The 510,187-nt window shown below is 37.9% G+C and overlaps 2 protein-coding genes across 10 annotated transcripts; one reads left to right on the top strand and one right to left on the bottom strand.

The window, feature by feature from the left end:
• Positions 1-29,130: 29,130 nt before the first annotated feature.
• p120ctn (adherens junction protein p120) lies at positions 29,131-302,786 on the top strand. Of its 8 annotated transcripts, XM_083117641.1 has the most exons (21): positions 29,131-29,752; positions 113,767-113,896; positions 141,719-141,843; positions 147,352-147,393; positions 170,178-170,337; positions 172,222-172,423; positions 183,986-184,210; positions 243,594-243,719; positions 247,982-248,191; positions 251,950-252,169; positions 257,902-258,055; positions 259,526-259,665; positions 265,183-265,421; positions 273,521-273,532; positions 276,558-276,700; positions 279,398-279,650; positions 282,017-282,155; positions 282,771-283,116; positions 292,452-292,544; positions 293,118-293,158; positions 301,639-301,774. In XM_083117641.1, the coding sequence occupies exons 3-20, from the start codon at positions 141,812-141,814 to the stop codon at positions 293,133-293,135; spliced, it is 2,754 nt and encodes a 917-aa protein (XP_082973767.1). In that variant the 5' UTR covers positions 29,131-29,752; positions 113,767-113,896; positions 141,719-141,811; the 3' UTR covers positions 293,136-293,158; positions 301,639-301,774. The 8 variants fall into 8 exon arrangements, with proteins under 8 accessions (XP_082973767.1, XP_082973765.1, XP_082973763.1 ...); XM_083117639.1 differs by lacking the exon at positions 293,118-293,158 and having other exon boundaries at positions 243,609-243,719; positions 301,639-302,786; XM_083117637.1 differs by lacking the exon at positions 293,118-293,158 and having other exon boundaries at positions 301,639-302,786.
• An 83,733-nt stretch (positions 302,787-386,519) lies between these two features.
• On the bottom strand, positions 386,520-493,910 carry LOC145984156 (membrane-associated tyrosine- and threonine-specific cdc2-inhibitory kinase-like). Of its 2 annotated transcripts, XM_083117635.1 has the most exons (11): positions 493,587-493,910; positions 464,900-465,023; positions 453,801-453,981; positions 449,569-449,770; positions 441,169-441,291; positions 439,967-440,156; positions 428,146-428,306; positions 423,835-423,909; positions 411,193-411,238; positions 404,287-404,620; positions 386,520-392,153 (listed from the first exon to the last, which is right to left on the bottom strand). In XM_083117635.1, exons 1-11 carry the CDS (start codon positions 493,647-493,649, stop codon positions 392,003-392,005), a joined length of 1,650 nt encoding a protein of 549 aa, XP_082973761.1. In that variant the 5' UTR covers positions 493,650-493,910; the 3' UTR covers positions 386,520-392,002. The 2 variants fall into 2 exon arrangements, with proteins under 2 accessions (XP_082973761.1, XP_082973762.1); XM_083117636.1 differs by lacking the exon at positions 423,835-423,909.
• Positions 493,911-510,187: the final 16,277 nt, after the last annotated feature.

Here is a 510,187-nt window from a genome sequence, read left to right as displayed (position 1 = left end):
CATGTAGTATTTTCTCCTTTCTGCCTTCTTTCTTCGTCGTGCTGTCTATTTCCTCTATAGATTTTGCATTCACTCCATCCCTCTTCGCAATAATTTTAACCTCGCCTGGAAGGAGCTTTCCTCCCATCTCATTTCCTGGTTTGAAGTTCTTACCCCAAATCCCTTCATCTCCTTTACTTCCTCGCCATTTTAGCATGAAACCACGTGTAAGGGGAGTGATTCCTCTTCAGGGGGTTTCCTGTAATGCAAAGCAAGTAGAGGTTAAGCTCCCGATATTATAACGACATTGCGGCAACCTTAAGACGCATCCGCTAATCTTCTCTTTCCTTTCACTTAAAAGAAAATGCTGATCGTTTATCGACACGAATCCGGTTCATTCATTCAAAGCTTCGAAATTTTCTTCTTTCTGTTTCGAAAAATCGTTTTCTTTAAAGTAACGCTACTCAGCGGAATGCTTTATTAATTAGAAACTAACCTAAGGTTTCTCCAAACAAGGAAATAATTTGAGCAAACTTTGTTGTCAAGCAACAAAGCATGTAAACATTTGTTTCTCGCATCCCTTTTTGCAAATAATTTGCAGCATACAGATTACATTTTACTTCGAAATGTACAGTCATAGGCAATAAAAATGGTACGCCTAAATCCTGGAATACTCGCTTCCCTGCAAGGCGTTGCGTGTGTTCCTTGAAAAGTTGTTATTAAAATTAACTTATTTTCGTATAGTTAGGCAACACACTTCCTTGCAAGGAAGCGAGTATTTCAGAATCTAGGTGTCAATTTTTTATTTCCGATGACTCATATTGATAATATCTAGACAACAGTGAAATCAAACCACACGAAGATTTAAGTGAATGTTCTAGAAGAAATTCTAAGCATGTGTAATTTTTTTTTAATTTTGGAATATCATAGTGGCTTTTCGAAACGAAAAGTCGAAAACAGCTGCCCTGGTGTCGGCCAAGGCCAGCCGCACGAAATCCGAACTCACGGAGGAAGTTGACTTAATAGGCAGTTCTCAGCAGTTTTCAAATATAATCTGCTTGGCATCTCCAATCTCTGATGCTCCTAGGAATTATCGGAAGGATCGACTTAAATTAAATACGCTGTATGAAGAAGAAACGTGCGAATTTGAACAAACCTTACTTGTTTGAACCAAGTCACCGAATTACCCTTTAAAATCTCTAAGTATCAAGTTGAAGATGCTGCTTGGAATGTTAAGTACGTTAGGGACAAGCTAACATGGGATTACATTAACACTAATGTGCCATCCGAAAGTACGTAAGTGGGAATCAATTATGTATCGCGTGTGTGCTAATAGTTTCACTTGGGTTTGTCGTTTGAGCTGTGGATCCAAATACTTTCCTCGGGATGAGTCGTTTTTAGAGGTACTCTGACTGGTTTCGTACTGCCTGGAAGTTAGTGAATTGAAAATATCTTTGTCTCGTCTCAATGTTGAAGATGGCAGCTCCTTCTCGTTATAGTCTCAGAGGGTTGAAAAGGTTGTAAAAGTGCCCCTGAACCTCAATTTTTAAAATTGAAAGCAATGCTTTATCATATCTTGTGAATGAAAAATCTAAAATTGTCTGTTGGATAAAAATTCAAGGATTATACATAATTAAGTTAGAAGGTAGTTCGTTTATTTTAACTTTTTGATTTACTTGTGTTTTGTAATGTGTCTCGTTCGTGACACAAACGAAAAACAATTAATTTCTCCCTTAACTGTTACATTTCCCCCTCAACTCTACCAGAATATTAAAAGGCAATTACCTTCTCTCTTTGTCTTAAAAAAAATATTTTTCATCATTTGACAATTCACAGAAATTGAAATAAACTTATTAAGTGAAGAAGCAGTGTTTCGTCTGTCCCACCCGTGACACAAAATTGATCACTTATAGCTACAAATCTGGAAGAGTATTTAAAGGGTAATTATGTTTAATCAATAGTGTTAAGTTTCATATTTCATTGCACAGAAACTGTAAGAAAAATGTTTCTTAACTATCAGTAGTATAGTTACTTTAATATAAAAATGTAGTCCGTGTATTCCACCCATAACAATGGAATGCTCCATAAATATATAAACGCTGTAAAATTGACATTTTCACATTGCATTTGCAACTTATTATAATACTTCCGATACTTCAGGCCTTGGTGGCAAGACTTACGGAGAATACTTTTTATTTCCAACCTTTCATTCTTTATTGCCATCAAATCCACAATAATAGTTTTTAACTTTACTTACCGTGTCTTTTCTTTATTGAGTTTTAATTTCAATGAATAAGTACTGCATGTATATTATACTTAAATATATCTTTTAAATACAAAAAGCATCTCCACATTTTGATCCACTGGACAATAAATTAAATGGAAAAGAAATGTTTAAATGTGGCAAGCTTTTAAAATAATAATTGCATATCGGCTAACCAACGTTAAGAGTAATAAAAATGACCAAGTATGGTGAAGTGAGTTTCAAAAAACGTAAAAATGAAAAGCATTAGAACATGGAAAAGAGTTGTAGTTTCCCGTTCTTCTAATTGGTTTTGATTGATTGATTTGGTTTATTTTACTTCGTTTTTCTGCCACGTTTGGCTAATTGCGAAGATGAGGATGAGTGATGATATGATGAAATTAATGAAGGGGCACTCACAAAGAACACACGTGCCTAGGCTAGGATTCGAATCAGGGACCCCTGACGTCATAGAGCACTGCTATAACCACTACGACAAGAAGGCCGGCTCTTCTAATTGGTGTTCATTATCCTAGATTTGAAACTAATTGCGGTAGAGGTTTCCTGAGTCACTGCATTAATGCTTGTTTGCAAGCGTAACTTGTGTGGCATCCTAGACAATCGTTTATGCGTGGAAAATATAGCACAAGTCCTCTCTCGTCCAACTATTTTCCCTAGATGCACAACCTCATGTTTCGTGCGAAGGACAAGGCAGGAAGTAATCACCAACATCCCTCCATCTATTCTTCTAGTCACTCCATAAATTATGAACCCTTTTTCTCCAAAGCTAATAATTTATTGATGAATCCATGACTAATATATATACCACCTGGGAGACATTAACACTGGACCACAGCGGCTCCACTAGCTTCTTCAGAATATAAGTGCGTGGATGTTGTGGGCAATTCAAGAGTAAATGCTCGGGAATGAGAGGCTGTGGAGTGAATATTTCGTTCAGTGTTCCAGGAGTGATGGTGCTGCTGAAGTTCACAGTGAGCTTCCACAACAATTCTTGGAAACGCACTTGCGTACGCAGGATATTTCTAAGAATTATTATTATTTTTAATGCAGTGTCTCAGGAAACCCACGATAAAAGTGTCCTTGAGATTTGCACCTGCAATCTCCCAAATACGAACCACGAAGAAGATTCATCCCTTCAACTGATACTGTTCATTTAGAAATTCTCTTTAAAAGAAGCACGGATTCCTTTCGTTGTTTTGTATGCGACAAAACTGCAGCAATCAAAATTTGAATTTATGAATAAACAGATTCTGTTGATTTAAATTTCGAGTTCATGAAATATACTGTGCAGTTTCGGGACAAGGTTCTGTAGTTGAGTTACAATACTGCTTTGCCGATCATTGTTTGTTTTAAAGCAATTTATGTCAGATGATATGTAAGCCGGTATATATAATTGAAATTTGAGTTGTATATCTACAAGGTGATGGAAAGTGTCTTTGTTTCTTTCTCTTGATGCGCTAGAAGAACTTTATTGCACCCATCAACTGTGCATTAGATATAAGCGAGAAATAGGTAATGTAACAAATATAACGAATTTGTATTCGCGAGTTCATAAGTGTAATTCTCGGGAATTATTTTGACTGAAGGATTTATGTATCATTCGTTATAGCCTTATATCCGATAAGTCATAAACAACTTGTTTCGTTCAGGTATCATCCTTCGATCTTCTCATCGCGAATAACTTGGCGACCAAACTAAGTAACATTATGTAATTCCAACAATCTAATATAAAAATCCGAAAATATAATGTTTTCATTCTTTTTACATACTATTTTAGAATGATGGTTACCATGCAATAAAACAATCCCTAAAGTAACCTATCACTTACTGTTTATTTTTTTGTTGTTGTTGAAGTTGCATTACATGTGAAACATGCTTTCATTTAACTCAAATGGAAGCCTTACAAATCCGACACAAACTCTAAGGTAGAACGAAAAGAACTCAAATTTGCGTCAAGTGTCAGCTGATATTCAAAGAAATGTCTAAAGCAGCAGGACATATCAAATCAGTTGCAATACCTTAAATATATCAGATCCACTACACACTTGCACCAATGAAGAACGGTGATTTCTATCCATCTAAAGCTGAACACCCATAGAAATTATTATTCGATGAACGAAAATTCAGTATAACTTGACATGTCTACCACATCAACTGATTTACGAATGCAGGAGTTGATTTGAAAATGACGTCACTTTGCGGACAGATGAGACACGAAGGAACCAATGAAACTGAGAGGTGATATCCAGAGAGATTTAACAAACCTGAACGCATCGTGAGCTAAGGCAGTCTGGTTATGATCGATGAAGTAGCTGGTGCGGAAATGAGAATCAGCCATGTTGCCACCAACATCATCATCCACGGTATGCTCCATTTCCATCACGACAACGCACGACCTCATACTGTACATGTAACTGTTGCTGTCGTAAAGGATTTCAAGTCTCGTCGAACCCACTGTAACCACTGATCTCTGTTGAAGACACTGATATTCATGTGTCTTAAGTATTGGAGGACTAGCAATGAGCGGGAGAACTTTTGAAGTGAAAGAATGACACACAGTGACGGCACCAGGGAAAAGTGACTGGGGAGGCGAAATGGGGGCGAGAAAATATTGTAGGGGGCAGTCACATTAAAACGCACAAAAATACCACATACATATAATATATATAAACATATAATAATAATAATAATAATACTTATTATTATTATTATATTCATGTATGGTGTTTTATGTTTGTCCTTTATTCAGAGCGGACGTTTACTGCCTAGTTTAGACCCTATATGATTCGTTTTAATAAAGGCATTAATTCTTTTTTTATTCGTAAGTTGCGTTGTTTCTAGTGAACTATTTCAGTGTTGGAAGAGGTAGAAAATGGTCTAAAATAGTTTCCCCATTTATAATTTTATAATTCATCGTCTTTCTTGACATGAAACTACTGATATAAATATTTAAGTTATAAGATTCTAATATAAATGACGAAAACAATGTTTCGAAGAGTTTAATTGTCTTGCAAAATAAACATGACGTTGGAAGAAATTAATTTCTTAAGTATTAGAAACAACGAAAGTCACTTAAAGAAGTGCAATTCTCCTGTAGGAGAATTCTGCTACATGTGATTTGTAGAACACTTTGCCCACCTCCGGTACGTCCAAGACTTGACATCTTCTCAATAGCAAGGACAGCCAAATGAGGCAGCTGGCATCCAGCATCCTGTTTCGAGCAAGGTTTTTCAAAGGTTTCAAACAAGAAGAGGTTCTTTCACATGCTGCATTGGAAACTGGGGTTGTTACAGAGAATACAACTAGAGTGTTAACCTAGTGAAATGCCAATTTATATTTCCCTAGGATATGGAAGAAATCCATTAGGACTACATTCGTTTCATCTTCGTAACGCTTAAGGGTTTTTGGCAAAATCTGCGTTTCACCTTTCAGGGAAATAATATCACAGGAATAAAAATCTGAAAGAGGTTACAGTTCTCATAATTCAAGAAACATTCTGACCCTGGTGCACCTCTCACTCTACCACTCCAAAGTATGTTTGCACTACACAATTACAGGCATATCTATGGAGATCATGGAAATAAGTGCTTTGATTTTGATATCTGCAAAGAACGAACCTGCATCTAACGACTGAGGAACGGCAAATCCTTCTTTTACCTGCTCGCGATACAAATATTTGTCCTGTTCCTATCTGGAACTGTCTTTTGTTTCATCTGACATCAGTGCCAGTGGCGTAGCGGCCGCCCCCGCAACCCCCGCAATGCGGGAGGGCCCCCGAGGTATAGGGGCCTCTCAATGTTCTCCCTCTCTCTGCTCCTGAAATTTTATAAAATCCCAAAAATATATTTACAAGACAGAATCTGGTTTCCGGTAACATCATGCAACAATATTTGCTCAGCAAGAGGGTGCCGGGCAACTTGATGGGCTCCCATCCCCCTCCCCTGAAATTCAGAATTAACTTAAATGCTCGCAGATGGCCATCAATAGGAAAAAAATCCCTCATCTCGTAGCTACACCGTTTGTGGCAAACGTATACTCTGTCCACTGCCTACAGTTACAGTATCATTCCAGTAGAAAGTTTCAGTTTTTCAACACATATATTGCTACACAATAAACAATCAATCTTGTTAACAATAGTATTAGTTTTACGTGTGATATTTAAAATTTAACTTTCCACCAAATAATTTCAAGAGGGCACCAAGCCTTTCCATATTCAAATAAGAGTTGAGATAAATTTCCAATATTGCTCAAACCTGTTACGTGTTACTTCAAAGGGGCCCAAAAGCTCAGTACAAGGTGGGACCCAGGGGGCAATTATCCCTTTATCCAAAGAGCCATTACACTCTCTTCTGTCTCGCAAGGTATACAACGTACGAGTTACCGTATTTGCCGACACTTTTTTGTACACATTTTTGAGGAAAAAGCTCTATCACTAAATATTATAATTAATTTACAGTATTGCAAATGTAAAGTAATATGTAGGCCTACTTTCAACAAATAATTTGCCAATCTAACTAGAAAACAATACATTTTAATATTCTTCGTCACACACCGCAAGGAAGAAAGAAAGAAATCGCCTAACTCAGAACAGAGAAAATTTCCAGAATTTCCAGAGGTAATAAAAAACTGAGTATCGGCGGATAAGACACACCATGTTTTTCAGACTTATTTTTAAAGGAAAAAGGTGCGTCTTGTACGCCGGCAAATACGGTAAATGTCACCATCATATTTGTGGATTTTGTGGATTTGAAGTTCATTTTTCTACCATATAGAAATTTTGTGGACATTTCTGTCAAACCAGTTATTTTCCACTCTCTTAGCTGTGAGAATGCTTGCTCGAGTTTTGGGATAGAAGGAAGAATCCTTGTGTGGATCAGCAAGGATGGAATGAAATGAGCTGGGGATGCCTAATATCTTTGAAGACACTAATTTTCTGTCTTATATCACCAAGTTTAACATGTTCGAGAATATAACATAAGTCTACATTATGCTCATGGTAGACTGATCGGAATTGGAACTGCAGTTTAAATTTTGAACCGAACCACTGTGCAATATGGCTGAAAAGGGGATCGAACCCGAGACCCCTTGAGAGAATACGTTTTTGTCTCTGTTTATGCAGTTTACTCGTCGTCTTACCTGTATAGTTCTGTTTACCGTGGCAATGACAATGAAGGATGTTATGACAACGGCATTCAAACAATCTATTTCAGCCCTTGTCCCCTATCTTTGCAAAACAATACGCTAATCTCTAGAAGATGGAAGTCAGCTTGGTTCCTGTTTACAGTACTATAACTTGTTTACATAATTCAGTGCAAGTGTAGGTTACAATTGATTCTCGGTGAGGTGAGGTAACTTGGATCCGCCACTGGAAGCGACCCCTAGATATTTCCTTTGGGGGGTTACCACGTGAATATAGTTGCCACCATTCAACTCTGTACATGAAGTTCCCTGTTCGACCACGTCACGAAAAGATCTCTATCATAAATACGGTTCGATTTATTAGTTTGATGCGAAATTACAGATTTACCCTGCATATAGATATATATTTTACATTATGCTTACTTTTTCACATTCTCTACTTGCCCCGAAATGTTTTTCTCTGCGATCCATTTCCGTAAAATAAAATATCAGCGCTTGGTAGAGGAGGGGCGCCAAACCACAATCCTGCCTAGGGCACCAAAATATCTAGTTACGGGGCTCGTATATACCTGATAATATTCTCGATAATTTATTTTCACCAAGGGGGCCCCAACAGTTTACTTGCGGGAGGGCCACAGGAAACTGCGCTACGCCACTGATCAGTGCGAATACTTTTGCCTCTTCCACTTTCAGGCTCATTTTGCTGAGAATAAGTGTGGACATTACGCAGATTAATTTGTTTTTAATCGAATTTTGAGTATGCATTTTAAGGTTCAAGTTCAATACATTTCCGAATAATGTCGCCTCATTTTGAAATTAAATTCAAGAAATTCCCTCTGTTAAGGTTTGCGTCAGACATCATCTCGAAAAGCAAGTCCCTGAATAGTAAGAAACCTGAGCCTCCCCGATGGCTTAGTGGTAGCGTAGCGTCGTCGCCTTGTAATCAAGGGGTCCCAGGTTGGATACACTTTGGAATCACATAGTGGTTCGGATCCCACTCAAACTGTAGGTCCAGTCTGTAGACTTACTGTGCATAAAGTGGACTTAAAACACCAATTGCCGGACCCTGTGGCCGAGTGGCCAGTCTCGCGCCTAGCGCGGAACAGGTAGGTTGTGCTGTACGAGCTCTGGGCTTTGAGGAAATGTGAAAGTTCAGCGCGAATCGGTACGTACGTGTGGGAGAGGGTGTGCTGTTGAACTGTGCTAGTGAAGAATTGGACAAAAGTAAAGTATAGAATGGATCGCGAAAATACGATACAAATCAGTTTTGAAACCTAGTCCTTTGGAAGTACATGAATTTACTCATGATAAATTCAAACTGAGTGTGGATGAAATTGCAGCCATAGAAATTCCCACGACGATTAAATGTGTATTTTTGAAATTAGTGCGTCCGGGAAAAATGAGAAAAATATTAGAAGAAAATACTGGTGAAGTGAATTTTTATTATAGTAGTGGAGCTGTGACACAAGTGAAACTGAGTGATGCGAATCGAATTGTGAAGTCGGTTCGAGTGTTTAATCTTCCTTTGAAAGTGCCAGAACGACAAATTCGTGAAAAACTGAGTGAATATGGGACAATCGATGAATTGAAAGCAGAAACTTGGAGTGACAAATTTAGGTACAAAGTGTATAATGGGGTGCGTCAGGTTTTGATGGCAATTAAGAAGCCAATTCCCTCCTTTGTGAAAATAGGCCAATATACGGCACATGTAGTATATAATGGTCAAATCCCGACTTGTGAATGGTGTGGTAGTAGTGATCACATGCGGTTTAATTGTAACTTACGGAAACCAACAGTGTTCAAAGTCATGGGTCGTGCAGTTCGGTCCTATAGCGAAGCAATTGCACCGTCTACATCTACACACGAAGATATAAATGTGAGTCAAGAATCAGCACAACTGACGGTGATAGAAGGGCTTCAACAGGGAATACATATACAGGAAGAGAAAAATATTCACAAGAATGATCAACAAACTTTGACCAGGGAAGGAACTGAAGAAAATATGCAAGAGCAACCAAAAGAACCTGTGTTAAATGTTCAACTTACGCGACAAAGTGAAGAAATGTCCCTGGATACTATGGAGCAGAAGAAGGGTGGACCACTAAGACGACAAGAAGACATAGCTAAAGTGCAAGAGGAATCGAGTGATGAAGTGCTACAGAGCAAGAAGGAGAGGAAGCAGAATCAGACCAAGCAAAAGGACTTCAGACAAGAAGCTGAACAGGAAAAAGATTCGGAAAGGGATAGTGAAAGTGGAAGTGTCCAAAGTAGTACGGGTCGTTCGGTTTCCGGCTCACAAAAACGACCAAAGAGTATAAGGAAAGCGTCAGGCAGCAATCGGACGAAAAGACGATCATTGCGACATGTAAAAACAAATGTACAAGACATGGTTATTGATCCAAGTCCGATAGGCCATGACAGTTTGTGAATACTGGATACAGGTAATCACTTTAAGATTAGAAAATAGTATTATTTGGAATGAATATTTTTATATGGACTGTCAGTAAGTTAATAATATTGAATTGCGTGGTGGTAGTTATTTATGGATTAAGCTATACAAAGGGAAGGGGTATTTCCTCCCCCCTACTAAAATAATATTGTTAGTGTGTTTGTTAAATTTTGGTGTATAACATTAGGGGTATATAAAAATAGTGTAAGAACTATTACTCTTAGATGGAGCAAAGGTGGGAGTATAAGTATTGGGAATACCCAATCCCAAAAATTTTGTTCATAGTATTTATGATGACGACCCTTCGTTTTGCTACGATAAATATAAACAAAATGAAATCCCTTACAAAACAGGCGGCGTTAGAGGACTTTATTATACAAGCATCATTAGATATTGTATTTCTCCAAGAATGTGGACAAATGAATTTCAATTTTTCCCCAACGATAAGAGTTCATAATAATGCAAATTTCCAATCGACAGGAACAGCTTTGTTAACACGTAATACGGTTCCCCTCACAAATGTGGTATGTCATCCTAATAATAGAATCATATCAGCAAAAGTTGCAAATGTATGGATATATAACATATATGCTCCATCCGGGTCACAGTGTAGAAAACAAAGGGATGAGTTTCTTGCGCAGAAAGTTGCGGTTGAAATGCAGGGTAGGAGAGAACACATAATATGTGGGGGAGATTTCAATTGTGTATTGTATCCGCAGGATCAAAGACCTGGATTTAACACGTCGAATTCATTGCAAAAATTAGTAACTGGCTTTAACTTCACAGATGTCTGGAGTGACAAATGTTTTGGGCAGAGGGGTTTCACGTATATACGTGACAATTGTGCATCCCGATTGGATAGATTTTATGTCACACCCACATTACGTCAGAACGTAAAGTCCATCAGTATAACACCTACATGTTTTTCAGATCACAGTGCTGTCATTATGATGATAAATGTAAACATTCCAATAGTCCCCAGAGGGTACGGTTGTTGGAAATTAAATGCTTCAATTCTTAATGAGAAAAATTTCCAACAAGCATTTAATGACCAATGGTCGAGATGGATAATACACCGTCTGAGGAGGATAGATATAATCCGCTGGTGGGAGGAGATTCTCAAACCGGGTATAAAAAGATTTTGTATCAGTTACTGTAAGGAACGGTCGAGAGATTGGACAAATAAATATAATTTTTACTACAGGGAGTTGCGTGAACAAATTCAGCAAGCAACAGACGGGAAAAAAGTCCAAACTGAAGTCAAACGTATACAAGCTGTATTGTTAAAAATGACTGCAGAAAGGCGTCAAGGGGTCAAAATTCGTAGTAGACTTCCTCATTTTGACAACGATGAGGTCGCCTCTATCAGCCATGTAATTCATGAAAGAAAAAATGCTAAAATACAATGTATTAGTGAAATATTTGATAATAGGGGAACAAAGATCAATTCAGCCCCTGAAATACGTAATTGCATTTATAATTATTTTGAGCAACAATATTCCCAACCAGCGTCACATAATGGAGCTTTAATGGATGCATTGGCATCCGAATCAGAGGTTTTTACAGATGAAGAAAGTGAAAACTTAAACAAAGAATATACAAGTGAGGAAGTGTTTCGAGCGGTTAAGGTAGGGCAATCATTTTCAGCTCCTGGTTGGGATGGGATACCCAATAAGTTTTATCAAACCTTTTGGAAATTGTTGGGTCAAACAATGACGGATTGGATAAATGCAGTGTTTAGCAAGTATCAAATGGGTAAATCTTCTAATACGGGTATTATAATTCTAATCCCAAAATGTCCAAAACCAAGCGAAGCTGGTCATTATAGACCCATCACCCTCCTTTGTACGGATTACAAAATATTGGCGCGATGTATGCTTGGCAGACTTATGCCTTATGTCGACAAATTAGTAGGAGAGGATCAATATGTTTTTGGTTTAAATAAGAAAATCACAAATGTTTTACAAACGATGCGTGAAATAATTACATGTTATAGACTACAGAACAAAAACTCTGAAAATGCTATATTAGCATTAGACTTTGAACGTGCTTTTGACTCGATAAATCATGAATATCTATTTAACGTTTTGCAAGGCTACGGTATACGTGGACATTTTCTTTCAGTATTTAAAAGTCTTTATAGTCATGCAACAGCAAAAATTCAAATAAATGGTTTTCTGACAAAAGAACTCTATATTTATAAAGGTGTAAGACAAGGAGATCCCTTGTCGATGTTAGCGTTTTGTATTGCACTGAGACCCATTCTTTCTGAAATAGGCCGAAAAGTTCAAGGAATTAACATACACTCTACTACCATTAAGGTGTTAGCGTATGCTGACGATGTTACTGTATTAATAAATGAACAGTCTGATATTGATGGAACATGTCAAGTATTACAGAAATTTGGAAAATGTTCGTGATTAAAAATAAACCAAGAAAAATCGTCAATTTTGAATTTAAATTTGGTTCATTCTCACTCGCAGCGAGGTAATTTTAAGGTTGTACAAATGATACGTATACTAGGTATAATATATACGCACTCTATTCAAAGTATGATCCAATTAAATTATGATAGAGTATTAACTGGGGTTAAAGCGATATTACAAACAAATAAATTTCGCAGCCTTAGTTTACAGTCAAGGGTGACCTTTGTACAGGTCTATGCACTGTCAAAGGTATGGTACATGGCAAAAATCCTCCCACTACGGAAGTTAGATATAAATAAACTTAAGAGTGCAGAAAATTGGTTCATTTGGAATGGTCAGATATTGAGGGTGAAACATGTATTACTTTGTTTGCCTTTTGCCGAGGGAGGAATGAATCTTGTGAATATAGAACTCAAATGCCAGGCCTTACGTATTCAAGCTGACACGCAGACATTGATTCAGCATCCACTCAGCCTCACAAGTAAAGTTTTGAGAAGCGCTTTGGACTATATTTCACTAGAGGCTCCTATTGATATTACTAGACTGGTATTATGGTAATACCATATTACTTTATGGTATTTTAAGTCAACAATAGTGGATATTAGTTATGCCCTATTACAATCTCCGATATTAACAATACCAGTGACATCGGAAATATATCGCAGATTATGTAAATTAGAACAACCAACATGTAAAATTATTGAGCAAAATCCCAGAATGAAGTGGAGAGAAATATGGAATAATATTCAGGCTCACCATCTTACATCACGAATCCGATCAGCATGGTATATAATTGTCCACCAAAAATTAATCACTGGAGAGAGACTCTATGATCTTAAATTAATAAATACGCCAATGTGTGCCAAATGTAATGTATCTGATAGTTTAGTCCATAGACTGAGTGAATGCCAAATAATAGACACATCATGGCTTTATATAAGGAAACTTGTGAGTACTATTTGTCGAACATCAGTGTATAACATCTCTGTAGATATTCTTTTATATCCAGCTTTTGAATATTACCCAAAAACAAAACGTAAAAGTGTACAATGGCTCTTAGGACACTATGCCTATTTCCTATCGACATATCGGCAACCAGATTTTAATATACAATTTGTAAATTACCTCCATCAAGAATACCACAGGATACCTGACTGTAAAAGAAATAGATTATATGCTAATTTTCTTACTGTAATGTTTACTTGCCCAATGAGTTGAAATGTAAATTGCAAATGTAATATAATAAATTGCAAAATGTAATTTAAAAAAAAGTGGTTAGCACATCGCGCTGCGACGCCAAGGGTCTCGGGTTCGAATCCCGCTCGGGGTTGGTTGTTTGTGAATGTCCATTCATCAATTTTATCACTCATCCCCATCTTCGCAAATTAGCCAAGAGGCACAAAACGCGAAGTAAAATAAACTAAATAAATGAATGAATCAATCAATTAAAACACCAATTCAATCAATCAATAGTAAGAAACCGCGATCCGTCCACAACAGCGACATGTAGTATCAGTTTTCTTGAATCACCTTTGAATGTCTTTCACTAATTAGTGTTGTCACTAACGATCCACTATTAGAATAATTTTTCCGTACTACAGATGATTTTTTGTGGTCCTCAGAATGTCCGTGATGTTTTAAAACCGTCTACATTTAACGCTTTTTACCAGTTCTTAAAACTGGTTAAAACTTAGGTTAATCGCGACGATTACAGAACATAAATGAATGAGAAATCACCTATGCCCAGGTCGGCGTTGGAATCTTGAACGAAAGTCACACATACATACGAGATATCCTAAAACAAAATTCATTTTTTGTTATAGTCATGTTGTTATTATAAACAGGAAAAGTGAAAAAAAAAATAAAACTGGTAAAAAAATGTATTTTGCTAATACTTGGTTTGGTGAAGTACGACAAATTCTTAATTTTGGCCAAGCTTTGGCATTCTGTGATCTTGTGAGTTATCGAATCTGGGACATGACAATTATAACAACTTGTTACACAATTTGTCTGCTGTTAACCACTCCGCAACGGAGGTCGGCGAGAGGGTGTCAAGAATGAAATATGGCAGGTTTTGATAAAATATGTAACAATAAATTACAAATGGTGCATAAAAATGGCCTTAAAACAAAGTTTGTTTTCGCATTTAACGCGAACACTGAGTCATGTTTCACTGCAAAAGCAAGAATATAATCATTCATATTCGATGTAAGGTTGCGGCAGAGTGTACAGGAATAGAAAATTCCTTAATTAACTTATCCAAACCTGATGAATGCATATTGTAAAGGCGTTCATTGGAAACTGAGAGTGTGCTAATACATCCTCTGCGTATTCAGCCGCGCTCTCACCACACACCAGTTATTCTTCAGTGGCACATACCTTGAGGAGCATTCGATCGATCTTCAGAGCTGGGCGGATTTCTTGTGAAGGCTCTTGCTTGCACTCTGCCAGGCATTCAGCCGTATCCGATGCTGCACTGGATGCAGGCAGGCAGATTCGTGTTGGCGTTGCTAGGGAGGGCCAAGGGGGATCATACTCTACTTTAGAACCGAGCCAAACCCTCATTTCAAAATCTCTTCATTTTTTTTAATCAAGGATGAATAATGACTCCGCTTTTTCTAAATATCTTTATTTGAATTTCTATTTTTATTTTACGTAGCTTGTCTGCCACTTTTAGCTAATCGCGACGACGAGGATAAAAGGATGGTCGTCAAGTAATACCCACGGTTGGGCCAAGACTCGAACCCTCGGACGCTTGGCAACAAAGGTTGTTTTTTTTCCTTTAAAATAGCCGAACCTATTTTCAAATCATTTCAATAATTCATGTAAGAGATATATTTTCCAGAACCGTTGACTTTTATTCGTGTTCATTGTAATGAGTTATTGATTGATTTAGTTTCTTTTACTTCGCTTTACTACCGATTTTTCCTAATCGCGAAGATGAGGATGAGTGATGATATGGCGAAATTGATGAAGGAAAACTCACAAAGAACACTTAAGTCCAGGCCACAATTCAAACCCGAGACCCCGATGGCGCAGTGGTAGCGTCGTCGCATTGTATTCAAGAGGTCCCGGGTTCGAAACGGGTGGAGGCACATGTTTATTCTGATTCCACTTTAAACTGTAGGTCCAGTCCTGATTAGCCTGTGCATTAAGTGGACTTAAAACACCAAATCAATCAACCAATCGAATCGAATCCGAGACCTCTGGCGTCATAGCGCACTGTGCTAACCACTCTGCCACGGAGGTGGCAGTAATGTATTGAGCAAAATTGAGGTTTCTGAATGATGAGTGGAGAATAAAATCATTGCAGTGAAAAATTGCTACTCATATAAGTAATGTGTATACTTAATTTATAAATTAAATAAACTTCTTCTGGAGAACAGTTCTTGCTACAGGCCTAACTCGACGCACTAGGCAGAAATATACACTTGATCAAGGCATCAGGTATATAACGGTTGTATTGCTCTGAATTTCGTAGGCGGTGAAGGTTTTTTTTTGGGGGGGGGGAAATGATGGTGTCTTAAAAGTTCGCTTTATGCACATATGCTAATCGCAACTTTGACTTGAAAGTAGGATCCGCCAGAAAATGAGTTCCAAATCCTTCAGTAAAAAACTATAACTCTAGGAGAGGGCCTCCCTGATGGCGGAATGGTAACGCTGTCGACTTGTAAACAAGTGATCGCTGGTTTTATTCCCGCTGAAGGCGCATTGCACAGTGGTTCGGATCACGCATTAAGCTGTAGGTCCACTCCTGATTAAAGTATTTGAGCATAAAGTGGACTTAAACCTTGACACGTCGCAAGAGTTTAAAAAACAATTTCTAGTCAAGATGTCATTTCAGCTTTTAGAATCCTCTTTTAAAGGACGTCCTGTGCCAGTATGCTATAAAGTTCCTCTGGGTCTGTGGTTTATCCCAGTAAGGTTTTATCTTAATATCTAGTTTCCGAAATCTGTTTAGAAATTCTCCTACAGTTTTGAGGGGAATCTACATTTTGCATTCACTGTTGTCAAAATATTTGTAATAGTCTCGTGCAAGTTTTACCCAAACCAACTGTCGTTGTGACTGCATTTGATTTCTAATTGTTTAGTTAACCTCGCTTTCCTAATGTTTTAGATTATTCTCAATGATCAGGATAAATTATTATTATATGTGGTAGACCCTGAACTGGACTCGAATCCAGAACTTTCTGTGGCGAAATTCCGAGTCGAGTACACAATGTACCTTGGAATTTGAATTTGATTTTAAAATTGTGGGAGCGTCAGCACTTAGGCTATTTTGCTCCCGTCACATTATACGGGGGCCAGCCCCTTATCATTACAAAGAACAACTCTAACGTTGCATAATTAAAAATCTTAAAATGTTCTGACTTCTGTTAAAAGCTGAGGCTGTAAATGGGCACTCAGCACACATAAGGACAATAGGACAATACAAACAAAATTATACTGGCCATAGGGCCAGTCACCAGAGCCTCGTTAGTCTTCAGTCCAGGGTGCACTAACGTGGAAGTGAGGTTGACATTTGGGTGTACTACGTGGAAGGAGCACCCCTTACACCCCTACACAATGTACCTGGTCAATGAGGCAGTGGTACTGTATTTGGTTACCGCCCCATTCTGCACTATATTAATTTAAATAATAATATAACGATGTGATAATTATACGCATACGCTCTGGTTTGAAGAAAATGTTCATAATCCACTATGTGCATCCAAATGCGAACATAGAACTTGGTCCGCAACTCTCTCCTTCTGTTCAAATATATGCTTTGGGTATCTTCGGAAAGCCTCTTTCGATACACTAACTAATTTCTCAAGGGGCCCTAAATCGTGGGCACACAAAGGAACAACAAATGAATTATCATTTATGTTTTGCCAGTGTTCTCTCTCTCTCTCTAAATAACAAACCAAATTCCTTTTGTGAATTTGATATCGTACGTTGTCCGCACTGTAAACTTCAAGCTGTACTTACTACGGTTGTGAGAAAATTGCCGTTATGGAATCATTAAAACATGTTCTTATTTATCTAAAATACATATTTCTTTTGGTCACACAAGCAAGGCAATGTGTCATGCAAGATTACTTAAGAATAGGGTATAAATTGTAGGAATGTTAGCATTATTCTCAGTAAGTCTCTAACAACGATAATTTTCTCCCGACTCTATATCCAACGTACTTGATTTTTCTTCAAGTAGACATCATGTGACGATGGAGATGTTCCTTCCTTCATTGCAATGTCTCCTTGAAGGTTAAGTTATGACTGCTGTTTCTTCCTTAACTTCCGTGTATGGTTAGATCAAGATTTGCTTGTCAGCCATGGTTGATTTGCATAGGAGGCATATTGTGAGTTCTCCACCTCCTGCGATTGTTTCCTTTGTCTTTTAGGTGAGAGGAAGCATAATCAAGTATTGATCAAGTTAGAATTATCATTTAAGTTGGCCTTTGTAAAATAACATATATCAATTCATTCGATGCTATTGTTATATGACTCTCTTGACAGAATTCCTCAGACTACACAATTTGATTCGTAGATCATAACATTAACTACACATTCACTTTTGTTACTTTTACGTATAGCCTAGTGGCTAACGTTGTCACCTCGTAATCAAGAGGCCACGGTTTCGATTATCGGTGGAGACATTACACAATAGTTCGCATACTATTTTAAACTGTAGGTCCAGTCCTGATTATCTATCTGATCATAACTAGACTTAAAACAAAGCTTTGTCTACATACGTAGTTGAATCAAATATTGCATAGATTGTTTATAATCCCAACATGTTATACTCATACGTAATGTCTCCATATTAATGTAATCAGTTCCATAACATTATGTTACGAATGCTTGTTAACATTTGTTTAATTTAATTTAATTTTTCCAATTCACCTATTCTATTTTCTGTTTCATAATCATCCGTTTTTTCCTCATAATTCCTATCATAGTTTTTAAATTGTGCAATAACATAACAGTTCTTAATGTAACTGTTGTATGTATCCTCTGCGTTAACGGTTCCATGTTCAGTGTTCATTTCTTTCCATCATAAACAACTTATAAAAGAACCATATTATTTATTTTCGAATATTCTCGTATGACTTCATGGGAACAGTTTATACTCACAAAAGTGGACTATGATACAGTGCCTGGCTCCTATAATGACGGAAGTTCGATGAATATATTCCTCATTTTTAAACAGTTTTTTAGTATTTGCTTGCACCTTGTAAATGTTTCATTCCGAAACATAGAATGACTGGAGCAACATTTATAATAATTTGTCTTGCATTACCTAAACAGCGATTTCTTTAAACCACTATTTGCATTTTGAGGAAAAAAGGAAATGATGGGATAAAAGGGGAAGTAGCGTAGTAATTTTCTTGAATACGTAATTTTCTTGAATAAGTATTTCACCGCTGCACAATTAGCATCGTATTTTCACACTAAGATAATTACAGATCAAATTTTATTCACATTCCGAATCTTAATCATGAAAAATTGATATAATTAAAATCGTAATTAGTTCAAGTATATGCTTTGAATTAGTGTTTTCATTATTTAGATTCGCTTTTCTGCCACTTTTGACTAATCGCGACGATGAGGACGAGTGATGGTTAGATGAAATTGATGAAGGGACACTCACAAAAGACACTCATGCCTAGGCCCGGACTCAAACTCGGCAACCTCGAAAGTCAATCACTTAACATGCCCGGTCACCGAGTCGGCTATATTAAGTAAAAGTAAAACTTCCCCTGAGCATTGAACCATGCCCTGAAGACACATGAAGGAAAGTGGACCAAAGGTTTCACATATAGCCAGATAGTGTAGGTGGTGCGATCACCACCACTTTCCAGCCGCCTTAACACTTCTGAGTCGCCCCCGAGGTATGCATTTATTTAGAAATACCCCCAAGTACTCACTGACGAGCCACTTTTTCACGAAAACGAAACGAACGAAATAATTCCTACCTGACATCACCCACTCCAGCAATCGATTTTTTGATTTGATTTGATTTTAAAATTTTTGGGTGCGTCAGCACTAAGGCTATTTTGCACCCGTCACACTATACGGGGTCCAGCCCCTTACCGTTACACGTAACAACTCTAACGTTGCTTAATTAAAATCATAAAATATTAAAATGTTCCGACTGTTGTTAAAAGCCGAGGCTGCGAAGAACACTCAGAACAAATAAGGACAAAACACAGGACAACACAAACAAAATTATACTGGCCATGGGGCCAGTCGCCAGAGCCTAGTTAGTCTTTAGTCCAGGGTGCACTACGTGGAAGTGAGGTTGACTTTTGGGCGCCTACGTGGAAGGTACCCCTTACACCCCTCCAGCAATCGAACCCAGACTTAATTTAATTACATGTATAAATTATTCATCAACTTTGTAAGAAGTATTCATCTTCTTCTTGTTGCTTTTGTTTGTTCCCCTGTGCACAGTTAAAACCCATTGTAGTATTTTGTCATTCTAAGGATGACGACAACCACGTAAACGGAGAACTTCTGAGTATTGGAAAATGAAAGTGCATTGCTTGTTATCTTGTCCAGAGTTAAACGGTAGAAGACATGACATATGTTACTGAAGAACAGAATGCAGCAGAGTAGTTTCCACAGGAATAAGCCTCGTTGCCATGGCAATGGTGAGCACGTGTGTGGGATAGAAGCTCAGCGCGGGTCAAGTTTCGTGCAGCCACGATTGTAGCAGGTCTATGTGGTTAGTGAAACTAGAGAAAGGCATGAATGTTTGATATCGTCTTCTCCACTGGCTATCTTTGGCCGAGGGCGTTGAGTGGTCGACTCACGATTCCGACAATGAAGATTCTCTGTTCGAATCCTGACCTAAGCATGTGTGTTCTTTTGTGAGTGTACTTCCAACAATTCATGTAGTTATCTTCATCGCCGTGATCAGCCAAAAAAGCAACGTAAAATGAGAAAAAAAAATACAAATACTAGTCAGTCTTCACATCATCGCCGTTACAGAGGTTTGTCAAGAATATTTCATCTGAAAGGTGCAAGTTTTGTATTTAGAGGGGTGTAAGGGCAAATTTAGATTCAGAATAACCGTAAATCGGGTCTTCCTGAAAACTTTTAGTTCTGGTGGAGGAAATTTGAGGAGGTGTTGGGTGTATTTTGTTAACCTATCGGTGCGGAGTGGTTATCACAGCGCGCTACGACGCCAGGGGTCCCGGTTTCGAATCCCGATCTGAGCAGGGGCGTTCTCTGCGAGTTCCACCAATCTGATCATATCATCACTCATCCTCATCTTCGTAATTAGCCAAAAGTTGCAGAAAAGCGAAGAAAAATAAACCATATCAATCAATTAACCTATCGGTAGAAATGTAGGAGATTCATCAGCCCCTTCCCCCTCTCAAGAAAAACATTGGCAAAACTAGCCTCCAACATTTGTTTTGATTTATTTTACTTCGTGTTTCTGCCACTTTTGGCTAATCGCGATGATATGATGAAATTGAGGAAGGGACACGCACCAAGAACATCCATGTCCAGTACGGGATTCGAACCCGGGACACCTGGAGTCGTAGCACGCTGTGCTAACCACTCCGCCACGGCAGTCGACCCTCCTACATTTAGGCATTCATCTATTTAATAAAGATAGGGAAGGTTTCCCTTTTTCTTGCCTAATGTTAAATTGGATATTTCAAATCTCTGCTCGAACGTGCCTGCTGTATATCTAAAGTATTGTTTCTTTGAAATTAAATTGTCATTAACTCATTATTATTGATAAGGGATGTAAAAAGGAAGTAAACGTCATTTTTTGCCCATCTTACTAATCACATGATGCAAAAACACCACACTCAAGATTATAATCATCTTGCTCGAGCGTGAAGTGTAACTAAACCTACAATGTTGTGCCTCCACGTGTGACGTCAAATAATACGTTTTCCAGAAGCACATAAGAAAATATAAATGTGCATAATTAATGAAAGCATTTACATTTGTAATTATTTATAATCATGAATATATCTTTAATTTTATTTCTAATAGATTATTCTTTTATCAGCACACATGCGCATACATGTTTCCTGCTATTATGCTTCCTCAGCTTTCTGCTCGAGACGATGGAATGTGCTGTAGTACAACGGATTTTAAGTGAAGAAGTATTATGAAGAGAAAATAGCATCAGATTCCTGTAACATAAAACGGTTTATGACCTTATAAATACTTAATATTTCCACGGTTACTTTCGTTTGTGTTATGCAATTGTTCAAGTGAAAGTTGTTGTTTTTATGGATGTTCTCAATGTCAAATGATTCACATTTCCGTCACTTTCAAATCATTAGGAGACTTAACGGAAGCAGGCACGTAGCTACCTTTCTTTTCTTCTGTTCGCACTTCCTTGATGAAGAATTACAACCACTGTGCAAAATTCGGTGATGGTAGCCAAGTTGTTATTGTATTACGTTCGCTGTATGGGTAGTGGAACGGGGCGGGGTATAATTTCCCTTAATGTTTATAACTAACAATACCCAAGACGTCTGACACTATCAATAAATGCTCAAATAATAAAATTAAATGAAAATTAATCCGCTTATGGACAGGGAGAAAGTTTACTGCTCATAGACACTGCTTAAAAGGTAACCACAGTAATTTGGTGCTTTCTTGTTCCTTTCTCCATGAAAGTTAACAGTCACTAACCTTTTCAAACCTCCCCGATGGCGCAGTGGTAACGTCGTCGCCTTGTAATCAATGGCTCCCAGGTTCATTACCTGGTGGAGGCACGTGACACAGTGGTTCGGATCCCACTTTAAATTGTAGGTCCCGTCCCGATTAGCCTATATGTGCATAAATTGGACTTGAAACAACAATTCAAACAATAAATCAAACTAACCTTTTCAACATTTCCATTGAAGTGCAAGTGTTTCCAGCATTAATCAACACACTAATATTATGTGTAAGAAACTAGTGGAATATCCAGGAACTTTGTATGGAAAAATGGGGATGACGTGACTTTTTTCTTTGGCTTTCAGTGTTATATTACGCAATCTGGGCTAGTGGTGTATAATTCCCATTCCTTTGGACACACGTTGGCTTCCACCAAATATCTCTCAAAAAACAACTCATTTTTTTCAAGAACGGGAAGTATGTACTTATTCTTCAGATTTGACTAAATGTTTACTTTAAAAAATGATTAAATTCTCTTCAAGTCTGAGAAGTTAGTTCTGACTATTGACTAACTGTTGCTCGAAAGACAACTACATCTTTTTTCAAGTTTGAGAAGTATTGTTACTATTCCATTTTGACTAAATGTTACTCAAATAATGGCTACATTTTTTTCAGGTTTCTTCTTTACTTTTGACTAAATGCTATTTGAAAAACGACTGAATTTATTTCAGGGTTGAGGGTTCTTTATTTGAATATACTCGGAAAATGGCCAAATCTACATCAAGCTTTAGTAATAGTTATCATTCACTTTTGATTTAATGTTATGACTAAGTGCTAATAGCCACTTTTAAAGGAAATTGGGTCGGAGCTATTTTGAGTACTGGATTATTTAAAAGTGACTTTTATTTTTACCACCCCCTTTTCTGCCTCCATTCCTCGGTCTCCCTCGCTCCTGCTCCACCCTGCTTGCGTTATTTCATTATTTGGCATTTGTTTAATCATACAATATATTTCGAAATTATAGTGTATGGTTTTTAATAATGAGGGCGTTATATTTTCCAGAATGTTGTTTTTATTAAGTCCACATTATGCACAGAAGGCTAATCGGGACTGAAGTGGAATCCGAACCACTATATGCCTCCACCTTTCCAGAATGTGTTAGCTTCTTACGTGTGAAAAATGTAGTAATGCAGTAGAGGGGCGATTAATATCCACTACTCTGTTATCTTTCTACGAATACTGTAAATGGGTATAAAGCTGTATTTTTTTCAATAAATAAAATCATAAAGGCTGACCCAGCCTTAAATCAATGGATACCTGGGACAACCCTGAGGGGATTAGGTAAAGGCAGCCGGAGCGTGGTGCTGATCACATCACTTCCAAAATGGCCGATATCGACAATGTGCCCCCTTAATGTGCCTTCATGGGACCATGCTATATTCACGGGGAACTTTACCTTTATAAAGGCATGCTTCAGAGTGATTGATTGGTTGATTTAGTTTATTTTACGTCGCTTTCATGCCACGTTTGGTTAATCGCTTCAATGGAGATGACTAGCGATAGGGTAAGATGTCGCATGAGGACGCCACGACACGAGCCCCACAGGGAATTATACTGGTTGTGAGTACAGGCGCCATAGCATCGTTAGCAAGTAAAGAGAGAGAGAGAGAGAGTGGGGAGCAAGATTTGATTTGATTCCTATTATTTAGCGTCACTTTTGTCTAATCGCGACAAAGAGAATGAGTGATGATATGATGAAATTGATGAAAGGAGACTCACAAAGAACACGAGTGCTAGTAAGATAGTAAAAGGGGGAAAGAGAGAGAGGTTATAAGAAGGAATAAAAAGAGAAAATAAGGGAATAGGGAAGAGAATAAGAAAAGAAAAATGGAGTAAGGGATACTACGCCTAAGCAAAATTGAAAAAAAGAGAGAAAACGAGAGAGATATAAGAAACATAAAGAGGAGGAGAGAAGGATAAATTTTGTTTAAACACTATGAGTGGCATAATATGCACACCAAATGTTGTTTTCGTCTTAAGCACAATACTCTCAACCAGGCACATTTCAAAACCGCTCCAACTCACGTTTCAAGAATTTCCTTACGTGACCAATTGTTCTTAATGATGTCAACGTCGAGAGCGTCGAGAAGTACGTAGAAAAATACCCTGCTTAGTCATGTATTCAACACCATGCCACGTAAGCGTTTTCTCTGTTAGTTTAAAAAATATTTTTTTAGAGCCCACCACAGAAAAAAAATCCTATGTGTGAGTAATCGACACTCATGTATGCTCCCCGCTGCCCACAAAATATCTTCCAACAGTGCCTTTTTAAGTGTTTCTTATCCGACATACATATTTATGCATTGTTTTTAGAGTGTTTCAGAAATATTGGTTTTGCTGACACTAGACATGAAACTTGATTGATTGATTTTGATTTATTTGGCTTATTTTACTTCACTTTTCTGCCATTCTTTAAGATTAGGATGAGTGATGATGTGATGAAAATGATGAATGGATGCTCGCAAAGAACACCCATACCTAGGTTGGGATTCGAACCCGGGACTCCTGGTGTCGTGTCGCGCTGTGCTAACCACTCCGCCACGGTGGTCGGCAACTCAAGTTAAATCTGGAGGCACATAGTGGTTCGGATCCCACTTTAAACTGTAGGTCCAGTCCCGATTAACCTATCTGTGCATAAAGTGGACTTGAAACAACAAATCAATCAATCAATCAAGTTAAATCAAATGGGCATTTCAGTGTGGTGGTTCGGATTCCGCTTTAAACTGTGGGCCAAGTTCCGAATAGCATATATCTGAACATTAAATGGACCAAAATTGAATTTTGCCAAATTTTGCCAAATTCGATCGATTGAAAAATGCTTTGGAGAAGAGAGAAAGGCAAAGGCAATTACAAGATGCAACATATATGGCGAAAAAAAAATACTAAAAAGGTAGCACGTGAAAACTATTTTGCAATCCTTTATTTCTATTTCTGATATTGTACGTACGTCTCGCTTCCACGTCTGGGGTATAATCGCCAGGCCGAGGATCAAAAATAAAAAAAGTGATTCTAGGATGATCCGAACGTGGGCTGTGTGGCTGTGTAGCGCGTAACACGGGCCACTGCGTCACGAAAGCTGGCTTTATTCCGCAATTGCAATTAGGTTTATGTGTTGGGAGTGGGTTTGAATATATATATATATATATATATATATATATATATATATATATATATATATAGTTAGTTAGTGTTTTTTCTGGCGGTACGCAACCTTTTTATTGGTGAGAATAAAAGTAACAACATTTTATTTTAACGATAGAAATGTGTGTGCGTGCGAGCATCATATGTAAACCAATGGTTATTCTGGTCTCCGAATAATCTTTCTGGTATGAAATTAAATCATACCATCATGTAAAAAAATGGAAATTACAAATAAAGGACAAAGAACAAAGATAAACGGGAGAATCCGGTAAATATTTCGCGTAACTGACGTTCCGGTATAATTTAAGGCACCGGGACAATAGTGCATACCTCCGAATGTATGTGGGTGGAGGAGGGTATTTTTTCGGGGGTTCCCTTCCTTTATTTTTTTGGCCCTACATCCATTTCCTCACATCATCACTCATCCCCATCTTCACGATTAGCCAAAAGTGGATAAAGGCGAAGTAAAATAAATTAAATCAATTAATGAAAACATAAATTTTCTAGATATTAATAATATTTACACATACACACCAGCGGCGTATACTCTGGGTCACCTAGGTAATCGGAGATGACCCGGCTATAATTTTTTAAAAAGTTGTTTTTTTTATTTCTTCACAATATTCTTCCGAACCAATCTTTGTCACATATTTCTTTGCTTCCAGCGCGCAAATGTTTTCAACCGTTTGCCGCGGAATGTCCGTGAGGCTTTTTCTCCAGCTGGTGGAATCTGGTGACGTCAGGGTGAGATTCCACCGGCTCCCTTTAAATCCCTTGACGGGAGGGGAAGGAAACACTGCTTCTCAGGCGCGGTTATTCCGTGGCAAGGGTAAGCTCCTTCTGGAGAGAGTCCATCGGTCGCACTCTCCACCCCAGAGCCTTTGCCATTCCCTCGGCTGGCAGTGGCACCCTCTTCTGCCATTCTTCCCCGATGGCCTTTGTATCGTAGGAGCTGTGTTGTTTACGACAGGGAAATTTCTCGGGAAAAAACAGAATTCTGGGTTCACAAAGTGCGTACTGAAAAAGAAAGTAGAGAAAATACATCTGAAAATGCGCGAGAAACAGGGAAATCTGAACAACATTTGCGAACCAATTCTATGTTAATTCTCATTTTACATTTGCTTCTGTCTTACTGATCTCTGCTATTTCAACAGATATTGTAAAAGGAAAAAAAACTTTAATATTGAAAATGAAGGTAATTAAATAAATTAAAATTTGAACTAAAAATTCAAGAAATTACACCGACCTCCGTTGCGGAGTGTTAGCACAGCTCCCTACGACGCCAGAGCTATAGGGTTCGAATACCGGTCTGGGTGTTCTTGGTAAATGTCCCTTCATCAATGTCATATCATCACTCGTAGTGATTAGCCAAAAGTGGCAGAAAAGCGACGTCAAATAACAATTTAATCAATCGATTAATGAAATAATTAAACTATATGCTTACTTTTTTTCATTTTTGTATTTTAAGATGCGTGATTACTTTCTTTGTAGCCTTCAAAACCAGTACTTCTTTCACAGAAATGAATAATTTTTAAAAGGGAAAGCTATCAGAAATAAATTATTACGTACACATAAATTAGTTAATTTAAGTTGTTTTTCCCCCGCTTTAGATTAATAATGATCATAAAGATAAAAGATGTATGAATAAAATATATAAACAAAAAAAGCAATGATTCCAACTTATAGAACCTTGCGCATCGCAGGGAATTTAAAGCTGGGAAAGGGAATTTTTCAGCATCCATAGGGAATTTAATTCTGAGTCAAGGAGTAAGGAACCACAATAGAAGATTGGCGCAGGGAATTGAATGCGTGTTGTAGGTGGCTTTGTGCTGTTGTTCCTATTAGCGATTCGAAAATGTAATATTTGTTTAGCTGTTAGTGGTTTAGTATTCGTGCTAGTGCTGTGTTTACTGAAGTTAAAGGCAATGGATATAATACAATATTTGCGTGTGAAAATATTTGGAACGGGATCTTTTCCGGAGAAATTGGAAATAGTTAATGTAGGTAGGCCAGTAACATCTCTTGTACACAGGTCTTGAACTTAAACTTCCATGTATAGAAACAAAAATCGGGAATGCACGAGTAACTGGACACTGGGGTAACTTGAATTTTAGACTTCAATTAATATTGACGGTTTTTTTTCACTACCGCATTCCTTTCATATTCTTTGTTACAGGTTTTTTCTTATAGATTTATTATATTTTCCTGTTTTATTATTTGAAATTCTAAACGTAGATTAACTGCAAGTGCAATCACAACAATTATTCGACAGTGGTCGCAACAATAAGGTAACATTTTTATCACATATATTCATAAATCCTGTATGGATGTTGAGGTAAATTTGCAGGGAGACTTCAGAAGTGGGTGGATGAATCAAGTGTCGGAGATTACCCACTAGTTAAAACCAGGATACGCCACTGATACACACACACACCATCACCCCCCCACACATATGTGTGTGTATATATATATATATATATATATATATATATACACACACACACACACACATAAACATGCATACAATCAACAGTCGAGTAGACTGGATGACGAGTACAGACGCCAGATGGAGGCACCTCTGAATCTGTAGTATAAAGTTTTGGATCTATAAAATACATGAGTGTAACCGGAAAAGACACTAGAGAAACAAATAAATAAAACAGGATACGCCAGAGATAAAATAAAATAAAGCGTTTTGATAAGAAAAAATACAGTTCATGTATCTATATTTTAATTAGGGAGCTTACGGACATTGTAGAACATAACAGTAACAGAATTTGCTGCATTTCATTTAGAAAAGAACACGTAGGGAAGAAACAAGAGTAAGAGAAACAACGCTAAAAGAAAAACGGTAAAAGAGAGATAAGTTCTTTCTTTTTCCGTGATAGCGACGTCAATGGTCACAATAGGATTCATTCTACTACCGCGTTCTTCCAGAAACGAGTAAAATGTGTGTGAACAGTCACCAGCCCAAGAAAAGAGAGTGGAGCAACTGCCCCAGTTACTGCCCAAATGGCAGTTGCACCGACTTCAAATTGGAGGGGGTAGGGGCAGGTAATGCCTTGCCCAGTCTAAGTCGGCGCTTGTAAATGAGACGATATCTAATAATGAATTCATGAAATAGATAGGACACTATCTTCCGTGCCTTACCTACTGCCGAGCTTTCGACTGGTCGACTTTCGTCTCGCCACTGAAGTTTGCGAGTTCGAGTATCAGCCTAGTTATGGGTGATCTTTGCGAGTGCCAATTTCATCAAATCGTCACTCATCCTCATCGCCGCGATTGGTGGCAGAAGGGCGACGCACAATAACAAAAATACAAATACGAAGGTCATCTAACGAAAGAATCAAACAAACAAGTTATATTTTATTTGGTTGAAATTGTAAGAAAATAAAATAAGTACAATCTAGTCGTAAACTCAAATGTTGCTTGCATTTTGTGCAAGGAATATGTTTTTTTTTTTTCGGCCTACTGAATTATTGTACTAAGGAATTAGTGTCTCGTACTGCTAGTTTCTGTTTCCTGTTACTGTACTTTTTCTTTTTACCCTAAGGTAAGTTGTTTGAAATGTTATTTTTACTGACAAAGAAGGAAATAAGTGGGCTCTATTGTAAAAATAGTTCTATTTCACACTTCGAAAGAAATATGATGAGAATCTGAGAATCTTGCCTCTTCAATTATATCCAACAGGCAAAGTCTTAACTACTTTTTACTTTTCAATCTGTCTTCTTTTAATTCCAGTTCGCACACTTGAAGAGCAGGAAGAAGGTCACACGCACCAGCTGGCCACATTATTTTCCTTGCTACATTGCTTTTCGAAAAATGACCATTGAGGAAAATTCTACTGTAGCTAGGAACAAAGTTTTGGCACTTACACAAAGTTCACAATGACTAAATAGGTTCCCTCGTACTACCAACAAGCACAATTTATTACTCATCCCTGTCAGCAATACCTTTTCCACGGCCCTCTCTCGGCTCGCTACGACCAGCAATTGTGAGGTACCCGTTGCGAGGCTAGCTTACTGCTCATGCTCTGTAGCGAAGTGATTACAGATGGAAGCTTCCCACTATGCACTGCGGCTGAGAGTAGTATAACGCCCGTGTTGACAGGGATTCGGCGAGCTAGTGTGTAGGGTATGTGTATTTTTTTTAGTGGCTCTATCATGAGAATAACTTACGTCTATGGAAGGGAAGTGTAAAGAGTATACATCGTATGTGTGTAAGATAAGGCAACGTTAAATATGTGCGTAGAAATGTCATCGAAGTTATGTTAAATCCTACACGTAAGGTGGCAGAAGATCGTAACAGTTCGGTGATTTCAAATAGTTATTGTAGCTTATTTGAAGGTCGTGAATTACAAAAACCCTGTAATGTACAGGACGGAAGTGTGTGAAAAATGCATTATATGATCGAACAAAAGTGAAAAGGAAGATCCAGTGAGGTTATAGATAAGGATATGGAATGAAAGTGTGTGGTGTAGAATAGCTATAACCAGTTACGGACTTTCGAAAACAACCTATAATCAAAACGTCTGGTCTAGCTTGTGAGTGCTTGTAGTGTAGTGCCTCAGAAAAAGGAAAACAACTAGTGCAAAAACAAGAAAAAAAAATACCTTTCCATTTGTTGCGTTACCGGATAATTTGGAAATATAGGATTTTTTACGAACCATGATGCAAGGTAGGTAATGAAACGTCAGTTTTTTTCCTTTTTTCACACGTAACATTAACGGCTTGTTTCATTTTGAAATATTAGTCGTTCGCAGGGTCTTCCGTTATATTAGGAAAGCGCTTATTTTAAATTAATAGTAAGATCCAATATAATTGGGACGTGTGTTGAGACGTTGCCTCTAATAGTTTACTGGTATTGGACACCTGCCGGGTCACGTGCACTTACTTTGATTTCGTAGTGTGTGGATTTGATTTTGACGTAAGTGCTGTTGTGATTCCAGAAAGCAACACGTCCCATATATGGTATCAGATTCAGATATATGGTATTACCTTATGAATGCTATCTTAATGAATCAGCACTCTCGGAGATTAATTTTAATTTATTCGTGTAGTTAATTGTGATTAATTCACAAGTTTTTTTGAAAAACATAAACGAGATAGACTGCATACTCTCACATAATGTGTATAAGAATAAACAAAAAGTACCTTTAAATTCCTTTATAGGATTTTTTACTTAAACGCTGGTGTTACCTGTTTTATATAGATTTTTAAAGCATTAGTTTCTATCCGTTGTTAGTTAATAGACTGCTGGTTGTATATTAATAAAACATGCCAACTAAATCCCTTACTTTATACGTTTTCTGATAATTGGCAAAATGATTGCTAAATCAAACACAAGGTCGTTTATTCCCTCTAGGTTACTCACAGTCCTACCATGCAATGCTGAGATGCTTCTTTCAGTTATAGGAGACAATAATATCTAATATTAATCGAACAATCCAAAGCCCTATTGACGTTACCTTTTCCCTGCGTTGTTTCTGATCCCCGCAAATATGTTTGGACACGTGGTCATCAGGCACGATAATAGAGAGAGATAAGAACTTCCGCCAGCTTTGACGGTGAAACAAGTCAGCTGTTTCACATACATAATTAGTTTGTATATTGTATGTTGATGTTTTGGTTTCCCGAACTTAACGTGACTGTAATACTTCGTATGTAGCGGGATAGAAGTAGGGGGAGGGGCTACATTGGCTTGGCAACAGTAGCGCAAGACCCCAATTAGAATGGAAAAATTTCAAATTAGTCCCCATCCTTCCCATCCATTTCTTCTTATGATTTAACTTGCCTGTGATGTTTGACATTAGAGAGCATTACATGCACTCCATATCATGTATTGTTCGAATGAATTAACAAATGAGATTATGAACCACGGAAATTGTAACCCATTTATGCCCTTTTGTTTGTTATATCCATGTTGATGTTTCTGGGAATTTTTACGGGAATCCTCTGCGTACAATGAAAGTATTGTCATTGTATGCTATAGGCAAATCGAAAATGTTCTGTTGAAGTTTGTTTAATGAAGGGTTGGTGCTTTTTCTTAATTTTCACTCTCTGTACACACAAAAATCTTAAATCGGTTAGTTTTGGAAAGCACATCTTGCTGTAGTTACTTTTTTTTTTACAAGGTATCTAGAAATGTTATCAACGCAACAGATTTTGCCGTGTTTTACGAGCTGCATTCACCACCCTTCTTAGCTGTATTTCATAGGGGATGTTCGTTACAGGAAGTTCCGTTTTGTTAGGGGTAGATAGCTAAAAGAGAGACACCCACTGCAGCTTCCTCAAGCCGCGTTATTTTTTCGGGTTGGTCCAACTGAACCATTGACGATATCACGACTAAGAACTGACTAGAATGTTTCATTGTACGGTTACTCTACTAGCAATGGCGTAACGTGGTATTGATCGTGAATCATTCTGCTTCATTGGGAAGCCGATTGGAAATATATTCCGCTTGTAAATGTGAGCCTTCTGAGCCGCTATGTAGACATTGTGAACGGTAAGCTCTCCCTTGTGCATTGCACTATGACACAAAGGCACACAGGAGGTGTGGAAGTATGGCTCCACACGTTCTCGATCTCCGCTAGAGTAGGGGTAGTGTCACCAACTCCACGTTCCGGCGGAATTGTGATTTATATATTGAAATATTTAAAGAGAACGTAAGTACAAGGTCAATTACAACAAGGGAGTATTCTGTTTGTGAATTATATAATAATAATAAAGATATTTGGAAGAGTGGTGTCATCCTTGATTTGTACTTGGACAGACAGACCTACGTGTAAAACTTCGTTAACGTCCTAAGGTGAGGGTCACCTAATCGACAGCGATATTCGTTGAAAATATTTTCCTTTGTCTTTGTAAAAAATTAATGTACTTAATTGTCTATTTTTCGTGCGAATTGATATTATTATATTGTGTGTAATTATTTCGCTCCAAGGGATAGTGCACATACAGTACATATAGCAAAGGCTCCACTTCTATTTATATGCATCTAAAGGGGTCTCTGAGAGACCACTTTATGTGCCCCCCCCCCCCTTTACCACACACTGATGTTTTATGCCGAGCTCCGAGGCGGAGTAGGTAGCACAGCGCGCTACGACGCCAGGGGCCCCGGGTTCGAATTCCGGGCTGAGCATGGGTGTTCTTTGTGAGTGTCCCTTAATCAATTTCATCATATCACTTATCCTCATCGTCGGGATTAGCCGAATGTATGCAGAAAAGCGACTCTAAATAACAAAAATACTTTTGCGCGCCTTAAAAATTCAATTAAATTAGGTTAATTAAAGGAATACCAGTAGCGATAAGACAAAGTTTGCCGTTCAATAATTTATTTGTGCACGGCATCACCTTAAATCTCGAAACACACAAGGAGAGAGAACTTTTTAAAAGAGCAGTTATTTAATGTGCTTGGGGAGGTGTCTACTTAAAATAATACCAAGGAAATAATGGTTGAATAACCCGAAAGTTCCGAGATTTCCGCATGTTTTGCACAAAAAATCCACACAAATTCTGGGACGTTGCTCCGACGTGTTTCTACCCCCCCCCCCCCTCCGTTTCTTCATCTTGTCATCTTCCCTGTTATTCGTTTTGAGTTGGGTTTTTATGCACAGATAGGCTAATCGGGACTGGACCTACAATTAAAGTGGGATTCTCACCACTGTGTAATGCCTGGATCCCTTGATTAAAAGGCGACGACATTGATCTATCCTGTCGTGGTTAACTTAAATTCAGAAGTGAACGACGTTTAGAAAATCTAAGGAGATGATGTGAATAGTAAACAGCATTGCCAGCTCATTGAAAATGTTCTACAATAACATCCGGGAGAGTTAAGAAATATCAGGCCATGTACTGCAAACCAGAAGTGCGAAGGTTAATTTAGTGCCAAAATTACAAGGGCACCATGAAAAATTTATGGATTATCGTGGCGTGTGTACACATATATTACTGGAAAGATATTGTCTCTTTCCGTGATACAATGGAAAAGGGCACAGGGCCGCAAGCACAGTTGCGTGAATTATAAACGGGAGGTGTTGAACACACCCATGGTCTATTTTTAGGCGTGTCTTGAACGGGATGGAGGAGAAGGGGCTGAAATTTTAGGCGGATTCAACTCGTTTGTTTCACCCACACAGTGATACTTTTATTCCTATTTTATGTCAAGCCATAACATTTTATTCATGAATTGCTTTGCGGTTAGTCCTAGAAAACACTGTTTTACATTTCTATTCGGGAGTGTGGTTTCCTTCTTATTTTGCGCCCCCCCCAAATGTTCAGCTCAATTCGAACAGAGAAGAAAATCTAGAGCAAACGTATAGCTGCAAATTAAATTAAATATAGGCTTAACACATCGTTCATTTTACATTACACTAGAATCAACCATTATTTTTATAGGATAATGGCCATGCACGTGTCATAGGGCAATTGAAGCCTACGTAGTTTCTTATATATGTAAAACTTAACATAAATTGGGTAAATTATTCTTATTTTCCCATTTATTGGAAGTTAACGGATAAGAATAGACGACGTATTAGAATCGCTGTCGCCTTGTAATCAGTGGGTTCCGGGTTTGATCCCTGTTGGAGTCCCATTACACAATGGTTTGGATCTCACCTTCAACTGCATGTCCTACCCTTATTAACCTGTCGGAGCATAAAATGAATGAAAACAAAACAAACTTCGAAAAAATAGGCAACGAGAAATGAATCATACCCTACCCCGGATTTGAACCAAAAACCTGTGGACGAAGTCGGCTTGGAATCAATTTTTAATGCAGTAGTTCGCAATTTGTTGGAAAACAAAAACTGTTGAAGATTTTAAACTGACAACCACAGGGCGTATACTGTTAAATTCTAGTCCAACATTGATTCAATAAAATCTATCGTCTCGAAGTTGAGAGCAAATAAGAATCTTACGAACTGAGCTTAGTAGAGAGAAAAGGAACAAAAATGAATGAATGCAAATTGCCGATTGTCAGAGCACTTTTGTCGCGCGTACTTGTTGAAGGAGAAATCTCAGTACTGAAGTCGTAATTCGTGCTCTAGTCTGATTAAAAACAATAGGCACTTGGCACTTCCACATGCGCTTTACGAGAGTAATTATGATTGTGATAACTTGAACGCAAATGCTGTTCCGTTTCTGCACACCGTTTGAGTAGTTGGTAGATTATACTCGTAAAACGAAGAACGTCTAGTTGGCAGCATCAGACAACACATATTAAGATAATGAGGGTTTCTGCACTTTTCTCAATATTAGGAGTATGTAGGCGGACCTGGTTTTTCATAATATATGGAAGTATTATATTAATACATTGACAAACTAATCACATGTAGATGTTTTAATTGCTATACTCTTCTGATTAGCTTTTTCACAAGTACACAAACAGTGAGCGTTTTAGAACATATGATCTCTACCTTTATTCCCCCCTGAATAGCTTTTTTCAAGCCCAGAATATGCAAAGGTCTGAGGTCCCGGTTTCGAATCCCGGCCTGTGTATGGGTGTTCTCTGCGAGTATCCTTTCATCTTATCAGATCCTCATCGTCGCAAAAATAGTGGCAGAAATAATAACGTTAAATAACAAAAATCAAATCAAATATTGTGTGGAATTTGTATAATCAACATGTTCCCTAATAATGTGGATATAATCCTAATGGCATTGACGTCCATAAAAATCCTTCAAATAATCTTCATATCAAATGCGTTCATAATATTTCTTGCCCGTTCTTGTGGCTTAAGTGTATGTGAACATAATTTTAGAAGTTAGGAACTGGAGGAGGGCTTTAGACATATGAATGGGAGTGCTACATTATGGAGGCCAGGGTTCCATATGTTTGAGATTGTAGTTAGATTTAAGTAATTATTTATGCTTCAGGACTAGGCTTATTTGCAGATATTTAGTATTCTCGCTTTTTCACTTCAAATGAATAAGATGGGAAAAAATTTTCATGTGGAAATCCGTGCTTCTACAATGTTGCAGTGTGTGTAATAATGTTGATACGCCTTTGTATGACAAATAGTATTGAAATCTGTGTATGGTAGTTTGCAAAGAAAATGTCACTGTCCCCCAAACATACTACAGCGCTTTTGACATCTCTAGGTTAATCACTAAACTAAGTATTGGCGATGGACTGAATGATGAGGGTAAGCACACACAGAAACTCTATGCTACTTAATTCGAAATTAGAACACGGAACCTCTGTTCTTAGTACATTACGCCTGGATCTTGTGGTTCTGTTATTGAAAATTGCAGTAATTATAATGTTTGTTACAATTGATAAATCTTGCCACATTCACTGAGGATTATTACAACTACGCCGATGTATTATAAGTTGTGTCTACTAACTGAGACAACAATCACATACTGATAGTATACATTTGTTGTTGAATTGTGGACGTGCTAGGAAGGAAGTATCTCAAAAATAGCCCGCGCTATACTCTGAAGTACAGAGGTTTTTGTAGTTTGTTCGTCGTTTATAGAGACTATCAGGACTGGGCCTACTGATCCATCGAAACCGATGATATTCAGCCCCACCGGGAATCGAACCCGAGAACCCTTGATTACTAGGAGACATGGGTAACCTACACGTTATGGAGGAGGCCAATAGTTCATTCATAAACCATGTTAACTGTAGAAGATTATTAGATGAAAGTGGTTGTATTTCTACAATTGATGAAAGATTTAAGCATTTTCTACATCATATAGTCAAATCGCGAAGGGCTGTTCGGAGACTGTCTTGGTAATAAGTTCCAGTCGATAAGGAAGAAATTCCACATTTTCGTGGCTTTCTAGTGCCATTAAACTAATGCTTAGTAAATACTTAAAACGTCAAAGTTCGCCTCAAAAACTGCGAAATGCAATGATAAAGATTTGCATGGATACGGGGCATTTATGAACCAGGCTTACACGATGTGACTTCTTTCAGGAAATCTGAAACAGAAATCCTGGAACACGAATGACGCCAGAGATCGATTATCATGCCTACTGGTTGGCGGTGAGCGTACGGTCACACCGAGCCACGTCAGTCATTGCGCCTTCAGAGAAAGGTAAGGGCCAGCGAGAGGTTACAACCGAGTTCACTGACCTCATTTTGCTTGGAGTATTTTGGAACGCTTACTAGAGTGGGTTAATGAGTAGCAAAAGGCTATGCTAAAGTCTTAATAGCGCATTTGGTGCTAGCTGCTACAAGAATTCGCCGATGTGAATAGAAAGGTGTCAATGTAATACTGAAAATAAACTAGGAAGGGATATTTGAACGTTTTTACCTCGAGTTTTCGATGCACATTTCTGCTTTATCACTTAGAAATAAATATAGCGCGTTTTGTTGAAACGATACTCGGACCACATTTTTTTTTGGTAACTTGAATAAACAATCTAGAGTCCACTTCGGAATTGCGAGTGGCATGCGCTACAGTAGAATGAGTGGTAATGATTATGTGAATTGATTTCTTACCCGAGATTCGAACGTCTTGTTTTGCAGTCTGGTAGTCAGGTGATGTCTCACATAAAACTTCAGTTTTCATAATTTGCAAAAGAAACTTATAAAACCACTTATTCTTCAGATTAAGTAGTAGGACCTTCCCCCGTGGCGTAGTGGTAACGTCGTCGCCTTGGGTCGCGGGTTCGATACCAGGTGGAGGCACATAGTGGTTCGGATCCCACTTTAAACTGTAGGTCCACTCCCAATTAACCTATCTGTACATAAAGTGGACTTAAAAACAAACTCAAATTAAGTAGTAATTTTCAAAACTAGTCCCGTTACGTTATTCTGCAAGTATTCTAATTACCTCAAATTTATTTATCTTATCAACACTCGCAAATAAGCTTTTTGCTATTTTTCTAAAATCAAATTAAAAATGTAATGTTTTTAGGACTGGGCATGGGTGTTCTTTGTGAGTGAGTGTCCCTTCGTCAGTTTCATCATATCATCACTCATCTTCGCCATAAGCCAAAAGTGGCAGAAAAGCAAGGTAAAGTAAATCAAATCAACAAACCAATCAAAATCAAGCTAAAAGATACCTCGTCATCAAGGATTTCCAGCCTCGAGTCCTGGTGGAGTTCGAATTCCACTTCTAAACTGTGGACGCAGTCCCGATTAGTCTATCTCGACATGAACATAAAGCCAACAAACAACTCATTGACAACATGTGTCAATTCAGCATTGCAGTGATAGTGCCTATTTTCGTAACACGTAATTTATAAGTTAAATTATATTATAAATTGTATTCACACATGATTTGTTATCTTCTACCAAATATTTATTTTCTCTCTGCCAGAAAAATGCAGTGACTTATTTTAATTATCTTCATCCCTCTGGTCTTATTACCTGAATCCATACATTATTGGAATGGAAGGAATTGTAAGAAATGATAATAATGTTTGTTGTCTTTTACTCTGTCCACAACGCAAGTCTGTTCATTTGTGATATTGTATTTTCGTCTATTTAATTTCGCTTCTCGACCTCTGTAATCAAGCGCAACGAAGATAGATGATGATGATAATTAGATGAAGGACCATACAGTGGGTCAGAAGCTTGAAATGAACTCTTGATTAACAAACCAACATTAATTTAACATTGGCTAATTGCCTGAAGAGAATAAATGCTCAAATACTCCTTATTTCTGCACCACTAGTTCATAATCACATTTTCCCCCGAAACTGTTAAATAAGGTACCAAAAGTGTGAGTTTACCGGAAGTGGTTAAAATACTAAACAGGGGCGTTGCCACCAAATAAGTGAAGGCAACTAGGCTCTTTCCCCGTGAAATTGTGGAAGTCTATCCATGTAGTCAATACGTGTTATAAACATTACAACGGTTTGAAACCAGAGCCACACTGAACAGACCGCGCCTTATATTTCATCCCGCTACGACGCCAGAGGTCTCGGTTCGAATCCAGGGTGTTCTTTGCGAGCGCCCCTTCATCGCTTTCATCATATCACTCATTATCATCGTCACGATTACTCAAAAAGTGGAAGAAAAGCGACGCTCAATAACAAAAATCAACTTATTTAATCTATACTTGTGCCTACCCCAAATATTGTTTCCATGCCACTTCGCTGAGGTCTAGGTACTAGACAAAGCCTACCGGTATTTAGAGACTTGTGCTTAAGGAAATTTCAATTTTTAACTTAATCCGTTTATGCTTTGCGCAAGATCAAGGAAGCAGCGTTTGGCTTGAGCTGCGCCTATGAAGTGGCACTTTGAATTGCATCTCAGGTGATTTCCTTTTATACACCAAAGTGGTTTGAAGAGAGAGGCAATAGCTGCGCAGCACCCCTCGCCTCCATCCGTCAAGTAGTCATAGAAACGAGTAGATTCTTAGTCGAGCTTTCAGTCCAGGACTTCAACGTTTGTGGTGAGCGCCGTCGTGGCGCGCCGAGTTACAAATCGATATTGTCAGCCATCCCTTTAATGTTCGGCCTCTCGTAGCATTAAGAGGAGAAAAGGCATTTCCGCTTAGGTTGTGCGTTCACAGCACGAGAGTCGTAGCTTATTGCGGCGGCTTTCGTGACCGACTCCCGTATTGGAAATTATTGAGGCCGTTCCGTACTCCTAACCTTTACGCCTGAGGATTTCTGGTAACGAATCAATGTGTGTAAATAACAGTGTGCAATTCGCAGAGAGAGCAATTCAATGTGCGATGGGAGAAGTTAAATATCAATTTCGTCGGTTAATGATCTATCGAGGCATGCTGCTTCCCACGTCTCTTGCTCTGTAATCAATGAGGACCCGGGTTCGATTACTGGCGTGGCGTTACGCTGTCCTGACCAGGTAAGGAGGACCAGTTCCAAGGTTCTCTCTCCGGCGTATCGGAACTTTCCTTGAAATGATGAAAATGTTTGGCGCGATCTCACCGCAGTGTAACAGGTTACTGAGGTTGTTTATTGGGTTCTTTCAAGTAGGAACATAGTAAATGCAGTTATGGTTCCGAGCTTGCATTTATGTCCGGATATTATTATAATAATTATATCAGGAAGACTTTGTTGGGCAGGCCATGTGGCACGAATGGGAGAGGAGAGAAGAGTGTACAGGATTCTTGTCGGGAAACCTGATGGTAAGATACCAGTAGGAAGGCCAAGACGAAGATTGAGGGATAACGTTGAGATGGACCTAAAGGAAGTCAGCAAGGATGAAAAAGAATGGATTGATCTTGCCCAGGATAGGGACAGATTGAAGGCTTTTTGCAGCCATAAACCATCGGGTTTGAGAAGGTTAGAGAGTTAGTTAGTTTGTTTGGTGCCGCATTAGGACCTATATTCTGGGCTAAGTTCGAGTTTTGGCAAATCTTGCTGTAAGTGTGTGTATTTTTGTGTATACTTAAGAGTAATTCCACTGTCACTGCCATTCTAGATTGACAGGTAATTAATATGTTAAGGAGCAGCACATTTGTTGTAACAATCTGACACACGGATCCTCTTAATGGCCTACAGCAAAAATCGTAGGTCAGCCCCACCTAATTTTATAATAGACCCAAGGGATTGCTACGACTTGTTTCTTTCCGATGGAAGAATCAAGACATTAATTTATGGAATGAGATAATGCTGTTACAATCTTCAATCCTTTTGAGTGCGTTGGGAACGTTTCGTTTATGCAGTCATTGTATTCATAATATTCATTATTTGCATTTAACACAGCTTCTGCCATTATTTTCCCTCTTTTATTCATTCAGTCGTCAAATTTGAAGTGTGGGGTTGAAGGGGCATCAGCAACATCAGAATGGTTCTTTTACCACATAAATGAAAGACTAAAGTCACAGACATTACGTAACACACTGCAGTACTTCTCTTTATTACTCTTCATATACCTGGAAAGCACTTTATACGAAAGTAAGAGTTTGTCGCGGTGCTAGTAGCACAATTTGCATGAAGGAGGATTATCAATTTACCGTATCGTTTATTATACCGTAAATAATTACAAGCAGGGCTTCCTTCTTTGTTACCATAATATTTACTAATGTTACTGATTTGGCAGCATATGTGTTGCTTGTTAATTTTCACGAGAATCTTATTTTCTGTAATTGTACACAGAACTTCCCAGGTTGTTTACATGTTATTAGTATTTACTTGACGCAGAGGAACCAAGTGGGTCGTACTAGATGGAAGCTTCACAGTTTGATCAGATTCAAGTTGTTTATTTAAAATAGCAAATCCTTTAAAACCAAAGCATGCTTTCTGGTCCCTTACGCTGACAGAGGAACGTAAAACAAGTGGTTCGTGAAAATACAAAAACAAGCAGATCAAATTGCCCACCTCAGTGGCAGAGTGGTCAGTGTAACGCGCTTCGCTTTCCTCAGATATTCACTCAGTGGTCTAATTTGAAGTGTGTGATTGAAGGATCATCAGCAGAGTCAGAATGATTCTTTTGCCACGCCCACAACACACGATAGTACTTTTCTTTATTACTCTTTATACTCTTGCTCTTTCAAACTCTGGTCAGGCATGGATGTATCATTGTGCTTGTCCCATCATCCATTTCATCAGTTCATTATTCATGTTCATCGTCGCAATAACCGAAATAGCAGCAAAGCGATGCCAAAAAACCAATGTATATTCACGTCTTCATACCTGTTGAAACCTACATTATAAATTGAATAGTTTTCCTTATTAAAATCTTTTAGAGTGTAATGTAAACGTTAAAAAATATGTACATAGACGTCGCGAATGATTGCTTGTGGAACTGAAGTCTCATTTCTGTCAAATTCAGTTTAAGCTAAAGTTTTTCTTGCAATAAATATCAATGTGAATTGAACAATTGTCGCTTCATACCCAACGAAACAACTTTAGATTCGATTATGATATTTTTTATTTCTGGTTGGGATTAACTGTGTTTTGCAGTCCGGATTAGTATAAGTATACCTATATATAAACGTAAACAAACTTTGTCGCACTTTTTTTTGTAACTACTGTTCGTAGCATGTTTTCGTTTTGTATTTTTTCTCAATTAGCATTTTTCACTACTTATACGAGCAGCAACTACATTAACTATATCTTGCCAAACAGTATTTTTTGTCGAATGTCACAGTATACTGGCTTCACGTTCTTTGTTACAATGCCCTAATGAAAAATTGAATTAATGTATATTTTTGTTTACTATACGTATTAATTTCATAATCTCCAAAAATGTTTTTTTGGAATAAAATACATACGTGATTTCTCTTATTCGCCTGTTTTTTCCTCTTATTTCTGCGTGATTTTGTATAGATTCAGATGCGTGGGGATTCTCGCAAACTTGATTGAGAAGTAGGACAAAAAATCGATCTGGTCAACCGTGTATGTGATTCACGTGTGGTATGTGTAATACAATCGGAAGTGAAAGTAAATTTCAATTTAAACAGGGCAGCATATACCGTGCTATCTTGCCATTTGCGATCATGTATATTCCAATTAAGCAAGCATAGATATGCTAGGGCATTTGCATTTGGTAGTCAACTTCGAAATCGAGAGAGCTAACTCTATAACGGTGGGCATCTCTGTGAGTAACATTCATCCTGGTTGGTCTTGTCGTGATTTATGTTTGTGACTATGTGCGTTACTGACAGTGTATGCAATAAAATGTAGGAAAGTTCTTCAACCCTGCAAAACTCATCCACGTTCGATTGATTTGGTATATTTTGCTTCGCTTTTCTGCCACTTTTTGCTAATCGCGAAGATGAGGATGACTGATGATATGATTAAATTGATGAAGGGACACCCGCAAGATCATGCCCAGGCGCTATGCAACCACTACACCACGGAGGTCGGCTCATCCGCGTTCGAATGCCATGAGGTATATTAATTCCGTCCTTACCACCATGGAACTTTCTCAATTGCAAAAGATGAACACCAAAACTGTGTTTCCTTCTCAAACGATGTTGGTAATGCTTGTTTACATTCTCAATATATTTTCTGCTTTGAAAAAAAGAAACATCCGTGGTCCTCGTTAAAGATATCATCCTAGCATTCGCTCAGAAAGACAGGAAAGAGCAAGATTTTGAATTTCCAACCTTCCTTCACCAGAAAACCATTGATTTCATTTGGTTTATTCATTTCTGGAACAAATTTCTTCGAGCAGGTCCTTATTAGCACCCCCTCCACCAAGTGCTTAAAAACTACTGTCAGACATTATACATTTCAGATAAAGTGTATGAGTTCTTGAAATGTTCATCTGATCACTGAATTTATTTGCTGCACTTTATTACTGCAGTGGCTAACATTCACTCCACAATTAGAAATATACAACTGGCTAGACGCCCAGAAGTTACAAACCTGCTTCCGAATGAACGTGTCATTTTTTTTAGCTAATTCTAAAGTAACCTTTTTTGATGACAGTGACGTGCCCCATGACAATTCTTACTTTCAGTTCGAACGTTTAGTTTACAACGGACGTCATGTATTTATTGTTCTGAAGTTTTAAGTTGTCCACTGCCTATTTGAATCATTACAAATTAATAACACAGGAATATTCAATGAGATCATTTGAAGGGAAGCTTAGACCATAATGTAATGGAGCTTCTTGCTTTCACATTCACTGCATGAGAGAGAGATGGGCGAGGATAAACCAAACTAGTTCCAAGAGTAATTCAGCAATGCATGTGTCAAAGTAGTGCAGTGTGCTGTAACAGATCTACATAAGGGTAGATAACATGTTGTTTTATGCAATTTTGGTTTGCTCAGGTTCACGTGATTCGTTGATCATCTGTAGTAATTAGCAATAATTGATTATATAAGAGCAATATTTGGTTACATAAAAAAAGTATTATTTCCACTTGTGTATTATTAATGCTCTGTTGTTGGCGAGTTAGCTACAACAAGCAGCATTCGGATCATTTGCTTCTAGTTAACATTCTTAAAAAGTTACATGGTGTAATTCAGATGTGTGTTTCCTGAATCCAATATTAGCTTTAATATCGCCGACATAACCAGAGTTTATTTTTGTGCACTTATTATTTTAGTTTTGGAAGGTTTGGTACGTTTTTGCAGCTTACTTTTTAATATTAATTAAAATACCCAGCAGTCTATTATCTATTTGTATTAGCTATCTGTCATTCTTTCCGGATTAAAGAAAGAACGCAACAACTTCTAGTTTATGCAAGTTGTTACCTAAGTAAAAGTACTTGATTAAGACATGCATTCGGATACAAGTTGAGATACTCATCTCATCATAATGTAATTAGTTTTATTTGTGTTGCTAACATGACAATAGGCAACTTCAGATCGTCTGATCAAGTGTGCATCAGGTAAGTCCAATTCAATTGAATACACATATTTATTTGCCTGTTTTTTTTCCTTATATTCTAAGAATGCGCATGCTCAGTTATGTACTGAAATATTTTTATGTTGTATACAATGTGGTGGTGGAAATGCATGATGTATTCATGTATGTCCTTTTCAGTCGTGTATTGATGATTAGTTGTGAATGATAAATTGAATTACTTGTATCAAGTCCACCAAGATGATGATCAAGAAGATTTCCGAGTTGATACTTTCCAAGGTGTAGATCATATAATAGCGAGAATAATGTGGAATGGTTTAAAATGAAACTTATCCATATTTTTAAATCGGCAAGGAAAGCTTTTATTTTTCATATTACACGATCGCATTCTTCAAATAGCAAAGTTGCTCAAGGCATTCTTCAGTGTGAATGAAGGAGGTAATTTTTACCAATAAAATTTTAATTAAGATCGTCAGTAGGGCAGAAAGAATCCATAGAAACAATGTCACATATCTTCAACTCATTCTTGGAAGCAATACTCTTTTGAATAGATCATATGTAGGTAAACTGTTGGGATTATTATTTTTTCTTTTGTTTTCTGCCTGTTTACACCACCTTATAATTGTTTCCAAAAATGCAGTGCCGTAATGACTTGTATGTGGTACGACACTGACACAAATTATTCATGGCAAGGTGGGACAGGAATAGGTCATGGAATTTTACTGCATAGTCTTTCAAATATCACAGTTTGCACGCGTTTTATGGAAAGAGGGTCTCGAACATAATCTTATCTATGCTTTGTCTAACAAAACATAACCATAATGATTTCGTTTTCCTACAGTGTACAAATTAATATTTCTTTATAAGTCATCTTTTTCCTTTTCATTAATAAGTGGCATTGTTTCTGTAGATTCAAGTAGGATAATACAAATCAAGACTCCTCAGTGCTTCATGTGTATGAACAACAGAATCAATAGTAAGAGAAATCTAGCAATTTGTTTTTATAACTCACTTTAGTAACAAAACAATAGAAAGAATCCTGTTCTTCCGCAGTAGCAAAATACATTTTTTACAATTTCAGGATCATAGGCATGCATATATTGGTACATAGCGAATTTAATTCCTTACAACCTTGTACTACACTTCCTGTTTTCTGTGTAAATGTGTATGTGTGTACACACATTACATACACAATCACATTTCTCATTTTGTCAACATACAGTGGTTTGTTTTTCCTCTGTGAAGAAACACTCTCTTCAGAAGAGTCACTATATATCCGTTCAAATTATAAAGGTAATTTTTCAGGGGAGTAGGCAAGGCATTTCATCCTCAAAACATTGCTTCAGTTTGAAGGTATGCTTCAGTTTGAAGGTATATTGTTCGTACAACGATCTCTACCAGTCTTACCTGTTTTTTAGTTCTTTACAATAATTAATGAATATTACTTTGACTGAAATGAAGTTGTATGTGTGAAATATTGTTTTCAGGCCGACATTCATTTTCCAGGGAGTGGGGAGCAACGTCCCCTTTGCCCCCTCCCCCTCTCCAGACACCCATGATTTTTTTTAACACAGTACAAATGGTGAAATCAATAAGTTATTCTTGGTGTGGAAGAATGTATGAATTGGACAAATTTTAGAACCGATCTAGTTCAAACGTCGAAATGGAAATAAAATACTCTTATTATTATTATTACATATATATGCACGTATAGAATTAGACTAATAGAAATATTGGCAGGTTGGTTCTTTCTAAAACAAAAAAACTAACTGATTTTTTAGTAAGATAATCCAATATTTAACATTCCCAATTAATCATTGGCTGTATGTATACCGTTAATGACCAGGCCATTGACTTTTATCATGCCCTTCATTGATTTATAATAAGTTTACAGAAACTACATTCCAAGCGGATTAGAAGTGAGTGAATGCAGAGTTTTCGATTTGAAAGTTGCGTATTAGGCATTGCATCCCCCAGTTCGACCCCGGGGTTAGGTGTGATTGAAGTTGAGCGAGTGAAGTACTAGACACACAAGGGTCGTTAAACCTTGATGATCGAACGTTTCTGTGGGAAGTCCTGTCGTCTGCGCGTTGGCTTTGTACACAATCATCCGAGGGGAGATCAATCAGTAAGAGGATATGAACGGATTGCGCTTAGTAAGTAGTGAGCACTAAAAATTGAAAGCAAGGAAGCCAAAATCTCATCCCCACCTACACAATCATTGCATTCCATCATACTCAACCTAAGACAGGTTTTCCCGAACTTTTTTTGTTTCACGTCGCCCTTAGTGTTTCAAGATTTCTCCGCGGCGCCCAAGTCAGAATCTAGGCTTATCTAATACTTGCAACGCTCAGTTAGTATGGTTAGGTTGCTTGCCTTAAGGCGAGCACCGTGTGTGCATTTATTTGAATATCGTCGGAATGGGCAATGCTACTGAAGAAAAACGTGGGGTACAAGAGAGAATAAATTTCTCCACATGTTGCAGGTCGAAGCGTTTTTCAAAGTTTATTATTAAGCTACATACGACCTGTAAAAATATGACGAATAAGAATTTTCGGAATCCCATGTATTCCTTATGGGGAATCAACTTCAACATCAAGTTGCGGCTAATCAAATGGGAGTTTCGACTTTTCTGCTGGGCAATCACTTCTTCAAACTGCCCTCTTCCCGTTGATATAATTTTCTGTTCCATCGGAAGTTTGATATTCCCAAGATAACAAATCAAAAAGTACTCCCATATGCCCAATGCATTTCTCCTTGTCTCCTGGCAGTGTTGCCAAATCTTGTGCGCATAAAAGAGCTAAATTTCACCTTAAATGGAGCTAAAACTGACTTTCAAGGAGCTAGATCTACGAAGTGCTTCCTAGAGTAATGTTAGTTGTCAAAGGGGTGGGGCTGGGGCACTGCTATTACCGTTAACTCTAAATTGATGACAATTTATTCTTAGTTTTCACCATCTAGATCCGGCGGCATCACCCATCTCATGGTCGTACGAAATCGAAAATAAAGCATTCCCTGATAACAATATTATGCCAATGTCACGTCAACACGGCGCTATAAAAAAAAGTAGCTGGGATATAAGAGGGGATGGGGCGACGCAGTTAATATAACAATATCACGTCACGTCATAGTAAAAGTTGGTTATGTGGGCCGGAACCAGTGATTGTGTTGGTTATGTGGGCCGGAACCAGTGATGGTGTCATAGTGAGGCACGGGGGCGGGCGCCCTAGTTCACAGGCAAACGAGTGCACGAAAGAGCCAGATCTGGCTCCAAGAGAGCTAAGTAGGCAACACTGACTCGGAGGGAAAAGCCGGCCGGAGACTGTCTCGCATGCCCTTAAGTTTAAAAATAAACATATTTCAAATTCGGAAACATTTTATATATAAAAAGTACTAAATAAGCACATACTTGGATTGATGCAATGGTTCGATTCTACAATCATGTGTAGACTAACAAGTAGTGTCAATTCAGTGAAAATATTGTAACATTTCGCGGAGTCCCTGTAAGCCAGCCATATGCCCCAGGGCGGCGCACACTTTGGGAACCACCGACCTAAAGGATGCAGTAAAAGAAAATACAAAATAGGTGTGTTTCACCTACGTCACAACCTGTTGCATTGTGGGATCGAGCAGCCATGATTGAGGCCGGTTCTTGTAAACATACGGAATTCAAGCGGGCGGGCAGGAGATTTCAACCTTGTTTACGATGGTATTGTGCAGTTTTCGCTTGTTTAACTGAAACTCACGTTTATCCTCGAATTTTCCGAAAAATAACAGAAGGTGCGCTTCAGGGCACGGGACTCGATAATTGTTGATCAGAAGATACCACCGCGTCGTCTGGTTGGCGAAAGTAAATCGTGCCAACATTAATGAACAAAGCGAACATTACAGAGTATGCAGTGAACATTTCCTCTCAGGTAAGTTCATGTGCCACCTTTGTCTGTGACTTTTAGTACAAATGGATCGAACTGGTGTGCTTAATCATACTTGCTATAGTGTTTCCTTGTGTTTTGGTAGAATGGTGCTGATACTTCCGACAAGTTTGATGATAAAAATGATAATCTTCAAAGTTTAATTCATCTTGATAATTGCACGTTTGTATTATATTTCGTTCGTTAACACGAACTGTTATTGTTATTCTATCCATGAGAAAATACGCTAGTAGGCTTTGCGTATTGTGAGACAGAAAAAAAACCCACTGCTATCAAAGTATCCCAAATCGATTGATTGGTTTGGTTTATTTTGCTTCGCTTTTAAGCCAGTTTTGGCTAATCGTGAAGACGAGGCTGAGTCATGATATGTTGAAACTGATAAAGCGAAACTCACAAAGAACACCCATGCTCAGGCTGGGATTCGAACCCGGAACCCCTGGCATCGTAGCGCGCTGTGTTAACCAGTCTGCCACGGAGGCCGGTATATCCGAAATTGTTAAAGTAAGGAGTGAAATTACTGTTTTCGACCACCTCAACATTCTACATTACAGCGCTTCAACAAACCTTAAAAGAAAACAGACTATAATGGCGGAGCACTGGAATTTACAGTTAATCTTTACTGGATGTAAATGTTTCATGCAGAATCCTAACCAGTAATAAATACGAAAACAAATTGATTCCACGTAGCTGGGTGAAATAAATAAACACACGTGAACTACAGTTGGCGAAAGGTTTAGGCCCTTTTTGATTTCGTTATTGTCCAGTTCATAGGAATCTACACCGCAAAACTTGGCTTTTTCTCCATATCTTTTTTTGTCTACTGCCCAAAGAATTTGAACATATGAAAAATTACCGCTATTCCCAGATGACACGACATTGTCATTAATTGTATGCAATGTTACCGACATTTTACACAGTACTAACAAACGTGCAGTTGGCGCAGGTGTAACGAACGCTACGTGGTGGGCATTTCCTTGCAGACGACAAGCAACATGACGTCACATGAAACCCACCTATAGAATAAATCGCCTGAAAATTATTTGCGAACTATGGGAGTGATATATCCATGATAACAACAGTTCGTTAATATACGTGTATCAAAGCAGACGTGCACGTAAACATGAAGACACATAGATGAAGATACACATTCTCGATCTCGGCCATTCTTTTAGAGGTGATGTCATCAGCAGCACGCTCCGGCCGCCTTTGCTCTCCAGCGTTGCCCCCATGTACCCGTTCATTTCAGACTGGGTGAACCCCCAGAATCGCTAGGAAATATTCCGACCTTAGAAATAAAACACGGGACTCACGCGTGGTAGTTAGACCCCCTTCTGACTAGAGCACCGCGGATTCATCTTTTGTTGGTGCTACAGAGAAATGTTACGTCTGAGGTTTTATAGGTAGTTCAAATAAATATATACTGTGTCTCGGGTATCTCTGGAGCAAGGCCGCGCATAGTGGCAGAAAAGGGAAGCATCGAGTGCTCAGAGCGAAACAGTAGGGGCTGGGAAGGCTGGTAACTGCAGTCACTTCCCCCCACCTCCACACAATTCCGTTTCTCTCACGTGTTCATTGATATAGCCGTCTCGCGTCCCTCCTTGCGCAGAGACTTTTTATTGTTCGCCTGCTCCAGAGATACCTGGGATAGAGTGTAAATATCCCGAACAGGCATTATCAATCCTAATAGAAATGTTTCTTGATGTGCTTTTATTACTCCTGAGAGTGAGCATCTTGCTCGAAAGAGAAAAGTGTCGTTATTTGTTAATTTTAGAAACTACTAGTTGCAAATTGCATTACAGTTCACAATTTGTATTTAGCGCCACCGTATTGCGACGTATTTTGTGATCAATCACCTATGGTAAGCGCGAGAGTTCGATTCCAATATTCTTTATACACGTGTTGTGAACATTTCAGTAAACCCCTCAGATTATTAACAGGTTTTGATGCAAATACATCATGTACTAATACAGAGTGAACCAAAAGTAGGTGGACAGTGAATGATAACATTTATGGTAAATGGTTCCTCTTTGCGGCTTGAATACCAAATGTTTCAACCCATTTTCTTCTAACGGTTTCAGCATTTGCAGACACAAACACCATACTTATAATGAACACCATTGTTATAGTATAACCCTAACACAAACCTATTCCACTACTGTCCACCTACTTTTGGTATGAGCATAGCATTACCATTCATTGCGGGTTGAAATGAGTTTGTAGGGTAGGCGATCACCACAAATATCAAGACAATGCTCGCAACACAATTATGTTTGTACGAAATCCTGCCGCCTGTAGCATAACATGAGTAGCTTAATTCCAGACTCTTGACTCCCTCTTTTTGCCAGGAATGTTGATGTTGTTTTAGTTATCAACGTGTTTAGCAGATATGCAAATTTTAAATTTTTAACTGCTTGAGATAATAGACATTAGTTGAGGCACTAACATTCTTTCGGATTACGAGATGCTCATTTCATTTCCGCGAGAACAACTTTCTACGTCGAGAACAATAGCCGCGAGTGAAGCGGGATGCTGTATTTGGAGACTGACAAAATGCCGGCAGGACCACTGCACTGGATCGATATCATAGCGAGGGACAGGAAGAGGGGAGACTTGATCGCAGAGGGAGTTTTGCCGCGAATGCTGGTAGGAGATGAGGTGCAGTTAGATGCCCTTCTGTTATTTTTAATCTGCACGAAATGGATGAGGATTATTCACGAATTCATGACCTTCAGGTTTTCGATACAAGTTTTGTAGCCTTACATTACTGCAGATAATATTTGCACAGGTAAAGAGAGATTCTCGAAAGAGCGCACGTGTACCTCTTGGGCGTATTGGTGGTAGTGAGGCCACAATTCTCTCGCATCAACAATATTTGTGGATTTAGTCCTGTTATTAGTCAGCGATCTTGGACTATAACTTGCTTCCTAGAAGAATGCGCATTTTCCTGCTACGTAACCACCTGCGCATGCGTCTCAAGGTCGAGAAGTGGTAATGGGAGGAGTCTAGCATTGGGAACATGCTTTCTTAGTAACACCTAATAGCAACGCGGGAAATCACCTGGTTCGAATCTCGTGTGGGTGATCCCAAGCGGAAATTTTTCATTGATGTTTCTATACATATAAGTGACTGGGGCTGACCCATCCTCTCATCGTTGGGCACTGACCAGTGTGTGCCCGCTGATAACATCAGAGGTCGAGTATGTTTGGAGCTCTACACTTTCAGGACTCGTGCCTTCATATTTTGTAGTAAATAGTTACTTTAATAATTATTAATTTGTCTTGCATATATGTAGTAAGGCGATGTCACATATCTGAGGTTTATGTTATGAAGTTCAAGTGATCCCCTTCCATTATCATTAAGACGAGTATGATGTGTACACATATGTTTAAAATCGATAGTACAATTAAGGAAATTATTATGGGTGTATGAAGAGACTGGTAATTTTTCAAGGGGTACATCGTCAAGAGGTAACATTACAAAATTATGATTGGAAGTAAAACTGAGAAATATTGGTTTAGAAGTATAGAAAATCTAATGCGGGTGTGCTAAAGCTAATATTTTATTGTATTAATGGTTAAGATGGGATGGCAGTAAGGAACTTTACAGTTTAGATTTTGAAAGGAAAATTTGAGAATGAAGATATAGTTTACGACATACTTACGTAATTTACGCCTTGCGTTGAAGAAGTTGATTTATTATGATATTTCCTTGTTGTCTCATTCACATGGTAAACAGTAATTTTTAAGCATTATGTATGAAGCTTGGAGCGGCTCAGTTTCATGAATGTGATCTGCATAAAAAGGTATTATAAAGTTTTATACTCGTTAATTTGCGACTTTATAAATGTACCTCTGCACGTTTTTTGTTATCAGTTGCAGGCAAAGATTGTGGAATATTATAGAAAACTTGGAGAATTATCATTTTTAAGGGTTAGTTTTTGTATAGAATATTTATATCTTCCATATATCTCAAAATGTAACTCAAAATCATTGCCCAAAACTCGAAGCCAGAATCTTTCGATGCGAGATCATGAGTAGGGAGAATAACTAGATTAGGAGATGTGACCAATACTGTTCCCGTTGGTCAAGTAGACGTGGCGAGTGGGGTATGTCATGAAAGTTTTAAAGAGCACTCCATGCTCAGATAGGCAAATCGGGGCCGAACCTACAGTTTCAAGTCTGATTCGAACCACAGTGCAATGTGCCTCTACCGCGAATCGAACCCAACCCGAGACCTTTTCATTACTAGGCGACAGTGTTGTCATATTCTGAGCGCCTGGTTTGTTTGAACAAGGAGATTAAGCAGTATAGGGCGACACTCCGAAGCCAAATTTTGAAGCTATGTACATTTTAATCATCATATTAAGATTGTGGTGGATTTCTACGAGTAGCACTGTTTCACAAATAAATATAATAAAACTCAATTCCTTTGTTGTGAACGTACAGGGTCAACGAATTTAGTAATAAGGTGTGTTTTATACAGCGTATGTTGATACACATGTAGATTAAATTGTATCTTCTGCAAATATGCTGTATAAAGAAATAAACTACCGGAGTACTAATTGAGGTGAGTGTACGTACTTCTTTACTTTGGTCTGATGGAAACACATATTTGTAAATAATAACTGATTTAATCAGGTTATGTAGTGGTGCATGGTGTTAAAGAACTATAACGGAGGGTAATATATACACCGCAGATTTGAGCCAGGCTCACGAGAATTACAAATATCGTGTGTGTTTTAATTAATACCTTTAACTTATGTACACTCAGCTCTAAAGTTTCTAGTTATTTTTGTACGTTTTTTGAACGCTACTCATGTAATTTGGTTTTTCCATATATATCGTGGAATATTTTTGAAAGTATGTATTGTCATAAAAGCAAGTTTCTTTGTTTTTTATGCTAGATTTTTGCCTTTGAGAATTGCCAAAATGGAGAGATTTTCATTAAGTTCAGAAGTTTGAGGGAGGTAAAGTTCCACGTGCATATAGCACCGTACCATGAAGGCACATTTAGGGGATGTGAGGGGGGGGGGGTAAGGCCCCACACATCCTCGATCTAGGCCATTTTGGAGATGTAATCAGCATCACGCTCCGGCCGCCTTTACCCCCCTTCCCTTTCAGAGTTGCCCCCAGGACCAGGGTCAACGAACTTAGTAGTAAGTTGTGTTTTATACAGCGTATATTGATACACCTGTAAGTTGAATTGCATCTTCTGCCAATACGCTGTATAAACAAACAAACTGCCGGAGTACTAAGTGAGGTGAACCCAGTGAGCCCCAGAGCCACCTTATCCGGAGACAAGGCCGGAAAAATTCTGACCTTAGATCACCCACCCCAGGAATCGAACCCGCGTCTCTCGCGTGACAGTCAGAGAGGAGAGTGATAGAGAGGAGAGTTTAATTTACATGTCGATATGATAAATCCTCTAAGTAAGCCAGTTAGTTATTTTGTTGAATGTTCTCATATGAAAGGAGTTTTACTTGTAAGAAAATACTAATCGACAAAGAAGAGTTTCCGTGCAACAAAAAATCGTCAGATTTTCAAATGTTGGAAGGCTCACGAGGCAAAGTGACGAGTTGCAGAAGGACGTTCAGTGCCTGCCTGTGTTTTCTTACAATTTCAGATTGTAGTTTTGCTTGTGTTTTCTTCAAATGTCTGGAAAATTTCCTGTTTGACACCGTCGTAAATTTCAACCGTGCCAGAACTGCATTTAGAAAACGCACCGGAAGGCAAGACATTGGTGATGGACGGTTTCGAGTGAAATCTGGAGGAGAAAACTGCATCAAACATAATCATCAAACATAATCAGAGTATCCGATCTGGGTGTGATATTCCACATGCAGTTCCTTCTTTCCTGGTATATTTTATTTGCATTGTTTGTAGTATCTGCAGCCGTGGGGCTGTGAAGTTTCCTTCAGTTTTCCAGTCGGTAGATGTCAAATCTCAATGGCTTCTCTGAATGATTCCAATCATAAGTGGTGCTAATTTAGAATTTCAATTTTGACATGATCTCTCAGTTAATGCGCCATAACTATGGATACGGAAACGATAAAGAAGATTTTCCTTCAGTGGTGTCGTATAATCGAGCATGACACAACCTTGCCCAAACTGCCCATGTAAACTGACTTGGTGACCTTGATTTCACACAGATGGTTGTTGGTTGCTACAGGTTAATTGATATCCCTTGTACAGTTACACAAGTTAGTGTCAAATTTGAAAAGAAGAAAAAAAAACTTATATTTGGCTAAAGGAAGCAACAATCCAGACAAATTCTCAAAAATACGGATTTTCTATGCAAAATAAAATCTGCATGTATGGCCCAGATGCTAAAACGTACAACATAAATGTGGTTTAATTTACTTCTATTTTTGACAAAACGCTTCAGAAACCTTAAGTATGTTTTTTCAATAAGAAATCATGCATTTGCAAATATATCCTCAGTCATTTAAATTTCACTCGTAATATGAGCGGCCGGCCCTCGTGGCGTAGTGGTTAGCACATCGCGCTACGAAGCCAGGGGTCCCGGGTTCGAATCTTGGCCTGGGCATGGATGTTTGTAAGTGTCCATCAATTTCATCATATTATCATCACTCATCCCCATCTTCGAAAATTAGCCAAAAGTGGCACAAAAGAGCGAAGTAAAATAAAGCAAATCAGTCAGTCAGTAATATGAGCGGGCCCACCTCCGTGGCAGAGTGGTTATCACAGGTAGCTATGACGCCAGGGGTTCCGGGTTCGAATCCCGGCCTGGGCATGGGTGTTCTTTGCGAGTGTCCCTTAGCCAAAAATGGCAGAAAAGCGATGTAAAATAAACCAAATCAATCAATAATATGAGTGTATCTGTATTTTCGATGTTTTTCAAAGGAAATGATAGAAATGGGCGACCTCAAGATATAGGTCTATTTTGTACGAAATGAATACAGGTGTAATCATTTTTTGCCACTATTCATTGTGACTTGAGAACAGTCCTGTGCTCTTGTGCGTGTTTCGGCATAACCTCGTTGGAAGTAAGGTAAGGTAACGTAAAGCAATTTCCTGGCTATCAGACTTTAGTCAAGATTTTGTTGAAACATGTATATAGCATATGCATATAGCATCGTGCCTATTTGAGGGTAGGGCCCCACACATGCTCGAACTCGGCCATTTTGGAGGTGATGTGATCAGTCGCCTTTACCCCCCAGGGTTGCCTCAAGGTACCCATTGATTTGACTGGGTGAACCCCAGAGCCGCCTTATGCTGTACAAGGCCGGAAATATTCCGTTCGATCTACCCCTGGAATCGAACCCGGGTCTCTCGCGTGGCAGTCAGATGACCTCGTTGGAGGGTTGAGAGATACTTGGCAGCATGCAAATGGAAACTTGTCTGAAGCATCTCCATCGATGATTTTATAATCACGTCTCCTCCAAGTTGTGACCCAGTTACCGAAGTCGCACAACCGCATCACATGCAGTCACATGACAACCATAATTGTCTTTTCCAGGACATTGAAGGATTAGTAAAACATTATAAGCTATTTGTTGGGAGGGAGGGTCTATTAATGGATCACCTCTGGAGAAAGTATTTTCATTCCTAGAATTCGATCTGATCCTCTCAGTTCGTTCTGATAGTTCGCGAACGTTGAAATATTATTAGTAAAGCTACTCGTGCGTATTTTCAGCACAACCTGGGCTGGATAAGAGAGGTATTTTTCCTCTGAATGAGAGAGAACACAGTTTCTGCTGATGGAAGTGCAGTTACAGTGAAGCTAGAAAAATAAGAATTTAGATAAGTTATAAGCTGTTGTGTACGTAATCTAATACCCCAGTTTAATATAAGCTTGTCTAAGCGTTTCTCTCTCTCTCTCTTTTTTTTATTACGAAAATTGTGGTAAAAATAATGATTTTGTACACCTCCATAATTTTAGTTTTCTCCTCCCAATTTGCAAGGAGGCGACTTTCTCAGATGTTCACACCTGAGTGTAATTTAATCCATATTGTTATGAAGAATGTCATAATAGCGTCGGTTCAGTCTGACACACGTTTGAAACTGTAGGTTCGATATTGATTAACCCATTCTAGCGTAAAGTGGACTTTGAGACCGAACGTGTAACAATCGGACATACGGCCCGAATATGAGGGGGCTACAGCCCCGAGCAAAGGGACCTGAATTGGGAAACATTGATTTGAAAATGGGCACAAAATTTATTATTTTTATATTTGAAATGTGGCAAAAATATAAAAAAAATGTAAACTTGGACCTAAAAGTTGACCAAATTTCAAAATAAAGTGACCTCACGAGGATGTTGTTAGCACCGGACCTCTCGGATATCCGTTTGAGAGCAATGGAGATCCGAAGATCACTGCTTCAAAATTGCTCTAACAGCTTGACCACACTTTATGTGCACTTTGTGTTAAGTTCTTAAATCGGCAAACTGATTATGAGGGAGCAGTAGTGTTGCCCCCCCCCCTCCTCTATCATTTCCAGAATGTGAACATTATCCTATAAATGACAGATCTAAACTATTTTCCCTGGTCGGTGCTGGTACTGTCTTAATGGGACGTAAATGATTTCGATCCGTGCATCCGTTTGTCTATTAGAGGCAAGCAGCAGAATCAACAATCAATAAAAATCAGAGAAGAGTAAAGATACCAGTATTCAATTTAATGAGTTGAAATAACTACACAAATCGAATCTTGTTTGAGAAAGAATCCTGATTGGTTTGCCTATTTACCTGCTCGACTTTACAGTCTAACTATCCGATATCAATTTATCATTCAGAAAGCTCCACCACCTATAAAATAATAGTGAATTAAAAGAAGAACCCAAGATCTCGATCGATGCCTCAGTGGAACCTAATAATAGAAATATGTCAGTTTGTGTAAGTTACCAATCGATGAAACTACCGTGATTTGTCCATTTAGAAAATTGCGAGAGCTGCAAAGATAAAACTTGGTGTTTTACAGATATTTCTATCCGGGTTATTTTAAGTCGCTTTTCTATCTGTAGAATAGATAAACATCTATCCCCGCCATAGACACTAGCAAAATGTGGTGCCCCTGGTTAGATTCCCGATGGAGACACATTACACATTGGTTCGGATCCTACTTTAAACTGTATGTTCAATCCCCACTAGCCTACCTGAGCGTAAAGTGAACTTAACACAAACTTTAGACAAAATGTAGTGAAAGACCAATGAACGTTCTGGTTAGTATCCATGGCTCCCAATACATTTGTTTGTATAGCCCTATCGGTAAATAAAGCACGGTTTCTATTAAGTTCACCTTAGTACAGAGATTCATCGGGACAGTTTCTACTTTTTTACGTAGTTTTCAAACCGTTGAGCTGCGCTCTCTTATAACACCATTAAGCCTTGTTTCCATGATTATGAAAAACTAAATATGCTGACCAAGGCAGTAATTTAATTTTATTAAAAACATAAACTAAAACGTAACGTTTGAACCTTCTAGCAAGGTCTTCACCAGACTCTGTATCAAGTACAAAAGTTCTTTTGTACTTGATACAGAGTCTGATGAAGACCTTGCTAGAAGGTTGAAACGTTACGTTTTAGTTTGTTTTTAATAAAATTAAATTACTGCCTTGGTCAGCATATTTAGTTTTTCATGCGCTCTCTTCTGTATCTACAACCGTCCACATCAGGAAACATTGCATGGAAACTTTGTGTCCAAATTGCATGCACACAATTTGCAAACAGCATTTTCTGAACTGCGATATGGTTGTTGTTGAACGTTCTTTTAATTACTTTCCTGAAAAATAATCCAAAAAGTGTGACGTATAGCCCACACTATACGTATATAAAGATTCGAATAGTTTGCAAAAGGAATTGCGAACTTTATTCGGCATATCATTTAGCAGTTGTCCACCCCTCTCAGAGACATATTGCTACATAATATCCCTCTTCTAGTACACACTACAGCTTAACCGTCACTCGATCGCACAAGTTCCGAAAAGTTCATATGAACTAAAAAGTCATAAACAACCCCCCAGAAAGTTAATTATTTGCCAGTTGGTTTCAGGTGTTCCTTCTAATCTCCCACTTTAAAGTAGTTTCCATATTTATCATTGTAGTAAAAGTATATCGTTCGTTCGTTCCATTGGTATGGTGAGGATAAAATATTTCGCTGTACAACCCATTGACTCTGGATATTGCATCTTCCCTCCTGGTTGTATTTTTCTTCGATATTTGAGAAGGAAATACAATGTACTCTTCATGACCGGACGGGTGCGCACACTTGAACAATTCTATTCTAGTTCAATTTTCCTCAAAGCCTCTACTACGAATTTGTTGCTTGCTAATTTAAAATAGTTTAGTTTAGACTGTAAATTATTGTTACTATGGGCCTCCCCGATGGCGTAGTGATGGCGTCGTCGCTTTGTAATCAAGGGGTACCGGGTTTGATACTCGGTGGAGGCACACAGTGGTTCGGATCCCACTTTAAACTGTAAATACAGTCCCAATTAGCCTTACTGTGCATAAAGTGGACTTAAACACCAACTCCATTATTGTTATTACGAACTTTATCAGGGGGCGGGCCTCCCCGATGCGTAGTTGTCTTGTAATTAAGAGGTTCCGGGTTCGATACGCAGTGTCAAGGCACATAGTAGTTCGAATTCCTCTTTAAACTGTACGTCCAGTCCCGATTAGCCTATCTGTGCATAAAGGGTACTTGAAACGAGGACTCAAACTCAAATTAACTTTAGTTTTGTCAACTCCTTTAACAACTTAATTATAGTGTAAACGACATTCAAAATGCTGATGAACTTTCAAACTTTTCGTGATATTTGTTGCCGCCTCGGTGGCCGAGAACCCTCAGTGATCGACTTACTACCACGCAGTACCTCTACTCTGTAGTTTTCGAAAATTCCCTCCCCTTCGAAAACCCTCTATGGTGTTCCAAATTCTGAAGAAAAAAAAAGTGAATTTGTTTAGAATTCCTTCGAGATCACTCGTGTGGTTTGCTTTCTGTGATAGAAAATAGTCTTAAGGCGCAATGAAACTCTCACGTATCTAGACTCCGTGGCGGAGTGATTAGCTACAACGCTAGGGGTCCCGGGTTCGAATCCCGGCCTGGGCATGGTCATTCTTTGTGATTGTCTCTTCATCAAACACATTCTGTTCTTCGCGATTAGCAAAAGTGGCAGAAAACCGAAGTAGAATAAACCAAATCAATCAATTGATACAAGTATCTAGACAACAGCAAAAGCAAACCACGCGAATATTCACCTGGAAGCTCATAAGGGAATCCAGAATTTGGAATATTGTGATGGTTTTTCGAAGGAAGATGGATTTAAAAAAAAACGACGTTGCAGCCGTAAGGTAAAGGTAACACTGTTAAGCCTTGTTTCCATGTTAATAAAACATTAAAATGCTGACAAAGGCAAAATTTATTGTATATAAAATATACACTCAAAACGTAAAGTTTCCATCTTCTAACAGGGTCTTCTTCAGACTAAGAAGAATTTTATTGTGAATCTTCGTCTGAAGAAGACCCTGTTAGAAGATGGAAACTTTACGTTTTGAGTGTATATTTTTTATACAATAAATTTTGCCTTGGTCAGCATTTTAATGTTTTAGTAAGGTAAAGGTCCAGCGCGGCCTTGAGATCTCACTAGCGCCGGCCCTGGACTAGGGACTTGTTCTTCTATAAATTATAGAAGCACAAATCCATCTTCAATCAAGAGCGGATGTATCGCGGGTAAAGGGCATCGAATACTGGTAGTAAATAAACAGCTGGCATAAATTGTTAGTTGGAGACTGTAGTATTAACTAGTGCATGCCTACATCTCTTTGGCGCTCTTTAGGGAGAACCCACACCGTGTCGCTTGAGGATTTCACCAATGGAACGCAGACTTGTGCGGTTTGTCATGCCGCTACATGTGAAACGTTGCTGCGATTGGCTCATTCCCATGTATCGCTTCGGTCTGAATTCTCACTAAGAGAGGCACCGGGATTTCGGAAGTCCTTGATTGATTTTATTGATCTGGTAAAATCCCCCCACCCACCCCCTGACATTCTCTTGAATCGTTTCCGAATGATATTTGCAAATGCCATATGCAATAGAAAATGTGTAATGAATGTATTTTATTTGCACTTTATTATTTTATATATATATATATATATATATATATATATATATATATATATATATATATTTTTTACTAATATTAGCTACTGGCTGAACAGAATGGCAGAATGCAATACCGATGGTCTCGAGGTATCGACCGGGGAGTTCTGAACTTTCGAGAGCCAAAGTCAGCCGGCCATGGAGTGGTGAGAATAGCGAACTAAGAAATCTGAGGTTCGAATCCTGGCTAAGGCAGGATTGTTGGTTCATTGGTTTCTCATGCATTGCCATCGTCGCGATTAAACAACCAAAATCGAAATAGGAGCGTACGCCGCGCAATATTCAGAGATAAGATTTCCATACTTTCTGCACCAAAAAAAATCATTATTCACAAAACTAATTTGGAAAGTGGAAAGATTTTCTAATAGACGTGCTGAGAAAGTTTTAGGGTTAAAACTCATAAATGCGTATGCACGCACACACGTTGTATAAGGGTGACTATTACTGAACACACCCAAATGTGAAACTCGCCCACGTAATACACCCTATACTGCATTTTGATTTGAAGATTAACGAGGCTCGGGCGTCTTCTCATCTTCGCGATTAGCCGATAATAGCAGAAAAGCGAAGTAAAACCAACCAATCAACGAAAGTTGTGTGCGTGTATAACATTTAACAAAGAAACTTCGGCCCCTTCCCCCAAACTGGAAATTTTTCGAATTCCATTCTCCGAACTGGTGTGTGATTGCATCAGTGTAACACGTGAAGTCCACTCGGGCGAGAAACCAGGGGTTCTGATGAGATGAGAAAATACACACCTCAGCCACGTTCGAATACAAAAACTGGAGCATTCCGTCCGTTAGAAGAGCCCGAACCTACCTGCGATAACAAGAACCGAGAGACACGGAAAGGCGAAGCACCGCAGACACTGGTGCCATGTGGCAACGCTGGTCCTTGAACTTGGCTTGGCCTCCTCAGTCAGGTTTGTAAGAACTTCGCTGTGTCGATGGCATAGGCAGGCAGGTAGACGGCTGTTGGAGTGCTTGAATCTTCAAACTGAAACGCGTAGCGCCAAGGTTTCTGGCCAGTATAATTAATATTCCGTGTAGGTGCATTGAGAATATTTTTGTTAGGGAAGGTCTAGTTCTTAGCCCACTGCTGGTCAACGAATAATTGTGACCTGCAATTTCGCATTGTAATACGAGAAAATTTTGAACCTAGTAGTTCTCTCGTATGTTCCTAGGAGTTCAGAAGGAAGGCACAACTTCACGCGTTCTCAACCTTTCCAGCGTAGTAGAATTGTGCTCAGAGTTTCTGAGCTAAATGGATGTTACTTAGCATATAGCATGAATTAGGTTCTTTATTCTACACGTAATTTTCATGGTATAGTGGATACTTAACCCTAGCTTACCCGTGCCGTACGAGAAACTTACCTATGGAGGGCAAAATTCAGGAAACCATTTTGTTATTGAATCACTGCTTCCTTTGTTGATTATATATGTACAGCTATTTATTAATTATAATAATTACAAAAATTACCATCATTAATAGAAAAAAAACAGTAACCAATTATTGCATGAGTGTCGCACACATATTTTACCATTCACTAAAACTCGCAAAAGCATAATTTTTCATTAATGCGTTTTTTGTTTATAGAGGTGCAGTTGTTTATAAATTATAATAATTACAAAAATTACCATCGTTACCAACCAATTGTACACTATCACTGGCATGAGGGTCTCGAATAACAGGCATTCAGAGATGGCGCCTGATAGGCCCCACCAAGTGCATTTTGCTTCCTATTTACATTACATTTATATCTTTATAAACAAAAGTAATACAGCCAGCCTCCGTGGCGGAGTGGTTAGTACATCACGCTACGACGCCATGGGTCCCGGGTTTGAATCCCGGGCATGCATGTTTGTGAGTGTCCATTTATCAATTTCATCATATCATCACTCATCCCCATCTTCGCAAATTAGCCAAAGTGGCACAAAAAGCGAAGTAAAATAAAGCAAATCAATAACAACAAAATATTGTGAACACCCTAGGGAACAATGTAATTCATTTTCATTTTTTTAATAAAATATTTCAGTGGAAAAATCCTAAACATAGAGGTGGTGGGCCTGTCAACCTCCTTCCCCCTCAGGTAAGCTAGGGTTAATTTGTAACCTGCCACAGTTTTCCGTTTTTTTCGGTGGCATATATACACCTTTCTGGTAGTAACTAATAATTTCGATATTCTCACTGGCAAAATTTACATTTATTTTAAAAATAAATGATTTTTAGCAAAACAGGAAAATGAAGATGATGTGATTTGTTATTAACCGTCGCTTTTCTGCCACGTTTGGCTAATCGAGACGATGAAGGTGAATGATTAGATGAGAGTAATGAAGGGATGGATACTCAGAGCTTAGACCCGGACTTGAACCGGGAAATTTCGGTGGCGAGATCGTTGTGTTTGTCGATCTCCATGTGACGAACTCGAATTTCAGGTAAAATGCAAACGTTTCCTAGAATTTAGTATATTTTCCATCCTCTTTTATAGCCTTGTTTGTGTTCGAGACGAGACGTGTAGTAAAATATAAAATAACTAAAATACATCAATCCGTGATTTTTTTAAAATTTATTTTTATAATGGTTAACATCAGCAGTGTTATGTGGATTAACCAACAATCCCTGCTACGATATCGATGTCAAGAGTCGACACCCATTTTATCGACGCTTGTGCAAACGCTCTAAGTCTCAGTCTCGTTTCAATTTTACAGAGGTTTGTCTCATTCTCGGTCTGATCTATATTTTTACAAGGCCTTCTCGATTTTGTCTCTAATATCTACAGTGGCTCACGAAATTGAACGTACACTAACCTCGCTACGAAATATAATGGAATAATTAAGAAGCAAAAGCATACATTTTGCGTAATAACACAAACGTTAGTCAAGAATAGGGCTGTGCGAATTGAATTTAGGGACGAATTTAGCATAAACCCATGTCATAATTTTCATGCATAATTAATAATGAGAGAGCTTACGTAATACGTGACAAAATTTAACATACAGTTGGCAAGAAACCAAACCCATGAAACATACTAATAACTTTTTAACAATAACAAATAATGAAATAAATTGAGAAAAGTTTAGTCTTTGTACTGTAACTTCCAGTGCATGTGCGGTATATTGATGTATATTTAGCTGGTGTCGGAAGTTTCGTCAAATGGAAGCACAATGAATTTTCTGCACAAAAACTTAAATTAGTTATTTTTCTGAGTGGCACATGTTGATGGAACCACACTGCGATAGAAGCATGGTAAAGATTTACAAACCCGATTGTAGACCAATAAATGGGCTACTTTTTGCGAGAAGAAGAGTTACGAGATATGCGGACGTCATACCGTTTCCAGTGTCAAAGACACACATTACTAGTGGCTCACGGTAAAATAATTTCAATTTGACTTCTAATGTTCCTGGAAAAATGGACGGTTAAATTGAGTGTGTGAAAGTCTACCCAAACATCCAGAAAAAAATACCTCATAGCCAAGCGATGATTGGAAAATCTTGGCTCGGCAAATTAAGCAAGAGGAATATAATGTCAAAATATGCATAAACTATCATCATTCGATGTTAGTTTTATTTAATATCAGGAGCAAATATGATTCTTTGGCCCAAATGGACTTAACTTTGATACAAATCCAATTAAGAAGTTGCTCTTATTATCGATTGGATTATTTTACTTTCCGATTAGTCAAAAATGATTGAAAAGCATAGATGAGGATGAATAGTAATGAAGTGGATGAAAGGACAATCACAAACACACAAGGACAGCATACAAGAGGATTATACTGGCTGCGAGTCCAGATGCCAGAGTCTCGCTAGTCTGAAAATTGCAGTCAGTCTATGGTGTACTGCGTGGAGGTGAGGTTGACATTTGGGTACCTTCCACAAGTGCCACTATTCTATGTGCTTGACCCTGGAAACTACATTATTGCAGCACTGATAACTTGTTATGTTTTGTCATTATTTGTGCAGAAAGCTCCATTACAGGCTCATATCTAGTTGTGGGTATTTTAGTAATCCCATTCATATTTGGGTTCTATCTCTTGACAAGGAATTGCAAGAGCCCTGCCCAGTCCTTTTTGTTTTTATTAAAGGATTTGCTCTCATGTAGTGTAACGGGTTCAAATAGCTAATGTGTCTGACGTCCCCATGAATTTCAAATAAATTAGTCCATAGTCTGAAATTATATTTCTAATATAACCTATTGAGCATGGCTTTCAGTGAAGATTTGTTTTAAATAGTTTAACGGTAAAACTTTCCGTTCTGGAAGCGTGACTCACGCACGGATGTTTGGTTCATAGTAACCAAACGCTCATCATGTTTAATGCCGTTTAGATTAGCCTCCCAGAATATCCAGTTCTTAATACCTCTATCATCCAGCTCTAATAGTGATAGCCTTTTCTGATGGGTATTGTTTACGTGAAATGAGACAAGGACGATATTTCTCTTTCTCAAAAAACACAGTAGGGAACCTTTGTTGCCTTTATTTACTCTGGGTTACAAGTTTTAGAATTTATGATGAGAGATAATTAATAGAGTATTGTCCTGTAATAGTTTTCGGTATCTGCGAACCGTTGAAAGTTGTGTGTACACATCAACTGGAGTTATCTCCAAATACAGAATAATTTGTTGAATTATTAACAAACAGCTTACTAATGGAACCTAATTCACCCTTATAATAGTAAATTCGAAATAGAAATTATCGGTGATTTGAAATTTTGATACACGTACAAAAATAGTTGCTTGAGACGAGAACACGGTTCTCTAGTGGCCTGTTGCCGTCCAACGTACAACCTGAATTTATTTTAAATAATTTGAAATTACACCCAATGAATTGATTTATTTCGTCGGAGCGGAATCGTCAACAAGCCTTTTCAGTATCTTAGTAAATGAATCTTAACCAGTTTATCGAACTCGAATTGATGTTCACGTTATGAAGTAGCATAGTGTTTTATTACCTATTTTGGTGGCCGCGGTGGCTCAGTCGGTAACGCATCTGACTACCATGCTCAAGGTCCCGGGTTCGATCCCCGGCCGGTTCAAATCCGGGAACTTTTCTAACGGTGGAAGCGGCCCCGGCGTCAACCCAGCGTCGAATAACATGGGTACCTGGGGGAAACCCTGGGGGGTAAAGGCGGATGCTGATCACATCACCCCCCACTCACGACCGGATCAAGAAAGTGTGGGGCGTTACCCCGACACCCCCTATACGCCTTCATGGCGTGGTGCTATGCACAGGGGAACACTTTACCTTTTTTTTTTATTTGTAAGTAGTTATGGTCTAGACTTGGACGCCTTGAGATTGAAAAATTATGTCACATAATAAGTATAATATACGAGTATTTAAGTAGCCCCGGTGACCTGGTCAGTAGGGCGTCTGACTGCCACGCAGGAGACCTAGGTTCGATTCCATGGGTGGATGATCCGAGGTCGGGACTTTTTCAAGCCTTATCCCCTCATAAAGCGGCTCTGGGGTTCGCCAAGCCTCAAATCATTGGGTACCTGGAGGCAACCTAGGGGGTAAAGGCGGACGGAGCATGGCGCTGATCACATCACCTTCAAAGTGGCAGTTTTTTGTTTTTCAACTGGTCTCGCGTTTTGCCTTATACTTGTTAATTTACTTCATTTTACTTGGTATCGTGACTACGTCAAACCACCGTAATTTCTGGTGTCTGCAAATTTCATAGCACTACATTATTTGAAATCCACATTTTTAAGCAAAATGTTTTTTTAAAGTAATTTGTGCAACCATTTTGCATACAAGTATAGTTTTTGGTACATGTCTATCTACCTCCATTAGCATTAATTCCTGAAAGCTGCAAGACTTTCATATGAGGCTATTCCCAGTATTTCCAACTCCGTAATGGGCCTTATCGTTCGGAATGCTTTGAAGATTGTGAGCATGTATGGGTTGTTACCAAACACCCGGCAGTAAAACGTGCTGTAAACGATCAGCACGTTCGATGCAAAGAATGCACATCTGTGTTCGCTCTCCCTCGTGCGCGCGCACGCGTTTGTAATTGCCCTGCGCAATATCGTCAATGGTAGACCTTTTCCAGTCAACGTTGTTGACAATAAAGAACTTCCAGAAAATAAAACACTGTTTATGTTAGTATCAAGTCGCGTGTCCGCACTCGGAAGTTATCTTTAGGACTTTCCTCTCTTTTCTTCTTCTTTAGATATGCATTTCCATCCGCATGTGTAGCACTGTGAGATTTAATCCGTGGGAAGAGTTCGGATTTGGCGCGGCATTCAAAAGACCCACAACAGCGACTATAAAGCGTTCACAGAAACAAACCAGAAGTTTATTATGTTGCGGAATTTCTCAACCAGGAGACTTGTTTCACTCTCTCGCCTTTTTTTCTGATTGGACAGATGTTATTTGAAGTAAGTGTAAATAATTAATAACATGGCAATTTTGAAAATTTTATAATGTTTGTTTATGCCACTACCCAAGCATATATATTTGTGTTCTCTCAAATAAGATTGGTGGTTCTCTAAGTCTACGTGATCTGGAGGTAGATTTCCGGACACATTTAGTTTATTTTTATACTTCATAATTGCAACAGTGAAATCGTCTGATGAAACTTGAGAAAACGAGTGCAAAACTAACATATTGTAGACACGTTTCGATATAAAAGATAATTTTGGAAATATCGCGAATGGAATTGGTATAGTTTTCGTTAAAATTTGACACTGAAGAGAGAGAAAAGGGGGGGGGGTAAAGTTCATACCTGCAATGTTGTTCTTAAAATCTTTTTTCAATGTAAACTACAGCATTCCTGTATATTTTTTTTAGCTAGGCCTAACAACGAGAAACATGGTTAAAAAGAAGAGTTATCCAGATTTGTTGTAACCATTTACTCTGTTTGTAAACACGACCGTACTACTATTTTGATGATAGGTTAATCCTCAAACTTTTTAAATGTACGGTTTTCGAGTGATATATCGTATTCCCAAAGAAATTCAATTACATTTGTTTTATTATCTTGGGAGATGTGCTCTTTCAAATATTTCGTATCTGCCTTTTTCGTATGTAAACACTTAGTTTATATACATGGATTATGACGTATAATATTTATTTCGTAAAACTTTACTTTAATAAATAAATTGAAAACTAAGTCGAATCATCATTTTCCCTGAGTGTGTTTATTCGCGATGAAATAATAATAAATCCCTTCATAATATTTGTTTGGGCAGTTGGGTTAATAGCACTTGACATTGTAGATAATTTTTATTGCAGGGCACGCATTATCAGCCTATGGCGCAACATAAAATTGATTTGAGTTAATCGCGTACTCTTGGGTTATTAAATTGCAACTTGACACTATCATTGGACGAAGTTTAGCTGCTATTACTACTCGACCACTTAACCACTCAAAAGTTCAGAAATGAAACTAACAAAGTGAAAAATATTTATAAAATTTTCAATGCAAGAAGTCATTTAACGTAACCTGCGTCTTGATGCTTTCGTGGTGGCGAATAATGATTGGATTTTCTCGGGATATCGGTCAGAGATCTCATTTAAAGCAATTATTTCCAAGTGATGTCTCAAAGGTAAACAATCTCTACCATGGGATTTCCAGATTAATCATATGTTTATTTACCTTGCTTTTGGTCGTTAATGGGTTGCTCATTGAGCTTGTTTCAAAAGCACTTGGGGGCCTCCCTGATGGCGCAGTGGTAGCGTCGTCGCCTTGTAATCAAGGGGTCCCGGGTTCGAGGCACAAGTGGTTCGGATCCCACTTTAAACTCTAGGTCCAGTCCCGATTGGCCTTACTGTGCATAAAGTGGACTTAAAACACCAACTCAACTCAAAAGCACTTGAAGTTCTGTCGGTTTGTTTCGTCTGTGAGCGCATTTCTAAGTTCAAAGTTAAGTAATAACCAATCAGAGATTGAATACCTAAAGATCTGCAATGAGGCATGAGCGTTTCTGGTTGAATATGAGTGTGTTTCACTTTTGAAGCATACTTTACAACACCCATGTGTAGTTTCCTCTGTCTTGTTATGTTGAAAATTACTGTAATTTTTTATCAGATAGAGAAAGCATTTTCATATATTTTAAATCTATACGTGTACCTTATACGAGTATAAGAATTTCACTCTTTCCGTATTACAATTGCATTTCCTAATTCGTGACCCGTGAACTTTACAGTAATTGGACAGTGGGGAGATTTAGAGATGCAACCAGGTTTAATCGAATCAATCAATTTTATCTGTGGCGAGAAGTAGTCTCAGTATTGAATATGCCTAACCACATAGTCGCCTTGCAATCCGTTCGATGCCCGGTGGAGGTATATGGTGATTCAGATCCCACTTTAAACGGGAGGTGCACTCCCGGTTAGCCTATCTGTGCATAAAGTAGACTTCAAACTCAAGCCTAGCCGCATGGTTTATCAAATTCTCTCACCGACCAAACTGTTTACTCATTGCTAGACCAATTTTTACGATGTTCCAGAGAAGTTTATAATCATGGTTTCAGTAACTATTTTGCATTCACTAATATTTCTGTCAACGGCTACACTAACAGTGAAGATAGATAATATATTTAGCACAGCGCTTTAAGTGGAAATTATTAGATGGGAGGCTGTTTGTCCGAGTCTTGAGGATGGATGATTGAACATGGTGATAATTAAACATGTGGGGAACGGTTATTTTATGTAAATTTCTCCAGCTGGGAGACTTCCCCCACACCCCCTCCACTTCGAGCTCTGATCTAACACTAAGTGGCCTGATTTATACTAGTTGCATACAGTGGCGGCTGGCAGCTAGTATGATGGATAGTTCCAACGTGATCAAGAAATCGAAAAATTTTCGCTAGCATATGTCTTAGAAATCTAATGAAAGAGATAATTTTAATGGAACTTTGTTTACTAAAATTGCAGACAAAAATTCAGAGTTCCTAAGATTGGTTTATTTTACTACGCATTTGTACTACTTTTGGCAAATCGCGAAGAGAAGGATGAGTGAACACAAAAAACACCGATGCCCAGACAGAGAATCCAATCCGTGATCCCTGGCGTCGTAGCATGCTACGCATGGAGGTCGGCCAGAGTTTCTAGGAAATAAATGCGACTATTAAAATTTCGACGCCTGTCACCTTTACACCTTTTTTTTTTTTTTTAAAAAAAAAATAGAATTTATGTTTAAATCTGGCGTGGGACGGCCAAGTTCTTTAAGTTTTAATTTAATATCGTATAGTACGTACCTTGGAAAACTGTGTATGTAATAATGCTCTAATCTGACTCATCTTCACTGACTACCCTTCCTTTCACACACCATCGGACACTTTCACTACACTAAAAAGAAAAACACTGAACAATCAGAGACACCGAGTCGAACACTGTATTCTCGCCTTGCTTTGTTTATAATTTGCAACCCCAGCACGGCAGACGGTACATCAACAATCGGTGTTACTAACAACTGAAATATGATTATCTGCTAAATGAACTGTGGATCTACAATTTTTAAAATTCAATGCAAGAAACTTGAATTATATCTCCAAGTGAAATTCTTATACTGATAGATTTTCAGTGTGATTTTTTACAAATATTAAAGTAAATAATCCACTGGTGATGCAAATTCCCTTTGGTATTTAGACAATTCTTTTTTACAGAAAATCTCTTCAATATTTTGACAGCGTCAGTTGCAACACGTGAGTGTCTGTGTGCGTGAGAGCCAAGGGATATGTCTTTTCTAAGGAAGAAATCTAGAACAAAAAAGTCTGGATGGCTCATTAGACGCATCTATCTAAATGGTTATATAAATTTGGGGAAGATCTTCGTTCTTGCCAAGTAGGCAGGAAAGTATCTTTGTCGCGAATTACTTCTCCAACGAATATTATCAATCGGTCAGGATTAGTCTTCACTTCTCTATGAAGTTTGCAACTTGGGCACGGCTGGGTGTCTTATGGCTACCACCTCCTTTCTCGTTTCCTGCGGAGACTTTCTCATGTCTCCGCGCATGCCTCTGCGCAAAGGCCAAACTATGCTGGCCCAGAGGAAGTGAGAGAACAGCTGGGGAGGCGGCGCAGGAATTGAGGCGGCCGTAAGCTCGAACGCTTACGAGATTCGAATCTCCTTGTTAGTAAATGTATTAATTTAACTATGTTTTGGCGAAGCAAGTGCTTTTTCTTTTTCTGAGGGTAGAGCCATGGCACGGCTCTACCCTTAGAGCCGCCGCTGACATATGTAGCAGCAATGCTTTTGCCTGTCATCTTAATTACGAATTCCACATGAAATGTATTAGAAATTTAGCACACGGACACATGTACATGTGTGTGCGTGTGCATATTTGCTCTAGAGGACAAAAGTACTGAAATTTGAATTGACTTTTGCCATAGTTTTACCATGGACACCATTCCCAGTGACCTTGAATGCACTGCACAGTAGTGATGATAAATGTTCTCTTGTACGCTCAACGGCAAAAGAAAGAGTAGGCGAAAAGACCACCACCATTTTATTCCAGTCTGCTTTCAACAATGTGATGATCAAGAATTGAAATAAAAACGTCAAAGAAGACAGCATCTACTTAGCATAAACAGAATTCCATTCCTTAAGGAACACAGGATGTGGAATAAAAGAAAAAATGAAAATAGTGATGGACATTTTGCCTACTATTGTCTTTGCCGTTGACTTTACACAATATTAAAATTTCCTTTTTATGTAGCACTAATGATTTTACAAGTGTCAATGTTCCTATTGCAAAGAACTATTTCTTTATCGCAAAAATATACATAATGGCTACATGACTGGCACAAATGGTTTCGAACAGAAACTAGAAGTAGATAATGTTTATAGTCCGCTGTATAATGTGTTGCGCGAGTACTATATAGTAGACATTCAAAAACTTTATGGTTGGAAAGGGTTCCCCACATGAACATTCTATCGAATTAATCACATTTACTCTTGCCAGATGAGCAATAAGGCACATTGCCTGTGCCTAATCGCTTCACGTAATTGAGAGAGTCAAACGAAAATAATAAATTTATCAGCGGATTTATTAATATGTATTTCTGGCAATGACCAACTGCGTTTGACAAAAAAAATTAAAAAAATCCGAATATCTATGAAATTTACCTACATTTGCGCTTAATAAAAATGTCTTTGCAATTAGACCTTTGCACGAAATTGAATCTAAAATTTTGCCAGGATATCAAAAACCTGTTGCAATGAAGGGGCCTGAACTCTAATATGGGAAACATGTCGATCCAATAGTTGCGACGAGAGGTGAAATGGATGAAACAACGAAACAACGGTGTTATCCAGCCATAAAATAACCTCGTCCTCGTTAGTCTGCAATGGTTATTATTAGGGCTGAGCCGATACCGATACTCTTACTGATTCCCGCCGGACCCTGTGGCCGAGTGGTTAGCACATCGAGCTGCGACGCCAAGGGTCCCGGGTTCGAATCCCGCTCGGGCTTGGTTGTTTGTGAATGTCCATTCATCAATTTCATCACTCATCCCATCTTCGAAAATTAGCCAAGAGGCACAAAACGCGAAGTAAAATAAACTAAATCAATCAATCTTACTGATTCCCACCGATGCCGATACTTGAAAGTTGCAATAATTAAAAATGTGTTCAAAATATTGGTGTGTAAATATTCTTCTCCAATTATATCTATGCATCAATTTACCAAGAAATTTGCTTTAGCATATTCAAGAATTACCTGCGAGTAGTAAAAATAGAAGTTATATAATCATAAAGTACAGTTTTTTTTGTGCAAAATAAAAATTAAGTTTAAATTTTGCATAATTTCCAGGATAATTAAATTCCGCGAAAGTGTCGCGCAGCATTTTTGCGGACCCCGTGAAAGACAAATATGCCGGAAAAGTATCGGTAGATGAATTCCAACCGATACCAATACATCGGTATCGGCTCAGCCTTAGTTATTATTGCTTTATCCGGATGCTCACCGAGCAAGAACAGAACACGTGTCTCATCCCAACGTCACATCCACGTAAGATGCTTTACTTGAATGTATCCGATTTCGAGGTAAACTTCAGAATCCACTGTGAAAGTCTTGCGATTGTTCCCGTTAAAACAACGGTGCAAATTTAGTCCTCATGCCACAGAACACAGTTTTCGTGTCTCTCTTGTGTTTCACGAACTGTTACTTTTTTTTCTTTTCTTTTTCTTACTCTTCTTCCTTGAGATAGTCCTGGATGTGAAACGTTCAGTGGCTGTAGAAGATGGCCACGGAGCGTGAAGACAACACGGCAGAATTGCATTGTTAAAATTTCCGGTGAAAAGAACTATAAAACACTTCCTGCGAAGCCATATTGTGACGAGAAACCACAATGCGAACCTTCGAGCGACCGCTAACGGCCTACTTGTAGATGTTTGTCGTCAGGACCACTTGTCACCATTCTCATTGAAGTGCAGTTCATTCCGAAAATTATTGCATTGCTAGGTGTGCACGGTTGTAGCCAGGGTGAGGCGTCCCGTGTTCGAATCTCTGTCAGGGCATGGGTGTTCTTTGTAAGTGTCCCTTCATCAATTTCATCATTCCATCACTCATCCTCATCTTCGCGATTATCGGCACAAAAGCTAAGTAAAATAAACCAAATCAATCAATAAATCAAGAACGACTAAGTTCAAGGCTTTGCACGTAATGGGCGACCAGCACACGCATATATAGTACTTTTTATGTTTTAAAATGAACGTGATATAAATAAATAAGAAATGAAAGCTACATCCATATTTAAATCGCATATTAATTTGTTGTAATTTTCTCGTTACATGGGAAATTTTTATATTGTACAATCTCGTACTGGATTGGTTGATTATATTTCTCTTTGCTCTGCAAAACGTTTTTGCGGTCTCCTCTTACTTTACTTTACTGTTCTCAAATGCAGTAGTATTAGTGCATTTAAGGCTGAGTGCAAATTGTATAAATACCAGCAAATTTAAATACTTGTCTCAAAACGCTTGAGACCTTATCATACATTGCGATTTTCAATTTACGGGAAGTTAATATCAGTAGTTTTAGATAATCATTGTGATCAGTTCAGGGTGCACAATTAACGCAATTGGAATTTGAGTTATGTTGTGGTCGTACAGAAAACTTATTCGGTGTCAGCAGTTACTGTAGTTTTTGTTTTTATATCCTTTGTGTAAGTTACTCTTTCTGTACACTACTTTTGAGCTAATTACAAATTAAACGTGACATTTCTTTACCTGCACATGCACATGAAGATTTAATATATTTATTTTAACGTGGTAATTATACGTGGGCTCGATTGGACGAATGGTTAGCATTCTCGACAGAGATGGTATGATAGATTTCTCTGGAATTTCTGGACGAGAAATTACCTTTCGAGACTTGTTGAGACCAGACCGACAACGAGACACACGTTAGTAACTCGAGACTAGGGATGGTCAGAAATTTCCGGATTCCGGAAAATTTAAAATCCGAATTATGGAAACAGTATAGATTTCGGGGGGGAGGTTTATATTAATTTTCGCACATTTTTTCAGGTAGAATTCTTAACATAATTGTTAACGAAGCTCTTAATTGGCTTCATTTTAACTTTCATATTTTTCATTTCACTGTCATGTACTCTAAGGCGTGTTCAGCATGTTTTATTTTGGTGGTACCGCAGTATTTCAGACACTGTAATATGTCTGTAATGGTGATATTACACTTTACTATGCATGTGATTCAGCGATGTATTCGTGCTGCAATTAAGTTTGAAATTTTTTGTGGAGAGGGGTATAAAAACAACGGTAAATAACCAAATAATCAATCCCCCCATCGTCCCACAAGAGCGTGCGCATTCGTCAGACAAAGGGTGATATAGCTCCGAACTCTTCAAAATAATTCTCATATGCACAGGACCGTATTCATAAGTCTTTCGACTCAAATTGCTCCAACAAAATGGCGACTCACAAGTGTAATGATTAGTGCTTATGTAGCCAAAAGGAAATTTGAAATGGGGATTGTTTCCGAGACCCGGATTCTCAGATTTCACTCTTCCAATAGTATGTATGGCTATAACTACTCGAGATGAGACCCAGAATTTCATGAGACGAACCTGTGACAAGTCTCGTCTCAGCACCTCCCCATGGTTTCAGATTAGATTGCTGCGATATCCTCAATCTGTGTTGACCCCATCATCGTGAATTTGTGGAGCTAAGTTGAAGTCCTGATTCGAACGTTAGTTCGGTATCTTTGACACAGCTCGAGAGGAAGTCGACCGGGCACGTATCCGGTTTTGAGCCAGCACCTGTTTTTCTGAGAATTGTTCTGAATTGGCAACATCTCATTTATTCCACGTAGACTTGACAAGTACTGTGAGTTCCTAAAACGGACGCTATTGGTGGGAAAGGTTTGAGGGGAAGGTCTGGGCTCCACGTGGACTTGACATATGGTTGTCAGGGGGAAACTGATCTTTTGGAACTTTCTTTGAAGTAAAGTGGCGTTCGAATCAGGACTTCAACTATACTTGAATAGAAGTAGGTAATACTCCGGCTAGATAACAGCGGCGATCGGGACTTACTGTGCTGAAAGTTCAGTGAATGAGTGGTCGAATCCGAATTACTCGAGTCTTCATCACACAGAACATTAGTACTCGGAAGCCGCTTCGCAGACTTTGACCCTTAGAAGGACGTTGCGCTTCGGAGTTTTAAGCTTGATGCCCACTGAGACGCGGAAAAACTCGGCAACAGAAAGCAGCAGAACTTCTGTTGTCTGCTGCTATTGAAATCAAATGGTGTAACGCCCCCAGCGGGAATTTCCGTGCCCGACGTCTGCAGGTTATCTTAAAAGTTATCGTCCACTGAGACGCCGGAAACTGGTTTGTTACGTTTTGTTTCAGAGTCTCCGTGGACGTCCAGCTTTAGCTGGAACTGAAACCAATTTTTACATGTAATGTCACGACGAGTATATTTGGTTGGAAGTTCATTTATCGGTGCGTTGTTAGCCTCCCCGTAATTAAGTAGCTATCAGCGAGTCTGCATTAAGAGAGTTTGTCGTGTTAATCGTGTTTACAGCATTATTAATCGTAGAACTTCGTAGGGTGGGGGGGGGGGAGAGAGTACTCAAGCCCTCGGGTACTATTTCTTCCTAGAAAAATAACATTTATTAGTGGTAACATTTTTGAATGTTTTTAATGATGTGCTCTACATTTTGAAGACAACATTACCGAATGGCATGTTAGAAAAATTGTCTTTCTCTTATGGTATCTAGGAGCCCACCCCTCGGAGTATTAGTGGTATATTTTCTGATATTTTAATAGTATGTTTCTATCTAATTTAGTGATAAACATAATCGTAACATCATCGTTAAGGGGCTCTCAGAGAACTGTTTAGTAAAGTACATCTTGCATTACTTTCAATCCCTGTGTTCGTAATCTAAGTTCAACTCAAAATTTGCCAACCTCCGTGGCGGGAGTGATAAGCACAGCGCGCCAGGGTTCGAAACCCGGTCTCGGTGTGGGTGTTCTTTGTGAGTGTCCCTTCATCAATTTCGTCATATCATCACTCATCCTCATCTTCGCCATTAGACAAAAGTGTCAGAAAAGCGAAGTAAAATAAACCAAATGAATCAATTAATCATTCTCCTCCAGGTTTCCCTGATGGCGTAGCGTAACTTCGTCTCAGTGTAATCATGGGGTCCCGGGTTGGGTACCCGATGAAGGTACATACTGGTTATGATTCCAATTTAAACTGTGTGTCCAGTCCCTGTTAGCCTATGTGTGTATAAAGTTGCCATAAAGAGAATTCTTTCGAACACGAATTATGGCCATAGCAGGACAAATATAGTGGAGGTGCAACACTGACAAGGCTAGACTCTCCCAGGGCTCACTCGTAAACGATCCCACCTGCTTGACACTTGCAAGGTACGGGAAGTAGCCAACCAGAACTTCCAGTCCTACCGCGGTGGGAAGTGTTGCATACTCCGGTGGAAACTAAATGGTAGAAGCTTCTCGAGCATGTTGTCTTGGCGAGTATTTACTTTAGTCTTTTTCTTGCAAACTTGACTGTTTCCTTTTTTCGCTTTTCATGTATTTTGGAGAAGGCATCTCACCTAGTTTCGCGTTCTGCGACTGGGGCTGTTTTTTGGGCGTAGATTGTCTAGCTTTCTAAAACGAAATCTTACCATTGCTTATTCTAATAGCTCTCCAATTCCCACCTGGAATCGAACCCGCGATAGTCTCTTATCACTTACTGAAGGTGCTCGTTTCTAGTCCCGGTTTGGACATTGATGTTCTTTTGTGTCTGTCTCACCAGTATCATTCTTCTTCATGTCAATTAACGACATTACATAAAAACAAGGTTTTTATACTACCTAGGTATGTGCATTTAAAATGCAATATTCATTATTGGAAATTATCCGTTGCTGTTTTTAACCTTACGTTAATCGCGACAATGACTGTGAATAGCATTTGTATTATTTTCCATCACTTTTCTTCCACATTTGGCTAATGGCGACGATGAGTTATGGTTAGATGGAATTGATAAGGAAACGCTCACAAATAATGCCTAGCCTGGGATTCGAACCCGGAAACTTCGGTGTCGGCGAAAGTAAATAGTGAATGGTTGTATTTGACAGAACAAAACAATAAAACGTTCATGTTTTATCCAGGAATCGAACCTAGGACCCCTTGCTTCCGTGTTGCACTAACTTTAAACTTGGTTTGTTGGAGGGTTTTGTTGTAAGTCCGCTTTATGCATAAATTAGCTAATCAGGACTGGGGATGTACAGTATAAAGTGGGATCCGAACTACTGTGTGTCTCCACCGGGTATCGAACCTGGGACCCCTTGACGACATTACCGCTACGCCATCTGAACATAATAATATACTACTTTTAACTTGTATTTTTTTCTATTAATCTCTTTGATATTCGATTGTTAGATTCGTTCGAATGACACTTAAAACAGTAGATCCAGTCCCGATTGCTCTATAAATGTGGTGTGTGAAAGTTCCGACAAACTTAACTTTCTGCTCTCTAGATTTTCTGAAACTAATAACACTTTAGTTTTATTTTGGTTCCTCAAACTTTAGCTGCGCAGACATTAGGTCAGGCTGGCTTCTGCTATTGGTCGCCTTTTACCTTTAGTGGCTATGGGTCCTAGATAAATTCTTCATTTCAGTTTATGCATTTTTAGTGTATCACGGAACAGCAGCTGATAAAATTGCCTATGGTGCAGTTTCCTGTGTATTTCGATGCATCACTAGAGCATCATTAGTCGTTTATGTACTTTCATGCGTTACTCAAGTCAACATATATTATATTTATATTTAACATATTTATACCAATTCTATATATCTTCACACAAAAAGGGGGGGGGGTCGTTTCGTTTTATTGACTTGTTATTATTGATTTTTAGTTATGGTTATTTAAATTTTTTCTACCTACCTGTTGTTGATCGCGGCGATGGGATTGAAATGAAACTCCACTTCTTATGCTTTTAGAATCGCTTTGGAAGAGGGGGCGTGCTGTTCGCATTAATACAAGATTAATCAAGCAGACAACTGTTAAGAATATGGTTCAGTACACTAGAACAATGGCAGTGAACCTGAATAGTTTTCGTACGTTTTATGTTAGCAAACATGATAGCGAGCCTAAACATATTGCTCAAATATGTCTATTATGTTGTTCCGCAAATTTCGTCTTGACTAAAATAATTTGAGTAAATAAATCGGCATAAAGGGATGGGTGGGGGGAATGTTCTACCTGGGGGAGAGTGCGTCATAGGTCTTGGGGGGGGGGGGTATGGGCACTCCCGGTGTCAGTTGACACACTTTGGGCTTTGTGTGCATTTCTAGTTTACTTTAGCGCAGGAACTCCCTTCGTACTGAATATAATTACAATCTATAACCTATTCATATAATTATTCTTGATGGTATTCAACATAATCGTGAAATATGTTTAGCATATTTGGCTAATTGCATGTTGTGAAATATGATCATATTCTAAAATAGTTAATCGGTCCTGAAGCCAATTCGTACAACTTACAATCCAAGAGATCTTGAGTTCGATTCTTGAATGAATGGATAAAAGGTAAAAAGGGTAAAGTGCTCCCCTGTGCATAACACCACGCCATGAAGGCGTATAGGGGGTGTAATGAATGGATGATATGCTTTATTTTACTTCGCGTTTCTTCCCCTTTTGGCACATTGCGAAGATGAGGATGAATGGTGATAAGATGAAATGGATGAAGAGACAATCACAAACACATATGGACAGCACAAAACACAAGCCGCGGAGAGATTTATCATGGCTGCAGGTCTAGGCGCCAGAGCCTCGTTAGTCTGTTAAATCCAGTCCAGAGTGTACTACACGGAAGTGACGTTGACATTTGAGTGTCTGCAGACACAGTTACTTCCCTTGCTCGATCCTTGACTTTGAACGAGTGCTTTACATGTATCTGGAGAAATTATTGCCAGTGCTATATTGTATTTTTCGGTTGCCAAGCGGAACCGGTACAGCCCTCCAACTGTAATAGCTCCATGTTACAGGGCCATCAAAATGTAAGCTAGAATTCACCAATGTTGTTGATATCATTAGTATAAACTTACTTTCCAAAATTACACAATGCGAAAGTATATTTACTTTCGTGTAGTAAGACTATTTTAGTTCTACTTTCTAGCGGTTATTAGAGACAATTCCACGGCGAGCATCTTCCCATCTTTCTCCCCTCCATCGATAGACTAAACCAAACAAGGAAATCCAATGGAATGGAAGAATATAACCGAATTGCTCATGACTTATTTCAGACACCTTCCTAGGATTTGATTCAGGCGTTTGACAGGAAAAGCACGAACAAGAAAAGTAAAATATACGGTCAGAAACTATTTTCTTTTTAAAATTCATATTTAAATGTTTTTAGTATTTATATATTTCTCAAACTATTGTGTATTGTAATCAATATATAAAATGTACAGGTGGTTAAGTGGAGGAAAAGACTTGTACCTTAACTTCGCCATCCAAAACTAGAAATGAACACTACTTGCCCTCCCAAATAAGAGAGAACCGAAAAACATCACAGAGTTCAACGACGATGAAATGACTTTTTCCTCTCTGGGAAGAGAGAGTACGGGAGTGCGCGTGTGTTTTTTTATTTTTATTTTCTTATTTTACATTACTTTTTTTGCAACATTGGTCTAGTCGCGCCGATTGCAACATTGGTCTAGTCGCGCCGATGAGGGTGAATGATGATTATGAAATTGATGGAGACAACTCGCGTACTCGAACTCAACAGTTTGTGGATGGATCGTAATTTAACCACTTAACGCGTGAGCCTCCCCGATGGTTTGGGTGGTAACGCTGTTGTATTGTAATCAAGACGTTTCTGGTTCGATCCCCGGCGGAGGCACATTGCACAGTGGTCCGTATTCCACTTTGAGATCCAGTCTAACTAGCCTAGCTGAGCATAAAGTGAACTCAAGTCTAAACTTGTTCACCACTGAACGTGCTCCGTCACCGAAATTGCAAGCTAACGTCACTCACTATTTATCTTTAGGGATCGAAATAACTTGAATTCCTAACGGTGAGAATGGTGTTGATCGGAAGCTAGGAAATATTTCCAGAATTCACGTCATCCCGAGAATATCTCATGATTCTTCGCCATGAAAGCTTCAAACCGTATTTTCTTGTGTTCCAAGGTGGTGGTGGTATTATTATTATTATTATTGTACTTATGGTGCTGCTTTTTAATTGCCTTGTTACATTTTCGCCTCGAAATCAAGATGCCCACGTTTGAATTTCCAGACAATTGGATAATTTCCTCTTTAGCGTTTGAACCAATAGTAGTTTGAAATGGATGATGTTACTACTATTACAAATGTAACTTTTCTATTCACAAAGTATCGGTAAGGAATATATAATAGAAATTATTACATAAAATATTACGTAAATACAAAATAGAAACCATAATTTACAATAGAATAGTGGTTTCAAGTATTTTCCATATAAAATAATTCATTAAATTGTTGAGACTGAATTAAATTTATCTGAATGGCGCCTCTGGCTTGCGTATTTGTGCAACGTATTTGTGCAAATGTAATTTTTTCATTAAATAATGCAGATGTAGATTTCAAACAAAAACTCTGTGAATTAATATTGACACTCTTAATGCAGGATAGCCTTACTGTGCATAAAGTGGACTTAAAACACCAACTCAATCAATCAATCTAGCTTAATGCAGGAGCAATGTATTTTTAACATCATGTAAATAGGTGTTTTCTTCGTGAAACCACAATGTCAAGACAATATAAATTAATCAGCTTAGTAAGAACATTGGTCATACCATGGCAGCGAAACTAGGAATTGTATATTGTAATTTCATGGTTAAAAATGAATCGCGATTTGCGTGTGCTTTCATTTATCCATTCTCATTGTCATGGTTTATGTGGAAATAAGTTTATTATTATTTTTTTTAAAATGCCCATACAGCAGGAAATAAACCAGTTTGCCTGCAAATGCTGCAGGTGGCTGTGGTCGAGGGAGAGCTTCATGCACACCACACACCTGTGTGACCGCGAACGGATGTCATCGTGCCGTTGGATTTTTGCCCGAGATTCGCATTATGTGGTTTCCTTCTTCCACCAGGAAAATTCCGGCACATGGCCACTTCCTTCTAAATTGTTTGCCAATTATTGTCGGGCATCCCTGATGGTTAACGCTATCGCATTGTAATCAAGAGGTCGCCAGTTTGATTTCCCGTGGGGTGGAGGTAGGTTCATTTCAGTTCCCAAACCAATGTAAACTGTAGATGCTGTCCCGATTAGATTTTCTATGCAAGAGTAGACTTAACCATACGCGCCGACTTCTGTATTTACTCTTGAGTTTTTTTAGTTTTTTTTTTTAGATGCCCAGGGATAGTTTTGAGTTATATTTTCAAGTCCACTTTATGCACAGATAGGCTAATCGGGACTGGACCTACAGTTTAAAGTGGGATCCGAACCAGTATGTAACCCCACTGGGTATCGAACCCAGGATCCCTTAATTACAAGGCGGCGAAGTTATTATCTCATTGGGATGGCCAGACAGATTGACAGAACTACAATACATCAAAATTATTGAAGACCTTTCTTCCGTAAATTATCTGTTCGTTCGCCAATCTCCGTGGCGGAGTGGTGAGCACAGCGCGCTTTGACGCCAGGGTTGCTCGGTTCGAATCCAGCCCTACGCATGGATGTTCTTTGTGAGCGTCCCTTCATCAATTTATCCTCATCTTCGCGATTAGCCAAGAACTTAGTAAAATAATAATAATAACCCGTGGCTCTACAGCCCGTAAGGGCCTTGGCCTATCCCGACTGCCAGTCTCCCTCCCACAGTCAACCAGCAATGGGTTGACGTGGGGTCAGCACGTCGAAACCCAAGCCGTTATAGGAGATATCAGTGACCGGGAATTTAGTAAAATAAAAATCAATAAACAACTACAGTGTTTTGATATTTTTATTTGGTGTCGCTTTTCTGTCACTTTCGGCTAATCGCGACGATGATAATTGATGAAGGAACACACAATGAACAACCATGCCCAGGCCGGGATTCAACTCCGAAACTTCTGTAGCCGTAGCCTGCTGAATCACCACGCCACGTATGGAGGCTTGCCAACTTTAAAGAATAACATTCCGGGAGATTACTTCCTTAAAATTACACTTTAAATTAAAATGTTCTGAAAGACTAACTTCAAATTAAGTTTTCACTGTTCATAAATGTTTGTGGCAATACTTTCTCAAAATCGTCTCAACCTTGGTATTCCGCATTGATGGATCCTTCCGTGATGACTTCAGACGCGTGGAGAGGGAGAGATACCAGTAGGTCGAGGCTACTCATTCTTCTTGAGAGAGGAGAAAAACTGGTCAATAAAAAAACCTTTCACCACACATTTTCATCTTACATTTATAGAAGTATAAATGTGACTGTACCCGCGTTGTTAAAATTTCTAGTCCCCTTCCTTTCCGCTTTCCCCGAGTGTTGACTGTAGTTGAAGCTTGGTTCGAAACCAGACATCGATACATGTATAAAAATAAGGCGTCAAACCTCACAACATAGTCGCCAGATACGATTCAATACCAAAGTCAGGATGTTAAGAACAGTGTATACTAGAAATCTACATGTCCGCACTTTGTTTTACAACACAACAAGGAATAATATTCATGGAATCTGAATTTATTAAAGTCTTCCGTTATTTCCCGCATCGAAACGTTTCTTGTAAAGTGAAACCTTTTAGTATGCACAAACCTTCAAGAACATGTTGATACTTCACACTTGAACGTGTGACAGCGTTAGGAACACAAATGTATTGGTTCGGTGAAGGAAGAAGTCTTGTATGCATGTAGAGGTTAAGAAATTATTTGTGATTGCTATCTCACAGTCGCAATGTATTAGCGAAGTATAAAATTGATTCGCCAAAGAATATGAAATTGTATTATCCAAATCAAAAATATCTAATTGTTCATTAAAAAGATTCATTGTGACACGTATATTTGTCATCGTGTTTGTAAGTATTAAAATTGCACAGTCGTAAAAGAAAGTGGTGACGTAATTGATTCGATTAGGCACTAAAATGTAAACTATAGTAGCATTTTGGGACTTGCGATCGCTGGATTTATATTTCCTCCTCCATTCGAGATCGAACAAACTATGGGAACTCTTAAAAATCTGTTTAAGGTGATGAGGCACACCAAGCACAAGATCCAGCAGTCATTGGTGTTGGTTAAGACTTGAGGGGAAATATTTAGGATACCGTCTATCATTCTACCCAGACCCCCCTCATACTCCTAGGTAAACCGAGACAACTGTTGGGAGAGAGATTGCAAATCAACTTTAGGTACGTAGTGCAAAAGCCTTGCCTGACGAAATTATCTACCAATATGTCGCCCGACCGGCACTGAATTTTATTTTTGTCAGATTTGCATTTTTTTTTGTTTTTAATACATATTCCGGTAATTGATTTCAGTTCAACGCTGTCCTTTTCACATTTCGTTCGTGCTGTATTCCAAATCCTGAGGAACGTTAATCAGAGCAAAATATTAAGTATTCTGGACAGTAAGCATGTAATTATTGTAAATCGACTTTAGTTTGCATGGATCAATGTAAATAAATAAGCATCTATTTAAATTAAAACGCTGGCATTAATTCTTTGTTCATGAATACGTGAACGATACAATTTATGTAGGAGCCACCAAGAATTGAAATCTCAAGTTACCCGATCGATTGGGACTTCTTCGCAAGGGGATGAAATCCAAGATTTACGAACATAATGCGTCGACTTGGTGGCCGAACGCGAAATTTCATAAACGAAGTTCCCGGGTTCAAGTCTCGGCCTGGAATGGGTGTTCTTTATGAGCGTTCCTTCATCAATTTCATCATATCCCTCATCCTCGCGATCAGCCAGAAAAGCTAAGTAAATAAACGAAATCAATAAATAAGTACGAATGTCAAATCAGTGACCTAATGTAGGTTAGCAGATAGTTTCAGAGCAACAGCAAACGTCATCGGTATATGTTTCACGCAATCCGTGAAAGATGAAATTTGTTTCGACATAGGTGGAGATCACGTGGAGTTATACTGGATTGCAGTAGACGTCTTTGGATTTATTAATGAACTTTGAAGCATGGGCCTGTATAGATTTACTTTTTTTCAATTACGACACTTTTCCTCGTAGAAGTGATTGCGACTTGGGTAATCTGTATTACCCATTACCACACCCATGACCACTGCCCAACACTAGGACACGCGATATGAAAAAGTAATGTAAACCGCTGCAATGAGAGGAACGTTGTTCTGTACTATAGCAGACAAGGTCTGTTGAGGTGAAGGTACATATGAACATATAAAACCTATTGCTTGTTCATTATTCAACGTAAAGTGTGGAACACGTTCCTTTTATTGGTCCTAGAGAAATTGGACTTGCGATAGAGAAATTGGACTTGCGATTGGACATACATTCAGCAACAGAAACGATCCTCTCAGTTTGTATCTTGCTGAATTTGTCCAACTTCATGTATTATTCGTAAGCGATATTGCAATGTAAGCTTGAATATGAGGATCGAATGCAGAATTTTTAGCCAGATGTTACGGCTAACATCACATGCCACGTGACACAAAAAGTTAGTTGATACATAAGTTAAAAGAAATGCAATTTATAAATTGTCACTTTGTGAATTGAGGACTGAAAGTGGTAAACTTTGTAAGTGCCAAAAGTGAAAGTGTTGGGAAATCGCATCGTTAAATATACTGACCTCTTTACACGCCCTTTGAACTACTTAAGAGGGCTACCAGCCACATTTCACGTTAACACATTATAAAGCATGGCACATTTCACAGTTTAACATGGAAAACTGTGGTAGAATTATTGTGGCACGTGCAGCGTTTACCAATTTTAGTCTACAATTCATGATAAATGTTGTACCCGCCGACGTAGAATAATGTTGATCACTCCACCATAGAGGTGATATCGAGACGAGACTGACACCACCATTTTAAAACAGAGACGAGACAAGCGTCTGTAAAATGTATGCGAGTCTAAGACTTGCCGTCAGTGTGTCTCGAGACGGCAATACACTAGTATACAATGGAAAAGTTCACTTAAGTTGTAAGATTCATTCAGACATGCCTAGGAAGTTTCTATCACATTATTTATAATTAGTTTACACGTGTTGCTTACTTTGTAGAACTTGTATTTTAGTTTGTTGCACTATTATAACATTGTTTGGTATTATTTCGAGACTTGAGATGGAAACCTTCCCTTTGGAATGAGAAGGAGACATCGTCTCACAACTCGAGATGAGGCTGGAAACGAGACAGTGGAAGAAAACAAAATTACGAAACCGAACAGAATAGTGTTTTCATTATGTTAGAATTCATTATATTGAGTTTGTCAACTTTATGCACAGTTAGGCTAATCGGGACTGAACTTATAGTTTAAATTCAAATCCGAACCTCTGTGCAGTGTTCTGCACCAGGGATCGAACACGGGAACTCCAGCGTTACTACTACATCGTCTGTTCTAAATATATTTCATATTTTTCTCTTTTTCATGTATAATCGCTGCTTAGAAGACCCGAGCCATATTCAAAACTGGATTATTGTGGAGTCATATTTGTTCATAATCTTATATAATTTGATTACAATGTCAACCTTGTCAGTTTAATAAGGCTGTAGGCCTGTTTCAATAACAAGCAATGAAATGCGATGTAGTGTTTTAAAATTTGTTCTACGAATTTGCAAACCATACGTTGGTTTATTAAATACATATAGGACCACAAAGATGGCCTCGAGTTTGACCTGCATGTTCCAGCGTATTCTGAAATCACATCTTAGATTTGAATCATGGGTGTGAAGGACACGTGTCTGTGATTTTTTCACCCGGCCCATCATTATCTTCATCACGTTTAACATTACGGTATAGGTGTGACGTAGAACTCGAGCAATAAGGAGATCTCCAAGAGCGTACTTGAGTTTTGTGAACTTCGGAGCCATTCATACCGTATCTTGCAACCGACAGCTGTCCTCCGCATCTACGCAAATTTCACCTCGTGAAGATCTGGAATTTTTAGAGGAATCTGTATCTAGGTCTCCTGTGAGAAGGGAATTTTGAAGGATGAGCAAGCCTACCGTACAACTAATGAAGTGAATCTGCGAATAGAACAGATGCATTTTGAATTAGATACCTGACTTCTACTACACTCTTACGAAAATAATAAGAAAATGTGGTCGAGTAGTCTAATTATTTAGGGTCCACCCTGTATACTGTAATGCCGTTAAAACATTTTGAATAAAAATCGGAGATGGTTTGATCCTGCTGTTAAGATAAAATTATGTCTTCCCTTTAGAAATAGGGATAAAATTCTAACATTCACAAAAAAGCAATTAGTTGCTTGAATTAAGCAGATACCAATGTAAAAACTTACAAGGAGATAAGTTGAATGAATCAAAAGTAATTAACGAATGATTCATATTTTGAAGGAACAGGTTCTACTGTCATTTTCTTCCTTTATTTAGTTAGTTAGAGAATAAATTTATGGTGTCTTGTTAAACGTTAGAATATCACAAAACCTACTGCATTTTACAATTGAACAATGAGATATGACATTGAACCAGTTGACCCTCAGATGGGACATTATAGGGCTATGCCGACGTATCGGTATCGGAAAGTATCTGCTGGATTTTATTTACCGATAACGGCCGACTATGCGGTCGCCGAGTTACTTGACAGTTCAATAAGCTTAGATCATCACTAGTGTTGGGCGATATATCGGGACGATATTTTGGCGATATATATCGTTTTGGCAATATATCGTCACGATATTTGGCGATATATATCGTCTTGGCGATATATCGTCACAATATTTGGCGATTCAAATCGTGTCAGATATATCGTCACGATATTTGGCGATATATATCGTGGAGACGATATATCGCTGATATCATGATACGGAAAAAATATCGTATCGTCTGTGACTATATTTTCTTGACGATATATCGCGGTATCACATTTCCGATATCGTCCATCCTTAAATTCATCACTCTCCTACTCAGCGAGCAAGTTTTTTCTTCGCCCAGTGTCCACATTATGCACAGAAAAGCTGATCAAGACTGGACCTACAGTTTAAGATATCATAGATAACAAGGAAACGTGAGAACCTGTCAAAAGATAAATAACTATATTTATGAATGACACTAACACACAAAGTGAAGCATAGTACGAGTTAGATGAGCGGCGGTTAAGTGTTATGGCGATAGACTTGTTTCGGAGGTAGCGGAGTCAATTCCTGTGATATCGACCACTCTGACGGGTTTGGTTTATTCATAATTTCCCTCAGTTTCTACAGGCAAGTGCAGAGATGACAGACACACTTTAACATAGGTCGCGAATGTCATCTTCCACACTTCTTTTTATCTTTGTCCCTTTCATTTCTACCATAGTGGGTCGTCGTCGCCTTGTAATCAAGGGGTCCTGGGTTGGAGGCACATAGTGGTTCGGATCCCACTTTAAACTTTAGGTCCAGTCCCGATTAGCCTTGCTGTGCATAAATTGGACTTATCTACCATAGTGGTTGACCTAACAGGAAGGATACTTGACGTTTAAGAAGTCACTATAGACTGATTTATTCAATGTACCTTGTTTATGTCATATTGTATTCAGAATATGACTTAAAATTTGTCGTTGAAATATGAAATAAGTAGAGGCACATATTTTTGGTAAATAAAAAAGCAAAATTTCGGTACAAAAACAGTGTCGATTTCGGGTTCAAAAGCGGTAAATAAAAATAAAATTTCGGTGTTATAGCGGTGAATAAAAACATCAAAAGTGCTATATAAAATGACATTTTGGTTTTAAAATTGTGAATATAAAATAGGCACTAAAAGTGATGAACATCGAGAGATTTTTCAACATTTTTGCGGATTAGGCTCTCAAAAAGCAGTTATCTTCGAAATAGGCAAAATCAGCCAGTATAAAATTCACGTATTCCTCTCATAATTATGTCCTAACACTGTTTTTAAACGTAAAAGCCCTGGTCATGAAAGAATAAAAGGCATTTTTAGGGCAAATCCTCTGCCTACGCATAACATATTATTGCATACAATTATTTTTTAAAAATAATCGAGTTCAGACCGCCCAATGCTCCTCAAAGTTGGCGCCACTCACAGAGACTCTACCGTGACGAGATAAACCTCCGTCTCGTCTCGAAATTCCAGATGAGATCGAAACCACAATTTAAAAATGGAGACGAAAACGAGATCACTAGGTCCTACGCCATTTGTCGAGACACACGTCTGTAAAATCGAGACGAGACTGAGAATTGCTCTCCGAGAGTATGGACTCGTTCAAGGCACGAGTTTCGTGTGAATAAAAATAGCTGTATCAGATTTCTTACCCAGACATAGAAATGGATTACTCTCTGATTATAAGTTGCATATGTTGTTAAATGTGCAAAACCTTGTTTAGTTTTTGTTAATGCGTACTTTTAAATATTTTTTTGTTCTATTACTTAGAGAGTCTGATGTTAAAGATCCACTCGAAAACTGGACACATTTCCTCATTGAGGAGCTTGACAAACTTGGCAAATGTAATTCTAACTGGATACGTAAACTTTCAGGTTCGATTATTATGGCAAAGAAATATTTAGTTACGGATAATGCTATAGATTATACGTAATTTCTGCTTTCAGCAAATTTTAAACTCCAATACAGCATGGAAAGATTGTTCGTATTCGACTTGTACGTTGACATCACTGTTTTCCCGTCTCTGTTGGTTAACCGTGTCGAAAAGATTGTGACACGAAATGACACATCGATACCCCTACTTCACATGTCGTTACGCTGACCACTTTGCCTTTCTCCGTATTAAAATTATCGAATCAAGCATGTGGCAATCTTATTCGGGAGACCGCGATTCAAATCCAAGCCCATCCACATGTCCTGTTGCTTTTCCAGAAATAGCTTCTTGGGTGTTTAGTATCTCCCATCTTCCAGCCCAGGTCCTTGCCGATTATTTAGTGATATTCAGTGCTGTTATTTCATTTTAACGGATATAGTTCAAGTAGGAGTTAATTTACTCGACTTCAAGAACAAGGATTATTATTGTTGGATTTATTCACGCAGTTATTTTCGGTGATGCAGTGCCAATATGTTACACATTACACATTGTATCCAGAGAACAAGAGGCGTAACTCCACTTTTCATTGAAATGAAGTTACATGTATAACTTAGAACTGTAAAGTATCAACATTTCAGTTCTAGAAGTAAGTATCTCCTAAGGTTCAAATAAATAAATGAGTCTTCCAGTGTGTACTTCTATTTTGGAATTTATAACTTTGAAAATTGTTGTCTGAGTAATCTGGCATTAGAATTGAATTTTATCTCTTAAGTAATTGCTGAAAGAAACTGCTACCTTTGACACTGAATTCAGTTTCGGCTTTGTCTGGAATCTAGGCAAGGCACACAGTAACGAGAATAGACTCCGTGTATTAGCTGTGTCGACGCTTTCTCTTGCCAGTTGGGAATCTCTGTTAAATTCAGTCACGTAAACTGGGAAAACGCCCATGGGAGCGGAAGTTCCTACAAAGAGGCAACAATACCGGAGGCCTTCGAGCAAAATCGCGTCTACTGCACTTTCAATGCGAGTGTGCTTCAATCACTAATGCTACTCGACGTTGCATGGGTTTTCTCCTGTGCACGATTCAAGTTGTTCGAATCTTGACATGAAACCTACTTCTGTACTTTATAGAAAGCTTGACATTTCACAATTAGAAAGTTGACACTTAACAGCAATGCTGCATGCAGCATGTACGTACACTCCCACGCGGCTCTCATCAGAGAATATCGTGTATTAAGTAGATCACTCTACTCTAAAGCTATGGCATCTTTCAGTATCGGGAGAAGAATCTTAGTTTATGTGATAGTACAGCCAACGGCAAAGATTATAGTAGGCAAATAGTACATAGCTATTTTCATTCTTTTTTAATCTATATCCTGTGTTGTATGAATAGAATTCCTTTGTTTTCTTAAGGAGTAGAATTATGTTTATTGACCTCTGATTATTGACATTTTCATTTTTTGACATATTTCAATTTAATGAAAAATATTTCCCGACATTAAATTACAAATTTCGGGTTAAAATGATACAGTAAAAAAAATCGTCGTTATTTGATATACAAGTATCTATATCAATAGAATCCTATCGTAAGATGTGAGGCCTTCGTTAGTATTACAATGTTTCAACAATCGAAATAGATATGTCAAATCTCCACGACGACGACTACAATCGCGCACAAATAGTTTGGATATTTTAATATTAAGAGAGTTTCCATGGTAACTAGGCATGAATATTTCGGGATGAGTCAATAGAGAGCGTCGACCTGATTCCATTAAGTGTAAAATCACTTCTGTATCTTCAATACTAACGGAGATACTAACAGGAGCGTATATTGTAGGCTATATGCGAAGTCCAGACACGAAAATGTATAACAGTATGTGCATAAATTTCTTCGTTTCAGTCCGAAATAGGCCAACAACAATAATAATAATTACTATTGATTATGATTGAACTTTTTAATCCCAAAACGTGAACGAGGAAGATCCCCGTCCCTTTTTCCAACACATTTTCCTTTCAATTCAAACCCTACAGGATAGTGTGAGATAGCCCACATTTAACACCTCGATGGCCATACACGTTCAACTGGCACATTCAGATATCGAAACCGAAGATTCCAGGTTCAGGTGCTGGTCTGGGCGGTTCTCTGTAAATGTTCCTTCATAGATTCCTTCCATTTGATCAACATTCGCCTTTGTCGTCGCGATTATCCTAAGAGAAAGAAAAGCACCATAAAATAAGAAATCACACACAACCAACATGAAATATACTTACACGGAGAGACAAATGAAAGTTTCCCCCATTAATAACGAATATGTCTTCTGTGGTAATGCGTATTCGAAGACATGCATGATTGAGGGAGAGGGAATACGCCACAAGATCGGAAAATATGTCCGACTCAAGGAAGAAGGAACCGTATCCTCTCTTCAGAAAATTATATTTGAGTAACAGCGGAACATGAAATTGGCAACAAAATAATCGTAGGCAAATTTTCCAAAGATATTTTGGTATTTTACAGTTGTTTTTAAAGGAAATTATTTTTATCCTGGAGCACAGATTGTCCTTTGCTTTTTGGCGTTTTGATTTCACCTCACATTGTGAAAAACTGTGAATAATTTTGGTGCATGGTGATGGACAATTTGCGCACTATTATTTTTGCTGTATGTTATGTGTTCATTTTTAAGTCCACCGAAACAAGTTTAGCCCCTTCTCCCCAAATAATTAAAAATCCATGTTCGCCAAAAAAAAAAAGAAGCCCCTAAGTTATACAAAAATAATCGAATTGGGAATAAGTGCGAAGTGCTATTGTGCGGTAATTGTGGGAGCGTGCTGTCCATGTGGTCCGAATTTCGAACTTGGAGGTTTACTAATAGGTGCCCATGGAGTTGACAGTGGCGGAGACCAAGATTAAAACCGTATTTTATAATCGATGTAGTAATCAGAACGTGTTTATGGGCGGGCGAATGGTGAACTACCCGTATTCTCCTCATAATAATAATAATAAGTTAAGAAGCATAGTGCAATTCAAAACTGTAGACACTGAAGGTCACATATGTAAGGATTTGAAAAAACTAGCCGATTATTTTTCAATCGCAGATTATTGAAATTGTGCACAAAGCACTGTACTTGAGGAAGGACATCTCTAAAATCGCATTCCAAAAATATAGACTATTATTCTCCATATTTTAAATATTTCAGTATCATAAACTTTAAAATATTTCAGTGTCAATAAAAATAATGCATACATTAATTTATACAGTATCATTAAATGAAAATGTAAGTTTTTATGTAAATTAACTTCAGCGGCGTAATCTTAGTCATAATAATAATAAAGTTCGTAATTAAAAGCATGAAATTTGTAATATGATTATTTATACGCCGGAATGACGACAAATATGTAAAGAAATCCATATAGAATGAATGTCTTGTAGGCGTAGGACACTCGTTCTTCAGATTTTGAAACTACTATTGTTTCAGATTTGTTTTGCCATAAATTGTTCCACGTATAAATTTCAGCGAAAAAGGCAGGTTCGACCAGGACTAAACCCAGGTGTCTGGCATACCCTGCCATTTCTCCACCAACTAAGCTACCGAGGCAGCCCTGGTTTTGCAACTTTTCCTTGCCACTGTTGTGCCTGTGTGTGCCAAATCGTAAAGTAAAATTGTTTCTGATTATCGCGACAGTTTTGTTAACAGAGCTCGTGTATATTGTATGTTCCAAGCCCCGCACTCATCTAGGGTCGGTGTCACAGTACAATAACGTCCTCGTAGTTTAAAAGTTCTCCGGAAAAAGTGAAATATTTCCGGTACAAAATTAAATTATTTAGTCCATTGTGCCCCATCCCCCCCCCCCCCGTCGTTGTAGAATCTCCCTTTCAGAGGGCGAAACACGTACTTAAAAAAATAACTAACTCTCTAGCATTCTTAAACCCGAAAGTTTATGGCTGGAGCGGCACAAGCCTTCCATCTGTCCGTAACCTATCCAATTTTTTCCATCCTTAACGATTTCCTTTAGGTCCATAACGTTATCCATCCATCACAAGAAACAATGGACCTTAATTATTGGGTATTTTCCCACAGGTTATTCTACAGTAGATGATCGATGTTGTTTCGTCGTCGTCCCCTTATCTCTTTCGATTTCCAGATGTAGGATATCCGTCACCAAGAAAATCGGAGTATTTTGACCCTTTGGGCATTATGGTATTTCACATACACATACCACTAACCGTTATTCCACACGCCAACCTCCATGGCGGAGTGGTTAGCACTACCCGAGAGGCCCGGGCTTCAAATCCCTGCCTGGTTGATTGATTGATTGATTTAGTTTATTTTACTTCGCGTTTTGTGCCTCTTGGCTAATTTGCGAAGATGAGGATGAGTGATGAAAGGATGAAATTGATGAATGGACATTCACAAACAATCAAGCCCGACCGGGATTCGAACCCGGGACCCTTGGCGTCGCAGCGCGATGTGCTAACCGCTCGGCCACAGGGTCGGGCCCCTGCCTGGACATGGGTGTCCCTTCATTAGTGTCATGAAATCATCGTTGCGATTATTCAAAAGTGGCATAAAGGTGACGCTAAATAACAAATCACATAGTTTTCCCACAATATAGTTGCTTGTGTTAATCATCTGAAACCAGAGAAGAGATTTAGTTAGTTCAAAAGTGATGACCACCTGAAGGTAACAAGACATTCAGAACACCCTGTATAATAGGTGGCCTATTTTATCGCGCCCCTCCCGTAAATTTTCAGATAGGCGTATCATTCAACAGGGGAGTGTTTTATGTCATTGTATTTTGTCCCCTCCCATGAAATTAATTGAAATTAATTGATGTGTATATATGAGATTTACACCACTTTTTATTTTCCGTTAGTGGTTACAGAAAGTTTTTTTTTTTTTAATGTTAAGCGTAACATGTATTACTTACCCGTGGTAACAATGTCAAGTTGTAGATTTTTTTTTAAAAAAAAATATGCTACTCTTGTGGAACGAGAGAAAGTAGTACTAACACTAACCCACAATCTTAATTGTATTGGGAAGACAGCAGGTTTTAATTTCCGGTCATGTATTGACTTACATTCTCTTCTATTACTTCAGGCCATCTTGTTTATTTGTGATGACTTCACGAAGCGTTGAAATAAAGCATCCTTTTCTTGCTCGATTGGATTTGTATAACCCGAAACTACTAACGGTGACTGTTAATGAGAAATGTAAATGACACTTCCGTTGTCGAACTTTGTTTCTGAACGGATGTGGCGACGAGACTTTCACTAAAGGTCACTGCATGTTAATGGGTTTTAATTAAGTTTGCCAAATAGTTGCTAGTTTAGTCTTTTAATATTAATGCTCGTGTGGACCTTTGGACGACGCCACGGTAGCTGCTTTCATATTTCCTCTCCTCTCGAAAAACTGCTATGATGTTTCAACTTCTGGAAAATTACATATGCTTAGATTCCCTTCCAGAGCATTCATGTGAATCTTCGTGTGGTTCACTTTCGCTGTTACCTAAAGATATTCACAATAATTTTGTGGCTACGTAAGTATATCAAACTACAGAGCCAGCAGTGGTTTCGCCTGATTTTTTGCAGCGGAAGTTTGCTCGGTACCTCAGTTGGTAGAGGAATTGCACGGTATGCCAGAGACCTCAGTTCGAGTCCTAGTTGTGCTTGAATTTATTTGTTAGGTTTTGAAATATCTAAACAGCGTATCAAATATTACATAGGCATAAATACGTGGTTTTTGCACATTGGCGACATTCCGACGGTGACTGGTGTGTTGGAAATTTGATTTTTTCCACTTCTATGCATAGAGAGGCTAATCGGGACCGGATCTACAGTTATAGTGGGATCCGAACCACTATGTGCCTCCACCGGGTATTGAACCCGGGACCCATTGATTACAAGGCGACCACGTTACCTCCCCGGTGTCCGAAATATTCGAATGGAAGGAGAAACTTGCAACTACATAAGCATATATCCCCTGTTTCCAGATTTCCCGCAGCTCTACCAAAATTCTATACTGGCTGAGTTGCACTGATGGTGAGAAGTGTAGTCTTTGAAAGGGGAATGCACCTATTTATTTATCTGACGTGTTTCAAATATGAAGTAAATATAATTATTTTGCAAAATTCAAATGTACTCGACTAAACACGTTGTTTTCTAAGGTACAAATTACATAAGTTCTGCGTAATGGTAAATTTTATCGTTACAGAAAAGTTATGTTCAAGGTCATCAAAACTTGCTGATATATATGGCATATAATCTGACTGGATTCCAGTCCGTTCTGGGGCCTAGCAGGTCTCTACAGTGATTCTTGCCATTTGTTTTATTAGTTGTTTTACGTTACACATAACAGTATGTAAGTAATTTAGCACTTGTGCGTGCCAAGAGAGATTGACAGTAAATTCCCAATAATTATCCTGTCCCGCTTTTTAAATGAATATTTTGACTGGGAATATTTTAGAAGACACTATCAACGCTGAATTTTACTTTTGTCTGAAAGAGAAAGCTGTAAAACATGGATGTGAAGGAGAGAGAAACATGATGTTAAGGAGAGGCATTGGACCTTCCGATTTGACGATGTCACAAAAACATTTGAAGACTGGAGTAAAAATAGATCCACAACAGTTGTACTTCACTGCACTGCACGACGTGTAGTGCTGTATTGACGCTTTTTATCTGATTTCATCATATTAATCGCATATATATGTAAAGAAAAAATACTATTGAGATTTACCAATCAGTTGTCCAGTTCGATTCGTCTACGTATAGTCTTAGTCAAAATCAAGTGCTTGGGTTTATCACATTCTTAGTGTGTGACATAATTATTTACTAAGGCTGCCTTCGTTAACTATCCTTAACCCCTCAGAGTCTCTGTCATCAATTAAGAGAAATAATTTTTGCGCAAACTTAATTGCGTCCTGAATTTTTAAAACAAAAATCCGAAGCAACTGAAAATCAAAATTGAAGAGTACACTTGATGTTATTTCCATTTGATATTTTTTTTTTAAATATGGCGACATGACCGAGGGGCAAATTACAGAACAAGATACTTTGTATACCAGCCATTTCCACATTGCCATATTTATTTCCACCCATCATGTGTAAACCCTGTAATAATATTGTAAAAACATATCAAATTGAAATTAGCGATAATACATTCATGATAGTTACAAAGAAATAGATCATACCAATAGAGAAAATTGAAAATTAATGTATTAGATATGTTCACAGAATCAGAAATTACTAACACAATCTTCCTATGCTTAATGAGCACGGAATTTTATCCATGGGATGACAGGAGAAAAGTGTACTTGTTTTGTACGCTATACAACATCATTAATACGAAAACCCCAAGCTACATGTTCCAGAAATTAAACTTCGGAAGCAAAATTCACTCACAGAAACGCTGCCAGTTTCAGATTGCGTCGTGGCAGAACCTCAGTTCATCAGGCCTCATTTAGTTACGCAGCACCCAACGCCTGAATGCACTTCCGAAATTCACGAAACAACAAAACTTCAAACGTTTTCGCGACATGCTCCGAGAATCACAGAAGCAAAATAAAATCAACATATGAATAATCAAAAATTGCTGCTAGTTGCCAGAAATTATTATCATACCATTTTAAACTTTCTTCAAATTAATTACTTTTATTTTGCAATTTACTTCTCATATTGTTTATGTTGTCTTATTGATTCGATTCTAATTGTCTTGTTTAATTTCTTTGTAATATTTAATTTAATCATTACTTTTTGGGTTAGTAGACGAGCATATATTGGTTACTCAATTTTTCTTGTATATTTAATATTTACTTTTATTCTTCCCCGGTGCCTCCCCGATGGCGCAGTGGTAGCGTCGTCGCCTTGCAATCAAGGGGTCCCGGGTTCGATTCCCGGTGGAGGCACATAGTGGCTGTAGGTCCAGTCCCAATTAGCCGTACTGTGCATAAAGTGGACTTAAAACCAGAAATCAATACAATGTTCTTTAATACACACAATTCTATTACATACGCAGTCTTACTCTCATATGCGGAGACAACTGCAAAATGGAATATATCATTAGCTTTCCTCTGAATTAAAGGAAATAAATATTCCCTAAAAGAGATCATTATCATGCAGTTTTATTGTGAACGTGGTTGGAAAACGTACTGGAAAAGTTAAAACAAACATATCATTACCCAATACTACAAAGAAAAGATAAGTTTTCGTACAGTCACTGACACTTCTGGATTGTAACGACACCTTAAAGTCAATGGGGTTGTTACAATCCCCATTGACTTTATGGTGTCGTTACAATCCAGACATGTCCGTGCCCATACAATAGATCACAGGTTGAAATTCCATTTGAACTATTTAATTACCCTTCTCTACAACGAACTAAATATATAGATATTTTTCATGAACTGAACGTGTGTTTTTCCTTACTTCTGACATTGTCCAGAGGTTCCTTGCAGTCACCATGAGATGAACCGATTTTGGAAGAATCATCTAAGGAAACGATCAATATGGAAGTTGTAGACATACATTAGGTCTTGAGAACTGAAATAAGGGCCCCGATTTAAAGCAATTTCTAGATACACCAACGCATATAAGCAGGATAATATTTTCAATTGATAGTTATTATTTAGTCATGTTGCGCTTCGTATTGAAACTCGTAAGGAACTCTTATTCAACATCAATTTCGGAGAAGTATTTTAGCCATTTTCCGCCACTTTGCAATCTATCCATACTCGACTACTCAATTCTGTTGAATATTTGTACGTAATTATTAGTTAAAGCATCGCCATTACTACTCCACTCCATGGCACATAGTCCCATCGCCGCTGTTGTCTGGCTTTCGAGACCGGAGCTCGTTACTTCTCATTTTAAAGTAGTCCCCAGTTGTCTTCACAATGCTGGGTTGACACCGAAATTTAAGAAACAAACTGCTCGCACCAAAGCGAAAGCAATAACCATTTGACTACGTAGGAGCCCTATCATTATAACAATTGAAACTATTATCAACACATCCTGTTATAACTATCAGGGAACATGGTAATTCTTGTTTGGTGTTCCCGTATTATGAACAGGGCCTCACCGATGGTTTACTAGTAATTTCGTCGCCTTGTAATCAAGGGGTTCAGGGTTCGATACCCGGTAAAAGCATATTGCACAATGGTTTGGATCCCACTTTAAACTGTAGGTCCAGTCCCGATTAGCCTTTCTTTGCATAAAGTGGACTTACAACTTCAATTCAATTCAAAACCACATGATGAACATTCCACCAAAATTTCAAAAGTATTTACTCCAGCAAATTTACAGTATTTTTACGTCGTATACCAATTGTCTCATGGTTGAATACAAACCATTTGGACAGCTACTTCCTAAGCGGTGTAGCAATTAGTACAAGCGCTACAAAATGAAAAAAATGTGCGTAACAGTCGTCGTCGTTGTTTTTTTTTAAAGTCCACTTTATGCACATATAGGCTTATCGAGACAGGACCTACGGTTTAAAGTGGGTTCCGAACTACTATATGCCTCCACCGGGTATCGAACCCTTGAGCATAACAGCCGTACATAAATTAAAATTATATATTTGTCTTGGCTGCTGATGCAAACACGCATAGTGAAATGGCAAAACGTTTTTCAATTAATTCATCTTCAATCATATTTATTGATATTTCGTACGATATTCATATTTCAGTGCGTGAAATGATCGGGGTAGCCTGATTTTCCATAATTATTAGCGCTCAATGAACTAATCTATAACGACAATTAATAATAAGTTATTTGTGTTCGCATGGTTATCCCCAAATACAACCGCAAATGTTGGCTGGAAATGAAAATACAAAATTGCGGTGGAAGTACTGTATGTGCTGGTCATTATTTAGTTAGTGGTTGATGGTTTTGCTTATAACCCTTTCCCCACAACACTTGACCACATACGATAAGTCACTCCGTGCAATGCATGCTGGGAAATGCATCCAGTTAAATAAAGCAGATAGAATAAAACTGTTTACTTTAGCTATATTAATATAAAATTGCATTCGGCTTTTGTAAGTTTATTTCCCCCACTTTGTGAACATATCTTCTCAGCTTAATATTGTCTGTCCTACGAGAAGAGAACATATAACTCTGTAGTATGGATCGGTATACAAGAGTCCCATGTTCGAATCCCGCTCAAGTTTGCACTACAGAAGACCGTGTAATACAACGGACCCTTTTCATATTTATTTTCCTTCATCTTTGTTAATTAATAATATAGTTATTAACTTTTACCTACATTTCAAATTTCAGAACACATGGCACTGCTCTTAAATATTTAGGAATATCAACAATCTCACTTGTTTTCGCTGCTCGCCGTCCTTTCGTCCAATGCTGCTTTATAAAGGGTGTCCCAATAAAAGCGACGGATTTAACATGCTGAATAGAACACTTTTTTAAAGAAGAATGACAAATATTTTTGCATCATTACAACGGGTAAATGCTTTGATTTAAGGATGCCAAGTTTGATTTACGCAACATGTTCTAACAATATCTTTATCAGTGATTGTTGCAGTTTAGTTGACATGGAGCGTTACAGAAAGGAACCAGAGTTTTGATAGTGAGAACTCATTACAAGAATGGCGAGTGTTATGCAGAGACTGTAACGAAGCTTTGTGCAATCTTTGGACGTGAATGTGCACCTAGTGAGAGTAAGTTCGCAAGTTGATCAAGAAATTTGAGGAAACAGGTTCGACAGCAGACATTAAACACCACACTCTCAATCTAGCCGGTCTGTTAAGAACGTCGTTATTGTGCGTGACAAGTGTTATTGCGAGTCCAAAAAAAATCTTTCATTCTTAAATCTGAACATTTACCCGTTGTAATTATGTAAAAATATTTGCCATTTTGTAAAGATACAGTATTTTCTTAAGCATATTAAATCCGTCGCCTTTATTGGTACACCCAGGTTCATTTCCGTCCTAATAAACATGTGATTAGACTTTTCTGCCTCAGCCTTTAAGCTTTTTATAAGGTCTTCCACTCTTGGATGTGGCCTACCTAGCTTACTGTTGACTTTGTGGTTCCATCCCTCCACTGCATTATTTGTCGGGTGCCTCCTGTTGAAGCAGTTCCATACCTCTTTTCGCACTAAGGGGTTTTCGATACCTTAACAGTTTAACACACGAATGAAAGCATACGTCGACAGCCAGAAGGTGAAATGAACTTGGAGGGATTTACAAAGAAGTAGTCAAACCAGCTGTCTGTCTGCATCACTACTAGGACGATATCGGAAATTTGATATAGCGATATATCGTCACGGACGATACAATATTTTTTTTCCGTATCGTGATATCGGCTCCACGATATATATCGCCAGATATCGTGACGATATCGCCAAATATCGTGACGATATATCGCCAAGTTGATATTGTCTGGACGATATTTTTTTCAATATTGCGATATATCATCTGGACGATATATCGCCCAACAATAGTCACTACTCTTATCTGTTTTAGGAAACAGGTTTTTCATTTCCATGTGTTCGCAATTAGGACATGGATTTATTTCTCACTTTCATGTGTTCGTAATTAGGGCGATTTAGGCGTTGTTCGAAATTAGGACACAATCTTGATGTTGGCCATAGTGGCCTTAGGTATTCATTGATCTGCATGTCCCAGAGCCAGTGTTAAACAAGAAAGGAAAATTAGTAAGTTCAGAGGAGCATAAAATAGGACAAATTCCAGCTAGTGGCTAGGTTCGCCGTTGGTTTGATTCCCACTATCATTAAAACGAGAAAAATAATTGTGGTAAACCAGTAAACCGAGAGAACAACAGATCCTGTTTCGAAATGCAGTGTTGGAATGAGTGAATTACTTCTCTCTCCCTCTCTCTCTCTCTCTCTCTCCCTCTCTCCCTCTCTCTCTGTGTGTGTCTCTCTCTCTCCCCCCCTCCCTCCCTCCTTCACAGAATAATTGCAATGATAAGCAGCTCACCTCCGCCTCCACATCGGGTTAGAATAATTTATGTCGTGAAAGATTGATTGCAAATGCATTATTTATGCAAAGAGAACCAAACCTAACATGCCTGGCTTCCCCGGTGGCCATGTAGTAAAGTCGTCGCCTTGTAATCAAGGGGTCCCGGGTTCGAATCCCAGCCTGGGTATGGATGATTGTGAGTGTCCATTCATCAATTTCATCATATCATCACTCATCCCCATCTTCGCAAATTAGCCAAAAGTGGCACAAGAGAAATAAAATAAAGCAAATCAATCAATCAATCAATCAACAGAGTGGCTAGTCGCCGGAGTGCCTTGCATTCCTGGAATTATGCGTGACTTCTACGTGAATTTTTCTCCGTAGACGTGAAAAATGGCGACTTCTATTAATCCCAATTCCATTAAATTTATTCATATTTATTAAAGCCCTGAGGCAAGTTTTTCACATTTGAGCCTTAATTTTTATCGAGGAAGGAAAAGAAAAGAGAGCTGGCTGGAAAATAAAACAGAATTCTCCGTTTGCTTTGTTAGTGTCCTTTGCAGAACAATCTATGACAGACGGAAGATTATTGCTTGCAAGATATCTTGAAATTGATTATGTAAATTAGAGTGTGAAATTCTCATACAATTAACAATTTTTCGTAGATAAGTATATCCCGTAACATTTGTGACTTGTGTTTGTAGATGTATTTCGAGTCTGACTATGTGAAATGTCAAATGTAAACTCTGCACATTAAATTAAATATATATACCGTTTAATTGAATTAAATTAGAATTTTTTGATAAATTGGAATCACGCGGACCCTTTATATTGTTAATATATTTGTGTATGTCTATGTGTGGGCGGTGAGAGGCGGTAATACGTAAGGTTGAAACAGAGAAAGCATCTGTTTGTACCCTTGAATTTTTGGAAAGTTCGCCTTGAAATCAGGGAATTATACTTCAATTTTATCAAGGTCCTAGAGTGGCCACCCTGATCAAGGGGTCCCGGGTTCGATACCCGGTGGAGTCCCATAGTGGTTCGGTTCCCACTTCAAACTGTAGGTCCAGTGCCGATTAGCCTATCTGTGCATAAAGTGGACTTAACAACTCAACCAACCTAACAACTTAGGCATTTAGCATTACAATAAAAGCATGCCGCGGGGATGTCATAATGCAAGGTTTGTATCGCGTTGTGCGATAATGGTGACCCGAAAAAACAGGTGTGGCCACATAAGAGAAACCGGTTCCGTGGAAATCGTCCATTGCTGCAACATTGAAATTTCAGACTTATTTACGTCGCCAACAAAATACGTTAGAAAAGGAAGTTAAGTTGTAAAAGCCATCACAAACGCAATAAAGCAAGAGATAATAAACAAAACAACCGAACGCACACCAAAAGAAAACACTTTTTGCGATTAGGAAAAAAATGGTAGAAAAGCCAAGTAAAAAGTAACCAAATCAATAAACAAATTAATACTGCGCTGAGACCTACAGCGTTGTCTCGTGCATGTCTCTACCTACCTACCCCCTTTTGCGTTAGTCTCGTCTTCTGCGGTTGGAGAGTAATAAAGTTAAACATACATTGGAAGTCCTTGTATTCAATCACAGTTCGATATTTTGGAGAACCAGCACGTCTAATATAATCTGTCCCAGGAATGTGTGTGGCGGTGCAAAGCAGTGCGCGTTGCTGCAAACGGCTGGTAGATGCACTCCCTTTCTCTCTCACGCGTGTATTTGGTCGAGCCATCTCGAGTCGCTACTTACCCAGAGACTTGTTTTCGTTCGCTTGCTCTACAGATGTATGGGACAGAGTGTAGTTATGTAATTTTACCCATATAATTTTACCCGGTAATGTCTGTGCGAACTGTGGGCACAACCTCTTTTGGCATGCTCACCTACAACCCTTGCCTTCATGATGGACAATGTGAAGGGAAGTTGATGCGTGTAATAGCAGAAGGGTTCGATCATCTTCCCTATGGGGAAATCTATGTGGAGAAGCACTTGAGGAAGTTATGTGTAATACCCCCTCTCATGGCCGCCAGAATTTTTGTAAGGGAGTTAGACTATTGACGAGTGAAATAGTGGAAATAACAACAATAATAATAATGATCATGATTATAAAATAAAATCAATTTTAAAGTGAAAAAAAGCAATTCAAAATGTATTTTTATTGTATCCTTGGTGAGATTTTTCTATTCGATCCACCAGATAAGTGTCCAGCACAACTGTTTATCATCATTTTTTGCATTTCATACAGTTAGGGTACTGTTGTTGTTGTTGAGTTAGTGTTTTAAGTCAACTTTATGCACAGTAAGGCTAATCGGGACTGGACCTACAGTTTAAAGTAGGATCCGTGCCTGCTCTGGGTATCGAACCCTGGACCCCTTGATTACAAGGCGACGACGCAACCACTGCTACCTACTACACACCTCGTTAAAAAAAGCTTTGAAAGTCAGGGGAAAATTTTAGTCAGTTTTTTTTTTATATATACAAAACGTCAGTATAGGGGAGAGGAAGGGGGTGTTACAACCTGGAAGTGTCCTCGACTGTACTTCATTATATCTGCCGCTTTGACGTACAAATATTTCATCTTGCCGAGTCGTGCAAATAACATCCTACTACCAAATTTCAGCAATTTTGAGGTTACCGCGTAGGTGCATAATTTTTAAAAATACATATAAAAGAAGTTTTATGAAGGTACAACAAATATTTTTGTTAAAGTAATACCACTTCTTTTGCGTCAAATATGTGTAATTAGTACAGTCAATTTAACACTAGAATATTGTGTATGGTTTCAAAATGCAATTGAAGCCATTCAACTTCCCAATGGGAGGCAGTTCTTGATTTCTAGTACTTCTTGCATATTGAAAAGTTACGAATTACTGGGTATTAATGTATTATTCCAAACAATGAATTGGTCATGTTCATCGTGTGCGTGTCGTGATGTGATGGAAGTGCACATTCACGCACGTAAACCTCCCCAGCTCCCGTCTCTTTTGGTCGGCGGGCTTTCACGCAGTGTTGCCACCTCTGGCTGCGCAATACTCTCAAACCTCTTCATGAAAGTTACTAGAAAAGTGTTAAACCAAGCGCTCATGCAAGAATAATAAATCCGTGAAATATATACCGGCACCATAACATTCTAAGAAGGTTAAGAGTGTGTTTTTGATGTGGATATTTTTCTAGTAGCATGTGCAGCAGCTTCGTCTATTAAGACATCCATATCGGTTTTCGTGAGACAGGTCTTTTCTGAAAAATAGTGACCTACACAGTACAGTATACTTGGGAACACAGTCGCATTTTCTCAGAGTGCCACGTAACACATAGGTGAACAGTAAATATATTGGCTTGCTGCAGAGTGAGTTTTGGGGCAAATGAATTGATTGAACTATTTGTCTATTGCGAAACAGCATTACGTTCGTTATTAGAGTAATTTTCGCACCTGACATCATATTGTATGTCATAAGCGTGATAGTCCAATATGAAATGTGGTTGCATCTTACATGTTTGAAAACATGATGGAATTTAGTTTATAGAATACAACGAAATAATTTATTCTTGGTGCAATATTATGTGGGATGTTTTATTCCTAAATACCGTGACATTGAATTCAGTATCAGGAAAGATTATCAGGTTAATGATGTAATTTAATTTTAAAAAAATACCTTATATTGTAAATAAATAGCGATCTGATGTATACGTATGTATATTCTCATTTAATATACATTTCAAGTACTCGGTCAAATTACGCACATTGTAAACAAACTAAATCCGACGGATTTGTTAAACCACTAAGTTTATCTGTTTCTCAGAAAGGTACAAATATTTCCAGTCACTGGGTGATTATTTGACATCTGGCAAAGTCTTCCAGGAGGCATCGTGTAAATGCTTCCAATCCATCCACTTACTGACAGGACGTGTTTGTTCTCGACCAGTCACAGCTCCCGGCAGTGAGTGGGGAAAATGGGCTCCAATGGATTTTGATGTTATCTTCTTACCCTTTAAAAGTTTGTGCTGAGTCTGCTTTATGCGCAGATAGGCTAACCGGAGCTAGGCCTACAGTTTAAAGTGGGATCCCAACCACTATGTGCCTCCACGGGGCATCGAATCCGGCACCGCTTGGTTACAAGGCGAAAACCATCGAAGAGGCCTTTTTCCTTTTTCGAAGCACTTGTGAGACAGCAACCGGAAACTATAACAGGACTGGCCTTTTGTTCAGTCGTTATTTTTAGTACATATTAATTGTAATATAATTGAGCCTTGTTTCCATATTAAAAAACACTTAAGTTGCTGACCAAGGCAGGGTTGATACAGGGTTTAAACGTTACGTGTTTTTACATCTTAATAAACTTCCTTGGTCAGCAACTTAGTGTATTTTTACATATTAATGATTAATTGATTGATTTTACTTCGTTTTTATGCTACTTTTGGTCAGTGTTGAAGATAAGGATGAATAGTGACAAGCAAGGACGTATTTAAGGATGCCCAGGGGGTCCTGACCCCCCGAAAGACTTACTAAGTACTAAGTAATAAAAAATACTAATAATGAAAAGAATGAAATAATATGTTGATTTGAGGAGCAATGTTGATTTGCTTTATTTTACTTCGCTTTTGTGCCACTTTTGGCTAATTTGCGAAGATGGGGATGAGTGATATGATGAAATTGATGAATGGACACTCACAAACATCCATGTCCAGGCCGGGATTCGAACCCGGGACCCCTGGCGTCGTAGCGCGATGTGCTAACCACTTCGCCACGAGGGGCCGGCTGAATGAAATAATAATATAACTAAAATAATAAATATATACTTGTTGATAAATCGAGTGCTATTTATGTCCTCCGAAATTATTGGAAGGCAAGGATTACGTTTGGACTTCGAATGAATCTACCAAAGAAGATTTATGCCAGTTTCATTACTACTTATAATAATATGCATAAAATATTTACCCAGGATGTTTAGTTTTCGTCAACTGGATCTAATATCCTTTTCAACTGATTGGTTGATTTAGTTCATTTTACTTCACTTTTCTGCCCCTTTTGGCTAATTGCGAAGATGAGATTTAGTGGTGGTTAGCAGGGTGCGAAGTCATTGAAAACCGGTGGGGGAGAGAAAGGTCTTAATCTACACACACGCGCGCGCGCATGCATACTTACATACACACACACACACACACACACACACACACACACACACACACAAAATATATACATACATATATTATTTTACTAACTGGTTAGATATATCATTAAATTATCAAATGGTTGAAATAGTTTTATTATGTAATAGTTGAAATAGTTTTTGTTTAGTATTTGCTTTCTATTAATATAAAGCAATTAGATTGGATACTTATATTTGTCTTGCATTAGTATTTTACTTTTATTGTGCATGTATTGATTTCTATTGGTGTAGATCTCTTAATGATCTGTTGAAAGAGATAGTAGCTATATATTTTCAATATTATCCTTAGTAAAGTATATTTGAAGTCAAAACTGATTGTTGATCTTTTGTTGTTATAACAGAAACTCTCCACCCGGACATTTTTGATGGGGGAGATTTTCGAAGCAAAGATTGTTGGTGGGGGAGGAATCCCTCCCGTCCCCCCAGGAGTTCGCACTTTGGCGGTTAGATAAGATGGATGAAGGGACAATCACAAATATATAGGGACGACAACACGAGCCCCACATAAGATTATATTGGCTGCAAGTTCAGATACCAGAACCTTGCTAGTCTGCCAAATGTAGTCCAGAATGCATGTAGATAAAGCAAGTCTAATTCTCGTGTTAAATACAACTTCAGTTTTCGTCTTAACTGGCCTTTTGGTAGGTTTTTTTTTTTCATTAAATAAATATTTATTTTCTTAGTTGCTAATTTCCAACTTTACCTAAGCAGGGGTCGTATAAACAAATTTTAAGAAAAAGGTCAAGAAAAGGTCATTGAATGAAGTAGAGATTTTTTATTTTATTATTTGGTAGACACACCTTCGTCTGCTAAATGCAGTCCAGGGAGAGGGGTTGACATTCCCTTACATTCCTTTAGAATATTACAACGCATGCCGTCCTTTTTTTCCCCCGGCGAACGGAAAAAAACTTGGTGTATTTTTACAAATCCTCCAGATTTAGTTAATTGTCGGTAGAGTTGGCAACCCTGTTCCACGTTTGCAATGCAGGTGTAGAGGAGGAACGCAGGCGATACTGGAGAAACAAGTTTGTCTGTGTTGTCTGTGCGTGAAACCAGCGTGGTCAGTCGGGGCAGGAGAAGAGGCAGCGGAGCGATGCGTCAAGAGAGAGAGAGAGACACCCAGGGAGAGAGTAGGAAGGCTCCTCATCCTCCGGTCATTGTACGTCGAAGGCAGTGTTGCCATGATTCCAGCTACCTGTGTTCACCCTCTTCGTGTGCAGCGGATCACCGTTAGATTTTGAGAAAGTGGTGTGCAGTTTGCGAGCACGTCGGCGGCAACGAGCTATTTGGTCGGCGGCGGTTCTCGGTATGGCCTGATTATGGAATCTGCCCCAAGTCCTTTTTATGTGTAAGAAAGTGCCTAGCGGCTTTATTCCGTCGATATGCAGCATTGGTCGCCTTTCATCATCTTAGCAACAAGGTGGAAAACAGACAACCCAAATAACGGTAAAAAGCAAGGGGATGGTTTACCATACCGGGTTGTCTAAATGCAATAACTTTACGGCCTCCTTACTAGCCTTGCTTGCTACGAGGCCAGAGATCATGGACGTCCGGAAGGGGGCAAGGGAGGCCACGCCCCTCTGAAAAATCAGTCAACCAAAAATTTACATGCTTCACACATAATTTCAATTGTCACAGTAATATACGTTAATTATTGAAAATTCTTTGCAGGATCATGATAACTTCAAATTGAAAGAATGCTTTTTGAAAGGACACCACCATGATGTGGGAAAATGCGTCTCGTATGCCCCTCTCCCCCGGAGAAAAATACCTTGCTTCCGTCCCCCGGAAAAAAATCCTGCCGAAGTCCATATCGGAGATCCAAGGTTCGAACCCTAGTCAGGCAGGGGTGTATCATTGCTGTTGCTCCCATCACTATTTCATCATTCAAAAGGTAGAGATGGCAAGCAACCAAATTTGAATTTATTGTTTGTTACCCAACTCATTCGGCCACCGAAGAAGCAAGAAAGCTCCGTAAAACAACAAATTGGAACAATATGATAACTACGTATGCTTATTTTCGCGCCAAACCAAAACGAAGGTCGTCATACTACTCTGAATATCTCATTTACATGCAAATATTTTATGTAAGTTTTAGAAATTTCGAAGTGTTTTTCAATAATACCGTAACACAACATCAGTTTTTCGTAACAACTGAAAATATGCAAGTTACTTGATGAAACAATAATAGGACTAGTTCTAGAAAAGAGGAAGGCGAAATGATATGGAATCATATGAAAACTGTATCGATTATAATTAAACAACATAGGTGATATCCAGCGGACACGGTGGCCAAGCGCTTGAAGTGGTCTACTTTTGATCCCGCCACCCAAGTTCCGGGTTCGAGTTCCGGTCTGAGGATTTGTGTTCTTTGTGAGTGTCCTTTCATAAGTTTCATCTGATCATCACTCATCCTTATCTTCACGATTGGCAAGAAGTGAAAGAAAATCGACGCTGAAAACAGAAATTACGAATGTGATATCCAGTGTGCTAATGAAATACCTTGCTTTGATGCGAACGTGGGAGAAGGTAACGGGGCGGGGGGGGGAGTGGCCACAAAATTTACTATAATATATTTGTCAAAGGGGTTGGCAAATGAATGCACAATATTATTGATTGAGATGAAAATTATCTGTGCTGCAGTTCTTAACGCAATTGCGCGTGTCATTTAATTTGTGGACAAACACAATATCAACAACGAAATAGAATAGGACAGGTTTTGTGAAATAAGAGTGCCTTGATTTCAATAATTTTACGAAGCGGAACTCTTTCGCGTTCGTTAACTGGATCCCACTTTAAACGAAAACTCAAACTTGTACATGGGAACTTTGTCTTCTTAGTGCGTTACGTTGGTCACTTATCGTGGAGACCGGCTGGCTGTTTCTCGTCTTGATTTATAACACCCGTCTTGTTCTAATCTCGGTTTCGAAAGGCAAGCCTCAGCCTCTTCTCTTGTCTTGAAATATATAGGGCATACAACATGTATGTACCAGCGCACAAACTTTTACAGCATCTAGAAGTAATTGACTCCTCGTTTCAATGCTACGAACCCTCCAATAAGGGAATTTTATTCTGAACGTATTCAACCACGTTTCACAGGTTCGCAGTTGCCACTAATAAATTATTTTTGTTATTACAGTGAGCAAAATATATGTTATATCTATAAATAATCTGTTTGGTATGTATGAGGCACGTGATAAATCACTTTTGGCTTATGTGAACTAGTCAAACTTGTTTACCATTGTTTCAAACGAGACGAGAGTCTCGGGACAGTAAGTCAAACTTGGATTTTGTAATTAATATAAAATTCCCTCCCAGACGTGTAATAAAACTGTATCTTTAAATTCCTTTCTATCATTATTATTCAAAGAATGTATTTCACAACTTTATAAAATATATATGTAGTGCGTACAACCAGCCAGCTCGGACGTGAGAATAAATAAATAAATAACACTTCAAATTCAAATGTAAGTTAATTTTAAACGTTTTTTTTTAATACTAATATTTTAATGGAATGATAAAACGCGACCAGAATGAAAATTCAGTAAAATCCATTGTGGAACAGTGAATGACAATACATTTTTGTCGGGGTAAATATATTTTTTATGTAGCTTTTATATTTTTAATATTTTTCAAATTTATAAAAATAATATGCTCCCGCCAACAAAGGGAGCAGATTTCCTTGCAAATGTTCACATCTCAAATCAGCCGTGAATGGCATCCCCTACAGCAAAATGTTAATTCGCATATTGGTCACGTGGAATATTTATTGATTTCAGATAATTGGATAATTGACAATTTCATTTACATTACGCTTTATTGTATTGTGGTTATTTTGCGTCGCCTTTCTATTTTATTCGCAACGATGAGAGCGATAAACAAAGGGATGAAATGCACAATCTCGAAGAATAGTTTATTCCGAATTCCGACCCGAGAACCAATCAATATCATCACGTTCAAACATTGAAGCGTGTTGATGGGGTTGAACGCTTCGAGCTGTCGACTCACGATCCGAAAGTTCCGGGTTCGACTCCCAGCCATGGCGTTCGTTTGAGCTGTGGAAGATCAAATTCAAACACAATGAGATTAAGAATAAAGTAACGGCATCACTATATTTATTTGAGCTTCTTAGTAAAAATTGATTAATATTGAGGATTCCGCAGCTGCCATTGAACTGTATAGATAGCTGAAACGACCGCTTTAAGGCGCAAAAGTGAAGCGATTCTCTCGACTAGTCGAGCCATGCCATAAAGGAAGAATAAGCCGTAGATGATGGATTTTCCTAGTGGCATTACGTATTACTATAAATTAAATGAACGAATTTGTGTGAATTATTCATAAATTAGCTTCTTCAAAACTAGCAAATAAGTTTTGAAGGCATTACCTTATAAACTGAGTTGAGCTTTGTTCTCTCTCCCCTTTATGCACAGATAGGGTAATCGGAACTGGCTCTACAGTTTGAAGTGGAATCCGAACTATTATGTGCCTCCAACGGATATAGAACCGAGGACACCTTGTTTACAAGGTGGCAAAGCATTAGCTATATTGCCTAACTTTTTTAGAAGTGTGAACTTGATGTGGCTCTTGTAAAAATGTTCTCACTATGAACATATTAATAAAATATATTACCGAAAGAGAGCACAAATATTTTCTCCGAGCCCCACATGCTAACTACATATCTGGAATAAAACTATACCTTCAAACATGAAGAGAAAAATTCCAACAGTAAGATCAATCTTTCTTCTTTTTTTTCCGAGCATACCTTTCGTTTTCAAACCTCTGCAATGTCCCAAGGGTCCCAAGTCATTCATGCTGGGTTTTACTATTTCTTTTTTCACCTCTGTGCAGTCACGGGAAATTTCTGGGTCGTAACAGTTCCATTAACTTTCAGTGTAATCGTTACAACTCAGAAGTGAGAAGCATCCACAACTGCACCATGCATTTCTCCAGGTTTATCGAACCCCCAAAACTATACTTTATCATTAATTTTGCTTCGCAATTCTACTTACGAAGGCGTTGAGCGGTCGACTTCGATCTCACCACCACAGTTTCAGGGTTCAAGTCCTTACTGTATCTTTATCGATTTCATATAATCATTCATTCTCTTCGTATCGATTAGCTTAAGGAGGGAAAACACAACGTAAAGATTGAAAGGTACAAAAATGTCTTCTTCTTTCCTGTAATTTCCTCCATGAATTTATTTATTTATTTTGAGTGATCCATATCCGATACTGACCCACATTACACGAGTAGCTTCCAAGCAAGGAACTGATATTGATGAACATTTGAAACATCAGTATATTCAAAGAGACATGCTAAGCACTTCCAGTAGTGCATAAATTACTTGAAATAATCTATGGCATGATTGATTCGGATAGAAAACTCCTAAGCAGACATCTAATTTTAGTTTTGAATGCACAAGTATGACTATATCATATTTGATTTTGCTTTAGAGGAATGCAAAAAGGTGATGAAATGCATGGCAACTATAGGAGATTGATTGATTTGGTGTTTTAAGTCCACTTTATGCACAGAAAGGCTAATCGGGACTGGACCTACAGTTCAAATTGGGATCGGAACCACTATGTGCCTCCACCGAGTATCAAACCTGGGACCCACAACTATAGGACAATTGAGTTTTCTTCCCACTTGGACAGGAGGAACTAATCGCAAAAGTGGCTTCACTTTCCGTAGCTAATCAGCATTGCGGCAAGCATTCCAGTTTAATATACAGTTCAATGGTGCCCCTTCATCAATTTAATCTAATTCATCCTCGTCGCAGTTAGCTAAAATTGGTATAACAGCGACGTGAAATAAGGAAAAACAAAAAGAAAATTGCCCAAAATATTACACATTTCAAATATTGTAGCAAACCAAAAGGATAACATTAATTTTAACTACTTCAATTTAACTTAAATATATTCTCTATTGCTGTATGCCGGCCTCCGTGGCAGAGTGGTTAGCACAGCGCGCTACACCGCCAGGGGTCCCGGGGTCGAATCCCGGCCTGAGCGTGGGTGTTTGTGAGTGTCCCTTCATCAATTTCATCATATCATTACTCATCCTGATTTTCGCGATTAGCCAAAAGTGGCAGAAGCGAAGTAAAGTTAACTCAATCAATCAATCTGTTGCTGTATGGTGCATAAAAGAAAACAGAAATATAGCGTTTAATATTTGAAGTAATTTCGAATATTTTTTTTTGTCAGTAAGTCGAAGAGTTTTAAGTCCACTCTATTGCCAGGCTCCGTAGCGGAGTGTTCAGTATAGCTCGCTGGGAAGTAAATGGCCGTAACTACGAATTCTAGATAAGACGTAGACATCAGTAAATGCTTTGTGGGGTTGTGTGTTGTCCATCTTTGTGCGGAGTGCCCCGCCTTTACCGGTGGCGTTCTTGGATGGTTTTTTTTATCTCTTATCAGTAGGGTACTGATTTTAATTTTTAGCTGCCTTTTAATTTCTCATTATTAAGGAGTTCATCTCAAAGATATTCATTATTTTAGTTAGTTCATTTCCTTTAAAGTAATGTGGGTTTGCTGCTGAGGAGCTAATGTCACCTTAAATGGAGAGAGGGGAGCAAATAGCTTCAGTGCTGACGCATCTATTCTGCTCGTTAATGATCAGACAAACAAATCCTATTGGTCGCGTTTATTTTAGACTTGGGAAACTAAAATGTAAATTTACTTTGTCGACGTTAATTTGGACTGGACTTGAAATGTGTACCCAGATGGAATGTAACCCTGGACCATGTTATGCTCAGTTTCTAAGCTCTGGTTGCCGACTCTGTATGTGCGCTACGTTAACGGTTAAGGTTTAGTTGTTTTTTTTTTTGTTTGTTTGTTTCAAGTCTACTTTATGCACAGACTGGCTAATCGGGACTGGAACTACAGTTTAAAGTGGGATCCGAATCTCATGTGCCTCCACCGGGTATCGAACCCGGGACACCTTGATTACAAGGCTACGACGTTACCACTACGCCCTCGGGGAGGCCCACATTAACAGTTAAGTCAGAGGTGGCGGGTTTGAATCTCAGGCCATGTTGTTCAGTTAAACATGCCATTAACCACCTTCACCATCACTATTAACACAGAACCGCTCTTGATTCGATTTTTTAAAACATTTTAGTTATTTTAAAGCAGTTGATTATATTATAATATTATGTTCCTTCAAGTTGAGGTATATATATCCACGATTTCACGTTCACTACTCTTTCGCTAAGAAATTATGACAGTTTGGCCCTTTACACCTTATTTCTTGTTAATCTATGTAATGTAGAAGAGGTATTCTTTGTTAATGGAAATTTGCATACGTGGACACTCGCTGGCTGAAAATAGTGTCTTGTTTGTAGTTCCGCCATATTGATTGATTGGGTTAGTTTCGCTTCTCGGCCGCTTTTTGGCTAATCGCGAAGATGAGGATGAGTGATGATGCGATACAATTGATGGAGACACTCAGAAATAACACCCATGCCCAGGCCGGGATTCGAACCTAGGGCCCCTAGTGTCGTAACACACTGCCATTCAGGACTAGTTCTGCAATATGTACAGATGATATGGCGTAAGTGAAGCCGCTGGCAGACGGATTACACAATAAGAAATCACGCAACCCAACCAGTAAGTGCCAGTAATAAAGAGCGGAGATCCTTGACTAAGGACACGCAGAGGCAATGTGTGATCTGAACAAACTCGATTTAGAACTTTACAGGAAAAGTTCTGGGCATGATTTATCAATCTTTGTTACACATGGATCTATTTCGAAGTGGTTTTGATTTTCGGCTGAACAAATGAAAATTGCAATTTGTAATGCAGAGGGAAGAGAATTGACAGTCGGTTCGAGTTTGTGTCAATCAGAAAAGAGGAAAATGAATTCAGGATACCAAACCTCGTACAAAGTGATTTTACCACTTTTTAATATTTTTATATAAATTTCCACAGGTTCATCGCAATGATCAGATGAATTCACAAAATATGTGGGGAACAAGTACGGTGAAACCTTAATACCTTACCTATGATTCGAAGTTGTTTCTTAGCTTATGCGCTAACCAATATGCCACGGAGACTTACAAGACTTCGCCATAACGTCGAAAGGTACTTTCGATTCCTGTTTCTTATCGAGATTGTAAAAATGACAGAGCATATTGAAATTCCAGTGTTTTAAATTCACATCAAGTAGGTCCATTATGGTTCCACTAATTTATTTTTGAATTTTCGTTTGTGTTTTTATTAACTATTTTAATTTTCTACATTTATAATTGGTACAAATGAAGAAAGTGTGCCATATTTATTTTTGAACAAAATTTCCGTACCCTTGGAACAGAGACTTTCGGATCCTGATTCTGATCCGTGGAACTTACGGTATAATCCAAATTCAACGTTTGTTTTTATTGTCAATGTTACAGTTTTGAGTCTCTTGGATGTCATGGAAGGGGAGGGGGGAGTTACGGAGGTCAGAACTCTTCATTTTGAACTTCGTTTTACTGTATCTATTACTGTAATATAATTACTACACTCCAATTTTCTATTCCAAATTGTGCTCAAAATGATTTTTCAGTAGTTGACGCCCCCCCCCCCCTTAAAAATTTTGTTGGTGCGCCTATGTTTGACGTATCAAACTTTACCTTTATGGTACAACTGCCTTCACACGCCCTAATACGGAACTAATTTACGCAACTCATTTTCATACATAAGGTGATATTTTTTGAGCTAAGAAAATAAATCCTTTCGATCTTGGAATTCACACGTTTTTTTAAGTTTCGAATTATGTTTGATCGAAAGAAAAGTTTACTTTGTCAACTTTGTTTACAGGTAGGTTAACCGGCACTATGCCTAAAGCTCATAGTGGCATCCGAAACACTTTGAATCGAACCTGGGTCCCCTTGTTTACAAGACAACAGCGTTAGCCAGTACGCTATTGTGGAAGCTCTGATTTAGCGAAAATAATAGGAAATTATATGCAACACAACAAATGAACACCCGCCACATAATTGAAGCATAGTAATATGCAAAATATAAATCATACAGAAGAGTGCGTGTACAATTTACGATTTTTCTACTTTTATGAACTTGCGTGACAAATTTCAACATCGGCGATACTAATATGTTCTTAAAGTTAATAAAAATACATTATTACATAATACTCTTTATTTAGGTACTACAGTACATAGAGACTTGAGCTCTATTAAAGTAGGTTCTTTCTGCAATCCACTTCCGTGAAAGTGCATAATAATGCGTTCGAGAATTGCCATGTTCTTACATCCTTATTCTTCTTTTCCAGGGAGTGGAAGTGTGGTGGGATGTAACAAGAGCAGCTTACTGAAAACAACAATGACGAGGCCACCGTTTTGATTAGCCCAGCCACTAATGAGCTAAATGGTGGCTGGGGCACACGAGCTGTGAAAGAGAAGGTAAGTGTTGAAAACATGATGCAAATACTGGTTTAAAAATTGCAAGTCAATAACATTAGGTTGAACACAGAGCTTTTTGACTATTAGTTTCCTTTTTTTTTCTCTTACGAAGTTTCTCACATGTTGCGATGTATGTAGATAGAATGTATAGTCCCCGCAATTAAAGTGGTTGTCTGTAGCAGTTGTCAAACAATCCTTTCTTGGTGAATTCAAGTATATGGTGTTTTTTATTTACGCAGAAAGATGCAACGAAATATACAAGGGAACAAAATCAATAAACTAAACGGACTAGTGCTTTTGTTATGTTATAATTCATTATAATACGTTTACTTTATACACAGATAGGCTAATCGGAACTGGATATACAGTTTAGAGTGGAATCCGAACCATTATGCACCTCCACCGGGTATGAAACCCGGTATCTCCTGATTACAACGTGACTACGTTACCACTACACCATCGAGGAAGCCCTGAGGAATCATCATTCCACTCCATCCTTCATTTGTTACTATTGGTATTCCTAGCAGTATGTGCGTTGGTGAAAGAGCACGTTGAGCCGTCGATTCACAATATCGACGACACCGTAGGTTTCACGTTCGAGTCCTGATTTGGATTTGCGAGAATCCTTTCATCACTATGATCTAATCATAGTCATAGCCACGATTAGAGAAGAAAGCGGAAGAAAAGCGAGACAATATAAATGTCAAAAGAATATCACCACCAGGATGATCTTAGCCTATCTGTTCGTGTGGCATGCCTAAAGGAAATTGTGGGGGATATTAACTCAGTTTCCTTCAGTTTTCCAAAAAGGAACACGTTTGATACATGAAAAGCGGATAATACGTATATAAAGCATCGACTAGTATAGATACAAGCCTCACGAAATTTATGAGCACCCAACTACTGTCCATAAACCGGGTTAAACTTCGGCATACTTTTATTGCTCTAGGTAGCTTATCTTTTGGAGTGGTAAGTTTGTTACAGGAATATGGCGGCTGAACAAATCGCAAGCGAAATTTAGTACATACAATGATCTTTGACCTTTAATATTACACAACCTGTTCGTGTTGATATTATCGTCAACATTATCAAACCCTGCACGAAATGCCACTTTGTCAATTTAAGTTGCATGGCTGTATATCCAATTGAGAGCTAAATTCAGATTAAAGTTACCGGTTACTAATAATTTTAATGAGAAATTATGAATAAGAGACTAGAGAATAGCATTGTTAAGTGTCTGAAGACGTCTGTGTGTACGAGTACAATGTGGATATAACGTAACTATTTTCACACTTTTCTCAACTTTAATTACGTATATTGATTCACGCTCTCCCCAAACCATTGTATTTGGTAGTGTGTGAGCTATTAGTTACGCCGCATGTCAAATCACTAGTCTCCTGATGCATTGTTAGTGTTGGGAGTGCTTGTGATACAATAAGTAGATTTTGAAGTGGTAAAATTGCGTTTACAGTTTGTTTCTGATTATCTTTTACCCCCTCTCAACCCCTTAGAGAAATGTGAAGTAGAGAGTTATATTTTAAAAATTGGTAACTGAGAAGGTTTCTTCTTAGCTGATAAAAAATTGATTCAAGGCTCAGAATGTAAGGCTTATGTTTGCAGGTACTCATATTACGAACACCACCATGCACTCCTTAAAAAAAATTGAAACAAGTGTTTTATATTCCTTCAATATTTTAAACCTGCGTATTCAAACAGTGTGTAGAGCACAGATAATTTTATATTATTTTAGCACAAAATCGCTTATTTAATATACTGGGCTTCCCTTTACTGAAGTGAATCCACCTTCGTGGTCGAATTTGAAAAGAAAACAAGAATTCTTTTGCAGAAAACATTACTTGTCCTTGGCGACTATTTTATTGCCATGCGATATTTTCCTTGGAATCTAAAACTTCAGGGTGTTCACAAAGTTTGGAACCAATTGAAAAAAAAATACACTAACACTTGTTTTAATAAAATACATATATCTGTACAAAACACATTCGACATCATTTTCCACACACAGCTGGAGACGTTTGACCATGTCCCCCTGGTTTCAGCGCAACATTTCTGGGTCTAAAAACGCGCAGGCTGTAGTAATACATTCGCGAAGATGGTCCACGTTTCTGATTTTCACCGCATTTACCTGTGCCTTTAGAATACCCCAGAGGGCGAAGTGTAGTGGGTTTAGGTCGGGTGACCGTGGAGCCCATTCCACGGGTCCTCGCGCCTATCCATAAAGAAAATCCTACAGGTTACAGCCTTTATGAAACACCTTGCATAATTAAAATCCAGGATGGTTTTCATGATAAAGACGATATGATTTTAATTATAGCAATGCGATCAAAATAGCTCTCATTCAATACTGAACCAGGAAGAGGCTCGATTCTATCTATTTCTGTTATTTCTTTCTTTTTCTCTTTTTAACCTCTCTCTCCCCTTCTCTGTCTTTCTCGCTCTCTCATATTTCCTTCAGTTCCCTCTCCGTCATTCCCTTCTTTTCTTTTTATCTCTCTCGTGTGTGTCTCTGATTTTTTCTTTCCCTCCCTCCTATGCCTCATTATTTTCATTCATCTAGTGAATTGTAATTAACACGTAACATTAATATTTATATCAGATTTATAAATAAATAAAATAAAATAAAACTTGTGAATAAAGTCATTACAGAGCTTATGAGATCTCCGAATTTCGGCATCAAGTTTCACGGTTCGTTTTTTGGCTCGTCGACTGAAGGAAATGACTGCAATACCTTATATCTGCGCTGAAGTTCTTGGTACACACCCTTTCACACCAGAGCAATTATATCTGGAATTGAAAATAAAGGAAAGGAGTAACATGCAACCTATTGTATATTTCAGCACAGATTAATGTAATGCAGCTTACCAGAGCATTAATTAGGGAAGTGGATGTCTCGACCCTAATAACATTAATAATAGTAATAATGCAGATTGGAACTGTTATGTAGCGTTGGTTTCTTAACGTCATGCGTCTTTAATAGTCGAGATGACAGAGATTTAAATCAATAGGAATCGTCAATATTTGCATTTCTTAATTAAAAATAGGTTTAATTTGAGTCAAAACACGTGAAATCACCCAGAGCAGGTTGCTTTATAGTCATAGATTTGCTTCTATTTTTTTTACTGATAGATACATGGTCCAATATGACAAATATGTAATATTAGATTTCCGCAACAAATATGTTGAAAGTTACAATTTTTTTTTAAAAAAATGAAGATTTACAGAGATTGGGTGGAGGAACGAACGCACCATGTGAAACAGAATACGTCATATCTCAGAAACTATGTGAAATATTGTGATGATTTAGGTATTGTTAGAGAGGAGAAGGACAGTCCCAATATAAAATAACTGTGTTACCACTCTTACCTGCTCAGAAAATAGAAAAATCTTTAAAGAAATTAATACATTGTGATGAAAAAGACACTCCATTTCGGGTAATTGTTTGATAGGAAATCCCAACTTTACCACAATGAAAATTGTTACACAGCATAATATTAAAAATCAGAAAGGTAATATTGATCATAATAAAAATATCAAGGTTTCATTAGTCAATGTATGAACTATTGTTTCCACTGACACACAGTTATATTTTGACAAATGGCCCTAAAACACACACAAATTACCACTCATATGAGTACACATAATATTGTTAGAAAAGTTGAATACGTGGGAGAAGCGTTTCTATGATGTTTATCCACTTTTAGCTGACAGAATTGTACTAAGCCCAGAGTTTTTGTTCAGAATGTATATGGGTCAGTCCACACCGAATGGTCCAGCACTGTTTGCTTGACCATTTTTAAAATATTTCATTTTTCATAACCCCTATGCAAGAGTAGTTCAAAGCGGGCATTATTTTTCTAAAACTTGACTTCGTTAAAAAAGGGTGGTCATTCTTTTTGTTTCACAACTTCAGGCATTTTTGGCCTTTTCAGACAGTTATGATAATCAGCTAAGAAAAATGATAGAAAGTTGTGGTAAAAAACATTGCTTTCAATACATTTCAAGCTTTATTTTATGCTCTGTACCTTTTTTCACCACCTCTAATGCAAATGGCTGAAATTTAGGGCCAAAACTGATATTCAATTTTGAATAAAAATCAAAGGTTAGGATTTTTTTTTTATTAAGGGAAGTAATGTCATATCGGAGCTATAATTTTTTCAGAGGAATCCTATACATCCAAAGTTTGGCAGAAAACATTTTAGTTCTGTTACTCGTTTTCTCTTTGAGTTATAGTTATTTGAAAATGTCAGGTTTTTTCCTTTTTCTTTTCTTTTTCCAAAATTTGGCCTCCTATATCTCTGGTGAAGGACCTACAAGAACTTTGATTTACAGCAAAGAATACGCTATGAGAGGTACCTGTAAAAAAAATTGAGATTATTTTTTTTACATTAATTCAACCCTTTTGTTCTTCAACAATCGAAACAGTCAAGTTGTTGTTGTTGTACTTGCACCTTACATCTTTCGTCGAATGTTGAAAAAAAACAGCTCTTTTTAGGTGTTTCCAGAGAAAATCCAGAACTTGATTGTAATTTCTGTTTGGTTATGTTCTCCTCCCTCTCTCTCTCTCTCTCTCTCTCTCTCTCTCTCTCTCTCTCACACACACACTATTTCCCTCAGTTTCCTCTCCGTCATTTTTCTCTTGATATTTCTTCTCTCATTTCCAGTTACTTTATTAATAACTGAGGGTTACTTGTTGCTACATGAACTGCGTATCCACACTCGTAATCATAATATTAACTGTATTACCCATGCTAACCTCTAACTCATTGGGGGTTTGCATTAATTATAAATTTCGCTTCAACAGGACACATTTCAAGTTCACGTGATCGATTTTGAGGTGTGTCATGTCCAGGGATATAAAATTGTTAATTGATCCTGCAGGGGAAAGTGAAGAGTGTGGTTGCAGCGTACTACAAAGTCGAGGGCGCATGTTTTTCAATTTTCCAGCTACCAGCGTGTCCGTTCCGTACGCTTGCGCACTGCTTCAGTAGTTAATGTTTTCGGATTCAGTCGAAGATAATCGAAAAGTTCGACGAAAGATGTAAGGTGCAAGTCGACAACTTGACTGTTTCGGTTGTACATTGTAATTCCAAATGTGTTGGAAAACACACTGAATTAATAACTAATAATTATTACTAGAGTTGTTTTACGAGTAACTAATGAAGTAATGTCATTGGTTACTTTAATTAACGTCGCTTATTTGTACCGTCAGGTTAAACGCAGCGGGAGCTTTGGATGTACAGTCAACGGCAAAGATAATGGTAGGCAAATTGACCATCGCTATTTTCATTACTTTTTAATTCTACATTCTATGTTGTTTTAAGGAATGAAACTGTGTTGGTTCGAAGCAGGCATTGTCCTCTGCTTATTGACGTCGTTACTTCAATTAATTATCATGACATTGTGTAATACAGATCGAATGAAAATAATGGTGGACAATTCGCCTACTGTTTCTTTTGCAGTTGGGTGTACCTAGATAAGGTAGTAGTAGAAAGCGTTCTTAGTGTTTGTTTAAGGTGCCACCCCAGTATTCGCCTGAAGTGACTGGAAAGTCATGGTAAGCATCGGCGGCATTTAAACCCGAAAACAATCTGAATAAGAGTGTTAATTTAACCACGGAAACATCAGCCTTGTTGTCATCCCTACAGACGTGTCTTCACGATCGCTAAACTATGGCGGTTTGTGAAGATTTTCTTGTTTTATCTTGTACCGAGCCGACTCTTTCCCAGGCACAGTAAATTGTCTTTAGGTTCAGCAAAAGTATTTATACCTTTCTTATTTTACATCGCTTTTACGCGATTTTGTCTAATCGCAACGATGAGGGTGAATACTGAATAGTGATTAGATTAAATTGATGAAAAGACAACTCGCATGCCCAGGACCCAAAGCAGACTTCGATAACGAGACAAATTGCTTTTTAGTGAATTACGAAGTTGCGACTGTAAGTAAACTTTAGCTTGTCTATTAGGTCGTCCAATTCTTATGCATGTAAAAGTTATGTAAAATTTGCACTTTATCGTGGATTCTTTTGATGCAGGAACATAGAACATGTAATGTTTTCAGATATAATAGGGGATGGGAAATTCATTTATTCTATTTGTTATTTAGCGTTGCTTTTATACATACTTATATACGTATATTTACAAATAACCACAAAAATACTTATCCTGGTTTTCAACCTAGATTCAGGGCTTCGCAATACCAATCAATTTGTGTATAATGTATTCGTAGATTTTTTAAGCATTAGGTTGACGATGAAGCTTCACATTTTAGGAGAAGTAAAAACGAAGGAATGTTTTTAATAAATGCCGATTGCATTAATGTTATACGTTGTGTAGTACTAAAAAGTGCGGATGCTATTCGTATACGCTAGTTTTGACACATGACATTATGCAGTGAAATCTCATTTTGGCAAGCAGATTTTCAATTTTGGCACTAATGTTATGCATTACTTGCCAAGTGACGCGTAAACATCGACGTCCAGTTTCGAGCCCTGCTCTTGGCTTAAATTTATATTGTGAGACATAATCAACAACTTCCGTCTTAGTAGCGGCCACTTTCCCGTTTCTTCGCATTTCTTGCATTTTTATTAGCTGTTGTAAATTGCTAGTTTAATCACGACAGGAAAGAATGGTTCGAATGTTCTATTTTTGAATAAAACTCGTGTAATAGGCCAAATTATTTGCATGTTTGCATAAGAAAATGAAATTTCCAGGTAAATGCCCCGATTGAAGACATTTTCGTCGGTACAGTAATTTTGCACAGTGCACTATACCATATTCTGTAGTTTTTTTTTGCTACTATTATTTTTTTTCTCAGAAAAACTTGGTACACGTCCAGGGTGTAGCTGTTAGCATGTTACGCTACTGCGACAAGGATATCTCAATTCATTGATTGATCGATTTGATTTATTTTACGTACTTCTCCTTTCATACACTTTTGGCCAATCGCAAAGATGAGGATGCATGGTGATAAAATAAAATTGATGAAGAACAATCACAAACACGCACGGACAGCACGCAACACAAAGGATTGTTGATTACACTTCATCTATTTATAGTTCACACCCATCTTCACGTTCCCAATGAACAAGCAGAGAAAAACAAAATACATACACGTAAAGCATTACGTTTGCTGCTCATTTCAACACTGAACATTTGTTGATTTGCTTACGTAATTGGGTAGACTGCGTGTGGATCACGCATTTGTACATGAACGTAAACCAAGGAGTATGTTCCATTTAACTTCCTCCAAAGAATGAGGTTAATGGGAAATCTGTGTTCGGTACATCCTGAACACCCACAAGACAGTGGATTGGATGTTTTGCTGAGACCTTATTTGAACACACACACAAATCAGACGTCCGTGCCAGTCTACACATTTATTGTCGGCCTTTTTTTAAGAAGCTCCCATTGAACCCTCTTCCGGAAGTGGGAGTGGCTGCGAGCTTTGTGTTCTGGCATGGTGTATCATTATATTACGCTCTGTTGCCATGTGACTTCCGAAACATACGCTCAGAATACGCTGTCTGCATTTCTTGTCGAAAGCAGAAACGCATACAAACAGGGTTAGAAAAAATACAGGGCCTGAATGTTTCAATTCAGTTCTATTTGGAGTTCGCTTACGGAAATTACATTACCTTGTTTTTTTAAATATTTGTGTCTTCTCTATCACGTGTATCATTAAATCAGAATAATAAAACAATGCAATTATAAATTGTTGCACTTTTGCTACCTGTATTTTAAAATTTGCACCGATATGACAGAGTCGGCCATATATTAGAATGTATTGCATTTATGATGTTCCTGGTAGAGCCTTCTTTAGGAAGGCCACTCAGGCACAAGAATTCATTACTTTCAATCCAATCTTGTATTGATTAATAAATTAAATGTTTTAAGGTCACATTTCATAGCTTATCTTAGTTGTATTCATGGCTTTCTTAGCCCGTATTTGAAAAAAAGAATGGTGGCTGGCTTATGAGAAAAAGGAGCTGGCGCCTAAATTATTTTTTTTCTTTTGTCTACCCTTGCATACACAAAAGAACTTTTAGATTCGAATTTTCCTACTGTGTGCTAAGCTAGGTACTAAATTGTTGCTCGACTACTAGTTCTTGCACAAGCTTAGTACCACTGCACTAACGAATACGCACATAACTTGTTTCATTTTAAAGAAAATTTCCAAAAGATGGAATTCAATTAATTTTTTTTCCTTACGATTATGTAAGTTGCTTAAGGAATAGTCCTTTCATGAAATTGTCCTCACTGTTGTGAGGGAGGAAATTCCTCAAATACTGTGACAATTCAACAGGTAAAATAGCAGAAGCGGGAAAAAAAACTGCTGGCTCAGTAGCTCAGTTGGTAAAGAAAAGGCAAGAAACCCGGGTTCGAGTCCTGGTCGAACTTGCCTTTTTCGCTTAAATTTCTACAGTGTACAAAGTTTGAAAATGGCACGTACGCCGGTATGCTCCCATAAGGAAGACTGGCTGTTTAGCCGTACATGAAGTAATTTCAGAACGGCGTTATTTTCTATTGCAAATCTCTAGACGGCAGAAGAAAGCAAAACCCATGAATATTTACTTGGAAACCCTACAACCGGAAATTCTTTGAATCACAAGAATTATGCTGGAATTATTGACACCAGAAATTATACGCATTTTCTCCCATGTTTTTTTTTACAACCGTCGCAAATTAGCTGTTGCAGGATTTCGTTCTAAAAAAATGCAATGAAATTTGCTTAAATGCAATGTACGCGTATGCTCATAACAGCAATTTAGTTTGCATACAGAAACTGTTATTTTCTTTTTCAGAAATCCAGTAAACAAGTAAAAGACGTCACTTTGACTTTCCATATCGAACACATATCTTTGTAATTATCACTATCGTCTGAATGTCGTTACATCAGTATGCAGTTTTATTCTCAATACATAGAAAGAAGCGTGGCGGAATGGTTAGTTCTAAACATTGTGTACACTATGCATTTTGTATTCTAAAATCTTTGCTGGAAAACGTTGAATTCTGATGAAAACTTTCATTTGGCTCGGAGACAACCAACACGTAGAAGGAATTTTAAACAGATGTATTTTTTTTTTTTTCAGAATTTGGATATCATAATTTTTTTCTTTTTTTTTCTTCTCCCTTCGAAAGGAGTGAAAAAGTCTTTGAGAAGGTCAAAGGTCCAGCAAAACTTAGTCCGCGGAGAGTGGGTTTTATGTAATGGGTGCTTTTTAAACCGAAGTTATGTACAAAGAACAGCAGCATCACCTTTCCAGTTGCATATGATGTGGGTTTGTGGTGGACTAAATAAATGAAAAGTAACATTCGGAACAGTCCTGTCTTACAAATTTATTGGGAGTAATAGATTAATTTCGGATCATAATAGAGTATCACCCTATGACATATTTTCTGTTGGAATTCTTGTCATGTGCCCAGCAAGTAAAGCAAGAAACAAATTAGTACCGAACAGTACGCCAAGTTATAAAAATATTTAAAATTTGCTTTAATTTAAATTGGTTTACACGAATATTAATATGGAGTGAACTTTTGAGGACGAATTTTCACGATTCGTAACGCAATTAATACGTACTATAACAACCCAATAAAACCAGGGAAGGGAAGCATATGCAAACAAAGTATCTAGAGTATGCCAGATATTACATATTTACTAGAATATTTGTTTTAAACTACTTTTTCGTTTCAGATATTCTTTTAACGCGTGAAATTCTGAAAACAAAATGTCCCCTGTACATACTCTTTTTGAACATTTCAGTACATAAAAGGGCCTACTATTATTTTATAATTAAATGTTAGTTCTCCGACACAGATATTAGGTAACAGATCTGAATCTCGCTTGCATTAAGAGTCTCTTTGACAGTGGAACCATTAGAAAAATCCACATCAAATCCGACTCTACACTGCGGGAACTGCAAATAGAATGCAAGCATTTAGTAAATTTTAATAGTCCATCTGTGACACAACCTTTGCATCCATTCCGAATAGTGGGGTTCATTGTAACACAAAGGAATTTCCAGCCATTTACATCTTTCCGCCCATGATGCGCTTAATTAACAGTGCACGTACTGAACAACAACTCATTTCGAAAGCACATTCAAATCCCTGCCACCTTCATTAAGCAGTCCACGCAGCGAACGAAGCTGCAGATTGAATAAGAAATACGAGAAGCAGCTGTTCCTTTTAAAAAAAGAACTTATCACAAGAAAATTGCATGCGAAATAGAGCATCCACGAAAATTAGTATTTACGACCAGTATGTTGAATTTGAATCCCACGCTATTTGAGTAGTTGAGGTGTTAAAAGTTTGGATAAGAATGCCAGTGACTCCGTATTCGAATCCTATTGTAATCTTCTTTAATAATACAAGTAAAACAATCGTATATTCAGCGGATATGTAACAATTGGAGGTGGAGAAGGGTGGGTAAATGAAGAGCCCCAGGGAATTGTTTGGCATTTCTTTAAATTGGATGTTAAGTATACATAACTTGTGAAAGACATATTCTCATCTACAATGTAAGAATAATATTTTCACCATTCTCTATCCCAGATTTTTACCTATAGTGACGCAATATCCAACATTTTTCAAACATTTTCAGCACGAGACGTTGAATATTTACAGGCGCAAAATTAATGTGAATGAACTGCTAGCTGCCGAAGGAACCAGAGGTGGCATTTTGCACGGTTTTATTTTTTTTTTTCAGATAAAACCAGGAAAAAAACCGGGCAAAACTGTTTTTTTCAGGTTATGTTTATAAATATATATATTTTAAAAACTAAATACATTTTTCTCTGATAGTAATATATTGGAACATTCAATTTGTATTGTTTTAGTTCACTGAATCAAAAACTATTTAATATTTTCTGTTAATATACTTAAGAATTGACAATGAAAGTCTCACGCCTTGAAATGATTAAACTAAAAACATAGATATGAGACCACCGACTGCCGGCCGCACTCCTATCTGATCCTACTCTGAGGTGGGAGATCATCCAACCAGTTACAGGGTGACGTGTGGCCAGCACGACGAACCCCCAGTTGTCATTGTAGGTTTTCGTGACCGGGTTACGCTACTCATTCGTAGCTCCCCAATTTAATCATGCTGGAGAGTGTTCACCAGTCTCATACACAGGCCAAAATCTCAGGAGAAAAGCTGTTACGTTTCCCCAAGGAGGCTCAAACCTGCACGCGTCCCATAGCCGGAACCCAAACCATGACCGCACAGCCACAGTGTGGGACAAATTATTAAATTATCTAAAATACTATATTCTGAAAAAATTGAGCAACAGTTTGATTCTACTCTTCCTAGATGGAGTAACAGTTAATAGATCTGTGAATAGTTTACAGGGTTGCACATTGCAATACTATACTAATACTTGATAGCTGTGGTGGTTTAGTCAACCGCTGTGGCGGAGTGGTTAGCACAGCACGCTGCAATGCCAGGGGTCCTGGGTTCGAATCCTGGTTCGGACGTGGATATTTGTGTTTGTCCCAATGAGAATACAGAGAAGATTGGTGTGAAAATTGAGAGAATAGGGGGATGCTACTGCTTAGGGGTATTACTTTAATACAAATGTAAAAAAAAGTAGACAGGCTGTCTGACTACTATTCAGAAGACCCAGGTTCGAATCTTGGAGTTGGTGATCTAAGGTCGGAATTTTTCTGGTCTTGTCCCTGCATAAAGCAGCTCTGGGACTCGCCCAGCCTCAAATCAATGGGTCATGGGGGGGGGGGGGGTAAAGGCACCGGGAGTTCGGTTGGGATCACATCACCTCCAAAATGGCCGCGATCAAGAATATGTCGGGCCCTGCCCCCATGTCCCCTGTGATGTGCCTTTATGGTGCAGTGCTATATGCACGGGGAACTTTACCTTTACCTACTATCCAACATGTGGGTAGCTGCACACACCCTTTTAAATCTGCTTCAATGCAATTTGTTACAGTTGTGTTTTCCCATTATTTTTGTGGATGTTTCAAGTTTAAATATCTATGTAATGTATTAACCATGTCAAAATTATAAGGCTGACATGGCTGATTTCATCAAAATGGAATACCGTATCCATCCACCAAAATATCTGGTTGCTATGAAACTAACAGTTCCCATGAACAAAACATTAGTGACCCAAATTTAGATTCCAACATACATGTGTACTATATATTTTTAAAAAGTATATGTCAAGCCATAGAAATGGCCTAAAATATTTAAGTCTATTTTCTTAAATGTCCAAAAATGTAGTTTAGGCAGATATTTGAAAGTGGCATCAGAATTTGGAGCTACCTCAGAACATCAAAAATCAATTTTTCATCCACCATCTTGAAATGCTTTCAACAAATGCAAAATGAAGTAATTCCCTGGGTGTATCTATTTGCGACATGAATTTCACTCTAAAAACTCTAAATTTGCTACAGATATCGTGGTCTAAAAACTGGTGACTTTCCCCCACCTTTCCTAAACCACACACTATATTACAGAGGTTTTATTGAAAACTTCAAGCTCAAGTAATGTCCAAACGTTGCTGAGACTTTGTTTTCTTAATCTACGAAAATCTAACCTCAAATGGTTGCATAACCTAATGCTCTCGCAAGGCATGTAAAATCAGTCTGTCATCCACCATCTTTAAACAAAATTAGAAAATATAATGACCCGTGGCTGGACTGCCCTTGAAGGGCCTAGGCCGATCTCCCGCCTGCCAGTCTCCCTCCCACAATCCTACCTAGAAGTGTGGAGACCTTCAACCGGTAATGGGGTGACGTGGAGTCAGCACGTCGAACCCCCAGCCATTATAGGAGATTTCCGAGACCTGGATATCATCGTGACGATATATCGTCTAGTTGATATCGCCTGGACGATATTTTTTCCATATCGCGATATATCGTCTGGACGATACATCACCCAACGCTACAAGGAAGTTATTTTGCAGGGGGGGGGGAGGGGCAAAGAAGGCGTATTTTCCCCGCTAATAGCTTTATCTCCTCAAAAAAATTCTCCCTCACTTCGAAGTTATCACTTTACTTTGAATTAAATTAAATTATATCTGTGCAATATAAATGTTTCGATTGACATTTATTTTCCAGAGGTTGTACCCCCCCCCCCCTTCCCATCTTCCTGACGTCCATGTTTTGGTTGATTAGGTTTATTTCAATTCGCTTTTCTGCCTCTCTTGGCAAATTGCAAAGATGAGGATGAGCAATGATATGATTATTGATGAAGGGACATTCACAAAGAACACCCATTCGGGCGTAGCGCGCTGTCCTAACCACTCCGCCAAGGAGGTTGGCCATACGTCCATGTGCCAGACCTACGACAGTTTAAAGTGGGATCCGAACCACTATGTGCCTCCACCAGGAATCGAACCCCGCACAACAACATAAGAGGGTACAGCCAACGACGAAAATAATAGTAGGCAAATTGTCCATTCCTGTGATCATTATTTTAAAATTCTGTATCTGTTGATCCGAAGCAGGCGTTTGCCTCTACTTAAAAAACCGGACGCGTTCAGTGGCTAAATAGGGGTGACTGTGCTTTGGACAGGAAGCGGGTTCCTTGAAAATCGTCTGCTGTAGAAACAGCTGTGACAATTACTTTTGTCACCAGTCTTTTTTGTAGTTTATGTGAGTGTATTTTAGAATTTCGTAAATACTCTTAACAACTTTCTGTAGCCAGTTGTGCTTTTTGACTTTTCTTGGATTTTCGGTTCTAGACGGCGAGGGTAGGAAAACAATAGCGAGTTGTGGAATTTTTGACACTAAGGGTGACTTTTACTTGTCCAGCAATAGGAACAACGTCCAAGTTGCCGACCGAGGGGGAGTTCTTTCGCAACACGTGTGAGGGCTGCTCTGTTTTTTTTTCTTCACCCCCAAACCTCCCAAGTTGACAACGAGCCTGGAAGAAAGACCACCGTCCAGCATTTTTTCTAAGCTAACGAACTGCGAGGCGGTTGATTTTTTGAAGTTTCAAGTTTTCCTTAAATACCCCTGGACTCCAGAGGACCGACACAGTTTAGCGCCATATTCAGACCGAACACCATCTCCGCGTCACTTTGCGCGAGTTACGGAACTTTGCTTTGTTTTAACCTTTCGACCGCGTCGTGTTAATTGTCGTGAGTGTGTGATCACAGTGACAGTGCCAGGAATTGAGGCCGTGTTAATTACGTGTTTCACTTGCTCCAGTTGTGTTTTTCCCTTTTTTGTAAGGAGGGACATTGAATAACCATGGGCGGTTGAAAACTACGAGAGGGACGGGACCTTCGGGTTTCCGATTACTGCTGCCATGAAGCCAAGAGAAGGAGCCACGACGCCTGGCTTAAGTATACGACGCCTTAAGTCAAGAGAACAGCACCACGACGCTTGCATAACGATGTCTGAGATGAAAGCCACGCCGCAGCGACAACTCGCATTGCCAACCCAGGTGGGAGACGACAGTACAACCGTGAGACGGATGTTACGCCGAGAAAAGGAGAAGAGATAGAGAAAAGAGAGAGATGAAACGACGTCCGCCCTTAGACGACCCGACGCCCTGCGTATCCCCGAACGGCCATTGAAGCCACGATCGGATGCAACGCTCCGAGCAGACAGATGGAAGCGAGGTGCTTTTTCCGCCCATCTTCGTCGCCGCGATGGAAAATAGGAAGAAAAATGAATGTTACGTCTAAGTCGAAGAGACAGTTTTCGCCCGCCAGGAGGACAGACTGTCATAGCCACGAGTATCGTCGGGACGCCGCAACGAGGACCGTTGACATCAGCGAGGACCACGCCGCCATTGAGTCGGTATAGTATCCTCCAGTTATTTCTTTATGTGTGAGAGTGAACATTCGTCCACCTACGTTGCCTGCAATTACTAATTATTTTGGCCAATCAAATCAAAAGTACTATAAATCTTCAAAAATTAAGAACCTATTTCGCTCACCCTTCGAAATTCTAAAAATGTAAAAGACCTACTATTTGTTATTGTTTTCCTATTCTCGCGCCGAGTATTTATATGAGTAATTATATGTTTGTGTTTTTATCTTTTTGACCGTGCTCTTTGATAGATATAGGTATCAGAAAAGCTAGGTACTAATTAGTATAGCCGACTTAATCATTTTTAATATATCCTAGTTTATATTACAGTCGTTTGTATTATCAGCACTCGTGTACTTGTAATCAAGTTAATTTCCTCTTGTCACTCATTTAGTGTGTTCTTATTTTTTTGCATTGTAGTGCCTCAACAATGTGTAATGTCAATTATTATTTACTTTTGTAACTATGACGCCTAGTTAATCGCGTCTCATATGTGACAGAGTGCTGGCCGCGCGTATTTACATTGAAAGCAAGCCTAAGGGGCTAATAGAAATCTCAAATTCGAAGGTACACGGGAAATAAACCAAAGAGGCGGTTAGATATTTTATCATGTAATGGTATATTGTGTTCACCCCTGCAGCGTGTGTGTGTGTGTGTGTGAGTGCATGATGGAATGAGAGCGAGGGGATATGTACAAGTAATGTGTTATATTATCATTGTTGTGTTTATTTTTGCCGAATACACGTATATATTCGTTATCCTACAGGTGTTCTTGATTCATTTATATATATGTATAGATGTATATCCTCGTATGGTCGATATTTTTAGTTTTAGTCCTGAGTTTGAAGCTGTATAGCTTGTCTCCATTGACCAGAAGGGTTATAGTTTTCTATTATTACAACAGTTATTATTATTATTATTGCTATAAATGAATAACAGCACCACTTTATGCACGACGTGGCTTACCGCCGGAGGTGTAAATAACCGACCCGGTGACACGAACCTGGAATTAAACCGTTAGCTGGTGGTAGGATTCGTCTTTCCTTAACCGGAGACGCGAACCAAGGACCGACGACCGTCCAATCGGGCGGCCGCGGAACCCTGAACCAACTGACCAGCGGTAGAGTTGTTTGGCACCTCGAACTGGGGACCTCGGTCTCCCGGACGAATGGTCAAAACCTTTACACAGCAATGAAGTTTCAACGTAGTAACATCGCCGCCAAATTTCGTAGAGAGATGTTTATGAATTATGTAAGGATTAGGTAAGCCAGTCATATACTATATTAGCAAACAGAACATATCAGGAAAGTATTCATATCGTCACATTAGTAGATAAACTTTTTTGTAAAGCAGTAGCTTTATTTTAGATCATTCAATTAAATTGATCTTCTTAGTAAATATTATAATTAGCACAAATGTACACAACATTAATCAGGATAGTATTTAATAATAATAATATTGTTGTATATAGTATTATAAGTATAAATGTAGTAACTGAATGGCTTGTGACATTTTCTAGCAAAATGAGGGTGTTTTGTAGAATGTGCAACAGGGGCCAAAATGTCCCAATTTTCCTCATTCCACTTCGAAACGGTTTGTTGCCAATTGTAAGAGCCATCACAAACACAACACAGAAAGCGGTAATAAACACAACAAGCAAACCCCCACAAGCGAAATACCACAGGGTAGTTCGGCGAGTGCTTCTCCCTGCCTCCCCTCGCGCGTTTGGAATCGTCCTTTCCATGGAGTTTCGTCTTCCTTGGCCGGACTGTACTTATTGACGTTTTAATTTAAATTCATTATCATCCCAGCGTGGAAAATGATGGGAAATTCACCTACTGTTCATTTTGCCGTTGGGCGTATAGTGCTGGTCCCCAAAGAAACCTCACTTTACTTCAAAGAAAGTTCCGAAAGATCAGTTTTCCCCCTTACAACCATATATCAGGTCCACGTGGAGTCCAGTAAATCCTCCCCTGAAACCTTTCCCACCAATAGCGTTCGTCCAAGAAATGACAGCTCTCATCAAGTCCACGTGGACTAAATGAGATGTTGCTAATTCAGTTTCATAGAGATTTTTGAACACGAGGTTGCGGTTCTCTATCTTTGTTAGGTTGTGTTATTGTGTTTTGCTATTTTTCTATGCAATATGAAGACCTTGGGAGTAAAACGTCACAGTGAATGAATGGATGTCTAAACTCTGCAGGTAAAAGTGACAACAGCGCTTTGCCGAAAAACAGGTGGTGGCTCGAAACCAGATACGGTTCCGGTCAGCTTCCTCTGGGGTTATGTCAAAGATGCCGAACTGCTGCTACGTTCAGGACTTGGGGTATACAAAAGAAATAGTAGGCGAATTGCCCATCACTATTTTCATTCAGTTTGTTTCGATCTTGACGCTGCTGCCAGGCGCCGAACCACAGTGGAAGGGTGCAAATGCAACCTCTCGGTTATCACAAGGTCACTTGGCCGGGAGTCAGATTCCACGCCCCCCCCCCCCCTCGGAAGCACATCCGAAAATGCTTGTGGCGGATGTCCACGTGATTGATTTACAAAGATGAGTCTCCTGTGCGAAATTTCGCAAACCAGTGATAAATGCTGCGTCCATGAACCGTATCTGGTCGGCTTTTATATTTTCCGCTGCAACGCAAGCAGTACAACACCTGTCTACTGATTCCTTCGAACCTTCAGTGGTTTTGCTCCGTGTGTCGTAAAAATGGACATTTCAAATGCACCAACCCAGTACATTGAAGCAACTTTTGCCCTACAAAATTTTACATTTAAATTTACAGAGTCAATGTACAACAATAATATTCATATTTGTTTATATTCACTTACTTATGGTTCAAGATTTTGATTAATTAGGTTGATTTTTTATTCCCCTAAGTTAATCGGGATGATGATAATGGGTTGATGAAATAGATGAGGAATCAAACGCAGATGTGCACGTTGGGATTCGAGCCCAGGATCCCTGATTTCGCAGTTCGTTATGCTAACAACTTGACTGATAGGAAAGAGAAGAAGGTGGTGTTGGTTTGTATATTAACCCTTTCATTTAATTCTCTCCACCTTTTATTTATTCCTTACCACCAGGGAATAAAAAATGAACACATAAATAACTCATAATATTACAGACATTTAATAACTGTTTAAAAAGTTGCACACACGCACTATTCTTTCTCCTCGAATTTGCTGTTTTCAGTAATGTACGCCACTGTATAGTGTCCTAACCCCAGCCCTCTTCTTGTCGAAACCACAACGTTGACAGTCGAAAGCATTGCCACATATTTTCCCACTTCTTGCCAGCCCCCCTCTGGTATGGTCACTGCATCTCCCAGCAGCATGTATATGAGGGAGGGATGAAGACAAGATGGCATTGAACCGAATCTTGGGCAACTCTCGAAAAACGCTCAAGGGAGCAAGGAAAGAACGTCCACCTGCACCACCCTCTCCCTAACCTGTTTTTCTTTTTTTTTGGGGGGGGGGGTGGCAAGACGCCTTAACAACTCCAAACTAGCCTTCCTTTGTCGCTGTCCACTACACCCCTAGATTTATGGCTGTGGTTTGCACTCCGATTTGGGAAATGAAGGCGCTGTGCCGTGTCGTAGAATGATACAAAGGGTGCCAGTCGCAAATTTCATCACTAATCTACCATTCTCGACTCTCTTCCAGTCAGAGACTTGTCTACTGGGATGCCAGCACTTTTTTCACCGCATTTTATTAGTAGCAAAATATAATTTAACAGCACTCCACTAATGAGTAAAAAATAGATACTGTTCTATTGAACGAAATAGAGACAGCGGGAAAACATAAAATTGCTGTACGATGAAGATGAGGTTCAGTTACTAGTAGTACTGTAATGTGTTAGTCACCTGAGAAATTAGCAGAGACGATCCACTATATTGTGTTCCTCATGTATGTAATTCCATGTTCATAACAATTCAACATTCGTTTTTAGGACACTGGAAGCAATGAAGGTATGTATGCCCGCCCCACGAGCGGCACTGATATAACCATACGAAGAGACAAGCAGGCGTTTTTTTTTCCACACCGGATATTTACCATGCTTTCTACGTGTCACTTTGAATCTGTCTGCTACTGGTATACTAGTAAAGAATACTGGTATTAAGGCTCTATGGGGAAAGTATTTTTTCCCCATGACTGTACAACAATATACAGGGTCGGTCAGACCCACCGGGACAAAGGCAAACAACACCCATTGTGCTCTCTGCGCCGAAAATATGCATACACTGTACACCCTAGTCATAAAAGAAGCCAAGTTTCTACTTATCTTCAACTAACGCATCTAAATTTTAGACGTTATCAACCTTGTATTTTTCGTTCATTGATGGAAGCATTAATTTTTACAAAAAATCCTGTAATGCTAGAAAGTTGATGAGTGAGGCCCGGATAGTTATGCATTTTGCATATTGCATACGTATACATTGCATATTTTAAATGTTCTTATTTATAAGTACATATTGCATATGCAAATGTACATATGAATCATACATATACAATTCTTGGGTATTTTTTTAGCGTGGCGGAGTGGTTCTCATAGCGAGCTGCGACGCCAGATGTCCCGGGTTCGAATCCCGGTCTGGGCATGGGTGTTCCTTGTGAGTGTCCCTTCATCAATTTCATCTTCATCTCCGCGATTAGCCAAGAGAATGGCGGAAAAACGAAGTAAACCAAACGAATCAGTCAATTTTCCAAGGGGATTTCTAAGTACCTGGGCTTGCCCAGAGTTAATGGATAATAGTACAGCGGATCTCTACAATCGATCTTTATATTCCATGTCCATATTTCTGATTCGGCTTAGTTAATGCGGCGGGCTATATTGCCGTACTAAGCTTTGCCAATCCGACTAACTTTTATCTGGGAGACTTTTTTACTCACGATATTTTGCCCTGGGAATGAAATTTCGGGCCTGCTGATATGCAACAAAAACATTGTGTTGCATTGTAATGAAATCTCATCGTGTCGCTATCTTGATTGTTTCTCTTCGTTCCTTCGCGATCACCCACAACGCTCCAAATAGTCTGAACCAAAGTGCATGTTCTGCCACCCAGTGGTATCCATTAGAATTCACAATACTTGTTCAACACAATAAATCACGAACGTGTACGCAAACATTAATACAACACAATTAAGTACATGCATATACTACATATATCCCAACCATAATCCCCTCCTCTTGATCTCTTGGATCAACAAGTGTTCATCTAATGGCAGGGGCACTGGTTTGTTGGCTCGACCTTTATTAAGTTGTCTTCTTCTCCTGCAAATAATGCAGTTAGTATGTCCCTTGACCTGCGATCCCACAGATGTTAATCTCTGCCTAGTTGCCGACCTCCGTGCGGAGTGGTTACTACAGCGCTCTACGACACCATTGGTTCCGGGTTCGAATCCTGGGATGTGTTCTTTGTGAGTGTCCCTTTATCAATTTCATATCATCACCACTCATCCTTATCTTCGCGATTAGCCAAAGGTGGCAGAAATTGAAAGTAAAATAAACCAAATGAATAAACAAAAAATCTAAAATATTCTTTAGCAGTGGCGTGCCCAAGGCAGGTTGGTGGGGTCATACCACTTTGGCCCAGTATTCCTTAAAAAATAATAATAATAAAAGAAAAGTTTCTCGAACATTTTTTCCCCGATTGTTTTCCCTTCATTCGCTTGTAAAATCGGACCCTTCATTGCATTAATAATTACAGTGCAAGTCTTCCTGTAACCATTTCTTTTCACTCGGCAAGCTAAAAAATTACCTGCATCCGTTGAAAAACTTTAGTGGAAGGGGCAACACTGCTGAGTGCTGTTTTCCGAACCTTTACTTCGGCCGTACTGCCACACTCGATCGGCTCCGAAGCTGATAGAGTGTGACAGTTTATGTGAACAGAAATGTACAACTTCAATAGCTTGAAGTGCACCTGCAATGCTTTGCTGCTTAGCTTGCAGACTCCGGTTAAGGTTTTCCAAAGGACTGAAAATAGCAATAGTAGTTTGCAGCGAAGAACAGCGTTTTCTTTTGTGAAAAATTTAAATAGTCTGTTTCCATCTTTCTTCACAAGTTAAGAGCATAGAGAAGTCCATATTTCTATATTGTCTAAATTCACTGTGTGTTTGAAAGAAGAAATACTGAAATAGAGTAAACGCACAAGGATGCTGGACAGTATAAAGACTCAAATGGGCGATAGACTCCACATTATTGATGTGCCCATTTCAGAAGAGAATCCTGCGTCATTTGCCGTCTCTTTGCACGCAAGGTTCCTGTGTGCAAAAGTTTTGTAATCGCAACTAAAAGAAATAATTCGAATTAGAAATCTGAGGAAATAAGGACCTAAAATTTCTCGCATAGAATCCTGAATTGATTTATGATATTTTCATCTCTCAACAATATTTTATTGCAAAATGAAATAATGTTGAAATGGGGGCCCAGATGATATTTGGGGGTGCCCTTTCCCACACCCCTCACCCCCGTTTCGGCGCCTCTGCACATAACACAAAACACAGCAGTTAACCATTGCAGTGTCTACGCTTCGAACACCGCGATACGACCCGCACAATCCTTATTTCTCTAACCGTTCTTGTCGCTTGGCAACCACGCAAACAGCTGATGATAAGAGTACCACACACGCCAGCTCTTGACGTAAAAATGAATTGACCTTGAATGATGAAAAAGTAAATATGATTATGTGAAAATGGTAATGAAGAAAATAACACATATATTCACTTGCACTTGACATGTCATTTTGCTCTGATATTGTAATCGATTACACAGGGGAACAATTTTTTTTTAATGTTCTGTTGCATGAGATTTTTCAACTGTTTCTGAATACTTTTTCAATGCTGATTTCAAATCTGAAATTTGTTTTCTGCTACATGCTCTAGTTTTCATGCATTTTGGAATTTATGAATTTTCCCCAAAATGGGACTGGAGAAGTAGGCTTACATCTGCCCTAAGAGTACACTAATGAGGCCAATTTATAGTTATTGTTGAGTTTATAATACCTGTTTTACTTTGTATCAGATCTGATCATGGCTTCGTCAAGTAGGCATCCATGCGTAAATAAACCTGGTGCATTCTGTTATGTATGTGGCTGCTACACACTTCTTCGTCAAAGGCGCAATATAACTTCATTTGTTCGGCGTGCCTATAAAGCCTATTTTAAAGTTCCCCTGGGTGACCAAGACAAGAAATGGCCTCCAGATATGGTGTGTCATAATTGTGAGGAAATGCTTCGTGACTGGACAAAAGGAAAACGACGCGGTCTGTCTTTTGGAGTTCCCATGGTGTGGCGAGAACCCAAAGACCACATAACTGACTGTTATTTTTTCCTGGTAAACACAAAGGGTCTCGGTAAGAGAAACAGGTATAAGATCTCCTATCCCAATATCCCCTCAGCAATTCGACCTTCTCCGCACTCTTCAGAACTCCCAGTTCCAGTTTTTAATGGTTTTGACTCATCTGAAGATGAAGGCAGTCAATATGATCAGCAAGAGCATGAGGGTAGTGATAACGAGATACAAAATATGGTTGCAGACTCTGACGACTGATACCAAACAGCCATCATCTCCTCAGCTGTTTAACCAATCGGAATTGAATGATTTAGTGCGTGACTTAGGGCTTTTCAAGAAAGCGGCTGAGGTATTAGCCTCCAGACTGCAGGAAAAAAAACCTCCTTGGCCGCTCTGTAAAAGTTTCTTATTTTCGAAAGCGGGACCAAATTTTTGTGCAATTTTTTTCAGAACACAAGCAGTTTGTTTATTGCAACGATATTCCAGGTCTTCTCAAACAATTAGGTATAACTTCGTATTGTCCAACAGAATGGCGTTTATTTGTGGACAGCTCAAAGCGCAATCTCAAGTGTGTTCTCTTGCAAAATGGCAATGTATATGGAGCGGTGCCAATTGGTCACTCAGTACATTTGCGAGAACATAATGACGTCAAATTGATCATTAACTTACTCAGATATCATGAGGACAACTGGATCATTTGCGTGGACTTGAAAATGGTGAACTTTCTCCTGGGTCAACAGAGAGGCTTCACGAAGTTTCCATGCTATCTCTGTATGTGGGATAGTCGAGCTCGGAAGAAACACTGGGTACAGAAGGAGTGGCCCATCCATCAAACTCTTATCTAGAAGCAGGCATGCCCAATATTGTGAATGATCCAATTGTCAGTAGAGAGAAATTTGTTTTCCCCCCACTCCACATCAAGCTCGGCTTGATGAAACAGTTTGTGAAGGCGTTAAATCCCGATGGTGATTGTTTTCAACACATAGTTTCTGCTTTTCGTACTTTGTCCTTTGAAAAGATCAAAGCTAGTGTGTTCGATGGACCTAAAATTCGTGCCCTTGTACGTGATGAAGTATTTGTCAGGAAGATGAACAACAGGGAGAAGACAGCATGGCTGTCTTTTGTGGCAGTTATTGAAATCTTTCTTGGTAACAAAAACGGAGATAACTATGAGTTTCTTGTTAGCAGAATGCTGTTGGCATTTCGTGATCTTGGGTGCAACATGAGCGTGAAGATCCATTTCCTGAATAGTCACCTTGATCAATTCCCCGACAACCTAGGTGCTATTAGTGATGAACAGGGTGAGCGCTTCCATCGAGACATCATGACGATGGAACAGAGATATCAAGGGCGATGGGATAAACATATGTTGGCAGACTACTGCTGGAGCATCAAACGAGATTGCTCTGAGGATACCCACAAACTCCATAGCTACAAGCGAAAATTCCTGCCTGATTAGAACAAATTTGAACTTTGCCTCATAATAGATGTTACATGTTAATGTACAGTGAAAAGCATTAGTTCATAGTTATATTTGATTATAATAGAAAAATGTTCAAAATTCGACTATTAACAATACTGATTGTACACCACAAAAGTGATTTTGTAAAACTGTAATGCATATTTTCGTAGTTACATGTTTTTGTGAATACATCTTTGCAAATACAATTGTATATGCTTAATTTTACGACAGCGTGGCCATAAGTTCCACAGGCATACCATGTCATCATGCGTGAGGCGTCAAAATTTCGCAAAAAAATGAAAATGTTGAATTACAAAAAATCTGGAGCTTACAGAGAAAAACCAACTTCAGATTTGAATTCAGCACACTCAAATTAGATAAGAACAAGTGCTGGTATCAATGCAACAAAAATTTTGTTTCCCAGTGTTATTTATATCCTCACTTCCATTGCATTTGTAAAATTATCATTATTTTGCAATACCTGCATTAGAGTACGTTGCTACCTTTTAGTGTTTGCGCGCGTGTAAGCAAGCGTGAGTGTGTGGTTTATTTTCATTCTGGGTACACGAAGTATAATGACGTCGTCGTCTTGTAATAAAGGGGTCCCGGGTTCGATATTCCGTGGAGGTACATAGGGTTCGGATCCTATTTTAAACTATAGGTCCATTCCAGTCCCGATTAGCCTTCCTGTGCACAAAGTTGACTTAAAACTAAACTCAAAATACACGAAGTAAAAACTAAACTCAAAATACACGAAGTAAAATGAAGATTATGCTTTTCTCATCTAAAATAAATTAATGAGTGAACAAAATAAATTAATATTTCAAGTGGAAATTGCAATAGCAGCATGTTCCCTTCCCTTCTCAATATAATCATAATGCTAGCGAGTAGGTGGTTGTATATTTCATTATATTGATTTGAAGGAGAATTCGGAAAAGTAAAAACCCCACAAAATCCACCTTAGCCAAAGGAAAGCACTTAATTACGACAGCGTGTCTACTACGATACTATTACTGAAATTCACTTTTAAAAAGCGTTACTAAACACTTTATTGAACCAGCTGAAGTAAATGAATTATAAGGAAATACGGTATATTCTGATTCCCCTCTCCCCGCCTTATCGCACATATTGCAGCACAATATATATGTTGAATTTTATATTATATTAAAGAAGAAATCTCCCTAAAATTTTGATGGCAGCGCCCGCGTCATTATCCCCCACCTCCCCCGTAGGCACCCCTGTCCACGAGCCTTATATTGTAGTTTATAGTTGGTTATTTCTAATTTATGTGTGGAGTAGTCAGTCAGTAAGGGTAACTTGTAGTCATGAAATATTATATTACGCTACCACTGAACTGCCATGCAGACCTCTGGAGTGAACATTTGCAAATTCTGGAACATCATCCATTTCCAAGCTCTCTGTACTGCAACTTTCATGCCGCAGTAACATGATGCATGTTACTCATTTCAGTATCGGCGAGCACAAATGGAAGGATTGACACTGGAGACGCCTAGCATTGCTCACCCTAATGTGAAAACTGGTTATACCACAGGCAAATATAGAACAGGATTTCGGCGTTTACAGTGAAAGAGGAATTAATTATTACCGAAAATTTGCAACTAAGCGCGAATGCGTCTTTATAAATCGATTCCCGGTGAAAGTACGGTCACCGGCAATAAAAACGGGACACCTAGATCCTGAAATACTCAAGTATTTCAGGAACTAGGTGTCCAATTTTTATTGTCTGTGACTGTACATTGCACAGTGGTCCAGAATCCACTTTAAACTGTAGGTCCAGTCCTGATTAGATTGTCTCAGCATGAAGTGGACATAAACCAAAGTTTGATAAATATTTTAGTGCCAAATTTAAAGCCAAGTAGTTTTAATTATTTTAAGCCACCCTGGTGGCCGAACGCGTTGAACGGCCCACTCACGCTCTCGGAAGCGTTACGGGTTCGAGTGCTAGCCTGGGCATGGGCATTTATTGGTATCGCTTCGTTAATTTCATCTAACCATCATCCACCTTCATTGCCGCGACAGCCAAAAGTGACAGAAAAGCGACGCAAAATGAGAAAATTTCGAAATATATTATATAAATGTTATAACAAGAAAGTTTGAGGATAGTAAAACTTGTTATGATTAGCATAAACATCCTGCAAAGTTCTTCAGTCACGGTCACTTCTGGGTTGTATCACGGTCACTTCTGGGTTGTAACAATTGCATTGAAAGAAAAGTGGCCAGAAGTGTCTGTGACTGTACATGTCATTTTCAGGTTTTCCAAGTTCAAGGCCAATGTGTGTGTCAATACTGATAATCAGTTGTATTTTTCTCCTCAGTTCCACTTAAGAAAACAAATCTTCCTCTTAAGGTCATCTGTGTTTATTTTTGAAAAATAAGGAAACGTGACTCGTCACTATCCTACAGGTGGTGAAAGCCAGAGAAAGTTTCTCCACAACATTTGGTTCATTTATCTATGACATGCAAGAGGTGACATGATATTCCAAGTAGGAGGAGTAGCTGTCACTTTTGTTAAGGCTTTAAAATGGACTTTAATTTGCATTGCTTCAACCTTTGTGAACACTTTTAGAGATGAAAGGGCACACAACTCGTCCCCCATTTGTTTTATGATCTCTTTTTAAAAAGTTTCAGCAACCTAAAACCAATGGCTTTTAAAACCCTGAATATCTAGCGGAAATGGACTATAAACACAGTTTCAAAAATTCATAGCAAAATACAAAAATATGTATATGTAAGTAAATTCAGTTTTGATCCCCCCTCCTTCAAATGTTCCTAATTTCATCCCCTTAGCTTTACTAAGCGCCATTCTGTAGTTGTAATAATTTCGTAGCGCTGTAACCAAATTTTCTATTTTAACTATCTGAATAAAAGCCAGTGCAGTCCACAGGAAGATTCACCTGCATGCACTAGAGGAAGAATTCTCAACATGTGATTTTTCAGAACTTAGGCTTTGAGCATAGTTTTTCTAAACGAGGGACGTTTTCGAAAAAGTTCTTGCCGAGAAATATTCATAGACGCCCGTAGGATTTTCTCCAGAGAGAGGCAAGAAAGGTATTCCTCCCCCCCCCCCCAGGAGGGGCAAACAGTCATATTTCCCACCGTAATGGTGTTGCCCATCCAAAATACTCAGTTTGAAGTTAAAATGTTCATACAATGCCTTTAGAATAATTAACATTACCGTGACTGAAATGAAATGCTACGCGTGTGAAATATATACTTTTAAGTTTGCATCCCTCCACCATATCTTCCGGACATCCATGTTAAAGAGTATGTTTCCACTGACATGCAAGTCTCCCGGAACAAATTTTTAATCATGATTAGGGTTGACCCTACACCTCTTTGAACCGATTCCCACCGATACCGATACTTGAAAATTGTATGACAAAAGTTGTTCAAAATATTGATTAATATTAGTGGGTGAGAATTCTACTCCAGATATAAGTATGAATTTACCAGAGTTTTGCTTTTAAATACTAAAATTACATCAGAATATAAAAATCCCTGTTATGTAATCACAAAATATGCGAAGTCAATAGAAACTTCGAATTTTGCATAACTTTTCAGGAAAATTAGACTCCGAAAGTGTCGCACGGCAATTTTACGGACTCCGCGAACCATCAGTACACCGGAAAAGTTTCGCTCGGTCTCGGTAAATACAATCTAACCGATATTTTCCGATACATCGGCATCGGCTCAGCCCTAAATCAGGATCAATCTTACATCTGAGGTTATGAAAATGTTGACTGACCGTTACATACTTAGTATTACACTCACGGCTATATCTCACGCGAAATGAAAATGTCCAACGCAACTTTCTTTGCTATTCTGTACAGAAAAATAGACTGGAACAAATTATGAGTCATTGAACAAGAATTTTACAGTATGGAAAAATAGTCGTATTCTTTCAACCGGTACGTTTGTTTTGACTACAGTCACCTCTTCGTACCGCGTTGTGGAAGTAAACTGAGGAAGGAGGCATTCGTGACCTTGGTCAAAAGTACCATCCCCCACTCTGTTGGAGCGACTTGACAACCCCGATATCGTAGTAGTTAATGCTGTCACCGGTTTAGATTCCCGGTCGGGACGTAGTTCACTGGTTCGGACCACACTTTCATCCATGGCTCCAGTCCCGTTTGCCTATCTGTGCACAAAGTGGATTTAAAGAAATTACATTTTATTAGCAAAAGTAAAAAAAAAATCCCTTTATTGTACAAATTATTTTTTATGATTAATTTTTATTTCATTTCAGGTGAAGCTCGGCAGTGAGCCACCGGCCATTGATGGACCTATCTACACCAGCTCAACCGGCAGCAACGTAGGGGAGGCAGTACTAGTAGGCACTATGTCTAGTAGCCAGCTGGTAGACTCATGTTTGTAAGTATAGTCACAAAGTGTGTGTGTATAAAGCTTAGAAGAATACATTCGTTGGCATTAAATTGTAATATATCCCCTGATAAATGTTAAATCATTAGCGTCGAAAAACCTAAAACCAATTTATTACTCCGGAAGAAATATATTCTTCACCCCCCCCTCCACCGCTACTGGTAAGTATACATACCCCACAGTAATCCCAGGGACATTGGATTCCAGGCCCGTACTCAGGATTTTTAGTGGGGGTGGGATCCGAAAATGTGTGGCGAAGAAAGATGATCCAAAATGGTGTTGAAGTATTAGACGTGGCCACCAACGCTATGGTAGTATTGCAGCTAGACGTACAATTGTGGAGTTGCAATAATACAGTCCAAAGTTACAGAAAAATCCAACTTGCCGGTAGCCCTCGCCCCTCCCACGACCCGACAATCGTCAACACAGTAGCTTACAGAAAAAGGTTGTCACACGGTGGTGCTTCTTGTTTGCATTCAATTCTCAGAAGTATTCGAATAGTACAGTATTCCGCAAATTAACAATATTTTCAAATTTCTTTTAATTTTTTTATACAGTACCAGCACCATTGAACAGCCATGGTAATTCTATGTTTAGAAAATAATTTGTAAATGATATGATAGGCATTAGTAATGCTTATTATACGTAATAAAGAACATATCTGAATTTGAGTTAACGGGAAATGTTGGGACAATAATTAAAAAGAACATACTGTCTCGACCAAATCGGGATGTGTGGTAGTTTTGTTTCAATGGTTATAAAACAAAAGAATACCAAATAGTTACTGCAGACTTCTGGAGTCTGCCTCTCTCCACAAAAATCCATGAATTTATGCAAGGACAAAATCGAAATTCGTGCAAAATCTGATAAATCGTCAATGTTATTTTTCGTAGGTTTTTATAGGTTCCCATTAAAATATTTCATAATTCGAGGGGAGGGGACATGGTCCCTTCCTTCCCCCCCCCTTGTGTACGGGCCTGCTGGATACAGTTGTTGTAAAGCTTGTTCTCCCGTACGTTTCATCTGTCCGTCATCCATAGTGACGCAAGTAAATAAAAAGAAATAGCAGTAGTCTATTCATTAATTAATTCCCATCCATATTGACCGGTAAATGCTTGCCTCGGTGAGTACATACCTAAACTCCAACATGGAAATACATAGCATAAAGTAAAATGGAAAAAAAATGTGGTACTTTAATAAGTAAATGTGGACATTAGCTTGATCAAATGCTCTCGCAGTGTCGTCATAGGCATTTTGGTATCGAAACCGGTCATAAATTCTCGCCATAGTGATGCTTCTTTCTTGCCGGTCTCCCTGGTGGAGTGTGTGGTTAAAGCAAAAAAATTGTAGTTAAAACGCACAAGTGGTTCGGATAGCACTTTAAATTGTAGGTCCAGTTCCTGTTAGCCATCTTGTGCATTGATTGATTGGGTTAATTTTACTTCACATTTCTGTCAATTTTGGCTAATCGCGAAGATGAGGATGAGTGATAATACGACGAAATTGATGAACGGATACTCACAAAGAACACGCATCACTTCCAGGCCGGGATTCCAACCCGGGACCCGTGGTGTCGTAGCGCGCTGTGCTAACTAACCACTCCACCACGGAGGCCAGCTATAATCCATCCTGTGCATCAGGTGGACTTATAACTCAAATCAAATATAAGCTTGTAGTAAAAGCATCACAGGTCCATTGTACATTCCTTTCCATCATCAGCAAAAGTAGAAGAAAGTTCACCTGAAGACTGAGAGAAGGAATACTCTCTCGAAACGTATAGTGTTAAAATAAATAAACAAAAATAAAAGCAATGATTAATGTCCAAAAAAACTTTGCTTGCTAATTCTATTTTGTCACATACGAATTAAGTGCTAGGGTCTGTAGCTCCTGAATATTTAGTTAAAATTGATTAAAACTAAAAGGTATTCAAGGGCAGTGTGTTGCGACGTTTCTGTTTTTGTGTGAGGTTATAAAATAATAACACACTTTTTGCTAGTATATGTATTTTAATCACATGCAAGGAAATCTGGTTCTATTTTCGATGTGTGAGTAAAATTGATCAAAACACAAGTATATTCAACATCAGTGAGATTCAGCTAGAAATCATTTTAAATCAATATTTATTTCGTGTGCTGGGTTGTAGGTTTAGCCCTATATGTTTTAGAATTTCGCAAAAAAAAATAATAAAAAAAAAAATCCTATTCCATCCACCCTAGTGCGCGCTCGTGTATTTTTGCATTAATTTCAAAATGTTATAAAGTATGTCCTTTAGACTTACTTCATAATGTTGTTGTTCTTACTTGTTCTAGGTTGTGTCTCAAATTATGAAACTTAAAGGGCCATTCTTCCCCTACTCATCCTCATGAAATAATTGTAAAGTTAAGAATACTAGCATTCACTATCTACAACTGAGAATGAAATATCATTCTTGCTTGTTCAGCATTGTACTGCCGTACTACCGATTATTTTCAATAAAGGCTAGGAAAATTAAGCAATTCGTAACTCATTGATCTTTGACTTGCACCATCTCCTTGAATTAACTATTTGAAACTGCTCGGAACAAGGCAACAAATTGGGGCTTAGGGGATAACGTTACTTGTGGTTCAATAGGTCGCTTGGGCCCCCTAAAAGTCACTTGAATGTTCAATTTCCTCAGATAAATGTTTATATAAGCTGACGTGGCGTGACTTGTAGGCATTTATACATCCTTCTTGTTTAACTTTTTACACTCTATGGTCGTAGAAATTAGGAATGCAATAGCGAATGTAACTTTTTATCAGTTCTCTGTGGAATTGGAAGATTTTAGTGCAAATATCTTAAAAGCAGCTTGATTGATGATGTTAGTTGTAACAGTTTCTCGAAATGCTTCATTAACTTGGTAATCTGTATTAGCACTGTTCGTTGAAATCTCTTGAAATCTCTAATAATTAATTCAATGCAGCTCCATTGAAATTAAATGCATTATGAAATACGTAATATTTGCTGAAACATCACTTTCCATGGAAGTTAATCCTTTCTCACTCAATTGCACATACAGAGCCGTAGTGAATAATGGGATGAAATCTTCCTCAAGGTTGCAATTAGGCAAATGAGAGAAAAGTAACTTAATGAAGGTAGTAAATAAAAATACAAATTGTGACTTTATAGACTGTAGTGTATTTGTATTTGTTATTTAGCGTCGGTTTTCTGTTATTTTTGGCTAGTCACGACGATGAGGATGATTAGATGAAATGATGAGGCGATGCTGATAAAGACCCCCCCCCCCCATGCTGAGGCCGGGAATCGAATCCGGAACTTCAGTGGCGAAATTACATTACTCGTTCACACAAAATATATATACATGATGCGCATACGCATAATTTATTGACGTTATTTTTGTAGAATAGCTACCTCACATTCCGTGTAATGCCTCACTGTAAAAGTTAAGACGAAGGAGCAAAACTGGCTTTTCCTACTTTTCATATAACTTAAACATGGAAATATTATGTGTGTTTGTTTATACAATTTGCTTGAGTAACGTCGATTTCTACCTCTTAAGATTAATGGTGACTGGAGATGAAAAGACACACGTGGCAGATTGTAACGTGCTTCGAAGCCAGAGGTCTTAAGTTCGAAACATGATTAAGGCATGGATGTATCTCTGTTTGCCCCATCACATCCATGTTATCAATTCGTCATTCATCCTCATCGCCACGGATTAACCAAAAGGAAATGTAATACAGTATATCCTAAATGGAAGGAGTAAAGAACAAAGACAAGGGAATACACATATCGTGCCGAGTCGAGGTTGTGTGTTGCAAAACGGAAATGTGTAACTATTACAGCAAGAGAGATTAATGGGGGCAGAAGCACGTTCAATTGTTAGGGCAGAACTAGGGATGTGCCGAAGCCGATTACAGATGTATGAAAATCGGTAGAAATTGACACATCGGCATCGGTATCGGAATCGGCAAAAATCCGATATTTAAACCGGTACAGATTATACTAGAGTTTTTACCTTCTAATAAGTTTTATATTCTAGTTTTGTAAGATATATTGAAAATTTGGTTATGATTCGTCATTATTGTAGAGTTTTTGTAATAAAATTATTGCAAACTCTAATTCAGAGGATCAACCTAACTATAAATCGGAAATAAAACAGTACATTGCTGAACCAGCATCTGCGGTTGTATTGGAAATTAAAAAAATGAGTGTTCAAACCTGAAGCAAGTGCTGAGAAAATACTCGAACATACCTGCTGCATCAGTATTCAGTGATTGAGTGTTCAGTGTTGCTGAACAGATTTGCGATAAGAGAAGAAGTAGGTTACTTCCTGAAGTGCTTCCAAATATCGTATTTCTGAAGTTGAATCTGGCAGAACAGGAATTCATTTTGCATTTCAAAGAAGTGCTTGTGTACTAATGTTGAATCTCTAGGTTCACATAACCTTTTGTAGATGCAAATGTACATTCGCATCTCTTGAGAATATATATGTATATACATATGATATGCAATAAAATGTACATACCAAATTTATTTTTGTCATGCAGAAAATAACATCCCATTTCTTATGTATCGGAATGGGTTCCAAAAATTATCGGTGAGTACATCGGCATCGGTAAATTTTCAGCTTCATCACATCCCTAGGCAGAACCATACAGTATATCACACAATGGAGGTGAAGTTGTTATCGGTTGACTTGAATTGTTAAATTGCCTAAACTCTTAAAATACCCTAATATCAGGTTTTCTGTTGTAATTATTATTGTAATTATGAGGGTCTCCATGACCAAGTGCTTTGTATACGACCTTCTTTGCTAGGTTTTTTTTTTACATTTGCTTTAGAGCTAATGATAACCACAATTAGAGAAAAACCCTCAAAAACGAACAACCAGTTTTCATTTTTGAAGGAAATATATAAATCGCCAGCTTAGAAGCTGATTTCTTGAGAGCTCAAAATGGACAACAAATGGCCACAGAAGGAAACGCTATGCTAATCCCTTGATGAATCATGGTTAACATTACTCTCGTGTGTGTTGTTGACGACTGACAGCTGTACACCTCTTCTTTACTTTTGCATACAGTTTTGGAACTGACGCTGCAGTGTTTCCCAATTCAATATCGCGTTCTTTTATGAGAAGCGAAATCGTATTATTGAACTCGATCGTACAGCGGTTCAAATCACATTAGTCCATCTGAGCGTTAAGTAGACTTAAACTTTTAAAACATCATAAAATAATTTGAAGTACAGTATCAAAGTTTATTTTACTTAATATCGATAAAAATAAGTTTAATAAGAAAAATCCACGTTCGCTAAAATATTAAGGGAGAGAAATATTAATTTTTATTTATTTTTTTAGCATTTGGTTGGTTACTTGAAAGTAAGTTATTATTTACTTTTATTAATTGCTTGATGCACGCATACAATCATCCAATTGATTTTCGGTAGCAAATTTGGCATATCTTTTAAGACACTGCAAACACAGCCTAAAACGAACTAAGACTTTTTCTTTCTTTCCAGGAGAGTGCTGCAGGAGAAGGGCTCTGACATGCCACAATATACGTAAGTAATGAACAAGTTATTTTTTTCTAATTTGAATCATTAGGTTACAGACGAAACACTTAAAGTTCTTAATACGTCACCACTTAAGGTGGTTGATATGTAACCTGAACATTTCGGCTAAATTTCTTTCAATAAAATGTACCCCTCCCTTAGTGTATTGGTTCTTCCATTAACGTGTAGAGAATTCTTGTGTCGTAAGCCATGCTCTAAACCGGGGCGCTCAAACTACGGCACGCAATTGCTTTTCACGTGGGTAAATAGTGATCACTCACCCCTCCCCCTCTTGATGTCTAAAATAAAAGTATGACCTCAGAACCGTCTAACTATAAATCAGAAATTTTCAGAAGAGTAAAATAGTGATCACCCTTTTAGAATTCGAAAAAATGTCTTGAAGTATAAAATTTGCAACCACTATCCCATCGAGACATCTAAAACTAACTCTACATCGTCAATTAACATAAGAGTAAGCATTATATTCCCATAGCGTCTAAAAATAAGCATTCGCCCTTCGTTAGTTTAACGATAAACCTCTGATGAACCTAGCGGGCTGAAGTTAGAAAAATATCACCGCCCTCCTGCAGGAAAAGGTCTGCCAGAGAAGGTCGTTATTCCCCCACTAGTTCTCGAGAACTTGAATGCTGGTGTTGTCCAAGTTATTGCCTTCTATTTATACACTTCTAATCCCAAATACTCGACAGCAGATGAATATATTATGTATCTGGATGTTTATTGAGGATTGTTTGCCAGTTACTCAAATCTTAAGCAGACTTAATTCTCGTGTAGTGGATCTCCAGAGAGTTCTAAAAAAATAACCTGACACTAACCCTGTCAAGTTGACGGCATTTAGAGTCATGGACCTGATCTCCCTTAATTTTCTGTATTGTGGTACTCTAGTATTTGTATCGCGAAGAAACGTTTGTAATACAGGATACCGTCAAGCTGCTTTTTTCACAATTGGCGAAGCTAATTTCCTTCTACTATACGCTGGAAGCAGGCACGTATCTAGAAATATGTTTCGGGGGGGTCCGAACCAAGTGTCTCAGGAATAATAATAATTATTATTATTATAATGTTTAGTTTAAGATAAGTATATTAAATCAAATTAATACTAATTACAATACATAAATTAATATTATATTATTATTACATGATTAGGTAAAAAGACTGTAGCTATAATAATAGAGATATAACAGCGTACAGTCATTACGTAGCTTACCTGTAGTTAGATCGGAATAATTTACATAAAAACAAGTGCCCTGGCAATGAAATTAATGTCAAATAGATGAATAATTGAATATTTATCGAATAACAAAAATGATGTCACATGTAGTTGGAGAAAGTAAGCTTCTGTGATTAAAAAAAGTTCAGAGGAAATTAATAACCATCGATTATGCAACAAATGCTAATATTTTCAGTACCTAATTTTAGTACTTGGTAAGTCTTTCGGGGGGTCCGGACGCATGGACCCCTCCTAAGTACGTCCTTCCTGTCCCTCAAAGCCGTATAATCCCAATATAATCCTTGTCTTCCAATAAGTTCAGAGGAAATTATACAACAGCTAAACGAATATATTTTTCATTATTTAATGTTAATACTTGATAAATCTTTCGGGGGGGGGTTGGACCCCCTCCCCAAATACGTCCTTGGCTGGAAGCTTACAGTGTTGAACGCTGATCACATGAGCTTTCACTTTCCTTGTTGATACATTTAATCAGAAAATGAGACCTGTGTCCCTTTAGTTATATTGTCTAAGAAAGCATATCTCCACGTCTGACACACAGCCCTACAATTTGAAGGAAGTTCTAGTTAGTTAGGCCTTTAACATTTCTGGATGCGAAAAGAGTTCAAAAAAATCAGCACAAACTTTGGATGGCATAGTAGTACATCTTGAAACTTCTCTGATGACAAATGATGAAAAGATTGTCCCGCGGCTCTATTACAAAACAGGCAAAGTTGAAGATCCCAAGATTTTTCGAGATCTAAGGTCACTCATCTTCACGGACATTGAGAAATGAGTCTGAGCACGAAGTGCTGTCGATAGCTCCAGAACACACCTGGTTGATAACCCAGGAGAAGTTCATTCGGATGGCACTTTTATCACCCGGAAAACACCCTTAAAAGTCATTCCCTAAATGTCCTTCCTAACAAAGAGCCCACAACGTTCGTATGTGACAGTTCCCGGAACTGTAATAATTTGAACCACTGCTTCCTGCATTTCTCTGTTCATTTCGAGATGTTTTCGATAATTCTGGCACAAGTAACTTTACTTTAAAAATCGTAAGAAAATAGTTCTTATACGAGTAGACTACGTAGTAATGTGTTAATAGCTCACGACTTCTAATCTAACGTCTGATACCTAACTCTACTTTGCTCACAGATTACTTCCGTCCTGCAAGTTCACAGAACACGATTATTCCCCACTGCTAACAACAATATAACGAACCATTATTTGTCTTCATCTGCAAATATTCATACCCATTAGAGTTTATAATACGGGTGGTAACGGATGTTCAAGTTAACAAGCTATGTTCAGTCTCCTCTCTCCCCACACACACACTCGAGTGGCATTTTTGTTTTCAACAAGGAATGTGCTGCACAGGGTGTTTCAAAAGTCGCGCAGGCCAAACTTTGATCGTGTCGACCTCCGTGGCGGAGTGGTTAGCACAGCGTATGACGACGCCAGAGGTTTCGGGTTCGAATTCGGGCCTGGGCATGGGTGTTCTTTGTGGATGTTCCTTCATCAATTTCATCACATCATCACTCATCGTCGCGATTAGCCAAATCGCTTATAATATACGTAAAAACTTGGAGATTATATTGGATTTTTTAGCATTATGAAGCCTCGTCAATTGAGATGTTTTCAAATATCTTGGTGATTTTTGTAATGCTAATTTCAGGGGAGGGAAAATTTAGGGAATAATGTTAGAGGGCATTTATAATCTGTGAACTCGCAGGAACTGTGCAGTAGCACTTGCGATCAGGAGGATATTATGGCATTTGTGGTCGTTTAGTCATGGATTCCGTGGTGTTTGCTGTCTTCGAGAATATGGGTACAGCATACTTTTATGGTGCAACGATTTTTTAGTTTTTAAGTCCACTTTATTCACAGATAGGATAATCGGGACAGGACTTACAGTTTAAAGTGGAATCCGAACCACTGTGTGTCTCCACCGGGTATCGAACCCGGGACCCCTTGATTACAAGGCGAAACGTTAACACTAACATATTGAGATGAAGGGAAGTGAGGGATTGCAGGAAGCAGACAGTATACATGTTGCAGTCCTTCGAGTGATTATCGTTTTCAGAGCTGACACATACAAGCGTTGTAAGGACTTGATTTGCACCAAAAATCCTACAAATTCATTGATAGAATGCATGCGCACAACAAGTGCGTGTTCATGTTTTTCCTCACGTTGATTCTCTGTGTTGTATATTCAACCTCACTACATACATGACGTAATAATCGCAGTTCCGCAAAGACTTTTCTCATTTTTGAGTGGTACAAATGCAAACAAACAATCCTTCGATTGCATGAATAGGTTAGTCCCTCAACACGTTTTAATGACATCGCCTCCGAAACGGGAAGTTCAGGTTGGTAATTACATTTTGAAGTCTTGTGACAAACTTTTGAAGTGTGCACGCCAATATTGCCACAAGATCATAAAATTCTTAAATGACCCTTGTCATTATCACGATTAAGATAAAATTAAAGAAAATGGCTAATAATATACAAAGCAGATTACGAAACGAGGTGAATGTTACAGAACAGGATGTTCTCGTTCGTTTGGAATGCAGAACTTTGGAATCCCATTATTTGCCTCATCCGGTGGCAAGGTACCAGCTTGGACAGCCAGGTCTGAATTGACATGTACTGGAATGTGTAATCGCTAACCATACAATTTAGTAATGAATCACTTATATCCATCATTTTTTGACGCATCACAACACGGAAAGGGAGAAAACTTATAAAAATGATTATTTTTAAATGAGCGGACGTTTAAAATATCAGTCCGTAATTATATCTAATAAAAATATATATTACAATGTGTTGATAAGAATTTGTTTCTTCATATCCACAAATGCAAGTATTGTGAAATATGAGCTCGGTGGTAAGGAAGATGTTGGAAAGTTGAAACTTCCAAAAGTAAGCGGATTGTTAATACAATTGAAAAAATGGAATCCGCAGAATGCATACTTTTTTATATACATTTCAGACGTTTGATAATTAAATTATGATCAGATATTGATAAATCAATGTTAATTAATGATTTATGTACGGAATTATATGTATTTTAAAATGTTTAAACCTAAGTTTTGTTAGCATTCAGTGATACAATAATGAACATAGTGAAAGTGGAGAATTTATTTTGGTCCCATTTAATTGTTGTTTATTTGGTACCCAGAGCACAGACAGACTTTGTACAGGAGTTTTTAAGAACTGAATTTAAAATTAACGGTATTGGTAGTAGATAATGGTATCCATGGTACACTAGTTGAACTATTGAGTCAACTTCCAAGGGCTCACACCACAATCTGTATGGGGGGGGGGGGTGGGAGAAGAGAAGAAACTTGCAGAATCCTTGGTTCATGGCTCTTAGTAATCTGTTGGAATTGCCCTTGTGGTTTCCTGCTTTCGATCCGCCCGCACTAGCTGAGAAGGCGCATACTTAGATTTGTAAGTGTATAGGTCGGCATTGATGGAGTGATCTGGGATAAGCTGAAGATTGATTTACCCCTAAAATACCACCAAACACGCACATGTCTTATTATCGAACCATTCAGCTGGAAGAACCACTTCTTTTGAAGCAAGCCATTGCTTTGAAAGGATTTAAGGGCACTAATAAGAAAAACTGGGGCAAAGGGATCTTAACCGTATTGAATGTGTCATTTCGCTCATCAAGAATGTCGGTAACTCTGAAATTGCAAGGGCTAGAAGATAAAATTATTGTTACTCGATTAGAAGATTGTTCCTATTAGTACAGTGTATCCATCCTTAACCTGTGACTACACAACGTAATATCACTCGCCGGCTCGTGCACACAGAAAAATAAATGCATCAGCTGGCATAAAAAAAATGTATGATGTCTGTAGCTCAGACGAAATGTTTGTGCGCAGCATCGAGAAAGATGCAGGAAGATACATAAAAGAAACTCATCAATTGTTGTAAAAGTTAAAAAAGTAAAGTACTCCCCTGTGCTTTGCACCACGCCATGAAGGCGTATATCGGGTGTGGAGTTAGGGCCCCGCACTTTCGTGATCGCTGCCGAAGGTGAGGGTGATGTGATCAGCACCACGCCTCTGACCGCCTTTACACCCCAGAGTTTCCTCCAGGTAGACACTTTATACGACGTTGGGTGGGCGCCGGAGCCGCTTGATCGGGTGGAAAAAATTCCCGGTTCTTCCCCGCCGGGGATCGAACCCGGGTCTCTCGCATGGTAGTCAGACGCCGTAAAGACTTATTTTTTAACAAAAAGGAAGACCCCTACGCGGCAGCCTTCCCAACACATTCAATTCATATATATAAATTTCTCTCAATTCTCATTTTTCATCAGGACAGACGAACACAAACATCCAAGTCCACCCGGGATTCAAACCCGGGACCTCTGGCATTGCAGCGCGCTGTGCTAACCACTTTTTTATTATAATTATTATTAATAAAGGAAAGCCCCTAGATGGAAGCTTCCCCCATCACACTTCATTCATTCATATCATTTTCACTCAAATTTCTAGTTCAGGACTTTTCAGGACAGACAATCACAAACATCCACGTCCGAGCCGGGAGAGTCGAACCCGGAACCTCTGGCATTGCAGTGCAGTGTGCTAACCACTCCGCCACAGAGGTCGACATAACGACTGAGCTACCGCGGCTCAATCATCAATTGATGTATTAAAGTAAAGCTTGACAAAGAAAGAAATACTAACTTGGTGTTACCTTCACAAATGATGTGGAAAAATGCATCAAACTGTAAACCTGATTCTTGGCAAAGGGCAACAAACACACTTTAGTGCATCAATCTAAGCGTTTCTGGTGCATCAAGTAGATTTGATGCATTTAGTTTTCTGTATTTGGCAGAGATCGCTAAGTGGTCAACTTTCCATCTCGCCACCGAAGTTCCCGGGGTCGTGCCCTGGCTACCCCTTCATCAGTGTCGCCTAATCGTCACTTATCCTCATCGTGGCAGTAAAGCGAAGTGAATTAATAAAAATAGAAATACATAATATCACTCGATCTACTGGCATCTCGTGAAATTTTTGTTTATGCACATGAAAGTATTGCCGACTTGATGCCCGAGAACGTTAAGTGGTCGACTTGGGATTTTGCCACCAAAAATCTCTGCCTGTGCTGCATGGATGAGTAAATGAGTGTCCCTGCACCCATGACATATAATTGTTGTCGTCCTCCCTATTAACCAAAAGCAGAAAAGCTTCATCTGTATCAACGGAAGTATTATGCAGTCTTTGTTAAATATTGCATTAGGAACGACACATACTGTCTCTCGGTAAGTTTTTCCTCATCCTGAGCAGGTTTTCGGCATGCAACAATTTAACGTGTTTCTCTTGTTTAAAACTGCAAAAGAAATATACGAAATGGGAGGCAGAAGGGATACGATACTATTTTCTGGGGGGGGGGGGGTGAGGAGTCACATTTAATATATCCCAAAATACCATACAAAAAATGCATTTTTCTTTTAAAAGAGCATTTGTTTATAGTTTTCCCAGGTTTGGGTGGCAGTAAGAAAAGGGGGGGTTATGCCGTCTCTGGGTGGCAAGTGCATTGTTGATTCAGAATAATTCAAGAATCGCCCAGTCTTTGATTGTTGACGAGATAAACCTTTAAAAATGCATCGTGTTTGCTGCATATGAACCTCAATTGCCCCGAAAGTAGCTTTCAGAAAGAGATTTTTTGGGACTAACCAATTTTGCTTGCACCTCGTGGCGGGGTGGTTAGTGTACCTGCTACGAAGTCACGGGTCTTGGATTCATAGACTGACTGGCAACATTTTAAGACAACTGGAACCGGTCTTTCTTCAACCTGGATATGATATAAAGAAGGTTGAAGTAAATTGTTACTCTTGTTGCCCATATTTAATATTAACGTATTTAATTCTAGATTTAGCGTAATTTGCTACGAACAGATCATTGATCCTTTCTTTGCGTTCGCACTTTTGTCGAAGCGTTAAAACAGTAGCCCAGTGATATCATTTTGGTTTTGTAGCGTACCCCGGAAACTGCAGTCGGGAGAAATCTAAGGTGTGTTATGGAATTATTGAAACACGGTGAAATTTCTACATTTTTACTAATTACTGAAATACAACGTTGGATGGAATATTGCCCGTTTATTTTTACTGTTATTTGGGTTATCTTCCAGTGAGGAGTATAAATCGTAGGAATTGTAGCATGTGTCTATACTATAGCAACCCTAAATTCCTCTTGACAACATTTCAAACAAACGAAGGCCTGGCGAGCGGAATAAGAGCCAACATCTGTGATGTTTCCTGTTTTGCCTTCACACTTTTTTAACTATTTTTTTCTCTCTCCCTAGTACTGCCTCGACTTTATTCGTAACGGTGGGAAATTTTACCCTCATACATGATTGCTTGTTTATAGACGAGTGACATGAAACATTTTGTTTTCCTTGGTAAGAGTCACGCCCCATCTCCACTAAGTCTGTTGAAGAAGTCGCCACCAAACAATTTCCGATAATGCAGAAGTTCCTATTCGTATCATTAATTTGAATAGTGATAATGGAGTTACCAACGATGGCTGTACGGGAGATAAGCGACACTTGTCGCGTGACTCGGACTGAGCAGTTTTCTCATCGTGTCGCTTCGGTCTGTTGTTCGCAGATACAGACTTAAGGGGCGCTTGGGACTTCGGCGTGAAACCCAACGTGTCACTTGTCGCTTGAAGCTCGTCTCTTGTCACTTTGGTCTGAAAGCTCCTTTACACTTTTGTTTTCGGTAGAGACCTTATCCACTATCTGATGTGTAGTAGATGTGTAGCCTAAATGTTGTCACACCATTTTGACTACAGCCGGCCACCGTGGTGGAGTAGTTATCACATCGCGCTACGATGTCAGGGGTCCTGGGTTTGAATCCCGGCATTGGTGTTTGTGAGTGTCCATTCATCATATCATCATCCACATCTTCGCAAATTAGACAAAAGTGGCACAAAAGCGAAGTAAAATAAAGCAAGTCAATCAATCATTTTGACTGCAATCTGTCAACCTACGTAATCCGAACTCGTTAACGATAATCCTTGGTGTTTTTTTTTATTGATCGATTTGTGTTTTAAGTCCACTTTATCCACAGTAAGGCTAATCTGGACTGGACGTAAAGTTTAAAGTGGGATCCGAACCACTATGTGCCTCCGCCGGGTATCGAACCCGGGACCCCTTGATTACAAGGCGACTAAGCTACCACCGCGCCATGATTATCCTTGATGTGTAGAATGCAACGTAAAGTAATTGGAAGTTCAAATGGCCTCACTTCTCCAGATTTCATTATTTGAGATAACCACCATCACCCCCACTCACGACCGGATCAAGAAAGTGTGGGGCGTTACCCCCACACCCCCTATACGCCTTCATGGCGTGGTGCTATGCACAGGGGAACACTTTACCTTCTTTTTTTTTACCAAGGTGAAAATGCACCTCATAACTCAAGTCATTATCATTTAAACTTTTGCCTGCAATGGAGAATATTGTTATTGTTAACAACTCCACAGCACAATTACCCAATTGTTTTGGACAAAAACAAAAAATAACCTCAGCAACTAGTCACATTTTTCTTTGTAAACGGTATTTATTGTTTAAAAGTAGTATGCAATAATTTTTCAATATCCATGTTGAGAAATTGTATTAGCCAACCCCGCTAGAGCCAACCTCCGTACAGCGCGATAAGACTCCAGGGGTCCCGCGTTCGAACCCTATCCTGCATGGGTGTTCTTTGTGAGTGTCCTGTCACCACTTTCATCATGTCATCACTTATCCTCATCTTCGCGATTAGCCAAAAGTGGCAGAAATGCGAAGTAGGATCAGATTAGACCCGTAGCCAGAATTTTATTTCAGGGGGCTCATCTTTTATCAGCAGCCGCTATCTAAAGGCAAAAAATAAAGATGATTTCTCAGTATATTACAATTTATTACAAGAAGTTTAAATCTATTTAGATTAGATATTTATTGATACCCATGTTCACAAAATAATATGTACCATAAATCATTCCCCCGAGCCCCACTGGCTACATTCCTGAATCAAATCAATCAACCACGCTAGAAGTGGGTCTGTAGATGGAATAATATGGGCAACGTGCCCTGGATTAATTGGTGGAGTTATAAAGCACATACATATACGTAATGTACAATGTTTAAGGTTGGTTTTAAAATGTTTATTCCATATTTTAAGTGCATATTTTGGGTGCTTCAATGCATATTTGACCTTTTCTTTTTAGCTCATATAAATATGACCGTTGATGAGTAACTTTAAACGCCGATCTAGGCTGCGTTGCTGTATTTTGTAGTACAAGAGTTCGTAGCTGTTCGTACCGTGCTGAATCGAATAGTTATTATAAACTGATGATTCCCATTGTTAGTTTCTGACTGACGTAGTCAAAGCTTGCGCATGAAAAAATCAAGTGCCTGTGCACATGTTGTCCCTTGCGTTTCCACATACTTCTGATAGATGGCGCCACCTGCTGTAGGCCTTTTGATTACTCAGGCTGTGTGACTTAGGCTAGTCTTATCAGAACGTCCAAATTTATCAGTATCGGTTGGAACTCTGGGGAGTTGTTAAGTGCAGTGACTTTTCGTGTGTTCCACCATGGCGCTGTGGGCCCGTGATTCGGATTTTACGTATCTGTAAGTACATTCGGAAGTGTGATGTCAATATATTTGTTTACGAAGTGGAATGGCTAAAAATAATTTGTGGTTTTAGCAAAAACATCGCCAGCGAAAGTGCAAGTGAAGATTGAGATATATTTGTAAACACTCAGGTTGCTGTTTCTATCTTCGTTATTCTACGCCGGTTCCTTACGTATTTGGTTAATTGCAACGATGAACAGAAGGGATTGTTACTGGCACATACACAACGATACATCCTTTCATAGGTTTCGAGCCTAGGACGTCTGGCCTCGCAGCGTGTGACATTGACCTGTGGCGTCGATGATCCGGGGGGGGGGGGATAGGAGGGCCAAAGAGTTCCCCATCTGATCACCAAATCTGTTCCCAATCAGGAAAGAGAATCCTCCCCTCTGACAATATATGCAATAGTTTTCAACAATCGAACTTAACAGTGAGAAAGTGATAATTGTACAGTCGCGGACACTTCTGGGTTGTAACCATTCTATCGACAGTCAATGCTATCGTTAGTACAACCCAGAAGTGTCCAACACTGTACCACAAGCATGTCAAATATTTAGGAAATGAATTACTATCCTCTAATTCATAGAAAATTGTATTTTTAAGCAAAATAAATGCGCGGTTATAAATAATTTACCTTAAATAGTACAGTTTGTTGTGAGCTAATGTTAGTGCTACCATTTCAATGGGTTTTTATTAGGTATATCTTAACATAACACTTTTGAAATATATTTAATCATGGGAAAATATTGTTTCCTCCCCCCCCCCTCTATATATGTTCAATTCGAACACTAGGTCATGAGCAGGTGACTGTGGGCCAATTTGTGTGTGTGCTTTTTCTGTCAGTATGCAACGGTACACCGCACCGGTGCCTCTTTATAGGTGAGAATAAAACTAACATTGTTTTATTTTAACGAAAGACGTGTGTCTGCATAACTACGTGGATGCACGATCATTTATGAACATACCATAATATTTTAAATAGATCTTATGAAGACAATAACACACAGGCTTGAAGAGTACAGAGACGTGTTTCTTCACTGGAAAAAGCACTGTATAGAATATATGTTATGTTGTTTTTATATACCATACCTTTATAGGAAACAACTAGAACCCATCCACTCCACTGGCTTTAAAATCCTGGTGCCTAGTTTGCCTGTGCACAGCTAATTGGAGTAAAAGGTCGCATAATCGCCAGCTTTGTATTGTCTATTTAAGGGCTTTGTATTGTCTATTTAAGGACAACCCCCCGCCCTTCAGTCCTTACAGGGACTGGACCTACGGTGGGATCCGAATCACTTTAATGTGCTTTCGTTGGGATCCATTCTGGGACCCTTTATTTACAGTGTGATATCTTTATAGAGGGTTCTTTGGTTTACTTGCATGAATTGAGAGATTTCATACCGAAGCGACACGCGATACATGTCGCTTGGAAAAGAGACAATCAACAATAATGTTTCACACGGCATGATAGGCCTTACAAGCCTGCCCTCGATTGATGAAATATTCAAGCGACGCGTGTCATTTGTCGCTTCGTTGTGAAATCTCCCTTATACACACGGCAGAACAATCTGAACGTGATCAATACCAAACTTCGGCAAATATTCCAATGCAAACGATGACTTTGTTGTGGTTCTTGCTCCATTCGTGCAGGATATTCAAGGTCGGGTGTTAATTAAGTTTATTTCCCCCACCTCTATCTCTCTCACACACACTCACACACGCAGGTATTCACTGTGTTAGAATAGCACTTTGTTTAAAGAATTCCTTCGTATGGGATCACTCGTGTAAAGGCAGCCTTAGTGATGCTATTGTGAACTTATTCGCCGTGAAATCGACGGGTAACAGATTTCCGCCCATAGTGGTTCGGATCCCACTTTAAAAGTGTAGATCCAGTGCCGATTAGCCCATCAGTCCATAAAGTGGATTTAAAACAAATTTTGACAAAACGTTTTTGTTCTTAGCACATGTGTAAAGTTCAGCAATTGTAATATAAAACCAAAGCAAATAGGAAGAATGACAAAAACGAAATGTGAATATAAGGGCATAACGTAACACACACAGTTTCCTTTTTTGTCCACGTTTTAACATATGTTTACATTGTGACTAACACAATTATGACAACCAACAAGTTGTGATAACACAATTATATCAACCAACCCGGCAAAGCTAAGAAACCATCTTTGAATCGTTTAGACATGCATGAGCATAAGGGCCTCCCCGATGGCGTAGTGGTAATGTCGTCGTGTTGTAATCAAGGGGTCCCGGGTTCGATACCCGGTGGAGGCACCTACTATGTGCCTCCCACTTTAAACTGTAGGTCCAGTCCCAATTTATCCTTACTGTGCATAAAGTGGACTTAAAACACCAACTCAATCAATCAGTCAATGTAAAATTTGTAGAGAAAATGTTTAGAAAAAATGTACCATGGTTTGCCCTACCTGAAATTGCATCAATAGATGAGAAACAACATAATTTTGTTTGTCAATCTTACATAGGATTAGATTCTTAGCCTAACTACGAGCATGTTCTGTATTTGTGTTTTTATTGAGGTGAAGAAGGTGTCAGTGATGAGGAGCAAATAGGAGTTCGATGATTTGAACACTTACAAATTACGAATCATTGGTCCTGGAGGAGTATTTGAATTTTGTAATTAACTTATCTTACATTTTATGATTGCGAATAAAATGACGTAAATGTATACGCCTTAGGACTCATGATCTCATACCTCGTGCTTTCCTGCACAACTGCACAAGATACGGACCATTACAGAAAAGCAAAGGAAAGAGTTGCACTTTTTTTTCTAAACATTGCTAAGCAGGCATTCTAAAAGTAACGGATTCCGGAAATGATGCTGTTAAGTTAGCGGAAAACTCGTAGTGACGTAATTGTTTTTCCAAGAGATACAAATCTCGTGACGTTTTTCAAAACTCAAGATTGGAAAATGCATATCCTTTCTTATAAAATTATGTCGTGGCTGGCTTCAAATTAGCTTATGATTTTAACTGTGAATGGATACCATATCCTATTATCACTTTTGGTGTTGAAGAAAATAGGGATGGTATTGAGACAGAGTCTTAACATTTAAAAAGCAAATGTCTATGTCAGACTATGTCCTTCGAGACGAGAACGAGACTGTGCCTGTCGAGACCTCAACGAGACTATGCACTTCAAAATTTGTCGAGACCTCAACGAGACTATGCACTTCAAAATTTGTCGAGACCTCAACGAGACTATGCACTTCAAAATTTGTCGAGACCTCAACGAGACTATGCACTTCAAAATTTGTCGAGACCTCAACGAGACTATGCACTTCAAAATTTGTCGAGACCAAAACGAGACTATGCACTTCGAAATTTGTCGAGACCTCAACGAGACTATGCACTTCGAAATTTGTCGAGACCTCAACGAGTCTATGCCCTTCGAAATTTGTCGAGACCTCAACGAGTCTATGCCCTTCGAAATTTGTCGAGACCTCAACGAGTCTATGCCCTTCGAAATTTGTCGAGACCTCAACGAGTCTATGCCCTTCGAAATTTGTCGAGACCTCAACGAGTCTATGCCCTTCGAAATTTGTCGAGACCTCAACGAGTCTATGCCCTTCGAAATTTGTCGAGACCTCAACGAGTCTATGCCGTTCGAAATTTGTCGAGACCTCAACGAGTCTATGCCGTTCGAAATTTGTCGAGACCTCAACGAGTCTATGCCGTTCGAAATTTGTCGAGACCTCAACGAGTCTATGCCGTTCGAAATTTGTCGAGACCTCAACGAGTCTATGCCGTTCGAAATTTGTCGAGACCTCAACGAGTCTATGCCGTTCGAAATTTGTCGAGACCTCAACGAGTCTACGCCCTTCGAAATGTGTCGAGACCTCAACGAGACTACGCCCTTCGAAATGTGTCGAGACCTCGACGAGACTATGCCCTTCGAAATGTGTCGAAACCTCGACGAGACCATGTCCTTCGAAATTTGTCGAGACCTTGACGAGACCATGCCCTTCGAAATTTGTCGAGACCTTGACGAGACCATGCCCTTCGAAATTTGTCAAGACCTTGACGAGACCATGCCCTTCGAAACTTTCGACATCTGGACGAGACCACGCCCTTCGAAATTGGGCGAGATTATGGCCCTCGAGACTGTCGAGGCAAGAAACTAAGCCCTTCGAAACTATAAGGTTACAGATTGAGGATAACTATTTTTTGTCGTATTAATATTTTGTAAATATTGGGGTACGAAATAAAAGTTCCACCAAATCCCGTTCTCAACCTTGCTGTAGGTGGTGATATCAACATCCTAATGTACCTGATAACGAGGCTGAGTGGACCTCAGTTACATGATAATTATCCAATTCACATCCCTATTGAGCGAACTTGAATTACTCGCTCCGTATCAAGAACACCAAGGCTAGGGTATTAAAGAAAGTAACTTCCTTTATCCATTGCGTGTCGTCACAGCCCACCTGAAACACATTCGACAAGGTTTGATTATGATATCAGTTTGAAGCTGTCACTCCTGGTTACATCATTGGGGTTGCCTTTTGGAGTGAGACATGCAGACAAGCATTTTTTCCTCTCTGCACAACTTAAACTAAGGCCACATACTTCCGCTTCTTTGCGACTGCTTCCTTTCTACTTGTTGTGATGGACATCAACGGCGACCCACCTCAAAATTGGTCGTGCAACTCTGGCATGTACGCCACTAAAGCGCCAATGTACTCTATTTGGTTTATAATACTGTTAGCGTGTAACGTGTAAAAGAAATGCTTTCAACAAGAAACTCGAATAGATTAGAGCATCCACACTCTGTCCCAGGAATCTCTGGAGTGAGCGATTGGATACAAGTCTCTTTTCAAGTCGTGACTCGAGAGGGCTCGACCAATGAACTCGTGAGAGGGGAAGTTAGTGCAGCCACCAGCAGTTTGCAGCAGCGCGCGCTTCTTTGCTCCGCCAACTCGCTTTATCCCTTTCTCTTCCGTTATGCGCGGCCTTTCTTCACAGATTCCAGAGACAGAGTATAAAAAAATAGTTCCTAAACTTCTAACGTCTCTTTTATTTCACTGTACTTATATCCACGCAGTCTTCCTGTTTCCATATATTCATTCATAACGTTCCCCTATTTCTATATACTTACTCATACCTTTCTCCAATTTTCATATTTTCATTCACGCCGTCCTCCTGTTTCCACATACCCACACACGCCGCCCCCTATTTCCATATACCCAGACACCTTATATCCACAAACTCTCACGCACTGCCCCCTAATTTCATATCCCCATCGTCTCTTATTCCCAAATACTCACCCTGCGACCTCATTCCATATCCTCGTCCTTACAGACTTAAGTCTTAATCTAAAAAAGAAATGTCGTGACATCAAAATTCAAAATAGTGACATGTTCACACAGAATGTGGGAGGGAGGCCAGTAGTCGCTAAAGGAATTTCCTGGTATGAGTCAACTTCCTCGTTGCAAAGAAAAAGTCAGAGGAGGAATCTATATTTGTATACTAGGGAGACAAAGCACACCATTGTGTCTCAAAGCTTCCTGTTGAAGTAAAATCATCAAGAAGAAAAAACATTTCCCGAAAATAATTTTGATTTTTTTACCCTTATCGGAACAAATCAAGTTGAGACCTTGTTTTGGACTCGTTGGAAATATAATGGAACGCATAATCTGAATCATACGTCTGTAATCTAACGTTGCGAACAAACCTACAATTATTCATTTTAATATCTAAAAATATTCCTCCTCAATTTCAGCAAAATCTCCATACATTTTCCGAATACATTTTGATGTAGTTATTTAGGCAGAAAAGTCGGTGCGATACATCACAGGAGTAAACGGTTGCATATTAAATTTAGTATATATCTGTGCGAATGATTCACACCAGGTCCTTTCCCGATTAGCCTTTCTGTGCATAAAGTGAATTTAAAAACAAATTTAAACCCATTCCGCCGGTTCATTATCTTGCGTTTCTAGAAAATGGAATATTTTTTAAATATATTAAATTATTGACATACTCATAAGTCACTTTCGTTATACAGCGAAGTTGGCTGTACAAGACAGTTGAAATATATGCATATAAATATGAGAAGAAATGACATAACATTGAATTCTGTTTACCATAAAATAATGGGAACAGTCATAATTTATATAATTTTCACGGGTTTAGGCAGTAGTAAAAACCACACAAATACTCAATCACTTCTTTTTTGGCAATTGAGTCTACGAGTTTGAAATACTGAAGTTGAATGATCCGCAAAGTGTATCTACTAAGAGTTATTTCTTGTAGTTTTATGGAAGTGAGGTAAATACATGGTCTCTTCATCATCCTTGCCGTCCTTAATGCGCCCAATAATCTCGGAATCTGTAAAGATTTGATTTCACCCTTCAGGCGCCTGGAATCTGTGAAGAAATTTTACGGAATCTGAGAATCACATCAAAATTTGCAGGAAACAGTTTCTTATTTCCCCAATGTTTGTACAGCGGGAGAAGGGGTATATTTAGTTGTATTCAATTTTGACTATTGAACACTTAAGCTGTATGACAAAATTGTTTCCAGTACTTTCTCATTTCCTCTGATTACCCACTAGTGTGTTCAGAATGAGTCTTCAAGGTTTATTCGTTCCAAAGCAAAAGTAATTTGTGGAAACCTATCTACATGAATTCAATTTTGAAAATTTACCGTAAATTTGGGTTAAAGTGTTAATATTTTTTTTACGGTGAAGGTATTGACTCTATTGAAAATTTAATTTAAAAATTCTAGGGAGTAACGTCAATCCTATACTGTTCTGAAGGAAATTGCATCATATCTTCCAGTCGGTAAATTGTTGAAAAGTTACCCCAACCTGTATTAACTTGTAGCTTCCACTGTGCCATGGAGACCTCTGAATTCACGTACAAGAAAAGTGCATGAGAATAATAATGAACAAAGTATGTACATTTATCGTTAGCTGCCTCCTGGAGTTATAATACTTCTTCATTTGTAGATAAAATGTGTGTTCTCAAGTCCAGGACTGGACAATAGTTTCAGGTGGGTATCAAACCCGTGGCCCCTTGAGGATAAGGCTGTGATGTTACCTCCGTGATATCGTAGCTGTATCCACAGATATCGTTCAAACACGCGAACTGTTAGTACAGCCAAGTTTATATGTTATATTGTCGAGGATAAGGTAAAGAATAATGGCTGCTTTCAACTCTGGAGTAGGAAATGCCAATTACTAAACATTCATTGTGTTAACGTTGAATAACAAAGGAATACGCCCGTAAGTGTGACGTGTATATTTCCAAAATTCTTGGAAAGCTTTATCAACACCAAGCGTGCAACAATAGCTTTTTCTTTCTACATGCACCTGCTTACGTGCTAAGGCTATGTTGTCAAATACCACATGTGCCAATGTCACTGGAACAGTTTCCTTGGAACACGATAATGAAGTTTTTGCCTGACTACGTCATCGCACTGGTTTGACATCATTATAGCAGGCCTCCTCTATTGCGTAATGGTAATGTCGTCGCCTTGTAAACGAGGGATCTCGGGTTCGATACCCTGTGAAGGCACACACTTTAAACTGTAGGCCCAGTCCCGATTATCCTAGCTGTACATTAAGTGGATTTAAAACAAACTTTGAGCTTGTCTTCGTTATAGCATTCGAGCAACGTGAAATCTGATTACTTCCTGTATCATCAATTAATTGTAATTTTAATGAAGAATACAGATGTTGGGACTAGGTTTTTGTGGAACCAACCAGAACACACACAATACCATCAGTTCATAACAATTTGAACTTTTTACACGCCCAAGTGGTCTAGCGAAAAAATTTGGTGCACAAAATGACTCTTATCTTATATATATATATATATATATATATATATACAATGATCCGGTCACATCCTTTCGTTGATTTGATTTTCACTTAAAGCTACGTGGATAGTTGTAGTGGGCTTTATGTTATTCTCGTGGAAATGAAACTGTTTTGTTTACGGACAGTATTATCAGTGAGCATAGCTCTGACCTTATCCATTAGAATTTGAATCACAGCCTTACCCTTTGTTCCCATATTTTGTATTTGAAGACCGTAATAATATGTCGGAGAGGTTCATACGATTGTACGATATCAAAGTTCGATATCGCTTGAATGTCGATATAGAGTATCGAAAATATTGACGTCGATATCGGAAAAGTTAAATATATTTCAGTCCGAAGTGTGAATTGCAATTTTAATTAACAGAAACAGAGTTGTTTTGATCGTTGGATAAACAAAAATAGGAGCCCCAGAACTTAACGCAGTCGTTCGATCTGTAGTGAGTACTTCTCAACCACTCCCTGCAGTGGTTGCCGTCGTCGCCTTGTAATCAAGGGGTCCCGGGTTCGATACCCGGTGGAGGCACATAGTGCTTCGGATCCCACTTTAAACTGTATGTTCAGTCCCAATTAGCCGTACTGTGCATAAAGTGGACTTAATACCAAATCAATCAATCAATCAACCACTCCCTCTTATCTAGGAAATAAAAAATAAGTGAGATTCATTGGTGGTGGTGTACTCATCATGAACAATTCAAGCGCAATGTTGTGTATTACGGCCATTGTCGTTCTCAATAATATCGGTACCGTCGATAATACCGATTTTAAAAATATCGACTCGATATCGAAATATCGCACTGTTTCAGCGATTGAAAACAAGGTTGCCGCTGTTTTGTGTTGCCTAAAACTCACTCCATTCCGCTTGAGGTTTTTCTGTTCCCTTTAGTCCCTCCAGGCAATTGTTGTTGGCGAACTTTTAACGAAGTGTTGGGCGCTTCTTTCCACAAGGGAGTTTTTTTCCTAATCTGTTGATAAGCTTATCTAATTGCAGGTAATATAGATAACTTATTAAACGGCCAGACTGTCTCTGGTGTGCAAAGAGTTATTGCACCACTCGCATTTTTTCAGGGAATGCCTCAACATTGAAATTGAATTTTATTTTCACATAATTCCTCATCTTGCAGTACCTTATTAGTTGTGTGTATCCATGGTGTGGTACAAAAAATTGAAAAGTAAATGAGTGGACACAATGAATATAATTTCTAGATGAACTCCAAGAATTTCGAAGTTTCTAGTGAATAACAATTAGTTAAATGCAAATAAAAAGGGGGACATAAAATCTCAAAATATATTTTTTTGTCTTATTTGATGGGAAATTCGCATTCATTTCCTGTATCTTTTGACAAGGCAAATCTATTTCAAGAGATGAATTAAGTACATATATCATGGTGAAATAAAATGCATGCCACTCTTCAAGTTGTAAGAAACAATGTTTGAATTGAATCGTGTGGGCAGGGAATTATCCGCTCTCCTATTTTCAGTTCTTTCCCTCAAGTTCTACCTTCATAAATATTTTTCGAACTTAAAAAAAAAAATACCCCCGTCCTCTAAGAATGAATGTTCTGTTATTGTTATTCGTATTTGCATTAGTAGAACTAAATTTTATGGAGAGAAAATAATTACACTGCTCGCATGCAGAGCATTTTTCTGAAATCATAATTCTTGTATTTTTTCTCAGAACAATGAACTTTGGTTTTCTCTAAATATGATTCTAATATTACATGTTTGTTGCTGTTACTGCAAAATATATCTAATTTACTTATTAAGAAGACTGTAGCATTAATTAAATATATTTTTTTAAAAAATGAAGTTTCAATATTTTAATTTTTAAAATTCTGGTATGGAATCGTACCACTAAGATATATGTATTTTTGTATGTTTTATCTTATGTTCACATATTTTGTACTAATTAAATCTTTGTATGAGAACCAGAGGAATATAACTCCAAAAATACAATTTTCGGTTTTGTTTAACATATCTCCTATGAACTCTTATTTGAAGTCAGATCAACATAATCATAATAATCATAATCTTTATTCATCCGTTGGCCCATTTTTTCATGGGTATGGATTTCGTCTAGACACATGAAAATATAAGGTATGGTATGAAAGCAATTACAGTATAAGAACAAAAGATTTTTACATGCTGCACATATGTGATAAAAAATAAATTGTACATTACATTCTTAGATTCACAATATTAAAAACAAAGATATATATATATATACATAAGTACATGCATGACTTTTTTTTTAAAAAAATAGTTACATTGTTCCTTCTAGGGTATTATTACATTTCTTTGTCTACTTGATATTTGTACCCAATCTAATTTACATAGCTCTGTCTGCGAGGTATTTTTTGATTAGCTGCAATTCTTTCCTTAAGGAACTGATATTTTTTTAGCCAAGGGGGAAGGTTGTTGTGGAATTTTATACCTGCAAAATGTGGTGATCTATCTGCCAAGAGTTAATCTGTTAGTCTGGATATGGAAGTTTTGTCTTTGTCTTGTATTATGTCCATGAATTTCTTCATTTCTTAATTGTGTCTTGTCATTAAGTACATAGATAATAGATTTATAAACATAGAGCGAGTATACAGTCATAATTTTGTTTTCGCGAAAGGCAATTCTGCATGTGGATCTGGATGGTATTTTGCATGTAAGTCTAACAGTTCTTTTCTGTAGTGTGAACACTCTTTTTGTATGTACATGAGCTGCCCTCCCCAAGGTGTAATACAGTATTGTAAGTGAGGATAAATAAGACTATAATACAGGTTCATATTGATTTCCTTTATATTGTGAAAGAATTTTCAATAGATAAAGATGTTTTGGGAGTTTATTACAGATATAGTCAATATGCCATGCCCAATTTATCATCGATGATCAATCCTAGGAATTTTACATGGTTAGCAAACTCTATTTCATTTTAATCTAAGTAAACAGTCAAGTGAGCCTCCCCGATGGCACAGTGGTAGCGTTGTTGCCTTGTAATCAAGGGGTCCCGGGTTCGATACTCGGTGGAGGCACAAGTGGTTCGGATCCCACTTTAAACTGTAGGTCCAGTCCCGATTTGCCTTACTGTGCAAAAGTGGACTTAAAGCAACAAATCAATCGATCAAACAGTCAAGTTATCAAAGTTGTTCTTGTTGCCAGGGTTAAAATTCATGAAATTTGTTTTTTGATGGTTTACATTTAGGCTATTAGGGTTCAAGTACTGGGTTATTTGATTAATTGAGATGCAAGTCTGAATTTCTAATTGTTCTTCGTTTTTGCCCTACATATTATGTTAGTGTCATCTGCATAGGTGATAGTTTGAGTCATGTTGTTCATCGGTATGTCATTAATGTAAAGGATAAATAATGGACGAAGTATAGATCCTTGAGGGACACCTATCTTGGACGATTTGTAGCTGCAGTAGAAGGTTTTGATAGATGAATTATCTACATGCTCAATTTGAGTGCATTGTATTCGATCAAAGAGAAATGATTTAATTAAGTTAAATGTGCCACCTCAGACCTAAACTATACAGTTTATGCATAAGTGTGTTGTGGTTGAGAGAGTTAAATGCTTTGGACAGATCTAGAAATACTGTGCTTGGATTCATTGTCCTCCAAGGCTTCAGTGATTATTTTTATAAACTGTACAGTTGCAGAATTCATTGATTTGTCTTTTTGAAAACCATGCTGATATTTATTTATAATATTAAATTTGGAGCAAAAATCATGGATTTTTTTGGAGATTATTTTTTCGAGAATTCTGGAGAAGGTTGAAGTAATTGCTATTGGTCTGTAATTTAAGGAGTCTGTTTTAAGCCCCTTTTTGTATATCGGTTTTATGATGCTCTTTTTTAAGATCTTTGGGAATATACCATTACTTAAAAATGAATTTATAGTAAATTGTAGAGGCAGGAGAAGACAGTGTGTACATTTTTTTATTAGATGGATAGACAAACCATTAATATCACATGATTTCTTGTTATTTAGGGAATTAATAGTTTTCTCAAGGTCATTGATACTTATTTCCTCTAGCATCATAGAGTTTTGAATGGCATTAGTGCATTGGGCCGAATTTTCACTGTATTTTGTTTGCAATCTGGTGCTTGGGTTATCATTCACAACAGTGTTATTGAATATTGTTGCTATGGTTTCTGGGTCTGTTATCTCAGTTCCATTTATAGCTAGTGAGATATTTTCTTTGACTTTATTTTTCACTCGTTGCTTGTTTAGTATATCCCATATGATTTTAGACTTGTTGCTATTACTATTTATTTTTTGTGATAAATGGTGAGCTTTCTCAGATTTGATTCATTTTTCGTACTATTTTTTTCTTACTTTTATACATGTCATTATAAATTTTCTCTTTGGTAGCTATGAATTTGTCATGGATACTCTTTTTAGTTCAATTTTTTTCTGAAGAATTTTGTTTGTGACCCTATCTTCATTTATTTTATTTAAATATATATATTTATTTTTAATAAGGCATGCAACATGTAGATAATATAAGAGCGTGTTTATTAAATTTTCCCAAATTTATTCCGTAGTATCTGATTGGTACACTTCTGTCCATCCTTCTTTTTTTAGAAGATAGGATAAATATCTGATATTATCTTCATTAATATTTCTGCATTCTATTGCATATCTCTTTGTTATATTATGGTTTGTTCGCAGGTTTACTTGCATTAGTTGTGCTGTGTGGTCGGATATTAAATTGTTTATCACCTCTGCTTTTGTCATGTCAGAAGGCATGATAGTGCTAATGTGATCTATAAGAGTTTCAGTAATGCATGTTATTCTGGTGGGATTTTCTTCTAATCCTTAGCTATAAGGTGGAGTCACTCGTGTATCTCCAAGTTACTGACTTTTATTTAAGAGTCAGACATATTCTAAGTATTCATTATTTCCTCTCTCATGTAAATTTTATAAATTGTAATTATGTCCATCTGGTTCTCACACAACGAAATGTGGCAGTGTTTTGCATTCAAGGGAATCCTTTGGTTCTGAAATTTCTTCTTAATTGTATTATATATTATGCATGCGACTTAAAAATGTTTTTTTAATTTAAAAAATATTTTTCAGGGGGCAGCCAGAACAAGGTGTTAGCTATCCTGTAGACATGACGTATCATCCAACGAATGGCCATTCAGACAATCACTCCCCAAATTCGTCACATCTGTCGGTACATAGTGGTGAAGCAACACTCATTACCCGAACACAGAAGCAGCAGACAACACAACAAGTAAGTCATGAAAGTGAATTTTCATTTCTCGGAAGTACAAGTGAGAGATAAACACTATATTTATTTTTAAGTATATATGTAATTCATATTTTGGAACTGATATATGTGGTAGTAAATAGATGAGTACAGCAGCTCTTTATATCTAAATATGCAAATAAATCCTGATAGGATGGATACACATTCAGTTTCATTGACTAGGTTAAGTTGATGAAACAGTACTGGAAATGTACAAAAATCCATTCAGCAACTTCAAACTTTAAATATATATAAGTGCTGTATTTTCATGTATTATCAAATAGTTTTAGAGATTGATTTCACAATCCCCCCCCCCCCACACACAATACATAATAATCTTTCACTATAATTTCACATAATTTACATAAAGCAACCCAATAAGGACTGCATTTGAACTGTTTATGTTAAAGCTAATGTAAATATTTAAAGACCTATATTTTATTTTGTATCTGATTTTTCCGCACTCAAAATACTCATTGAAACATGTGGCTCCTGAAAATTAAACATCAATAAGAAAATAGTAACAATGCCAAAAAGAATGTCTTTAGTCTGTAGAATGTCTTTCCAATTTATGGATAATATTAATTTGGTCTCAGTCTCCAAGAATGTGTGTCTTGCTGTGAACTACAGTATAATATTCTTGTGATTTGGAAATAATGCATGGAACAGTGAAAATTAAACTATAATTAACTTGCTGACCAAAGTAAAGTAAGGGTAACAAACATTCAGCAAGTAAGTTCAGGTTCTTACTTTCAAGTAAATAAAACTATCCAAAGTAAAACCTGGTTTATTTGGTTCGTTGGACAAATTCATTGGGTAAGTTCACAAGCAGCACTAAATAAACAAAGATACTGGCGAATGGAGCATTGCTCCATATCAAGAACAGGAGACAATCTTCATCTCATATTTATCTTTGTCATCACTGTTTAAACTACTGAGAATGATATACAGGCTGCAAAATTGCAATGGTATTTGAGTTGTCTATAGACAAGGTGCTTGGCAGTCAAGCATGGAGGAGTTACTTCAGTTCTCTTGAATAGTCATTACAACCCATTTGTGCCCAAGACTTAACTATTTTTTTTAATTGCATCAGCAATACTTAATCATTAACAACTTGTAGATCAGCTTCTGCCATTCCTCGCACTTTGCTACTTTCCTGTTATTAACTAACCCCTTCTCTACTTCGAGTTGAGAGAACATTTCAGCATATACGTGAATCAGCAACGAAGGCCACAGTGATCTGCCCTCTCAGCTCCACCAGATCTCGAGGCAATGGTGGGACAAACACTATTCTAGCTTGACAGAGGCCTAGAAAAACAAAATGTGTGGTGGTGCCGTGTCTGGTGGCCTGGGGAACCACCTCGGGGAATTGTTATTAATACTTAACAGAGATATTTTGTTATTTTAAAAATGAGATGGTTCATATATTTTTAATATTCAACTCAAATCCTTCATGCAGTTTGTTGTCAGATACTAAAATATGAAGGCAAAAACTATAACATTTTTGCTGAAATTTATCACAATTAATGCAAACTGATCAGATATAGGTTATTGTTTTCAGCTTCATATAAACATAAATGATAAGACTAAAATATATTTAGATAATGTAAGATTTCATTATAAGGTCTAGTGTGCTAAGGTAATTTCTAACTTTTAATTAATTGTAAATCAACAATATATTAGAGCTGCTATAATCTATGAACATGATTATGTACTTTGCCTTACACATTTTGCCATCCAGTAACCAATGGATAAGGTTACATCCAGTGAAAGATTTTTTTATTAGCTTCTTGTAGCTAAGTGAAAAATTTATTTGTTACAAAATTGTAATATATATTTATTTATTTATTTTAATGTACTCTCCCACAGGTTACCACTGTAACAAAGGTTGTCCGGGAAGTGCACCATTTAGGACCTGATGGTCAACCTGTGGACTATGTGCCATATAGCACTGTACCACCTACATCAACCACAGCACCATACCCTCATCCTCAATATGGCGGTGCACCAAACTATGAACATCTAGCAGGACAAGAGCCATATCCTGCACACAGTCCTGCTGCAGACCCAGGTAAATTTAGTGGGTGTATGTGGATGAGTGTTTAGATATATAAGTATTTGTTACAGTTGGATCATGCACACACTCATCATGATACAGTTTCTTTTATGAAGCACATGGAGCCAAATTACAGGGAGATCTTACAGGGCTTGGTGTCTGGCAGAATTCTACATGGGTGCTAATGGAAGTATTGCTTTTTAAGTACTCTAAGGGCATGTTACTTAATATAGTCACACAAAGCACATGAACAGAAAAACTGTATCGAGATTAATAATCAACTTAAGAATCCACTTACAACTACAACATGAGATCTCCATAACCCAGAACGGACCTCCCCAATGGCATAGTGATTTGTAATCAAGGGGTACCAGCTTCATTACTTGGTGGAGACACTTTGCACAGTGGTTCAGATCCACTTTAAACTGTAGGTCCAGTCCTGATTAGCCTATCTGTGCATAAAATGGACTTAAAAAATCAATTAAAACCTATAACTCGCTTTCTCATTTCTATAATAATTAAGAGCATTTAGACAGAATTGAAAAAAAATATTCATCTTGTGCAAAACTGTACCCATTACTCTTAACCTGCCATAGATCATTTCAAAATTAAGATTTTTTTCCTGAAAATATATTATTTTAAATTGAGAGTAACTGTGCTATTATTGCATATCCAACTTAGTGTAAATTTACTTGAGTTTGTCATGTGAATGTTTGTTTTTAAAATCCAGTCATCAGTGTGTGAATTTAACAAATTGGATAAAAATGCATATTTTTAAGATAAGCCCGTTCAAAATGTTTATGTTGGACAATAGGTTAGAAATAATGATATAAGATGGAGTCAACTTTTAGATAAGTATAGGGACATCCCTGTCCATTCTGTTACCCCTCTGTACATAAGATATTCTTGCAGAAGAAGTAATTAACCCTTCGTGGTCATGTGAGAAAATTTACATCGTTGGTCATGCATGGTGCCAGAGACAGGGTTCTTTAAATATGTTCAATTAAAGGTCTAAATGCCAAACCCTCAATTATCACGATTTTTTTTTTTTTTTTTTTTTTTTTTGCAAACAGTTGAGATTGTATAAAACTATGAAATGTACATTTTAGTTAATGAAATAAATACGTAGGACAAAATAAGTAATATTCTACATGACTAAAATTTCAAGCTTACATGTGTGACCATAAAATTTGAATAATGAATTTTTGTTTTAAGTCCACTTTATGCACAGAAATACTAACAGAGACTAGACCTACAGTGTGATTTGAACCACTATGTGCCTCCACCAGGTATCAAACCTTGGACCCCTTGATTACAATTAAATTAGCACTGCACCCTTGTAGAGGCAATTGGCAAAATGAGTTTATTTTGCAAATAAAATAACTGGTGATTGAAAGTCTTTTTTTCATGGCACTCATACAAAATGTTACACTGATGGGTCTCAGTTGCCATCTGAATGAAACTGTCATCTATAGTCACTTTTCCTCGGAATCCAGGAATAAGACAGTTGTCTTATCCACTCTTTCCTTCTGTCAATCTCATTTCACCAATTATTGCACGAATATCACAGTTTAATAGAAATCACAAACACACACATAAGGAAAAAAGTCACTCTTTGTTAGTCATGCACGCAACAGCAGACCGGGTTTTCGTTAAAAACTAGGTACACCGTTAGTTGCACATGGACTCGGAGACCCTGGTGGCTCAAAGAACTGACTAACACTGATATCAAAATCGTGGGGAAGAGGAGGAAGGTCAGAAACTCTGCTAGACAGATTGAAGGTGTTGATAAAACCATCATTGATAATTGTTCATGCTTAAGTTCATACTTTGTGTGACAGTTATATTAACACACAGCACAGTTGTATTATGAACAAGCAATACCCAACAATAAAAAGTAACCATCTCTTTTTCTAGACAAAAGCCTTCAGCTCTGCAAATTGACCTATAGGTAGGGATCTTAATTTTTCACATTCGTGCAAACACCAAATACATTGATTGTAGGCAGAAAGTGATTACAAGTGGATGAAAGATATCCTAAATACATTTTTTATGCATACTAAGACATAAAATTACACAATTTCATAGTTTGAGATTTTTAGTATTTCTTATTAATTTCACCACTTCTTACACAAATATAGGAAATATACAGCAAAACACAGAATTTGCAACTATACTAGCATTGAGAATCTGCAATACTGTGGCAAGGAAACAAATGTGTTGTGCAGCTTCTTATAGTGTAGAATTGTTTTTTCTGGAAGTAGAATGCTTACGATTTTATATCCAGATATTCTTGGATTCTTCGCTGGTTTTTGGTGCAAGGTCATTGATTACAACATTTTTGTTTATTACCACTTTTTGCTGTTATTTTGAGTTTTTCATTAGAGTACACAGAGTTCAAAATGCTTGAAAATATCTTCATTGAGTAACAAAAAAATAATTATTGTATGCTAGCTACATCATTTTAAAAATATTTCAGTTGACAAAAGAAAGAAAGAAAAAAAAAAAAGAGATGAGTGTTCATATAAAAAACTAAACTGTGTATCATAACAACCCTTTGAGGAATCAAGGCCTTTCAATGGTATGATCCAGTCCCATCCCTGTTTTTACACTGGACAGTGCTCCTACTTTTTCAAGTAGTTTTGCAATTTTCCTCACCACAATGCTGTGCGGATACCAAAATTTTAATTTACCGGAGATCAAATCCAGAACAGTTTGCATCACAGTTGAGATCACTAACCATGTGATTGTGCAGGGACCCTGGTTTACATAAAAAATGACTGTAAATCTAATGTGAACATTTTCACAGAACTAACTGTTCTTTGCCATAGCCTTGTGAAAGGATGAACTGTCTGAGGTTTCTTGTTGAATGTTATATAAATAATGTAAGTTAGGTTTTAAGTAATCACATATGCCACAGACAACCTTGTTCTGTTAACTATGCTTTTTTTAAAAGTCCCTAACAATTATATGATGATTAATTTGGGAATTCTGTCACTCATGTTTTATAGTGAATAAAAGTATCTATGAATAAGCATGAATTAATTATTTTTTATCATGTTAATGTTGAGTACAGATTTTTTTATTTTATTTAAGAGGCAAATTTTGGGGAAAACACATGAAAAATGGAGAAAAATAACCCTATTTTTAATAATATAAACTGGAAAAATTCACAGCCCCACCTGTAAGTTTTCAACTGTAGACAAGGAATCTAGTTTTCTTTATTTTCTCAATGCCAGGGATCCTGGGTTCAAATCCAAGCATGGGTGTTCTTTGTGATTGTCTCTTCCATCAATTTCATCATATCATCACTCATCCTCATGATTAACCAAAAGTGGCAGAAAAGTGAAATAAAATAAACCAAATAAAAAAAAAAAATCTTTCCTTTATCTCTGGTAACCAGAGATTATTGTGAACTGAAAGTGCATATTTCAGTGTTTCTAGGGTTCAAAAACATATAGGGAAGTGCTCTTATAACTTTTTATACAAAATATTACTGATTTACTTTTCATTTTTACGAGCAAATTTTCTTCGCTATTGATTTTGCCACCTGTCTGGTGGCTTCGCTTCGTCAGGCATGTAAGCCACCAGATGGGTGGCAAAATCGACCGCAAAGAAAATTTGAGCGGAAAAATGAAAAGTAAACTTATCAGAGTAAATGACCTATATCCGTGTAACCGCCAAACATATATCTTTAGATACAATGAAAATACCACTGGTTAAAAATTATTTTTAGCCCAAGCCCACTTGACATTGAATATTCATTCCTTGTATAGAAAATGAAACTCTCTTTCTTTCAAAATTCCAAATTTCACAAACATATTAGTCAAAGAGTTTCACTATAATACACTGCACTAAAATAATATTGTCCTAAATTGAATTTTAACCAAACTGAATTGGACTTTGTTTCGAGCTTGAATACTGATTGGACTTAATTAGGTGTATCACAATTTTAGTCATTGACATCATGTAAATTGTGACATAATGTTTGTATTTTGAAGTGTTGCAACAGAATAGTGTGAAATATATAAATACAGTGTGTCCAGCTTAAAAGTACAATAATAGAAAATTTTATTAGTTTTTAAGTTTATTAAGATATTTCTGTAGAGTTTTCTTCTACCTATAGAGTAACTCAAAAAGTTTTTTTTACATACCTAGTACACCTCAATATGAGCACCATTAGTTGCTCTACAAATGTCCAACCTGTATTCAAGCTCCACCCATGTGTTGTTCAGCATTACTGTAGTCTCATTTCGGATTGCAGCACAAATGTGATGTCGTACATCAGGAAGGTCACGAACTCGTGTCTGGTACACTTGTAAGGTGCTCTTGGTTAAATATTACACACAATGATTTTTTTCTTTTATTGTACTTTTAAGCCAGACACGCTGTATTTAAGGGTACATCTCCCAGAACTCGAAATGGGGATGTGGCCATAAACACAAGTGTATGCTTTGTTGCATATAATAATAATAATATCTTTCAGAGGCTATACTATTTTGGCTCTAACATTGGGCAAAATATAAGAGTTGAAAATAAAGAAAAATTATAAAAGTAATTCCCAATTTAATCTTAAGTCTCAGTTCAGTCACATTCACCTGAAACATCTACAAATGACAATAATAATAATAATAATAATTATTATTATTATTATTATTTATTATTGCAAATACAGATATGGTACCCACATTGAATCCTACATTTATTTTGAAAGAGAGATGTCCGATATATATTCATTGTAAGCCTCTGTAGTTTGCTCTCTTTATCAGACTTGCAAGGTGAAATAAATATGTCATAGATAACTAACCATCTATTATAATAACTCTTACTCATTTCTACACTGCATGAACCAAAGAAAATATCATAAAAAGGAAAGTATCATGGCTTCAGTAGTCACCATTTGCCTGAGCTTCCCAACTAAATTGGTGCCTGACCTGACATTGCAACCCATAGAATGTCATTTATATGCCAAGTGATTCTGTATCTTAATTGTGTTTGAGTGTCACACTACACACTTATATTATTAACACATTCACTGCTGGTGATGTGCATGTGCATCACAGTGTTCGGAAAGTTCCTCTTTTAAAAGTAACAGTTAGTTGCCTTAAAAAGTAACTCAGTTACAGTTACTCATTTTAAAAAAATAACTCGGTTACAGTTACTCATTTTGAAAAGTAACTCAGTTACAGTTACTGGTGCTTGAAAAGTAACCATAAGTTACTTTTACAGTTACTTCATACTGAAAATTTTCTTGCAAGCAATTACATTGTATGTACAACTGATTACATTGTATGTACAACTGATGATCATTAACTGGAATAGAATAATATGTGAAGACTTGCATTTTATTTATGATCTGGTTGGTAGGTAAGTCTTAATAAGTCTTTGCATATTTATATTATTCAGTAGAGACAAAATGTATTCCTGTAGGGAGGGGACAAATTACCAATTATTTCTCATGGAGGGGGGATTGAGTTTCATATATACGAAAACCACTTTTCGAATTCCCCATAACAAAAAACATATCATATTTTAACTACCCACATGCACAGCTAATAACCCTTGGCTCGACAGCCCTACAATGACCTTGTCCTATCTCCTGACTGCCAGTCTCCCTCCCACAATCCTACCTAGAGGTGTGGAGATCTTCAACCAGTAATGAGGCGATGTGGGGTAAGGATGTTGAACCTTCAACTGTTATAGAGATTTCCGAGACCGGGTTATGCTACACACTTGTAGCTCCCCAATTGCCTCACAATGGTGGGTTGCCACTGGTCCTATACACAAGCCGAAAACCCAGATACTGAACCCCGGCAGACTCAAACCCATACCATCCTGCAGTCAAGAGTCTGTGACGCAAAAATGCACCATGTTTTAATTAGCAATGTGGCCAATATTAACTTTTGGGACCGGATTATTATTAAATAATACTCTGGATTATTATTAAATAATACTCCGAACGTTTGATTTCACAGCGATTGAGACAAACTGTAAGCAGCAGAATGTAATGGTATTTTTTATTATACACACACACAGAACTGTAATCATAATACCTGTACAAATAATTTATTGGTATAAGAGAGCAAAGTAATAAGCATCCTGGAACAAATATTTACTTCATCTTCATATTTAGAAAATATTTTCATCCTTTTGCCAAAATACTCTAGGCTCATTTCTTAAAAAAATCTTTCACTGCTTCGTCATTCATTTTGGTAGCCATGCTCAATGCACATTGTTGCATATGAAAAGATTCTCTTGGGCTATCGACCAGGTGAATTGTGGAAAGATTCCAAGCTTTTGAGAGCTAACGTCACTCTCATCTTCAGGGTAGAAAAACTGAGAGTGACATTAGCTCTCGAAAGCTTGGAATCTTTTCCACAACTCACCTGGCCGATAGACTGAGAGAATCTTTTCATTATTCGTCACCAGGAAAGCTTCAAGACTTACGTTGTTGCATATGTTACACATCGTGCTCCACGATTATCTTTATAGCTTTGTCTAGAATGCATTTTCAGAGTGAAAGGAACAAAATGTTGTTCTAGAAGTAAATACTATTAAATCAATGGTTCACTATGTCGTAATAATTTTCTTCAATATACTACAAGCTCATTGTAAATTCTTAATTGGAATTTAGGAATCTTATAAGTTGGTATTGATTGATTGATTGATTTGCTTTATTTTACTTCGCTTCTTATGCCACTTTTGGCTAATTTGCGAAGATGGGGATGAGTGCTGCTATGATGAAATTGATGAATGGACACACTCAAACATCCATGCCCAGGCCGGGATTCGAACCCAGGACTTCTGGCACCGTAGCACGATGTGCTAACCACTCTGTCACGGGGGCTGGCTAAATAATCTGGTATTGAGATGAGACATGAATTTGCATAGTCTTGGTCTCTCCTCTAGTTGTAAGCACCAGTCTCAATCTCAAGGGGCAAATTTCAGTCTCATTTCAAGTCTGGAAATGTGTAGTATAAGAAACATACACAGCATGTCAATTCACAAACTTTCACAGCATATAGAGGATGAGACAAACAAATTTTCTTAACAACATTTTTGTTTTGATTCCACATTTCAACACTACGAATCCTCGAAAAAGGAGAATTTTATCCTGAATTTATGAAACTGCTCTGCACAAGGTCATGGCTGCCACTGATGAATTAACTTTGCAATTGCGATTAATAAAATATATACATGACCTATAGTTAGGGATATTGAATTTTCGCAATGCGCGAAATCGCAAAATGTGAAAAAAAAATGCAATTTTGAACATTCTGCACGTAACTACACCCCCAATGATGAAATATGCATGAGTTTTATTCGTGAAGTAATGCGAAATGTGTGCTTTTCCATTAAATGAATGCTTTTTCGCGAAATAACCGTGAAATATCATCAAATTAAGTAGAAAACATGCAAAAACCGGCAATCGAGGTTGTGCGCGCAAACTGTCGATTTGTAACGAAACGTTTGCCTAAAGTTTCCTACCACTTGCAGCTGAAGAACGTTTTATCTTCGATCACATCAGGAAGACGCTGCAAATTGGGATTTCCCATGCACATAATCTCAGTTCGAAAACTTCGCTCCCTGTCAAGCTGCATTCCTTTCTTCCCCCGAATATGCAGTTTAGAAATGAAGTGATTTTGTGTTGGACAGCTAAGTACTTGTGTATGTGTACAGTATATATAAAAATGAAGAAATAGTTTATCAATTTATAGCTCTTTTGTATGTTGTTTCCTCTCATGATGAAAAAGTGTGTGCCAATTTTTTTTTTCCACCGCTGGTATATACCGCTGATCCAACATTTTATTTACCGCTCTCCTCAGTTTTTATTTACCATAAATTTGTGTCCCTACCTATAGTGTTGCTCATGAAATGAGACACGATAGGGAACAGGCCTTTTCAAATTCGAGACACAACTGAATGCCTGTATATAAAGGTAAATGAATATTTGAAAATAACTATCTACTGCAAACCGCTACACTTTATCTAAGTGTGTTTTCAAAACAGACATGCTGTCAGCTTCTTCTTAACAGCATGCAGAGCAAGAAAAGTCAGCACATCAATTGCTCTTTATGCTCCTACATAACTGCAGTGGTGCATACCTCTTATAAAAACTGTGCTATAGCCATATGTGAATGATTGAATGTTTTCTGGATGTGCACAGTGTTCTCCTATCTTTCAGAAGCGGTGACAAAAAAATAGTTGTCCACCACCATACTCACTAAAAGGCAGTTACATACTGTGCGTGAATTTTTTTATATCTTTCATTGCATTTTGTGTAGAAATATTCATCCTCAATATTCTGTGCAGATGTATGTTAGATTACAAGTGATCCAGGTTTCTTGGTTGTCAAATATTCTTGTGATTCCTCATTGATATCAGCGGCGAAGCTAAGGCGTAAATACTGGGTAGACTAAAAAAATCTGCTTATATTTTTTTATACAGCAGGTCCATGCGTCGGTTCTTGTTGGTCGCAAAATTATCAATTACTCTTTCCTTGAAGCCTTGATCAATAGAAAGTTCTTTAACCAGTTTTTTTCAATGGCTATTGTACTGAGATAACTTAATCTTTCATTTTTCATTGAATTACGGAGATAATTTTTTACTCTCTTGAGGATGCTCATACTTCTTTCGGAGGAAGCTGTTGTAACAGGGAATGTCAAGACCAACTTGATAAGTTGTGTTACTTCTTTGTAGATTGTTTGAAGATCATTGCTAACTATGAATTTTAGAAGGTCTGCAGGAGGTAAATGCTTTTCTTCATCAGCATAAATATTCTTTAAATCATTTTCTAATCGTTCTTTGTTGAAAAATGGATATGTGGACAGAAGGCTATTTAATTTCATCACAGGAAAATGTAGTTTATATCCCCCAAAGCTATTTTGGTCTAGCAATTCAACAAATTTTATCTTTTCAAGATCTCCAAAATGTATTTCCATTTGTACAGTCAGTGTGTCCAAGATTTCGTAGGTTAAGCATCTGAGAGCCACGAAGTCTTGTTCACTTACATTTATTTCACTGCAAATCCTCTTAGAGTTTTCAACACATAATTTCACAGTATTATATTTTTATAACATAAATACACTATGTGACACACACACAAACACACGCGCGCATGGACTTGAAGTAAATTAACATTCAACAATGCAGCACGTGAACGACGCACTTTGCACAAGAAGACTAGAAGCACATTAGGTTGGTTCTGAGGCTAGCCGCTTTCACCCAGCAAATCGGCAGTCCCCTCCCCTTACACTCCCCTTCCACCTATGCAGAGCTCACGCTGTAGCTGCCTTTTAATGCGAGGCTTTTCGTCAAAAGCCTCACAGTTCGGACCGAATGCACTCTTCCTCTTTCTGGCCTGACTGACGAGATATCTGAAAGGATTGGCGGAACTAAATGTTCGGATTACATAGTTTAATTCGTTTTAACGAACTTTGATTGTTACAGGGTACAAGAACATTTTAATTTCAACATTTTTTGGGTAGGCTAAGCCTCAAAGGCCTCGTAGGAGCTTCGCCACTGATCGATATTGATTTGGTATATTATATGCAAAGATTGCTGGGCTGAACAAAGTTTCTTTACAGCTAAGTGACAAGTCTTAAGAAATTGCTGCATATTTCACAAGGTTCTTTTCACATACTTCTAATTAGTATACATTTAGAAGAGATTGTATAAGGTCATGTAATATCATAATAATCCATGGCACAACAGTCCTTGAGGGCAAGGCCTACCTACCAACTCCCAGCCTCACTCCCACCAACCAGTAATGGGGTGACATGTGGTCAGCATGATGAACCCCCAGTCATTCTTGTAGGTTTCCGTGACTAGGTTATGCTATGCATTCATAGCTCCCCAATTTCCTTACAATGATGGGTGGCCACTGTTCCTATACACAGGCCAAAATCTCAGGAGAAATGTTACGCTTTTCCCAGGAGACTGGAACCTACGTGCGGCTCATAGCCAGAACCGAAAGCTTGCACCTTAAACCGCACGGCCACGGTGCAGGACATAAGGTCATGTAGTATGTCTATATATTTATACACTAAAGCAATTAAATTAAATGAAGGGGGCAGGCAGCACTTTATAGTTGATGTGGCAAGTTCTCAAGATGTATGTTTCTAAAGTATAGATGAACTTTTACTGCACACCATGTCTTAATTTTTCTGGAGCAGATTGGGCACACTAAAGAAAGTAACCAAACTAGCTAGAATTATATCTCTTGCAGAACAGCCCTTCGAGAGATCAGGCCTTCCACAGTCAGGGTATACAGCCCCATTGTGGCATTTGGCTATTTAGTTTGTAGGATGCTACTGTTTCTTTCCAAGCTCCCCAATTATCCACACAACGCGATATTGAAAGTAAAATTCTCTCTCCTCTGGGGATGAAATCCAAAAATGCTTTCACATGTGGCAGTAACTACTAGGCTACATAGGAACCCACTGGGCACATTTGAATTCAGCATAACACCATCTCATTTGGGAAATAATTTGTAGTGTCTGAAATTCAGCTAGTGTAGTTGCAAATTCCATAGTTTGCTGTATTTTTTCCCAATATTCATGTAAAAAGTGGTAAAAATCTCCTAATAGAACAGACTTATGTTACTTCATAACTTAGTGTGGATAAAAAAATATATTTAGCGTATCATCTCATCCACATATCACTTTCTGGTATCAATCAATGTACTCAGTGTTTGCTCAAATGTGAGAGTTAAGGTCCCTACCAGAGGGGTGGGGGGGGGAGAACGAGGAGGTGCTTGCGCACCCCCTACGTTCGCTTAAAACACTAACCCTTAGAGTGTCATAATTTGTCATGTCATCATACTGAGCGCCGAATGTTAGGTACTGAAGTAAAACCGTTATTATTGTATGCAGCAGGCAAGCACTGAAAGAGATGCCGATATACATACTTTTCTATCATCATCATTGTTTTTATGAGGGCACAGCCTCCCTGGAAAATGAATGTCAATCTAATTATATTTCACAAATATAATTTCATTTCAGTCGGTAATTGATGTTAATCAGTGGCGATGATTAGGGGTGCAGTTGTCCCCTGCTTTTTGTTATTTTTGCCCCCACATTATGCTAAACCTTATGTTCCAAGGGAAATTGAACTGTCCTTGCACCCCCCAGTTTTTAAAGGTTGCATCTGTGTTTCAAGTGTTTTTTATTTTCAGCTTCACATCCCCTAAATTGCTTTTCGCACCCCCTCAGCACCCCTAGATGATTAATCCTGGCGCCGCCGCTGGTCCCTACCTATAGGTCAATTAAATAGAGATAGTTGCAGTGCTCAAGGATTGCATCTAGAAAAGGTTATTTTTTGTTGTTGGGTATTGTTTGTTGATAATACTTCCATCCAATTAGACGTAAACAAGTTACAATTTTTTTCCATGGAAAAAGTGAGTAATTCGCTTACATCTAATTATTATCAACCACGTCTTTTATTCCCCAAACAAGAACTTCCATCCAACTTTAAAGTTTGATAAATCTTCTTCCAGAGACACTTTTGAATCATACATTCTTAAAATTAATTATAATGAAAGTGCATTAGTTACATGGATTCATTTTTTGTTTTCAGCACATCGGTATCCAGATCCATACAGACCTGGATACCAAGACTATGAACACTATCCTCCTCCAGGAGAATACCCTTACCAAGGTCCGCCATATCCTGGAGGTTATCCTCCATATGGGGATGCAGCAAACTATGTAGAACAACCGGGGTATGGGGAAAGACCTCCTACACCACCCAGCCCTAGTGAAAGAAGCGAATCTCCACCACCTCAACAAGCACTTCCGCACGGTGAGTACCAAATAATGAATTGTATTCAACTGTGTGTTTTGTTATGTAAGCAGTAGCTTTCTAGTGGCATATGGATAGTTAGAACCAGAATATTTAAGAGTGTAAGACTTGCATGCTTACCAGTTCTGTTACTTGGTGGCATCTTTTGACTAATAACAATTTTGAGGTGGCATCTTTTGACTAATAACAATTTTGAACTTTCCTCAAAGCAGTGTGTAGAGATTTTTGTAATAAATTTCTTTTTGATTGAGCTTAAGAAACCTGCTGCTGTAGAAATTTTTAATATCATCAAGCTAAAAAAAACTAATAAGTTCCAACTCAAAAATTTTGAAAGCATTGAAATAATAAATCTTGAAGCTTTCCTGGCAATTAATGATTGACCTAGTCAATACCCCTAGAGAATTTATTCTTTTTAAGAGCATGCTACCATTCAGTCACATGTTAATCCCAGGCTATGAAATGTATGTATTAGCATTCCATAATTCCGTAATTATTGGTGTAATAGAGTGTAATAATACACACTAATACACATACACACATGTGGTATAAGTTTCCAGCTTATTCGAGGGCTTCATCTTTTTGCTTCCCTGCTTCTTATATCCATAAGGACGTGTAGATTTAGTTAAATCTTGCAACACAACCCGATTTTGAATCATATGTCGAATCTGTCTTAATCTTTGCAAGTAACCTATGGTGATGCTGGTTTAATACAAACATGGGTTTGTAACAGGATTTGTAGAGGATTTCTAATTTCCTTGTTCTAGTCATTTTGTCACCAAACTTGTCTTTCCCACAGTGGATGATCAAATCCATCAGCAACCTAAGGAGCATCAAAGCTCAGCTCAAAGCTGTTTCACAATTGGTTTTTATAAAAACAAAACAATAGTAGGTACAGATTCACACAAAAATACAGGACACCACACAAATGTACACTTCTGACTTTGTTAGTTGATTGCACTGAAATATTCCAAAGTCTAAAATAGAATTTATGAATGTGGTAGCCTGGAAGTTAAGCACCAGCTGAGAGTAGCCATCTTTGAGAGGCCTCCTTACTGAATGAGAAACGTGGCTTTGAAAGAATTACATTCTTGCAGATAACATGAAGTTAGTAACTATAAACTATCATTAAAGTACATAAAGAATGTGAATTGGGTGATTATTTGTGATTATGCATGTTCAGATTCCAAGCAGAATTTTTTTTTTTTTTTTGAGGATTTGCCAGAGGGAGATTCGGCGATGACTTAGCAAAATAATAAAAGTACTGCATTTTAAATATTTTAGAGAAGTAAAAAATAAGTCCGAATATTCTCATATTTGTGTGAAATAAGCCAAGCGACACCATGAAAGAGCTAGAAATACGCAAGGGATTCGCTAAGTTTAGCGAATCGGAATGAGAGCCCAGTAGTATTCTCCATGGTCAACACTCGCGCTACATTTCCTATTGAAGGCAATGGTGTTCGCTGGCCCAGGTCATCTCAGAAAATGTGTGAATCTCTCTACCTGCTTGGAAGACACCCGACAGCCGCTTGAAGTTCTGGTCAAAAAAGGCCTTTTTTTTTCCATCTCCCATGTTTATGGCAGGGTTTCTCTGACATCATCAGGGTTAAAAATTTTCCAAGTGCTATTTCCATCATTGTAAAGCATGCAATGCAATGATCTAATACACGTAATTAGTGATGTCGTGAGTGACTTTTTTTTTAAAAAAATAACTGAAAAATCAGACTTTCTTTCAGTTATGTTAGATGAACCATCTAATGTTAACAGTAGGTCCCAATTGTCAACTGTCTTGAGATCTGTACATAAGGAGGGCGGTTTAGTGGTTTTACTGATGTGAGTGCCGATTGTATATCTGACGGGTTCATGTAAAAATTGTCAATAAGTAGAAACTGGAGGAAAAAATGTATTATTGCTCAAATTTATGATGGGTTGGCAGTTATGTCGGGGCATTTAGCGGATTTGCAAAAGAAGGTCCAGGACGAGTATCAGGATGAGGACGAGGCGTTATTTATGCATTGCTACGTTCAAGTGTAGATTTAGTGATGTTCCAGGGAATGAATGAAATATCATGTATTCTTATCCACTTTGAAACACAAGAACATTAAAAGAAAACTATCCCATCCTTTTCACAGTGCAGGTGGTGGTATAAATCACTCTTGGTTACTGCAGTTGAACAGTACAGGGAGCCAATAATTGAATTTTTTCTAATATTTGATGACAACTGAAATGTACCAGGCAGGTGTGCACAGCGTATGGATATGTGCACTTTTGCAATGCTTTCAAACAATATTTTTACTGAAGACATTTCCTCCTTTGATGAAAAGATTCTCTCGGGTTATCGACCAGGTGAGTTGTGGAGAAGATTCCAAGCTTTCGATAGCTAACGTCACTCTCATCTTCAGCGTAGAAGTGAGAGTGACGTTAGTTATCAAAAGCTTGGAATATTTCTGGCGTTTACTGAAGAAAATATTTTGCCCACCCTCTTCCAGGTTGGAAAGATCGACCCTGACGTTTGACAAGTCTTGCGATGACTACGTAAAAATGTCACGCTTCGCCACTGGGATTTGGATTGTTTTTTTGTTTTTCAGATGGGCACTCTGGGAGTTTCATTTTACAAAATACTATGAACGAAGTAGCAAAGACAAAGTCTACAACATCTATTCATGTTCCAATTTTGTTCTTGTTTTGGAGAATGTGCTCAGTTCTTTTTATTGTTTTTATTATTAGTGGAAGCATGCATTTTGTTTTATGAATTCTAAGTTTGTTTCCAACAGATAGGTTCAAGCCATATGTTATACCTCAGTGGTCCAGTATGGGAAAGCCAGTGCCTGTATCATTTTCAATTTGCTTTTTGCATTAGGTATGCATTAAAATTGTATAGATTTTCCCCGTTTGCTGGTGAACACAAAGGTCCCAGTTACATTAATCTATTTTGACACCTAGGTTCTAAAACTTTTTAAATACAATATTATTGATGCATATATTATTAGGATTTATCATATAGACAATGTCGCAAACCGATAACAATAAAGCTGCTTTTGTGGATTTATTTTCAGACTTAATTATTCATGGTTCTCAAATCTTGTTAATGCTATTGTCACAACAGTTAATTTTTATGGAAAGGGTATTTGCAGTTAGGTGTTGTCTGGTAAAAATGCATGATACTATGCTTGAGCATGGTCAGCAAGTCTGCTGTGGAGAGGCACACAAGAAGGGAAAATCATTTTCCAATGGCAGTGGAGTGGGGTGTAAAATGCCCTCTTGTCTGTTGGCCAGATACAGTCCAAACACACACGATTGTGAGAGGTGAAAAACTTTTAATGTTTTAATCTGCTTATGAGTTTGCTATCAAAAACACTGTCAAAGGCTTTAGTCAGATGCAATAGTATTCCCACTTTCATGTCTTATTGAGCAAAGTAAATTATTATAAAAATCATTGCCATTCTGTTAGCAGAACTGAAGCTACTAACACTTATTTTATTTATTTATTTTATTTATTTTACCTAAAGTTTCAGATACAGTTCTGAATGACCATTTTACACTGAAACAGTAACAGCAGGAAAATAACAATAACAACAACAACAAAATAGAGTACAAGATGGCACTGAAAACAAATCAAAATTATACATATATCGTTAACAATTTTCTAAAACTTTGTTCTGGCAAGAATATGTCCACATTTGGAGGCAGGTTATTATATGAGTGAGGAAGCCTGTAGAAAAAAGACCGCTGTAGAAGGAAGAGCCTTGTGGTGGGATTGTGGAAGAGCTTAACGTTGCAGGTTGGCCATGTGGGAACACGTAGATGAAATTTGTTGAGCAAAAATTCGGATTTAATTTTACCATTCAGATTTTGTGCAAGAATTTCATGTCTGCTAATTCGCGACGAGTGTGTGGTGGTTGGATATTGAAGGCAGACATAATATCTGTTTTGTGAAGGTGCCTCAGAGAAGGTATTCTGTGGCGAGCAATGGCGAGGAAAAAGTTGAGAACAGAATCAATCCGGGAAAGATTTGTTTTTGAAGCCATGGTCCAGATAGGAGAGCAGTATTCAAGAATGAGGGAGATAAGGGATTTGTAAAATATGCTGATTGATGATTGGTTTTAGATTTCAGTGAACCTGTACAGAAGACAGAGAAGACACATTGCTCTTTTAGTAGTGTTCGTAATGTGCTCATTAAAGTTTAGTTTTTCGTCGATGATAACTGCGAGACCTTTTTGAGAGGTAACTTTTTTGATGGGATTGTTTTCAAGATAGTAAGCAGAATCGAGTTTGTTCCTTCTTAGGGAAATGGTGAGGCAGGAGCATTTCTTAGGATTCAGTTGAAGTTTCCACTGGCAACACCACACAAGTAGTTCTGTAAGAGCTTGCTGTAAGATTAAAGCATCGTGTTCTGATGAGATTTCTGTGAAGAGTTTACAGTCATCGGCAAACAGAAGTATATTTATAGGGAGAGAGGACAGTCTGTCAGGGAGATCATCCATGTAAAGAAGAAACAGAAGTGGGCCTAAGACGATCCCTTGGGGAACTCCAGACAAAACAGGAAGAAAGCTGGAAGAGGTGCCAGGAAGGATGACACGCTGCTCTCGTGCTCTCAGATAGTCTTGTAGTAAGGATAGAAATTTCCCATGGATGCTTTTCAAATGTCCAAATATATAACGTCAAGCTGGGAATTATTTGAGATAGACTGAGTAGCATGTGAAAGTAATACCGATAGATTGGTCAAGCAAGAGCTGCCTGGAAGGAAACCATGCTGAGCAGTATTTATAAGGGGACATGTAAACTTTAGCAACCTGTCTTTAATTATTTTCTCACAGACAATAGAGAGAGGTGACAAAAGAGAGATCAGTCTGTACGAATTAGTGGAATTTTTGTCTCCAGATTTGTAGATAGGTACAATATTGGCACGTTTGAACAAGCCGGGAAACACACCTGTAGAAAAACTGTTATTAAGTAAGTGGCACAGAGGGTGAGCCAAGGAGTCAGCAGTTTTACAAAGAAAAATTGTTGGAATTCCATCTAGGGCTAAAGACCGGCGCAACGGCAAAGAGGAGAGGAGAGATTTTACTTCTTCAGGGAGGTTTTAATCGAATAGAGAGTGTGTGAACTGACAGACTTGACTGTATGAAGAGGTTCAGAAATTGTCTCCGAGGAGAAATTTTCATGAAAAAACACATTAAAAAGTTGTGCTCTCTCATCTCCTACAGCGGTGGTAGAAGTAGATTAATGTTTTGGCATGGTTACTAACTTCCTTGTACACAATTTTGTATCAAAGTTTTGTCATAAAGTTCTGCAAGTTATTTCAAATTTTCATATATCCATGGAGCACCCTTATGCTTTACTGGTTTATTGGAAGAAGTGCATACTCGTCAGAAAGTTGAATCAAGCTGTTAGGAACATTGTGTACTTTATCATTGATGCATTTTATTCTGTGTCAGTTACAGTTGCTGCAGCATACTTATTGAATTTCTCTTTATCGAAGTTTGAGAAGTTGCAGTATGCAATATCCTGAGTAACTAATTTTGTCTTTTCAATGCAAGAGTGGCATTTAGCAGACAGTGGCCTGATATTACATTTTATCAATATTTTGTCTGAAGTCTTATTATTTCTAAAGTTAAGGACTAGAGTATTAATTGAAAATATATTGTTTCCAACTTATGGGGTAAAAGAAAGTCAACACTTACACATCCTAAAATAAAGTTGGTTATTTAGTGGACACATCAGAAAATAATAATATAATTTTTGCTCTGAAACCTAACTTAATGTATTAAATCACCACTTTTGTGGACTACACATTTGTGATGGCTTATGTTATCTTGTAACTTTTTGGTATAGGAATGTGGAATAGTTATTGATTGTAGGTTTATTCCTGATTAGCCTATTTGTGCATAAAAGTGGACTAAAACTCAAAATTTGTGTACATTTCTGGTGTCGAGCAATTTATATTGACCTAAACAGAAGAAGAATGACTGACAATTAGGTGAAATGTAAAGAGAACAACCTGGAATCTTGGCTTCACAACAGTTGCAATCAACATCAACAGTGTCAGATGCTAAAATTTGATGTATCAGTAGGTTCTAAAAAGTTTTATTGGCAAAATGTTTCAACATGCACTTACCTACTCCTTGGTTGAAGGAGCGGTGCTAGAAATTTTCGACCGGATGGGCAGAAGCTCCATATTGATATATTAGGGTGGGCAGTACCTATAAATTTAAGACCATATATATGTGCATGTAAGACTTATATGTATCCCCCCTCTCTCTCACACTCCCGATTTTCTTCTTGCTTCTTTTCCCTTTCCTTTTCTTTCTTGTTTTCCTCTTTATTATTTTCTAATCTATTCTCGCAACTTGTTCCATTTCCTTTCACGTTGTCTCTGAATGGACACAATTATTTCAAAAGTGTTTATCCATACACAGCCATACATTCAGTCACATTCTTTCATGCATATTAATATAATGAAATAAATGTGAATTAGGTTTAAGCTTGTGTTGCATCACATTTTGCCCTTCCAAGAAAAAAAAAGGCACATACTTGATTTTACGTATTCGGCGACAGTGATAGAAAGTGCGATGGTAGACAATCGTGATGTTTCTCGTAATTTAAATGCATGTTCCTCAGCATAGTATTTTCATCGTATGAGTTTTTGACTGAAAGAGTTCTCTTACTCCTTGGGGGTCACTTTTCTTAGCTTACAAGGTTTGTACAACTGACAAATCTATCTGAATGTTTGCAGTAATACTTTATTTTGGTAGAAAAGGCTTAGCATAAAGTGGTCATAGTGGGGGGCAAAATGTGCCAGGGAAATTGCATCCCCCACCTACCGCTCCCCCTAATCATCGCCACTGAATTTTGAATTAAAATGAACGTCTTATTAGGAATGATTTAAAATGCACACAGAAAACCAATTCTTTGTTCATTGTCCATGAAATATTCCTAGGCTAATGAAAGGCTATTTTGACAAAATATCACTCGTAAGTAATAAACAAGTAAGATTGAAAAATCTGTTCAGAATTGAAGAGATTATTAGCTAAGTTGATATTCGTTTTCTGAACTAAGTCCTGTTACTCATGTGGGAGAAGCCATACACATATGGTTACATGAACATATTTTTTGAGGTAACAAAATGATTTAGAATTCATCGAAGTTGATCACCATACCAGGAATAATTCATCTATTTTTCATAGATGACTTGGGATGTATGGCATGACCATTTCGAACACACTAGAATGTCAACCTCTGGCCTGTACAGCATACCCTGCAAACTTTATTCTTGCAGGGCAACGAGTCCCTGGTGCCTGGAACTACAGTCGAAGTAATAATTTATGGGAGTTTGTATTTTGAGTGTCTACGTGTGTTTGTTTTTGCCCCTTCGTCACTTTCGTCTAATCACCATTGAACCTTATCATCGTCATTATCAAAATTAGCAGAAAAATGACTTAAATAAAACAAATCATCCACAACTTACTCTTCCAAAAATGGAGTTTCATTAATACATACCACTTCAAAAGTTGAGGTGGTAGTTTCTACTAATGATACACATTGCACAGTGTTCATTAGTAGATCAAGGCAGCTAATTCCGTGAACAATGACGTTTTCCAAAAGTCTCAAATATTTGTCTCTGGCAATACACCCTCTTAAAATGGGACGCATCTTCTGTGGTGGTAAAATGACACATTTGTTGCGAGTTCATTCTGTATATTTTTTTATCCAATGGCATAACGCTGTCGCATTATAATGAAGAGTTCCTGTGTTCGACTCCCCCCTCCTCTGGTGGAAGCACAATGCACACTGGTTCGGACTACACGAAACTGTAGGTTTAGTGCCGGTTAGCCTATTTGAGCATAAAAGTGGGCTTAAAAACACTCACAAAAACGTCTTCTGGATACTTCGTGACATAACTTTTTTTTTTACTTCAGCTGCATCTACAGATTCTGTCAACATTTTTGGCTGATTTCTGTGGCAAAAGTTGTGTGTCGAACAAGGATTTCTAAATATGATAAGCCACTCATTAGCAATTGAATAATCCTGTAGCTTTTTCCATACATAACTTGTTTATCAAAATTTATTCAGTTCGGTATTGTAGTGATCATTGTGATTCCTTCTTATTAGTAGAATGAATATAAAGTTGATATTTCACATACCATATTGGTATTTGAAGATGACAGGTATATATAAATTGTAATGAAATAAAGAAAAGGACACTTCTGGAATTTCAATGCAGAGCTAATTAAAACTATGCTACACACTCTAGCATACTTAAACCTGAAGGTTTATGGCTGCAGCAACACAAGCCTTCCATCTGTCCCTATCCCGGGCAAGATCAATCAAATCTTTCCCATCCTTACAGATTTCCTTCAGGTCCATCTCAACGTTATCCCTCTCTTACCATCAGGTTTCCCAACAAGAATCCTGTAAACTATTCTTTCCTCTGCCATTTGTGTCACATGACCTTCCCATCTAAGTCTTCTTGATTAAATTATTCTAATAATAATTAAAAAGTCATTCACATATCCCCAAGTATATGTACTTATTGAATTTGATTGGGTGCCCACCCCTGTCGCCGTCCCTGGCTGTTACAGCCCTTGAAGGACCTTCTCCTTTCTCACAATATTAGCCCACTCTTCTATCTTCTACTTAGCTTTCCCATCCTGTTACACACAGGTGTAACTATGCCCCCCCCCCCAAATCAGGTTTGTTAAAATTTACAAGTTATAGGTATGTTTCTAACCTGGGACCTCAGAAGCAAAGAAATATTTAGTATCTTTGGGATTTCATAAATGTAACAGTTATTTACTAGAATTGTCCTGGATGCTATTTTTATGGGATTGAAAACTTTTTGATTCTGCTCTTTCCAAAAAGTTAGGTCTCAAATTACACCCATCCTCCTGAGGTGGCCCTCAACATTCTCCAGCCATTTTTTTCCTGGACCTTCCTCTTAATCTTCTCCCTCCTGCCCTTTCTTTTTTGATTGCTCTGTCTTCAGGTATCCTTTCTACATGCCTCTGTCAACTCAGTCTCATGCTTCTTATAGTGGACTCTATATATGTGTTTTTGTAGAGTGCTCATATTTCATCATTGCTCGTTGTGCACCACTGCCATGCATTTTTCTTTTACTTTTTTCCGATCTCAGTCTACCTAAACAAGTTTCCATATCGTTATATGAGAAGCAGAGAAACATAACTCCAAAAAATGCCGTTTACAGTTTTGTTTAAATAAACTAATCTGGAGAGCTCTATTTGGAGTTAGATCTACATATCTCCACTTCTAATCCTTAGCAGTAAGGCAGAGTCATATATCTGTAATTTACTGACTCTTTATTAAGAGTCAGACATTCCTAAGAATACATTATTTCCTCTCTCATGTAAATTTGATAAATTGGAGTTACATACCTGATTCTCAGATGATGATATGTCACCACTACCAGGCACGTATTTAGAAATTTATTGGGGGAGGGTCCGAACCAAGTGTCTCAGATATAATAATAGCATAGCCATTAAACTAATTATAATTATATTAAATTAAAATAATATTAATTAATAAACATTAAATTAATATAGTGCATTAATAGGTAAGAAACTGTATAAGAATAGAGATAAGTACATGAATTCATTATCTAACATGTAGTTAAGATCGCTAAAATTTGTATGAAAGCAACTGCCCTGGCAAGGATATCAGTGCCAAATAGATAAAGAATTGAATATTTATTAAATAACAAGAAATAATGTTAGATCCAGTAGACAAAAAATAGTTTCAGATTAATATATTTGGTACTGTCATTCGAAGTTTGGCGGAAATAAATAACCCTCGATTATACAGCAAATGCTAAACACTTATATTTTCATTGTTTAGCTAATGTTAGTACTTGGTAAGTCTTTCAGGAGAAGGGGGTCTGGACCCTTTGGCCTCGTCCCTAAATACGTCCCTGACAGTGCAGTAGGATATTTTAGTCTCAAGCGTCTCCCAATAAAATAATTATGTTGTTGTTAAGCAACAAAGGAGTCGTTGTACTACAATAGCTTTTATTTAAACGCACATCAAATTAATGTTAAATAAAGCAATTATAAATAGTAAATATTTACTGCCTTGAAATAAGTTGAAATTAAAAAACCTCTATTATACAACAAATGTTAAACAAGTCATATTTTCATTATTTAATTTTTGTACTTGGCAATTCTTTTTTTAAGGGGGTCAGGGCCCCCTGGACCCCCCTCCTAAATATGTCCTTGACCACTACATGATACAAGCTTCTACTCAGACTGAGAGACTTGAACACACTTAGCAGTACAAAATAGCTTCGGTTAGCAGTGCTTTTCTTGATTTAATTTCCTCTTTGTTATTGTCCAATTTTCCCGAGATCTTTTTCATGGGTGCCTTCACTAAATTTCTTGTTTCAAGTTGAGTGCATGTGCTTAGTCTACTTGGTTTATCTTGAGTCTTATTTCACCAGATATATTCTCCACTCTCCAGTCTTTCCAACCCATTCATCAATTCCTGTAGTCTTTGTGTCATTACATCAATGTCGTATGCATGTCAGATTTTGACTTAGTTAAGCAAGGTCCCTCCTGGAATACTCTCTTTACTCTCTTCTCCCAATCTCCTCATGACATACTCCAACGTTATATTACATAATATAATAGATGACATATCTGCTTGTCTTGAGCCTTGGTTCACTGCAAATTCTCTTGTCAGCTCTCCTGAAATCCTCGCCTTTCATTTTGTTCCCTTTAAAGTCATTCTAACCAGTCTTATTAGTTTGTTTGGTATCCCAAACTCTTTCACTGTCTGATATGATTTTCCTCGAATGTAATGTGTCATGAATAGAATACAGAATATTTGTAACATTTCTCTGTTATCTGCCTGAAGGTGAAGATTTAATCTATTGTAGATGTATTTGGTCTAAAACCAGACTGATAATCACCTACTATTCCTTCAATGATAGGTAACAATATTATATCTGGGATTTTTGCAAGTAGTTTGTATACCACACTCAGTAGGGACTATACCTCTATAGTTCTCACAGTAGGTTTTTTATAAGAAAATTATTGATTGGGCATATGTTCCTGTTATCAAATGTCAGATATTGTATATATGCAGTGGTAGCGTCATCGCCTTGTAATCAAGGGATCCCGAGTTCGAGGCTCATAGTGGTTCGGATCACACTTTGATTAGCCTTACTGTCAGGCCCATAGCTAGGCAGGGGCCAGGGGTGGCTGAACTTCCCATGGAACTATTGTCAGCCCCCCCCCCCCCCTGGCACTGAGGTCAGCCCCCTTGACATTAGGTAAAACTATTTTGTGTAATTTGTTTGCAATGAAAAATGAAAATGTAGACAGCAGATATTATTTTGCTCACAACTTTGGTGAAGGATACATTAAGGGAGCATGAACAGCAGCTATTACATTCATTCATCTTATTTATAAGAAGAAGTGTAAGTAGCGGCAAGTATTTAGGAGATTCTCTTCTCTAGACTTCAGAAAGTTCCTTCACAAGGGAGCTTCTTTATCTGTACCTTCGTTGCCCCTGTTGCGACCTCCCATTTATACAGAAATCTGTGACTTTGATGTCATTATGCAAATTCCCTCTTCATCTGCGTCAAAGGTTAACAGCTCCCAAGTTCTGGGAACAAAGGGGAGTTTTATTGTTTCGGCCGGAGAGTGGAATGTACGCATACTGTAGACACTATGATTGAATATTGTCCATTTTCTCTTGTGTAATATAAATATCTGTACCATCAAATGTAGTATGGAGTGTGTAGTAAGAGATGATTTCAGTAGCAGCCAATTAACACTTTGAGTGATATTTTAAGAGATAGAAAAATGTAACATTTGTGTGATAGAAAAATGTAGCATTTGTGTGATATTTCTAAACTTTGTATGTAACTTAATGACCACCCTCCCCCCTTCACACACATAATTTACCTTCATTTAACATTGTTAACCTCTTGAAAAATGGACTTTATTTGCAAAGCCCCCCCCTGATAACCCGTGAGCCCTCCCCCAGGAGATCAATTATGGTTACGGGCCTGCTTACTGTGCATAAACACCAAATCAATCAATCAATCTCTTACTTCAGTTCTTGTGTACTAGCTTCTGTATTCAGTAGGTTGCCGAAATATTCTGCCAATCTGTCTAGGGTCTTATTTTTTCCTTCTATTACCTTCGGTTTGAAGCTTTCCTTATATCCTTCACTCTTATGTATACTTTTCTTCTTCATGCTTACTATTATTTTCTTCAAGTTCTTCAGGCCAGTTGTTTTCAAAGTTCACCTTGTTCCTCCATTCTTTTTTTTTTTTTTTTTGCCTGTACTCTTCTGCATTATTCTTGGTTCTAAGAATTTTATTTTGTGCCATATTTCATTCTTTAATTTTTACTCTGCAATCATCATTGAACCATCCAGCTCTTCGTATCTTTTGTAACAATGTGAAAGTGAAGTATATTGTTAATATCAGGTTGTTGCACATGAAATGTCGGATTTGGTAATGAAACTTCACACAGCAGTAACTTTATGGAATGGAACTTTTATTTATCAAAATAGGCACCATTCAATGCTATACACTTCTCCCAACAAGATACTACTGCATTAATGCCACTTTTGTAGAAGTTCAATGTTCTGGACTGAAGAAACTCCTTAAAGGCGTATTTGACAGCTGCTTCATTGGTGCCAAACAAGGGTTTAAATGCTTAAAAAAGTGCTAATTGGTTGGCAAGAAATCTGGTGAGTATGGTGGATGTGGAAGAGTCTTATAGTGCAAGCTGTGTAGTTTTTGCACCATTGTTCTTGCCACATGGGACCTCCTGTTGTTATGAAACACTACATTTTTTTTAACCATTGCTGTATGGTTTGTTCATTTACTGAGTCAGGTCCAAATGCTCTGTTGATGTTCCTGGCTGCCTCTGCTGTGTTGTGGTCAAGTTTAAACTCAAAGAAAAAGTAGATATATTTGACTTACGTCCATGTTATGTCTATACAATCACATTCAACTGATTCCTTGCTCATGTGCAGGGATACACTGCTACCATCTGGCAGCGTTTGGGAATATCCAACTGACATCATCCCAAAATCCAACATTATAAAGAAAGAGCAAAACAAATATCTAGTTTAATGTTTTTAATTCATACTAATTTTGACATTTGACTGCACTAAATCAAACTGAGTCTACTAATTTTCAGTTTTGAAACCTGATGTTAAATTTTGAACCTTTATTATTTTGTTGATAATTTCAACTTAGCGTCATTGTCGTAATATGTTTAAATCCTTCAACTTAGCATTAAATCATGAATAATCAGAATAAGACATTATAAAATGCAAGAACTATCTTATTTACTTCACAGCTATGGATATTAGTTTGCAAATTGTATAATTGCAAAACACAAATGTGACAATGTTAGCAAATATTTAATAAAGCTCCTCCCTACATACCCTTGAGGCAAATTACTGTTCCTTGTGATGTATTCTTTCTATCAGTCTCAATTTCAAGAGTTATTTAATCCATTTTCAGTGGGCAACACATGTCAATGAAAACTTCAAGCTAATGTGCCACTTGATGACACAGCATGTTGTTATGAGCCAGTGGCGTAGTGCAGTTTTCTTTGGCAAGTAAACTATTGGGGGCCCCTTAGTGAAAAAAAATATCAAGAATATTATAACGTATATACCATTGATGATGCCAGAGGGGAACGGATGTGCAATAGGTAGCTATTGTACGTCCATAGATGCTTTATGAAAATTTTCATAAAGCATCTCCTCCAGCTAAGATAATTTTCATAAGCATTGTCTCCATGTTGATCCATAGAAAGATCCTCCCGTCTATTCCCAAACTCTAGAAAGCAACTCACAGCTCTAGGAATATTCACTTCGTGCACTGTACATCACAAAATAGTAACACATTGGAAAGGAAGAACTGGTTCGATAGGTATGTACATAAAATTTCAATATGTAAGAAAAATTAACTTCACAAAATCCCCGAAAATAATGGTGACATTGAACTCGTACTCATTCATACCACAGAAGAAGGTGTACTGGCCCTTAGGGAAAAGGGATAATTGTCCACTGGGTCCCACTTCCTATGGAGTTTTTGGGACCCTTTGAAATAACACGTAACAGGTGTGAACAATGTGGAAAATTTATCTCCGCTCATATTTGAATATGAAAAGGCTTGGTGCCCCTTGAAAATATTTGGTGGGAAGTTACGTTTTATATACCACACGTAAAGCTAATATTAGTGTTAAAAGGTTATGATTATGAATTACCAAGTTTAATTGTTTAGTGCAACATTAAGGCATGGACTAGTTGAGCAACTGAATCTTTCTGTAGACTATTGATACACTATATGTTAATGACAAATGGGGTATCGATAAAGGTATGTGGTGGATTTTTCCTATCGATGGCCATCTGGAAGCAAGTAAGTTAATTCTGCATTTCGTAGGGTACCAATATGCAAAGTTACCCAGGCTCCTCCAACTGGGACAGTATGCTCCTGCTTATTCACAGACATAGTTGTATCAGAGATAAACTCTTTGTATATGTTACTGGGAACCAGATTTCTGTTTCGTAAATCGAATTTTTATAATAAGTGACAATATCTGTTGAATTTCTGGGATTATATAAAATTTCAAGGACAGAGAGAGAGCATTTCAGGGCCCCTACACATGTGCCACTGTTATGAGCAGTCCAGTCACCAATGTAGGCAGCACATATCTGTTCAAAATTTCTTGTAGTCTTTCACCTTATTTCCATTCAGTGAGAAACCACAACCTAGCCATGCTGGTCTGTCTTTACACCACTTCAGTGAGTGCTTGGCACTGAGAGACCTAGTGCTTGGCTTGTGATAAGCTGCTTTCAACTCTCAATGAACAGTCAGTGCAGGTCGTCAAACTTGCACTTTGAAACTTAGTGGTAATTGTGGAAATGAAACTCTGGTGCTTTTTTTTTCACATGCTTCCAACACTCAACAGGGGTGTTCCTTGCAACTCCCACTTCACAATTGCATCACTATAAGTCTACCTGGGCAACTTACAAAGTTGATATTTCTCCTACTGATGTATTACACTAGTGGCAACTAATGACTGGTCCACGTTCAAAGTCAAAGCTCAGCTGCCGGACCCTGTGGTATTATGATATTTCTATATTGTAGATTAAAATGTAACCGTAACAAAATTATCTATACACTGAGACGATTTGAACCTATTCACTTTCATTTCTGCACCATGCACCATGGTTTCATCTTTGAACACTCAGTTTGATGGTTCAAACTAACCAAAAAGCCAGTTCTAGAATTATCGGGTTCAAGCAGGGAAAGTGAATTTCTGTATTGGGATAAATAATATTGAAAGTGGTGCTTTCTGCGCCTCTTTTTTAACAATATCGTTTCTTGCCATGTGAATTTTCATTAGTACAAACTTTTAATACTAATTAAATCGTAATATTAGCCACGGTGGTGTAGCTGTTAGGGCGTTCGACTGCCACGCGGGAGACCCGGGTTCGATTCTCAGAGTGGGTGACAGGGTGATCTAAGGTCGGAATTTGTCCCTGCATAAAGCGGCTATGGGGCTCACCGAGCCTCAAATCAATTGGTACCTGGGGGGGGGGGGTAAAGGCGTCTGGAGCGTGGTGCTAATCACATCACCTCCAAAAAACTGGCGAGATCGAGAATGTGTGGGGCCCTGTCACTACATCCCATTAATGTGCCTTCATAGGCACGGTGCTATGTGCACGGAGAACTTTACTATCTACCTTTACCTAAATCGTAATATTGCCTTCTAAAATATTTCATCAGGCTATTTGACATTGTGGCTGGAATAAACGAATGAAAACTCTTCGAAATCGAAAATGCCAGTCTACAAATACTTTTTACGCTCACTGTATTGGGAATCAGGGGTGGCCATCCCTACCAAGGCCAATGGCGCAATCCCCCCCCCCCCAAATCATGTCATGTGTGCCTCCCCCCAAATTATATTATTCGCGCACTCAAACCCTATAGTAATCCCCACAAAGTAAAACTCGGGGCGATAATACGGTTCCTCTTTCAAAGAACTCATCTCCCCCCGTTTTCTTGGTATAAGAATTATATTAGTAACCCAGAACAATAATTATGTGGATTTTATCTTCAGTGCAAATTTAACTTGTTAAAGTGAAATTTTCCTACGACAAGAAGTTAGAAATGCGGATTCGATATATTTTTGTTCCAAATGATGCACCTGCTTTAAATTAAGCGGTATACCAACACTAGCTAAGCATTAAGTGATGCCCTTAATGAATATCGAGAATATCGCTTATGTCTTGTTATGCACCTATAGTATATAACTCACATTCACCTCAGTCAAGTGCGAAACAAACACGCATTCTTGGAACAAACTTTTGCGAGCGAAGCGAGCAAGAACATTTTTATATCCATCTCTTTGCACTCTTTCAAGAATATTAATTTAATAGGGTGTCAATACTTTCTTAGGATCCCGAGATAATTAGTCTTTACCAGCTTCTTTTTTGGCACGTTCGGGGTCTAAACGTCGCTAAATACAGTCTCCAAAATTTAATGTTCGAACTCTCTCTCCACTACAGAAATACCTTGACACCCTAAGATTTAACACTTTTTCAAAAGCTTCCTATCTCCCCCTTTAAATTTAACAGTCAATCGTACCACCATAATTTCTACGGCAATTTTAGACTTACTGTTGATATTAAAGAGTGGATATTGCTTCCTCCAAAAAATGAATTCTGTCTCCCCACAAGAATTTCGCAACAGTCTAAGACAATAGTAATACACAAGAATTGGATAACCCCCTCAATTTAATGCTCAATCCCCCTCTAACTAAAATACCCGTCATAATCTAAGACCTAATGTTAGATACTGCCCACCCCCCAACGTTTAATTGAGACTCCCCCTTAGAACTCAGGTGTAAAATAAGACCTAATATTTTGGAGGTGGACATTTCTCCCGCCCCCCTCCCTTCGATAATACACTTAAACACTTTCTTTTCTGCATCTAATGGATTAAATATGGTGCATTTAAGGTGTAACAGTTTTACATATATTTTGGAAAAATATATAAATGTTTAATTTTATATTATTTGAAGGGGAAAAATCCCCCACAAAAATCTCGATGGCGCCCCCTGTGGGCACCCCTGTTGGGAATAAGAACTTGAAGCATTGGGCAGAGTGAAATTTAGGCTCATTTTTATTTTATTTTATTTTATTTATTTTTTATTTTACTTCTTCTTTTGGATGGCGGAGTTAAGGCACAAGCCTTTTCTTACACTTAACCATCTACTTCACATTTTACAAATTTAAGTAATGGCCCGTATGATCATGGAAAAAAAATATACGACCAACAAACAAATATAACAACTTTCAAGAATCAATTGAAGGGCTCGGGTGTAAAACATGGTGACATTTTGGTCATTTTTGAGTTTCAAAGTAAAATGTGCCATCCTTCAATTTTCGACTGAAATTGCCATGTCATACAATTTGCATTGGATTCAGTGAAGCCTTCTGAAATTGGTAAACACAACACGAAAACCATTTTTCTACAGTATAGCTTCTAATAACCCTTTTTCTTAATGAGCTCGGAAAGGACCAAAATGTCACCCATGTTTTACACCCGAGCACTTCAATTGCATTTTGTGTCTCGTGTTTGAAAAAAAAATGTATGGGGAAACTAGAGAGAGAGAGAAATACAAATGCACTTGCACTTTTGCTTATGACTGTACAAACTCCTGGGATGAATAAGTTGAAATGTTAATCACGTCCAGTAACTGAAAGTATTGATTCCATTAAAATTTTGGGAGTATTCTCTGGCTTGGAACTGTAAGCGTTGTTCGTAGTTTCCTCCGCACGGCGCAGGCTGTGGTTGCCCCGCGCTGCACGGGTGGATTTGTGGCTGTAAAAGCTAGAGAAAGCAGATGGAGCCAGCGCGAATTTGACGACTGTCCTATATTTAACTCTTGTGTTTTAGAACCGTAACAGTTAGGGTTTGGCTTGAGTGAGGTGAGGATTTGTGCGCGTTGTAGCTCCTTGCTTGGAAATGCCTGGACGACAAATTCGTACAAGGACCTGGTCATATTCGAGACAGCTGGATGCCGAAGTCCAGTGTATATATTCACCTTAGCAACGGTGGGTTTGTAATTTCTCTTATTTCATGTTGAGTCTCTTTTATTTTTGTGGCTTTGCCGAAACGTATGGTTTCTTGACTGAAAGTAAGCGGTAATGTTAAATTCTGTTCTGCAAATCGTACTTCTAAAAATGCATGGAAAAGAATAAATTGAGTTTGCGGGGAATATGTTTTCATTAAACTGGCCATGTTTACATGCGCAAGCAATGGTCGTAGTCGACTTGTTCCAAATGTGGAAGTGGGATGTGCGTAGGCGTGGCGACGTGAAGCCAAAATGAAGAGTGGTTGGTTTTGGAGAATCGGGAGAGAACTGTTCTCTGAGCAGTACTTTTATGGTCGATAACCTTGCGATTTGGTTATTTTAGACTCAAGAAATAAGTAACGTTATTCAAAGGTTGAAATTTCTGTATTTAGAAGCAACTCCTCCCTGTCTTATTGGTGAGTGGTGTACCTAAATTACTCGTATGACCCATGATGTGTTGAGGATTGGGTCATAGGGGAAAATATGACCCCAGGGGGTGCCCACATGGGGGGGGGGGAGGGTAATGGCGCTGGAGGATGTTTCTTTAAAATATAAAATTCAACATGCGTATACTTTTTTTAAAAAAAAGAAAAGTTTGGGGTGCCGTGTATGACTCTCTCGTTGCTTTTGTTAAAGAACTTTGAATTTGAGAAACAAAGCGCTCATAAGGAAAATCTAGGAGTGCTGCTGCTATCCTTGATAGGGCCAGTTTGTTGCTATATCCGCAGAAAGTACTTGGATCTTCTTGTCGTCTAATTATTAAATTCTGAAACTCTACTTTAAAGATGATTCGCTGGCGGAGTGATTAGCACATTGCGCTACGACGCCAGTGGTCCCGGGTACGAATCCCGGCCTGGGTATGGGTGTTTGTGGGTGTCCATTCATCGATTTAATCATTTAATCATATCATCACTCATCCTCATCTTCGCAATTAGCCAAAAATCTACAGAAAAGCGAAGTTAAATAAACCAAACCAATCAATTTAAAGTTGAAAATGTTCAATCCTTTGATCCGACAGCATGAGGAAGAAAGCTTCGAAGAGATTCGGTGAATGTAATAACCTAACGAGAAAAATATACATCAACAGAATGAACATATTGGGTCCGTGGTAGAAACGCGATAAAAAAATAGATAAAGTAGATAGATAATGGTAGCTGGCAAATTTGAAATGTATTAACACTTCTAACATAAATTGCAATATCGTGGAACCTGACTCTTCGTTGCTTGAAAGGGATATTAAATGGTAATTGAACACGAGCTTTATAGCCTCCCCGATGGCGTAGTTGTAATGATCTCGTATTGTAATCCGGAGGTCCCGGATTCGATCTCCAACGGAGGCACATTGCACAGAGGTTCGGAATCTACTGCTTAAACTGTAGGCCCAGTCGCGATTAGCCTGCCTATCAGAGTATAAAGCGGGCTTAAACGTCGTTGATAAACTTTATTTAGACACGAGCTCCAATAGCACATGCTCAACACGAACCCAGAATCGTCAGAACAGAGACTTCGTGCTACTCGACGAGCTCGGCACTGTCAAACGCGTTGCTGCTTCATAAATATTTTCGAGTACTATCGGCTGGCTCGTGCGGCACGGTGCGTGATTCAAACAGTCCTGCTTAACGAGGAACTTCCTGTAGAAAGGAATGTCTTTGAACATTAGCAACGGATCGTCCGTGAAAATCGTTTGTTGTCCAGCCGCTACGAAACTCTACAGACTTTTTTATCTTCATTTCTGAACATGTCCTTCCCTTGATGTCGATATTTATATAGTGATTTGGAAAGCTGCATCGAAAGTAGTAGTAAGTTATGTGTAAAGAATGAATATTAGGTCAAATTAGTTTAGATCTGTTGCATAAGTGAGCCCCATACATGGGCAATTGCGAAACTAGATGCATTTTTCTTCTTTGTAATCCCGGTAAAGGAATGAATGTTTTTTTTTTCCCACTTCATCTAACCTAGCGGTAGGGAAACTACGTAAAATTGGCACAACAAATAAGTTCTATTATTATCAGATTTCTCCTTGAGGTCATCTCTTCCTCGTTTTTGGGGCATAAGAGATTTTTCCCGTTGCTACACCTCATTGCAATAACATCCGTCATGAATGTTGAGTAGCCTAGTGGTTGTAGCGGCGACCGCGTGTCTTGAATACCACACTTGCCACCGAATATTCTGGGTTTGAGTCCAAATGTAGGCATCGGCGTTTCATTATGCTGGTTATTTCAATTTCTGCTAATTACACCCATCCCCATTGATGCGATCAACCTAAAAAAATAACCTAATACAAACCCACAATCCACTTAACTCTTACGTTCTATTTCAATGTTTACCTCGGAGTGGTTATCTCAACGCGCTACGAATGTCTGTCTGGGCACGAGTGTTCTTTGTGAGTATCCCTTCATTAATTTCATCATCACTCATTCTCATCGTCGCGATTAGTCAAAAGTGGCACAAAAGCGACGTAAAATAACCAAATAAATCAATTAAATGTTCACTTGTAGATTTTTTACACACACGCTCGCATAATTATTCGGCCACTCATCAGTTTCTTCTATTCTAACTCGTATCTATTTTTAAAGCAAACATGAAATTTATAAAACTTGGGAAAACAATAAATTCATTATTGATTGATTGGTGTTTTAAGTCCACTTTATGCACAGTAAGGCTAATCGGGACTGGACCTACAGTTTAAAGTGGGATCCGAACCACTATGTGCTTCCACCGTGTATCGAACCCGGCACCCCTTGATTACAAAATAAATTCATTAAAAATTGCTGTTGATTGATTGGTAGGTAAAGAGTGCACAAAGAAAAATAGTGATGGGGTACACAAAAATAAATGTTTAGAAGTATGCCAAACAAACTACATAAAGTTTTAAAAATGAATAGCATGCTTATAAGGTATTAACTTTCGTAAGTTTAGTCTGTTTTGCCATGTGTCCAAATAATTTTATGGGACCCAAGAATGTTTTTTATTTTGTTAATTAATCGGAAGAGCATTTTTATTTTGTTTTTCTAAGCCTGAGACAGCTTTCATTTTATGTTTTGCAATATTTTTTTCCTTTGATAGAATGTGTAGTTACATAACATGAACGTTGTTGCCAGTGTTATCAGAAATACGTAGTTCACTGTCCGAATAAATGCGAGGGTGCATATAACCAACGTAATCAAACAACAAAATTTCAGATTGGATATGAAATATTTCTTCACCAAATCGGAAAGCTAAGCGAATTGTTTTCTTTTATACACAATTAATATTATAGGTAATGTATGGGAACTAATGTATGATAATTAGAAACACATAAATGGAATAAATCTAGACGTAGCTTCTCACAAACACGAAATATAATGACGCTAAGAAATAAAAATATTTTTTTCTGGCTGTGATAGTTTTTTCTTTTTAATAACACTAGCAAATATGTAGTGTGGAGAGACAGTTCTTTTTTAATAACACTAGCAAATATGTAGCGTGGAGAGACAGGGCTGGAAGTTCCGCCCGCATCAAGATGCTCTATGCACCATGAAAGGTGGTTGACGAGCCCGACTAGACCTAACCGCCGTTGTCACAATTTTAACGAAGCTCCTGAGATATTCAAGATTTATTGTGGATTCACCCGCACATGCAAGCAAACCAAAGAGAAGGTCTGTTGCATTACAGTCTCCAACTTCCATACCCATTATACCGATCAAATTGTATCTTTCTACCCCTAACAGTTCCTGAGAAATATATATTTAGCATGAGCTCATGGCACTGAAGGAAGTCTAGAATGTGTATGTAAGGATACAGAACGGATTTTTCTGTTTGTCATAGATAGGAAAAACCTTCATTCAGCATAAGGTCGATAGTGAAACACGTTATGTTAATCAAATTCCAGACCGTTATACAACAAACATGATTCTACTTTCGAAATGGGTACCAAAAAAGCAGCTATATCCATCCGTACAAGAATCCCTCTCAATTACACCGCATGTGCACATAGTTGTTGCAGCCTTCTCCCTTCTTACATAAAAAATATTGCCACGACTTCTTGAATGAAACCATACTCGTAAAATTGCCAAAAGTGTGTTTTCCACCACCTTCGTACTTATGTTTAGGGCTACTACTAATTGGAAATAAATTGAGGATGTTATCCGTGTGGCTGTTTTCCAAGACAAGCTTTCTGACAGAGTCCCAAGATCTATCTAGATCTAGGCCAGTTCTTAATTTAACCTCTTGATTTATTAATCAACAGTAATTTATACACACGCACCCCCAACACGCCTCCAAATGTTGAGAAACCCCCAATTTGTTTTAAAACAAATGCCCGTTTATGCAGTAGCGTACGCAGGATTTCATCAAGGGGGGTGTTATCTCGAAAACTTTCTACAAATTCACATTACCATTGTTTTATTATACTTTAATTAATTAATAATAATAATAAATTAATTAATAATTCTTATAATTAATTAATTAGTTTAATTACTACTAATGCAGCTGCTATTTATGAAAGAAATAGAACAAAATTACAATTCTTTTGTTTCAAAATAATTGTCTAGTCAACGGTTATTTGTATATGATAAGTGAGACATTTTAAGTGTGAAGAAAATCCATAAAAACAAGCAAATATATTAAATTTATTGAAATAATCGAAATATGAAACTCATTCAAGGAGCCGCGCTGGTCTAGTCTGACAACTTCGTGGGATATCCGGGTTCGATTCCCGGAATTGGTTGGAATTTATCCAGCCTTGTCTCCGCACCCAGCCTATGGGTATCTGAGAGCAACCTTGGGGTATGAAGGCTGCCGGAGCATGGTGCTGATCACATCACCTGCAAAATAGTTCGAGATCAAGAATCTTTGGGGCCCACCACACCACTATGTGTGACTTCATGGCACGGTGCTATATACACGGGGGAATTTACATTACCTTTACCTATGGAACTCACCCAGGGTGATGATGAAGCGCGAGAATACATGTTGCTAAATTCCACTGAGTCTATGTTTTCGTTGTAAAGTAAGTTTATAGACATTCCAACACATTTATCCCTTCTAGGTGATTCACAAAAGACTTCTTCGACATTATTTAATGATGTGGATGTAGACTCAGCATCACTTGAGAGTTCACAAGGGGATGTGAAATCAGTACCGGGAAGAACGTTTGCAATAAGGACGAAGCAAGGAATTTTCACAATTCTCGCAAGAGTCACTGCGCGACTTTTTGCAAAAGAAAATTGCAAAATTGAACTTTGCGGCCGCTTAGATTGTGTTTGGAATGTTGTGTTTTTCTTCATGCTGCATGGGAATAATAATCCAAATTATTATTATTATTATTATTACTGTCGCAGATCTTTGACTGTGATAAATTAGCCATTTTTAATTTTTTCTACAGCATTTTCCATAATATTTCAAGAGCTCAAGGGGGGGGTTTAAACCCGGTAACCCCCCCCCCTTGCGTACGCCACTGCGTTTATGGCATGTATGCTAAATTTACCTCTCAACTCCTGATCTCATAGGCGTGCGCAGACGACCCTCTTGATTAAGGTGGGCAAAAGCCCCGTGAAAGAAGAACCTAGTTCCATCTCACTATTTTATTGTATTGATGGGTACTAAACAGGGGCGCATATAGTGTGTCTGAACCCACCTAAAATCACTCCATTAGAAGAACTCCAGCTTCCGTTGCACAAAAGTTCTCTGTTCCTCTCTGTGATTCAGACTAATTTACGTATAAACATGATTTTGTACAGCAAATTTAAAACAACTACACACAATTTATTCATTTTAATGTGTGACCAATTAATTCAGCGACCACATAGGTGTAACTCAACTAGGCTAACGAATGTCGTGAATCTTAAAAACAAGTAATTTTCTGGAGAATGAAGCAAGATAGTCGAATTACATAGGGAATAAAACCGCCGTAGTTGTTTAGACCTTTCGTCGGCTTGAAAATACTTTATTTTTTTATAGATAATAATATTGTTTAATAACGGTAATTAGAGTTCTCAACACTAAATAATTTCTAAGTGAGAGTATTAGGAGGGGCAACTGCCCCCCCCCCCAACCTCAGTGCGCACTCCTATGCCTGATCTATTATTGTCTTGTCTTTTCTATGAGTATTGGCTTGTTCTGTTAAAGAAAAAGGATTTGATTGACCATTTTTTAGTTGTAATTTGCTAGTACGATAAACTCTCAAGATGACGTGGTTGGCAGCCCAGCTTCCGAAAAAGAAACCAAGTTCACAGTGCTGGGAGAATGTCGTGTTTGCAGCAAGGAATTTTTGTGAGGTCATCGCTTCGAACGGAAGTAAACAGTAGTTAGCCCCAAAGCTCTGGAACTGCCAACCTCGCATCTGTTTCCAACATACCGGTTGAGAAATACGCCTCTTGCTTTCTATGTTTGTCTGGCGAGGGTTTACGTGTCATACGCACAGCATAGTGAATTACATTATGTTAAGAATGTCAACATAAGGCCATGCGGGTCAGTGCTTCGAAAACTCAATGAACTATATTTGGATCTGGCAACAACCAAGGGAAATGCTAAATATAGACTTCTCTCGTGGGTTTAAGTTGGAACACGAGACTCAAAAGAAAATATAGTTCAGCAGGATTCCTTTGTGTGTTTACATATTTATTTCTGGATGTTCGAATTGCCGTTATGAAGCACTAGCGCAAGATGAATGTGGGAAATGGCAACTACGCAGCATGCTTGTTTGTTGAAGTAGTGGTTGAGAGCGCTCAGTTTACTCTGCTAGTGTACAAATAGCCACTCTTCTTCCAGACATCGTTTATTTTCTTTTTCACAAGGAAAAGAATACCCAGACGTAGGAAAGGGTTTTCGGATTTCACCCGTTCCTCGAAATGTTCGCGGCCCAATAAATTATACTTATCAGAGGGAAATCGCCAAAATATTTGCTTAAAGTCGAGGTATAGCTAGCTACCTATCCGTGTGCATTGCATGCCACGAAGACAGGGCGTGTGGAGGTAAACACAAACATTTTCTCGGTCCAGTCCCCTTTACCGTAAACAACCGCTGCGACGCCAGGGGTCCCGGGTTCGAATCCCGGCCTGGATACGGGTGTTTTTTGTGAGTGTTCCTTCATCATCACTCATCCTGATCTTGACGATTAGCCAAAAGTGGCAGAAAAGCGAAGTAAAATCAATGATTTCTGCTCGATAATAAAGGTGATATCTTTTTCAATAGCGATACAAATTATTTTCTCATTTAGAACACCTATATTTGACCAAACGAATCCTGGCAAACGATTTACGTATATTTATTTGTCAACATGCGTAAGAAAATTGTTATTTTTTAAAATAACACGTTTGCATAGAAAACCTTAGTCTATTTATCAGCATCAGTTAAAACAGGGAACGAACAAATAATCAGATCCAAACTGAAATTATTCAAACAGTGGCTCTACAAGTTAATGTTGCTGTTATTAGTAGAATTTAATACGTAATGTAACACCTTTTTAGCATTTTGTCTATCTTCTCTCTGTTTCTTCTTACATTTGATCTTATTGAGAGGATAAAATCTCAACATCACACTCTTGATCAGAGGTCTCCCTGATGGCGTAGTGGTAACGTCGTCGTTTTTTACTCAAGTGGTCGTGACCTGGGGTCGATACCCGGTGGAAACACGTTACACAGTGGTTCGGATCACACTTTAAACTAGAGTTGTAGTCCCGATTAGCCTATCTATTCATAAAGTGGACTTATAAATTCACTCACTCGCTCGCACACTTGTTTATTGCACAAAGTCGTGAAATGCAGTTAAAATGGCAGTAGTTGTTCCAGCGGGCCACTAGGAAGGGCCTCACTGACCAGTGTTTCAAGACAAGTAAAATGCTACTCTTAGTCTCCTTCAACTCCGCCTCCAACTACAACCACACGATTTCTGGTCTCTGGTTCTTCTCGTGGAATGGTGCAGATTCCACTTTGAAGATCCTGCCCATTAGCTTATCTGACCACAAATTGGACCTGACACGAACCTTTGTAATTGTCTTGATGAGAATATATATGTGCTGTTTTTAATGCGTCGTAAAATATGCACATTACATGTCCAGCGTTAAATCTCATGTGCAGGCACGTATCCAGGGGGTGGGGGCTTAGAGGGTTCGAGCCTCCCCGAAAGTTTTCGGTTTACACTAGATAAAATGAGATTTTTTGTTTCTTGTGATGTCAAAATAATGTGACGTTAATTTAAGGAGAGAAATAATTATCGAGGCAAGACGGAGAATATTCTATAACCCTGTTATTGGTGACAGTTCGTATCCCCCTTTCAGATAATGTTCAGTTTACGCTAGATAAAATTAGGTTTTTGGCTTCTTGAATAATATGATGATAATTTATCTAGGCAAGACGGAGAATGTTCTATAAGCCTGTTATTGTTAATAGAGCGTATCCAAGGTAGTGATCAGGTGGCTCGAGCCCCCCGCTCCCCAAGGAAATTTTTCAGTTTACACTGAAAAAGGTTTTTGACTTCTAGAATAATGTGACGATAATTTAAGGAGAGAAATAATTATTGAGACAAGACGGAGAATGTTCTATAACCCTATTATTGTTAATGGCACGTATCCAAGGTGGGGATCAGGGGTTCGAGCCCTCCCCCCCTTTTTAGGAAATTGTTTTGTTTACATTAGATAAAATTACGTTGGTTTTTGGCTTCTTGAATAATGTGATAATAATTTGAGATATATAATTATCTACGCGATACGGAGAATGTTCTATAACCCTGTTATTGTTAATAGTGCCTATCCAAGGTGGGCATCAGGCGTCTCGAGCCCCCTCCCCCAGGAAATTTTTCAGTTTACACGAGATAAAATTAGGTTTTTGTCTTCTTCAATAATGTGACGATCAGTGGCGTGGCGTGGATTTTTAAAAGTGTTACCGGTTATCAATAGGACATTTAAGGGAGACTTGGGCGCCTCCCCACCTCATGCCCCCCCCCCCAATGTCTTCCAAGTAGTTCATATAATATTAATCTGGTACGTATGCAATTCAATACTAGATTTTGGTAAAGTTATTAATCAGGAAAAAAAATGTTGACATAAGGACTAAAGTGAAATCGCAAATATTGGTTGTTGACACAATAATACGTAATTTGATACTTACAGAAACATCGAAGGCTACTTATAGAGCAGATCAATCCGACTTTGAAAATAGTTATATGATGCTGGGATCCCGGGTTCGAAACATAGCTTGGGCATGGGCGTTTGTGATGTCTATTCATCAATTTAATCATATCATCACTCATCCCCATCTTCGCAAATTAGCCAAAAGTGGCACAAGCGAAGCAAAATCAATCAAATCAAATCAAAAAACTTCTATGATGCTGTCATAAAGAGAAGTTTTTCATTTGAATTTGAATTTTTGGGTGCGTCATGGTCATGGTCCATGTTATCCACATCTGAATTCGACACGTTTTTTTTTTCACCCGAAAATAGAGTACATGGCCAACAAAAGAGTTTAGAAAACTGCACACATCCACATAACCACGGATAGTCGTTATACCACGAAACATTGAAATGTCGGTCATATCCAGCAGACGACTTGGTTTTTAAATCGTTCAAAATAGGCTTTGGCCTCCCTTTCGCCACAATTTAGATTTTTTTCTGCAAAATAACGAACCGAAAGATTGCTTCAAAATATCTTCTTTCGCACGATTACACACACTGTCCAGATAGGATGAACCCTCCACCTCGGAACTCAGGTGTGCTTCATAAATTAATTGACAATGCCCGAAAACAACATAAAGACGAAAGACACCAGTCACAAAACTCCCACTGCACAGTCCCTCCCACAAACCGTTGTTTACTTTTGTAACACGTGAAGCACCCTCCTTGCCCCCTCCCCTCTCAGCATCGGCCCTTCCCCAATATTTCCTTTGGAACCTGCAAGAAGTCCAGTTCTACTAATGTTGCCATCTTAGTTCTTTTGAAACCAGATTTGCCCAAATCGCGAAATCAAATAAGACGTATGTAGAGTTGATGTAGTCTTCATCTGTTTCCTAACTACTCCCACTCCCATAACTAACTCTCTAGCCTTCTTAAACCCGAAGGTTCATGGCTGCAGCAACATAGGCCTTCCATGTGTCCCTATCTTGAGCAAGATCTATATACTCTTTTCCATCCCTACCGATTTCCCTTAGGTCCATCTCGACGTTGTCCCTCCATCTTCGTCTTGGCCTTCCTACTGGTCTCATACCATCAGGTTTCCCAACAAGAATCCTGTAAACTCCTCTTTCCTCTCCCATTCGTGCCACATGGCCTGCCCACCTAAGTCTTCTTGATTTAATTATTCTAATAATATCTGGACATGAATACAAATTATGTAGTTCTAAATTATGTAACCTTCTCCACTCACCTGTCTCCTCATCCCTTTTAGGTCCAAAGATTTTCCTAAGGATCCTATTTTCAAATACTCTCAATTTATGTTCCTCTTTCAATGTAAGGGACCAAGTTTCACACCCATATAATACTACAGGCAAAATTACGGTTTTGTATATTTTAACTTTAAGTTTCTTAGATATTAAACGAGAAGACAAAAGTTTATGAAGAGAGAAGTAACATGCATTTCCTGAATTAAGCCTACTTTTTATTTCCTCTTTAATATAATTTTCATTTGTTAATATTACTCCTAAGTATTTGAATTTGGAAACTGGTTCAAACGAGTTGTTATCAATAATTAGATTTTGATTATTACCTAACACTTGGTTTCGGCCTGTAAGCATATATTTAGTTTTCTCTTTGTTAACTTCCAAACCTATCTCTTTAGCAGTTTTGAAAAATATTTTAGCATTATTCTTAATTGTATTCACATCATCCCCCAGTAAGTCTACATCATCTGCATATGCTAACAACTGAGTCACACCATTTAATTTTAGTCCTTCATTAGTTTCTTTTACCTTCCTAACAGCATATTCTAAGGCAAAATTAAAGAGCAATGGAGATAATGCATCTCCTTGTTTTAACCCATCATGAATTGTAAATTTGTCAGACATATTAATACCCACACGAATTTTACTTTCTGTTTCACTGGTGCATATTTTTATCATACTAACAAGCTTCTTAGGTATTCCAAACTCTACTAATATATTATATAATTTATCTCTTTTGACCGAATCATATGCTTTTTTGAAATCAATGAATAGCTGATGGACATTTTGATTATATTCCCACTTTTTTTCAAGTGTCTGTCTGATGTGAAAAATTTGATCTGTAGTTGATCTGTTGCGTTTAAATCCACATTGATAATCACCTATAATTTCATTAGCATATGGGGTTAGTCTTGTTAAAAGAATGTTAGATAATATTTTATATGTTGTTGAGAGTAGAGAAATTCCACGGTAATTATTGCAGTTCATTTTATCGCCTTTTTTAAACACAGGAACAATTATGGATTCTTTCCACTGTTGAGGGATTTCTTCTTTATTCCATATTAAACAAATTAATTGATGAATTTGACATATTAATGAATTTCCACCATATTTAATTAACTCAGCTGGTATTAAATCAATGCCAGGTGCTTTGTTATTCTTTAGCCTTTTAATAGCATCTTTAACTTCAGTCAAGTTAGGTTCTGGAACTAAAGGTTCTGCTGTGTGTACTTCATTCACTTCTGATTTATCTCCTACATGGACATTTAAAAGGTCATTAAAATAGTTCTTCCATCTATTTAGAATATCGTTTGGGTCAGCTAGAAAATCACCGTCTTTATCTTTTATCAAGTTTACTTTAGGTTGCCACCCCTTTCTAAACTCATTTACACCTTTATATAAATCTCTGATATTTTTATTTTTGCTGTTTGTTTCAATTTCGTTAATTTTGCTTTTCAAGTAATCTCTTTTTTTACTTCTAAACGTGCGGTTAACTTCTCGCTTTATTCTTTTATAATTGCTTAGATTTGTATCATCAGAGTTATTTAACCACCTAAGTCTAGCCTGATTTCTTATTTCTATTAGATTATGACATTCATTATCAAACCATGGCTTACTTTTTCTCGGTTTATGGTATCCTATACTTTCTTTAGCTGCTGATTCTATTGCATTACGTATGTGCTCCCAATTCTTATTTACGTCTGTTTCATTTATATTTTCATCATCATTTAAATCCTGCAAAACATCAAATCTATTTGACAGTTTAATTTGGTAATCTTTCTTAATTCTTTCATCAGTAAACTTTCCTGTATCAAATTTTAGAACTTTTAGATTTTGTTGCTTATGATTTATCCCTGAGAGTCTTTCTCTTAATTTAGCAATTACTAAATAATGGTCACTGGCACAGTCAGCACCTCTATGTGTACGAACGTCAATTATACTAGTATGCCTTCTCTTATCAATGATTGGTTTGATTTGGTGTTTTAAGTCCACTTTATGCGCAGTAAGGCTAATCGGGACTGGACCTACAGTTTGAAGTGGAATCCGAACCACTTGTGCCTCCACCGGGTATCGAACCCGGGACCCCTTGATTACAAGGCAATGACGCTACCACTGCGCCATGGGGGAGGCCCTCTTATCAATGAGAATATGATCTATCTGATTATGAGTTTTACCATCTGGAGAAGACCAGGTATATTTATGGATATCTTTATGTTTAAAAGTGGTACTTTTCACAATTAAATTCTTTGAGGTTGCAAAAGTAATCAATCTTATACCATTATCATTACTTAATTCATGAAGACTTTCTTTACCAATCGTGGGTTTAAATGTCTCTTCTTTGCCAATCTGTGCATTACAGTCACCTAACAGAATTTTCATATCATACTGAGAAAATTTATCAAAGACCTGTTCTAACTCTGTATAAAAATCATCTTTAGTATTATCATCTTTATCTTCCGTTGGTGCATGTATGTTTATTAAAATAATTTTACACCACCTACCCTGTAAAACTGCATATGATATCCTATCATTAATAAATTCTACTGTTTTAAGAGCCGAGATAATTCTATTATTTATGAAAAAGCCTGTTCCAAAATTATGATTTTCAGTACCACCATAGAAAAAAGTATAATTTTTAGTTTTACAATTCCCTTCTCCTGGCCACCTAACTTCCTGGACAGCTACTACATCTAATTTATATTTAACTATCTCATTAACTGTACACTGAAATGCCCCAGGCCGGTAAAGGCTCAGAACATTCCAGGTGCTTAATTTAATATCCTTATTCCTAATGTAGATTTTATCCTTAGTCCAGGGACCTCCCAAAGTAGTCCCCACCCGGAGATCCGAACGGGGGACTGTTTTACCTCCGGAATATTTTACCTTGGGAACATCCATGGCCTTATATTGCTGATTCTTGACATGGCTTTTTACAGTGCAGAGTTGTCAGCTCTACGCCTAACCCCCAATATGAATGGAGGAACTACTACAGAAGACAAACACAAACACATTAGACAGCACAACTACTACACAAGACACACACAAACACATCACAACTATAACACAATATAAACACAAACACACGACAACTACCATGTTTCGCTAAATCCACTGAAATCTCATTTCTGACACCACTACTATTTCGTATATTTTACGTCCTTTGCTATCTTTAAGGCTTTCGCTTTATAGGATAATCGTGACGATGACGATGCATGGTGAATTATTGAAATAAAATTATTATTTCTTTGTGTATGTAACTATTAATTTTTATAATTATGTAAGTAAAATAATAACAACGAACATTGAAATAACCATTTCTTGCTGAGGATTCGAACCTGCGACACCTGACACTTCAGAGCGTGCTGAGATAACAATCGGGAAATTATGCTTGTAAGTATTGTTTTCACCCAAAAACAGTTCTACCACCTCAAAAACATTGCTTCAATCCGAAATTATTGCATTCCTGCGACAACGTATGTCAATCTCAATCAGTATTATCAACAATTATCACAAATTCCTGTAACCGAAATAATATTATATGTGTGAAATATAGAATTTTAGGTTGACATTTTTAGAAGGACAGCGGACCCCTTGACCATACCCATCCCTCTCCTCTCCTTCTCGCCCATGATGTCGAAGAAGGGTAAAGAGGACTTTCATAATCGCTGATATTTAGTGTAAATACAAAATATCACTTGGTAGTTTGCTTTTGCCCCAGTGTGATTTGATTTTTTTAAATTTTGATTTAGCGATTTAAGTCCACTTCATGAACAGTAATGCTAATCGGGACAGTTTAAAGTTGGATCCGAACCACTTGTGCCTCCACCGAGTATCGAACCCGGAATCCCTTGATTATAAGGCGGCGACGCTACCACTGCGCCATCGTTCTCCAGTGTGACTGGACACCTTCAGAGTAAGATAACCCGATTAGGCGACTTAGCTCTTTTCTGTCAATTGAATATGGCAAAACTGGTATGTTTCCGGTAAGGATCACCGGCAACTTCGCCGGCTAAACAGGCATGCCAAAAACCCGCTTCCTCCTCCCGCGGTCAGTCTTTGCCGCAACGCGAAGTCTTCCTTGCGTGGGCTCAGGGCCCTTTCCTCATGTTGCCTGTGGAGGGTACCGGATCAGTCCTCCTCTTCGCTTTTGCCTGTGTCAGAATTAATGTCAGTCTGCAATGTTTACTTTACGACAATATTACCAGTTTATGTACGTAATAATATTTTAAGACGGGTTCTTCAATTCTTTATATTTTGGTGATACCTGCGGTAACAGCGGCTACATGCACGCCACGCCTCTGGTGACGATAATGTAAGGAGATAAATAATTATCGAGGCAAGACTGAGAATGTTCTATAACCCTGTTATTGTTTATAGCGCGTATCAAAAGTGGGGATCGTAACTCGTGCCCCCCCCCCACCAGGAAATTTTTCAGTTTACACTAGATGAAATTAGGTTTTTGTCTTCTTGAATAATGTGACGATAATTTTAGGAGAGAAATACTTATCAAGGCAAGACGGGGAATGTTATATAAGCCTGTTGTTGATAATATTGCACGTAAACTTTTCTTACGCTTTCGGTGTTGTCGTAGCGAATTTGAACACTATGTAGAGACTTGTCAGCATTTGGAAGCTGCACAACAAAGGTAGCGCCACAGGTAGGGCGATTCGGATTCATTGTAATTTTTTAATCTCTGGAAAGCGCGGGAGGGAACGTTCTTGAATAAGAGAAGGAGTCGAACTACTGGCAATATTAACGAATCGTTTCATCTGCGGAACGTTCTAGAATATAATGAGGATATTATTTATTCAATTTCCCGGTTGATCTGTACAACAGAATAGGTGGAGAGTTCAGAGGTAAGTGTGACAATTCATACAGTCGATTAGTGATCAGTCAGTGTCCATTGGTTGCTTTATAAGATCTACTGATTCGAAAATGAAATGGACTAAATACCGTAAAGTAACGAAGTCAACTACTAGTTCCAGTTCGGTCCCAAAGCTAAAGACATTGACGACAGCGGAACTTCGAGTAGTGCTACGAGTAGTTCGGGTCGAAAGACAAAGAGACCGAAGGTCTCTCTCTCTAAAGTGTATATTTCGGCAGTATCGAGCTGGGCATTGAAGCGATTTATTAAAAAAGAAATAAGCTGCACAGATCAACTGAAAATCAAAGTTTTGAGTGATGATTTGGTTGTGCCAGGACCAAATTTTGTGTATGCAGTCGGAGAATTTCATGGCATGAAAAATACTTTTGTTTAAGGCTACTGGGTTCGACACACATTCAACAGACAATTTTGAACACTTGCGAGTGCTTAGTCCTGAATATGAATAATTTGGTGGGTTTTGGCTTTTACAAGAGCTGCAAACATGGGAGGACAAGACACATTAGTGGTGTTCAGGCTCGAATGAGAGAGAAATATTTGTGAACTGTCTGCGTCCAGTTCCCAGCTCACAGTTTGAATCTCGCGTTGTCGAGTGGATTGTGCATTCCGTGCATGTGTAACACCTTCGTAAAAGCACTTGTGGTACATAGATGTTTTGATGCCTGATGAGAAGAAATGAACAAACACATACTGAGATGGTTCCGGCACACAATGTTAAAGCATGGAAAGAGAGGAGTTGAGTGGTAGAAAATGTCCCGATTTCACGTTCTGATTAAAATGTCAGCCTTAAACAGTGGGGACGATTTAGGAGATAGTTGCTCCCCAGTCTTTTGCTTCCACACTATGGCCTCTTAATGATTGTCCCCTCCTCCACATTTTGGAACCCAGTTTGCCACCACTGGCCTTAAACATACAATTGTGATACTCCTTTAAAAAATGGTGTTCACCCCCCCCCCCGAAAAGAATACGTGGATACGTGCCTGCTCATGTGCATATTCTGCATATTTTGTGCTCCTCCCAGAAAGTAATTCTAGATCCACCTATGGTGGGAACATATACAAGGTGGCGCAAAAGTCATCACCTGATATTCTTAGCCTATAGCTTGGGTTTTAAATGAAACAAAGTAGGTTTTTTGTGTTAAACTTTTATTGATACTGTAAGTTTTATGTCCTCAATTTTTAAAGATAACATCCAATAAATGACCACCATTCCAATTGATACAAATTTGGGCTCTTTTTATTGCGTTTTCCATGGTGTTGGAAATCTGCGGGGAAATGTTTTCAATTTCATGCTGAATATTGTCCTTTAGTTGCTGTAACGTCTCTGGCTTATTCACATAAACCAACGACTTCAAATATCCCCAAAGGAAAAGATCTGAAGCGGGAAAATCGGAGTACCTGGCCGGCCATGGCAAATCACCAAAACGGGATGTTACTCTGCCCGGAAAAGTGTCACGCAAAATTGTCACAATTTTTCCACGTTCTTGTGGCATATACTTATTCACTTTCACACACAGTAAATTTCGTGAGTATCTTCTATTTAACTGACAAAACACTACTGTCAAAATAAAGGTCAGTTCAAAATGATGATTACTTTTGCGCCACCCTTTAGAATGATGCGTACAGTCGTGGACACTTCTGGGTTGTAACGATTTCATTGAAAGTATGAAATTGTTATAACCCAGAAGTGTCCGTGACTACAACCACGACCTATATGGGCAGGATAACATCGGAACTAACAAATAAGAAAGGGTTTATTTCTGGGAAGTCGCATGATTTTGTTTACATTAACTTCGTTCTTACAGTGGATTGGCATTGAATGATTTGGTTTATTTTACTTCGCTTTTATGCCACTTTTGGCTAATCGCAAAGATGAGGATGAGTGATGATATGATGAAAGGACATACTCAAAGAACACCCAGGCCGGGATTCGAACTTGGGACCTCTGGCGTCCGCGCTATGCTAACCACTCCGCAACGGAAGTCGGACAGTGGATTGAGTATGAGACTGGATGGGGTCATCGGCATCTATTAGGTACACCCAATGGCAGAAGTAATAAATAGCAGGAGAATTGTCAATCTGTTTTCCGCAATATTTTGATCATGAATTCAAGCAAAAATGTTGCCTGCTTCGCATCAAGAGAATTCCACTACTTAAAACAACACAGGATGTATAATGGAAATAGCCCACAATTATCTTTGCCGTTGACTGTGTAGTGCTGCCTCCTAGAGGAAGAAGAAGCAAGCTACTGTTGCTAGACAAGAGTCTGTGCAAACAGAACCTGGAATGGTGAATGTAGTTTCGTTATAATGTAAAGTGTTCCGTTGTTTGTGAGTTTCTTAATAAATTCAGTTAATCTTGTTAATATGTGTGTTTTCCATTGCACAACATTATGGCGCAGGATTTGCAAGAACCTTACATTTCCGTCCGTAAGTTGATTAATTTCGGACTGACTCTTGTAGCAATCATAAACGTGTTGCTTTGACACAATTTGACATAATACGGTAAGGATTAACCGTCTACATTGTTTGTTTTATAAAAATAGTGTGATGTAAATATATATATCAAGATTCCTTCTAACGTGGAAACAAGTTATAATCATGAAACTTACAAGGGCTTTGTCACGTTCATAGATACATTGTGATCCGATGCAGATCAAGTATAATTATAAGTGAAAACTCACTTTTCATAGTTGTTACGTTAAACGTTTGGATTTACAGTCATAAATATGTACACAAACATGACATTTATCGCTTTCGACGAAGATTCAGAGGACATTGAAGAATATCTTTACGTTTCGAACAGTTGTGTATCATTCAAAAGTTCAGCGATGGTCAGAGAGTTCCTATACTCATCGCCTTTATAGGTGCAAAGGCATTTAAAGTCTTGAAAAATGTAGTCGCACCAGACCTTGTACAGAATCTGTCGTATTCTCGTCTAAAGGATAGTCTTTTGTCACACTACAAACCTGTAACTAATAAGTTTGTTGAACGATATAAGTTTCGAAGTTGTGTGCAAGAGGTAGGTGAAACCGTTTCTGCTTATTTCATAAGGCTGAAGCAACAAGCCATAAAATGTAACTACCGCAATTATCTGGACGAAGCTTTAGTTGAACAGATAGTATTGGGCATACGATCTGAAGTTACTAGAAGAAAGTTGCTTTCAGTACAGTCACTACACCTTTCAGCGATGTCAGGAACTGACATTACAAAATGAAATGTTAGAGAAAGAAACCAGATTGTTATTACGATCAGAAAATGTAAAGCAAGAGTCAGCAGTTTCACGCACCTCAACCCAATTTCTAAAAAGAACAGTGCAAGGGGACAAACATACAAAACAACATACTTATAGTTCGTCTAATCCAACGATTCACGGAATGAAATATACAGCTTACAGCTGTCCTAACTGTACATACAAACATGATTCTAAAGACAACTGTCCAGCCAAGGATTCTGTTTGTTCATTCTGTAGGAAACGTGGTCATTGGTAAAAGCAGTGTAGGAATAGAGAGAAGCTTAAACAGAAGCCCAATAGTAATAATAACGTAGGACACACTACTGAAATCGAAAATTTGAAGATGTCAACTTCTCATACTTCACCTGGCGAGCAAACAGCATGGTTACCTAGTGTCGTTTCATACAGTTGTGACACACATCACCGGGTCACCTACATCCAATTACCCTTTATCAAAGAATCCAATGCTAAAGGATTTACTTATTAACGGCAAGTTTATTCAATGTGAGCTCGATATAGGGTCTGCCATAACTCTGTTTAAAGCAAATTCATTCAGGAATTGGTTTCCAACGACTGATATTAACCATTCCTCCATAAAAATATATGGCGTAGGGAAACATGCTCTTTCAGTGCAAGGTCAGGCTGAACTGGAACTTGCACACTCTGGATCGACTTACTCACTTCCAGTTATTTTATGCAAGGACTTTCTCACCTATCCACTCATAGGTCGTTCATGGTTAGATGTCGTTACGCCGGATTGGAGAACATTACTGTTACATTCACAGCAGACTAGTTCTATGCTAGTTGTCCCTACGGGAAATGACCAACCACAACATTTACGAATGAAAATAAAACATGAATTTGCTTCGGTCTTCGATGGTGATTTATCGAAACCAATTGAACCGTACATAATTGACATACCTTTGAGAAGAGATGCTGTACCGATTTTCCGGAAAGCCTATATGATACACCTTACGGTTTGCGGTCACAAGTGGAAGTAGAAATTAAGAAACTAGTACAATAAGGCCTCTGAGAGGCTATCACCTACTCTGATTGGGCATCTCCTCTTGTGGCAGTCACCAAGAAAGATGGGTCTTTGAGGCTATGTGTCGATTTTTCTTCAACTGTCAAGAAGATGACAGAAAATATGAAGTTCAACATTAGTAAAACGGATGATATATTTGCTAAATTGAAGAATTGCCAATATTTCTCCGTAGTGGACCTTCAAATGTCTTATTGCCAACTTCTCTTGTCAGAAAAGTCACAAATTATAACTGTAGTGAACACACATTTGGGACTCTATAAGATAAAACTGTTGTGCTTCGGGATCTCAGTTAGTGACGATATTTTTCAAATGACGCTGGCTAAAATCTTGGGAGACGCACCAGGCATCGCATTTTACTTTGATGACGTTATCGTAGGTGGCGATACATTGACACAATGCTATGAAAGGACATTCTAGTCCACTCTAAACTTCAGCAACATAATGTGAAGGCTAACTTCAACAAATGTACCTTTCTATCCCCGGAAGTCAAATACTTGGGATACTGCATATCTTCAAAAGGCATTAGTCCTTCCCGTAAGAATTTAGAAGCAATATTGGACTGTCCAGAACCGTCGGACATGTTGAGGTCCTTTATCGGCGTGTTAAACTTCCATCGAAGATTTATACACAATCTCGCTTCAAAGATACCACATCTTACCTCTCTCTTGAAGAAAGAGGTTTTGTGGAAATGGACTACTCAGGGTGGCGACAGACCTGGAAAACCTGGAAAAGTCAGGGAATTTGAGGTGTCAAAAAAAGTCAGGGAAATGTCAGGGAATTTCGTCTTCATTGACTTTTAAATTTTTTTTTATTATTATTATTTTTTATAAAGATATCGTTATAGAACTCTGCACGGGAACAGGAAATCTCGTTCTTAAGTTTCGGCCTCAACGTTTAGGCCCCTTTTATGCGCAACACAACCTCTATGCCAGAAACCAGTGAGGGAGGAGGAGAGAGAGAGAGAGAGAGAGAGAGAGAGAGAGAGAGAGAAATTTCTCTCGCCTGGGCTTCTCGGCGGGAATTTTAAATTCGAACACACTTTGGAGGAAAATTGTTATAACTCGGGCACTATGGGAGCAATCTACTTGGGATAACTTTTGTTTTGCAGCTAAAACATCAGAGCATGCAAACGTGTAAAATTCAGAACGCCGAACCGAGGAATAGGGGTTTGGGGGGGCGCGACCCCCGAATTTCAATAAAAAAACATAAAAATCTGTAGTTTGCCCCCTCTTCTCCCGCTATTTGGGAAGAAGGCGCGAACTTTAGTATTCTTTTCAAAGGATGGACATTTCTCAAGAGAATTAAACATGTTTCATGTTCTTGGGTGCCATACAAGTTGAATAATAAGCCAAAATGTGATTATTTTTTATTTTACTAAAAATAGGTAATTTGCATTTTTGGAGGAAAATTGTTATAACTCGGGCACTATGGAAGCAATCTACTTCGGATAAGTTTTGTTTTTCAGCTAAAACATCAGGGCATGCAACCGTGTACAATTCAGAACGCCGAACCGAGGAAGGGGGTTGGGGGGGGGGGCACGACTCATGAATTTCAATGGAAAACATAAAAATCTTGAGTTTGCCCCCTCTTCTCCCACTATTTTGCGGAGAAGGCGCAAACTTTAGTATTCTTTTCAGAGAATGGACATTTCTCAAGAGAATTAAACATGTTTCATGTTCTTGGGTGCCATACAAGTTGAATAATAAGCCAAAATGTGATTATTTTTTATTTTACTAAAAATAGGTAATTTGCATTTTTGGAGGAAAATTGTTATAACTCGGGCACTATGGAAGCAATCTACTTCGGACAAGTTTTGTTTTGCAGCTAAAACATCAGGGCATGCAACCGTGTACAATTCAGAACGCCGAACCGAGGAAGGGGGTTGGGGGGGGGGCACGACTCATGAATTTCAATGGAAAACATAAAAATCTTGAGTTTGCCCCCTCTTCTCCCACTATTTTGCGGAGAAGGCGCAAACTTTAGTATTCTTTTCAGAGAATGGACATTTCTCAAGAGAATTAAACATGTTTCATGTTCTTGGGTGCCATACAAGTTGAAAAATAAGCCAAAATGTGATTTTTTTACGAAATATAGGTAATTTGCATTTTTGGAGGAAAATTGTTATATCTCGGGCACTATGAAAGCAATCTACTTCGGATAAGTTTTGTTTCGCAGCTAGAACATCAGAGCGTGTAACCGTGTACAATTCAGAACGCCGGGCTGAGGAAGGTGGCTTGGGGGCGCGACCCCCGAATTTCAATGAAAAAAAATAAAAAATCTGGAGTTTGCCCCCATCTTCTCCCGCAAACCTTAGTATTCTCTTAAAAGAATGGACGTTTCCAAAGAGAATGAAACATGTTTCAAGTTCTTGGGTGCCATACAAGTTGAATAATAAGCCAAAATGTGAAACTTTGTTTTTTACGAAATATAGGTAATTTGCATATTGCTCAGAAAATTGTTATAACTCGGCCAATATGGGAGCAATCTACCTCGGATAAGTTTGCAGCTAAAACATCAGAGCATGCAACCGTGTACAATTCAGAACGCCGAACCGAGGAATAGGGGTTTGGGGGGGGGGCGCGACCCCCAATTTCAATAAAAAAAACATAAAAATCTGTAGTTCGCCCCCTCTTTTCCCCCCTATTTGGGAAGAAGGCGCGAACTTTAGTATTCTTTTCAAAGAATGGACTTCTCAAGAGAATTAAACATATTTCATGTTCTTGGGTGCCATACAAGTTGAATAATAAGCCAAAATGGGATTATTTTTTATTTTACTAAAAATAGGTAATTTGCATTTTTGGAGGAAAATTGTTATAACTCGGGCACTATGGGAGCAATCTACTTCGGATAAGTTTTGTTTTGCAGCTAAAACATCATAACGTGCAACCGTGTACAATTCAGAAGGCAGAACCGAGGAAGGGGGGTTTGGGGGCGTGACCACCAAATTTCAATGGAAAAAAACATAGAAATCTGGAGTTTGTCCCCTCTTCTCCTGCTATTTTGGGGAGAAGGCACAAACCTTAGTATTCTCTTCAAAGAATGGACGTTTCCAAAGAGATTGAAACATGTTTCATGTTCCTGGGTGCCATACAAGTTGAATAATGATCCAAGATGTGAAGCTCTGTTCGGAAATGTGGCATGGATATGTTGCGGTGAAGGGGGAGGTTGGTCATCAATATGAATTTCCCAGGCTTGCTCCAGACCTGTGTCAGAGTTTCCACCCAAACATAAGAGTATGAAGGTCCAAAAAGCACATTCATTTCGTAATCAGCACCATTATACCATATGGAATCATCGGGCCAGTTCGCCCCTACTCTGATGATACCATATGGTATCATCGGGGGAGTAAAGGTTAAGCCTCTAAATATTATGTGGAAAATGCATTGAATTATAATTTTGAATTATATTTTTTTCTTGTCCGTATGGGAGTAGTAAGGGGACTTGTCAACAGATGGAGCGAGTAATAATGGAGCTCAGTCGTTAGGGTGTCTGACTACTATGCGAGAGACCCGGGGTCGATCCTCTGCGGGGGAGAACCGGGATGTTTTCCACCTATTCAAACTGCTCCGGCACCCAATCCAGCATCATATGAAGCTGGTACCTTGAGGAAACTTTGAGGGATGAAGGTAGCCAGTAGCGTGGTGCTGATCACATCACCCCCACCTTCAGCCATGATCAAGAAAGTGTGGGGCCCTAACTCCACACCCCTATACACCTTCATGGAAAAGTGCAGGGGAGCACTTTACTTTTACTTCCTCAAAAATCTGTTCCAACATATCAAACTGTCACGCAAATACGTAGACCAGGTGACCTACAATTTAAAATAATAGTTTTAAAATGTTCTAAAACAAAAACGCGAATTTTGGGAAATGTAACACTAACAAGTCAAAAAAAGATAATGCCAATATTTGGTGCCTGTCACGTGACATTGATTTTAATTTTTTGGGTGCGTCGCCACTTATGGTCATTATGCACCCTTCAGTATATACGGGGAAAATTCCATTATCTAAAATCCTTACCTTAAAATTAAAAGTGGGGGTATGGAAAATAACTTTCAAGATATCAAACTCTCATGAAGAAACTCCATGAAGATATAATTTCAGATATTTGCCAGAAAATGCGCTAAAATGAAAATGTGAATTTTTGGGGAAAAAAACACCGTATAGTAAAAAATAAAAAAATAAGAAAATACACAAGTTTGAAAAAAAAATAACAAAATATCAAGGTCCCTACCGATTAGGCATAAATTAAACAAGAATATCAGTTGTAATTTATTGCATTAGTAACAGTGAATCCTAACCTAATTTTCGGCATAATCACCACCGTTGTTCTAGCATTTGTCGTAGCATGGCACTAAATTTTGTATGCCCGTGGCATATGTGTCTGACAGCAAAGACTGGAACTATCTCTATCGCAGTGTAGCTGTCAAATCCTTGCCCTGCCAGAAACCTCTTCAGTTAAACAAGGAGATGAAAGTCTGTACATTCAAGGCCAGGGCTGTACAGGGAGTAGTCCAAGATATCTCATCTGAAGTGATGCAAAGGGCACTCGTGTACTCAGCTGTATGGGGTTGTGCACATTCGATTGGCCTTCCGTGAATTGTCTGCACCATCGTCTGACCATACTATCACTCACGACGTCCTCTCTGCACACCTCACACGGTTGCTGGTGGCTATGTGCCAAATTCTGAGCGTGCAATGTACGCTACATCGCAGTCGGTGGGAGACTGTATGAGAGCTGCAATCTTTAACCTAGAACTGTCCTAAAACGGCTGCATTGCAACTGTACCAGATTACAGCTACATGCCACTTCTTCCTGCCTGCATGTGTGTGTGTCGCTCTCCGACCACTAGTGCTGCATATAGGCATCATTGGAGCTTTTTTCAGGATGCCCCTTGTATATGAATTTTAAGAAGCTTTTATTATTAGTGTGTTCCTGTTTTAATGTGTGGTTAGCTAAATCAGGTAAATCAGATACAATGCAATTCTATAAATTCCTTGCGTTAAATTTCTAATACCTACATACTCTTTTCGTCAGCATTAATGGTATAACTGCATGTTGTCAGTTTCACAGTACTTCACTTGGATATACTGTACTGAAGCAGAAATCCCATTGATAATGTAAGGAAATATGACACTTTATTTTGTTCGATTCAATTGTTTCACTTATATGCAAGAGTTTAGTTGTTTGCTTTACAGAGAAGAGGGAAGTAGCTTATGCATTGAAAAATTAGTCCACACTCATGGTTTTTGCAAGCAAAGGGTTCCAAACCTCAGTGGAAATATCAACATATAATACCGAGAATGTATAAGGAGACTGATAAATTACACAAATTGTATTTCTTAATCAATCACTCTTCACTCTTATCTCATTTAGTTGTAACTTTAAAAATAATCAAGTATTTTATTTGAAACTTACTGCGTATGACAAAATTCCATAATCCTTCCCTAGCTTTTGAATTGTAATAATTTTCCAAATTCACTATTTTGCAGTCTGAATTCAAATCCTAGAGAATAAAGAAATTAAATCAATTTCATAGAAGATAATATTGGTACTTAACAAATCTATACCTGGATCTGTATGAGTTTATTATTTCCATTTGCAAAAACATCGATTTAGTTTAGTTTGTAATTATCAGGGAAAAATGTAAATTTTGTCCTGGAAAACCTGGAAAAGTCAGGGAATTTCATTTCTGCTTGTTTGTAGCCACCCTGCTACTGAAACATCCAAAGAATTTAGGAACATTCTAAAGGAACTACAAGAAGTGCAACCCACAATACCATTTGATCCAAATAAACCTATTGTGCTGATATGCGATGGTTCTCCATACGGTTGCAGCGCCCGTTTATGCCATCGTGTAGAAGGAAAGCTCGCTACGGTGGCATGTGCATCATCTACACTTGGTGATGTGGAGAAAAGATATTCCCATTCCCAGTTAGAAAGAGAAGCATTAAGTGTAGTATTTGGCGTGAGGAAATTTGAAAAATTTCTAAGAGGACTTCATTTCGAGATAATTTCTGATGCTACGGCCATTAAGTTCATATTTTCACCAGGGAAGTCAATCTCCAAGCACGCTTCGAACAGACTACTGTGTTGGTCTCTCTTTCTATCTGGATTCAACTACGATGTAGTGACATAATCACGTGTACCTGTGGCGAACATGCTCAGCAGATTACCTTGTGCCACAGAAGACCCAGTAGATGAGGAAACTACATTGTGTTACAGCATGACAGGTACCAAAGCTCCAATTTCTCTACAGATGATCACTGATCACACCAGTGCTGATCCAGTGATAACCGAAGTTACAATATATGTAGAAAGGGGTTGGCCGAAAAGGTTTAATCAATGGATAAGGTATTCCAATATTTACCCTTACTACGAAAGGCAAAACCTTCTCTCGCTAGAGGCAGGATGTCTGTGGTGGATGGGGAGGTTAGTCATCCCACAATCACTTCGCTCGAAGGTTGTGGAACTCTTCCATTCGAACCACCCTCGGGAAAGGACGATGATGGAGACCGTACGATCACAAGCATGGTGGCCCAGGATGACAAGGGATATACAACATTGTATCCAGACCTGTGAAACATGCCAATCCACACGTTCCAGGATCAAGAGAGGTCCAGATAATAGGTGGCCGGAAGCTAGATTTGTAGGATGAAGACTCCACGTAGACCATTTCTTCTTGGCTGGGAGAAAGTTCCTATTACTTGTGGATGCTTATAGTCGCTGGGTAGATGTCTGGCCAGTATCATCATTAGATACACCGGAGACCATACGCTGGATTCTTCAGTTATGCTCCACTCTCTGAATTCCATAAACAATAGTTTCGGATAACAGTCCAGCATTTATCAGCCTAAAGTTCCGTTCCTTTTGCCAACAGTTCGGTATAGAACACATCACAATACCGCCGTACCACAGTCCTAGCAACGGACTTGCTGAGAGGTATGTACACGCGGTGAAGACTGGCATGTTGAAGGTGTTGCATGAACATGCACATCTGACTTCTTTACAGTTCGATACAAAGTTAGCAGAGTACCTGCTGTTTTTGAGGAATTCCCGGTTTGGAGAGGAACGTAGTCTTCCTGCAGCCTCGGTCCTCACCTTCAGTCCAAGAACATGGTGGAACTGTATACATGCTGATCATAATAGAGATGCCGAGAGGACAGAAGCTCCTACTTTCTTGAAACCTAGGAGCAACCACAGCAAACCATACAGGACATTTTCACCTACCGAAATCATATGGGTTCAATCACTGAAGCACTTGTCATCTAACTTCAATGAGGCAGATATTGTAGAAAGGTTGGGTGGCACTCACCTTTACAAAGGGCACTTTACAGATGGATCTCAAAGAGTGGTACATTCACGTTGGATTCATCACAGAACACACAGACAACAAAACAATCCAGAAACCTGGGATGATGATAGTCCACCCGGACCAGAAGGCGCAGCGGAGAATCGAAATTCAGATTCCAAAATTACTCCACCTCAACCAGACGTTGATGACCATCAATCCCAAGACGCTGACACTGCTCCACGACCAAGATCCACTCCTCATGTGCCTAGAAGATCGACCAGGATTAAGGTACCCCCTGACAGATACGGGTACCCTTGTTAATTAATTTTTTTTGTAACTGGGAGGAATGTAGTGCTGCCTTGCCTCCTAGAGGAAGAAGAAGCAAGCTACTGTTGCTAGACAAGAGTCTGTGCAAACAGAATCTGGAATTGTGAATGTAGTTTCATTATAATGTAAAGTGTTACATTGTTTGCGAGTTTCTTAATAAATTCAGTTAATCTTGTTAATATATGTGTTTTCCATTGCACAACAGCCTGTACGAAGGTCTTTTCCGAATGGTTTCTAACTGCGTTCAGGTGATTTGCACGTATAATACATTATACGTGCAAATTGACTAAACTTAGTTAGAAGTGGCAGAAATTAATTATATGCAATGCTTTCGTTTAATTACAAACTTTTCGCATTAAAATTGATTTCTATCACAAAAATAAAAGTATACAAAAATTATACGGAAAATGTTCTATTACCAAAACTTCCTGAAATTGCACTCTTACTTTAAGTGGAAATATATAATTTCCTCTAAAGGCATTTTTAAAAACATTCATCATCATATGAAAATGACAGTCTTAAAATAGGTGACCTTTTTTTCTTGGGTGGAGAAATGGAATGAAATAAGTATACAAGAATTCAGAACGATTTCCATATTTTGGAAAATTAATAGTTGTTCCTTGAAGACTTCTTTCAGCATTTAAAGCAATTGAAAGAATGAAAACCCCTAATATTGAAAATTAATATTTCTACTTTAAAAATACACAGACAATATTAACAAAAATAATACATATAATATCTACAATATCTCTTACATGAAACAGCTTATTTAAAAACCAAATACTCATCATTTACTAAATAGCTGAACATGAATGAAGAAATGTTGATTTATTTCCCTCCGCGATGAACTTTGTGCCAGCTGATATGAGACTCAAACAGAGAAGTGCCATATTTATAACACTTCCCACGTCCAAGTCCCATACCGGACTTTGCATTTGTATTTCTTCTATCTTGATGTGTGCATAAAACACGCACACAGGTGGATAATTCCTAGAAATTAAATAAATGCTCTACAGTGCTGTACAGTGAGATTAATTTTCTTGCATTTTCATGTTCAAATCTGTTTAAAAAAATATGTACTGGGAACTGCCCAATGGGTAACATAGTTTTCCTGGTGACACTAACATTTCGGTAGCCAACATGCCAGTGTGCTCACCACATAAATGAAAGTACACTTTGCAAAAATAAAGTCGACTGAAGCTATGGCAAACAAAAGTAATGTACTTAATGTACTCACTTTAAGAAATGCATGACTTCATTATCAACTTTGGCTGCTTTATCCTAAAAACATACGAGCACCATTACAAAAATGAAAAATTCATATTGGACCTTGCTACTCTATACCTCCTTTCTGTAGTTATTATGCATAGTTTTATAACATGAGCAACTAGTATTTAATGAAGTACAGCATAAACAGTGTGCAGCAGAGACTACTTACTTTCATACATCTCGCTGGACTTGATTAATCTGTTATATCAGTAACTACTGTACAGTGTGTATCATGATACATGCATGTTACTGAACACAAAAATGTTCATCTTTAAATAGATAAATTGTGGAAATGCTCAGACTCTGAAGTGGTGTTTTTTTTTCCACAGAAAGGTTTCTCTGAACTGCAAAGTTATTCCCACATTTGTTTGCAGTACTGAAAGCACCTTTTCATTCTCTTGTATAGCTTCTAAAAAAAATCACACAATGGGAACCATGACTTTCAGTAATTATTCTCAAAATAAAAAAATGTGCAACTACATTCATGAGGTGTTAAAACTAGCAGAACAAGTTATTTTCACCAGGTTTTTAAATTTTTTTTTTATGGTAACAGTTTCATGCATCGGAGACACATTTCGAAACTGGTACCTTATTTTATAAAACATTCACATTCTATTGTAAGATTTTGTTTTGCATTGCTTGTTAGGTTCTATGTCTCAAAAAATAATCATCTATACCATGTGATATCACTGCTCTCTCTAAAAAGTGATAATAATAATCAATAATCAGCATTTTTAATTTGTATTAAGCTCTATGGTTACTTGAGTAATTTTAACTTGCAAAAATTGACAATGTGTGAAATATAATAGCATCTGTACTTAATAATAAAGGTACCAGTTTCATAGATCGGAGACACATTAAAATCGGATATTTTGTGTTTTGCATGGTTCGTACTTACCAATTCTGTATTGTGGAACATAGTTCAAGGTGCCATCAGTAGCGTACACAGGATTTCATCAAGGGGGGGGGGGGGGGTTATATCGAAAAATTTCTACAAATTCACATTACCATTGTTTTATTATACTTTAATTAATTAATAATAATCATAATTAAGTAATTAATAATACTTATAATTAATTAATTAATATAATTACTGCTAATAGTACTACTAATGCAGCTGCTGTTACTACTTATATCACTACTGTTATTAAGTAGTAGAGATCTACATAAATATATTTATGAAAGCAATAGAACAAAATTACATTTTTTTGTTTCTTTGTTACGAAATAATTGTCTAGTCAACGGTTATTTGTATATGATAGGTGAGACAAGTGTGAGAAAATCCATAAAAACAAGCAAATATATTAAATTTATTGAAATAATCAAAATATAAAACTCATACACGGATATTAATTTGTGTACACCCAATATTTACTTCACATTACAAAAGTGGCGTTGGTGATGATTTTGAACAAATTAATTAAACATCATCAGCAAATAATCTTAACATAAACAACTATCACAGAATATATATATATATATCACACTGGGTGTGTCACTTTTCACCATCATACATCAAATGTTCACCTATGAAATAGATTGTGATATTTTTTTGAATAATGCCGGAAACACCAATCACAATTGCAGCGTGTGTTTTTGTGAATAACAAACTTCCTTACAAGTTTCTTTAATTTTATCAGGCTCTGAGCTATCTCCAAATCCAAGATGCACTTCTTAGGTCTCAAATACTGGGATCCCACAAAGTGTATGCATTTATTTTGAATGGCATCCTTCTGCTCCAATAATTGAGTAATGAATTGCAACACTACCTTCTTTTCTCTGAGGGGCATCTTTGAGCGCAAGTCAATTCCAATTTTAGTGCAGCATGAAAATAGCCGAAAAAAATTTTGCGCTCCTTTTTTCCACACCAGATGCCAATTAGTTATTGCAACTTCTGTTTCATCTCGCCACGGCATCTCAATCCATTTCACTTTGTCTTTCAACACCTTCACTTGCTTTCCTTTACCATTCTTGATCTTAGTCTCCATCAAATCACACATCATGCCATTCCACCTTCTACATACTGAACTGCAGTTCTGAGCTATATCCCTAAACGAAACATTTTGAAAAATATTAAGCAGGATTTCGTTTGGTAGTTTCTCCATTTTTGGACTTGGGTGTACTACACCATAACAAACTACCAAGTACACAACCACGATACACGAGTAAAAGGTTAGAACCAGTGTCTGCTTAGCGGTTACACTTGATGACAGTGACAGTGAGATTATTTTTTAACTCTTTCTATCCAAACCCCATGTACAGGATGGACATAAGCCCTTCGTTTTAGTGAGACTTTATTGCCCAAAATAGTTTATTAGAAGCATAGTGCATTTTTTTAAAAAAAAACGTGGAAACAAAATGATGCAACCCGCTACTGAGGCCATGTCGGAAAGGTAACCCCCCGAAAGCAGACCTTTGGACTTATAGGCAATGAATCATGCAAGTATGACGTTATGGCTTTATGGGGCTCACGAGTCTACACAACGTTCCCGCGCGCGTCCCTTCTGTGCGTTTACATTGGATTGGCATAGGAGTGCATTTTAATATACGTATTGCTTTATGATACGAACCTTTCCTGAAAGCTTGCTGACTATGAATGGGCGCGGGTGTGCAACCGCCACCAAAAAAAATCCTGTGCACATCTGTTTACCACCGGAATAAATTTAATAAATATATATACTTAGGGAAATGTGAAAGGTTCAATAAGTAAAGGTAAAGTTCACGTGCATTTAGCACCGTGCCATGAAGTCACATTCAGGGTATGTGAGGGGTAGGGCCCCACACATTCTCAATGTCAGCCATTTTTGGAGGTAATGTGATCAGCACCATGCTCAAGCTGCATTTACCTCCCAGGGTTGCCCCCAGGTAATGATTTGAAGCTGGGTGAGCCCCGGAGCCACTTTATGCGGGGACAAGGCTGGAAATATTCTGACCTTAGATCACCCACCCCGGGAATCGAACCCGTATCAGTGACGCCCTACCGACTAGACCACCGCAAGATTCAATAAATAAGTATATTCTGGACTTCACTCCATGTATATTTATGAATATTGTCAATACCAGAAATGGTCACAAGTTTCATCCCATAACAAACTTGGCTGTCATTTGGAGGAAAAATATCCAGTGATTAAGTTTACAAGATTAAATTTACGAAAATTAGAGGATCGTATCCCGTTAAATTAAATTTATTTAATGTTTCCTTCCAGCTTGGTTAATTTTGTCATTGAAAACAAAATACACTACCAGAGCTGTTTTTAAAAAATGTGATCTAATTAACACTTCTATAATTAGAAGCAACCAGTAGTCTTAGGAGGCGCACAATTATGCAGGTTATGATCAAGGTTAGTCGTCCTCCGTGGCAGTGCTGTCTAAGGCGCTGTGCTTTGGGCTCCGACTGCGAGGCGGCATGGTTTTTAGTCCACCTGGGTTCAGTCTCTGGGTTTTCGGCCTGCGTATAGGACCGGTGGCAACCCACCATCGTGAGGAATTTGGGGAGCTACGAGTGAGTAGCGTAACCCGGTCTCGGAAATTTCCTCTAACGGCTGGGGATTCGACGTGCTGACCCCACGTCACTACCATTACCGGTTGAAGAACTCCACATCTCTAGGTAGGATTGTGGGAGGGAGACTGAAAGTCGGGAGATAGGCCATGGGTTATTATTATTACTATTACTATGATCAAGATGAGATCAGGATTTAAGGGCCTTTACTGGCGGAAAATTGCTTTAAAAGTGCTCCATAATGGGAAAAAAGGTACTTGGGACTTGGGAAAACTATGTAACGAGTATAATTAATCATTTGGTATAACTTGGCGTAAAAGTTATAACTGAAACCGTGTATAGATGATAGACTCTTGATATTATCAGTCCCAGGCCTTCACACAAATCTTGGCGTGTGTGTGATCAAAGTAATCTGCTAATAAACAAATAAAGACCCCTTCCTCCCGTTTCTTCCTTCAGATGCCGACCTTTTCAATTGGGTCCACGTTGGAATACCAGGAAAGACGTTTGTAATTTGATGTGTCCCTTATATTATTTCATATTTTTTATACATACCTGTATTTCTGTCATCTTCAAATTAAAATGTGTGTCTAAAATAGCAATTTTATTCGTTCTAATCAATAAGTAGTAGTTGCAATAATCACTATAATAACGAGATGACTAAAATTTAATATAAACTTCTGTAGGTTTTAACACTGGAGTGCTGCTTTCAACATTTTCTGTACCAGTTATGCGTTTACGTGATGTTTCTTCTGATTAACTTACATATAATTTAAAAAGAGGTAAGAGATGGAAAGAAAACTTGCGGCCGCCAGAGACGCAGGGACGGCGACAGGGGTGGGCACGGGTGGGCAAACGCCCACCCAAAAATTCCTGTGCCCACCCTATTGCCCACCCAATCAAATTCAATAAGTAGATATACCTACTTGGAGATAGCTATATGAATGATTCGATAAATAAGTGTATTCTGGTGTTCATAACATGTATATTTTACTTGTGAATATTATCTATGCTAGAAATGTTCACATATTATCAACCCATAAAATGCCAATTTTGTCATTAGAAAGTGAAAGTAATTACTAGAACTATTGAAACAAAAACTGTGATCAAATTAACACTTCCATGATTAAAAGCAGTTAGTAGGCTTAGGAGGCTCACAATTATGCAGGGTATGATCAAAATTAGATCAGAATTTAGGTTGAACTTGAGAACTACTGCTCCGGGCCTCCACATACGTATATAAATCCCGGCCTGGGTATGGTTAAAATAACCTCCAAATAAACAAATAAAAACATCATCTTAGCGTTACTTCCTCCGGCAACACAATACATTATTTCGACTTTTTAATTATTATTAGAATAATTTAATGAAGAAGACTTAGATGGGCAGGCCAGGTGACACGAATGGCAGAGGAAAAAATAATTTGCAGGATTCTTGTTGGGAAACCTGATAGTAAGAGACCAGTAGGAAGACCAAGATGAGGATGGAGGGATAACGTTGAGATGGACCTAAAAGAAATCGGCAAGGATGGGAAAGATTGGATTGATCTTGCCCCGAATAGGGACAGATGGAAGACTTGTGTTGCTGCAGCCATAAACCTTCGGGTTTAAGTATGCTAGAGAGTATAATATAGTTTTAATTAGCTTTGCATTGAAATTCCAGAAGTGTCCCTTTTCTTATTTCATAACAGTTTTTATATACCTGTTATCTTCAAATATCAATATGGTATACGAAATATCAACTTTATATTCATTCTACTAATAAGAAGGAATTACAATAACCACTACAATACTGAAGTGAATAAATTTTAATAAACCAGTTATGTATGAAAAAAGCTACAGAATTATTCAGTTACTAATGAATGGCTTATGTTATTTAGAAATCCTCGTCCCACACATAAATTTTGCCACATTAATCAACTGAAAATATAAACAGAATCTGTAGATGCAGTTGAAGTAAAGAAAAAAGTTATGTCACGAAGTATCCAGAAGACGATTTTGTTAGTTTGTTTATACGCCCACTTCTATGCTCAGATGGGCTAATCAGGACTAAACCTACAGTTTAACGTGTAGTCCGAACCCGTGTGCACTGTGCTTCCACCAGAGGAGGGGGAGTCGAACACAGGAACTCTTCATTATAATGCGACAGCGTTATGCCATTGGGGGAAAATCTACAGAAAGAACTCGCACTAAACGTGGCATTTTATCACCACAGAAGATGCGTCCATTTTAAGAAGATGATTGCCTAAGACAAATATTTACTTTCGGAAAACAACGTCATTGTTCACGGAATTAGCTGCCTTGATCCACTAATGAAACGCTATGCAATTGAAACTACCAGCTCAACTTTCTAAGAGCTATGGACTAAATAAAACTCCATTTTTGGAAGAGTAAGTTGGTGTTGATTTGTTTCATTTTAAGTCATTTTTCTGATAATTTTGATGACGACAACGATAAGGTTCAATCGTGATGAGATGAAAGTAACGAAAGGGCGAAAACAAAGTCATGCTGACACTAAAATACAAACCCTCATAAATTATTACTTCGACAGTGGTTCCAAGCGCCAGGGACTCGTTGCGCTGAAAGAATAAAGTTTCCAGGGTATGCTGCACAGGATAGTGGTTGACATTCTAGTGTGTTTTAAATGGTCACACCATACAACCCAAGTCATCTATGAAAAATAGATGAATTTTAACTGGCACGGTTATCAACTTCGATGAATTCCTTGTGTCCTAAATAATTTTGTTACCTCAAAAAATATGTTCATGTAACCATACGTGTATTGCTTCCCCCGCATTAGTAACATGACAGTTGAGAAAATGAATAGCAACTTAGCTAATAATCTCTTCAATTCTGAACAGATTTTTCAGTCTTACTTGTTTATTACTTATGAGTGATATTTTGTCAAAATAGCCTTTCATTAGCCTAGGAATATTGGACAATGAACAAAGAATTTGTTTTCTGTGTGTGTTGTAAATCATTCCTAATAATACGTTCATTTTAATCCAAACATTCAGTGGCGGCGATTAGGAGGAGCGGGAAGTGGGAGATGTAGTTCCCCCGCCACACTTTGCCACTTTTTGCCCCCCCCCCCCACCACTATGGCCTCTTTATGCTAAGCATTTTCTACCAAGAAAAATATTTTCCTTGCCCCTCAAATGTTGGCACCCAATCGCTGCTACTACAAACATTCAGAAAGATTTCTCAGTTGTACAAACCTTGTAAGCTCAGAAAAGTGACCCACAAGGAGTAAGAAAACTCTTTCAGTCAAAAACTCATACGATGAAAATACTATGCTCAGGAACATGCATTTAAATTACGAGAAACTAACTTCACGATTGTCTACCATCGCACTTTCTATCATTGTCGCCGAATACATAAAATCAAGTATGTGCCTTGTATTTACAACACAAGCTTAAACTTAATTCACATTTATTTCACTGTATTAACATGCATGAAAGAATGTGATTAGAATGTATGGCTGGGGTATGTCGGCGCATGTGTAAACACTTCCTTGAAATAACTGTGTCCATCAGAGACAAAGCGAATGGAAATGGAACAAGATGCGACAATAGATTAGAAAAGATAAAGAGGAATACAAGAAAGGGAAAGGGAAAAGAAGTAAGAGGAAAATCGGGAGTGTATACTATAAGATCATATATACTATATATGGTCTTACATTTATACTGCCCACCCTAATCTATCAATAAGGAGCTTCTGCCCACCCGGTCGAAAATTTCTTGCGCCGCCCCTGCAGAGACGTATAGTCAGATCATGCTTTATTAGAAGAGTTTACACTTTATAAACATAGAGATTCAGAGTAAGATGTCGACAGAATCTGTAGATACTGTTGAAGTAAAGAAAAAAGTTATGTCCTAAAATATCCATAAGATGATTTTGTTTGTTGTTTTTTTTTAAGCCTACTTTTATGCTCAGGCTAATTGGGTCGAGACCTACAGTTGGGAGTGGAGTTCGAACATATGTGCATTGTGCTTCCAACGGGGGATCGAACTCGGGACCCGTTCATTATAAGGCGACAGCGTTATATACTATCGGAGAGAATATAAGAAAACTCATTCCAACGGCGTCATTTTATCACAACGGAATATGGGTTAATTTAAGAGGAGGATGACATTATTATCATGATATATGATATTTCTTCCACTTAGGGACAGAAATATTTGAGACTTACAGAAAACAATGTCTTTGTTCACGAAGTTAACTGTTTTGATCCAGAAATGAAACACTGTGTATTTGAAATTACTACTTTAAAAATTCGAAGTGTTATGAACTAACGGAACTCCATTCGTAGAAAAATAAGTAAGGCTGATTGATCTACCTAATTTTATTTTAAGTCGTTTTACTGTTAGTTTTGACTAATGGCGAAGAAGGGGGGGGGGTTGAATGGTGACTAGATGAAAGCAATGAACGAACACAAAGACAAAACCCGCAAAGGATTATCTTGATTGCTGTTCCAGCCGTCAGAGACTCGTTAGAAGTCACTCTTACAGTCCAAGTAATCTGTGAAAAAGAGACTAATTACTTTGATGAATTTCTAGTGTCCAGTTCGCTCTCTACAAAAGGTAAGAGGAAAATCTGAGTGACTATCCGGTCCAAAATTTCTGGCACCGCCCCTGCTGATTAAGCAATGAAGTAACAATTCGGCTGTGTGTATCATAGATGAAAGTAAGGACTAGATTCTGTAGAATATGTACGTGAAGAATACACATTCCTTGTTAAAGTAAAGAATGAATGGAACTAGAAAATCGGTATTGAAACATTTTTCGTGAAAATTTCTGTACGGACATTTCCTAGGAGCTTAGTTTGTAGTCTGGTGGTGATATTTAACATAATTTGTTGTTTGTGTACATATTATTTAAACTTTAAGAACATTATAACATTAGTATGAAAGTCGAAATGTCATAAATGTTTGAGTAGGGTAGAAAATTGCAGTCAGTGTGCTTGTTTTAAGACTTACTAAATGTTTTCCTGCAACATTGTACTTTTATTTTATTAAACTTGCCTATTGTGCGTAAATTTGATACTGGAACTGTTAAGATATAGAAGAAAAGTGTAAAAGATGGCATTTTCGAAAATAGAAGGGAAAATAATTTGCACAACACAATTATATCATTCGTTTGGATAGTGCAGGCCTGTTTGGCACTTAAACTAGATATTATGCCCATAAATATCCAAAATATTTATCCCAGCCTGGGTATGGATGTTCCATTCCTATACCTGTTCTATCATTGTCGCCATGATTAAGCTTAAAGCGGCAGGAACGTTTCGGAAAGGGTCCTCGCAAACTAAATAGGGATATCACATAATAGTAATGACTCCTATCGCATGAATAGAGAAATGATGTAAAAATATAGCTTAGTTCTAGTTGGAACAGAGTCGCTGCTACAGCGGGCGGGGGAACTGAACGAGCAAAAATTAAAAGGTTTTTAGTCCGACTTTGTTGTTATGGTTTGTTTTTGTCACTTGTCAGTAATTTCAACAGTTTGACTAGTTTCCACTCCTGTGACTAGTTTCCACTCCTGTTATTGCTTAAAATTGCTATTGCATACAGTTCGTTCATGACGTTATATGCAAGGTACCGATTTATAATTGCAGAGAAGTTTTCAAGATTGAAAAAGGTCTATCTAAATCGAGGAGTTCGGAGTTTTGATGAAATTATTATGAATGTATAGATAAGTATAATACAGGTGAATCAAGAGACAACAAAAAGTACTGATTAATGCGAGTTATAGCATAGGACGCCAGAGGTCCCGCCCGGGTTTGAATCCCGGCCTGGGAATGACTGTTTTTGTGAGTGTCCCTTCATCAATTTCGTCATATACTCATCCTCATCTTCGCGATTAGCCAAAAGTGGCAGAAATGCGAAGGAAAATAAACCAAATCAATCGATCAATCAATGCCAGTTATAAATCGAAGGGCTCGGGTGTAAAACATGCTAACATTTTGGTCATTTTTTAGTTACAAAGTAAAATTTGTGATCGTTCAATTTTCGAGTGAAATTGCCATGTCATACAATTTGCATTGGACTCAGTGAAGCCTTCTGAGGTGAACACAACACGAAAAAAATACTGTGTAGCTTCTAATAACCTTTTACATCCTAGCCCTTCAATTGATACTCCGTCATGGTGTTCTATTACATTTGAAGCAGTTCTTCATCTTTATTGTTTTAGTGTTTTTCCTATTTTTTCTTATTTTTTAGAAACGCGATTATATTGACGATTCTTTGTAGTTTATAGAAAATGTACTCAATATACTGCATAGTATCGCATTGTAAATTAGATCCGAGAATTAACACTGCCAAATTCGCATTTCGAACATATTTTTAAAGGACACTTTTCTTATAGCTCTCGCCACGAAAACAGTCTAGTCAAGGTCGGAGCTTCCCCTTGCCTCCTCCACACCTCTGGCCCTCCAGGGTTGTCACACTCCTAAGCTGCTCAGTCGACACTTCGCGCGTTGTACCTATGAGGTTGATTTCGTCGGTTGAAATTGTTGATTATTGGCAACACTGTAGGTGGTTGGCATGGCCCTGATTTGACTGTTAGTGAGCTTTGCTATAGTTATAGCATTTGTTGAGAGGAATGTGCGGACTTGAGATAATATTCATATATTTTTTTGTTTTTGGTAGATTACGGGATCGAGAAGCTGTTGTTTGGCCCGAATATTAAAAAGAACATTTGGAATAAAAATAACATTATTCCCCAAGAAAAAAACGGGAGGCGTCGTATCCGGTTCAGGGGCGCCAAAATCTGTTCTCGTCTCATGTCATCAAGGGTTCCCGGGTTCGATAATAAGTTGGAGGCACACAATGGTTCGGACCCCACTTTAAATTGTAGGTCCATGGCCCAAATCAGAATCGCAATCACAAGCTCTGACTGTTCCCTGGACATTCCCACCTCCCTTTGATTCCAATGAAAATAACGTCTTAATAAATTTGTTGGTCCCGAAATCTTCATTTCCACGTTAGAAACGAGGGACGGGGATTTAATAATAAGTGACACTCTTATTAGACAAGCTGCAGTAGTAATGGTACATTCCGGAACACTTATTAATGTTTTTTTTAAAAATGTTATCCATTTTATTTGAGACTCATGTGAAATCGCCTTGAAAACTTTTTGTTCTGTAAAAAATACAGTTTTGAATGAAACGTCATTACAAAACTAAATCTTTTTTTTTCCTGGTAGATCCCTAAATTAGTTCCTAAATACCGACGCTGATTGGCTGAGAAAATTTTGAGAAATTCCTCCTAGACTAATCGACACACAAACCTGGCACTTGGACCACTTTTGACCACTTTGACTTCGCTCGATACCCTTTACAACGTTGTTTCTATAATTGTCACCAGGACATTCGGATCACGTTGATAGCACTGTATCTTGCTGTGCACCAGAAGCTTAAAACACATTTGCTGCTTCTCGTCAGGAAAGGTTAATGAAGATGACACAATCACACAAACTTTGATTTTATCATTCTTCATGCCTGGGCTACAGTGCCATGTGGGAGACCCGGGTTCGGTTCCCAGAGTGGGTGATCACAGGTCGGAATTTTTCCTGCCTTGTCCCTGCATAAAGTGGCTCTGGGGCTCACCCAGCCTCAAATCAATAGGTACCTTGTGACAACCTGGGGGGCGGGGGGTAAAGAAGGCTGGAGCGTGGTGCTCATCACACCACCTCCAAAATTATCGAGATCGAAAATATGTGGGACCCTACCGCCAGAACCCCTAAATGTGACCATGACATGGTGCTACATGCAGGGTTGGCAAGATTTGAGTTCTTTTTAAAAAAAGAAACAAAACAAACAGTTTTTTTGTTTTAAACATGTTTTAAACAAATAAAACGTTTAAAACATAATGCCAAGAAACTTATTTTCTAAGAATAATGGTTAATAAGAAATCTATTAATCATCCATGGATGGACTCTATTCCTATTATAAAGTAAACGCTTGACTAACTTTTTAAAATACACATTTATGTTAGTCTTAAATGTAAATCTTGCATGTAAGCTGTTCGAGAAGCTTCAACTAATCCACAGTTGCCAGGCCCTAGTGAGTCCACATGGTAGCTACTCTTCTTTTTTGTTACTTCTTTAATATGACATTTTACCGTGAATGCAACTAAATATTGATATTAACAACAATGTGCACATTTTGCAATATATTAAGTGAGAAACAAAACTGTTTCTTCCATGTAGTATTCAATTTTTAAAATATATTAAAGACCTCTAAAAAAACATGGCCGGGTGTTTTAAACAAGTCTGAAAAAAACATGTTTAAAACACTTTTTTAAACACTTTAAACATTTGTGAAAAAAGGCATGTGTTTTTAATGTTTAAAACAAGTTGTTTAAAACACTTTTGTTTTAAACGTGCCAACCCTGGCTACATGCAACTTTATTTACTTTTACCAAACCACAAGGGGGACACTGATTTTATTTTCTGTGGAGACACCATTACCAGTCTACAAAGAAACTTCCACAGTTAGCAACTATTTTTCTCACAGACAGTTTTCTATGTATTGCTATTTTATTTTTATTGCACTCTGAAGTTGTATACTTCATTTATGTACTCCCTGTATTTATTTTACTTTCAGATGAAAAAAGCACATTGAACCAAATTAAAATTTTCACGCTTCGTTTTTCGGGGGAAAGTGTAAATGCCATTCTCATTTTTTCATTGGATTCCTGTAAATGCCACCTTCATATTGGCTGCCTACCATGTGGGTGCACAGTATGAGTTTCATGGACCTGCTCTATAGGGCGATTCAAAAGTGTGAAACGACCCGCCTCCTTGATGCATGTTGCCTTGATGCCCCGTCTGCCATCTAGATTCAACTTTAAATTGTCTGCCAAATCATGTGGTGAAATTTGTTTTAAGATATATTCAACCATTTTCAAGTCAATCCATGTTAAGGATATAGAATGCCATTTTTAATTGTATGCTATTCATCCAGGTTTAAGCGTTTAACCTGGACCAAATGGGAGGCACTTATATTCCCCATTGACCACTTTTGGATGCAATTAACCAAAAATGGTAAACAAAATAACAATAAGTGACCAAAATAATCCCCTGGACATGTGAAATGTGTGATATACCTCTTTCATGTGCTGTTTTTCAAAAGTAAGTGTAGTGCATTAGAGGTAATCATTACTAAAGTTTCTGGAAATAATTTAGTCAACAAGTAAATATGAGAACATTTCAGGGTGTCTCCGACCCCCTGGCCTGTCCCAAAATTTGCCACTAGTTTTGTCAACCATGTGAAGTTCTTAACTATTTCATTGCCATATTTCATTTAATTCGATGTATTATTTCTTTCCTTTGTAACAGATCTCTTTACTTGCAGATTACCTTCGGAAAGGTGCACAATATCCTCAATCCGGATATGATGAATTAGATTCAACATTGATTCCACCTCGCCAGGATCATTATCGTATTACACCTAGTCCAGGAGGGCCTGGTGATCGATATGGTATGTATTTTGTAAAACTTAGTAGTGATTGTCAGTAAACATAACAGTGTTTCTTTATTTGTAATTTAATTTTGTTGTTGTAATATGATGCTAATTGAAAATAGGCTAGATTCAAAAGCACCCATTAGAAGGGTGTCCCAACAAGAATGCCGGATTTAATAATTTTAAAAAAAAATCGTTTATTTTCATGAAATGGCATAATTTATATCTCTACATCATTACAAAGGGTACATATTGCCAGTTAAAAATGAGAAACAAAAGATCTGTCATATGTGCCCAATGACTTGCTCCTCGATTTGGCCGATGACACATCAAATTTCCTCAAGTTCTGGTAGGGTTCAGGGATTGTTTTCATAAACCTGTGATTTCACATATCCCCAAAGGAAGAAGTCACAGGCCACAGACCTCTTTGGCCAGTTCTGGTTTTTGTTGCGCAAAAGGACTTGGCCTAGAAATTTGATGTGCAGGAAGGCAATCGTATTAACATCTAATGACTGTGTTATGAAACCTGTTCAAGAACGATAATGGGTTGTCCGAGCCATTGTATTGCACTCAGTTGCTGCCAACTCATATGGATCCCACCCAATAATTTGTTGTATTGGTATTATTATATTTTTACACCCACCCATGTCGTCTTTGATGCCCATGTATCTTTTGCGAAAATTTTATTACCATTTTTCTCAATTTTGAATGAAGTTGTTGTACAAAAACTTCCCCACTTTCACTCCAAGTGTGTCTTGCTGAATATGAAATATTGTGTGGCATTGCCACTTAAAACAACAAATACAACTTTTCATCCCAGAGTGTCAGAGATACTGTGTGTACCTATGTATGAATGTTTTCAAGTGATGTGTTATATGTGAAACATGTCACTTTGCAAGGTACGAGTTAATGGGCATCAATATGCAAATAAATATACTTGTAAGTAATTATGGATACTGCAGGAGAGGAAAATATTATTTTTGCAGTGGTGATATATATATTAATATCTGTGTGTATTGTTTTATAAATCACCACTATTTTCAGGTTTTAGGCTTTCTCTTAAAGAACTTGTTGACAATTATGTCCATAATTTTTTACTCCTAACTATATCCATCATAATACATGTCACTAAATTGGCACTTTTTCATGTAACTAACATAATTGCTATCTTACCCCCCCCCACCATTACACAGGAGTATGGGCTATTGAAAACCATACTACTATATCCTACCAGATACAGAACTTTGAATCCTATAAATGATAATTATGGTATCTCTCTCATTTATTGGTATTTGAAAAACGTTTGCACCATTAATTATCTTGTAAACATTAAGTATCGGTGTAAAGTATTATAAATATCTTCCATTACTATACTTTAAAATGAAAAAAGTGGGAATATTTTACTTTCCATCCTATCAATAATCAACATTTTTCATGAGAGTTTTGGATCACTGTACATAAGATGATATTTAATTAACATGGATTTGTCATCTTGCCCTCAAAGATTCAGATTCAAGTTCTAGCCTATGCATGGAGGAAAAGTTATGCAAAATAAGAAACAAATGGCAGTTATGACCTTCATACCAGTGTCCTTTTTTTTTTAATTTGGTGATTAGTAAGCCAAAACCAAAAAAGGCAACATGACTGGTGGTTAAGTACATTAGATACAACAAAAACTGTATAAGTTCAGATAAAACACGATAGAAACATAAAATTAATGGCTAAGTGAAGAGAAACTCAAAGTTTCTTAGCTTTTCAGTGTAGTTGATGTGGGCTATTTTGGTTGCCATGCAGACATTAAGGAGATATTGGTAGGTTAATGGTTAGTGCTGCCTTTGGTGCAAGTGGGCAAGGTTCAATCCCCTTTGGGAGCTCCAAAATTTCGGTATTGACCCAGTGTCATGAGAAAGGCCTCTGAATCATTCTTGCACATGTACTTGATTCAAACATGTTAAACCACAGAACCCTTCTTGGTACTGACACTATAGTGACTAACATTCCTGGGCATGCTTAATAACCTTGAAAATTGAACAGTCACCGACACTTCTGAGTTGTAACTGCATTGAAAGTCAGTAGGATTGTTACAACCCAGAAGTGTCAGTGACACTACATGAACCAGTTGTCTACTCCCTGTTTCCACTTTTACTAGAAACTGGAGAGTTTGTCATCAATTTTCCATTGATTTTACATTGCTGTTGTGATTTTTCTAAATTATTCATTTTACAACCTCATCATTATTTTATGGACATACTGTAGATTTAGAAGTATTATTGTTACTTCTTGAAATGGGAAATGGTCATCCACCAAAACATTGAACAGTACAGATGTAGTGCTGCCTTCGGTTCAAGTGGGCAAGGTTCATCAAGTGGGCATCAAGGGGTTGGCATCTGGTTTGATACCAGGTAGAGACATAATGGTTCGGATCCCACTTTAAACCTGATTAACCTTTTTGTGGACTTAGAAACACGTTTAGAAATATCTGCATTTTCAATGGATCACATTGATCAACAGAAAGCAACATTGTATGTATGTTAACAAAGCTGTAATTAGAATTGTAGTAATGATGATGATAAGACATGCAAAGCCAAATTGAAAATAAATCCACTCGTGCAGAGAAATAATATTGTAGCAGTAGCCCAAGAAATAAATTTTGTAGAAAATGTTTGGTTAATATTGTTACAACAATTGAAGCATAAGCTGTAACACTCAGTTAGAAACCTGAGTTATTCAAATAGTTTATTTTCTTTTCTCTCCACCAGTATCTCATAATATGTGTGGTTGCACCTGTGTATGTTGTGTGTGTACATGAATTGTCTTTGGTGCAGTTAAACTAAGATACGTAGTTTGGTGTTATATTTTCATAAATATAGCATGTAATGTCTTCACTTCAGTTTTCTTCGAACAGCAGAAGTGGGAATGAAATATTCTTCAAAGATTGTGTGTGGACAGAAAGAAGCCATACTCATATTAGAATGTAGACTAAACGAGCAATGCAGAAACTAAGGAAATCATTGCTTTCTCCCCTTCCTACTTTTTTGCTGAACCTTATTTTATTTCATACAAATACCTTATTGATAAACATAGGGTTACCAGACCTCTGAGGGAAAAGTAGGACATACTGTCCCAAAATGTAGGACACACTACATTCGGAATAAATAATATGTTAGAACACGTTGGGAAGTAATTTAGGATTGATACTTTTCAGTCTTTTTAAAAAAATATGTATGATTTCTTAATGAATTCTTAAATGCAAAATTTCCAAACTTGTAGTCACTACTAAACAATACATTTCGTACTACATGTTTTAACTGGTACTTCTCAGAGGAGCCATTGTTTTTCAAAATTTCAGGTTCAGTCAAAATATAGATTTATGAGAGACTGAACAGTCAAATTCTTTGAAATTATACTTAGCCAGTACTAAACCTTGAGAATACTCTCTCAACATTTGCATTATGACCTGGAATGGCAAACAAATTTTCAGCAATTACTTTTCAGTAGCTTGAAATGATTCCAGAAGTTTTATCTGGGGTAGTTTTTAGTTCAATAACTTTGTTCTCAAGACTCCCTGTTTTATAATCAAAATATTGAATAGAAATAGAAAACGCCTTGTTCCATCAGTATGAACTCGAGGCAAGAAATTCCGCTCAGTCAATAAACAGTGACATCATCAGAATGTGGTGCCAAAACTTTGTTCATTAATTGCTTCCATTTTTGTTCTAGCTGGACAAACTTTTCTTTTCTTTTTGGGCAATGACTGAATCAAAATAAATTTTACTATTGAGTTTGGGAGTCCAGTCCATAGACTTGTAACTTGCATGATTTCTCTTTGTTTAACTGAAACACATATTTTCCTAATTAATATTATGTGATGTTCAAAATGTAGAGCATGTATAATATTTTTCAAATTCCTCCCGAACACGGACATAAGGCTAAAATGTAGAACATGTACAGAAAAAAGAACTGGATGTCTGGTAACCTTAGATAAACATGGAACTGAGAAAAGACTAGGTTTGAAGTTTTCTTGAACCTTCCTTCACCAGCTTTTTCAAGTGCAGCATTTTAATTCTTTGTTGATTTTTTTTAAAACTTTTGATTTTAACCCTCACATTTTGCATGTAAAAATACTTTATTTCTTCATTATGTACCAATTTATACATTTTGTTTTTTATGTTGTTTTCAAATAATTAATTATCCAATAGATTTTGTTTTGCAAGAATATGTTATCCGCACATAACCTTTTCCTTTGTGCATGCCTCATGCTTTAAATTTTTCCTATGTAGGAGATGACCAAAAAATAGTATATGGATATGCTCCCCCTTCTCCATATGGCACTATCCCTGGTGGTTATGGTAGCAATGGTGCAGACCCTCGAACCTATGAAGAAAATGGTCCAGCTCCAAGAGCAATGTTTGACGATGAAGAAGAACCACCAGATCATCTCCCACTGCATCCTGCCATTCGATCTCCTTCAATTGATGGTGATAATAGGGGTTGGTTTGAGTTTGTTTGCTAAACCTAATAGTCCATTTACAAGTAGATACTCTTCTTGTATTGTACAATAAATAATAAAATCGTTAACATTTTTTTTTCCAGCTTTTGTTGCCAATTAATTTTCCCATGGTACAGGTCACCACCTAACATGCTAGAGAATGTGCATGATGAAATTAGTAGAAATTGACAACACTTGAATGAGATTTCAATCAGTATATTAAAAAAAATGCACGGAGTATATGAACTATTGAGTTCATTAATTGCAAATGTAAGGTTTATCATATGCATCGAAGGTAACTTGGTGGTAGACTTGGAAGATTATTGGGAATACAGACATACTTGTATTTTAAGTTGTGCCTGTTGAATGCTCGGAGGTGGTTAGCGTGATTTGTTTCTTTTTTTTCGTTATTCGTATATATTTGTTTCAGTATTGTGACATCTGGTGATCTGTATTCTTTTAGTATCTGAAGTTTGGGGTTTGTTTTGTAATCATCAACACTGCATCATAACTTTTTTTTTCTGTTTACTAACATGCATTAATATTAAAGCTAATGAAAGTTGGTTTGATGACAGAAGGTTTTTTTCAGTCAGAAGCATGAAAGTGGATGCAGAAGCAGCATTTTGCAATTTCATCACAATACATAACATAGCTGTAGCAAACAGTGTTATTAATAAATTTACATTTTTGTTGTACATTTCAGTTGTAGCAGAAACGTAAGTAATTTAGCTTAATCTAGATTTAGCCTTCTCTCTCTTTATCAACATAACCTACATTTCAAGTACACAAAAATTTTAATTAAAATAAATTTAAAATTTTCTGAAAATGTTCCAGAGCTTCTTGGATATTTTTCTTATCTCTTGATTTGTATCTTGGAGAAAATCTCTTCACATCATGTCTCACCAAGAAAGCTTCAAGATTTATTTGAATGACTGGTGAAATTAGTGAGATTCAGTGGCGCAACCACAGGGGGGCATTGCTCCCCAAAACCTTGGTCGGAAATGAGTTCTAGGGGAGCAAGCATTGACAGCCTACTGTACCTGCAGAGGGCAATTACAGCCCAGAACTTCAAATTTTATGCAAGTACTTTTCGCAAAATTTTCTTAAGTTTTGTCAAGTTCATAACTGTAGCTAGGGGATGGCGGGAGACAGCCCTGGGCACCGAAAGATCTAGATGAAAAAGTTTATGCACAGAAAGGCTGAGACTGGGCCTATATCTTAGAGTGGGTTCCGAACCACTATGTGCCTCCACTGGGTATCAAACCCGGGACACCTTAATCACAAGGTAACAATTGTACCACTACACCATCGGGGAGGCACAAAAGTTGTAAATGATATAATGCCATGGCGTTCCGTGAAATTATTTGCACCCTATTAAATTAATATTGATTTCAGCCTGCAGAACAATTGGATCCAAAAGTTTTATTGCTCGCTTCACTCGCAATCTCTGTTTGTTCGCTGTAATGCATTGTAAATCACCAGACAGAGAAATAAGACTGTCTTAATTGATTTTGTTTTAAATGCATGAACAATTGTTTGGAGGAAAGGGAGCATGCACATTTGAGAGACAATTTATATAATTTTTGCTATTGGTTTATTGAGAGATAGATGAATTGGTTGTGTAATGTATTTAAATACTATATCCTGTATATAATATTTATTAAGGAAACTTTGAATACGCTCAATTTAGTGTCCACGTCACTCCACATTGCATATATGTGAAACATATATCGTGCATGAAAGTTATGTTAATGTAAAAAAGAATTTCAAATGCATTTATCAAACATTTTCTGTCTTTCAAAAATAGTATATGTGCTTGTTTTTTGTTATTAATGTGAAATTAATGTTAAAAAATAATTCAAATAGTTTGTTCGAACACAAATGCACCAACTTCTACCCCCTTTTTGCGAAATTTACAAGGATAATAACGTCTTTAATACTACCACTACTAATTGTAATAATAATGTTTGTCCTGGGTTTGAATCCAGGCCTGAGCATGGATGTTTGCAAGTATCCATTTATCATTTTCGTCATGCCATCACTCATCCCCATTTTCGCAAATTAGCCGGAAGTGGCACAAGAAGCGAAGTAAAATAAAGCAAATCAATAATAATAATAGTTATAATATCATTATTAGGATTAACATTATTTTTATTAACATCATTATTGTTGTTGTTGTTGTTATTATTATTAGTATTAACATTATTTTTATTAACATCATTGTTGTTGTTGTTATTATTATTATTATTATGTTTATCCTGGTACTTGCCCCCCAGACAAAAATTCGTGGTTGCGCCTCTGGTGAGATTGTAAATATTTTCATTTATTAAAATATTTACAATGTCAACTTTCTTAAGTTAAAATTATTACCATGCTGCCAAAGTCCTTGGAACTAAGTTTTAATTTTGATCTGAGGACATAAATATGATTGATATTTGAATTAGGGAAAGTAATTTCAGCTGCAAATCAAAGTAATATGTTTGCTGCAGTTTCAACATCTGTAAAAAATTTAAACATTTTCTAGACAGTTGTAATTTGGTAGTACATTTTTGGAATTTTTTCATGGGATGTGTTAGGAAAAAGAGAGAGAACATATATATTTTTTTAACTAAAGGAAGAGGTATTATAAGAAGATCTAAGTGAGTTACTAAATTATTTCCGCTGTTGAAGCATCAAGTTCCCAAGTGGATGGTGGCAGAGGCCATCAAAATTAATAGAACATTTACAAGTAAGTTTCGCAGAAATAATTTATTAACTCACTTACGTCTACTTATTATCAACAGTGTTTTTTTTATTCCTCCTAACATGAAAAGAGGTCTTGTTTGATATGTACATAGTTATATGGACATATAAAACAGATTTTCATGACCCTTAAATCTGTTATTCACTCCTTTTCTGTGCATTATTATTAAATCAATAACATCTAACACTTAGCACCTCATCACTATTCTGGTAATTGCAGTTAGTTATAATTAATACATACACCGTAAGTGACTTAGTTTTTTTTGTTTTTAAAGCTCATTTTTTTAATGTAATAAAGGTTAGCATGTTGGTACCAGAAATAATGAGTGTCTTGTAGTAGTGTTAGGTTCTTTTGTGAGTTTCCCCTTTAGATATACACATCTACATAATTTGATATATTATTCCAACAGTCTAGTTTCTTTCTGAATAACAGGCAGGTATCAACATAAACATTCAATATTACATGTGGTGTCAGTTAATCTGATACATCTTATTTTTAGGGAAACATTTCATATTTGGTGCATCCAGTTTCCTTCTCATGAATGCACAAGTGCACTAAAATGCACAACTTCACATGTAATATTTTGATTAGCATTTTCCCCCTTCCCCCTGTGTCTTTAAGACCCATGTTTTAATATGTATTTACAGTTTGCAATGATTAACATATAATTGATAAGTATAACTGGTACTATGTTATTGTATTAAAAGGTGCAGCATACATTGTAGTAAACAACTTTTTTACTGCATTGGCATGACTGCAGTCATGACTGCCAAAAAGCAAAGGGACAAAGGAGATGATTCCTATCCCCCCACCACCACACGCACGCACACACACACACACACACACACACATATACAATAAAAAAGTGACTATATATTAATATGTAATGGGTATATTACACATTATGTCTCTCAATAATTCAAAGGCAATATTGCACACGGCTGCAGATTTCCTATTCCTGAGGTTTGAAGAATGTCCTAGTGAGTTTTGTTTACTAAAATATAATGTCTTTGCAGGGATGAGATGGCGAGATCCAAATTTAACTGAAGTCATCGGATTTCTTAGTAATCCCAACAATGTGATCAAAGCAAATGCTGCAGCATACTTGCAGCATTTGTGTTACATGGATGATCCTAATAAACAAAAAACTAGAACTCTTGGTGGAATTCCACCCCTAGTGAAGTTACTAAGTCACGAAACACCAGATGTGTATAGAAATGCATGTGGAGCTTTAAGGTAAGACTGTATTTGCAAATTTCTGTCATGCTGTATATCTGTATCACAATTGTGTTTATCGTGTAGTGTGAATATCAGAATATAATCTTTGGGGAACAGAAGGCTGAAGTCAAGTAGTTTGTATACAAAGTAGAGATGGGACAGATACATCAATACAATATTGGTATTTTCCACTTGTAGCAGTTTATCAGTAAAATTGCAGATAATTTTATTGATTTGAATACCTATAATAGTTTTTAATTAAGTGTATAATTGTGCCATTTTTATTATCTTATGTACATAGAGGTATAATTAATTTGCCATGGCTTTATAAAGTAAATTTTTAATTACACAGTTTCTTTTTCTAAGACAAAACTCATTGCAGCCAGCTGATTTGAATGTGAATCAAGCCTCATGATATCACTATTCACGTGATGCATCATTATATTTATTGTTATGTGCAACTTCCATGGCAGAGTGGTTATCACATCATGCCAGCAATCCTAAGTTACAGCATGCTATGACACAAGGGATCCCAGGTTTGAATCTGGGCCTGGGAATGGGTGTTCTTCGTGAGTGTCCCTTCATCAATTTGATCATATCATCACACCCTTATCTTTGCAATTAGCAAAAGTGGCAGAAAGCTAAGTAATATAAACCGTATCAATCATTGTTATACATGCACACACACACACAATATCATATCAGTATGCATTCAGCTCAAAATAATCTTGTCTTCAAAAGTAACTGACCTCTGACCAAGAAAGAATACAATAAATCAGCTGGAGGTCTGAAACCCTAATTGTATTTTACTTGAGATTGCACATACTTTTCCCAGTGGTCCTGCCATTGTTGGAAGCATTTCTGTAAGGCCTCTCTCAAAATTGAATATGATGGGGCCATCACATTCTGCACTAGCTCACTCTCAGGATTCTACTGTAATATAATTTCTGTAATATTTTCTAATCCCAATCTAACATTCTTTCCTAGTTGCAAAATTATTATAATGTGAATGAACAGTAGAGTGGCCCATACCAAAAAAAAATTTATTATGTAACTTGTTTGAAACTAGGAAACCCTCAAATGAACCATTATCAAATGTTCTACATATCCCCTAGAAACCCCCTATTGGCCTACCATTCAACTTCAAAATACCACATGGAAACTAACATTTAGTCAATGATGTAATTTTGTGAATTTTTCCATTTCAGTGATAATAGCCTGTTGCAAATTTAAACAAGTTTCATATAACAGGGTGGAACTGAACTCTACCGACAAACTTTCACAGGTTTTTCAGGGATGTTGGCCGAGTGTAGAACTGAGCCGATACCACCATATACAGATTCCGATACCGATACCATGACTGATACCCACTGATGCTGATACCAATACTTGTATAATTCCAGTATAAAATAAAAGGGCTATTTACCGAGTCATACTAACTTGTCACATCACTAGGCACATATCTAGAAATATATTTGTGGAGCCAAGTGTCTCAGACATATAATAATAAAAGCGTTTCTATTTAATACGTTAATATAATTATTGGTCGATTCGTAATAATATGTAAATTAATTAATTATTACTTAATTGCTTCAATGCGTATGGAGTATTGTTGTATGTAACCACAAACTAAGAAACAACGGAGGAAAGACTATGTTAATACCTATTTTGTTCTTTCTACAGAGCATTCCGTGACATTCGCTACGAGACTCTGTGGCAAGCGGGCCCGCTTGCCGCTGAGTCGCATAGCAAATGTCACGGAATGCTCTGTATATACACACAGGCATACTTACATAAGTTTAATTTTCTCCCCGATGGTGTAGCAGTACCGCTGTTGCCTTGTAATCAATAGATCCCGGGTTCGATATTCAGTGGAGGCACATAGTGGTTCCCACTTTAAAATGTAGATCCAGTCCCGATTAGCTTATCTTCCTTATTACTGCCAAAAGCCGTATGTTCCCAATCTAAAATAATTGATTTTGTGCTACTTTTGGATAATTCATGGGGATGAGTGATGATGTGATGAAATTGATGAATGGACACTCACAAACATCAATCCCCAGGCCGGGATTCGAACCCGGGACCCCTGGTCTCATAGCGTGATGTGCTAACCACTCCACCACGAGTGCCAGCTTTCGGTGGAAATAAATAACCCTCATTGGCCGATACCAGCAGTCGCACGAAAGACAGAAGTGAAGAGGATAAGTATAAATTGCTGATTCCCCTTCCTGCTTGAACGTAGATAAAACAAAGCTAATTTCACAGTGACCTTCCAAGAACTCTGCAACTACCTGACCCGGCATTAGTGTGGCAGGGGTTAAAAACATCCACCTATTTTATGACCACGATCTTCAAGCAAGAATTGGCAATGAATGTTTTATTTCCTACAGCGTTAACTAAGCAGTTACATGCCTTCATGGTCACATTTGGGTTCATGCCTTTGATCTTGCCATCTGCTTCCCAGGAGGGTGGGGGTTTATGACCCAGTGTTTCTAGGAAAATCTATAGAACTTAATGTCCTGGTTTTCCAATCTGTCACAAGGAAGGGCGAATGAACTTTAGAAAGGACAAATTTTGAGACAAGCTGTTGCCTTTGCCCTCTTTTCTAGCCACTGAAAATGTAATAGAAAATCAACTGATACTTGCAGATACCGATACTGCCGGTATCAGCTGATACCGATACATCAGTATTGGTGTTGGCTCAACCCTAGCTGAGTATTTTGATATGAGGGACCCATGGTCTACTGTACCTTATTACAAAATATTTGCATTTCTTTCGTTTGTTCACTCTACTACCTTCATGTATGTTTGCATGGAATTTATTTTGTTTCTCTACCTTTGCGTATGTTGACTCGGTGCAGTACCATTTGACTGATTGCCACGGTATTCGCTTAGTGTGCGAGACTTCAGTTGACACTCCCATGGACCTGGTTACTAGGATTATTGCAGCTGCTGAAGCTCCTTGATGTTGAAGCATGTGCAACAGTCCATGCTGCATCACTGTACAGTTTTTTTCTGATCATGGCGGTCAACCTGCTTTAAAGAAACATTACGTATTGAAGAGTACACAGTATACAGTACAATTATTTAACAAACAAGTATGAGTTTTGTCCTATTCTGTTTCCAGCTTTAGAACGAAGTAGGTGTGGCCAATAAGTTACCGAAATTTATATTAATGCGCGCGGTGCCCAGTTTCTATTCGCCAGCACTTGCCCCTCCCTCCCAGCGCACGTGTTAGCTTCAGTGTCAGTATTTTCCACAACGTTTCGAGACTAGAGTGACTTTTAAAAATGTGCAAATATTAGTTTTAAAATGAACACTGTTGTAAATACGAGAGATGAAGAAAATATAATAAAATAGAGGTAAAAACTTACCAACGATGTCAGTTCTCGTCAGTGGTAATATACCATGTAAGAAGAATTCACACAGCTGTCCGTTGTAGCGGAGTGGTTATCACTGTGCGCTACGACGCCAGAAGTCCCAAGTTTGAATCTTGGCCTGGGCATGGATGTTCTTTGTGAGTGTTATTTCATCAGTTCCACCATATCATCACTCATCCTCGCGATTAACCAAGTGTGGCAGAAATGCGAAGTAAAATAAACCAAATGAATCATGCAATAATTTAACCAGCGTAGACAAACTCATATCCATGAGAAAAAAAAACATCCACTTTCCTGCTAACGGCAGCAAGTCCAAAATCGACTAAAATGTGCCTTCCGCGTTTTTGTTCGGCTGAATTTCCTTGCGGACCGCATAAATGCTTGTTTTTAAGACACCTGTTCAGAAGTTAACGATTCAACACAATACTCTGGATCCACCGCAATTTTGGTATCGGCACTTGTTCAAAGTTTCAAATGTAGATGTTTTGTAACACTTGCTGTTGAAGCCACATCAACATTCAATGATATTTACAACCTATAAACACTACGCAAAATCTCGAGAACCACCACACGGCAAGGAAGAGAAGGGCAGGTTTTGCAGGGTCGAGGGGAGGAAAGCTATAAATAGCCGTGTGCTTGAGGGTAACAGTGTTTCGGAAGATTCTTGACCACGAGAAGTAGTGTCTCCAACTATGTTATTTTTTCCCTTACGAATTAGATACAAGAAATGTGAAGATCTTATTACGTACACCCGTGTTCGAAGATTAATAAAACTTTGTAGTTGCGAAATTGGCTATATAGCAATTAGATACGATAACATCTTTGGAATATTACCGAATTGTAACGATGTTTCTATAAAGGTCGGGTAGCAACACTGAATGGCACAGTTTGCCCATCTGTAACGCCAAAAGCTTGTGTCCCCGCCCTCTACAAATTCCTTCTTGGAAGCAGTTGCCAGTGTATGCATCTGGCATTTTTCTTTGACAAGCTGGGGGAATTCAGGTTCCTGAAATTTGAGCATGTTTTATGTGGGAAGTAAAGGAAAGGAAGCATAGGTGGATCATTTAATAAATGCTAAAGTAACATTCCGTACGATTTTAAGCATCACTGGTTATATTTGCACCAAGCACTTTGGCTTTTCTCAAAGGTTTCCCTACAATATTTTGCAGTGTGTTGATTTTACCATTGTAGATAAAACGCATGAAGTTGAAAGTAGTGTGTGCGTGTTTGTGGTATATACATCAACACGTGTGTAATCTAGAGATTCCCATGTCAGTCACTGTCAGTCTAAATCATGTTCTGATTCTGTCTAGTCCGGTGTTTCAAGATTATAGACTTTACTTAATATTGCGAATTTGCAACACTGCACAACACAGAGTGACGGACAAGTAGCGGGAATTTCGTTAATTTGAATGAGTGAATGTCACCGTAGGTGCTTTACTAAAGAATGATTATGAATTCATAAGCAAGGATAAGGCTAGTAAATGCTTTGAACAGCATATAATGCTGTATTACTCTAGTTTCAAGACGGCATTGAATGGACTATCTATCAGGGTGCAAAAGGTCTGCGGAGGGACTACTGCCAGAATCCACCAATAGGGCTGCACTGGCTTTCTCTGGAACACGTGCTTTTGTTTACATCCACTTCGTAGTGGAAAAAAATGGACTTTAGGTTTGTTTTTTTAATCATGTAATTTCTTGTATTGTTTGTATTGCTATTCATGATATAACAGAAGGTGATCAGTAGTTGATTTATTTTTTCTTTGAAATTATCAGAACCTATCTATCACAGTCCAAAAGACATAATACAAGTATAACACATTAACATCACATTACCCTATAATAAGGTTCCAGGGACTATGGGTTCCTGTTGTGAAAACACTCAGCCAACATCCCTGAACAACCTGTTAAAGTTTATCTGTAGAGTTCAGTTCCACCCTGTATATACGAGGGTCATTCAGGAAGTAACTTCCGTTTTGGTATGATAAGTGTCTCAACAGAAACTGTGCTTATGTAGAAAAATAGCTTAGAGTTGTCTCTTTCAGTTGTATCTTGTATATAATAAAAACTCTCACAATGTCCTGGTCTTTCTTTTATACCCAAACAGAAGTTACTTTCCTAATAACCCTCATATGAGACTGGATAATTGATACTCTATTAGTATTCAACATGGACACATTGATTTGTCAACAAAATTCTATATTGCTGTAAATAGCTTGCAGCAGAAGTGCACAATTTGAAACAAATATTGGTCACTTCTTATAGTGTAGTGTATGTACAAAGTTTAACATGCTGAGTTCTTATTTGCAACTGTAAATATTAATAAAATTAAAATTAAAAATGTCAATGTGATTTTTCTTTTTCAAACAGAAATTTATCATATGGAAGGCAAAATGATGAAAATAAGAGAGCTATAAAAAATGCTGGTGGAATTCCTGCATTAATTATGTTGTTGCGAAAGACTCCAGATGTTGAAGTGAAGGAGCTTGTAACAGGAGTGCTTTGGAATTTGTCTTCTTGTGAAGTGAGTAGTTCATTGCCTAAATATCAATTTTGGTTGTATGTATAAAGGTAACCAAGAAAGTTCTGTTGGGTTATAAGGATGTTGAATGTCACATATTCCACACACTGAGAGTTCCAAAGTTATACAGATAAAACTATAGTGAGTTTTTGGTGGGCATATACATGCTCAAGCTACAGGTATGGTCAGGGCAGTTCAACATGAATGTCTGCGAGGACAGGTTAAGCATGAGTACTGTAAACATAGTGAGTGATACATCTTTGTATGCTGTATGAATTAAAACTTGGAACAAACACAACAGCAATGGGAAAGAAAATATTCCAGGCTTTCTGCAATGATGTGGTGAATGAGTGAACAGTGCAATGATGGTTTAAAAGATTCAAGGATGGTGTTAAGAACAATGAAGGCACAAACATACTTCCATGCCTGAGTTCTTAACAATTGTTGTTGGAGTGGTGGAAGGATTTTATTTTCTCTCAGGCCATTTAAATACTAGTGCTATGGTAAGACCTACAATCATTTGTTTATCTTAAGGTTGGCTATTTTATCTACAAATGAGCTGAATCTCTCATAATTATTAATTCCTCGAAGATGCAGTTCAGTTTAGTTATCTGGATATTACATTTATTCTATACTAATGAAATGAATTACACAGATATCTATAATCTGCGATATCGAGATATTTATAATCTAGATTATATGTATTTGCATGTAAAAAATGGGCTCTTTTACGCAGAAATAAACTTAATACCCTGGTAACTAATGTGCTATTAGAAGTGAAATGTTAATTTTGTGTAATAAAAATGTAGTTTTAAATCAAATTTATGAAGATATTCACAATTTTAAAACCAAAATGTCTTATTATATACCACTTTTCATCCAATTCTTCACTGCTGTAACAGCGAAATTTTATTTTATTTACTGCTTTTGAACCCGAAGGTGACCCTGTTTTTGTACCAAAATTTTGCTTTTTTTATTTACCAAAATTATGTGCCTCTACCTATGAGGATTGTGATTGATTAATGAAAGTAAAGTATATCAGGGAAGGTAAATTGTCATAACCACATAATATGGGAATTGTAAAACCTTCAGGCCATTCTAGAAATCCAAAGAGACAGTACGAAGATGCATGTCTGGTGTGTTTTGTGATGTGTTGAAGCTTTGGGGGCCTGTTTCTTTGAAAACACGTTGGCATTGCTGCCCTATCTGGACAACCCATATCTATACATTATCAGATTTGAAAGATCACCAGCTGAATGTGGTGTTTCTGCAAGATAATGAACTGCCAATTTATGCTCATAATGTCTTGAGAATTTGAGAAAATTTTTGTGGTGTTAGTCATGGTGAATACGTTGAGATTTTGCAACCTCTGCACTCACTTCATAGATATTATGCCACTTGATTAGTCTTGAGGGTTTGAAAATTATGCACCAAATTAGATCAGACCCTGAGCTTGGACTGTGTTTTTTGCAGGATTTGAAGAGGTCTATAATTGATGATGGATTAGCAGTAATAGTAAATCATATTATCATTCCTCGTTCGGGTTGGGATCCTACTTCACCTGGAGAAACATGTTGGTCTACTGTTTTTAGGAATGCTTCAGGTGTTTTAAGGTAAGTCCACTTAATGATTTGTATTTTTTTCTTCAGTATTCAAGGTTTAGGGAACAGAATTCAGGTGCTAAAATTGGAGAAAGTATTTACCCTTTAGATGCTAAAAATAATGGAAATGAAACAATTGTAAAATATTTTTATTGCCATATACACAATACTTTTCAGTTTTATTTGTTTCCCTATATTTTTCTCATTTTCACATATTTGCCCAGACTTACAGAAAATACATGTTCTTAAGCCTGGAATGTTTACTTTTTGTATCGAGATACACATATCCTAAGTACCTATCTGTCATTCATAAACCTGAAGGTTGAATACATAGATCCTAAACTGGCTGCGGTAAATACATGATTGATATTCATTATTGATATTCATTACCAATTTCTTCAAGTAAAACTTGAAGCTTTCCTGGCGACGAATTTTGTTAGCTCTCGAAAGCTTGGAATCATTTCCACAACTCACAGCCCGAGAGAATCTTTTCGTCAATTTCTTCAAGTCCATCTTAATGGTGACATTCCATCTTTGTCTTAGCCTTCTTTCAGGACTCGCACCATCAGGTTTCTCAACAAAACAAAGAGCATGCAAACTTTTCTATTCTCCCTATTGCCCATCCACCATAGTTGCTTAATTTAATTATCCTATTGACACCAAGGCATGAATATAGATTCTGCAGTTCCAATATTTTGTAACCTTCCCCACTGCCCTGTTGTGTCATCTCTATTGAGTCCAAATATCTTTAGGATTTTATTTTTAAGACTTGTTAATTTATGTTATTCTTGTAGTTCACACCCATTCAAAACTACACACAAGATTACTGTTGCATGTGTTCTTTGAATTTCATTGCTTTTCTCTAATTACTAAAGTATAAGTCCTGTACTGCTGTGCTAATTTGAATGAAATGCCATCTTGCATTACAGACTTTCTAATTCATTGGATCAGTGGCTTGTATGTCAACAAAAACTCTTAAGAAGTTACAAATGCTGACAGTTAATGTAGGAGAGAGAAATATATAATTACCATAAACAAGATATATTTTGACAACTGCCTGCCTTTGTGGTGGAGTGGCCAGCATAATGCTCTATGAAGCTAAAGGTTCCAGGTTCCGAACCCTTATCAAGCATATATCCTGTTTGTCCCACCACCATTTCACTATACTAAAGTGCAAGCTATCTTGACAGTGACGTCAGCTGGGACCGCACTACAGGTTGATGCGAAACCATTGTATCACTCCGCGCAGAGCATGAAAGATTCTCTCTGTCACAGTTGTGTCTCAGAGTCCGCAGAGAAAGCACACAGGAGGAACGGAACGTTTTTGTGTACAGCTGATCGAGGGTTGGGTCGGGTTGGAGGTGGGGGGTAGCAAGGACTGCTCGACTTCTGACACCCTGTCAATGTTGCCAAACTTACCTGGACGAAAGGTCAATTGAGTTCGAGTGCGTCTGTTGTTTGTACCGAAATGAAGGGCAAAACCGTACATAGTGAGAGCCGAGAGGTGATTTCGAATGTTGTTAAATTTCTTGACAACGAAGCGAGAGAAGGATGTTACACGTTTCCGGTCAATCAAACTACAAAGCGTGCGGCGGCTGCAGTTCAAATGTCGGACACTTTCATTAAGAAAATTAGAAAGGAAGGAAATTCCGGGGGCAAATTTACGAAATTTACGTCTGCCGAAAAGCATAGATTTGTTGTAGACGACTTTGACAAGTGTTTGATTAGAAGAACTATTGGTAATTTTTATACGGTTGAACATGAAGTGCCAACAGTAAAAAAAAAGTGCTTTCGAAATTAAAGAAAGAAATTAATTTTCGGGGTAGTCGTGAAACTCTTCGCAACATTATTTGCAATGACTTAGGATTATATAGTATTATATATTATATAGTATATAATATATATAGTATTATATATTAGTTATATCAGCTAATCAAAACCAACAAAAATCCCCCGCAATATCGGGTCGACACTCTTGCAGCAGAAAACGGCCACACCGTACTTCGTCTTCCACCTTATCATTGCGATCTAAACCCTATTGAGTATGTTTGGGGTATCATAAAGGGTCGTATTGCATCACAAAATGTGGATCGTAATTTGGGCAGAGTACTGGAAGTTGCAAGAGAAGAATTTCAGAACTTTCCCAAAGAAGAATGGAAAAGGTCTTGCGAAAAGTAAAGGCGAAACAAGTTAGCGCCTCTGACCTGGTACCTGCAATCGCCGCCACTGTCTCTAAGGATATAATTATAATTAATAATTAAATTGAAGATAAAATCTGTTTCTTAGATGGTAATATTTACTATCGCATAGTAAGAATCACAACCATGACAATAGATTTTATTGTCATTAATTATTTAAATCGGGAATCATCACGAACGCTATCCATACTTCTTCAACCACTGACCGCGCCATCCTGAACGTCGTGTTTTGCGGCAGGTCCGCCAGAATTTCATCTGTCAGAGAACAGCTGTGAGGCATCGTGGCAACAGCGTGCCATTTGAGAGCAGAGAAAGAGAAGATTTTTCCCCCATATTCTCGTCTGCTGCCGTTCACCGCAACAGAAACAAGTGGGGGTGGATTTTAGTTCGCATATTTTCCGAGGTTTTTTCTTCTTTGCTGAGCAGTATATATAATTTTAACTTCGACTTGTAACAAAATAATCGTGCCGAACACTCTACATTTCAACAAGTTTTTAAGTACCTAATATTTTTAACACATTTATATGCTCTGTATACGCTGTAACGTGTTTTCATTAAGGAACTATATTTTTGTGCTCAAGCCTTGCGAACTTTCCGTTCAAAGGCGCGTTGCCATCTCGTATTCATTATCCGATTCCGTTCATTTTCTTGTATTTATACATCGTGCTCATTTTAATTGCTCTTTATTTTACATGATTCCATTCTAAAAGAAACCTCGCATCGCGACATGTTGGACTTCCTTCCCTTGCATTTCAAACTATTGAAATTCTTTCCCTTGTTTGTCTTTTTTCTTAGTGCAGACAGTGAAAGTATCAACGATGGAAGTTTGCAATGCTGTTACTACGTCACTGTCAAGATAGGTTGCACCAGAGTTTAGTTCATCATTTGTCATCATCATCATCACAATTAACCCAGGAAATAGAAAAGCAATGTAAAATAAAAATAAATAAAAAATAGTTAAAGTAGAATTGAGGTGACAGAAAATTTAGTAAACAATCTGCAAAAGTGTTACATTTCTGTTCAGTGATAACTCGCAATTGCTTGGGAAATTGAGATTGGAATGGGACTCCGTGTAATGATAGGGTACCCTATAGTTATTGATATGCCAAGGTACTAGCATGCACTAGCCAGCCATTTCCTAGAAAAAGCACTACAAATTTTGAAATTTTCCATGCATTAGGTGAAGATATTGTCAGACTACCAAGTGTCCCTTGGCCAGGTCTCAGTTTCATGTGCCGAAGGCTCTGGGTTTAGTTTCCATTTAGTTGCCCATTCTATTTTCTGTTACTGAAAATCTTGTCAGGCTGATATTTTTTTGAATGGTCTGTAATTGAGTACCCATTCTGTCATTTTCATGCTTTTTTTATTAATATAAACATTTAATTCATGTACCTCTTGTTTTGTACAGTTCATTTCTAACATGAAACACTTTTGTTAGGCAAAACTTATCAGAACGATTCAGATTAGAGCTGAGCCAATATCAGTTTGACCAATATCCATACTGATGCCGATACTCTTGCTCATTCTTATTGATAATGATGCTTGAAAATTGTTCAAAATATTGATTAATATTAGTGTTAAGTATTGCTTTCCAATTATAAGCATCAATTTATCAGAGTTTTGCTTCAAAATATTCAAGAATTACATCAGAATATTAAAAGATCTCTTATGTAATCACAAAATACAGTCCAAAATAAATGGAAAATTTGAATTATGCATAATTTCTGAAATAATTACATTCCATGAAAGTGTTGTCTTCATTTTTGTGGACCTTTTTTAAAAGGCTAAAATTGCTTGAAAAGTATCATCTGGTATCGGTAAATAAAATTCAACAGATACTTTCCAGTATTTGATCGGTTGATTTTGTTTATTTCATTTCACTTTTTGTGCCACTTTTGGCTAATTGCAAAGACGACTATGATTGACATGATGAAATTGATGAAGAGACACTTACAAAGAATGCCCAGGCTGGGATTCTAACCTGTGACCCTTAGCATCTGAGTGTGCTGTGCTAACTACTCCACCATGAAGGTTAACACTTTCCAATACTGGTACCACTGGTATCTGCCAATACCAATACATTCACTTCGGTATTTACTCAGCCCTAATTCAGATTCTTCATGAAACCTTTGCCATTATATATTAGATCAGTACAATACATAACATAAGTGTTAATAAATTTTATGTATAAGTATTTCTTGTTAGCATTAAATGCATATTGCCCTACACAAATGTTCATCATGTGTATAGTTCATGATGGATGCGGTAAACGCTGTTTAAGAATTACTTACGTGAAATTTCGTATATGCACGTTGCACAATTTAATGGTATTTCCGATTAATTTTGAAGACTCGCTTTCATTCACTAAGGGTATTGCATCTGGAGCAGAGATGGTACTGCGTCACTGCTTTGTTACTTCCCAGGTGGTGGGAGTTGCATTTTCTCCCATTTGGCGGTGCTGGTGTGGGTTTCCTGGCTTGTGTCATCTGCTGTGCTTTCTGCTTCCTGTTGTCAGGCAGCGTTGCTGGGTGGTGGTTGGGGGAATGGCTGTCAACTTTGAAGCATTGCTCGGAGTGGTGGTGTTACTATTCTTCGCATAGCTGGAGAGGGTTTGGGTAAGTGCACTCCAGCCACGTGAAGAACAGGAACAACACAACACCCAGCAATGCAACACAGCTGCCAGCCCAGCCTCCCAACCACCACCCTGCAATGCCGCCTGACAACAGGAAGCAGAAAGCACAGCAGACGATGCAAGTCAGGAAACGCACACCAGCATCACCAAATGGGAGAAAATGCAACTACTGCCACCTAGGAAGGTAACAAAGCAGTGACGCGGTACCATCTTCGCTCCAGATGCCGTACCCTTAGTGAATGAAGGCAGCAAGTCTTCGAAATTAATCGGAAATAACCATTAAATTGTGCAACGCGGATATACAAAATTTCACGTAAGTAACGTGTATAGTTGTATCTGAAATATCATCTACCATTATAATGAAGAACTTTAAGATAAGTTTTAATAGCTACAATGTGGGTTCTTCAGTAAGTGTTTTTTACCATAACCTTTAACCTGTATCCTCAACTAACACTTTCTTAATGTGACAACATGTTTGGTGCCTAAGAATATGCATCAACCTGAAGAAGGAGGCAATCTTGACCTCTGAAATGTTGTTTTGATCGACAAATCGTACTCACACATGTAAGTAATTGATCTTAGATCTTTTTAAAGTTCTTCATTATTTAGCTGTGAGTAATACGCACATCACAATATGTTATTCATCTACCATTGTTCTGTATGTTGCATGTGCATTTGTAAAATTTGTTTTCATTTCAGAAATGTGAGTTCAGCTGGAGAGTATGCAAGGAAGAAACTGAGAGAATGTGAAGGATTAGTGGACGCTCTTCTTTATGTAGTTAGATCAGCAATTGAAAAATCAAACATTGGAAACAAAAGTGTAGAAAATTGTGTTTGCATATTACGAAACCTATCCTATAGATGTCAAGAAGTAGAGGACCCAAATTATGATAAACACCCTCTTCCTACACAAAGCAGAGCTGGAGCACAACCCAAAGGTACAGTCTACTTCACACCTGGTGCCAGTAGATCTTCGTTCTGTTTTACTCTCAGTGTAAGAAGTTGCAGTAGCATTGCTACATGAGTAGACTTGATCTGATCTTGACATGTATAGTTTCCAGGGTTTGAAAAAGTGCAGCAGCATATTAAAGGAAGCCAACACAATATATGGTCTAACACTCTTTTCAGAAGGGTTGGGGGGACTGAAAATTAATTGTGCTATCTCTGAGAATCAGTACATATAATGTAGTTAATTCTAATGTTGGAAAAATCTGAAGTAGCATTTATACTGGCATGGATTTAGTGGCATGTTCCATAATGACTAACATAATCAAAGAAATTTCTATAAAATATGTTTTTAAATTTTACCAAATTACAGGAAACTCTACAAAAATTAAATTACATGGATTTATTTAAGATGGTTATGTTTGTCCGATTTTAAAAATTAATTGATGCTCCATAATCAGTTTACTGCACTGGCAGTAGTAATTTCAATGATTTACGAGCAAATGTTGGAGTATAATTCTGAATACAAAATAGTACTTGTGATAGTAAAGAAAATGAAGAAAGAATCATAGTTGATAACTTACAGTATATCGCAAGGATACAATAAGCAGAAACAAAGAGGCTGTCTTGGTCATATTTGATCTTGCCTTTTTCATGAACACAAAAGTGAAGAAATTTTAAAAAAGAATTATTACCAGTAAAACCACTGTAAACCTTATTTTAAAAATGCTAACCTGAAACAAGCTTGGCAAATAAGGAGTGGCAATTGTTGACTGTTTCTGTTGCACGTAAATTAAAAAGGAATATAAAATGGAAAAGTTACATTAAACTTTTGTGCATTCAAATATTTACTTGTAGAAATGAAGTGAAATGAAATACAGTGATGGCAGTTTCACCATATACCAGAGATCTGGATCTGATTTCTGATAAACCACATTTATAAATATGAGTGATAACTTTCAAGCAGCGTATGAGCAAAAAGATGACTTTATGAAATAAACTGGGTGCAAGATATGTAATAGTATGTATGTGAATATTGTCTCAAGAAATTTTCAATATATTTTGTTTACAGTTTAGATTTAAAAAATTAGTGACATTCAATGCTGAAGAAAAGTCATAGTTATGCAATACAAATATTCTTTGAATTCCATGACATCTAAATTCTTATAATTGAAATTGTACTAAACCTTATGATTATTTATGCAACTAGATTGTTTTTTTTTTCAAAGAACACAAGTTTGATAAATCATTAATGGGAATCCTAGAGATTTAATATGCATTTCTGGAATTTTTATTGAAACTCCCTCAAAGAGGCAAAGCAAATCATGCCAAAGCAATTCATATTCATTTATTGTAAGGATACATCAAAAATATAATGGATATTTTATAGCAGTATGAAATAATGTTGCATATATTATTCAGTATGCATGCTCAAGAATTATCCACCAAATTTTGGAGAGTTGGTTTTAGAAGAGGACATGCATCAAGGAAATTATTATCACTTGCATGGCAAGAAAATTGTTGAGCCAGTATCAAACATTTGTAGTCAAGAAATAATAATTAAGTTATGATGAGCCTGCAAATATTACTTTCTAAGAGAGAGAATTATCAAAATGAACAAATTAAAGTGCATATTTACATTGGCTGTGTGTAATGCTCTTTTACAATATTTTGTAATGTTATTGTCAGTGATCTTATTTTGCTACAATGAATTCTGAATGGGAAATAGAATATCACAGGAAGAAAGAATAAAATTCTTTGTACTGGAGTTACAAATTGCAATAAACCATTTAAAAGTTTTTTCTAATAAAACACACCAAATTCTAAAAGCTATAAAAGGTTTTGTTTACTACTTTTCGTAATCTGAAACAAACTTCCAAATTATATTCCATGTAAGAAAAAATATTAGGTTTAGTTTTACAATTCATGGAATGATTATATAACTACAGAAGTAAAAGATGATAAAGAAATTACAGTTTAATGTGGTGGACATTGACATTATATATGTGGTAAATAATAGGAATGAGAAGAAATAGAGATGATGTGTTTTCAAGAAAATAGCAAATCCAGTCATAAATTTTAAGGTATAATTTCCAGAAGAAACAAATGGCAGAATATATCTTTAAACAATGAAAATGCACTTCATAAGATAAGAAAATCTGTTTTAAGTTCCTAAATCTCTCCCAATGATGGTAGAAGGAAAAATAAGTGGACACACATTTTAAAGGCAGATTGCAGAAGTAAAGTGAACACCAATTACATTAAACATACTACATCACAATTGAAGCGTGAAAATGACAATCTTCATAGAAATTCAAGATCTTCAAAATAATATACTGCTATTGTCAACATCAGTACCATTCAAGATGGGATCTCATTAGCCATTTCCAGCAGTTTCAGCAATGGGGAATGGAATAATTAGTCCAGTGTTATTGATGGAATGCTTTGCTTCACATTGCAAATTATAGAAGAAAAAATTACATTCTTGAAGAACTTCAATTTGGTAAGTATAGTTTTCTCCCATAATTCAGTTTTCATGATTATATAAAACTGAATAGTAGTGCTCTGTGAATTGTGGTTATAGATTAGTGTTTTTCATTTACGTTTTAAGCTAACTAACATGTCAGTTCCTTACTAAATGTATGCCTGAAGTAACATAAAGTGTAGTGGTACCTTACCCTTTTTTTATGTACATTTTTAAAATTAAGTACTGTTGGTGGGGTTTTTTTCAATGGTAAAACTCTAATAGAAAGAAAGGGAATTTAAAGTACATGTTACAATGGTATATAAATGTTGGTAATTCCAAAATGCTGTGCACTTTTTCTTGCCCTTGTAATTTTTTTCTTGGTAAAGAGTTATTGCTACACTTTGTACTGCTTTTGTACAATTAGTGAATATCATGCAAGTTTAGCAACTGTAGTTAATGTTGTAAATTTTATATTTATATATATATATATACATACACACAGTCTAACCCCAATTTTACATTCCTTGATGTTGCATTTTCCGGCATTATGCATTCATTCTCCATGATCCCAAAGGAAGAAAATGTAAAATTTTCCGAAAATTTTACATATTCCTGTATTTTAACTTTTTTCACCTTGGTGCCCTGAGAAATGTAAAATCAAGGTTCCACTGTATATAGTGTGAGTGTGTGAAAAAAGAGAGAGTATGTGTGTGAGAGAGAGTGTGTGTGTATGTGTGCATATTTCAGGATGTAACATCTGTAAATATGTATGCTGTTTCTCTCCAATTTATTTAACTGTGGTTTAATATTTGTAAAAGATACTATATGTTTACTAGAGCATTACAGTTGTTCGTCAATGGCTGTAAAAATTGATTAACATTAAATTTTTTCTGTCATTAACATCTTAGTCAAAAACACATCTATATAAATGATAGATATTACAATGGTACTCCACTTTTATGTTTTCCATCTTAAGCTTGCAAAACAGCGTATTAATTGAAGGGTCAGAGGGTAAAACAATGTTGACATTCTGGTCATCACTGAATTACAAAATAAAAAGCTCCATCCTTGATTTTTTGCATGTAATTGCCATGTCATGCAATTCTCATTTGGACTTATTGAATTTGTAAACAACACAAAAGCAATTTATCTACAGAATAGCTTCTAATTACTTTTCTGTTTAATAAACTCAATAATGAACACCATATTTTACTCCCAAGTCCTTCAATTAATAATCCTGACTCAATTGTACACTTCAGTTTATATTTGTAAATTAATATTTATATTTCGTCAATAAGCTAGTTATAATTTGCAGTAGTATTTTCTACACAGAACCCTGCAGCATGAAAAATATCACATGCTTTGAATTAGAAACCCATGGAGATGAATCTTTTCATCCATATTCCATCAGGTGGTATATTAGGCCTATAGTTCTGTGATTAACAATACAGTATACATGGTTTCTCTTTTATCTTCTTATACCACATTACCAGAAAACCAATTGTAAACATCAGTGCTCAAAGTAAAAATGGTTGGTTTGGAAGTGTTTGGTGGAGTCTTGGAACAATGGTAACAGTGAGAGAGCTCAGCTAAGCAGATGTTCTCTAAAATTTGCTAGCTGAGGTGATACCATCCCCTGGCATTTCCTCTTACTTTAAGCACTGGAAGATGTATGATGACTGAATCAAAGCCACTTTTAATGCTCTTAGCAGTACCAAAACCTGAACATTAGAGCAAAATAAATCCATTCAGAATAGTTTTAAATAGTTTGCATCTGTGCTATATCAATCTACCAGAGTTGCCACACACCCCAAAAAATCATAGATGAACTTGAGACAATCAGAGTGTTGGAGTTGCACATTAACCATGTAGTCCAGTTTAAACATAATTTTTATGCCAATAATCATGAGTATCAGCTTCACCATTAAAAAATACAAATAATACATTCAGAAATGCATTGTGGGCCTCCTATATGGCATAGTGGTAACATCATTTCCTTGTAATGAAGGGGTCCTGGGTTTAATAGCCAGTGGAGGCACAATTCACAGTGGTTTGGATCCCCCTTTAATCTGTAGGTCCAGTCCTGATTAACCTATCTGTGCATAAAGTGGACTTAAAACAACAATTAAAACAAACACACATATATATTGTATTTTTCTGCACATGCTTGCATTTTCTGCACCTCTTTAAGATTTCAGATCAGAACCAGGTGAAATGCATAATTGTTGAGTCACTTATTGTAGTTAAAACTGTAATTTCTAAAAATCAGTGCATTGCAGCGAGACATTTTCCCAATGTAAAATGAGAAACCTGTTTCAGACTTTCAAGGCTTCTTGAAAGAGGATTTTTTAAATGTAAATCAGGTCACTATTTTGCATTATTCATATCTGATGAGTTGAAGAGATTTGCTCAGATATTGACCAGGGGAGTTCTGGAAGATCACTTTCATAATCGATCCCTGATTGCATTGACGATAACACACCAAAAATTCTGCAACCAGAGTTTGGCTGCTCAATAACCAGAGAAATCTCTTATCCATTGCTAGGAAAATTTCAAGATATATTCTTGCATGATAATAAACAATAATCTGTGGCACAACAGCCTGTGGGGGCCAGGGCCTACCTACTGACTGCTGGCCTCACTTCCACCTGCCAAGGTGGGATATCATCCAACCAGTTATGGGGTGATGTGTGGTCAGCACTTCGAACTCCCAGACGTTGTACGTTTCCATGACCAGGTTATGCTACTCATTCGTAGCTCCCCCAATTTCATCTGATGGTGGTTGGCCACCGGTCCCATACACAGGCTGAAATCTCGGGAGAAAAGTTGTTATGCATCCCCCAGGAGACTCAAGCCTGTGTGTGTCTCATAGCCGGAGCCCAAAGCATGACACCTTAGACTGCATAGCCACATGATATTAGTAAAGTCACTCATGTATATAGTCCTCTCTCCAATAAATCAATATTAGTTATTGAAAGAAGGGGGGGGGAGAAAAAGGAGGGAATATATGAGAATGTGCTCATGTATGATGGAGAGAGGGAGTATTGAAAACTTTTATTCAAGGTAAAAAAAAATATGTGGGTAAAATAACATTGTGAGAATAGATGAAATAAGGCAAGAATAGATTCCCCTCCTCCCTTTTTTTTACATAGGGCAAATGTTGCCATTCTTCTAGATACTCTTCTTTGTAATATTTAATAGTAAACAGCAACTCCCAAAGCTCATAAGGAATCCTTGCTAAAATTTACATCAATTTTGTCTCAACTGCATGTGCTCATATACAAGAAGATCTTTTGCTGTAGCAAAGTTAACTTACTATGACAAAATTATCCTATGACCGAAAGTTCACAATCAAATTTGACATTGATTTCACTGTTGTGTAGGGTAATTTGCATTATATTACTGTGAGGTATGTTGAGTACAATTATACATCATAATACCGGTGCGAAATTGAAATTTCAATATTTACATACTTTCTCACTCTTACTCTCTCTTCCCTAGCCATTTTTAAGATAAAGAAATTTCCTTGTGTATTTGCTGCTTGAATACTTGGCTATTGTAAAGTGGTCTTGGGAATTAATAATGAAAAATGTGAATATAATGACAATCAAATGATAAATGTCCATTAATGAATGTTCAAGAATTTTTCATTTTATTGACAAATCTTTGGTAATGTTAATTTGTCTGTTAATTAATGCTCATTGCAAATAAAATGCATGGGGACACTTTTAAAACAAGTTAATTTGTTACATTTTTTGCTCTATACATATGATTCATGTCCATGACATCATTTTATGTTTGCCTCCATAAGTTTTCCAAGGCTCTCAGCCCAAGTACAAATTATATTCAAACTCATTGCCACACGTTGCAAATCTGTGATGATGGATCAAAATTTCAGTCCTGTGTGTGTTTGTATGTGTGTACACAATGAAGTGTGGTGATAAGTTTTGAAATTGTTAAATGTGAGTCTTCTGTATGTATACTTATGCTTTTTTTGTTCTGTGTATACTCTTACCACATGCAATATTTGTTGTGCTTGCAACTAATGTCTGGTCTATACCTCCTCTGACCCAATAGTTTTGTATTTTCTCTCTCTTCTACTTTACTGTGAAACAAAGACCAGTTATTGAATTGGAAGTTTTCAAAATAACTTCAGAATAACATGCCACATGCAAAGTTATCATTCTCTTAGTATAAGTAAAATAAATATGAAATATGTTGGTGCAAAAGTAAATGCACCTGAATATATTTGCAGCAAATTCTGTACATCATTGTTATTCCTATCTAAACACATACAGATGAATCTTACCAATTTGTCATGCACTTGTGTTAAACACATTTGTTGTTAAACACGTGCTTGCAGTTCAGATTAGGAATAATCAAATCTAAATAAAATTTATCTGATTTATGCATTGCTTTCAAAACAAAACTCTTGTTGGTCATACCTGTCAAGCAAGACAAATATGTATTGTTCAATACATGATGTTAAAAGCTATTTGTTAACAAAACTCTTGGTTATCCCAAATTCAGAGTTGTTATTCTAGATTTTCATTATTGATATCTCACCTGACTTTTTTCCAAAGTCTTGCACAGTCCCCATTGCTGCTGGTTTTCTAAACCTAGGTTCACTATGACTTCTTTCTAAGTACTCCCCATATTTGCTCCTTATGCTAGATCAACACTGATATTTTGGGGTTCCCTCTAGAGATCCAATCGAGAACCACTCGAATAAAACATTAGCACTAATTTTTCAGCTAGACAAGAGCCATTCAATTCTTTATGAACTGATTTACAGAAGCAAACCCATTCTAAAATAACTTGGAAATTCCTTGAAGCAGCTAAAAGGTTCAAGGTTTCCATACTTGATGGGCAATGGTAGATGGGCAGTGGTAAAGCTTCATTACACCATGAATACATGAATAGGGATAAACCACACAGCCACTTTGTGCAGAGACATTGTGGAGAATCAAACCCTGGACGCCTGCATGGTAGTCAGACACCCTACTGACTGGATCAACACATTTCTCCATATTTGTTTACATGTAAAACTGTAGGTCCTGTTAATTTTAGTGTACATGCAAGAGTACATTGTTTTATCATCACTTACTATTCACATGAGGCCAGCTTTGTGATAAATTACACAAATTAGCAAGTCATGTAGAACATTACTTCAGATTTAAGTCATGAACCTGACAACCCCATAGCTCTTTTTTTTTAACTGATCTAAAAACATGATATAGTTGACATGTGTTCTAGGTAAATAGATCAAGTAGTTAGTTTTGTTTAAGATAGCATAACAATTGTGTTTTATAGATTTTTTTGTGTGTGTATCAACATATTAGCAATAAGATACTCAAAATTTTACGAGTTTTGCTTTCTGATTGGAATATTTTTTATAGCATACAGTCTTTGTCAAGGTAAGACATGCAAGATTTCTCAGAAATTATAATACACGAAAGAAAACATGTAGCGTTAGATATACAAATATATATACATATACTTTATTTTTTAGTAGTTCTGTTTACTGTCCAGTATAGTTCTTTTGACATATTTCTTTTTTATCTCTGTTTGCTACAATTTGCATTTTGATGTGACATGTGCATGTTGTGGACTATGGGAATGTAGTGACAACAATGTGTAAGTAAATACATTATTCTATAAGTGTGTTTCTTAGACTAAAAGAGAATAGAAAATAATTTGTATCATATATATTGTTTATCTAGATAGTAGATTTTTACAAATGTGTGTTTTCATTATTGACTAGAAAAATGATTTCATCGTGTGACTAATTAGGCTGGAATGTTTATTTATATTAGCAACTTGCTATGGAATGAAAATTCATAAAGTTGTGAATTATGTATGCTTGAGCTATTCAGTATGTGAAACATGGTTGCAAGACCATGCAAGACACACAAGTGTTGAATTGGATTATTTTGAAGAAAGTGGAGTTGTGTTTTCAGAATTTGTCAACAATTTTTAATCATTAACAAAAGTATGTTAAAATGTAGTATGTCATTTAAAATTAATGTATTTAAGGTGTCAGTATCCGTAAAAACTTGCGTACTGTACTTACAAACTTTGATGATTATGATAAAATTAGCATGCATTGTCGATATTTGATGCATTCTGATGATTTCTATTGCATAGTATTACAAAAGTTTTGAATTCCTTCATTCTTCATTGCACTAGGTGTTTTGTGGGAATGACTATTTTATTTAATTACTAGATTGATTTTGAATGCTCAATCCTATGCGGTGACAGTTATAAATTGAAATTTGTGTATATTTAGACATAAAACTTGTTCATTTTTATTTTAATTTGCATACTCTAAGCACATTTTAATAAAAACAGTATTTCTAAATACTTTATAATATTTCAAAGCTTGAGAGAGAAATATGGGAACATTAATTAATGAGAGTTGCATTGACTTCTAGCTCCACTTTCTTATATTAAATCATGTTGTACCAGTAAGTTAAATTATTTTGATAGGTAATGAATTGCATGAATGTGTGTGAAACAGGAACTTAATTAATTCATATAATACAGGTACCTTCATTACAAACTGAATTTACAAGTGATTACAGAAAGTCCCAATAGGGGGTTTAGTATTTATTTGAGCATGCAAATAGGCTATAGTGTTGCATAAAACATAGTGTAGGTTTATTGTGACCTTATCATTTAATACTTTGTCACATAGCTATTACCACTGTGTAATTATGACACGTTAGAAAGAATGATAAATCATAGACCTTAAGTGGTCTCATGTGGATACAAAGTAGCGAAGTTCCATGCAATATTTATCTTTATGCTTGAAAGCACATGATAGAGGTGAAGCTATTCACATTTTCAGTCTTAATTATGAATGGGATTGTAAGAGAATGTGATGATAAAAATATATTGTGAGAACTGAAGAACCAATGTGAAACAAATTTGGGATGAAAAAAGTAATTATACAATAAACTTGATAAAAGTGTGCCTTCTGCTGGAGTAAGAACAAAATACACATTTTGCGATTATTTCATGATCATAGATATAGATCGTAGAGATACTCATTTGATACTAGACTTAATTTAATAGATTATCAGAAATATAAGCTTACATTTTCAAGGATATATCATTAAAAGAATACCTTGTTGTTCTGTGTGTGGGTAGAAATATTATTTTTCATGACATTGATCGACACTATTTTGTTACCACCATATACAATATTTCTATGTACATAGAACATATAGGATCCTCACAAATGAATGAAAATATAGTTAGAAAGAGAAGACCAAACAATGTTGGAAAACATGAAGGAAGTTTTGATGATACAAATTGGTGAAAAGAATTCCCTGAAGAAATAGTGAATTCTCTTGAATCCTCTCCTGTTCTGAGTACTTATGAATGGAATTTTCCAATATTACTTCTTTTGTGTTGTCTTATGTTGTAGATTTGACCTTCTTTTCCTTCTTCTTGTATCTAACCTTTACTAACGTGTAGTAACTTGTCATGATACCCTAATGGAAGAAAGCTTCTTACTTACATGCAATGAAATCTGAGCATGTATAATGTTGAACCACATTTTGTTTGTCACCTTTTGTAAAACAGTGTGTTCCCTATGCATTGTAACATCTTGTGTGCATTCCTTATGAAATAGCTCCATTATGTTGCTAGTCCTTGAAAACAGCACTGAAGTATCACAACAAAAACAAAATTTGTGAATAAAGAGAACCTCTAATTTGTGTTTTGAAGGAAATTTTCACACCTAACTGACAAGTGACACATGTTGCATGTTACTAGAGGATTTCACCAATTGAATGGAAGCGTGTGCAGCAAGTAATGCCACTGTGCGGTAAAATGTTGCTGTTGGTTGGTTCATTCCCAAGTGACAGTTATCTTGTGTCACTTGTCACTCTACCTTCAAAAAGTCATTTACCTTTTGATCTGTTTTGCAATTTACAGTGCACTTTTGGCTTGCAATACAAGAGAACTTGATTAAACAAGACTTGAGAATAACTGATGTACATTTCCAAAAATGCACTTTTTCATTTCCCTCCAAACTTCAAACGATGCAAATGCAAATTACACAATTTGTCAATGTCGCTTCTCTGAAACACACATGATATGTAGAAAGGTGGAGTTTTGAACATATGTGGTGCTCTGCTAAGGGGGAATCTGGAGAGAGGGGCTTTCTGTGAAAATTTTAAATTCTAAAGGTTTGGAGTGACATGCCATTTGATAAGTAATAGTAATTTTTAATGCACACTTCATGCATTTGAAAATACATAGACAAGCAATCATTAGAGTTGAACAATAGAAAACTATTCTCTTTATATCAAGAATGAGGGTTGTTCTTTTTTTTAACGTGGATTTAAAATCATATACTGTGTCACATACCTAGGTGTGTGTCAACCCCATGCCTAATTTAATTTTGAAGTTTCCCTCCTATAAAAGTTATCTAATAAGAGATGTCTGACCTCTATGTTGTAGTTTTTGGATTGCCTTTTTCTTAAGCCAGGGAAAATGGATTGAATTTTCAGTTCTCAGTACACTTTATACCTACATTATTTACTTATTTCATTATTTTCTTTTCAAAAAGTAGTTATAACTCATTTTAATAATTAAGAAACAAAAATATCATATCTGTAATGATGCTTAAGTGGTACATTTTAAATTTTAGGGGACAATTTGGGCTGCTTCGGAGCAAGTAAAAAGAAGAAGGAAGCACAACCTGTTCAGCAGAAAGAGGCAGCAAGCACTAGTCGAAGTACAGCACAGAGAACTGAACCTGTTAGAGGAATGGAACTCCTTTGGCAACCTGAGGTAATATAAAATGCTTGATGTTAACATAAGTAGTACAGTTAAAAAAAAGGCTTCATATTACTGTATTGTATGTATAGTGCAGGCAAGTGCTGCTGGGGGTCACTTATACAGGTGCAAAAATTAAACAATCCCGCTAGTTGAGAACTACGGTTTGTGATTCAATTTCTTAATGCGAAAGGTCACAATGCTGCCAAAATTCACAGAGAATTGTGTAAAGTGTAGGGTTCGAATGTAATGAGTGAAGGAAAAGTTTGGAAATGGTGTCCTGCGAATGGTTGCGAACTCTTAGATTACTCTCCGTGTAGTCCAGACTTTACACGTAGAAGTCTTCATATCTTCCTGCACATCAAAAAGTGGCTTGCATCTTGACAATTTGAAGAAACTGAAGTGTTGAAAATGTCAGTGTTGGATTGGCTAAACTCTCAGATGGCAAACTTCTATACAGAGGGTATAAGAAAAGCTTGTTCAATGGTACCAAAATTGCTTGGAAAATGAAGGTTACTATGTTGAGAAATGAAGTAGATATGTACGTGTTTGCAACCACTAATACAGTGTTCCTACTCTTCTTTTCTTCTTTGATATAATCAATCAACCCTTATTTTTTTAAATACACCTCATAATTGTTCTGTCATCACAAGTGTTATGCCTGCCTCAGGTTCTGAATTATTATTATTATACAGGTTTTTCATAAATGATTGTCGGGGTTACAAACAAGCACTGTATCTTACATAATAAAGATAGATACATGCAATTTTTTGCAAAATGTAAAAAAACTCAGCCAGTTTTTATGACAAAGTCACAAATGTTCCATGTGCTCGCCTCGCGATATCCTGCAGATATCTAAGCAATAGTCCATTTCCTGCCACACTCAGGATAGCATATCACGTGTAACACTGTTGATGGAATTCGTTATGTATGTTTTCAGTTCCTCAATGGTAGTGGGTAATGGAGGATAGTAAACGGTATCTTTTATGTATCCCCAGAGGAAAAAATCTCAGAGAACATTCAGGGGAACCAAGATAAAACGTCTTCATCCTCATCACTCCCATGTTCAATCCAATGTTGTGGTAATTTTCTGTTGAGCAATCATCACACTTCACAGTGGAAGTGAGGTGGGGCTCCATCCAATTGCATGATGAAGGTGTTAGAATCTTCTTCCACTTGAGGAAATAGCCACTCATTCAACATATCCAGGAATGTCAATCCCGTAACCGGTTTTTCCATGAAGAAGAATGGACCGTACACCTTTTCTCGTAACACAACACAAAAAACATTCACTTTAGGCGAGTCCCGAACCAACTCAACAAACTGATGAGGATTTTCCATTCCCTACATGCGCACATTGTGTGTGTTTACTTTTCCACTTAGGTGGAATGTCGCCTCATCAGTGGAAACTAAAATTCTCGATGAAATTGTTATCGTCAGATTTTGCATATCGCTGGCGAACGTTTCCCTTACACGACGTGTTAGCTTTTGATGCAGACTTAGGTGGTATGGTTTCGTAGAACACTCCATAATGTTGTCTTCGGAATGTTTAGTTCTTTAGATCCAGCAGGAATCTATTTCTTAGGGCTCCGTAGATAGGTTTCATGAACTCGCTCCACATCATGTTCCGACACTGATGGTCGACCACTGCTTTTGCCTTTGCAAATGCAACCTTTTTCTTTGACCTGTGCATACCACCTTCTAATTGAATTGTCTGACGGTGTATGTTTCCGATACCGCACACGAAAATGTCATTGCACAACTGTAACGGACCTCGTTGCGTGATATTCAAGGACACAGAACGCCTTCTCACTAGTAATATCCGCCATATTGGAAAACTGCCACATAGCAGCAGAATCGGAAAACAGAGGTCTATGAAACAAATAAGGAACAAAACTTGTTGAGTTTCTCAACAATATTGTGTGTTTGTGTTCACCGTGTCATTCAGCCAGATCGATTACAACAATGAGGAAACCCCGACAATCATTTACGAAAACCCGGTATGTACATATTGTCAATTAACCATGAAAAATAGAAATTGTTGGCATAATATTTAGTTAGGACACCAGGAAAAAATTAGTGGTCTATCAGATGAAGGGGATATATTTCTGGAGGAGAGAGTCATTTTCATATAGCACAAATTACTGTGCAAGAAATTTATATTTTGGCCAAATGATTATTTATTTATTTTTTGTTGTTTGCTAGAGGGGCATCAATTTCCTCTGATCCTGGCACACTGAATGGGATAAAATTTGTGTGTGTGTTTACATAATCCGGTGGACCAAGAATGCCCACTTTTTAATTTCTGCAGGTCCTTATGTAATGTTTGTGTCATATTTCTACAAGTGTTTCAATATAATCAGAGTTAGCGTGACAATAATAATGAAAATAATAATGTAGAACCATGACTTTAAATTTCTGAATTGTATATTTTCCCAGATGTTACATATTCCACATTCCAGGTTTTTTAGCCACAGGCCCTTATTACAGTGAGTCCACTGTAATAGTTTAGTTTAAATTCATTAGGTAAATTATCTGTTTATGCGACTTACTTTATGTTCATTTTGTATATATCAAATTGGTGCAAATTGAAGAAGCATTAGGCTTCATGTACTAATTTAATTATCTTTTTTGCTTTCTGGCCTCCTAGTGCAAATTTAGTTTATGTATGGGTATTTACTGATACTGATGTCATTCTTTGATTTCTAATAGGTGGTTCAATGCTACCTCACACTACTTTCAAGCTGCTCAAATCCAGAAACATTAGAAGCTGCAGCTGGTGCCCTTCAAAACCTTGCAGCATGTTATTGGCAACCAAGTATTGAAATCCGTGCTGCTGTACGGAAAGAAAAAGGTCTTCCTGTTCTTGTAGAGCTACTAAGAATGGAAGTGGACCGGGTAGTTTGTGCTGTAGCAACAGCACTACGGAACTTAGCTATCGATCAACGCAACAAAGAACTTATAGGTAAGCTATCAGTTACTTATTTCATATTTTCAGCTACCTTTGACTAATTGTGATGATTATGACGAATGAGATGAAATTGATGAAGGAACAGCCATGCCCAGATTGGGACTTAACTTGCAGCCTTCAGTGGCAACTACTAACATAATTGATTATGAGGCAGCTCTAGTTATAGTTTGAATAGACTTAGTCTTTACACAGACAAGAATGGTACACACATATTATGATGAACTGGAACTAAGGTGTAAGATGAAATAAATTTAGGGTCAAGACCTAACAGGTGGTGATGTGTGGTCAGCACTACTACTAAATGGTCACTGGGAATCGTGAGTCCCATTAAGAATCAAACCTGACACTGATTGCACCAAAGGCAGAGTTAATTACTACTAATTATGATTAAGAACTAAATGCATGGTTTTTATGTTTGGCATAATAAACGTTGTTTTAGTATTGCATATGTAAAGTTTCATTTTTCCATGCAGCACACCACTGCTTTGCTTATTTGTGGTTCCGGGTGGTTCTGATCTCCCATCTGGCAGGGCTGCTGGTTGGTTGTTGGGTTGAATAATCTGCTTTGCTATTGGTTGGCAGCTGTTCTGATTCCCATGGTCTTGCAGGGCTGATGGGTGATCATTGATAGGTTGGGCTGTGCTGCTCCACGTGGTGTAATTTGTATCCCAGGTGGGTGATAGGAGGTTGTGCATAAGGTCTGCATTTATTCTCGTTGTCGGGGCTCTTACGAAGTACAGGGTGCCAGGTGGATTGTACTTGTCCATTGTGTTTTTCTGATGGATGATAGCATGTGTTTCTTTGATGGTGATTGTTTTTGGTCTCTCTTGTACTGTGTGGATGGTCTTGCCGATGTGATGCCTATGGCATTGTGTACACCAGCGAAAGTGAGTTTTGGTAAGTAATAATATCTGTTGAAGTTCAATAAGGCTCTTTCAATATGGGATACTAGTTTGTTGAACTAGTTTGAATGCCTTGGGATAGTGTGCCTGGTGTGGTATGGAAATGCAATCTATTTGGATTTGGGTCCTTCGTTCAGATCATCTGTGCATTGTGGTGTTGGAACTGGGCTTTGGGTGGTTGTCACAGCTCACTACAATGCCAGGGGTCCCAGATTTAAATCCCAGTCTGGGCATGGGTGTTTTTTGAGTGTCCCTTCATCAATTTCATATCGTCACTCATCCTCAACTTCACAATTAGCCAAAAGTGGCTGAAAAGCAAAGCAAAATAACCAATCATTCTGGTATTCTTAATGAGAGTCTGTTACTTTTTTTCCAATATCTCCTGTATTGTCCTCATAATACTAATCAAACCCAGAACCATTAACACGAAAGCCAGGAGTGCTAACCATTAGACTAGCTGCTCTTCCCTCATACCACTTACAACTACATATTTAATTCTCATACTCAATTCATTTATTTGTATTCAAATTGATTGAAAAGTTTACCCATTGAATATTGAAACAGTATGGATCAAGTTAACCTCACTTACAGTTTGGAGAAATTTCTTGATGTTTCCTAGGAGAGGTGAAAAGCTGTGAAATAACCTTAAGGTACATGGTGTCTTTACAAAGCAATGATTTATTATTAGACACTTCAATCAACATTCCACTTTTGAATGTAATATTGTAGTTCATTTGTTATGTTGAGAAGGTAGCATCATCAAAATTGTATGACAGTATTAATATAATATATTTGCAATATATTTCAATTCTATCATTTATACATAGCCTGCCCGGTGGAGGCACATAGTGGTTCGGATCCTACTTTAAACTGTAGGTCCAGTCCCAATTAGCCTTACTGTACATAAAGTGGACTTAAAACACCAAATAAATCAATCAATCAATATACATAGCCTGAACCATTTATAGTTGCTACATTGTCCAAGTATCAATATAGGTATAATTAGAAATTGATAAAGAGTATTGGCATCTGCATAGCCTCTGCTATCATAAAAACATATGTAATTTTCTCGCAGAAACAGAAGTTATTTAGAATTAGGGCTAGGGTTGATACCAGTGTTGGCTCTAATTTATTTACAGATACCGGCTGATACTTCTATGTTATTTTGATCTTTCACAAGTCCACAAGAAATGCCACGGCACTTTTGCAGACTAATTATTCTTTTAAAAATGCAAAATTTGAAGTTTCTTTTTATTTTGTACCAATTCTGATGTAATTTTTGAATATTTTAAAGCAAAACTTTTGGTAAATTGATGCATGTAATTGGAGTGGAATACTTATACAGTAATATTAATATTTTGAACAACTTATAGTTATAATTTTCAAATGGTATTGACTATTTAGAATGTGAGCTGATGTAAATATATGATTGTAAAATATATTATTATCCATTAATAGGTAAATATGCTATGCGAGATCTTGTTCAGAAGTTGCCCTCAGGGAATCCACAGCATGATCAAGGCACTTCAGATGATACAATAGCAGCCGTGTTAGCAACATTAAATGAAGTTATAAAGAAGAATGCAGAGTTTTCTAGGTAAGTAGAAAAAGTATTATTGCCCTCCTAATACAAGTAAGTAAGTTAGTTCATAGTGGTACCTAATTCTTAAAACTTTCATAAATCAATGCATCTTCATTCGCAGCATGCAATATTTACTGTGCATTTAGATTGAAACTTATTCACATATTGATATTCCAGAATAGCAGTAATAGGGGAGATGACAAGGCTGTCTTTATGATAAAGAAATGAATTTCAAATTTAACTTTGTATGTAATGATTTGTCCAGATGATTTTCTATTTTAATATATAATTTGGTTTTAATATATAATCTTCATATTCTTGCCCAAGAATGAATTTACTACTGTAAAATGTTTTTGTTGACCATATTTCAAGAATTGTGTGTCTTCCTACTAAACATGTGTACATAATGTGTGTCCTGATCATACAAAAAATTAATCTCTTGTCAATGTAACATTTTTCCACTTGCTTTTCACTGATTTCATAAAAATAAACAAACCACTTCCTCTCCATTGACATGTTCGATGTTCCATTTTGATATTCTTTTCTGGTCATTTTTTTAATTATCGTATTTGTGTTTTTTACTAGACTTTAAACAGTTACAGCTAGAGTAAATATTGTTCTTATTTTCAGATCACTCTTGGAAGCTGGTGGTGTTGAACGTTTAATGAACATTACACGGCAACGACAGAAGTATGCAGCTCGTGTTCTGAAGTTTGCTGGTCAGGTTTTGTTTACTATGTGGCAGCATCAGGAGTTACGGGAAGTGTACAAAAAGCATGGATGGAAGGAACAAGATTTTGTGACAAAGACTGTAGCAGCTCGTAATGCTGGTCCTAATTCTCCTAATAATGCAAATAGCACATTGAATCGTCCAATGGCCAGCCAGGGAGGCACTCGATACGAGGATCGAACGATGCAACGTGCACCAAATATGAATAGTGCATCGAGAAGTCCAGGCCCCTCTAATTATCCACGGGTAAGTGTTTTGGAAAATAATAATATACATTTATTTCGTGCATGTATATTTTGGTACATGGGGTACCTGCACTTAGCATTTGTGTTAGTGGTAGAAAATCAGATTGTAACATGGTAAACGTGTATATAGACAAGAATCACATGATGGATAGGCATTGTTGAGAGCAGCTTGGTCACTCATTCAATCATTGTCAGAGTTGAATTGATTGTTAGTTAGGCTTGATAATTAGGCACAGGATGCTGCCAGACAAATTTCAAGACATGTTCTGCCGTATTTGACAACTTTTATAAAACATTTTGTGTCAACAATACAATACAATAATCCTTGTCCCTACTACTTTATTGCCAGAACTTGAACTTGGCTTTTCCAACAGTTTTAGTAAATTATTTTTATCATGTTTTGAAGGATTTCTTGCATGGTATTACGCAGAAAAGGTTAGCATTAAATAAAATTCCAGCAAATAATGCATTCTGCTTTGAACTTTACTAAATGAGAGATGCTGTGACATTACCATAGAAACTAAAAACATTATTTCATTCATTGTATTCTATAGCATGATTATTAATGTTGGTGCTGAATCTAGAGAAATGAAAAGATGAATGGGGTCATTTCCCTTCAGTGCCATGCCTAGCAATGCCTGTATCACGTAAAACTAGAGAAAGAACGTGAGAAAGGTTATACTAGCAATTAGAAAATAATTCTTTTAATTAATTTGAATCAAATTGTTTCAGTACGAGATAGCGTAGCTTTTCTTCAAAATGTCTTAGAATTTAAGCTGCTTTTATGCTGAATTTGGAATCTGTTAGCTGCTTTTCTGAATGCGTAGATTGAGCGTTCAACTAGTGTTGTACTTCCAAAAGTTCTAATTTCAAATTATGGCCAGGATATGAGCGTTTGAAGTGTATGTTCATTCATGTGATTCAGGTGTGGAAGGGGTGACTGGAAAGGCACCCAAATGCCAACCTCACTTCCACATAGTACACTCTGGTAACTGCAGTCTTGTAGGCCAATGAGGCTCTTGATGCCTGGACCACAGCCAGTAAAATCCTTGTTTGTGTACCTGTTTACAGACTCAGCTTGTACCAGTACAGTACAGTATAGTTTTAGTTTGTCATGCGAGAACTGCAGGAACATACTAGAATTTATCAAATTTAGAGGAGAAAGAGGAAATAGTGAATTCTTAGGAATACATCTTGACTTTTAAACGGAAATATGCGACTCAACCTTATTGCTAAGGATTATAAGTGGAGATATGTTGATCTGACTCCAAATAGTCAGTCTGTGTGTGTGTGTGTCTCTCTCTCTCTCTCTCTCTCTCTCTCTCTCTCTCTCTCTCTCTCTCTCTCTCTCTGTCTCTGTCTCTGTCTCTGTCTCTGTCTCTCTCTCTCTTTCTCTTTCTTTCTCTCTCTTTCTCTTTCTCTTTCTTTCTCTCTTTATTTTGTTTAATTGTCAAGGCTGCCCTTTGACATGAAATATTTTATGTTTTTCCTCGTATTTTACATTAACCCTCTCTTGCTTCCTCTTCATTTCATGTAATATATATATATATATGTGTGTGTGTGTGAAACAGAGTGCAAAACAAGAATATGGTATGCATAACATGAATTCAAGTTCTACGGGTATAATTGCATTGTAAATGTATGCATACTTTATTGTATATTTAGTCGTAATAATAATTTGTCCTTTCATACAGGAACTTGCTCACACACACATTTTTCCATTTATTGTGCACTCCTGTTCAGATAAAGTGGCACATTCTTCACCTCTTCAATCCCATAAAGTATGCCACTTTTGTGAACAACAGTGTACCATCAAGAACTCTTAATTTAATAAATGGAGAATTGTATTATTGTATTGATTTCATTTTGTATATTCAACACTCTTTGGGTTCCATATTGGCAGAGATTTTCACAAATTAAGAGGGGAATCTTAAAATTAAATAATATACCGGGTGTCCATAAAATCCCTTTACAACTTCAAAAATTCACTACAAATGCAAATGATGAGCTATTTGAGAGAATTTTTTTTATTGTACTCGTTTACTATTAAATTATGTACTAATAGTCAATTTGTGTATTTCCGGTAACATTGTGAAGAAAGAGAGGTCCTCGAAAGAAAAATGGCTACTCCGCAAGAAAAGGCACAATGTGTGGTGTGGTTCATTGAAACAAAATCTGACACTCAGACTTAGTGAAACTTCAGGACTAGGTATGGGAAACAACCACCAGCATGTCCATCAATTCGTGAATGGCACAGAAAATTCATGGAGACCGGTACAATTTTGGATGAAGCAAGAAGTGGAAGAAAACGAGTATCAGAGGAACATATCGAACGTGTAAGACAAGCCTTTGTTAATTCTCCAAAGAAATCCATTAGCACTGCTGCCAGACAGTTACAGCTACCACGATCAACAGTGCACAAGGTCCTACACCACAACCTGCAATTGTTGCATGCCATCGAGCCCAATGATAAATCGAAACGCAAACCATTTGCAGTAGACATGCTTCATCGAATATCGGAGGATGCAATGTTCCTCAACAGAGTGTGTTTTACTGATGAGGCAAGATTTCATGTTTCCGGTAAACTGAACACATACAATGCGAGAATGTGGGACTCAGAAAACCCTCATGCGACAATGGACCTCAAACGAGACAGTCCAAAGGTGAATGTGCGGTGTGGACTGATGTTCAATCGAATCATTGGCCCATTTTTTTTTGCGGAGCAAACAATTACTGCAAATGTTTACCTAGACCTTTTGACTGAATATGTGACCTTCAACCAACCGTCCTTTACCAAGAGGATGGTGCACCACCACATTGGGGATTAAATGTTCGTGACTTCTGGACCAAACATTTCCCAGTAGGTGGATTGAACGGGATGGCCCTATTCCCTGGCCACCTCGTTCATCAGACATAACGCCCCTAGATTTCTCTCTATGGGGCTACATTAAAGACACTGTGTATCGAACAAATGTACGGAACATTACTGACCTCAAACAAAGGATCACTGATGCCATTGGCACCATTGATGAGGCTATGCTAAAGAGGACATGGCGCGGAATCGATTTTAGCCTCAACGTCCTTCGTGCAAGCAATGGTGCCCATATTGAGGTTTCTTAAGTTAAGAAAGAAACTTCAATATATACTGCTACTATGTGACAAATTTCATTTAATTATCTCTTCATATGTGTTTGGAATAAAAGCTTGAAGTTGTAAAGAGGACATGGCGCGGAATCGATTTTAGCCTCAACGTCCTTCGTGCAAGCAATGGTGCCCATATTGAGGTTTCTTAAGTTAAGAAAGAAACTTCAATATATACTGCTACTATGTGACAAATTTCATTTAATTATCTCTTCATATGTGTTTGGAATAAAAGCTTGAAGTTGTAAAGAGACTTTATGGACACCCTGTACATCTTAACATAAGAAATTCAACTTTTTTCTTTTACTAATGTTGTGGAGAGAATTGATAAATTCTCAGAGCAAGGGATTCCAACTTAAAATGGTTCAGTGGAAACTTCTCAATATAAGTAACTACAAACATTCAAACACCAATGGTAAATGTCATCAGCGTTTTCGTTCTCTTCTTCATAGAAAGATTTATTTCCTTGCTTACTCCCTGCCTTTACAGCGCACATATTATGATCATCCATCTTTTGACACGTAGCTTCAGTTGTGTCATATCCACATTGCTGACTGCCTGCTCATCATCTTCTTCCATATTAGATCACCATCCATTCTTATGACATGTCCTACCCAGTTTTCATTTACTTTTGATCTCTGCAATGCCCACGTTCTTATACAGGGTACTTACCAGTCAAGAAAGTCATGAAATTAAGAAGTCAATAAAAATTCAAGATATTATACTTGTGCTAAAGAATTTTTGCTGTCACAATGACTGATTGATTGATTTAGTTTATTTTTCTGCCCATTTGGCTAATCACAAGGATGAGGATGGCTGAAGAGACAGTCACAAATATATAGGGATGATAACATGAGCCCTACATAAGATTATAAGCTTCAGTTTTCATGTTAACTACCCTTTTGGTAGGGGTTTTTCATTTAATAAATATTTACTTCCTTAATTGCTAATTTACAACTTTATCTAAATAGAGGTCGAATGGAGGTTAAGAAAAACGAAAAAAAAAGGGTCATGAAATGTCAAGAATTTTGGATTTGTTATTTTGGTATATAATAATAATATGCTAATTCACTATTTGTTTTTATTTGACTTTCTTGACTTACTTTCTTACTTTTCTTAGGGCCAAATACTCTTATCTTTTCCCCTGAGACACCATTTTTCAAGAGGCATACATGACAATAATAATAACCCATGGCATAACAGCCCATGAGGGTCAGTGCCTACCTACCAGCTGCCACCTGGTGGGAGATCATCCAACCAGATATGGGAGTGACGTCTGGTCAGCACGACGATCCCCCAGTCTTTGTTGTAGGTTTCCATGGCCTGGTTATGCTACTCATTCGTAGCTCTCCAATTTCCTCACGATGGTGGGTGGCCACCAGTTCCATACACAGGCTGAAATCTCAGGAGAGATTGTGTTACTCTTCCCCCAGGAGACTCTAACCTCTGTGCATCCTGTAGCTGGAGCCCAAAGCTTGCACCTTACACCATGATGTGGAACATATATGACAATATGACAATAGGTCTTAAAATGTTATCATTTCTTCAAAATTCAACTGGTTGCTTTCAGCACTGTTTTGTTTTGAATGTGTTAACAGAGGCCAGAAGTTAAGCTGTAGAAGCAAGTGGTAACCACTTGGTTTAGTTGTGTGCTCCATTGATCCAGCTTATCTGTAGAAAAATATTGACTATTTAAGAGATAGTAAAGTACACTGGCTACTAAAAGGAATAATAACTCATGTCGATAGAAAGAAAAAGGGAAGAACCGCTGAAGATTTCCCAAACTCCACCTGCATACATTCAGGAGTATGTGCATAATGCCCTGGTACCTTTACAATAAACCAGGGCATCAGTTCCATGGAATTTGGGTTCCCCCATTTTTCTTGTCCTCTTTCTTTCTTGATACTTTCAATTATACATGTTTGAGGTGCTAATGACACATCTGGTTAACGTCACATGGATATAGTGGACCAAGATTGTTCAGGCGTTCCAGAAACAAACTTTGTTTATAGTTAAGATTTATGTGCTAGTAGTGCAATAAAGTAACATATATATATATATCAGTATGTTAGTAATCGAAGGTTAGGTTGTACTTGCACCTGATGATATATACGTGTTAGACACAGTTAAAACATACGTGGTTTTAATTGGCTGTCCGAAGAATTTTGTGCATTATACATGAGTAAATACAGTAATATTTTACATAAAGGAGCCCTTCCATTCCTTTCCAATGCCATCTGAATCACTTCTATAGGTGTCCTGATTGCTGAAGTATTGCAATTTAAAATAAATGGTCCAAATCTCACTTTTTGTACCTCTGTAATTTCAGATTGATTGATCTGCTTTATTTTACTTTGCTTTTGTGATAACATATTTTGATAGACAAATTACTACACAAATTCAAAAGCAAAAGTATAACAGAAGTGAAGCTGATATTTACATTCCCAGTTCTTAGAAGTACAGGGTACAGGGTATGAGCCTCATTGATAGCCAAAAATGTCACATGCTTGGCCTGGAATACTGTGTCATCAAAAACCACCCAGTACTGGAAAAATTAAAAATTGATGACTATAATTACAGGCAAAGTAAACAAGTGAAATATGTGAACACGTGACAAGCAGTCCCTCCTCCCTCCCCAAACCACTAAAAAATATAAACATACACAAATAAGAATCAGGCTACAGTACATGCTTCACACTGTGTCACTGTGCATGTCACATTCACCTGAAGGTGCTAGCTTGGTGGCCAAGCACCTTAAGTGGTTCACTTTCGATCTTGCTGCCACATAAGTTCCCAGATTCAAGTCCTGGCCTTGGCACGGATGTTCTTTGCGACTGACTCTCAATCCATTTCATATAATCATCACTCATCCCCATCATGGGTAGTCAAAAGTAGCAGAAACGTAACAAAAATACAAATACAGACACGGGTGTTTACATTAAAGAACAAAGCCAGTTTTAAAATCCAATTTTAATATTGCAATCATTCACAGTGGTTATTTTTAATTATGTTCCAACACAATTTCTCTCGTGATTCCCATGTGCTTATTTATCAGCTGCACCCCATCCCCGATGGTGGTGTGGTGGTAACGTTTTGCCTCATAACAAGGGGTCCTGGGCCCAATCCCCAGTGGAGGCATTTTGAACAGTGGTTTTGATCCTAATTTAAACTTCAGGTCCAGCCCTGATTAACCTTTCTGAGCGTAAAGTGGACTTAACCCTATGGACTTAAAATAAACTTCAACGAACTTCGACTTATCAGTCCTTTTTACATAAGACTGTGATATTTTTATGTTTTTCATGTAAAATTATATATTTGCACACGCATCATTTGGTAATTCAATTAATAATAAAACACTGGAACTTGAGTTTTACATTTTTCAGGGTGCCATTGTGGAAAATCTCGAAATGAGGAAATTTTAGGAAAATTGTTAAAAAAATATTCCTCGAAACACACAACAAAATGTATTGTGTATACTAAATAAACAGAAAACTACATAATAAGTAGCTCAATAATTCATATGAAGTATACCTTACTACACATGATATTAGCTCTTTCTCATGGTCAGCATAATTTGCTTGGAATCCAAGAGTCTCATACTCAAACCCTAAGTAATACATGGATGTATTATTGTGCTTGTCCCATCATCACTCATCCTCATCTTGTGATTAGCCACAAGTGACATCAAAAGTGAAGTAAAATAAACCAAATCAATCGATCAAACCAAATTTAACCATTGAATTTATACATATTTGTAAATGCCTGGAGGCAAGTTTTTCACAGTTTAGTTATTATTTTTATCGAGGAAGAAAAAAAGCTGCGTCGAAAATGAAACCATTCTCTCAATCCGCTTACTTTGTTTGTATCCTTTTCAAAACAATCTATCTGACAGATGAAAGATTATTGCAAGACAATATGTCTTGGAAGTTGAATAGTTATATTTGAGTTTGAAATTCTTATACAATTAACAATTTTTCATAGATGAGCATATCTTGTAACTAAATTAAATTGAATTAGCAATTTTGGATACATTGGAATCACACAGGCCCTTTATATTGTTAATATATATGTGGGTGGCGAGAGGCGGTAATACGTAAGGTTGAAATAGAAAAAAAAAAAATCTGCTTGTACCCTTGATTGTTTGAAAAATTCGCCCTGAAAACCAGGAAATGTACATGAATTTTATCATGGTCCTAGAGATACAACTGACTGTTGTATCAAACAGCTTTGAAATAAGTTGTTTTCATTGCACTCTTTTAGAATACAAAACAAGTCAGGAGAAGAGTTATAGTGAACATATGGTTCCTTGGCTGGCATGCACCACTGTTCCTTGAAATAAGTGTACAGTCTGTGTTGTCCCCCTCACTTGTTTCTGAACCAGTTTTGTGCTCGACTAACAACCACCTATGAAACAACTCTAAGCATTGTGCTCCCATGATTGAGTTGCAGTTGAATGATTTGAACAGGCTGTCATTCTCATTTCCTCTTACTCTTTAAGACTTTGCTGGACCTTTGGCAGTTGTCAGGGCAGCTGTTTTCAAATTTTCCTCACCTTTCAAAAAACCGCTATGATTTTGAAAAATCTGAAAATTTACGTATGCTTTGAATTCCTTCTAGAAGATTCACATGAATTTTCATGTCGTTTGCTTTCACTGTTGTCTATATACCATATTTACTCATGTATAATGTGCACTTTTTTCCAAAATTTTTGCTCCCAAAAACTGTGGTGCGTATTATGCACGGAATAATTCAGACAGCCATCATGAAACCGTACAGGGTCATTCCATGATTTTCGGACACTTGCATTGATTTTTCATGTTTACGGAACTCTATCATGTTATATATCGATGTAAAGCTTAAATCATGCAGTTTCTAAATATGGCAACAGTATTCCATTCAAGATAATGACACCAATGTGCAATGCGGTTGAAATAAGTTCATCACAAAATGAAGGAACGTTCTCATTTCTGTGGTGCTTTGGATGAAAGAAAGCATAAGGAAAAAGAAAACAATAATTAAAATGTATTACTGGCCAAACAATATATATATGGAGTGTGTAAATTCCTTAATGGAAGAAATCTTGTGCTGCTAACTGCTAGTTTAAAGGTCCTCAATGTGCATCGTATAAATGTTACATTAGTCACGGAAAAAGTATATAATTTGAAGTTCTTTTAGAAAAAGTAAAGAAGGAATGAGCAAAACCATGTATAAAATTTTGAAGGCCATTTCACACGATATCTCACTTTGTAATGTAATGTTCTGTGACACCAAGAAAAGCAGTGCAACTCTGGCGGAATTCGAGCATGCACCTTCCGTCACATGGGATGCATATCAACTGTATTTGTTGGGTGAGAAATAATAGAAAATAACCTCCTGAGCACTGCAAATCCATAATGTAATTTTGATCTCGCTTTCTACTATTACAGAATAAATAAGGTGGTTAAAGAGTGAAAGCTTTGGGATGCTAAATACAGTGGTGGGAGAAGGGGGAGGTGGCTTGGGTTGGAGACTTATTGTTTACAAAAGAGGATATTCTCCTCTTGGTCCACATAGCAACAGGTGACTAATGGAATAGGTATGATGTTATTCACTCTTGATCAGCATAGCAACTGCTTTACGACCCACAACTCAGGAAGCCATTTCTTGAAACTGGATTATACTGCACATCATATAAAAGATATAATTTTTTGTAACTTTTACCCATCAAAAACCAGGGTGCGCATTATACACGCACACACGCTATACACGTGTAAATACAGTATTCTCAATTGTTTCATGATTACACAAGTCTATTAAACTATTGATAATATCTAGAGAACAGCAGATGCAGACAACACAAAAGATTCCTCTCTAGAGGAAATTCTAAGATTTTTTTTTCTCCTCCTCTTAGATTTTGGAATATCATGACAGGTTTTTCAAAAGAGGAGGAATATTTGAAAACAGCTGCCCTGGCATCTGCCAAACGTCCAGCCAGGCCTTAACTGTTCCCTTATTTTGTTCAATATGTAAGATTTTTTTCCCCATCACTCTTCTGCCACTTTTGGCTGACCCAATTCACTTAGTCACCAAGGTTACTTCTAAATTACACATAGTGACTGTATACATTTAGAAGCACAAGCAATATTTGACTGGATGTATTGTTGATACTAGTGTGACTGCTGCATTTTTATATATCAAGATGTTGTTTTGTTTCAGAATGAAGACATTCCTTTGGCAGACATGTCATACCCTGAGGGAGGATCACATGCACCACCTCCTGGTGGGGTGAGAATATACCCCCCACCTCCTGTAAGTTGTGCAGCTTCATTATCTCATGCATGTACCTTTGCACTAACATCATCATTTGTAGTTCTTGGATTTCAATTGTTATTAATGTCACCCTTGCATGTGAAATTCTGGTGGCTATTTTGGGTATTTCATCACAGTGTACACTATCACAGTTAAATTGTTTTCTTTGTATTTCTTCACCCTTCTATCTTTTCTAGCAGTAAGAGAAATTCTCCAATGAGACTTCATATTGTTTCTACTATGTGAATATATCACTGTGCAGTTAATGCATGAGATAAAGCTGCATGACTTCAGTGTTGTCTAAGATGTAATATAGGATGTTTCACAGCAATGTAAATTATTAACACAGTATGAAGAATCTTTTTTTAACCCTAAATTGTGTATTTGCATAGTCAACACACAGTTACTTGATAAACGGGTGGCAAATGGTAAAGATCTATTTTGCATATCAGAATACATATCCTTTTAAGTGTTATTTCCCCGTGATTATAATTCATGTATTCCATGTTTTAAATATACCATATAGCCATTGGCTAAAGCGACTAAATTTTTGTTGTTCTTTTCCTTTGCCAGCCTGTGCCACGCAGCTAACCTGTCCCTGCTTGTAACTACTGGTGGGTGTTCTCTTCTTCTATAAGCCCTGTAGTAGATGTTAGCTGGCTTGCATTTTTCTTTGTGTGTGTGTGTGTGTGTGTGTGTGTGTGAGAGAGAGAGAGAATAATTTTTAGTAATAAGTTTCTTTTTATTAATATTTATCAATTTCAGTAGTCAATTCTTTAAATGCAGTTATTGTTAACCACATTATGTGTGCAGAATGTCTATGGAGTTTTTTATTTAATTATTAGTCTGCTTTTGTGTCATTAATTTTACTTACTGGTAGACACTGTTGCAGTTGTATATATGTGCTCGGTAATTAATAGCCTCAGTATGGAATAGTTTAGTGTCAAATTTGAATTTCATTGCAACCTTAAATTCTGTGGCCTGCATCATATCATGCATTTGGGTTAAAAAAGAAACAATTAAAAAGTGTGTTTTTGATACAGCAAGAACGTACACTCTGTGATCAGAAGTATCCGGACACCCACCTGAAAATGAAGTACAAGTTTGGGCCACCCTCTATCTGGAACACTGGCAGTCAATACGGTGTTGGCCCACCCTTAGCCTTGACAGCCTTCATTCTCTCAGGCATACTTTCAATCAGGTGGCGGAAGGTTTCCTGGAGAGTGCTGAAATGAGAAGAGGTATCGGTGTGGCCTAGCACAAGTCAGCATTCCAAAACATTCCAGAGATGTTCTATGGGATTCAAATCAGGACTCTGCACAGGCCGGTCCATTAGTGGGACATTGGTGTCATCAAACCACTCTCCCACAAGCCCTGCAGTATGGACAGGTGCTCAGACGTATTGAAAGACAAAATTGGTCATCCCCGAACTGGTCTTCATGGTAGACAGCATGAAAGTGGTTAAAATGTCAACGTAAGCTTGTCGTGACATTACCATGTAAAGCAACAAGGGGACCAAGCTCCCTCCAGGAGAAACATGACCACATTGTAATGCCGCCTACCCTGAATTTTACTGTCTGCACTATACAGGCTGGTAGATGTCGTTTACCAGGCATTCCCGCCACACCCACACCCTACCATTGGATCGCCACAATGTGTACCATGATTCATCACTCCACACAACAGTTTTCCACTGTTCTATGGTTCAGTTTCGATGTTCCTTGCACCACACGAGGCAGCGTTTGGCATATGCCTGTGTAATGTTTGGCTTATGGGCAGCTGCTCGACCATGGAAACCAAGTTGCCGCACCTTGTGCCGAACAGTGATGGTGCTTGGAGTAGATCCTGATGTAGTTCAGAATTCCTGTGTATGTTGGTGATTGACAATTCTGCTGTATGATTCTCTTCAACCATCGACAGTCTCTGGAGGTCAACATGGGAGGCTTTTGGGTTGAACACATCCCTTCATGTTTCCACTTCACTATAACATCAGAAACAGTGGACCTAGGGACGTTCAAGAGGGGGGAAATCTCACACACAGACTTCGTACACAAGTGGCACCCAACCACCTGACCACATTGAAAGTCCGAGAGTTCCTCAGACCATCCTATATTGCTGTCTCGTGCTGTCTGCAGACTACTGAGATCGCTGACCATGTGTTCCATGCGGTAGATGGCAGTACTGTGTCGCCCTCTATTATAGACACATGTTTCACGGTGTGTCTGGATACTTTTGATCACATAGAGAATTTGTCTCCTCCTCCCACAAAAAATCATATATTGGTGTAAAATATGATTTTCCTTTGAATAAAGCACTCCATTATAACTTTGAAATTGGTCAGTAACTTTTGGTTCTGCAACAAATTTGAAATCCCAATGTCCAGGCAGACAAATGAAAATAAAAATGGAACATTGTGACAGGGATAGGTAAAAAGGTAAAGTTCCCCATGCATATAGCACCATGCCACCTCCCCGATGGCACAGTGGTAACACAGTCGCCTTGTAATCAACGGATCCTGGGTTTGATACCCGGTGGATGCACGTAGTGATTCGGATCCCACTTTAAACTGTAGGTCCAGTCCCGATTAGCCTTACTGTGCATGAAGTGGACTTCAAACACCAACTCAATCAAAATCTTCACCATGCCATGAAGGAACATGTAGGGGATGTGGTGGTAGGGCCCCCACATATTCTCAATCTTGGCCATTTGGGAGGTGATGTGATCAGCACCATGTTTTGAGGCTGGGTGAGCCCCAGAGCCACTTTATGCAGGGACAAGGCAGGAAAAATTCTGACCTTAGATCACCCACCATGGGAATCAAACCCGGGTCTCCCATGTGGCAGTCAGATGCCATACCAACTAGACCACTGCAGCTCTACAGGGATAGGACATTATTGTTAATGTGTAGCATTTTGAAAGTGGCCATAGAAAATGTGCAAAGGTCATTCTCCTGGAAAAATTCCCACCATTGATTGCTGGAAACTGACCATACCACTTCACTAAAGTCTTAAATGCCAGTGTGTCATTATTGAAGGTGAAAGTTCCATTACACCAGACAGCATGCATGTTAAACTGGCTTGTTTGATGCATACAAACCTGAAGTACGCGCAGTGGAAGATTCATGCCTTAAAGTCATCTTAAATTGGTACGAGGCAGTATGCTTTCTGAATGTATAGATACAACACCGTTCCAGTTGATGTGAGTTTATTTACTTAATGTGCAAGTACCATAAGACTACATATATAGTTTGTTAGACAAACACATTGAAGGAAAAACATTGTCTCATTATCACTTGGCCAGTTTGATGGATATTCATTCAACCGAACTAATAATGAACTAAATTGGTCTATTGCCTTTTTTTCAATTTAATTAAAAGAACAATGATTCACTTTTAAATCACTTCTCCAGGTCGTATGGAAGAGAAAGTTCATGAACTAAATATAATTATGTGAGTGAGTGCAAGTTCGGAACTTAAAAACATTATGGAATGTACTTAGATTTCTCCTCCATATCATGGTTGCTCAGATACTTAACAATGTGTCTACCTGGAGGAAATACCAGTTCGTCTCCCTGTGTCAGAATCTGAAATGCACTGCCTGAAGGTCTGCATCATTGCACAGAGACTTCATTATGTCATTGCGTAACTGATTTTATTGACCTCTGGTGACAATAATGAACAGGATTCCATCAAACTGCCGCAAATGAAAGCAAGATGAAGAAAATAATGGCTCCGTGTGCACTACGGTCCATTCTTGGGACAGTTAGATTCTAAAATGAGGTAGTCATAGGGACAGTTAGATTCTAAATGGGGTAGTCATAATTAGGCTCCCAATTTTGTTTCTGCACACCACCAGAGAACCTACACTTCCTACATCAGATTCGCCACTTTTGAAAATTAATGCAGCTCTGATGAGAACTACAAGATTTCCACATGAATTTTGTAATTCTCTTCTTCCATTCCATCCAGAATCATAGCTTTATACCGTGAAATGCAAATATGATACTTTCACAGTTTTGATATATCATGGTAGGCATGCAATGTAACTACAGTGAAGCCTCTATTTTACATTTTTCAGGGGACCAAGGTAGAAAAATTTGAAATACTGGAAAATTTAAATAACACCACACAACATTAGATAAATAATTATGTGTGTTATTACTACTCTTACCTCTGACAATATTTCACTTCACATAATCATGGCAATGAGCCATGCTATAATATTCCGCAATTCATCTGATACACATTCTTTACAATAAGTTTCCTTGAAAGTTAACTTAGTGACCTCATTATATTTATGCGAGACTAAAGTTATTGTCCCAAGAAGAAGATCCATGTTGGATCTGGAAAGGAAAAGTATGAAGTCTATTCGGAAAGTATCTGACTCTTTGGCAGGAAAAATACAATTACTCACCTTAAGGTTTGAAACCCAAATTCCCTCCAAAGTAGTCTCCTTAGGACTGCACACACTTCTCCCAGCAGTCCCTCCATTGTTGGAAGCATTTCTGTAAGGCCTCGTTAGGAATGAAGTACAGCTGGGACATCACATTCAACATAATGTCTTCTTGTGATACAAATCAAGTCCCTTTGGGTGACATTTTCAGCTTGAGAAACAGCCAAAAAGCAGGAGGAGCCATATCAAGAGAGTAGGGAGCCTGACAATCTAGAGGATTGGTCAAGAAAGCTGAATCAGATGAGAATTGTGTTGCCTGCAAATTTGGCATTAATTTCATGACTCTTTACATGGCCAAATTGGAATGTACCAAACCAATTTGTATCCCCACCTCATCTTGACTTTGTGAGGCCTACCGGAAGTTGGTTCACTCTCCCCTAACTTGCAGCCATCTTTGAGGTGCTTGTACAGTCATGGACACTTCTGTGTTGTAGTCCCATACACTTTCAATGGAATTCTTACAACCCAGAAGTCTCCATGATTGTACCACACCTTAATTTGTGTGATGCATCATTGTAAAGCCTGTTGAATCTTCTGAATGGTTTTCACTTGGGTAACATCATGCTTTTGGCAAAATTTAATGCAAAAACACTGTTCAAGTTGTTTAGTTATTTCATGGCAAATGAAAATCTGATGTCCTTTCACTACACTCAGAATCTGACTGCCAGCTACTGACATTCTCTGTGTGCAGGAAAAAATTCATGCATTTACATGAAAGTGCAAACACCACCACCTCTTAATTTGCTTCCACATGAAAAAATAAGGTTGGATACTTTCTGAATAGACTCCATATTTCAGTTCATTTTAATATAAATTCTAAAGAAACATGTTCTCCAAGAGCTTCTGTACAAAAAATTGATAATATTACATGGAATTCTCATACATTCTTGCTCTCCTTATATAATGGGTTGCAAGAAACCACTCGGATGAAAAAAAAAAAATAGAAATGATGCCTGATTAGGTTGTACGTATTCTGGATGGATTAAATTCAATGAACTGCTATCATAATCACCTGGCACATTTCCTTAAAACTTGTGTTCATTCACTTAACACTAAACAAAAAATAATAATTAGTACATAAGCATACAAGTAATTTAAAGACCTCAGTTATTTTAATTAATATATTAGAGATGGGCTAATATGAAATTTTGGCCGATACCGATAAAGTACCAGTATAAAATTTACCGATACCAATAACCAATATTCTACCAATCTGATAAAAAATTCCAAATGGTTCACTGACCTCCTTAATAAATGCACGTTGCCAGATATGCCAAATTTTGCAATAGAAAAGAAGCTGTACATTTAGATATATCAGATCGGTAAAACAATGGGTAATTTTACTGATAACCAATATGCCGATACTGATAGAGTACCGATTAATCGGTCCCATCCGTATAATATATAGATTTGCCTTTTTTGTAATAAAGGGGTTATGTTATGGGAATTTTGTATATGAATGCAAAAAAATATTTTTTGAATAGAAACCAAACAGGCATGAATAGGTAAAAACTGCAGATTTTGTTATCAATGCAATAGTCATATGATCCAGCAACTAAAGGTGCAGAAAAGTCCCATTTATTAAAATCACATGTTGGGATTAATGAATATCTAGGAAGAGTTTAAGAGATTGATTACTTATTTCAATTGTTTTGTTTCTATTATTGAGTTTATTGAGTGCACAATATTGAAAATTATTCAAGTCAATATGTAATGTCAAATATTGAACTTTCATTAATGAAACCAGTCCAGAAGGAATGAGAAACTCAAAACAGTTTTTCTTAACACCTACAAATGTTCAATGTATGAACCACGGGTGACATGGCACACATCAACACTATAGGAATGCAAACAGTTTGTGTGTGCATGTTTCGTTAAGCTGAGAGATCATATCCCTTCTGCTAGGGAACACTCAAATCACCCACATCACTCACAATGTTTTGTGCAATGTTTTGGTCCTCAAGATCACGGGACCTTACACCGTGTGACTTCTTTTTGTGAGGTTTCATCAAAGACTGGGTATTCATCCTATTGCAGCCCATCGCAGTGATAGACACAATCTTCAGGCCCATGTTGATGCGAGTGTTGCAAGAAGTAGACTATCGTGTTGATGCGTGCCGTGTCACCCGTGGTGCATATATTGCACATTTGTAGGTGATAGAAAGAACTGTTTGATTTTCTCATTCGTTCTAGACTGGTTTCATTAATGTAAGTTCAATACTTTACTTGCAATAAATATTTGTACCCCTCAAGTATTTATGAAACATCCGGTATTATATTTTTTTTAAATGTTTTTCCCTCGCTAATAATGTTAGTTACCACATAGCCAAAGAGTTGTGCCTAGAAAATTTTGCCTTCAATTTGATATGAGAAGTCTGTTTCAATTCCCTGGAGGAATGCAATAATTTCAGTGCTGACAGCATTTAAGGACATTAGTGGGCTATTTGAAAAGCAGTAACAGGCTCTCGTAACAGTGGTCCAAACAGTAACATTGTCCAATGAAAAAGAAAAACTGTTTGTCAGACACTGGCCCTCAAATGACTGTTGTGTCATATAGTCTAGTTCCATTTTCACCAACAAAGTTTTTATTTAGATCTAAAAATATGAGCCAAACTAAAATTATTGATAATTGGAGGGTTTGGACTGGCATTGAATTAATCCCACATGCCTGTGTTAAGAGTTGATATTAGGGTTGTGTGCAGACCAATTCAACAAATTAGCTTTCCTTTTTGATTGTTGTTCAGCACCAAATTCACTCCACAATATTTGGAGGCAAAATTTTGTTTGTCTGCACTGACATCCATGGAAGAGTGGTTAGCACAGTGTACCATGATGACACCTAGGCCCTTGGACTGGGCATGGGTGTTCTTTGTGAGTATCCCTTCATCAATTTCATCATATCGTCACTCATCCAGAAGTGGCAGAAAGGTGCATGAAAGTGCTGAACAACAAAAAATTATAAAGAAAAATGTTCTGTATCCATATCAGTTTTCAATTTCCATTATTGGAACTGTTATACCTTGCCGAAAACCAGACACCACTAGAAGACACCCAAATGGGGTGGGGATTGGTTTTTCATTCAATATACACAAACTGACTCAGGCTCTCCACCCACCTCCTCAACCCTCTCAAAGCATCCAGTCCTGTGACTTTAGTGCTAGGTTCCAAAAGAAAGGGGGGAAAAAGATTATCCCATGGGTATTGCTGGGTAAATAATAAGAGAGAGCATTTGCAAAACATGCTGAGCAAGAATGTTGAATTTATGAAGTGAGAGAGGATATCGGGTAATATCTAATGGAAAAATAATTGTTTTATGCCTTCAATTTCTATACTCTTATGTTTTTCTCATCAAAGTAAAATATAGTAGTATTGATATAAAATGTGCTGATAACTGATAGTGTACAGATAAAATATTAAAGAAAACATTTCATAAGGAACCTAAGTGATATAATAATCATAATCAACGTATATGAATTTTGCTTTTATTTGTAATATCAATAAAAAGAACTATGAAATCGTGTAAATGAAGTTACAAGCAATTTTTACATTGATTATGACTAATATATCATTAAGATTCAGCATGGACTGGTTTTAATTGTATAAAGTCAGCACACTGGCAGTAAATTTTATATTAGTACTATATTTTTATTAGTGTAAGCTGCAGCATCTGTGTATATACCTAATTTTATGACTAGATTGAGTCAGAAATGACATAAAAAATCTAAAATATAATGCCATAGGAATGCAAAAGGGCACCTACACACAGTGGCATGCCCAAAGGGGGTTATAAACCCCCTCTGGCCCAATATTCCTAAAAAAAAATCAATCGTAGAAAAATATGACAAAAGATGAGGGTGGACTACCAAGAAAAAGTATACGTAGCCCCTCCCTTACTAAAATCATGGGCACGCCACTGCCTACACATTTCTCAAACTTTGGAAGCATCCACATGGCTGATAACCTGCTCAAATAAAGAGCACCTACTCTGTCAGTGAGTACTTGCTCTAATGGTGACCATTGCTCCCATTTTGATGTGAAAAAAAAGTTCTCAAATTGACCAGGTGCTTATGTATAAGCAGAGCCATGGTGGTCTAATCGGTAGGGTGTCTGGGTTTGATTCCCAGGGTGGGTGATCTGAGGTTGGATTTTTTTCTGTCTTGTCCCTGCATAAAGTGGTTCTGGGGCTCACCCAGACTCAAATCAATGGGTACCTGGGGGCAACCCTGGGAGTAAAGGTGGCCAGAGCATGGTGCTGATCATATCAACTACAATATGGCAGAGATCGACACCCACATCCCCTAAACGTACATTTGTGGCACGGTGCTAATGCACGGGAAATTTTACCTCATGTGTAAACACATGCATGGGCATTTGTATAGATGTGTATGTCACCAGGTCATTAAAATGTTGATATATCTACTAAAAATCCTAGGTTTAAATATTTTTATTCTATTTTTATTCATATGAAAATAGAACACTTATTCATTTCTGTTGATATGATCCAATGTTATTTTTGACATTTGAAGAAGTTGACTTTTACTAAGAAAGTTCTGAATGTTGTGAATTTTGAATAGCTGTGAACTATTTATCCAATATTTAACTCTTGTACATTGTGAAGTTATACCTTTAATTTCTTTTTGCAGCAAGCCAAGCCAGGAGAGCCACTTTATGCTCAAGTTAATCGTGAAAAAAAGAAAAATAGACAGTATGAACCTGCAGCCCAGCCTGCTTATGATGGACAGCAACCAGGTCCTGGTGACATGTGGGGCTATGATGAGCAAACGAAAGGTGTTGTTATGGATGGTGGAACGCCTGCTGGTGGGGATTCATGGGTGTGAGTGCATTTAAGTTCAAATATCAGTGAAATACAATAGGTGATGGGAACAGTGTTCAATAGCAAGGTGCGAACTTGCAAAGTTGCCCATTCAAAGACAGGCTACTAAACAAACCCACATTTCATTGTCATTTATTAGAATCATAAAAGGAATAAAAGTTCATCTGTTTATGGGGTGATTGACATGCATTTTCAGTTAGTTCATCAGCAATCCGTTGTTTTCTACATTCTGTACATTTTACAGTTGTTAAAGACAGCAAAATAAGTGTAAATATTTATGTATTTGAATGGATGCAGTGCTTCAAATGCTCCAAACTTTTAATTTGTTGGAATACAATTCATAGGGTGAACAAAGAAGAGGACTTGAAGCGTGGACCTGATGTTTGTCAGGCTGGTAAAAGTGCCATCCAGAGACCGCTGTCTGAATCTTACATCTTAAAACTAAAGGTTTAAAGAGATGAAATTTGAAAATTATTAGGTTTCGTTGTGTGTTGGTGTTAGAATGAGCATTCCATTGATGTAAATGTTTGTCCTTGTATTCAATAAAATCACAAATGGGTATCTTAAAGCACATACCCAATTTTGTGTTTAGTATTTTGCCTATGAGGTTTTAGTATGCTTTTCTGCATTGTGTGGAGTGAGAGGCTGTCCATAGCCTACATTTCCACATGAAATTCTGTATCAGTCATTTTTTTAGTGGAAATATGACTACGAAAATATTATAAAAAATATGGTTGAAGATGACAAATTGTTTCATTCTTTGCTCATGTTATCTTTAGGCTTCCAAATACCTCTACATAAAAACAGAAAAATGCATTCTTTTGGAATGAATGTGGTAATTAAGTAGAGTAATATGGAAAACCTTTGATTTTCCTTATGCTTTTCTACAGATGCTGAAGTATAATATCTTTCAATATTATTATTATATGTACCAAGAATTTGTAAAAATAAATAAATTTAAACAACAGGTTACTTGGTTTTACTATACGATTCCTGTGCAATTTAACTTGTAATTACTAAAAATTGTGTTGAAAATCCATTGTATATCATGTAGTATTTTAGCCTTTTAATTGACATGTATAATTCACATGAGTGTAAGAGTAGCAATTTATGTTGAGTGTTCAACACTTGATTTTGACTCCAAAGATTCTTGGTTTGAGTCCACCAGGAAACATGTTTACATCTTTATTGTGTGTATGAATCTAGAGTGGAAGAAAACTGATTTGAATTGACAAAACTATAAGAAGACTAGTTACTGCTTGACCATATCATTTTCTGACTGCGCTGTTCCTTTTACCCATGCCCAAATTACAATGAACATTAGCGTAGAATTAGAAGCTTTCATCAGGCTGGGAAGCTGTTTCTTATCAGATACTATCCAGGGCTCCAAATGAACAATAACAGTGTTCCGGTTCATGAATATCTGGAACCTTCCATCTAGTCACAAATGGCAATGGACAGGTCTGGTTCATCCATTTTTTAAAAAAATATATATATTTAACTACATTTTCCTTTTCAGTGTGATCTGAATTGTAAATTGTGTCTACCAAAATAACAAATCCAAAATTCTTGACCTTTTTTTTTTTTTTAATTAAATCGCTCCCTACTCTACTTAGGTATAGTTGGAAATTAAGAAAATATATATTTTTACTCAATGAAAAACCCCTACTACAAGGCTGGTTAAGATGAAAACTGAAGCTGTACTTAAAGAAGAGATTTAGACTCTCTTTAAATGCATGTAAAAATTAATGCTTCAGACTTCATCCTGGATGGGGAATGGCCATATTACTGTATTTAATATTTTTTAAAAACTTCACGCATACAAGAATGTAATTCTTAAGAAACAAAGTAAACAATTCTTAACCACAACTTAATACAATTTTAGATTTCCAAATATTCAATTTTATCAAATCCCAGTACAGGTATATAACAATAGAAATTCACTATACTGTAAAAAATAGCAAAACTTCTTGACCTACTTGTTCATTTCTGGACTTTTTTGACATTCTTGACTGGTCGACACCCTGTTAATACTCTTTAATAGTGCATATTATAGCATATACATAAGCTTCCCCTCTTTGTGGAGATGCATTGTTGTCGGGAAGAGGCTTAGCAGAGTGTAATGGCATCTCCTTTGCCGTCATCTTTTTTTGTTATGTGGATTTGATTGTCCTGACAGAGGTATCTTCCTGCAGAACATCTTTACACAAATTCAGGTTCTCTTTTTGTGGTAATTCTTTTCCTATCATACTTATGTTATATTTTCCCTGATTAACGTAACAATACAGAGATCTAGGTATCCTCATAGATTCAGAACTAAATTTTGATAATCACATATCAACCATCACAAAAAAGGCAATGTGTATGCTAGGCCTACTTTACAGATTCACTGAAATCAATAACCCAAAAGCACTTTCCATTTACTTCAAGACATTTGTGTCCCCCATTCTAGAATATTGTTCACCAATTTGGAACATGGCTGCCCATTCTCATACCTCCAAGATCGACAGTGTTCTCAGCTTTTTCCTGTCCATCGTTCGATATAGAGTCCCTGCCCTGAGACACCTGCCTAAGAGAGATCTGCTTGTAAAACTGCATATTAATACTCCAGAAACTCGTAGATACATTGCAGATATGAAATTGCTATATAAGATCATAAATGGAAACTTAAGATGCAGCATCCCACTCCACGAACTCTCACTCAAGAGCAAGGAAACTTTCCACACTACAACTCCCAGGCTCTCACTCATACAACGCTCACTATTCCATAGGCTACCGAATCAGTTCAATATAATTTCAAACCAAATAGATATATTCACTTCATATTCATTTTTTATCAGCAAAATAGAAAAAATTGTACATAAGTAATGCTTTTGTGAAACTGATCTATTTACCTTGGTACTTTTTTGGCTTGTTTTATTTTTGTTTATTTTATGTTATGAGTCATTCCATGCCAAATCAACACAGATATGTGCAATTTTTAACCTGACCATCTCCGATTTTAATGAAATTTAGGGAGTTGAAACTATGCATAGAACTTAGTAACTATGAAAATTTTTAGTCTCGTGCGTCTTGTAATTGTTAAATTATTCAAGGTCAAAGTTTGCAGAAATTGCCCTTTTTGAGCCCGCTTAGCTATACTAAATGTGCTGTAACTCCGCCCCTATTTCACCTAGGAAGCTCAAATAAAGCTTATTGTACAGGGAATTGAATAAGCTTTCCGGTGATATATAACAAGCCTACCTTTGGATAAAAATATAATTTTGTCACGTGACCTTGACTTTTGACCTTGAATATCTCAAAACATGTCATCACCAAAAATCGTGAAAAAAATATATTTCGTCCCTCATACCATACTCTAAAACATACCAAAAAATCATTCTGGGACTGCAATGCGATCAGAAGATACAAAATAATATGTGTAACTATGTGACTGATAAAAGCCCCATTACATGAACTATGAAGAGTCAAATGTCCCTTAACACTCCCTACAAAATGTGAAGGAGTTATCCTGGGTATAATTGGTCATGAAAGAAATAGGTTAGGCACAGGGAGATTTCTAGCCATGTGTTTCAAGCGCAGATCCGGCATATTGTTGACCGCCATATTGAATTCAACGCAAACATTTCAAAGGAAAGGGGGTTATGTGATATATCAAATGAGGCTAGTATTTCACAAGAAATGAAGTGACGAAGGATTTTCCAACCTATATTTAACCAGCAAAAATTTATTACTGCATGCTTGTAACCATTTTCTCCTTTTCGAGGTGTTAAAAACAAAGCATTGGAATGCTCCTAACGTGTTAGGAACTCATCGAGATCACGCTGACATCTTGGGAGAGAAAGAAGTATACGCACCATTGCATATGATTTTAAACAGCTACATTCACCAAATAGTTGAATAGTGAAGAATATTGGGAAAAGTATCTCAAACAATTACGTGACACTTCCTTTGGAATGAAAAATTCTTCAGTGACGAGGCAAATTTTTATGTTCACGGTGAAGTTAATAAAAATATGCAATACCTGTGATTTGCTCAGTCGAATGGTTGTTGCTGGTAAGCTAATTATGTGGTATAATGTATGGCGAACGGAAATGGTTGGTCCATATTCAACAACGGAACCTTAAATGGTGAGGGCTTCTTGGATTTGTTAAGTGAACAGGTTTTTTCACCCTTGCTTACGGGATATGGCACTTTTCGAGAGTTTTGAAACAGTACAGAGTGTGACCACACTATGTAGACATTTTCGCAATTTCTTCATGGTAATTTTCTAGGTAGATTGATGGGCACACGGGGGTCTATTAAAAGGCCTGCACATTCCCCAGATCTAACATCTTAGGAGGACTTTTACCTTCAGAAACATTTGAAGAGAATGGTGCATGCACTAAAAGTCCCTGATATTGACCATCTGAGAGAAGGCATAGTTGCTGCTTGCGATGTTGTTGCACATGCTACATTACCAAATGTTCTATGCGAGTGTGAGAGACGTCAGCGAGTGTGCTCACAGGAACATTGACATCATTATAATGAGCATATATCGTAAGTGAAAGATATGTGTAGAACTTTTTGCTGGTGTAAGATACGTTGGAAAATCCTTCGTCACTTCATTTCTCGTGAAATTCTAGCCTCATTTGATATATCACATCACCCCCTTTCATTTGAAATGTTTGCGTTGAATTCAATATGGCGGTCAACAATATGCCGGATCTGCGCTTGACACACACGGCTAGAAATCTCCCTGTGCCTAACCTATTTCTTTCATGACCAATTATACCCAGGATAACTCCTTCACATTTTGTAGGGAGTGTTAAGGGACATTTGACTCTTCATAGTTCATGTAATGGGGCTTTTATCAGTCACATAGTTACACATATTATTTTGTATCTTCTGATCGCATTGCAGTCCCAGAATGATTTTTTGGTATGTTTTAGAGTATGGTATGAGGGACGAAATATATTTTTTTCACGATTTTTGGTGGACATGTTTTGAGATATTCAAGGTCAAAAGTCAAGGTCACGTGACAAAATTATATTTTTATCCAAAGGTAGGCTTGTTATATATCACCGGAAAGCTTATTCAATTCCCTGTACAATAAGCTTTATTTGAGCTTCCTAGGCAAAATAGGGGCGGAGTTACAGCAGATTTAGTATAGCTAAGCGGGCTCAAAAAGGGCAATTTCTGCAAACTTTGACCTTGAATAATTTAACAATTACAAGATGCACGAAACTAAAAATTTTTATACTTACTAAGTTCCATGCATAGTTTCAATTCCCCAAATTTCATGAAAATCTGAGATGGTCAGGTCAAATGCTGTGTTGATTTCGCATGGAATGACTCTTATCCTTTCTTTTGTGTTTTTAATCTTAGTCTATTGTTTTACTGTTGTTTCTTTCTGGTTTAAAATGGCTTCTGCTGTACTGGAAATTTCAATAAATAAATAAATATAAAGTAGGCTGGACATCCTAAATAAAACTCAAATTAAATTGTATGTGTGGCATGCTCTTAATGTTTATGATGTAAATATTTTAACATTAACTATTATTAATTGTAATACAGCACATTATGTCATTAGTCTCGTCACTGCAGTAATCAGATGCAAAAAAAGACAACACCATGTTAACGAAAGTAAAGCAATCCATTTCACGAAAATTTCAATTTCAAGCCCTGAATATATAGGGTGAGTCACCTAAAATTACCACCGGAAATATTTCATGAACAGCAATAAATATTGAAAAACTGCTTTTGCAGATATAAATGTGTGAGAGGGGCTCATGAAATTAGTAAACGCAACACGTTCAACTATGTAAGGAAGTACGATTTTCAACACAAACTTATTTTTTTTTAAAAATGGGAACACAATTTTATTTTTAGCTCATTTGAAAGTATGGGAAAATTCATTAAGAATGGCATGTGTTACATTACAAAACGTCAAGTAATTGCAACTTGAAGTTGACTCTTGAAACAAACATTCTCGCAAGTTGATTTGTGTGTCGTAACATGCATATCCCCATTTTGACGCCATTCGTTTATCGTAAAAAACATGTTACTCTTCTGCATAGGAAAGTTGTTATGCCCAACAATTGCAGGATACAATAAAATGTGTAGTTTGTACATCAGTAAATTTTGACAAATTATCTTTCAGAGTTAACAAATATTTGTACATTAAAAAGTATAAATTTTAAACATTTGCCACCAGTTACATACATAAAGGTTAGTACATTAACATCTTTCTAATTTTTAATTTGCATTCATTCATTTATATCATAATTTTCAGTACATCGGAACAATCAACTCTTCTCGTTTTGTCATGAAAAATCTTTCAACTTTTAAACTTTTGCACCTTATACATATATCAATTTTATCAAATAATGCGAGGGGGTAACAAAAGTACACTGATTAATCAGTTATAACACCATTAAGCCTTGTTTCCATGATATAAAATCTCAATATGCTGACCAAGGCAGAAATTTATTTTATTATAAAACATAAACTAAACGTAACGTTTCAACCTTCTAGCAAGGTCTTCTTCAGACTCTGTACCAAGTACAAATGTAACAAGGTACAAAACAGGATGATACATACACAAAAATACTCCCCTTCAGACTATTAGAAAGTAGTTCTGGAACAATCTAGCAGGTGGCTTTCCCTTGTCAACTGTACTTTCACCTGAAAGAGAATGTCGCTGGACTCTTTATTTCACGCTCTATTTCCTTCATTCATCTTCCTTCTTCTCTCCTCTTTCTCTCTTGTCCTCTTCACTCTTTCTAACACCTTCTTCCATTCTTTGTTTAACTTCAGTCCCCCATTCCAGTTCCTTGTGTCTTCTTCACCTTTCTTCTCTGTTTCCTTGGCCTCCTTCCATTTTCTCACTAGTATTCTCTTCTCCCTATCTGCTTAGCCTCATCCCACTCTTATGTCATGTCCTGTTTCTCTCATGTGTTTAAATATCGCATTTCTCTCTCTCTTAAGTCGTACATCATCCCTATGTTGTTTCAACCTGTCTTTCAGCCTCTTTTTAGTTTCTCCTATGTACACACTCTGACATTCTTTACATTTTACTTCAAAGATAATCCCTTCCTCTTCTCTGTTTTCCTTTTTCTTGTTTGCATTAATCAGACGTTTGTGATAGTGCATGTACGTCAGAACTGTTGCTGAGAAAATAGTATTTTCAAACTTTAAAGGCCAAGATGATACTTATCTGTGGCGAGTGTAGGAAAAATGCAGCACAAGTGTGCAGGCTGTATGCATGATGGCATTTGCGCACGGCTCTGCTGACAGGTATAGTGGGGATGCGCTTTCACGCTCAACTTCACATTACAATTACTTGAGAACTTCACGTATTTCAATGTAACAAACGCCATTGTTAATTTTTTTCCATACTTTCAAATGAGCTAAAAATGAAATGGGATTTCCATTAAAAAGAAAACTAAGTTTGTGTTGAAAACCATATTTCCTTACGTAGTTGAACGTATTGTGTCCAATAATTTCATGAGCCCTTCCAATACCTTTATGCCTGTGAAAGCAGTTTTTCAATATTTATTGTTGTTCACGAAAATATTTCCAGTGGTAATTTTAGGTATGGTGTTCACAGGGTAGAGAATTCATTTTGTCCTATAGCTCTTTTACATATTCTTCCCATAAATTCAGTATTCTTGACCACCTCTGATTTTGCAACCCTTGTCATCTATCGTCTATCATCTACATTGATTTCTGTTTCTATTATTCTCATACCAGAGTACTATGGATTATTTAAATGTTAACTCTTAGATTTGAAAACATTTTTATGACTGAAGATCTGGGCCTTCGCCAGATACAAAAACCCCAAAGAAAGAGAAATATGTGTCCCCCCCCCCTCTTTGTCCAGTTAAGCTGTTGGTAGAATCAAGTTTAATGAAGAAAGTTCATATTCAAAAGAATATTCAAACTCTCTTGATATAGTGTATTTATTTGATGTAATGGTGAAAGCCCTGAACAAATTATATCCATAAGGTCTCTTGCAGAGTGGCTGGTGTTATGAAGCCAGAGATTCCAGGTTCAAACCCTGGTCAGACATTGTGTTTCTTTCGTGTTCATCCTTGTGGTTAACTCAAGAGGGTGAAATGTGATGTAGCTAAAATAGAATGGCAGTTCAGACATTCTTCAGTTTTAAATATTCCTGCATATACATTAAATTTTCATGGTCCCAATACAGCAATGCTGTAAAATTTACCCCGATTTTACATTTTCCCACATTTTAAGTTCTTTCAGCTTGGTCCCCTGAAAATCATAAAATCGAGGTTCCACTGTATATCCAGGAAGTGTTTGCTAAGGTTATGTTGTTAAATGTAATAAATTAATTAATTTTAATAAAAAAAAATATGGACTGCTTACATATTACAAATGAAGGGTCAGAGGAAGAAAACTGGTAAGTCAACACTGTCAAACTCCAGAAAAATGAAATTTTTAATTGCAAAATGTTACTTTACTTGATATGTTAATGAAAATGTACTAAAATATATGCTTTGATTAATGGAAGTGTCAGATGTATGAAAGGAAAGCAAGCACCGTACCAACATGGCAGAAAATTACACCACTACCTCATGACAGAAAGTTAACTTACCTGTTTGGTTTTTTTTCCACATTAACCCTTCAAATGAAAGTTAAACCTATTTTTCTGGCAATTTATTACATTATATCTATCCTGGCTAGTCTTTAGCTCTTACATTAGTATTAGCTTGCATTCACTGGCAAACAGCTCTGAAATGTTTGTCATTCTTTTTCATGGTAACAGGTATAGAATTAATTACAAAACTCACTGTTGTTGATCCACCCATATTTACGGCATACTTCACTTCAGCATAATAGTTGTCAACACAAAGACTCGCCATTTGCTAGATTACATTTTTCTGACCACCTCTTTGCAGATTATATGCAGAACCTTTCCTTCCAACTGAAAAAAACAATATCTACAGCTTCCAATAGTATCTTGGTACATTCAAGGAATCTTGTTCTGTCATTGCCTCATAATCAAGGGGTCCCAGGTTCAATACCTGGTTCAGATCCCACTTTACACTGTAGGTCCAGTTCCATTAAGCACATCACATTGAACTTAAAACAAAAATTCAAATCAATTCAAGTAATCTTGTTCCAATTGGGGCCAATATGCTTTTTAAAGGGAGATGCGACTGTGAACTTGGTGCTACTTGCAGTTGCATCTGTCATACCATTACTCAGGTGAGTGTGGCACTCGCCTCACGTATCTTTGTATGTGTAATGATTTCATTTGCAAAATTTGACTCTGATCAGGGAGTTTATGCAATATATGTATATTTTGTTTATGAATAATACACATTTTAATGCTTCACTTAGTTTATTTAAGAAGCAAATAAAATTATTGCAACCAGGTGAAAATACAGTTGTTTGTGGATGATCACTGTGCTCCCTTCTCGTGCCTCAGACCAGGGATTTATCCAGGATTTTTCCCTTGGGGGTGTTGGAAAATTTTGGGGGGATGTAAGTTTGGGGAAGTTAAGTGCATATTTAGGACCATTTTAAAAATGTTCGCCCTAATTCAATTTGTTCATGGATGTTTCTAGAGATTAACCCCCTCCCTTCCCTTCACATAACATTTCAGAAGAAAAAAGATGTCAAATACAGGAAAAGATGGAAAATAGATTAATGTTAACATTTCAGTTTAACGTTTCGAGTATTGCTTTCCTTCCGATAATGTTCAGTACTTGATTTAATCAATCGTTAGACAAAACACAAAATTTTAACATATTATTACCAGGAATCATTTCATGCAATTCTTAAGCTAGTTATAAAGAAATTATGAACACTTGCGCAATATTTTAACTGTATTTGTATCGTTCTTGCCGTAGGTGTAACTCTGAGTTCAACTTGGGGGTGCCCAATTGAAATATCAATGAGAATGCATTGCATGGGTGTGCACACACTTTCCTGTCTGAAGTAGTAGTAATAAATACAGATATAATAGGACTTATATAAACTATGACACTGCCAGCGAAGCGAGCAAGAAAATTTTTAGAACAATTTCTTTGCAAACTGATTATGCATATTATTAGTTTAACCTAGCGACAGTATCCCATGATGTTTACTCTTTACAATCTTACTTTGTTCGTTCGTTGAAAACTTCAATATGAAATTCCTTGACCGATTTCGTTCAAAAGCAATATCAGGTATCTATCAAACGTGTATCCCAACTTCCCACTATATTTTAACGTCTTCATGGCCATGCTCTAAATATATTGAGTTTCATTACTTTATTTCAGTTTGTGAATCATCGTTTAAACAGAGATTTGAAAACACCAGCAGAATTTGGAACTCACTCGCTACATAGAACTATTAAAATTATACATGCATATTTTCTAACTGTTAGAACATGAGGGGGCAGGGGGCATGTGGTGAGGTAAAGAGGACGCCGAACGAGCAAAGCAAGATTATAAAGAGTAAACATCATGGGATACTGTCGCTATGTTTAATTAATAATATGCATATGCATTATACCCATACAAAACTTTGGAAAATATGCTTGGCGCTTTTGAGAGTTTATCTTTCAAATACTAAATGAGAGGCTCGAGGGAATTAGGAGTCACGTGCCTCTTTGCCTTAAAAGAAAACGAAGTAACATGTGCAAGTAAACGCATGGCATGTTAACTGCAAAGGGAAGGCAAGGAAATTTCACTTTTAAATTGAGGCAATGCTTTATTTTCAATTATTTAAAAATTGAATAGCATTTATTTCACTATCCAACACAAAGAGCACAATGAACCAAACAAATTTTCTATTTTCCAGCAGGCAGTGGCAAGCGCCGTTGTGCCCTCACTGGTGCGCCTATGGTCAGATATAAATTTGGGACTTAATATAAATTAAATTTCTTTATGTTTAATTCCTTACACTCAGGCCCTTAGGAATTCTTTGTAGGGGGGACAAAGTCAATCCTAGAGGGGGCAAATTTTTAATATATTGTGTCGCATGGCAGATATAGCAGGGTACACAGAGGCACTTAACACCTCCCCCAAAAGAGATAAAAGGGATGATATCTTGAAACTGCAACAGACCAAAAAAAAAAAAAGAAAATCGAGCAACATCAAATGGCATTTTTTCGATAATGGCCTTTCCAGATTTGCCAAAGAATATAAAGTTTAACATAAATAGGCTAATAGGGACTGTATCTACTTGATATTTCTTCTTCTTCTTATAAGGCGCTACAGCTCTTTATGGGCTTTGGCCTGCTCAATTACATCCTTCCACTCTTCTCTACTCAACACACATTTCTTCCAGTTCTGTATCTTCAATTTACTTATGTCATTTCTGACATCATCGTCTATCCATCTGGTTTTGGGCCGCCTTTGTGATCTTGTAGCAACAGGTCTCCAATTGTAAATTTGTTTCACAGTTCTTTCTTCAGGCATTCTTTCAATGTGACCCAACCAGCTCAATCTTTGTGATTTGATAAATCTTCTTATATTCTTACTCTTTATTAATATTTCAAGCTCTTCGTTTGTTTTTATTCGCCATATATTATTAGATTGTCTCGTTGGGCCATATATTTTCCTTAATATCTTTCTTTCAAATATCATTAGTTTTCGAGTTATATCTTCTTTCAGCACCCAGGTTTCATAGCCATATGTAACCACAGGTCTTATTATGGATTTATACAGCTTTAATTTTATTTTTCTGGTAACTAGTTTGGATTGGAATATCCTCTTATTCGCATAAAATGCTCTGTTTCCAGCTGCAATCCTTTCTTTAATTTCTTCTTCGATTTCATTGTTTCCATTTACTATTGACCCGAGATATTTAAATGACTGTACCTGCTCTATGTGCATTGTATCTATATCCTCTTTTTGTTGTTGGATTTTTCTTCTTGTACACCTCATATATTTTGTCTTTTTTTCGTTCACTATTAATCCATATTTCATTGCCTGTTGCTTTAGTTTCACTAGTGAGTCCACCATTGATTGCTTAGTTCTTGTAATAATTACTATGTCGTCTGCATATGCACCGACCTGTCTTAATCTTGTTGAAATGTTTCCTCTGATTTCCAACTTCTGAATTATTTCATCCATGACTATGCTAAATAAAATTGCTGATAATGGGTCTCCTTGTTTTACTCCTCTATTTATTGCAAATTTCTGACTAAAATTATTGTTTCCTTTTACTACTGCTGTAGTGTTTTGTAATGTCATCTTTATTAATCTTATTAGTTTGTTTGGAACATTAATTTTCTTTAGACATGTAGGAACTATATTTCTATTTACTGAGTCAAATGCTTGCATAAAATCGATAAATATGTTATGCAATTCAATATTATATTCAGAACATTTTTCATATATTTGTCACAGTATGAATATATTGTCAACTGTAGATCTATTTGGTCTAAATCCCATTTGATATTCGCCCAATTTGTTTTCTGTAATTTCGGAGATTCTATTTTGTAGAAGAATTGCAAAGATTTTGTATGCGACATTCAAAAGCATAATTGGTCTGTAGTTATTACACTGCAACCTGTCTCCTTTTTTAAAAATTGGGCAAATGATACCATGTAACCATTCTCGTGGCATTTCCTCTGTATTCCATATGTTGAGTATCAAATTATAAATTTTATTCCTTATCATATAACCTCCATGTATTATCAGTTCTGCTGTGATATTATCTGAACCAGGTGACTTATTCATTTTTAAGGATTTTATGATTTTATTTACCTCCTCATATGTTGGTATTGGAGTTTCAGTATCATTTTCCAATTTTTCGGATATTTCATCTTCAGACGGTAAGTGTTCCCAAATTAATAATTCCTGAAAGTACTCTTTCCAATGGAGTAATACTTTTTCTTTCTCAGATATTAATTCTCTAGATGCATCTTTACATAATGAAGTTGCATGAGTGTACATGAGATGTCACAGCCTTAAAAAAATTTCTTGAATCCTTTCTTCTATGATATTCCTCAATCTCTTTGATTCTATCATTTATCCATTCTTTTTTCTTCTTTCTGCATACATTGTTGGCAATTCTCCTCTTTTTCTCATATTCTTCACAATTTGCCCTTGTGTGTCTCTGTAAACATCTTTGTCGTGCAGTATTTTTCTGATTTATTACCATTTTACATTCATTATCCCACCATTCATTCCTTGGTTTTCCATCTTGCTTTTGTATTACTTCAGTTGCTGTTTTCAGAATGACTTCTTTGAGTTGTTTCCAATCTTCATTTATATCTTGGGTATCAATAAAGTTTTCCAAATTTTGGCTCAATTTTTTTCTATATTGTTTCAGAATTGCTTTACTATGCATATTGCTTTTATTCCATTTTATCTTTTGTCTTGGAATACTTTTTCGTACTGGTATTAATTTCTGTTTAATTACTGCCTTGACCAAGAAATGATCCGAATCACAATTCAGACCCCTTATTGTTTTTACATCCTGCACCATTTCCTTTTTATGTTCGTTTACTAAAACATGGTCAATTTGGTTGGTAGTTTTCCCATCTGGGGACACAGGTACCTTTATGTATCTTTTTATGTTCATACTGTGTACTCATTACAGTCATATTATTTGCAATAGCATAGTTGCATACTAATTCTCCATTATTATTGGTTATGTCATGCAATGTATGTTTACCTGTTACTTCTTTATATGCATCCTCTTTTCCTATTTTTGCATTTAAGTCTCCCAACAGGAGTATCAGGTCATGTCTCGGGGTTTTATCTTGCACTACTTGTAGTTCTTCATAAAACTTATCTTTAATGTCATCATCTTTCTCTTCTGTTGGAGCATACATGTTTATAAATGTCACATTACAGAACCTTCCCTTCACTCTAAGTTTAGATATTCTTTCACTACACGGTTCAAACCCTAGTACATGTTTTACCATTTCTCTCTTTACTAGGAATCCAGTTCCGTGCTGACGCGTAGTTTCTTTACAGCTGTATACACAGAGTATTTGTCTTTCTTGATTTCTCCTTGCCCTTTCCATCTTACTTCCTGTAATGCGACTATCTGCAACTTTGTTGCTAAGACTTGGTCAGCTATTTCTTGCATTTTTCCCGGTTTTAGCATTGTCATGATATTCCATGTTCCTACACATATTATATCTTTCTTATTCCTTTTCATATGCCTAGGTCGTTTTCCATTAATCCATCCGGCTTTCTGTAATTGAGCTCTTTTAGCGGAAGGTTATTTTTATGAGACCAGGGTGCTGGCCTAGTGCTCAACCCCCATTTCTTTGGAGGACCAGGATTTTCTGTTAGGGTTTACTCCCTTAGCTGATAACACCCAGTTTAGGTGCTGGATACTCGTCTTCACCCTCCTCCGTCTGCTACAGCATCGGCCCGCCGAAGCGGGCCGTATGATCTTTTTTGCTGCATTGCCCAGGGGTCACGCGGCTAACAGCCTTTGGGGACGTGGAGGTAGGATTTGTTGGTACTATTGGTAGTTGTTATACCCAATGGCGTTCCTCAGTATTTACAGAGTGCTCATATCAGCATCCGAACACTCCCTGAGACCATACCAACCTTTGACCTCCCTACTTGATATTTACAGGTTGATAATGTTATTTTTATGAAATGTATTTTTATTGTATAAAATTTGAAATCGAGAGGGGGGAATTGCCCCTTGGAAGTGCCCTTGGCCGTCTCGAAGAAAAATGCAAGGAACTCGTAAAAACTAATTCCATCATGAGTATCCAATTGTCCTGCTATTCTTAGATTCTCCTAGTCTTGTTTTTTTTTACTTCAATGTTTGCTTCCCCTAGAATAGACTTCCGTCCAAGGTCGGGAGGGTGGTGGTGGGGGGACAATTCCCCCTGCTGCCCTGTGGTTGCGGCACTGTTTATGAGTGTCTTCATCAATTTCACGTCATCATTTATTGTTGCGATTAGCTATAAGTGGCAGAAAAGCAACACTAAGTAACAAAAATCAAATATCCACTCCCTCTCTCTACCACATGAATCACTATTACCAAAAAGGGAATTTCCCCCCCCCCCCAATCCTGATACAACATTATACTGAATCCCACACACCTTCATAAATCACAAAATCAATAGGTGTCTTTGTTCTGTTGCTAGAGTAATTGTAAAGATTAGTGAGAATTCCAGGTGTTCTGTATTTTTCACAGGGAGAGGGGGCAAATCAGGCTCTCAGGGGGGCAATTACCCCCTGCCCCCCTCTAGCTACGAGACACTTACACTTCCTTTGCTTCCTCTGAAAAATTGAATAAAATTAAACGTGTCATTATGTCAGGGAACCGACTAGATACAAAGAGAAAGACAATTTTTACTAACAAACTGACAATAACTTTCATTTAATAGGGTGCCAGTAATTTCACAGGGCACCACGACGTTAATGCTTTTCTATATTTATCTGTTTTGCTTGTTCGGCACCCCATTTGTACCTAGCACCCAGGAAAGCACCACACGTGGACCCTCCCCTTTTTCAACTCTCTTTCTAATAGTATATAATTTCTTTTATGAAGGTAAGAACTCTTGGAGCCACAAAAATGATCATCATCTATAGATGTTAATGGATCACTTAGATTCTTCATGAAATACTTGCCATTTTATATCGAATACTGGGTCAGTAAATTTTATATTGGTACTTTATGAATATCGGTTGGAAGAAATTATACCTATATATATGTATAGCGTCACTGATTTTCTACTCACCACTTTCGGTTTCTTTCTGTCTGGTTTTTCATTTTCTCTATCTTCTTCAGACAGTTTAGCAGTCAAGGTTCAGACATTGTTATACACTAAACAGAACGACAACACACGAACGGAAATGCTACACTCAGACTGAAATAAGGCATTTGACTGTTCTTTTCTGTACCACTCCAAAATCATTCATCTCGCCAAGTTACAGAAAATAGTGTTGCTAACCATAATAACAGAATTCACTACAAGGAGTCAAACGTATATCTTTGAATTTCTTCCCTTACTTTTATCGTACATTTTTGACATGAAAGAATCGAAAGAAAAATGCAACAAAATGTAAATTTCATTGACTCAGGGGTTGAATAATTGAATTTACAAATCTGTAACGTATTTAAGAAATATATAAGGTATTCAAATGCTGAACTGTCAACACTGTGTGCAGAATGTGCTCCCTGGAAGGAGGGCGAGAGGTCAATTTGACATTTTTCAGATGGCAGTGTCCCTTCCCTACCCTTTAGAGCTGACCGAAGCCTTGTCAAGGGAGCTAGTGTTTCCAGGAAATGACCATGCTGCACATTCCACCCTCCTTCCTTGATACTTTGGTTTTAGTTGATCGAAAGGTCCATTGGACTACGCTTCTTCAGCTACAAGTGATTCCTTTCTGTTAATGTTGAAGTATTGTCATTCTATTGTTGATATAAACATCCATATTTACACCCCCCTGTAGGGGGGGGGGTGTTCCACTTTTCTACTTGGGGGGTGTTCACCAAAATTTGGGAGGGTGTTAGGGGTGTGTGGAGAAATCACTGCCTCAGACATGACAGAAACAAAGATGGCACAGAGAATGTTAGCAAAACGTTATAAGAAAGATACAAGACCTCTCCATGAATTTCTTTTCAATATCATCTTATCGTTTTACATGTCCCCTGTTCAACTGTGTGCTCTGGTTACAGCCCTCATTCATGTATGCATTGTTTATTTCAATATCATCTTACCTACTACATTCAAAAAGACATTTAACTACTAACATTTACCAAGGTCACATCATACTACATTCGTGATCTTCTTGGAAATTTCAACTTCCATCACAACTTCCCGGGTTCGAACCCCATGGGTGTTATTTGTGTTTGCCCCTTCATCAATTTTATCGTACCATCTTGATGATTAGCCAAAAGTGTAGGAAAAGCGAAGTAAAACAAACCAAATGAAACATTCAATCAATGATTTGATTTATGCTACTTAGTGTCGCTGTCACATTTGATTAATCGTGAAGATGGTACAATACAATTAATCAAGAGACAAAAAAAGCACCCATGCCGAGGTCGGGGTTCGAACCCGGAACTCCTGGTGTCATAGCGTGCAGTGATAACCACTACCTCGCGGTTGGTTAATTTGGTGTTTAAGTCCACTTTATGTACATAAAAGCTAATCGGGACTGGACCCACAGTTTAAAGTGGGATCCAAACCACTATGTGCATCCACCTGGTACCGATCCGGGGCCACTTGCACTCCCCCACGAAGGTCGGCCGACAACAAAGATGAGTGGAAAGCTCTAACTATTCGGATACGTGGGTATCGGTAAAGCAAACTGCATATTTACTCAGTGGTACGTAAATTTCAATTGGATTTTTGAAACACAACATTTGCATATGATTAATGTTTTTCCAAAAAAATTGCATTGCTTGATTTCCCTAATTTCTTCATCTCACGATCTTGTTACTGAAGGATCAAGGCTCGAGCCCTGGCCTGTGCATGAGTGTTCCTTTGTATCCACTTTTCATCGACATGGCAGAAGTTAGGTAAAGTGATGTAAAAGCAACGCTAAAGAAAGGAAAAAGAAAATACAAATAATTTCCTCCCAGTGGATCTGCAGGGCACTGTGAAATCAGGACTCCAGAGTTATCTGTTTATGATTGTCCCTCGTGACTTCCATAAGCTCATTAGCTACTTATCGCAATTAAATCTATACAGCTAGAAAAAGTGATGGAAGGTGGCAAAAATTAAATATATTAGAGGGGATGAACAGGTAACAAAACACACTTTTTTGTAGTTTCTTCAACAATATTCGTTTGGCTTTTTTAGTTCTGGGATACATTTTACATCCAAATTATTTCATTATTCACTGCAGAGTACAAGGAACAAGAATGCACGCTCGTCACGGGTTCGAATCCCGGCGTGAATTGTTCTTTGTCAGGTCCCTTCATCAATTTCATTATATCATAACTCATCCTCATTTTCGCGATAACCAAATGTGGCAGAAAGGTGAAATAAAATAAACCAAACGAACAACAGCAATTAGAACGTGCATTTTCCAGTGGCGTAGCGTTATAGTACACCCATACGCCCAGCGTTCCCAGATTTAAAATTTCAAAAATGCTTAAATGCTGTGATTATAAAGTAAAACGTGACTAATTTCATATATGTTTGACCTTCATGGCATTATAATGGCTATTTTTCGCGATCCGCTTGCAACGCTACACTCTCAACACTCGTTCTAGCATCTCTTTTCAATGCCTTACCCGGCCGGACGCCGAGCAGGTTCGACGTACAGGACTCCTATATTCCTTGCTGCCTTTATGGAGGGAAAGCTTCCATTTCTACAGCACGCGCGTAAATAGGCTCTCTTACGCCAGCGTACAAGAGGTCTACCGTGATTGGTTCATGTGACCCTTCCTGCCTTCTGAAGCAGACGACAGCGGCAGAATTCCTACCCGGTTCTTTGCTCTTCGCGCTCATGCAACTCATGCTGTGTGATGCTACACTACGCAATATTGACTGACGTAACTTTACCAATCTCAAATATACTGCTTCTTAATGGCCACTGCATTGTATAATTTATCGAACGAACAGCGATGTGTATTAGAAACTAAAAGATCAACACAGTTTTTGTCAAATAAGTTGGTGAAGTCCTCGTGATAGAAATTCAGCCTGTGGCTGCTCTACCACTTAACCCGCAAAAACTATTATTTTTTTTTATTGTATTTTTTCGTTATTATCTAACTACTTAATATTGTGTGAATGTAAATGTTTAGCATGCATTTGAAAACTCTTAACATCGAATGGTCTCTGGAGAAAATTATTTTAAAATGTTTATCAGCATTCTCAAGATGTAATAAACAGTGGTCTGAATTACTAATCAGCACTGTTACGTCAGTAGAGTGTACGATATTTGGATCATTCACTCTGCTTTTCACAGTGCGCCAAGACGACAGAGGTCCCTGGTTCGAATCCCGGCGTGAGCACGGGTGTTCTTTGTCAGTGTCCCTTCATCAATATCATCACTCATATTCATATTCGCAATTAACCAAAAGTGGTGGAAAGCGAAGTAAAATATACCAAATCAATCAGTAGTTGGATCGCCCACAACAATGACGTCTACTGTTGTGCAGAGGTGCTTGTGATTCAGGTAGGTTTTTAATAACTTGCGTCATGCAGAAAGATATAAAAAAAGGTATAGAACACCAGAGTTCAAAACATCTGTGGCATAGTGAGGCATCTAATTTTCTAGCTAAAACATGCAATGATGATGTTTTATTGAAAACCCAGCTTACTTCAGGCAAATTATACCTGTGGCGACTAATACCATAAGTAAATTATTAAGCAAGAAAGGGCCGACTCTTCCTTCGGACTTGGCGTTCCCACCCGAAATGTCCATGCTATGCCACTGGCATTTTCTTGCCCAAATTAATACATCCGTATTTATGACTGTTTAGCTTGCCCATTTTTTTTTATTGGAGGCCAAATGATTAGTATATTTAAATAAACACTACTAAAACGAGATCGAGGGAGAGCCTGAGCAAATAACTTATTTATTATTTAATCATTATATATTCCATATTTGAAAAAAGAAAATAAACCATAACATTTTTGTCTGCACATAATACAAGTACGTTCCCATTCATATACAAATAAAACTACATCCCATATTATACATACATATTGTACAACGTTTAAAAGGTTGTGTATATACAGAGAACATAAATACTGCAGAAAAAATTCCCCTGAGTTCTTTAGAGGATTTACAAAGGAATCTGTCCTATAGGAGATAGACTAGAGGACCTGAAACCACGGACTTTCAACCATGGAAGCAGGGACGAGGGGACAAGGGAGGTACAGGCAGAAATCTTCCCTTTCGCTTCGGGAGGTTGTCTATATCTGGATCTGGTAAGGCGGAAGAAGAGCCAGCTAGGGTATTCAGCCTTTCCAGCTGATCACATCGAGGGGCGAGAAGCACGTGGAAAGAAATGATGCATATGAACTGAGGCTTCAAGATAATAAATATTGTGATTTGAAAATAATTAGAGACGTGAGATTGATTGATCTATCTCTGCTAGACTAGCTATTCCTCAGTGCACGTCACTGCTGTTTGAAATTGCGTGTGAGCGTGGGAATGAGTGTGCATGCAGGCTCCCAGCATTCTTTGAGCAGCATCATGGCAACTGTGTTTTGGGACAGGCAGGGTGTTTTGTTAGTGGACTTTCTGCCACAAGGAACAACAATTAACTCAGCTTCCGTGAGTAACTGGCTATCATCACAGGCAGCAGAGTTCTATGAGGAGGATATCCAAAACTCCTAGTTCGTTACAATAAATGTTTAAAACGGCAAGGAAATTATGTAGAAAAATAGAGAAGTGTATGTAAATTCAGAAAATAAATGGTTTCTTGAAAAATGTTTACTTACTTTGTTTTTATTGCAAAACGGACCTTACTTATAAAATAACCCTCGTACAATGTCAAAACATTGCACGAACATTTCCAAGGACAACTTTCCATGCACTTTCCTAGTGTTACTTGGTCTAATATATGGCGAAATCTTCGTAAGTCTTTCGTTGACATGGTTGATTGATTTGCTTTATTTTACTTCTCTTTTTGTACCACTTTGGCTAATTTGCGAAGATGGGGATGAGTGATGAAATGATTAAATTGATTAATGGACACTCACAAACATCAATGCCCAGGCTGGGATTCAAACCTGAGACCCATGGCATTGTAGCACGATGAGTATGCCAAACGTTCCAGAAATGCAAGTTCTGATCAAAGGTTGTTCGTGTTCCACCATAACTCAATGTCGACCTCCGTGGCAGAGTGGTTAGCACAGTGTGCTATGATGCCACAGGGTCCCAGGTTTGAATACCGGCTCGGACATGGATGAATTTGATGTATGGGGAAGGCTGCCATGTAGGGGTCTTCTTTTCAATAATAATAATAATAAAAAAAATTGGTAAAGAAGCTGGCTGGAATCCAAAAGGACGCAAGTTCAAATCTCCTCTGAGAAATTTGGATCTTTTCTTCAGGCAAATATCAGGTCAAACTTGGTTGAAATATGAGTTCCAAAGAACATCAAGTGAATGCCATTGCTAGCTCAATCAGTAAGGGTGTTGCTTCCAAATCCAGATTTCCCAGGTTTGAATCCTGGATGGGAATCATCGCTTTTGAATTTCCTCTGTTCTTCTCTACCATCCACTTTGCCTAAGTCCTCACTTCCTCCCAGCCTCTTCACTTTCAGTGAGCCATGCAAGTCCCATCTCTGACTCTACAGAGCCACCACCAGCCCTTTGGGGCTGGCAGAAGCCCACAACTACCATCACATACATCTCCGATCACCTATGAAAAACAATGGTCCTCAAGGGATGGGTCCAGGGCATGGGTAATTGGGAGCAACACCCTTACTGAGCGAGGTAACGGGCATTTTTGATAATTTTTCAGTGTTAGTTCAGGCATGTGTTAGTTCATGGCACCACTTGTCATTGCACTAAAAATCTGAAAAAGTTCTCGCTGATGGAAGTGTAACAAAATGTGCCGAGTGCTACCAACATACTAAAGCTATCTGCAGGCACGCAAGCGACTATGTACGAATAGTTTGAATAAAACTAAAAATAAATTGACCACATAAGCATGATTAATAAATTAGTGTGTTTTCTATTTTGTGAGGGAATGACTCATTCCCTTCATTCCATGGAATGTCACTTGGTTTCAAACCACCTATTTCTGCTATATTAGCTTCAGCAGAATCTGTAAACTGAGTAAACTGAAATACTACTTGTGGATGAACACATGCTTCTGAAAAACTTCTCACCGAGGGGAGGATTCGATTCTTCGAACTAATGATTGTGGAGCAGTTGCCTTAACCACTACACCCACTGTGCAAATTAAGCTTTTCTTCTTCGGGGTTAAGTTTGTATTTGTTACCAATCAGTAGACTTGCTGTTATAGGTAACTTAGAACATTATTCCTATGCCATTAACTCATGATCGGTTGTGGGTGAGCGACCTTGCTCAATTTAATTCATTGCCATTTTAACAGTATTTAAAGTAATGGCCCGTAGTGCTCTCTAGTTACTTTTAGAATGTCACGAGTTACCTGATCACATTCTAATGAGATGACGTAAACGGTAGTATGAGAGACCATTGTTGTGGAAGGAGTGTTGTCAGAGTGAATACCAGTGGCGATGCTACATAAAGGGCAACTAGGGCACTGCCCCACAACAATTTTAACATAAAAAGTTCATCTGAAGAGACGATCGTTATATACGCGTAAATATTTTTTTTTGTTTTTTTTTCCCTCAACCCTGCACCCTGTGCGAGGTTAATATATTTATATTAATATATTTCATGCATCTTGCTGGCTTTGCATCATTCTTTTCGAGGTCACCTCAGAGAATTGCTGCTTTAGAATCAGTTGCATCAAAGCGGTTGCCCAGGGCAATTCCTACGCGGTGGAATTTCAATAGCAGACTGGTGAACACAATATTTGAATACAGGACGGAAATTATTGAATGTCTTGAAAACATAGAACAGAGTGCCGAATTCGACGGTGTGACAATTTGAGAGGCAGCTGGTTTATGTCATCAATTGAAAAACAACACCTTTATGTATTGGCTGTCACTCTTTCACAAAATCATGCCGCATGTTAACCACTTGTACGCCGAAGTTCAGAAAACGAACACGGACCCAGTACAAGTGCATGCTGCTATAAACAAATTCGAAAATGCAGTCACGGACGTGAGAAATGGCATATCCGGAAGAGAACGTTCATCCGAGGAAGGAAGCGATCCAAAACGTTGGCGTGAATCGAACTCAGCAACAGGGAAGCTAGCGGCATCTCTAGAAGTTTGCGATACCATAACAACGCAAGCCCGCGAGCGCTTCTCATTCACAGGGCATCTTGTGGCTTCAACACTTTTTAGCTCAAATAAGTTTGAGACATATGCTGTAAAATTTCCTGAACGTGAGGTAAACGCTGCTGTTGATGCATACCCCTTTCTAAATAAGCCACGGCTGAAAACTGAACTAACTACGTTGTACACGAGGAAAGATTTCAGAATCGGTGATGGAGCAACATCCCTCCTTCAGTTTTTCCTTCATAACAACTTAGAAGGGGTATACACTGAAATTGTGAAACTGTTACGTGTTATTGTAACCTCTCCCACGAACACTGCGGAATCAGAAAGGTGCTTCTCTACGCTAAAGCGCATTAAAACTTTTATGCGTAACACCATGAAAGAGAAGAGATTAAATGCATTGGCCATGCTATCTATCGAAAAAGAACTTGTTCGTGAAATTCCTGACTTCAACAAAAGAGTAATGGAGAAGTTTGCATGTTTGAAGAACCGCAGAATGGACTTCTTATACAAAGACATAACACATTAATATTAGTTTACATTATTGGCATGGTGAGGTGCAGAAAGGATGAGGAGCAAGATTCCCTCCCCCCAGTGTTAAAAGTGTGAATGTGTGAAATTTTGACATATTGTAGTGAATCAACTACTCTGCACTATATAACTTTGTGTGGAATCCAAGTCCATGCCCCCTCCCTCTATTAAAAGACGAGGAGCAGCCGCTCGCCTGGAGATAGATGATGCATATAGGCTTCATTCACAGTTCATCGTACGAAGGAAAATATTCATCGCAGAAACCGGAGAAGCTCTTCTATCATTATAAATGGAAAGAAAGGTATTTTGTTTTATCTTATTTCTGGAATTAGTATCTTCGCTTCTTCATTTTATTTTGTTATTGCTCAGCAGTGAGAGGTGCTGACCATTTCACAGATTTCACCGTCGTTGTTGAAAGTACGTTTGGCATTGCTTCCTTTCTCATGCACTTTATAGCAGAGTTAACAGTGTAACATTTTCCTAATCATTCCAGCATCTACCCAAACTTTAGTTACTGCAAGAGAATAGGGTTCCGACGTCAGTATTCGAGTTTTTTTTATTCATGTAATTTGTTCCATATGTTGCTGATATTTCGTAATCCTACGTAGTGAGTATTTAATGCTCTTTGGAGAGATATCTTGATCAGAATGTTACATTTTATTCCAAATAGTGACCCATTGTTCGAACAATTTACTTACTCCATGTCAAGGAACTTCACTCAAAAACCTTAAAGAGGAATATAGAGGTTAACTGCCCCTCCCCCTCCCCTCCCAAAAAGAAAAATGTGCCCTGCCTGCCTGAAAAGGCATGCGCCGCCCCTGGTGAATACAGAGATCACCCGCGACCAATTACTTACATTTTTTATTTAGATTTGTTCATTATTTAGTCAATAAGTCTGCGCTGTTTCTAGTGAGTTTTCGTACCTATACGAAATGTATGCATCTGATATTATATCAGATGGAACTACCTTGAATTTCTTCAGGACAGATTTGAGGAACATGCACATTTTGATAGCACTGAGTGTTTTTTTTTTTATGATGTATTATGCTGTTTGAAAACAAATATTTTGAAACAAAAATGTAATAAAGAAGAAGGGATATAATAAACAATCATTAGTAGTGAAAAAAATAATTAAAAACTCAAATGGGGTGAGTTATGCCTGAAAGAAAGGGTGATCGATGGTGTTACCCAAGTGAGCATGACCAATCCCGGGTTAATCTTATGATAAAATTTATATGTAATTTAGAAATCCTCAGTATATTTGCATTCTAAGAAAACCCAGACTCATACACAAAAAGAGCTATCGAACTAGTATCACCTACAATTTGACCAAATTTCTATTCTATCTAACCTAAAGGTTTCTTGCGACACTTTAATACAGCCAACAGCCTGCTGTTGTCTCGGCTCGGCGAGGTTGATCAGTTGCAGAATGGTGCCCTTTTCTAATCCAGAAGGCTGCATAATTTTCGGCAGGGAAATCTTGGATTACTGGACAAGAATGATTTTTAATTGAGCGACTCGGGAGTTAAACTTGATAATCCGCACTCCATTCAAAATTGAGTTAACATTGTATTTGGTTGCTGCACAGTCTGAAGTTGTTGTACAATAGTGAATGAAGTTCCTTCAGTAGCTGCTGATAGCCAGAAGCACACTGGGCAGTGGTGTAGCGCAGTTCTCTGGGCCCCCCTGCAAGTAGAATACTGAAGGGGCCCTTCAGTGACAAACAAATATCTAGAAGAATGGATACACAATAGTTCCCCATTGTAAAATGAATGAACTTTAACCCTGCCTTCCTATTTTTTGTCATCGACTTAGGATATACAATATATCAGTTTAGTAGTTGTCGAAACTAAATCAGAGTGGTCTGAATCTCTGATAAATAATTGGATGAAAAAAGAAAGGTAAAGTGCTCCCCTGTGCTTAGCACAACACCATGAAGGCGTATGGGGGTGTGGGGGTAACGCCCCACACTTTCTTGATCCGGTCATGAGTGAGGGTGATGTGATCAGCATCACGCCCCTGACTGCCTTTACACCCCAGGGTTTCCCCCAGGTACCCATGTCATTCGACGCTGGGTGGGCACGGGGGCCGCTTCCAACGTTAGAAAAGTTCCTGGATTTGAACCGGCCGGGGATCGAACCTGGTACCTTTAGCATGGTAGTCAGACACATTACTGACTGAGCCAAAAGAATTTAGAAATATTTTCTCTTACTTCAATGCCATGTCACAGCCAGGATTCTTTATTTTAAAGAGGGTGGAGGCTTTACACAGCCAATTATTTTGTTCGTGATCCTTTGTATTCTTTGTTCGAAACGTTTTTTTTTTTTTTAAGGATGTAGGTTACACATAATACATGTACATTTTAAAAAAAATACTGCTTGGGGAAATTGTTTAAAGGACAGTAAACACTCTTTTTTTGGACTTGAGGTGGATGTGCTTTCAGCCCAAAAACCATCCTCTGGCTATGCCAGGCCAAGATTCAACATGAGCCATTCACATTACGCTTCTAATACTAATAGTGAGTTATGTACTCAAGCAAACCTATCATTTCAGTTATGGGTGTTAAACTGGACCTCTCGATTGTCGATGGTGACCTAACATCAAAGACAATTGCAATCTTCTACTGAGAAATAGCAACAAACTCAAGTCTTGAGAGATAGAAAATTAAGCATCGATTGGACTTTATTCACTCAAAATTCGTCAGTCAATGAAATGACGATTGGAGGGATTTGGAGCACTTCGAGCACTGTATACGTTGTATACCCTGCGTGGTGGAATTGGAGCTACTGGACCTAAAGGCGAAGAGATAATTGTCCCTGGGCTCCACCTTCTGAGTTTTTGGGCCCCTTTGAAGTAAAACGTAATAGGTGTGAACAATGTGGGAAATTTATCTCAGATCTTATTTCAATCTCATACTGAAGCTTAGGACCCCCTTTACATTATTTGGTAGGACGTTACATTTTAAATATCACGTAATATTAGTGCTAAGAAAAAAGGTCATGAATTATCAAGTTTGTCTGTTTAGGTATTGTGTAACAATAAGACATCAACAGGTTGAGCAACTAAATTTTTCTACTCGAATCACTACACTACATTCCACTAGGGTTACGAAAACTACATAGCTATAAAGGTATGAGATGAGAAAAGTTTCCTATCGATTGTCATCTGTGAGCAAGTAACATAATTCTGAATTTCGGAGGAGACCCATAATGTAAAGTTGCCTGGCCCCTCTGGCTGAGACAATACGCCACTGCTTATTATCACAGACGTCGTCATATAATATGTTACTAGGAACCAAATTTCTGTTTCATAAATCCATTTTTTAAATCAGCGACACTATGTGCTGAATTTCTGAGGTTATATAAACTTTCAGGAGCACAGAGAGAGAGAGAACATAGTGGGGCCCTTACAGCTCGAGGACATGGCCCACGTTGCAGGGGTGGCTACTATGCCACTGACACTGGGTAAACCATAATGGACAAATTTTCACTTACGTTTTTCTCGGTTTCATACTTTTCTGGGTTATCAAGTTTTACTCCTGGGTCGCCACTCAATTGTGTTTGTTCAGGGTGGCTACAGACAAGCAGAAATGAAATTCCATGAGTTTTCCAGAACAAATTTTGAATTTTTTCCCTGACAATTTTGAACTAAATCCAAGTATTAAGTATCTATATTAGCTTATAAGAAATTTACTTAATTTCTCTATGATTTATATTCATTCTGAAAAATAGTGAATTTGAAAAAATATTACAATTCACAAGCTACAGGATTTTTCTCATTTGCAAGCAGGCTTAAATAAAATATTTGATTAATTTTCAAGCTATGACTAAATTAGATTAGAGTAAATTAGTTGTTTTTAATGAAAAAAATTTGTAATGAAAAAAATTTGTAATTTCTCATTCCTCTAAGATTTTCTCATTATTAAATGTTAATATTTCGCCTGCCGCTTGCAAGAACCATTACTGCAAACTTATTTTTGAAGCATTAATGCTTGTATCCTATGTCTCTTTTCTATATAAAGCAAACAAACAACTTAATCCATGCACACATGATTGAGAAATTGGTATGGTGAATTAGCAGCTTGTTTGATGTGAACATAGCAACACATGGCATCCGCTTGGCACCTAAATCCCTAACATATCTTAAACCTGCTTCTCGGGACTAAACATTCTGAAGCAATGGAATTGTACAAAACAAAGTGTCATATTACCTTACATTATCGATGAGACTTCTCTTTCAGCACAAATATTCACACTATATCCAAGTACTGTGAAACTGACAACACACTGTTACCTATTTGGTCTAGGAATTAATTCGTGCAGTTGTTACGCACACATTGAAGCTGTAGTTCAAACACAAAATACATAAATACCTTAAGAAAAATATTGTCCATCGCGAGCCACCACTTTCGCCCATCTGTCAGGCAAGTTACGGATTCTGTGGCGATAGAAGTCCTCATCCTTTGAAGCGATCCAGTCAGAGACCCATTCTTCGATATCTTCTGAAGAAGTGAACCTTCGTCCAATCAAATCGTTATTCATGCAATCGAACAAGTAGTAGTCCGAAGGAGCAACGTCTGGTGAATACGGCAGGTGGGGTAAAACTTCCAATCCAACATTTTCTAAATAGGTTTTGACCGGTTTTGCGACATGTGGGCGAGCGTTATCATGTTGAAAAATAAGTTTATCATGTCTGTTCTCCCATTCTGGTCGTTTCCTGACCAGAGCTTGCTTCAAACACATTAATTGTCGTCGATAACGTTCTCCATTAATAGTTTCACCTGGTTGCAGCAGCTCATAGTACACCACACCTTTCATATCCCACAATATGCACAGCATAACCTTTGCACAGTGAATATCTCGTTTCGGTTGTGATGGACCTGGTTCACCTGGCTTCACCCAGGCCTTTTTTCATTTCGGGTTCTCGTAATGGATCCACTTCTCATCGCCAGTAACCCCTTTCTTTTCTGTCTTTGAAGCAGCAATTCGCAAATGGTTTTTCGTCTTTCAATGTCTCTGTCTTTCAATTCATGTGGAACCCAATGTGACATCTTTTGAATCATTCCCATGGCTTTGAGGCGTTTGGAAACTGTTGTTTGATCAACGTCTAATGCTTCTGCAAGTTCTTCCTGCGTTTGACACGAATCCTGATCGAGCAATGCTCTCAATTCTTCGTCTTCAATTTTTTTTGGGTGTCCAGGTCGCTCTTGGTCTTTCAGGCCGAAATCACCACTTCTAAACCGTGCAAACCACTTCTGACACGTTCGCTCAGCTAGCGCATGGTCACCATACACTTCCACCAAAATACGATGACTTTCGGTAGCACTTTTCTGCATGTTAAAGTAATGAAGCAGAACACCCCGCAAAAACACTTTATCTGGCACGAACTGCACCATGTTCAGTTGACTACAAAATGCTGTTGTTGACGCGTCAATCAACTGCCCTATACTACGAACGATGCGCACTGACAGGAGTTTTCAACGCATGTGTGGATACACAGAACTGTGGGACGATACGCTCGTTACGCCATCTCTTGTCCAGGTGCACGAATTAATTCCTAGACCAAATATATTGCTGGCAAAAAGTGTGTGTGTGTGTGTGTGTATACATATCTATTAAAATCTTAATGCAAGCAATTTATAGTAAGGGAATTTACTGTACTGCACAGGCATCTGATTTTGCTAATCAGACAGGATAAGTTAGCACATGCTGTTAATAACAGCGCACGTAAGTTTATATATGAGGCACATCCAGAAAGTAAGTTCCGATATCATTGGAACACTGCCCTAGTGGTTGGAGCACAATGTGCATATACAAATAGGAAGAGGTGGTATGTGTCTGTAATGTGGTGCAGTCGCATTGTTGTGAAGGGAGTCGATTTAAGAACAGTGCTATACCAGAGCCAAGTATTCACAGCACAGAACGGTTATTTTGGCAAAATCCTGTTTCCCTACTGGCCTCTGCAGGGAGGAGGGATTCTAATGTTGCTGATTGTTGCTCAAAGAGGGGGGAGGGCAGTGGTATGCCTAATGGACTCTTTGACAGCAAGTTTCTTCGTAGGTAAAAGTGGCAACAATGGGGCAACCCATCTCACTGCCATAAAGATGGGTCCCGCACCAGGAGTTACCTTGGTTGATTGATTTGCTTTATTTTACTTCAATTTTTGTGCCACTTTTGGCTAATTTGCAAAGATGGGGATGATTGATGACATGATGAATGGACACTCACAAACATCCATGCCCAAGCCGGGAACCCTGGTGTTGTAGGGTGATGTGCTCACCACTCTGCTACAGGAGCCGGCAGGAGTTAGCTTGGCTCAACTCTGTAAGAAAGATGGCAGTTCTCATATATCGACTGCGTGCTGTAATCAGATTTTTGCACGCTCCGTAGAGAATGCTGGCAGAGATATCTACTGGAACTTGTGAGAGGTGTAAGGACTGGATGCCATAAGTGACAGTATGGTAAGACGATGGTGCAGACAATTCATGGGAGACAGATCCATCATGCACGACCCAACACATGACCACAAGTGGGCTCTTTTGCATCACTCTAAGTGGGAGTCCCGACCTCACACATTAAGACTTTCATCTCTTCCTTCAGCTGAAGCAGTTTCTGGCAGGACATACATTTTGACAGTAATGCTGCTTTACAGATGGTTCCAATTTTTGGAGGCAGACACATGACATGGGCATACAAAATTTAGTGTCACACTACAACAAATACCTGAAGAATGGTGGTGAATATGTCAAAAAGTAAGTTATGGGTCACTGTAATTAAGACAATAAAATGTCAATGATTACCGAAGTTTGTGTTTTAATTTATGGTTAATTGGAATGTACTTTCTGGACCATTCTCATATAAAGTTTCAGCCTGTTAAATTCAGTAACAGTAGACGAAAAGTGAAAAATCAATAGAGCTGATTACTCACGAAAATTATATGTTTTTAGGATTGAGAGCCTGGAAGTTTGTCCGACGAAATGTCGTACTTACTGCATCAGACAAAAAAATCGGATGCATAAGAGTGCCATGCATGCATTTTTTTATGCCATAGTGAGACATTTTGTCGCAATTCGATATTAGTCAGATTTAAGTAAGTCTTGAAGCTTTCCTGATTAAGAATGATGAAATGATTCTCTCACCTGGTCAATAGCCTGAGAGAATCTTTTCATTAGTCAGATTTATCTGACAAAAATCACATGTATCAATGGAGCCTAAATATTCGGCGGATCAAATGTCATTCACGGTATACGACAAAACATTCAGGTTGGATAAAAGCCCTCATTCGTTTCAACGTTCCTTCATAATGTCCACACAATGCCGTACTACGGTGTTGGACATTTGTCAGAAGGTGCACCCTTCTGGTCGACAGGTCCAACCCCTTATAGCTCCTACAGACAAGAAAAAAAAATATGTCAATACATTTTAAATGTGACATTTAGAGGTTCGTCAAATGTGTCTGCCTCACTGGAAATTTCTCCTCCCCCACCTCCTCACCTTCCATCACTTCTTTCTGGCGCCATGGTTGTGTCCAATGCATAATAAAGACCTAAAAGTTTACACCAAAGGCTGGCAAGATGATTTCCCGTATAAGTGCTGCGCTTATTACGACTTCTTCAAAATCAAATGTCTGGGAGGTTCATTGCATCACATCACATCTACAGTTCAACAAAGAAACATTTGTCAGTCAAGACAAAATTCCCTGACTTTTTTGATCTCTCCAATTCCCTGACTTTTCCAGGTTTTCCAGGTCTGTTGCCACCCTGTTGTTACATAGTTAAATTGAATTCTCCTTGAGGGGGTAAAAATAATTTTCTTTTACTGGGGATAAAACTTTTTGTGAGGGGGAAATCCCTGTCATCACCCCCCATTTAATTCACATACTGGCGGCACCAGGATTAATCATCTCGGGGTGCTGGGGGAATGGGGAATCGAATTAAGGTGGTGTGATTTTGAAAGTAAAGAAAACATGAAACAAACATATACGTATGAAACAAACATCATGTTAATACCAATCAACTTTTAGTAGGTTTCTATGAAAATATGCCAATGAAAGTGAATACTACTATAGCAATTGACTTAATTTATGTGTATTTGTGTTATTTAGCATCACTTTTCTGCCAATTTTGACCAATCGCGACGATGAGGATGAATTATGGCTATATGACATTATTCTTTGTTATGAACACTCACAAAGAACAGAAAACTGGGACTCTAATCAGTGAACTTCATTGTAAAAAAGAAAAGTCAATTACTTATTGAACTGTACCACCAAGACTTTTAGAGACTGTCGCTACATCAAAGCATATGCTGCTTCATTTTCAAATTATGATCAATGGCTTCTCTGCTGTATGCAAAAATAGTGATGTCATTTCAATACCTAACATTCTATGCTCAATACGATGACAAGGATTTAATAAGTTGTAACCTAATGTGGCACTGCAAGAGTTAATAGTGTTTTCGGTTAAACATGGATTTTAAAAAGGGATGCGAAGGAAAATTAGGGGTGCACAAGCAAAGTTGATGTTCTTCCTTGCTTCTTCATTATAGTCAAGATTTCTGAAAAAAACTTGTAAACATTTCCAATGATTATCTTATGTTGTTGTTGTTGAGTTAAAATTTATGGGTGCGTCGGCACTTAAGGCCATTTCGCACCCTTCTATGTATGCGGGAAAATATCCCTTATCTAAAATTCTGACTGAGAACTTAAAAAAGGGGTGTAAAGAGCCCCTTGGGAAAAACTAAAAGTGCAAGGTTGTAAAAAGACCTGCACGAGACAAACACAACACATTAAAAAGTCAGAATAAACTAAAAACCTCCTTACAGACGGTGGAAGAGACCAGCTCTTCGCAAAAAACTAAAAACATGTGATAAAATACTGCTGTCATCACCCACGAGGGATGACAAACAGCCGGAAAGGTTAAAAGTCTGCCGGAGGTAAGCAAGATCGACACATTCAACGAGAATGTGTCGGATGCTTAAAATAACATTACAAGTACGACACAACGGAGGGTCCAGCCCTTGCAGTAGGTGACCATGTGGGAGACGGCTGTGTCCTATACGCAGGCGGGTAAGAATAACGTCTTCTCGCCGAGAGGGACGAGACGAGGAACGCCAAACACCTATGGTGGGCTTAACAGCGTGAAGCTTGTTCCCCATTTCCACATCCCACTCGGTCTGCCAAGTGTCAAGAAGGCGAGAACGGAACACATTCTGCAGGTCGCTAGCTGGCAAAAGGTGGACGAGAACGTCGCCATCTGCATCAGCAGACTTGGCGGCAGCATCAGCTGCTTCGTTCCCCTGGATGCCCACGTGGCTAGGGACCCAACAGAAGTGTACATCCGTGCTGGCAGATAAGGACACAAGCCGTCTGAATATGCGTTGTGCTACTGGATGCCGGGAATACGGTGAATCCAGAGACTGCAACACGCTGGTCGAATCACAGCACACAAGGAGCTTCTTCAGACCGTTGACATCTGCAAAATCCAGTGCCTTTAGAATGGCGTACAACTCTGCCGTATAGATGGAACAGGCAGGATGTAGTGAGTAACTGGAGCTTTGAGAGTCTAGGACGAAGGCGCAACCAACTGATTCGACTGTCTTGGACCCATCCGTGTAAAACACATTAAAATTGGGGTGCTTCGCACGAAGTTCTAAAAACCTTTGCTGGTATACAACCATTGGTGTCTCTGACTTTGGAAGGGCAGTCAGAGATAAATCGATGGAAGGTGCAGGAAACTCCCAGGTAGGGAGGGGCGGAATGAGTGGATAGACGCCAGGAAGATCACTGTCAACACCAAGTGCTGACAGGATCTCGTCTGCACGAACACCAAATGGTCTTGTGGCACTAGGGCGGAGCCGATACCTTGCCAGCCTATTCACGTCTGAGATGGTGTGAAATGAGGGATGTGAAGGCATCGAGCGAAGATGGAGGAAGTAGTTCACTACCAGCCGCTGTCTTCGCAGAGACAGCAACGGCTCAGATGCCTCTACGTACAAACTGGCGATAGGGCTGGTCCGAAAAGCACCAGAGCACACACGTATACCAGCATGGTGGACGGTGTCTAGGATGCGAAGTCTAGATGGGCGGGCAGAAGAATACACAACACATCCATAATCAAGCTTCGACCTGATGAGTGCACGATACAATCGAAGCAGTACCGTCCTATCAGCACCCCAGGAAGTATGGGATAAAACACGTAGAAGGTTGAGAACTCGAAGACAAGAGAACTTTAACTGGCGAAGGTGAGGTAGCCATGTTAATTTCTTATCGAAAATGAGGTCCAGGAAGCGGACCTCATTCACGAAGCACAGGGGAGATTTCCCCATGTACAGGTCAGGATCGAAATGACATGTACGTTGACGACAAAAGTGAACACACACGGATTTCTCGGATGAGAAGGTGAAACCTGTTTGGGAGGACCACTCAACCAAACGGTTTATCGTCAGTTGGAGTTGACGAGAAGCTGACGCGAGATTCCGTGAGCGACAAAAGATCGTGAGGTCGTCTACATACAGAAGACCATGTACAGGGGCAACAATGCTCGCCATAACACTGTTCACTGCTATGGCAAACAGAGTCACACTTAATACGCTGCCCTGCGGGACACCGTTCTCTTGTTCGTGAAGATCCGAAAAGGAGTTCCCAACACGTACCCGGAAAAAACGATCAGATAAAAAGTTTTTAATAAAGTACGCCATATGGCCACGCACGCCCCAAGAATGGAGCTGCTTTAGGATGCCAAAACGCCACGTTGTGTCATATGCTTTTTGGAGGTCAAAGAAAACTGCAACTAAATGTTCCTTGTAGAGGAATGCATCCTGAATGTGTGTTTCCAGCTGAACCAGATGGTCCAGTGTGGAACGGTTGGAGCGAAAACCACATTGAAAATTACTTATCAAGCAGTTTTCCTCCAAAAACCAGGTGAGACGCTTGTTGATCATGCGTTCCATCAACTTGCACACACAGCTAGTTAAGGCAACGACGTAACTCGAGGCTGCAGTGCGTTGTTTACCTGGTTTCAGGATGGGAACAATAATAGCTTCTTTCCAGGAAGTGGGGAAAGAGTCCTCCAACCAAAGCCTGTTGAATACCGCCAAAAGGAAATTTCTTGCTCCAATGGGCAGATGACGAAGCATCTCATAGTGGATCTTGTCCACTCCAGGAGCTGTGTTCTTAGAATCTCGAAGTGCCTGATCGAACTCCCGTTCAGTGAATGGAGAGTTGTATGGCTCGGTGTTATGACTTCGAAAAACGAGAGGCCGTCGTTCCTGACGGTCCTTCTCACGGCGGAAACGTGGTTCGTAATTTACAGAGCTAGACGCATCAGAAAACTGCATGGCCAAGATATTAGCTATGTCTCCGGAATCTGTGTACAACGTCCCATCGTGCTCCAGAGCGCTCAGAGGAGTAGATGCACCCCCCTGGATGCGACGTACTTTGGTCCAAACGGCTTTCGACGAAGCCTGCTTCGTCAGAGAAGACACGTATTGGACCCAGCACGCCTTCTTACTGGCTCGAATGAGCTGACGGGCACGGGCACGTTTAATGCGGAACTGCTCGAGGTTTGCGGCAGTGTGGTTCCTATTAAATCGATCGAGAGCATGATTGCGGTCCTTGATGGCTGCACCGATCTCCGCAGTCCACCAGGGGACTGGGCGTCGCCTCGCAGGTCCACTGGGATGTGGAATGGAGGTGCGTGCAGCATCATGCACTCCTGACACAAAGACATCTAAGGCGTCGATTGGTGGTAAAGTCCACGCAAGATCGACTTCAAGGTCCACTGCACGCTCGAAGGCTTCCCAGTCGGCCCGACTGAGATTCCAGTGAGGGTGTTGTTCACGTGATTGCTGAAGATGTTCGAAGGTAAGAATGAGAGGGAAGTGATCACTCCCACAGAGATCTGGATGAACGCTCCAAGATGTGGTAGGAGCAAGACTGGGACTGCAAAAGGACAAGTCCAACGCAGAATATGTGCCAGAGGAAGGACTGAAATATGTGGGAGTCCCATCATTCAGCAACGTTAAATCTGATGCCTCACGGAATTGATCTACAATTTGACCCCGGGGCTCTGTACGAACGGAGCCCCACAAGCAATGGTAGGAATTAAAATCGCCCAAAAGAACTACAGGAGACGGAAGTTGTTCGAATATAGAAAGGAGGTCCTCAAGAGAGAATCGCTCCTCCCTTGTGATGTAGACACAGCACACAGATATTGGCTGTGGTAGATGGATCCGCACGGCGACAGCTTGGAGGGGGGTGGTGAGAAAGATTGGCGTTGAGTGGATGTTATCTCGAACACCGATTGCAACACCACCGTGTGCACGACGACCCTCAGGAAGCTTGTCGGTGCGGTAAAGCGTGTATCCGTTCAGAATCACTGATTCATTTGGACGAAAATGTGTCTCTTGGAGACATATAATGGCAGGGTCAAATTCAGATATTAGAATTTGCAGTTCCTCGAGATGTGTACGGAAACCGTTAAGGTTCCATTGGAGACAATAAGCCATAGCTGTAGGTATGATTGTTACCTTTTAAGGCGTACTCTATTTCTAGGCCCTGTCACCTTGATAAATTCTTCATCCGCGGCTTCGTCCTGTATCATGTCCTCGGGTAAGGACACAGAGGGCAAAGGGGATGAAGGAGGAGGAGTGGGGACGGGTGCTTTGAGCGCCCGCCAGGCAGCTTTCAGCTGCGCCTTAAGTTTCAGGGTGGTGGCTGCCACCCTGACTGGAGAGCTACTGGTCTTCAGGAAGTATTCTTTTGTGTGAACCTGCTTCAACCTCTTCTCTGTGGAGCGAGGAGTGGTTGCTGGTTTCCTCGAAGCAGGACGAGCTGCTACGGGAAGCGTTGTTGTTTGCGTGGACACGTTGCTGGTTTGTACACCTACACTGCGACGGCTAAGAGCAGCTGCAGCAACTGTAGCGAATGGCACAGGTAAACTGGTGCGTATGCTGTCACGGAGACGTTGTTTTGCTTCACCAGCAGAGATTTTCTCTGTGATGACCAACTCTCTGATTTTTTTCTCTTGTTGGAAAGAGGGGCAGTCACGATGCCAGACTGGGTGCTCGCCTTGGCAGTTAATGCATTTGGGACCTGAAGAACAAGGTTCGGTCCCATGATCAGGCTTACTACACTTACCACAAAGGGCGGTAGTGGCCTTGCAGGAAGGCTGAGTGTGCCCAAAGTGCTGGCATTTGAAACAACGCATCGGGTTAGGGATGTACGGACGGACTTTGAGTCTCAAATATCCAGCCCGTACAATAGCTGGGAGAGTGGTCGTTTGAAACGTCACTATGAGTGAAGCAGATGGTACTAGTTCTCCGGACTTACGAGTCTTTATTCGCTGCACTGCGGTCACATGTTGGTCTGAGAGTGCTTCAAGAATCTCTTCCTCCTCAGCATTTAGCAGATCCCAGTGGCGAATCACACCTCTACTACTGTTAAGTTGACGATGAGGTTCAACATTAACAGGGAAGTCGCCCAAAGATCTTAGCTTTAAAAGGTTGTTTGTCTGGCGATCTGTGCTGGTCTGGATCAGTAGACTCCCGTTTCGCAGCTTTTTTATTTCTGGTACATCTGAACCAGCGGCGTAGTCTAGCTGCTTCTTGATCAGAAATGGTGACAAGTCCTTTAATGTAGCAGCTGTATGTTTCTTGGTTGTTGCAGATTCATCGTTACTATCGGTCTTCTGCACTATACTAATCACAAGATAACGTGGCACGTTACTTGTCTTTTCCACTAACTGAAGCGGGCTCGAAGGCCGCGCTCGTTTTGGGGGTTTCCCCCCGTTTGAGTTGTTTTTTGTACCCCTATACAAAAATTATTTTAAGTGGAGGTCCATAAATTGTCGCCTCGACATGCCCTCTATGCCGAGGAAGGCCTACCCCCAAAAATGGAGGCTACTCGAGGACCAAACCGAAATCCCCGAGGCCACGTTCGCGACTGCACCTACCCCTGCAGCCAACACTGTCCCATCGGCACGTGCAACTCACACCTTGGGATAGGGGTTTTTTATCAAGGTTGTCTCCTCTAGCAGGACCCTTAGTTATAGGGAGGTCAAAGATATGGAGATGAATGACGTGATGGAATGGTGAAAGCGTGAGATATGGATGTGAAGAATGAGTGAAATGATGAGATGAAAATGACCTCCCTACCTTACTTAATAGGGAGGTCAAAGATATGGAGATGAATGATGTGATGGAATGGTGAAAAACGTGAAGTATGGATGTGAAGAATGGGTGAAATGATGTGATGAAAATGGCCTCCCTACTAAGCCCCCTCGCCCCGTCAAGGCAGTCCTACATGGAGGGGGCAATGATTATCTTACTTTGTTCTTTAATGTCCATTCTGCAGGCACATACACCACCATTACTTCCATCTGCTGATGTATCACATGTAGGATGCTACTCCTCAAAATTATTCATAAAGAAATCAAAAACGAAATAGTCCTTGAGCTTAACGCTTACTGACACATGGCAACAGAAAGTAACATAACTTATGTTGTGTGCTTCAATTGAAATCAAATGATGTATTGGCCACTACAGGGAAATGCATGGAGCCAAAGTGGGAATTTTAGTGCCAGAAGTCTGAAGGTTATCACCCATTGAGATGCCGGCATCTGTTCCTGCGTTTCTCCATGTCTCAGTGGGTGTCAAGCTTTAGATAATACACCAGCGAAGACTAAATTAACCGCATATGTACAATGCAAGAAATGTTGACTGAGCAGCTTAGAAGAAGTGTAGCAACACTGTAGGGCCAAGGGTGTGAAGGAGGCAAGGGAAATTCATGACCTTGACTGGTCTAGTTTCATGGTGGGAACAATAGCAAATATGATCCTCTGTTTTATATACACAGTACGCATTCATAGAGAAGTATAGTTATCACAAAAAACATCATATCATCTGTTGCATGTCTTGCAACCTGTATTATAATAATAAATAACAATAGTATATAAAATAATCCGTGGCTCTACAGCGTGCAAGGGCCTTGGCCAATCTCCGGACTGCCAGTGTCCCTCCCAAAATCCTACCTAGAGGTGTGGAGATCTTCAACCGGTAATGGGGTGGCGTGGGGTCAACATCTCAAACCCTCAGCCGTTATAGGAGATATCCATGACCGGATTAGGCTACTCACTCGTAACTCCCCAATTTCCTCACGATGGTGGGTTGCCACCAGGGGCACCGAAACCTGGGAGGCCAAGGACCCCCCCCCCCCCAGTTCCCTGTTGGGCCTCCCCTATAAGGAGCCCAATGTATAACTTTCAACACGATTTTATTTTGTAACATAATATTATTTGCATGATGGAAATTTCATAAATAATTTGAGGACTCTGTGGGAAATTACACAGGATTCTGCTCTGAAATTGGCATATTACTCTATCTCAGTATTTCTTTTTCCAAGCACGCAGTTAATTAAGGAAAACACATGGTATATTATGATTAGATACAAGAATAGAGAAAGAAGCATGGGGATACTGTAGTCCTCGTGTTATTGAGAGAGTCAGTCCATTGAAAAATAGGTAGGTTTTGCACACGAATGTAAGCTACTTTTAACTTCCATTGTCGGTGTCTATTGATGTATCAGTTACCTCATCGTATGAAAGGAGAACGGAGAAAAGAAAACCTGGAACACTGACTATTTCAAAAATAAATCCAAAAATGTAAGTAGTAACTTGGTTTACAAACTCTTATATAAAACTTAATTGGCTTATTAGATCTGATCAACCCATTAATTTTTAAACTTTATTATTGTCATTATTATCACATGTAAAACACTTGGCTCGGATCCATCCCGAAATATAGTTCTATATATAGTACGTGCCTGTGATGGGGATATATAACTACAATAAAAAAAGGGTCTGTCTGACAAGGAGCATCGTTTCGTGCCAGCAAACGGCATTTAAGTGGCCTAATCCTGTCCCTATCCCAATCTCAGAGAACTAAAAGTATTTTGTTGAAATACCAATAAGATAAATAATTTAGTGGAACATTAATTATCTAAATTGAACTATTATCAAACTAGGATGGTAAAGTGAATAACGAAAGATACATGTTTTTAATTTATTATATTATCCTCATTTAGTTTGGAAAAATCTACAAACGATATGCTATAGATATTCCACATTCCGATCAGTACCCATGGTGCACAGTTATAAAATTTAGGCCCCTGGGCTATTCTTTGTTTTGGGCCCTGCTGACATTATCATCATCATCAACATTACTTACATTAATTGCATGCTCTGTATTAATACACTTTTTAAACTTTAAAATATACACACATCTGAGTACAAATGTGACTTGAGTTTAGACTTGTATGGGTTAAAATGCAGTACTGAAAACATAAATTAGTATTTAAATGCCAGAAATCCTTCCTTCTACCTTTTTTCATGAAAAAGCAAGTAAATGGACTTGACAAGTTGATTTATTTTGCTATTATTACAAATTTAAGGAATATCAATAATTGATAGTCCTTGTCAGTGATGCCTCTTCAGCATCTCATTTTTGTGCATCCTCCTTGGACTTGAGACCTCTAGGCCAGTGGTTCTCAACATATTTTCAGTCTGGGACCCACCTTAAAGGATGTTACATTTCATGGGACCCATAAGCATGGGCCCCGGCAGAAATACTTGTAGGGGTGTGCACCCAGTTTATAATTATATTTCTACTAACATTGAGTACTTTATAAGAAGCCATCTTTTATGCTTGCATAAACGAATCACACATTTTAATCTAGAAAAGTAAATACTCCCTCTGTCCCATAATTATTGTCTGGTGTACTTTTGTTTGTTGTCCCATAATAATTGTCTGATAGGCAAACTGTGACATTGGTGTATACAGAAGAAGAAAATAAAACACGGGAATGAGTCATGCAACGTTATTACTCAAGAATCAGTACAAATTGGCGGATCAAGTATCCAAAAGAACATAAATAAAAAGTCACCATTTTGGCATACCGGACTATAATTATGGGACAGAGGGAGTATGTAATTTAAGAAACTAATTTATTCTAGTCTAACATCTAACTAAACACACATGCTGAAATTAAGAGATGTCGGTAGAATGCAATGGTAGAGTGTGAATAACAGAGATGTAGGGTTTAGACTACATGCAACACAGGCTGAATTTAAATTGTTAAAACAATATGTCTTAGTAATTTAAATATAATAGATTTTTAATACACAGTAAACAAATTTTCGAGCTTGACTTCGCGACCCACCAGCCCTCAGGATCCAGCAGTGGGTCACACCCCATAGGTTGAGAAACGATTCTAGGTCTATAACCTATAGCCTGACAAGTTAAGTCCCGATATGCGCAGATCACTGCGGAGCACTTCCTATTACATCCTCCCCACCACTCTTCAAGGTACTAGTCTGGCCTTGAGAGTACAAGGGGTGCCAACTCAGCAAAATTAAGCTAAAACAAATATGACAAACGATTTTTACTGTGTAGATTGACGATGCCGGCTCATATCAGTTTATCAGTGGTTAATTTGATTTGATCTGGTCTTTGAAAATGCATGCGGTGCACGGATCATAAACTGTAGTATTACGCACGTGCATTAAGGTTTATAACGAAGAGAAACTACTGGGCGAATTACTTCATTTTCTGAATGCGACATTGAGCAGTGGCCTGGTTCTTTTTAAAGCCGAGTGGGGTGGGGGTTCTTTTGTTTTTCATACAATAATCACTACGAGAAGGCAATCTGATAACATGCTTGCCTGTGTTCTTTTTTAAAGCATTGAAATGTTCTTGCTCTTTACTCTTGGCTGCATATTTTTGAAATGCAAAAATCAAACATGTTGGGTCCAACAAAATCCACAATCTGCTCTGGAAAGCCCCTTAGAGGACAGGCCAAAAAATTGTTTACAATGTTGCAACATTTTTGCGAAATCAGAAGGAGTTACATAAACTTAAGTACCGTACACTTTGGCAAACAGAATCGCAAATTTGGCACTGAATATGCGATGGGAAAAATAATAGAAATCCGAAAGGAAGAAGAGTTTATGTCATAGTCAGGGGGGCACATGAGAGGAGAAACCCCGACCCCCACATCAGTCATCCAGGCTATTAAAAATAAGTCAATGGTTATCCTCTCATTTAACTATAACAGTAAATGGATTTTTTGTAAAATAAAAATTGTCATGCTTTACTTTTCTTACACGTGCACGTTGGTTTCATAACGGAGCACAAAAATAAAATTGTGACTTCATTTTGAAATAAATAGTTTAAAATAATATAATTTATGTGTTGTTGGTTAATGAGATTCATTGTCACATAGCAGAATGTGGAATGTTGATGGAAATTAGAGAACGGTGATCATTTAGGGTTGAAAACACTTCCACAAAAGCACGACTTCGCAACATCTTCACTAATTTACATGCACAAGCTTCTCTGGTATTTTTTCAGCAATGTGTACAGCATATGAACCCTATCTGATGAAGCGTACCGTAAAGTGAGGTGACTTCGGACATGCGAGGTGACTTCGGACACGTGCATATGTGAAACATTGGATTGTTGAGGTCAGACGTAGGCCGCCACCGAAACGCAACAACGGGAAATAATGTGAGCTTACCATCTTGCAATTGCGTTATAATGGGTTCAGGGTCAAATATCTTTTGATCAGCGGAGAAATAACACATTATTGTAGCCAGTCGGCTTGCCAACTTTGCATTGGCTCCTGCAAAACCTCATTGTGCAGACGTGTGTGTTTGACATTAGCACCTTATGAGTAACGAAATACTATCTTAATTTATATCATTACTTGATTTGATTTGATTTGATTTACTTTATTTTACTTCGCGTTTTGTGCCTCTTGGCTAATTTGCGAAGATGGGGATGAGTGATGAAATGATGAAATTGATGAATGGACATTCACAAACAACCAAGCCCGACCGGGATTCGAACCCGGGATCCTTGGCGTCGCAGCGCGATGTACTAACTACTCGGCCACAGGGTCGGGCATATCATTACTTGAAGCATACTTTGTGGGATCATAACAGTGTATCGTTTCTATTTTAGGTTCGTTTGTAGTGAATTTCAGTGTATTGTGAGGTGACATCGGACATGCCAAGGACAAATAAAGAGAAGTTAGGAGGCCGTTCCTACCAAAACTATACCAACGAAAACGTAGAAAAGGCCCTCCGTGCTGTTTCATCACAAAGGATGAGCATTCGCCAGGCATCAAATGTGTACCAGGTACCAAAAAGCACGCTTTCTGACAAATTAAATAAGAAACATGTAGGCTCTCATGGAGAACAAAAGTGTTTGACAGAGGGAGAACAAGAAAATTTAGTAGATGGCCTTCTTAAGTGCACTGAATGGGGCTTTCCATTTTGCATTGCTGATGTTAAGCTTATTGTACAGGGGTACCTGAACAGAAGCGGCAGGATAGAAAAACGTTTCAAAAACAATTGCCCTGGTAGCGAATGGTGCAGACTATTTCTTTCTCGCCACCCGGAGCTTACAAACAGATTTGGGGAAAATATAAAACAGTTCTGCGCAGCTGTAGATCACGACGCACTCACCAATATTTTAATAATCTTGAAGAGTCAATACAGGGTGTTCCAGCAACCAATATAATCAACTACGATGAAACAAACTTTTCAGGTGATCCGGGGAAATCAAAAGTGATCGTAAAGAGAGGCTGCAAACATCCGGAAGTTATAGGAGACACATCAAAAGCTAGCACATCTGTCATGATAGTAGCAGCTGCCGATGGGTCTCTTTTACCGCCATACGTGGTGTATAAGGCAACTTATGTGTACCCGACGTGGATAGAAAATGGCCCTGATGGAACCCGATATAATAGTACCAAGTCAGGATGGTTTCATATGACAGTGTTTGAGGACTGGTTCTTCAAGTTGTGTGTACCTTATTTAAACCGTCTAAATGGTCCAAATGTTCTATTTGGAGATAATTTGTCCAGTTACGTCTCCCATGATGTCATCCAGAAGTGTAAGGAATTGGAAGTGAAGTTCATACTACTTCCTCCGAATGCAACCCACCTGTGCCAACCGCTTGACATTGCTTTTTTCAGACCTTTAAAAGGGGCATGGAGGAGAAACCTAGATGAATGGAAAAAATGTCATCGTGTATGCCTTCCTAAGTCTGAGTTCCCAAAAGTTCTCAACAAGACTCTCAATGCAATTGAAGCTACTTCAGGACTGAATGTAAGGTCTGTTTTTTTCCGCAGCTGGCATTTTCCCATTTGATCGGCAGCAAGTTTTAAAGAGGGTTCCAGATTTCAGTCCCGGTCCCACAGAAAATGAGAATGACCAACGTTGGACTGATACATTTGTCGAAATGCTTCAAGATGTTCGAAATGACAAGGCTCCAGAGTCCCAGAGACGAGGAATACGTATCAATATCGATCCCGGGAAAAGTGTTATGTGTAGCTTCCAGTCTTCATCACAACAGGATTCAGAGAATCTAGACACTAGAGAATTGTCGTCAGCAGTGGAATCGTCTGAAACCAGTGATTCTGATGACACCGAGTGCCTTCATTGTGGAAGACTGTGGTCAACAAGCAAGAACGGAGAAGATTGGGTCCAATGTCATAGTTGCAAAAGATGGGCACATGACAGTGTGCCAAATTTCCTAACAAGCAGTATAAATGTGCTCAGTGTATGGAAAAAGAAAACTAAAAAGATGTCCAATTGTAATAGTTGTACTATTTCTGTTTGAATAATTTTATGTAAACATTGATGTAAATTTAAGTACTACAGTGTGTGTTAAGATGTAAAAAGTGTAGTTCATGTACAAATAAACTGTTCAAAACATTGTTTATTTTTAAAAAATCATAAAATAGATCCGAAGATACCTCGTACATGCAGCATACATCGGACTATATGAAAAACACAATGTGTCCGAAGCCACCCCACATAGAGAGGTGATTTCGGACAAAATAAAAATTTATTTTTAAAATGTATTTTTGGATGTAAAATAGTTGTAACTCTAGTACATATAATTATTACATTTTGTGCAGATACAAGTATAATTGTGAATATTACGGTACAAAACGTCCAAAAACTGTCCGAAGTCACCCCACTTTACGATATTGCGCTCAAATTAATGTAATTAGCGAGAAGCGACATCAAAGTTTCGAGCTGGACAGGAAAAGATGCAATCTTATGGGGAAATTACTCGAATAGCTTGGTTTCTTCACCGTGGATTGTGGCCATGTCAGTCTGCCTGCAACTCGTGCAGGAAGCAGTTCGTAGCGAGCTCCGCTCTTCGCGTGAGAAGGCTTAGTGATCGAACTGTCCGAGTTAGCTAGGGCCGTATACGGTTTGCTAGTGTTGTGTTAGTTTCTTTTCCTTTGGAGTGTAAGCGAGGTTTTGTATACAATTACCGAGAGCCAGTGCAGATACGATGAATTAGATCACGATGAACACACAAAGAGAAAACACTTTGAAATTTGTTTTCACTGATGTAAAAACGTGACCCACGTCATTGGATTTTCATCGATGGTTTCATGATGCATACCAAATGCGTACGAACCAAGTGCTCAGTTTTGACATAGATTACTTCCGTAAGTGTTTGTACGTAAAATTTGTGACAAAAGAGAACGGTTACTTAATGGTTTTGGTGCTGAGGTAATCTATAGTGACGTAGATGGTGACCATAAGGTTGAAGTGGAATGGGCCCACCAGTGACATGTAATTGTCAGAATCCATGTAGTCCCAACTGAATAAAGTGCAGAAGTGATAAGTCGAGTCATGAGTTCTTATGGGGAAGTGTTGAAACTTGACGACGAGACATACTCTGCGAATCACATTTACCCTACTCGAACTGGACGTGTCTTGATCAAAATGATACTACATGAACCCATACCCTCATATGTAATGATGAATGGAGACTCATATTGGGTAACATACCCTGGGCAGGAACGTATGTGCCTCGCGTGTGAAGAAGTGGGGCACAATATGGCCCAGTGTCCCAAACGTCGATCCCCTGGGAACCAGTCCCGCAGGGGGCCAGTCAATATACCCGCTGACAATGTACCGATGGTATATGAACCTACTGTGCTAACCGTGCGGACTAAACCAAGAGATTCAGCTCCATCAGTTGCAGAAGTCACTGCGTCAGAAGATAACAAAGGAGGGAACACGGACAGCCCCTTAATCACCAAAGAGGAGACAGGTACCAGACACGAAGTTAGTGTGGAGAATACACCAACAGGACAGGAAGAGATGGAGCAGCCAACCTTGACCACTTCAGAGGAGATGCATCACATACCCTCACCCCCCCCCCCCCCAAGTGCTTTGTTCACGGAGGCAGAATTCCCCGTAGTTACCTCCCCTAGGAAATCACGGTCAAGATCTGTATCAAGGTTACGGTCAGTGGCGGAAGAGTCAATGGTGCTACATAGAAAGAAGAAGAAAAATAATGAATGCGTAAGTTCCACAATAGTTCATAACGAATTTAGAGTAGAAACTGGTACCCCAAAACAAGATGTTCCAAAGGTTAGTTTAACAAGTAATTCAGCAAATGTAACTAAAAAAAACCTTCAAAGAGTAACAAACTTACCCCAGATTTATTTAGTGGAAAGCATAGTTAATGTATTCTAGGCAGAAGTTGGAGATCTGTAATGTTGAAGAATTTAAGTAACTTTAGTTTTCTCTTGTGAACAGTTATAATCATGCAAAGTAAGACCAAAATAATTGCTCTCAATGACTTTCTCATTAACCCTCGGATGCATGTGTGGGGTCATTTTGACCCCACTGTCTGTTTATTTCCTGGCATTATAATAAAATCTAAATAAAAAATTCTGATTTTCTGTGACATCTTACCATGCTACTTCAGCTATAGGAACATGTATAAATAAATTTCTTACAATTTATTTGAATTTATATTTTTAACGTTTTCTTAGCAATACCCCTCCTTTCCATGTGTGGGGTCATTTTGACCCCAGCCTGAAAACAGCAGGAAAACATTCATAAAGGGAAATTGATCCTACATATTATGTTCAATTATGCCCAAACTAAACGCAATCATCTTAAGGTCAACCACCCACCCTGCCATGATTCACTTCAAAGTGCGCATGCGCAGATGTATTTGGCGTGGATCGAGGCCAACTGAGAGAAGTTGGGATGTTCCTGTTCGTGAGCTTTTTCTCAACAAATTCTCCAACCCGAATTACAAAGCAACCTTTGGAGTAAATCGTTTCGAAGAAATCAGAAGACTGCTCTGATCTGATGACAAACATACTGGCGCTGTACGTCTGGAGAATGACCACATGGCTGCATTTCGAAATATAACTGGACACTTTTTATCAAAAACTGTCGCAGAATCATGGTACCCGGCGCCTTTCTTACTATTGAAGAACAGTTAGTGCCTTTCCGTGGGAGATACAAGTTCGTGCAATACATGCCAAGTAAGCCTGTAAGATCTTCTGGTTGTGCGATGCTGAACTTTTACGCCAAATACGGTCTAATCTACTTGGGACGACAGCCAGGAGAGCCAGGTCAAAAGAACCTCGCCAGCAACGTCGTGAAGAAACTGTGCTACACACTGCGGAACTCTGGAAGAAATATCACAACTGACCAATTTTTTACAAGTCATGACTTGTCTAACGATCTCCTGTTACAAAATGTAACCATTGTTGGAACAGTAAAGAAAAACAAACGTGAAATCCCACCTGCAATTACCAATATCAAGACAAGACAGCCTTGCACATCACAATTCGCCTTCCATGAAAATGAGACCCTGGTAAGCTACGTGCCGAAGAAAAACAAGAATGTCATTTTACTCAGTACCATGCATCATGACATACATATTGATGATGATGATTCTAAGATGAAGCCAGAAATCATAAAGTTTTACAACCAAACAAAGAGTGGAGTGGACGCCATGGACAAACTGGTTCAAACATACACCTGCAGAGACAGACACGTCGATGGCCAATGGCCCTCTTCTATAATGTAATCAATGTACGCGTTCTCAATTCATACACATGCTACTTATCACAGCATTCTGATTACCATTCAGGCGTCAGTCACAGATGCCGTATATTCCTTATAGAGTTGGCGAATGAGTTGATTCTTCCTCGCATGCGGGGGAGGTGCCAAAGCTTGAACCTGAACAAACCAGTAACCGAGGCAATGAAATTTTGCGGCGTAGTAAGGCAGGCACAGAGACTGGAGGATAGATCTTCAAATAAAAGAGTAAGATGCCAGGTCTGCACAAGACAAGAGGACAGGAAGACGACGGAACGTTGCAGGAGATGTGGGAAACCTGTGTACAAGGTCCACAGAAGTGTGATTGTGGTGTGGTCAGAATGCGAGTGAGGTGTATTTAATTGCAATGAGAGACCGGCACATTCTTCTTTTTATTTCTTTTTTATTATTTTTCTATTTTTATTTTTTTTAAATGTATTTGTTCGATATAAAATAATATTTAGTGCTGTATTGTGTTATCTCTAAAATACTGTTTCTCAGGTCAACACTGAAGTTCTGATAATTGCGAGCGAAGTGTAACTACCATTAATATGTAGAACAGTGAATTGTCAATACATTCTTATTTTTGGGGGGGCTTAAATAATAATAATAAAAGGGCAATTGTTTCCTATGTTATATTCAGAGAAATTATTGATCAATAAACCATATTAGCTAAACTATTTACTCTGTCGTACTTATTTCAATGCATAATTGCATTGGGGTCAAACTGACCCCACATATGTAAAGTTGTAAAAAAAAAGTGACATGCATCCGAGGGTTAAATCGTCTATCGATGTCGCCCTATTTCAAGAGGTTGCTGATACGGTCCAGGTATTAAGCGTATGGCTACAAGGCTTGGTCTTCACGGCCAGAAGAAGATAAATCATAAGCAGATGTATTCTTTGTGTGATTCTTGCTATTTCATGGTTCAATGTATTTGAATGTTTCGGACATAACGTCCAGTTTATATTAAATATGTTAATTGTTCACCGTCTAGTTTTTATCTTGTGCAACGTATATTAATCCACATTACCAAGTCCATCAATCCGAACCTATCAATTTGGCGCTGTGGACAGTGAATAGAGGATTTGAAGGATTCTAATCGTATTGTCAGGATGACTTCATGACTTTATGGGCACGGGATTATGACAAGTAAGATTTCATGTAGCAAATCAACAAGACGGTGTTTTACAGGTAACATTCAGTTTGCTAATTTTGTTCACGCTTAAGCAAAACCAAGTTTCAGTTACACATCGTAACTTTTATATTTTCCAATTATTTCTATCAGTTAATGTAATTTGATGTTTCAACAGCATGGCTCTCAACATTACATTCAGCGAATTTGTTGAGAAAAATGAAGATATCAAAAATTATTTCATGCGTTTTGATCAACTCTGTCTCGCCCAGAATGTGGCAAATGAAAGAAAGGCAACAGTTTTATTAGCAGTCATTGGTCCTAAGGCTTTCAAAGTACTTCGCAATATTACGACTCCTGAAATGCCATAAAATCTATCATATGCTGTCATTCACGACAAAATGGTTCAGCACTTCAGGCCCAAAACCAACAAGTTTACAGAGAGGTTCAAGTTTCGAAATTGTATTCAGTCTCAAGGAGAATCAGTTAGAAATTGGTTTGCATTGGGTGCGTTCCGAAAGTCTTAACGAAACGAACGCATTCAACGAAAATAACTGGGCTCGTGAATCTGGTGAAACCAGTTATTTTACGGACTTATGGGACACTCTAGGCGAAAGCGCAGGCGCAGCGATTTGTTTAGAGAAAGTTTCCGCATGGCGTCAGCGGAAGGAATGTCCTTATGGCAAAAATAAACTCTATTATGGCCACTGTTACTCATTTTAATCACATTCTAAGAACGGTCAAACCATACTTATCTTGTGCATGTTGCTTCATATCGCTATCTGTTAAAATTATAATACATTTTCCGAACTAGTGCAGTTTGAATTCACCAGCACGCGCTTTGTCTGCAAGGAGCAGACGATTTTCACGGAACAAACCAGCATCCTGGCCCGTGCGTTTGGTGAATCTCGTTCTTGCACGAAACGCACGGAATGCGACTTTTGGGACAGCATAATGAAACTCACGAAACGCACGGAAGCACTTATGGAACGGCCAGTTACCATAACTCGTTTAACGCGTTCAACTCGTGCGACTTTCGGAACGGGCCCATTGTGAGTTATTAGAACGAGAAGTTAAATTATTCTCGAATAAGTACAATGCAGATTCTGTGACTTTTGCCACCAGCTCAAGAAATTTGACGCGGATGAATCCAGATCGCCACACAGGCCCTTCGACGAGTTCACGCTCGGGCGAAACGAGGTAGAACAGCTACAATCAACCTCAGAACTCAACTGCTACCAAGCAAAATCCTCACTCCCAGTGCGGAAACTGCACAAAGAATCACCCACAAGGTCTATGTCCGGCAAGAAATGCAACCTGTAGCTTCGGCAAACGACAAGGCCATTGGAATATACGATGCAGAAAGAAGCAGAAAGATAGAGCCGTGAATAGAACGTCCAGTTCAACCTCACGGAGCACAACATCCGATGAGTTGTCCACGTTCAGCTTCAACCATCTCAACACTGATGCGCTCAGTCATCATCATTCCACACTGGTTGGTTCTACTCAACACATTTTGGAGCAGCAATTCAGTTCGGATAGCTTCATAATAAATCTCGAAATCAATAAGTGTATTGTTAAATGTGAAGTAGATACTGGGTCTGCTGTTACACTTTTCAACAAAAAGTATTTTGACCAGTTGTTTCCACACTATGTTAAATCTAATTCCAGCCTACGATTACAAGGTGTAAACGAAGGATATGTACGTGTTACAGCACAAACATCCGTCAAACTGTACTTAGAGAATAGGGATTATACTTTACCTATCTTTCTCTGTCAGGAGAAACTTTTATATCCATTGATCGGTCGTACGTGGTTGGACATTATTCAACCATCTTGGAGGCGATTATTAGTTACAGCCAGTGTTCTTTCAACTAACACCATACAAGGTACTATTACTAACGCAGGTGCCGACGACCTAAGGCGAGAAATTTCTTCTAGATACGAGAAAATCTTTGATGGTGATTTGACCAAGCCCGTTACACCTTATTTGGTCGATATACCACTGAGATCCAACTCTGCACAGATATTTCGTAGACATTACGAAGTTCCTTACGGTATTCGAAACCGTGTTCAGGATTCTATTCAAAATCTAGTGAAAGTAGGGTTATGGGAACCGGTCGAATATTCTGATTGGGCCTCACCACTTGTCGTTGTTACCAAGAAAGATGGCTCACTTCGTCTCTGCACTGACTTCTCAGGAACGGTGAATAAAATGACTGAAAACGTCAAGTTTCCCATTGCTAGAGTCGAGGATATTTTCTCCAAGTTGGCCAGGTGTAAATACTTTACGGTAATTGACCTTCGAATGGCTTACGGACAGTTGGAACTTTCTGAAGCTGCCAAACGCATCACTGTCGTCAACACACCTTGGGGATTATATAAACCTCACAGACTACCTTTTGGCATAAACATAAGTGGAGATCTGTTTCAAATGGTCCTAGCGAAGATCCTAGATGACATTCCCGGAGTTTCCTTCTACTTTGATGACGTCATCGTCGGAGGTGAAACATTGCAAGAATGCTTCACACGCACGTGTGATGTCCTGAGTCGTCTGGCCAAACACAATGTGAAAGCGAGCGCCAGGAAAAGACAATTCCTAACCTCATCTACCGAGTACCTGGGATACAAGATTGACGTCACTGGTATACGGAAGTCAGACAAGAACTTGGAGGCCGTCATAAATTCTCCAGCACCTCAAGACAAATCACAATTACGTTCCTTCATCGGGATGATCAACTTTCATCGAAAGTTTGTACCGAACTTAGCTTCGAAACTTCACTTTTTGCTTTCTTTACTCAAGAAAAACGTCTCTTGGAACTGGGACGATAACTGTCAACACGAGTTCGACAGCATCATGGCGGAACTTCGACAGGTAAATCCTATTGTGCCTTTCGACCCAACAAAGCCAGTTGTACTTATCACCGATGGGTCTCCTTTCGGCTGTGGCGCACAATTGAGTCATCGAGTTGATAGCGGGCTACAGACCATCGCCTGCTCTTCTACCACCTTCAGTGAGACGGAGCGGAGATACTCCCAGGTAGAGAGAGAAGCCCTAGCCATAGTTCAAGGTATCAAGCGATTTCACAAATTTTTACTCGGATCAAAGTTCGAGATTGTTGCAGACGCACGTGCTGTAAAGTTTATATTTTCTCCGGATCGAGCCATTTCAAAACATTCATCCAATAGATTGATGAGATGGGCTCTACCTTTATCTTCATACCGATATAATATAATTCATTCCAACAAGGTAGAAGTAGCTGACATGCTAAGCACTTTGCCTACGCAAACACGTGACACAATACCAGCTGGGGAAGAAGAACTTCATGCATATTTCGAATCTATTGAAGACGCCGTTGCTCCTCTTTCTCGAGACTCAATACAGAACGCCACTTCAGAAGACACACTGCTCTCATTAGTTGTGTCCTGTGTAGTAAATGGTTGGCCAGATCAACTCGACACGTCTACCGAACGGAAGAAGCTCGCACCTTTCTTCGAAAGAAGAGCTCACCTTACGTACGAGCAGGGAACGCTCATGTGGTCGGGTAGACTTATCATACCCACAGTTAAACGGAATGAAGTTCTTAGAGCTTTACACGATGGACACATAGGTTCAACTCGTATGAAAGAGTTGTGTCTATCCAGATTTTGGTGGCCAGGCATGTCAGCAGAGATTACAGATTTTGTAACGAGATGTGATACATGCCGAGCAAACGCTTCTAAGGTCCGCAACGGACCCGATTCTTCATGGCCTCTCGCTTCATACGTGAACGAGAGATGGTATATAGACCACTTTTTCTTTGCAGGGCGTAAGTTCCTACTCATAGTAAACGCCTTCAGCAAGTGGACAGAAGTATGGCCTGTACACACATTGGACACAAAGGAAACGATCCGCTGGGCTTATGCAATCTTGCGCCACGCTAGTATTACAAAATACTATCGTATCCGACAACGGCCCAACGTTCACTTCTCTCGAATTTCGTAACTTCTGCCTTAAGAATGGCATCAAACATGTTACTTCACCGCCTTATCACAGCCCTAGCAACGGCTTAGCCGAACGATACGTTCGTACTGTTAAAACGGCTCTTGTCAAGCTTATAACTGACAAACCGAATCTGAGCACGCTTGAACTTGATATGGGGATCGCCAACCTTCTTTTCATCCTTCGGAACACGCGACTGGGTGGGAAAGTAAGCCTACCAGCACTTTCGGTCTTGAAACACCGACCCAGATTTTGGTGGGAACCAAACAATCTGCCTCTGTCGAGTGGATATCCGTTCAAGTCGAGGAAGTCAGCAAAGTTTCGAAATGACTCTTCGTCGAAATGTGGTACCTTCGCCATCAACTCAGCAGTTTGGGTTCAATCACCTAAGCACGGTACTCCAAATTACATCCCAGGAGTTGTCATTCGTCGAATTGGGGATAGTATCTTCTACGAGATAATGTTGGAAGATGGGGTCACACGAGTGATACACCCCAGGTGGTTGAAGAGACGTGTTTCACGCGACACTACAGATGGCGAAGACTTCAACGTTACAATACCAAATAGAAATTCAACAAACCCCGGTGGAACAGTACCAGAACCTACCCCAGGCAGAGCCGGAAACCTAGGACCAGGTCCTAGCACACCTCACTCATCTCCGAGAAGGTCTACCAGGATTCGCCGCCCACCAGATCGATACGGTCATCAGCATACCTGATTTTTTTTTTTTAATGGGACACCTGGAGGGATGATACGGTCCAGGTACAGCTCACCGCTCACGAGAAGATCCCCAAACGAGGGGAGACGGGGAGCGGTGGTGAAAGAAAGGATCGGTCCATTTGCAGATTTTAGGGGTAGCAGAAATCCTTCCGCTGCGGCTTTTCGAAGTGCGTGAGAGTTGATATGCGTCAATCACGCAGAGTGTGTGTCCGCAGCAACAGTTTGCTGCTTTTCTTTCAGTGGCCAGAATACTTTTGCATTGCTTATCCTGAGCATTATTTAGACTGCATTTCAAAGAATTTTAAAAGAATATACGGCAACGACTTTAGGGTTACCAGATGACAAACTTTAAAAAAGAAGGCATTTTTAGATTGCAAAATGTTGTTAACTTTAGACGAAGACACACGTTTTGTGCTTACTGGTGTTTTGGTGGGTTTATAGATCACACACCCCTGTAAAATAATTTTACACCTTTTCCGTATAACTAATAATAGGCCTCATTGTAGGCAAATGTCTTAATATTCTAATATTTATTTACTATGCTCCTAATATACGGTTGTGAAGCTTGGTCTCTTACTTTAAAAGAATAACATAAATTGACATTCTACCTCGGAGTTTTTTCTTCCAGGCGTAAAGTCAGGAAACCGTTCTTGTAAGACGTCACTGAAAACACATTTGCATTTTGGCATGGTTCAGATCGCTGATCGACAGAATTTCACTTCTCCACTGCCATGTAACAACAAGAGCACGGCATTAAAAAAATGCTGTTTATTTCTGAATTCTGTCATGAAACTCAAATCAAAGTAAGCCACGGCGAATTGCATATTCTTACCTATTGTCAGAAACTTGATGCTCACCAAGAGCCGCGGTAGATGTCACAAATGGTTTGAAATCAAAACCTCACGAGGCGCGGCGGTGACAACAGAAGAGACGCAAAAGTCCAACAATTTCTTTGTTGCAAGAAAAGTTTATTTTCTTTGCGCTTGCAACTGAGAGTGTTGTATTTCTTTACTTTGAAATTGAAAACGGAAACAAAATTAACAATTGTTTACAAATAACATTTTGTTACTAATCTTGAAGATAAGCAGCTGTCTAAACCCCCCAAAAATAGGATATTTCCAAATTTTTCTAAAAACCCGCCCGGAGCATTTTTAGTACCCGAAAAACAGGATTTGTCCGGGTAAAAGAGAACTTCTGGTAACCCTAAACGACTTGCGTCGCTGCACCGGTTACAGCGAGCCCACATTTTGTGTTTTTCACTCAGGGTGCACACCCCCGACCCTAATAGTGGAGTCGCCTGCTGCTACGTCACTTCACTTCCGTCAGGGATCTTCTCCTGAGCGGTCAGCTGTATTAAGCATATGGCTACAAGGCTTGGTCTTCACGGCCAGAAGAAGATAAATCATAAGCAGATGTATTCTGTGTGTGATTCTTGCTATTTCATGGTTCAATGTATTTGAATGTTTCGGACATAACGTCCAGTTTATATTAAATATGTTAATTGTTCACCGTCTAGTTTTTATCTTGTGCAACGTATATTAATCCACATTACCAAGTCCTTCACTCCGAACCTATCAGTTGCAATAGACGGGCAATAGAAGATTTTTTTTCAACAGTTGTAGGGCCTGACTTGACATCCCACACACTAGACACTATACTAGTGGGGGATTTCAACTGCGTAACTCGTTCACAAGATCAAAACCCAGGATACAACTTATCACGTACGCTATATGAATTATCGCAGGGGTTACAACTGCGTGACGCTTGGATACACGCCAAATGGTGAAAGTCCAGGTTACACATATACCACCTCCAATAGTGCGTGAAGAATAGATAGGTTTTATGTCGCACCAAGATTTCAGGACTATATAATTAGTGTTCAAAATTTTCCAGTATGCTTTAGTGATCATAGTGTACCAATTCTCAAAATAAATTTAGATTTGATCAAACCCCGACAAGGTAGAGGGTACTGGCTTTTAAATAGCACATTATTACACAATGGTAGTTATGTGCAGCTAATGAGGGAAACGTGGAACGAACTGAAGGCCTCTCGGCCATTGCAAAAGACCCTAATCGAGTGGTGGGACACTTGAGTTAAGCCTAAATTTCGTCAAGTCAGTAAATTCTTCAGTGCAGAGGTTAGTAGAGATCAAAGAAACAAATATAACTTTTTGTATGCAGTCTTGAATAATCTCCATCGTTTAGCACTGAAAGACAATTTCAATAGCCCTTATGAAAATTAAATAAAAGCGCAATTACTTTCTATACTTAGGAAACGAAAATCTGCAGCAATAATAAAGAGCAAGATTCTTCCTATAGACTTTGACGAGCAAGCCAGACTAAGTCACATTCTTCAAGAACATAAACACGCCAGGAGTCACGTCATTCATAAATTAACTTTAGATTCCGGTGAAGTTGTCACCAGCCCTCATAGTATACACGACAGGTTTTTGCAATACTATAAAGATATTCTTGGTGAAGCCTTTAAAACAACAGAAACGCAATGTAATTTTTTGAACTACCTCCCTGCATCACTGACGGAAAATGAAAGAACTGAGTTCACACAACCGTTTAGTAAAAAGGAGGTCCATAATGAAGTATTCAAAGTTCCGAGGAATAAAACTACAGCCGAAGATGGATTACCATCAGAATTCTATCAATGTTTCTGGGATTTAATAGGAGACGAATTAACGAAATGGATCAATGAAGTGTTGACAACAGGGACAATAGGGAAGACCAGTAGCACAGGAGTTATAGTGTTAGTACCTAAAAAGTCAAATCCAAAGTTCGTCACAGATTTTAGGCCAATCTCAATATTCAGTACTGACATCAAACTTAAATAGCGTTTAAATAAATATATGGTTAAACTTATTGGCAATTTACAGTTCGCTTGTAATACGTCTCAAAATATACATCACTTGCTGCAAACGATAAGAGACGTAATTATTATCAAACAAAATAAGACTGCATCGGAGGCAATTCTATCTTTAGACTTTTCCCAAGCATATGACAGAGTGAGCCATGAATATCTGTATAAAGTCTTAGAAGCATATGGCTTCGGAGACACTTTTATTAATTGGATCAAGACCTTATATAATCACACGCTGCTAAAACTTAAAATAAATGGTTTCTCGACAACAAGTTTTAACATGCGATGAGGTGTACTACAAGGAAGTCCCTTGTGTAGCACATTGTATGTTTTGACAATAGTCCCCTTTCTGTTTAGTATCCAGCGTCATTTACAGGGCATTTCTATGGCTTCCAGCACAATACAAGTGGGCAGTTTCATGGATGACGTGACCATTTTCCTCAAGGATGAAAGAGATCTGTACAGTGTTCATAGCCAAATACATACTTTTGAGCACACATCAGGTGCAAAACTAAACAGTCGAAAGTCATTCCTGATGCCCCTTGGCAAGGATAATCCTTTCACAAAATTTAAGGAGATCCCTGTAGACAAGAAAATAAAAGTTTTAGGTATAAACTTCTATGCAAATATCGATGAAACGATCGAAGCAAATAGTAAACTCACGTGTGAAAGGGAAATCCAAAAGACATATTTTACAGCTCTATTCTAAGTGCCACATGAGTGATGTTTAGGTAAATAATTGTAGTTTTTGATTAATTCTGTTTCTTTATAATAATGACACCTACAATCTGCGCACGTCTTGACTTTACAATTTGGACCAAGCTTTTTTCTTTCCCATCTGAAAATTACTCTTAAAGTGCGAGCATTCATTGAGTGGGGTCACTTGTGAATATCTATCTATGTATAAAACGAGGCGAGTGACACGTGAATGACGCAACATCTTAAAATACATCTGCTGATGTTCCTCACAACTTACTCACTTAATTTCAGTGGTTTTCTTCTTGAGAATATTAACGGTGTGTTTTATCACACAACAATTTTTAATTTTAGCACTTGTCGTAAATATCGATACTTAGCAGCAACTTAAAAAATCTGAATTTCAAGTAGTCTCGAGTAACAGTCACGTTCTCTGAACGAGTAATAATTTCAATACATATTTTCTTATTGGCACGCAAACAATAACAAAGTTTCAGGCTGCAATTGGTGTGACGAGAATAAAATACATTATGTAGCACCCATTTGGTAAGAAAAAAAATTCGGAGACACGGGGATTCGAACCTAGGATTTCAGCTTAGAAAGCTGGCCTTTAACCGACATGGCCACAATCCACGGTGAAGAAACTAAGCTATTCGAGTAATTTATCCATACGATGGAATCTTTTCCTGTCCAGCTTGAATCTTTGATGTCGCTTCTTGCTAATTACATTACTTTGAAAGCAATACGCTTCATCAGATAGTGTTTGTGTGCTGTGCACATTGCTGACAGAATACAAGTCAAGCTTGTGCATGAAAATAAAGGAAAACGTTGCGAAGTCGTGCTTTTGTTGAAGGTGAGTGTTTCTGACCCTAAATGATAATCGTGTTCTAGCTTCCATCAACATAGCGGATTCTGCTATGTGATGAGGAATCTTATTAACCAACGGCACATATATTATAGTATTTTAAACTATTTATTTAAAAAAGAAGAGTCATTATTCTGGAATCTATGGAGAAATTCATTCAGCCGGTAGTGATTTTACAAGTCACAATTCAAATTTTTGCTCCATTACGAAACCAACGTGTAACATGTAAAAAAGGAAAGCCTGACAATTTTCATTTTAAAAAAAATCCATTTACTGTTAAAGTTAAATGAAAGGACAACCATTGACTTATTGTTAATAACCTGGATGACTGATGTGTGTGTGTTTGTAGGGGATGGGTACCTCTTCTCATGTGCCTCCCTGGCTGTGAGAATCGTTCTTGCTTCGGATTTCTATTATTTTTCCCATCGCATATCGTAAATGGTTCCCCTGATTAGAGAAATATAGCAAGCCACAAGCAATAACCTCCTTCGTCGGCCGTTACTCTCTCAAGCATTCAAAGAATGCTAGGTCAGTATCAAATCAATCCTCCTGGTTGATTGGAATTAAGTTGCTGATCATCTGGGATTAGGGAGCAATAACCAGGTGGTGGAAGGAAGGATAAGTTAGAGTGTAACGGGCGACTTGGGGTCTTTTGCTTTGGATCGAGGAACGAGAAACATCGGGGAGCTTGAGCGAGCCTGTATAGCGCCCCATTCAACAAGGTAATGTTACCACAACGTTGTGGCAACGTTAGCTACTAACATACCTAACGTTGTTACAATGTTGAATGTATGTTGATACAACGTTGTGAAAACATTGTATCAACGTTTAAGGGTCATTTATTTCAACGTTGCTGCAACGTTGGTTGACAACGTTGTCGCAACATATACTGAACATTATGTAGCAATGTTAGGTATGTAAGGGGTTAACGTTGCCACAACTTTTTTGCAACATTACCTTGCTGCCTGTGTAATTTACGAATATAACAATGAACATTTAAAATATGGTTATTTCACATGGTAAGCTATTAGCAATCTTGCCAAGCCATTTTTGTATATACTACATATGTGTAACAGGAAAAACTCATGTTGCAACGTCACAGTTTCTCTTTACATATTATAGAAACTTTTCCTGCTCCACCAAAATAGACAATTGTTAGTCTGGAGATTTTCATAAATTAACAAATCTCTAACTACGCCTTGTAACAAGTTTCTTTTTGCAGCACTTAGCTCCTGATTATATAGTCTGGGATAAAAATATTTAGCATGGGAGTTTCACTTGTATTCAACATATTTCATTTTCTGATCTTCCTTACAACTTCAATATTCACACATCTTTCGAAGGATAATAAAACACATTTTTTTTCACTAATTACAATTGAAGTTATCCTTATTTGTGTTACTAAAAGTTATGTTTGTTTTGCATTTGAGTCGCACTGCCATCTAGTGTACGCTGTAGGAAATATAATGTTTGGTGGTCAGTGCACATACAAATTCAGATTAAACAAAATACTCCGATCTGACGCTTGTGGCGCTTTAGGTGGTGACCATCCAAACTAAAGCGTATTCAGTGGAATGTTTTTTTTTTTTGTAACGTTGATGCAACGTTATCACAACGTTGTTCCCCTACATACAACATTCATCATAAATACAACATACATACAACGTTGTGGCAACGTTATCACAACGTTGTTCCCCTACATACAACATTCATCATAAATACAACATACATACAACATTGTGGCAACGTTAGTGTGTTGACTGGGGCAAGTCTCAGTCTTCTCCGAGGAGCTATTCATCATCGAATAGACAGGTAACAAACATCCTTCTCTAACCATGTTGATCTAAACTTGAAGGTATAAATCCAAATGCTTAGTGTTGTGCCACTTCTAAGTGTGTAAAGTAACCTCTCGCCCATTACCATTAAGTTATCTGCCAAGGGCAAGTGCTCACCAGTGAGGATGAATGAATGAGAAAACTACATCACCCAAGCATAATGGTTAAGATTCTTGGCTTGATCCCACAAACCTCACAGTTCGTTACGATATTCAGTGTCGACTTTGTGATTATGTTTGGATGGGGAAGGACTTTATATATTCTTCAAGCCTTCTCCCGGGCTAGGATAACACTTTTTCCGAAAGAAAGCAAATTTTTTGCATCATTTTCAGGAATTACAACAGCACTATTTCCGCCTCGCTTATTCAATTATTATTTTTTTCTTTCGTTATTTAGTGTTGCTTTTCTTCCATTTTTGGCTACTCGCAATGATGAAGAGAGACTCAAAAAGAACACCCTTGCTCAGGCCAAATTCGAACCCGGGGCCCTTGCATTCTAACGCATTGTGATAACCACTTCTTCATGAACATCAAAAATGCGTTTTTTTTAAAATATATTTTTCACTAATTTTTCGCATTTACATTACTTTCAATGTAGACATGGACAGTCCAGTTAATTAATATTTATGCTGCAAAATTTCGGTTAGCCCTTTTCTTTGAGTCTGAGAGACACAAAATTCCCTACATGTGGTTAAAATGATTAATAGTAAGCAACACTGCTGGTTTCCGAACACTTCTTCAGCTGTACTGCCAGTCCCGAAGCTGGACTTCAGCTCAAACAAATGTGCCACTTTCTGTGAACGGAAGTGTACCTTGGTATTTAATGTGTTAGTTTGTTTCTCTTAAAATTGTCAGTAAAGTGTCTATTTTTATTTTGATGACTGAATTAGTGACTCTTACTTTGTGGCCAAGAACATCAAGTTTGTTACTTTTGATCACACCACCTAAATTCCCAGCTTCAAGTCCTGCCCTGGACATAGGTATTCTTTGTGAGTATCCCTTCATCAATTTCATCTAATCGTCATTCATTCTTGTGATTGTAATCAGCCAATAGTGGCAAAAAGTGATGCCAAATAACAAAAATACAAATACAACAATTTGTGAATTTGTTTTCATTACTGCAATTTGGGAGATACTGAAGGCTGTTGGAAAAAAGAACATAACTTTTGTTCAAACACAATTCACGTCACAAGGACAGCAAGGCACTAAAATTGGTCCAGTACTTTCGCCTCCTTTCCATCACTGCAATTTGTGATTGCATTATGGGAGTCAACATGGCCAAACTTGTTCTACAAGTAGAGAGAGCATTGCAAAATAAAAGTGTTCATGAATAACTTCTATTATCCACAAAAACAAAGTTTTACCTTTCAGAAATTGTACAATAAATGTTTTTGTACAATATTGAAAACATATTTTAATCTTCATAAGCATATAATTTTGTGTCAATAAAAAAAAGTATGATGGCTGACTGCAGGGATGAGGAGGTCACATATTATATTTTTAAATGGAATCCCAGTTTGTTTATGATGCTAATTTTTCACTAAGCTATAATTAAGTTGGAAGCTTGCTGAGGTAGTTTACAATACTGGTCCAAGTTTCAACTCCTGTATCTTAACAACAATGGAATGATTAAAACAAAAAAGAAAGAAAAACGAGGAAATCCACAAATGTTGTGAAATAGCATCCTGGTATAAATTTCAGGCACCAGGACAGAAGCGCATACCTCCAAAAGTATGTGGGTGGAGGAAGGGCATCTTTGATGGTTCACCCCCTTTTGTTTTATATATATTGTGTGAACAACATTCTCTTATTACATTTGTCAGTAATTAGTCAGGTTTTTAATATCTTTGTCAGTTAAATCAGTAATTTTGACCCTTTGACTAGTTTCCACTCCTGTAGTCACTAAACTCTAATAGCCTGTGTCTTATTAATCAAATCATAGAAGGCCACACACAAATATATCCACTCCTTGGCATTTCAACATAGGACACCTTACAAAGCCTTGGTTCAAATCCATGTTAAATCATGGATATTTGTGAGAGTCACTTCATCATTTCATTCACAATCATCTCTGTTATCATGATTAACTCACAGGTAGAAAAAACAATGACAGGTTAGCAAAAATCAATCACCCCATTTCCCAGATCTCCTCATTGGCACAGTACTAATGCTGTTACATTGTAACCACATTCCACTGTGGTTCAGATACCACTTTAAGTGTAGGTCCAGTCCAGATTAACTTTATGTATCCGAACATAAAGTGAACTTTTAACAAACTTTTTGGGAGAAGTTAAATAGAAGTTGTAGATGAACTACAAAAGGTTCAATTTTCCCCCTTACCCCCACATGAGAAAATATATGTCATGATTCCCCTTCTGGGGTATCACTACACCACTACACCATCTGGGGGGGGGAGGATGTAATAGGCAAGTGTAATAAATGAACTGAGCAAAATGAACAATTGGCATGATTTGTGCATTTTCTTAAGATCAAATTATATTTCAAATTAAATTTCTGTTATTGAATTATCAACAAAATAACAACAGTGTAGCCATTTCAATATAACCATGTATAAAAGAAATTGGAGTCTCACTTTCATATTGTCAAGGAAAACGTGTAGTTAATTACATCTTGAAATTTGAATTTTCCGTATGTGGTGCGATTTTTTTTCCAAATATTTTTTTTATTTTTATCTGAAACAACTTTGATTAGGAATTCCAGTTGAAAAAATATCACCATATGCAGAAGTTATAATAGTCCTTCCCCCTATTCAACTGTCCAAGCTGGTTAATAAGTGTGTCTTCATTGGGTATCCAACCTGGGACCCTCTGATTGCAAGGCAAAGATGATACTGATGTGCCATCGGAGAGGGCCAGGGTTGTTAAGGGTTCAGGAACCGGGAGAGAAAATCAGCAAGCATAAATGGGTTCTGGACTGTAAAGAACCTTTTTATCTGTAAAGTATTTCAGTTCGGTCCAGGAACCTTCTTTCTGGATCAATTTAAATATGGTCCAGGAACCTTTTTCCCAGATGAATTTAAATATGTTCTAGGAACCTTTTATCTGAATGAATTTAAATATGGTCCAGGAATCTTTTTTCTGGCTGAATTTAAATTCGGTCCAAGAACCTTTTTTTCAGGATCAATTTAAATTAGGTCCGGGAACCTTTTCTTCTGAATCAGTTTAAATAGGGTCCAAGTTCCGTATTGAAGCAATACGAAACATGGATTGAATTTTAAATTGTGTGAGAAAAAAAAATTGATCCTATTGAGGAACCCAATAGAATATATGGGTTCTTGGACCTTCAACAACATTACAAACCTAACAAAATACAATTATTCACTTGTGGGCAGGTGCTGGCTCTGTCGAGAATATAAAGAACAAGGCTGTGCATAATGGTGGAAAAGGGGAGAAAGAGAGCAGGTGAAATGCAAATGCTGCAATCACGTTACCTTTCTACATGTAGCCCCATTCTCTCGTACATTAATTTCTTCCCTTAGTTGAGACTTTCGAGTCACTACTTGTGCAGAGACTTGTTTTCATTCACTTGTTTGTTACATTTGTTGAAAAGAACATTTGAATAGCCATCCCATCGTGCTGCAGAACAAAATTCTTTAGGGACACGACAGGGGTGGCACCGGCACCAGAAAAGTTTGGCAATGAACAGCTCCATTTGCTCCGAATTTCCTTACATTAAGGATAGTTTCCCTGATGTAGCAACACTGTCCCTGTTGTGATAGCTGCTGGGAGCACGGAGCCTCACATTACCTCATCGACGGGTTCTGTGGTACCTGGATCAGATGCCGGAGCAACATGTGACTGTTAGAGCCCCACATTTTCTTGATCACTGCCAAAGGTGGAGTTGATGTGATCAGCACCATGCCCCTGGCCACCTTTAACCCCAGAGTTTCCTCCAGGTACCCACATTATATGATGCTGGGTGAGTGCCGAGCCACTTGAGCAGGTGGAAAAATTCTCGGTTCTCCCCACTGGGGATCGAACCTAGGACTCTCACATGGTATTGTCCAGGAATCGTAAATAAATTCAAACACAGACTGGAAGAGAAAATTAGCAAACATAAATGAGTTCTAGACAGTATAGAACGTTTTCATATTTACAACATTTCAATTCAGTCAAGGAACTTGTTTTTCTGGATCAATTTAAATACGGTCCAGGAACCTTTTTTCTGGATCAATTTAAATTCGGTGTAGGAATCTTTTTTTTCACATCAATTTAAAGTCTGTCCAGGAACCTTTTTTCCGGTTCCTGGACTGAAACCTTTTTTTCTGCATCATTTTAAATACAGTTCATGAACTTTATTTCGGATCAATTAAAGTAAGGTTCCGTTATATATATTCTTATACCTTCTTTTTACCTGTTCATGTAATAATTTGATTTGATTTGATTTAGTTTATTTTACTTCGCGTTTTGTGCCTCTTGGCTAATTTGCGAAGATGGGGATGAGTGATGAAATGATGAAATTGATGAATGGACATTCACAAACAACCAAGCCCGACCGGGATTCGAACCCGGGACCCTTGGTGTCGCAGCGCGATGTGCTAACCACTCGGCCACAGGGTCGGGCTGTTCATGTAATAATAACAATACAGTATTAATTAATATATGCATTATGAATAGACCTATGAATTATAACTAATATATTAATTTCATTTGAATAAAGCATTCAATCAAAAATGTGGCCATTTTCCAACAACAGTACTTGCATTTATAAGTAACTTTGGGCTCTAAATCTCCTTTGTAATAGCATACTGATCTTAAGTATTAAATGTAGTTCTGTATATGTATTGTGAATAGTGAAGTTTTTAATTGTCGTGAAAACATCTAATAGTTTAATATTAGCATTTCCTTCATTTTTGTGACATCACAGGAATGCATCTTGAGTATAACCAAATCACATTGTTTCTAAAATGTCAATGAACACATGAAAGTTTGTATTAAGTTCATTTTATGCTCAGATGGGCTAATAAGGACTGGGCCTAAAGTTTTAAAATTGAATCCGAATTGGTATGCAATGTGTATCCAGTGAGAATCAAAATTCGTACCCCCTGATTATAAGACAGTGTTACTACTATGACATTGGGTAGGTAATACACAAACTCACATACGGCAAAAACAAATTAGTAACTAGCAGCAATGGCCAATGTGTCTCTCTTGGATGTAAAATTATTTTGGTAGTTCAAAAATATGACTTCATGAACCTTTAAAACTCTTAACTGACACTGCAAGTGAAATAGGTCAGCCATAATTAGTAAAAGCCAAGAAAGGCAAACTTTTTTTTTGTTGTTTTGGTTTTTTAAAAAAATAACAGCTTTTTTGCAACTGTACTTTTGTCTCACAAATGCCATGTGTTTTTTTCCCTACATTTCACCTTTTGTAAGTGGTTGATGGTAAGAAAACAAAGGGACAATTTTTTGTTGAATTATGACAGTTTACAGTTGGATGCAAACTAACAACGATTAAACAATGGCATTTTACTTCAAAACAGCATTGTAAATTAACTTTTAGTGTAGTCTGCATTGTCTATAAGAAAACATACGCCAGTATAATCTATGCACAGATTACATGAACCTCTGTTCAGATCCATGATGTTTTTGCTATATTTCAGAAACTGGTTATCTTAGCTACGTTGAGATCCTCGTCTACTATGCTCACTTTGTAGTGTGGTTGGTTTTATGTTTAGAGGCAGAGAGAGAAATATTTATTAGTTTTCTTTTGAGTTTTTTTCTTGGATGTTTATTCCACAAATGTTATTGTAATTTCAGGTATGTGACCACCAATGGGACCAATGGGACCAATGTGACCTATGATGCCAATGAGCCCAATGGGTCCTATAGGTCCTATGCGAGGTCCGCATATGCTGGGATTTCCTCCTAGAGGAATCACAAAGTGACAATCTGCACAAAGCTGCACATGATTACTAATTTCAAGCAAAGTTCAAAAATTTTTCAAAGGGCTGTGCAAGTGCATATTAGATGACTGTGTCTATTGATAGAAATGTGTTTGAATGCATACTGGTTCTTGATTTTATATTTGGAACAATGTTATGTATTACCATGACTTTTCCAAAGTGCTTTGTGTACATAATATGTATATGAAAATGAATGTACATATATATATATAAAATGTAAGTACATATAATAGAGCACATGCCTGATGATATGAACAGTAACCTTTTTACTGTTGTAGTATTTAAATAATGTTGATTACTTTTAATATAAGATTTTGTACTTACAATTGACATTAAATATGTTAAAACTACTCTGATAATCAGAGTAAGAAAAATGCATAATCTGTGATGATGATAATATTTTTTTCACCTTGTTTACAACAGTATTTGTTATATCTTGTCTGTAAAGTTAAATATGTCTTGTTTCATGAATGAAATCAATTTTGCCCTTATTTACATTTAATTGAATGAATTATATGTGAAATTACTTTAAATATGTAAAATTCATTTTTTTGACATGACACAATTGTGTGGTGAGTATCTTGTGACTGTTCATAGGATTGGCATGTTTGGTTTTATTTTATTATTAATTACTCATTACTAGAACTGAAACTTTATTTCTTAATTTGTAGTAAATGGATTCAGTCATTAAGAGCTGGGAATTTTCAGTTTTATTTTGTTATGATTTGATGACATGTGTGAATATATGTACTATGAAAATTTATTACCAGAACAAGAAGCCATGAAGGAACTAACAGAGACTGTATATGTGTTTAATTGTTCAGGATGTAACTGAAATACATTCAAGACTGAAAACAATATATAATTTAATACAAGTATTTAAGTCACAGAAGTGTTGATAATTTAATGTACATTTAGATATGCATTAGGTAACTGGCTCTATTAAGTTAGCAGAAAGGGAAAAATATATTATTTTGATAAATTTAAGAGCTAAATTCAAGGAAAATCTCATTTATTTGCAATTAATGAAATCAAGAATCTGAGAAGCCATCAATAGTCTAAATATTTCATGTTCATGTCATGTATCTAAATGCTCTTCCACTATTTTATGTTGATTTATTTAATAAAATTATGAACTTCAGCATTTTATTGTCATTATTAATTTCAAAGTCCATTTATGTGACCTTTCACATGTGTTCTACATATGTTCTACTTCAAGTTATGTCAGCAAGAAAAGACCAAAACTTACTATTTGTTAAAAATTAGGTCAAAATGTAGGACAAGATTCAAGATAATACCTTTAACTCTTTGGAAGTTAACTTTTTTATCATCTGCAGAAAAATACAAGTGTGTGTTTTTCTTTTGAGTGCCTCCTGATGGCATAGTGCTAATGTCATCACCTCGTAATCAAGAAGTCCCAGGTTCAGTACCCCCTCAGGGTACACCATTGGACATGGTGGTTGCCATCTTATTTGTTTCAACTTCATTCCTGGCCCATATTGGCCAAACATAACTAAGCAGTTAAAAATTGGGACTTTATCTACTCTGCAGTTTGCCTCCACTGGGAATTGAACACTCAATCTCTTTATTAAAAGGCAACAACATTAACCAGTTATCTTAGGTTGAAACTTAAGATTTTTCACGAAAAATAGAATAGGAGGCATTTCCTTTAGTATTTTTAGTTTAGTCACTTGGAAGCCCATTTAGCCCCTTATATCCCCCCTCAGGGGATATGCCACTGGACATGCTGGGCACCATATTTTTTTCAAAGTGCCCCTCAATTTTTAAAATTAAATGAAGCTGAAACTTATAATATCTTGTGAGTGAAGAATCTAAAACTGTTATTCGTGTCAATATTCAAGTATTATGCATAATTAATTTAAGAAGGTAGAAGGTATTCTACATATTGTTAGTTTATTTCAACTTTTTGATTTGCTTTTGTTTTCTATAGTGGCTCACCGGTGATGCTAAAAAACAATTAATTTCTTCTTTAACTGTTACATTTCCCCCTTAACTCCAATAAAATATTCAAAAGTCAATTACCTTCTCTTTGTCTTAAAAAGTGAAAAAAAAATAATGAAAGTGCTCCCCTGTGCTTTGTACCATGCCATGAAGACATATAAGGGATGTGGAGTTAGGGCCCCACACTTTCTTGATCACAGCCGAAGGTGGATGATGTGATCAGCACTACGCCCCTGGGTGCTTTTACCTCCCCCCCCAGAGTTTCCTCCAGGTACCCACTTTGTACGTACAAGCTATAACGAAACTTTTCTCGGCAGACTCTTATATTTGATCATCATCAACCTTAATTGTTTTGAAAGGAAATAACTTTGAGGTTCAACCCCAGGTTTTACATGCGGATTTTCTTCCTTAACTACTTTCACCAATATTTCCAGGTTTATCTGATCTGAATTTGGTGTAGGCAAAGTAATAAGATTCATGATAACATGTATCTGCAGCTAAGATCTCCCGTGATTTGATTGCGATGATTTTTCCTCTCTCCTCTCAATTGCAGTCCCACGCAATTTCTTATCAATTCAAAGCTCAGGAACTTGAGTAAGTGTTTCCCTTAATCTTAATATTCTATTGTATTTCCTTTCTTTGTCACACTAAACACAATTCTTGATGTATACGATGTGTTCATCTGAGAGTGTCAGTTTCAAGCATTTATCAGCATGATTTGATGAACAAGGGCAACTTTCAGAAATCAAATGGAAGGGTGAAGCATCTGCTTCTAGTCTTCTTAAGGACTTGATATTGGTAAAATTGGCTCGACACATGCGATGAAATTTTTCAGCCAATAAATCATGCATCTTTATTCTCAATCAAAATTTCTGCTCACGGCAGCACTGTACAAAACTGGCTATGGTATTTTGGTGAATGCATTTTCCCCACATATAGTATAACTTCTCTGGTTCGTCTTTTGTTTTTACAGATTTTTACTTTCTTGAAAGCAGACATTTCAGCTGTAATAACTAATAACGAGTATACACATATGTTATGATAATCTTCTGAACACTCCCAAATGTTAAACCTCATTTCCACGTACTTCACCTCAGCAACTGCAGTCTTGGTCTGAACCTACGACCAGCACAATCCTTTGTAGTGTTGTTTGATTTTAGATTTTCTTTTTAAGTACACTTCATACACAGAAAGGAAAATCCGGAGTTTAAAGTGGGATCCGAACGCCAAGTCCGAAGGAAGGGTCGGCCCTTTCTAGCTTAATAATTTACTTATGGTATTAGTCGCCACAGGTATTGTTTATTTGCCTGAAGTCAGCTGGGTTTTCAATGAATCCCAAGCGCCTCTGCACAACAGTAGACGTCATTGTTGTGGATGATACAACTACTGATTGATTTGGTTTATTTTACTTCGCTTTTCTACCACTTTTGGTTAATCGCGAATATGAATATGAGTGATGATATTGAAGAAGGGACACTCACAAAGAACACCCGTACTCACACTGGGATTCGAATTAGGGGCCTCTGTCGTCTTGGCACAATGTGCAAAACGCTATGACACGGAGGTGGGTGGATGATCCAACTATCGTACACTCTACTGATGTAACAGTGCCGATTAGTAATTCAGACCACTGTTTATTACATCTTGAGAATGTTGATAAACATTTTAAAATAATTTTGTCCAGAGACCATTCGATGTTAAGAGTTTTCAAATGAATGCTAAACATTTCTATTGACACAATATTAAGCAGTTAGATACTAACGATATAATAATAATAATAAAATAGTTTTGCAGGTTAAGTGGTAGAGCAGCCAAAGGCTGAACTTCTACCACGAGGACTTCACCAACTTATTTGACAAAACCTGTGTTGATCTTTTAGTTTTTAATGCACATCGCTGTTCGTGCGATAAATTATACAATGCAGTTGCCATTAAGAAGTGGTATATTTGAGTTTGATAAAGTTACGTCAGTCAATATTGTGTATTGTAACATCACATAGCACGAGTGGCATGAGTGCGAAGAACCAGGTAGGAATTCTACCGCTGTCGTCTGCTTCAGAAGGCAGGAAGGGTCACATGAACCAATCACAGTAGACCTCTGCTCCGTACGCTGGCGTACAAGAGAGCATTTACTCACGTGCTGTAGAGATCCAAGATTTCCCTCTAGAAAGGCAGCAAGGAATATAGAGTCCTTTACGCCGAAACTGCTCGGCGTCCGGCCAGGAAAGGCATTGAAAAAAAATGCTAGAATGAGTGTTGTTAGTGGAGCGTTGCAAGCAGATCGTGAAAAATAGCTATTATAATGCCATGAAGGTCAAACATATATGAAATTAGTCACGTTTTACTTTATATTCACAGCATTTACGCATTTTTGAAGTTTTAAATCTGGGAACGCCGGGCGTACTATAACGCTACGCCACTGGTGATTTCACTCTTTTGGACAAACCAAGATGTGGTAGACCATCAAGTGTAGTGATCGATGTGAACAAGGAAGCCGTTAATCAATCATCCAAAAGGACAGATGAGTAACCACAAGACAGCTTGTTGAAGTGACTGGTGTGTCGTTGGGTAGTGGTAACAATGGTGCAGTCTCTAGGATACAGAAAAATTTGTGCAAATTGGGTGCCACGGTTATTGACAAGGGTAATGAAGGCAAACAGGAAGGATGTTTGTCTCGACCTCCTTGGGACTTTCAGCGGTGAATCTGCACATTGTTTTGATGGTGTCATCACACAGGATGAATCGTGGTTGTTTCATTCAGATCCAGAAAGCAAAACACAGTCAATGGAGTGGCGTCATGCTGGTTCTCCTCGGGAAAAAACCTAGACTTTCCAGATCAGGCCAGAAAATTATGGCCTCCTTTTTCTGGGATCAGTGAGGTGTCATTTTCATAGACTTCTTGGAACATGGCTCCACAATTAACAAGGAGCGTTATTGTTTGTCACTGGACAAGTTACGACATGCTCTCCAGACCAAGACACTGGAGCTGCAAGGTAAGGTCATAAAACTCCATCATGACAATGGGATGGGAAGTCAGCCTCCCTATAGTCCGGACTTGGCGACTTCGGAGTTTTTCCTGTTTTGTCGTCTGATGGCCCACCTGCGGGGAAAAACATTCGACAGTGACAAGGACCTCATTTCTTGTGTGAAACAATGGTGTAAAAGTCAGCCACCTGAATTTTACCAAAGTGCATTCAAGGCATGGAAAGAACGTTGGACGAGATGCGTCACAGCAGATGGAGGCTACATTGAGTGACATGGTCTTCTAGCCAAAGGATCAAAGTATGTTCACCTAAAATTTCATCATCGCAACTAATAAAAATATTATAACCATCTGTGCAAAACTTATTGAACGCCCTTTGTAGTTTACTCATTGCTTCGCCTCAAGAACTATTTACGATTCACGATGACCCAAAAGAGCCTTAACTTTGTGGCACTGTGTCAAGTACATGAGAAATTGGATAATATTAATACTAAAGGGACCATGAAATATATCATTGAATGTTGTTTCCTTTCGTAAAAGTAGAGTAGTTGTTGTCTTGCAAAATGTGACTGTTTTGTTTAATCAGGATTAGTAAATTATTTACTTGTGTGTTATGCCCGTAAACATGTGTGTGCTACTTCATGCTGCATTACTGTGGCCAGTATCACTTATACAATGCCTAACCAACGATAAAAAAATATATGTTTGTGAGTATATGTGTGAGCATGTGCTAAGATATTAAATTCCCATAAAGAATTGTGGAAGAAAGTACAGTATATAAAAAGTATATGATAAAAAAATTCTCAATCAAAAGTTGCAGATAAAATATTATGTTACATAAATATGTAATCACAATGTAGAGATTTTTTGTCCAGTTCATAAAGTTTGATGTACAAGGTGTTTCAATAAAATGGTAACTGAACAAGGTGTGTTTTGGATACTTTGTTATATTTTTATTGACACACCCTGTACATTATTGTTGTCAGAGCTAGTAATTGTAATTACAAAGTTTCAAAGGTTAACTCAAATGACTATATTCTTAGGTCTTGTCTTTGGATTCTTGGGGTGTTTCTACACCCGCCGTTGCACAATATGCATAGTGCAAAATCTAAATTTTTGTATTGTTGACCCACAGCAGCTGGGAGTGACCCAAATGACAAGTTTAGTGCTCTTTGTGCATAACCATGTGAATTTTTTATCTGTTTGAGTTACCCTGTCGTTGAGCTTTAATATATGTATTCTTAAGTTCAGGAGAATGTAATTTTTGGAAACTTGTGACTTTCTACATAATCTTAGAAGCTTACTAAACCCATTTTTATTATTGATTTACCTTCGGTGAAAATAATATTTCAACAGCCACCCCATCACACACTATGTAAAGTTTAGGGCAACCAAATGATTACCAAATTCTCTAAGAACACAGCTGTGTCCAGAATAGTTTGAACAGCCCCATTTCACATAGCCTTTACCAGGCAGTTAGTTACCTTTGACTCATTTTTAGGTGCTCATGCCTTTAATAGGGATGGCCAAATCTGGACTTTTTAAAATCTGGATTTTGGAGGGAATTCCGATTTCTGGGGGAATCTGGATTTTGGAGGGAATCCAGGTTTCGAATTCGACCCATCCTGGCTCATGCTTATTTTAAATAATAAGTTCAATATCAAGTAAATAAGTCTACTGGAAATGTTTGCAGGTAATTTCAAACTGAGAAAGAGGAGTAGTTAGCAAACTGAAAAGCAATGGGTGTTAGGAATTGTAGCTTTCCTGGCGACGTGATTCAAACAGGTGTTCTCATGTTACCAGCCAGGTTAAATCAGCGTTAGCTTCCAACGTTTCGAGTGCATACATTGCTCTCATCTGAGGATGTGCTCAAAATGTTGGAAGCTAAAGCTGATTTAACCTGGCTGATAACCTGAGAACCAGGGACCTGTAACGTAACCCAACTTGTAACGCTGTCAAGTTACGAACGGAACTATCGATATGCGTTACAATGGCATTGGCGTTCCACACAGTACCGGACAGATTGGACCTACCTACAACCTGGGTAAATTAGGCGTACCGTTACTCAACGACCCATTCGCTTCAGGTACTGAGTGGAACGGGTCTCGGATGGAACGGGTACGATCGTACCCGTACATACTGTACCTGAACGGTGGCTACCGGGTACGAAATGGAACCACAAGTTGGTAACCGGTATTGAAGCACAATGACCAGCGCTTGTTATTAAAATACCGGTACGTGGATAGAAATGGATGAAGCGGGTAACATTTGTAACAGGAACTTACAGTACGTATCATAACAGTTTATTGTCAATCAACATTCCACAGCAGCAAATGGAATACCGATAAATATACACTTCTTTGTTTAAAACTAATTATAATAACTTTAGAAAAAAGTAATTCGTGATCTTTCTGGATTTTATTTATCCGAAAAATATGTATAAATGCTATCTAGTTTATCTTTCATTAATTTGTTAATAATGGTATCAGCTATGCAAAAATTTTGAAGACCGTCACTCTGGCAAACTTTTAACAATAGAAACAATTAGTTTCAACAAGCTCATGTATATTAGCCTATACTAATTACAACGACCTGCGCAGAAGGTCGATATTCGTCATTCAGGCAACCTGTTACTAGGAGGCATGTGCAGTAGGCCCCATTACTTTTAAAATAGGTAGAGAAGTGAAATTGAGTTTGAAGGTAGATTATGCTAATTAGAGCACGGCTAAATCAACATGATTGTGGAACACCGGAAGTTGATGGACGCCATATTGAAAAATGTTACTTCTTAAGATAGAGAAGTGAAATTCGGCTTGAAGGTAGCTTATGGGAATTAGAGCATGGCAAATCAACATGATTCCGGAAAACCGGAAGTTGGCGGACGCCATATTAAAAAATGTTACTTCTTAAGATAGAGAAGTGAAATTCGGCTTGAAGGTAGCTTATGGGAATTAGAGCATGGGAAATCAACGTGATTCCGGAAAACCGGAAGTTGGTGGACGCCATATTGGAAAATGTTACTTCTTAAGATAGAGAAGTGAAATTCGGCTTGAAGGTAGCTTATGGGAATTAGAGCATGGCAAATCAACGTGATTCCGGAAAACCGGAAGTTGGTGGACGCCATATTGAAAAATGTTACTTCTTAAGATAGAGAAGTGAAATTCGGCTTGAAGGTAGCTTATGGGAATTAGAGCATGGCAAATCAACGTGATTCCGGAAAACCGGAAGTTGGTGGACGCCATATTGAAAAATGTTACTTCTTAAGATAGAGAAGTGAAATTCGGCTTGAAGGTAGCTTATGGGAATTAGAGCATGGCAAATCAACGTGATTCCGGAAAACCGGAAGTTGGTGGACGCCATATTGAAAAATATTACTTCTTAAGATAGAGAAGTGAAATTCGGCTTGAAGGTAGCTTATGGGAATTAGAGCATGGCAAATCAACGTGATTCCGGAAAACCGGAAGTTGGTGGACGCCATATTGAAATACGTTAATTCTTAAGATAGAGGAGTGAAATTCGGTTTTATGATATCATGGATATTACTGCATTGGAAATCAACATGATTAGGGAAAACCGGACGTTAACGGAAAAATTTACTTTAATATTCCTCTTTCCTTTGGTGATTGCTTATGTTAATTAGAACATGGTCAATTTATATGATATTATAAAACCGAAAGTCGATGGACGGCATAATGAAAAATGCAATTTATTAAGATGAAGAAGTGAAATTCGATTAGATTATTGCGCTTACTAATTCGAACATGGACAATGCATATGCTGTCTGTAAAACTGGAAGTTGATAGACGCCATGTTGAAAAAGAAATACATTTGAGTGTCGATTCAGTTTTTATTTATTAAAAATTAAATACCAATTCCATCAAACTCAGGTTTTCTAGAATCATGTTCATTTGTCAAGCTCTAATTCCCATAAGCTACCATCAAACCAAATTTCACTCCTCTGTCTTAAGAAGTAACGTTTTTCAATATGGCGTCCACCAAATTCCGGTTTTCCACAATCATGTTGATTTTCCATGCTGTAATTTCCATAATCTACCATCAAACCAAATTTCACATTTTTCAATATGGCGTCCACCAACTTCGGGTTTTCCACAATCATGTTTATTTGCCATGTACTAATTACCATAAGTTACCATTAAGCGGAATTTCACTTGTATATCTTAAGGAATAGCATTTTTCAATATGGCGTCCATCAACTTCCGGTTTTCCACAATCATGTTGATTTGCCATACACGAATTAGCATATGCTACCACCAAATCGAATTTCACTTCTCTATCTTAAGAAGTAACGTTTTTCAATATGGCGTCCATGAACTTCCGGTTTTCCACAATCATGTCTATTTTCCATGCTCTAATTCACATAAGCTACCGTCAAACCGAATTTCACTTCTATATCTTAAGAAGTAACATTTTTCAATATGGCGTCCATCAACTTCCGGTTTTCCACATTCATGTTGATTTAACATGCACTAATTAGCAAGATCTACCACCAAATCGAATTTCTCTTCTCTATCTTAAGAAGTAACGTTTTTCAATATGGCGTCCATGAACTTCCGGTTTTCCACAATCATGTCTATTTTCCATGCTCTAATTCACATAAGCTACCGTCAAACCGAATTTCACTTCTATATCTTAAGAAGTAACATTTTTCAATATGGCGTCCATCAACTTCCGGTTTTCAACAATCATGTTGATTTAACATGCACTAATTAGCAAGATCTACCACCAAATCGAATTTCACTTCTATATCTTAAGAAGTAACATTTTTCAATATGGCGTCCATGAACTTCCGGTTTTCCACAATCATGTCTATTTTCCATGCTCTAATTCAGATAAGCTACCGTCAAACCGAATTTCACTTCTATATCTTAAGAAGTAACATTTTTCAATATGGCGTCCATCAACTTCCGGTTTTCAGCAATCATGTTGATTTAACATGCACTAATTAGCAAGATCTACCACCAAACCGAATTTCACTTCTCTATCTTAAGAAGTGACATTTTTCAATATGGCGTCTAATTTCCAGTTTTACCAAAATAATTTTGATTGGCAATGGCAGGTCAACCCGAATTTCAGATCTGTAACTTAGATGGTAACATTACTCAATATGGCGTACATTAACTTTCCCTTTTTTCCACATGTATTATTAGTTGGTAATATTCTAATTACATAAACTATCATCATGTCGAACTTTCAATATCTTGCTTGAAAATATTTTTTTTAAATATGTTCACCTTGCACCCAATATTACGTGTATTGGTTATATAAAAGTAACATTATTAATAACAAATCTCACGATTCCATATTTATTTATATATATACAATTTATATTTTATTGCCTACAACCTCAATTAATATTAGTTCTTATCGATTTTTCAAGAATTCAACAATGAAAGTTTTAAAATGAAGAGTTACGTGACATATATTTTCTGATCCATTCAATACCCATTTGATTTGCTGAAAATAGGTTTTGTTACAATTGTACCCGATCCTAAAGTTCAGATATACCCATCATGAATTTGTACCGGTATGATTCTAAGTAGAGGTACGTACCGTAACGGAACCGGCATTCAGATAAGGAACAAGTTCCATGCTTTCTGGTACGGGTATTTTAACGTTCCACTCTGTGTACCCAAAGCTGTCGTCCCCGAAGCACTCTCGGGTACGAACGGAACGGTATAGCAGAAGCGTTACTGTTCGCCTTACCAAGAGGTTCTGGTATTTTCCTTGGAACGGTCCACAGCACTTGGGCCGGTACGCGGTACCCGGTACGGAAATAACGCGGAACGGTGACAAATACCAATGAATTGCGTTACGTTACAGGTCCCTGCTGAGAACACCTGTTTGATTTGGGATAAGTGTTGCTGCAGCACAATTGTAAATCTACAGCACTTCTTTGTTTCGGCCAAACATGCCCATATTGCTCGATGGCAATAGCAGTTGCACAAGAGTGAGATTTTGATAGATTGACAAGTTCGCACTTTAGTTCAATGCGCAAGCACCTTCTGATGCCAAAACAATATAATCATTTTCATCTGCTTCTTGAGATTACATTCTTTGGAGCTCAAACAATGGAATAGTATAATAAATAAATAAAAAAAAAGTCATATTTCCTTCTGACTTCGACCAAACTTTTCTTGCAGTCATGTTATATGTGCAAAAAACATTCAGTATCTAATGTATTACCAAGCGCAGTCAGCTTCTATTTTGACTGGGTGGGCAGGAGCCAAATGCTGATAAATTAGTGTTTGCAGCTATAAAGTTTATGAGTTTCACAAACGTATTCTCTCGCCCTCTCCCGAACTCCTTTGTATTTCTTTCACCTTTTGTCTTTGCTGTTGTTCGTCAGGTCTCCCATATCACACAACAAGAGGACAACCCTTGGTTCTGACGTCACCGGGAAGTACTTTCATTGTAAGGCTAAATGCCCAAGTTGTTGGGTTAGGTATATTAGGTTTAGTTCTCTGAGGATAAATAATACATTTACAGTGTATTTATGCTAAGAGAATCAAACATAACAGACCTAACTTAACAACATAGGCATTCTTTGTCCGACTTGATTGATTGACTGATTTGTTGCTTTTTAAGTCCACTTTATGCACAGAAAGGCTAGTCACATGGGTTATCCATTCACCAAATCTTCCATTTAAAATTCTCTCTATCCACTCCAGTCTAAAAAAAAAAGTAGCGAAAGAACTCCATGTCGTCACCTTGGCTACCATTCCTATCTTTTCTGTGTCAATCAAGGATGGCCACTCACCCCCCCCCCCACCTCCACCCTGAGATTTCTGGAAATACTTAATGAAATTCGAATGGTGAAATTGTAGCAATATTTTACAAAATATATTGTTTTCTGTGATTTACAGGCCATAATTATTATTATGATTGATTTGGTGTTTTAAGTCCACTTTATGCACAGTAAGGCTAATTGGGACTAGACCTACAGTTTAAAGTGGGATCCAAACCACTATGTGCCTCCACTGGGAATCGAACCTGGGACCCCTTGATTACAAGGCGACAACACAACCACTGCACCACCGGGGAGCAATTATTATTATTTGAAATAGGGTTACATTTAAGCTTACAGTTTATTTTGCATTGATTTAACTATACAAAAACAGCTTTTTGTTCTGCAAGAATTGATGTTACGTGTACAGTTATGAAAATTATATGCAGATATGCAGAATATAGAAATATCAAATGTATGTAATTATTTAAAAAAAACATAATTAGAAGTAGCAGTAATAATAATAATAATAACAAAATTAAGAGCAGTAATAATATAATAACAAATATCAATAATAATAATAAAAGTTTCTATGACTGCCCAAATTCTGGAATCCAATTTTTTTTGGCCATCCCTAGCCTTAATGTTGTAATCTGCTTCCCAGGGGGTGGAGGTTTATCCAGGATTTCTTGGAAAATCTACATGCAACTTCTTGTGCTGGCCTTCCAACTTGTCACAAAGGTGAACAAACCTTTGAAAAGGACAAATGTTGACAGATGAGTTGTTCAGGGTGGCTACAAACAAGCAAAAATGAAATTCCCTGACTTTTCCAGTTTTTCCAGGAAAAAAAAATACATTTTTCCCTGACAATAACAAACTAAACTAAATCGAAATAATAAACTCATACAGATCCAGGTATGGTTTTGTTAAGTACCAATATTATCTTCTATGGAATTGACTTAATTTCTCTATTCTCTATGATTTAAATTCAAACTGCAAAATAGTGAATTTGGAAAATTATTACAATTCACAAGCTATGGAAGGATTACAGAATTTTGTCATATGCAGTAAGTTTAAAATAAAATACTTGATTATTTTTAAAGTTATGACTAAATGAGATAAGAGTGAAGAGAGATTGATTAAGAAATACAATTTGTAATTTATCAGTCTCCTTATACATTCTCGGTATTACGTATATGTTGATATTTTCACTGAGGTTTGGAACACTCTGCTTGCAAGAACCATGAGTGCGGACTCATTTTTCAATGCATAAAGCTACTTCCCTTTTCTCTGTAAAGCAAACAACTTAACTCTTGCATATAAGTGAAACAATTGAATCGAACAAAATAAAGTGTCATATTTCTTTACATTATCAATGGGATTTCTGCTTCAGTACAGTATATCCAAGAGAAGTACTGTGAAACTGACAACATGCAGTTATACCATTAATGCTGACGAAAAGGGTATGTAGGTATTAGAAATTTAACGCAAGGAATTTATAGAATTGCATTGTATAGGTACCTGATTTAGCTAACCACACATTAAAACAGGAAAACACTAATAATAAAAGCTTCTGAAAGTTCATATACGAGGGGCATCCTGAAAAAAAGCTCCAATGGTGCCTATACACAGCACTAGTGGTTGGAGAGCGACACACACACATGCAGGCAAGAATAAGTAGCATGTAGCTGTAATCTGGTACAGTTGCAATGCAGCCATTTTAGGACAGTTCTAGGTTAAAGATTGCAGCTCTCACACAGTCTCCCACTGACTGCGATGTAGCCTACATTGCATGCTCACAATTTGGCACAGAGCCAGGACGTCGTGAGTGATAGTGTGGTCAGACGATGGTGCAGACAATTCATGGAAGGCCAATCGAATGTGCACAACCGCATACAGCTGAGTACACACAGGCCCTTTGCATCACTTCAGGTGAGAGATCTTGGACCACTCCCTGAACAGCCCTGGCCTTGAATGTACAGACTTTCATCTATTTGCTTAACTGAAGAGGTTTCTGGCAGGGCAAGGATTTGACAGCTACACTGCGGTAGAGATAGTTCCAGTCTTTGCTGTCAGACACATATACCATGGACATACAAAATTTAGTGCCATGCTATGACAAATGCCAGAACAACGGTGGTGATTATGCCAAAAAATAGGTTAGGACTCACTGTTACTAATGCAATAAATTACAACTGATATTCTTGTTTTATTTATACCTAATCAGCAGACTCTTTGATATATATATTTTTTTTCAAATTGGTGTATTTTCTTATTTTTTTTATTTCTTACTATACGGTGTTATTTTTCTCAAATTCACATTTTCATTTTAGCGCATTTTCTGGCAAATATCTGAAATTATACCTTCATGGTGTTTTAAAACTACTGTTTCAAATTGTAAGTCACATGGCTTACGCCTCTTCGTGAGAGTTTGATATCTTGGAAGTTATTTTGGGAAAGTTATTTTCCATACCCCTTTTTTAATTTTAAGGTAAGAATTTTAGATAATGGAATTTTCCCCGCATATACTGAAGGGTTCATAATGACCATAAGTACTCCCCTGCACTTTTCCATGAAGGTGTATAGGAGTGTGGAGTTAGGGTCCCACACTTTCTTGATCACGGCTGAAGGTGGGGGTGATGTGATCAACACCATGCTCCTGACTACATTTATCCCTCAAAGTTTCCTCAAGGTACCAGCTTCATATGATGCTGGGTGGGTGCTGGAGCTGTTTGAATAGGTGGAAAACATCCCAGTTCTCCACTGCAGGGGATCGACCCCAGGTCTCTCACATAGTAGTCAGACTTCCTAACGACTGAGCTCCATTATTACTCGCTCGACAAATGCCGATGGTGTGCACTTAGCTTGGTAATTCAAAACATATCTCGTGAGACAAATACGAAGATGTGGCCCTCGTATGACTGTAGACACGCACTCGATCTCCTGTTAGAACTCTGCCACTTTGCTCTGTGATGCAAATTGTTTCGATAGAAGTTGAAAAAATCGTGGGAAATGCATGATTTAATGTGGCTGTCGGAATTATTTCATGTACGTATAAGTATAACTCTATAGTTTACTCTTGAGTAAAATGCTGGAAAACTTGCATGTTTACGTACACAAACATGGCCTAGAAAAAAAAATAATGTTGGATTTCATGGAATTTTCGTTGTTTTAGGACATTTCTTTAAAAAAAATCGCTAAAAACACCAACAATTCACATTATTTCGATATTTCGAATTGGCGAAAAATGTGTCCAGACATCACTGCACATTCCTAAACATAACTTCGCAGCAATTACCAGTTTTCACGGTTTTGGCTTTTGCGGTTCCATACTAATCGGAAATTACATTCTGGCCACCCCTTGTATAAATCAGTAGATGGAAAGTGAAAATTTAGCAGGGCTGGCAGAGAAAAGTCAATTCTTGAAGAAAGTGATTTGCTTTCATGATTCGAGTAAATATGATATTAAAATATTTACGTATTTTATTTCATAATATTGGACATTAACTTCACTCAGTGAGAGATTAATGACCGACCATCTCTCACGAGTTTAAACAGACAGGACAGAGAGTGGCGTTAATTTCATTGCAATACTAGTGTTGCAGTAAATTTGAGGTTGCGAGCATGCACTTGCCAATTTTTATAACGTTCACCGTTCACTTTTTCGTGATAGTATTCAATATATATCCCGTTTGGTTGGATTCTTCTTGATATCTAAAAATAGTGCAATGTCATTGTAAACGTACGTTAACTTGTGCGAAACCAGTAATACGTCAGGATGATGAAAGAAAACCTTCGTAAGCACTGCTACATAAAATAAGGTGAAGTGAGCCAGAAGAGTAATAAAATTCCAGCAGCATATTTTCAGTCTAAAGCTCTTCTTGTTTATGCATGGGATTTTTGTTGGATGTTGCAGTCCATGCAATTTCTGTCGCATGTTGTAGAGAGATACTTTGTCGGGTGGCGATATTCGACAAAAATAGTATGTATCAATAGAACCTATATTTTTCCATGTTCCTTCAGTTTGCCCAACAAAATGCCTTACTATCGGACGGCGCCACCCGCTCTTATCCCCTCCATCTGTTGACAAGTCCCCTTACTACTCCCATACGGACAAGAAAAAATGATAATTCAATGCATTTTCCACATAATATTTAGAGGCTAAACTAAACCTTTACTCCCCCGATGATACCATATGGTATCATCAGAATAAGGTCGTACTGCCCCGATGATACTTGCTGATTACGAAATGAATGTGCTTTTTGGACCTTCGTACTCTTATGTTTGGGTGGAAACTCTGACATAGGTCTGGAGCAAGCCTGGGAAATTCATATTGATGACAAACCTCGCCCCCTCTCCGCAACATATCAATGCTACATTTCCAAACAGAGTTTCACATTTTGGCTCATGATTCAACTTGTATGGCACCCAGGAACATGAAACATGTTTCAATCAATCTCTTTTGAAACGTCCATTCCTTGAAGAGAATACTAAGGTTTGCGCCTTCTCCCAAAAATAGCAGGAGAAGAGGGGCAAACTCCAGATTTTTATGTTTTTTTTTCATTGAAATTCGTTGGTTGGGCCCCCAAAACCCTTCCTCGTGCATTGTACACGGTTGCATGCTCTGATGTTTTAGCTGCAAAACAAAACTTATAAAAAGTAGATTGCTTCGATAGTGCCCAAGTTGTAACATTTTTCCTTCAAAATTGTAAATTACCTATTTTTCATAAAAAAACAAAACAATATCACATTTTGGCTTATTATTCAACTTGTATGGCACCCAAGAACATGAAATATATTTCATTCTCTTGTGAAATGTCCATTCTTTGAAAAGAATACAAATGTTGCCCCTTCTCCCCAAAATAGTGGGAGAAGAGGGGGCAAAGTTCAGATTCTTATTTTTTTTCCATTGAAATTCGGAGGTCGCGATCCCCAAACCCCCCTTCCTCAGTTCAGCATTCTGAGTTGTACACGGTTGCATGCTCTGATGTTTTATCTGAAAAACAAAACTTATCCGAAGAAGATTGCTCCCATAGTGGCCAAGTTATAACAATTTTCCTCCAAAAATGCGAATTACCTATTTTTCGTAAAAAAAATATCACATTTTGGCTTATTATTCAACTTGTATGGCACCCAACAACATGAAATATGTTTCATTCTCTTGAGAAATGTCCATTCTTTAAAAAGAATACTAAAGTTCTCGCCTTCTCTCCAAAATAGCGGGAGAAGAGGGGTCAAACACCAGATTTTTATGTTTTTTCCATTGAGATTCGGGGGACGTGCCCCCCCCCCCAAGTCCCCCTTCCTCAGTCCGGTGTTCTGAATTGTACACGGTTGCATGTGCTGATGTTTTAGCTGCAAAACAAAAATTATCCGAAGTAGATTTCTCCCATAGTGCCAGAGTTGTAACAATTTTCCTCCAAAGTGTGTTCGAATTTAAAATTCCCGCCCATAAGCCCGGGCGAGAGAATTTTCTCTCTCTCTCTCTCTCTCTCTCTCTCCTTCTGCCATCACTGGTTTCTGGCGCTGTGGTTGTGTTGCGCATAAAAGGGGCCTAAAAGTTGAGGCCGAAACTTGCGAACGAGATTTCCTGTTCCCGTGGAGAATTCCATAACCATATCTTTAAATAAAAATTAAAAAAAATCAATGAAGACTAAATTCCCTGACTTTTTTTGGCACCTCAAATTCCCCGACTTTTCCCGGTTTTCCAGGTCTGTCGCCACCCTGGTTATTGCACTTGGCTGCCCTTCTAGAAATTCAACGGATACTTGCTAATGCCATTGGTAATAACTTCAATATTAGTATTGTCTCAGTCCTAGAAAACATGAATTACCCCAAAATAATTGCTAAAGTGTATTAAATATTATTTTGTTCTTATTTTTAAAATTTACTTAAGGGGGTTCTAAAGCCATGCTAAAGCATAGGCCCAAATTTCAATGGATAACCATACAGCTAATATAAATTCGGTAAAGAAGAAATTTTCTGATATAAAAGATTGGTTTATTCACTAGAACCTGTGATCCTTATAATTTGTTACGATATTGAAGGTATTTAAGTAAATAACAGAAAATATAAGGTCTCTGTCATGTTCAAACTGCTGCGTACAGATGGCGCTGAAGTGGTAGTTTTGTCAGGCTCTTCCCGTATCTGAAATGCTATGTGAGCATATTGTTGTGTATGGAATTGATTTCACTATAGTTCTTGCTTTGCGTGGAAACCTAAATGTGAAAATCCTTAATTAATCACCACGTCATTATAATTTGGTTTTAAAATCTGTGGCTATGTATAAGAATAACGAAACAAATGTTCTTATGGCCACCTTCAGCACATCACTTTTTTGCCAATCAGTATCGTCCAGATTTACATTTGTAGTATGTATATGTTGTGTAAAAGTAGAAACGTCCGTTTCATTCTTATTCTAGGATTCCAGAACAATCTCTCTTTAGATACAGATTAATTTAAACATATTAATAGGTGACAATTCCAACTTGTGTAAACAAACTCGAAATCACCTATATGTAATTTACAGTCACACTGAAAGTAGGTATGGTCTAACAGCTCCATGTTTGGTTCCCAAGTGTAAAATTATTTTGTGAAGAATAAAACATGTAAGACATTTTTAGAAATTAGTGGGTCAAATTATGGATTGAAAATGCATGTCGTATGCACTTCTCACATTCCATGTATTCGAGAATATGCATAGTTACAAAAGATAAAAAATATATATATATAAAAGTTGCGTCAAAATGAAGATTCAAACACACAAATGTTGGAGCTTCATTGGTAACTACAAAATAAAAAAAAGTTCTTTGACCGGGCCCGAACATGCATCCTTCAGAACATAAAGCCATAACTCTGGCCACTCACCTACAGCTCCTACTGGTAGCTCCGTGAGTATTTACTTATAATGTAAGTTGTTTCAATTGTATCATCACGGGCGACTTGCATCTCTTCTCACTCATTTTCTTTCAGATGTAGTTATTTTTTCAGACCACTATAATTTATAACCTTTTGCCACTCGTGTAAATCTTTCTGCAACACATTATTGGGGTGCAACTCCAAGAAAGAGAATATCTTAGTTTTTAAAAAAATTGAGGTGATACTGGTGTGTTCAGTCACACACATGACCTTAACATGTTTATTATTTGAAGTTTTGCTTGCAACGCCACAATCAACCAAGCACAAACTTCCTAGACAAACAGTAACATGATAATAATAATAACCCATGATGTGACAGCCCTCGAAGGGCCTTGGCCTATCTCCCAACTGCCAGTCTCCCTCCCACAATCCTACCTAGAGGTGTGGAGTTCTTCAACTGGTAATGGGGTGACATGTGGTCAGCACGTCGAACCCCCAGCCTTTATAGGAGATATCCACGACCAGGTTACCCTACTCACTCGTAGCTCCCCAATTTCCTCATGATGGTGGGTTGCCACAGGCCATATACACAGGCCGAGAACCCAGAGACTGAACCCAAGTGGACTCGAATCCATGCCATCCTGCAGTCAGAGCCCAAAGCACAGCACCTTAGACCGCACGGCCACAGAGGAGGACCTAGACAAATAGATTAGCACCTACCCATGATTTATGAATAGATCTAGCAACATGGCAATCAGTTGCAATCACAAACGGTGCTACCATCTGTTATCTAAATTGTATCTCAATGGATAATCAGAAAAAAAAGACATTATTATTTAAAAAATGATTCATTTCTCTTTTTAAAAAATTACATATGCAGGTTTGCTTCTCCTGAAATGATTTAAAAACAAAAACTGGAACAATAAAATCAACAATTATCACAGCCTTAAATGTCTTACTCAGATTAGGCACATCTATGATAATGGCAGTTTGGAAAGATGCAGAGTATACAAGCAGGAAGCAAGAAAACAAAATGTAGAATTTTGTAACATACAAGCCTTGAAACTTAAAGTAACTAAATGACTTAACAGCATTGCTGCAATAGCACTTTCATAAACCAAATGATAATTACAGTAAAATGAAACTGCTTTCTTATTATTGTCTTCTTACTTGTGCATACATTCCAGGATCATCGAATTTTTCCCTTCCTCTCACAATACAAAATTTCACACAATTATGAAAATGACATATGTTGGCTAATTGAACCCATTGAATATTTCAAATGAAACACACTTATTTTTATATATAAAATCACACTATCTGGCATTATTTTGACCAAGTAATACAACTTAATTTATCTTTTTTCATTTACTTCTCCATGTAATGCAACCCACCATATTTACTATGGCAATGGGAGACACCCCTCACACAACAGCAAATTGCTAATTACCAGACACTAAACACACACTTAAAAAAAATCTAATACTATCTCCAGGATACATGATAAGTCTTTGCACTAGAAAATTTGCAAATAACTCAAAAACACGTTTAACACAAATACCCTGTACTTATCTTCTTTTTTCAATTATATAAAAACACCTTTTTTTGAACCATGCAAAAAGTGCAGTTATTTATCTGCACACGTAAATAGAAAAAATATATATTTTCGAAATGCTGAACACTTCATTTATAAGAAAAGATTCATGTTTCATGCATATCAGCATTAGCTGAAGAAACCATACATGGCAATACATTCTATTCACAATGCCAAAACTGCATTAAAACAAATATATAATTGAAACACTGACTCAGATCCTGCATACGAATTCTGGCAGTATGGGTACAGTTACAATTCTTTTTTCATTCGTAGAAATAGGAAATCAACTGTGTCTTCTTGTTGTTCCTTTATCTGCATGTGATGTATTCACCACATGGCTAAATTTGTCAATAATGCTGTGTTTCTGAAGTACTTGCGTGTTCTTTCACAAGGCAAAAGATGATAAAACGTTTTCAGAATGTAGATGATGAAAGATGTAAACAAGCATTTGGTGCTAGAAAACTCCCCTTTGATTCTTTCACCAGCAATGGTGTTACAGGTGGAGAAAGAGAATTTCAATCTTTAATTATGCTACATTATATTATAATTGTATTCGAAAAATCAACATTTGTAGATATTAACATCATGTTGTAACAATACTGTGAATAATGGGAAGGAGGGTGTGACCAACAATTGAACTATTGCACAAGCAACACACATGACCATAAACACTACCATCCTAGAATGATACAAAAGGTTATACAGGGTGGCTACTCTAGGAGCATTCCCGGTCTTCAAGGAAACTTTCCAAAAATTAAAGGCTACAAGCAGACTTTTTCTCTATTCAAACCTTATATATGGTACATGACTTTGAGGTTGAGAATCTTCAGTCTTTCCTCGTCAGCTGTGTGCTACGCCATTGCAGTAACCATGTCAGGAAAGGCAAAAAAAAATGGAACAGTTTTTGAAACAAATGGAAACTCGTGTGTTCAAAAAACTACAAGAGCAGAGCAATGAGATGCAAGGGCAATTACGAGAGCAAGGTAAGGAGTTAATCCAGAAAAGTAAACACGTTGAAGAAAGAATTAATTCAAGTGTGTGCAAAGTTGAAACTTCATTGAAGCAAGAAATTGTTGTTGTAACAAGTGAAACAGTGAGAACTGAATGCAAATGTTGAGTTGCTTAAAGATGATTTCGTGGCATTGGAAAATAGAATAGGTACGAACGAATGTGAGAAATTATTTGATTGACTATTAGGATTTCAAAATTTATTTGATAAGCCAGGTCCTTGTAACAAATACTACTTATTATGAAGACATTTTCAAGGATCTGAATCTTTTTTAGTTCATGTTACCAATAATGGGATCTTGACGAAAATTTGGATATACCAGTAGAAATGTTGATGCAAGAGTAATGTAATGATGAAGTGTTTCAACCTATCATTAATTATATAAACAATTCTGAAAGCTTGAATGTGAATTTGCCAAGACAATGTAGAAATTGGAAGAAGTATTATAAGATCTGTAATGGAGTTTTGTTAATGAGAGATTTTCATTTTGAAAATTCATGGAATATATGTATACCTCAATCTTTGATTTCTGTATTTAGAAGAAGAATTAAGAAAATTTATTACTGGCCTCGCATGAGGAAAGATAATTTGAATTATGTTAAAGACCATGAAATATGTTTGAAAACAAAACCCAACAGGTATCTGCCTAAAGAAACTTTTCATTTGCATTATAGCAGAGGTGAAACTGTTTTATTTTTCAATATTCAAGATTCATTGGTTAGAAGCCCCAAAGGAGAGAGGTTTATATTTACATTGCAGGATGCTAATACTAGATATTTATTTGCCTATCCAATGAGATCCAATACAGCTGATAGCATTGCAAAAATCCTCTTAGAAGGGCACATAAGACACTTTGGTATTCCACATAGGTTAGTAAGCAATAATGCTGCAGTGTTCCATTCTAAAAAATATGTAAATACTTTGACTAACTTAGGTATAAAGTTGGCATACACTCCTATGTACCACACGAGTTCTAATTTGGTTGAATTCAGTCATTATGAACTACAGACTAATGCATCTGTATTTTGTAATTAAAAAAAAATCAAGATTGGCCCAAGTATATTGATATAATTGTGAGTTTACTCAATAATAGTATACACACTTGTTTAGGGTATGCTCCATCTGAATTGCAACTTAATAGAAATTTGGAATCATTTTAAGTACCACTTAATTAAATTCCCCATTGGAAAAATAAATTATATATGACTTCTGTTAAGGACTTGGAAATAAAAAAGAAAAAAGACATGAAAGATATAATGTAAGGCAAGAGAATAAGACCCAAGATTAAAGTTTCATATTTAGTATTCATAAAAACTCACTATCTTAGTAATCTTCTAGGAAATCATAGTAATTGGAAACAAAACCAACTAGTATCTTCAAGTTAATAAACTTAAAAACTGGTAAAATTAGTGATAACTTAAGAATTTGGAAATGTTCAAGAGAGAAAAGAGATTTTCATTTATGACAATTAGAAAAGTTAAACCCAGAATTGTACAAGCATTTATTCAAATGAAAGGGTAGATAAATATGTTGCATGCAGATATGTACTCTATATGTTTTGAGATTTTGTTTATAGAATCAAATATTTTGTTCGAATTATAACCATGATTTATTTTTGGTTTGATACAAGATTTGAATTATTTTGATGAATTAAGCAAAGTAATTTTGAGTTATTTTCAATTTGTGTATTATGGAAATAATGTAATTTTATTTTGAATTAATAATGTATGAATTATGAAACATTTAAACTATACATGCAGAATGTCAAAAGTATAACATTTCACTTACTACCTTTGTGAAATTTTTCATTGAAGGAGAGGTATGTATGATCATTTCCTGTCGTATAGGATGTTGTATATTGTGCATGCACGAGAGGTTGCCCGTTTTATTCTTTTGTTATCAGAGGCAAGTGAAGGAAGTAGTTCAGTACGGAACTCTGACATGCAAGGTTGCTTCAGTAAGTTTTAAGAAAGAGAACTATTACATATATCTTACTTAAATTGTATTTTTATTGTATAACCTGAAAGGCGTTTGACAGCTTCAGGCAGTGTGGTTATAATGTCTAGAGAAAAATTCATGCAGAATTCCCAGAATTCAAGGAATTACTGGTGAGTAGCCACCCTGTTATATTAGTTAAAACAGATTTGCTTTTCCCAGGATAAAAACTTCACATTTTGAAATGTTTATATAAGGTACACGTTAATATCACACAGATCAACATAGAAAATCAAACAATACTTTTTTATGCAAAAAATTGTACTTTCTGTATTAACAATTGTTTACATTCATGCAAAATTAAACAAAACAACATTTAGCAGAAGGCATGTGAATGATTAATATTACAAAACACTACATGTTGACTTGAATTTGGTAGGATTGCATTATACTTACTTTCAAGTTCCTTCTGCTATTGTTTAATTAAACTACACAACTTTACAAAAATATAATTATCAGAAAAATAACGCACACATACATATATCTACAAGATTTATGTTTATCATATAAAAAAATAGTCCTTTATTAAAATAATTGGCTTAATTTGAGACAAGTGAAACTGAGAGACCATTATGCAGTGTGTGTTGACAACAAAAAACACAAAACTGCCACATTATATGAGTTAGCAAACAAACTAACAAGGCATAAAACTGAAAATTCTACATGTTTTTCACTGAATTATAGACTTCATCTATGCAGTATGTTAACACAACTGTTTTGTGAAAAGCATATTATTAACATTTGCAGAAAAAAAAGGGCCTTGCTAAAACTGTCTGCTGTTAAGTTCAAAAAGAACTTCAAATAAAAATTAAACTGCATCGTGGCACTTTTCCTCACATGATTGATACTAATATTCTACATACAAACCAGCTCATTAATAATTTACATACACAAAAATAATCATTAAATAAAAACACAAATTTTACTTACATGTGGTTTAAAAAATGCCTTTCCAGAACCAATGTTTCAAATCATAGTTCAAATGCAGTGCCAGATTATTCTTGAACAAAAAATATGCCATGATACAATGGCCAGAAGAAATAAGATTCTTGGGCACCTTATAAATATTAGTTTGAATTCTGTTGAAGCACATAGATTAACACTGATTGGATGAACCTTAAAACTAATATACTACTTTCTAAAATAAGAAACCAGTGTGGCAAGCGGTGGGTAATAGCATGTGCTAATAACACGAGACAGCCAATGTCCACGAGGCAATCTTCTAATTACTGTGACTTTCATTCTTTTAACCATTTTTCTGTCTGTTTATACCTTTTTAATGTTATCTTATTGGTCAACCCTGAAGAACCTGACAACAGATTTGAAACATTGATTTTAGAAAGAAATCTTTTAAACCACATATAAGTAAAACTTATGTTCTTATTTAATAATTTAAGAAATTACTTGAAAATAAAAATATTCTGAAAAACAAAACAGAACCAAAGATATTCACATACTATAAATGGGAAAATAAATGATCACATTATAAAGTAAAGGTACTTTCCAATTTGACTAGAATTAGATAATAAAAATATCATTAAAGTAAAACAAAAAAAAAATTCACTAAAACTGTTTGATTTCTCGATTTCATCTTTGTTAACAATTTAAGAATATATATATATATATATAATTATATATCAAACTCAATTATTCTTCAACAAAGATACAAACACACAGGACAATGACTTCTCTAATTATGCACATTAAAAATATTGCAATTTCTATTTCAAGCAATGTCATCATCTCCACCTAAATATCCAAATCAATCCTCTTCATCACTAAATTCTTCAAATTTTCTCATGAGATTTATGGGAGTAGAATGGGCTCTTCTGCTTGGTGGATATCCACCACTAGTGCTAAGCCTTGGTGTTACAGGTGCATCATCATCATCATCATCCGAGTCAATGCCCCAACTGAAAGACAAGAAACAAATTCATCTTCAACATACAGGGTGCCCATACAGTATTCACTGGATAAATACCACCTATACAAAATTGTTTATTCCTTGTCCGCCATCCGGTAATTTGCACTTTCACTTGGCCATGTTCTGTTGTGGAGTGACTTCGTTTTTTAATTTTCCAAGATCTGCAGCATGTATTTGATGTTGTCCTTTGCATGTTCCCAAGCAAATTCAAGGAACTCCTTGCCTACGGTGATAAGTTTAACATGCAAAACAGTAAACCCCCCTCCCCTCGACCTCATATGTGCGGTGGAAAAAGCAGCTTGTTTTGCCCCCAAACCCCACGATTCAGAAAACATTCAAACATCAGCACCCGGAATTTTCCAAAAAGTGATAACAGCAGTGAAACCAGGAAACCTAACCTAATGCACCACAAAATCACTTCAGTCCTCTCTAATTTTGGCAAATGGCTCAACATCAATCACTGCTGGTGTATGAAATCCCACACAACTAACCAGTTTGTAATTAAGCTAAGAAAGTGAAGGACAAACTAAACTAACTCGTACAGACCCCACAGACAGGTACAATAGAATTGTGAAAAATGCAGTGAAATCTAGTATTATACTCGGTGAGCAAGACCACAAATTCCTCCTCAACCCCCACCCTTCGCCTGCCATTGCCTATGGAATTACCAAGATAGACAAACCAGGAATCCCCATGTGCTTCAATCATCCTACAGTGCACCTAACAAACTGGCTTAAAAACAAAATATCACAGTTCAACCACAAACTCACATATTTGTTCCGCAACAGTACCAATGATAAAAATCTAGTGACATCAATAGTACAAGCTGACAGTGTGAAATTAGCTAGCATTGACATAGTGGACATGTACAATTCAATCCCCATAGACCTAGCTCTGCGTTCAGTTGAAATATGGTTGACTATAAACAGAATCCCTGCACTAGAAGTACATGAAACAACCAGGCTGCTGGAAGTTTGTTTAAAACAACTATTTTCAGTTTGAGGATAACTTCTACAAACAAGTCTGAGGGCCTTGCCATGGGCAATCCATTATCAGCTCCTTTAGCCAAAATAGTCATGCACTTGGCCAAAAAAGAGATACTCCACACTCCAGAACTGCAATACATCTGATATGGAAGGTACGCAGACGACACAATAGTTGTATACCAAAAGGCAGAAGAGCTCAACCTTCTAGTGAAAAACTAAATAGCATCCACCCCAGGCTCAACTTCACTGTAGAACAAGAGAAACATGGCAAGATCAATTTCCTGGACATCACCATCAGCCGCACACTTAACAAATTCATAACCACTGTCCACAGAAAACCAGATGCAGGCAACCAGTACATACACGCTTTCCACCTCCACCCAAACCAAAAGCGAATGTGTGGCTGAACTTTTATTGAAGAGCCTTCTCCTACTGTTGCAGAGAAGAAGAACTACGAGAAGAGATAACCACCTACCATCACTGATGAGTGTCAGTTTCCAGAAAGCCCCGCACTACATTGGCTAACTGGCTGAACTCCACCCTGGCCCGAATTATCCTAAATGCGTCGGTTCCCGCACGGTGTCTGGTTAAGTAACAGACGCACAAAGACGATATATACATACATTTAATGTCTATAATACACATATACGAAGGACTATACAATAACTAAACAATATACACGAAGGACTGTCTGTTTGGCTGTAGAATGTCTCTACAGCGCACTTGTGACCGCGCGCGAGTGACACGGTTCTTCTCACGATGACTCTCTGATGACGACTGTTCTTTTCTCGTGGCAACGCCCAAGCTAAGAGCCTGGCTCACCTCTCGGGACGTTCCCGAATTTACCACCTCTCGGGACGTTCCCGAATTTACTTGTGGGTGTGTAAGTTCCCGAAATCAAGTATGCGGGAGGTTCCGCAGTTTCTTACTCCCACACACTTCACATGAATAACTCACACATATACACAAAAATGGAAAACAAGATAAAAAACACTAATTATATACATTGTTCACCGAACACACTCCCCCCCTTGAAATATTAATTTCAACCACAATCAATAATTTCAATGTAGTACACTTATGTCTCCTTAGAATAGGGGAGAGGAGCAAGTTTCACAATTGGACGTCTGTATTGCCCATCAGCTGTTCGCACTGTCACTGATCGTACTAACTTGTCTGGTCCTGGATGAACTTTCACTACTCTTCCTAGCTTCCATTGCTGTGGAGGGGTAGCTTCTTTCAACAACACCAGATCTCCTATCCGTAGATTTTCCTTCTTCTCCATCCACTTGGGCCGCTGCTGGAGTCTGGACAAGTACTCTGTTGCCCACCGTTTCCAAAAATGTTGCGTCATTTTTTGGATCAAATGCCACTTAGACAAACAATTCGACGTGGATGTTGTAAAGTCTGCTTGAGGTACAGCCAGTAACGAATCACCGGTTAAGAAGTGTCCTGGCGTGAGTGCCGTTAGGTCATTTGGATCACTACTCAACTCCGTTAATGGCCTCGAGTTAAGACACGCCTCTATTTGTGTCAATAACGTGATGAATTGCTCATAAGTGAGTAATGTTGAGCCCATAACTCTTTTCAAGTGATATTTCACTGCCTTCACTGAAATTTCCCATACACCACCCCAATGAGCTGCTCCCGGTGGATTGAAATTCCATTGTATGCCTTGCGAGGCCGTAACATCTGACATCGATTGGACGTGCTCTTTTTGTCGCATGAATTGAAGTAGCTTTTTCAATTCTCTGTTTGCCCCTACGAAGTTCGTTCCGCAATCGCTGAAGATCTGGTTAGGTTTACCACGTCTGGCCACAAACCTACGCAATGCAGCAATGAATGTAGGCGTTGATGCATCATTTACCGCTTCCAAGTGAATTGCTTTGGTTGCAAGACACACGAAAAGAGCGACGTATCCTTTGGTGATTTTTGAAGACCTGAGTTGGCAACTCTTTATTGAAAATGGGCCGCAGTAATCTACACCTGTATTTGCAAATACTCGGCCTGGATTGACGCGAGGGGCTGGCAAACTACCCATGAGTTGAGTTGCTGTCAACTGTTTTTCCTTAAAGCATTCTTTGCATTTAAACACAATTTTTCGAATTAAGTCCCTCCCTCGTATAATCCAAAAACGTTGCTGTAGGACAGCGAGAAGTAATTGTGGTCCCGCATGCAAATGTTTCAAATGTTCATGTTTCACGATGAGCTCTGTAAGTTTATGTTCACGAGGTAACAGAATGGGATGTTTCTTATCAATTGTCATTTGTGCATTGTGTAAACGTCCACCTACTCTCAGAATTCCCTCCTGGTCCAGGAAAGGAGTCAAATTGAGTAATGGGTTGTTTGAAGGCAAAGGATTCCCTTTTTTCAAATGCTTTATTTCTGTAGGGAATGCTGTACTTTGTGCTTGTTTCACTAACACAAGCAACGTGTGATTAAGTTCGCGTGCTGATAGGGGTCCAAACTGACGTTCATTAGCACTTCGCTTGGTGTTATGCATAAATCTGAAGCACCAAGCCGTTACTCGTTGGAGCTTTGATAAGTTTGAATACTTGTTTACTAATAACTCCTCCACCTCGACCGAAGACTGTAATACGAGAAGACCCTTTTTTCTCTCTCTCTCAACCTCAGCTGTTGCTGCTGCGTTGACCGTGCGTGTAGGATTGAAGGACTGATTACGTAACCACTGTGGACCGAAGAACCAAATATCACGTTCGAACAGGGTTGAGGGAGAAATTCCTCTTGTCGCCAAATCAGCTGGATTCTCTTCACTGCACACGTGGAACCAATTCTCTGAAGGGAGAACGTCGTGTATTTTAGCAACTCTGTTGGCAATAAATGTACGCCAATTAGAAGGAGAAGAGTTTATCCAACACAAAACTATTGTAGAGTCAGTAAATGCACGGATCTCTGTAATGTTCAAATGAAGAGCTTCCTTTATTGTCTGCAGCAAACGTATGAGTAACACTGCAGCACAGAGTTCGAGTCTCGGGAGAGTCACTTTCTTCAGAGGCGCGACTCTCGTTTTGCTTGCTACAAGATGCACTTCAATACTGCCGTCGCTGTATGTAGAACGTAAATAGGCAGTGGCCGCATAGGCCCGTTCGGAACTGTCACAAAAGCCTATCAGTTCGCACGTTAGCGGTTTTGAAGACACGATGCGCCTAGGCACCTTAACATCCTGCAACTTATGCAACTCCGCCCGAAAACTTCGCCATGCAATTTCTAGTTCTGGTGGAAGTACATCGTCCCAGTCAAGTTTAACTTGCCAAAGTGTTTGCATGAATATCTTTGCTTTGACAGTTACTGGAGATATCCACCCTAGGGGGTCAAATATTTTCGCGATGTCTGATAACAAAATGCGCTTGGTCAACTGCTCACGAATTGCGGGTTGCGTCACTGATATCGCGAATTCGTCACTCGCTGGATGCCATTCGATCCCGAGTGCTTTTATATGTTCATTTATGCTCACATCCAATGCAAAGTTCCTTTCTCGCAAATGTACCGGGTTTTCATTCAGTACTCGTGTATTGTTCGAGCACCATTTCCGCAATTCGAAACCACCTCTTTGTAGAAGTTCACTTATTTGTTTTTGTAACGCGATAGCTTGCGTTACTGTATCACTGCCAGTCACTAGATTGTCTACAAAAAAGTCTCTCAATGTAATCGCCGCTGCTTCAGGAAAGTCTGCCTCTTCGTCGCGGGCCAGCTGTTGTAAACACCTGGTGGCTAAGAAAGGAGCACTAGCCGTACCAAACGTCAGTCTCTCTAATCTGAAGTCTCGTATCTCTTCTTTCGGTGACTTCCTCCACACAATGCGATGATATTCTGCATCATCTGGGTGTAATTTCACCTGTCGAAACATTTTGACAACGTCCGAAGTAAGGGCTATTTGATACGTACGAAAACGTAGCAACAAAGGCATTATGTCGTCTTGTATCTTAGGACCTACAAGCAACTTATCGTTGAGGGAAACTCCTGTCGTCGTCTTCGCACTGGCGTCGTACACGATCCGTAAAGCCGTTGTGGAACTGTCCATTTTGATGACACTATGGTGTGGGAGGTAGCAACTGCTTTCTTGGGACACAGGTAATTCTGAATTCGAAATGACGCTCATATGACCCAAGTCTATGTATTCCTGCATACACTCAGCATACTTTTGTTGACGTTGTGGATTCTTGACGAGTTGTCTCTCCATTTGTTTGAGACGCTGCACCGCTAGGGAACGTGAAGCTCCCAGAACACCGCTTTGTTCTCGGAAGGGCAATCTCACAACATAACGACCGTCGATGTCACGTGCGTGTGTTTTTCGAAAATGTTGTTCACAAAAGTTTTCTTCTTCGTTGTACAGTTTTACCGATGGCACAGTCTCTATTTCCCAGAAGCGCTGTAGGGTAGCGTCCAGATCACTACATGACGCATGATGTGATGACACTGCGCGTTTATTGCGCGGAACGTTAATTCTGCCCATAAGAATCCACCCAAGTGAAGTACTTATGGCTGTTGGTGTACCTACTGGACCTGCCACTTTCTCCGGTCTTAAAAGTAAGGGAACAGTATCCGCACCAAATAAAATGTCTACCTTCCCTGGTTTGTTGAAGGACGGGTCGGCAAGATCAAGGTTATGTAGGTGTGTCCACTGTTGATCAAAAGTGAACTGCTGCTTGGGCAAATTATTTGTAATCTTCTTCACAACGATGGCTTTGGTGGTGTACGTTTCGTTGCCCGCTTTTGACCTAAACTGTAGGTCCACCATGGAACGAGAAGTACCGATACCAGTTGCCGAAATACCGGATATGGCAACACTGATGTGTTTCTTTCGAAGGCCTAATTGCTGACTACAGTCTTCCGTGACAAATGTACACTCGGAGCCCGTATCTAAGAGTGCACGAAAATGCCGAACGTTGTTATGTCTATCCCTCACGCCCACGGTGGCTGTAGACAAGAGAACTTCCTGCAACGGAATGGCTTTCTTCTTGCTGGCGATGTGGGACGTTACTTGCCGCGTAGAACTGGGATTTTCACTAGGAGAGAAGTGAAGGGATGTGTGGTGCTTTCTAAAGCACACCATACACGTGCGCGAAGTACACTTTCCGACGTTACAATTCGATTGCAAACAGTTGTAGCACAGATTGTTGCTTTTCACAAAATAGTACCGTTCTTTCACCGACATTTGTTGATACTTCTGACAAGTATGCAACCTGTGGTGTCCGCGGCATTTAGGACACACAGTTTCAGCACCTGTGTGATACGAATTCACATTCTTCTTTACTTGACGATCAGTAGACCTGGGAGGGGGTTTGCTGGACATTGGGAGGCTGGAGGTCACCGTAGACGCTGCAAGAGCTCTGGCACGCACATCCAGGAACGTAGTCAGGTCCTCGAACTTGGGCACTTCTGCATTCTTCAGGGAAAGTTCCCACTGTTGCCTAGATTCTGCATCCAACTTGTCGGTGGTGTGAAAGACTAAAATTGCATCCCAAGCCTCTACAGGGATGTCCAAAACCTTCAGCACACGCACACACTCAGAAGTGACGTCAATGAGCTTGCGTAACCCTGTAGCCGAGCGTGATGGCACACAAGGTTGATTAACCAAGCGATTAATCGTGCTGTTCACAATCTCTCTCTTGTTTTGGTACCGCGAAACTAGCAGATTCCACGCCTCCTCGTAGTTTGCATCCGTTATTGCGATGGACTGGATTAATAATGACGGTTCACCCTTTAATGCAGAATTCAAGTACTGCAACTTCTGAGCGCCACTGAGGTGTTTGTTGTCATGAACCGATGCCACGAATAAGTCCCGAAATGACAACCATTGATGAATGTCACCACTGAATTCTGGTAATGTTAGTTTTGGTAAACGAACGTCACTTTTCGCATCACTGTTCACCGCGACCGCGACAACGGGAGAAACGGCTTCCTTCTGTTTTTGGTACAGGGAGCCCAACAAGAACTCTAATCTGTCTTGCACCGCACTCAGTTCATCGTAGTACTCAGAGAACAATGTTTCTTCGCACTGTTTAGCGAGATTCACAAGTAATGCACTACAATCTGCACTTAGTTGAAGGACCTTGTCTATGTAGACTTGAAGTGTAGCACCTTCCAGCGTTGGTGAAGCTGACTTGTTCTCAATCCGAGTAACTTCACGCTTGAGGACTGTCTTTGACGCCTGTAACTGCTCCATGTTGACTCGTCGTACAAGAGACGCTAAACGCATATGGCGGACCGAGGGTGTGGCACGTTGACTCTTCTTCTGGCTCGTTGATTTCCCGACGACAAACTACCGGAATACGGCACGAAAACTACAATTGCGACGCATCCGGCCCGGAGGACCATTTGATGAGTGTCAGTTTCCAGAAAGCCCCGCACTACATTGGCTAACTGGCTGAACTCCACCCTGGCCCGAATTATCCTAAATGCGTCGGTTCCCGCACGGTGTTTGGTTAAGTAACAGACGCACAAAGACGATATATACATACATTTAATGTCTCTAATACACATATACGAAGGACTATACAATAACTAAACAATATACACGAAGGACTGTCTGTTTGGCTGTAGAATGTCTCTACAGCGCACTTGTGACCGCGCGCGTGTGACACGGTTCTTCTCACGATGACTCTCTGATGACGACTGTTCTTTTCTCGTGGCAACGCCCAAGCTAAGAGCCTGGCTCACCTCTCGGGACGTTCCCGAATTTACCACCTCTCGGGACGTTCCCGAATTTACTTGTGGGTGTGTAAGTTCCCGAAATCAAGTATGCGGGAGGTTCCGCAGTTTCTTACTCCCACACACTTCACATGAATAACTCACACATATACACAAAAATGGAAAACAAGATAAAAAACACTAATTATATACATTGTTCACCGAACAATCACCCTGAAACATGACTACACAGAAGCACAACTTTCCACTTGGTGCAGTAAAGTGGAAATACAGGTCAGGCACCCTACTCAGCCACAACCAACCTCCAATGGCTAATGTAAGTGGTTTGCCTTCCCCTACCATCCCACCATATCCAACCGCATATCAAAAGCCCTTCTCCCCTATGACATCAAAGTAGCGCACAAACCCAATGCCAAAATAGCAGATAAACTAAACAAACACAAACGGTACTTCCTCTCAGCCCTTGATAACCCAGGTGTGTATGACACAGAGTGTGAGTGCAAGGCACATTACATCAGCAGGTCCACCAGATCTGTCAATGAAAGAATCCAACAACACCTAACAGATGCAAAAAAAGCCCAACCCACTACTGGTCTTGCTAAACACATAAAATACAATAGCCATAAAAAAACAAAAGGTACAAGTCAAGCACCCACCACCTACACACTCGTAGACACCAAAATCAAGAAAACACATGCCATAACACACTTCCAACATGAGCTAAACATTGATAGCGAACAGGTACACCACACATGGATTCCCCTACTACAGCAGTTAGTGCCAGGAAATAACAGACGACACGGACGCAGACGTACAGTTAACAACAGCACACCTAGTGGCGGCCAGAGAACTACAAACAATAGAAACATGCCAGGCAACAGTACAACAAGTTCCAACAAGGATTGTGGCAGTGGCCACTGAAATTAATAGAACAAAGAAGAGAAAACAGTTTCGTGAATAAAGTGAGTACTAGTTTCTCTGTATTTATTGAAACACTAAGGTTGTCATGAAATGAAAAAGTTTGGGAACACCTGAAATAGTCATCTTCACAGAGTCCGATAAAATCTTTCACAGTTCCCTACAAAATATATCTATCATGCTGATCTGGAACTAGCAATACCAAAATCGACAGTGCATAATGTAATTAAGGAACGTTTGAAATTTTATACATACAAAATTCAAACAACACAAGAAATCATACCACATGAATCAATAAACCAAAATGCATGGAATTTGCTACCAACATCCTTGCCAGGATTGCTGAAGATTGAAGCAAACATTCCTTGTTTCTGGTGTAGTTAACCTCTAACTGGCAATGTTGAGACCACCTACATTTTATGCATCAGCAATGTGATACATTACTTGATCTGGCAACACTACATGTATTAATGACAGTCTTGGCAGGAATGTGTATAATTCCCAGTTTTCAAGGTAAATTTTCAAAAAAATTCAAGGGTACAAGTAGACGTTTTCTGTATGTGAGCCTTACCAGTCTCTCACCACCCACACACACACACATTCAAATACATTAACAATATAAAGGGTCTGTGCGATTCCAATTGAATCAAAAATTCTAATTCAATTCAATATATATATACACACATGCATAAACATGTATGTAACATTTTAATTTAAGGAGTGGAGCTTGCACTTGTCATTTCACATACTCAGACTCCAAATACATCTACAAACACAAGTCACAAATATTACAGGATATACTAATCTTCGAGAAATTGTTAATTGTATAAGAAATTACCTAATCAATTCAAGATATCTTGCAATAATCATCCAAGCTTCAGATAGATTGTTTTGCAAAGGACACTAACAAAGTAAACGGATTGAGAGAAATATGTTTTATTTTGCATGTAGCTTTCTTTTATTTTCCTTCCTCGATAAAAACAAAAGTTAAACTGTGAAAAACTTGCCTCAGGGCATTATTAAATACGTATAAATTCAATGGAATTTGGATTAATAAAAGTTGCAAATTTTTCATGTCTACGGAAAAAAAATCACGTAGAATTCCCGGAATTCCAGGTGAGTAGCCACCCTGAAAGAGCCAGAAGGTTGGATAAACAGAAATATGTAACGTAGGAGCCAGAAAACATGTACCAAACACAGAAAAGAAAGGTTGGTTGATATTTTACAGCCTGGCTGAATGTTCACAGTAGAGGGAATAAAGTGGCATGGGTACTGCAGAAAGTGACAGGCATCAACAAGGAAGTACTTTGGCCAGTGTTTACTGCATGGTTAGTTGAGGGCGAAGTTAGGGAAGGCAATGGGGAGAAGGTTGAGTCCGGGGGGCATAGTGGCATGCATGAAGGGCCTTTTCTTTCACCTATGGGAGGAGTTGTCTGTGGATGAGGGTAATAAGTGACTAACAGCCACATGGAAACCGTCGTTCAAGGTGGTGTTATGCCTATTGGTGTGGGTGACAACAGTGAGAAATTCACGTTGAAGAATGGTGGTTACTGATTAGGTTACTGAGGTTAGGGGGGGTTAGAGGTTTCGCCAAGGTAAAGAGTCACCACAGATTTGGCAGATGATGATGTACATAAGGTTGGAGGAGTGGCAGGTGTCCTTCGGGCGAAGGGTGAACTTTGCCAGCAGTGGTAAAGTTCTGAAAGGTGAGGAGGAAGATCGTGGTGTCGGGATCACTGTGAAGGATGGAAAGGAGAGAGTGGAGGGTGTGTTTGATTTCCATAAGGTGAGGGTGGTATTGGGCAATTAATGCAGGGGGAGCTGGTTTTGGATTGTTTGATCCAGGTGTAGAAGATGGCTCTGGTGATTTGTTTGTTGATGAAGAAAGGGGGGGGGGGGGTTTGGTGCAGGCATAAGTTGTTGTTTTGGCAGGATGGGAGGGATGAATTGAGGTGTTGGCCTCTGAGAGCTAGGGAGATTGGGATGGCTTTTTTGGTGTGGTAGGGGTGAGAGCTGGAGTAATGGAGATATTGGAGGTGGTACATAAGGTTGGAGAAGTGGCAGGTGTCCTTCGGGCGAAGGGTGAACTTTGCCAGCAGTGGTAGGGTTCTGAAAGGTGGGGGAGGTGATGAATATGGGGCAGGTTTGATGTTTATGGAGGTTTCTAGGTGATCTCCCATGATGTAGACATCCACATCTAGGAAGGCCACTTGGTGTTTGGAGTAGAACCTGGTGAATTTGAGGGTGGTGAAGTTGTTGAGTTGGTTTCGGAAGGTAGTGAGGGAGGGTTTGCCATGTGTCCAGAGGAGGAAAATGCCATCTATGAATCTTAGCCAGAGGAGTGGTTTTAGTTGTTGGGAGTCTAGGAACTCTTGTTCCAGCCTGCACATGGCTGTACTACGCATTTGTTTCAAGTGCTGGACTCCAAAGCAGAAGTTGTTGCAGGTGAGTACAAGATTGGAAAGTTGAACCAGGAAGTGGGTGCTGGGACTCTCTGGTCTATGCGGCTGTTAAAGAATGATTCAGTGGAGCGGAGACCATGGGCATGCGGGATGCTGGTCTAGAGAGAGGTAATGTCAAAGGTTGTGAGGATGGTGTTGGGTGGTAGATGTAGAGGTTATGGATGACGTCAAGGAAGTGTTTGCTGTCACGGGGATAGGAGCACAGGGTTTGGACAAGGAGTTATAGGTGGGAGTCTATGAGGGCTGATATTTGTCTGCTGCATTGCTGGGTTTGGTTTAAGTTGTTGCAGTAGCGGGAGCCAAATCTGAACATCGACAGTGGTCAATGCAACAACTTAAACCCAGCACACACAACAGATGAACTGGCTACACTAGAACTCCTTGCAGCATGCAGGGAAACTACAGGAACCAGCAGCCAGCCCAGCAGTGAAGCAACAAGTTCCCAAGTGGATGGCAGCAGAAGCCACCAAAATGAATAGAACTTCTACAATTAAGTTTTGCAGAAAAAGTTAGTAACTCGCTTACATGTAATTATTAATAATACAGTTTTTCCCCCTTTACTGTTTGACTATCTATTGTAATGGTGGTTCATAGTTTTTAATTTCATGGAATGTGGGAAAATGCAATCTTTGGCCAGAATGGCTTTCATCCAGTTAAGGGGAAGTTTGCTACTCCGAGTTGCTGCTCAAATGCTATGTTAACAAATTTACAAATTTTGGAATTTCATGGCTGTTAAATAAGAGATTGCAAGTTGTACTTCCTAGACAAGATAAATATGGTGAGCATGGAAATACACCTTACTGCAGGTTAAATGTGAAGTGGAACATTTATAATCTCATTTTCACCTTGAAGAATATATTTATTCTAGCACTTTTTTGTTGTCACTTTGTGAATTTCATTTCAACAAAAGTGTAATTTTTACAAAAATCAATATATTTCAATATTATATGAATTATAAGATAATTTCTGAGGACAAACACACACAGAGATAGAACCACCTAGCAAATACTTCATGGTCATTCTCTCCATTTATTAATTTTGCTGCACTTGTAAATAGCTATACATTGTGTAAGACAGTACATACCTAAAATGGTCATAAGTAGAGACGTTGTTGCTCTGGCATGTATCAAAACTACAGGAAGCTTCTGCATGATCAACTTTCAACCGCTTGCTCTTCGCAACACTTTCATCTTCAGTTTTGTGTGAAGGGGATGGAGCTATAATGTTGATAGTTGGAACATCATCTGTATCAAACCGCAGTCGTTTCCGTTTGCTAGAAGGACATCTCCTTCTCCGTCTTGATAGAGATTTCTTCTCTAACTCACTTGACGTTCCATACCCTTGGAGATGGCTGTAATCTTCAAAATCCAATGCTATACGAACTGACGACATTTGCTTCTTATCCATAATGCTACTTTCTAGAAATGAAAAAGTATTTTTGTTAAATGGCACATTTTAGCTACTCTGGAAACAGAACACACACACACACACTGCACCTGCATCTTGAATAAAAGTGATACTTTGCAGGTGCATGAACTGTCAATTTTAGAATCATGCCACTACAGGGTGTCTACCAAAATAACAATTCCAAAATTCTTGACTTTTTCTTGACCATTTTTCTTAACATTTATTTAATCGTCCCCCCATACTTAAGTATAGTTGGAAATTAAGAAAATATATATTTTTATTAAATGAAAAACCCCAACCACAAGGGAAAACTAATAACCACATTACTTCAATATTTAAACAAAACTTGAACACACACAAGAATGTAATTCTTAAGAAACAAAGCAAAAATATCTTAACCCCAACCCAATACAATTTTTGATTTCCAAATATTCAATTTTATCAAATCCCAGTATAGGTTTATAACAATGTAAATTCAATATACTGTAAAAAATAGCAAAAATTCTTGACCTTTTCTTGACTTTCTTGGACCAACCTGTTAATTTCATGACTTTTTGACTGGTAGACACCCTGCACTAAACAATAACCACTGAAGGGCCTCCTCGACTGTGTAGTGGAAACGTCATGGTCTTGTAAATAAGGGGTCCTGGGTTCAATACCAAGTGGAGGCACATATTGGTTCAGATCCTACTTTAAAATGTAGGCCCGATTAGCCCTTCTGTGCATCAAATGAACAAAATCAACAACAAGAGAGGAAACTGAAACTGATCTCCTCATTTCCAAGAACAAAGATTGAATTTAGAAAATTTCCTGGCAGACCTTAAAACCTCAATCCACGAGGGAGAAGCCATGGATATTTTTCTTGCTGGTCAAAAATCAATTAAGTCAGTGCTACAATGGAAAATGTCCCCTAGCTTTCATATCAACACTTTATTTTCCCATTATGGAGCTCTTTGCATTCATTTTGACCTATTTAAAATTAATCTATTCAACATTTCTTTGCTGCTCATTCTTTGTCAGCAGACTGCAGTTCTGCCTGTGTATGACATAGTGCAAGATTTGTAAATTCTTTTGTCCATTCTTCTGCTCAATGGAAGTAGAACACAATACAGTTCACCAAAAGGAAACTACTTAGCACACAAACACTGATGTACAGTGCACTCATGCTGTGAGAAGATGTAGATGTGATTAAGAGCATGAGGAAAGTTTCGGCCAGGCCGTTCCCTTCGCCGCGGCACTGTTGCCAACTTAGCTCTTTTGGAGCCACATCTGGCTCTTTGTGCACTCATTTGGCTGTGAACTGGGGTGCCTGCTCCCGTGCCCCACTATGATGCCATCACTGGCTCCAGCACACACAGACCAACTTTTGCCATGAGTATACATTTTGCATCAGATATGATACTGTTATATTGACTACATTGCCCCACCCACTCTTACCTCCCCAGCTACTTTCTTATTGTGCCAGGGCTGACGTGAAGAGGACATAATATTGTTATTTGGGAATCCTTTATTTTCTATTTCATACGACCATCGGTGGATTATTGAGATGGGTGATGCTGCCGGTTCTAGATGGTAAAAACTAAGAATAAATTGCCATCACTTTAAAGTTAACAGTAGTAGCAGAACCCCACACCCCTTTGACACCTAAAATTACCCTAGTAGGCACTTTATCCAACCTTCATAAATATAGCTTTTTGAAAAGTCAGTTGTAACTCCATTTAAAGTGAAATTTAGCTCTTTTATGCACACCAGGTTTGGAAACACTGACAGGATGTCTGTAGGAGGCTTATGAGGGTATTATTTTATTTGTTCTCTTGGGAATATAAAAACTTCTGATGGCATTAAAAAATATATGAAAGAAGGCAGATTGAAGATGTAATTGACAGGCGGAAGAACCAAAACTTCCATTTGATTAACCATAACTTGAAGTTGATTCCGCATCGGGAATATGTGGGATTCTGAACATTCTTATTCTTCATATTTTTCAAATATCATGTCTAGCTTAATAATCAACATAAAAAAATGCTTCCACTTCCAACATGAGGAGAAATTAAAACTCTCATATACTCTCTCTTTTTTAGTAGCAGTGTCCATTCAGATGCACAACTAATGCGAAACTGTTACTCTTCCCCTTAAATAGTTGCCACCTCAGTGGGTGTTCCTTTCTGAGTATCCCTTCATCACAGTCATCTAAGTATTTATCCTCATCATCACAGTTAGGCTAAAGAGGCAGAAAAGCAATGTAAAATATGAAAAAAAAATACTGTGGTTAACTAGATCAAGTGGGTGATAAAATAATTCTTCCATTGTGGGCATCATCTTTATTTAATGATTGAGAAGTACAGTTTTGATTGATTGATTTTGCTTATTTTACTTCACGTTTGCGTCATTTTGGCTACCACGAAGATGGGTATGAGTGACAATATGATGAAGGGACACTCACAATGGATGCCCATGCTGGGATTCAAACCCGGGACCACTGGCTGCATAGTTTTGAACTTATCACCAACTGTCAAGAAAACAGGTTTCTTCAGAATATTTCATAGTAACCACTCTCCACATTTTGTCCTGTGAAGTGAAAGTACCATGGCCACTCTGAGCCCCTGCCATTATCAGCACAACTTGCAAAAAAAAAAAAATCGTAGCTCGAGAACTAATTGTTGCAGAGATATGATTCTTTTTTCTCAGAACGACAGTTTTAGAAGACTTGAAATTAATACATTGCACCTCCCAATAATGAAGTTAAAGGAAGACGAAAATTGACATTTAAAAAAAAAATGGTATTTGGCATGCCTCTGTGGCCAAGGATCAAAGTGAACTAAAAAATGTACCATGTACCAGTGGTACATTCCTACAACTATGAAAAGTTGCATTGAAAATAGGCTGATACTTTTTTGGGAAAAAATAATAATGTACAAGAGTGGCAGGATTGTCAACTTACAGGAAAAAACATCAGGAATTTTGCTTCTAGCATAGGCCCTATGAATGCTGGATGGACCAAATTTGAAGGGAATCACGACAAATAAAAAAACTTGGGAGAACACCTAATGCCAGCCCCCAATTTATTTAAAAAAGCAAATTATGCAATATTTTCCAAGTCGTAATTTTCAGGAAATTCTGAAAATTGAGCCTTTGCACATTGTGTCACACATTGTTAAAGGGTCTTTTCCTCATTTCAACAAAAGGGGGTGGCAGAAGAGTTGTAGCACATTTCATAAGATCTATTTCACAATACTCAGAGGGAAAACAAAGACATTTTCAATTTGCGCTTGTTAATAATAGTAACAATGGATATATTGTTTTGTAATTCAAGTATTCATACCTCCATATGTATACAAATGAACAAAAAAATGCCAAACTGAAGTAGCATGTGTAGTTTTCATGAGATGGCATGTTAATTATTGCCACATGGTGCTGGTAAGACAGTTAATTACATCCAGTTGTCCAGAGGAACTTTACAAGTGGCAGGAAGACATATGAGGCGTTGCAGATATTAGGGGCAAACTCGCAAAATCCAAGTTGTGGAAATCAAGAGTTTTCCAAATATCTGTCATATTCTAAAGCATGTGCACTGTCCTATTCTAAAGCAAATTCCAGAGTACTACAGGTGAGGCAGACTCCTGTCAGATTTGCATGGTTTCCTACAGTCTTCAATGTATATGATACAACACTAAAAATTATCAACCTTCGTCATGTTCACCTTTAATATCCACAATGCCTCATATTCCTACTTGTCTGATAAAGGTTAAGTCCAATTTATTCACAGATAGGTTAGTCAGGACTGGGCCTACAGTTTAAAAGGGAATCTGAACTAATATGTGCCTCCACTGGGTATCAAACCCAGAATTCCTTGATTACATGGTGATGAGATTACCACTACATCATCAGGGAAGCCCTGTGTTGAAACCTAAGTGCTGACAGTTTTCTATATCTACAGAATGTAACTCATTCTTGATAAATTCCTTTTCTTAAGGTGGATTACGCAAATACCATTAAGTTAGGGATTCCATGTCCAAGAAAATCTTCCTTGTGTTTCAACATATGTAAGAGTACTGGTTAAAACTCTCACCATTGAAAAAAAACAACTCATTCTTTCCCCATTAATCTGCCCCTTTTCCCTTGTCTGCAACATAAATAAGTTATGAAACTGTGGTCTCTCTGATTGGTAATAATTTAATAATAATTTACATGCTGAAGAATCTATTGATAGAAATTAATAAATACCCAGAAACTAGAGTAATTCAGAAGTATTATCTTATTTAATCTTTTTTTTCTTGCATGCAATCATACCATGGCAAAATGTTGATCAATACAGGGGAACCTCAATTTTACATTTCAGGGGGACCAAAGTGAAACAACTTAAAATGCAGGAAAAAGTAAAATCTAGGAAAATTTTATAGCATTTTGTTCTATTGGGATATTGAAATGAAAATTGAATTTATAATGCAGAAAAATGTAAAACCATGGAACATAAAATCGGGGTTCTACTGTACTAATTTATATTACAGAGTTGTTAAATTGCATTGAAAACTTAGCACAACTTACAATTACCAGTGTAAGATTAACAATTAATTATAAATGAATCAATAATTAATTACATGAGTGTAACTAGTAGAAATATAGACCATCTTAGACTCCATAAGAAGTGAGGGGATAAATTTCTTACTTTTGGCAACCAATACTACACAATGATTTTTTTTTTCCTTGGAAAAAAACTGCATTTTACAGAACCAGGGTACAAGAATTATACAATTAGAGTCATTAAAGGAAACAACAAAATGAGAATTTTTATGTCAGATTAGTAAAATTAACAGCAATTTTACCAATAAACCAATATGCTTACATTGGTTGGTAACAATCAATTCATATTTAGTGCTCTTGCGACTTACTCACGTTGAATAAGTTAGTATACAATAAAATGTAGATACTTAAAGGTACTTACAATAGTGAGTATTGATTTTAACGAAAACTACGTTTCAGGATTCCACTGATCCCTTCATCAGGTTATCAAACTATGCCAGTGTAACTAAACTACACCTTGGCCACGTCAGATATGACAAGGACTTAGGAATTTATGGTGAGGCTGGGTAGAAAAGAATAAAAAGGAACATTTGGTCATCTGACCCCACATATGTAAAACTGCCATGTTCCCAACTGTAAAACACTGATCTAAAAAGCCATTTGAGCACAAGGATTAACACACAAACACATTAAAAGTCCCACTTAGATGCGCACGTTGGTGAGTTGTGCAACGAACTGGCGTGGTGGCCTCTCGGGAGTGGCTATTTCATTAGCTATGGAAAAGATGAACATGCAGCATCATACTTGTAATAGACATGTTTTAAGACTGCTGACTTGGTTATTCAAATGGAGTAACAGCTTTGTCTGCATTTTAACATTGTTCTGCTCATGAGTGACAAAGCATATTTCCATGTGTCTGGTTGTATAGATAAGCAAAACATCTGCTATTGGTTGGACAGCAATCTACAACAACTTCATGAGTGTCCCCTTCATTGTGAAGGTGTTACAGCATTGTGAGCTGTAGAAAACTTTGATGTGATATACCCATGCTTCTTTGAAAAGGGCAAACATGCAGTAACAGTTGTTTTTTGTTGCAAAACTTTATTTTGCCAGAAATAAACAGACATGAAATTAATACACAAGATATATGGTTTCAATCTTCAATGGAGGATATCCAAGAAATGTTTTCTGGTCACGTTATTTTCCAGCACAGTGACTTGCCATGGTCTGCTTGTTTGCCAGAATTTTCTGTTTGTGTTTATTTACTTTAGAGAAAATTGTTCATCAATGAACTACACAGACTAGATGAATTGAAAATTGCTATACATCACAAAATTACAGCAATACCTCAAGATATGGTGTGATGTGCAATGCAGTGCTTCCAAGTTAGGTTAGAATAACGTGTACCAAAATTTGGAGTGCATTCAGACGTCATTTTCAAGACTTAATGAAAGTTACTTACATGTTAGCAAATGTGGATGAACCAAATAAAATATATTAATGTGCAACAATCGTCTCCAAGGTATTTGTTTGGAAACTGACAGGTTTCCATGCTGGACCCTGTACTACAGTGGAACCTTGATTTTGAATATTTCAGGGAACCAAGCTAAAGAACTTAAAATGCGGGAAGATGTAAAACCGAGGAAAATTTCTTAATGTTTTGTTATGTTGGGACCACCAAGATTGAATGTTTAATGCAGGAAAATGTAAAATCAGGGTTTCACATACTTATGTACAGTGTATACTCAGATTATTTGCAGATAATGTTTTAGCATGCTCCAATGTCATTTGGCTCATAGTCCAGTTCATGACTAGCCAATCTGCATATATCACCAAAATTAAATAATTCCAATTACAGAACTTGAAATAAATAAAAAAAAATATTTTGGGACAGTATTTCTCATGAGGAATAAGAGAGACTTTTCACAATCAACTAAAAGCAATTTTGAAAAGTTTCTTTTGAGACATCCTGTTAAATAATACATATAAATTTTATTCAACTACATGCAATATACTTGGGTGTTCAATTTCAAAATAAATAATAATCTGAAAAAGTTCTTACCATCTGAGCACGTGGAGTTCCCATGAGCACCTGAAGGTCCAGGAACCTGCAATTTCCATCCAAAACTGAGTATCTTTTGAAACTTCCAAAAAATAAACATGAAAGAACGCCAAAGAGGTTTAGACAATTGTGATATATACCTGGGAGATATACTTGTGATATTTCTTGTTACTTTGCTCGTGATATTTCTTGTTACTTTGTTCAAAATAATTGAACAAATACCAGTGTTTCCTTTTACAATATCACTGGTGTTAGTGTCTGGCTGAGTAAAATTAAAACCTTTAGATGTAGAGCTCTTGTCTGAAACCTAGAGGAGAAAAATGTACACAGTATTAATATAACTGAAAGGTAAAACATTAGATCCTGATTGTCAAATCCAATACATATGGCATAAGCAAATTTGAGAAAAATCAAAAAGAGGGAAACTGTGTTAATATTAATTCATTTAGTTAAGAATGGGCTCATACACTCTTTATTAGAAACGTGAATTTTAACAAAATTAGTACTAATTAAGAAACAATTTTCTTTCATAGTGTATGATTATATTTTTCAAGTTTTCAACATATTCACACAATTACAAAATTCATTGTTTTTCATTATTTATTAACACTGGCCTGATCCATACAATAATTTTTTGCTAGACTCAAGTCTCAAAATGTGAACATAGCAGTAGCCAGGATTTAAACAAAGGATAAATGACATTCAACTAAAAATCAGGAATGTCATTTTATATTAATAAGGCACCTGAACAGCATCTAAAAATAAACCAACTTCCCAATTACTTTCTCAGAAATATTTTTAAATATGTATCTTTTATTTTCATGAAAAGTTACATAGGATTTTTAAAATACACTATCATTGCAATAACACTACATGAAAGATAAAATGTTTTTCAAAAATAACATTAGCTATTTTTAACCTGTGGCATAACAGTCCATGAGGGCCAGTGCCTACCTACTAACTGCGATCATTCAACCAGTTACGGAGTGACATGTGGTCAGCATGGTAAACCCCCTGTCATTCTTGTAGGCTATCTATGACCAGGTTACTACTCATTCATAGCTCCCCAATTTTCTGAAGATGGAGGGTGGATTCCAGTCCCATACATAGGCTGAAATCACAGGAAAAGTTGTTACACTTCTCCCGGGAGACTCAAACCTGCACACGTCCCATAGCTAGAGCCCAAAGCTTGCACCTTAGACCGTGCCTCGTTGCAGGACAATTAGCTTTTTTAATTAACAAAAATCTTAACTCTACACTGACTAAAGCATTTTAATCTACCCCCCCCCCCAAAAAAAAAACACGCACACACACTGCAACTCCATAATTAATCCATTTATTCTCAGTTTATTAACAGGAATTACATCTGTTCAGAATGTCTTTGGTTATTAACATTTAAAATAGGGATGGACCATTATGAAATTCTTGCTGATGTCAAAAGTTATGGATATAAAATTGCAAAAAATTCATGAAGACCCATGACAAGGTGATGTTAATGTTGGACTAAGGTCAAGACTATTTTTAGAAATATTGAACAACTACATTTATTTTTAATTATGCTGATAAACAGATACACCAATTTGCCTATATCAACCAATACCAATAGTACAGCACCTAAAATATATTTAGTGTGGAAAGCAATATTTTCAGATTGTCTACTTTGGAAAATACCTGTTTGGACACCTCTGCCAGTGAGAATAATATGAACACAACAATATGTATACATGTACAAATGTATGAGCCACATTCAAATTAGAAAATCAATAAATGTATCTGGTAACAAGCAACAATTAATAGCCATTAATAATTTCATCAATTATCAGTATTTGATATAATCAGTTATAATTAAATAGAAACACAAAAAATCCGATAATGAACAAGATTTAGATGAGTGATTTGCATGCATTATTAATTCTTATGTTTGGCGTTCTCCATATTAAATTAACCCTTAAATGCCGAGGATGTTTTCAGCAGGAAGTATAAAATTGCACAGGTTTTAAATATATTATATTTCAGTAACTACAAATACTATAGTTACATATTCTAGATCGTTATTTTCAGTATAGTTTAGACTATAGGCCTACAGTTGAAAAAATTCCAATTTTCATTTATCAAATAAAAGAGGAGGAAGAAAATAAAATATCTTTATTCTTTCTTTTTATGAAATTTGCCAGGACCCCCACATAGACAATGCCAGAACGTGAAGCTTCAAAACAGTACCTGCACAGCGCCTGATGTGTTTTCCATTCTTGTGTAAGGATTGTGCACTTGCTGCTGATACTTTTGGAGGAAAAAAATATGTTCTAATGTAAAAGCCATGCTTTTTTTCGGTGGGAAATTTAAAATTCTGCAAGGTTATCAATGAAAATTTATGTCTTGGTAACTACGAATGCTAGAGTTACAAATTTTAGCACTTTTTCTTCAGTACGGTCTAGGCTATGGTAAAAAAAAAAATATATATTTATCAAATAGAAGGAAACAATTTAACGATCTTATTATTATTATTTTTACATAATTTGAAGTCCATTGCATCCCCATGTAAGCAACACCAGGATATAAAGGTTCAAAACATTACCTCGCACTAGCTGCTGACACTTTTGGAGAAAAAGATATTCTAATGTAAATTTCCCAGTGGGAAATCTAAAATTACCTCAAGTTTTTTTTAAAAAAAAAATTATTATGTATCAGAAACTATGTATGGTAGAGTTACTAATTATACCTCGTTTTTCAGTACAGGCTAGGCTATAAGCATATGGTCGGAAAAAGAAAAAAAAAATCATTTATCAAATAGAAGTCTTTTTTTTTCTGTTAAAAAAAATTTGAACTTCATTGGGCCCCCACATAGGCAACACTGTGATGTGAGGTTTCGGAATAGTACCTACATATTGCCTGATGTTTGTTCCATTCTCATGGCAAGAATTGCATGCTTCATGCTGATAATTTCAGAGAAAATAAATGTTCTAATGTAAAACCAGTGGTTTTTTGGCAGGAATCCCCCCCTCGAATTATGGCCAGAATCCATAATAGGATGCCTCAAAGCTTGTGTAGGACTCAAAACATACATCTCCAAACATTACCCGAGTGACAGTATGTTATAAAATAAAATTAAAAAATGACAAATGTGTCACATCTTGGTGTTAGCAAACTTGCCTAAATGTGACATGTGCCTCATCTCAGCATTTAAGGGTTAAGTAAATATAAAGGTAAATCAATTGAAAATGAAGTTAAATCTTGTTAATTTTTGCACAAAAATTTGGATATAAAAAAAAAAACAACCATATAATTGACCCAATGATTAACCTGTACCTGTACCTGTAGCAACTGATTAAAAGAACAACATAATATAAAAAAAAATCTAACATTGAATCATTTAGTTGCAAAATTGAATGATTACCTGAATATGAAGGTAAATCAGCTGGAAATTAAATCATATTAAAACAAAACCTTGACCAGATATATACAGGGTGTCTACCTACAAAAACAAAATTCCCTGACATTTCCAGGTTTTCCAGACAAAAAAACAAAAACTTTTCAGACCAAATCATTAGGGCAATTACTGTACATGAACATGTCTGAAAGAAGGTCACTATATTTCAGCTAAATGCACACTTAGAATTCCACTCAACCAAGTATTGAAATATTTACTTGTAAATGTAATAACGAGAAGGGAGACTCAACAGTAATTGACTGTTGGATACAGTATGGGAAGCAAGTACCAGGGGGTGAGTATGTATGTTGTACTTGCCATGTATTGAGCAATGAATAACAAAGAATATTTTTTCTATTAAAATATAATAAATTGTTGCATAAGACACAATTATAGTACAATTTAGAATGTATGGTTCCCAATAACTATTTACCAAACACCAAAAATAGCAACAGAATGTGATAAATTCCAATAGTCACCTATTGTAGTAGATTTCTACATGAATATAGTTCAAATTTTACTGTAACTACTGGTAATACTCAGTACATCAAACTAAAGGATAGTTTGTCAACAACAAGTGTTAAATTTCTTGCTTGTCCTTTCTTACTTTGTTCAAAAACCTACTTTTAGTGCACTACTACAAAAACATCAACTTTTACCAGAAACACAGTAAATTTCCCTGACATTTTCAGGATTTCCAGACTGGTAAACACCCTGTATATATAAAACACAATCATAACATTTACTCTACAATTGGTTGGTGACTATTATCTATAAAAACTAAACTACTGATTGAAAAAATAAACACATATAAGTTCCTACTATTATTAATGCACACTACATTAATACATTCATTTCTTACTAAGCATGTTGTAAAGCCATAAATGGAACAACTGGGGAAAAGCATCAGTGAATAGTAAAATTGTCACACTATTGCAGCATTCTATTGTGATAAGATATTAACCAAGTACAAATAGCTGCAAACAATGTATTATTTCTTTGGTAAGAAATGTGGTCAATTTCTCTGGAGACGTTTCTTCTTGACATTTGAAAATAAGTTCAAATGAAAATGACTTAGAACTCTCACCAAATGGAAGTTGTTCCATCAATACAAGATCAGAACACTTTAAAACAAGGGACCAGAGCAACTTAGAATTATTTAGAATGCACAACGCACAAATTTCAGCCATGTGCCTGCTCATCAACTCTTTCACATGGAAAAACCAGATGCAGGTAATATGGAATTCGTGAATAGACAAGACAAGCATTTTTGGAGTTACCCATTACATTCACCAGCAAATATTTTCTTTTGGTTTCTAGGATTGGAAAATTTGAATGTGTATTATATCTGAGTAAATATGGTGCTTCCTTTTAATTCAAGTTGTGTTAAAGGAACCCAGAACCACTTGAATCAGAGGCAATAGCACTAAAAATCAGGTTATTTGGAATCCCATGCACAAATAATGTTAGTATTATTTGTGCATGGGATTTGGTTAAATATCAAAATAATGCTTTCGTGTCTTTGTTTCAGTACTTGGTGTATTCTCAAAGATGAAAGACAGAGAAAAGAAGAAATTAGGTTTATATTAAAAACACTACAATGAACTTATGGATTCCCATCACACTCACCAAGAAAACCTGTGCTAGTGATGAAAACTACTGTGAAAAAATGCACCATCCAAATATAAAATTAATTCCAGGACTGAGCCAATACAGATCCTTATCAACAGTGTAAAAGAATAATAATAATTCAAATTGATCATTAAAAACACTGTAATTTATATATTGACTGCGGGCACACAATAATAAAACTGAAAGGTAAAATCACAAACAAAATATAGTGATTTCTTTACGAAGAAGATATTTTGTTTATTGCAAAAATATATGTTTTAATATAAAATATGGGTAAGATAATACAATGGCCTAACCCTTCTGTCTTGCTGATATGAATTCTAGGCTGCTGAAATGTAAAAGTAACAGCATTAATATTAAAGAAAATAGTATTGGATCAGCCCTTGTCCTACAAAATTAATGAAGCGCACAAACAGTTTAAGTTTAGACTGTTAAGGATTGCTCCCACTGCTGAACCCAAGCCACACTGTTGTAGACAATTGAAGACTTAAATGACAAAAACAGGCAAAGTTCATTTTCATGTCCAGACTAGAAACTCAAAAGAATGCTGCACATCGATAAAGCAACCTAAATTGACAGTGTAATCCCTTTCATGAAGGAAATTGTAATTATGATGGTCTGGCATCAAAGTAATTTATTTCACATATGTTATCAGGCATGTCTCGTGTGTACTAGACATTAGTTGTTGCATCTGTTTCCATCAAGTATTAAGCAAGTCATAAAATTATCTTAAACACTACTGAACTTTAACGATTATTGCAATCAAGTCTTCAACTCCAATAAAACAAATGTAAAAAATGAAGGTTTCCCTTTATCTACATGTGGACCCAGGGTGGCCACTCGAAGACCATCATAAAATTCAAGTATAATTCCTGCTTTTCAAGGAGAACTTTCCAAAAATTCAAGGTTACAAGTAGATGTTTTCTCTACTTCAACCTCTCTACTTCTCTCACCCCCCCCCCCAAATATATTAACAGTATAAAGCGCCTGTGTGATTCCAATGCACCAAAAATTCTAATTTAATTCAATTAAATGGTGTATCATGAACTATTTAAAATATTCAATATAAGGTGCGGAGTTTACATACTCACATACTCAGACTCAAAAAACATCTACAAACACAAGTTTCAAACTAAAATTTACCTAATCAACTTCAAGATATCTTATCTTGCAATAATCTTCTGTCTGTCAGATAGATTGTTCTGCAAAAGACACTAACCAAGTAAACAGATTGAGAGAATTCTGTTCATTTTCCACGCAGCTTCCTTTTTCCTTCCTCAATAAAAATAAAAGCTAAATGGCGAAAAACTTGCCTCAGGGCACTTGTAAATGTAAGAATTCATTTGGATTAATAAAAGTTGCACTTTTTCACGTCTACGGAGATAAATTCACATCGAATTCACGCATAATTCCCGGAGCCAATAATTCACACATAATTCCCGGTGAGTAGCTACCCTGGGACCTCACCAATGCAATTAGTCTGCTTTCTTCTATAAACAGTCTGTTTTCTATTTGCAGGTGCATATGCATACTACATGCCTCAAATTACTATTGCAGCACTTCTAGTATGATGCAACCCAGATTTAACATATTCTTGCATTACATGTGTAAATGTTATGGTTCCATACAACATAGAACATTCATTAAAAAAAAGGAGACATGACTGCTGAAGGTGTTTTTCTGTACTTCTACATCTTCGATCCAAACCTGACAATACTGCAGGTCTCTAACATCCACACCGACCTTTATTTCTACTGCTGCTGATGCAGTTTGTGACCACAAAAATTTGTTTTTCTAGTGTTTGGTAAGTGTTCACTGATGACTCAGGTTGTATCATCAGTGGTAGAAGAAAAGGCGGAAACAGAAGTTGGAGACCTGCAGCTTTGCCACATTTCGATTGAAAGTGTAGAAGTACAGAAAAGACACTGTTCTTTCACCAGGCACCACGAAAATTGTGTGCGGTGGACTGAGGTGTGGGGCACGGGGAGGGTTGGAGATGTGTTTGGTTGGGGATGTTTCTGGTTTCAGGATCACTGTGGAGAATTGGGAGGAGGGAGCATAGGGTGTGCCTGATTGTGTTGAAGTGGGGGTGATATTGGATAACAAGTACAGCATGGCTGGTAGGGAGTTCACAGCATGACAATGTCATTGCTAAAATGAAGCTAGAGGAGAGTTTTAGAGGTTGGGTCTCAAGGTACTCTTGTTTGAATCTGCCCATGAGATGGGACTATTCTTGTGCACACGCCTAGGTGGGTTAGGAAATTAGTGCTGGGATTGTGGATTTTGGTCTGCTGTAGGCCAAAGTGAACAAAAAATGTATTGTGTGGCAGTGGTATAATCCTACAACATGCATTTTGTTTATACACTTTCTGAAGTCTGAATTATTATGAGAGTTATGCAAATCATGGTAAATTGATTAATTCTGCTGTAAATATTTAAGAAGCAAAAAATGGACTCCTTCATGAATTCTCCTTAATACTCTGATAACTACATAATGTGCTATTAGAAGGGAAATGTTTATTTTGTGTAATAAGTCATCATCATCATCCCTCGCTGTTTCCTGCCTCTGGCTAGGTTGGCATAGAAGTCAAGCCTCTCCATTTTTTCCTGGTCTTCAACCACTTCTCTCTTTCCATGGTGTTCCAATATTGTCCTCTTCTCCTAACACACTCCACTATCTGCTCTTTCTACCGACATCTTGGTCTCCCCCTTGGCCTTATTCCCACTCCTTGTGCATGGTAAACTCTGAATGGTAGTCTTTCTGCATCCATCCTCTTCATGTGTCCGAACCATCTCATCTGTGCCTGATTTATCCTGTCCTGAAGCTTCACCACCCCCACTGTCTGTCGGATCTCCTCATTCCTAATTCTATCCCTTCTTGTCTTCCAAAATATACTCCTTAAAAATTTCATCTCCACTACCTGCATCTTTCTTTTGTCTCTCTGTCATTCTCCAAGTCTCTGCTCCATATGTAATTATTGGCACATAGTATGTGTTGTATATTACCTTCTTGCATTTCATAGATACGTCTTTGTTCCATATTAATCTTTGAATGCTTTGATATAGTCCACCACCCATTTGTCCTCTTCTGTTTACCTCCTTATCTATTCTTCCACTTCTCTCAATTATGCTTCCTAGATATTTGAAGCTCTCCACTACCATCAACTCTTCTGTGTCCATCTTTATTCTTGGTACATTTCTGGCTCTGTATCTTGTTGTTATTAGCACCTCGCTCTTTTCTGCACTGAATTTCATTCCTGCTCTTCTGATTTCCTCATTCCAACTATCAAGCTGTCTACTACTTCTTCCATGTTTCCCCATATTACTAAGTCATCAGCAAACAACAGGGCCTTCATCTCTTCCTCTCCTATCTTCTTCCCCACCTATTCGTTAATTGCATCCATTGTAATTATGAAGAGCAGTGGGGAAAGAGAACTTCCCTGTTTTAGTCCATTACTTATACTTCTTCCCAACGGTGTCTTCACACAGCTCTGGTTGGCCTTGTATGTGCACTGCACTCTACACACTATTTCTTCCTAGACTCCTCTCTCTCTCAGAGCCTTCCAAATCTTTGTTCTGTCCATGCTATTGTATGCCTTTTCTATATCTAGGAATACCATAATCAAATCATTTCCATACTCGTAGTGCCTTTCCTGCATTTGCCTTATGATGAATATCAGATCTACTGTTGATCTGCCTCTTCTAAATCCATGCTGTTCCCCTCTCATGTTCAGCTCTGTTACTTCCCTTACTCTTTTCTCTAATATTTTCTCATACACCTTTGCTGAGTGGCATATAAGTGTTATTCCTCTGTACTTTTTACAGTCCTTCTGTCACCGTTCTTGAATATGGGAACTATTGTCCAATCTCTTGCCACACTGTTTTCAACACACTGCACACCAATCACTCCTGCTCCTAGTATCATTTCCACTGGCACTTCATCTACTCCAGGTGCTCTACCTCTCTTCAGAGCTTCCTCAACTTCTTTCCATGTGAGATTCACTTTTTCTTTCCTGTTTTCTTCTTCCTTCACTTTCTCATGTTAATTTCCATTTCTCACGTTCAGCAATTTCTCGAAATGATTTCTCCACATTCTCCTTATTTCTTCATCCTCTTCTACAATGTTTCCCCTTTCATCCCTTAGCTTACAACTGTCTCCTCTTTCTCTTCTCCTTTGTCTCACTAATCCATACTTTCTTGTTCCCATCTAAATCTTCTTCTAGCATTTTGATCCATTCTTCCATCCACTTTCTTCTTTCCTCCTTTACTACTGTTCTTGCCTCTTTCTTCTTTTCCACGTACTCTTTTCGTGCATTTTGTGATTTTAACTTTAAACCATTTTCTAAATGCATCATTTTTGTTTTTTCATTGTGCCCTAGTTCTTTCATTCCACCATGGTGTTTCTTTCTTCTTTCTTTTCTTGCTTGTCCTTCCACATACCTTTTTGGCTGCCTCTACTAATTCTGTTTTAAATCTTGTCCAATCTGTTTCTACTCCTTTGGGTTCATCTCTTGGCACTTTTGTTTGCAATATTTCTTGATATTTCTCTCATAATCTTATCCTTCTCTCTTGTTCATCCCCCCTATATTTTATTTTCCATCTCCTCACATCCTATACTAGTAGCCTACGTTCACTAACTTCTCACTGGGTATTACTAGAGGCACATAATTTTGGAGTTTAATTCACATTTTGAAGTTCATTTCGCATTATTTCGTGATAAAACATGGTAGCAAAATGCATCTCTCACGTTTCAAAAACATGAAAAATTAACACTACAATGTGTGTTTTGACATTTCGTTTTTTCGTCAAAAACGAAATATGCATGCCCCTAGGTATTACTTTAATGTTGTTCATTATCTTCTTTACTTCCTTGTTTACTAATATATAATCTATTACAGGCTTTTGTTCATTATTACAACTGTATCTTGTAATCTTATGGCTGTCCTATTTCTTTTTAAACCAGTTATTACCTACTAACAGTCCATTTCTCTTAGAAAAGTCCAGTAGCCTCCTTCCCTCCTCATTCCTCTGTTCCCATCCATCCATCTGCTCCAAGTACTTCTGTATACACTTTCCTGTCTCTTCCCACTTGTGCATTAAATCACCCATCACAATTTGCCATCCCTTTTCTAAGTGTGCTTCCAAGTCTTCTTCAAATTCTTCTTTCTCCTCCCTTGTACATCCTGTTTGTGGGGCATACACTTGAATTATTTCTATTACTTTCCCCCTTACATTCATTTTTAGTTTCATAATTCTGTCATTTACCCTTTCTACTTCCTCACTTATTCCACTTTTGACTACAAATCCAACCCCACTTCATCTGCCCTCTTCAGTTCCTGCCCAGTACAGTTTATAGTCTTTCCTCAATTTTATTTCTCCTCCTCCTTTCCATTTCATTTTGCTTATTCCAAAGATGTCGATCCCTCTTCTCTCCATTAGATCCACAATTTCTTCAGTCCTTCCTATCAGTGTTCCAATATTCAATGTCCATATTCGTAGCCTGTGTCGTCTCCAATTTCCAGTCTGGCTTGCTTCTTACTTATGTCGAATTGTCTACGTCTTTGTCTGTCGGCTAATCATGCCTGTCACAGCCTACACCTGTGGGTTCTCAGTTACACCCTTGTTTTCTGTCAGGGTTCCAAGTCCCTTAGACTTTCTGGATCCCTCCAGGCCCACAAGGCAGTGGGGGGGGCAAACACTTTTATGGCGGTGTTTATTTGCCATGACACAAGGCTTTCTCCACACCCTGACAGCCTTGCTGCCTCGGTCCGGTACTGCTTATTTGGGTTTCCCCTTATTCGCAGCTCCCCCTCATATCTGACGGAGGTTTCACTATCCGCCACCTGTGACCCATCCAGTAGCTGAGGCTAGCACTGCAATAAGTATAGTTTTAAAATCAAATTTAGGTTGTATCTAAATATATCTGTTTGGTGGTTACGCAGAGATAGGTAATTTACTCTGATAAGCTTACTTTTCATTTTTCCGTGCAAATTTTCTTCGTGATCGATTTTGCCACCCATCTGGTGGCTTCGACAGGTGTGTACTGTCTTGGAAAATTTGCGTGCAAAACTGAAAAGTAAACTTATCAAGAGTAAATGAAATTTAGGGTTACCTTCACAGTTTTAACACTGAAATGCCATTTTATATACCACTTTGATCCCAAAATGTGACCAGTTTTTGCATTGAAATCTTGATCTTTTATTCACCATAAACTTGTTGGTTGGTTGGTTGATTTAGTGTTTTAAGTCCACTTTATGCACAGTAAGGCTAATCGGGACTGGACCTACAGTTTAAAGTGGAATCCGAACCACTATGTGCCTCCACCGGGTATCAAACCCGGGACCCCTTCATTACAAGGCGACGATGCTACCACTGCACCATCGGGGAGGCCACCATAAACATGTGGCCCTAAATATACCAATGTACATTGAAAATATGTAGATACTTCTTAGAGAGATAAAATCGTAACAATGCAGCGTAAGAAAAGCAGCGTAGACACCTTACGGAATAGATTTCCAGAAACCCACTCCTAGCATCAGCACTATTAGACAGTCTATGCACCAAATTTGCAGGTAGCTAAAAAAAAAAAAGAACTCTTCAAGGAAATGCAATCCCAGTCCCCAAATTTTGAGGAAAAAAACCCTGAAAATATGCAACTAATTTTCAAAAATTGTAATTTTTGGGCAATTTTGAAAATTGGAGGTCTGTTCTCAGCATCTAATTGTCACAAGTTGTGAACAATCTTTTCTTTGTCATTATTGCATGTAAAAGTAAAACACATCAGTAAGAAACTGTGGATGAAAGGCAAAACCTCATTCATGTTACATTTTAAATAACATTGAATAATTTTTCTTGGAAAACATTTTCAAAATGTCCTTGTTAAAAATAGTAACAATATATCTATTGCTTTGCCATTCCAGTATGTCACACATTCATATGTACCATATATAAATGAACAAAAAAAAAAAAAAGAGAACTGAAACATCATCTGCAGTTTTCAAGAAATGACATGCTAATTGATGATGCCATGTGGTGTTGGTTACATTTGAAACCAACCATTCACTAAAGGTTAAAGGATCACTAATTCCAAAGGGCTGAATGCTCTACAATTAGAAATTATTCACTAAAATATTGAAAAACAAAAAAAAACAATGATATTCAAAAAATAAAACCTCTATTTCAGGGTATTTGCATAATTCTGCTATTCACTTCACTTGCCAAAAGCAATACTTAAACAATCATGCAAGCACAAGTTGCAAGGAAACAGGTATTTTGGCCTAAATTCACTAAATTCTACAAAGCAATTCACACAAATTCAATCACACACAACACATTAATGCATGCACTGATAATCTTCAGAAAGAAGCTGCACACCATAAAGCATTGTTCTAAATGTACATCATGCACTACACTATATGCCAGTATCACAGAGTTTCAATAGCTTCCTATTAGAAACACGAAAGAGCTGCTTCTTTGTTCCTACACTGGCTGGATATACACTGTGTAGAAAAAAATATGTTATGCATTAAAACAACACACTCAGCGCTAAGACAGTTCATCAAGAAAATACACATGCAACTTACCATTGGAACCACTTCTCTTCCTATGATGATAAAGATGGTAACAAGGACAGATAAAAGAAGATAAAAACACAACACCTTTAAAAAGACAATAGATATTGATAAGATTTGAAAAAAAAAATATATGTTGCAGTTATTTGTATAATTCTCCACTGTAGATGGTTAAATTTCTATGATGCTTTATTTTCAACTTACTTGCCAATTTCATGTGCATAAACTAGTAAAGGTGTACATAATTTCGCAGATTTTTAATTGTCATACCTTGTAATTTCAATTTATGGTAAGTCACGTATTAAAACCTTATGGTACTATATTTTCTGAGCCTTTATTTAACCCAAATTTCAAAAAGGAAAAAGAAAAGACTTTATTATTTTAAGTATGGGATGTAGTTTAACCTTACTTTGCAATGTCAGAAATTAGGTGACACGTATTACCTCATATTGACCAAAACGAGTTGAATCTAAAAGTTGAGATTTTTACTGTGAGTTAGGTTCATGAAGGGCTTCCTATGTGCCAAATTTCAGAATTTTTTAAGGGGACCCATCTGAGATATTTAACCCCGAAAACTGTCAAAATTCAATGAACGGCCATGTTTGAGCCCATGCAGTAAAAAAGGGGTTCATTTCTAGGCACTGATATTTTATTTACAGACACCCTGCAGGTAGGTCTACGCATGAAAAAAAAATCAAGCCTTAGACTAAACCCCTTCATTAAAAAATCGAGCTTAAAAATGCAATTTTTTTAACTATTGTTATCCCATTTTCCACCATAATTTTCGTACTTACGATGCAATTTCAAGCAAAACATACCTGAATATCATAGGAAGTATACTTTATTAGCTACAAAATGAATTTTGTTTCAGGTCTCTAGCTTTAATGGTTCTTGAGATATTAAGGTTTGTGTATACTGCTACATGAGCAAAAAAGCCATGCGCCATATTGGAAAAATGGCTGCCCCAGGAGAACTAAAGACAATATTTTTATTTGAACATTGGTTTTGATATGTAGAAACATTTACAAACCTATGTACTAAAAATGATTTTTTTCTAAAATGGTCATGCAACCGCCATTGGATGGTTTGGTATGGAATGACCCTATACTTAAATCTGTTTATCTATTAGATGTTAGGGAAATATATTCATGACAAAATGCATTTATTGTATAAAAACAAAGAGAAGTCCTCATGCCCATTACATTTGATCTGTGCATGTTATCATGCATTTCTAGTACCATACCACATAATTGAATGACAAATTGTGTTTTATGCAATACGAACCATAAGTATGTCATACACATTAATTTTCTTACACACTTATGCTGGATGTTTCTGTGTTTTTATTTTTGATCCCTAACCTCCCCCCCCCCTAAATAAACTGAGTATGCAAATGTATTGTTATGCTGGTAGTAGTAGTAATTTCATGAAAAAAACTGACAATGATACCTTGTACTGTATTCTCTTTCTTATATCATTCCTCTACCTCTCAGATTAATGATGATTTTATGTTAGATAAGGAAACATTCATGCCTTCCCAGTGTTTCAGAAACTTAACATTTGCAACATAAGACAATGTAAACTGGAAGACAATATTTTGCATCAAATATAAGGAAATGTCATACAGAAAAATACGTTGTATAACATGAATTAAATCAGATAACAGCCCAGAAAAATACCTACTTAAAAAGTGAAATATGGCATGTTAGTTTTGCTTACTGTGAAATCAAGAATGACAATTGACTTTTTTTTCTCAAAATGACAGGCTCACAAAGAAAGGGGATAAAGATATGATTTCCAGAACTTTCCCCTCCCTCCATTCTACATTTGGACAGACAAAGTTTAACCAAAGTCCGTTGACCTGCTTGCCACCACTTTGAAAGGCCTATCCTTAAGGCACGGTTTTGGCAGACTGAATCAGTTGTAAAATTCCGATATCGTAGGGATGAAAGATCTATGTAGAAATGTTACTATCTTTCTGCTTGAGAAAGTAAATTGTGTTTCTGTGTTCCTTTATTGACACTTTATTAGCATTTTTTTTTAATTATTTCATTTTTGTGATTACTATATTAGTGTCTGAGTGCAATGTGCCATAAGCACACATTGAAACTACCTCAAGACCAAAAAAAAATAAAAAAAATGATACTGCCCATCATACATTTCTGTCCGATGAGAAGTTCCCAATTAGCTGAAAATGCACACTGCACACATAGTGGGTCATACTCGCATATGGAGAGAATGTATAATGCGCACTTTCTTTCCAAAATGTTTGCCCCCAAAAACTGTGGTGCGTATTATGCATGGAATAATTCAAACAGCCAACATTAAAACAACGCATGTTTTCACTATGTCACTGCGTATAACACATACAGTCAACTCTCGATTCTACGATCCCGGATATAATGACCCTTTTCCTGGGAACCGTGAAAAATTTGGAAAAAAGTTGAAAAATTGAAGGAAACCGGCTGAAATATATGTTTTTGCACTTGTCTTATTCGCACTCATTCCCTTCACGAGCACTCTACCACTCGCAAGTGGGTCTGATCTAAAAATAGACACCACTACACCAAGCTTGAGTGATATCCAATAGCACTTGACCTCTACCCCCAAGTGTGCCAATGTTACCCTGCACCTGACGGCCACTACTCAACATGCTAGACTTGTTTTGCCATTCTGATTTCACTTGCTTGTGGATATATGAGAAGATCCAATGTGATTGGATGTTATTTTAAATCAACCTTGACTTGTTTCCTTGTCCTAAGAGCTGCTGACAACTGGAGGGGGGGGGGGGGGAGCAGCCCAAAATGACTGTGCTGGACGTGCAGTCTTTGTCTATGTATATGGCAGGTCAAGCTCTTTCATCGATAAATACACCACTTTGAGAAATTTAGAGATAAAATCGCAGGAATGTTCCAAAATAAAGATGTGTTGTGCCTGGAAGTCTGGACCATCTGTCCAGCTCTGACCTACATTTCAGCAGGTCCCCGTGAGTGAGCAACTCTTGGCCTTGTAGCAGACAACTTCTGGTAACCGCTTTCATTCAAAACATGTTCTTTGTTCCCTGTAACACTTCATAAAAACCTACAACTAAGAAAGGCATTTCTTGAACCTGAATTGTACTGCACATTATATGCGAGATATAATTGTTTGTCGCTTTTCCCCATCAAAAATCATGGTGTGCATTATACACACACAAACATTATACATGTGTAAATACGGAAGTTAGGTTCCATCTTCATCGATTAAGGAATGGATATCTCATTAGTTTTAGGAAATAACCATAGCTACAAACTGTTTGTAAAAAAATTTGATATTTGGTGCATAATTTAGTTGTAAGTTACCAACATTGTCATCATGATAATTGCAGAAAATTTTAAGGTTTTCAGCTGAAATTCATACAGCTACTAGATTTGTCCCTATGACTGATCCAGTATTGTGTTTGAGTGAAATCAGTCAAAATGTTTCACGATGGCAGACGAAAAATCGACTATTCCAATGTTGCACACAATGTACTAATCCATATTTTCAAACCTCTGTCCAAACCACATTTTCGAAGACAAGAGAAACGAAAATTCTAATTGTCTTGGAGTATCATTCATAAAACTTTGTAACACAGTGCATAGTTTACTAGGGTTGCGGTGTTGAAATGGAGACAACTGTGACATCTCTAACTGCAATACATTTAGATGTTTTAAGCTGGAATTTATACAGACACTAAATGATATCATATTGAATTTCAGTGAAATCAGCCAACTTTCATGATGGTATACTAAATCTACAAAACTTCGGAAAATATGCATGTACTTGGCAATGATGATGTGCAGCACAAATATTTCTGGTTTTCTCAGCACAAACTGTGGTTAAGGTTGTGCTTTTCCTTGCATATAACCGTTCTGTGCACATTTATATATTCTAAGTTAGTTGTACTGCAATACTCTTTAATATATGTTTTTCCTCTTAAAAACAAGAGCATTGCATGCTTTACAAAGGTGGAAATAAAGACACTCTGAAGAAATTTTATCTTAATAACATCAGAGAAATCCTGCCATGGTTGTAAACACGAGGGCTGGAAAAAGGACTATTATGTGGCCTTCAAGAGTGGGAGGAAAGCATGGTCGATGGACCTTGGTACTGTCTACTTAATTACTATTGGGAAGAAAGCATGGTCAACGGACCTTGGTACTGTCTACTTAATGACAATCATCTGTACAGATAAAAGGCTGTATTTTCCAACAGATAGCAAAGACTACACCTTCCCTTAAACTGTTTCATTTTTTAAGAAAACAGAGCAATGGCTATTTCAATTAATAAATGAAAAATTACCTGTAGAGGTAAAAACTCTAGAGTAACATTGGATAAATCTGGCGAGATCTTTGTACTTGACTGAACTAGAGGATGACTTAAGACATCATCCACAGTTGGACGATCCTCTGGTTTTGGTTCCATCATCCAACAAATAATACGATGCAATTCTTCTGAAATGCCTGTGAAGATATAAATCAAATATCAATAACAGATATATAACAGCAAATTTTCAAAACTGGACAAATCATGTACAAGGATTACAATTACAACTGCGAAAAGTCACATCTGTAAATAACTTATGTAAAATTCCTTTGTAAGTAAAATATTTTAAGTAAATATTAGAATATTTGAACTCATAAAAATGTATCAATCTTTATATCATTCCTCATTCAATAATGCAGTGATGTATACTCTGTCCTGGGTATCTCTGGAGCAGGTAAACAAAAGCAAGTGTCTGTGCAAGTAGTGACTCCACAGGACTCGACTAATGAATGCATGACAGGATATCGTGGAGGAGAAAGAGCGACTGCCGTTACCAGGCTTTCCAGCAGCATGTAGTGCTCTTCACTCTGCCCACTCACTCCCTCCCCCTTCTTGCCCAACCTATCTCCAGAGATGCCGGAGACAAAGTAAAGCTATCTTTTTTATGACCTGAAACAGAACTTCATAAAGTAAATACACTGGAACCCCGATTTTACATTTTCCTGCATTATACAGGGTTAGTCAAAAGGCTCAGACCACCTTTTATAAAATGAAAGGGAGTGTAGATTGCAGCAATTGCTCATGGTAGTAATATGTTACGCCTAGGGGGAAACTTTTTGGTGCATGTTATGACAACGTCCACCATCTTGGATCCAACTTCATTTCTTTAAATGGGAAGGGGGGCATGTGGGGGTATGGTTTTGAGTTAGAATTTCACCAGGAATTCAGTGGTGAAGTCAGATTTATGATAAGCATCCTTTAATGATAAGGAAGTAATGGGCATATGAAAGTGATAATTACGTATCATTTGCAGTTGCTGAACCATACCATTGACCAAGGCCACACAAATCCAGATCATAAAGCTGAGGGGGAGGGGGGCAGAAGTGCCCATGCTGTAGCTCATGATTTCAATGAACAGAACCCTCAACGGAACACAGTGTCACACGTTACAGTGTCCCAATTGCTGACCAGGTTCGAAGAGAGCAGTACAGTACAGGACAGGCCACGATCTGGTAGGGCCAGAACTGCCACTGAAGAAGGAACAGCTACGGCCATTTGCCAAGTCTCTGCAGCGCAGCACACCTCGAATGTCTGTGCAATGTGGTGTCAGCCAGAGTTCCATCTGCAGGGTGTTAACCCTTAAACGACCGCCCATCACCTATAGGTGACTGCCGGTATTTACGCCAACGACCAACTGCCACCTATAGGTGACAAGATGCTTTTGCGTGTAGTATCAGACTTCTTGGACATACTGAGACTCTGATTATGTTTGGATTAGGGATGGCCAAACGGATCCGGATCCGAACCGGATCCAAAAGTTCCGGATCTGGATCCGGGTCTGAAAGTTTCGGATCTGGATCCTGATCCAAAAGTTCCGGATCTGGATCCGGAACTATCTCAATCCTATTATATTATTACCACACCTTAAAAGGTATTATGATCTTCAATTACAAAGAAATTTTTCATTAGTTAGTCCTACAAGAATTTTTTTTTCAAGTGTTGTTCGTAAAATACTTTGCTACGCATCGGCTAACACACTCGTGCACAAAAATAATCTTACTTGCTTAACATAAAATGTCAGAGGTGATTTTGTAAATGCCATTGAAACGAATATGTATTCATTCGAATGTATTGGAAATGAAAACACACATAAATGTGAGACGTTCCATTCCAGGATGAAACCTTTAGCACACATAAGAAGATAGAAATGTTATACAAAAATTATACAATTGTTCTACAGTTACAGCTTTACAAATTAAAATAAAACATTATAATATATGCAGTGTTATATAATTACAAAGTGTAAGACTAACAAGGGAGGTTATGGAAATCGGAGGGGGAGACTTAGACCTCCCTTGTAAAGTGTATTAATTAATTACAAATCGTGCACGCGCGCACACACACCATATATATATGTGTATTAGCAGGTAACAATATGGTATAAGCACATTCTTACTTTCCAAAGAAGCGCATGTGGGATGGCAAAACTGATCCGGATCCGGATCCCAAAGTTTTGGATCTGGATCCGAATATTCTGGATCCAGATCCAAAAATTCTGGATCCGGATCAAAAAATTCTGGATCCGGATCAAAAAATTCTGGATCCGGATCGGAAAGTTCTGGATCTGGATCCGGCCATCCCTAGTTTGGATATACATGTTTTGAGTTCTGCATGAGGTATGTGATGAACAATGAGCAAGGTTTAATATCATTTCTGTTATATGGGGGGAGGGGTCAGCCCTCTGAAAATCCCGTTCTATTTTTTTTTTCCCACTATTTTCTCATTTCTGGGGTATGCATAGGCTCTTCTAGCAAGGAAATGAACACACTAAAATAATCTTCCGGCTTCCCTTTTCACATGTCAGTGGTAATGGGCTGGCAGCCAAGTCGCGTGCAGGGGGTTCAAAGATGTTGAGAGGAGTCATGTCGCTGGAAATTTTACGATGCTTTTGTTCATTTCCAAACAGGCGTCAGCATGTCAAAAGGGTGTTTTCCAGTCTCTCCTCAGCCATGTTATGCAATTTTTGGCTTCAATGACGTGTTTATCCAGCCCACGGGAGGATTTGATTGATTGATTTAGTTTATTTTACTTCGAGTTTTGTGCCTTTTGGCTAATTTGTGAAGATGGGTATGAGTGATGAAATGATGAAATTGATGAATGGACATTCACAAACAACCAAGCCCGAGCGGGATTCGAACCCGGGACCCTTGGCATCGCAGCCTCCGGGAGGAGAAAGTAGGGGGAGAGGGGCTGGTGGCAGTCTTTTCAGGAAGGCTTTTTGAAGGGCGAATTCGTTGTCTTTGCAGGGTTACAAGTGGTTGTGTGTACTTTTGCAGTGGCGGACTGTTTGTGGGGTCTTGTGTCGGCTTTTTATATAGATCAGTGGCGGAGTGCTGTGCAGGTTTTCCATTTCTTTCCCCTCCAACATGAGTACATGTGTGTAAGATGGCAAGAAGACCTGGTTTGTACTAAACAAAACGAGCTATAATTTGTAACTCCAGTGTTCTTAGTTCCGAGTTAAAAAGAATTAATGTACGTGTGCCGAATTTCAAATTTCCCGCTGAAAAAAAAACTGGTGCTTCGCATTGGAAAATATTTTTTTTTTCTCAGAAAGTATCTTGAATATTTGCATGATTTTTTGGACGGTAATGTCAAACATATCAGGCAATGTGCCAGTACAATTTTGAACATTCATGTCCCGGCGCTGCCAAATGGGGGGGGGGCCCCCGCGATTTTCAAATTTGGTAAAAAATTCCATTTTTCTTTCTTCCTTCTTCTTCTAACCGATGTGTCATAGGCTTATAGCCCCATGTGTACTGAATAAAACGAGCTATAATTTGTAACTCTGGCATTCTTAGTTCCAGAGATATAAAAATGTATGTAAAAGCATGCAGAAATTTAAAACTCCCGCTGAAAATGCCTTGGTTGTTCGTGTGTTTTCCGGCAAAACTCACTTTATCATGTAAGGGTTAAAGATGGTTAAGTGGCACCTGTACAAGCTGCAGCTGCAGCACCATCTCTCTGAGAATGACCCGGATAGGAGAATGTAATTTTGTGAATGGGCTGTGGAGCAAATTTGCCAGGACCCACACTTGACACTGCATATTCTGCATTCTGATGAAGCAAATTTTTATGTGAATGGGGAAGTGAATAAACAGAACATGCGGTATTGGTCCTCCGAGAACCCATTGTGGAGACAACCGAGCAATATGACTGGTGCTGGAAAGGTTATGGTGTGGGCTGGGATCTGGGGGACACGTATTATTGGCCCATTCTTCATTCATGAAAATTTAAATGCAGAGGGCTACTTGCAATTGTTACAAGAACACATTTTTCAGTCAGTTTTGACGAAGGATGGCAGCTTCCTCTCATATTTTCAGCAGGATGAGGCACCACCTCATTATGGGCGACAGGTATGTCACTATCTGTACCTCCAGTTCCCTGGTCGATGGATTAGTCGTCATGGGCCAGTGGAATGGCCTCCCCGATCACCAGATTTGCCCCACTCAATTTTTACCTGTGGGGTCATTTGAAGTCAATCGTGTATGCCAAAAAGATTCGGGATGTTGGTCACTTGGAGCAACGGATACTGGATGCCTGTGCACAAATCACACCTGAGATATTGCTCCATGTCCACATAGCATGGGAGAACCGTCTCAACATGTGCATAGCACAAGAAGGACAGCATATTGAACACATTGTGTAACTTTCAAATGACCATAACTTCCTTATCATTCAAGTTTTCATAATCTGACTTCACCACTGAATTCCTGGTGAAATTCTAGCCCAAAACGATACCCCACATGTCCCCCTTCCCATTTAAAGACATTTAAAGAAATAAAGATGGATCCAAGATGGCAGACGTTGTCATGACATGCACCAAAAAGTTTCCCCCTAGGTCTTAACATATTACTACCATGACCAATTGCTGAAATCTACACTCCCTTTCATTTTATAAGGAGTGGTCAGGGACTTTGAGTCAATCTTCATGGTCCCTAGGGTAAAATGCTACAATATTTTCCTGGATTTTACAGTTTCATGTATTTTAAGTTCTTTCACCTTGGCCCCCTGAAAAACGTAAAATCAAGGTTCCACTGTATCTAAATATGCTGTTTCTTTTTCATAGAAAAACATATTGCAGTCACATGGTGACACACTGATAAACGATCTGAATGAGCCATTTAGGTTTATCATGGAACATTTGCAATTTTACATCCAATTGGTAGAATATTGGTTATGGGTAAATTTTATATCAAAACTTTATTTACTTTAAGCTGCAATGGGTACATTTTGCAATATCTTAATTGACAGTCACCATAAATGTAGAACTCCACAATTCATCCTTACACAACATTTGAGTGCCAATTTGTAGATTGGTCTCTTCAGCAGGTGGAAGATTACATTCTCACGCACTGTGACCATTTGGTTTAAGGCATCAGGCTACAGGACATGTGCTGGTTCAGTCTCCTTGGGGAAGCATAACAACTTTTCTTCTGAGATTTCAGCCAGTGTATGGGACTGGTAGCCACCCACCATTGTGAGGAAATTGGGGAGTTAGGAATGAGTAGCGTAACCTGGTCATGGAAACTTACAACAACCGAGGGTTAATTTGCTGATCCCGTAATTCGTTTGATGATCGCCCACCTCTGCTGAGGCCAGCAGTTGGTAGGTAGGCTCTGGCCCTCAAAGGCTTGTTGCACCATGGATAGAGGCAGATATTTTTGGTAAATGAAAAAGCAAAATTTCGGTACAAAAACAGTCAATTTTGGGTTCAAAAGCGGTAAGTAAAATAAAATTTCGGTGTTATAGTTGTGAAAAACACGGATCAAAAGCAACATATAAAATGACATTTTGGTTTTAAAAGTTTGAACATAATGCAAAATTTGATTTAAAAACTGTACTCATTACAAAACAAACATAACCCTTCTAATATCATATTTATGTAGTTACCAGAGTATTAAGTTTGTTCCTGTATAAAGCGATCCATTCTTGTTTCTCAAATATTTATATCAAATAAATCAATTTTCAGTGAATTTCATAACTCACAGGATAATTCAAACTTCAGAAAGTGTCGCGTTGTTAAATAAACTCTAAATTTCATGTTTAAGAGTCTATTTCGCATCATTTCGTGACCTAACAGGGTAGAAAAATGAACCTCACAACTTTCAGAAACAATAAAAATTAACATTAGAATGTGTTACTTCACATTTCGTTTTTTCATCAAAAACAAAATATGCATGTCCCTAACAAAGGGATACAGGAAAACCTCGTTAATACGATATTGGTTAATACGAAGTACCCTTTAATCCGAAGTTCTTCCCATTCCCCAGCCGAAGAGATAGGATTTATAATGTATTTCAGTATGGATAAATCTAAATACGGATAATTTTTAATACGAAGTTGTTTACAAGACCCTTCCGCAAAACTGGTTTCGCTTAATTCGAAGTAGACACCTGCGTAAGTCGACAAGAGAAGATCAAATGTGGAGAGAGATTGGACGTTATTTTAACTTGACCTTGACATGTTTCCTTGTTCTAAGAGCTGCTGACAACTCGAGGGAAGCAGCCCGAAATGCCCGCTGGACATTGACATTCTTTGTCATTGTGCATGGGAGGTCAAGCTCTTTTCCCGTTGAATGCGCCACCTTGGAAATATTCACCAGTGCTAGATGAGAAATGTGAGAAGATCGCACGAATGTTCCAAAATACAAGACGCGTGGCGGCTGGAAGTCTCACCCATCTGTCTAGCTCTGAGCTCAAGATACAGCAATTTCCCATGAGCGAGCAACGTTTGGCCTGGTAGCCGACAACTTCCGGTGACCACTTTAATTAAAAGCGTGTTCTTTGTGCCCTGTAGAACTTCATAAAAAAAAGGGAAACTGTTACAGATAATCAAAGCTGCATAGGCCAACTAAAGATCGTCGACCCGCTTAATGCGTTGTCATCTAGGTTTCCCGCAAAAGTTCACATCGATCTTACCTATGTTGCAACTCCAGTTTCCCGCTTCATACGTTTCCCAACTGTGCCGGTCATAAAATTTGTCAAAACAGTGTTTTGTTGTCTGAGTGACTTCTCCCCTTTATCTATCAGCAAACGGGGGGGGGGGTCCATTGCTATTTTCTTGCTCGTGTGCGCACACGGGCTCCTTTCCTTTGGAGTCTCAAAAAAATCGAACAGTTCTGAATACCTTGTTGAAAACAAACAAAAACCCCATGATAAGTAAAAGAAAAGTGACCCCCTTCCTTCTCCTACAACAGCTCATTATCCGCCACTGGTGTGCATGGTAAAGTGATAATTGCAGAATTCAGGTCCCTCTTTCTTGTTTGAATGCAGCTGTCTGGATAGGAAATATTGCCCGTATTATTGTCTGTTGCATGGTAAAAGGTAATGCAAGGATCTTTTTTTTTCACACTGCTGATAAAAGTTCGTTGGACGTATTCGACAACAACTAGGTTATATTTAAAATGCTGATGATTTCCCTTCTGCCACCTGCTGCTCTAACTTCCAGCCGGTCTCATTGTGTTTACACTGCAGCTGGCGCCAGTGTTTAGTCTAGCCTCTGGAAAGCTCTTGCTTGCAGATAACTGCAATGACTCATCCAGTGCCAAGGAATAAGCTTCATTGTTTTGAAGCTCACAAAGCCATATAATCCCCCTTTGCTTCAGAACCATTAGCATGCTGCTGTTAAAAAAAAAAAAAAAAAAAAAAATGCGCAATGCTCAATGTAGGAATACGAGAGGAAAAGTTTTGGCGGAGCGAGTGTTTGACCTCCAGAATACTCCTGAAACCTACAATAACAATAAATTGTCGATTAATCTGAAAATATGCAAGTTTCGTAAAGCTTGTTTTTAGTTCATTTTATGCTGATGAGCTAAGCGGGACTAAATATACAGTTTCAAGTGGGATTCAAACCAGAGTGATTATCGAGTGCGGCACTGTTTAATGTGTCCTAGGATACACATTCTGTGCAAACAGATCACAAGTTGTGTGTTTTCTTTTTCAGAGTGGATTACAATGCAAGTTGAGGAAGAGTTTGAACTGATCCCTGCAAAGGGGGAGGGGGGGGGGGGACGAATATGAAGTTAACTGAAGCAAAGAATACGTGACTTTTTTACGATGTGTTTTAGACAGCCGAACCAGAACGAAATTTACAGCCCCGATGTTTTTGTTTTGTTTTGTGCCAGGGAATTGTCTCTTGCTCTCGCCAGTGTGACTACTGTCAAGATTCTTCTCAGTTTCACTTCTTGCAATAAACGAGATTGTTTTCCATTCCGTAGGTCTCCGTGCAAACGGGTTTCTTATGAACTAAAATTGTAAAACGGGTTTCTTATGAACTAAAATTGTAAGAATTTCGTGGAAGACCAACGACTTTGCACAATTAAAAGAAAATACCGTTTTTTATAAGACTTTTTGCCATGACATGCATCCCGTGCATAACCGGTTCTATAACTAGGCAGGATAAATGGTGTTAACAGTCTCCTTGGAATCTTTGTGTCCGCGTTAAGCTCCGTGTTCTCATTTTGTGTAACATTTTTTACACTTTCTTTAAAACGTACAATATTATTATATAGTACATATAAAGCTTATTTTCTGAGCTACCACCAAGTATAAAACATCCTTTGTGGGGGTAATTTATACTCTACTTTATTTACACCTGAAAACAGGCGCCATCTTGAAAAGTTTGGATAACTCGAAGTCGTTTAATACGAAGTTGACATTTTTGGTCCCTTGAACTTCGTATTAACATAGCTTTTCCTGTACTATTATATTACAGGATCAAACCAAAAATGTACATTAATTTTAAAATGTTGGAGAATATTTATGATTTTGCTTGTTCAAATTGAAAGCAGAGTTTCCTTGTTTTCTTTTTAAAGTTTGGAACACTGCAACATGTATTGTACAATATCTATAAAACTTGTATTTTAAATTATCTGTGGCATTTTTTGAAAGTGTTCAGTGGTTCTTTTCAGAATCTCCAACATGTTTTTAAACATTCATAGTTTCAAGTTCACTTTGGATAAGTTAATAGGCAACACAATGCCATCAGGGTGGTAGAGCAGGTGGTAAAATGCTGGCACATTACTCTCCAGAATAATGCAGGTTTGAATCTTACTTCCTTCATTTTGGGGGGTGAGATTTTGAGTGAACACAAACTAAGTACGAATCATAGTAATAATGTCATATGAAATTGTTTTAGAACACTAATAATTAACCCAATGCACACTTGGAGGAACATCGTCTTCTGCTCAGCATGTTTGATTTTTCACTGAAACAGCATCCATCATAAATTTAATGGTATTCAGTTGAAATGTGTGATTTTTTTAATCCATTCTTTGATTGAATATACAGCCACGGCATTCTTAGATATAAAGCAGTCTGAGCTATGTTAAAGGCACCAATGTCAGGACACTTTGACAATACATGTAATTAACAGAAAAATGGGGAAGAAAATATAAGAGAAGATGAAGGCACCACTGTTTGCTGATGATATGTAGAAATAGTGAATGAGGAGTACTGAAACAGTTTGATAGTTGGAATGTGAAACAGCTGAAATGAAATTCAGTGAAGAAAAGGGTGAAGTGTTAATAACAGCAAGAATGAAGCTGGAAATGTGCCAAAAATAAGGTTGGGGATAGAAGAGTTGAGAGTTTTCTTACAGTTTCTGTGCAATAAAATATGAAACTTAACACTGTTGATTAAACATAACTACCCTTAAAATACTTTCCCAGGTTTGTAGCTGTAAGTGAATAATTTTGTGACACGGGCGGGACAGACGGAACACTGCCTCTTCACTTAAGAAATTCACATTAATTTCTGTGAATTGTCAAATGATGAAAAATAAATTATTTAAGACAAAGAGGGAAGAGAGAATATTCTAGCGGATTTGATTTGAGTTGATGTTTAAAGTCCACTTTGTGCACAGTAAGGCCAGTTTAAAGTGGAATCCGAACCACTATGTGCCGCCACTGGTTATCGAAGAATATTCTAGTGGAGTTGAGGGGGACATGTAACAGTTAAAGGAGAAATTCATTGTTTTTGGTGCCACGGATGGAACACAATAGAAAACAAAAGTAAATCAAAAACTTAAAATAAACTAACAATATGTAAAAAACCTACTACTGTACCTTCTAACTTAATTATGAATACTACTTGAATTTTTATGCAATTGACGATTGCTTACTCACAAGATAGGACAAAGTAACAGCATTGCATTTCATTTTAAAAACTGAGGTTCAGGGGCACTTTCACATGGAATTAACAGAAAAGTGGGGAAGAATGGAATGTCCCTAATGTAAAACACACAATATATACACCTATAATTATGTATGGTAGAAACTTGGACAATGAAGGAGAGACAGAAGTAAATGCAGGCAGTGGCAATTAAATTCTTGAGGGATATACCAGGGAAAACCAGAAGAGAAGACTAAGGCATGAGATTTGACAGAGTTGGCAGTGTAATTGCAGGAGTGAATTTAATTTCGGTGGTTTGGACAAATGAAGAAGGCAGACCAGAAAGACTTTCAGTGACAGAATACACTACAAAAGGAGTGGGGGGGGGGGCATGATGTTGATGGCAAGCTAAGATAGTGGAGAGTGGGAAAGGAGACAAGATTGGAACAAAGTGGAAAGCAAAGAGTGGTGAAGAACAGAAGATGGAGAGGCTTGACTTCTATGCTGACTCAGCCAGAAACTGGAAATGATGAAGGAGGATGACTTCTTTGTTTAGCAGATTGAACACACCAATTCACCCCCACCTCCACTTACCATTGTTCAATACGATATGTTAGACTATAATTAGTAATTTATATGTAATATTAAGGGGCATGCAAATTTCTTTTTTGACAAAACACACAATGTGAAATAACACATTGTAGTGTTAATTTTTCATGTTTCTCAAAGGTGTGAGGTGCATTTTGCTACCACGTTTTGTCACAAAATGATACAAAATGAACTGCAAAATGCAAAATAAACAGCAAATTTAGGGTTTATTTATTGATGTGCCACCTTCTGAAGTCTGAATTATCCTGTAAATTATGCAAATCATGGAAATTGGATTAATTCTGCTTTAAATATTTGGGAAGCCAAGATGGACTAATTTACACAGGAATAAACTTAATACTCTCATAAATGTGCTATTAAAAATTAAATGTTAAGTATGTGTAATAAGTAGGGCTCGGAAGTTGAGGAAAAATCCTTTTTTTTCCTAGTGTCCTAAGACGAGTAAAAAAAAAAAAAGGTAAAGTGCTCCCCCGTGCATAGCACCATGCCTTGAAGGCGTATAGGGGGTGTTGGGGTCCGAAGACGAGGCTCAACATAATACATGTTCATTTTGGGTCATTGTAGGCCAGAAAAAGGTGGGTTTTATTTGTCCTTTTTTGCATTTTCGGTGTTTTTTTGACTTATTCGTCATTTTTTAGCCTTTTTTTTAGGTGACAACAGCTTTTTTTTGCAACTTCACCTTCTTTCGACTAAGTTTTTCCTGCCCATTCTCAATTCGAATCATCATCACTTCATCACCTCTTAAACATCCTTTCTGTAGTAAAGAAATAAAAAAAAAGAGAAATAAATATATTTGAACCATCCCTGAAATGAGATAATTTTTTTTTGGATGACTGAAGCAGGTACGGTACAAGGTCCTTTAACCTGTAAGGTCGTGCTGTAAGTGGCAACTTTCTCTTGTTTTGAAGCTTTCAGCACGGTGTATACGACCAGACAGCACACACCTGCAAAGATCTCAAGTGAGATAAGGAGGTGCCACGCATATTCATTAAATATGTAATTAAAACTGAAGTTATTAATTAATTTGGATCACATTTATACGTCCTTTTTTCAGTTTTTAGATCTTTTTATAGGTCTTTTTTTTGGCAATTTGTAGGTCTTCAACTTCCGAGCCCTAGTAATAAGTATATATTTTAAATCAAATTTAGGTTTTTATTCACCATTTTAACACAGAAATGACATACTATATACCACTTTTGTTCCTGAAATATACCAAGTCTTATAGCCATAGTTCCAACCAAGTTTTTTTTCTTTTTTTTAAGGATGTAAAAGCTTAAGATCAAGGTAAAATAAAGAAACTAAAGATAAAGACAACCACCATCAAGAGGTAATCAGTTATTCTGAAATATTATTTTTACCTGCACTAGGAATAAATTTTGATCTTAGATGATGCCACAGATCACCTGTACCAGGGAGATCTAGATCTAAAGCCAACTCCAGCACCGAAATCCCCAAACTGAACACATCTGCAGCTTTAGAAAACATCCCATCCATGAGCTCTGGTGCAAGGTATTTGGAATCACCTTCAACTGCATTCCGCAAATCATTCTGAAAGAATTTTAGGAAACATACTTTTACTACATAAAATTTGTCCATGTAATCACTCTCATTGCACATAAAAATAATTGTTTATGTACCTACTGTTCAGGGTGTCCATTCCTCCCCAAAGGCCAATGGTACATCCCACCCAAATCATATCGTAATCCCTACAAAGTATTGCATTGCAACAGTGTCTACCGAAAGTAACTTTTTCCTTAGCTTTACTGAACACTAAACTTGATCTGCCCCTCCTCCCTAAACAGGGGTGCCCATCACAACTTAAGATAAAGATAGAAAATTCAACCTTGGCAAACCAAATAACATACTCCAGCCATATGACCGATTCAATTATTTTTTCACGGGACATTACAGAATCCTAGCTAGAAATTCTTAAGCTCAGGGCGATAATATAATACAGTTCCACTTTCAAACTCACCCCCCTCCCCTAGTTTTCTTGGGCTAAATATAATTATTTTAGTAACCCATAACAACAATTATGGGGATTTTATCTTCAGTGCAAATTAACAATTTTGTTTACTTGAGTAAAATTCAAATTAATTATTTTAAGATCTCCATCAGTGCAGGGTGTTTCAATAAAAAGGTAACTGAACATGGTGTGTTTTGGATACTTTCAGTTACATTTTTATTGAAACACCCTGTACAAAACACTAAGTTGCTGACCAATGCTGTTTATATAAAGATTTAAAAACACTTTACATGTAACATTTCAACCATGTATCAGGGTCTTCCTCATTCTAAGAACTAAACTATATATATATATAGTATATATATATTTTTTAGTTCAGTTCTTTTAGATTAGTTTTGTTCTTAGTCTGAGGAAGACCCTGATACAGGGTTGAAGTGTTTTCAAATCTTTATACAAACAGCCTTGGTCAGCAACTAAGTGCTTTTAATATGGACACAAGGCTTAATTATATTACCCAGTACAAGCAAACAGTTAGTTAATGATAACTATGTTTAAGTTTCATATTCTACATTGAATATATAAACAGAACCTTACTTCTTTCAGATCAACTATGAGTCCAAAATCTCCTAACTTGAAAGTTCCATCAGAAGTAACAAAAATATTTTCCAGCTTAATATCAAGATGGATGAGGTGATTGTCATGAAGATGTTTCAGAGCCTGAAATAAACAAAACAACACATGAAGAACATAAAACTTATAGAAGTGATGTTTCTTAGGTTATAAAATGTCCAGGTTTTTCAAAAATAAATTTAGATTTCTCAGCAGGGTGGCTATTTTAAGACCGTGATAAAATTCAAGTATAATTCCCAGTTTTCAAGGGGAACTTTCCAAACATTCAAGGTAAAAAAATTAAGGGTACAAGCAAGAGTTTCCTCTATTTCAACCTTACTTATTACCCCACCCCCCAAATTTATATTAACAATACAAAGGGTCTTTGTGGTTCCAATGTGTCCAAAAGTTCTAATTCAATTCAACTGAAAGATGAGCTTTGTGGTTCTTGTTAAGTGACTTGAGTTCGGCGTCTTCAGGTGGTAATATTCAGAAAATGCCCTTCCAGAAGAAGTACCTGGGGGGGGGGGGGTAAGGAGGAGGGCTGACCACATCAACTCCAGTATGACCAAGATCGAGAATGTATGAAGCTCCATCCTCCACACCTTCTGTATTCCTGAATGGCTGTGCAATGTAGTCACCAGCAAAAAAAATGGGACACCTAGATTCCGAAAATACTAGTTTGCCTACAAGGCATTGTGTATGTTGCATAAATCTACGGGGCTGGTAGACGTTGCCATTGAAAATTAGCTATTAAAATCCACTTACCACCATAGTGTTAGGCAACACATATAACGCCTTGCAGGGAAGTGAGTATTTCAGGATCTATATGTCACATTTTTATTGCCAGTGACTGTACAGGGAAAAACTACCTTTACAATATTTCTTGTGTTACAAAGAACATAGTTGCACTCATTCACTCTAGGCTATCAGGGCCTCCCCCATGGTGCAGTGGTAGCGTCATTGCCTTGTAATCAAGGGGTCCCGGGTTCGATACCCGGTGGAGGCACAAGTGGTTCGGATCCCACTTTAAACTGTAGGTCCAGTCCCGATTAGCCTTACTGTGCATAAAGTGGACTTAAAACACCAACTCAAACCAAACCAAAACTCTAGGCTATCATCAATACAAAATTCTTCACTATTTACAAATAAGCAGTCTAAATTTTATTGCACTTAATATCTTTTAATGCCTCTAACATGTCACTTGACCTTGAACGACCCAGGTACATTGACGTCAAATATCGTGTCTTTACTTCCTCAGAATCGTTGTCCCAGAACCTAACATGTACATCCATGGTTGCCGCTGGGCTACTTTGTTTAGGGAATCATCAAATCCAATGACCAACGATTCACACTTCGAAAGTTTCTCAAGTGAAAAAAGGCGCAATACCAAAAGCAATGGTATAACCTATCAGATTTCTGCAGCTGCAATTTTTCGCGATATCGTCGGGAAACATGACACTGAACAAATTTACATTTCGGCCTGCAGTTCGCAGAGAACTTTGTGTCATTGCGGTCTGAATGCACCACAATATTACAGCTTTAGTTACACTGTCATTCAACAGGAATGCCTTTAGTCCCCGTGGTTGCACACATTATCGGAAAAGGAACTGGATGAAGCAGGTTTAAAAGTTGTATCCTTCTTCGATGAATTGAGTTCTTCACTTGTGACAGGGAATATTTTCCTGTTCACTTCCTTCAACTTGCACTCACAAAAACTTTAATCGAGGTACTTATACTTTGACTCGTCGACATGGTTTTGTGCTTAATGCTTTCCACATGGCTCGACAAAGCACAACGACCCATATTGCTTAAAGTAAAAATCTTGCAGCACAATTTACACTTGGCCGAATGTAAATCATTTGGCACTTTTTCTAGCCATGATGAAAAACAAGGCTTCTGCAGCCAGTTGACTTGAAAAATTGAATTTTTCTGTGTCATTTTAACAGGTCGAGAACACGTAACACGTTCTGCAGCATAATTTCACCCTTCTGTCATTGTCTTGTGAATGGTAATACGTCTCAAAATTTCTCGACACCTGAACATGATTGGCCAAATGACGTCACGTGGCAGCTGGGTCACGTAGCAGATGCCTCTGCTACTGCTCTCGTAATGCATGCAAGAGCAGTTTCAGCCGTCCAGTTTATAGTCTCTATACATTGGTGTACGCTGGCGTCTGTGGTGGAGGAAAGAAGCACAAGGTAACTCGGCAAACAAACTTACAAAATACACTACTGAAAAATTTATTGAAATAGTATTTTGATAAATTACTGTTACTCAAGAATTCACACGACTTTTGATAAGTTTGAAGTAATTTAAAAATCTTAATTCATGCAGAAATTAAAATTCCCTGACAATTCCCGCTTCTCCCGGTCACTAATCACCCTGAAAATAATATTTACAGTTCTGGAAAGTAATACTAGACTTGCTGTTTCTATCCTAAATAAATATAAATGATGCAAAATAATGGTCTATCTTTGATATTGTACTCATACAAAAATGTTCACAGTTTTAGAAATGATACATTGTTCATAAAAATAAGTTTGAAACCAATGACACTTAAGCAAGGCAAGCTAAAATAAGGAAAGCCTGCAAGAGAAGTTGAAATAGGAATATATAGCAATTATCCTAGCCTACCAACATTATACATTTGTCCTACCACGAGTTCAGAGAAGAATTCTGTTTTATACAGATGTTTTCCAACGTAGCTTTATTTTACTTCCTCGACAAACAAAACCTAAACTGTGAAAAACAAGCCTCAGAACATTTATTATGTAAATATTAAATGGGATCTGGATTAACAAAAGTTGCAATTTTTCACATCTAAGGAGCAAAATTCCCGCAGAATTCACAGAGCCAATAATTCATGTATAATTCCCAGAATTCAAGGAATTCTCAGTGAGTAGCCACCCTGCTCAGGTTATGGAAGTAAAAATTTCTAAGGTTGAAAAGATGAAACAACTGCTCAAAAAAATTAACTGTGCAAATGAAATTAGTTAATATATTGTCATTCCAAAGTAATGTTCACTGTCTTGCGACCAGAAATCGAAAGTTTTGTATTAAAAAGCACTTATTCAAATGAATAACATTCACTCAACATTGTTCAGATTAACTCTTTCACTGCGGGATTTTGGAATGCTGATATAGCTTTACAGTGGCATGCCCAAGGGGGTGGGTGGGAGGGGTGGTATGGTCTCATAACCCTTCCAAGTCCATCACTCAATAAAAAGAGTTCAAAACAGGAACGATGGTGACTACAAAAAGTATATGTACCCTCACCAACTTTCAAAAATCTGGGGCATGCCACTGAGCACAAATGATCCTTGTTGCCATTGTTGTTTACATACACATGGTTCTTCTACACATTCTTCATTTGCTTAGAACCAAAGCAAGTTATTTCCTTCAAAAATAGTCCAAATGTCTAGATGGCAGCATGTTCTGGTAATGTTTTTCCTTGTGGAGCGACTTCGCTTGACACCAGCAGCAAAGAGAAAATGTTAAATTGACTGCAGTCGCTTTCCGTAAGTTGCACATATTGAAGCAAATCAACTGAAGTCCCTAGCCGCAGTGAAAGAGTTAAAGATTATTTTCATTCTCAAATCCTGGTAAGTGTAAAAAATTCTTGATTTACCTGGAGTTTACAGGTTTGTATATGAATTTTCAAAAATATATGACCTATCTCTTGTAGGTTGATTTCCCTGACATTTCCAGGTCAGCAAGAGCCTTGTATTGGTAGCATTAGCTTTACTGCTCACCATGATGCTGTTTCAGAAAAGTAATTGATGCTGGTAGCAATGATTTTAAACTGTAGGCCCAGTCCCGATTAGCCTATCTGTGCATCAAGTGGACTTAATCTTCAATTGACTTTCATTTTCTAGCAAATGTGAAGGAATCTAACCCAACAAAAACACCATAATCAAATGAGAATGGCGACAGAGGCCATTAAAAATAATGAAGTCGAGAAAAATTACAAGGGAGTCAAATGCACACTTTTAAAGTGTAACAAAAATTCCAAAAAGCACTTCATTGTGCTGTACCTTGGGAACAGTGATAGTTTGAAGAGTGGCCGAGAGGTGACAGACAGCATGGTAGATTTTTGTCATTTAGCATCGCTTTTCTGCAACTTTTGGCTAATCAGGCAATGAGGATGAGTGATGATATGATTAAATTGAGAAAGGGACACTCACAAAGGAACACCCATGCCCAGGCCAGGATTAGAACCTGGGACCTTGTGTTGAACACCTATTGCAATCCATGAAGACTATGACGAAATATTATACCTTTCGCATTCAATGAATTTCAAGTTAAAATATATTTAAGGTTTTCATTTGATTCCACTGTATATGTGGAAAAATTAAGTACATTGCACTCTTTGCAACTTCTTATTTGACCGGCCTGAAAGAATTCTAAGTCCCAAATTCGTAAATTTAGCAACATTGCACTTCGGCACCAGCTGAGAGTAGCCAACTTCGAGTTGGTCCCTCCACTAGGCGAAAAATGCTGCATGAGAGGTTTTCAATTTCGAACATTCCATGAACTTAGAAACTGTAACCCGCTATTATAATACACATCAAACAGAAATACTAAATTGAATAAAGAACTTTGAGGAATTTTTACGATTCTGCATGCTCGACTTGAAATCAGAGGGGTTTGAAGCACTGAATAGAGTTTTTCTCCACCAGGAGGAAATTACCAGAAATCACAAAAAAGTTTGTGCAGAAAGAAGCAAATTTATGAGGACTTTATGCAACATTTTATTTACAATACCTTGCATAATATCAAACAGTTCTCAAAATCTAATATTTTTCAAGACTTGTCGAGAAAATGTGCTTGGAACATTGGAAAGTGGGTGCTTTCATAAACATCAATGTATTTTTAAGGGTATGTTGTCAGTAAGTTAATGTAGAGCAGTAGGTCAAATGCTGGTATCCTTACTTTTTGTCATGCATGAAAGGTCGCAGGTTCAAATCCCACCTTTTCTTTTCTGAACAGAGACCGTTCATATTAGAACATTTAAAAAATAAATCCGATGGACACTTTGAGGGATGTCCCTTCTGCGAATTTTTCCCCTTAAAAGTTTGATTACCAGAATTTAAGGTTAAAGCTTTTTTCCTTTAGCTATTCTTCATACGTTCTGTGAACACACACACATTATGATTAATTCACATATCACATATATGTATTAGCATGCAAAATGTCACGTTATTTAAGTTATGTATTGTTTATGCTCTTCACCGAAACCTAAAATATTGATTATTTTGATATACTAACATACACACATACAAGTATGTTAAGCAGTGATGTAGTGCATTACTGTAACGAAGGAGAGAGTTTAATGAGTTCAAATTGCTAAGATTGTTAATTTTATGCCCATTCCTTCGAAATGACTGCTGTTAAATCCCCTCGCCTCCATCTTTTGATGAGTCTAAAACTAACAGTAAATCGCCAATTAACATAAGTAAATGGTTAATGCGATGGATGGCCGATGCAATAAAAAACTACTAATAACTATTTATATAGTGAGTGACAAACAAAAAATTCAAAACCTGAGAATGATTGTTAATTCTCCACTGCTTTGTATCCACAATATTTCTGGCCTCCCCTATGGTGCAGTGGTTGCGTAGTTGCCTTGCAATCAAGGGGTCCTAGGTTCGATACTCGGTGGAGGCACATAGTGGTTCAGATCCCACTTTAAACTGTAGGTCCAGTCCCGATTAGCCTTACTGTGCATAAGTAGACTTAAAACACCAACTCAATCCAAAATATTTGTCTTATTTCAACAGAAAGTACGAGTATCAGATTTAACAGACTTTCCACTAAATTCGCAATATTCAAAACAACCACCATTAACTCTACGTAACTGGATTCTGCGCATTCCACATGGCATGTGATTTCCACCTACCATCAAAATAACTTCCTCTTACTATTTCCTTTCACCTCGTGAAATACAGAGACCAATGTTAACTTTTTAACACTGTGGATAAACTTCACACCCAACGCTATACTCCTGAAAAAAAAATCTTCTTAGATGGAGAATTGAACGTACGACCTCCGTGTGTGGATCAAGCATGCAACCTCTTCTCCAGGTAGCTCATGTTAAAATTGGCTATCAGTTTGAAAAAAAAAAAGTTCACACATAATGTCATGTCTATAATTTCCTCATGGCAATTTTTACTTGAAAAAAAATCAGCAAAAATTGAGAAATGCTGAAAGGGAAGAATGATGAACATTGGTACTTTGTCACATTTTGTAAATTGTGTGTAAGTGCTGAACAAACAATTCTTCAGTTACAATTTTTTTTCTTGTTTGTTGAAAGTAGGAACACGAAAGCAAAAAGAAGCCACTTGAACTCTCCGGTTGCCAAGATACTTCAGCCTTTCTTACAAATACTGTAGGAAGAGAGAGAGAGAAGAGGGGTATATTGAATGTATGAAATATAAAATGTGTGAAATTAAAACAATGGAAAACCTTGCAAGTGCATCCTAACAAACTTCAAACCATGAAAAATCTATTTTCTTGGTGGAAAACAAAGTGATTTTCAAAATATGAAACTGATTATTTCTGTATTATAAAGTGGAGATGGGACGAAAGCAAGGAAAATTGACGTAAGCCACCTCATTAGCTCCAACTTTTTCAATGGTTATAATTAGTAATTAGAGTCCCAAAGTTGATGCAAGATCAACTCTTATTCTGAGCCTAAAAAAAAAAAAAAAAAAAAAAAAAACCTGACGTCAGTTTTCCTTCAGTTAGACCCAAAAAACACTTCTTATTTTGCATTTTTTTCCTTTTTTGCATTTTTGAGGTTTATTTTTCTCCTCCCTTGTTGTTTCATGAACTTTAAATGCATTTACTATCAAAAATTATATATTTAAATTTCCTGACATGGTCTTTTTAGCAATTTGCCGTGTGTGTGTGTATTTGTATTGTTGTTTTAAGCCTATTTTATGCAGATTGGCTAATTGGGACTGGACCTTCAATTTAAACAGAAATCCGAACCACTGTGCAATTAACCTCCACCGGATATCAAACCTGGGACACCATGATTACAACATCCTGTTTAAGAACTTATATATATGACATATAAATAAATTCCTAATGTGTGTTAACATAACTTTTCACAGCTGAATGTAAAGAAAGGTCTTGCCAAAAATCCTGCCAAGCACTGAAAAATCAAGGAGATGAGCAGAAACATTCCTCGAGGTATGCATCACATAAATATTTGCAGTGATTTAATATAATCTTATTCTTATATTACATTATTAAACACTTCATACTTGGTAAATAACAATAAAAAAAATAAAAGAATCAGCAGAGGGTGGGATTTGAACCTATGATGTTTCGTTCCTGATGAAAAAGTATAACAAGATGACCGACTAACCAACTGCTTCAGGAGATTACTAACGTGAAACTCTGTAAAACAAGTAGATCTCAGTTGAAAGAAAATTGTTTGGGAGTTCCGAACCATTTTTCACCACAGATCAAGGAAAAGACGCACTTTGCAGAATCGTCCGGTATTGCGCAAGGTATCTTTACTGTATTTTCACCTAAAATCGAGAGAAATTAGCCTCATTGCATTCAAATGTGTTGGCAATTCTCTCCAGGTGGAGGAGAACCAGTTCAGTGTTTCAAACCGCACATAAATTCCCCTATTTCCAATTTCAGAACACAGAATCGTAAAAAAATTAACATTCGTATTTCCCATATACGATTTTTGTTTAATTGCATATTGTATTACTTGGTTTAGGGTTTCTAACTTCATAGAATGTGAAAGAATGAAAGAAGTTCTCACGAGTGTTCTAATTTAAAAAGAAAAACTGTTGCTAAGTTGGATACTCTGAAGTGCTATGTTGCCAAATTTACAAATTCAGGACTTTTGAATTTTTTCTGGGTAGACAAATAAGGTGTTTTACGAAGAGTACATGTTTAAGAATTTTACTGTTAACTTTGATTAGGATAGGTAATGATGCTAATGCACATGAAAGGAAAAAGAACACAAACAACTTTTAATTTGTATATTACTTGTTTACTTGCCTCATGTTATTTCTCTGTAACTGTAGTTCTGTACTATTATTTCATCATTATTATTAACACGGAAATGGATTTTTCTTTATTATTGTTTTTTCTTTTACATATTTTGACATTATTTTTGCCACTTTTGGTAGATCATGATGATAAGGATGAAAGATAATTCAATGAAATGAACAAATGGACACTCACAAAGGAACACCCATGCTTAGGCCAGAACTTGAACCCAGGCACAGTAAGGATTAAAACAGATAACTGAAACGTTTGCATATTGGCAGTCAACAAATAGTGAAAAAAATCTGAATTACGTTTAACCAGTAAATGATGTGGTTGCAACCATTACTATTACATAACACTCACCTGTAGCACATCATACAAGCATTTCCATACAACTGCTTCCGGGATTTCATGACTTCTTTGAGCAAATGTTTGCAGGCTCATCTCGCATAATTCCAACTGTATATACAGAAAACCTGCTTCTTCCCATGCATTATGCATAGTTACACAATTTTGATGCTGGGAAATCTGCTCATTTCTCTGGACCTCCTGCAGTTTATATCTCCTACAAAAGTGAGTTAAGCCAACGGTAACTTGCTTTACTTACGAACAAATACATAAGAACTTTTTGCTTCTACCTTGAGTTAAAAGTTGAAAAGGAATACACATAAACTGCCTAAATCTCACACGTCACCTTATACATCATGCAGTTAACCCATGAAGTACTATGGACGTTGATAATCACACAACTACTGTGGTGGGGTCTGTCGGACTGTTGTTTTGATTTTGAACCATGGACGATTTTTTTTTTTTACTATTTTCAATTTCTAGATTGTTTCTCATGACTTGACATGTTTAACCAAAATTATTGTAAAGCAATTTTTAATTATTATTGTTTAGTAGAGATGGGACAGATTAATTGGTACTCTATCAGTATCAGCCAATATAGGCATATCAAATGTATCGGTAAAATTACCAATCCAATATACCTATAATTATCTTATAATTTAGTGCAAAATTCTGCCATTTTGTTATAATTTTTATGGATAATCTACATACCCTACTTTTTAAAAAAAGTAAATGTCTAAATATGCAACTTAATTTGCACTGCAGTCACCTGGAAACAAATGTTTATTAAAGAGGTCATGGACTATTTATTCATCCTGCACCGAAGCCATGCAGTCTAAGGCGTCAGACTTTGGGCTCCGGTTATGGAATGCATGCAGGTTTGAGTCTCGTGGGAGAAGCATAACAACATTTCTCCTTAGACTTCGGTTTGTGCATGGGACCAGTGGCCACCCATCATCATGAGGAAATTGGAGATCTATGAATGAGTAGTGTAACCCGGTCATGAAAACCTACAACAACTGGGGGTTCGCTGTTCCACCTTGGCAGATGGGAGTGAGGCCGGCAATCAGTAGGTAGACCCTGGCCCTCACAGGCTGTTGCAACATGGGTTATTATTTTATATCATGAACTATTCAAGATCTTCTATGACCATTTGGAATTTTATATCGGATCAATAGAATATCGGTTATCGGTAAATTTTACATCAGTACTCTATCAGAATTGGCCAAAATTTCATATCGGCCCATCCCTATTGTTTAGTTAAAGAAACATAATGTACCGTATTTACTCAAAATTTTCCCCCCTCAAAACTGTGGTGCGTATTATGCATGGAATAATTACGACAGCCAACATGAAACCGTACAGAGTCATTCCACGATTTTTTGACACTTTCATTGATTTTTCATGTTTACGGAACCCTATTATGATTTTGTGACACTTTCATTGGTTTTTCATGTTTACGGAACCCTATCATGTTATATATCGTTGTAAAGTTTGAATTCTGTAGTTTCTGAATATGGCAACGGTATTCCATTCAAGATGGCGACACTAATGTGTAATGCAGCTGAAATAAGCTCATCACAAAATGAACGAATGTTCTGATTTTTATGGTACTTTGGATGAAAGGAAAGACAAAAAAGAAAATTATAATTAAAATGTATTACTGGCTAAATAATATGACACACATGGAGTGTCTATATGCCTTAATGGAAGAAATCTTGTGCTGCTAACTGCTAGTTTGAGGGTCCTGGTGCCTCCTATAAATGTTACCGTAGTCATGGGAAAGTGTATATTTTGAAGTTTTTTTTTAGAAAAAGTAAAGAGGAAATGAGCAAAACCACGTATAAAAGTTTAAAGCCATGTCCTACAATTTTTAACTTGTAATGTAGTGTTCTGCGGCACCAAAAAAAGCAGTGCCATTCTGGCAGAATTCGAGCATGTACTGCCCATCTCATGGGATGTGTATTGGTGGTATTTTTTGGGCTAGAAATAACAGAAAATAACTTCCTAAGCACTGCAAATCAATAATGTAATTTTGATCTTGCTTTCTACTATTACAGAATAAATAAGGTGGTTAAAGAGTGAAAACTTTGAGATGCTAAACACAGTGGAGGGAGAGGGGAAGGTGGCATGGGTTGGTAAGTTATTGCTCAAACAAGAGGATATTCTCCTCTTGGTCCACATAGCAACAGGTGACTCATTGAACAGGAATGATGTAATTCATTGTTGATCAGCATAACAGCTTTACGACCTACAACTACAAAAGCCATTTCTTGAACCTGGATTGTACTGCACATTATATATGAGATATAACTGTTTGTCGCTTTTCCTTATCAAAAACCAGGGTGTGCAGGCATTATACATGCATAAATACAGTAATTTATGCAAAGGGGGAGAAAACCGGTCAAAAATTGCAAACATTGGCTTCTTTATTTTACTTTTCTAAATTCTTAAAATGTCTACATTTCTATGTTGTAGGAAGAGCAAAAATTCAAATTAATATGTAATATTTTGCTTAAATTGAAAAACATTAATGAGCCATTGGAAGGACAGCGTTAACAAATATAATTCAATAAGATTTGAACAAAGGAAAGACCTCGTGATCTTGACAGTGTGCAGACAGCACCCCAACTGAAAGGTATGGATGGGTAGTTGTTCACTTGTAGTTGGAGCGGTGTGAGAAATAAAGTAAAATATTCAAAGCGGTCCGAGAGATGGTCCATAGTAGTTAAGGGTTAAATTAAAAATAAAAAAATCTCCCAAAAAATGAATATCAAGGAGGCTAATCCAAAAGGAAGGCAAAATTCTAGTCATACATAATAGCAAGGATAAATTGCCCAAGCTTCAGCTGGGAAAAAATGTTGCATTGATTCCTGTTAAAAATATAAAAATTCAGGCTTTTATTTCCTTTTAAGGCAGAGCTTTTCTCAGTATTTCTGTTTATCACTTTAACTGCCAGGCTGAATTTTGATTTCATGTTCATGATGATACATGTTCTTTCCACATATAGTCTTAGTACTTTTCTGATCCAATGTTACAAAACAGAATAGAAGTATTCACACTAGGATGGCAACTATGAGATTCCAGTAGTATCTGCTTCCAGACAGCACATCTCAAGTAGCTAAACCTATTTCAGTGTGAAAGAAATACTATCACTTTTCTCGGGTTATTTCCCTGTGCTGTAATAAAGTAAGTAGCAGTCCCTGCTGTCCCAATAAATATCTGTCAGCAATGGACCTTATTTAAGTGTTATCCATCTATGCCCACAGTCCATTTTCATAAAATCTGTGTTTATAAGGTATCATGGATCCTTACCTTAAGAAAAAAAGGCATTCTTTGAAAATGTTTTCTCATGGGGGTTTAGTAACTGCAATTAATATATATACAGTGCAAAGGAAAAAGGAAGTAATATTCCATGGAAATAAAATGAAAAAAAAAAAAAGATAGCACACTTTATTATCTCTTGTTACTGAGACAGATTGGATTCATTTGTGTGTGCTTACCTTCCTTCTGTTATTTAAATTAATTCCTCACTAATAGTCCTATTGTTTCTTAACTGAAGTAACTATTTCCTTTCATGCAGTACATACCAGGTTGTGAAATAATTCAACAAATGACACAAAAATTTCTTAACTTCAACGATGTACAACAAGTAGACTATTCAAAATGGGATGAAAATGGTAACTGAATGAATGCTTATGATATCAAAATGCAATAATGATTTTACTTGTTTTTTATTTTCTAATCTTGAGATGGGGCATCATAACATTGCAAAGCTAGTGACACAGGTTCTGTGGTTCACAGCTTTGAACAGCCAATTACATAAAGGTGTATTTGTCTCACTTGCTGATACATATGAAACGAATTGAACAATTACCATCCTAGTACAAATGGCCATGTGTGCTGAGTAACTGACTCTTTCAAAACAGAAAAACAATGTAAAAGGTAACAATTCCAGAGCAGAAATTGTAAATGCAAGTATACAAATATATATTTGTACTGTTTCTCTTACTTTGCAGATAAATATGAATGGAAGTTACATGATTTTCCCATTCACAGAGTAGGAAATATATTTCTGATGATATACACATACATTTCACCTACAACTTAAAAGAAAACGTTAACGGCTGGATATTACTATAACTTTAAATATCTCGACAACATAACTGATAATATCTACACACATGACAAAATAATAGAACTTTAAAGTATATGAAAGCAGAAAATAGAAACTAGAATCTACATACCTATCCGAGTCATTCTTGAAGGCATCTATTGATTTCTTCACAGCATAATATTTTCCATCATCCTTGCTTTTCACTTTGAATACTTCACCAAATGACCCTTCACCTAACTTGTAGATGAGGTGAAAGCATTGATCAAAATAGGAGACTTCACTGCTCTCATCATACAGGCTGCTCAAGGTTGCTAAATGCCACTTAAGGTAAATAACTACTCAAGAAAAATGTCTACTACTTATAAGACATCACTGATCTAAAAGGATAAATTAATCACTCATTAATATGCCATGGTGCAATTGACAGCAATGACTATGGCAGGAAAATTGTACATTGTTGTTTTCTTTATGATTTGGCATACACAGGAGATCACACAACCCACACATCTCCCAACTACATGCTGGAACAAACTAGGCACTGTCAATATCATCAATGTTTCAAAGCCAAGCACTGGCAGACAACTGCCAGAGCAAAAAATCAGGCAAAGTCAGGATTGGTTCAGTAACTCAGTGACAGGGAAATATGCCAGAGACCTGGGTTTGAGTCCTGGTGGAGCCTCCATTTTTTGCTAAAATTGCAATTTTTAATTCTTTTTTATTCTACACCCTGTTTTGTTTTAAATGAATGGAATAAAATAAAAATGTGCTCATGTAGAAGCAAACTCTGTCTTTGTGTATTGGTGATTTTATTTCAATTTATGATTTTCACCTAGTGCAAAATAGAGTGAATTAACATAACAATGAACAATATGCCTACTATTACCTTTGCCATTGGATGTATTTACGATTAGTACTCAACAGTAACTAGTTAGCATGCTGTAAGTGGATATGTAGTGTTTATATGAATACATTTGTAACACATTTACAGCATTACACTTTTCGCTCAGTTAGGCTACTTAGGACTGGACCTTCAAAGTGGGATTCGAAGCACTATGCAATTTTCCTACACCAGGGATCAAACCTGTGACTCCTTCATTTCAGCAATAGTATTACCACTATGCCAGCAAGGCAGCCTGTGGCCTTCCTGCAAGGTACCATCCATATATTAGTCCATGCAACAAGTATCATGATCAGGGAATAGATTTATATGTAAATACATATTTATGTATAAAGCTGAAATCAGTTATATTTTTTATTACTCGAAAAATACAGTTTTTATTTTCCATATTTATACATATTCATATTTGTTTTGATTCATATTTTATTTATTTATGCATATTTCCATATATCAGAATATTTCTGAACATATACTGCATATCCGTGCAATAACTGCATGTCCCCATGTGACCAAAAGAATTGGGTGAATTTCTTGCAAATAACTGACAAAGTCCGAAGCAAAGTTAAACAAACTTAAGTTTACAGCCTTTTTTATACCCTCCAATTGTGTTAATTACAAGTTTTCTATCATCCGAACAACAAAATTTTGTTGTATTTTTCAATGTTACACCTCCCAACTGTTTGCTTTAGTTATTGTCAAACACTTGAAATTCCTGTTTAGTTACAATTGTTGTCAACAATAGAGAATGAGGGCTCAAGCATTGGATCCTGGTTGCTACAAACATCATTTTCACAGCACTGAAAGAGAGTTCCAAGTTGAGCAGTCTGTTGTTAACCCCACCCTTGCAGACTAGTTGCATGCATAACAGCAGCACCAGAAGCAAAGATTTTGTGGCACACATACGGGATTTGCTTCTGGGTTCTCTTCAAGACAGTTGCGGTAATAGTTCCAATGCCAAAACTGTATTTTATGTAGCTCATGTAGTGTCACATATTATTAAAATGGTATGTTTTACAATTTTAAGTCCATATTTAACTCCATATTTTAGTGAATATAACTAAATATGTATTTGCATATTTAGCACATTTTTACTTCATTTAAATCCATTCCTTGATTATGATAATGGATATTGCAATATTCTCTAGGGAACATTTCAGCACACACTGCTTGGAAAATATTCTTAAATCATCTTCACAAAGCAGAATGCTTCATGTAACATGCTACCTGAAAGCATTGTGTTCATTACAAAACCTGCAGGAACAAATGTAAAGATTTGCACTAGAGTCATGTGTAATAACTTGCATATGTTTCCACAGGTTTTAACATTTTTATAATGCAATATGATGTTACATCAGCAAAAGAAACTGTTTAATTTAAAGTACTTCGATAATATTGTGAAGACCAGAAATTCTTTGCAATTGTACATGTTACAACATTCATCACCAGCTTTTAATTTCAGGGTTTCCACTCAGAACCCTGAATTGCAATGTCTCATTGTGTTGGAGTTTTTGTCACCTAAACATTTTGACTAACAAACATTAGACTTCATCAGGAAGTGGTTATAATTCAAGTTCCCCTTCTCAGAATCCTCTGGAGCCCATTTGAAGCATTGGATTGAGATGAAACTTGGTATAAAGACTATGAAGACCATAGAGGACCATGCTGGTGAAAAAAAAAAAAAAAGTTCAAATTTTCACCATGAGGTGCAAATGTGGAGCTGAAATCTAGTGTGCAGTGAACAACATCCCAGGAAATGCTTCATGCAACCATTATCATGATGCCTTACACTTCCAAAGGGTCACTCAGGCTGAACACTGCTGTACTGATATTAACTTAAATAAAATTTAGCACGTCAAACTTCAGTCGTTGTATCAGCACCATATTTTGATCGGGTGGTGAAAATTTTAACTATTTTTTCATATTCACTTCCCCATAGCAAATTTCAACACAATACAGTGAATTGAAAGGGGCTCCAAGTAGGGAAACTTTAATTATGACCACCCAGTATGTTAACATTATCTGTGAACTATGATAACATGAATTTGGGAAGGTGGAAATATAAAAAGAATAATAAGCCACGGCACAAGTCTTGCCTCAGCAGAGGTGGTCAGTCATGGGGTGACGTGTCGTCAATATGACAAACCCCAGTTGTTACTGTAGGTACAGCACCTTGAATACATAGTGTGGAAAACGGAACTGTTCTGGGCTCTGGTGGGTTCCACTCAAATATGATACCACTAGAGGTGCTGGTGTCACCCCGCTACATGGTATTCGTCTGCTTATGATGGAAATAAATGGAGTTTTTGCTGCAACGTCTGATTCTTTTAAACAAAGCATTTCTATGAATGTGATAATTGCTATGATATTTGGTACAGTGATTGTGAAGGTATTAACGAACATTCTAGACAGTCGACCATGTCCTGTTATCATAACTTTCATTAATAATACGGGAAAAAATATACGCATCGAATGCTCTTTGTAACTACAGTTTTGTGTATAAATTAGGTTCAACATTATTATTATCATCATCATTTATTATTTTATAATTATGTATTCAATTTTTTAATTTTGTATAACCAATTTTGACCTGGTTGTTTAATCGTTATCATCGCTTAAATAAATATGATGATGATTATTATTATTAGGACAATACACAGTTAATTGCACAATATTATATAACAATAAACAATTACACAGGCCTGCGATGAAAAAAATACAAGGGAAGTGATAGGTGAACTTTATGTATTTTGTCGTGCTGAGTTCGAAAAAAATACAGAAAAATGTCTATCACGTCACGTTTTCTTGAAAAAATTAATTGTAAGTGGATTTGTATGAACATTTACCATAAATATGTTGTTTCGGCGTGGAATAGCTTTCCTCCCTGCCTGACCATTACAAACTATGTAAGAAAACTTTATCTTGCGTATTTTGGCATGAAACTCTGAGACCAGGACAAATTGTGGGCTCCTCATAAAGTGTGTGTGCAGTGTCTCAATGATCTACGCTTATGGCTCAACGGAAAGAAGACTGCTTTACGCTTTGGAATGCCTATGACATGGAGGGAGCCGAGAAACCACTGTGATGATTGTTACTTTTGTGCCTGCCATGTCCGCGGGTATAACCGAACAAAATCACAAGCTAATCTCTTATCCTGAGAACATTCTATCAGTCCATTCCTCATGGACCTTATGTGCTAGTGCCTTTGCCTCCAACTGAATTACCAGTCATCTCTTCAGAGTCTTCAGACTCGGAACATCCAGACGGTCAAGGCTCCGATACCGAATATAAGCCCTCTGGAGGCGATTCACCTCAGCCCTTCTCTCAGGTTGAACTTAATGATCTGACTAGAGATCTGGGCCTTTCGAAAGAGGCAGCTGAATTGTTGGGCTCCAGATTGAAAGAAAAACATTTATTGGCCAAAGGAACCACTTTTTATTGGTACAGGAATCGAGAAAAAGACTTTGTTCAGTACTTTGAGAAAGCGGAGAACCTGGTCTATTGTTCTGATGTTCCCGGATTGATGAGCAAATTTAATATCACCTACGATAAAGATGAATGGAGGCTGTTTATAGATTCATCGACAAGGAGCCTGAAAGCTGTCCTTCTTCATCACGGAAGCCAGTATGCATCTGTACCAGTTGCACACTCGGTACATTTACAAGAACGCGATGAAAACCTGGCTCTCGTCCTCAACAAAATAAAATATGCCGACCACGGTTGGACCATTTGCAGTGATTTGAAAGTTATCTCCATGCTTCTTGGTCAACAAGATGGATATACAAAGTTCCCATGTTTCATTTGTGAGTGAGACAGCCGTGCAAAGACTCAACATTGGGTCAAGAAAGAATGGGCTAAAAGACAAAATCTTGAACCAGGCACCAAGAATGTGATTCGGAACAGCTTAGTTGACCCAAAAAAGTATTGTTACCCCCGTTGCATATCAAATTAGGTGTAATGAAGCAATTTGTCAAGGCTATTCCAAAAGATGGCGATTGTTTCAAATACCTGTGCAAAAAGTTTCCAGGTTTATCTGGAACCAAGTTGACAGAGGGAATCTTTGTTGGTCCAGATATCCGCAAGCTCATGAAGGATAGACTTTGAGACTAGCATGACAACAACGGAGAAAGAAGCTTGGGTTGCCTTCAAAGATGTGGTCAGTAAATTTCTGGGGAATTACAAGGATCCTGACTATAAAGCACTTGTTATGAATATGCTGGACAAATATCAAGCGTTGGGTTGCTCCATGAGTGTCAAACTACATTTCCTTCACTCACATGTGGACTATTTCCCCGAAAATTTAGGAGCAGTCAGCGAAGAACAGGGTGAAAGGTTCCACCAAGATATTAAAGATATGGAGCGCAAATATCAAGGACAATGGGACAAGAACATGCTCGCCGACTACTGTTGGATGTTAACACGAGAGAGGCCTGAGATTGCACATAAAAGAAGAACGTTAAAAAGAAGTTTCAAAGGCAAAAGGGTACGTACTTAAATATAAACTTTGTTTGTGTTTGACACAAATTGTAAACTGAACAAACAACAAAACCAAACGTTCATGTACACATACATTGCTCCTTATGGTCAATCGTCTATTTTATGTACGTTACCTTAATAAACACAAATGAACATAATACATTGGTGCTTTTTTTCTAGAAACTTCACCATAATGGGATGTTAAAAGTGTAAACGCAAGGGAACTTTGTGTTTTTCTCTCGACCAGAGGCGGCTTGGCTCGTCCGATCTGGCAACAGTGGTTTTCTTCCATTAAAACCTATACAAAATAAAATCAATTGCTAATAAATCAATTTGCATCACCAAGCATCGATTTTACATAGATTTAAATGGATCAAAACCACTGTTGCCAGATAGTGCATGCAAAATTCCTTTTTACATAGGATTTTAACAAAAATATCGATTGTACAAAAAATCCTGACGTGATGGAAAAAAATGGAGGTCATTTTCGAAATCAGCACACCCAATAACATAAAACTCAGCGTACACGTCTCTTGTATTTTTCAATAACTTCAATTTCGCAGGCCTGTGTTATTAGCATCAGAGATAATATATCTCGATGACAAATGTAAACTGAAGTGTAAATATGCTATTCTTGCTATGTTATGTTATTCTATTTTATTCGTGTAACTTTGTACTTTTTTATTTGACTTAGTGCTGTATTAGGTTTCATACTGTGCTCAATACTTAAAATAAACTATTATTATTATTATTTCTTTTAAAGATATACACACTGAAGCATTTGTATTTTTTATATTTACTGTCTCTTTTCTCCCATAGAAATTAATGGTAGCGATGATGATAACTGGTGATTGCATGAAACGACAAAGAGAAACCCACAAAACTTCCCTAGTGCCATCGATATGAGTGTAAAGAAACTTTCAGACTAATGGGACAAGCAACACTGTATGTTCACACTGATGTGACTAGTGACACAGACAATTCCAGACTGCAGCATTCATTGCACATTCATTGAGGGTCTAAACAGCAAACCGTTCAACAAGCGACATGTTCAGCACATGTTCATATGTCATATTCACGTACTAATTGTTACTTCGGTTGGGAAGTTACTTAAAGGAAGGGTACTCAGACCAAAGCGACGTGCCACAGGGGGAGTTCCCAACGAAGTGACAAGCGACATGGTGCCTTCAAACTATTAGCAAGAGTTTGCTGCTAATTGTGTGAACAACAGATCTAGACGACACTATAAACTGCATGTTACAACAACAGATCTAGGTGACACGATAAGCTGCACCTGTCGCTTTCTCACTCAAACTAGGCCATTTCCTCATAAGCTTAAAATGTGTTGCCGTGGTTTGTTGTTCATGCATGCGTGATACAATGAGTGTCTTGCTTTAGGGAGATTGCGCACCAAAGCGACAGCATAACGCGACACTTATCACTTGAGGATTTCTCCAACTGAACGCTGGCCTGTGCGAGAGATTTTTTTTTACAAACGGCTATGCCAGATCTAGAGAATTATCAAATCAGATGCGGTAATTTGTTTCCCACGCATTCTGGCTGCTACTGCGGTCCAGTAGGTCGAAGCTGTGCGTTAAATGTTTATGATAAAATCACGATGGGTGGTTGTGCTGAAGACATGGGCATAGGTTGGTAGGGGGTAAGGGACATTGACCTCCCCAAACGCATGAGACGTTTGCACAAAATAATTAAGGAAAGAGGAACTGCACACAATATTAGAAAATTCATCATGAAACTTTCATGTGATACTCTGTGGTGTGGCAGCCACACTTAAGGAAAATATTAAATTATGTTTTGGTGCAGGCTATGGATGTACGTAAGGGTGGAAGAGTGGCACACCCACCCTGGAAAATGAATACATATTTTACACACATTATTTCATTTCAGTCACATTGTATGTTACTTATAGCAAAGGTGTTGTAGGAACAGGACAACTTAACACTGAAGCAATGCCCTTTGAGAGGACAATACTATTATGGGGGAAAATGTGCCTCATTTGTCTCCCTCTCTGAAAAAAAAAAACACCTAACATGCCCATGCACCTCCCTGGAAAAAATCCTGCAGATGTCCATGGTGCAAGAAGTATACAACAGAAGGTAGATGCAGGGTGCGATATTTTCATGGTGAAGTGAAGTGTTCCCCTGTGCATAGCACTACGCCATGAAGGCGATATTTTCATGGTAAAAAATAATATTGTTGCATTCATGCATTCTTACCACTTTCTGCCCCACGCTGTGGTCTCTTAATGCCAAGTCTTGTCTATCAATAAAAAGTAAACTGTCGTCGCATCCCCATCCCCCACTTTAGGCATCCAATCGGCGGTGTTAACATACAGGAAATGGAATCTTTCAATGAGGACTTCCTACAATTGAATTTTCTGAACATGAAAAATAGCCGTCATTGTAGATACTTGATACATGGACATCTGGAGGGGGCCAAGGACAGTTTACTGTCCACCAAAAATTATATATTTCACATATACTTTAATTTCAGTCACAGTAATTTATGTTAATTATTACAAGTGCGTTGAAGGAACATCATAATTTCAGACAAATTGTGTTTTTTGAGAAGTCATCACTATTATGGAGAAAAATATGCCTCCTTTGACCTCCTGGAAAAAAATTACATTGCTTGCTCCTCCCTGGAAAAACCTGCGGACATCCATGGACTTGCATAGAATAACGTGTTGATGGGGAAAAGCAGTCAGAAAAAAAATGTGAAGTTAGATCCTGTGGATCCCATTGAAAGCTGTACACCCGAATGTCACGTGCAGAGCCGGCCCTAGGAAGTGGCAACTCAGGCACTTGCCTGAGGTCCCGCGTTTCAGGGGGCCCCGGATTAGATAAAAATAATGCTTGTCTAAGTTATTTTTATGAGTTTATACAAAGCTAGTGTTTTCAATTAAGTAACCAATCTGATATAGCCTGCCTGCATTCGTGGATTATTTTGACATATTTAAACATATCCAAAATTACTGAAATCACATTCTAAACAAAATACTACATCAAGATAGTGTTCACTATTTTTTTTAAATATATATTGGTCGTTTACTTAGAGAATAAAATCATGATCTGAAAATATTACTTTACATGAAACAACGTAACTTCACTACAGCGTCAAAATTCAATGAAAAGAAAAAGCAGAATTATGTTAATGGGTATGATAAAATATTTCCAATTTTATAGTTAAAGTAACATTTTGATATTGAAGATGCCCAGTTTTGTAATCAAATATAGTAATATATCTTGTGAAAACATTCTCTCTTATTTTATTGGACATGGCAGTTAATTGCTGTAACTGACAGCCTGTAAATCACAGAAAACAATAGTATTTGTAATAAAATATTGTTACAACTTCTCCCACATATCTAAGGGAGATAAGTGCCCCCTGCAGATGCCCTTCATCCGCAGGATCAATAACACACAACTTTCAGATGTCTCAAAAAAATAAGATATTTTTGCCTCTTAGTCTCAAGTAGGTGTCCTATATCATCATATTATAAGAATAATTAATTTATATATTTTGTGTTATTATCTAAATGCAACAAGCAGAACATGTTAAAGGTTAAAGCCAAGAATAATTGGAGGCTAATAAAAGTATATAAATAAGTGTTTATTTTTATTGCCGATGTGCCACTGATGCAATGTTCATTATATTTAATTACAAAATAATCCATCTATCTTAATTCCCTCTTGTTTAATTTTTATTGAATTTTAACGCTGACTTTACAGTGTCTCATATAAAATAAAATTTTCACTTCATAATTTCATTCTATAATTAAACTAATTTTATTGAAATATTTCATTCTATAATTAAACTAATTTTATTGAAATATTTCAATAAAATTTTATTTTATATGAGACACTGTAAAGTCAGCGTTAAAATTCAATAAAAATTAAACAAGAGGGAATTAAGATAGATGGATTATTTTGTAATTAAATATAATGAACATTGCATCAGTGGCACATCAGAAATAAAAATAAACACTTATTTATATACTTTTATTAGCCTCCAATTATTCTTGGCTTTAACCTTTAACATGTTCTGCTTGTTGCATTTAGGTAACAACACAAAATATATAAATTAATTATGCTTATAATATGATTATATAAGACACCTACTTATTTTTTTGAGACATCTGAAAGTTGTGTGTTATTGATCCTGCGGATTAAGGGCATCTGCAGCGAGCACTTATCTCCCTTAGATATGTGGGAGAAGTTGTACTTATATTAGATATATTAAAGTATAAGTATGTCAAAACAATCCACGAAGTAAGGAAAAATCGGATAAATTGCTTAATTGAAAGAATCAACATCATATAAACTCACAATAAACCGTACACAAACAATTATCTGATTACTGTACTCGGGTAAGTACAGTACTCGAGTTGCCCCTCCATAGCGTTGGCTCTGGGTGCAGAGTTTGTTCTAAGTTTTGCAAGTGATATCGGCAATGAAGAAAGGTGCAAGTTGCAGGTAAGTAAAAATAGAATACAATGGAATGTTCATTCCACATGTAAATTCCTCTTCCACTGTTATATTCTTCTTCGATGCTTTTTATTTCATTTTTAAATGAATAACAATAATTTTTATCGTAACCATAGTACATGCAGCCGATAAGAGGACGATCGATGACTGAATGCTGTACCACCAAGCATCATTTCCCTGAAGCTAGTTTACTGAGGTTGAAACCCTAAGATATGGCATAGCTGTTTGTAACAAAAAATTCTCGCAGCCTGTGCTGCCTATCATGCCGTTATGGTGTGAAATGTTGCTCTTGATTGGCTCGTTTCCAAGCAATGTGTGTCGCGTGTTGCTTCGGTGTGAAAGCTGCCTTGGACCGAAGATCTTGTGTCACTCTGGTGTGAAATCCCCCCCCCCCTTTTTTTTTTTTTTCGTGTGCCGCTTTGGTCTAATATCTCCTTGAGAAAACTGTGCATTAAGAGTTTGTGTACCTACGGTTCGAAAGGCTGCATTGATTACCGACTGATCGCTTCCAAGCAACACTTGTGGTTTGTCGCTGCAGTATGAAATATCTCTCAGGGTAATATTTATATTCTAATAACAGAAAAATAAACTCTAGTATACAATCCAACACCTGACGTCCGGAATCACATTGCGATGTTTCTTCTTGTATTACGCATGCCATTTATTTATTTTACTTTTCTTTCCAAATTAATGCCATTTCGTGACCGCAAATCACTCCACAAATATAACTGTTTCCATCAATTCACGTACCGCCTTTCAAGGCAAACAAATCTACACAATATATTCCAAAACAAAGCCGCATTACTTTCGTAAGAAAATTTGTTGCGATACTGATCGCACTGCCATCTACGTTTGCCATCCATCTCGGGAAGGTGCTGTACTGTAGGTTTCATGACTGGGTTGCGCTACTTTTTATAGCTCCCCAATTTCATCACAATGGTGGGTGGCCACCACCCATACAGTGATTGAAATCTCAGGAGAAAAGTTGTTATGCTTCCTCCAGGGTAATTGAGCCAGCATGCATCCTGTAGCCTGATGCTTTAGACTGCCCAACCACAGTGCGGGACAATTTGTGAATATATTTTATTGTAAATTGATAAAAAGACGTTAAAAGAAACTTTGCTTATATAACGCTTGCATTTTTGTCACTTCATTATGACTAACAGAGATAATGAAACACATCAATCAAGACAGTACTATATATGGCTTTCAGTCCTTCAAATTTTATTTTTGTAGTAATTTTCTAGCCGTGCCTGACAAACTGACTGTTGATATAGACATCATGCAATGGAACTGGTTTTAACTATACATATAAGAATATGAAAATGTGTAGATGCTTCACAAGGATACTGTCGTTGCTATCTGAGTTGAATGAAATCACACGAGCAGAGCCTACAAATGCACTTCCAACTAAATGCATGCTGCGCTTCTTGCATCTCAGTTTGGGTGGAGCTTTTCTGGAATGTGTTCTTCCCTGCAAAGACAAAAACAATTTGAAATTATTACCTTCACTTCCATATATGTAAATACCCATTAACCCTTAGATGATCATTGGTCCATACAAAGCCCATCATATGCAAAGTGTATCGACCTGCACCACATGACATTTGAAGGGTTCGGATGTTAAACATGGTGACATTTTGGTCATTTCTGAGTTCATTAAGACAAAAGTTTATTGGAAGCTACACTGTACATAACTTGTTTTCATGTTGTGTTGACCAATTTCAGAAGGATTCACTGAGTCCAATGCAAATTGTATGACATAGCAATTTCACTCAAAAGTTGAAGAATGGCACATTTTACTTTGCAACTCAAAAATTACCAAAATGTCATGTTTTCCACCCAAGCCCTTAATTTAATACATGCCTTAACAAATGCATACATGGGATGGAAAATCATGCTTGCTTGAGTTTTATTTTAAGTCAACTTTATACACTGAAGGGCTAATCAGGACTGGTCCCACAGTTTACAGTGGGATCCAAACCACTGTGTGCTTCAACTGGGGGGATGGAAAAATCCTTCCTCACACAAGTTATGTATGTATGTTAAGTATGTGTTAATAGGCATGAATAGAAACCAAATCATGCAGAAAATGTGTGTGCATTAACACAGAACCTGAGCTCGATAAAACCCACTTTTTTCTTAGAAAACAAGAGCTCTCAAAACATCTGAAAAGGCCAACCAAGGCTAAGTTAAAAAAGCAGGCAAAATAGCCAATAATGTTATAATTAAGCTCCCCATGCTTATTTAATATTAAAGTAGGTTAGGATTGTTAGATGGCCATGGTGGCTCAGTTGGTAATGCGTCTGACTACCATGCTAAAGGTCCCAGGTTCGATCCCTGCCTGGTTCAAGTTTGGGAACTTTTCTATCATTGGAAGCGGCCCCGGCCCCCACCCAGCATCGAATGACATGGGTACCTGGGGGAAACCCTGGAAGGTAAAGCCAGTCAGGGGCATCATGCTGATCACATCACCCCCACTAATGGCCCACACCCCCTATACGCACAGGGGAGCACTTTACCTTTTTTTTTAGGATTGTTAGGTTTCATTGACACAATTCTGCATATTCTTTCCCTTTTGCACAAGTATACAAAGTTCTCCTCATAAAAAAATAAAAACACTTCAGCCAATGTTTCTTGTGCAATTACTCTTTACAACCTTTGTCAGAAAAGTTCCATGACTGATTTTTTTTTATTCTTTACCTGTGATATTCAAACACCGGAAATGGGTGTTATTCAGTTACCTGATGTGTGTTCTGAATAGCCACAGCCTTGGATGTGAATCCATGTAAACTCACTAGGTGGCAGGGCTGTGCTTAGCAAACCACTGTTCAGCTTGTTGGCACATTTAGTTGGAAGTTAAATGAGTGACCTGGATTCCGAGCAGAGAGTAAACATTAAGTTCTGCGTTAAGCTAGGGCAAACCTCTAGTGAAACCTGGAATATGATACAGCAAGCATATGGTGATGAGGCATTATCGAGAAGCCATGTCTTTGAATGGCACAAAAGGTTTCGGGAGGGCAGAGATTCAGTGCAAGACTATCCCAGAGCCAACATCACATACTGCTTCAAATGTGGGACGTGTGAGGCAGTTCCTGGAAGAGGACCATCATGTTACTGTGTGCATGATTTCAGAAAATCTGAAATTGAATAGGGATGTGTGTCACCAAACTTTATTCAATGATTTAGGGAAACTGAAACTTAATGCAAAAATCATCCCTCAAATACTGACAGAGGAACAGAAAGAAACTAGATGAGCAATTGCTGTTCAACTGTTGGAAAGGGCCAGAATTGATTCCACATTTGCGTTAAACTTTACTGCCGGAGATGAAAGTTGGTGCTACCAGTATGACCCTCAAATGGTGCCGAATGGCGAGGTCATGGTTCACCAAAGAAGTGAAGAGACAACACTTGAAAACAAAAGACAATGTTGATCGCTTTTTTTGAAGCTAAATATCTGCCTCAAGGACAAACGAAAAACCAAACTTTTAAACTGACATCCTGAAACGTTTGCATCAAGCAATTTGGCGGTGCCGTCCTGATTTGTGGGCATCTGGGCAGTGGTTCTTATTGCACAACAATCCAAGGCCCCATACTGCTTTATCATTCCAGGAATATCTGGCCAAGCATTATATCCCTGTCTTTTTTGTTTCCCCATGTGAAAACGCTGATAAAAGGGAAGCACCATGAAGATATTGCAGTAATCGAAATGGCTGTAGGGCCTCCCTGATGGTGCAGTGGTAGCGTTGTTGCCTTGTAATCAAGGAGTCCCGAGTTCGATATATGGTGGAGGAACATATTGGTTCAGACCCCACTTTAAACTGTAGGTCCAGTCCCGATTTGCTTTACTGTGCATAAGTGGACTTTAAACACCAACTCAATCAATCAATCAAACCAAACGGCTGTGGCAGATTTGCTGAGAAGCATCCCAGATGAAGCTTTCCCTGCTTGCTTCCATGACCTCCAGAAACAGTGGCAGCTGTGCATAGATAGCAGAGGGGACAATTTTGACAAGACCTAGGACCATTTATTGGTAAGTTGAATAAATTATTTTTTATGAGCTCAGTCCTGGAACTTTTCTTACAAAGGTTGTATGAGCTAATTTCTCACAAAATAAATGAATATTTTTCTGACAGTCAAATGTACACATTTGTGCGGCCAGTAACAGAGTATACGCCCCTTGAAAATTATGTAATTTTTTTAAAATCAAGTGACATCAATGTTTCATGTAAAGCAAAATTTGTTTTCATTTACATCAAAAAATGCTACACAATTTTTCTCTTGTGAAATCATACTGTACGGACACACATGAAGCAAAACAACACATATAAATGTAAATAGCATCAAACCTAGCAGTACTAACCACAAAAAGCTCATTAATTATGAAACAAAAACATGCGCATACCTTGAAAATATATGTCTCTTGCAGAATGGTTACAGGCAGGGGTAGAGAACACTAAAAATAATTAAGACACCAGCCTGTTATTCTCAGTAGCCAGCTTCTTTTTTTTTTTCAAATATGGGCTAAGAAAGCCTTGAATATAAGCTATGAAATGTGAACTTAAAACATTTAATTTATTAATTAATACAATATTAGGTTTAAAGTAAATTAATTCTTTCACCAGAGTGACCTTCCTAAGGAAGGCTCAACTGGTAACAGTACGAATAACTATGCAATACATTCTAACATATTGCCAACTCTACCATATTGCTGCAGGTTTTAAAGTTCAGCTAGCAACAGTTCAAAAATTTATAATGGTACGTTTATTAATCTCATTTAATGATGCACGTGACACAGAAAGCACACAAGCATTAAAAAACAACACATACTGTACTCGTTATTTTTCTTTTCTTAAAAAAATATTAAAATGAAAAAAAAAATGAAGCACCATGGTGACCAGGCACCCTACCCTGTATTTTTCTGTCCCTGGTTACAGGAATACACAAAATTAAATATATATTGGTTTCTCTTAATCCGTTTATTTTACTTTGCAATTCTGCCACTTTTGACTAATCCCGAAGATGAAGATAAGCGTGAGTGAGGATATGATGAAGGGATACTCACAGAACAGCCATGCCCAGAAACTTCAGTACAGACAAATATTTGTAATCAGGGATGAGCTATTTATTTATTTTCTTAGTTACAAGCCAACAATATTATTTTCATAAACGAAATTATATAATTTACGTTCATTTGGCTTATTTGTAAAATGCCAGATTGTCCACAAAAAACTGTTAGTTTTGTTGGTTTTATTTACATATATACTTTCCCATTTGGCTTATTAGGCATTAAAGTTCGATACCCGTTGGAAGCACACTTTAAACTGTAGGTCCAGTCCCAATTAGCCATTCTGTGCCTAAAGTGGACTTAAAACCAAAACTCAATAAAGCATTAAAGCACACAGTAGTTTAATTCTTAAGATTTCTTGGTGGAAAATGATGAAGAGATACTCTCGCAATATCAGCAAGGTAATTTCTTGATATGCTTCCAAGAGCTAATGTCACTTTCATGTTGAAGTGAGAAGATGCTTGAAGATGAGTGTGGTGTTAGTTCCCAGAAGCATATCCAAGACTTCCCTGACATATCCTGAGACAATATCTTCATACAGTAACTTACTGCTTGAGTTTTTTTAAAAATAGTCTATCTATAAAGAACAAAAAAAGGAAAATTATTGCCCAAAAAAATGAATAAAAAAAGACTAGTTAATTTCTGCACTCCACTAAAAATATTTTAAATGAAAGCACAATATACAGGGTGTCTCATAAGTAATAGAGCAAACTGACACAGGTGAAAGTACACGATAACAGAAGGAAAAAAGTCTCAGTAAACATTGGTCTGCAAACGAGCCATTTTCGAGAGAATTGCGAATGTATGATTTCAAGCCGCCACTGACTTCATTGCAAATCCTTTGGATTTTTGTGTCTGGGGTCACCTCAAAAGCCTAGTGTACAACACTCCCATTGACACGGTTGAAGAACTGGAACAGAGAATTGCACATGCTTGTGACCAATTCCAAAATAATCCGGGGTTTCGAAAGAATTTGAAACTCAATGCGAATCATGTACAGTAGTATTGCATTCAGATGGAAGGACGACACTTTTAACACCTCCTTTAACAGGTACGAGTGTACAGTAATTGCAACGTAGAACATACTAAAGTAGTTCTGTATTCCTTGTTAAAATAAGTAGAATGTTCAATAAAAGCAATGAGATCTCCTGATTTTAAATACTGTATTGAAATATATTAAATATATTTAAATACTGATTACAAACCCTGAAGTCAGTGACGGATTGCACCCACACATTCGCACACATTATTAGCATTTTACCAACTAGGATGAAGTTTACAAACAATGGAGTCAGTGGTGGCTTGTAATCACACATTCGTGATTATCTTGAAAACAGCTCGTTTGCAGAACCATGTTTACCGAGACTTTTTTGCTTCTATTATTGTGTAATTTCACCTGTGTCAGTTTGTACTATTACTGTTGAGACACCCTGTATACCATTCATATACAGAGCATTCCCTGACATTCGCTACGAGACTCGGCAGCAAGCGTTAGCGTTTGTCTTTCCCAGTGAACGGGTCCACAACAGTTGCATGCTAGTCTGTTTTTTTCGCTCTCTTTCCCTTTCTGTTGACGTTGCAGACTGACGCCAGTATAATCCTCCCTCGGAAGTTGTGTTGTGTCATGTCCGTGTGTTGAAGATTGTGGCTTAATATGGCACCACAAAAGTTTACATTACAACAAAGGATTTATCTTGTTGAGTGTTACTTCGGAAAGAGAAATTGTGGAGAAGTGCGACGATATTTTGGAATGAAATTTCCTGGTGTTCCCGTTCCACATAGGACCACTATATTAAACCTCGTAAAAAAGTTTAGAGTAACAGGGTCAGTTCTGAATAAAAGTGGAAAGAAAAATGGGGAAATCTAAAAAATAAAGTATACAAAGACAATCCGCACACCATTCATGAGTTAAGAGAGAGTATTGTACGAGAAATCGGGAGAATTACAGTAGACGAACTTGCACGTGTAAATGCCAATTTCCTTTGGAGATGCCAGGAATGTGTTACACCAGAGGGACATCATTTTCAACACCTTCTGTAGTCAAGGTTAGTACACAGTATGAAAACTAATTTTAATAGCCAACTCTAGTGATAGTCGCGCACCTTGTTCACCGGGAAAGACAAGTGCTGATGCCGGGCTGCTTGCCAATGAATTTTGTAGCGAATGTCAGGGAACACTCTGTATAAAGAGGGATACATTAAATTTTGTATGAAGTAAAGTAAAAAATGCAAGAAATGTAATGAGGTTGTTACTGCCTAAGCCCAGGTCACATTGTTGTAACAATCGCTGCAATGTACTCCCAACACTCATGGAGGGAAGGTAAGGCAGAAGGTGCTTGTTCTTTCTATCCTCTAAGCTGCAGCAATACACAATTGTTGAATGTTTTTTTCAGGGAAAATACAGCCGTACAAAATATTTGATAATTTGTCAATAAAGGAACCAAGGAATATTCTTAAAAAAGAAAGGAATGTAGACTGAAAAACTAGTCAATAAAGAGACCAGAAAGGAAAATGCTTTTAAACAAGGGGAAAAAAGGGAATGTGGGCTGAAAAGGGGAAGTCAAAACCATGTAATCTTGTTGGTGGGGCCGGCCCCTATGGCAGATTAGTTACCACATTGCCCTACAGTGCCAGGGGTCCTGGTTTCAAATCCCGGTCTGGGCATGGATGTTTTTGAGTGTCTATTCATCAATTTCATCACATCATTCATCCCCATCTTCGCAAATTAGCCAAAAGTGGCACAAAAAGTGAAGTAAAATAAAGCAAAACAATCAATCTTGTTGGTGGAAGATAATTATCAACGCTGTTAGGGTGAATTCACACCGAAGAGACTACGCGATATGCCGGAAGATACGTGTCACAGCGTATGCACAGAGAATGAGTCACCTCAATGTGCTATTTTCAGAGAGCCAGACCGGAGGCCTTACAACATGTATCAAGCTCTAATGTGTTGATATAATAAAGTATCGATATGTACAATGTTTTAAGATTTAACAACATTCTTTTTGCTTTATCAATTTTTTGATGCAGTTCTTGGGTATAATTTGCCTTCAACATAGTGCACAGAGGCCATTTATGAAGTGAAAGCTTTTATTGGAAAAAGCCAGAACATGGAGGCACGTTAGTCTAAAATAGATCAGTCAATATGGAAAGCAATCTAGTACAGTGTTTCTTAACCGTTGGGCCATGACCCTGTACTGGGCCCTCGTATCAACTATACTAAGCTGTGAACGGTTCTGCTGAAAAAAGGGTTGACAACTAATATAATCCTATTTCATATTTGAGTTGTGAGTTTCCATTCTTATAACCCCATTTTATGCACAAATAGACTAATCAGAACTGGACCTGAAGTTTAAAGTGGGATCCGTGCCACTATGTACCTCAACCAGGTATCGAACCTGGGATCACTTAATTACAAGAAGACAACGTTACTGCTTCGTCATACATATTTTTATATTTATCAACAATCCTATACGTAACCCAACTATGACAGAATTTACTTATTTATTTATCATGGGTACATGTTTACATGTTAATTCATATCTAAATTATTTTAATACTGGAAAGGTATTTACAAGGAAAATTCTTGGGATTTGGGGAATGAATATATATATATATATATATATATATATATATATATATACCAGGACATGGTTTCATGAAGGTTGAGAACCATTTCTCTAGTGTTTAGGTCTTCACTTTATTGAGGCTGGCAGCATACGATCTATACATTTGCTCATGGACAACATGCCTCTCCCGAGTTTCAACAACTTGCACAAATTTTACATGATTTACACAGAACAATGTATCTTGTTAAGTTTCTTTCGGGTGACTGATGCAATTATATTGGTATGATCATGCAAACTGGGCAAAGGAACAAGTGTCACTTGCCTGGGCAGCTTGTCTCTTTGGTGTGAAACTCTTGTGTATTTTGTCTCATGTGTCTTCGGTGTGAATTCTCCCTTATTATTTATTCCATGGTCTGTGTTGAAAAATAAAAATAGGAATTCCCTTTAAAATCTGGGGAGCGATTTTACAATACTGGAAACTTCCCCAATGTTGTACATATTTCGCATACTCAATAATCTAGGGCTCCTAATCATGAATCTGCAATTAAAGTTTAAATATTCGATCTTTTGGCACAATTAAAAATCTTTATTGTTCACAACGCTATGCAGAAGCATACGTATTACGTGAATTTTGAGATGGAAGCGACATGTGGCTCTTGGAAACCAACCTCTAGAAGTACATGCAACCTTTCGAACCGAAGCAACATAAGCTGCAAGTGTTGCTTGTCACTTGGCCTGTACCATTTTCTCAGGGAACTTTCAGACCGAAACAACAAGTGACGTGCGTCACTCGGAAGCAGTGGCGTGCCCAGGGGGGGGTTGGTGGGGGTTAAAACCCCCCCCATTGGTTTCGTCATTTAAAAAAATTCAAAGCAGAAATACATTTTATTTCATAAATCGCCAATATTGTAAAATGTTTACATTTGGCAATGAGAAATGTATTTGCTTCTTCAATTACTTTTGATAATATTGGAGTTGAGTTACAGCAATGCACAAGCATTCATTCATTCCTTAGTCACTGAAAAGGGAGTAGAATTTCCTTCTCAGTATGGTCAAGAAAAGAGCCGCAACCCTTGGAATGCGAACTGAAGGAATCCCTCCTCCCACCCACGATGACCCTCTTAGGAGAATGACCCTCCCTTTCCTGTTATGACAGTGCTGCTAACTTCCCTTTTCTTTCTTTCCCCTTCTTATACCATTTATGCCAGCAGAGCAAAGTTCTGTGAGATTTGAATCACTACAATTAGTAGGCAAAGTAAGTCAAAATCTTATTTCGCACCTGGATGCATATTTATTTCAAAATATCAATAATTATAATAATAATAATAATTGTTGCAGGCAGTAGCGAGGCATGGTTTTATGAAGGAGGCAAGCGATGTTTTGTACAATAGCATGCCGGGAGGGAGGGAGGGATGCGTTATATAGCGCAACTGGCCCAGTCAGTTTCATAAACAAAATAAAAGCAATTAATATGCCAAAATATTATACGTTTTACTCTTGTGCTCTTTACAAATTAGATATTTTTTTCTCAACTAATTTCCAGCCTTCAGTTTATTGAATTTTCTTGTAACATGTGTGAAAGATCTCACTTGAATTTGTGCGTAAATAATTTAGCAGTTGCCAACACTACTGACACTACTGGTTGCTGTCAACACTGGTGACGTAATTTGAGCTGGACCAAGTTGGATGCATGTTTCAGACATTCGACTGCCCGGTATCTTTGTCCCAAGTCCTGGTGTTCTCTGGGGTTGTAGCGAGTTGCAGTCTGCAAGGTAGCAAGTTGAAGTGGTTGTGTTGTGTGTTACGTTTCTGCGTGTGTAATAGATTTTTGACGTGGAACTAAAGATGGATAGAGAAAAGAGGAGAAATACGTATTAGATTATTTCCAAAAGAAACAAAAAATGGAAGTTGAAGCTTCACCTTCCACAAATAGAACGTCAGAAAAGGTCGATTTAAGTTCAGAGGAATTCCATCCGAATTGCGAGAGTGAAACGTGCGAACTTTCAGACTCTTGATATTCAACAAGAAGGCATAACAGAAGATATTGCAAACCTTGTTGCAACATTATGTCAAGGAACTGTCGAGGTAAGTGACGTTCATTATTTGATAGCAGATATATCCATAGACGGATTTAGAATTGTTTTTCTGGGAGGGCACAGCATGTGCTGTAAGCATACAATCTTGTGTGTGCAGGGGAGGGGGGTGCCCGCGTGTGTATGTCTGGAAGACGTGTGTAGGATGTCACCCTATATCACCAATAAACTTTCGCAGGGCGAGAGAACATGAAGATGAACAAGTTCCCTCAATGATTTCAGGGGCCTCACCGATGGTGGTGTAATCAAAGAGGTCCTGGGTTTGATCCCCTGTGAAGGTGCATTGCACAGTGGTACGTATCCCGATTTAAACTTTAAGTCCAGTCCCGATTAACGTATCTGAATATAAAATGGACTTTACAAACATTTACTTTTTGTTTTGTTCACGAACCCTCCAAAAACGATATTACCTATCTTATAGATCCACCAAGGCATTTGAAACCCTGGCGTCGGAGCAGTGGCACTAGTGTCGCTAGTTAAAGCCACGGGGAAGCCTGTGGTTCACGTATTTTCCGAGGTCCCAGAAAGCTTGGTGCTACTATACAGTGTATATGTATGCAACCACATTATAAAATCAGTTTTATTATTTTGTAGGAAAGGGATAAAATTTGTATTACGACACGGGATAGACTAGATAGGTATCCTATTAACTGTAAATATTCCTTACAAATCTTCTGAATATTTCTCTTATACAAACGCAACAAATACAATAAGTAATATACGTGTGCAGTAATAAATTCATTTTCTGAAAGCATCTTTTCTGGCATCAGTTGTCGAAGTAGGTGATGCTGCCTCCAGTTAAGAAAGTTTCACAAATCATACCCCCAATTAGAATAATTTTCATATTGAGCATCCTCCACCTACTGTATTGTCTCCATGTTGATCCATACAAGGATGTACCCCATCGTATTTCCAAAATCGATCAAATATCCCCTCCCTTTTCGGCTACGAATTTCTATTTCGAGCACTGTCTGGCAAGATTTTGTCGGGCTCAGTGACAGATCCTGTGGTGCGGTACTGGGCTTCGGAGGGGAAGGGGGGAGTGGCCCCTTCAACAGTTGGTTTCGCAGTTCCATAACGTTAACATTATACACAATTCCTCTTCATAGACCTAATATGAAAATGAATATGACACATTAATGACACTGTAGTAGAAAATGTTAATTACTGAAGGGGTTCGTATTTGTTTATCGACTGTCAAACAAATGTTTTGACCAATAATATAATAATACAATGCCAAAAATGTACACAATATTTAGCAAATCCATCTCCACAACAAGTACAATGTTGATTGAATTGATGTTTTAAATCCACTTTATGCACAGTAAGGCTAATAGGGACTGGGCCTAAAGTTTAAAGTGAGATCCGAACCACTATTAGCCTCCACCGGGTGGGTATTGAACCTGGAACACCTTGATTACAAGGCGACGACGCTAACACTGAAATGAAACTGTGGTATCGTCATCTTGCAGCAATGCAAACACGTCCAGTAAATGCTCTTGAAGCAATTGATATATGCAGTGAAGTAATATTTCCCTGGGTAAACACACGTTTGCACATATTATGTACAATCCCGGTAACAACAACATCAAATGATAAATCATTCTCAACTTTGAGACGTTGAAGACCTATCTTCGAAATACCATTTGCGAAGAAAGATTAAATGGGTTAGCTGCTCTGAACATTCACCGGGATATAAAAGTTACTTGTGATGACATATTGTCAGAACTCGCACAGATACCTGGATGCCTAAATTTCAGAATTTAAATTGTTGAACTCTGGTACCTTATTTATTACTGTCTTTAAGACATCAAGTAGTCTTAATCTCTTTAATGTTGTTACAATGTTGAGTGTACATATTTTTTGTTTAAAAATTATATTTGAGCAATTAAATATAAAATAATAATTTGGAAATATTCAAGCAGGTGCTTTTATATGATGCAATAAAAACATGAAGCATCCATAGCAAATACATTGATTGCGTTCATTGGGGTAAAATCCAAGTATATTAATTATCTAATTTATTACAAGAAATTTGACCTGTGAACTGGAAAATGTATTGGATTCATAACCCCCCCCTTACGAAAATCCTGGGCACGCGCCTGCTCGGAAGCAGACCCTCAGTAATCCATTCAACCTTTTGAACTGAAGCACAACAAGGTAAACATGTCACTTGCATGTTGCTTGGACTATACTGTTTTCTCAGTGGCGTGCATTGTGCCACTTCGGTCTCTTATTCTTGCATGCACGGTGAATGTTTTGCTTTATACTGAAGGAGACTGTGTCACTTGTCATCTGTGACTTAAGTCTGAAAGCTCCTTCATTGGCACGCATCATGTAACCTTAGTCTTGTTTGTGCATGCATGCTGGATGTTTGCTTAGCCTGAAGAGGCCCTTGTCTCTTCAATGTGACACCCTCCACTGTCACGTGTTGCTTTGTTCTGAATGTTCTCTATACTTAACAAGATTTTTAGTTACTTCAACAGAGATTAAGATCTAATTTAGCCTGTAAATCACAAGAGAACAAATTGCAAGTGCTGTTCGTGGAAAAAGGCCGGCTTTTTGATAGAAGGTTCCTTTTATAATCATGAATGACGCCCTGGAGTGGAATAAAGTAATGCTGTTGCCTTGTAATAAGAAGAGGTCTGAGGTTGAATTCTCTGTGGAGGCAAAGTACTTTGGATATCATTTCAAACTTTGGGTCCAGTCCACATATCTTTGAACTTTGATTATGCCATACTTGATATATTAATATTAATTAAGGTTGCATATTAATTTTCATATAAACTTTAAAGATCAGAAATGTATTTATGAGTGAAATTGTTGGGATCAGGGCATCGACATGTAAGAAATACATTTACTGGGCTGTGGTCTCACAAAGGTTGAGAACCACTACAACAAGCAGCCAAAATACATCACTAGTTGCTCCGTCACTAGGTTTAGCCCCCATTTAACCAAATTATACATGTTGTACTGGAAAGCCAGAACACAAAATATATATTTTACTGAACACAAAATTTAATGTAAAGAGATTTGATACTAGTTTTTCAAATGGTAGAGCAGTATTTTCTTTTTTGCTTCATGTACATGTTCATATAACAAAATTCAAACATTGAAAATCATATCATACTATTAGGTTCTATTAAAAACACATACAAAACTACTCTAGTTATGTGAATCTGTTTATATTACATAGATATCAGTAGCGTAGCATCCTAGTATGCCCATACGCCCGGCGTTCCCCGATTTAAAATTTTAAAAATGCGTAAATATAAAGTAAAACGTGACTAACGCTCCACTAACAGCTCTCGTTGTAGCATTTCTCTAATGTCTCTGCTTGCCGGATGCCAGCTAGGTATGGTACAGGACCATACCTGCTTGGAGGCAGAGAGGAGGGAAAGGTTGTGGCTTGGATCTCTACAGCACGGGTAAAATGCTCTCTCCATACGCTGGCGTACGGAGCACCTGATTGGTTCTAGGGACCATGTGACCTTTCCTGCCTTCCGATGCAGATGACAGAAGTAGAATTCCTACCCGGTTTTTCGTGCTCGTGCCCATAGACATACCTCATGCCTCTGCTCATGCTGTGTGATGCTACAATACGCAATATTGACTGACGTATCTTTAATGACCACTGCATTGTGTAATTTATAGCAAGAACAGTGAAGTGCATTAAAAACTAAAAGAACAAAACCATTTTTGTCAAACAAGTTGATCAAGTCCTCGTGGTAGAAGTTCAGCCTGTGGCTGCTCTACCACCTAACCCGCAAAACTATTTATTTAAAAAAATATTTTTTCGTTAGTATCTTACTGCCTAATATTGTGCCAGTGGAAATGTTTAGCATTCATTTCAACTCTTAACATTGTATGATCTCTTGACAAAATTATTCTCAAGATGCAATAAACAGTGGTCTGAAACTCTGAATTTCTAATAGGTACTGTTACGTCAGTAGAGTGTACGATTGTACAGAGTGTTTGCACAGCGCGCTAAGATGCCAGAGGTTTCCGGTTTGAATCCTGGCCTACGCATGTTTGTTCTTTGTGAATGTCGCTTCATCAACTTCATCAATATCATCACTCATATTCATATTTGCGATTAGTCAAAAGTGGTACAAAGCGAAGTAAAATAAACCAAATCAATCAATAGTTGTATCATCCACAACAATGAAGTCTACTGTTGTTCTAGAGGTCCTTGTGATTCAGGCAGGTTTTTTTTAATTACTTGCATCATGCCGAAAGGTTTCCTTGATTATAAAATATACTGTTTTGCTACACATGTTATACGTGCAGAGGAAAATACTCCAAATGGTGTACAGTGTTTCTGACTTGAGCAAACTAATTAAAAATGGTACAAAACACCAGTGCTCCAAGCATTTGTTGTACACTGAGGAATCTTATTTTCTAGATAAAACAAGCATGGATTATGTTTTATCGGAACCCGGCTGACTTCATGTAATAAACACAATGAGATTGTGATTTTAAAAAGACAATACATATGTCGGCTAATTCCATAAGTAAACTCTTAAGCAAAAAAAAGGAATAACCCTTCCTTCGGACTTGGCGTTCCCATCTGAAATGCTCATGCTACTCCACTGATAGATATATTTAATAAGCCTACCAAAATAAGAAGATAACACTCGGAAAGAACCGCCCATTCAAAAAAGACAGCTTTCTTGAAAACAGTTTATGTCTAGCTACGAATTTCATATTGTAAATTGTATTTTATATTTAGAAATTAGTGTCTATTTTACAGTAGGGAGATAAACAAAAACCATGGATCAGAAAAAGTACTGCCAACTCCTGTATTTTCATTGATTTGAGACACTTTTGTGAAAAAAGCCCAACTCCCGAACTCTTCGAACTCTAATTATTCTACACAAAAGTTTCACTATTTTTGTCTACAGAAATTATTAAATTTTAAATCAAGTTACATTTTCCCTTCATGTGAGCTTCACCCTATCAGCACATATATTTTGTTCCCTTGATTGATTTTCAAAATGTTAACCCGTGATTGGTCGCGGGTGAGCACCACGCTCACTTTAAATTTTAATGAAGTGCCATTTTAACAGTATTAAAAATATTGGCCCGTGGTGCTCTCTGACTGACTTTTAGAGTTTCACGAGCAACCTGATCACACTTTTAAGAAATGACAAACTGCATTATTAGAGAGACCATTGTTGTGGAAATAGTGTTGTCAGAGAGCGCAGAGCTCACACAACCGATTACATTATATATATATTTTTATTTACATTTGTGCATTATTTAGTCAATAGGTATATCCTGTTTCTAGTAAGTGTTCGTACCTATAAGTTCTTGTCACATTAATATAAACATTCGAAAAGTGTTGCAATGATTTTATAACATATCAAATTTCTGGAAATCAGATGGAACTACCTCAGAGGAACATGCATTTTTTGTTAATGCTGAGACATGTTGGCTTTGACGATGTATACTACGCCGTTTGAAAACAAATAAAACTTTTTTGAAACAAAAATGTAATGAAGTACATTACAAGTACAAAAAATAAATTTAAAAAAATAAAATACGGTGAAATATGACTGAAAAGCAAGGGTGTGATGTGACTACAGCGAGCATGACCAATCCTGGGTTAAGAGTATCTTTTAGAGCCTAAAAAACACCAATGAATGAATACAAGATTAATGTATGTTCACCAAAAGTGATTCTCATATCTTCAAATTACTTATGTAGGCCTACATTATTTGATAAAGTGAATTAAATCAGTGATTAAAAAACAGAGCGACCACCTTCACCAGGTGTTTTTACAAGGTGTTCTGATATGGACCTGTGCTGCTAATATGTCACGGGACATAAATATGAAGAGGTATCATGTTCCTAAATGATTGTATTGTTAGGTTAGGCAGGTCAGGTTAAGGTTTATTAGCATTAAAATTAATTCTGAACATACTGCCCAACACCTAATCATGTAATTTCTGGTCTTCAGGGGGGTTAACAACACTGCAGGCTCGTGTTTGTGTCCATGTTGTGAATGCGTGTGCTTCGCTCGTTTGCGTTCGGGGTGGCGATTGGGTTTTTGTGTTCGTTGTGCGTGTTTATTATGAGAATGGCATGTCTGTTTGGGTGGCTTCTGGAACAGGAAGCGCTTGGCAATTACTTTCGGGACTAGAGACAAGTGTTTGACATGGTGCGAGGAAAACTGATTGTTGTCATGATAGTCCCAAAAACCATGCACAGGTAGCCCCACGAACCATTCACGATAGCCCTACAAACCATTCACGGGGACGAGGTATGCCTACGAGGTTAGGTTATGTTCCATTAGCACTCTATTCATCGAAAAATTCCCTCCGTACGTTCAATTCTGCACATCCGGACAACAACGGTTTTCCTCGATTTCCTCTTACATGTTGCTTTTCCTATCAGGACTGACGTTTTCTAATTCCTTATACAATAAGCTTTCCAATGATATATGACACGTATTCCTTAGGAAAAGCATCTAATATAGACTCTTACTGAAAGTGGTAGTCACAAACCCTTTTAATTTTAAATAACTTCTTAGTGGTAAGTTCAGCAACACTGCCAATGAATGTAATAAATTAAGATCAAATATAATGTTATGGCATGATTCAGGTAATCACTTTGGTACTAATTTACTATAGTTCAAACAGATTTCTTCATTTTTACAGAAGAAACTACTTACCGTAATAAGTTCCTGTAGCATTGTCTAACATCAGGAAGGTGTTTTGTGTGATGTGGGAATGTATCATAGCGGAAATTCATGTTCTTTGTTGAAAATTCATGCTCCAACAGAGAATAGCCTTTGGCGTGTACACCTTCGTACATCATCACACGTCGTGATTGCGTTTTGTTCATGTTCATTGGGTATCCAGTGTTTCGAACTGTGTGTGTTTGCAACGAAAGGTGAAATTCGTACTGGGTGTGGAAGATAAAGTGGATTTTTTAATTTAATTGAATACGGGATCGTGAAGAAAGGGAAGGAATGTCGAAAATGTGGCAGTGAATGTAAGCTACTTGTTAGAAGGAATGGGCTGTGGGTATATGCCTAATACGACGTGTCGTGGATGCGTGGTGAAATTCAGGTACGTTTTCCATATCCTGGAAACGGATTTCTTCAAATTTAAAAGTTTGGGCCATTTGGGGGCAGGTGACTCCAGCCAATTTCTAAGATGCCCTTAACAGGGATTCTATAGAGAAAGCAGAGTAGCCAGAGTGGAGCGGAGGCAGGGTGGTAGGTCAATTACCCCTGGGGCGGAGCCCGGAATCAGTGGGAAATTTGGACTCAAAAATTTCAAACGAAAATAATTTTTTACTTTAAATTTCCCACCGATTCCAGGACGGATAGCTCCAAAAACCATTCACGCATGGTTTCCTTCGTAAAAAAAATGCGAAAAAGTTTTTTTAAAAAAATTACATCAGATCGAGTATTTCTTGAGTTCTGAAGGTTGAAACACTGCATAATGAATGAAAATCAACAAAAGACTAGCACGACGCGCGATTATGTAGGATGATGTATGCGCCATATTGTGTATAAGGCAAGCAAAAAGGCTACAAGAAAGAAGTACTCTTAATTGGAAAAATTGCAATTACTTTGATCAAAAAAACGTCATTACATGGTAAGGAATGTTCTGCGAAGCAGATAGGTAAGTATGAATCTCAAAAATTGACGAAATGAAGAAATTATAGGTGTTTGAACTATAGTAAATTTTTACCATCACTCTTGCTCCTGACATTAGACACATACAGGGTGATTCTAAAGGTATAGTACAAACGAAAACCACAGATACCTCCCATGAAATAGAAACGAAAGTTCCCCTTCCACTTTGCCGAGAGATGCCTCCGTGAGGAGCTAGACAACGCCGAAAACGTGTGAAAATGAACTTCACACCTCTGTACAGCCAGTACCAGTGAAGATAGAAAGGCGGAACAAACGAAGTCAAAAGTAACACCAAAGTCGCCCATCCGAAAAACACTAGGCGGCAGCTGCGCAACGCATGCGCATGGGGTTCCACAAAGGAAATAGGAGTGTCCCGCAAGACAAGTGAAGGGAAAGGGTAGCGATCGACAACGGTAGGGAGAAAAGAAGCTATGAAGCATGAAGTAACAATTGCACAGCGGGAAACAAACACCATGACTGAAGCAGTGCAGTCGAGAAAAGTAGTGCGGGGTTGCAGAACCACGGGAGGACGACGTAGGATGTAAAAACACACCGAGAATGGAAGCAAAGTGGTCCGTGACACTCGACAGGCAACAGACGCGTACATGGTTCGGGGCAGAAATGGCGGCACTGGCGGTGCAGCGCAACGGGAGTCCCCAAAACACAGTGGGGAGACACCGCAGCAAGAACAAAGCACGGTGCAACAAACGAGAAAGAGGACCGGACGGGAATTTTACCTGCCAAGGAGACAACAAATGCGGGACGAGGGATTCCCCGTAGCAGCACCGAGGGGATGTCACACTGAGGTCGTGCGCCAGCAGGACAAACACAGCAACTACGGGCACAGCAGGTTATTGCTTATGAAAGGTGCACGTACAGATAGGACCACGTACCCCATACTGACATTGTAACAAACGTCGTGATGGGGCCCAATCAGCCTCTTAGAAATGAAGCCGGAGGCACATCGCTGGGTGGGAGCGGGCGAAAGGCTGCTGGAGTGTCGTACAGACCCCACCACTCCGTACGGTGGACGACACTAATGGACGAGGTCGGAATGTTTCCATCCCGATCACCAGGTCCACCGTTCCCAGACCTGACGCAGCTGCTTGCTTCCGAGCGCAACCCCAGCCGAACAACTCGAGTCCCTCCTCGGCCGCAGCCTTCCGCTCCGAAACCAAGCATGGCCTCACACCACCGCAGCTGCACACTGCCGCGTGGGTGTGAGACCGGGCCGAGCAAGGCTGGACAGATAAACTGCGTGGGACAATCGTGTAATGAAGCTACGTGGGGGTATGCACGTCTGTTCAACTGCTGGGTTACCCCACATTGGTGTACACAAACACCACACGATCGTAGTTAGTGCTCCCCGTCGGCTCGAACAAGACGGACGAAGTACGTGTTGTGGGTGAATGGGGCAAGAATGAAGGACGCTACATGTGTTCCACGATGACAAGGCCCCAGAGTTCATGGCCCCACCTGACGGCAGTGGTCAGGTAGTGAAGAGCACAGGCACGGGTGGCTCAGGAACGTCAGCTGATTGTACCACAGCGCCGTGCGGGCTGATTGGAAGTGCAGCGTCAGGGAGCATGTCAGTGAAAGAGCCGGTGCGGTGGTGGTGTGCTTGACGTACGACAATTGAGTATGTTGTTTCGAAGCCGTTGTGACCAGTGTGTGTGTGTGTGCCACCTGTGCACTGCAGTACAGTATTCCATAATTGGCACTATCCTCACCATACCATGGAACGCTACACATTTGTAGAACTGAGGGACATGCATTTTGTCTACGGCCTTGCAGATGGCAATGGCCGAGCAGCTGCACGCCTTTATCGCCGACAGTATCCGGAGAGGCGACAACCCGACAGCAAGTTGTTTTCGAATGTGCACCGTACCCTTGGTGAATCGGGTGTGTTACGTGCAGGCCATCATGTTGGTCACCCAAGACATGTGCGCACCGCGGCGGTCGAGGAGGACGTACTTGCTCGCGTGGACGACACACCGTCCACTAGCACCCGTAGCATTGCACGTGCAGTGGGAGTATCACAGTCGACAGTGTGGCATGTCCTTCATGAAGATCTGCTGTATCCCTATCATCCATAGCGAGTCCACGCATTGCAGGCTGGAGATTACCCACGACGTGTGGAATTCTGTCAACGACTGTTGCAGTTTTGTACCGACGATCCCCGTTTTTTGCGCCATGTGCTTTTCACGGACGAGGCAACATTCACCCGTGAGGGCATCTTCAATTGCCAAAACAGCCATGTGTGGGATTATGAAAATCCACATGCAGCAGTCGAGGTGCACCATCAGACCCAGTTTGCAGTGAATATCTGGGCAGGTATCATTGATGAACAGATTATCGGTCCATACCTGCTGCTACCACGTTTAAATGGCTGCCTCTATTGCACCTTTCTTGCATCAGTCCTTCCAGAGCTGCTAGAAAATGTACCCCTCAACGTGCGACATCGTATGTGGTTTCAATTGGATGGAGCGCCTGCACATTTTAATGGCACAGTGCGAACCCTTTTGCACCGTACCTACCCACAGTGCTGGATCGGCATAGAGGGCCCCGTCCCCTGGCCCGGCCGTTCGCCTGACCTCACACCAATGGATTTCTTCTTGTAGGGCCATGTGAAAACACTAGTCTACGAGACCCCGGTGCCTGACAAGGAAACATTGGTAGCGCGGATACTTGCAGCATCGGCCGAGGTGTGTACCATGCCAGGGATTTTTGATAGGGTTTGCCAGAATTCCCTGTGACGCTGCAATGCCAGCATTGAATGTGGTGGTCGTCAATTTGAGCAACTTTTGTAACAACGTCAGTCCGGGGTACGACTACGTACTATTCCTATCTGTAAGTGCACCTTTGCGTGGCAATAAACCTCCTGTGCCCGTAGTTGCTGTGTTTGTCCTGCTGGCGCACGACCTCTGTGTGACATCCCCTCGGTGCTGCTACGGGGAATCCCTCGTCCCGCATTTGTTGTCTCCTTGACAGGTACTATTCCCCGTCCGGTCCTCTTTCTCTTTTGTTGAACCGTGCTTTGTTCTTGCTGCGGTGTCTCCCCACTGTGTTTGGGGACTCCCCACGCACTGCATGTGTTTGTTTCCCGCTGAGCAATTGTTACTTCATGCTTCTTTTGTCCCTACCGTTGTCGATCGCTACACTTTCCCTTCACTTGTCTTGCGGGACACTCCTATTTCCTTTGTGGAACCCCATGCGCATGCATTGCGCAGCTGCCGCCTAGTGTTTTTCGGATGGGCGACTTTGGTGTTCCTTTTGACTTCGTTTGTTCCGCCTTTCTATCTTCACTGGTACTGGCTGTACAGAGGTGTGAAGTTCATTTTCACACGTTTTCGGCGTTGTCTAGCTCCTCACGGAGGCATCTCTGGGCAAAGTGGAAGGGGAACTTTCGTCTCTATTTCATGGGAGGTATCTGTGGTTTTCGTTTGTACTATACCTTTAGAATCACCCTGTATTATGTTCTCAGAACCTGGTGAAAATAGTCCTACATGCTATTCTCACCACCTGTTGAAAATAGTTGCAGAGGGAAAAAAACAGCAACACATTTAAAACGTATTTAGATCAAACCACACTATAAGAGACAAATAGAAATCAGTAAAAGTTCGGTATATCGGAGACACATTAAAATCGGATATTTTGTGTTTTGCATGGTTCGTACTTACTAATTGTGTATTGCGGAACATAGTTCAAGGTGCTGTTATGCTTTTTACACAAAAACAAAGACAATTTTTCACATACAGAGTGATTTCTTTGATTCGTTACTTCGCTTCCATAACACACGCTATGGTGGGCACATTTTGACTCACGTTCTGGGTATGCAGTGTTTCAAACCTTCTTCACCGAAAAATACCTACTATCGTGTTCACTCACATGTGAAAATTTTACATTATGGATGGATAGCTGAACGATAGCCCCACAAACCATTCACGGATAGCCCCACGAACCATTTCCGATAAGGTTATGTTAGGTTCGGTTATGCAAGCATAGTGAAAAAAAGGAGATGGAAACACTGACAGGGGCCTACGTAATCAAACGTACACAGCATGCAGTTCTCATAGCGAAAGCAATTGCAATTGTACATCGGTGAGTTATATCTCTTGAAAAATACATGATTTCCCGGTCAAATATATTCCACGATGAAAGAAAATAGGTAACACTTTACTATACCGGAGACTGATTTCTTCAAATTTACAGGGGAAAGTACTTACGAAAATCACTTTCTATAGGGTTTTTGAAGTTCAGGAATGTAGTTTTGATCCATTTTAATGCGAATGTATCCTTGTGTTCTGACGTCACGGAGAAAGATTTTTAATTTTAGGTTAGATGCCTATGTTGTCGGGTTGGGCTATAGATCGACCACAAGGAAAAAAACCTTGAGACGAAAAGTTCCCGCACAGCTTTCCCTTCTTCCCTCCACCTCGGGCCATAAGGAAGCATGGTCCACTCTCCACCTCCCCTACTCGCGGGAGTACGGTGCACAGGAGTCGAGGGTCTGCACAGGTTGTTTTGCTCGTGGTTCCACTATAGCTATGTTTAGTTTTCTTAGCCTCATCTGACGTCAGAACACAAGGTGGCAAAACTGTTGTGCGGAGAGGAAGACCCTTGTGTTTCGTCGCCGAGGCATCAGATCTTGAAAATAATAAATCGTGCTGGGCCGGAAGTGACGTCACGCTCTCGTGCCACGCGTGTTCGAAATCGTAAACCTGATAACCCGCCTAATGGTGGTTGATTTTGTCCATAGCCAAAAACTTGTAAATAAACACCATACCAAGAGATTGAACTTGTGCTTACTGAGCGGCCAATTGAGTGGCGTGAACGTAAAACAGGCGAACACAAGTAAAAGTTTTATAGGTACAGTCATAGGCTGTATCTTCTCGTTTCCTACAGGGTTTCATTTTCCACTTCTGTCTAGTGTGGTTGGGATTGTCTTGTGTAGTAGTTGTGCCGTCTAGTGTGTTTGTATTTATCTTGTGTAGTAGTTATGCTGTCTAATGTGTTTCTGTTTGTCTTGTGTAGTATCGGTGGTGTGTATGTATGTGTCTTGTGTTGTAGTTATGCTGTCTAGTATGTTTGTGTAGTAGTTGTGCAGTCTAGTATGTTTGTTTTGTCTTGCGTAGTAGTTGTGTTGTCTAATTTGTTTGTGTTTGTTTTGTGTAGTAGTTGTGGTGTGTAGTTTGTTTGTGTTTATATTGTGTAGTAGTTGTGGTGTGTTTGTGTTTATATTGTGTTATAGTTGTGATGTGTTTGTGTGTGTCTTGTGTAGTAGTTGTGCTGTCTAATGTGTTTGTGTTCATCTTGTGTAGTAATTGTGCTGTCTAATGTGTTTGTGTTTGTCTTGTGTAGTAGTTCCTCCATTCATATTGGGGGTTAGGCGTAGAGCTGACAACTATGCACTATAAAAAGCCATGTCAAGAATCAGCAATATAAGGCCATGGATGTTCCCAAGGTAAAATATTCCGGAGGTAAAATAGTCCCCCGTTCGGATCTCCGGGTGGGGACTACTTTGGGAGGTCCCTGGACTAAGGATAAGATCTACATTAGGAATAAGGATATTAAATTAGGCACCTGGAATGTTCTGAGCCTTTACCGGCCTGGGGCATTTCAGTGTACAGTTAATGAGATAGTTAAATATAAATTAGATGTAGTAGCTGTCCAGGAAGTTAGGTGGCCAGGAGAAGGGAATTGTAAAACTAAAAATTATACTTTTTTCTATGGTGGTACTGAAAATCATAATTTTGGAACAGGCTTTTTTATAAATAATAGAATTATCTCGGCTCTTAAAACAGTAGAATTTATTAATGATAGGATATCATATGCAGTTTTACAGGGTAGGTGGTGTAAAATTATTTTAATAAACATACATGCACCAACGGAAGATAAAGATGATAATACTAAAGATGATTTTTATACAGAGTTAGAAGAGGTCTTTGATAAATTTTCTCAGTATGATATGAAAATTCTGTTAGGTGACTGTAATGCACAGATTGGCAAAGAAGACACATTTAAACCCACGATTGGTAAAGAAAGTCTTCATGAATTAAGTAATGATAATGGTATAAGATTGATTACTTTTGCAACCTCAAAGAATTTAATTGTGAAAAGTACCACTTTTAAACATAAAGATATACATAAATATACCTGGTCTTCTCCAGATGGTAAAACTCATAATCAGATAGATCATATTCTCATTGATAAGAGAAGACATACTAGTATAATTGACATTCGTACACATAGAGGTGCTGACTGTGCCAGTGACCATTATTTAGTAATTGCTAAATTAAGAGAAAGACTATCAGTGATAAATCATAAGCAACAAAATCTAAAAGTTCTAAAATTTGATACAGGAAAGTTTACTATGAAAGAATTAAGAAAGATTACCAAATTAAACTGTCAAATAGATTTGATATTTTGAAGGATTTAAATGATGATGAAAATATAAATGAAACAGACGTAAATAAGAATTGGGAGCACATACGTAATGCAATAGAATCAGCAGCTAAAGAAACTATAGGATACCATAAACCAAGAAAAAGTAAGCCATGGTTTGATAATGAATGTCATAATCTAATAGAAATAAGAAATCAGGCTAGACTTAGGTGGTTAAATAACTCTCGTGATACAAATCTAAACAATTATAATAGAATAAAGCGAGAAGTTAACCGCACGTTTAGAAGTAAAAAAAGAGATTACTTGAAAAGCAAAATTAACGAAATTGAAACAAACAGCAAAAATAAAAATATCAGAGATTTATATAAAGGTGTCAATGAGTTTAGAAAGGGGTGGCAACCTAAAGTAAACTTGATAAAAGATAAAACCGGTGATTTTCTAGCTGACCCAAGCGATATTCTAAATAGATGGAAGAACTACTTTAATGACCTTTTAAATGTCAATGTAGGAGATAAATCAGAAGTGAATGAAATACACACAGCAGAACCTTTAGTTCCAGAACCTAACTTGACTGAAGTTAAAGATGCTATTAAAAGGCTAAAGAATAACAAAGCACCTGGCATTGATTTAATACCAGCTGAGTTAATTAAATATGGTGGAAATTCATTAATATGTCAAATTCATAAATTAATTTGTTTAATATGGAATAAAGAAGAAATCCCTCAACAGTGGAAAGAATCCATAATTGTTCCTGTGTTTAAAAAAGGTGATAAAATGAACTGCAATAATTACCGTGGAATTTCTCTACTCTCAACAACATATAAAATATTATCTAACATTATTTTAACAAGACTAACCCCATATGCTAATGAAATTATAGGTGATTATCAATGTGGATTTAAACGTAACAGATCAACTACAGATCAAATTTTTCACATCAGACAGACACTTGAAAAAAGTGGGAATATAATCAAAATGTCCATCAGTTATTCATTGATTTCAAAAAAGCATATGATTCGGTCAAAAGAGATAAATTATATAATATATTAGTAGAGTTTGGAATACCTAACAAGCTTGTTAGTATGATAAAAATATGCACCAGTGAAACAGAAAGTAAAATTCGTGTGGGTATTAATATGTTTGACAAATTTACAATTCATGATGGGTTAAAACAAGGAGATGCATTATCTCCATTGCTCTTTAATTTTGCCTTAGAATATGCTGTTAGGAAGGTAAAAGAAACTAAAGAAGGACTAAAATTAAATGGTGTGACTCAGTTGTTAGCATATGCAGATGATGTAGACTTACTGGGGGATGATGTGAATACAATTAAGAATAATGCTAAAATATTTTTCAAAACTGCTAAAGAGATAGGTTTGGAAGTTAACAAAGAGAAAACTAAATATATGCTTACAGGCCGAAACCAAGTGTTAGGTAATAATCAAAATCTAATTATTGATAACAACTCGTTTGAACCAGTTTCCAAATTCAAATACTTAGGAGTAAAGGTAAAAAGGTAAAATGTGCTAAGCACATTCTCCTGTGCTTAGCACCACGCCATGAAGGCGTATAGGGGGTGTGGGGGTAACGCCCCACACTTTCTTGATCTGGTCATGAGTGGGGGTGATGTGATCAGCATCACGCCCCTGACTGCCTTTACCCCACAGGGTTTCCCCCAGGTACCCATGTTATTCGACGCTGGGTGGGCGCAGGGGCCGCTTCCATCGTTAGAAAAGTTCCTGGATTTGAACCGGCCGGGGATCGAACCCGGGACCTTTAGCATGGTAGTCAGATTAACAAATGAAAATTATATTAAAGAGGAAATAAAAAGCAGGCTTAATTCAGGAAATGCATGTTACTTCTCTCTTCATAAACTTTTGTCTTCTCGTTTAATATCTAAGAAACTAAAAGTTAAAATATACAAAACCGTAATTTTGCCTGTAGTATTATATGGATGTGAAACTTGGTCCCTTTACATTGAAAGAGGAACATAAATTGAGAGTTTTTGAAAATAAGATCCTTAGGAAAATATTTGGACCTAAAAGGGATGAGGAGACAGGTGAGTGGAGAAGGTTACATAATTTAGAACTACATAATTTGTATTCATGTCCAGATATTATTAGAATAATTAAATCAAGAAGACTTAGGTGGGCAGGCCATGTGGCACGAATGGGAGAGGAAAGAGGAGTTTACAGGATTCTTGTTGGGAAACCTGATGGTAAGAGACCTGTAGGAAGACCAAGACGAAGCTGGAGGGACAACGTTGAGATGGACCTAAGGGAAATCGGTAGGGATGGAAAAGAGTATATAGATCTTGCTCAAGATAGGGAAAGATGGAAGGCCTGTGTTGCTGCAGCCATGAACCTTCGGGTTTAAGAAGGCTAGAGAGTTAGTTAGTTAGTATGTGGTTTTCTACGAAAATCTATTTCCGACACGCTATTGCTGCTGTCGCCATTTGCTTTCTGCATGAGAGCACAATGCGTAAACCCCGTAGTCCGTGTTTCAAACCACGCCATGTTATCGCTACAAGATGACGTGTCGAGGATGCGTCGTGAAGTTGTTGCCGAGTGTGGAAGATGCCGTGGTATTTATAATTCAACACGGTATCTTGAAGAAAGAAGTGGAAGGTTAAAATTAAAAGAATTCCAAGTATTTTCTTTCATCGAGAAAAACCGATGTTGTCCGTATATGCTAAATTGAACAAAAGAAGTGCTAATGGAACCTAACCTAACAAACCTAACAGGCCTAACCTAACCTAGTAGGCATACCTCGTCCCCGTGATGGTTCGTGGGGCTATCGTGAATTTTTGGGCTTACGTCAATGGTTTTTGGGGCTACCCATGGATGTTTTGTGGGGCTAATGTCAATGGTTTAATAATTACTCTTTATGTCAAAACTGCAACTTTTTTGGTGAAAAAATTTCGTGAAATGTTTTTAATTTTTTTCTTTTTAAGGTTAGGTATTTTTTGGTGAACAAGGTTGCAGCACTGCATGGACACTCCAAATCGATAAAACACTGGCACAACGTGCGATGAACGGGTAAGCTATCGCCATATTGTGTGTGGAAATAAGGAACAACAGTAAGTACTCGTTAATGTAAGAAATAGACATTATTTTCATTAGAAATTCATTGTTTCACCTAAAGAAATGTTCCGCAATGCAGAAAATTACATAATGTAAAAAATTGCAAAATAAATTATTGATAGGTGTCTCCGGTATAGTAAAGCAGTAATAGAAAATACCTCGACGAATGTTGGAAAGCTTGCAGAAACTCATTTCCGTAAGTAGTTTGTGTAAAAATGAAAAGTAAAATTTTTGTATTCGCAAAACATATTTCTTCAATTTTACAGGAGAAAGTACTTACCGAACTGACTTTCTGTACACTTTTGAAAGGTCGTGGAAGTGTTTTTTTCCCATTGGTTAATTTATTTCGCCGGTAAATCATGTATTTTTGAAGATTAATGTTTCTCCAATGTATGAAAGCTGTTGCCTCTATGTCCTTCCACTACATGCGTTCGATAATGTAACCCCCAGTCAGCGTTTCCAACCAAACCGTTGTTTTCCAAGAACATGACAATTTTGAAGATCACAATTTTTACTATGTTTGCCTAACCTAACCTTGCCATGCATAGTTCGTGGGGCTATTTATAAATGGTTTGTGGGACTACGTGCATGGTTCATGGGGCTATCCATGCATGGTTTGTGGGGTTTTCAAACCTGGAAAAAAATACAAAATAAGTAACACGAAAGTAGGTATTTTTCGATGAAGGTTGCAACACTACATAACCACTGATCATGGACAACCCTAGTCCAGATTTCTCCTCCATATTGCGTGTAACGCAAGGGAAAAGTTACAATTACTTGATATGTCGAAAATTGAGATTATTTGCGTGAAAAAAACCAACGAAATGGCACCTTCAAGAATCCTTAGGAATGCAGAATACGCAAGTACCAATGTGAAAAAGAAGAAAAAGGAATTTCAGACGTTTGGCGGATACTGAAATTTTAATAATGGTAAATTTCTTGTATCGGACAAACGGCTGAAATTTGCTAGTTCATTTAATTTGAATATTCGTACTTACGTATTCTGCATTGAGAAACATTGCTGAAAGTGGCATTTCACTTATTTCACAGAAATAAGCTCTATTTGCAACATATCGAGTAAGTTTTCTTCGTTTCTTTTTGCCTTCGGTAACACGCAAAATGGCGGTCACAGTTTCACTACCGTACTCGGCATGCAGTGTTTCCATCCCACTGCACCCAAAAATACCTACGTAGCCCCACAAACCATTGACGCATAGCCCCACGAACCATTTCCGGTAAGGTTAGGTTAGGTAGGTTACAGTAGTGAAAAATTGGTTTCGAAATAAATATGCATAGCCCCACACACCATTCTCGCATAGCCCCACGAACCATTGACACATAGCCCCATGAACCATTGACACATAGCCCCATGAACCATTTGCGGAAACGTACCTTCTTCAGTTACAAAAACACGTGTTTGGAAACACTGACCGGGATTACGTCATCGGACACAGGCTACACCCACCTGGAAGTAAATGGATGCAAGAGCTTTCGTGCATCGGTCACACATTTATATCGAAAAATAGATGATTTACCGGCAAAATTCAAGGAACGATGAGAGAAAACACTTCCCCGAACTTCCACAAGTCTAAAGAAACTGCATTCGGTAAGTAATTTCTCCTGTAAATTTGAAGAAATCCGTTTGTCCGATACGAGAAATTTACCTGCACTTTTAACTTTTACCTAGAAATCAAACCCTGTAAGAAATACATGTTCATCAAGATCAATTCAGAATCAAACAATCGGAACTTGGGCCTCAATATGTCTACTATGAACAGAGCATGAACTAAATTTTATAAATACGTGTAAGGATAACAGAAATAAATCCAAACACTATTGAAAACTTTCCATGTATGAGCAATATGGGATCTTCAGAAAAAGACAATCCTAATGAATGTTGTCATATACCACGATTATGTTATTACATTTGTAGGGTTCAAGTACTCGTACTACTTACAATACTGTGCTTGTGGCATTTACGTATATCAATGCACTTTCACCCTTTCGTTAGCCACACACAACAGATAAAAAAGAAGAAAAAAAAAGAGAGAAAGCAATCCGCTACGTTTTGAAAAACAAACACACGAGCTCCATTCATTCGCAACTGCATTGTTTTCATTTCGAGTTATAAGAAAAGATTGACTAGAAAGAATTACATTTTATACTAACCTTCTTTCTAGGAAATTCATCTAACAACAATGGTTTATCGTTTGTAAATTCAGATAGTGACATTGTAATTTTCGTGATAATTCTTTAATCCCAAATATGACACTGTAGTTTGGAGCACCGGCGAACAAAAGGAAGACACAATTTCGTAAAATGTATTGGAAACATTTCTCCGCGAATGCTAATGTGCAGCATTTCTATTTCCTATCTGTACTTGAACTTGGCATGTTCGTGTTTATGAATATTGAAAAATTCAGAAATGCTTCAAAATTAAATGTACACATTTTTGCTTTCTTCTTTCTTGTACACTTGCACACTGGCCTCTTTTTCGCGGTAATTCAAGCAAGTGTTGCAGACACCTGATATGTGCTTGCCAGTGTTACCAGATCGAGTTGGAAAAAAGGTACCAAATCACACCTAAAAATCTTTATGAAATAGGGGTGTGCGGGACAGAATTTTTTGGGTCGGGACCGGGAATTTTATAAATCCCGACATTCGGGACGGGAAAAATGTTCCTGTTGTGTCCATAAAATATTGCGTTCGTCATCTGGTTCGCCTAAGCTTTACATCGCTATTCAAACTTCAAACGTTATTTTCAACGAAGGTAAGAGTTTCTCGTGTAAATCGATAACAAAAATGTGTTCATCAAACATTTAAGATTATCTAGGAAGTCATAAGTTTCCGAATATTACATTCTCCTGAACCTTTGAATGGACATTTCCACTCAATTTTTTTTACAACAATATTAAAAACTACACCCCTGCAAGTTCTCGCGTTTCTCTGCGTCCAGTTTAAGGCAGAAACGAGACTTCCAAAGTTGCGAGGCTAGCTTTGCGCTGAAAACACGCCGCCGCCATGTTACTACGTCACTCCTTAGGGAGAGCTCGTTTGTCGTCTGCTTCGAGCGTCCAGTTCCGGATGAGTAGCCCACGGTGAGCGAATACGTGCAGCAGTTTTACAAATCTGTACCGATTTAAATAATGGAAGAAGGAGCGATAGGAGAAAGGAAAGCTATGCTTTGTAATGATCATTCTTCTATGAAATATCCGTGCTGCTCACGTGCAAGATAAATGAAAGGGTTCAGCTGCGTGTGTGTTCTCAGGCCATGCGAAAAATATTGCTTATAAGATTGGTTGCTGACCAGACACTCAAAAATATTTTATAAACTTATATTTATCGATATTTACCATAACATATGTAGTGCAAAATAGGAATTTTCACATTCTTCACTTTATTTATAAAGCCTATTTAACTTTTTTTTCCATAAAGCAATTTCAGTTTGTGTTCCATTTCTGTTGCGCAAATTATGATCAAATATTTTTGTGCAGATAAGAGAAAATACACTGAGAAGATTACATTAGTTGCACAGTACATATCTATACTTAGTTTATCTATAATTATTACAAGGAAATAATGTGTATAACCATGGGCGTATTTAAGGGGGATTCAACGGGTCCAACCCCCTCTTTTTTTGGTTCAATAAAATTACCAGTTTCCTTGTTCTATCCGCTTGTTCATAAAAAATTCCTTCGGACTTATTTCATTCTCTTAAATTAGAGACGTATAGGACGGGATACGGATGGGAAGGAAATTTCGGTAATTCCACACACCAGATGGGACTGCAGACCAATATCTGCAATTTCCTGACAGTTTCGGAATTTCTGCGATAAGAAACTGCATTGAGACTATCAAATCAGTTATTTTTCCCCCTCGAATCATATTAAAGAAATTCGGTTCTTAAAAACGTAGTGACACAAGATGAACAGAAAAGTATCACTACTTCGTGCCTACAAACACACCACTTTGTCGGGTCCAACATCCTCCCCCCCTCCATGCTCCCCAACAAGCCAGCAGTGTCCTGGATTTTCACTTACGAAATAAAGCAACCCTAATCATACCAAAACTTGATCCTTCCCCCCCCGTGAACTATATATACGCCCATGTGTATAACAATATCCCATACTGAAATGGTACGATATAATTATTTTGCATTTTGTACTGCGAAAAAAGGAGCCTCATCTCGTTACCCCGAACGCATTAATTGGTTGGTTCACAACTTCACCACTAAGGATCCTATCGAGACGAGACATGGCAGCCTTGGTCTCGTTCTCGTTGAGAGTTGTAAATGTCTGTCTCGTGTTTATTTGTAAATGTCTCATTGACAGTCTCGTCTCAATTTATAAACATCCGTTTCGGTTTGGGAGGGCAATTCTCGTTCTCGTCTCAAGTCTAGAAAAATATAGAATTAACAACGTATGCAGAGGCTTATCATTATAAATACAAAAAAAAGCTTTCTTAATATTTTTTTTATTATTATTATTTTTTGACTCATCCTTTCGACGGTACAGCCCTCGAAAACTGAATATTATCCCGCTTATATATGCAAACCAAACTGCAGATTCAGAATTACCAGGAATGAACTGGCGTTGTAATTATTATACACAAAATTCATGCTTTATCTGAGGAAGTCGCATGTTCCAGGTTTGACTCTCGACCTGGGCATGACTGTTTCCTTGTGAGTGACATTTCATTGAACTGGAAATTGTTACATGGGAGGATGTTTGCTCGAGACTTTGGGGACAGCTATAGGATGCTTCAATTGTTAATGTTATTGTTGCTCACGAGACGAAGCATGTTCCGTCTCGTCTCATAAAAGGATATGGGACAAGTGAATGTTTTCGAAATGAGATGGGACAGAAGAAAAATTTCGTCTCTTATCGTGGCAGGTTGGGTGATACTTAGATTGTGCAGTTGGTGGTAGTGTGTGTGTGGGGGGGGGGGTGTATTCCTGCACCCTGACTTCGAATACAGCTTGTAGTTAGTCATCTTCATTGTAGCGATTAGCCAAAAGTGGGAAGAAATGTGATGTTAGAGATGATACATAATAAATTAACCATGCGTTCTCATCGTTGCGGTTAAACAAAGTGAACGGAAAAGCTACGTAAAAGTAGGCTAAATACAAAAATTTGCAATATATATATTAACTGAAGAAAACTGGCATTTACTGCAGGAAATTTAAAAACTCACCGTATCTTTTTATACCGTATCACCTCTTATATTGCAGAAATTGGCGTGTAAACCAGTGTGTTCTAAAAGTATTATCTTAAAATTTGTGAAGAAAATATTATGACGAAAATAACTAATTCCAGAAAAGTCATTCCTATAATATGAAGTTCTTGCCAGTCAGAACTAACCTATGTATTTGCAATGAACAAGGCTGTTCACGTGTTCAGCCATTGACTGTTACAAGGTTTGCTTTGTCACCCTAATAGGAAAACCCTCTACCGAGTGGCTGAATACTGAATACTGAATACTACTATACTGCTAGGGTATAATTCATCTCCAAGAAATGGGCTCATGCTAAGCTGTCGGGACGAGCAGAAGCCCCGCCTGTATGCATTTCTAAGTGATGACGTCAGAGGACCTCCTGTCTGTGGAGAGGACGTTTTCAAATCCGTGACGTAGGAGGTGAATTTCAGCGTTGTTTGAAGGCGTGTTTCTCGAGAACCGAAACAAATATCGCCGAGATATTTTGCACATCTCATGTTTGTGTCATTCTCTGTAAAATGAATGCATTTAAAACGTTTTTTCATTTCAAAGTGGAAATGTCCATTGAAGTATGGTCTTGGCGGAAGTGACGTCACCTAGTACAGTTCGAAAGCGCCAAGAACAGAAGGACGCAAGTACAGCTCACCGCTCACGAGAAGATCCCCAAACGAGGGGAGACGGGGAGCGGGTGTGAAAGGAAGGACCGGTTCATTTGCAGATATTAGGGGTAGCAGAAAGCCTTCCGCTACGGCTTTTCGAAGTGCGTGGGAGTTCATTTGCGTCAATCACGCAGAGCGTGTGTCCGCAGCAACAGTTTGCTGCTTTTCTTTCAGTGGCCAGAATACTTTTGTATTGCTTATCTTGTGCATTATTTAGACTGTATTTAAAATAATTTTAAAATAATATACGGCAACAACTTTAGGGTTACCAGATGACAAACTTTAAAAAAGAAGGCACTTTTAGATTGCAAAATGCTGTTAACTTTAGACGAAGACACACGTTTTGTGCTTACTGGTGTTTTGGTGGGCTTATAGATCACACACCCCTGTAAAATAATTTTACACCTTTTCTATATAACTAATAATAGGCCTCATTGTAGGCAAATGTCTTAATATTCAAATATTGATTCACTATGCTCCTGATATATATTACGGTTGTGAAGCTTGGTCTCTTACTTTAAAAGAATAACATAAATTGACATTCTGCCTCGGAGTTTTTCTTCCAGGCTTAAAGTCAGGAAACTGTTTTTGTAAGTCGTCACTAAAAACAGATATGCATTTTGGCATGGTTCAGATTGCTGATCGACAGAACTTCACTTCTCCACTGCCATGTAACAACTAAGAGTACGGCAGTTAAAAAATACTGTTTATTTCTGAATTCTGCCATGAAACTCAAATTAAAGTAAGCCGCGGCTAATTGCATATTATTACCTATTGTCAGAAGCTTGCTGCTCACCAATAGCCGCGGTACATGTCAGAAACGCTTTCAAATCAAAACCTCACGCGGCGCGGCGGTGACAACAGAAGAGACGCAAAGGTCCAACAATTTTTATTTGTTGCAAGAAAAATTTATTTTCTTTGCGCTTTCAACTAAGAGTGTTGTATATCTTTACTTTGAGATTGAAAACGGAAACAATATTAACAATTATTTACAAATAACATTTTGTTACTAATCTTGAAATTAAGCAGTTGTCTACACCCCAAATAATCGGATATTTCCAAATTTTCTTAAAAACCCACCCTGAGCATTTATAGTACCCGAAAAACAGGATTTGTCCGGGTAAAAGAGAACTTCTGGTAACCCTAAACGACTTGCGTCGCTGCACCGGTTACAGCGAGCCCACGTGTGTTTTTCACTCAGGGTGCACACCCCCGACCTTAATAGTGGAGTCGCCTGCCGCTACGTCACTTCACTTCCGTCAGGGATCTTCTCCTGAGCGGTCAGCTGTACAGCTCACAGCTCACGAGAAGATCCCCAAATGCGGGTGAGGGCGTGCACAGGGACAGGGGAAGACTGGTCGATTTGCAGATTTTAGGGGTAGAAGGAAGTCTTCCGCTGCGGTCATTGTCGTTGTGGAAGTGCTTGTGCGTGGGTGTTTAATTGTGATTTCTTTGGGATTTTTCGTAGTTTTCGTGGTGTTGTAAGAGTTATGGTTGTTATACATTATTTAGCCGTGTTGTGTCGGAAACGTTCGAATAAAAGAAATGATCAACAGTGTCGATATGAAACAATCATCCAGAGAATTTTCATGCCAAACCTAGACCGACATTGTTGACATTTGTAGCTTTGGACATTGTAAGTGCAAATAAACGTTCTCCGCTTTCGCAATTATTTTTATCTTTTTTTCTTTGCCATTTGCTTCGAACGCCAGTACTATAACAGCCAATTCCGTCGTTGAAAATATCTTAAACATTGTAGTTAGTACAATCGGCAGGCTCTTCATTTAAAAAAATAAAAGAGTCGGTGTACTCTGTCAAGAAATCAACACCAGATTGACGATGATCATACCTTTACCGCTAATGTGGATACCCCTTGACCGTGCGCGGACAGTGATTTCAGCGTAGATGTCAATCAAGCCTTAAAGCTTACAGTGAGACCACAGCGCTTGTTTCTGACCCAGGGGGCACTCCCCCAACCCTAATAGTAGAATCGCCTGCCTCTACGTCACTTGACTTCCATCAGGGATCTTCTCCTGAGCGGTGGGCTGTACACAGCGTGCAGTACAGATGGTTGGTGACTAGGTCACGTGGTTTCCACACTCGTTGTTCATTTGTTTAAAATCACGGAGGTAGAAAGCGAGCAGCACAGGTAGATATACGTTATTGGCCAGCAAGTTGTTGGATATAGTTCTTCAAATGTGTGGAAATGTATGTGTACGAGCATTTGAAAATGCTATGTGATTTCGATTGTGAAAAACAAGTGTTTAAATGGCGAGGAAAACAACGAGTACTCAGTTTTATCTCCTGATCGTATTTGGCGCTGCAGTCAAAGTGCAATTCGAAAGACAACACTTCCAGTCTACGACTTGAAGACCGCATTCCAAGACCATATTCGGAGGATGCTCGCTTCAAGTACGGTCTTGAACCTTTCGGACACGGCCATAGTACGTTTATGCACAAAGAGTTTTTTTTTGGGTTGGGTTTTCTTCCGCAAGATTTTGAAATCTTGAAAATACATTGGCAGCATTTTTATTATCTCTAGTGCGCCCAAGTTCCTTTTGTTTTTACATGGTCCGATTTCGAATTACGTCTTTCCCATATGAAAATACACTTCCACGAGCAGATTAAGTTTGGTAGGCATAATTTGTTAGCACCTCTTTGCAAGGGATTCCTGGTCGTGCACAATACATTTCTCAGAATATAATTTATCTTTTAAAAAATATTTTGTGCAACTTTTAACTGTGCTAATTAGTTTCTCCAAGTTTGTATCCTATTCCCACAATCATTTCCAGTTTGTGAACACTTCCCAATACTCCTATAAAACTTGCGAAAAATCATGAAACATTCGGAACTGTTACCTAGGACTTCCTGCGATTTACAAACAGCAATTTCATCTTCTACAAACCATAAATAATAACAACACTCATTTTGAATCTTATGCATCCTTTTCTTATCATCCCATAAGCCATGCAAAAATCGTCAATGGACATTTCCACTCAATTTTTTTTAAAGCAATTTTAAAAACTACGCCCTGAGAAAATGACCCCTGCAATTTTTCGCATTTCTCTGCGTTCAGTTTAAGGGGAAAACTAGACTTCCAAAGTTGCGAGGCTAGCGTTGCGCTGAAAAACACGCCCCGCCATGTTAAAACGTCACTACTCAGACAGAGCTCGTTTGTCGTCTGCTTCGAGCGTCCAGTTTACTGGGGGTAGCTCACGGAGAGCCAACGTGTACAGCAGTTTTGCAAATCTGTGTAGAGTTAAATAATGGAAGGAAAAGCTATGCTTTTTAATGGTCATTCTTCTATTAAATATCACTGCTGCCAGGGACGTAGCTAGGTTGATCAGTTCGGGGGGGCCCAAAACTTAAGATTTTTTTTCTATCAAACCATTAAAAACTAACAAACTATTAATATAACATATAGGCCTACATAAGTATATGTACAGTATCTGTGTGTGTGTGTGTATATATATATATATATACACATACATACACACATATTATATATATATATATATATATATATATATATAATCTTGTTGCAAGAGAACATTATTTTTTCCTGTAGCCCCCAAAAATTTACGGATGTAGACTCGCGAAATCCACGGCCATTATTCGGGAATCTAAATGCAGAATGAACTTATTAACTTAATGGCATCTAGACAGTCTTTAAAAATCCATTTAGTTTCTCTTATGTCAGATTTTTGAGACACCAAGAACAATGTCATTAGTCCTTACTCCTTAGATTTGTAAATTTGCTGAAAAGAAAATTGAGAAGTAGAGAAAACCATCTTCCGTGGGTTTAGATATAAAAGGGTGCTGGTATTTGGTGTACGTACAAGTATGACAACGGTGCGAAAATGAAATGTTTGTGCAATGAGTTCAAGATAGGCATCTCATGTATATTCTTTATACCAGAATCGAATCCGGCGGCCTTTAGTGCAAGGCGACACCCTTTACCACTATTCTATGGGACTTGCACGAGTCTTTTGTGGCGTCGTACCAGGCCCGTAGCTAGGCAGGGGCCAGGGGGGGCCGAGCCCCCCCTGGCATTGTCGTCAGCCCCCCCTGGCGTTGTCGTCAGCCCCCTGGTATTAGGTAAAACTATTGCATAATTTGTTTGCCGTGACAAGTGAAAATGTAGAGTGTGGATATTATTTGCTCATAACTTGATAGAATGATAAATTCACAGTACATGAAGAGCAGCTATCACATTTGTTCATCTTGTTTATAAACCGAAGTTTAAGTAACGGGAAGTATTTAGAAGGTTCTCTAAATTTCTTCCACAGGGGATCTATGCACCTTCGCTCCCCCTCTTTCGGCTTTCCCTTGTAGCAGGTCCTTTCCATCTGCATCAAAGGTCATCGGCTCCCAAGTTTTGCGAAGGGAAGTTTTATTGCCCGGTCGGGGGTGGAATATAAGGGCTTGCCCATGCCCTGTCGGGGAAAAACATTGACAAAGACACTTTGTTGAGTTCTTCATTCGTGTAAAGAAGGTTTCGCGTTTGCGCGGGTGTTATTGTGTTTCGTATCTTCGTAAAACTGATTCGTGTGATAGTGAGTGGTTTTAGTGACGAATAATATAACCATGTTTCGTCCTTGGTGTGTAGTATTGTGATATTTTAACGATTCCTCAGCACCATGGATAAATTTATAATTCGTAAAAAAATCTGAATCTTTGACCACGGCGACCACCGTACCTACTCTTTCCCCATCTACGGCTGCCTCCAATCAAGAAGAGGATTTCTTGCCTACAGAAGTAAAGGACATTTCCAAACCAGGTGAGGAAATTAAACAGCTAAAAGTCAAACATTACCCCCGAAATGCTAATGGACGGTGTTTTCAAAGTGACTGGTTTAAAAGGTTCAAATGGTTAGAGTATTCACAATTTTTAGATGCAGCATTCTGCTATGCTTGTAGACAATATCGGCGTTTCGGATGCAAAGAAGTGGCCTTTACATCTAAAGGTTTTAAGAACCAGTGACGTGCGGTGACGTCGACACTTGGGGTAGCAGTCAGTGGCGTGCTCAAGGGGGAGGGGGGTTGGTGTGAGTCACACCCCTCCTCCCTTTAGGGCCAGTATTCCTTCAAAAAAGAAGAATGTCAATAACAGGAAAAGATTGCAAAATTATGAATGAGTACTAGAAAAAAGTACACGTAACCCCCACCCACATTCGAAAATAAAAAAAAAACTATTTGATTTTACTCTAAGCCAGAGATCCTGGGTTCGAATCTAGGATTGGCCATTTGTGTTCTTTGTGTGTTTTCCTTCATCTATTTTGTTGTACCAAAGGTGGCGGAAAAGCGAAGTAAAATAAACCAATTTGAGCAATCAATCAATGATTTGATTTCATTTTTGTTACTTAGCGTCGCTTTTTTGTCACATTTGGTAAATTGTGAAGATGATACGATGAAACTGATGAAGGGAACGAGCACAGGGAACGCCCATGCCCGAGTCGGGGTTCGAACCCGGAACGCCTGGTGTCGTAGCGTGCTGTGATAACCACTCCACCGCGCTTGGTTGATTTGGTGACAGGAAACAAAACACAACACACTTTTTTGTAGTTTCTTCAATGATATTCATTTGACTTTTTGAGTTCTGAGATACATTTTTCATTCCAAATTATTTCATTATTCACTGCAACACAGGACAAGAATGCGCACTCATCACGGATTCGAATCCTGGCCTGGATTGTTCATATGAGGTCCCTTCACCAATTTCATCATATCATCACTCAATCCTCATTTTCGCGATAACCAAATGTGGCAGAAAAGCGAAGTAAAATAAACCAAACCAACAACAATATGAACCTGCGTTCTCTTGCCCAAATAAATACATCCGTATTTATGACTGTTACAGGCCAATATATTAGTATATTTAAATAAAACACTACTAAAACGAGAGTCAGAGAGAGCCTGAGCACATATTTGTAATTTAATCATTATATATTCCATATTTGTAAAAGAAAAAAAAGAAAGAAAGCATAACATTATTGTCTGCACATAACACGTTCCCATTTTATAAATAATAAAACTACATCCCATATTATACATACACACATATTGTACAACGTGTAAAAGGTTGTGTAAATACAGAGAACATAAGTACTGCAGAAAATTTTACCCTGTGTTCTTTAGAGGATTTACAAAAAAATTATGAGAAACCAATCCGCTATCTGTCCTATAGGAGATAGACTGGGGGACCTGAAAGCCTGGGCTTTCAAGCATTGCAGCGGGGTGCGTGGGGGCAAGGGAAGTAGAGGTAGAAATCTTCCTTTTCCTTGGGCCGGCCGTTTCTACCTGGAAACTGGCCTGGCTGAAGAAGAGCGAGCTAGGGTATCCAGCCAGCTTTGCCCGCGGAGAACATCGATGGACGAGAAGTGCGTGGAAAAGAAGGTGTTGCATATGAGCTGTGGTGGCTTTAACAAGACAATAAATATTGTGATTTGAATATAATTCGAGATGTGAGATTGATTGATCTATCTCTGCTAGACTAGCTACTCCTCAGTGCACGTCACTGTTAAGAACTGGAAGGCAGCTCTCGATAAAACCAAAGCAGGGCTAGTGAAACATGATGCGAGAACTTACACACATAGAAGCAATGTCAAGGTGGGCAGAAAAGCAAAACCGTTCGTTGGTGGGAAAATCCATTTCTACACTAGTCAATCAGAATGTTCTTGAAAAGAATCAATATTATATCAAGAGCATTGCTGAAGTTATTCAGTTCCTTGCAATAAACGAATTGCCTCTTAGGGGAACGTACCACTTAGAAGAACATGAGGAACAAAGCCTGTTTCGAAATCTTTTCGAGTTCACGCTTCGAAAAGATGAGAAACTGGGAGACTGTTTTAAGCAGGTGCCTAAAAACGCATCTTACTTGTCCCCTGAAATTCAAAATGACATTATTGAAATAATGGCTGGTATCGTACGTGAATAGTGACATTAATAGTGCAGATATTCCTTTGTATACTTTGCTTGAAGATCGTACACGAGATAAAAACAACAGAGAAAACGAAGCCATAGGAATCCGCTATGCAAAGAATGGGACGGTCATGGAATCAATTCTGTGCATAGAAACACTGTCAGCTTTTGATGCAGAGTCTTTTGCAGATCTATCACTAAATATTTTTCGGAAATATGGTTTGGATAGTGCGAAATTGCTCAGCCAGTGTTTTGACGGGGCTTCAGTTATGAGTGGGAAGAAAGGGGGTGTGCAAGCTTTAATCCAGCAACGGCTTGGGCGTCTAATTCCTTACGTTCATTGTTTTAACCATCGGCTACATCTGGTAATTGTTAAATGTGTGGATGAAATTTCTCCAATTAAACACTTTTTCGAACAGAGTTCCATGTTGCACAATTTTCTAAAAAAGGGAAAAGTTGCCATTTTGTACGAGGGGAGAAGGAGAAGTCTTTCGCGACTTTTAGAACAACGTTGGTCAGGACATTTAAAAATGACGAGAACAATATTTGAAAACTACAGAGATATAATTCATGTTTTGCAGTTGGTGAAAAATGGAAATTTTAACGGGGATGACGTAGCAGCAAGTGTTGGTTTGCTTGTAGTCATTAGCAAACCTCAGTTTCGGTTTTGCTTAGTGTTCATGAAAAAGATCCTTGAAATATTAAGCCCAGTTGATAAAATGCTTCAAGCACGTAATGTTCATTTGGATGCTGGTAGAAAGATGATTGAAGCTGCCACAGAAACATTAAGGAGCATGCGTCAGGAAGATGTGTACGAAGGCATTCTGCAAGAAAGTAATGTACTGCTAGAAGAGGATGGAATTCATGACGAGATTGTTGAGCTCCCCACAAGAAGGAGAAAACGAAATACACAGTTGCAAGACTTCGTTATCACTGACGTCCTAGGAGATGAAAAGCTCACATCTCTCACACAAATATTCTACGAATCTTTAGATCTTGTGCTAACAGAAATAAATAGACGTTTTACCAATAACGACGACTTATTGGAGGCTATATCATCGGCTGAGTCCCTTCAATTTATCAACATTGAATATTTATCAGCCTTTGGAATCACCATTCCGTCAAAAGAGGAACTAACTGTTGCCAATGCATATCTCAAGAAACTGGATTCCCCTGATACTTTTAAAGAACTGTACAAAACTAGAATGGCCTTATGCTCTACTTGCTGGCATAAGAACTTTTGCATGCAGTACAGCGTTGTGTGAATCCACTTTCTCTGGGTTAACCCGCATCAATAGCCCTTAGAGACTGTCAATGTGCAGCAAGCGCGTGGCAAATCTTGTTTTTCTGGCATTTGAGAAGAAACGAGCATCGAACATAGATATGTCGAGACTGCTTCACAGGTTCAACTACATGAAGAATCGCCGACTCCAAATTTTTTAAGGCAGAGGTATGTACTGTAGTCACTATTATTAAATATTGTGCATTTTTTATATGCTAACTAACGAACTAACTAACTCTCTAGCCTTCTTAAACCCGAAGGTTCATGGCTGCAGCAACACAGGCCTTCCATCTTTCCCTATCTTGAGCAAGATCTGTATACTCTTTTCCATCCCTACTGATTTCCCTTAGGTCCATCTCAACGTTGTCCCTCCATCTTCGTCTTGGCCTTCCTACAGGTCTCTTACCATCAGGTTTCCCAACAAGAATCCTGTAAACTCCTCTTTCCTCTCCCATTCGTGCCACATGGCCTGCCCACCTAAGTCTTCTTGATTTAATCATTCTAATAATATCTGGACATGAATACAAATTATGTAGTTCTAAATTATGTAACCTTCTCCACTCACCTGTCTCCTCATCCCTTTTAGGTCCAAAGATTTTCCTAAGGATCTTATTTTCAAATACTCTCAATTTATGTTCCTCTTTCAATGTAAGGGACCAAGTTTCACATCCATATAATACTACATGCAAAATTACTGTTTTGTATATTTTAACTTTTAGTTTCTTAGATATTAAACTAGAAGACAAAAGTTTATGAAGAGAGAAGTAACATGCATTTTTCATATGGGATACAAATATTTGTGTAATCAAAAGTGTATGAAGTGTTTAGTAAGGAATGAGGTCAGTAGCATTCAATTAACACTTCGAGAGATGACCGTGTTTTAGAAGATATTGAAAAATAGGGTATTATTTGTATTATATTTCTATTTCTTTAATGTTTTATATTAACTTAATGACCCCCTTAACACACACAAAATAGCTTACCTTTATTTAATGTGAAACGTTTTTTTAAAAAGTCACCTGATAAACCGTGAGCCCCCTGATAAACCGTGAGCCCCCCCTGATAAACCGTGAGCCCCCCCTAGAGATCAATTCTAGCTACGGGCCTGCGTCGTACTGTACACATTGGAGAATGATGACGATATAATATATGAAATTTTATGCACACATCTAGCTTCTTAAAAGTAATCTTCTTTGCGCGTGCAAAATTGAATATATGATGGCAATAGAAACAACAAAATTCTCGCGCGCTCAAATTATTGCGCTCTAGTCTTTCAAGGTTCGATCCCTGGTAGAAACTCCAAAATTTTTGTGATGGCCTAACATCGTGAGGACAATTGAGAAGCTACTTGAAATCAATATGTAAGCGAATTCCACTCTCGAAACTAGATGGGACTCGATGTGATGACCACGCGTCACCGAATGGAAAAACACTTCGGAGGCTTTGTCCTTCAAAATTAATTTTACTGAATAACTGTAGTTTTCTTTAGAGGACCTAAACATGGCTTTTTTACAGAGTACAATGTTGTTTTCTTTCACCCTAATTTTATAGTTTTTCATTCAAAGTATTCCACTCCCGAAGCATGAGCATGTCTCACTACGAAACCAGAGATCCAAGGTTTGGACCTTGGACAAGTGTGGTTGCATCATGTCTCGCATCGCTATTCCTTCGGATCATCATTCAATCTCATCGTCGCATTTAACCCAAGAGGTAGAAAAGCAGCGTAAAATAACGAAATAGAAATTATTGATACACTTGGTTAATTTTACTTCACTTTTCTGACACTTTTTGGCTAATCGTGAAGATGAGAATGAGTTATGATTAACTTGATGAAAGGACCATCACAAAGAAGACACATTCTCAGGCCGGGATTCGAACACGGGACATTCGTATCGTAACCTGCTAACCACTCCACCACGGAGTTGTCGGCCCAAATAGAAATGAAAATTAGAAAATGCCGTCTAGAAATTGCAGGAACCGAGTTTACCACCAAGGGCAAAAGATTTTCGCTCCCACTAGGATCATGGCCGTAGGCAGGAAAAATTTTCGGGGGGGTTCATTCATAATTGTTCCCAGGGCGTCACCAGAAATTTGAATACTAGAAATAATAATAATCATTGTACAATAATAATTAAAATTTCATAATAATAAAACAATTTTATTCCATAATAATAATACTAATAATAATTATTATTATATTATTGTTATATCCCTGAGGGGGCTTACTCAATCCAGCAGATGAGTGAATATCCAGCATAAGTTTCTTTTTGTTGTTTTTTACGTTTCATACAGTGTGTACTGAAATGCACAATTATTTTACTTCGTCATTAAGCTTTAGATACCTTCAAGAAAAAACTTTAAAAGTTAGATGGAAATTTTAGTCATAAAGTTTTTGTTGTTTGACTTTAAAATTAATTTTTTGGAATTTTGAAAAGTGTGGAACCAGTTATTATCTTTAAAAAGATTAGCCTGGGGCATGGATTGTAACCTCAATCGCGAACGTAATGCGCTACGAAACTGGAGGTACTAGGGTTGAACTCCTATCAAGGGGGATTTATTTTCGACTTCATCGGAAGGGGAATTTAAAAGCTGAAAAGGAAATTTTGGGACAATCATAAGGGAATCTTCAGTTTATATTCCTTGTGACGCAGGAACAACACTGGAAAGATGACAGCAGAAGTGATAATGGAGGGGTCGCCGGTGGGCTGCGATTCCGAGAATAAATCCTGTTTCACTCAACTTTCAGAATTCCATATGTATGAAAATTCTAGCTCGATCGTTTCAACATTGTCTCCTTGTATTTTTGTGATGCTTCGAAAAAAAAATTGAAAATTTGTTACAGATTTTGGTTTCTGAACATCAATTAATCCAACATGTCAGAAGTTTCGGGGGGGGTTGAACCCAAGAAACCCCCCTCTAAATACGGCCATGACTAGGATAGGCAAATAACAGAAAATTCTTGATAAGATATTTGGCTCTCCATATTTCATGATATTATTATGTAAGTAACTATTATTGGCTATATAACTTTGGATTAATTTTATTTGTATGTCTAGTCAACTTTCCCGCCTAAGCAGCAGCCACAGTGTCCGCATTTGCGGGTGGAGGCCAGAGTTGTTAAAGGTCCAGGAATATTAAATAAATTCAATTCCCATCCAGGAGAGAAAATCAGCAAGCGTAAATGGGTTCTGGACCGTAAGGAACCTATTCATCTGTAACGTTTTCAATTCGGTCCATGATTTTTTTTAAAATAAATTTCATTTCGGTCTAGGAACCTTATTTCCTGAAGAATTTAAATACGGTAAACGAACATTTTTTCCCGGATCAGTTTAAGTAGGATCAAAGTTCCGTATTGAAATGAAACAATTCCCAACTTGGTACGAATTTAGATTGTGCGAGAGAAAAGGTTCCGGTCCTATAACGGAATCCTATAGAACAAATTAGAATGTATGCGTTCCCTAATCTTTAACAATACCAGGGTTGTTAATGGTCCAGATATTGTAAATACATTCATTTCACATCCGGGAGAGAAAATCAGCAAGTGTAAATGGGTTCTAGGCCTCAATTCGGTCCAGGAACCTTTTTTCCGTATGAATTTAAATACGGTGCAGGAACTCTTTTTTCGGTAAAATTTAAATACGATCCAGTATCCTTTTTTTAATGGAACAATACACTACTAGGACCGAATTTAAATTGTGCGAGAAGAAAGGTTCCGGTCCTGCAACGGAACCCAATAGAACCCATAGAAGTTATGGGTAGATGGACCTTTGACAACCCTGGTGGAGGCTAAATGAAGAAAAATCACAAAATATGCAGAATTTTGAAACTTATTATTTCTAGAGCATGCACACTACCGGTACTATATAAAGTTGACAACATACCTCGTTTCCTTCCTTAATTGAAATGTGACTTATTCTTCATCACATGTGAGATCAACCGTCCTGGGAGTCAAACCCGGTCTCCTGTGTGGCAGCTTCACACTCGAAATTTCACTTCGCCAATCCCCGTGGCCACGGCCGTAGGCAGGAAAAAATTTCGGGGGGGGTTCATTCATAATTGTTCCCATGGGCGTCGCCAGAAATTTGAATAATAGAAATAATTGTACAATAATTATTAAAATTTCATAATAAAACAATTTTATTCCATAATAATACTAATAATAATAATTATTATATTATTGTTATATCCTTGAGGGGGGCTTACTCAATCCAGCAGATGAGTGAATATCCAGCACAAGTTTCTTTTTGTTTTTTTACGTTTCATACAGTGTGTACTGAAATGCACAATTATTATACTTCGTCATTAAACTTTAGACACTTTCAAGAAAAAGCTTTAAAAGTTAGATGGAAATTTTACTCATAAAGTTTTTGTTGTTTAACTTTAAAATTACATTTTTGGAATTTTTATAAGTGTGGAAGCAGTTGTTATTTTTAAAAACTTAGCCTGGTGCATGGATTGTAACCTCAATCGCGAACGTAATGCGCTACGAAACTGGAGATCCTAGGTTTGAACTCCTATCAAGGGGGATTCTCGACTTTATCGGACAGGAAATTTAAAAGCTGGAAAGCGAATTTTGGGACAATCATAAAGGAATCTTCAGTCTATATTCCTTGTGACGCAGGAACAACACTGGAAAGATGACAGCAGAAGTGAAAATGGAGGGGTCGCGGGTTGGCTACGATTCTGAGAATAAAT

Source organism: Lepisma saccharinum, chromosome 2, assembly GCF_977018435.1.
Source record: "Lepisma saccharinum chromosome 2, izLepSacc3.1, whole genome shotgun sequence".
Classification (NCBI taxonomy): Eukaryota; Metazoa; Arthropoda; class Insecta; order Zygentoma; family Lepismatidae; genus Lepisma; species Lepisma saccharinum.
Note: the sequence above shows the minus strand (reverse complement) of the source record. Positions and strands in the feature narration are given on the sequence as shown.

What these genes read in the sequence shown, in the direction of transcription:
- LOC145984156 (XM_083117635.1), bottom strand. Translation starts at nt 493,649, where the DNA reads ATGTCACTATCTGAATTTACAAACGATAAACCATTGTTGTTAGATGAA. An exon ending in ATGAATTTCCTAGAAAGAAG is followed by an intron (nt 465,024 to 493,586) that starts GTTAGTATAAAA and finishes TTGTCTTTGCAG; the next exon opens with GGAAGAACACATTCCAGAAA. An exon ending in GAAGAGAAGTGGTTCCAATG is followed by an intron (nt 411,239 to 423,834) that starts GTAAGTTGCATG and finishes TGGAAATTGCAG; the next exon opens with GTTCCTGGACCTTCAGGTGC.
- p120ctn (XM_083117637.1), top strand. Translation starts at nt 141,812, where the DNA reads ATGTCTAGTAGCCAGCTGGTAGACTCATGTTT. An exon ending in AATGCATGTGGAGCTTTAAG is followed by an intron (nt 252,170 to 257,901) that starts GTAAGACTGTAT and finishes TTTTTCAAACAG; the next exon opens with AAATTTATCATATGGAAGGC. An exon ending in AACTCCTTTGGCAACCTGAG is followed by an intron (nt 276,701 to 279,397) that starts GTAATATAAAAT and finishes GATTTCTAATAG; the next exon opens with GTGGTTCAATGCTACCTCAC.